A 459,209-nucleotide genomic window follows, 5' to 3' on the forward strand; every position below is an offset into this window, starting at 1 on the left:
TAAACCCTAAACCCTAAACCCTAAACCCTAAGAGGATACCTCCTCTGCTAGACTACACTATCTACTAGACTGCCCCCCGGCAGCAAGGTGCCCCCGCTAGTAGGGTACACCCTCTCCTAGACTGCCCCCGCTGCTAGACTACACTATCTACGAGACTACCACCGGTAACAGGGTGCCCCTACTGCTAGACTGCCCTTAGTAGCAGGGTGCCCCCGCTGCTAGACTGCCCCCGCTGCCAGACTACTCCCGGCAGCAGGGTGCCCCCGCTAGTATAGTACACCCTCTCCTAGACTGCCCCCGGTGGCAGGGTGCCCCCGCTGCTAGACTACACTATCTACGAGACTGCCACCGGCCGTAGGGTGCCCCTACTGCTAGACTGCCCTTAGTGGCAGGGTGTCCCCGCTGCTAGACTGCCCCCGCTGCCAGACTGCTCCCGGTGGCAGGGTGCCCCCCGCTAGTAGGGTGCCCCCGCTACTAGACTGCCCCCGCTGCTAGACTGCCCCCGCTGCTAGACCGCCCCCGCTACTAGACTGCTCCGGTGGGAGGGTGCCCCCTCTAGTAAGGATAAAATACTAAATCCTTCGATTACTCCGGAACTACTAGGCCTACTAGGCTACTAATACTATTAATATAATGCCCGAAGCGAGGGCTATCTAGCTATAATAATCTCGATTAGTCAGCAGTCAAAAAATTTCTAAACCTATTCACCCTCATTTTCACCAAGGCCCGGGGGAAGTCACGTGACGGGGATAGCCTCGCATACTAGAAGGGCCCTCAACCTACCTAGGATTTCTTCCCCGGATAGAATCGTATAGCTAGATAGCTAGATATCGCGAAGTAGGCTGGCTGGCAACTGGCGAATGGAGACCACTACGGCCTGATTGCTAAGGCCACGAATCTAGGCTTAGCAACCCTACCAATCTGGCAGGCCGAATCGGGTATAGCCTACCCGCCGGCCTTGGCCTTGGCACCCCCCATCAAAAAAATCCAGGCTTACCCCAACCCAGTAGGGTATGGCCCTTCCACATAATAATCCTAGAATATTATTTGACATTTAGATAGATCTAATAAGTAGATAAAAGGATTCAAAAGACCCGATCAAAAAATCTCAAGATTTCGGGTACTTAGGGGGGGGGGGACGTATCAACTCGTCCCCCCCCCCCCCCCTTGCCAAGACTTTTTTACTATGGTCCCCCCCCCCGGGGACGGGCCCGAATATGTTTAGGTATTGCCTTGCATTATTATAGTCATTTCCTTTATTATATGTTATTCCTAGCTCTATAGCCCGCTCGATCCTGGATAGCTTGATTAGAAGAAGTAAAGAAACAATAATTGTAGATCATTCAAATAGATCCAGGAGAGTAAAACTGTTATGCCCATCGTCTCCGTTATGTTAAGAGCTGAATTTGGTAAAAAAAGATGGTTATCATTCTATCAAATCAGGGTGTCTAAACAACACCAGCGTGGGAATTGCTATGGACACAGCAGCTTTTGCAAGTTAATTAGCCGCACAGCAATTCTGTAAGGGAAATCCTGTTGGCACCACCTCAAAATCCTGGCGGCACCACCTAGGGCCTGATTTCTGCCTGATTACCGCCAAGCCTTTCACGTCTTACAATTACCAATTTAACCACCCTCTTTCGTCTTATACACACACATATCCTTTCTCCCTTCTCTTCTATCTTCTACTACTAGGCCTATTATATGACCCCCTACTAGTCCTGCTAGAATCACATGACCCACACACTACTCTTATTTAATTTATCTACTAACTAGTTAGTTAGCCTAATTCGCCACTTAGTAATCTGCTGTGCCCTTCTCTTTGATTCTTTCTCCGCTATCACTAAGAGACGCGATTTTAGTTGGGTGACCGCGCCGACCGTGTGACCGGCCAGACCGTGGATTACGTTACAATTGAAATGTGACTAAGACTTCCCTAGTTAGTTAACTAGTTAACTAGTTAAGTTACTGTACAGAGTAGTTGTGGGTCTCTCGCAGGTGCCCGAAAAAGTAATATGGCGACGTCGAAATACGCCCTTCCGGTGATCAATCCACTTAAACGACATATTTCCTCCACATTTATCCCAAACCCCGGTCGTATATTTCCATTCCTTCTCTCTCATTCCCAAATCCTTTTGATCTTTCATCTTTTTCAGGAGGGTATACGACCGCCATGATGGCTCCATTAATCCCAGTTTTGAGAGACTTCGGCATGACTGCGGAAACTGGTTTCCTCCCGGCCGAAGTCCCCCCTGCCACACTTCTAAATCCGTACTATGAGAAGTGGGAGACAATCCTCGCCAACCTTCCAGCAATCATCGGCGATCACCGCATACGTGTTGTTGTCGATGAGCTGCCCGTGCTCTCTACAGCCCACCTGCGAACATGCGCAGAGTGGCGAAGAGCATATGTTCTGTTGGCATTTATGAGCCATGCGTATATCTGGGGAGGAACAATACCATCCGAAGTACGTTAAGGCTCAGCTCCGAAATTTGCCACGATTCTAAAGCACAGTAGAGGATACCTCGCCAGCTGGCCGTTCCCCTACTTGAGGTGTGTGAATATCTGGAGGTCCCTCCCGTCGCCACTTATTCTGCGCTATGCCTATGGAATTTTCAGCCAACAACACCTGCTGAGTCTACCGATCACCTCGAGGAGATGACAACTCTCGTCACTTTCACTGGCACCGCTGATGAAAAGTGGTTTTACCTCATTTCGGTAGCCATCGAACGTGCTGGTGCTCCTGTTATCCCCTTGATGCTTGAAGCAATTGTGGCACATTATGCAGGAGATCTTAGTACCGTTGCCACGGCACTACACACATTTACAAAGATCCTGGACCGTATAACGGCAATACTGCTCCGGATGTATGAGAGGTGCAGACCATACGTGTTCTATAACCACATCCGCCGATTCATTGCTGGAAGCAAAAATATGGCGGGCGCAGGACTCCCCAACGGTGTCATATATGACATCGGACTTGGCAGTGAGGAGTATCGACAATACGGAGGCGGAAGCAACGCCCAGAGTTCGCTCTTTCACTTTTTCGATATTGTTCTCGGGGTTGAACATCATCCGACTGATACAACACGGCCCAGGGACAACTTCGTCCATGAAATGCGTTCCTACATGCCTGGACCTCATCATCGTTTTCTGGAGGATGTCTCAAAAATAGCAAACATTCATGAGTTCCTCACCAGTTGCCGTTCTGACGGCCGACTGTCTGCGCCATATAGCGCCTGTGTCAGCGCGCTAGCAAACCTTCGGAATAAGCATATACACCTCGTGACTCGGTATATTGTTATTCAGTCGCATAAATCCAGGACCCTATTAGGCGCTGAAAGATTATTAACGAGCCAGACTACCAGCGGAACTATCATCAGATCCATCTCACCTAACAACAACCCTGAAAATGAGGGATTACATGGAACGGCTGGCTCTTCCATGATGCCCTTTTAAAACAAGTACGAGATGAGACCCTTGAGGCCCGAGTTGGGGATAAGTTAAGTTGTTGACGTTTGAGTTGAAAGGCGCTAAGTGAGTACTTAAGAGGGAGGTTAGTGGATGCTGGTACGCATATTCAAGATGTTAGGCATATGAGATACGTGATGTACATTGTCGGGTGTTTTTTTATTACGACATAAATTTTACTGAGTACCTTTATTCAGTGTTCAGTATCTGTTCTTAGAGCTGCGTCTAGGCAACTACCAATTCTAAATGCCCTGCCTTGGGCATATGCAAGTATACCGTTCGCCTTCTTTTCATTAACGCTAGTCTTTTGATCGAGGCAGTTTTCCTTCGTAACGAGAGGCTCAATAATTTCTGAGCTGATCTCCTATATGGAAATCAAAGAGAAGCCCCATCAGAGCGTTACAGCGAGAGATTCAGTGCTGATGCTGATCAAGCATTGTTTCCACAAAAGCTGCTCGATGCCTGACAATTTGGTCTTCACACCAGTCTCTGGCTCGAAAGTTGCGCCACGCTGCCGCGGAGTCTGCCGCGGAGGTAGACAAAGTTGTGGATAAGGCGCTCGTTATCCTTTCGATGGAGTCCATGAGGAGACGATCTGACTGCCTCCACTGCCCTCGTTCAAGAGCCAAGAACTGAATCTCGACGGGCCCTTGAGGTGGCTGAGATGAGACAGCTGTTCCAGGTCTGGAATCATTAGCGGGAAGAGGTGTGACTAGAGGGCTTTTTGATAACGTCCGGGGAACTCGGTCTTATCTGGCCTGTGTTCTCCACCGTGGATTCTTGCTGCCCTTCATGGAGTGAAACTGGCGATAGATCGTGGCTAGTTACGTTAAGGGTAAAAGTTGGGTGCTCGATGGCCGCGTGCACTGGTGCCGCTGGCTCGTTACCAGAGGCTAGTGGTGGTGAATTTCTATCCTTAGGTCGAGGCGAATCCCCTAGAGGTAGTTGCCCTTGGTTGGACAGACCGAGCTCTTCATTAAGCCGCTCACGTTCTAATTCCTCTGCTAATCGTTCCTGCTCTTCCTGGGCTCTCCGTAAATGGGCAAGGTATGTATCTAACGCTAGCTATCCGGCAGAGCTATTAATATTTGATCCCTAATAGAAAGATTTTTATGGCGAGGGCTGCTTTAGTCTGATATATCCTTATCCCGGGTTTCTATGCTCGGTGAGTTCTACTAGATAGGTCCTTATTCTCTCTCGGTCGCCCGGCGCGAAGTAAGCCCGCGTATTTCTCGCCTTCGCCGGCGCCTTAGATGATCCTATCTATTCTCGCTCCTTAATAATTGTTGGGATGTTATGTATTAGGTATAAAGAGACTACTTATCAGGGTAGTGGCCTATTAGTTAGGTAAGGAAGAGAGTAACAGTGTGAAGTGATTCAAGACTATTTCTTGAGGGTCCCTTAAAAATCCATTCGGTCCTAGAGTATTTAACCTTCGACCTAGCCACCCTAATCTAGTAGTATGATGCGAGCTGAACCCTATAAAAAGCAAAGGGAAGATTATGCAACGTAATAGCGGGGTAACATAGCGGTGTGGAGGCGGGCCCGTCCCGCTGACGGGGCCCCCTCTCAGGGAGCAGGGCCCGAATATCTTTAGGGGAATTGAGCAAAACGGCTGTGTGGTATGGGAGAAGGAGGGGATGAGGGGGTGACCTTCGTTTGAGTTTCCTCTGTTGTGCTTACGTAGCCGGATTTGTCTCTTTTGTAACTAACAGTCGGAACACTGCTCAGTCGGTCATACTGGTGCACCAACAGGATATCAACAGGTCTGAATGGCTATGAATGAAGCACTCTAGTTGGTTCCGCCCTCCGGGATCCACATGTGCCGCTGATCCGACAGTAACCTACAATATTTTCGAACGGCCGATTCAAGGGACTCGCCCAGCGAGCCCTAAGAACGGACGTTCAGTGGGCTGTCAACCACCTTGAACTTGTTGGCGGGCCTGACAGCACTCCCACATCGCAGCATATATTAAAGCGAGCTACATCGGGCGAATGAATTCATCATCATCATTCAAGTGCGTAGTAATCAGATCGAGAGGGATTTCAATAGTATTCATTATTCTTGGTAGATTTGCAGTTTGTACTATCTAACGTGCTAGAATAGGTGTAAAGAACAGTATTCTATTAGATTAATCTGTGAAGAGCTGTAGCAGGATCGATTCAGCTGTACTAGACCAACATGTTGTTTACAACTCTTGTGATACTAGGCATTTGCTGCTCAGGAATGAAGCCGGAACATCGGAGATAATTCCTGCTCTATGTATAGGAAGAATTAAGTTGAATGGAAATCAACTTGGACTTCATGTTGCTTATATAGCCTCATATATTCGCTCAAGAAGACGGATAAGCTTGCTTTTGCCTGGCAACAGGTTATGAGCCCGAGTGCATCACTCGGGTTCCGTCTCTACTCACGCCGAGACCCATACATCTCTCTTGATTTGCGATTATACATTACCCCGCTTTCTAAAACATCATGTCAGCTCTTACCCACGACTCTCCTGACCGAGCCGTCATGGCCATTGAGCTTTTGATACGAAGTGACAACTTCGCGACCTGGAAACGTTTCATGACCTTCTACCTTCAAGCCAGTCAGAGTCCGGTGCGATGTTGCCTGGGTTGAAATACCCCAGAGCCCTGGAGCCACTGATCACACAACCCGTATCCGTCATGCACCCCATCAGAAACTCGGTGCCTAAGGAAAGCGCTGCGTATGTACGGGGCCAGATCCGCGCTTCTCTATATGCACAGTAGGGTCCGCCGCGCAGGCGCTTTCTGCAAAATTATTTTTGTTCGAATTTAGACCCTATTTCTAACCTTTAGGCAAGCATACGCCAGACATCTTTATGGCCTCCTCTCAATGCTTCATCGAGTGGGGTACGGCCTGACATATCTTTCGCTCCCGGATCAGCCCCATTCTTAAGAAGCAGCGAAACTAGGGTTCCATGCCCCCCAGCTGCACTCAGATGGAGTGCCGTTTGTCCCGCTCTGTCCTTTGCTTCAACATCAGCGCCGTATTGCAAAAGCAATGATACGACATCGATATGTCCCCCACCGGCGCTCTCAATCAGAGCAGTGGCCCCACTTCTGGCTTTTGCCTCAATATCTGCTCCTCTTGTCAACAGCAGCTGTAATATAACTGAATGACCTCTCATGGCCGCTTCGTGTAAAGCAGTCCACCAGGTCCAAAACCTAGTATTGACAAGGGCCCCAGCATCGAGTAGTAATTTTACCATACCCTCCTCTTCTCGTTTCACCATCTCCATCAACAATGTCCAACCACCAACATTAATATTAACCTCGGAACCGTGTTCAATCAACAGCTGTCCTACTCGTTCTTTTCCCACATTGTCCGCCACCCAGAGTGCTGTTTTCCCTTTCAAACACCTTGCATCAACATCACATCCGTGGCCCAGCAACGTTTTCACAGCAGATTCATGCCCACCCCAAGCTGCGTAGTGCAACGAGGTCCACCCATCGTGATCTCGCGCAGACACATCGTCTCCCCTCGAAACGAGGCGATTTATTATTTCAAGGTGGCCATGGCATGCTGCATAATGCAATGCAATCATTCCATTCTCATCACCAGAATTAGTATTCGCCCCAGCATCAAGAAGTAAATCCACAATATCTTGATGTCCGTTTGATATTGCTCCATCCAAAGCTGTGACCCCTGTTCTATCTTTCTGGTTTATGTTGGCACCTTGCCCAATCATCAAGAGCGCGACGTCAACGTGTCCCAATCCACACGCCCAATGAAAAGCTGTGGCTTGGTCCTCGGCCGTAGCGGACATATCCGCCCCGGAAACAATCAGCCGATTGGCAAGGGTTGACCAACCATTCTCGGCGGCCGCATGCAACCATGGAACGCCGTCCTTTCTAGAACTTCTCGACATAACTTTGGAAAGGACCGGTAATACCACTGCGTAGAATGCCTTGTTCACAAGGTGAACATTGTACAAATCGTGAATCGAGGAGATCTGAATTTCGTGAGTTTATCAATTAAAACTGTTTGTTTTGGAGCCTCAAGAACCTTATTAATAACATTATACAAGATTTCTCCTGTCGCAAAGCTCCCAAATGTAGAAGGCATGATGTCAAAGGTCCAAATTGTGCCTAGTACATGAAAAGATTAGTAAGATATACCATTTGTCGTTAGAAGAGCAGATCATACCTTCCAGAGCAAGTCACCATTAATAGTCAACGCCAGCACTTCGAAATGTAAATGGTTCAGTCTTTCAATAAACAGTAATTCCATATAGATAATATTGGAGTATTGTGAGAACGGTCAGGATGTGAGGAGGTGCAAGAGTTTGCTCGGCTTACTTTGTTGTCAAGGAAACACTCCACCCCACCGAGTGACTCACAATTAACTTTACTCAGGTAACAGTGACATTCAATCTGTTTTTAACGCAGAGCCCCACACCGGAAGAATCACTAGGATGTACCAAAACCACAAACACCCTCCCCTCCGTTGCCTGGAATACGAGGTATGAGGATATACATAGGCCAAGACCGGCCCCCTCTGTTCCGGTCAAAAGTATTGCTGTACCATTCAACGAAGCAACTAAAGCTATCCCAAGGGACCCCGAGCAGTGAGGGTCGCTGCTCGGCGGCGTAGAGGCCTTATATATGGGCAGAATTTAGACCCGCCACCCTCACTGCTCGCTCTTTTCCCTACCTGACTGCTAGCACTTTTCTTCGTACGGTTAACTTGAAAATTTAAATTATTCTAAGTTCATATATAATCTATGCCTAGTTTAATTCTTAGCTCCTACAGTCACTTATCACAGTCGTACGAGTTAATTATAAATTGCCCAAAAGCCTTTATTCTTTTTGATGGGCTGCGACCATGAGGGCCCACCTTTCTTATTTTGACCCACACTAAATCTTTTCCCTAAGGTGATCATTCTCGTACGACCCTTGAATACAATCTTTTTATTATTTCCTGGCACTTGTTAATCATCACTAATTTTCATATTTGAAAATGGAGGCTAATATTCACTCTCTTACCTAAGAGCTTTTTATCCCTCTTCCCTCTCTTCCTATTCTAGTTTGCTCCTACTGTCACGGGCCAGTGCCCGATATAGGTCACGTGTATCACGAGACCTTGGTATGTTGACGTGGGGAACGCGCGGGATGAACTTCCTCTCCTTAAGCTTTTTGTAAACAGTATGTTGGCCTAGTTAGATGGAATCAAGTCTTGCTTTAGCCCTTCACATACAAAAAGCTTCCTTCTACACCCAGAAGTATTATTGGTTATTGGAAAAGCCCTAGGAAAGCGACTTAGGCACTCAATAGAAACACCCCTGAATCCCTAGCGATTCAGTGACGAACATATATCGGAACGGAATCCTCGCGTATAGATCTCTTAGCGCTCGAGACGCATTAGAAAGCCCTAGAAGATCCCAATTCCTAGGTATATTAGAATATTAGATAGAAAGCGACTGAAGCATTACCGGTACGCTACGTAACCCCTAGCAGTAATATAGTAACAGGAATCGACATGTAAGGATATACTCTATAAGTCAGGATAGAGGCCTGTCAATCAGGTAGGAGGAAGGGACCAAGACAATTGTTCAGGGAGGTCAAAGACTGTTTCTTCAGGATCGTAAAACCTCTTCAACATAGGTCAATTTATATACAGTCTCATCGCTCAAACAGGAAGGAGATATATCCTTGGTAGAAGGATAGGAGCTGTCACGGGTTAGACCCGCTTCTTACTATGTGGCCCTGCCACATAGCCTTCCCCGCACGTTCCGTTCTGCCACCGCCCTGTCTGCTTACTTCTATTGTTGTTCCGCTTGATCCACTCCTTCTCTTCTCCAAGCTTTTTGTAAACAGCATGTTGGCCTAGTTAGATTGAATCTAAGTCTTGCTTCAGCCTTTCACATACAAAAAGCTTCCTTCTCGTGATCGAGTCGTACTAGCCAGCCAGCCAGAATTTCGTTTTCCCCTAGCCAGACCCCCGATTCCCCGCCGAAATGGACCAGAACCAGCCCCTTTTTGCTTTAATTCAGCAACTCCAGCAACAACTCGTCGACCAGCAACGCCAGCTAGAGACCCTCGCGCCTACTCGCTCGCATTTCAGACTACCAGACCCGCCTAGATTCGACGGCCGACCATTTAGTCTAAAGACGTGGCTTCCAGCTGTTCAAGCAAAGCTACGGTCGGACGGCTTAGCCGGTCAACAAGCATTCGACTACGTATACGATCGCCTTGAGCCACCCCAGCAAGCCTCAGTCTTACATCTTCGCGAAACCAACCCGACACCCGAAGCAGTCTTCCAGTATTTCGAACGTCTTTGTCATAATCCTCGTGAGAAACAAGATGCAGTTCTCCGATTCGCCAATATCCGCCAGAAAGACGACGAAAGCCTAGTTGCCTACCTCGCCCGATTCGAACGTCTATCGCACGAAGCTAAGGTTCACCAGCAGGATCTACTTCGTACGATTACGCTACACCGCGGACTACGCCCCGCGTTACGCCAGATTCTTGAGCAGTCGTATGACACTCTATTCGATCTCGAATACGATGATTATATAGAACTACTCCAACGTCATGACCGCCGCCAGCAGCGCCCGGTCACCCAACGCCAGAACCAGACTAGCCAGAACCAGACTAGCCAGAACCAGACTAGCCAGAACCAGACTAGCCAGAACCAAACTCGCCAGACTCAGACTCGCCAAAGCCAGCTAGACCTAATGGACCTTGACCCAGTTCGTATAAACGCCGCCCAATCATCACCAGTTCGAGTGAAATCAAACCGCGTGCGCCTATCAAAACCGCCACTCCCACTAGGCTTTAATAACCCCGCTAATATCGCCGAGCGCGCGAAGCACGGGCTTTGCTACTACTGCGGTGCATGTAGTCACTGGATATCTGCGTGTCCTTTTCGACTTGCCGCGAATAAACGGTCTAAATCCCTCAGTTTAGATTCAGCAACGGACCAGTCCCGAAACGACCCCGATTCGTCGCCGTTTTGGAATTCAGACGGTTACGACTCAGATCACCCTTCTGACCTAGGGGGGGGTAATGTCACGGGTTAGACCCGCTTCTTACTATGTGGCCCTGCCACATAGCCTTCCCCGCACGTTCCGTTCTGCCACCGCCCTGTCTGCTTACTTCTATTGTTGTTCCGCTTGATCCACTCCTTCTCTTCTCCAAGCTTTTTGTAAACAGCATGTTGGCCTAGTTAGATTGAATCTAAGTCTTGCTTCAGCCTTTCACAGGAGCAGGGTCTTGTGTAACCTCTGTCAAGGGTGTTCCCTGCGGGAGTTCGTACACGTACCGATGACGAAGCCCCAGCGAACCTCCACAGAAAGCCTGCCGGCTTATCAGGTCCGGGAAGCCTAAGGCACCAACACTTGGGAGTAACCTCATGCCAGGGTATATCATAACACGACGAGCCCTCCCGGGTAGGCGCGAACGCTACTATAGTAGATAGTGTCAACATGAGTGGGTGCATAAGCCCATGAGAGCTATCGAACTTGACAGAATGCGACGGAACGTACACGTGACGACGATCTTCAACGATTGACATCAACAGATTGCACACATGACGAAAGAGCTTCAACACTCTATTCTTCTGATTTCTATGAGATTCTAGTCTGACGTATTGCCTCGATTTCATGAAGTTATAAATACTGCCTGTTTTCTATAGCTGGTTGAATCAAGTTTAATGATTGTGATGAAGTTGGAGTATTCTTCTATTATAAGTTAACTTCCGATTCTAAGCCGAATCGTACGACGACCTGACCTATACGATTCTTCGCTAATCGTATACTGATTTGACTAACTGTGCACACTCGCTTGCTTGTGCACGCAGAAGGATTTATGCTGACCCCGTAAATCCGACAGATCTTATATCTGATTAGCTATTAATCTATAAGATTATGCTAAGCGAGTATAAATCGTCGAAATTAGACTACCTTCGCTATATACGCGCAATAGAATCGATCGTATACTGATTTGACTAACTGTGCACACTCGCTTGCTTGTGCACGCAGAAGGATTTATGCCGACCCTGTGAATCCGACAATATCTAATAGATATCTACGTATATATATAGGGTCAGGTTAATGGCACTACATGAACGTTACTCGAACTACAAACTAGGCCCTTTTCGGTTAACGTCCGCCCCACCACCAAAAGGTACATTTAAGACCTACAGAAATATCGCTGTCTTTATGTGTAGTCATATTCTTCTGGTTCTTATGATAAATAGCCATAATAATTATCGAATAATAGGTAAACATATAGTGACATGCTCGAAGTAAATACTGACCCTAAGAGCGACCGCAAAAAGGGCTTATTATTCATTGAAATATCTGGACAGAAGCCTTGGTAGACCGTAGTTGTTTTTTTTAGGTGTCGGATGTACCTTTTTGGTGGTGAAAAGTTGCCAAGGCGGGTACTGACCCAAAAAGGTTTAGTATGTAGTGCGAGTAACGTTCATGTAGTGCCATTAACCTGACCCTATATATATCTCTCTACTCACTAGATTATCCTTTAGGAATAGTATATTATACCGAATCCCCTAGATTAACGCCTATATAGTCTTATCAACGGCTATATAGGTTATCGACCTAATAATTAGATTAATATATTAATATATAAATACCCAAAGTAAATATATCTTAAATATAGATAATTAGGGCCGAGGAAAGAATTATTTATATATAGTTTGTGTCAACATGTGGATGTGCGATACCCCGCACTGAGCGTGTAGATAAGCAATACACATCGGACCAATCGGATATCTACCACTACACTATACGATGATAAGATATCAACTATCTTATCAAATGGAAAGAACAACGAGTTTCCTAACACTCTCGTATCCCCCATGTTACTCTGAGAGTTTTATCAGTCTTTTTCCTTGACATTCTGCTATGTACCTAAAGCTATAAATACTGCCTGTTTCCCTAGTTAAATACAACAAGTTTGACACCATTTTCACTCACGAATACAGCTCAAGGCAATTCTGATTAAACTGCGTTGACCTTCCACTGTTCAACCTGTTCGCTGCCGACCCACCTCTATTGCACTTTCGTCACTCTTCCATAATCGTGGTATTCGATCGACCTGTGTGCGCCTACAAGCACACGCCTCAGGGTTTATGCACACAGCGTAAATCCGACAGTTTGCTTATATAGACTTAGTAGTAGGAGTATTACAATTAGGAAAGTAGTTAGATATCTATTAACTTACTATTATTAGGATTAATACTTATATTTATTTACGTATTCTCTCTCCTGTAGAAACAATGTAAGTATACTTACCCTTATAAGTTCGAGGATACTCCGGTAGGTTATAAACATATTCAATCTCTAGTACGCTTAGCCGATAACGACTACTCTCTGTAAGCCACGTTAGCCTATATTAATAGGGTCGGGTTAATGGCACTACATGAACGTTACTCGCACTACAAACTAAACCACTTTCGGACGACCGCCAATCCACCCGCAAAAGGTACTTGCTACCTTTGCATAAACTCTGCCAAGCCCTTATGTATACATACTGCTATGCATAAGCGTCTCCTGCGGTTACTTTAGAATGTCACCTCGACCTTAACCGCATGATTTCGTTAGTGTTGCCATAACAACCGCCGTACGGAGTATAATTCCACAACATTCTAACATTCCAACATTCCTAAATCGCTACATTCCGTATACCATCACCATTTATTCGGCAACAGCTATGGTTTACTGCTTTCTAGAGCAGCTATATCTTCAGGGGCCCCTGGAGGCCCCTGAAGCGGCCGAATCCTTACTGATATCCTCCTCCTCAGGCCCTCGAAGCTATCCAAATCGCTCAAATCCGTGCTCAATATGGCCCTTCTTCTGCCCGACCCTACCCTCCTTCCAATCGCCCTAACCCTTCTACCACCTGGTGGCCTCCTACCGCCCCCGACCAACTGGCTGATCCCGGTGCCTACTAGTCAGGAAGCCCGCGCTCTCCTCAATCGATACGCCGCCCTACAGGGATACGCTATCACCGTGAAGAATTCGAACGACTGGTCGGCCTACCTACATTGCGATCGCAGCGGCCTACCCGTAAAGCACGATAAACCTCCATCTAGCGGGCGATCTTTCACCTCTCGCCGCTGCGGCTGCCACTTCGCTGCATATCTATCCAAAGTGCAGGGCGGCTGGCTCCTTGAGGTCAGGGAGGGCTCTCATAGTGGCCATATGGCCTCCGAACCATCTACGCATCCAATCCACCGCCGCTATCAGCTCAAAGGTCTCAGAGACCGGGTAGTTCGCCTATTCATGGAGGGTCGTACCAACCTAGAAATACTCGACATTTTACGCGAGGCGAAAGCCCTCGACGAAGGAGCTAGTAGCAAATCCAGCGCCGACCTGATTGACCCTTACCGCGCTCCAATTTGCCTCAACAGAAGAGATATCCGCAACCTTCGTTATCGTGCGAGGAGGGAGTTACTTAAGGGCTGCTCACCTACAGCGGCTCTTCTTTTAGGCCTAGACGGTTGGGAAATCGATTGGGATGCGGAGGCGGGCAGTCAACGGCGTATTCGGAGTGTCATCTGCGTCTCTCAATCCGGCCTCGACCTGCTAGCTCGATACCCTTCTCTACTATGGATTGATGCTACCTATAAGACCAATCGCTTTCGGATGCCTATGGTTGATATCGTCGGAAGATCAGCGAATGGAGGCACTTTCTATGTTGCCGTTGCTTTTGTTTCTGATGAAAAGGAGGGCTCTTACCGCTGGGTGTTAGAGAAGCTGTGTGATTTCCTACATTCCCGTTCGATCCCCCTTCCTACCACTACATTCTCCGATGATGCGGAAAGCTTATTGGCTGCCCTTGATGCTGTCATGCCCGATACGAGGGCTTTGCTATACGTGTGGCATATTCAGATGAACATTGAGAAGCGATTGCGGCCAATAATCCAGCAGCATATACTAGTCTATCTTGAGATAGAGGGCGACGTTCGACCAGAAACAAATGCGCGTTGGCAATCCGCGAAAGAGCTTTTCAATCAAGTCATCTTTGCACCTACAGTATATGAGATAGAGGCTTGTTGGAAGAGCTTTAAAAGGAATTCAAACACAAGGTTTTTGCAGAAGCAATTCAATACATCACTAATCAGTGGATGAAGGATAGTATGAAGCAGCGATTTCTCCGTTGCTACACCAACCAAAAGCTCCACTTCGAAGAAACCTCATCCTCCCGGGTCGAGGGGGCCCATACATATCTCAAAAAATTCACCAAAACCTCAGTCGGTGATTTGTTAAGTGTTATGCGTGCGGTTCGAACCGCAGCCAAGGAGCGCCATATTAAAATCAACCAATCGCTCGCGGAAGACCGTCAAAAGCTCCCTGATAACCTCCTTGTTCCCTTGTTCCGGTTGGTATTGGGTTAGGTAGCCCCGTATGCCTTACAGCTCGTTGCTCGGCAGCTAGTTGCATACCAGGCGAATGAATTGATAGTAGTGGATTGCACCCACTACTATCGGCAGGCGCTCGGATTACCCTGTATTCACGAGATTTTGGTGGCCCTAGAAGGCGATGAGCCTCTTACAAGGTCGCAGTTCCATCGGCAGTGGTGGTTGCTGACATCGACCGAAGATGATTACCAGCCACTTTACTTAGAGCAAGTGCTTCGGATCAATGACCCTGCGAATGTCAAAGTGAGTGGTCGGCCTGCTAGAGCAGCTAATCACGCTCGAAAGGATCCCAAGGTAGTGGCAGCGAAAGAGGCCGCCATTGCCGCTGCCCGCCAGAAAATCGCCAATGCCTATCATGAAGCAGCAACCCGCCGGTCAACGCGGTTATCCCGGTCCACGAAGCGGGATCCCTCTGGATTCGAGATTGTGAGGAACGAAACGGATTATATTGGGCGTGCAAATAGGGCGAAGGGCGCTGCAAAGGGTGTAAAGGGTGTGAAGGGTGTGAAGGGTGTGAAGGGTGTGAAGGGTGTGAAGGGTGTGAAGGGAGTGAAGGGAGGGCGAAAGAGCCGGTGAAATCGACCTGTTCCTTAGTATTTCAGCTTCCTAATTAGGAAATCGTACCTACTTCATAAACTCTGCGGATTTGAGCGATTTGGATAGAAGGAGAAAAGATGGAGGGGAATAGGGAAATCCGAGTTTATAAGCTAAGGGGTTTGGGGTGGAAGGGGTGTTACTATGCAGCACTATTTGTTATGGCAACACTAACGAAATCATGCGGTTAAGGTCGAGGTGACATTCTAAAGTAACCGCAGGAGACGCTTATGCATAGCAGTATGTATACATAAGGGCTTGGCAGAGTTTATGCAAAGGTAGCAAGTACCTTTTGCGGGTGGATTGGCGGTCGTCCGAAAGTGGTTTAGTTTGTAGTGCGAGTAACGTTCATGTAGTGCCATTAACCCGACCCTAAAAAAATACCCTACCGTCTTCAATTGATGCCAGTTGGGCTGCCACCGCGTAGTTTGAAGAGCGATAAACCAGAGTATCGTACTTAACGAAGAGATAGCAGCATGCGATGGTACAACCACCGATGAATTGAGCGATTTGCAAACTTGTCAGAGCTTGTTTTATAAAACCGGGGACAGGGAGAGCAAGGGCGGTCAAGGAATAGTATGAATACTAGGAATAGAAATCAGTAATCGGATGTCGAATGCCAACTCAAGGAAGACATATACCATTAGAGTATGAACTCCGGAGTTCAGAAAAACCCCTACTACGCTCGGTGGGGACATGTATCGAACTGCTGCCCACATACATATCATGACTCCAGCATGGTGGTACGTTTGCAGCATTGAGCTTCTTTTCCCTTTGAAACAGTATAATCAAAGTGTCAAGTACCTCGTAGAACTTTGATATGTAGAAACACCAACTCAAGTAGGCGTAGCCGTGGTTCCAAAGACGGTGGGATTGGAATTGGCTAGAATTCGCCGTGTCGGACTCTGGTGTAGAGCGTGGGCCAGTTGGGCCGTTAATCCTGCAGAGGGTATCTGCAACTTGAGCCAGCGCATTTGGCTCTGTTTTCTGTGGCCAGCAATCCCACAACATATGGCACAATCCATAAAAAACAAACGCGGAGAATAAGGCGAGAAATAAATTATGGCATAGGACCAAAACCTTGAAGGTCCAGGTCTTAGCGAAATTCCAAGGTCTATTTTGTCAGCTCTCATTTAATTGATTTAAGTAGATGACCGAAATCAGATAGACGGCTGCAATTGTGATGGGGACCTTGGGTTCAAGGAAGAAATGGAACAAAGCGGGATGTGTTCCAAGTGCCCGAACCCATTTCGGGATATCTTGCTTATTGGGAAGGATTGTTTGCGGGGCTTCATTTGGACTCCACTTTAGAAGCTCCGGAGAGGGTAGCCCAAAAGTAACAGAGAGATTGTGAAGAGCCATCTTGATGAAATCAAAGCTCGTCTTTAGATAGAGGTTGTGAGCGGTAAAGTTTTCCTTGGATTGAAGGTGAACAGGTTAAGCAACATATTGAAGGGGCCTGGGCTACACCAGATGCTAAAAATATGCAACACGGCTTCCCCAAATATATTGTTTGGCTCTAACAATCAGGAATCATGACCACCATTACGTACATAGAGCATGAGAAGCAATAATTTCCCCAATCAATATCAGCGATGTACAAAGAGCGTAGTATTGTCGCATTGATCCTCCAAAATGATTCGTGGAATCTCTTGCTAATTGCATTATTTACGGTTGGTAAGCAAGGGTCGTCGCCGTGGGATCTAACTACTGCATGGATTCATTGGTTAGTGCATTGCAGAAATTTAACGAGTCTTGTATTTCCATGGACTGGGTCAACTTTCATAGAAATAGGTGCAGGACGCCTAGAATGGAGACCTTGCTGCCCAAGCAAAACTTGTGTGCCATTGATTGTTCCAAGTAATAGACGGTATCTCCTATCCATTGCATATGTAGTTGGTAAGCAAGGGTCGCGACACTCCACTGATGTAGGTGCAATCATGATATCAGCCATGATCTTCGTCAGGCAACTTTGATTGCCGCCACCTACTGTATTTTGTAGCAACTGGACATCGAGAAATACAATATTCATAATATATGCAAGGTGACAAGACGGCGGCCAGCTTCATTGTCAATTAATATAGTCAGGCGGAGATTTTGCAGGCAATTAATTATAAGATGGATGGGCGAATCAGTTGTTACTCTTCAGTTATCCGTTCTCATGCTTCTACGCTTTGCCAGTTTCAAGCTTTGCTCAGAACAAGGAGCACCCACAGACTTGCCATTGTCTGGTTATCATTGACGGCATTGTTCATGATGTGTGGCATTTCACTTTTATTATCATCCAGGCGGAGCGCCAATACTTCGTCAAAAGGTTGGAAAGGATGCTGTAAAATGTTTCGCGGAGAAGTCTACGCCCACTCGAATGCAACCAGTAATTTACTATCCACAATGAGATTTTCGCTGGTAGTAGATCCTGTTCATAATGAAGTCTGCACACTCCAGTACTAGGCAGTTACGCTAGATCAAGTTATGCAGGCTCCCAGCAGTTCAACTTCTGGACAGGCCGTATCGGTCCCCGAATTGTTGACATTACGAGTTAAAATGGGGCCAAATGTTGTGCCGGCGCAAGCTGCGACAGTAATGGCTAGTAATCTCTGTAGGCGAATGGGGTGGAGGATAGGACTAAGTGGAACCAATCTTGGATGCAAAGGTTGATTGATTGAGGAAAAGAATGGCTGCCATGGGAAGGTTCGAATACCTCCCAGATGACTAAGGTACGTGATGCTACACCAACTCTGTCCTAGTGGTAAGATATCGCTCTGTGTTTCGACGTGTTGCCACGGTGGTTGGGTTCGCAGTGTTGCAGATTTCTAGGGCATTATCGAATTGAACTTGAAGCAAGATTACTTTGCAGACTGAGTTTAAAAGTATAATTTGGGCCCATGAACTAAAAGCACAAGGCTCATCGTCTGATAACGTTGGGTATATCCACGCTTTATGTTTTGGGACATATCCTCCCGTCAGGGCAAGCAAAGACATATTGTTGCCTGTGCTTGGTGTACGTAATCTTGCGCTGAGCTGCGGCTCCCGCCGTATGGGATTCAGGGGGAGTGGAACCGGACCTGGATAGCTACATCTATCTATACCAATCAATTTACTTTCTGCTTTTGGAGCATGTGTGCTGTCCACTAAACTGTGTACACAGTACCTAGCTGGTGATACCAACACTTACAATATCGGTGACTCAAACAAGGGCTCCCACAGGTCAAAGCAGATTCAATAGTCTATTCAATGAGCATATTACATGTAAGGGGTTAAAAATTATCTACCCGTGTATATTTCAAGGCCATCATTTTGATGAATTCGAGCAGTCAAAAAAGGCGAAAAAGTTTCGAAAATCTCACAGGCAATCCATACTTGCTTACAATATCGATGATTCAAGCAAGGGGTCCTCCAGGTCAAAGCGAATTCAATTGTCTATTCAATGATCATAATGAGGGACTGAAGAATTATCTACGAAGTATTCATTTCTGAATAAGGCGATTAACCATATAATACAGCACGCAGGCGAGTGAGGTTCGTGCATAAAAAGCTGTTTCCGGTACATTGCCGACAGAAGTGCTATATTTCGTAAGTTGCCTATCCTTATGAAATTCACTCTGCTTTTGTCTTTCTTTCCCAGTGAGAATAGCATCTACGGACGAAATAATCCTGCCCACATATTTTCTCAACACATGGCTCAAGCGCGAGAGAACCTGTTCCTTTTTGAATGGTACAAGAGAATAGCATGGGGACCTTTTACCACCTTGGTTATACTCCCAGTTTGTGGCCTCATTTCAACATTCTGGGTCAGGCTCCATAGCCAAACAGCCATATTCGCACTTGTGTATGCTGTTATTATCGCACTTTGCATCACTGCCGGTAAGTTGGTCATCGCAAGCGCTATACTCGTACTATCGAAGAAGCTAACCGGGACTAGGATACCATCGATTATGGTCTCACAGGTCGTATGTTGCATCAATACCACTGAAGGTAGCTCTTGCAGTGATTGGTGCAGCTGGAATGCAAGGTCCTATTAGATGGTGGGCTCGAGAGCATCGTGCCCATCACCGATTCACTGACACCTCTGAGGACCCATACAATATCAAACAGGGCTTTTTCCATGCTCACATTCTGTGGATGATCCTCAAGCAACCCAAGCGCAGTCGACGAGTCGATATATCGGATCTATTGAATGATCCGGTTGTCGCTTGGCAGGAACGACATTTCATCCCAGTCGCGGTTGGAATGGGCTGGCTATTGCCCATGGTTGTTTGTGGGCTTTGGACGAGTGATTGGTTGGGTGGATTGCTCTATGGAGGCATTCTTCGTATGTGTCTTTGCCATCAGGGAATTTTCTGTATCAACTCTGTTTGCCACTATTTCGGCGATCAGCCGTACGACACTAGGTTGTCGGCCCGGAATCTTCCGCATGTGCTGGCAATGTGCACCTTGGGCGAAGGATATCATAACTACCACCATGCCTTTCCGGCGGACTATAGGATGGGAGTCCATTGGTACGATCTGGACATTACTAAGTGGAATATCTGGGTATGGGGGAAACTTGGCCTGGCACGAGACCTGAGACGTATTCAGAAGATTGGGATTGACAAGCCCAGTCTTTGACAGATGGGACAGGAATAGTGCGTGTACCAAAAAGTACAATGGGGGTCGTCTCTTGAGGTAAAGCTGATTTTGGGGAACCAAACCTTTCACCTGACGAACTGAAATCATCGTGAAGTGTGCATGTGAAATAGAATTTGTGAAGAGCTTGGGGCAGTAGACTACGTAGGACAATTATTTTCGAGAATGCGATATCTTATCACATCAGATCGGAGAATTTCTCTTCAACTGAAAGCAATGATATATATAGTGGAGATATTTTGAGATTCTACAATGACATTGACCTCTGTTGAAGGATCCCCCCACGATAAAAAGCCTACATGCAGGTGCCGTGGATCGTCTTAGGCTTATCCTCAACAACCTCAAAGTGTAGCTCACCACTGCATCGTGCCCATTCTCTAGAGCTTCATCTACGCCCATGATGACAACTATATGCCGTGATATAATGTACTCTTGGAAGGTCTGTTTTTTGTTGTCAATTGGGACGATCCCCTATCCTATAATGTCCTATCGGTATCACCGCTGGTATCCCAGGGTCGGCTACGGGTTCCAGCTCACACGTACCCAAAAAAAATTCTGACTAACTTGGGGTCCTGATGAGCTCTTATGCTTACTTTTATGTATTTTATTAATAATTATGTAGGTAAAGTTGAACCCCTACCCCACTACAATATACTATCACTCTTAACAGCTCTATACAGCTCTGTGCAGCTCTGTACAACTCTACATGATATATTATACAACACTCTTAAAGACTCTTTCTATTAATTATTCATAGTAACATAGAAGAAACAGTCTTTTTTATAGTAAATTACATGTTTTGAAAGAAAAATATGGTTTCTGTGTGGTTATAAGTTAAAGTGGTTAACAAGGAAATAAGAAATATATCTTCAACATAAACACAACACGACCACCTTCTTCTCCTTCCCTCACCACCCACCTTGTTTACTAAAGGTTTTACTAAAGGTAAAACATCTATTTATCCCAATACCTGACGCGTTTTTGTATACGTTTTGTATATGCTGAATACTTCCAGTTCATCAATATAGCAAATCTCGGAGTCTTCCCTGGCCTAGGTCTAACCCAGGCTGAGTTCGACAACAACACAGTCTTAAATACGCTAAACCCTGACCCTCTCCTGGGTTACGCACATAGTATGTTTCCAAGATATATATACCGCTGATATACTGACCATATAAAGGGCCTATACCTAACAATAACCCTGGCTAGAAGCCAGCTACGTACACCACAGCGATCGCTGTAGGCGCTCTACGATACGATATCAAGGCAGGAGATATCGCGGCTTACCCCCCGCCCCCGCTAAACCTAGCTGTGGTTCTCAACAAAGAGAACACAGGCATGCAAGTGATGTCTGGATATACTAAGTATATACTGATCTTATACTGACACTACGAGGAATAGCTGCGATATCATCGTTAACCCTCCTGCCTAGATATACGGCCTTGTCTTTTCGGAGGGACCTGCTCTGCATCGCTACATCCGCAACGAGTATTCTGGAGCTGGTGAGTGTCTATGGATTGGATATGTTGGATATATGCTAACAGTATGTTACGATATAGTCGTTAACCCTAACAGCCGAGCCAAAACCCAGTACGAGATTATCGCAGGCCAAAACGCTATCAGGCGTTGGGTCCTGGAGGGTAGCTGGCGAGATACCAGCTACCTTTATGAGCCTAGCCGTGGCCCTGACAATGGATTGATTGGACACTGGGCCTCCGCTCTAGAGCGTATTGCGTAAGTACTCTGGATACTCTATGTCCTGCATCAAGTCCCTCTACTTTGAACATATAAAAATCATATGTTGAAAGTATGCTAACAATCTGTACAGAGCTACCGATGCACAGTTTGCCGCACAGTACGGTACTCGTTTCCACCGCTGGTAGGCCCTAGCAACCCCGCTATCGGGTCACCGCAGCCGCCGGTTAAGTCTATATTATACATATGAAATAATATGTTTAGCATATGCTAATAGTATATAGCGCGGACCTTTCGTGCCTGGAAATCCTACCCCCTTCGCAGGCTTTGGCCCTGCTGCTGGTGCCGGAGGTGGTAGTAACGGAGGAGGTGGTAATGGAGGTGACGGTAGTGGGGAAATTAGTGATGATGAAGGTGATAGCGATGGAGATGAAGGGGAAGAAGAAGATGAGGAGGAGCAAGAGAAAGAGGACTCATCTTCTGATGCCTTTGAGTCTCTGTAGCTAAGTGTAGTTTAATCTATGTGAATTATCTGTTATTTTACTATATATAATCTATGTAAAGAAGATCTTAGAAGTAGATTGAAGATATACTCAACTTATGTTACAATTCACCTAACTCTATGTTCTGTAGTGTAAAGGTACTCTATAAGTCAGGATAGAGGCCTGTCAATCAGGTAGGAGAAAGCAACTACGTCAATTGCTCCGAAAGGTCAAAGACTGTTTCTTGAGGGATGGAAAATCTCTTCAACATGGGGCGATTTATATACAGTCATATCGCTCAAAACAGGAAGGAGATGTATCCTTGGTAGGGGAATAAGAGCGGGGAAAACACGAGGCTTGTGTAACCTCTACAAGGGTCTTCCTTGTAGGAGTTCGTACACGTACCGGCAGCGAAGCCTCAGTGAACCTCCACCGAAAGCTTGCCGGCTTACCAGGGTCCTAGTAGCCTGAGGCGCCAACATTTGTGATAGCCTCATGTCAGGTGTATCGTAACAGAAGTATACCCTATTAAAGAAAATATAGTAAATTTCAAAAAATTGACTATACTCTATCTAGTAAATCATATTTCGTATAATTAAGTTTATAAATAGATAATATACTAACGGAGAACTTATAAAAATATAAACTTCGTATAAGACCTACCTTTAATTCTACCCTATTTCTAAAGTTCTAATATAACCCTACTATAGCCCTACTTTTTCCTCTTATACTAAAGGCGGATCCCCTAATTCTAACGTACTAGGATTGTAATACTCCTATAGGATAGGCTATCATCGCAGGAAGATGCACGATAGCAGCATCCTAAAAACATAAGGCTTCTCCATCCAGTGACCCTTCATATGTCCGCTTCAGGTGTATCTTATGTAAATGACGCGCGCCTTACAATTTATACCACCGATCATACAAATTCTCTTCTTTAGAATGTCCTGAACATGACTTGTACTCACTATATTACTTGGACCGAGACTTTACCAGCAGGCTAAGATCACCAAAACCATGAAATCATTATTGTGGTTCAATACATGTTACATAAGAGGACTTCTACAACGATAAAAATTCGACACAAAAACTAAAGGATGTAATTAGATTGCAAAAACCGTCGGAAAGTAACAAGAGTGAAATTGGGGAGCTCAGCGCAGAAAATTAAATCTAGCTCAGAGATAATCACTGCTTTTAGCCCTCCGGAGACGTGTTCATAGTATTTTTAAAGCCGTACTCGCACAAAATCAAATTGCACCTAAACTGGGCTATCGTTCGGGGCTTGCTTCGACCTTAATGTTCCAGAGTCATCCCTCCATACCAACCATGACAGCGTGATAGTCCCTTTCAAAGCAACTGCCAACCACAGGCTGCTAGCAATTGACGTAGTCTTTGAGAGGCCCCCCGCTGTCATGGCGCCCAGAAAAAGTGCCAGGAACGCAGCAACCCTTCTGTTCCGTTTGGGATTTGCAGACCATGGCCTAACGTAGAGCTTCGTGTCGACGAGCAAGTCACAAAGGAGCGTTGTCAGAACAACTGTAGGGATCTCTTCGAAGGCTAGTAGACGCGAGGCGCAGATCTGACCAGCGGCCTGAAAGGCTAGCAGACTGATAGGTAGAATCTGCACCCACTGGATGGGGGCGCGCGGATCTTCTGGTCTGGAGCTGACGATGCCAGTTTGTACTACAGAGGCAGCGATAATGAGGGCGGCAGTTTGGAGGCTGAAGGAAAATACGAGCGTTGATCGTCGGAGGGGTGTAAGGGAGCGTGAGAGGTGAATGAAGAAGATATTGCTCAACAGGAAAACTGTTAATGCAATCAGAGACTTTGCCCAGAGAAAGGCTGGGTATTGAGGTTGACCAGAGACGCCTAGGGCTATGAAGACCGTGTTTCCTGTTTGTTTGGGTTAGTTGGGACAGACCGACTTGCTTGGTTTACCTCGCACGTCTACAATGCATCCGCTTACCAGTCTGCATACTAGAGAAGCTGCCCCATGCATTGAATGATAGACCGTCGACTAGGCCACCAACGAAGCCGCACACTATTAGGATGATATCTGCGTGCTTTCGATCTATTTCCTTGAGGAAATACTGTGATATATGAGACTGTACAGATTGGTTCTCCGTTCTACCCACGCACGAGATATCGGTGCCATCGTGCGCAGTGGTCTCAACGACACCGGGACGAAGGGTGCTCTGCGATGCACGTTCCGCACAAAGGCCGTGGCCTGTTTCGGGTTGTGTGTCAAAAGGGCCTCTTGGTTCATGACTGGAACCATGCTCCCTTTTCGCTGGCGATAGGGATCGTCCGGTAGGGTGCATTTTGGAAAATTGGGTGACCGGGCGTTCACTCGATCAGATAATGACTGAACAAAGTCGAGGGCTGAGATGACTCTCGGCTCACTTATGGGTTTTCGAGTAGCCATGGCGGTGGGGGGCTGCGCATGAAGGTTGAATGATGCTCACTCCAGCAGGGATCTACAAGTGGGGGTCTTCCACCGGTAGTTCTTGGTATTGACGTTATTGCTTTTGGTAGCTTGCCGAGAGACAGGGGGCGCATGGGTAATGGGCCAATGATCGCCAACCGACTCCGCTAGAGGACATGGAAGTTAGACAGCGTCACCGTGTTCCTCCGGGGTCCCTCCGCCCTAGATGGTCCTTTCATCTACCGGAACGGAGATATGTAGAGTTCGCGCCCATGTGGTTGTCAGCATTTTTGTTTACGTCGTTAGGTTGCTGACCTTGGCAAATGCATTTCCGCTGCTCCTGAAGTCCCACTACTGCTCTCTAAGGTTGTCTACGCCCACTGCCCCAGTGAACGGGAATCTTCTCTCATTGCCTTAAGCCACTGTCAAAAATCGATGTGTTAGCTATCGCGAACCAAGAGGCTCATACCTAGCAGTTAACTATGGTTATTCAGCCTTGGCGATATTGTCCACGGCGGTGATCGTCACTAAGCAGTATATGAAACAGGGTTGCCGATCGGTGGTTTGTGCCAAGTGGATCGGCATGATCTGCCAAGTGAACGGGCAGGATGTGCCAAGCGCTGGAACCCTACAGTAGCATAATCATGGGGGCTCTAGTGGCAGATATTTGCGTGGAGCCAAGACGAGCGAAGCAGGATCGGCGAGGCGCAGGCAGTGTTCTTATCAAGGTTTCAATCGTAGGGAGGTGGTTTCACCGAGTCGGAAAGCCCAGCCACGAGAGAAGTCCTTGGGACGCGCGCAGAGTGCGTGGGGTCGGCTGCAGTATGCAGACGTGATGTATCGTTCAGTCCGATCTCGATCCTATCCATGCGCTCCGTAAGGCTCTGTGTGGACAGGAGAATGGATGGTGGGTCGTATTGCTGTGTCAGGTATACGTACAGCCAGGCTGGGCTGTACCATGTTAAAATTGGGGGTGGTACAACTAGCCAGCAAAAGGAGAACCTGCCTGCGTCAGCTGGAACTTGCTTGGCCTGGGTGAGCAATGGAGCTGCCTACTATTGGTGGATGACGCCGCGAGGTTGTTAGTTAATAATATCTCCGTTCTCCGGGAACTACCAACTGCTGCTTCTGTTCTGTAATATCTTTGTAGTCCTTTAAATTCAGGCATTCACACCCTCCCTTCATGATGTCAGGTGAGCCCCGTCATCTTTACTCACCTGTAAATTAAGGTAAAACCTGAATTGTGGTAATATTCGATGGTTATCCATCCCCAGATGAAGACGAATAAAGTAAAACACCGAGTGTCGTAAAAAAAGGGGAACATGCGTCTGGCGTAATGGAGGTTAGGGATATATATATTTTCGGAGATTACCTCACCTGATCGCAATCGCAACTGGACGAGCTAAAACCTGATCGACAGCCCAACAGCCAACAATAAATATCTAGGGAGTTAGGAACTTAGGTAATGCAGTTTGAGTTTAGTTAAGAGACAGTGGAGTCTCGAAAAGGGTCATTTCAGCGACTCCAAACGACTTGGCTGAGTCAACAAACATTTCCTTCTCAGCATCATGATATGGGATGGGATACCTTCCTTACGGCGCTGAGCCCCAAGACGGTGCTCTGGTTCACCGGGAAAAGCACCTCATCATAACCGGGAGCAGGGGTAACGCCATGAACACGCTTGACCAAAGTATCCATGTGATGCGAGCGTTAAAGTTATCGGTTGAGATAAATACATCGGGCTTGATGGCAATAAAACAGTTTAACAGTGACCGACATCCTGAGGTTTGGTACCTGTCCTTGTACTGATCGCCCACCTCGTCAGTGAAGGCCGCACCGCTGCGGGCTCCCGACATGATATCCATGATGATCGCGATTCCGGAGCCTTTCGGTCCCCCGATAGGGGCCATGCTGCCATTCAACGCAACGTTCGCGTCGGTCGCGGGGTTTCCATCTACATCCAAGCCCATCCGAAAGGGATAGTCTCACCACGACCGGCAGCCTTTCGCATCCTGCCCTTTGCTACGACGGAAACTTCCCAGCACGGTGCACAGGATGATTCCAGCATTCACGATACCGCATCCTCTTCTGGTTTCCATATCGCTACCCGGGTATGTTGCATTGCTTACCAGATGCTGTGAAGTAGGCCATTGAAGCCAATCATGTTCTGGTCAGCCACTTTACATTTTATACGGGTCATGTTCGCTACTGCGGAGAGGAAAGTGAGCCCTGCCGTAGGGCTGTTCATGCAGCATCGTTTGCCACGACAATTATAGGGGATCCCGGAGTATCTATGTTGTGCACCTTGGCGCCAAACTGCGACTACTCTTCGGTAAAAAAAATATGATCAATAGTACGTTTAAAATAGCAGCAAAAAGAGAGAAGATATCAAGAATGTTTCAGTGTTGTCCCCACATTGAAAGATTCAACATCTACCTAGACCTTAATTCCATCCCACAAATTCGCAAATTTCAACTCAGTCAAACCAGTGTGACTGGTCCGTAGCACCGTAGTAGTCGAAGCTTCATCTTCTTCTGCGAAGAATCGCATACCGACTGTTTCCTCCGCCACGTAAAGACGAGTGGAGATCACGGTGCGACCGTTAACGAATACCTCAAGAACAGAGTTATCCCTCCACGCACGAATGTCCAAAGTTTCCGTGCTCTCTTCTCCACTGGTGTCGATCGTTGTGAACAAGGTGTGTGGTGCTGTTTCACGCGAGCTATTGATCAATAGAGATGAATCTGGCCTGAAAAGTGATGGTCGATGGATTTCGAAGGTTTCGGTTTGCGGCAAGAACGTCATCTCTGTTGACTTCTCGTAGCCTACGTATATAATTAGCATCTGACTGAAATGATGGCTCGCTGATGGTTTCACACATCTTGAACGACCGATGGATACCCCGACCTTGTAGCAAGTTTTCGAGATATTGAACGAGCACTCCAGTTCCCAGTGTTTACTTATCAGAGTCTCTCGCGAGAATTCCATTTCAACACCATTAGGGTCAAGACTCGTTTCCCCCACTTGTAAGTGCAGTGCATCTGAAGAGCTTCTGAGATGTTAGATCAAAGGCTGATAGGATTCACTGGCGAGGGTCTGGATAGTCAAAGTTCCGTCGTCCTCAGACTTGAGTCTGACCGACGTGATACAGGGCAATTCAGACACTAATGAACCAATTACATTATGCAGAGTTTGCAGGTAAAGTTGTCGGGGCATTGACAAGGTTCCACCCCAACCTTGCTGATGGCGGAGCTCATCGCACAGGTCTTCCTCTGTGATCCAACCCCAGACAATCTGTTTCTGGCTTCGCGGATCAAAGAAAGAGTTTGCAGCATACAGGCAGCCATGATCAAGGTGACCTCCAAACTCATATGAAATACTAGCAGAGCCAGTAGCCTCGTCTTTGCGAAGGTTGCCAGACATCCAAAGCTGGCCACGGGGTGGACGCGACGGGCCTGAGCTGCTCAAGGATTCTTCGACACCGTCTCGGAGGCATCCTTCAGTGCCCATGATGAGGAGGTCATAGCTGGAGCGCGGGTCATTCTCGTCATTCAGCGACAAGAAGTTGGTGACCTCCCAGTTCTTGCCCAGATCACCAGACCACCTAGACGGTCGGAGATTCAGGCCGAAGTTCGCGAGAGGGCCGATGTACTTCCACTCACTCAGGTTCTTCGGGTCAATGCTGTAGAGGAAACTTGTGGGAGTAACATCCCTAATACCCCCTGAGATAATACCGAACATAAAGTTCTTTGGGTCCATCCCCAAGGTCTTGCTCATGTTGGGCCATGGAGCGCAAAACGGATCCCTCCAGCCAGTAACATTGAGACCGGACGGCTCACACGGCAGAATCGGGTTCTTCTCCCTCTTGAACCAGGTTTTGCCCTGATCGGAAGATGTCACAATGCTCAATGACTCGCTGCCTCTTTGATGTGGGATAGTGTACCTGGGCCTGACAGGAAATCCCCGGCCTGCTTCATGCAGGGCCAAAGAAGATGACAAACCCTGCAAACCCTATCGAGGTCAAAGGGATCGAGTCATCAGAATATCATACATATCAGTCGATTAAATTCTTCATTCCTTGGCCAGAAATTTCCTCCCAGACAGTTAACCCGAGAATGAATTTATGCTTTGGTAGAACCCTATCGGAGCTTCCTCGGAGAAACCCCCCACCAGCCACAGGTCAACCCAATTCTGAGCATTGACCTCACCACTTTTCATCGCCGGATGTCGCTGCGCATTTCTCCGAAGGGGCCATATCTCTCCCGCGCTCAACATCTTCGGTGTTTTGATAGAGACGCATGGGGGGCCCCGTGCTGTCCTACTGCACAATATATATTCCAGCCGCACCTTGACTCACAGCTGTGCTTTTTTGCACACACTCAACTCTATGGGGGTAGATACAATCTGGCTCTCTCCGATCTTCAAGTCACCTCAAAAAAACATGGGCTATGATGTTGCAGACTATCGCTCGATTCACGCGCCCTACGGCACCGTCGAGGATGTCCAAGAATTAATCGACGAACTCCACTCACACGACATGCGGATTCTCATGGACCTGGTCGTCAATCACACCAGTGACCAACATGTTTGGTTCAAAGAGTCCCGCAGTTCCAAGTCAAACCTCAAGCGCGCATGGTACATCTGGCGTGATCCCAAGTATGATGCCCAGGGTAATCGCAAGGAGCCCAACAACTGGAAATCTATCTTCGGCGGTAGCGCATGGGCCTTCAATGAGCCCACCGGTCAATACTACCTTGATTTGTTCTTACCAAGTCAGCCGATCTCAACTGGGAGAATGCAGAGATGCGTAAAGCTACTCACGATGAAATGTGTTTCTGGCTCGATAGAGGTGTAGATGGTTTCCGCATCGACAGCATGAATTTGATGTCCAAGCACCCGAATTTGCCAGATGCGAAGGTCATAAATGACGAACCTTACCAATCCGGCGCGGAATTCTTTGCCTCTGGTCCCAAGATGCACGATTACATCCGTGAGATCAGGACTGGGGTCTTTGACAAGTATGACGTGATGACGGTTGGCGAGCTTGGCTTCACGAAGGACGAGAATTCTGTCAGCGAATACGTCGCCAATGACCGACATGAACTGAACATGGTCTTCACTGGTGATGTTGTGGACATGGATTTTGGACCGAACGCCAAGTATGAGCGAGATGACTTCCATCCTCGGAAGATCCGCAAGATCACCAATCTTTGGCAAACGTTGATGCCCAAGTTCGACGGGTGGAACACCGTCTACCTCGACAATCATGACAGTGGCCGCTCGCTATCTTGCTACGCATTCGATGCTCCCGAACACCGCTCAAATGCGGCGAAAATGCTTGCTACATACTTGACGACTTTGAGTGGCACTCCGTTCATGCTTGCAGGTCAAGAGATCGGCATGGCGAACCTCGGCAAAGACTACGGAGCGGATGCATACATCGACCTAGAGGGCAAAACTACTACAATGAGGTCTTGAAGGCTAGAGGTGGCAATGTTGTGAAGATGGACGAGTTTTTCGGGAGCTGCAATTGAAGTCGAGAGACCACGGACGCCTGCCAATGCAATGGGATAGCTCGCCCAATGGTGGCTTCACCGACGCGAGTGCAAAGCCATGGATGACTATCAACAAAGACTACACCGATTGGAACGTTGCTAGCCAGATCGATGATCCCGAGAGCATCATGGCTTACTGGAAGCAGATGATTGGGCTGCGAAAAGAATACTCTGATCTTTTCGTCTACGGATCGTATACCTCTATGGATGAATCTGAGACGGGTGAGATGGTTGTCGGATACGAGCGCACCTGGAGCCAAACGGGTCAGAAAGCGGCTGTGCTGTTGAATTTCTCTGATCAAATTCAGACTGTTCCAGTGGAGAAGTATGAGGGTTTCTCGATCTTGATTTCAAACGACGGTCGCATTGATCCTGCCAAAAACCAGGTTGAGCTGCAGCCCTATGGCGCCGTGGTTTTTTTGAACGCATAGACTATCGGAGGTCTCAATGTCACTCATGTTAAATTTTTATTCTATTATGTAGCATTAAATAGAGGACGAACTTACATACTGATTCAACATTCTACCTCCAAATCAATGATTTGCCCGTACAGCTTACTACCCATCTCAATCCAAGAACTTTATGTAGACCAATAATACCGTTCAAGAGCATACCCCTCCTACCTGGAAACTAAACTCTCATTTCGTCATGCAAAAACGTCGTAGTTCTTTCTGAAGGACTAAAGCTAGATATTCTCCTACTGTACATTTTGAGTTTCCAAGTCGCGAGCATGGGCAGCAAGTACGAGGTGAGCCGATCCACAGGTAAATATTTCAATGCCTTAGGACAGGTGCTGATTCCTATGTGCAATGGCTCTTCAGGGCTCACCTGATTCAAATGAGCGGTCCAGTGACCATATGTTCAATTCACACAGATACAATATGAACGTAAAGCGAATGAAAAATTCACCACGTCTAGTGCAATGGATGGCTGAGGAGACTTGTGGGCCGACGAGAACCCCCATCACTGACAGGATGACCAGTACTGACCGCCGGAAATGCACTTGTATGGAGGCTGGCACTGAGTCGGGCCGGTATATCCTTCACCACCACACTGACCCCACTGAGCAACAAGGCCCCCACCAGTTGAGCTAGGCACTGAGCTTGAGGTTGTAAAAGTCATAGCTGTAGTTGTAGTCGGAGTAACAGAGACACTGAGGTCGCTGACAACCTGGTCGAGGAAACCACTATTTGCGTAAAGCTGCGACATATCCCACATCATGACTCCTCCAAAGCTACTATACTGCTTCGAATAAGCGATGGCAGCCTTGAGCTGAGATCCACTGGTGTAACCAGCGCCCGCAGCGCCAGAGTTGGCTGGAATACCTAAAAAGACCTTCACCGCGGGGTTTTTGCTGGTCTTGGCCCAGGTATCCCAGACACCAAAGTTGAAAGCGGACTGAGTGGAAGATCCGACTTGAAAGTTGGATGTTTCGCACCAGTTGTTGTAGAACTGCACTAGGACAAAATCAAAAGCAACAGCGTCCAGCGTCGTGCCATCGGCAGCATCTGGGAAGACACACTGGGGGGCAGCAGATAAGTAGTATTTCTTCCCACTCGCTCCGTCCATCAAGCTACGAAGCTTAGCACCAAATGCTGGAAGATTGTTGAGTGTCGACTCGAAATCGAAATCAAAGCCATCAACGACAGCGTCTCCAAAGGGACGGTCAACTGCAGTACCCGGTAAGGGTCCGAACATATTCCACACTGCCTGTGCGGCATTTTGAGCATCAGTGGCTGAAGACCACCCTCCCTGGGTATAGGTGGCTCCACCAAGCGACAAAATGATCGTTTTGCCATACGTTTTCTGGCAAGTCTTGATATCATTCCTATAGTCGCCAGTCAGAATTTGTAGAATTGGCGAATGACGTCCACTTACGAAATTTGAGTACAGTTCAGGAGATTGGGGTTGTCAGAGAACGTGGTGCAGTTGTCTCCCGCATTAGCAAAGTTGGTAATAGGAGGACTGATGCCATTCATGAATGCAATAGGGATAATCTAGTGGGTCGGTCAGTTTGACTTGACCACAGACATGACAGCGTACTTACATTGATATTAGTATCTGAAAGCAAGCAAATTTCTCGAGTTTAGCTGTGATCTTTGTCCGAAATTAGTGTCCTTTTGAGAACATACTCGAGCAGTAGTAGGCAAGATTTCGCTGAACAAAGGAACCGCTACCCTGGCCATATGAGTTCTGTCCTGATTTCCAGACGAATCAGCCCCATTTCTATCTCATTTGTTCTCATGTGAAAAATCATCGTACCCCAGTACACTGCAATGTTGGAGGACGAGCTAGGATCAAACCCAGCATACACTAATGGAGCAATGGCGAAAATGAAGCCCATGATTCTCAATAAGGAGGGCATCATCGGCAGAATCGGAGTCATAATTGAATGGTAACACAGATACTTTGAAAAGTGAAAGGCTCTGTCAATAGTGGTCGGCGTTGCTCTTTGTGATAATCTTTCAGAGGGGTTGCGATTCTTAGTTATATAGCCAGAATTGTCTCCAGGGCCATAAGTAGAGTCACATAGTGCGGTAGATTAATCATTCTGTGATATGTGACGTTAAAACACTGTGGTGCCTCACGGTCTTGGAAGGTTGGCAAGAAAAATGACACTCAAACTATCAACGAGATAGCCCATTTTCCTGGGGATGTCACTTCAGGATAAGCGGGTATAGTAGTACTTGATAGGATTTAGTCCAGGTATGGAATAAAGCGTTGAACTTCCAGCAAAATGCAACGTTCGAATGACATGCACGGCGAATCAAATCTATCACACGAATGGTATGTAACATACGAATGCTAGGGAGTGAATTGAAGCATGGTCAACCGAGGCTTGATAGCAGGCAGTATAGGGTTATCAGGGCAATATAAGGAGGACTATCCTGACATAGCGATCAGATGATAAACCGTAGGGATACTGTTTAGTCTATGCAACAGTGCAGTAAATGTAATCTTCAGGGTGACATCCCGATGAAACCTAATAGCTGAAGACATCAGGGGTACGCAGCCAATTTGTGAAGTAGTAAGACTGGGCGCCAATCACACTTTGGATTTAGAGACGTTGCATGATATCCCTGAGCATGACCATGGAATATATCCTTAACTACTCAGGGTTTGTTTCCCCTGGGATATGGCCACTTATTCTACCTTGGCAAGGCACCGAAGTAGCTTAGTTGGTCCTGGAGTGTTCGTCTACGACTCACCTACAAACTTGTTTAGTCAAGGGCATAATTCTAATTTTCTTTCTTTTTTTCGTTCTCGTTTCTTCAGGTCTCAGCCAGTGAAAAGAGCCAGATAGCTGCGGATGAAACAGACTAGTGTTGGGCCGTCCCTCGCCAGCCCCGCTCTCACTTCATAACCCCGCTCCGGCGATTGTGGCCCCTGTCTAGATCGGTGGGAGATGCTACTTTCCCCAGCAGATGATACAGGTGAGAAAGGGGCACCTAGCTCTCTACGCCACGTGAGCCTTTTCTCGGAAACCAAAGGCTGCCCATCAAGGTCAACCTACCGGACCCCATAGTACAAGCTCACGGCCTTGGACGTGGTAACCAAGGGCAGAAGTCCACGCTTTGGAGATATCACCCAATTAAGCATAGTCTGCACACACAGGCTAGCATTAACCCCCTTGGCCCAGCATTAACCATCAAAAAGGATTACCTGAGCATTGCCATGAAGGTCACCAACGAAGGTCAAGATCATCACACGTGGCTATCCGGGAATTCCCCTGGGCCTGGGCATAGCTAGATTAGTACATAGAAGGCACAGGTAGAAAAATCTCGAATCAAAATTTCCAATAATAACAGACTTAACGGATCGGTGGATCGGTGAATGGTGCAAGAAATTCATCACATACACCTCCCTTCCAAGACTTTTTCAGTCCGACTACCCACCCCTACCGAGCCCGAGTATATTTACAGGTGACATCAACGTTGTTTGCTGGCCCAAGCCAATTGGTTTAGGCTATCCGGTCGGCACACCAGGCCAGAGGCTAAGTAGAAGGAGAAGCATGATAAGATGAATCAACCACAATCGATAATCAAGGTATTGGGCAGACTCCAACTCCAGATAGCGCCGATCAAAGGGATCAACAGGAAATTGCAAGCCGGATATCCCAAATTTAAGCGAGCTTCAAATCCATTGAGTTGATGTTGCCGGTCTAACTACCCAGACTTTGGGGACAGAGGATCGTCCGAAGTAATCGTGGTCAGTGTTTTTCACGCTGATACGTGTTGTCTGTCCCGAGTTGATTGAAGTGCAGCGGATATGTGGGGGTGTGGGGAGGTTCCCTATAGTATGTAGCAAGTCGCCTGATTGAGCAGTTGGCATAGACAGCCTTGTCAGCGGGAGGGCTGTTAATCGAGGCATCCATAGTTCTTCCTACTACTGTACTACTGACTTCTATTATGATCGGTATGATCGGCAAAACTAGCTCTGACAGTAGCCAAACGAGAGTGGGGCGAGATCATGAATTTGAGCCGAGAGGAGGGTGGGCCATGAACTATTTTCCATCACTGACGCAATTCCAAGGCTTTAAACTTCTGACAGCGATCTCAGTGTTCATCTCCACCTATGAATTTGAATCGCCATGCCGCAAGCGCTGGTGTCGTGGTGAATATAGTTGAAAAAGTGGAGATCGAAACGATTTCCCGTTTTGGCTTTGAAGCGGGGCCGCTCTACCAAGTCTTCGGGATGACCCCCAGTGTCAGCCTTACGCGCCATCCCTGCTTTGGATTATGGAGTAGAAGTTTGCTAAGCTTTGGTGCATATTCTGGGCGTCGAAATGTCGTACAAGCCTGTTAAGGTATTATTTACGACCCAAGGAGCCGAATTTCAGCCCTGGCGATTTTGAGACAGTGGGGCTTTGTATGTGCCCTATTCACAGGCTTTACCTCCGTTACCATTTGCCGATTCAGGAAGGCGTTGTGCTCTGGTATATTAGTGAGTGAGGTTTGACGGAGTTTGCCTAAATCTTGGCAAGTGAACCAAGAAGTCTTAGGGCATTGGAATACATAAAAGGCCCTATTCCGTGGGTGAGCAAAACCGCGCATCACCCAAGAATTCTCCACACGATTCACCTCTACAATCAAAGGGAGACGAGCATACTATCGCACTTTAGATACCCCAAATTCTGTATATCAACAAAACAATGACAGTAATAACCGCTGAGCACATCGTTATTGCGGAGCTTGTCATTTATATCCCGATCGCATTGCTTTCCCTTTTCGTGGTCTTTCGCCCTGGTTTCTATAAGCAACTTGGATGGATATATCTCCGCATCTTCAGTGGAATCCGCATCGGTGGTTCTATTATGGAAACCCTGAGCACGAAACACCCTGAAAACGCCAACGATAAAGAATGGGCAACAATCCTGCAGTCGGTTGGCCTCTCCTCACTGCTGCTCTCCACATTGGGCCTTGTGAAGAGAATGTGAGTTCTTTCCAAGTTCTTATACCTCCCAAACCGAGGTAACTCAGCGCTGATCCTGGAATAGCTTCGACGAAACATCTGATCGCATTTCTTCAGATCCACTATCGGGAGGCAACCTTGCCTTACAGGTTCTAGGAGCGGCGTCTGGCGTCTTTGGTAAACTGTGAGTGGACTTGAAGCTGAATCAAGTGCTCCTATCACTCACATCTTCATGTGCTGTCTAACCTTATAACCTGTGCTATAGTTCCTCCATATACACGAAGAAAGCAACCGCTACGTCTTACCGGAGCAAATCCGTTCAGCTACTCCATATCGCAGCCTTGATTGCACTTATTCTTGCAATCAGTGGTGGCACAGACCAAGCGTCATCTGACGTGTCCGAACATAGTACTGGAAAAGCTGAAACCCGTGCTGCCATAATTCTGTTCCTTCTGATCTACATTGCCACCTGTCTGTTGCGGGGTTGTGGGTAGTTACCGTGCGCGATCTTCACAAGATGGAATCGAGTCAAAGGGCATCTTCTGCGTTTTTCTTGCCTTGCCGCTGATTGCCGTTCGATTGCTATACAGGTTGATCAGTTAGGTACTTTGAATGAACCTTAGTACCTAACTGATGATGTATGTGATAAGGCCGTGATATACTCTCGGCGTGCTTTGAGCATCATCTGGGGGGGCCATTCGAATGTTGGATAGAGCAGCTAGCCCGACAGCATTAAGCGCAGCATTGACGGCGAAATTCTGCGGATCTTTGATCAGAGGCACCAAGTATGACATGTGATCTGCCCAAGGACCGCCAGACATATAATTGCAAAACAGGCACCCTTGGGCTAGCTCTTGTGCAGGATACTGGGGAACAGGTTGTGGGAAAGGCAAATGGGGACCACTATCAGTGAGCGGTATGGCGAGGTCTGTGTGAGTAGTCGTCGTGCGTTTATTACGAGTAGGGCGTTGTGATTGTGACTTGCGAATGACTTCCTGGCTTCGATCACGAAAACAAAAATCTAGGGGATCACGATATCCAGGACATTCAACTTTAGCACGTATGCATTGTGTACAGGACGGATTGTCTTGATCGCACTACTGCAAGCGTCAGACTCAAGTTGTTGTTTCAAGTGTGTTTTCCCTTCAGCTGGCACTGCACTGTCGGTGACCTCGCCCTTAAGCGACGACTGCAACAGCGCTCGCAAGAAGCACTCAGCTTGCCACGATACACCATAGAAGGCAACTATGTGGATTGTGTTTGTCACTGCCAAATGAAGTCCAAGTTCGGGAGTTGTTGCGCTTGCATACAACCCCACAGATTCTCTTGGCAAAGTGCCTGGGGGAGACGGGTTGTGAAGATGATGTTGGCAACAAAGCTCAGAACAACAGTGTGGAATAGTTTTGGGTAACCAGTTCGACGTGGCGCCGACGGAATGGCGACAGTTTATTAATTCTCTTGAAGACCTAGCTTGCGATCTGGAGACCCCGGGTGGCTTTTTGGGTGGATATGCCACGGCTTTCTTTACGTGGCTTCCACTGATTTTCAGCCCCCAATAATACCGTATTGTGGAGTACTGTAGTGTACTGTACTCACGACTCACGAGAAGCGCGGTCGATACTGGACACCCCCGGGGGACTCCGTGTCTTAGTTATCATAGCTTGTAGGATGACTGTATGCTTCAAGCCCGTCACTCCTATAATCATGAACAACACCCACGCCGCTCCTGCTTTTTGATATCATACCCCATGACTGTAGTCGGCTGTTATCTTCTAAAAAAAGTAGAGTGGCATCCATTTCTATCAGATCTATATCGCAATTTGGACACGCCCTGAAGCGATCCTATCGCTGGCTTATGTATGTCTTACCAGTCGATCAACACGAAGTCTTCAAGTATTGTGTGCTGTATTCAAATTACTTCACGATCAAGGCATGCCATGCCAGCCGTTGGTATGGTATGCGTATCCCATGCCGCTCTCGCTAGCACCATCTTTACCTACGTGACGGAGTAGCGATTGATACAATAAAAGTGCCGACGTAAATGAAAAAAGAAGCAATTGCGGCCCTCGGATGATGTCGCCAGAAATTGCCTAGAGAGGAGAGGCGACTATGCAGCAATCACAGAATCGCTACGGATCGTTACGGGGTGATACAATACTCTTGGCAAGCTAGCGTAGACGTAAGGAAGCTTATAAAGCGCCTACATCACCACTTTCCTTGAATCCCCATCTATCCCTTGACTCATACCTTATTATCATCCGTATAAACTTTGTGATGTCTGAAATCAGGACAGTTTCGTTCGTTCCTGGGGCATGGCATAGCACAGATTGTTTTGATCCGGTCATACAGCGTCTCGAAGCCGCAAACTACAAGACATTCAAGATTCACCTACCGTCAGTCAACCCACCAAATCATCATCACGATTTCAAAGCAGATGTTTCGCATATCCGTGCCCAAATCGAAATGGCTATCGATGACGGGCGACAGATTCTCATTGTCGTTCCTTCATACGGCAGCCTGCCAGCAAATGAAGCGATTCCGGGGTTAGACATCAGCACGCGTCAGGAAAAGGGCCTGACAGGAGGCGTGGCCCATCTTTTTTTCGCTGCTCTTTTATCATCGCCGAGGGTCATTCGCTTTTCAGTGCTTTTGTGGGAAATGGACTACCTTGGTTCATGGTATCGTAGGACCAACTCGAAGTTCAACCAGCGACTCCTGAGACAATTTTTTCCAACGACTGCGATGAGAGTCAGGTGAAGAATGCCGTGGCAGCTTTAAAGCCTCACAGCTACCAGGCATCTTTTAGCCCATGCACTATGCGGCATGGAAAAGGGTCTCCGGTACTTATCTATACTGCCTTCGGGATGCAGCCATTTCAATGTAAGTGCAGAAGGTAATGGTGGAAGGCACTGCCAAAGGATATGATATCAAGACGAATACGATGGATGCATCACACAGCCTTTCTACAGTAAACCGGATGAACTGAGCGCCGCCATTCGACGTGCTGCTGGAGAAGAGTATGGAAAGCGAGCCATTGAGGGTTCCTTTCCGCACGACCATGCTGCGTGAAGAATGTAGTTATTTCTAGATTAGTCAATCGAATTTTGTCCTTAAAATCCAACACCTGTGTCCAGCTGTACTACTAAAATTTCTTAAACTTGTATCTTTGGTTTATGCTCGGAAAAACCCTGATCGCCACTTCAGGCGCCTCCCTAACGAGTTATGTCCTCTAGAGTCCCGTGGACCACATAAAGGGCCCATGAGCATTGCGAACTTGGGTTGAAAATTACTACGCTATACTCGGGGTGGCAAGTCTTGAGTCTAGAGAATCCACCATGGGGTACAGCCTTATCTCCGTATCACTAGATGTAAGGTCTTGGACGTGTTTCCGCTTTAGGCAAGTGTTTCGACGCTAGTTAGCCGGCCGCATTTAGCCTGCATTATGACTGCATGAAACTCAATCAACAAGAGTATTCATCTAAATTTATTTACTTCAGTGGGAAAACTTCAACAGGTCATCAGAATCTTAATTCTGGGGATCCAAATAGTGCCGAGACCATTTTATGGACCATAAATAGAAAAGATAACACTTCGCCTATAAACTGAAGGAACAAATTACTCATTTCGAGTCTTTCAATGTGTGGGTCTGACGACGATTCCAATGTCCTTTATGGCTTCACAGCCGTAGACTCCTCAGCGTCCGATCTTCTGAAGGCAGCTTGTCGACCAAGCTCACCGCATTCTATTCGCGTCTCCGAAACACCGATCCCATCCACGCCATTGGCGCAGCGAATCAACCAATATGCCCAAGCTCATCTGGCTGCACCTACTTATAACCACTCTCTTCGCGTATACCACTATGGAATGGCAAACAAGCAATACAGATGTCCGGACTAGGATTTTTCGGACGAAACCTACTTTCTTGCATGTTTGCTTCATGACATCGGAACAACAGAAGAAAACCTGAAGGCGACAAAAATGAGCTTCGAATTTTACGGGGGGGGGGGGGGGTTCTGGCATTGGAGATCTTGCAGAACTCAGAGAGTGCTCTCGCGCCGAAAGAACGGGCTGAAAGTGTGGCTGAAGCTATCATACGACATCAGGATCTGTGCGAGAAGGGCAAAATACCTGCCCCGGGTCAGCTTCTTCAGCTGGCGACAATCTTTGGTATTTCATTCTCTGCTAGAGCTTCTTTACTTCCGGCTTTTGGATTTTCGGGAAGACCATACCTCATTTGTCATCCTACAGATAACACCGGTTCATATGATGATCTCGTGCACAAGTCGACTATTGAGGATGTTACAAGCCATTTTCCTCGTTTACATTGGACTGATTACTTTGTGCGTACCATTAAGCAAGAAAACAAACCCAACCCATGGGCTCACACGACGACACTTGGCGAGGAGGAATTTCCCCAGATGGTCCTTAGAAATCGTTTGATGAGTCCGTACGAGTAGACTCACCAGACAACACAATGTCAAGGATCAGTAAGAAGTCCTTTTACAAAGACTGGGCATTCTTGGGTCCAGGTAAGAAGAAGAAAGACTTTAAAAATGGGTTTTCGGAACCATTCACGGCCCTGATTTTCAACGGCTAAAGCAAAACCCATGTCCTTAATTCCATTCTACGCAAGGCTGGAATGATACATGGTTACCCTTTTAGTCATATATAAGCTACCCGATCTATGGGTGTGCTTGCCAATTGATATAGTTTCTGAAAGACTCTGTGGGTCGTCAAACGATGCTCATTCGAAGCCTAAATGGTGGATCCTAGTCTTTGAAGACGTAACATCCTTCACCTGAAAGGACAGGAGCGGCTCTCTGGCCGGCCCTGTTGATCATGCGTATTAACAGCCTTTGCATTTTTGGCCAAATCCACGTAGACCAGTGACATTGAATTGTTTCGCCCTGGCCTCAAGAACACTATGAACCATGTCACTCACTCTTTTGTGTAGGCGTTTTCCACGACGTCATGGTTTTTATTTCTTCGATCGTGATTTGAAATATCAGGAGACTCATAGCCTATTGGCGCTTGTGGTATCCAATTTCCACCACGCGTGGCTGTGCACAACTTTCAACATGCGCCTTGAGCTAGTCAGAATTGGGGGAGTCTTCAGATTATAGTTGGTTGACACCTGATCATGATGGAATCCAGATCGGCTAGGTTAAATCCGATGGACAAATTGATTGGTTATAGTTAGTAATACAACGAAAGTTGAGAAGCAGAGAAGGTCCGCATGCCGCATGGAGCAGTGAGCCAAGCATCGACAGATTTAAGCGAGGACCACGTGGTCTCAAAATACCTGATCGGGGGAATGATCCTGATTGTGCCTCCTTTAACTTGCGGCTAGGACTCCACTTCTGCGATCTCCTGCTCGATGATTGGCGATCGAGAAAAGATCGGGACTGGGTCCTGGGTTTGGCGAGTGGAGTGATGGGTGAAATCGTGGCGAATCAGAGGCGTGCTCAAGCTCTGGCAGACTGCAGCTTCCTCGGCTAGTCTTGTAATGACGCCACTTACGAGGTAGGGTTTGGAAGACTTAAGTATTAAGTACTCCTGAGGTTGCTTCCTCGTGTTAACGGCCAAAGAATATTTCTTTCGAAGTCAAACTGCAGCCAAAGGCACTGTTTTCTGTTGCAACAGGGTCAGATTCAAGTAAACACTTGAAACATGAGTGTACAAAATATCGTGGGTATATTAATGCCCCTGTTGGAGATTAGAGGACGCCTCGTTAAAGGAGTGTAACATTCAAAAGCTAACCCATCAATATAGCACGGTCATTTGGCTATGTCGACCCAGACTTCCCCAATCCTGGCGGACCAAACGATACAACTATCATTATCTACGGGTACACGCCATCTCTAGCCATTGCGGCTTTTGCTGCAGCATGGTTCTTTATTCACTTGATTACCCACACGGCGCAAAACTGGAAATATCGAAGTTGGTGGTGGATGACCTTTTCCTCCGGCTTGGTGTTCGAGATTATAGGCTACATCGCCAGGAGCTTATCAGCCAAAAAGGACCCCTACAGCCTGATCTACTTTGTTCTCAACTACTTCTTCATCGTGACTGCACCGGTCTTCCTCGCCGCGGGAGTTTATACAATTCTCTCGACTCTTATCTCCAGGCTTGGAAATCAGTACTCCTTTCTCCGTCCGACGGTTATCCTGGGTTTTTTCATCACTTCAGACGCGATCTCAACAATCGTGCAAATTGCGGGTGCCACCCTCATTGGCGTGAAAGAGTCTCGACGTGAAGATCCCACGACTGCAAACAACATCCTTCTGGCAGGCCTTGCTTACCAAGTATTCGCTATGAGCATTTTTGTCCTGCTGATGGCGGCATTCCAATTCCGAGCCCGCCATGCAATCAAGCAGCACGGCTTCCAAGTGTTTTGTCTATCTTTCTCCCTCTCGACACTCATGGTCTACATGCGAACCATCTTCCGTCTCATCGAGACGGCCGAGGGTCTGGGCGGGAAGCTCTCAACACATGAGGTCTATTTTGCATGCCTCGAATTTGCGCCCATCGCCCTTGTGGCTCTTCTGCTTTGTGTTTGGCATCCAGGTCGCTGCCTTGGAGCGAAAGTACGCGCCGGCAACGAGAAGAGGATCAACCCGGGTACCACTGCTGGTCAATTCTACGCATAGGTAGATTTCGCGACGTATTTATCTCTATATATTAATTTGCATGGCGTTGGAGGCAATGTGTGCTTAAATATAATGTGTTAATATTGAACCTCTTTATTTGGCCTGCCAAATTCTTTTCCCTTCAATTCTTTAGAAGCAGAGAAGGAAGTCTTTGCCTTTAGTAACATACGATTTAGATCAAAAGATCTTGTCTGGCCGTCTGCATCTGAAAGCAGGCGGGGTTCGGCTGTCAGGGCTGTCACGGATAGACCCCAACCATCTTTCGCATTGTTCCTACGATCGCACCGCCGGATTGGAGTTATACTCCTGAGAGCACCGCCCTCGACCATGAGACAGTAGGCAAATGACATCAATGAGCTGTTTTCGAGGCTCACTAACTTGTACTTACTCTAGGGTCTGTACAAAATTGAAGATCGATGAGATCAGGAGGACATGTGCGTCGTTCCAATCTTTATCGCCTGCTAGATCTCAAAGGTTATTTCGGAATGAATTTGTTATTTCACATCCACAATTTCTTTGAGAGAAAGAGAAAGACGCTTTTTGTTAAGAATACCAATGTGCTGATGGACAATGGAGTTTCATGATCAATCAGCAAAGGACAAGTGAACTTGGTTCAAGGAGGATAAAAAGAACAAAGATGGATTGGATTTATCTTGGCGTTGCGGATTCCCATGACCAACATACGACTACTAACATCTCTCGAGTAATTTCTTATAAAACATCGATTCCCAGCAGAATTGAACGGTACCCACCCTCAGCAGCACGGTCAACAAGCCAGACTCCGTACATCCAAATCTTTTTCATTACCATCCGCCTTCGAAATCCATTCAAACGTACCATAAATAAACATGGGCTCGATTGATCAAAGCTGCTATTATATCTGGCTTGCAGTTTATAAACAACGCAGCCCAGATGCTCCCATTCATTGGATGCTTCTGATAGGTCATCCGGGAGCGGATCGATGCACCTGGTTCCACTGTACCGGCTCCCCAGGTAACTATTAAGTCCAGATCGAGGCGGGCAAAAGACTCGATAGTTGGAGCTTAGAGTCCAAGCACTTCATTTGTCAAATTCCCGCATCTTTTGGAGACACGGTCTGGGATGAGGCTGAGGCTATTCCACCGCAAAGCTGCCAATGTTGGTTCTCTTAACCTTTGTTGAGACTTGAGCGACGTTATCTGATCCCCTGTGGGACCTACGTTCATTGGGTTCGTTTTCATATGACCTCCCGCCGTGAGGATAGGGGACCCAGATGTTTACGTGGGTTTGTTCGTCTCATATTCCGCAGTCTACAATTTTTGTGCTTTCTTTCTCTTCTCGAAGTGATCGTTTTGATTGTCGATCGTTTCTGCTTTTATTCCAATTATTTGATAACGAGTCAAGTGGTCAGATAATTTCAGGTTCTCCAGATGTAAATTAACCCCCATGTGGGGTGGTTTTGTAGTGATTCTCACTTGAAGCTAGCCCTGTTGTGGGCCATAACAAGAGACGATTAGTAGGTGAGATGTCCTGCGTACAGAGATTCCCACTAGTGACAGTCGTACCTCATACAAGCACAACTATACAGAAAGCAACTGCATGAAAGCTAAAATTACCATTGGGCGATACTTTCTAAATGCAAACTTCCATATACCTGAACGTCTCTTGTTTCTGTATCATATACTCATTTTATTCTAGCTCCCTAGGCCCCTGGTATCCGATTCATCCATTGTTATGCATTTCAGTCATTAGTGACATTACGTGAAATCCGCGGGGGCTCCCACTAGGTGGGAATGAAATGCTTGGAGCCATTCTCCTGTTCACTGAATGATTGGGGGAAGGCCGCAATTCCACCGATGATACCAATTGCCATGAACAAGAGGGAGATAATGGACCAGATGACACCCCAGCATTGAGAGGAGCCTCCGTATTTGCTAGCAAACACGCTGGCATCGGATGAGTTCACCTTGCGCAGGACAAGATCATCGCACTATAGATTTTCAATATCAGTACTGGATGCCTGATCAAAGTTGATTGTTAGAAGACTTACAATATCCCAGACGCTGTAGAGCGCAGACATGACCCCGATGAAGAGCTAGTACGTATGGTCAGATGCCAATTCTCATCACAGACACATATATCAAAGATTTTCATTAAGACTTACCACTACCCATCTCAATGCTTCGCCGTGAGCGATGAACCAACATGCCACCAGCAGACCCACCGCAAGAAGAATCGTCATGATGGTCAACCAGTCTCGCCGGGCCCACCACAGAGTCAGAAGGAAGCAGACCCCAAGAACAATACTCGCAATCTTGCTGGCGACAATGTCAAATCCCGCAAAGATCAGCAATGCGCCGATGATGGATGAGCCCAGATACCCGGCCGGCAAGGTAACGGCACTGATACCGCCTTGCATATGGGTTACGCCGCCCTCATGAGGATCGAGAGAGATGGACTTGACTCTCCCGCCCGTACAGCACGCGGTGATCGCATGGCCAAACTCATGGAAGGCGATGACCAGCATCTTCGTATATTGTCAGACCTAGGCATCCAGGTTTTTGTTTGGGCCGAGGAGGAAGGGAGGTCTGGGTCCAACTCACCTTGAACGGCCACAGTGACCACCGAACATATGGGAGATTCCACAAAAGTGCAATCACCACGACATACACGGCCATAATCCCTAGGGTAACAGCCTGAGTATGGTTCACGGTCAGACTGCGCTTGACCAGGTGCGGGGCCATGTCAGCGGCCCGACCACTGAGGGCTGAATACATAGCAGGCATAGTGAGGGAAACGAAAAGGCGCGCTAGTTGATTCGAAGAGAGACAGTCAAGGCAAGGGTAAGGTATATTCAAGGCTTGGGCCCCAAGTTTGTCACAGGTTCAGCGGGTTTAGTATGGGATGGAAGATGGTACGATGGGGGAAGTTGTCCTTTTTGTTGTTACACACAAAAGGACTTCGAATCATGTGGTAAAGGGACGCGCATACACGCCCCGTTGTTGGCTGTTTGAGTGGTTTGGGTTGTTTGGGTTGTGGCGCAACACTCCCGAAACGGGAATAGCGCAGTGTGGCTGGGCTCCGTTCCCAAGTGTTATTTTTAGTCTTCTCTCAGCCCTATGAAACTTGATGATGGCATACATATCGCAAACCATTAGCATTCAGCTCTTCGAGGTCATCAAGGCTGCCTCTACACGTGATTCTATCTTAAGTCGACCATTTTTGTAACTATAACAGGCCTTGACTTCATCCAGTCTCACATCTTTCGAGGCGGGTGAGTGTAAACACGAATCACGTGATCTCAGTCCCGTCTTGGATCCTTCCATCCAAGTTCCAAGCTTGTTACCTGCACAATGCATCGATTCAAGACCTTGATTTTGTGTTGAAAGGCTCACAAAGTATACAACAAGACCTCGTAAATCCACCCAATTAAAAAAATCCCGGTCGCAGAGGAGACTCAGCGCGGCTGTCAGCCTTCAAATATTCGCCAAGTTTGACTGACTCGAGACATATAAAATGGTCCCCGTTGTGGGAGAAACCTTGTCACTCTTCTGCACCTCCATTAGGTAGGCCATCGGCATTCGGTTCTTGGTCTCGAAACCTAACCAGGTCTCGGAGGCAATAATCATTTCATGACTGGTAAATGGATCCATTGATCTAACGAGCTAAGAACCCTCATGTCTACCTGGCGACTGGGCAAGGGAAGCTGAGGTGCGGCCTCAGGTATCCGGGCAGACCGCCCCGGCGGGAGTTCCAGTATCTAACCCAATTCCCGGCCCTGAACTTAACTCTTCAATAGCAGGCGGGTTAGCCTAACCAGGTAGTTCCTCGGACTACTGTCAATATGGTACGGCCACCAGGCTTTCATCTGCCGGTCGGCAGTGGAATGGGACAACAGAATCAAGGCGGTTGCCATTCCTGGATGGTCTAAACGCGACGAATGCGACCCCGATTTGTTTGGACCCCGCAAACTACTGAATAGGATGAGGATCAACGTGTGGGGGAATTCCCCCAGCGTTACGCTGACCCACCTCCACCCTTCTCTCGACCGACGAAAATCCCGCTCGGGGTATCCTTCCAGCATCGAGACGCCTTTGGGGAATATATGATGGAAATGACCGTCTCCTCGATCTCGTCGCGACCGAAAAAGCTGGAGGCCGCGAGACTGTAAAAGAACGACCCTTTCCTCCCGATCCATTCAACTCTCTAGATATATTCAGGCTTCAATGAACCCTCTGTCCACTGATTGTCTGTTTAAATCATAGACATGATCATTATTTTGCCGATTCTGCTCACTCTGACGGGGAGTGTTGCCGCCCACCCAACAAGCCAGACCAGAAGCGAGTGCAAGCGTGATACACCCAACTACCATGGTGATGCAGGTGTTCTCAAATATGTCAATCCACGGATTGGCACGTATGGCACCACACCGAATGGCAATGGGGGAATGATTCCATCGGTCGCGCCGCCGTTTAGCATGACGCGTTGGACACCACAGACGCGGGAGAATTTCATCTCTCAGGTTCCTTATGGAGACAGCGACCGCCGGATACATGGATTCCAAGCTACACACCAGCCGGCCATTTGGATGGGCGAGGCCGGGCAGGTGGTGCTGACCCCTGGGTTGGGCGAAGTGCAACCGCTCTTCCAAAATCGAGGACTATCATTTCGCAAGCAAGACGAATACAGCACGGCTTACGTGTACGAGGTCCTGCTCGACGCGACACAGCTCATGGATCAGGATTGGAATGCCACCGCCGAGGCCGTTGGGGATGGTCCGGTTCCGGGAGGAGCTGGCACGGTACCAGGGACCGTGGAAGAAGGTATGGCATTGCCTCAACTTTTTAAACGCAGCTGGGCAACGTGGTGGTGGCTGACTTTAATCTCCAAGGTGCCAATGGAAGAACGCGCAAGCGTGACATACAACCAGAGCCGCTAAGCAGCAATGTCTCCAATGAAGTTGCCTACCAACGCTCGATCCAGGTCAATATACCCCACTCCCAAGAGTTTGACGACGATAACTTGCTGACCGACTCCTCTAGGTTGCTCTCTCTGCAGACTCCCACGTCGGACACCTCCGGTTCGACTTCGAGCAGGCCGACAAAGTTTCTGATAGCAAAAATTTTCAACCTTGGGTGTTCGTCGAAGTCTCTCGACGAAACTGGACGGGTGACGTTCATATCGATTCTGGGCGCAGGGAGGTATACGGATACAATACCGAGCGACAGGACTACCTCCTTGGCCCTGATCATGCGCCTTCCTTCAAGGGATATTTTGTTTCTCGGTTCTCGGAGCCCTTCGTGGAAATTGGCGTGACCAACGGCAACGAGATTATCACGCATGCGCACCAACGACATGGTAACTTCACAGGGGCCTACGTTAAATTCCAGAGAGACGTATCCCGCGTCGAGGTACGGACTGGAGTGTCATATGTCAGTGTTGACCAAGCACGCAAGAACTTGGACATCCAGGTACCTGATAAAGCATCCTTTGAAAGCACCGTTGGAAACGTGAAGCAGGAGTGGCTCGAGAAACTTGGCCGCGTCACGATCGAGGGAGTCAACGATACCGATCCGGGCAATGATCCTCGCACCATCTGGTACTCGGGTCTTTTCCACGCAATGCAGTATCCAAGTGACTTTTCGGAGCCGACCTCTGGAAGGAAGAATGGGACGCGTGTTTTCTATTCGGGATACACGGATCAGGTACACGAGGGAAGTGACTCCTATTACCAGTCGTGGTCTATCTGGGATACGTACCGGGCAGAGCATTCCCTTCTCACCCTTTTTGCCCCAGAGCGAGTGAACGGTATGATGCGTACACTGCTTCGCATCTTCGACTGGTCTGGGTGGTTGCCGATGTGGGCGAATCTTGTTGAAACAAACATCATGATCGCCACGAATGCAGACGTTGTGCTCGCTAATGCACTGCAACGTGGGTTCCGAGGCTTTGACATCGCAAAGGCATGGGCTGCCGTCCAAAAGGACGCATATACCCCTCCGGATCACGATATAGAGCTTCTCTACTATGACCGAGAACCAGGCACTTCTTACGAAGCTCGAGCTGGACTCACTGCTTATATGAATCAAGGGTGGGTGTCCAATGATGGCTGGGCCGAGTCTGCGAGCCGCACGCTGGACTATGCATTCAATGATTATGCCTGCTCCATCGTTGGTAGTTACGCTGGAGCTGATCAAAAAGTTCTCACCGCACTTCGGGACCGCAGTCGAAACTACGCCAACCTCTGGAATAACGACACCCAATTCATGCAAGCTCGCAACGGGAATGGGACATGGGCCAATATAACCTGGGGTTGGACTGAGGGCGATGACTGGGTGTATACATTTGATGTGATGCACGACGTCGAAGGACTTGCCAAGCTCTTTGGCAGTCGGGAGTCTATGCGCAACAAGTTGGATGCACACTTCCAAGGAGGGCACAATGATCAAACCAATGAGCCGAGCCATCACGTCCCTTATCTTTACTCAGTCCTTGGCTACCCATCGCAAGCCGCAGAGGAGATTCGAAACATCGCCTGGACATACTACAATGCCACTAGTGGTGGACTTAGCGGTAATGAAGATCTTGGTCAAATGAGCGCCTGGTACATCTTCTCGGCCCTGGGATTTTATCCCGTCAACCCGGCCAGCGATGAGTACGTCATTGGCACACCTTTCTTCGAGAAAATATCCATCCGCCTGCCATCAGAAGCGTCCACGGGAGGTGTCATGGCCGAGCAGAAAGATAAGGTTCTCGTCATTAGTGCACCCGGCGCACCCACCAAGCCGTATATCAAAGGCTTGAAAGTCGATGGAATGGAAGTTTCCATGCCGATCCTGCGGCATAGTCAAATTGTTCATGCAACCTCAATCGAGTTTGAGATGAGCGACGTCCCTACATCATGGGGCACCACGCCCTCGTGGTAAAACATGAGCAGGTCCGCTGATTTCCGCATGGAAGCGCTGTTGAAATTTATACATATTGCTGCTATTCAATTTGAACATTTTGGACTATCTCAGTATTCCCCCCCCTGTGAGCATGACACATGTAATCGGAGAATGCCGCCAACGGCTAAACCTGTCCAAGGTTATCCCGACTCGCTGAGTGGATCCGCTCTGATGCTCAAGCTCAAGTATGGATCTGTAAACCTCTACACCTTTGGTATGGCAGGCATGCTATGGAGTTTCCTTTACCATCTCAGCTCTTTTCATGACGCTATGTCAACCATCGTGTAGTATGAACAACCCTGCCTAATACAGAAGGTGATGCGAGTGCAGGAAAGTGGATAAAAGCCTCAATGTGGAGTCCTGCAAACCCCCACAATTAATCAGCCGGCCAAGTAACTAACACTAAGGGAATTCTTCATGAATGACGATGCCATATTGATGAAAAATGACTAATCGCAGAGAGTAGAGAGCCTGGAGAAGCCTTGGCGTTGATTCTGGAATCTCTGACTATACTGAATAGGAAGCTATGATCACTCAAAAGTCGGGCCATTATAATTCAAGCATGGCGAAGAACAGTCGACGTTTAATTCCAAGAAAAAACCATGATTCTTTAAGAGAAAGGAATCTCCACAGCTCCCCCAAAGAAACCCCATCAACTATCACCACTAAACTGGGGACGGCAATTCGTTCAACAGGGCCGGTCGGCATCTGTCCGCACCACGACGGAGACGTCGACGCGAGCCGAGCATAGGCGACGATAGTGGGGCCAATGGCGCCACCTGCGTGGTTAAACAGCCAAAGACTCTCATCCCTGAAGCTGATCTTCATTTACAACCGGGCACCGTTGGCCAAGTCGGTTGTTTTGGTCGGGTATCCTGTCACTTCTCTAGTCGCGGTCGGGAGCCTCGACTCGGCAAGAACTCGATTGTTTTCACGTCGAAGACGAGGACTTCGGCAGTCGCTCTTAAAATGACAGGTCCACCGCCGATTGACCCTTGTTTCTCTTGCACTCAACCTGCTTTGAACTAGTCACTTTGAGTCCAGCATCAGCCACAATGCTGGGAAGCTCCAAGACATGGATCTGGACAGCCATTGCTGCCGCGTCTGTGCCGTGCTCCTTTGCAACTCGGACCCCCTTGAACCTCGGGAGTGGTTTCGATCTCACAGTCAACCAAAGCAGCAATCACCTCGCGGTTTCTCGTGGAGAGCAGATCATCTGGCAGACCATTGCCCACCAACCCTTTCTCAGTGCCAGCGCGGGTTCCGACCAAGTCATCGGCTCGAGTGGTAACTCCAAGATCAACGAGGTCGATCGCAGCAAATGCACGGGGCAGCACATCAGTCGTGTCGCTCAAAAGACATGGCCAAGCAGTACCAACAAGCAAGCGGCTGTGATCCAAGGATTCCTCACTGGATGTGGGAACAGTTCAGCTGCGTTTTCTCTTGCGCTTTGGGTGCCTACCGAATTTCCGGACCGCATCGCTTTTCACATCGACGTGAACCCGAGCAGTTCCTCAAAGGACCCCGAGACAAAGCTGTTCTTGACCTACCGCTCCTCCTCTTCAGAAGACATCTACGGTCTGGGTGGCCAGGCATCGTTTGCATCATTGAAAAACCAATCGGTGCCTATCTTCTCGCGGGAACAAGGAGTTGGTCGTGGGGATCAGCCCACCGCAGACCTTGAAAGCGAAGATAGCTTCTTCGCTGGAGGCGATCAATTCACCACATATACTGCAGTGCCGCAGTACATTTCGTCACACTCGAGGGTGTTTCACCTGACCGAGGAAAGCACTGCATACACGAACTTTGATTTCCGTGATCTGAATGCGGTCACCGTTCGATATGCTGCACTGGAAGTCGATGGCTACTTCATGCAAGCAAGCAATATGCTGAACGGCATAACGATGCTTACAGAATATACCGGTAGGATGCCGGAGCTTCCTACTTGGGTTGATTCTGGTGCCGTCCTTGGAATCCAGGGTGGCCAGATAAAGGTCAACCAGATTGTCGAGCAAGGACTCCGGCAAGACTGTCCCGTCGCTGCCGTCTGGCTTCAAGATTGGTTAGTACCATATACATGCTTGTCTACCGACTGTTTATTGACTTCTGCTAGGTCTGGAACTCATTCCCAGAGTGTGTCCTATATGAGTCTTAACATCTCTCGTCTGTGGTGGAACTGGGAGTACGATTCGGAGCTTTACCCATCTTGGCCGAAATTTGTGCAGAACCTGCGCAACCAGCATAATGTTCGCACTCTGTCCTATATCAACCCATTCCTGGCAAACGTGAGTACGAAGCCGGATGGATTCCGACGTGATCTCTTCTCAGAGGCCACAAAGGGTAGCTTTATGATTCGAAACTCGACTACGAATGACACCTCAATTGTTTCCAGCGGTCCGGGTATCGAGGCAGGCATTCTCGACCTGACGAACCCCGCAGCACGCACCTGGTTCCGCGATGTTCTCATCGATCAAGTCTGGAGCGCAAATGTCTCTGGTTATATGGGTGACTTTGGTGAATACACCCCTGTGCTCTCCGACACCCACTTTGCCAATCGCAGCGTCGACCCTTTGTTCTACCATAATCAATATCCTCGGGACTGGGCCAAGCTGCACCATTCTCTAACAAAGAGTGTCTCGAGCTTCTCCGATGCTATCATCTTCCATCGCTCGTCGTCAATGGCTGCTAACCGCTACATGAATGTTTACTGGGCCGGTGATCAGAACACCAACTGGGGTGTGAACGATGGCATCAAATCCTCCGTGACGGTCATGGGTCATATGGGTTTGTCTGGCTATGCCCATGGACATACCGAGGTTGGCGGGTATACCACAACCTGGGATAGCAATGGAATCGTCAATCGTTCTGCGGAGTTGCTGGGCCGCTGGGGGGAGCTGTCGGCCGTGTCCAGTGCTGTCTTCCGCTCTCACGAGGGAAATGTGCCCCAAGTCAATGCCCAGTTCTACACGAACTCGTCCACATACTCCTACCATGCGTACAATGCGCGGATGTATGCCAGTCTGGCAACCTACCGTCGCCACATTCTGGACACAGAAAGCAAGCACCTGGGATGGCCTTTGCTGAGAATGCCTGTCATCTACCATCCAGATGATGCGAAAGCAAAGGCTATCAGCTATGAAAGCTTCTTCTTGGGAGCTGACTTATATGTCGCACCCGTTCTCGATCCAGGCCGCAAGAGCGTTGATGTCTATCTGCCAGGCACGGATGAGGTGTACACTCATGTTTGGACCGGAAGAAATTACCACGGTGGTCAGAAGATCATGGTTCCAGCACCTTACGGCAAGCCTGCGGTATTCGTTGTGGGAAGGCCGAAGCATGATTACTTGAAGAGCTTCTTTGAATTCGCCCGGAAGGAGAACGGGACTGTCATCCGCGTCTAAGGAAAGGTCCGGTTAGGCGTCCCAAGCGACGAGACAAAGAATCTGGCAAGGCTGCATCTGGATGTTGGCTATCTAGTCGAGGTTAGAAAAAAAAACTGTAATAACACTGCTGTGTTTTGATTCACGAGCACGGAGTTTATGAAATGAAAATGTCCGATAGAGTTTGACTGTACACATTCAATGTTCCATATTAGGCAACATGCTGACGAAATCTGTATTGACGTGATCGCTTTGGCTGTGCCACCGGGATCTACACAATAGAATGATACGTCAGTAAGAACAGACCTTTATTGGGGTTACATTTCCTCTCATATATGGTATACCCCACCAGAAGATCATCAGTTCACTTGCGTGTCCATGCGATAGTTGTTGATTGATAGAAGCCGGGTATCTCCCAAACACAGCATAAAAAGATGATATATTCTGGTACATAGAGACATAAGTTGCCTTTCATCTGAAGTTGGGCGGAGAAACAGCACTCTTCGATCACAACAATGAAACTCCCGCATTCAAAATGCCTGATTTTGCCCTTTGTAGGCTTCGCATGTCTGATAAGGCCTGCTCAAGCGAGCTCTAGTCGTGAGTCCTAAGCACTATTGTTTAGGTTATGCCTGTTATGGATTCCCTCTGATCAATTACATAACAGTGGTTCCTTTCGCATCTGAGCCCCTGCCTCTGGGGAGCATCAGTCCAAACGGATGGCTTCGCACGGAGTTTGAGGCATCCGCAGCCGGCCTAGAGGACATCTGTATGACTTTTGGCGATTCGTGAGAGATTCAACTTGGATAGGAGGCAATTCTGAATACAGTGATCTGAACGAGGCTATGCCATACTGGGTCAACGCTCTCGTTCCTCTTTTATACACTTTGCAAGATGAGAGGCTGAAAGGCCAAGTTCATTCTGTTGTTGATACAATCTTGGATCGCATTCAGCCAGATGGCTGGATTGGACCCGAAATACTTGACAGCGGAGGGCGCATGATCTAGGCAAGGACATTGCTATTCCTGGGCCTAACCAATCTCGCCGATGAAAATTCAACCTATCAAGAGCCAGTAGTCAATGCGATGTACCGGTTCAATGTTCTCATAACTCCATGTTGAAACAGAACGGTATCGGAATGATCTATCACGAGGGTGACAAACCCAGTGCCGGTGATTTTCTATGGTTTCATGCACGTGCAGAAGATATGATTGTTAGCCTCCAGTGGTTGATCGACTATCACCCTGGTGACCACAGCGAACTTCTCAAAGAAAACATCGAATGCTCCATCAGTTTGCCTACAAGTGGGAAGGCTGGTACACTGAGGGCAGCTATATCAAGGAGTATCTTTATAATATTCCTCAGTCTGCCACGGATGATCAGTGGGCATTCCTCCATGGCGTCACAACTGCAGAAGGTAGGACCCCAGCCTAAGAATAACGTGGAGCATTCTAACTCGATCTTCATCAAAGGTCTGAAGTATGATGCGGTTTTGCGGCGCTCTACTTCATTTGCTAGCCTTTTGACAACCGCAAAGAACGGGGTAAGGGCCACCAAAACTTTCTCTCCTTACCCTACCCTACAGCTCAGAATTGTGCACGGACGTGGAGACAATCTATTCACTTTCATACAACTACTTTGCAATTGGCGATCCCGACTACGCAGATCGTGCTGAACTCACTGCCTTCAACGCTCTGCCCGCTGCCGTGCCTGCGGACTGGTAGAGTCATCAATACATGACGGAGCCGAATCAGCCCTTCTCAAAGGACTTACCTGCCACACCATTCTATGACGATAACACACAGAGTCAAACATTTGGCCTAGAGCTCAATTACCCTTGTTGTACCGTGAACAACCCGCATGGTTATCCCAAGTTTACCATGTATAGCTACCTCAAAAAGAGGGAAACGGGCCTTGTCCATGCATTACTCAGTCCTGGCAGGCTCAACACTGAAGTTCAAGGCAAACCGGTTTCTATTGACTGTCAGACAGACTCCCCATTCAACAACAGCTTGTTATATGTTGTCGAATGTCAGGATCCGTTCGAGTTGTACTTGCGTGTACCCAAGTGGGCTACCAGTACTACGGTGAAGATTGGCGATTCCCCGATAATTGCACCACCCGTGGACCCGCAATCAAGGCCGATCGAACTCAAAGTACCCTCGGGAACAACGAATATTCGATATGGTCTGAGAATGGAATTGCAAGTAGTCCCTCGTGCGGATGACACCGTTTTTTTCTACAGAGCCCGCTGTTATATGCATTCCATATCCCTTATACTGTTTCCTCTGGACCGCCAAAGTTCTACAACAATAAGACAGCTTACCCGGCTGGAATATATCCTCCTCAAGCTCAGGGTTATACATTAGTGAATACTACACAATGGAATATTGCCATCGATCCAACAACTTTGGTATTCCATCAGGGCTCTGGACCACTACCCTCGCCAACGTTTGAAGATGGAAAGCTGCCCGCCTACATTACAGCGAAGGCTTGCCACCTTGATTGGTCTCTGTTTCTGGGGGCGGTCCTCGGGACTCCCATTCCAAAGAATGAGCGGAAATGCCTTGGTGATACCTTTGAGGCTCAAAGGCTATACTTCGGCCGTACGGAAGCGCCAAGCTGCACATGTCTGACCTTGCCACGATCGATCTTTCGAAATAACGAGATAATGCCATTTACGACCGAAACTAGATACTGAATTTTGGCATTTGAGTCAATAACATTTTGTAGGTAGATCATAAGGGACGGGAAGTCCGATTTCATACAGCTATGCAGACAGGCTGGGAATCTTGACCATGCTCATTTTATATCGTAATGTGTAGATTGATTGCAGAGTCATAGAAAGAGTAAATAAAGAAATTGAATGACAGGAAAGACAATCCTCTAGGAGCTGGTATCCTTGATGGGATCTTTCTCAGCCCCTTCAATCTGTTTTAAGAAAGCCTCTGCAGCATCAGGGTCAGAGGCAAAGATATGCTCCGCAACCATCCGTCTTGGCGTCTCTCCCAGCCACTGGAAGAGCGAGAAATCCTGAAACTTGTCCGCCCGGAAGAGTTCAAGTACTTCCAAAGGCTCATCATCGCTCAAATTCTCAATAAAGTGCCCCATGTTGCGGGGAACAATACCGACATCGCCAGCCATGTAATCAAATGTCCGCGCATTGCCCTCGGCAGCAAAAATTGTGACTCGTGCACGACCTTTCTTGAAGTAACTCCATTCATCCGCGTTGGGGTGCCAGTGCATCTCTCGAAGTGCACCAGGCTCAATCTCCAAATGGGCTGCAGCGACTGTCTTCGAGATTGGAAAATTGGTGGAGTCTGAAATTCTCACCTGGCCCCCCGATGTCCGAATCGGGTCCTGTGCGTGCATGTGATGTGTGAACTGCAATTTTGACTTACGGAAGCCACGGGGCTTCTCTTTTTCGATGCTATCCGGCATTGATCCCTTGAAAATGTACTTTTCTGAGGTCGGAATTGACTTGAACTTATCGGGAGACAGGCGGAAGTTTTCAGCTAGCACCGACTTGGATGTGTGTGCTAATGAGAAGAATGAGTTTGAAAGCTCACGGTCGGGTGCTCATTGAATCAATGACTTACCCATCCAGTCCGTCAGCAAGAAAGTAGACTCTTCAGAGAAGTGGCCATTATCAAATATCAGGAGAAACTCAGTGCCATTGGGACTAAGTCCTTGCAGAGAATGCGGGTGTCCTGCCGGGAAATACCACAGATCTCCAGCCTCAAGGTCGTCCATGAAGCTGCCTCCATCGGGGTCGAGTGCAGTGACCTAGTGCAATCAACGAGTTAGATTGGCAGTCATATTTTTGGCGCAGACCTTCAGCGTAGTGAATAATTCACAAACTCACCCGAACTCGACCTGCGAGAACATATGCCCACTCAGCTTCGGTATGCCAGTGCAGTTCTCGAATGACGCCTTCATCCAAGCGCATATTGACCCCAGCTAGCTCACGACTTGTGGGCAACTCGCGGATCGTCGTCTGGCGTGTCCATCCGCCTTCCTAAAAGACTGGTCAGCCAGATGTCGCTAAAAAAAAAAAAAAAAAAAGAAATTTGGTCAGTGCCGCTCAACTGGCTAAAAATTCTTACCTCAATGCGCGTATGCGAGTCAGAAAAGCTCCACCGCATGTTGGACATGCTGCCATGATCAGTGCTGGGAGGACGAACGAGGTCAGGGTTCTGACGCTCGCGGTCTTTGTTTCGCGGGCCCTGGACGGTCGCTCCTTCGCCATTGCGGAACGGTAATGGTTCACGGCCCTCGCCGACCGAGTCAATCTTGTGGTCGAAGGGGTCCTGATGTCCAGGGGTGAATGGAGGGCTACCAAACACATCTTGGCGGTTCCTAGGTGGAACCTGCATCAATTGCTGCAGTGCATGATCGGGTGCAGGGCTGGCTAATGCACCAAGGAGCAGTCCCATGTGGACCAGAGCCGCGAATGACGGAGATCGAATATGCATGATGGCAAGAAGCAGATACTACAAGTCATACAGTATCACCCGTGGCACTGGATTGTTGGTGTAGGAGGCTGTTCAAGTACAGCTTGAACGAAATGATCGTTTCCTCCAGTTCATCTGTGTCAAGACGTCGGGGGGAAACCAGCGCTGTTTAAAGCCGAGAATTTCCCCACTTTCTCCCCATAGACTGGATGTCCAAGCGCACCATGGCTATTTGTCTTCATGTTCATCCGACATATCCGGTTATTGCGGCTTCTGCAATTCCTACAGATTTCAAGAAATCAGGAGTCATCCAAGGATGTCATCAATTCTCCGTCTGCGGTAGGGCTGAAGACCGGCTGCTCGGCCCAGTTGGCCCACAGTGGATCTTACCAAACATTACGGGCAGCTCAAGTAATATTTGGCAGCCTAAGGTCACTCCTGTGTTATGATTCTTCACTTAAGCTCTCTATGAGACTCACTTAGCTCACAGAATGGGTCTATGACGGCAATTGAAGTGGGGGAGCGGAGCAGGAGAAGGATTGAGGAGGAGAAGAGGAAACAAGTCGTCGGATGGGCCGCTTTTTTGCTTTTCTCCGCACGAGGAGAGTTCAACCAGTTCACAACCACTTCGAACAAGCCACAGCGTCACGTCTAAGTCCTATCAACCTCCTTCGTTTCCGAGGGACTCACTCAAGTACTTTGCGACTCGCGTACTTTGAATACTAGGTCCAGGAAGATTCGCAAGTACTTATGCCAATCCTTCGTTCGCGAATGCAGAACACTACCAAGACTGCGAAGACATTGGCTAATGCATCCCTAGTCAGCTAAATAGCCATTGGCAACGCTCTACGCGGGTCAATAGTCGGGCCTTTTGTTTTGAAGCCATAAATAGCGTCCATCTCTGGCATTGGTTCTCTGGTAAAAATGCCATCTGAATCCGAGCCTCTCTTGGGCAACCGGCACCCACGCCAAACCTCTGCACGGTCGCAGAGGCTGTCGCGCTACTTCCATGATGAGCTCGACCCGCGGCGGGGAGATCTTCTGCTACTCTTCTGCTATATCATTACTGGCCTACTAGACAGCTCTGCCGTGTTTATCTGGGGCTCTTTCGTGAGCATGCAGACTGGGAACACGGTCTATTTTGGCCTCGGTCTGGTCGGAACAGACGATGATCGATGGATCAAATCGGGCGTCTCGATTGCGGGATTTTGCCTGGGATCCCTATGCTTCGCAGCCTTTCATCGCGCTTTTTCTCCCAGGCAACGCTGGGTGCTTTGCGCATCTTTTCTGACCCAATTGGCGTGTATCACCGCGGCAGCCATTATCGTGACACTGTACAGGCCATCTCGGGATGCCCCCTTGAGCTGGCTGGTATTGGCTCCACTCGCGCTAGTCGCATTCCAGGGCAGCGGCCAGGCGGTGGCAAGTCGCGTGCTCAAGTACAACGGCCTCACAAGTGTGGTTCTCACCAGTGTCTACTGTGACTTGTTCTCTCATCCTGATTTTCTGTCCCCCAAGGTCGTGGGTATTGCCGAAGAGATGCGTCGTACGGGCGCGGTGGTCTGTCTCTTATTCGGGGTTATTCTAGGCGGGCTTTGGGCGCACAGCTCGGTCGGCTTGATGGGGGCACTATGGACTGCGGCGTTCTTGAAGGCGGGCATTGTGCTCGCATGGTTATTCTGGAGGAAGGAGGAACATCTATAGAGTTGATGATGGAAATGGAAGTCAAAAGAAGCAACTGCCTCACACGTCAGATCTTGTCTCGCATCTAGTCTATATTCATGTCTAATTCTATCAGGGATATCTATATGCAAATCTATACGGGCTCATCAGAAACTTCAAGTAATCTCAATCAAAGTCGCACTTGGAACCGAGCATTGGTACGAATCGCTGCGCCATATCGCGCAAATAGCAAAGGCACCGGACACAGAGCCAAGGCGATAAATGCCAGAAGAGAGTTGCCCCATCCAAGTCCGAGTGCACTATACATTGACGGTCCTGCCAGGGGCAGAACAGCTCCGACCAAAGATCGCAACGCGGTGCTAGCAGCAGTCTGTGAAATGACAGTCAATATAATCCTTCTTGAATGCTGGAAAAAAGTATAAGAACGGTTTTGGACATACCACAGAGGCTGCATGAACTAAGTAACAGTCCACGAGGTAGGTATTCGCCGACATGAAGACGGAAATCAGGCCCACTCCGAAGAAACCGGTTCCCAGGATAGGCACAATCCAGTGTGCATGAGCTTTCGCGGACCAGCCATACCAAAACAGACCGATAGGAATTGCCCAACACCCGTAGATCATCGGCGGCAGACGTGATTCCGGCGTGAAGCATCCCCGAGCCGTGTGAGTAACAGCAATTTTATTAGCGACACGACCACAAACAAGAAGGCTAAGCAGACATCCAACGCCGAATCCCAGGTAGGCCAGGCCCGCGAGCCCGGAGGAAAAACCATATTCGTTCTCGAAGATCGACGTGATTGTGGTGAACATGAGGTAGAGATAACCATAGGTCACGGCAGCGAACAGTGCTAGAAGGAACACGATAGGCGAGCCAAAGAGGAGCTTGACGGGACGCGCAAGTGCGGACAAGAAAAGCCCGCGGGGTGTCCGGCCAGTGTCGTAGATTGTTCGAAGATCTGGGTTACCGGTTTCTTTTCGGAGACGAGCGGCCTTGCGTTTCAGCAGGACGGGTGCATATGATTCCCTATATCCGAGGACAGTTCCAATAATGACGACGCCAGTCTATCGACATATTAGGCATAGTTCTTGTGTGGAACAAAGCAATTTCTAATTTGGTCTTACCGTGATAGCAATCACCCAAAAGACCCAGCGCCATCCTTCTGCCTCGGCCAAAAATCCACCAGCGACAGGTCCAATAACCGGACCCAGGATGGGTCCCATAGCCCAGATCGCCATGACACCAGCACGCTTTTCTTTAGTAACCATATCGGCTAGGATTGGAAAGTTAGTCGGTGATCCAATGTGTGAAGACGTCCACAAATTCAGCACTCACCGGCTGTTCCCGAGCCGATTGTGAGTGGGCAGACACCAGCAATGCCTGCCAAAAGCCGGAAGACGATCAACTGTGGGAGGCTTTGTGCGACCGCGCAAGCAATGGTAAAGATCAAAAAGAGCAAATTGCAGGCGTGATACAGCGGAACCCGTCCATATAGCTCAGACAATGGTGCGATCAGGAAAGGGCCGACCATGTAACCCAATACATAGACGGAGACGACGAACGAGGCGAGCATCGTGCTAGAAGAGCCGAACTCCCTCATCACATCTTCCACCCCTGGAGCAAACATTGAGGAGGCTAGAGGACTAATTAAATGATCAGCAAACGCTTGTCAGAATCGGGCGAAGTTGGGACATATAAAAAGCGAGACTGCCATACGTCAAAAATGTATTGAAGGCCATAAACACAAGTTGCCGGGCTTTTTTGTAAGTTTTCCAGTTGAACGGATTCTCGGGGTCATCTGGTCCATCCCATGTCACTAGATTGGGATCCTTCGCGTCGCTATCAGGTCGAGAGTGCTGAGGTATTTCGGCCTCGGTCTTTTGTGAGTCTTTGCCAAGGCTTGTCATCGAAACAACTGTCTCATTGCCGAGTCCCTTTTCTAGATCAGACCGGGGAAACGACGAATCATCACTCATGATGTCCAGCTATCAGATACGCACCGAGTGCGAAAAACACGTTCTGATAGTTTTCTGTTGGAGATCTTATCCCTTACTTTTCAGTCGAGGTAGGGCGAGAGGGGCACCATTTCCGCTTTATAGTGCTAAAATTTCAGCTCCCTTTTGCTGTAATCATTAAAGGGACGACACAACTTCCGGAATAGACACAACCCGGCCACTGGCCACATGATTGGACTGATATGTATGTGGCCCACCAGAGAAGCCGTTCATAAAGGGGAATAAAAGCCCCAATTGGGCCTGGTCTAGCACCATCGTGAGCGAAACACTTCGCTTACGCCGGTATTCGCGTCAAAATGGATGCCGACTTGTGCATGTTTGCATAAATCGGGTAACTCGGTGACTAATCCCTTTCGAGACCAGCCGCCAGTCATGTGACCAATTCAAGGAGGTCATGATATCCCCTGTGTCACGTGATTTATTATTGTCTTCACCAAACAGATCCTATCTGCATGAACTACCACTTGAGGTGACAGAAGTGAATGTGTCATCCATCGGAATGAGATGGCTATTTATTGCATCCATACCTACTATACTTCCACAACAATAGTCTTTCTCAGTGACTATATATCAGGTTTCATACATCCATCATGTTCATAGTCCTAGGCGTATCGCCATAGACGCAAGAACCCGATCATGGAAGCCACGAGGCATGATGATAGTAATCGCCCATTGCCACAGGCTTTGAGAAAGACAAAATCGACGACATGCGTTAGTTGAGGGATGGCTGCCATAGAGAGTGGTTTGGCCAGACTACCCCCCACGACCTCGTGTTTGGCTCCACGTTCCCCATATGTCCGCGGAGCAGTTTCCCTGGATGACGATTCTGGAAACAGCCACCAATAGCCGTGGAGTTGCTGACCATAATCCAATGGCTATTATCGCTTGTAGTCCTCCTGGAGGGGCCAGATAATACCTGTTTTTGGGTGGCGCATTTAAGCCTTTTGGTTGGACAGAGCTATAACACCTCAAACTCAGCCATGGCGTCGCTTAGCGCACATCGTGCCGGCCTTCCGAAACCTTTAGGTTCAGTTTCAACTCCTGAAGTGAGCTATGCCCTTTGGACTTGGCTTGACAGTGACAAAAGTATTTGTTATAGTTTATAGTTTGAGAATCAAATTATTGCAACGAAAAAGCCTGCTGACACGCTTTTTGACAGGCGCCCGGGTTTGGTGGATTTGGGCCCACCCCCATGATGTAGTTCCCCCGCAACCATACCTTCTTGGCCCCCGTCGCGAGGTGACATCGTTTTCTTAGTCTAAGATGGATAGAACCTGGTACCCTGCGAGGCCTAAGATCAACAGAATGGATGTGCGCATATGAGACCCCGACGCCGTTACTGTCCGTTCGATCAATTTAGGCCCCCAGCCTCTCGTGTTCATGTGTGCATAATTAGTCTTTCTCATCCTTCTCTAGTCTTCCCAAGCATCCAGCCTCTGAACTTCAAGTTCCAAATCAAAGTCGGGTTCCGGATATTCTTTGCAGCAATCGTTTAGTTTATGATCGGACGCTCTTCACAGCATGGCGCAAGCCTACCGCGACCCCATCGAGAGTGCCAGATTAAGGGAACGCGATGGCATCACAAAGGACGAGGAGAAAAGTCACATTGAGAATTCTGGCCACCAATATGAGGACCCTTTCGGAAACGAAGAGTTTGCAGAGGTCAAATACCGGACGTTATACTGGTGGTATGAGAGCATTCACCCATTGCGACCGACAAAATACTCACTAATGACTCTGACTGCATGTAGGCAATGCGGCATGAGTATGATCTCTCCTTAACCTTGCTTCGAGCGATCCCAAGAGACAACACTGAACTTCATCGATAGTCATGATCGCCGAAACCATCTCGTTGGGAATCCTGTCGCTACCCTCTGCTGTGGCGACTATCGGACTGGCCCCGTCAGTGTCAAACCATTCAAGGAGTAGAAACCAAGTCCAGAGTACCTAACATTTTCTCTAGGGCGGTCATCCTCATCGTCGGACTGGGACTCCTAGCTACCTACACAGGATATGTCATAGGCCAATTCAAACTCCGCTATCCACATGTTCATAGCATGGCCGACGCTGGGGAGGTCCTGTTTCGACCCCTCGGTCTCGCCCGCTTTGGAAGAGAGTTTCTGGGAACGGCACAACTGCTCTTCCTTGTCTTCATCATGGGAAGCCATCTTCTCACCTTCACTGTCATGATGAATACTCTCACCAATCATGGCACCTGCTCCATCGTGTTTGGTGTTGTTGGATTAATCGTGTCTTTCATATTTGCCATCCCGAGGACGTTGAGAAAGGTCTCATGGTTTTCTTTCGCGTGTATGGTATTCAAACACTGGCCATTCCAAGAAACAATAAGCTAACTGGGAACAGCATTTGCCAGTATTATTGCTGCCGTGCTCATCACGATGATCGCTATCGCTATACAACGGCCCGGAGATGGCCAGGTAGATGCGACAACGAAAACCAGTGTTGCAAATGGGTTTTTAGCCGTAACGAACATTGTATTTGCATATGGTACGTCGGAGGCCTCATCGTTGACTCCGTGGATGTGCTAACTGACTATGGCGATACATAGCGGGCCATGTCGCTTTCTTCGGGTTCATTTCGGAGATGCAAACACCAACAGACTACCCCAAGACTCTGTTCCTCCTCCAAGGAACTGACACATGTATGTATGTTGTCGCGGCGGTAGTCATTTACTATTACGGTGGAAAAGACGTGAAGTCCCCTGCCCTCAGCTCGACCGCTCCAATCACAGCAAAGATTGCGTATGGAATCGCAATCCCAACGGTATCTCCCACTGCCACCGGATCAACTCCCGAACAATATTGATACTAGATTCATAGATCGTGATCGCTGGAGTGATCAATGGCCACGTTGCAGCCAAGTACATCTATGTCCGTCTATTCCGTGGCACCGACCGCATGCACAAGAGAAGCGTGGGGTCCATTGGATCCTGGGTAGCGATTACATTGATTCTCTGGGTTATTGCATGGGTCATCGCAGAGGCCATTCCGGTTTTCAACGACCTGCTCAGTTTGATTGTGAGTGTGAAAATTCCCATGACGCCGGCCAATGAAACTAACGAATGTGCTTATAGACCGCTCTCTTCGCAAGCTGGTTCACGTGTAAGTGCCCTCAAGAGGAAAAAAAACAGTGCTAATGAATACAAAATATAGACGGCCTCAGTGGAATATTCTGGTTATTCTTGAATTGGGGACAGTATGGTAAATCATGGCAGAAAATGTGTCTCCTGATCGTCAATCTGATTGTAGTCGTCATTGGGGGTTGTCTAGTAAGTTGAATAGACTTTCTCATCTATATTCCCATCGAAGAGATATAGCTGACCACTATGTCAAGTGCGGTATGGGATTGTGGGTCTCTGGAAAAGCCATTCATGAGGACTCCAGCAAAGCCAGTTTCTCATGCAATGCTAACACTTAAGCTTGGGATTGACGGTTTTCCACTGAGTATTTCATGTAAGTAAACGAATCGCTTTGAGGCAGAGTACAATACTTGTCTACGGATCCGTGGATTCGGCGTCTAATAGGTCGAAGCATTTAAATTGGTCGTTGTTATCTGTGGTCATGACCCTAGTTATTCTGCTCATCTTTCAAATCCACTTATTAATTATACAAACTCCAATAGTTATGCTTTTCCCAATACATACCCGAAGCAGAGCTTGAAGCTATTCAAGGTCTTTGAGTGCTCTACGGTACAAATTCACTGGGCTTTACACCACGCCCACCCAGAGAGGACAGATCTCGACTCTCACACATCTGCTTTTTCAGGCTGGCGGTCCTGAGTCGTCTCATCATGCGCGTCGAACATAGACTCACGCATAAATGGGCTACTTCGACGAATGTCGGGCCCCTTGAGAACCAAGACCACTGGCACAACGGAAAGGGCAAGGCCGACAAAACCAAGTAATGAACCAGCCCACCCATAGCCTAGCGTGTCAAAAAGCTGGAATGAGGCCAGGGGTAAGAATGCACCGAATGTGTTCCGACCCAGCGAGGCGGCAGATAGTGCTGATGCCGCGTATTTCTCGTAGGCGTCGGTCAAGTAATTCACGACAGCCATGTAGATAGAATAAATGCCCACGCCGGTGCAGCCAATTCCCAAGGTGGGCACGATCCAGTGAATTGAGCCGTCGCCCACGCTTCCCCATCCATACCAGAAGAGACCTCCGGCGAAGAGAAGGCTGCCAGGAATAGAAGTATACAGACGGGCCTCGGGGATAGGGCGACTGGGATTTTCACGGTTGTTATGGGCGGAGCGTAAGTAGATCCAGTCTTGAAGTGGATTGATCACCGTGCCGATGACTGCGCCAACGGAGATTGCAAGCTGAACAAGGCCAGTTTGGAAAGTATTCCATCCATAATTATGATTGTATGTTTGTCCGACACTGGAGAAGAAGAGGAAGAGGATCCCCCACGCAAAACTAACCCAGAGGGTGAAAAATGTAACCACTGGCTCGGTCAGAAGCATTCGAGTAGGGCGCTCGAAGGAGACCTGGAGCAACTTCCACACGCTCGTTGTGCTCAACTCGCTTTCGGCGTAGATCGGACGACCAGTTTCGCGACGTAGCTTTTTGGCCCGCTTTTTCAAAATGACATCGGCTCGTGTCTCGCGCAGTATCAGCCAGAACACCGGAATAAGCGCAGCATTGTAGATGATCTGAATATAGAAGATCCTGCTATCCATTAGATCGTCCAAGTATTAAGTGGGAAGGGGACTTTTTGTCTTACCATCTCCACGGATCATTTTTGTGTATCGTTTGAATAGCAGATCCGATGAATGGACCCAAAGCTATTCCCACAACACTAGTAAACCCGAAAAGTGACATGGGCAAGCTGCGAGCCTTGTCACCGTACCAAACATCACTGATACTGCCTCCAACGATATTGATGGAGACAGAGGATGCTCCGCCACCGAAGAAGCGGGTAACAACCAGGGTAGCAAAGTTTTGTGCGAAGGCTGATGGGAATAGAGAGACGACCAGTATGAAATAGGAGACGAAGTATCCCGGCATGCGACCAGAAGACTCTGTCAGAGGCACAAAGATCAGTGGCCAGAATGCTGCTCCCATATTCCAGGATGTGGTTGCCCATGCAAGATTCGGGAATGGCTCATTTTGAACATGGAAGCGCTGCGCCATATAGTTATTACCAGCGCCGTAAGATCCGGCCGGCAACCCCGTCAGGATAGATCTATCGCAGGTTTTTTGTTAGCCACCAAACTTGCAGCATTGAGAATGATCAATGGTTTGGGATGAGACTCACATAAAACAGATTGTAAGTGTGAGGATCCATTTGTAAGTCTTGCTCCAGTTGAATCTATGCCAATCAGTATCCCGTTCTCCACACTATGTCGCCTTTCAGTAGGCAAGGCCCGAGGACTCACGGATTGTCAGGGTCATTGGGGCCATCCCACGTGTGGATCTCAATATTCTTATCGCCTCGTAGAGGATGGCGAGTAACGTGTCCAATATGAGTGTCACGGTTGAAGAACGATCGAACCCTATTTCATACTAAAGTCAGCTATTTGAACGATAGCCCGAAGTACAATCCGGATGAAAATTGCCCTTACCTAGACAAGAAACGATCATCAAATTCATTATGATGAAGCGTGCTGTTGGTTCTCACGGTTGATGCCCGATGAACAGGCTCGTTCTCAGGCTCTGCCGACTCTTGAGCCCGAGGCACATCCTGGGCAGTATGATTATCCATATTGAAGAAAAGTCTCTATCGATTCTAATGCTACAGGCGACCACTTCTGCTAATACTAGGAATTGTGAGAACTCGCTGAGTCAACGACTGTGCGACGCTTCTTGATTTCTATCTGTCTATTTCGTCATCACCGAGTGTGGATACTTGATAGATGGAAGAGTTCCATATCACCATTAGATAGATGGTTACAGAAGTTGGCCTCCCTTGAGTCACACATTGTGGGATGATTATTAGAATGTGCTCTCGATGGCTAATACATGCTTATTTTGTCTTGGTGGCTGGGTTAAAATAGGGGCTAGCAATCAGCACAATAAAATGTTTATCTTTGAAAAGTCCCCTGAGAAAAGGGCTTTGTGAACTTGTAAAGCGATCTATGATCGGCACGGTCCACACTGGAAGTTGGGGCGTGTCAAACAAGCTTGAAATCCTGCGCGTGGTGTTAAAGCATGCGAGGATGAGATTTGAAATGCCACCTGGGGTTGATTTCCTAAGCATTGCTAAATGTGCAATTCCGGTCCCTGAATACTAAGTTATAGATTATATTGGTGCGGTATATAATTCTTTAATCAGCAAATAGTGTCATTGACAGTAAAAGGAAAGGATGAGATCATCTCCATTGAGCTTGGGGTGGTCCGCAGTCATGACGTCAGCGCTCCGAGGGATCCGCCTCGTAGTTAGGGTGGTACTCTTCTCCACTTCCCACCTACTGTAGTAGTATGTCAATATGTCATCCAGATAGCCATAGTTATAGCATAATAGCTTACTCCGAGTTAGTCAAAAGGTGGAGAGACAAACTAGGAAACCATTTGTCAGGGCGCAGGAGGTCCCCATTATGACCAACATATCAGAGACATTAGCACCCCATTCTAAAGTTATTTTCTAAGCCTAGATGGGCCGCATCTGCGTTCTAAACAGGCAAAAAAGAGGGGCAGAGGATACATGCAGGATACATCAGCGTAGGCCAACTGGATTGTACCTGTACTCTTGGAAAGGAGGGATGACGGATTACTGAACTATCGGTCATAGGTTTCTAATGCTTTATCGTTCCAGGGTTTGCTTATCCTCGTATTATTCATTTCATTACTTTATTTCTCTCCTCCATTCCCTCCACAGTCCTCTTCTCTTACTATTTATTCCACCTTCCCACCCTCCAATCTTCTTATCCATCAATTCCTACAACAATCACCTCCTACAAAACCACACCCTCCAATCAATCAACATGCCTATCCCAGTCCCCCAAGCCGACAGTCTGAAGGACCTTCTGAGCCTTAAGGGCAAGGTCGTGGTGGTCACTGGCGCTTCAGGCCCCCGCGGAATGGGCATTGAGGCCGCTCGTGGCTGCGCCGAGATGGGTGCCGACCTGGCCATCACCTACGCTTCCCGACCGGAGGGTGGCGAGCGCAACGCCAAGGAGTTGAGCGAGAAGTACGGCGTCAAGGTCAAGGCCTACAAGTGTGATGTGGGCAAGTGGGAGAGTGTCGATGGACTCGTCAAGGACGTCATTAAGGAGTTTGGCAAGATTGATGCCTTTATCGCCAACGCTGGCCGCACTGCCAACAGCGGAATTCTCGACGGCTCCGTCCAGGACTGGCAAGAGGTTATTCAAACCGACTTGACTGGTACCTTCCACTGTGCCAAGGCCGTTGGCGCCCACTTCAAGGAGCGGGGCACCGGCAGCTTCGTCATTACCTCCTCCATGTCTGGCCACATCGCCAACTTCCCCCAAGAGCAGACCTCATACAACGTCGCCAAGGCCGGCTGCATCCATATGGCCAAGTCGCTCGCCAACGAGTGGCGCGACTTTGCCCGTGTCAACAGCATCTCGCCCGGCTACATCGACACCGGTCTGTCCGACTTTGTTGACCAGAAGGTCCAGGACTTGTGGCTCTCTATGATCCCCATGAACCGCAATGGCCAAGCCAAGGAGCTGAAGGGTGCCTATGTCTACCTGGTCAGCGATGCCAGCTCCTACATGACTGGTAATGATTTGCTGATTGACGGCGGATACTGCGTGCGGTAAATGTTTCCTGTACATAATGAGAGCGTTGGCACGTAGGGACGGGATGACCTCATGCTTACGTGCAATTGTACGGGGAGAGACCTTGACGGTCCCCCGCGATCTAACGAATTGACCAATAATTGGAATGAAAACACAATTGGAATCAATACAGGCATATCCAAGACTGCACTATAACCTCTTATATTGCAAACAAACATAGACACGACAATTGGTTTCGTTCAAGAACATGACATGTTGCTCCTCTCGTAGCATGAACCCCACCAGCGACCTGGCCCTTTCACGAATCATTCCGACTGGCCCGCAAGTGGACCCGCAATTGTGGCTGTAATTGGAGCGTTTTCCACATAGATACCCGACCAGAACCAGTCTTCGGCAGCGGCGTCAGTACCTCCATTGTTTAGTCGTAGCTCTCCAACATGCCAATCTGCAGAGTTGGTCGAAGTCGATACGCTGACACCCGTGACGACGGCACTCAATGGATCGGAGCCGTTACTTGCCCACAGCGACACAGTTTTTGCATCGAAGTCAATATCATATGCGAAGTTATACCAGTTGCCGGCTTCAAGCTGCGTGGACCATTTTGTTATTCCGCTAACACACCAGCGCAGTGTATTGTCTTCACTGGCCGAGTCGCCGCTAAGCAGGCCGTACTTTAACTCGGTGAAGTGGCTCTACACACGAGACGTCAAAGGCGATGCCATCGACAATCCGCGAGTCCTGCACTTACCTCGAAGAACGCGATTTGGTGTTCAAATTTGGGATTGGGAGGATTGGTGGTGCTGGTCATCAACGAGAAGTGATAGAACAGGCGCCCGGTACCCAAATTCTCGGACGTTTGAGGGATGATCTCGCTCCGCTCCATGGTCTGGCCATTCCAAAAGGACGTTCCGTCCTAACACAAGTGAGTGATGAGATCCAGTCATCCAGGGAAATCCACTTACAATAGAGATCCGGATACCTTGAGCATCGCTGGTATCGACTGGGTTCTTGAAATCTGGTGAGAGCTCGAGATATTCACCGGTGCTTCCAGTGCCGTGAATGTACCACTGCCAGGGTGCAATCTGGTTTGACCAGGACCCTGGGTATCAAAATGTCAAGATTAGTAAGTTGATCAAATAAAATGAGATTGGACATACATTTGTCAAAGTCAGCAACTATTGCAGAAGAATTAAAGATGCCAGTCCACAAAATGTCGCCGCATTGCACGGCGATGGGAAGGGACAAAATCCACGCAATATATCTAGTCATCATGGGTCAGGCTCGTTATTTCTGTCTGGTACAGTAGCTTAATGGAGTACTTGCTGATTGTCGCACCCTCGGGGCAAGTTGGATCACTATATAGATGGGATCACTATATAGATCCATCGTTGCTCATTTGCCGCGAAGGAAACGGAGAAAGTGACAGGAAGTCTCAAATAGGGTGCATGACAGGCCCGAAACAAGGGGAATATTTGCCTAAACTCCTTAATCAATCACTTTGACTACTGGAAAGGGCTCAACTTCATTTTGATCGACAACCTCCGTTTCCAAATGGGGCACGGACTGAGCGAGTCTCGGATCTGCAGCTGTGGAACGTCTGAGAAAACCTTGAAACAGCGCCAAGTGAAACAGCGAATCCTATATCCCCCATGTCATTATGTCTCACTATTCGTGAAATGGACTTGCTGTCAGATGAAATGATCAACGGAGAGATTGGCATGATAACTAATTCCAAACAATGCGCATTGAATATCATACAACAGGGCTGATTCGTGGAAGACCGATGGCAGAAGACTATCTATACGCGGATTCATTGAGGAATCGTAGCAGAGCTACCCTGCCACCAACTGAAGGCTAGAAGTTGCGACTAGCGTCGAAACAGTCACTATTGCAAAATCAACGAGGCGCTACATCAAGCTTCAACAGCATTGTTTGTGAGGCTGGTGCCTGAGGCCTCTTATCGCCATGAGCACTGAACCACTACTAGGAAAGACCGCATCTCATACTGAGGATAAAAAACAATTTCATTCTATCAAATGTCGTGATTTGAACTCTTCGTCTCTTCTCGAACGGCTGCTGACATCATGATGCAATAATTTTCACCCCCATCACTCTTCTCGATCTATGTGCCTTTTTAGAAGAGTCTCCAAACGCCATTAAAGTCAATTCCTATATTTGATCCTAGCTCAAACCGGCAAGTGATCTATCTTCAATCCGCCTTTCCTCTACATGTCGCCTACTCCAGCTCAATGGTGCCAGGCGGCTTGGAGGTCCTGGGAAGATGGTGTCAGCTCAAGTCTCGAGACCAATCAAGGTCAAGATCTCTACTTACAGGTCATAGACAACACGGGCCACACCCTCGACCTGGTTGCAAATGGTGCGAGCAACATTCTGTGGTAGACATATTAGAAGCTGAACGAAACAACGGGGTTTGGCATTCCGGCGGAAGCGATCGAGCGTGTTGGACACGGGGTATAAGATCCATCCACTTTTGGGAACGTCCGAAAGAGAAATAGGATATGACTCACCGCAAGGAAGGCGTTGTCGAAGTTGAACACCTCAGCGCTCATAAAGTCCTTAGTACGGACAGCACGGAGGATGATGATGTAACCCCAAACACGCTGATCACCGAAGACACCAACACTGCGGTTGGTATCGAGACCAGCAAAGGCTTGAGAGATCTAGGAGAGAAAGAATGAGCTTATGACCATCTCTGCTTGTGTGACTCGACTCACCTGGTCATAGAGACCGGCCTCCCGAATCATGCTAATGAAGATGTTGTCGGCCTGGCGGGCGATCTCGACACGCTCCTTGGTAACGTCGCCGAGGATGCGAATGGCAATGCCAGGACCGGGGAAGGGGTGACGGCCCACGAGCGACTCGTGAATGCCGAGCTGGCGACCAATTGCCTATAAGGGTCAGTATTGTTGAAGACAGAACTCATCCAATTAGGTTTGACACATACCCTCACTTCATCCTTGAACAGGAGTCGGAGTGGCTCAATAAGCTATAATAGAAGTTTGGTCAGTCCCTCTTGCCTTGATGAAGGGATATAAAGTAAACTTACACGCAAGCCTTGCTAAACGATGCAAAGTATGTTGGTTAGTAAGTAGATCAAACGATGCCACGCTAGTGCAACTTACGCCGTTCATCATACGCTGTAAGCTTATTAGTTAAGATTCTTTCGTGCTAGGGATGGTGGGATTGCTTACCTCAGGCAGACCGCCGACGTTGTGGTGAGCTATCTCTAGTGTCAGCTGCTTTCCGCTCTGGTGACTTCGATGACTGCCTTACTCTTGATAGTGGCCGAAGGCCCGCGGAAGCTCAAAGATTCGATGCTGAAAGTCTATGAGTTTGAATTCGGCAATTAGCTCCGAAATGACTTACACGTCAGGGTACAATGTTCCCTGCAAGAACCATTCCACCTTGCCGGAGTTGGGGGTATTCTCTGCTTCCTTCTCGATCTGGAGTCACGTTAGCCAGCCATATGGATTGCCGGGGAATGTCGAGCTTACCCTGATAGCCTCTTGCTCGAACAAATCGATGACTTCAACACCGTTAGTACCCTGTCACTAACCCATCCCAGAGAGCTTAAAGTACTCACAAGTAGATCCAATGATCTTGCGCTTCTTCTCGGGATCAGAAACACCCGCAAGACGACCCAGGAAAAGGTCGGCAGCATCGACAACGGTGAGATCAATGCCGAGGTGATGTCCGAGAGTCTCCTTGACCTGCTCACACTCGTTGAGACGCATGCATCCATTATCAATGAGAATGGCCTTGAAGCGGTCTCCAATGGCCTCACGCATAAGGGCGGCTCCAACAGTGCTGTCCACACCGCCGCTAACAGCGCCAAGAACGAGAGCCTTATCACCAACAAGTTCACGGATGCGGGCAATCTCGAGCTGAACGAAGTCGCCCATCTTCCAGTTCGCTTGAGCTCCGCAGATATCAACACTGAAGTTGCGGAGGATCTCGGTTCCGCGGGGAGTCTAAATCCGATTGTGAGACTGAGTTCTAGTATATTGCCATTGGAGAGGAGTGGGCAGGGAGGTACGAACGTGTTCAAGCTCGGGGTGGAATTGGACACCTATTCATCATGCGTTAGTATCCGTCGTTACTGGGTCACAAAGGAAGCTTGGGGGGAAACGAACCGAAGACGGGCTTCTCCTCATGGGCGATACCGGCGAACTCGGAGTTCTTGGTGGAGGCAATGACCACAAAGCCCTATCAGAGTCAATAACAGTGCTCCAGAAGTAGGCCATCATTTTACTCACAGTAGGCAGGCTGACTAGCTTGTCGTAGTGGGACATGAAGACGGGGATTTCATCTCCCATGCCAGCGAAAAGGCGGTCGACATGGCTGTTGACCTTGGTGATCTTGACGTCGGCATGGCCATACTCTATGATAAAATGATCAGAAATAATTCCAGATGTTGTTCCAAAGGTTGCAAACCTCGTGCCGCTCCGCGGGCAACATTCTTGGAGTCGAGTCTCCATGCGATCTCCTGACAACCGTAGCTGGACGGATGGTATTAGTCTCATACCGATTTCGATGTTGAATTAAATCATACCAAATACCCCTATATGTCCCATGTTAGTCAAGTTTAGGAAACTTGAGAGATGGAAAGAGAACAAACTCACAAGATAGGCACATTCAGGTCGAAAACAGCGGGGTCAACATCTACACAGATGAGTACATGCAACACGACGTTCGGGAGACGGAAACCTTACGGGGCGAGCCCTCATCGTAGACAGAGGAAGGGCCTAGTATCTCAGTCAGAGATCGGCACAACAAATGCATCGATGCAGTCCATACCTCCAGAGAACACAATTCCCTTGGGTTTCCATGTCAAATCAGCGATCTTTGTGGTGCAGGGAAGCAGCTCAGCGAAGACGCCGAGAGACCGAAGCCGACGCAAAATAAGATGACTGGTTTGAGACTTGAAGAACAGGGTCAGAGTTTGTCATTGAAAGAAATTCCATGAGCCAAGCAGCAGTTATGAAGCACCATGTCTGAAACAGGCCAAAAGAAGGGAAGGGCGACTCCGGAAATTTACATACGCCAAAGTCGAGCACCAGGATGGTCTAGAGATAGAGATTTGAGTGTCAGCCAATGCAGTTCATTTGTTATCTTGGATTGATTGCGTCTGCACGCTCTCTGTAGGGGTGATCGATCGCGGAGAGCGGGGACAAGTGAGTTTCCAGGCTCCCCATTGCCAGCCTTCCATAGGGTATTCGAGGTACGTACGTCGAAGTTGTTGTGAGGCGACTCGGACACGATGTTGGTCGCCATTGTGTTTGTAGTTTCGGCAGTGGATTGAGCGGATTGGCGGTGATCGCAAAATCAGAGAAACTTGAAGGTATTGGAGTGAAAAAAAAATGTTTGGTACGGTGGTACCGCCTTTGCGGCCGCCTTGTCTATAGGACACCGCCTTTAAATGCCCGACTCGTGACTTGCAAGCAGAGAACAACACCTCTTGTTTCCCAAGATTATGATCCAAAATAAAGTTCGCTAGATTCCTCTGTTCATTTTCATGGCAATCATTTTGCTAGTCAACTGGATATTCAAAGGTTGTTTGTGAGGATTTACGGTATCTTTCCTGAGGCGGTATATCAAGATTCTCGTTGTTAATAAAGCTTTCACCGCCTGTGTATTCTCAAGTACAGACCGCGCTAGCCAAGCCGACTGCGTCACTAGGACCCCTCAAAAATACGTGAGTCACATCCTGTGAGTAGTGCGGGGCAGATAAAACCGGCAGAAAATTCCCCCGCTACAGCGGAAGGAGACCCACCACATCACATGACCTGAAAAGATCACATGATAAACAGAGCACGTGACCTTATATTCACCATCTGAGGGGGGGTATGTCTCGGTTTTCTAGGCCGTAGGGCCAAAGGGACATTGATACGGAATGTACTTTTATTATTGGGCTTCTCATTTAACGTTAATGCACGGAGCACAGGAAGGCCGGCCCCTGGAAATCGGGAGAACTAACGACCCGACTCTAGATCGGATCGATCTCCGCCACTCTACTCTCACCTCCCGCGGAGGGATTATTCATACACCGTCATACACCTAACTTTGCATATTCACCAACGACAACTATACATGTGATTAAGTTTATATCGCTAGGGAAGGTAAATATTTTGTGTCATGTAACTAACCCGTTTGGCTAAAACCTAGGGATCATTGGAGGGAATGACCGGAGTTCTAGCTGATTCTTTCCCATGGTGCGAAGGGAAGCTGCCAAATTTAGACCGATATTTCTTGTGTCATGAGCTCTAAAGACCCACCCTAGGCAATCGTGAGAGAACTAAAAATGGATGGAAGTGCATTGATTGTAGAGCCTCTAACTCTTACACTCCTCTATTCCTCTCCTCGTGACTTACTTCGAGTCATATTCAACCATGACCGTGACAGAGAAGACATCACTAGTGACAGGTGCGAGCGGATTTATCGCTAGCCATGTTGTTCAACAGCTACTCGAAAAGGGCGAACGGGTCCACGCCACCGTTCGCAGTACAAAAAACAAGAAGAAAATCCAACACCTTCTTGACATGCAAGATCGATGGCCCGGCAATTTGAATTTATACGAAGCAGACTTGCTTGTGGCGGGCTCGTTTGAAGCTCCAATGCAAGACTGCTCAGTGATATATCATATCGCTTCGCCATTTTTCATCGAGAACAAAATCAGGGATGGTCAAAAAGAGGTCGTTGAGCCCGCTCTTAAGGGGACACAATATGTGCTCGACGCAGTCCAAAAATGCGAGACCGCCAAGCTTGTCATCTTGACATCCTCCGTGGCAGCTGTCTTCGGTGACAACGCTGACGTTCTTGAAATGAAGAACAAAACATTCTCCGCCGATTATTTCAACACAACCAGCTCGGTGACCCACAACTCATATCCCTACTCCAAGGTAGTGGCCGAGAAAGCAGCCTGGAAGCTATATGAAGAACAGCTAAATCCCCCTCGCTGGAAGCTGGTCACCATCAACCTTGGACTTGTTTTGGGGCCATCATTATCTCGAACATCGGAATCTGGCAGTCTATCCCTACTTGATCAGCTCCTGAGCGGTCAGCCATTTTTGGAAGTGCCAGATCTGTGGTTCGGAATTTCCGAATTCTCACGGTCGCTATATCCTGGCCGACAGCAAAACACACGGCTTTGTGGAGCTAGCTCGCATCCTCAGATCGATTACCCAATCTTCTCGAATCCCGAAAAACAAGCTTCCGAGTGCTTTGATACGCATGTCCGGGCCATTCCTTGGCTTTAGTCAAAAATGGCTGAAGCAGAACTTGGGAATCCCATTCGACATCAATAATCGCTCAAGCATAGATGAGCTAAATATCATATATCGGCCTCTGGAGGAAACATTGACAGACCACTATCAGTCCTGGAAAAGCGCCCAAAGCCTATCGGGGTAGCCTCACTAGGTCTTTCAACAATGATTGAAAAACACCTCCTATATTGAGAATCGATCTATCTGTGTCGCGCTATCCCGCCTCAATGTCGGCTGTTTCAGCGTCTTTTAAGACTTAATCTCGTCATGCTTTCTTGGTTTTTGTTGGAAATCTTCACTTCTTTCCCGAGCCTATCTTTCGTATCACTCGGTAGATCAGGTGCCACTGGTAGTGACTTCACTGTCCGTCAATGGTATTTTAGCTTGCATTTTATCACATAACAGTATTTCAATTTCATTAATCTACGGCTCTACTACCGGCTTACAAGTGTAATTTGGTATCAAAAACTAACTTACCTTAAGTGTCGACTCCTAAGAAGTCTTAGAGCTAGATGACTCTTTTCTCGTTACATCCAACCGCAGAGTTTCACATACTGACCTAGGCAGCTATGGCAGTGGTAGTGAAAATGAAAGGTAAAGGTGAGTCGGACCAATCTTTTGCCCGCTTTCCCAGCCTAATTATAATTCAGAATCGGTTGTTGTGACCTGGGATCGGGCAGATGGGGCCGATTTTCATGTTTGATCCACAGTGTAAGCCGGGGCTTGAATGAACCCACGGCATTCGGAAATCGATCCGGGTGGATCCTCGGTTCACCCCAACTCTTCACTATGTAAAAACACCAAGGTTAAATCGCATAATTCAAGGCAAAAGACCTCACTTACAAGCTAAAAATGCCTGAAACTACTCTCCTCAAAGCTGCCGGATACGGTTCTTTTCTGGTTGCCATCAAGCATGCTGTCAGTATCGACAGAAATGTCTATTACAAAACGAGACCATGAGCGCGGTGTATCCCGATTCCTCTTTTTAGCTTACTGGGAAACAATTCCATCGTCTTCCTCAGTTCCAAGACCTTCCAAATCTTGCGAACACATGCAGCACAGTCGGATGGCACCAAGGAAGTGCCTATGCGATTTTGACAGGTAACATGCTTCTATCCGTGGAATAGCCGTTCTTTAATTGACATATCCATTTTCTAGGCTTGCTTAATTTACCTCCGTACACTGGGCACAGCATCCCGAATTATTAAGGGAACCTATGAGCCGTGCCATGGCTGCTCTAATCGTCAGCATTGCTTGGTCTAGCTCTGCTTGGTCTAGCTCTGCTTGGTATCTTCGAAGAGCGATCAAAGCTAGCGGGTTCCTCACAGCCACGGCCGGTATATTGCAGGCCTACGCAGCACTGTACTGATGTAACCATTCTCCAAGTAGTACAGCTCGGGTCACAAAGGCTCGAAACTGTAAATGCAAAATCAATTCTGTATGATCATTTAAGCTTCAGAGGATGCAATTGCCGTAGATTACACAATCAAAAGCAGCATTTCACAGTGCCATCTGCAGGATATCGCCTCAACGTCATTGCGGGCGGCCAGTCTTTCTTTAACAACGGAAGCTTTTGTCGATCGATCAAGTACAAGAATAGCACAGCAACTTGTATATGGTTATCATGAGGCGTGCTGATACATTCTTAGCGGATGCCAAGACTGGAAGTCATTGGGGGTGACTGACGCGGTCTCTCGGAGCACAAACCCCCCGAGAGAACCCCCATGCCCTTGATTATCGCGCCGTTGACATTTCAAAATTATTCAATTCGTACGCGGGAAGCTAGCTTCTTTGCAATGTGTTATCATTCATTCGTCAGCCCTGCGACGATCCCTCCCCGTCTCGAGTAAGCTCATGGGGCCTGTTTTGTCGTAGCCCCACGCTTCGCCGTGTCAAGAAAAGCCATCGACACGCGGCGCCAAGCATCCATAGAGATTCCGCGCTGAATCAAGATGTTGAGAATCGCGAGAACCAGACAATGAGGGATCCGTGAAAGGGTCGTGGAAGGGTTCCTTCACACAATAACCTCGTCCCCTGAGATCCCGCCCGTCTCCAGAATGACGCGTCCGTTTAGAACGTCGAGATGGCTAGGAGCAATTAAAAAAGTATAAACCGGCAGCTGGGCCCAGTGCATCTGGAGTTTCTTTACTGTTGAATATCATAACCATCGAGAACCTCCCTTTTTCACCATGGTCCAGTTGTCAAAGATCCTGGCCGTTGCCGCGGCTTGCCTGGTTGCCCCTGCTGTTGCTCACCCCGGCGAGAAGCACAACCCGCATGTCATCAAGCGGGAGGTCCACGCTCGTGATGCCATGGCTGCGGCGGCCAAGCGCTCGCTTTTTGGCTGTGAGAGCTCCCTTCACGCGAGAGAGTTGAACAAGCGCAGTGTCGCTCGTCGTGCTCGCACTGTCAATCAGCTTCGCAAGAAGCGTGGTATCAATACTAGTGAGTTTATCAAATCCTCCTAGAAAACTGCTTTGATTGATGCTGGAGACTCACATATTCTTGAGCAGACCCGCAGAAATGGCGCCGGAACCTAGCCCAGCTCGAGAAGTGGGAGGTAATTGACCACAACAAGACCAACATCCTCAACTACAGCCCGGCTACCCCGGAATCGATCATCTTCTCAGCCAACACCAGCTGTATCCTGACTCCCACTATCACGGATGGCCCCTACTACGTCTGGGGTGAAGTGATGCGCCAGAATGTCAAGGAGGAGAAGTACTCGGATGGAGTGGATGTTTTCCTCGAAGTGCAATACATTGACATCAACACCTGTCGCCCGGTCCCGGGAGCTCTGGTTGATATCTGGCAAGCCAATGCCACCGGCGTGTACAGGTTAGTTCTCTTTTTGAACCCAGCAAACCCAAATCGCCTTGTTAAACGTGCGAATCTGACCCGAGAGTAGTGGAATTTCGACGTCGGGCAACTACGCTGCCGACGGATGGGACTCGACTTACCTGCGTGGTATCCAGGAAACCGACCGTGACGGTGTTGTCGAATTCGAGACCATCTTCCCCGGTCACTACGACGGACGTGCGACTCACACTCATTTGCTGACCCATTTGAACGCTACTCTGCTTCCCAACAAGACTCTGGAGGCGGGCACCGGCAGCGTGGCTCACATTGGCCAGCTCTTCTGGAACGAAGTGCTGCGTAGTGCAGTCGAAGATACCTACCCTTACAACACCAACACCCAGGCCATCACCACGAATGCGGACGACATGTGGAGCGTGTTGCAAGCCGACAGTGCCTATGACCCTTTCCCCGAGTATATCTATCTGGGTGACGACCTTGATGACGGTCTCTTTGCCTGGATCCAGATTGGCGTGAATGCCACCGTAGACTATACGGACAATTCGTACTACAGCATTGCCGCCTACCTCGAGACTGATGGAGGTCACCAGAACAGCGACAGTGTTGTAGGTGGAGGCAGTGGTGGTGGTGCTCCTAGCGGAACGAACAGCACCATGCCCTCTGGGATGGCCAGCCCCAGTGCCTCCGCATGAAGGGGTGGGTGTTGTTGATGCAGCGTGAAATGGTCGATCCATGGAACTATGTTCGGCCGAGGGACGATCTACAGACCATTCTTCCATGATGCATCATGGCTTGTTTCTGGCAAGCAAGGGGAGAAACTTTCCCACCATCGAGAAATTTCTAGAATACGGCTTCATTGCCTGGGAACGATAGACGAGACGGTGAAGCCATGCGTTTACTGCAGATGGAAAGAAACCGAATAGAGATATAGAGTTGTTCTTTTCTCCCCTTGCTTCGTGTATTGCTTAAGAAATCCATGACAGACGGACTTAGCAGTACCCCGTATTCCGTCCCATAGAATCATACACACGTTATTGTACCCCATTACTCCATACGGTAAGTATCCATGTGGTATAAAGTATCATCAGTATGTATGACGATGATCCCCCTGATAAATCGTCCACGAACCAAAGCATCGATCAAAAGCAGGGTCCATGTGATTCCCATTCGGAGATCCGAGCACCATCTCATCCGCGCGTGTAAGTGAGGGGATGAAACCTAACCTTAACTCTATGATCGGTTCATCACTGCCTATTCTGGGGTGTGGCGGCGCCATGTCGGGGATAGTGCCGGAATAGACGCGCACGGACGGCACGGGATACGTAGACTTTTGTATGGCAAATAATATTGGCAATCGGCACTGCACTTCGTATTCATGCCGCTCAGACTAGAAGTGTGGGCTGGTGATGTGGGCACAATTATTACAATATTCGGCATGTTGAATCGGCGATGGACAATTTAGTCAATTTAGCCAATTAATTTTGCAGATCCGGTGGATTTGAGGTTCAGACACTAGTCCTGATAGGGAAGGTCTGCATCGTGGTTACCTTTTTGGGAAGTTAGGGCTAGGGCTGCCGGCGATCCGGTGCTGAGGTAAGCATTCCGTCCAGCCCACAGGCCGAGGCTCAATTCGGAGTTGATAATACCGGCTTGGGGCAATTCACCGAGTGGGATGGCATGTGCGAACATGAACAAATGATGATTTTGAAGCTCTCAGCAAAGCGCAGAAATTCCACAGGAAATGTCAAGAGTCTGCTTCATGGAGAGAATTCAAGATGAAGTACATCTCTGACGCCCCTCGTCTCCGTTTCCCACATTATTCCAGCCATCGCCAGTGATTCACATCCCTGGCCCCATACCGCCGGGGTCCCGGGAAACTTGACTCCACGCAGACGGGCGAACTACCTGGAATGGAGAACAGTCGGTATGGCTGGCCCGCCGGCAGCGCTACCATCCAATCATCACGTAACATGCGTGGATGCGGAGGACCGATGCGGCTCCCAGTCCGGGTTTTTCGAAACTCATTGCCGCAAGGCCCAAAAACAGTCCACGAGGCCTGGGCTCCTTGGCCACGTTGATGTTTCGACGAGGGGAGAAATCAACCAGAGTGACTGCCCGAGCGCCTTTGGTCGTCAAGAATGGACCAGACACAGCATGAAGCCAAGGGTCGGGGTGCTGGTACACCCAATTGCAAATGCAATGCCAATGCGCTTCCATACCACGAGGGTCAAGATAACCGTGGATCACAAATCCCGTCCGGACTTCAGAACGACCCAAGGATAAACCACATCATTAAACTCTGCTTCATCCCGCAAAGTAACATCGGATTACTTCCCCTGCCATTCACCGCGCCTATCCGATGCAGTTGATCCTGGTCAACTCGCGTGCCGATCGACACAAAATAGACTCGGCCCTAAGAGTCAATTCACCCCACTTGTACCGAACGATGGTGTTACGCCCACTATGCAAGCCATGCAGGGGGGGAGAGAGGGGGAAGAGGGGAAGGAAGGCAAAAAGCAGGTTGGGGGCAAAGACCTTTCCATTTTCAGTGGATATTGGCCGTAGTCTCGGCACCAAACTCAGGCGCAAGAGTGGAGGTCTAGAAACTCGTGAAGCTTTCCATAGGACATAATAGCCGGGCAATAGCGTGGAGATCTTCAGGGAATAAAACCACGAGGGACCCGGCCTCATCTTTGAGTCGCCTCCCTTTCTCCCTCCCCCCTCTTTTGGTTGCTTTCGGCCTCAACCTCGCCCTGGTCGACTTCCTTCCCTGCCTACCGCATCGTTGATGCGGATGGGACTCGACGGCGAGATTGTGATACCTTCATTTCGCCATGGACGCCGCTCAAGAAAGCGCCTATAAGGCCGCGGTCCTGGATGCCGTCCAGGACGATAGCCGCAGCAATGCCATTCTCATCGTCACCGCGGTCTTTCTCGGAATTTCCCTCGGCAGTGTCATTCTTCGCTGTTTCGTCCGAACCCGCGTTGTCCGCGCCTTTGGATGGGATGATATCATCATGCTATTAGCCATGGTAAGTCGAGTCTGAACCGATGCGCATATCGCAGTGCGCAATGCACTGCATACTATGCGGTGTGATTTATAATCGAGGTTATCTAATGGCATTCTCCGATCTAGACATTGAATCTGGCCTTTGCAATTTGTGGAATTATGGGTGCCAAGTATGGCATGGGTCGGAAATTGCTCTATTTTGTGGAGTACCCGGACAATCTAGAACGCGCGCTCTTGGTATGTGCATGATATCACTTGGTCTTTTGATGCAAGCTTTGAAGATTCGAGAGTAATTGCGCGCGCAATTGTATTGGGAACCAAAACTAATTCCAACCACTCCTGCAGTGTTGGTGGCTCGGCCAAATCTTCTACGTGATTACTTGTGTCCTCGCCAAAATCTCGATTATCATCACCTTGCTGCGCATTACCGTTGATCGCGTCCATGCCTGGATTCTCTACGCCGCCATTTCACTGGCCACCGCGGTCGGTGTGGTCTTCTTGCTCTTCACCATCTTCCAATGCAGTCCAGTCACATATTTCTGGCACCAAGGGCTATCCACGAGCCACGGAACCTGTGTTAATAAAGACACTCTCATTGCGATCGCATATCTCTACAGTGTCGGTGCAGCGGTCACTGATCTTACCATTGGTCTCCTTCCAGTGGCGTTGATTTGGAACTTGCGCATGAATCAAAGGACGAAGATTGCCATCATTGGAATTTTGGGTCTCGGTTGCATGTGAGTCTCTCCTTTGCATTTTGCCTCATGACGACGCCTTTGGCCACTGGCACTAACTATTCTTCTTTGAACAGTGCGAGTGCTGCCGTTATTGTTCGCATTCCCTTCGTTCACAACTACAAGGACGAGGAATTCTTATGTATGGATTCACTCTTCCGTCAGGCCTAGCCACCAGCTCGAGCGTACCATCTAGCTAACCCCCGTCTACAGACAACACATACCAAATCTCCATCTGGTCCAATGTCGAAGCCGGCCTGGGCATCACCGCCGGCTGCCTAACGACTCTCCGACCACTCATCCGATTCCTCCGCGATGGCTCCTCCGCCTCACGCAGCCGCAACAATCGCACCCCTGGATCTTTCCCCTTGTCCAGTAATCCGGCACAGGGAGGATACCGATCGTCCCGCTCCAAGCATGACCGCGACGACTCGCATCACCTCTGGACGGGCAGCGAAAATGACGAATATCACGGCGTGACGACGACGATTATGGGTAGCCAACGGCCGAATCCGACCAGTAGCAGTGAGGAGGATCTCAACCCGATGAACCAGCATCAACCGGCAGGATGGAAAGTCGAACGGTCCGTTCGGGTGTCCGTGCGCGATTCATGAGATCGATGGAGTCGGAGGAATTAATTAATCTGGTCAACGGTGCTGCGTCTACGATACGACGGAGTGCCTACGGAGTACACGTTTACTACCGTAATAAGTGTCAACTTTTTGCATGTATAATTAGAGATACCACTCATGACGAACTGCAAAGAACACAACCTCTGTTCTTCGCACTTTATGCCTCTTCACATTTTTGTCTTCCATTGTTTCGCAACCAATCGGACATTTACTTCCCAACAAACCCCATTATATCCACAACTGAAACGCCCAGTCGTCACGATTGGCTGCAGGGGTAACCACCATGGACACGATCAACGTGGCGCGGGTGGGTCACAGTCCGTAAGCGAGATGATCCTCCTTTCACCTCAAAGGAGCCGGGCCATCCAGTCGAATGACGCGCCGTTTCATATTCTACACCCCCTGTAATAACAACGGACCTATCAATGCATCCAATTCTATTGTCCTGTTTGTTAGATTCCTCTCCCACACTTTCGATCCCGAGGTTAAAACGGCCATGACGAACGCCATGACCAGGAGGCTGAAACTCTAGAATCCCTACAGCAATGTATGTAAGACGGCACTCGGCTATCCCGAGGTTTACCTTGAATCTGATGCTGACATTGCGATTGAACGGAGCCATTGATTTATCTGCAGGTGAGGGAGCTCTGGGCATCGGAGGGTTCCCAAGAGGGCAGTCCGACACAACGTGCATTGGTTTTGGCAACCTAATGCACAGTACTTAGTGCTCTGGGTAATAGTCCCTTTTTGGGTCGCTGATGGAGCTCCGCTTGGACTTTTGATGGATGCCTATGTATTGACTATTGTTAGTCTGGCTATGTATTTTCTACAAGGCCTCGACAGGCTGGCCATCTATTGCCAAGTTTAGATCTCTACCAGTCTCCAGAGTCTTGTCGTTCTCCGCTGTGGAGAAGAATTCCCAACCGATCAAATCGCCGATTTGAAGATCCGGAGCAGCAACAAGGCTACTGCCGAAGAAACAAAGGCTCTACACATACAAGGACCACAGCTATCCTTCGACATGGATCTCATTACGAGAAGTAAAACTACGCCGCCACTAGCAAGGGTTTACCAAACAAAACAAGTCCATTGGCTCGTCTCTCACATTAGGTATAAAACACGTTTCACAAGAAAAGGAGTATCAGCGAAGACAATATCATTCAAAGACTGATATAGTATTGCCGCCACCATTTCACCCCTTCACCTCTTGGGTCGTCTCATTTCGCACAAGACCCTCCTGGGAGGGAGATACACCAACGGCATACGCGTCCACACGGGTAGAAGCGAACTTACGCGCAGGAACTTTAGTCGCGAAGAGAATGTCCAGCTCGGCATAAGTACGACCCTTGGGCTCAGGCAGACGGAAGAAAGCCCAGGTGAAGGCGATCAGGGCAGTGCCACCCCAGAAGAATCCCGTCTTACCAGACGCGTTCCAGGCCGTCGGGTTCATAAAGTAAGGCTCTAGGACCTGCGAAACGACGTTGACCACTTGGTACGCCGTGCGCGCGAGACAGACGGTCAAGGGGCGCAGCCGCACCGAGGAAGTCTCCGACACGATGGCATACGCGATGGGGCCGACAGTGAGGGAGTAGACGAACAGCCACATGAAGCAGAATGAGGCTTGCGCCCACATGGCTCCGTCGGTATGTGAGGCCGAGTTGACGATGGCAATGAGGAACAACAGAGTACAGAGGATACCCTGTCCCCAGACATACAGAGTTCGTCGGCCAAGGTAAGTGATCAGCCACCAGGACAGAGCAGTGCCGACAAAGGCCACTCCGGTACATCCAACACCCAGCTGGAATGCGCGGCTGGGATCCATGCCGGCCTGCTCGAAGAAATACGTGGGGGAGTAGGCGAAGGTGCTACCAGACAGAATCTGACCGAAGAAGGCCACACAGCAAATTTCTGTGCGGCGCAAGTCAACTCCCTTAAAGCACTCCCAGTACGAGGTGCCAGCCTCGATCTCAGACTCGATCTTGGTTGTGTGGACCATCATAGCTAATTGACCGTTGATTTGCTCCTCCGTCTTGTTGCCTCCCAGGCGGCGGATACTGTGCTTGGCATCCTCTAGACGATCATTACGCACCAGGAACCAGGGACTCTCCGGAGCCAGCCAGCAGACGACCATCAAAGGGACGGGCCAGATCCACTGCAGAGCGAAGGGGATGCGGTACGACCATTGATCTGGGCGATCTACCAGTCCGTACAACACGCCGGATGCGATCAGCTGACCGGTGGCCCAGCACATGTTGACATAGGTAGTGAGGTAGCCTCGCAGGTTAGTCGGGCAGACCTCCGAGGCATAAGCTGGACCAATCGTCGCGAACACACCCCAGGACAGACCACAAAGAATCTGACCGACGAGCAAGACAGCGACGGAGTTGGCGAAGAAGACGACAAAGATGAATGCAGTCAAGAATCCCAAGGCGATGATCATGACCATGCGGTAACCGTACTTGCTGGCAAGGTAGCCATTGAGGAGACCACCTAATGAGGAATGTTAGAGATTTGCAACAGACCGAGTACAGCGCCTTAGCCTTAAGGTGCAGCCAGTTACTCACCAAAGATACAACCGACTGTGCTGCCCATGCTCAACCCAGTTTGCCAGGGTGCTGACACCTGCCACCCGGTATCGCCGCCATAGTACTGGCCAAACTTCTCCCGGAACCGGGGATAGCCGAAGAAGTTACCCATCAGGATGGTGTCGTATCCCTCCATGATAATCGACGCGGAAATCAAGACGGACCATGCTACGGCCTTGCGATTTTCCCGCAGTGCTTGGAAGAGGGTTTGGGCATGTTCTTCATCAGTGGCCTGCTTGGCCTCAATGACCGCACCGATGCCTAGTGTATCCTCCACATGATGGGCGGCCGTCTTCTCCAGAGCGATCTCGGTCTGAGTCGCGTTTGTCGCCATGTCGAGAGCTAATGACCTGGTCGATGATGATGAACTTCGTAGCACCAACACCAACACAATCCCGTATACCCGTAGTCTCGTAAAGTCGGTATATCGTGTGGTGTAGTTATATCCCCTCGCAGTGAACCCGATCGGCAGGGACCCCCTCGCGGTCTTATATACATGGTCCCTCCGCGGGCATCATCTCATCCCACTGTCTGCACGTGCCGCATTGGAGGATCCGGGGAATTGTGGAGAGAGCTGGGAACCAACCGCGAGACAGCTTCGGTTGTATTCAGGCTAATGCGAACAACAAGGACCAGGATGAGCGTCTACTGTTAACCAGTCATAAGACGTTGAGGTTATTGTCTCATCCCAGCCAGGGAATGTCAAAGCTGCGAAGCAGCTGCATTTTCGCACCTATCATGGGAATGGAAGGGATGACGCTAGGTTAAATGGGGAGATGCGGGAGTAAATCACCTGAGAATGCGGGAATGATAAGATGATTAAGATCAGCTAACTGGGTTGTTTCTGGGGAAGTTGGAGTCTGGGAGGGTCTAGAGAAGCCGGACGATGGAGAGCGTTGAGGTAATGATTGGATCAAGAGTGGACGGGGCTTGACGCCTCCCCGACTTTTTCTTCCTCGCTACCTCCCCGCTATTCCTCATCCGAGACGGGGGATAACCCGGCCATTGCGTGAATCTTCCGAATGGCACCAGCGATCGGGTAAAAAAAGACAGACAGTTGAAAGATCCTAGAGGAATAAGTTGAGACTGCAACGGGAAATTCAATTCTCCTATGCAGTCCGAATTATCATGAGATTGTCTTATTATCGAGAGCAATACTTCGGACGGGCGACCTGACGTCCGATTGAGTTGAGATTCTTTAAAGGCGCCAGAAATCGCTTCCATCGGTCCTTTTCTTCGCTTTTCTTATTAGCCGCCGACCGACATAATTAAGCCTTTCCCCAGTCACTATATTGTTAAAGCTTTTAACTTTCCGAGTGGTCCGTGGAGATGATATCGGAAATACGAACTACGAAGACAACCCAAGAGAAGGGGGCAATTCAGTGGGAAGCGATCTTGGCCATCGATTATTTATTCCAATCATTCATTCGTTAAACTATCTTCTTCCTTGTCTGCTCACACGCCAACCTCAAAGATCTAATACTCGACCATCTGTTGACCATCCTCAAAGCAACATCGTCCACGGCCCACAAAAACCGTCGATTCTGTCCACTTGAATTGAGGAGCTACAGACAATGTCAGTCAAGCAACTGTCTAGAAAGCAAAACAGAAAGGGGCATTCTACCTACCGCTGGTCTCTATCACTGGTCGCGTCCACCAATGATGATCACTAAACTCCGTGGATTGGGCATCAGAAGCGACCCATGAACCGTTTCGCTTGCTCGTCTACCATCATATACCCCGTGTACTGTAATGACAATCCCGATCCATCCGAAAGCTTGCCCTGAGTGCGAACATCGATCTGCACCACGTTTGTGGCCGGGTCAAATAGCACCCAGTCACTTCCACCAGGGACGAGAGTGGCGTCCACGCCTTCGCCTCGTGTGTTGGGAACGCCATGAAAGATCCCACCCTCTAAAGCGGTAATGTTCTTTTGAGAGCCAGTGGGATTTGATCCTAGCTGGACGCTGTCCTGAGCAACATGGGCTCGCAGGGTGAACACATGAGTCAATCTGGGATCCATCGTTTTGAGTTGGAGCAGTTGATGGGTTGGGGGAATTCGGTCATTCCCTCGGCTTCAATATTTTCTTCCTTTTAGCCGCTGCCTCGGACATCTTACATTGTCGGACCCTGTCAGGCAAGGGTTGTCTATAGGTCGGCCTACCTTGCGCTCGTTACAATCCTCAAGATTGGTGTGGTGTAGCCATGATTGGCCATGAGAGACAGATCGCGCTGCACGACGATCATGCAAGGTAGCGCTCCTTGGTCCTCCATAATACTCCAAGCAATATTAACAAGGAAATCGTGTACCACCTACAGGGTCTAGACGGTTGTTCACAAAAGTGCGACTATTTCGATATATTATCGAGGGGGTATAATAACTCCAGAAGCTCCAGCCCAAAATCACAATGCAACTACCTCCAGCACATGCACCTCTGTGATATCATGATGCATACCGGTCCATCAACTATCTTCGACATTTTCTTCTTAATCGCTGTTGATTCGAATCCGAGTTTCATACTCGCCAGCTCGTCGCTTCGTATCTGATCCCATAAGACGCAGGGACCAGAAGGGCTGATGGTCCAAGCTGTTCAAGCTCGAGCCAGAATGGCGAACGATCCAATTAGTTCGGCCCTGAGATCCCAGCAAGAAACCCTCACCCGGTTCACCTCGCTCATATCGTTGGTATACCTCGACCCGCTCGGCTTCCTTAGAACCCAGTCCCCATTCCATCTCACCCGTCCTGGGATCTCGGCGAATACCGATCGCGTGCCAATCTAATGCTCCAGCACCGGAGGGGACGTAGGCTTCCAAGGTGCGCAGGGCGCCGTTGCAGCGGAACATGGTCTTCGCAGTGTATAGGCTGTCGCCGATGATGATCTACATGAACAATTGATTAGTCTCAGGCTACCCCGCGCGAGCACCAGTAATTTGGACAAATGAATAGTCCAAGGGGCTAAAGGGCATACAGTTCCTCGATTAATCCCTTTCTCTTCTGCCGACCGTTTCACCTCGCAGCTTGCCGTATAGCCCTCGATACTGCAAGAGGCCGTCCCATACCTGCAACCTGCAAGCTGGAACGTCCACGGTCCAGCAATATTCGTTTCATTATTCCACCTTGGGAGTGCTGAGCAGCCGTCAATTGGGATATTCGTGATACTGCGCGGTTGTGCCTGCACTCCGATTGCGACTAACAATGCAGTCAAAAACACCGAGGATAGTATCATAGTATCGGGAATCACAAGCGCAAAGACAAAGAGTTTGGAAATTTTGTTCGAAGAAAGAAACAAAAATAGCAAGCTTCAAGAATCGTCATCAATCAGCAATCAGGCTGCCTAACGTGCAAGGTGGGTGGCCTCGTGTGTCGAGTGAACAAGGATCCACCTAACGCGTCGCTTTTCTCTCCACATCCTCCACAGTATCTGCCATGCGCCTCGTTTCTATTTATTCCTTTCGGGGCAGGATTAACACTGGATAGTTTGTCTGTAAACGAAGATTATTGTCAGCATTCTGGGGGCTGTTTCAACAGCTTACCGGGCTGGGAAGTTGTACAGCTGCATCGTGTTTGTCGATCATCTAGGGGGCTAATGTCTTGGTTGAATCCACTTTGAGGCGGAGTCTACTTCCAACACAAATGGACCGAAGGCCATGCATGAGATGCGAGAACATGGGAAGGTAAAGTTGATCGCGATCACTGTGGACTCTTCAGTTCAGGTTAGATGTAGTTTTTCCCCGGGACTCGGGCTCTCTGCTCACAGTATGGAGATGGAAAGACGCTCGTTTATCACCGCTACATAGATCGTTCTGTTGTAGATCATGGAGCTGGCCCCCACGCAACATTTGGCCCGATGAGGCTCGTGCTATTTCAGGAATGAAATGTATGTGACCAACAACTCTTTACGGACACTCAAAGAATTGGCATTGCAGCTTCGGCGTCCACACAAAAGTGAACATCTGGAAGGGCATGGGGGAATTGGAACCTGAATATCCGACCCAGGCCCCGGGGCGGATATATATTTCCACCCGACCTCGGGAGGCGCCGAGGGCTGGCACTAATACGCGTGCCGAACCACAAGAGGATAGGTACTATTCCAGCCTTCTGGAAATCATGAGCATACAAAAAGAGTTCAACGGGAAATGGAAGATACCCAGGGGAAAGGAGTAAATACATTCATTCATTCGTGAGATAGCATATTGGACTGCATGTCCAATTGCCGCTCCTGTATAACCAATCTATGATCTCTATAGTGTTCATCATCATGGACATAACGTTACCCGTCCGGGATTCCACTTTCCAAATCGATATCGGGAAATGCCCGTTTCTACGACTCGCGGGCCAGCAAACCCTCAGCCTCTCGAGCATCATCGGTAGCTCCTCCGTGCGATTTATGCCCATCTTTAAGAGAATCCGCCATGGCCAGAGCATCGCGACGACCCTTCTCGGCACTCACCATCCAGACTAACGGAATAGGCAACACGATCAGCACGGCAATAAAGAAGAACCCCGTCCGCACCTGGCCAGTCGCATCAATGAGGACGCCGACCACGGCGGGCCCGATAAATGAGCTTCCCTTGTCAGTGGCTGCATAGAGGGCATAGAAAGCCGCCTCACTGCCAGGAGGAATCAAAAGTCCAAAGAAGGACCGGCAGTATGATGCCAAGCCACCAGAGACGATCCCGTGGATAATTCCAAGTGGGAAGATCTCCCATGGCTGTTGCAGGCCGATGACCCCCCATTTCTTCACAAAGGGGATATAGGCCAGCATACCATAAAGGGGGATGATCTCGAATAAGGCAATGCATAGGATAATGGTGTGATTCGACTGCAACCCGAGTCGTCGAGAAACATGCGGCCAGAGGAATGCGCCCGCCATACCCGAAAGAGTAACGGTGATGGACAAACAGGCAATGGCGGTTGTGCTCATCTTGAGCTCCGTGCGTGCAAACAGAATAGCTGTACCCGAGACGGTGGCCATGCCATCAGAGAGGAGGAACCAAGCAACGAGGAAGATGATCACTTCTCGCAGCCGCACCGCGATCTTGACCGTCTGCCAGAGTGACTTCCAGGCGAAACCCACCAACCGTAGCCATACGCGCCAGCGCGCAGCTCTGGGGGTGGACGAAGAATCCAACGGAGGTCCAGGACGATCACGAAGCCAGCGACGGGTGACGAGTGTGAATACACACCACCAGATTCCTACCAACAGCAGCACAAACCGCAAAGGCCAAGTTCCCGATGCCTTGGCGAGAGAGGTCTTGCTGAGGGTGATGAGCATGATAATACTCAAAATTTGCACAAAGACTGCGGCAAAGTATCCCAGGCCCACTCCCTTGGACGAGATCTTAGTGGACAATTGCAGCTCCGGCGAGGAAGACTGTGAGCTCTTCGACTTCAATCCATCTTCCGGAGAGTCCGCGGGGTGACTGTTAGCATGTATGCCATCCAGACTATCGTTTTCATCCCATGAGTTCCACTCGTTCGTTTCATCGTCCCGGTCCAGATTCGACAGTTCTTCGCCGCGGTCTTGGCGGGAACCTAGGATGGACGGATCATTGGCGACAAGTACTGGTAGGAAAGAATTGAGCACGACGAACGAGGACCCGAGGCAGGTGACTCCGATTACTACGAGGACCGAGCCGAGTATGAAGATGGAGGGTGCGATGAAGACAAACAGCATGCTGGTCGCCGAGCCAATGAAGCCGAAGGTTAGGAGTAACGTTTTGCGGTTTCGTTCTGTGAAGATGGACCCGTGAGATTAGCTGACCATGACCTTTCCCCGCAAAGTGCAATGTTAAGGTCCGTGAGCTATGTGACCGTACCATAATCAGCCAGGGCGCTGAACGAAATCAACGTCAGAGCCTGGATCAGCACCGCCAACGAAAAGGTATACATCGCGAAGCTGGCTGTGGTAATGTGAAGTCCAAAGACTCCAACCATACATTGCTCATCTCCCTTGCTTTCAGGTGCCTGGGGTCCCCAGCAGGGCAAATGACTGGTTTGTAGGGTACCATTCTCGCGAGCAAGCTGTTCGAGGGTCAAAGGCAGGAAGGACCCTAGATAGAGCTATTAGTATACCGTTCGTAGCAAATATGGACAGTCCAGAGGTCAACTTACCAACACCACACACCGCGAATACCTCCGCTGCAATGCCATATGAATACCAGCCGAGGACCTCGCGGTGGCTGGTCGGGGTGGTGTCTTCGCCCGCATACCGTGGGGGCCGCTGCTCAACGCCCTCGTCGGACGCAGGAGGTGTGAAGGCGGCCAGAATCGACGCAAGCATGAAGGAGGAAGAAGGTGAAGAGTTGAAGAGCCCAGCTCCCCAGCCATGATATTTACCAGAGGTGCCCACACCACCAGGGCGACCGGATGCGGGCGGAAACCAAGTTGCAGTCTCTTGCAGAGGGTCTTGCAGGGCTGAGAAATGCTGACTGGCGGTCGGGGCGGGGACAATGCGGTCATCAGTGGAGATCCGACAGGAACCCGCTGGAGCTTCTCGATTTACATATCTATGGCATTCAGATTAGTTGAAATATTTCACTAAATATTACGATGAGAGTGAGGTTGAGATACTTGAGGCCTTACCTGAGCTGCCCATTATCACGATTCACAAATCAAAACAAATTATTCAATTGGCGATCCTGACGTGCCTTACTACTCCGTTGTGTCCTCGCCTACGGTCTAGATAAGCCATCCCGCAAGGGTCCCTAGCTAGTTAACTCGAACGCTACTAAGGCCTTTGTGGATGCTTAGGAGAGCGCTTTAGTGAAGATTATGAACCAATCAAATAGCTTAAATGTTAATTTGGCTTATGTGAATCCCTGCATATTAATCTCTGACTTGACCCTTTTCTTGTCCTCCTCTCCCCTAGTTTTCCCTCTTCCGATATCATCTTATTACATTGAACCCATGCAGGGTCCAGTTTAGAGAAAGAGAAAGAGAAAGAGAAAGAGAAAGAGAAAGAGAAAGAGAATAGAGGTTTCCTTGCGACCATCCCTGGTTATTGCGTTTTTACCATGGCAACCAAATTGAATATACTCCAAATCATCACACTTTGAACAACCACCACCGCGGTCCATCACCACTGCCAGCACTCCTGCTGCCATTCAGTATCAACTGAAGAGATTGGGGACTTCACAAGTGAATAATGCCTCGCATAACATGGATTATCTCGAAAAAAAAAATGCCCGGCTTGGCTGCCCAGTCTGTGCGACTCGCGCCTGCCGGTCCCGGCCCGTTGCAGGCTTTGCAGCCATTTCAAGCAGGACCAGCGGGTTTTCCTCGAAATCAAGCGTCGCTAACATTATCTTCTTTCTTTTCACAAATACCGTGGCCTTGAGTTGAAGCTGTTCAAGTATCTTTTGATGAACTTGCTCTGTTCCTGACTTCAATATGCCGGTCATTCTCGATTGCCTTCAGTTCGCCCTGGGCCGGCTCCTATATCCGATTCGAGGCCACGACTCGCGCCAAATCATTCATGACCCGGCATTCAAGAACATTCTCAAGCCGAATATATCCCTTGAGGCCACAGAGTGTGGTCCCTCTGGGTCAAAGCTCCTTAAGCACCACACTTGTCTAGCGGAAGACCGCATCGGTTGCTTGCCCGATCTGCGCTGGACGCCCCCGGAATGCAATGAGCATGTCAAGGAGTACCTCTTGATCTGTGAAGACATTGATATCCCAATCCCATGTCTCGTCATCCACCATGGGCTCTTTTGGGCCATTCCCCCTTCAGCCAACACTGCAACCCCAGCCGATGTCAAGGAGAAGGATGGAGTTGCAAAGTCACGACAGACCGCTGCTGGCTGGCGGTTCATTCCAAACCCATTGGGTACGGCATATGGCGGTGCCGGGGCCCCATATGGCCATGGTAGCCACCGTTATGTCTATACAATCATCGCGTTGAATGCCCATCTTGAATTTCAACACCCTGAGAAGGTCACCAAAAACGACATCAAGCACGCCATGGTCGGCAAAGTCATTGGCTGGGGCCAGTGGGTCGGTACTTTTGAACGCACCTGGTCCTGAATGCTACGGCAGTGTCCTACTTTTCTGAAGCGCGTTGAGGCTTCAGAGTAGTGCTTCGACTTCATCGAACGCTAAAGAGACAGGATATGGATACTAGGATGGGGTGCATCTCCTGAGGGAAGTTCTATTTTGTCGTCTTGCTTCATGCATCCATTATCACCTCCATATTTAGCTTTTCGCAACCGGTCATGTTTAGTTACAGAACATTTGTGTCGCCGACAGCCTTCTCCACTGCCACCAAGCATAATCAATTCAATAGCGGCACATTATCACTATCGCCTTCGATTATTTGCATCAATACGGCCAATCGGCTGATAGTAGTGTCCACGGACAACTCGCACGCGCGCAAAGTGGAGGGACTGTTGTGAGATGTGTGGGAGCTCTTCGACATCACCAGCAATATTCCTTTTAAACCTTCCATCAGCTGCACAAGCCTCACCAAACTTTGTCCCAAAACCGTGCGAACCAGTAATCGGGATTCGCTCTCGTCAAGCTCAGTCTCGCCCAAAGTGACCTTACTGCGGATGCAGATGAATGGCAATGGTGGTTGCTCGAAGGCTAGCATAGCCGAGTCGAAGAATCCGGGTTGAGTGGATATGTCGTATGCAGAACATAGCGCCTCAAGAAGTGGGAGGCATTTCTTCGATAAGGCAGGGAGAGCCACGATGGAAGACTGTGGAGACTTGATGCAATCTTTACATTGAACCATGTTGCTTCCCTGTGTGCATACTCGTTGGATCAAGTCTAGGATGGTTTCAACATTTACAACGGCATGCACATTCTGAAGCTCGGATAGGATCTTCAATGCTTCTATCGAGCATTGGCAACAACTCTCGAAACTCATATTGACTTGATGATTGAATCAAATTGAGCATGGTGCCCCGGGGCCGGCCTACACTTTAGCAGCTGGCGAAAGCTGTTAGACTCAGTGACTCAATGCTTGCCGGTGGGAAAAGCTTTGCAGCCTGCTCTACACCGTGACCCTGTCTGACAAGCTTTATCCAGGCAACACATTTCCAGAGATCAGTCTCAGCTGGAAGACTTTTCCCTACGTCACTCTCCAATATGTGCGGCTTCATCTCCATCCCTAGAACGATGAGATCACAGCTCCTCACAGAAATATGTTCACAGTTGGTCACACCATGACACCCTGGGACGTGCCATCCTTGGAACTAATTTGCTAAGTTGAGGTAACAGACGGATCCACGCCAGGATCTTTCGTCATGCTCTTCAACGCTGCTACCATTCGCCCATTTAGTGATCTGCACAGGAACTCTGCGGGGATTGAATCTACATTCGTCTTACCTCAAGGAGAGATTGGTTCTGACAAAAGGCAACACTCGCAGGATACAACATCGAGGCCAAGGGAAGAACGATAAGGATTTATTGCAATGCTACCACCCAAGCTCTTCAACTAGCTTTCCGACGACTTTCAATTAACGGCTATCTTGATCTTCATCATCACCAACTGGAGCCGTCGATCCGTCTCCATTATCATCAACAACCGACCCCGGGAAAGCGCTGCTGTCAGATCTTGCTGCATACAGACACGAATCCTCCGAACAGCCAACAGGAGCATCGCTAGTCGAGCCTGTAGCACCTGTCGGATAAAGTAGGCTTTTTCTTCGGCTGGAACCGGGAACCCTCCTACGAGCAAAGGACATGCATCCATGTGTGACTTGAAGCCAGCTCCGACATCCCTTTGTTTCCTGCCCGGTCCTGCCTCCCTCGACTGGATTGTTTCATCATAACAACCAGCCCTGGATGGTGTGACTGCTGTATCGAGCATGGTGAGAACACTATCAATGGCAACAATAACAATCATGAGCATGTTTGCTTGGTTCTCAGACTGAGAGCACACCTTGCACTGCATGATGGCTTCTGTCTGAATTACCAACTCTTTTTGACAAGCCAGCAGGCCATCTATGTTCGAGCAACCGTTCGCACCAGGTCTAAGGCCCGATTTGACCAACTGACCCATTACATGCTTGTAGCAGCTACAGCTCAGGTCGGATGACCCCTCAGATCCTGCAAATAAGTCCGGGTTGTCTGGCGAGTACGCCTCGCTGTCATGGCTGCCACTAGGAGAGTGGAAGCTGAAGCAATGATCCGTTGGCTCTGTCAGAAGATCGGTAGATGGAATGCTATCAAAGGCCCATGGGTCTTGGAATGACTGAAAGTCTAGAGGCCCCGCTTCGTAAATCCATGAATGAGGACCGGTGTATTTAAATGCCGGCGTGTCAGCGAGATCTCCAAGGCTAGAATTATGACGAGAAGCGTTGAAGTCTCTCTCTAGGTTCATGCAAGCTGACGAGAGGATTGGAACTGCGGGTTGAGATGATGAATATACACCGGATGGCTGATATACCACAGGTGGAGCGCAATGAGGCAAAAGGTCCGGAAGTGGATCAAACGAGGCCTCAATGTCAATATCAGCATAGAGATACTCGGATGCAGCGTTGTCCAAAGTACTACTGATGCGACTTGAAATCAGCTCTTGCATCCAGTTCTCAGATGATAAATCGATGTCTAGTGCTTTTCACTAGGTAAGCTTTTGTCTCGGAGGACGGAGGGGTCAATATCTGATACCTGATTGATCATCCGAGCCTTCAGCCGCCTGAGTTGACTGTAGACGATCTTCATCGGGTGCCTTCTCAGCATTCCGGCCCGATCGAGCTCGTGAAGTCGAATTTGGGTTCGCGCCATGACGACCCTTTTTCTTGGCGGGTTTTCGCGGTTTCTTCTCACATTCCGAAGGATCAGTAATCTCGAGAACGGGACTTTGACTTCGAGTTTCCGAAGCGACTTTCTGATCTTTTTTCTTTGCTGGACGCCCGAGCCGTCGGGAAACACTATAGATACACTCTATTTTGTGTTTCTGACATCGACGACAAGAGGGCTTCTCATGGCTGCAACGAATTTTTGCCTGCTGGCAGGCGTTGCATGTTGATCGAACCTTAACACTCTTAGGTAGTTGGCCCATGTTTGCTTAAGATGATCTATTAAACTTGATTTTGGACCCCGGCTGTAGGAAGTCTTTCTTGAAATATAGAATTGTTATTCACAACTAATGTGCTCGATGCCCCGGGATATTGCTTCCAGCTAGTGCCACGGGCAGTTTATCTAAACACTTTATCTAACCACCCACATCAATCTAGACTCGGAATCAAGCATCATCTCAACAAGTGGCACCTTTCTTGCTGCCCTCCGATAGGAAAGCTTATACCTACTTCTCGGCTTCACGGGGAAGTATATAGCCAAATGAAGTTACATCCGAGGTTCGCCTCCGTGATGAATGACTTTCGTCCTACATATGTACCTTCCCTGTCTTTGTTGGGTGTTTCGCCGCACCGGAGGAGTATCGGGAGGAGTTACAGGCGATGGGGATCTGTAATGGTCTTTCAGGTTTGTTGGAGGTCACACGTCAGTATGGTTTTCGGATTTCAGTTACGTTCAAATGGAAGGAGGGAGGTTAGTTCAATCTATTCTGAGCTTTTCAAGCTGCAGAAATTGAAAGCACCAAGTCTTGCTTTGAACTGGCAATGGTATTGACGGAGATTGCCTTCATGGCAGACTACAGGGTATGAAAACTAAGCGCCACAGGATGTGACTCGCAATACTAATTATAGGGCCAGACAACCGCTCTACTCCAAGTTCACATAGACCCGCAATGAATTTCTCCTTATTATAGTTTGTCAAAGACCCGTTACTTCGCAAAGTCTCATATTTGATTTCAGTTTTCAGTTTATATACTGCATCCCTGAATATCCGCCCGCGTCGAGTATTTACGAAGTGGGACCAATCTGACAATCCAATGATTTGAATGAAGTTTGTGTCACACTTGAAGATGGCAACGTATGTTCGTCATGACTCGCGGTGTGTCGACCATAGAAGTAATTTATAGCGATAGGCGGATCTAACTCGGCCACGAGCATGAATTCCCGAATATCAAAGCCGCTGCGCGCATCCTTTGTTTGAGGAGGAATATGTTCAAAGCAATCAGGGAACTCATAAGACTGCGACTGATTGAACAGCAAAAAAACGTAGCGATGGTGCGATCCTACCGGTGGCTGTGGTGGGATGTATGGCGCGGTATTTGAATCATGTTTGTCACCACCATGATCATCGCCAGGCTTCAGGACACCAGAATCTCCCGCACCGTTGCAACTGAATGTGAAATTTGACTGGTACCAATGCAGAATAATTGTTTGAATGCCAGTCCCTGGAAGAACAACATCTGGGTCTAGAGATACGATCAAGTAGCGCGAATTACAGTCCAAGCCCACGGTGCCAATTTCAGGAAGACGACCAGTTTCTAAAGGTGTGTCAAAAAGGGAAAGACATAACAGACTAACTAGGAATATTTACCTCGTATGTCGATGGTTGATCCAGGATAAATCCACTCCTGATTAGGATACCGCATTTGCAACTGCTTGCCATGAAGGGGGATAAGGGGTGGAGAGGGAGGAGTAAGAGATAGAAAATGGTCAGCAGCAAAGTTCCACAACGACATTTTGCTTTTGTTTAGGGATAAATCACACTCTAGAGAATATCAAAGGACTACGTAGTAATAAGAAATGCAGAGACAACGAGTCGGTGATATTTTGAGCCCCTTTCAATCCTTTTCAGGAAGTAAGACGGAAAAATCACTGACAGGTGACAGGTAACCCGGCCTGGGCTCGACGCCAGTCCCAGCCCCTGAAATACACGAGGAGAAGAAGAGAAGTCACCGCCACGAGAGCACCAGAGACGGCACAGTACGTCCACTGTGTTCCGATAATGTTGATCAAGGGATTAACCGCAGCGGTCGTTCCGGCTCCCAGAAAGCAGCGCACAAGATTATTTGCTGCCATTGCAGTAGCAGGGGTCGTGTAATACAATTCAACGATCAGCACGTTCATAATGTTATAAGCCCCGGTGATACAGAAGCACGAGATAAATATCGTAAAGAGAACGGACCAAAAAGGAAATCCATAGGCGAGGAACGACCCATATACAGCGATAGCGCCTCCTGCGAGCACCTAGCCGATAGGTAGAATCTTGTCAGTCAAGAATACCGCGACGAAGAAGCCGAAATGGTCTTACTATCATAGGTAACCCGATTTGCAGCCTTGCCTTTTCTATGGGAAAGGATAGGACTTGATGCTTATGTTCTTGCTCCAACGCGAGACCTGCCCTAGTACAGATCCTGCGATAATTCCAGTCCACTAAGATTCCGTTGGTAGTTGCACTGAGCAATGAACCTAGACCAGCAGGGATATAGCATAGCCCCACTTGCAAGTCGTTCAGATGATAAAGCTTGACGAATTGAGCAGGTATTCCAGCCATGACAGCATAAAAGCTGCCAAAAATGACACCGTTCCCGAGAAGCAGGATACCAACGGGACGTCGAAATAGTAGCTTTAGCGAGGGCAGAGGATTAGGAATAGTAATGTGTCTGTCCCGGCTAGGAATTGTCGACACTCGAGAAATCTTGACACAATCACAAAGCGGCCGATTCCAGCCGGAAGGTGGAATTGACCCATCGCCAACAATAACACGACATGTCTCGGGGAAGAAGAGGAGTAGTAATACAAAGAATACGGAGGCTATTATGGCTAAGAACCAGAATATAGCTTCCCAGCCTAAGTATTGAGTTAATAAGCCCCCAACTATAGGGCCTAGTGAGGGAGCTAGAATGTTTCCTAGAGATGTGAGGCCCATATAGGTTCCTCGCTCAGCAGATGTGATGATATCGGCGGCAACGGCCGATGCAAGGGCGACGGTGCCACTACTACCACAGCTCTGAATGGCGCGAAGTATAAGTAGCGTAGAAAAAGAGTGCTGTAGAGCAAGGGCAATGTTTCCCACGATATAAACCACAAAACAGATAATATATGCCGGTCGGCGTCCAGCCTGGTCAGCTAAAGAACCCGTAAATGTAGGTGCGAGGCCCTGACATATCTAGAATTTCAGGTTTAATCAACTTCCAACTCGAGACTTGTCTCCATTGTGATAATGGTGCTAACACAGAAAGACCACGAATCGCTACATAGAGAGAGTATGAAGGCGGCATACCATGTACGTGGTGATAGTCAAATTCATCTGCGATGGACTGACTTTCAAGTCTTGAGCGATAGAGTTGAGAGCGGGAAAATAAATGTTGGCTGATAAAGGGGAGAAAGTCGATGCTATAGCAGCAGCCATGATAATCCAGTGTTTCTGGGCCTTGGTGAATATAGAGTATGGTTTTCGTGACACCGGCTGAGATAGCAATGGGGTTGTCTCAACCGGCTCTTGAACCTCTGAGTCGCTCATATCTTAATTCGAAACTCGCCCTGTAGTATGATTTGATTGGGAGCTTGTTTAAATCTAGGAGGACGAAGCCCTTCATGAAGCGTAGACATTTGGTAAAGTGTATTTCTGAAGGGCATTGATATAATTGTACGAAACAAATTTGCACTCCTTCTTCGGCCAGCACTACTTCACCATCATATTTTGGCGGCGGGATTTGTTGAACTCATTATACTTCCCGTATAGATATGCGTCGGTCGAAAAAGCTTTCCGCGTGTCACTGAATTTGTCAGTATAGAAATCCACCGAATATCGGGTCCCTCGCAAGTCCATACCTATATACTCTCGCCAATGTGCCATGATCCCCATGATTCGATGAGCGAGCATGGCTGCTGGAATCATCTCGGGCTCAAATCCACTAGATATCGATCGATCGTCACCCACGATTCTCAATGCTAGGCATAGGAGCAGTAATTACAGACATGCTAGTAAAAACAAAGTTCCCGTAAAAATCAGCGTTCGGGAACAAGCGACGAGACACAAAGTATTCATCCGTTGTAGCGGCAGATTCAATGGCCTCGGCAATTTTGAACAGAGGATTAGAGTCCGGGTCGAGATCTTTCAATATATCCCTGATTGGTTCTACACGAGGATCAACCCCCTTGTATTCGCGGTGTCCATATCCGAATAATTTTCGTTTCCCAGCCTTGACCTGTTCCAGGAACGCCGGAACATTTGCAGGATCGCCAATCTCATGGAGCGCATTTTGAGCAGACTCGGTTGCACCAAAGTGCAGTGGGCCATAAGCAGCAGTGATAGCCGATATGAGGCACGGTATAGGTCCAGTCAACGATGATGCCGTTACTAAAGTCGAAAAGACAACTAGGGCCATGCCGTGGTCGGAATTGAGCATAGAAAAGCGACGGAAACTGTGTACTTTGATGGGGTCGGATCTAGTGTCGGACTCAACCAGCCCTGCCATTATGAACAAGTTCTCGTAATAGGTTCGATTGATAGACGGGCGTTGCCAAGGAATACCTAATCGATGGCAACGAGCAGCGGAAAATACCACAGCGTAGCAGGCGACAGTTTGTAATATCATTTGATCAGCTCGTTCTAGATCATCATGATATGTAAGCACAACATCCGGCATCGATGCGAGGTATGCAGTTAGCCCTGCAAGTAGAAGTGGAAGAGAAGAAGTTGTCCTTCTACATTTCCGGGTGTCAAAGAAAGACCATGGTATAAACTGGTGTGTACGATTTACGTACGGAAGGATTTGGATAGCTTTGTGCACTATTGGAGGAACATCTTCCATATATCGAGCCAGCGTTTCACTCAACTGTTTCCTCTGGTTACTCGTAGGTAGGCTTCCCCAAAGTAACAGATGGAACATATCCTCAAAGTCCTTAGCCCAGAGCTGTTTCAAGGTATAGCCCCGAAATATCAGAGCGCCACGCTCATGGTCCCTAGAAGCTAGTCAATTGTCTTGTTACAAGGTTCATTTATCTACAACGGGCTCACGAGAAGCTAATGGCAGATTCAACCACTGCGGTATTCTGAAGGCCTGGGTCGTAGACTCGCAGGCCTCGGGATACCTGGTCGGCACGGTCGGCTTCATTCGCAGGCGCTCGGATGCTTTGTAGATCGATGGCTCGTATAGCATTTCGACGAATTGGAATCTCGTATTTGGCTCCAGTGCGTGAGTCCTGTACAAATAAGGTGCCAGTAGACATGATAGCAAAACTATGGTAGTCTAATCCCTAGTAGCAAGCTGGTGATAGAAACTTCAATAGTCTCGTTTTTGTTTTTCTAGTTGCATGGTTACTATTGCCAAGTTCGAAACCTCGTGATTTCTACTCCTAAAATGTGCCGCGAGATCTGTTCCACATGGGAGGGGTTTACCATGCAGGCCATCTCCAACATCTCTTCCCGGACATTCGACCGCGGGATTCGGGTTATTAAGTCTAAGTACTACTATTTCCAGTATCATACGCTAAAATGCCACAAACAGCATCTTAAGATGAAGCAAATTGTTGAACAATTGAATTTCTCATATCATGTATCATAATCATAAAAACAGGAAGCTGAAACCTCTTCGACAAAAGCCCCACCCTGTAATCATTTTCATTGTTTCCCCTCGATTTCTCCCGTGTAAGCCAATTGAGCCTCCTATGAAATGGACCGAAGTTGTCCATCGTCTCAGCACATATAATTCAATTCACACTTTAGTGAGGCATACCCTCGAAGGGCTTGGCGAGGTGCTCCTGGCAGAAGGGCAGCTTGCTCTGAGTCCAGATTTCGGTGTCCTGCGGGGGGAAAAGGTAATTAGCCCCACATCCCAAAGCTATGCGGATCGTCTCCGTCTCTATGCGAGGATCGGCAATGCATACCGGCTTGAGAGTCTTCTTGATCTCAGTATCCAAAGTACCAGCCTTCAGAGCGATAATCTCGGGAGCCGCATCGGGGTCGTGGGCAATGGGCGAGCCACACTCGGAGCAGAAGATACGGTGGACGGCGTTACCGGAACTGCCCTTGCCAGCCCAGCTCTTGGTAGGGCCGTTGATGGTCAGCTTGTCCTTGGGGACAACAGCGACCAGGGCTATTATTCCATATTCAGTAGTTGCTCAATTGGGAGCAAGAAGGGGGATGAGATACAGTAGGTAGAACCACTCTGCCGCTGGCAGTCATCGCAGTGGTCATAGCCGGTCAGCAGAGGGGCATCGATGTCGACGGTGTAGGTAACCGCCTTGCAGAGACAGTGTCCAGAGAGAGGCATGATTGCAATTGATTGGATTAGAATTGAAGTAGGATTGGTTTGATTCTCGCAAGGTGCTCAATGGAGGTTGGGAAGGGGACCTTTGGGGGAAGAAGAAGAAGAACCTTGGGAGCGCGTGGAGTATTTAAAAGGTTCTGGAGGGGCACTTCGGATGACAATTATTAGGAAGTCAGACAGATGTAATGATGATCCAGACTTGCATCTATGAACCTTACTAGCTCTTACAATTCCAACTCCTTCGACCACATCCGATCCGTTGAGTCTTCGTTAACCGTCCATCCTCTTCCTTCTCGTGGCCTATTTGGCCTATGATTTGGATTCAATCCTGGGTAAGCGGGGCTTGCTTCATGGACTAGTGGGATGAATGAAAAGCCCCAATTCCTGTGTCGACTGCAGATTTTCTGCGCGAGGATCCTCCGGACTCGCAGCAACCATGCGAATCATTTCAAGCCATGGAAGTCATTCCAAGCCCATCTAAACCCAATTGGAGCCGTTGGGGACTATTTGGAATGACATCATTGGTTGTCGTCGAGAATTCCAAATTGTCCAAATTGTCCCAAATTCGCGCATGACAAATTCCCGCCCCGCCATGTCTGCCCCTCTTTATGAAATGAGATGTAAGATAGTAAGATAGTCGAGAGTAAGATTCTCTCTGCTCTATCTTTCCATAGGCCCGTGGAGTTACTGCATGTGGCCAACTAAGAACTAGCAAATCCTTTTAGCCTGATCCTCTCAAGTTTCAACCCCTCCCAGCCTCCCCCAGTCGCGCCACTAACTCGCGATGCGCCTGTGACAGCGTCCGACGCACGAAACTCGTCGTTCCGAATGGACAACGAAGCTCAATCTGCTCCTGCAAATACAATTCACCAGACGGATCAGCTTCGCCTGCATAAGTCTCCCTGCGCCTGCGCTGCACCGTCCAATGATTGCGAATATGGACCCCCATAGGCGCATAAATATGTGTTCGGAGACCTTGTGGAGTATCATGGAAACATCCTCGATATCGGACCTTGCCTTGCAGCAGACCCCACGGAAGATATGAAATCCGGTCCGTCAGCTCATACCAGATTCCGTTGGCTTCGTCTGCGGGCGCATCTTCCGGGGGAGCACATTGTTCATAGTGGATGACTAGGGGATTCTGCTCGATCATCGCGGCGTGGTCGCGAAGTGTTCGTAATACGACATCTTCGGAGACTGTGCTGGGAAGGGGTGTTTGATTTGTAAAGACAGTTCGGCTCTGCATCGTGACAAATTATCGACCTCGGGTCTAGGTGCAGTCGATGAGTCGAATCGTGAGATCTTGGGAGCTCAACAGGAGCCCGGGTCTGGACAGGCTTAGTGGGGGTTGCCACGGAGAGGGACGGCGGGCGATCGTCGAGATGCTAAGGAAAAGGTTCTAACCAGAACGAAATGTCGGTCGAGAACGTTGGAAGCAGGGATGTGATAAAGGTACGGAGTACTGTAGTATGTAACAACCGACTGTTAGCTAGGCCCACAGTTAGCTACGCTATCTCGTACCTTACTTTGTAGCGCTTATATAGCCCCTTGGCAGGAGAGAGAAGGGGGCTGGGGCTGGGGAGCGATGTGGCGGAGTGACTTTGTAGGTTCAGCACGGTCTCCAGTGATTTGAGTATTTTTGGTCTTTTGTGGCGTAAAAGTAAGCAAAAAATGCACGGTCGCAAATGTGTTTGGCTTAGGTAGTTCGCTGGTCAAACTGACACTCTAAAAATATCAAAGCCTAAATTGCTGCGCCCGCCAACTACTACGACGGGCGCTTGTATGTCTATCTACGGGAAATGGCCTTATACTCGACCAGTAATAGGAAATTGGGGCGAAACTATAATGATATGTGGCTATTCAAATGTATCTGCTTATCCTGAATATTCAACACTGTACATTGACGGACTACGGACTCGTCTGCCGAAGATGCTCAAGTTTATCAGCAGCACTCTGCACAGTCTCCGTCAGTAATACGATCCTTGTCGGTCCAAAAGGTCCCATCTTCCACTGACCTGCATATTTGCAGCCGTACTGTAGCTGGGAATCTGTCCTCCATAATACATACTCTCTACCAGCTGCGCCTCCCGAGCATCCTCCTTGGTTATATACGCCGGTGCCTCGGTTGGAACCGCGGGAACGTTATAGTAATCGTTGCGATTGGCAATGGAGCGCACTTGTGCAGAAATTGATCCGATGCCTGGTGGTTTGTTGAAGGCGCGGCCCTTGATTGAGAAATTTCATTAGCATCATCTCTTGGTGTTGTGAGATTTTGTTGTCGGATTTCTCCTGCATACCTCTGTTGATTGGACAACTCGGGCGTCATCCTGGGTAATGAGGCTCTGTGGCTTGCGGGATACTTCCTCGATTGTACTATCAAAGTTCATCTGCTTCATAGCGATACTCTGTGCCGTCGCTAGTTTCTCAATCAGCACCCATCCAGGAGAAAACATCTCAGCAAATATCAAGAAACACACACCTGCTGGTCCACCCCGGACCGGCCCGCGTCCAGTTAACCGGTTCTCAACCTGCGAGATTGCCGAAACATCTTGCGCAGTAATACGCTGCCCTGACTCGGCGGCTTGCTTGAGTTCGGCAACGGTAGGAAGATCGAGATTCATGATCGATAGCATGGGTTGGCAAGAGTCGCTTCTCTCTAAAGAGCTACTGTTGGCGAATGTTCTCTACTTTGAATATATAACGTGTAGGGGCGAGTGATGTCACCTTGAAAACATCCCTATGTTGCCTCGTGGTGGCGCTGCCACTCTTTTAGCCTGAATCGCGACATTGCGGAGTTGAACACTTGTCGAATACTGGGCGGCTGCACTGATAAAAGGGCGTTCCAGAATCCATGGATCGAAGTAAGGAGAGAATGGATACAGTGATTTGGCATTCGAGTGCCCCGGTACTATAATCTCGCGACACTGGACTGGGAACAGTATGTTGGTTCCAGTGTCTCTAGGATCAATCTTTGAGTCATTTCACATTAAATATGTCAACTTTATTTTTATGACCGGTAGAGATTAGGGCTTCGGCTTATGACCCTTCGACGTGTATTCTATGCTATTCTGTCTTGCAGTGTTCTATTCTATGTATGCTCGTCACATCCACGAGCTCGAACCTAAGGGTAAGGAGTTTCTACTACAAGCTTGGTCATACGTACAATATGATAAACTACAGAGCATATACAAGTTCCTCGAGCGGGATAACGTGAGAATGCCTGCAACATGGGGAGCTATGACTCGATGTGAGGGTTCATCCCGGTTCTTGGCTCGTCATATAGGCTACTGTCGTTCTAGTAGAAGAGCTCAAGGAGATAGCCGATATCCATCAAATTATGATTTCTCATCCAATCAGGGTAGACTTTCCTATTGGGCTATGATGCAGCTAGCCGTGAACTCTTTGATAATGACAGCAAACACATCCTCTATCCTGTGACGATGTTTAGACCGAGGCAAAGCTTCAGATTGACCGGACTGAAAGTACCATTTTGGGACCATCGCACGGATAGATGCATTACTGATCCAAGGTTAGATCAAACCAGAGGGGAAAGAGCCACGTCACTGGCGACACGTTACACGATGGTTGGGTGCAGGAGCCGTTTTGAGGCACTCTGCCAGGTCGGCAACATACGATTCTGCTGTGTACAGTCGACCAGGGACCGATGCACCCTTGTGTATGTCGGTGGCCCCAGTGGTAGGACAAACATCCTCGGTGCAAGTGCTTTACGGGGAAGGAATCGCAAATTGTGGGGATGTTAAGGATGTTCTATACCGGGTTGTCGGAAGTACCAGGGCCACGTAATCTTGGTTTGGTATGGTTATTCAGGCTGGTCATGGTATTTTTCTTTGTATTGAGATCTTTCTATCTAGCTGTGCAGACCACCTATCTCTGCAATTCATGACTCTTTGTTTCTTCCTCTTTATATAGTGAGCCATGTCTCTCTTATATAGTTTCAGTACTGCCGGTCGATCTGCACTGACGATGCCGGTTCCGGGACTCTCCGCCTTGGCCGAATGCCGGCACCGGCAAAAGACCCCAACCCTGAGCATCTTCACCACGTCCACCGCGATATCCCTCAGTCCCTCCAGAGCCAAGCCGGTTTCGCTTTCCTAGATACTACTCACTTTTCTTGACACCTTGTCCCTGTTCATGGAGACGTAAGAATCATCCCCGGGAGGCTTTCCCATCGCGCGAACATGCTAACATGCCTTCCCGCAGACCGTTGAGAAAAGGAAAGAAGGCGTGCACTGAGTGCCGCCAGCAGAAGGTGGCTGACTCTGATCCCTATTTAAAACGTCTGTGGGCATTCTGACAAGTAACAGGCAAAATGTGACGTCTATCTGGACCCAGATCAACCCTGTACAAGATGCCGCAAAGTCGGGGCGAACTGTATCATCTCGGATCCCTTCAAGAGAGAGCACAAGCGCAAGTACGTATCCAGCGTGCAACCAGCCAAGATGAACAAGATTAAACACGATTCCAAAGAAACAATTTTGACGAATATCCCTACTTAGGAGGCTCTCTGAGCTGGAACGGGAATCGGAAGATCTGCGACGCAAGCTTCGGGCATCGCAACCAGCAGATCTCAGTCCTCACCCATCGCCGATCGCCCTCTTGACAGCGGCAGCGGAGATGGGCGCGCATCCAAGACTAGGAAGTAACTCGGCTTCTGTGTCTTCGAATGCCCCACACGATTCGTACTCGCCGCGCTTGCTGGCTCCAAATGGCCTCACACATGCGACCCCGGTACCGGCCCCGGCAGTGGACAACGGTGGCACGACCAGGTCCCGGAGCTTGAATGGAGTACATGTGCAAGCAGGGGAAATTGATGATCTTTTTCAAATGTGAGATGAATCTTGTGCTCCGCTTGTTTTGTGTTTCGTGTTCTGTGGTGGGTTATATATCCTTGCTGACTTGATGATCCAAGATTCTTCCAGCACTACTCTCAATTCCTTCCCATCTTGGATCCCCAGACCTCACCTAATTCGTACTATGCAGAATCGCCATTCCTATTCTGGACGATCATTGGAGCAGCATGTCGCTCATACTCTCGAAATCCTACATTGTTGACGGCATTGGCCCGAAGTGTCTTGGAAATGGCCTTCCTCTCAGCTTTGTCCGTCTCGCCGCCGTGGCACACCATTCAAGCACTCCTGCTTCTCCTGACATGGCCGTTCCCCAAAGGTGACCATCCGGACGTGGCGTTCCCATTATGTGGAATTATGCTTCATATGTCCATGCAAAATGGCCTTCACATCCCGATGTCGAGTCACGAGTTCTCACGAGTCAAAATCCCAGCGCCATCCGAAGCCGATCTACTCCGCCGCTCGGAGCTGTGGGCACACACAGTTATCATGTATCAAAGGCAGGCCGGCAAATGACGACTGTAGAACTCTGCTCTCAATGTGTACTAATGCTGTTGATAGGGTCTGCGTGCTGAAGGGGCAGCTGCCTCGGGCTCTGATGAACCATGGTCAAGATCCTACGCATCGGCAGGTACTAATGGACAAAATTGCGCCGTGGATGGCGCTGAAACTTCGTTGTCAAGAAGTCATTGCCAAATGTAGCGAGGCAGTCACTGAAAATGGCCTACGGTCCATGTCGCTCGACCAAGAGCGGGCATTGGATATCATACTTCGCACTTACGAAGGCCAGGTAGACGACCTCGAACTACGGGCAGTGACAGGTATGCTATTTCTCTTGTTCCTCTGGTCCGGTACGGTCCTAATCGTTTCCTCCTAGATGACGAGAGATTTGACACCGGTCTCTGCCGGATGGCTGTTCAAAGCTTTCATTTCTTCAAGAGCCAAACGCTTGTCTCCAGCGGGTGCTATCCGCGGATTCTTGTCACCGCGTGCAGCTTGATTGACTATGTTCAAGTTCTTTCCGATCGATTTGGTTTTCTGTCAATGGCCCCTTTCCATATTAGCTTCGCACTCCTCTTGGCTGCCTCGAGCTTGCTACGAATCCTGAAAAGCAGTGTCGCCTCCCAAGGCCTGGAAACCGGTCGCGCGCGAGCTTCCCTTTTCACCGCCATCAACCTGGCCAAGCAGATTTCCACCGACGGTGCCGATATAGCCGCCAAAACGGTCATGATTCTTAGCTCGATCTGGAATAGCAACAAAGCCTTTCGCCGAGCTGACGGGTCAGACTATCTAGCCCTGCGTATCCGCGGTCGCCTCGTTCTGAGTCCGATTCTCGACGCTGTTTGGTGGTGGCGGGATGAATTTGATCCCCAGTCGCGGGCCGTACGGTCGGTCGTGGAGCCTTCTAACGGTATAGTGTATTCTCGTTCACGGTACCTTCCTGCTGCTGATGGAGGCGTAGGTGGTGGATCAGATCCTAACCCAAATCCTGCTGGCGGAGTGGCGGCGCCATCTGGCGTGATCACTGACCAGAGCGCGTTTCACCTCGATGAGCTGTTTCTCGCTGATTTCGAATGGGCGCTCGGCGATGAGGCGCTGTTTTCGCTGGATCCGACGCCGTCGACATGGCCATCCACGAACAATCTTCTTTGAACAAAGCAGCAGATTAGGAAGAATCAACTGGCGAGAAATTCTATATCAGTATCTTTCTCACATTATTCACTACACCGGCCATGCCCTGACGGACCCAGTCTTCGAGCTTCTAGGAGGAGCCGGTCTCCGGTACGGGCTTCCGGATCGACTCTACTACCCTGTATAGTCCCTTGCTAGTTCATGTGCCATCCTTCATGGATACGCGACTTGGCATTGCCGATACGACCGATATGAAATGAACCAGAAAGGGAACGTGCATTATTGGGTCTGGAGATACGGTAAATAGCCTCGAATAGCCGGCCACCTTCTAGATTTGTTTAGATAAAGCGCCCAACACCGAGGGGTTTGGGACCCTGCATGATAATAGGATCGATCACACGAATCGTGATTCAAGGGGCTGACGGTCGGGGAATAACCAGCAGGTCATCCTACTGAGCTAGTCGCTATCGGACGAATTACCCCGTCAGGGTCGCAGTGTCTCAGATCCCCCCGTTATCCGCCACCTTAGGGCCGGCTATGACTATTGGGGTAAGAGGGTAAGCGTCGAAGTTTGAGGTGGTTTTCTAGAGGGCAAATTCTAAAACGACGATAAACTCGTTGTAATGGTATTACTAGTTAAACGGTATCTGTGCTATCAAGACAGATGATTCGAAGGACATTTAGAAAGACCTTTCAAGAAAGAGTGATTGAAGCATATCTAGTTGGCCCATTTCTCTAGTTTCTAAATTCAGACTTATGAGTAACTATAATGACATTCTAAATAGAAGACAGTAATACGATTACTACGCTAAATCAGACTAAGGGTGTGTTGTCCAGCTAGTATCGTCGTTTGAGCAGTTCCCTTCTAGAGCCATCGAGCCAGGCTGATCAGTCAAAAGTACAGCTATAGAAGACTTGGATAGCTAATTATCTCGCCAAGCTAGGTGTGATATAGCGGACCTCGTAAACAAAGACAGCTATTGTTATTGTGTGTATGCGACAAAAATCTCCGCCAATGGCATGCGGTCTTGGTATGGGCCAAATACGAGCATGAGTCACTTTATTATGACCTCGTGTAGATTATTCTTAAGGAGACGGCAGCTCCTCTGAGATTTTTGTCGGTGTTTGCCAATTGATCAATTCGTTGCCATTCTGGTTGATTTAAGCATGAGAGTATTTGAATATCTGACTGTTGACTGCAGATGAAGTGACCGGCCAATCAGAGTCCCGTGATCCCGTCCTCTGTTTCGCCCTCCGAAAGTCTTACACTACGCCCTACCTGCATGATTTAACCGAGTCGCATGACTGGATTTCTCAAACTAATTATCAGCCTTCATCTAACTGCAAGTCATGGCCGACGCCAGCCGGGGTATACCTGGTTTACAGTTTCAACAATTCTATTTCCCCGCATTTCACCGGTGCGGGTCGATCGTGTGTTTTGTCCCATCGGGGGAATCCAAAGGTTCATAGGGCAGGCCCCAGACCCCCTCGTCCTGGCTCACTACTGAGTGATGTTTGAGGTAACGATCAGCAGGGATGAAAGCAACACGAGATGATCCTGCTCCCAGGGTAGAATCCCCGGATCCTGCATGAAGCTGCACCCGCCACTCATCGAATAAGCACAATACTACCATACCTTCTACGGCCGTTCGATACCCAGAAGAAAGCCAAGACCGCCAGATGCTTATCCTAATTGCCTGATATCTCATCATCCCGTCGTTGATCACTGTTATCGGAGCAATGGTATTACTCGAGGCTCAGTGCCGGGCTCCCCACTCTTCCGACATTTACTACTACAGCCTCGGCTGTATCTATCCTTCGGTCGCATACCTCGCACATAAACCACATTCCTGATTATTCCCGACGGAGGTGCGGACAGCCAAATGAACGTGGCACGCGGGACCAGAACGCCTTTTCGCCCAGGGGGGCATCCTCGCCGGCCAGTGGCGTGCTGGATAAACTGGGCTGTCCAACCAGATCAGCCCCCAAGCCTATTAGCACTACCACTAACAGGATAAGGGCGGCGCTAGGGGCCGACCTCCCTGTGGAACCATTCCACGCTAACTCTCTGGGGACGCCCGTCCTCCCAAGGCTCCCAAGACTCGCCCAGCCAAACTGCAACCGGCTTATCGCTAACAAGCTCGCGGCATGGCGGATTCCCGTTGGCGGAGAGTGGAACAGGTGGACCTTAGCCAAATGAGAACCAACCAGCACGTTATCAATGCAACTCGCTTGTTTCCCCCAATCTCCGCCCGGGATTTCCTTGGGCCCTTCTCTCCCGAGTCCCTCCTGCCCTTCCAAGGGTTCCTCGTTATTAAGGGATAAAAGTGGAAGATCATGGTCTTCGGCTTTGCCGACGAACATTATCGTGTGCCGTGAAGGCGCCATGGTGGCTATCCCGTTTGCCGTGTGGGCGACATTTCAATGCTGCATTCGTGCTAGGTCACATAGTCGCATGCTCACTGATCAATCAAGCCACCCAGGTCTTCAGCCTAAAGGTCTTGGCATGCTGAATTAGGGGAATCGAAGCGGAAAGGTAACCTCCTCCGCCGCCACCAGCTGGACAGGAATGGGTCAGTACTCCGTACAAGGCCCGTGATAGCTGCACTCCGGGAGGGATATCCAAGGGCGAGGGGGGGCGGGGGTTGCCAGAGTGCATCGCGAGGCTCTGACTGGTCCAGAAGTCAAATCAAACACAAAAAGAAAAGAAAAGAGACAACAAACAAAGAGCAGATTGACAGGTTGATGGCCCGGGAGCCCGGCCCTGAGGCTACATTGGGTGGCTTGACTCCTTGTACCACTGACATGATTGGCCTAAATGGGATAAATTGGCCATCTTGCATACTTCCAGCAGGACACCACTGGGCTTCGATTGGATCCGCTTGACTCGTTCGGGTTCGATACTGCTTAATTCCTTCTTTGACCTTCCTAATTCTATTATTCTGGTTTTTTTTTATTTTTGATTTTCGTCTATTCAGTGATTAACTTCTTGCAGCTTCTTCTGTTCTCGAAGTACCGAATTGGCCATTTCCATCAGGTCCAAACTGGCTGAGCCCCAGCGATATTCAAGTCTCAAGTCTCTTGTCTCACTAACAAGTCTCCAGATCCTCACTGCTGATCGGTCACTGACTAAAACTGATTATCACTGAGTAGGACTCTTTTTTTACACAATCGGATCACTCACAGATTCGCCGAACAATCGCCTCCCTCGTGGTGTGTTTAGTCTTTTAGTCTCTTTTAGTCTCCCACTTGGTCCGGCCCCCCCAGTTTTCGTCTGTTTTGCCTGTGCTCACCCCCACTTCTCCTCGACTTTCCTCCTATCACATCCTCGCTTGACCTCGTCGTCGGTGCGCTTATCCTGACTGGCGCCATTGGGGTTACATCCATCCCCAAGTTGGTCTCAGATACCCTTTACCTCGTTTATGGGGGGCGATAAGGCGGAATCCCGTCGGAGTCGAGTGAGCTGTCAACTGAGAGCATCGCGCTTGCTTTAAAGCAAGTCTAAAATCACCTGGTTTCTCCCCCCTTCTCTCTTCTCTTTCATTCTTCCTTCTCCTGCATCTGGTTGCTCGGTAGAGTCTCTTTGGTCCCGGTTTCGATCTACGATCTGTGACCCGCCCGCCATGGAGAAGACCGATCCAAGCATCGCCGTCACCACCGGCGCCGAGGTCGACGAGACCGCACCCAATGATATGATCAACAAGTTGCGCCACTTGAAGGATCATCATCACTGGGACCCCAACTTGCCTCAGGATGTCGTCGAGGAGCTGGACGAGGCCCTGCACACCTCCGACAAGAGTGCGCAAGTTGGCATTGCTCATGAGCTGTTGGACAACTCCATCTACCCCGAAGTGCGCGCTGCCGTCCCCAACATCGACGAGGGAGGCCACAGCAACACCCTTCGTGCTTGGGTGATCGGTTTGCTCTTTGCGACGATTGGTTCCGCTCTGAACATGCTGTTCTCCATGCGCCAGCCTTACATTGTCATTCCCTCCTACATCGCCCAGGTCGTCGCATACCCCGTCGGTAAGGCTTGGGAGAAGTTCATGCCAAACAAGAAGTTCAAGTTCTTTGGTCGCGAGGTCAGCCTGAACCCCGGAGTCTTCAGCAAGAAGGAGCACGCGCTAGTGGTCATCATGGCGAACGCCACTTTCGGTGGTGGCGCCGCCTATGCTACGGATGTTCTCTTGGCCCAGCGTGCCTTCTATAAGCAGAAGTTTGGTTGGGCTTTCGAGATCTTCATGTGTATCTCGACCCAGATGCTGGGATTCGGTCTGGCCGGTTTCTTCACCAAGTTCCTGGTCCAGCCCGCGGCCATGATCTGGCCTTCCACCCTTATCAACACCGCCCTCTTCTCGGCTCTTCATGACCGCACCAAGCCCGACCCCCGCAAGGTCAGCGGTTGGAAGATTGGTCGGTATCGTCTGTTCCTGTACACCATGATCGGCTCGTTCTGCTGGTACTGGTTCCCCGGATACATTGCTCCCTTCCTGAGTGTGTTCGCCTGGGTGACTTGGATCAAGCCCCAGAATGTCATTGTCAACCAGCTCTTTGGTGGCTGGACCGGCCTGTCGTTGATCCCGATGACCTTTGATTGGACTCAGATCTCCGGTTTCAACTTCAGTCCCCTGATTGCCCCTTGGTACGCTATGGCCAACACCCTGATTGGTATGGTTCTCTGGTTCTGGATCGTCACCCCTGCTATTCACTACTCCGGCCTGTTCTACTTCAAGTACCTGCCTATCAGTGACTCGGGCAGCTACGACAACACCGGAAACAGCTATCAAGTCGCCAAAATTTTGACCCCCGAGTTCACTTTTGACGCCGAGAAGTACAAGAAGTACTCCCCGCTCTTCTTGTCCACCACTTTCACCCTGAGCTATGGTCTGTCCTTCGCTGGTATCATTGCCGTTATCCTGCACACCATTCTCTTCCACGGTCCCGATCTCTGGGCTCGATTCCGCGCCGTTAATGGCACGGAAGATGAGGACGTCCACAGCCGCCTCATGTCCCGATTCAAGACCGTTCCTGTCTGGTGGTACGGCGTCGTCACCTTGATCATGATCGGTATGGCGCTGGGTGTGACCCAGGGTTACCCTACCCATCTGAGCTGGTGGGCGTTCTTCATTTCCCTGATCATTGCGGTTCTCTGGTTTGTGCCTCTCGGAATCGTCAAGGCCTCTACCAACATCGATATCGGTCTCAACGTGTTGACTGAGTTTATCATCGGTTATATGCAGCCTGGCAGGCCCATGGCTATGATGCTGTTCAAGACCTATGGATACATGAGCATGTACCAGGGAATGTACTTCACTCAGGATCTCAAGCTTGGTATGTTTAACATCCTTCCCCTTTACCTGTTCTCCAATGCAGCTCGCTAATTTTCTCCCTTTTCCCTTCCCAGGTCATTACATGAAGATTCCTCCTCGCGTTACCTTCTCCGCCCAGATGGTCGCTGGTGTCTGGTCCTCACTGGTGCAGATCGCCACAATGAACTGGGCTCTGGGCGCCATCAAGGACGTCTGCGACAAGAAGCAGCCCAACCACTACACCTGCCCCAACGGCCGTGTGTTCTTCAACGCCTCCGTCATCTGGGGTGTGATCGGTCCCGCCCGCATCTTCTCCGTTGGCCAGCTCTACTCCCCCCTCATGTTCTTCTGGATCGCCGGTGCCGTCCTCCCGGTCGCCATCTACTTCGGTGCCCGCGCCCTCCCCCGCTCCCCCATCCGCTACCTCTCCGCGCCCCTGATCTTCAGCGGAGCCGGTCTCATTCCCCCCGCGACCCCGCTGAACTACCTCAGCTGGGGTATCGTGGGTTTCGTCTTCAACAAGCTCATCCGTGACCGCTTCCGCGGCTGGTGGATGCAGTACAACTACATTCTCTCAGCTGGTCTGGACGTCGGCCTCGCCCTGTGCACCATCCTCATCTTCCTCACCCTCAACCTCACCAGCACCGACTTCCCCTCATGGTGGGGTACTGATATCGCCCAGAACACCATGGATGCGTCCGATAGCGCCATCCAGATCGTTTTGCCCGAGGGCCAGACCTTCGGACCCAAGACGTGGTCGTAAATGCGATCTTAATCTGACTTGGCTTTTTGGGAAAATCCTGAACATTGGGTTTGGGATTCAATTCATCGTATCAGATGCAGAGGTCAGAGAGGCATTGCGAGTTTGTACATGCACAACGCGATGGATCGATGCTCTTATTTGGTCATTTTTTAATGCATGCTTGCAATGAGATGATGATTAAATGACTGATCTCTGCTCTTTTTGGTTTTGCGGGGGTATCTTAATATTCATAACAAGTTTAATACCCACCCATCAATTCAACTTTTTAATCATCAATATCTTCCTAGTAAAGTTTGATATGCTACCATGCTGGAGCTATTATTGTAGACTGGCCTAATGATCAAGATAGCACCCACAAGGTTAAGATGGGCGGTCGAGATTTTAGATAGAACCGTTTAGGTAGATGGGCGCAGCAACATTTGAACAGAAAGAAAATATGGAATTTCCCAGAAACATTCCGGATGCATGATATATACATAGTCAATTTGCCTCAATCTCAACCAATGCCAGATCGAAGCAATTATTCGCACGAAACAAAAAGAAAAAGAAATTGAGAAAGAAGAAGGAAATACAAACATGGCTATTCATCATAGGACTTGTCACGTCTCGGACATAAGATGATTTCCCGATCTCCAAATGATCAATCGACCCCAGGTTCCAACCAATCATCCTCCCACGTCACCACAAAGCATTTTCAAAAACACCGCTTATATTCACGCAGGGTTGCGACGACGCATACCAACCTGCAGAGCAAGAGGCTTGCGCAGGAAACCCTCACGAGTCTCCATAGGATGATCCTGCTCGATCTGGAACTCGAAGAGGCGGAAGACAGTAGCGCCCATGACGAGAAGTTCCATCTCCGCAACGTTGCGACCAACACAAGCACGGGGGCCGTGGCTGAAGGGGATGAAGGCAGCCTTTTGACGGGGAGTAAGGCGCTTGGGGCTCCAGCGCTCGGGCACGAATTGCTCAGCGTCGGGACCCCAGATGGCCTTGGAGCGGTGGATGGTGTAGCTAGGAACTGAGAGGATGTCACCGGGCCCGAAGGTGTGGCCGGAGATGACGACGGGGTCGGCACCAGCGGGGATCTCACGGGGAAGACCCATGGCGGAGGTAGAGTGGATACGCATGGTTTCCCAGATGACCCATTGGAGGTACTCGATGTCCTTGACCATGGCGTGAGTGGGAACGTCGATGTCGCGGGGGATGGCCTCGTCCAGAGCCTTGTGCAGCTTCTCGATGACGCCGGGGGTGCGCTGGCACCAGTACAGGATGGCACAGGCAGTGTTGGAAGTAGTATCGGATCCGGCAATGAGTTGGGTGAGGGCTTCAGCGGTCAGTTCCTCGCGGCCGAGAGTATTGCCATTCTGGTCCTTGCCTTCCATCAGACGGGCAAGGAGATCGACACGGGTGTTGTTGGCCATGACCTCGGGCTTGACACGCTCGTTGACACGGGCGATAGCAATACCAGCCAGGTTCTGAACAGCCTGCATACCCTCGGTGAAGAACTTGTCGGGGATGTACTTGGCGAAGGGAATGAGAGAAGGCATGCAGCCCAGGGTAGCAGAGACTTCACCACGGCGGTTAAGGACCTCGACAGCCTGGACATACTTGGGCGGGTCGTTGGGGTGCATGCGCATCTCAGCAATGTCCTCACCCTTCTCGAGCATGCCGAACGGAGCACCAAAGGCCAAATCACCGATGATATCGAAAGCCAGGAAGTTGAACCAGTTGAGAGCGTCCAGGCTGGCATAGCCAGTCTTGGGGTTGGCCTGGAGGTCGGCCATCTTTCGCCACTGCTTGACGAACATCTCAATGTTGCCGTGAATGTACTGCTCGAACTGGCCGATGGACTTGGCACTGAAAGTGTGCGAGACAGTCTTGCGCTTGCGAGTGTGCTCGGCACGGTCGCGAGTGTTGAAAAGACCACGCCGGATAGAGACGAAAGCATCGTAGAAGTCACTGATAAGATATCATTTAGCATAACTGTAATATCCACCTGATACCACCATGGAGAATTGTACATACGCCTTCAAGAAACCATTGCCGTGTCCGTAGACGCTAGTAATTGCCTCATCGTCGGCAATCGAGACATGACGAGGAGCAATGCGCACCAGCTTGCCATACTTCTTGTGAGCGGCATCGACGGACAAGTAGCGCTTACCCTGGCGGGCCTGGATCAGCAGCCAAAAGTTGGAGAAGGCGGCAAAGCTAGGAGCTGGGATATCCCGCAGACGCGACCGCTGGAAGTAAGGGACCAGGAAATAGGCGACCATGAGGCCTCCGAGGATAAAAGGCAAATTTTCCGTAGAGAATAGCATGGCGACGATATATGCGGGGGATGCAAGCTAAGCAATGCAGCCAGGAATATAGGGAAAACCTAGGAAAAGTGCGGCGTCGATCACTCAAAAGGCGGGGAGCGATGACGGGGAGGGGACCAGCAGAAAGAACAAAATATTGTCGATGCAGTCTCGTCCCAATATCGTGAAGATAAGTTGTCGAAAATACTCGAGACTGGATGAAGAGAGAGAAAGATGTCAGTCCATGATCTGAAAGACAGCGTTGGGGATGGAGTGTTATATATGCAGTTCCAAGTGGTGAAGAGTACCGCATCATGATCCCCGAGGTCTAACCGGTCGACGGGAGTGTAAATCGGTATCTGGGGATACGCCGCGAGTGGAGCCGTGGAGCGAGTAGTGCCGTTGCTGGCGTCCGAACCACCGCTTATTCGGTTATTCCTCCCAGGGCGGCGAGTAATTGGCGAGCTGCCATTGGTAAAGAGGCAAACCACGATCGCCCCCGGCTGATTTAGACATGATTGCTGGGATTTGATTCGATCGAAGGCCAGAGGGCCAATAGGGTAGAGTCTTGGAAACTCTGGGGATCCTCCTGGGGAGTTGAGATGAAGGAAGATTGGAGTTGGGAGAAGAAGAAGTGTGGGGGGAAGAAGAATACCACGTGATGGACGTCTGCAAGGAATGATCTAATGTTCTACAGAGAATAAGAAGAGTGAGAATAGAGATTTCATAGGATAAAGGAGATAATTTCCGACTCATAGTAACTGTTGTACAACAGCAGGACAATGACCTACATATCATTGCAATTGTTACACAGAATCGCAAACACTCGAATAACCATGCAGATGCTCATTATGCCCTCTCTAGGCACGGAAGATGCTATCATGTATACACAATATGCTAATATGCTATGCAACGCTTGTAAGACCACACATCGACCCGATGCTCTACCACTCTGCCGCAGGAAACAGCCCATTCCGCTTCTTCTCACCCTCCCACCGCTCAATCCACGCCTTCATCTGATCCCGACTCTTCTGACTTCCAACATTCACCGTGGGAATGACCCGGCCAATCCGCAGCGCACAGCAAAACATCGTCAACTCGCGAAACGAGCTATGCTCACTATAGGGCACTCCGAAACAGGCACTCTCCCGCGTGCTTCCGCGCTGTGGGATCAAATGTTGCGCCGTAAACGGAGTCCTCCAGTGTTCGCCACGCAGCACTGTCGGCACTGGGGGATTATCCAGCATGCGTCCGGCAGGTGGTCGGTACGACCAGCCAGTGGGTCGGAAGCCAACCACTCGGGAGAAATGGGGTTTCAAGGTGTCCAGATAATCGGCCAGAGTATCGGCCCGGATCTCAAACAGTGTTTGCATATGGACTTGTGCCTCCCAGGGATCGGTCGTGAGCAGGGCCGATAGCTCGGGGTCCTCTAAACAGGCACAGATGCGCTGTTTTTGAGGGTTCGCGAATATCTTTGATCCCAGTGCTCGCGCGATGCCCATGCAAATTCGCTCTTTACCGATACTGTACGTGCCAATGACCACTAATAGTCGACCTCCATTCGAAGATGACTGCTCCGAGGCTGAATCGCTTTTGGTTATAGAGGAGAAAAACTTGTTCATGAGACTACCACCATTCGTTTTTCCCAGCTCACTCCCCACGCCAGATTCCTCGTTGAGTCGGACGCAGAGCTCTGAGCAGGCCGTGATCACATCCTCCTGACTGGGGAAGGCGTACTTGGGATTGAGATAGGTCGTATCGAGATAGCACGTATCAATTCGTTGTTGTCGCGGCTGGCCAGTGACCGGGTTGATAGGGTCAGGTCGTAGGAGAGGATGTTGCACATGAGTTGGGGATGCTCGGAAATCACCACAATGAAGAATGCGCTGCCGTCGAGCTTTGGGACCACTACCAAAGCTCTTCTCAAAGAGAAACAACGAGCTTCCGGGACAATGGTTCGCATGTAGCATCGTGACCTGCACACCCCCGTGTCCGGCACCTCGGTCGTCGTCTCGAAATCAATATCCACGATCCATTTAGGGTCCACGCGAAGTTGCTGTCGGACCAGGTTACCCGTTGGCCGACTACAATAAATGGGACCATGACACCAGGATTTGGTCAGTCCAATATAATGATCACTGTGGAAGTGGCTGAGGAAATAGGCATTGCATCCCTCAACCGCCCCGTAGCGAAAGGCATCCACGCAGATCGAGAAACCCGGCATGATCTTGTAGAACGGACAAGTCCGCTGGTAGGCCTGCTTCCCGCGAGAGGAAACTTCGTTTGCGGCGGCAGCTGCCCAGGCTGTATCTTCGGCGTTTCCAGCCATCATCTTGGAGAAAGCGGATCGCGTGCCGGGGGTATTTTTGGAGTATGGGTCGCCCTGCGGAGGTCGAGCGATGGCAGCCCGTTCAAAGCGTGTCAAACCTTTACCCGAAGTCTCTTCTTTCTTAGTGTCTGATGCCGGTACTATCGGTACCGAGTCGATCGTACTAGTCGCAGGCGAATCCGAGGACTTGCCGTCCAGACAATCGTTGACGTGTACCGAGAGTTCCGTCTCGCTGAAGCCTGCCAGCGCTCTCTGACATATTGGGCAAGTGCTGACTCCCTCGGGCTCGGCATCGAAATAAGTTGAATCATTGAGGCCGTTAGGCATCATGCCAAAGTCGGTGTTTTGTCCTTCTTCATCTTCTTGGTCGTCCCATGGTCCATCTCGAAACTCCTCCCCTACAAGCTCATCGCCGTCTTCAATATCGTCAAAATTCGCGAGTTCATCATCATTGGCATCATTCGTGGCGTCTCTTACCAGTGGTGCCAGCGGGCGCTGAGCGGCAAGAGGTTTTGTACTCGATTCGTCGTCAAGTGAGGGGCGTTGGTCGGTATTAGTCGTGTCAATCGTATGCGAGGTCTCTTCTTGTTCCCGGTATGCTTCCATGTCATCTTCGCTGTCTGATTCATCGATAAATGGTCCACTGTTGGATTTTTTGGCCGGGGCGGGTTTGACTGGCATTGGCGGATCGTTTGCTTCTTCATCGTCATTTGAAGCATCCGGTGACTCCACCTTTCGACGCTTAACGGACTGGCCATTCTCACTGTATCGAGAGCCCTCCGGGTCCAAGAAATCCTCGCTTTCACCCCAGATGTCTTCCGGTGTCCGTGATCGGGCCCTCTCAGTCAAGTCGATCGTCACGGCCGTCCGTTCCCGTTCGACCTTTGCCAATCCCTTCTTGTCCTCCAAAAACAGGCCCTCGGATGTATCACTCTTCAAACTATTTCCATGCTGCAATTTCGGGGTACTACGCCCAGTAATCGGCGATCTTGACGATCCAACGAATTGCGTAATGCGTGGCTGGCGGGAGGTGGCCCCAGCTGGTGCGTCTGTCTTCTGAAAGAAATTCAAAATACTTCTGTTTCCTTTCGCTGAAGACGATTTGGTCGCTGACGCGGGGCCCTTGGATGGCGTGGACGCCTTCTTAGCAAACGATCCTGCCATTGCCCGCGGAGGAGTCAAGGCGAAGGTGGGTAGGCTGAGGGGATCGGGGTCAGGTTTCTAGGGAAGCCCTAATGATGGCGTGCGAGACGGTGGGCGATGATATGGACAAGTACCGTTGCATGAATATGTACAGAATGCTGTTCATTATCCACACGAAAGCAGGGATTGCTGGGGCGCCACCCGATGCGTCCGAAGACGAACCGCGCGGGCATCGCGACACGAAGTCACGTGAACATTACACAGTCAAATGGGATATCTATTCCATACAGAGCTACAGGTGCAACAAAAGAAAAAAGGAAGCTGCAGAGCCTAAAAATGGATCTGATTGATTGCAAGCGCATTGAGCATACTCGCAATAAGCAACACAATGCTAGTGGAGACTGAGGCCGTCGTCCCAGGATATCGCTTTTGGCAGCACACGGCCAAGGCCGCTTAGATTGGAGGCCTCCCTCTTCAAACGCCATTCGTTTACGGTGGAGCAATGCTAGATCATAGACGAGACCTCTTCTCTTCGTGTGGAAATATTGCTCTGCATTCCCACCATTGCGCTAGCTTTTTGTACATTTCAAGCCGCGCGATTTGCCCCCGTATTGGCTCGTTCCGGGGGAACATCATAACATGAGAAAAAAACGTCGAGGCATTAACGAGGATGGATATATGACTTTCGATGTGGGGTGATGGTATCGGGATATGGTTTACCGGGTCTTGCCAACCTGGTTGGCAGCCTCTGTATGATATATAGCTGGTTAGCAAGATCCGGTCATTCTAGCGCAATATGAAGACAAGAAGTATCCGGAAATGTCTTTGATAGAAAGACGTAATTCCCAGAGCACATCCCACCCTCCTACAACGAGGCAGATCGGGGCGCATCACTCACCTCGCCTTGTAGCATCCTCCAACAAACCCACGTCAACCTCCGACCGGGGCAGCATGACATAGCGCACCACACTTCCACGAATGAACATGCTCTTAACGGAGGACAAGTGAGGGTACTTGTCGAGGTCCAGCACTTCGATATCATCCAGCTTGATGTTCAGGTACTGATCGACCGACTTGAGGATTCCACGGATGCGGATGTCATTCTTAAGCTCGATGGTAACCGTCTGGTTGGTAAGGGTCTTGAAGAAACTGTAAAAGACACGCTATCAGTACTGATCGGGGTTGATCGACGGCGCAATGGAGTTCGGCGATACCTGAAGAAAAGCATGATGGCGGGGTAGGGCGTGGAGGGGGTGGGTTGGCGATTAGAGATTGGAGATTGCAGGAGTGGGAAGGAGCGTTGAGTTCGACTACCGCGCTTGAGTTCAGAATGGGAGGTCGCAGTTAGAAGCCGCAGAAGTTCGCGAGTGACAGAGCGGGCGATGCTGTGGAGGTCTGGAGCTGTGATGAGGATGGTCACGTGAGAGGATCACCCAGGATGGCGGAGAAGAGACAAGAGATCACATTCACCCAACAGTCACGAAATCAAGAGAAATTCTAGAATTCATTGAAAATTCCAACGAAGGGCAGATTGGTGATTAATCACAATGCCCGATGACTTGCTGTCGCCAGGATATCCTGGTTGTACTGATTACACTTACATTGCGATATATACCAGGCAGCTGCCGCTATCATTACAGCTTCACGACGAGCTTAGTTGGCATCTCTCATCTCGCATTACATTAAATGGGCTGGCCACCCGGGCACATATAGGTAGACTATCAACATGGATATCAAAATCAACCTCCGCATGAAAACTCAGGTCGACACGGTTCTTCGGTGCTGAACCATCTGTTTCACAGGCTTCGGCTTCATCGCCCATCCAGACAAGCAGGTCCAGCCTGCTCCATTCTTTCTCCCCTCATCAAACAATGCTCCCACTCCATCAAGCAACTTGCTTCGGTCATGACCCATCTCAGCCCGCAAGCGGACCAGCCACTGCTCCCACATCCAACCACCCAAAATCCCCGTGATACTGGCGATGTCGGCCGTGCTGCCAATCGGTCCCTGCACGGCTTCGTACTCTTCAATCTGGCTCGGAACCCGTGGTGCCGGCGTCTCCCTTGGGGGTAGAGGTTCAATGGGCTCTATGCCCATGGGCAAGAACATCCAAGCGCGCTTGATGTTGACGTACCCACCCTGCCGCAGACGAGCGAGGAAGCTCTTGGAGGCGACAGGGTCGTACCCGCGCGTGCGAAGATTGTAGGCAAACTCGACCGACGATGCTGAGCCATATGGGCCCGCGCGGGAGATCTCGGCGTCTAGCACCATGAACTCGAGGTATCCACCGGGCTTGAGGCACCGGCGACACTCCTTCAGAACCAAGTCGTACTCGTCCTGATTAAGCCCGGATGGACATTCAGTCTTCAACAAAGCATGCAAAGAACGCGTGGTGATAACATCAAACTTGTTATTACCGAACGGCAGCTCCCAAAGGCGTTCAACCGAGACCACGCGGTGGTTGGGCGGGCCCTTGATAGCGCTGTTGACAGCTTGCGTCTGATTGACGACAGAGTAGACCTTTGCGTGCGGGAACTCTTGCGCAGCGTGCCAGCCCCATTCGCAAGAAGCATGACCGCCAAGATCGAGAATGCGCACTGCACGTGGCTTCTGTCCATCCTGACTCTGAGGCGTCTTGCGGGTTCGAGTAGCTCGCTTCTCGACCGGGCTCGTGAGCAACTTGCCACCGTTTAGGCATCGAAGCGCGTCCATGGCCCACATGGGTTGACAAAGCTGGGCAAGGACTAGCTGCTCCTTCTCAAGCTTGGAGAACTGTGCTTTCTCAGCCAACACAGAGGTGATGATCGAGTTGCGGGGAGCCTGGGAGAATGGGCCCTTGTATGCGGGCCGCTCTGGAAGGACAAGCTCGTATTTACCCATCAAACTGTTAAGGTGCATATCCATCAATCCGAGTCGGAAGGACTGAATCGCATCGAAGCGCATGTTGCGGTGAAGGAAGCCGTCGGCTGTGTTTGAGCGCTGTCGAATGGACTGGAACCCTCGCCAGTAGATAGAGTCCCTGCTGGCGAACACGGGTGGACGAGGGCTGAGCGATTCGGGAACACCTTCGGCAAACCGAACGGCCTTCTTTGGCGCTGCATCGATGTCTTCTTCTTGATCAGGTGACTTGTCTCCAACATTAGAGTTTGCCTTTGAATCAATCTCGTTGATGGGATTGGTCTCATTCAGAGCGGATAGGTAGGTTGCCTGCGCTGTGAGCCATACACTGGTTCTGTCGAGACTTGCTGCAGCACGCACTTGCAGCTCATTGTCATAGAGCTCGTCATACTCGTACACGTTACCGGGTTGGGTGATCTCCTGGACGGCCTCGAAGGTTGCACTCACAGGGCTGTGGGTGCCTTGCCGTGTGAGAGGTCGAGTAGGCGTGTCACATGGCAGTCGAATGGCAGTAGGCGGGCCATCCTCGTCGCGGATCGCAGTATCAGGATCATCCTCTTGTACACGGTCAGGCCATTCAATGACCTGCTCAACTACTTCTCCTTGGTCTCGGAGAAACGGAAGGTTATAGAAACCCTCAGCTACGGCAGACGTCGGTGGAAGGTTGTCATTCGGGATCGACCATGTGTGACGAGCACGCGGCGCCAACGAGGCAAAAAAACCGCCAGGTGATGGAATGCTTAGCTCGCTGAAGCTGTAACCCGACAAGTCCGATGCCGGCGTGACTCCATCGGCACTTCGGGGCCGGCTCTGTGGAGCAGGTTGAAGCTGCCACATCTCATCGTCCCCCGACGTCTCGGACCAAGTTTCGGGTGTGCGATCCAATGGGATATGCTGCAGCATGGCCAGAGCACCATCCGGTAGGTAGAGTCCTTCATCCGATGGAGTCGACCCGCGGGATGGATCATCATAAGGGACCTCAGCCTCATATCCCAGCGAGGATGTCGAGGTGTTTTGCAGAGCCGTGGGCAGTGTAGGGAAGCGTCCAAGGACATTGCGCCAGTCACTCTGTGGGCTTTCAATAGTAAACGAGACAGCCTGGAGGTCGACACGGCTCTCGTCATTCCCTAGATCCTCCGCATCACTCCCATCCAGATCGGGACGAACGTGGACATCCGGTGCATCCCAGTTGGTATCAGGAAGCGAATGCGTATCTGGAGTGGCCAGCGCACTGAGATTTGATTCCTGATCGGAGGAGATACTGCCATCCAAGGAGGGCGGAGCGTATGATGCTGGTACAGCTCGACCGAGCATGGAGAGTGCTACGGGAGAGACTGGAAGCCTGGACGGAGGCGTTGGAGGAATGGGCGAACTCTTACAAGTACCTCGGAGAGAGGGCCAGTCTGTGGAGGAAGGAATGTCAAGAGTCAGTCCACCTCTACTTTTGCGACTCCCACGACTGCCGGTGGAAGTGACCGAATTCCTCGTGATTGGTGTCACCAAGCTGGAGCGTTGGGTTCCCGGTGCCGAGAAACACGAGTCGCTGATCTCGGTGGAATTGTCATCGTCCGAGGCATCGTACAAATCGTCGAACCCTTGCATCTGTTGCTGCCATTCGTGGTCCGAACAGGAGGATGTTGTCCCTGCCGAGAGCGGCGACATCAACCGGGCCAATCGAGCATGAGTCGGTACTGATAGTCCGCTTGTCTTGAGGGTCAACTTGGGACTGGGCAGGTTTGGTCTCGAGAACGGAGGGCTACCGGCGCCCTTTGGTGAGAATTGCGACTCGCGAGTATCTTCCATTATGGTATTAAGCTTGGTGCCTCGGGCCTGCCGAAGAGGCGGACATCGTGCAGTGGGAAGGCGAAGTGTATCGGCCATCTTTTCCTCCCTTATCCGCAGTTAGATGTGCTGATGTTGTTTGAATCTCGAGAGCGTATGAGTGTTCTCCAGTAACACGACGTTCTATGGGTATCTCAAAGTAGTATTAGTCGTAGTAATAAACGGCATCGACACCGGTCAACGGGTCCAGTAGCGATATGATCAGATCAATTTGGAAATCGTAGGAAATCGAATGCGAATAGTAACGAGAAGAGAAAGACAGAAAACTAGCCACAGCTGCCAGAGCATGAGGCCAGGAACAGAAATAAAGGAAAACAGCGAGATGACGAAATAACAGACGCGAGCGAGGACGCTCCGCCACGAACCAGGACTATATACTGTATATACACACTTTCCCACTCTCTTCCATCACCAGCCTCCATCCCGGGCGCCTATCCGCCCTGAGGGGGATGTGCGGAGGAGAGCTCAATCCCTGTTTCCCAGCCCATTTCGCAAAGTCAGTCCACCGAGCTACTGCAAGATTGGGCACGACTAGTCCACCAACCCGCAGTCGAGTCGAGTGAATGATCGACGGTCATTGGTTCGTTGGGAAATGGGCGCATCGCCCAGCCATAATTCTTTGCCTGATCGCGCCCTCTGAAGGGCAGGAAAATGTCACTCACGAGGACTGTCAAGAGAAACAAATTGTAGGCCTGATGCTTGGCGGAGCGAATCAGCTTGGCCCAAATTGTGACGAACCGCTGGTGGGTGACAGGGGGGTCAGTCACTGAGATGACAGCAGCCAGTCAGCGATCGCGTGTAGGCGCCGGGCGGGCTAAACTTAGCATCAATTAAGTGGTCAAGGGAACTGCAGCATTGCCTCTTCCGGTGTGATTAACGGGCATTTGTCGTGGCCCCCGCATCGGCCCGTCACCCGTGTGACTGCGATTTACCCTCGATATCACCAGTGAAAACACCGCAATATCACTAAAAGCAGGGTAATTAACCCTGCATGACGTATGTACTCGAGAAGTTGAGTAATGATCACCCCACTTTCACAGCATCAAAAGAGGGGTAAGTACTCCGTAAGGCCAATTAGCCCCAGAACCAGTCCTAATTTGCAGACACCACAGCGTGCAGGATTAGCCTGGATTAATTTTAGAACTTTGATTAATTGAACCTAATTTACTGCAGAGTTGCATCCTTGACCACCACTGTTTTTCAATAATGCCCTGCCTATCCACCTATTAGAGTTAAGACAGCTGGTACAAGAGACTTGAGGGCGCATAATTAAGTTAATAAGTGCCTGATCTAGTCGGCTCGATAGTAAGGCATCGCTCGTGAGGGAGACCGATGTGCAACCAGCCCAAGCACTGCGATTCGACAGTCTTAGTTTCAAACTCCAATAGTCCCGAAACCCTTTTGACTCATTCCAAGAGCCATGGCTGGGAAATAAGATTGCGCACGAAATCCGGGATGAAGATTGGTGCTGAGAGGTCATATAGAGTTCTTCAGGGTCGGACCGTGATCAATCGTCAGGCACCGAGTATACAGAAATGAGATCAGCTGGAAAAGGGCCCCAGCCGTGATCTATGGGCTTGAGAAGGACTGATGCGATTGTCAAAGGTATAGCGCTAGAATGGACAGCAAGTAGAAAATCTGCCTGCATTGAATGAATGACTCCTCTTCCGGGTTCATCTTTACCCAGATACTCTCAAACTGGAGTTCTCATGTTTGGCAGCTTCTAATGGCTTTCATCTATGCACAATCGAATCAATAGAGTACTTTCGAGTATTTTGGAGTGTCCATCTGATAGGTATATAGGCTCACAATAAATATCTCCTCACTTCTATAGTACCATAGTTGAAGCAACGAGGAAGACCTCACGTCAATTGGACAAGATGAGTTCTGTAACTTCTATCTCCGTTGCATCATCTCTGCATAGACTTCATGGATCTCGACACTACGGGGATGTCTCCTACATCAATGTCCGACGTCCGACGCAGATCCACTTATTTTGACGCTCTGTAGAAAATTGAAATCCCGAGATCACCCATGACCCAAGAGCGCTTCCTGCAACACCTGCCGTAGCGGGACACGGGGGCTAGCCATTGCTTCTGACACGCCGTGGGGCTTACAAGTGGATTCATTCAGATTAGCGCCTTACCAGGGATATGCCTAAATAGTACTGCATAGCCCTCGAAATTGACAAGTTGAGGCAGGGCGATCATCAGCTGTTGACGCCATTATTGTGCAAGGAAGAGGGTTAGTCGGGGGATATTTCGATGACCTCAAAAGATCCACATTGTGATTGACTAGATGTGATAATTCATGGATTATGACTAGTCTTGATTATTGTGATTGAATATTGTTGACTGTCCAGTTGGATAGAGACCGAGAGTGTATACAAGTTGTATACAATCTTATCACCTCGACCCCTCCATGACTATTTACCCCTCCTTCCGTGGCGTAGTCTCCTGCGTACACCAGCGCCCAAACCCGCCATAACATAACAAGGAAATTGCTAGCGAGTAACGGAAGCAACAATCCTTTTTCAACCCCAATAATGAAATCATTTTTGCGTGGCCCTGTTGAGTAACTAGTACAGCAGAGTAATGGGGACGGGCCCGTCCGGGTCGGATCACAGTGCGCCGTGGGGGTGCACAGACTTGTTCTTACTGTTGGACGTTGGGTGCTTCCCCCCGCTTTGTTATTGATTGACTATTTGGGCGGCTATTGAAGTAATCATCTTCGGATGATTTGGAGCACATGTATAGGCGAGTAGTAGTAGTGGTCAGTTGTAGCAATATGGTTCATCCGGGTGTTCATTTGCCTGGCTTGTCATTGCCCGGGTTTTGATGCCGAAGAGGGTATTGAGCTGGTTTGCTTGTCAATCCAAGCTGGTTTTTGATAGTATAGAAACTGGTTGGATCAAAGACCAGGGGATGCAACCAGCGAATGGTGATAGACCATAGCAATACTATGCTGTCGAGGGTTGAAAGGCTCTAGTTATAGTATGTCTGTTGGTTCATCTCGTTGGGACCAGGATAGATGACCTCTTTGTAATCTTTCCTCGGAGCCAAGCCATAGCTAAACACCCCAGAACCACGATGATTGGCGGATGAAGGCGCCCAGCAAGTCCGAAGGAGCTTCGAGAACCCTCTATGGTTAATCCCCCCTCCAAATAACCTTAAGATCACAGACCAGTTTAACAACCCCCTGTCGACGGCCCAGCCAGACCCCCTGTCCGAGCTCCAGGTCAGCCGACTTGGTTGAATTTTCTGGTACTGTCAGGCGGAAGATTGTTAGGTATTATTATTGTACCGGTCCTCCGTACTCCGTTGGGGTGGAATATGGCATCGGAATGACCCGATCAGGTAATCCAGCAGATCAGTGGTGATTTATCAGGGGCCGCCCATCCAGACTGTACCACCCTACGGTGGACTTGCGACACCATGGTGAGAATCACCGGAAGCTGTGAAAATGGAGCCTCGACACGTTGAGTTCTGCGCTCTGAGTGGATCAACCTGTTGGACTTAAGTAGACTAGTGCAACAGAGAGGGTCCTGATTGCAGTGAAGATCGAAGATTGGCAGGGCCCACGTGAGACGCGGAGCCCTTATCGGGGCCGTTTGCATCATCGCGAAGACTTTTTTTTTAGTGAGAGTAAAGGAGAGTAAGAGAGTAGACAATGATGGAATCCCTGCTGTAAGGATATATCAAGAAAAGACAGAAATGATCAATGCCAAGACCCTATTTCGTTGATATCACGTCAAATCGAAAAAGAAACAGGTCGTATGCTCTCAACTTGTTAATTTTGTACAACAAGGGGCCCATCTTTCGGTGAACCCGGCATATCCACCTTTGGGTCGCCACTCAGCCTGATGTAAACTAAACACGATAGAAGGAATAATACTGGGGTCAAGACCGGAAGAGGAGGAGAAGAGTCGCGACTTCATATTTGGTACTAAGCTTAGCTAGTTCAATTGGTCCCCATCGTGACCTACTTTCACCTTTAACTTATCTTTTTATCCGGCTCTCCCCCCTCCATTCCTTTCCCCTCACCTCCATCTTTCTTCTTCCTTTCTTCATCCTATTCCTTCGACTAATTCCTCCTCTTCTCCCTCCCCCATCATCCTCTCCAATCACTCACAATGTCGCCGCCCGCCATCATTGCCCCGTCCATTCTCAGTGCCGACTTTGCAAACCTCGGCCATGATTGCGCGAAGAAGATGGAGCAAGGCGCCGACTGGCTCCATGTCGACATCATGGATGGCCACTTCGTCCCCAACATGACCATCGGATGCCCCGTCGTCTCTCAGATCCGCGGCTGTGTCGACCGACCACTCGAGCCCGGCTCTAAGGGTACCTTCGACTGCCACATGATGATCATGGAGGTATGTCTCGTCTCGTCCGAGAAATCCCCAATCGCGTGACCCAAAAGAAGCTCCCGCTGATCGCATACCTTCCTTTCCCCGCGTTTCTAGCCTCACAAATGGGTAAAAGAGTTCCAAAAAGCCGGCTGCGACTTGTACTGCTTCCACTACGAGGCGGCCGTGTCCTCCGTCGCCGCGACCGATCCCACCGATAAGACTACCACAGAACGGACCAGCCCGCGCGCATTGATCAAGTATATCCACGAGGAGGGCATGCAGGCCGGTATTGCAATCAAGCCGGATACCCCGGTCGATGTCCTCTGGGATATTCTCGACAGCCCTGATCACACCGAACGCCCAGATGTGAGTTAAACCCGAGCTCTCCGCAGGAAGCTTTTCCCCCGGACTACACACGCCCGCAGCAAAACCCGTTCTGCACACGCATGACCCCCGGAACTTTTCTCTCCCCTTAAGGCACGGCTTCACGCTAACGGCAGCTTCTCCCGGCAGATGGTTCTCGTCATGACAGTACACCCCGGTTTCGGTGGCCAGAAATTCATGGCCTCCGAGCTGCCCAAGGTGTCCGCCCTGCGCGCACGGTATCCCGAGTTGAACATCGAAGTCGATGGTGGTCTCGGCCTGGGCACAATTGACCAGGCGGCTGAAGCAGGCGCCAACGTGATTGTGGCCGGTTCAGCGGTTTTTGGCGCGGCGGATCCAGCTGACGTCATTCTGAAGCTGCGCGAAGCCGTTCAGAAGCGACGGGGTCAGTCTAAGGCATAGATGTTGGGATAGCAATAAACCGAGGGACCGGCTGACCCGATCCGAACACTCCCCAATTCAAATTCATACGTGCTCACGACCCGTTGATCAAGGGTCAATTCTCGCTCGGTGGAGACCGAAGCGGGACGAGACTGCACGCCCTCCACGGATTGTCACTTTCAACTACAGTACCATTTCACAAAAGGGGTTACGGTGTTTGATGTCTTTTCTTCTCGACTTGCGCGATGCGATTCTTGCACGGGGTTTCTTATTTTGGACAGTCCCCCTTTTGAGTGCATATTTTTCCATGGAGGGGGTCTATTTTGCCCGATTGAGGGGGGCTTATTCTTGTGTACTGTTTGTAATGATGAGCTATGAATGGCATTTGACATATACTTCTTTCACGCTGACCAATGAGATTGGTTGAATTGGTTGTCCGGGGAAGCTAGATGCAGCTGAACTCTACAATGAGTTGCAAAGTAGAACTTGCTGGAAGCGATGTGGCATTGCTTGCTAGGACTGAAACAGGACCTGGTATCATAAACAGTGCTGGCAAGAATCGACGTGGGCAAAAAGGGGGAGCACTCCTCTGTACAGATTCATCAATGGTCGTAAACAGCCTGGACGTCTACTCCTTCGAAGCGCTGGTCTCCACCGCAACCTTGGTATCTTGCGCCGTAGTAGTAGACTTCTCCTTGGACTCGGAGGGGACATCTTTCTTCTCCTCCTCCGCGTCCTCCTTAACTTCATCCCTCACATCCTCATTCTCCTCCACACCAGCAACCTCCTCAACAATACTCTCATCCCTCGGTCTCTCCGCCGCCTCCTTCCTCAACGCATCCAACGAACCCCCCGGCCCCTCCGCCCCCGAAATACTCTGCCGAATCTCCGTCACAACACTATCCCTATCCGCATTATCGCCGCCAGAAATAATCGACCCGCGATGATGTTCCACAAGACCCAATTCCTCCGCATTCTCGACGCGGAAATTCGCCGATGACACGGCCGCTACTTCGGGGATCAAGGGGGGTCGCTTGGGGGCGTTGGAGGAGTCGGGGGTGATGTCGGGGAGTTCGGGGGCGACGGAGCCGCGGTGGGCTTTTATGGTGGGAGAGGTGGAGGAGGGAGGGTCAGGTGTTGGAGCTTGTTCTTCGGCTTTGGTTTCGGCGTCTTTCTTGGTGACGTCTTTTTTCTCGTCCGCTTTGCTAATGGCTTTGTTGGCGGCTTCGGAGCTTGCCTGGCGGAGGGCAAGGACGGCTGATTCATCCTTTTTGTCCTCTGGTTTGATCGCGGGTGGGCTTTGGATTTTGATCGTGGAGGGTTTGGGGGTGGTGGGTGCTGGCGCGGGGGATTCGACTACGGGAAGAGAATTGCTGGTAGCTGGCATACCGTCCAGATCTTGGACGCTGTTGACGATCATGCGCAGTTCGCCGAATTCATTCCACTCTTCGATTTCTTCAAGGTCCTGCAGGAAGGTGGAGTTAGTTGATACTGCTGCAAGCATAAGCTAAAGGGGGAGAGGGCTACATACCCCGACGATATTCCCATACTTCACCAGACCGGGCAACTTCTTGCCCTTGGACCGGCGACCCCAGAGCTTACGGGCAACTTCATCCGTGGCAACGTCAATAGCACGGAAGGGCAGTTTGTTCGCCTTGAGGATCGTTTCAATCCGGGCGGTCGCGGTGACAATGTGCGAGGACCCCGCCGTTAGGGAGGTGTAGAGATAAAGGGTTGAGTCGGACATGGTGGGTAGATAGGAGATGGTTAGATAGTTGGTAGATGGTAGAGAGAGAAGAGAAGAGAATGGTAAGAGACAAAGCTCTATCGCCGGGAAATAGGGGCTCAGGCTCTCCAAATAGGAGTCAAAAAGGAGTTACAGGTTTGATGGAGACACCCGATCACTTGAAACTGCTTGGGATTGTTTGGGCCGATGACGTGGGAGGGTCACGTGATTGAGGGTGATCGGCACAGGGGAGTAAAGAAGTGCACTTACTCCGTAGAGTAGACCTATTTTACTATCAGGAAGTAGAAACAATAATTGCCTACTAGTACAATAACTAGAAGGGTACCCTCTACAAGGTGATGGCGTCGCGGGTATGTCTACACTACTGACAATATCTCAGCCAAATTACGTAGTGATTTCAGCCCTGAAAGGTGCCACCAACCTTTTATACCATCTCCACATCTCTAGCATGTTCCCTCCCCAGTCGCCGCCCATGGCAACTTGACGTCAGCCAAACCCTTCCACGCGAATGTGTACCGCCAATGTTACTACGAATCTCCACTTGACATATCCTTGGATGAGCGGACCCGAAGGTGTGGTTATGGTTGAGGTCGTTCGTGTGGCCACAGGATGGAGAGCTCGGGGATTCAGGCTGGAGATTAGTATTCATGGTCTTCAGATAGGGTTAGTTGCCGTCTTCGACTTAGATGCTTAATCCTGCACCATGACGACTGTTGGAACACTGAAGAACTCTGTCAGTCTGAAGCTGGCCTGATCGCATTGGCGTCTTGGCTGGCCAGGTTCTGACCTGTTTACACGGACGACTGATCATTGACGAAGCTCAATGCTGCCCAAATAGGAACCTGACGATAGAGAGAGCAGCTGAGCAGCACAGCCTAGCTGCTCTCGCCATCAAGTGCAGCGCGGACTAAGAACCGCGCTCCGAGTGGAATAGATGCTGAGATAGGTATCGATCTGTTCATGATCTGGAGTCTGCCATCTCTCCGTCTCTGTCATCTGGTGGCAAGAATAGGGTATGAAAGAAAGTCAGGCCCTGAAAGTCAACATACGCATCCAAGGTCTCATCCAAGTCCAAGCTCACACCCATCCTTACACTTCAGCCTGCAGCACAGCAAACGTCCTGCGCGGCAAAGAAACCACGCGACGACCGTGTGACCATAACCCCATGCTAGACCCATCCCAACAACCAGCAAAGTTTCCAATCCGCCTGCCGGAGGCTGACGAAAAGCCCTGCAGCAGCCACAGCATGCATAACCCTTCATCCCCGGGTAATGAGGCTGAGCGGCCGCGTTTGCAGAGCTCTCATTGCTTATGGATGCGCGAAGAGGCCTAATAAAGACTACCAGCTCCCAGCTCCCCTTTTCGGGGGGTTACTCGTGATGCGCCATCTGCGCCTCGATCAAGAAAGCTGCATCGTCATGGATGGTGAGACGAAGATAGAGCACGAGACCTTGACTATGACATGGCTATGACTATGGCATTGCGATGATGGAGATCGATGAGGGTGTTCTGTCTGTGTGGTATCGGGCCTCGACAGCCTAACGTTCACCGCAAGTCTGACGGAGGGCTTATTGGAGAGGAGGGTGCGGGTTGTTCTATAGCACGGATCGCTGGGGGTGTGGTTGGAACTTGACTAGTCGGAAGACAAGCACAGGCACCTTGGCAAGGTTGTCACGGGCGCATGGCTCGGGAGCTGGTGCATTGGAACTGGCCCGTTGTCCCAGATGATATTGTAGGTTAGCTGGGGAAGTGGCTAGGAGCTTGGACTCCGCAGATGTAGACAGCGAGGAAGACACGATATGATAGGACTGCCCTCACTGCGCGGTAATTGCAAGGGCCAATCACTCTTACGATCAAATTCACCCTCAGACTCGCATCGTCAAATCGTAAAATGACAAGCCTCGAGTGAGTTTCCGCTGGCTTCACATCGTACTTCTGTCCCTGACTCCTGCACGAGAGAAGCTGTAGGTGTGTCGAGCCTGAAACTTTAAGCAGCGTCTCCCCTCAACCCATCACCGAGTTCCAGATATTGGAAGTGAAACTCCCTTTAGAAACAGAGTGTGTTGCACAGTGTAATTTGTAAATAGCACACATGTAGGATGACATATTATTGTCAAGAGTGCCGTACCCCATGCCGTGACAGCATGATGTATGATACCTCAGAATGCACTCCCAATACTGCGATTCGACTGGTCGTACAAACCGGGTCACGGGGTCAACAAGGCATCGTCAGCACATCGAGTTAGTTAAAGATTCATCCCATCTGTCCAGAACGGACTAGCTCTCTGGAGAATTTATTATTGGGGGATCGGCGGGATCACAGGAGAACCCGGGTGAAATCCATCACGTCGATCAGGGCGGCCTCAACCCCTTGGTGATGGTTAAATGATGCATACAGAGTAGCAGAGTGCATATACTTGCATACTCTTCCACCTATAAACAGACCAGCCATTGAGAGCCTTGAAACGCGGCGGCAATCGCGTTTTGGGGGTTCCCGAATCCTTCAAGATTGCTGAGTAGGAGGATTCGACGTGCAGAGATCTATCGGGGAGATTCGAATCACGTACTCCGTAGACAGGGGGCTCATATAGAAAAATCAATCATTGACGGTAAGCTGCGGGGTGCTCCGTGCAAGTTGACAGTCCAGAATCAATATGGAAAAGAGAGCCCCCCGTGCCAGAGTCACTAGTGTGGTGATCGTCCTGGGCTAAATCCCCGTTTTCCCCTGAACAAACCAAACCAGCTGGAGACCCTCTCCATAGTTGGATCATAGTAATAGGTTTTTTTTGAGACTCGACAAGGCACCGTTAACTATAGTGTTTTAAATAGATATCTAGAATAGAGAACCACGATAGGAGGATGTATACAAATTTGAATGCATGCATGTAAACTACAGTAAGTAACTCTCGAGCCATGGTTCGCTGGCGGGAATCGCGGGCTCTGACCATGGTTCCTACATGCTAGTTCCACTGCACTAGTTAACCAGGCAAACTCACCGTCTTCAACTCCTCAACTAGAAATTGCGGACTACAATAGTTACTACTACAGACTATCCCACGAGCAAATCATTATATACCTATACAGACAAGTCTCGAGTCTATCCCCACCTCCCACCTCCACATTCTACCTTCTGGACCAGTTTGGGCGTGGGCTTTGGGCGCTGGGCACCCGCCATGGGTCACCGGGGCCCAACTGTTGCTCCAGTTGCAGATGGGCGACAACGTGGCAGATGTTGAGGCGGGGAGAGAGACTCGTTGTCTCCCTCGCTAGCTGACTAGTTTGATACATGGGCTTTCTTTCTCATTTTCTAGTTTTTTAAAGTGGAGGGTGTGAGCTGATGAAGGAGGTTGGACTACGGAGTAGTAGAATCTATCGGGCACCCGCCGTAGGCGCGAAGGATTAGGATAGAACTGGCTGGATGATTTGATCATGTTAGTGCAGGGGAGGAGGTTGTTCAAAGAGGAAAGAAGGGGACTTGGATATACTAGTTTCTGAGTTGTATACTCCGTCAATGGAGAACTATGGAGTCGGGTGGGTATACTGGGGCACGAATCCGTACCTAGAGGAGGAATAACTTCAGTATGATAATATAATCATCGACTCGAGGGGTCATACACATGTTAATGTTAGCATGTTTCGAGAGCGAGCCTCTCCTCTGCCATCATGATTATTACTCACCCCCTTCAAACTGCCCTCTAACAAGATCCAACCATCCCCGTGTCATCTGGGACGGTCGGAAACTGACTCGGGGCGATCCGGTTCGCTGCCTCACTTTTCCCAGTGGTGCTTGAGTCCTCCCCTCTTGGGTCCCAAGTTGGGTGCAGCTGCACTTCCCCCCTCCACCAACCAGGTCAGCCACAACTTACAAGTGCAGCCCATCGCAAACAGATTCTATTGAGGCTGTGATCCTCCCCTGGACCCGATCAGTTATCCAATCGATCGATGACATCGATAGATTTCGTTAGTTTTGGTAGGCTGGCACACTAGCATCCACCATGAAAAAGATGATGGAGAACTGACTGACAGGGGAAGTCTCATCGACGGGTCCAGACCGTTCAAAAGTGATTCGGAGAAGAGAGTCACCGTCAATAACACGGGATGGAAGAGGGTCATCATTGAACTTATTATACTATGTACTAGATTGCAATATGGAGTGGGTGCCGAGTATAGCAGGTTGTACTAAGCTTGGTCTCTAGCGGGTGTGTCCTCGTATTGTCTCTTCAGTGGAGATTCTCTCTTCGTTGTTCTCCCCAAGTGGATGAACTTCCTTCCTCCATCCATCTTCTCTTCCTCACTCCTTCTCTCATCCCATCCCATCACCAAAGTGGGACTTTTGTCTTTTCCCAAGAATAATCGGCTGCTTCCAAAATCTTCCTCCCATTATTTTTTCTTCCCTCTTTTTCATCTTCCTGCCCAATTCCAACTCCATCCTCCTGTATATCGCAGTCCCTTTTTTATTAATTCCACCTTCCATCCACTCCTGTTAGTGGCCCGACGCCTCGTTACTAGTTATAGTTACCTCGACTTCGGATCATTCGATCCTTCGTTTTTTTTTCTTCTATCGATTCGATCTTCCCCTCTCCTCCTCCACACCGAAGAGATCCACCCCCGACCACTTGATAAGATCTCCCCCCGGTATGCTCTTCCTTTTCCCCGCCATTCACAGTATACTCCCTGTATACTTCTTTAGTTCTTCTCTTTTTTTCACCGGAACACGCGCTAACACTTACAATCAGTCTACTTGTCTACCTCTCTCTATTTGACCCACTCCCTTTTTAATCGGGTCTACTCTACTGTCTACTACTTTCATCGCTCGCTCTCTTGCTCTACTGATCCCACAGGTTCATCCTCGGCTGAGGTGATCCCCCCCCCCTTTTTACTTCTGGTACACTCTTTCACCATGGCTCTACATCCGGCCGACGACGATGAACAACTGTTCACTCGGGCCATGACCTCCTATCGCGAAGCTTTTTTGGTTCGACATGCCCACCTCCCGGAACCCCAACGCCATCAGCTCTGGACACAGCAACTTACTCGGTTTATCCCGGCTATCGAGAATAACCCCGTTCCACCACAGGTCCTCCCTCGCACAGGAGGGCATTCGGGGACCTCAGGGAAACGAACTCGACAGGATGCGACTCCACGGACCCTCCCGACAGCCGATGCTGCCTCCGCCTCCTCTGCTTCTACTGGTTTTGGTTCTGGTTCTGGTCCTCCTCAGGCGAAACGGCGAGCCACCGTATGTGTGACCTTGGTTACTTTGCTCCCGCCATTCCCCTTTTCCTCCTCCTCTCCCTCTTCCACCGTCACTGGATTGACAATTGGCAGACCCCGGATCTCCCAATGGCCGCCGACCTCCGACGTACCATCTCCCAAACTTCCTCGGCGGAGACATACCGGAAAGGTGCGTCCTTGTCCGGGCAAGGATCCTATCGACACTCCCCCGTGAAGGGCCCCGTGGGAGGTAGGGAAGCGATGGGTTTGGGAATGGTTCGTTCCCAAAGCCAACAAATCCCCGTCTCTCACTGGCATCCGCCAGCCGGACCGGTCATGGGGAAACGACAATCCTTCGGCCCGACCCGGACCCAGCAACAACCGCAGCAACCTCTGCATCTGGATCATGTCGATGAGATGGTCAACGAATACTCGCCATCCGAGTTTGCGAAACACTTGGACGACTGCAACATCAACCAGGCCCCATTCTACGGCTCTGGTCCCGGTGTTGCATCCGCCACTCCGATCCCCAACACCACCTCTGCGTTGACTCTTGGGCTGGCAAATCTTGGATCAAACGGACTGGCACCTCTGCCAAATCCACATTCTGGACAGCCATCTCCCATGGCCGATGTATCTCCGGCGGCCGCGGTCGAGATGACCCGGAGTGGGACCACCGACACCATCATCGGGGGATTCAACAACTTTGGCTTCGATCAAGCGGCATCTCACGCGGATCTGGAACCGGCGTACCCCATCCCTCCGGAGTGGGTGCCCACATCCACCTCCGGACTCCCCTACCAAGAGTCCTTCCCTTCTTCACTGTATCCTGACTTAGATCCCAACGCATCCTTCCCTTTCTCCTACCCTTCCTCATTCTCCACCTCTGCCCCGTCAGCAACGCCGTTCCGGCCGCAGCATGTGCCAACCAGTATGAACCCTACCACGCCGGTCACCCCCCTCTCCACGCCGGGGGCCGTCGACATGAAGCCGTCCATTTCAACCGAGAGCAACTCTTCCGCCACGGCAGCTCCATCCCGTGCTGCTCGCCGTACCCAAGAGCAAATCGCCCACGGCGCACGACCTATCGCACCCAAGCGGGAATCTCAGGATAAAGCCCACCTGCAACCCGATCCCAGCGACCCGAACCGCATGATTCGCATCTCCTCCGCCGACGGCACCACCAAGGAAGTCGCCGCAATCCCCAAAGCATCTGTGCAGCGCCCACCCAAAGCAAAGACATACTGCCGCCTGTGCAACGATCAACCAGATGGCTTCCACGGAGAGCACGAGCTACGTCGACACATCGATCGTGTGCACGCCCAGGTACGCAAAGTCTGGGTCTGCGTGGATATCTCGCCCGACAAGACGTTCCTCGCCAACTGCAAAGCCTGCCGAAACGGCAAGAAATACGGTGCAAACTATAATGCCGCCGCGCACTTGCGACGCACGCACTTCCACCCCTGTCAGCGCGGACGCGGGGGTCGCGGCAAGGACAGTGAGAAACGAGGCGGCAAGGGCGGTGGCAACCAGCCGCCGATGGAGGTGCTGAAGCTCTGGATGCGGGAGACGATCGAGAGAGCAGATGAGCACTCGGTCGATACCTTCGGCGCTGACGGTCTGGAGGAGTGTGCTGGGAGTTTACCGTCCGATAGCAAGGGCAGTGTGCCCCCACCTGGACCTGGAGATGCCAGTGGCCCGATGAGTATGGGTATGGGTGTTGGCATGAGCATGAGTATGAGCATGGGCAGCTCGTATGGGATGGACCCGACACCCATGCACGGTCATGGCCATGGCCATGAGTACGAGGGCTTCCCGGGAATGTCGGCCAGTTTCGACCTCGACGCCACGCTGGAGACACCGTTCTATGTGGACAGTCAGCAGATCCCGGCGGAGATGGAGACATATGTCATGTGAGCGATCGTAGTCTCCCCCGTTTCTTATCGACAGTGTTTTTGATTCTTGATTTTTGATTCATTTTTGATTCATTTTTGATTTTGCATTGATATTTGACCACGGGGTTTGGCCCTGTGTTTTTGTTGTGCTTGTTTGGGTTTGTGTGTGTAATTTATGCATTGTGTGGCTGTGCGTCGTGTATATGGATTGGGACTGGGATTGGGAGGAATTGGCATTGTGTTGATTGAATTGGTTACTGGATATATGGGAGTCGAGACTGGATTGGATCCTGGATCGAGGAGTTCGTTTCAGGGGTTGTGCAGCTTTGTGGTGCCCGTTTCAAGTTGTTAAGGCTGGCGCCTAACACGGGACAATCGACTGGTTTGATTTGATTTGAGCAGTTTTGGTTGGCGCCTGGAATATGCGTTTGCCTTTTTTTCTTTTTGACTTTGGCATGTCCGAGGTTATTTTTGTTTTTTGAAGCTTGTTTTTGGGCTGATTCTTGGGGGCCGTGGGGGGTTTCTTATGGAACCTGCGGTATATTTGGGGTCCATCTCAGGGTCTATGTGGCCTGAGGACAGACAATCTCCAAACAACCAACAACCCCCAAGCAAGCACTTCACCTGCATGGCCCCCTCTACCCCCGTACTGACACGATTGACGAAAGGGCGGGCACGTCGATGCGCCTGTAGCTAATGACCCTGGCATAGATTAATGACTTGACCATTACCTGACAGACGAGTAAAATGGGGGCCACTTTCCACTTTCCAGGAATTATCGGGGCCAGGCAGGGCATGTGTGGCACAGGCACAGGGTTGCACCCAGAAATAGAGGCACTCCATCGTAGTGCATCCTGTACCTCAACCAAGCCTGGACTCAAAGAGTGAGTGAGACACAGGCAGCAGCAATACCGTACGCTAGTACAGTAAATACAGGCGGTGAACACAGCAAGAACCATCCGATCTTCCGGTTCGACCGGTGTAGTTTACTGTGATTCGTGGGTGATGGGTAGTGGGGAATAGGGGGTGACACGGTGGCTGGAGGGAAGATGATGTTGGCTCCAATAAGATGGGGGATGTGGAGGGTGAAGTGTGGCTGACTGCGTTAGTGAGTGGTAGTCACTGGTAGGGCTGGAAGAGGATGAGAGAGTTGGATGGCTGGAGAGGTGAGGAGTTGGGAAAGTGTGGCTAAGACGGAGGTTGGTATTGGGTATTACGGGGGTTTTGTTACATTTTGGTACAGTATGTCTAGCAAACCAACTCGGTGAAGGGCTAGGTGCATAGGCAGGGCATATTAGCTTGTTCATGTATTCTTGTTATATTCTGTAGGGTTCATGATTATGGCCTTAGAATAAAACTCCTTCTGCTAGGGCTATCGGACAACTGTATGCTCATACCTGATATGGCTAGCACTATGAGTAAGGCGTTGATTGTGTAAGTAGTGTACCTCTGCTCTTCCATCTTTTTCCAGAAGCCTATTCATTGATTCTAGATGTTCACTTTAATTACCCTGTAAAAGCAGGGACTTGAGTATCGGAATTACTAGCATAGCTAACTTCCGATACTACTGGATAGTTCGTACTCTGTATGTACACTTTCTGTACGTTTCTCAGCCCTGTGACTAAATTCGGCTTGGCCTGCTGCTGCCAAGCTATTTAGGGAATCGGTACAACTGCAGTACCGCGGGTACAACAAGTAAAGTGTGTAATACATAACCATAACTCGTCCGTAACTTCCAATTTGAACTTTGTTAACTCTTGTTCCTCTCTTGTTGAACTCTCTCTGTCTGTTTCCTCGTTAAATAATCCCGCCCTGCTGTCCAGTAAGTCCACCACCACCACCACTCGGTAAACCTTGTCTCCTCTTCATCTCCTCTTGTCCTCGTCATCCTTCCCTCTCTCCTCTTTCCCCTTCTCCAGAAACCTCACCCTCTTCATAAGACACCCCTGAGGCCCGCAACCTCACTCCGTCACTTCATTTCGCTCATCCCTGCCGTCAGCGACAAGCTTTCCAGACTCCCTCAGCTGAACTTTATCCTTCCGATCGACTCGGTGAGTGCTTTCCCCTTGCCCGCTTTCTCGCTATACGTCTTACGGCTTTACCCTGCCTGACTGCAATTGACCTCGGTCGGGCCTTGTTTTGTTCCTCGCTGGATTCATTGTTGTCGCATTACCTCGAAGCTTGTCGCTGATTACTTCTTTTTCCATTTCCAGATCCAATACCGCAGCCATGTCTTACCAGCAGCACCAGTACCCTCCCAACGCGTGAGTTTCCCATTGCTCTGCCTTGTCCTCAATATCCGATGCAGTCGCCGATTGTCGATTTCCCGGATATCACACCGCTGCTTGAGCGCATCGGCGATGGGAGTGGATTTGGAATATATGATTTGATGGGATTGGATTTCTCATAATATGGTTGGAATCTGACGTCGATCGAATACAGCTACCAGCAGCCCGGTTACGGTCCTCCCCCCGGCGAATATTACCCCCCCTCAGCAGGGCGGCTACCCTCCCCAGGGTTATCCTCCCCAGCAGGGTTACGGTGGCCCCCCTCCCCAGGGTGGTGTACGTGTTCCCTCTCCTATTACGCAAGAAACATGCACTGATGAACTTCTAGATGCAATACCAGCAGCCCCAACCCCAGCCCCAGCAGAAATCCAGTGACAAGGGCTGCCTCGGCGCTTGGTAAGTTCATATGCGAAATCTATTGTTGATCCATTGCTGATTTATATATTTCCTTTCCAGCTTGGCCACTCTGTGCTGTTGTTTCGTCTGCGAAGAGGGCTGCGAGTGCTGCGCCGACTGCATCGAGTGCTGTGAGATGTGCTAAACACCCTGACCAATGACCTCGACGAAACTCTTTTTTTTCTTCTTCTTCATGGCGTTCGAAACCTAAAGACTCGCCCGGCAGGGTTCTGGGACTGATTCTTTCCCCCACTCGTTGGATCTTTGGATCGCAAATATTCTCTTTGTGTCAAATTAAGCCTCTTTCAAGTGATATCTTTGCGAGATATCATCTCCTTGAGCCCATGTTTTCATTTATCAAATTTTAGCTAACCTGAATTTTTTTGTTGGATCGTATCTGCATTTGTGGTATGACCTGTGTTGCAGTTGATTTGACCGATCATATGAATGGAAACAAAGTCCGTTATCTACGGGAACACCATATATCTTGTACAATTTAGGCCGAATTGTGGCAGTGTGGGAGTCTCTCAAAAAGCTGCTGGAATTTCGAGGCCGTGAAAAGGTCGTATTCGAGCAGTTTATATTGCAAATCGAAAGGTACATTCTCATAGCCAACTATTCACGGTCCGTTCGGCCTTTTCGATTTCTTCCATCACCTGTCTGTTTTAAAATTCAGCCGCTACCTAATAAGATCCACGACGCAACAGGGTCTCGTTCAGAGATGATCATTTTGAGCTGGCGGCATTTATTGGCGAGAATGAAAATAGCCCCTGCACCTAAGCGCTCAGCCACGCTGTCAGTCGCACACCTGGCGCTTATGGCCCCCTTTCTGTGATCTCCTAATTTTCTACTCGTTAATAGCAGATAATCTCCCATACTCCTTGTATGTTAGAAGTGTCAGGGTCGACTGTATAGGTTTTGTTTAGAGTTGGTTTCTCCCGAAGCGATGGCGAACAACAATGTTAGATCTAATCCTCTCGACACAAATGGCCTATGTTTGTTATCTCTCGATGGTGGAGGAGTTAGGGGACTGTCAACACTTTACATTCTCCGGGATATTATGCTCCAGCTTAGTATCGAGCGCGGATCTCACACGATACTTAGGCCCTGCGATGTGTTTGATCTGATCGGAGGCACCAGTACAGGAGGGTACGTTCGTCCCCAGAGTGAAGATACTGTTTTGCACTAACTCGATCTGTGTACAACATCTAGGCTCATTGCAATAATGCTAGGCCGCTTAGAGATGAGTATTGATGAGTGTATTCAATCATACACCGATCTTATCAACTCTGTCTTTGGCGAAAAAGTGAACAATATCCCAGTAGACTGGTCCGGGAACATTCGGCCCCAATACGACAGCCAGCGATTGAAAGCCGCCATTGAACATGTTATTGAAAAAGCCGGTGCAGGCTCCGATGACCTCATGGACGATGGCTCCCATCGAAATTGTCGAGCATTTGTCTGTACCACAGCCAAAGATACCTTACAAATTACTCGACTACGAAGCTACCCCGTTCCAAACGAAGATACCCTACGAGCGACGATCTGCGAGGCAGCCCTCGCTACCTCCGCAGCAACCGGGTATTTCGAGTCCGCAACAATCGGGAACCGACAATTCGTGGACGGCGCCTTCGGAGCCAACAATCCAGTCGAAGAAGTCGAGGAAGAAGCAGCCGATATCTGGTGTACAACCAGCCGCGACTTGAAGCCATTGGTTAAATGTTTTCTGTCCGTTGGCACAGGGTGTCCTCTGAAAATGCCCATTGATGATAACATGATTAAATTTCTCTCGAAGACTCTTGTGAGAATGGCTACTAAACCGGAAAGCACGGAACGTCGATTCATGGCTCGCTGGAGTAATGAACTCAGACAGAAGCGTATTTTTCGCTTCAATGTTGAGCAGGGACTGCAGGGAGTTCATATGACTGAGTATCAAAAGCGGAGTTTGATTGAGTCTGCAACGCATGATTATCTGCATCATTCTGCGCAGAAGGATCGGATTCGAGAATGTATTTTGAATTTGGCTGGCAAAGAGGGTAGGTCAACTTCATGCCTTTTTCTGTCTATTAGGACGATATACTGAAGAGTGTCTAGGGAAAACGGACCTAGAGTTCGATATTACCATGCGGGTAGGTTGATCCAATACCTAGAGTGGCGGGCAAGAGACTAATCTTTTCTATCAGGAACACGAAGCTCGAGCTGTCAGGATGCAAGTCCTTAAGAATGCGCAGTCGGGTAATGGCTCATTCCTACCTCAAAGATCCCCATGCTGGGTCGTCCCTTTTGAGCGAAACCCGAGGTTTGTCGACCGGGAACTCCTCAGAAAAATCAAACGAAAGCTATTCGCCCATGACCATTCGGAAAGAACTGGCATCTTCGGCCTGGGCGGTGTGGGCAAATCTCAGATTGCTCTTGAGCTGGCCTATCAAACGAGAGAGATGTACCCGGATTGTACTGTTATCTGGCTTCCAGCAGTCGACATGGAGAGCCTCCATCAAGCCTATTTAGAGATTGCTTGCCAGTTGGGAATCGAAAAATTTGATTCTAAAAAAAAGGATGTGAAAACACTTGTCCAAAAGCATCTGAGTCAGCCACAGAGAGGTCGATGGCTCTTGATCATCGACAATGCTGATGATATAGATATGTGGACCGAGAGTGACTCCAATTCGACCAATTGCGGCCTTCGAGGTTTCCTACCAAAGAGTGAGCAAGGAGCTATCTTCTTCACTACGAGAAGCAACCAGGTCGCTCAATATCTAGCCCCTGGTAATACCATCGAGATCCCAGAAATGGATGAGACAAAAGCCTTGAAAGTTTTACGAAATTCGCTTGTCAACAAGACCCTTCTCGAAGATGATCACAGCACGCGGAAACTCCTTGAACGACTGACATTTCTGCCTTTGGCTGTTGTCCAAGCAGCCTCGTTCATCAATGAAAACCAAACAGATATTGCCAGCTATGTCAGGCTACTCGATGGACAGGGGCAAGAAGTCATTGATCTACTAAGCGAGGAGTTTGAGGACGAAGGCCGATATAAAAGTATTCGCAACCCAGTCGCCACTACTTGGCTGACATCCTTTGCGAAAATACGGCAGACCAAACCGCTCGCTGCTGACTGCTTGGCATTTATGTCATGTGTGAATGCAAAGGATATTCCCACCTGCCTTTTACCCGCTCCAGAGGGTATTGAACGGGAAAAGGCGATTGGGGTTCTCAGCTCTTATTCGTTCGTCCGCACGTCGAACGCTGGTACGCGACTCGATATGCATCGGCTGGTCCATCTCGCAACACGGAAATGGCTTCGATCGATGGACTCTCTGCACAGATGGCAGGCTCTCTCGCTAAGAATAGTAAATAGCCAATTCCCACTTGTTGATACTATTCAGCGAAGTGATTGGCGCGCAGCAGTACCTCACGCTCTTCACATGCTTCAATCGACGCAGCGTGAATTTGATACTGAAGACAGAGCTCAGTTGATGCATATTATTGGCTCCTGCCATGCACTCGATGGAAGATACAGAGAAGCAGAAGAGATGTTTTTACAGTCAGGGAAATTATTCGAGACGCTATTTGGTGCTGCTGACTGCCGCACCCTCAAAAACCGCAGTTCCATGGCATACGCGTACCAGGGGATGGACCAGCAGGAGAAATCAATCAAGCTATTCGAGAACGTATTAGGACATCATGAACGCGCTCGAGGCCTCGATAATCGAGACGCAGTGGACGTCATGGGCAAGCTGGCTAGCTCATATCGGCTATCTGGAGATTTGCAGAGAGCAGAAGAGCTTTGCGATAAAGTTGTCAGATACAACCTTGAAACATTGGGTGCCGAGTCGCAAAGCACTTTGGATTCAATTCTCAACATGATATTGATCTACTTCTCCCAGGGACGACTTTCAGACGCGGAAAAGTTGGCGCAACAGTCTTTGATCATTATGAGAAGATTCCTGGGACCAGATCATCCACACACAATATCTGCCACAACAAGCCTGGCAGACATATACATGAAAAGCTGGAGGTTGAAAGAAGCCGAGGCATTATACCAGGATGGCTTGGAGAGAGGCCGGCGCATTAATGGACCAAATCATCCAAGCACGACACGAGATCTTCATCAGCTGGCCTGGTTGGCGAAACTGCAAGGGAGACACGCTGAGGCTGTTTCTCTGATGACGGAGTGCTCTCAGCTGGAAGTGCAGGCACTGGGCACGGAACATTACCAAACTATTCAGACTTTGCAGATCCTCGAAGACTGGACAAGCACTAGGTAAGTTGCCTTGATTTCCATGATTTACGCTCTTCATTGGTCTGTGCTGATACCTATTTTCACAACTTGATAGAAATCTCGCAATGCGTCTCAGATCTCGCTTCGGCACGATGGAGCGGTCCGCAATGATGCTTGAACGACGCAAGAATTATCCTCGAGTGAAGGTCCTCGGTGGTCTGTATACAGTCCGTCGACAGCCAAAGGACGAATCGCTTGTTCGTGAGGTGATCAAAGCTGTCAATGATGTTCCTGTGAGCAAGGACGTATCAAGTGATGAGGTGACTCGTGTTGAAAGCAGACAAAAAAGGAGCTGACTAAAGGAAAAGTTGCCATGTCCGCCGGGGTACAGTGCCGCGCTGCAGTCAGTGATTCCAAGTTAGTTTGTGCTATTGTTATTTTCTTAGTATATAACGTATCTTTTTTTTTCAAGAATATAGCAGGAAGATCCCATAGTTTGACGAGACTAATCATATCGTCCATTCTCCGTGCCGCTTCCAGCCTACTTACCCCTCAACCCCGCCAAGATATGGTCTAGGTCCTCGTAACATGCCACATTCCCACTACCCTAATCAGGCACCGAAAAGTGGAGGCTCTGCGGTGGCGGGGATGCGGAGAAAGATGTGGAATTACCCGTCAATCACAACCCGCGGTTAAAAGGTCCATAACCGCGCCCCCTCCGATGGCCCTGACGAAAACAATCGCCAGGGACAATGACAGCCAATAAGTCTACCATGGCGCATATCTTACTGCAACCACCGACATTCCCCTAGATCTCGGCGCATGTGCCGTTGTCGCTGCAGAGTACTATACATATATCATTACTGCTTCCCCGGCGCAGGGATCGTGACATTAGCGTCCTGCATGAATTGTCCCGACATTTCCCCCGACCAAGCGTGTAGAGGGGTTTAACTCTGGCCAGTGCACTCCTCATGGAATTTTTCCCCATTCGGACAAGCAATATCGGCGATTGCGCAGACTAGTTGCCTTTGTTTGCCTTGGAAGCGGAAATGATCTACTTCCACATCGTGAATCTAAATCATCAATTCACGAAGGATGGGGGGTGACCGGAGAAGAGAGAGAGGGGTTTTTGCCGGGTTAACTGAGTGCGCTGAACGGGAATATGCCATGTACAGACATAAATAGCTGATGTGACCTCCCTGCTGCTGTTGCAGGAAATCCAGGATTAGATCTGGATAGGATCAGCGAGTTGCATCTGCTAGCTGTATTGCATAGCAGCAAAAATGTTAGTGGAATGTCTTTTTCTGCCTTTGCTGGCAGCATATGCCTCGGCCGTGCAGATTTCTGTTGCTAAGTCCGGTGGTAATGTCACGACTGGCTTGCAATATGGTGCAATGGAAGAGGTATGGTCTGGAATCATTGCTATGAAGCGAGAATGATACTTACCAGTGTTGTCCTCCTAGGAAATCAACCATTGTGGTGAAGGTGGTCTCTATGCCGAGTTGATCCGCAATCGAGCCTTCCAGGGAAGCACCACCTACCCATCCAACTTGGACGCTTGGTCAGCCGTCGGTGGTTCGACTCTGTCTCTTCAGAAACTCAGTGACCCTCTCTCCTCTGCCCTCCCAACTTCCGTTCGGATTACGGGTAAAGGTACCTCGGGTATCTCTAACACTGGCTTCTGGGGAATTGATGTTCGTCCTCAAAAGTACTCCGGATCTTTCTACGTGAAGGGGTCCTACAAGGGCTCGTTCACTGCCTCTCTTCAGGCTAGCAACGGTGAAGTCTTTGCTTCTACTCAGGTCTCTTCAAAGAGTGTTGCAAATGACTGGGTGCAGCATGAATTCACCTTGACCCCAAAGAAGAAGGCTTCTAGCTCTAACAACACCTTTGTGCTGACCTTCGATGCTTCTGTAAGTTAATCAAGAGCGAAAGGTTTGACTGCTATGTACTAACTTCTAACAGAAGGCATCTGGTGGCTCCCTCGACTTCAACTTAATCAGCTTGTTCCCTCCCACCTGGAACAACCGTCCAAATGGCATGCGCCGTGATCTGATGCAAGCTTTGCATGACCTTGGCCCTGTAAGTTTTGTCACCCCAGTAGCGATGTTGGTTTACCAACATGCTGACTTGATAGAAATTCCTTCGTTTCCCTGGGGGTAACAACCTTGAGGGCCTAACCATCGAGGGCCGATGGAAGTGGAACGAGACTATTGGACCATTGACCCAGCGTCCTGGCCGTGCTACCACCTGGGGCTATGAGGAGACCAGTGGTATGGGTCTGGTAGAGTACATGGAATGGTGTGATGATCTAGGCATGGAGCCTAGTAAGTACTGATCAAAAATATCTTTCTCTTGACTTGACTGACGATTATCCCAGTCCTCGCCGTGTGGGCTGGTCTTGCTCTGAACGGAGATGTTGTCCCCGAAGCCGAGCTTGACGTTTACGTCCAGGATGCCCTCGATGAGCTCGAATTCTTGACTGGCTCTGTCGACACCAAGTACGGTGCTCTGCGAGCCAAGTACGGTCACCCCAAGCCCTGGACCATCCGTTATGTTGAGGTTGGCAATGAGGACAACCTGAACAACGGCCTCAGCTCGTACAAGTCCTACCGTTTCCAGGCATTCTATGATGCGATCACCAAGAAGTATCCCAACATTCAAGTCCTGGCTTCTACCATCGACATGACCCTTCCCGGCAACGCGGGTGGTGATTACCATCTGTACGATATCCCCGACAACTTCATCACCAGGTTCGGCATGTTCGACAGCTACAGCGACGCGCACCCAATTCTGCTTGGTATGTGTCATTCTTACGAGGTGATTGAGCTAGAACTAATGGATATAACCCCGCAGGCGAGATCGCTGCCACTGAGTACAACAACGGTGTCGGCATTGACTGGAGTAACACCCATTTCTCCTTGTACCCCTGGTGGCTGGGCTCAGTCGCTGAGGCTGTCTTCCTTTTGGGAGCCGAGCGTAACGCTGACAAAATCATTGGAACCACCTATGTGAGTTTATATCTCCCATTACGTCCAAGCCCATAACACTAACGACGTGGCAGGCTCCATTCTTGATGAACCTCGACAGCTACGAGTGGTCGCCCACCATGATCTCCTTTAACTCCAACCCCGACGACACCGCAAAGTCCACGAGCTGGCATGTGTACAACGTGAGCCTATCCCACCATCCAAAGATCAATAATCCAGTCGATACTAACAGACTCTTTATCATAGCTTTTCAACAAGAACCACATGACCAACACTCTCCCCGCAACCTCCAACGACACCTTCGGCCCCCTCTACTACGCTACCGGTGTGAACAGCAAGACCAACTCCCACATCTTCAAGGCCGCCGTGTACAACAGCACTGCCGATGTCCCCGTCTCTCTCACATTCGAGGGTGTTGGACGCGGCACTACCGCCGATCTCACCATTCTGACTGCCCCCAGCGATGTCTCTATGAATGCAGTCGGTGGCGCCAACGTTGTGCAGAGCCAGACTACCAAGATCAAGGCTGGCAAGCAGGGTGTTTTCAGCTTCAAGCTGCCTAACCTGAGTGTTGCTGTCCTCACGACTAACTAGATAGAGTGATACTATTTGTATGGGGATAGGTAGAATTGCAGATGATGTGTGATGATGTATATAGGAACGCTTAACAATGAAAATATGCTATTTTTATGCTGAATTCGGAAGGTGTAGACAAGCTGTAGACAAGCTATAGGCACGCTGTAGACACGCTGTAGAGAAGCCGGTTTTAGTAGAGTAGGGATGGAGTACATTTATGGTGCTTACAGGTCATAAGCGAATTCGGGGGCGGAAACATGGCATTGGAGGCGAGGACCGCTATCACTTTTTCACCATCTATTCAACTGTACCGCTCTCTATCTCAAATCATCTATATACCACCTGCCAATTTGTATATTCTAGCCTATAGCAATGACTGACATCGCCGGGACTAGGAACCCCTAATTCACTTTTATCTCGCTCGAAAACGAGGCTAACCTCGACCTCGCGTGACCCACAGGCCAACATCCAACTTACCAACTCGCGAGAACGGCACGGCTTACCTCACCGCAAGAGCTGCACCGGGATCTCGCGAACCATTCTTTGGCATTCAGTCTAGTCCCCAGCTTTACGTTCCAGCCCCTTCCCACGAGTAAAAAGGGCTGCAACGGTCGCCACGCCTCCGAATGCAGCAGACGCCGCGAAACACAGTCGAATGCCGCGGTAATAGACCAGTCGGACGGCGAGTTGAAACTCTGGGGGCAAGTCGTGGATTGCCGAAACCGAGTGACGGATTTCGTCGATGACCTAAAATGGGAGGAAAAAAAGGGACGTGGTCAGCTGGGTCTACTCAAGGCACGTATATTTCAGTTCGTAGATGAGGATGTACTTTCCATTTGTCTGGTATTCCACTCAAGGCCTCCCCGAGGCCTGAGCTCAATGTATTTTGAATAATAGCCGAGGTGACGGCGACACCCCAAACGGTGCCTAGGGAGCGAATGAGGTATACGGTTGAAGCGGAGACAGCGTGGTCTGGAAGAGTATGTTAGTTTGTGCTGTCAAGGCCTCTGTCGACAGAGGAAGGTACTTACCGGAGTGATCGAATGCGGAGAGAAAGGTGAATAGGATGCCGGGATACACAATTCCTTGTCCCAGATTGGCGGGGATAATATATGCGTAGTACTTCCATTCCGAGTCCTGGAACCGCAAAAGCGTAACCAGCAAGTTTCCAATACACATCAATCCAGCACCTGCCCGGACGAGATGGGCAAGTTTTCCCCATCGCGACATCACGACGCCGGCGATGAGCCCACCCAATGGAGTGGCGAGAGATGGGATCGCAAGACGAGCACCAGCCTTGGTGGGACTGTCGAGAAGAATGACCTGGAAAAGCAGCGGAAGCGTGAAGAGAAACTGTACATGTTTGGTCAGTATCAAATTTCTGTTCCTGTTGACGGGGAAGGGTATCTTACGGCATATGCAGCCATGCCAACACAAACATTGGCAATCTGAGTCGAAACTGGATGGAGTCCTTGCAGCATTTTCAACGGAATGAGAGGAGCAGCCGTTGTCGTGGCTTCTACTGCGAAGAACGCCACCAGGAATACAACGCTGGCGACCAGAGAAAGAATCACCCAGATATTGCTCCACGGAAGTTCATTTCCGCCAAGACTCAGGCCCACAAGTTGGCTCGACAAAGCCAGGACCAGAAGAAGTGATCCGAGCAGGTCGATTTGCTGCCAGATTCCCTTGGACTGTTGTCCCGGAGCAGGCTCCTCTTTCGCAGGGAAATTGAGCACATAGTACCCCAGGACTAGAGCAGCAGCTGAGATTGGAACTTGAATCAAGAAACACCAGCGCCATCCGATGGTGTCGACGATACTCCCGCCGAATGAAGCGCCACAGATGGCACCAAACCCGTACGAAACATTCTGGACCACCTGGTACATACCACGCTGGCGGAAGGGAATGAGATCAGAGTTGATAATGGTTGCTGTAACTCAAATTAGCAAAACCCTTTCGATCCAGGTGAATTATCACTCGCACGTACCCATAGTCATTAACCCACCACCTCCAATGCCAGCCAACGCGCGCATAATATTCAAAAATATCACATCTCTAGCCACGGCACAACCCAGACACCCGATCATGAACGAGATGGTGGCAGTAAAGAAACAAGCCCGACGCCCAAGCAAATCAGAGAATCGACCATACAGCGGCTGAAAAGCAGTGCTGGTGATGAGGTACGAGGTGGTCAGCCACGACGCCGTGTTGGCCGCGTTGAATTCCGAGCTGATGACCGCGTAGGTCGAGGCAGTGATTGTGCCGTCAAATCCACCCAGGAAGACATTTGACATGATAGCTATTCCGGGATTCAATTAGCGCTTTGACCAGTCTTGTCGCGGGGTTGACGTACATACCCAGTTGAATCCAGAGGAAGCCCATCGGCGGCTTCCAGGCTGTGACTGGGCTACTCGAGCGCAGTAAAGGTTGGTGTTCATCTGGGTCGGGCATGGCTGCTGGATCATGAATTGGATCTGATGCAGTATGTGCGACAGTCACGGATGCCGTGTGTTCACTATGAGGCGGGGCCATGAGGGGTTCAACTCGATCGATTGGAATATTCAAAAGATCTGAGAAAGTAGCAAATATTGTGTCGACAGTCAATGAAGAAATGACGCCACGTTTTATACCAGGGTCTGATGATTCGTAAAAAGAAACTACCAGTTGACAAGATTTTCAAGACGGGAAATTGTTAGTCAAAGCCAAGAACAAACTTCCGAGATCGCAGCGACTCGGGGACTCTTTCGGGAAGGGCCGTGGGGCAAAGCACGACATTCAACCAGGATTTTGCATGATAATTGGATTTACAGTATTATTCAATCGTTGTCACTCTTTAAATATTATTCGATGGAAAAGAAGATCCCTCTATGTATTGTAGTGTAAGGATTCGTTATCGTGATCCCTAATGACGCTGGTCCGAACTATATAAACCCCGCCTTCTCGGCCGGCATCTTAACAAATCCTCCCACCCCACAAGCCCTTCTGAGTGCTACATAACCCTTTCAATCAAGACATTGAGCGTCATTGACGACTCTTTACCAGTGCAGAATACCAACCTAAGGTTAATGTACCCTTCGCTACACATGATGAACCGCATCATGGAAACTGATCGCTGGCCTAGTCTCCACCCCCCACCATGAAGGTTCTCAAACCCCTCGCCTGCGCCGCAATGCTATCCCCCTTAGCAGCGGCAGACTGGCAATTCAAGTCACGAACAGACCTGGCACCACCACGCCTGAACATCACCATCCCCGCGACCGCGGACGTCGAAAAGGGCTTCCTCTTCGTAGCTCCCTTCCCCGGTCAATGGGCGGAACCCCAATTCCACGGCCCACGCCAGGAAGGTCCGTATATCTTCCGCGATGACGGCGAGCTGGTCTGGTCTGGATACACCTACTACTCCATCTGGGCGGCTAACTTTCAAGCTGCCCGGTGGAAGGGCCAGGATGTGCTGTTCAGCTTTGAGGGTGACCATAACCCGGCTTATGGACATGGGCATGGGCATGCCACTATTCTGAATCAGCACTATGAAACTGTTCGCGAGCTGCGTGCGGGTAACCATAAGCTCATGGATAAGCATGAGTTTCATGTTATCGATGAGAAGACGGCCCTGATTCAGGTGTATCAGCCTGTCCCGATTGATCTGAGTCGGTGGGGTGGCAGCTCCGAGCAGCAGTGGATCGTGGATGCCATCTTCCAGGGTATGCTATTCTAGAATGATGAGAGTAGGTTGAAGATCTAAAATTCGTATAGAATTGGATATTGCTACCGGTGAGCTGCTATTTGAGTGGTCTAGCCTTGAGCATGTCAGTCCAGATGGTACGTCTTTACAAGTCCTCCCTTTGATTAGTTTCTGCGTTTATATCACATCCATACTTACCATCTACTGGAACATTCAGAGGCCGTCCTCCCCCTGAACCCTGGCCAGGCAGGCGCAGGCTACAATTCTTCCGATGCGTGGGACTACTTCCACATCAACTCGGTCGACAAAGACGCAGAGGGTAACTACCTGATCTCCGCCCGTGATGCCTGTGCTGTCCACAAGATCAACGGAACGACTGGCGAGATCATCTGGCGCCTGGGTGGACTACGGTCGGACTTTGACCTGGGTCCCAATGTCCGTTTCTGCTTCCAGCACCACGCGCGGTTCCTCTCCCAGAATGGCGACGAAGAGATCATCTCGCTGTTCGATAACTCCGCCCACGGCACCGAGAATCATCGTGGCCACGAAGTCCACACACACCCCTTCTCCCAGGGCAAAATCATCTCCGTCAACACGGCCACCTGGACCGCACGGATCGTTCAGGCATTCCAACCACCCGACGGCCTCCTCGCCAAATCACAGGGTAGCACCCAAATCCTGCCCAACGGCAACGCTCTCGTCAACTGGGGCTCTGAAGGGGCAATGACCGAATTCCGACCGGACGGAACTCCCATTTTCCACGCCTACATGGACTCAGGGCTCCTTGGCGAAGGTGTCCAGAATTATCGTGCCTTCCGGTATAACTGGACCGGTCTGCCGACCGAGGAACCTGCGATCGTCGCGGAAAAGACTCGCTCGGGTACTGCCGTGTATGTCTCGTGGAATGGGGACACTGAGACGGCTGTGTGGCGATTCTATGCTGTCACCGATCGGTTTGGATCGAGATCGTACCTGGGTGAGGCACCCCGACAGGGCTTTGAGACCAAGTTTGTGTTCCGTGGGCATGAATATGTGCAGGTCTCTGCGGAGGCTGTCACGGACACTGGTCGTGTCTTGAGAACTACTCAGGTTGTGTCTCTTCGTGAGGGGGTGTTGCCTCCAGTTGGTGATGGTTTTGGCGGTCGGTCGGCGGTGTGGGGACAGAATGTGCTGCATGCATAGATGCGAGGTGGAGTTAGGGGGAGATGTTTGATGATGATGAGGGCGGCCTAGAGAGTGGTTGTGAGTGGGCAAGGAGAGGGATGATGTGAGCACGGCTAGTTGATGAGGAATAGCAGGTGAGAAGCTGAAGGAGTAGATAGGAGGTAGCAAGTAGGATGTAGGAGAAAAAAGAAAAGAAAATAGGAAACAGTTGTCGGCGAATATTATGTTGTGCATGGGCCCTTAAGTAAGAACTAAGAAAGTGTAAAAGGAGTAGGAGGACGGAGACTCCGTCTGTTCTCTGGTTTTTCCTAATACTGAAAATCTTACCATTGCTCAAGCTGATACTTCTGAAGAATATTGAATAATATCGGTTAATCCTGAATATTGTCTGTTGAATCACATTCCACGTGCTGCCACATGGCTGCAGTGACACGGAGAATTTGCTGTTTCTTTGTTCTTGTGTTCGTGTACGATGTAGGAACAGATAAAGTATGGCTATTAGTTAATACCACTACTCACACTTAAAAAGCAACACAAACATAAGTCAGAATCCTCATGAGAATCTTAATCCGTGGCTCTCGGATGTAATCTTCCCGAGAAGTTTCAATTGTGCAACCTGCCAATGATAACCATCCTCATCATCATCATCATCCAACAAGAAACCACCTTCGATCCTTGCGTCAGGCCGCCAGCTGTGATCTCGATGGACGGCTCGTAACTCGTAAACTCCAACCAGACTAACCAGTTGCTGGAACCCCCGCGTCACCCTCCGTAAGCTATCCTAAATGGGCTAATGCTCGCCGTGGGTCCGGGGAGGAAATACGATGAATACGCATCCAATCAGCCTGGTCAAATGCCTTGAAGTTGATGCTCGGTTAGCTCACCCGCCGCATCTGACTTTGAAAAGGCGATTTCTTCCGTGGTAAGGAGTGTGATGGAGCCATGAAGTTTCTTTGAAAGTGCCTTGGCAGGATGTGATATCCTACATAATAATCAGCTATGCACTTTGTTGTCTGAGACAAGATGTAGTCTATACTTGTCCTCGTGGTGGAGCATCCGCCAACCTTAAAGTAGACGCTACATAACCACGGTGCTCAGGCACGGAACCAGAATCCAACAGCCACAGGCCACCAGCGTCTTTCTTAGAGGACCAAGTCAGCCTGGACTATCGCCCTAAAGTAGAGAGCCGGAAACGCCCTGTTCCGATATCCGAGCAGGCAACGCACCTGCCGAAAAGCGTAATCACCATTGCGACACTTTACCTTCGTGTGTCCTGTCTTGTTCTTCTTCTCTTTTCCCTTCTTCATCCTTTTCATTGACTCAAATCCGTCAAACTTCCCTTCCGATGCCATCGTGATCACCTCTGCAATGGCGTCACCACAGCCTCCCGCTCCGTTTGGGAGTAGTGCCGTATCACAGACAACGGCGCGTCAGATGAATCAGCGCCTCGAGGAATACACGAGTGAGGAAGGATCGCAAAAGGATAGTGCCGGTGATATCGACGACTCAGCAACCCCCGTCACGGCCGAGGACACCGAAAATATCCGACATAAAGAAATCACGGCGCTGGCCCGGACCTTATCCCAGCTGTCCAACAAAGGCTATGCGGAAAAGGACGCACCCCACCATGAGGGGATCAACACTTTCCTAGAAACGGACCAGAACCCTGAACTCAACCCCAATGATGCGGATAATTTCAACTCGCGCAAGTGGGCCAAGAACTTTCTCCAGATGACCTCGCGTGATCCAGACCGGTACCCGCGTCGCACGGCAGGTGTCTCGTTTCGCAACCTCAACGTTTTCGGGTATGGCACGGCGGCGGATTACCAGACCAACTTTGGCAATGCTTGGCTGAAGATGGCGAGTTGGGTCCAGGGCCAGTTGGGTCTGCGTGAGAAGAAGCGCATTGATATCCTGAGAAACTTTGAGGGAATCGTGAATGAGGGTGAGATGTTGGTGGTTCTCGGTCGTCCTGGCAGGTAAGCTTGATTCAACCTCCATAGCATCCAGGAGCTCAAGTTGATCCATTATCATAGTGGATGCTCCACTTTCTTGCGAACCATCGCTGGTGAAACTCATGGTCTGTTCCTCGCTGAGGGATCCGATATCGAATACGAGGGTATCTCGTGGGATCACATGCATGGACGCTTCCGTGGTGAAGTGATCTACCAGGCAGAAACAGAGATTCACTTCCCTATGTTGACTGCAGGAGAGACCCTCCTGTTCGCGGCCCAAGCTCGCGCCCCAAGCAATCGCCTTCCGGGAGTCACCCGTGACCAGTACGCAGAGCACATGCGTGATGTAGTGATGGCCATGCTTGGCCTGACCCACACCATGAATACCAAGGTTGGCAATGAGTTTATTCGTGGTGTGTCCGGAGGCGAGCGCAAGCGTGTGAGTATTGCGGAAACTACACTCTGCGGCAGCCCCCTGCAGTGTTGGGACAACAGTACTCGTGGTCTGGATAGCTCAACTGCCCTAGAATTTGTCAAGAACATCCGCTTGTCCGCCGAATACAGCGGATCCACTGCTGTTGTGGCTATCTATCAGGCCAGTCAGTCGATTTATGACATCTTCGACAAAGCCATTGTGCTGTATGAGGGCCGCCAGATTTACTTTGGCAGAGCTGACGATGCTCGGCGCTTCTTCGTCGACATGGGCTTCTACTGCCCTGATCGCCAAACCACTGCAGACTTCCTGACATCGCTGACTAGTCCATCGGAACGCCGCGTTCGAGACGGTTTCGAGGGTCTTGTGCCACGCACTCCCGATGAGTTTGCAGCCCGTTGGCGAGATAGCTCTGAGCGAAAGCAGCTCTTGCAGGAAATCCAGGACAGCCGTGACCATCATCCAGTCGATGGAGAAAAGTTTGAATCCTTCAACCGCTCTCGGGCCGCAGAGAAGGCAAAAGGCACTCGTGCCCAATCACCGTACACCCTCTCGTATGCCATGCAGGTCAAGCTTTGCCTGTGGCGTGGATTCCTGCGGCTCAAGGGTGATATGAGCATGACTATTGCGTCGGTCATTGGTAACACCATCATGGGTATTATTATCTCCACTGTGTTCACCAACCTACCAAACAACACCGGTAGCTTCTTCCAGCGCGGTGCCTTGCTCTTCTTTGCGATTTTGTTGAACGCATTTGCCAGCTCCCTGGAAATTTTGACCCTCTGGCAACAGCGGCCCATCGTTGAGAAGCACTACAAATATGCGTTGTACCATCCTTCCGCGGAGGCTATCAGCTCGTACATCGTGGAGATGCCTTCCAAGGTTCTTGTTGCGGTCACGTTCAACATCATCATTTACTTCATCCCGCATCTCCGTCGCACTGCAGGCCACTTCTTCGTCTTCTGGCTCTTCTCTTTCACCACTACGCTGGTGATGTCCAACCTCTTCCGCACGATCGGCGCAAGTTCTCGTTCCATGGCCCAAGCAATGGTGCCATCGTCGATTTTCATGATGATTCTGGTGATCTACACCGGTTTCACGATTCCAGTCAGAGACATGCACCCATGGTTCCGTTGGCTCAACTATTTGAATCCAATTGCGGTATGTAGAATCCCGCTGCCCCCTTTATCCCCCGAGAGGATATACTAACTCAAAATAGTATGCTTTTGAATCCCTCATGATCAACGAGTTCAGTGGGCGACGGTTCCCTTGCTCCGACTATGTTCCCGGTGGCCCCCTGTACTCCAACGCCCCTCTCAGCTCCAAGGTTTGCTCACAGAAAGGTGCTATTGCTGGCCAGGATTTCATCGACGGTGATGCTTACATCAATACCACCTTCCACTACTACAAGTCCCATCTGTGGCGAAACTTCGGTATTCTTTGTGCCTTTTTCATTGCCTTCCTTATCGCCTACATCGTCTCCAGTGAGTACATCCGTGCTCAGCCATCCAAGGGTGAGATCCTGGTCTTCCCTCGTGGCAAGATTCCGGCCTTTGCAAAAAAGACTCGCCAAGACGACGACCCCGAAGAAGCGGCACAGGGAGAGAAACAACAAGTGGTGGGAGAAGCTCAGGACCTGGCTGTTCGAAGTGCTGCCCTTGCCAAGCAAACTGCCATTTTCCACTGGGAGAATGTCTGCTACGATATCAAGATCAAGAAAAAGCCTCGCCGGATTCTTGACAGTGTGGATGGATGGGTCAAGCCTGGAACACTCACTGCTCTGATGGGTGTAACCGGTGCAGGTAAAACTTCCTTGCTGGATGTGCTCGCAAACCGAATTACCATGGGTGTCATCACCGGAGAGATGCTGGTTGATGGTCGTCCTCGGGATGGCTCTTTCCAACGAAAGACTGGCTACGTTCAACAGCAGGATTTGCACCTAGAGACCAGCACTGTTCGCGAGGCCCTCGTTTTCAGTGCACTTCTTCGCCAACCACACAGTACTCCACGCCAGGAGAAGCTTGCCTATGTGGAAGAGGTCATCCGAATGCTAGAGATGGAGGCTTACGCAGAGGCTGTTGTGGGTGTCTTAGGTACTGGCCTGAACGTCGAGCAACGTAAACGCCTGACCATCGGTGTGGAGCTCGCTGCTAAGCCGGATCTGCTACTGTTCTTTGATGAGCCAACCTCGGGTCTTGACAGTCAAACCGCTTGGTCAATTTGCAGCTTGATGCGGAAATTGGCAGACCATGGACAAGCCGTCCTTTGCACCATTCACCAGCCTTCTGCCATGCTGATGCAGCAGTTTGATCGACTGTTGTTCCTGGCCAAAGGTGGCCGGACGGTGTACTTCGGAGATCTTGGCGAGAATATGGAGACACTGATCAAGTACTTTGAGGACAAGGGATCGATCAAGTGTCCCGAGAATGCCAATCCTGCAGAGTGGATGCTCGAGGTTATTGGCGCTGCCCCCGGGTCTCATGCGGACCGTGACTGGGCAGAAGTCTGGACCAACAGTTCTGAGCGAGCTCAAGTTCGAGAAGAATTAGAAGTGATGAAGTCCGAGCTGTCACGGAAGCCGGTACCCGAAGCGACGGCTGGATACGGCGAGTTCGCGACACCCATTTGGTACCAGTTCCTCGTTTGCATCCAACGCATGTTCCAGCAGTACTACCGCAGTCCTGGCTACCTGTATTCGAAGACCGCCATGTGTGTCTTTCCGGTATGTAACTTTTCCCTCTGTGTTTCTGACTGAGCTAACACTCCTCTCTTGATAGCCAATTTTCATCGGGTTCACCTTCTGGCGTATGCCAAACACGCTTCAGGGGTTGCAGAACCAGATGTTTGCCATCTTCATGCTGCTGATTATCTTCCCGAATCTGGTCCAGCAGATGATGCCCAGCTTTGTAACTCAGCGAGCACTGTATGAGGTGCGCGAGCGGCCTTCCAAGGCATATTCGTGGAAGGCATTCATGCTGGCCAGTATCTTCGTGGAACTGCCCTGGAACATTCTCATGTCGGTACCCGTGTACTTCTCTTGGTACTATCCGATTGGACTTTACCGCAATGCGCCGCCTGGCGAGGTGACATCACGTGGTGGCACGATGTTCTTGTTAATCCTCATCTTCTTGATGTTCACCTCGACCTTCAGTTCGATGATGATTGCAGGAATTGAGCAGCCGGAGACTGGTAGTAATCTGGCACAGTTGCTGTTCTCTCTGTGCTTGGTGTTTAACGGGTAAGTACGCCAGTGAATCTGATCCCCGACCCAGGGTATCACCAGTAACTAACTCAGTACGATTCTTACAGTGTCCTGGCGAGTCCGTCGGCGTTGCCACGCTTCTGGATTTTCATGTACCGGGTATCGCCGTTTACGTATCTCGTGTCGGCGGTGCTCTCAACGGGATTATCCGGTGGCACTGCTGAATGCTCCAGCATTGAGCTTCTCAAGGTCGACCCGCCCAGTGGTCAGAACTGCTCTGCTTACCTGAGTCAGTATGTCGACCTGTACCAGGCGAACTTGCTGAACCCGGAGGCGACCTCGGGTTGTCAGATTTGCTCGATCCGGTCCACGGACGCCTTCCTGGCTCAGTTGAGCATCAAGTTCTCCGACCACTGGCGGAACGTGGGGTTGTTGTTTGTGTACGTGGGCTTCAACATTGTGATGGCCCTCTTGCTGTACTGGCTGATCCGCGTGCCAAAGAAGTGGTCGCGTAAGGTGAAGACGGAGTGAAGCGAAAGTGGAAGATGAATGATCTCCACTCTGAAAGAAACGAGAAATGTTAGAGTATTAATATCATGCGGGAAGGATGAATGGATTTGCTTGAAGGATATGATTATGGCTCTTTCATAGGTAGCGTATCTTAGACGCAGGATCTTATGATATGATGAGTACATCCTCACAGAATACAGATTTCCATCAGTTACAAACTCTTGGCTCCTCGGTTTCAGTATTAACTAAGTACTCGGCATCTCAGTTCTAGATACACTGGCCGAGCCCGATCGGACCCGTATTACACATCACTAGCCTTTAATCCCGAAGCCCTGGACGTGGTTAATTTAGTCCCGCTCTACTGTAAGTACTTAGCGGGTAAAGCTCGCGTAGGCGAAGACCCGTCCGTCGTGGGGGCCAAGTGTCTGGCCTGGATGCTGGAGACCGAAGATGAAATTCCGTTATTTCCCAATCTAGTTTCCAGTTCGCAATTAAATGTCCCACAGACAGTAGTCATAGTCGACCAATCTAGCCACCCTCAATCGATTGCCTAAGTAAATAACCCTACGTGATGCCGAATGATGAATCGCACTAACAGGCTGCATTTACGCATCGCCCAATCATGGTCTGCCCTCGCCGATGAGCGGCTCCACTGAGGTGGCCCAGCGTGGTGGCACTCTCTATCCTTAGCTACGAAGTACAGTGGATAGAGCTAGTGTATCCTGATCATGATATCAAGGGTGTTATTTTGTTTACTCTTCCCATACTGTCGGGCCCTAAACCCCAAGTATCACGGAATGATACTATAGTGGCTTCTTGGCTTCTTGGGAGGGGATTTTATGATTGTTTGGTGATTGATTCCAAATTCTAGATTCTGGATTAGGAGCTAGAAGCTAAAAAATAAGAGCTAGAGGAAGCGAATCTACACGAGCCACCCATTCAGCGATGGAATTTGAAGCGACTGGCGCGGCAATGGTTCGCTAGCTTGCCACAGTACTAGAGTAGTGCCTAGGGCATAACGCCACCGTAGGGGGAGTTTAGTAATGATAATAGCAGTAATACTAGTAGGGTGTAGTGATAGTAGGTTATAGAGATCAACACGGGAGAACCGTTTTCTATCTCGCATTATCAAGGCAGTACAGTAGTACACCAATACATACAGCCGTTGTTATATGCGGTACGCGTGGCAGAGGGTGGCATCTGCACCGGTCGGAAACTAAACTGACTAGGGTAGTTCTCTAGAACCAGTCAGACGGGCGGTTAGGGCAAAAGATGGGGACTGTTAGGGGCCGCAATGCCGCACTGAAGTCCTATCGGAGACTATCACACATACACACTTACAGATGGGGCTTGACCTATTATGGAATGACGGGGTACCGATTCAGGAATATGCGTCAGGACAGGTTTTACAGTAGTATTCCAGCGCCCAGGAAAATCGGGGCTTTTTGGTGGGGTCCAAATACAGTTATAGGTGTAATGAGAAAATACGAAAGGCGGTTAGACTGTAAGACTGTTGGAGCTATGATACTGTCCACGTTGATGCTTCTTGCTTGTGCGTCAGAGCTGAAAAGTGCGCTTGTTAAACACACTGTGATTGCTTTAATATGTGGAGCATCTCATTTGAATTTACAAGTTGAGGTAAACTACAAAAGACCTGGATTTGATAGATTGTTTAAATCTCAGTCAATATTAACGGTCGGAGATCAAAGACTTTTGTAGATGGGGAAGCAAGTGGGAACATAGTAAAGCATCTCGGTTTCTACGGCTTTTTTATCTTGTTTCTAGAAGGCGAGACCGCTATGGTTATCAGGGTACATACTCCGTCATGAGTTCTTACAATTCTACTATTATCAGCTTGTAATGAAACAAAATTCTAGTGCTCTAGTTCTGTTCTCTTCTTTCCTCTAGATACCCAATGATTACATTTGTTGACGTCCATACATGTTGTCATATTTTAGCCCCATCGGATGCAGGCGGTAATTGGTGGTGAGGTGACTAAACTACTTAGTTGACTTGGTTGACCTATTGCAAGTGTTTCCTCGGCTCGCAGTCATTGCCCAGTTAAGATATGCTCTGTTCAGCTCCGTCTTTCTAGTGATTTCTTCCAACGTTTCTTGCTACCACCACCGTTCGGAGTAAACAGTCTCTGCTAAGCATCTGAATTGATCTGGGCTAGCCCTTTACAACGATTTGAACTAGTTCCTTTTTTGTTATTTCCACCACTATGATAATCCTCGACTTATTCCCTTTTTTTAGTGTCTTCTTTATTCTCCACTTGGACCCACGTCCTGCGCCTTTCTCCTGCTTCCCACTTCTCCTCTTCTCTTGGCCTCCGACTTGAGGCTTGTTGAGGCTCATGCCAGCCCCACCGATCAACCGTCCAGTCTTCTTTCATTTGGCTAGAAGGTGAATTGGCAGTCATAACTTCCCTTGACTAGTGCTGGGATACCGATGCAACCCAGCTGGACCAAATAATTTGGTTCGGCCTCCTGGATGGCCCTCGAAGATGACTCTTTTTATTTATACCCTGGTTAATACCCCCCGCTTCTTCTCCAATTCCACGTTTCCTTCCCCTGCACGACTGAATCATTTGAAATTTAGTCTCGAGTCGTGTCTCTCCTTCTTGTCGGCCTCTCCTCCCGACTATAATCTTTCCATCTCTCTCAGTCCTGGTGAACATGGATTCTTACCCCCCATTCACAGAATTCCCCCACATTCTCCCTATCTCAACGGTCCCATCCCAGCCCTACGACGTCTATGATCCTTCTCTACCATCCGATCATCCATTTGTGACGCGTGCTGAGCAGTTCCAATTTCGTTTGACTTCTCCATTTGACCAGCCCAAGCCTCACGATGCATCGTCGGCTACACAACCCTGGTGGAAGGACGAGGGCCCAGCAGTCAGCCTGAGTTATATCGCCCCCGAGTATCCAGTCTCTGCGGATCGCTTCTCGCCATGGAACAGTGAGATTTCTACGATTTCAGACCCCCAAAGTCCGCGGAGTAGTCATGGCGGGAGTATCCCGGGCATGAATTGTATCGCATCCCCGCATTACTACCATGATGAACTTCCTATGACCAAGGTCGAGGAGCAGACCAGCTATCCTGCTCCTAATACTTTGGTCGACCTTGATCACACTTCATTCCTCTCCAAACCCGGTGTTTTCGAAGTTCAGCCCGACCATCGCTCCTCCTTTGAAACGGACTTGGACCCCTGGTCCGGAAGTCAGTCAGACCGAAACGGGACGCCTGAACAGCAATGGTCTTCTCCACTTCCAACCGAGGTGGTTGCATCATTCCCTCAACCTGAAAAACGGGCCAAAGCACGTCCAGCCACCAAATCTCGTGTACGCAAGGCGGGTGAAACCAAATCATCATCTACAACAGCTCGCAGTGGTCGTCGCCGAGCTATAACTAGTACTAATACCGGAGAAAATGGGGTATCCCGGATGTTCGTCTGTAGCTTTGCACCATACGGATGCGAAAGCACCTTCGTCTCGAAAAACGAGTGGAAACGGCATGTCACTTCTCAGCACCTTCAACTAGGCTTTTATCGCTGCGATGTGGGCAAATGCAGTAGCACCAATAGCCACACCAACACATCAACCAACACATATCTCACACCCGCCAAATCCTCCAGATCCTGCAATCCCAGCCCGCCTCCCAGCCAACCCAATGACTTCAACCGCAAAGATCTCTTTACTCAGCACCAACGCCGCATGCACGCACCCTGGCTTCAAGCAGGTCGTCGCCGCACGCCAACAGACACCGAACACGCCGCTTTCGAGACAGGTCTAGAAGAAGTCCGGCGGCGATGCTGGCACGGTCTACGCACTCTACCCCAGCAAAGCCACTGCGGGTTCTGCCGAGAGGTCTTTTCCGGGGAAGGCAGCTGGGATGTACGAATGGAGCATGTCGGGCGCCACTTCGAGCGCGATGACCGACAGGAGCTAGGCCATGAGGAAGAGGATGTGGCATTACGGGAGTGGGGGCTTCGTGAGGGGATTCTGAGTATTGTGGACGGAGGACGTTGCCGGTTAGCGTCGTTGGTGGGGGAATAATTTTATTAAGATTATCAGGCAGACTTCTGGGATATCATTACCCATAGTCTAGACGGTAAGTCTGGAAGACGGCATATTTGGCAAGGCAACTACATACGGCGTTGGGTACTTTCTGGACTATTTTGCATGGCGTTGGAGCGGCTAAATTTGGCTCTTTGATGAAGTCAAATCTGCGGGTTTTGCTCAATTTTTGCTCATTCTCCATTCATATTTTATTCATATACATCACAATCAGTTCGCGACCTCGACGGATGGTGCATATAAAGAACATCTCACGATATCATGAAACAATACTACAAAAACTGAATGTCTAAAACTACTCATACCTTCCCTTTCCATCTGTAACTAATCCAGGGCATTAAAATCACCAGACTCCAAGTTCGACGGAAGTTCCATGAAAATTCCGAAAAAGTTATGCCAGGTCTATCTCTCGCAGCACTTGGCAAAAGCCTAACAAATACCGGGGGGACCTGTAACACCGAGTCATCTCATGCCATATTTTGACCAAACCTTAGCCCCATTCAAATCTAGTCACCACGATAATCAGTTCGCTCTTTTGCCCAAAACGGTAGCATCTAGAATCCTTCAGCGAGAGTTCCATGAAAGCCATGGGACAAGGCATCCACGGGTAGTTTTCGACCGCCGCATGGTTGCTATCCTGCCAGAGTGGATCAGCATGACCTATCCCGGAGCTCGGAGTTCGGAGTGCCATTTTCCATTCTAGGAGTATGCCAATCCATTAGGCACGATAATACGGAACACAGATCTTCAGAGATACAAGCGGGACTTGCCAGGGATGCAGAGCCAGAAGCAGTCTAGATTGAATGATAAAATCAAGACTAACCAGTCGTAAACACGGAGTGAATAGCCGTCTAGTCGAACTAGTTACTCCCCAGCACTCCAGCCACATGGCCACATGGAACTATGATGAACTCACACAAAAAGGTATACTTCCTAAACTATTTACTCCATAAAGTAGAGATAGCTCTATATCCGTTGGCACGGCACTGTGAAACTTTCAAACTAACTTAAGTAACAATAAAGAAATATCAAATCAAATCGAAACGACAATGCCAGCGAGCGAGTAAAAGCACTTAGCACGTACATATCAAGATGCAGTATCCAAGACTAGAACATATTCGAACTGTAGATACTACTAACGAAGGTATTCATCTTCTGCCCTCTATTAGCGTCAACGCCAAGGATTGCCAAGGCGGGCCTTAGCCGAACCCGAGGATCCGGCGCTTAACCATAATAGTATATAGCAGTGCGATATCCCGAAAGGTTCTAGTGTCACGGGTCTGCTGCAACCTGTATGGAGGCTCGGTTTTTCCGGTGAATTCCAGATTGGGGTGGATTCTCGAATTGTAATCATCTACGAAGTACTATATCGTTATCTCTTTTCATTGTCGCCTTCAGCTAGCAACATAAATCAATGCAGTACAATCTGTAGCAGAAATTAATAAATAGACAATTACCGGGCTAGCTACGAGGGTTGGACTTCCATCTAGGCAACGCCTTTCTTGCTGTTCCTCTTCTCGGAGCTTACGGACAGAAAGTCGGACGATCGGCCGGTCGGACTTGACACGCGGAGTATATGTGCATCAACTCGGAGAACTGTCTTGAACATGATGGGTCGGAACTTTCTTGATTCATATGACGAGTACCGTGGAGGTTCTCACTGCTCGGTAGCTTCATCTCAAACCTTCTCTTGATTCCAAATAATCAAGCCCGTTGAGTTCAGGTCAATCACCAGTCCTCAAGTGGATACAGCCCCGAAGTTGACTAACTACTATGACTCGACAAGAACTCCCAATTGATTCGGTCCCAATAACCACATTTGACAGTAGTAGGCCCTCATATGGAATATGCCGAGATGCCCGGCGCTGATCGTAGCACCTTGACTCGCGTGCATGCTCGCCGACCAGTAGTTACGGCTGTTTCACGAGCCGAGAAAGATAACCCCTCCTATGATTTTCCCGTTTATACACCGTTCCTTGACGTCTAACGTCACTTGCAGGGGGATCCGCTGGTAGAAGTGAATGGGACGCTACTGGTGGAGATCGAATTACGTGGGTGATTCGGTGTGGAATTTGGCCCCCATCGCACCTCTTGCCGTGTTGAAAAAACTGGCCGAAAATCACTAAAATCTTTGTTGCTTGCTTTTTCTTGGTTTTAGTCAATTGTTTGTCATGCTGTTTGGCTCGCAAGATCTCGGAGTCAGAGGGCATGAGACTGATCTTCAATGTGCCAATGCACCAATGCGCCAATGCCAAGGAGAGGAGGAAGCGAGCGACGATCAAAATTCATGGTCATAATACAGGGTGGTAATAAAAAAATTGATGGGAAGAATAAAATAAATCAATACGATGATGATCAGAGTAGTCGGATAAACTAGAGAAGAGGTCTCTTCCCGGTAGAGAGGTAAGTCGGGGGGAAAAGAACGAAGGAGGGAAGACCCTCCTAGCAGAACGTCAACTGGCAAGCGTTTGCATAGTATTCTAAAGAGTAAGTAACGTCTAGGCCAGCATCGAGAGCCACACTGTCAGATCACCCATCAACCGCTCCATCATCCCCACGATCTGGAGTCAAAAAAAGAAGATACCCGCATAGGGCTGTGGCTGTTGTCCCACAAACACATCCTCTACTTTAAACGCGATAAACTCATCATCTACCGAACAGAAAGCATCCAATCATTCTCCACGGGTGGCGAGGATTCACGGTCGTCGAAATCGGTGAGTCCCGGCAAGGCTGTAAGAGTTTCCCCGCTTGGTCGTGGAAATTCCCTTTTTCGGATAGTTTGAGGCCGTGAGAATGAGCAATCTGATATGCATCGACCTGTCAGGGAAACGGAGGAGATTTAAACACCTCCAGAAACGATGGGCTTGTGGCTCTGATCAACATTGGGCCCTGCGTAAGACGCTTGGACGACTGTTTAATTGTTTATTCTGACCCATCCAGCCAGCCCTATGGCAGCCTACAGCCTAGAAGGCGCCGGGTATTCGAGGGATGTGCTGTCCATGATAGATTCTGATAGCCAAAGCCAGGTTCAGCAATTTCTGAGCACTTTCGTATATTCAATCCTATCTGGATTGGCACTCGACGTGTATCTGCGACATGTCGACCGATATTGGAATGCAAGGTAACGTCTTCGATCATAAAGTCATAGCACGTCATGCTAAGTGTATAACCTGGCTTTGACATGATCAAACTGCTAATTTGATTAATCTCACTGTTGCTGGACTCGGTGAGTATCTTGAGGCAATGGATTGAGTATTCCTTTTGGAAATTCACGCTGGCGGCGAACTGTGTGGTTTGGATCCGCAAGCAACGGGCGCATATCTTTCTCGGGGTGACCGGCTGATGAAAACTCTCAGTCGCTCAGGCACAAGGTTAAGAGTCTACTCACATTCTAACACGAATGACTGACGTCCACGTTAGCAGACCTGCGTTCTCAAAATCTCCTCGAGGTGGACCTACAGCGTAACAAATTGTTGGGATAAGTTGATCTCGAGATGATCAACTCAAAGTCGACTCAAACTTATGATAGCAATACGTAGATTGTTATCTCCGAGACTCTACTCCGTAGATCATAAATCTTTACTTTTTTTCTCTTCTAATTTCCCTGTATATTGCCGATGAGCAGTCGAAAAGTCGGCCCACATACCCTAATCTAGAACTCCGAGCCGACCTCGGCCATAAGCACTCGGAGTTCAACACCATCTTTACTACGGAGTATAGACATTTCTGGATGATATGGGTGTGCATTTGGAGCGCTGAAATGATACATTGGGTTCACTAGAGAGCATTTAGCTACTTCGCGTCTCTCGTGACAGATGAAGGCTACTTTCGAACATCCGACCTAATGCCCGATATGATGGCTATGATTACTTCGTCCCTAGAACTTATACCAACAACTAGCAGAGAAGATCTTTATCGTCATTGACCCACGCTTGAACCGAATCGCAATCATGTACGCATACGGAGACGTTAAAGCCGACGTCAACATGGACATTCTATGAACCTTCCTACGGACTTTCTAACAGCGAGCACCATGCTCCCCCACGGTTTCCGCTGGATCGTGGCACTTTTAAGTCTCTTCTTGATTCTGCTAGGCATTATCCTTCATTCTTCTATTCCATTTCAAAATATCATACCTAAATCTACAAAGATGAGTTCCCATTCAATGAGTGACACATTCGCCGAGCGTGCCGCGCAGCTGCGCGAGTACATCTTCTCCCAACCATCCAGCACCTTCGAAAACAACCCCTGGGCCGTGGCCAATGCAATCGACGATTTCGCCGAAACCCAAGGCCGCATGATGATCTTTAAGAAAAAGAAGCTGGAAGTGGCCCAAGCCCAGCTCACAGCTCAACAGCCAGCACCACGCACTATTCTCGAGTTTGGAACCTTCGTTGGAAAGTCTGCCGTGGCCTGGGGTGCAATTCTACGTGATATTTACGGCGGAGATATCCCGGAAGATGTCAACGTATATACATTCGAGCTAGACCCGGTGATGGTATCGCTTTCGCGGGATTTGATTAAACTGGCCGGTCTTCAAGACGTGGTACATGTCCTCGAGGGACCTGCGTCCGAGTCTCTGAAGAAGCTGCATTCTGAGGGGAATGTGACCAGTGTGGATATGGCGTTCTTCGATCACTGGGAGGAATTTTATCTTCCGGATCTACAGTTGATTGAGGACTTGAAGCTGTTCCGGGTGGGGTCTCTGGCTATTGCGGATAACACCGATTTCCCCGGGGCGCCGGATTATTTGAAGTATGTGAAGGCTGGGGGGAGGGGTGTCGCTGGTTCTGTCAAGTATGAGAGTCTTTCATTTGCGACAAAAAGTCAGCAAGGTAAACCGGTGAATTTCTCTCTTTCCTAATCATTTCGTTGCGATTGAGTATTGACTGATTTGTGTGTACAGAGCGTCGTTGAGGTTAGCACGGTGGTGGCTCTTGCGTAGACTACCAAGTTGGCCACAATATATAGAATGGAAATACAGCTTTGGTCAATGATAGTTGGTCAGATTCGATGTATACATCCGTGCTTCTCCTTTCGTCTTCCTCTCAGGCTCAGCACCAATTTCTGCCCTGCGGGATGCGTGCGCAAGGCGAGATTATACCGCCAGGATTAGTTAACGTAGTTCACGACCGAACGGAACACGCGGCCGACCGGAACACCCCAAAACACTGTACTAAGTACGATAAGTCAACTTAATATATCAACAACCGGATATATCTATAATAATAAATTAAGAATCTATGATCTTAATAATATTTCTAGCTCACTAGCATATTTTAGAAAGATTAAGCATGGTAACGATAGAGACATATATATCTAAGTCTCAAACGCTAAAAATACGGCATATTTTATGGTACCGTACCTACGTAATAGACTTAATGTCTTAGAATGTATGTTATTTCGGTGACCCGGTCAATGTATATCCTTAAAAATTCAATCCAAATTTAGCCTGAATCGTTAGAATATGGATGATCAAGATGTGGCTTTTAATATGGTGTTTTGGGGTGTTCCGTTCGGTCGTGAACGCAGCTAACTAGGGACTGACTAGATGACACAATCGGGCCATTAGGTTGATTCAACTAACGATCAAGTCTCGTAGTAATAGTGTTTTCCTGATTATTATTGTTGTTGTACATCTAAATCCACTCATTATTTACTTATTTTTGACTCACGATCTGGTCGGATTGCCACTATGACAGCCCGTTTCGTCAGTGTCCGATTACCGATTTCCCCTTGGAAACGCTCATGCCCCAGGTTTCTCGCAGAGATAAGTCCGGCTTTAGTGACTGGCAACCTCATTTCAACGCTGTCTACATGTAGTGTCGGTCGGTTTACTCGGTATACCTAGGCTGCGGCAAATCCGCTCCATTGGATGTCAAATTGATATCCGCAAAATCCAATGGAAAACCGCACTAGCATAAAGTTCGCTAACTTAACCAGTTTTAGTATCCCATGTGACTCTTATGCAGCTGACTACGCACTCCCTTTTTTTTATATTACAGATGTATTGGTCTGTTATTGTTACTTGCGACGGGAATGCCGTGTTAATATGAAATAATATTGGGTGTAACTAAGCATCCTATTTTCTAACCCAGCCTATAGAGGCTTAATTCTATAGCCCATTGCGGCTGTTGGTAATTTTTGTTTATTAAAGTAACGGTTCTTTTGTCTTGGTTGGGCGCGAAAAGATATATCTTGTGTAGCAGAGAGGTAGTCCATTTTCTATGGAAAATGGGGTACAAAAGACAAAAGCACCAATCCATAGTATTCGTACTTCTTTGTGTTTATTATATAATACTTATAGATCAAGGAATTAGAAAGTATGATTTAATCAGTAGATCATCTTATATAAATGCTAGGAAAAAGCCTTACGTTTGCTGGAATTGTCGGACTTGGAAATTTTGAGCTTACTCTTATGCGGACATTTGTTAGATAGTAATTAGTTATGTCTTGGATATCCATTAAATATCCAACGATTATCTGATGAATATCAGCATGAACCTCCTAAGCCAGTCAGAGATTTTAATAAGTATTTAATTAGGTTATCCTATTAAGCCTTTTGCTACAATAATGTGGGGAATATGATATATCGCTTCTTGATCTTCTAGTCGCTTCGAAGTCACGGTCGCGCAAGCTACGCCTAATACATGAATAACCCCTTAATCTCCGTAGCTGAGCTACTCCAGTAAGTGCTTAAACTCTTCTTTCTCGTTTCTTTAGTTATTCTACATACCTTACTTAATCTAGTACCTCAATTTTCGAGTCCCCTGTATTACTTATGTTATCCAGCTTAGTCTACAGGAGCTCCTTAGGAAACTAAGGGTATCACCTAGGAGTGATGAAGCTGAATCAGAGTGATCAAATAAGCAAACTCTAGAACTCTAGGCAAAGTCTTCTGCTAATTCACTTATGAATATTCTTAGAAAGGTACGCTATCCTTCCCCTAGACCTTTCCCTTCTTTAATGAATAATACTAATACTTCTATAGGTCCGAGGGTTTACGGTATTTATTAATGCAAACCTTCAGCGCCGTAAGGCGTTCCTAGGACTCCAGAAAAAAGAGCCGAAAATGGTTCCAATTCAGGATGTCCGTACACTCTAGAACTCAACTTTCCTAATGCTCATCCGTGCGCGAAAGCTTTAATCCTACTTTGATAAGTATTGTACTACAAATCAATATGCTCATTTTAAGCGCAATAAGGAGGAGTAGCGCTAGGTTGAGTATCTTGTGTTAATCACTAAGTCTTTCTTTGACTTTACAAATATCCTATCAAAGACAAGGGACTGCACAGTACAGTATGTTTTTAGCATCTACAACAGACTCTTTACCCACCTTAAGGAGGCTGAGAAGAAGCTAAGATATAAGCGTGTGCGCTAGAAGAAAAGCATGCTTCAAGCACTTCAGCTGGCACAGAAAAAGCTCTCGAAGTATTACAGTGCAACCGACAACAGCCCATATGGTACAACCTATGCGCTTGCAACAATCCTTTGCCCATCAAAGAAGCTGCGGTACTTTGATAATGAAGATTGGAGGGGTGGGGATATTGACTTCATGAAGCAATATCAAGAAGCATTTCGAACTGAGTTTGCAACATATCAGAAACAAGCTCAGAAGGAAGCTCAGCAGCCTGATGTCTTAGAGACCATCAATGATGCAGAGGATGAAGAGCTTGCAAGCTTTGCGATTCGCAACAAACCAAACTCCCTACTGTTGCGTTCGATAGCCAACAAGATGAAGTTACACGATATCTCTCAACGGGTAAGTCTCTCGTTACTTAGTCTAATAGTCCACTACAACTAAAAAAAAATATAGGGTTAAGTAAAGGAAATCCACGTATTTACTGGAAGCAACATGAACAGGAGTTTCCAGTACTTGCCAAGATGGCACAGGATATTCTGTCGATTCCTGATAGTGGAGCAGGAGTTGAGCGTTCATTAAATTGTGCTCGCGATATCTGCCATTATCGCCGTGGGCAGCTAAAGCCAGATACAATTAGGGGTCTGTGCTTCATCATTTCTCATCCAAATTTGAGCTGAAGCAGACAGAGATTGAGATGATAAAGGAGGATCTCTCACCAGGCGAAGCTGCAATGCTTGATCAGAGCCGTCAATCTACTCCATCGCTTGAATTCCTGGAGCCAATTAGTGACGATGAGGAGGAAGGAATCGAAGGATACCAGGAAGAGTTACAAGAGGAGGAATTGGACAATGAGAGAAATGAGTTGGTTCTCTCTTACTCCTTGAAGCGGCCTGTAGATATTGCAGATCTAGATGATTATGTCCTGCAAGGAGAAACAGCATTAGATAGTACAGAGGCAAGGACTAGCAGTGGGAGGATTCGGAAGAAACCGAGGCTTCCAGATGGATTTGAGGTTGGCAAGCCATAGTACTATATAGGGAAGAAAGTCAAATTCATTTAATGTATTATTGGCATGAACTTCTCTGTCATAGCGGAGTAATCTATACACCAGTATTTAAGAGACTTGTTACAAAACATTACCTCGAAATTTGCACAAGTTATGCATCCTGAATGTGATCACGAGGCTTGGCATGTTTATACTGTTTTCAAATCCGCTGGATATCCGCGGATATCCAACTTTTTGAGGTTGAAATCCGCATCTAATCCGCGCTGATAGTTGGATATCGAAATTGCATCCATATCCGCAATCTGCGGAGCGGATGTGGACCGGATTTGGATTTTCGCGGATGCTGCCGCAGCCTACACCCCATCAACAATCGCGTCTTCCTACCAACCCATCCAATTCAACTACCCACCATGCCACCAATTCGCAGTCAATCTAGCCAGGATTTGGCTAATCAAGAGGGCAAGATTCTAGTAGCCCTTAGTGATCTTCAAAATGACCGTATCAAATCTATACGCGCGGCAGCGAAGCTATATCAGGTTATTATGATTCGAACATAAACAATCTCCAACCCAAATGAAGCGACCAACCACCGCACTATTACAAAGAAATGTCCAAAATATAAAACAGTTGAAATTTGACCAAATTCTATAAATGGTGTTTCAACGTGTTTTGCACCTAATTGCATTAATACTAAGAAATTTGCCACAAAAACAACGAGAGCTATTTTACTTAAAGGTCTGAATTGTACACCTCTTAATTTAGATAAATCTGCGTTTTTATTAAACAGTCGTACAACATTATTTTATGATTCCTCTTATTATTAATAAGATTCAAGAATAAAATCTTTAGAATAGAATCCTGTCATGAAAGGTACAGCTACTAAACTTAATGAAGCTATTAACATAAACCCAATAAAGATAACTAACACTAGCCTCCTACGTATTACCGCGACTGCTGGCACGTAGTTTGGTCAAGACTTATAAATAAAAAAAAAAAAAAAAAACTATACTAATTATGACTAGCTGAATTCGAATCAGCACTATATTAAATATGAGAAGTCCAGGTATACGTTTACACAAATTAGCTTTATTTGGATGAGCTGTAATTATTACAGCTGTATTATTATTATTATCTATATGACATACTTTACCGAACTCTCGCTGCTCGCGCGAGTGGGAGAGCAGCACGCCTGGATAAGCGTCCATCTGGCCATAAGTTGACACAATATGAAGAGGATTCGCTCACTGAATGGATCCTCTCTATGGATTGCGTAGGGCAGCGCCTAGGCGCTCTACTGTTCGAGAGGTAGCCAATATCCTTCTTGCAGCGCGTGGAACCACACCCCTATTAACTGTTGGTGTTAACTGGGCATCAATATTTGTGAATCGACGTGATGAGCTTCGATCTATAATCATATCGACAAGCTTGATTTTTTAGCCGACTACCTACGCGCACGGCTAGAAGCTTTTCAGCCGAATATTATTCAAAGCAGCTTTGCAGCTACTGGTATCGTACCAGTTAATGCTGATAGAGTGCTTTCTCAGCTAAATATTTCTATCCGAACGTCTTCACCACCATCAAGCCGACTAAGCAGCAGATCTAGCCAATTCACACCAAAAACGCCTAGAACAATAGCCCAGCTACAAAAGCAGGCTAGAATAATGAAAGATCGGCGGTCAAAAAGCCCTCCGAGCCCGTTGAATTTAGTGGTTAATCAGATTCTTAAGGGCCACTATCGAGCTTTACATCACACTGCGTTATTAGTGAAGGAGAACGCCGATCTACGCGCAGCGAATAAGAAGAAACGTCAAAAGCGCACTGGATCGACTATGCGGATTGCACACAAAGGGGGCCTATCAATTGAAGAGGGCCTACAGCTAGTTCAGCAGCCAATTCAGCTAGTAGAAGCTGATGAGGTAGTATCGCATGAGGAAGTCGACCTGCCTAATCAGCCGATTCAACCGGCCAGGAGGGCTCCGCCTACCTGCAGTGGATGTGGAAAAATTGGCCACAGGATTACTTCATGTAAAAATCGAATTATCTAGTTAAATTAAAGGGTGTTTGTTGAGCTAATCAATTTTGAAATTTTCTAATGGGGGTAGGTGTGCCCGCTCGACCGTGTGTGCTGGTCGGCCGTGAATTACGTTAGCAAAAGCTGCTGTGTCCGTAATGGCGGCAGCCTATTAGGTTGCCACCACAACCACTCTTGGCAGAAGGCAGCTACTGTGACTACAAATAGCTGCGCCTACTCGAATAGTTAGTGAATTATCACACTTGTACTTCAATCCAGGGTTTCAACTTAACGAGGGGTCAGCGTAAATGAATTACACACACAGACAGACTGTGTACTCGATACCCCGCACCTGCTAATGTATGGACAATAGCGATGCTGTACCAATAATCCGCCCCAGTAACCCGTGATTTTGACCGTTGAAAGACAAGGGGCCATTTGAACACTGATATTTGATCATATTTGCTGGCACATACCGTAATGATGCAACAAGACATGCATGAATCCTTGCATTAACAGCCTTTAAACTACGACACGGGCGAAAAAGCCGTAGGATTTGGATTGACCTCGAATAGCGCCCTTTTCCACCGTTGAATACCAAGAGGAAAATTGAATATTGTCAGATAATCAAAGTAAACAGTCTGAAGCAAACGTTTATGGGGCGGGTCAATTAATGAAACTAAACGTGATATTTAGCCGTTGACCGTCAACGCACGAGCAAACACAGGAACGTTTATCTGGGCAACTTTTTTCGTTTGACGGCTTTCACCAGGGCCGTTTGACGAGATGTAAGTTAAACGGTCATTTGTGGCGCCCCACATCTTGCTTCTTGCTGCTCTGCATTATTGGTCACGTGGGATTCGGAGTCCACGGGAACCCCGAGGAACAAGAAAATTGAAGAATGAAATTTTTTTTCGGAGGCCGGCTGGCCCACGTAATCCTTTTTCCACGAGGAGGTAACTCCTAAAGTGGCTAGCCCAGAGCTTAACCAGATCTGATTGTTATGCGAATACAGCACGTGATGTTAGACCGTCACTTGCACCTTTGGATGCTAAGCCATTCAATTAAGGTTATGATGATAAGCTTCTGTCAGAAATAGGCTTTAGAGAATAGTGATTGTGTACTGTATATATCGGCGAAGCATTTTCCTATCGATAACTGATGTCAAAGCGAGCTGAATCGGTATAGACTAATATGCATATGGACGAATGAGAGCTACCGGAACCATCAGTGTAAAAGAGTGATTGATTGATTGAGGAAGGAAACTAGAACGAATGGAAAAGAGGCAGGTTGAGCTGTCCCATAGCGGTGTAACTGAGTATTCGAGTGACAATACCGATATCGAGGTGTTACTGTGCCAGGCAAGAAGTTCTCACACACCCTCAACACCGCCTACTAGATTTAGACTTTTTCCGGGATTTCTCCGGGGCTTAAACCAATCATTTAATTTAGAATTAAATATTTTACGGTATAATATTATGTAATCAACCAAGGGTGTGTGAGAACTTCTTGCCTGGTACTGTAACCCCGGTCCCGGTGACATGAAATGCCCTGTATGGTGAAACGCCCGCCAGGTACCTGCACATTTCAGGCCCGTCATCCCCAATACACATCTTGAATATCTGGAAGCTGCAGAAACAACAGTCATCGAATGCTTTTTTGATAGCTCTTTTCAGAAACAGATTAAGTTAGTCAGTTGCCCAAATCGTTATAATTGGCTAACAAAATAAGATCATCTCCGTCCAAAATGAGGGTCCGTGCATCTCGTAATAGTTTTCCACCCCAGGTTTCCTCCAGAAACTACTTCATACTCCGTATTAATCCGGCAATCCCCGAGTCCGGATTAAACCGGCGCTCGAGCGTCCAAAGTGGACCTGCGTTCAAGTACTATTAAGAAAAGCAGCAACTAAAACCTCGTAGCCCTTAACAGAAAAGAATCGATGCTTGGCGAAATAGTTGAATGATGAATTCGATCGTAGCTCTGATAAATAAGTTTCTGCTAGCCGCCTATTTTGCTGCATGTTGGTAGGCTACCATGCATAACCCCATGAGCGGAGATGTGAGTGTGAATGAGGGTGTTGCCAGTTGGCGTTCTCTCGGGGCAGTCAGGATTGCAGTTCTCCAGTTCTTTTCCTCTTCTGAAGTGTAAGTCAAATTAGTCCAATAACAGCCTGTATTGCAATATCCGGATTTGTTCTTTCCAACATGGAAAATTATACCAGGAGGAACCTTTTCTTTCCCAGGGAACGGCCCGCACGGTTATTGATCGCTCTATAGTCCCAGACTGGAACGTGCCCTTTGGACAGATGGAGCGTGGACGGAAAGATGGGGTACATTGGGCCAATCATGTGGCTCGTTGATAAGAATGAGAAATAGATCGTGATAGGTTGAAGAGATGTGAAAATGCGCCATCGATTGGTCGGTGAATTGTGCCGTTTCAAATGCAAAGGACATGTAACCTGCCAAGGTTGGAAAGCAATATTATGTAAAATTCCAGTGGACTTCTGTCTAAGCTTTGTCAATCTACGCCTCGGACATTGCGTGTTAGATCCCTCACCTGATGCACCGTGTTGGCTCTTAAATTATCTCTTTGTTTGCTTTGTTTCCCATTCTCCTCTTTGTACCTGCTATCTCAGCAGTTGAGAAGAGACTGTTGCTGCATTCCAACCACTTCACACTGATGTCTTTCATCGACGGGGTTACTACCCACCCAGTCCCTATTTTGTCTTCACTTGAGCAGCAAAAACTGCCGGACAAAGAACATGTGATTGCGGCAGAAAGCGAGAATGAGAGGACCGCCGAAATGCCATTGGAATATGCCATTGGAGAAGGCGATTCAGATGTTGTCCTCGTGGATTTTGAGGAGAACGACCCAGAAAACCCCTTGAACTGGTCGTCAACGCATAAATGGCTGATTGTGTTTGTTGTCTCATGGATGGGTTTCGTCAGGTTGGCATCTTTTATTTTTTTATCTCGCAGGTCTGTATACCCTCCGTCATCGACTGACCGAATTAGTGTCTTTTCGACAATGACGATTGTGCCCACGACGCCGCAGATCTTACAAGAGTTTAATTCGCATAGCAAGGTCGACCAGACCTTGCTCGTCACGATTTGGGAGCTTGGAGAAGGAATTGGTCCGTTTTTCATTGCCCCGCTCTCCGAAAGATTCGGTCGGCTTCCTGTCTTCCATATTGGGAATTTCCTCGCGCTCCTTTGCTTGATCGCCAGCGCCCTGAGCGTAAACATTCCTATGTTGATTGCGTTCCGATTCCTAACGGGTTGCTTCCTGTCGATTCTCACTCTCGGACCCGCCATCGTCGGTGATCTGTTCCAGATGGAACGAACCGGCCAGGCAATGGCATTGGTTATGGGGACCCAAATGATTGCTGATTTTACCTCACCTATCGCCGGAGCGTATATCGCACAGAGCCTGGGTTGGCGATGGTCGATTTGGCTGGCAGCTATCATACTTGGATTCTTCAGCTTTTTATTGCTGACTGTGCTCCGGGAAACGTACACGGTGGTGATTCTGAGGCGAAAGGCGGAGAGGTTGCAAGAGGAGTGTGCGGATGAGAAGAAGTATCATTCGAAACACCAAGCCCTTGTCGATGAATCCACTATGCTCGAAAGCGCCATAAAACCAATGCAGATACTGGCACAGTCCCCCATCCTCATTCTGACCACAAGCTACATGGCCATAACATACGCATTGGTCTCATTGATTCTTGCCACGCTCACGGAAAACATGGAAACGACGTACCCTAATGTGTTCTCTAGCGGCTCTGTTGGCTTGACTTTTTTGAGTCTCGCGATCGGCAACACCGTCGCTTTGATCTTCTACGGTGTCACTTCCGACCGCTACATGATCCACCAGCGAGAAACGAAGGGCGATGCATTCAAACAGGAATCCCGACTGGTTCATCTAATTTTTGCCGCAATAATTCTTCCTATCGGCTTCCTGGTCTACGGATGGACATTACATTTCCATGTTCAATACATCGTGCCGCTCATCGGGACGTGCGCTGCAGGATTCAGCATGACGCTTTCTGCCATACCGGCTGAGACATATGTGGTGGATGTTTATGAAATTCATGGTGCATCTGCTATAGCTGGTGGTGTCATCTTCCGAGCGATTGCTGGCGCTTTTCTGCCATTGATTGGCCCGGCTTTATATGATAGTATTGGACAGGGCTGGGGTAACACCGTTCTAGCTTTGATCGCAGCCGCTTTTATTCCTCCCTTGGGTTTACTGATGAGGTACGGAGACTGGTTTCATAGTAAAGAACGATTTGGGAAGTCTGGCCGATAGGTTTAAATGTTGGTTTCAGGGTTGTGATCCATAGTACGTATGTAAAAGTTTGAATTGTATATTCATTATACACCGCTACAATGCACATGCACATGTGTGGTCAAGGTGTTTGAGAACTACATTCAGTCAAAGTAAACAAACACTCTAGCTTCAATACTCTCCCGCAATTGTGTCTCATTAGTATTGCGAGCGTCGTAAAACGCCGTATGGGGAACTCCTGATTCGATAAATTTTAGTGTCAAAATTCGGGGAAATGAATTCTCTAGGCGACAGGGTAAAATCTATCATACCTGCTCGGTCATCCTCTTGGGAATCTACCTGTACGAAGGCGATTACCTCGTCGGCCTGCAAGCCATGCCAATAGTACCATTTGTGACTATCGTCAAAGTATATGCGAATATTTTCGTTAAGGTAGTAACTAGTAACAATGTCCATTGCAGTGGCCTGGGATTCGTAGTTCACGGTACTGCGGTCGCAAACCGTCAGAGGAAAGTCGTATACTGGTCCTCTTATTGGCTTCCAGAGGCTGAGGAGATGGAGAGTAAGCTTTGCGGTGCATTATTTCTGGGAGTCAAGGCAGATGTACTTTACGACCACGAATCTTGAATAACTCTTTGGGGAAATGTTAAAATGCTTAATGCTGGATTTCGCAGCCGAGGAGGCCGTCATATCTGAGCATATGAATCCAATGATAGGATCAGTATATGCGTGGATGCAGTCCAAATGTGCTAACATTATATGAAAGATCATCAGCGCGTACCAATATGCACATAGTCGCTCGGTTGATTTGTGTTAAGCTCGTGTCGTTCTAAGCTCTCAGATAGCCAAAGTGGGTGACGTTTGCGAACCTGGTTCCCGCAGGTCAGCGTTCTGAAGTGTTCAATCTTCAGACGATCTGGTCTTTTGCTCACTGCGTGCTCTAGGACTTCAATTCGCGCAGCATTTGGGAACAAATGCCGGGCAGCTGATTTGTATTTCGGGTATAGAATTTCCTCTACTTTCTGATCGTCGCAATACCCCTCAGGCGTCAAAGAACAATCAAGGTGCAGCTGAGTAAACCCCTTCTGAATGAACATTTCTTTCGACGAAATCTGCAGATTCCGAGCATTACGGATGTGGACAAATCGATCATCGGGGGATGTGTTTGTTGGAGGAATATCAGACTCGTAATTGAAGTGCAAATAATATGGCTTCACCAACCGGTGCTGCTCGTCTCTCGCAAGATACTGGATCTTCGCTTTGAACGAGTCATCACAGTCAACGACAGCCATTACTGCCGCATTGAGCTCAGGAGACTCCGGCATTCCTTCAAAGACAGTAATATCCTTTCCAATATTACTTAGAAAGGCAAACGCGATTCAAGAGGTACTGTATGAGCAGATTAGATTGTTTATAATTTATGGGAAAATCCAGTCACTGACTTTTGAATCTGAGGCCGGGCTTACGCGTGTTGGAAGTTGAACGGACAATGGAGAAAACGCAACGCCGAGCCAAAGGAATTTCAAGGCGAATGGATGTTTTGGGTAGATTTCTCATTTACTACCCCGCATAGTCGAATATTACTGCAGATTATTGCGCATCCTTGCAGTTTCTCGCGCTCCCTTCCCAATCAAGAATATGATCCATTGGATATACTCAGGGCCAGAATGATTCATCTGAGTACTTCACGAAAGGCATCAAGTAAGATGAGCGTTTTATCCACGATACCCACTAGTCCCAACTCGGTCCATCCTTGCCCTCAACTTCGGGGACGATCACTCCAGATGTCGTCCGCAGTACAAAAAATCAGGAGAGAGAGAGTTCTCATCCTGCACAAGGGGGTTTATCCACAATGCCAAAGTCTCTAAATCCGCGTTATTGATCGCTATATGCATTTCTCAATTAAGCTTTCAACGCCCCATAAGCTATGCTGTGATTGGCTAGGTGCTTATCTCCCCAAATTTGGAATCTTGGAACCTAACGAAGCGGGGAAGGTTACGTACGGCAATATCCGTAGCGGCACCAAATCCGATTTACTTAGGAATGAAGTGCGCCGATTGGATAAGGATCGACGCATAAAAGGCCTTGGGAGGCTTGATTACACACTAATGCACTGTAACCCGAATCCAAGACCGGGACATCATCCGTCCAATCATAGCTTGACATTTTCCCAGGTACACATGCATTTGTTGACAGAGAAGAACCGGAAGACCTCGTTGCAGACTCCGAAGATTAAACATGCATATTATTTACACCTCAGGCAGCGCGTGTAATACGTGCTAGGCTAAGATCCTATCCTTCGAACTGTCCAGACGTCCAACAGGAATGAATCGGGGCAAAGGATTGCGCAATATTTACTTGACCGGGAAGATAATATGCTACCCAATGCAACACGGCTTATGCGGGCTTCTTACTCCAGGGTTGCAGTGCGAAGGAAAGTTTCCACGCGTTGGGACTGTGTACCAGTCGGGCCTATCACTGCGCCTTCAATGTTCGGAGTCAACGTCCATGTCACTTCATATGCACACACCTGTGTGCATACATACTCGCGTGCTCGGTTTTACGCACGACATGCGAATTGGTATGGTCTGGGTTGGTATCATGTGGATGCTATCTACGGTGCACGCATTGGACATCAATTGATTCAACCTTGGTTTTTTTGAACCTTCCAAGGTCGGAATTCAATCCGGCTATCTCGATCCAAACATATATAAACCCTTAGGCACCCCCCAGACTATCATCCATCATCCTCAGATACTATCGATTCCACACTCACAAAAAAAGCCTCCTATAGAACTTACTCGCGGTTTTACAAGCCCGCGCTCTTTAAATATGGTACGACACCTGGATAACCTTGGAAATTCGAGATTGAATGTTCAATGATACATGAAATATGAACATATTGCTAATTGAGATTCAGCCTCAATCACTCAACAATGGAACTGAGGAGAGATCTCAGCCATGGAAGACGATGCAGGAAGTCCAAAATCTGTACAAGCCAGAGCCTGCCCCTCGTGATGCGAATGCCGACATCGCCGCCGATATCGAGTCCAAGGAGATTGAAGACGAGCCTTTGAAGCTCAATGGCCTCAAGCTGCAATTCAACTCCGCAAGATCTAACATTGCGAATGTGGAGGAGCAACACTGAGTGCATTTGAGACCCGCGCTATCGTACTCAGGGCCACTGAGAGAATTTGGCCTCAAGGTCAGGCCTGACAGACCAATTTGTCATTCATTCGCTATATACGTGGACTTGCCTGTGTTCCTTCTTGTTAGAAATGACAACATTTAAATATTGGAATCGAACATGTGTGCACACAAAATTTGAACCTGAAAAGCCTTTCACTAGGGAGTAGTACGTTTAAACTAAGATGCAGGGGACTGAGGTCACTCAGGTTCCAGAGCTTCTAGAAGATGCCTATGCAAGATTTTGAACGTCCAGTTTCAACATAGCGCCGCTACTATTGATACTATCACAAATGGAGAAGAGTGAATAGCCGATGAGCAAACATTTGAAGCGGATTTCACCAGTAGTAGTTGACCATATGGACGTCACAGACTTCTACGTGAAAGAGAACACGAAAAAGGGTTGATAGACTCTGGAGTAACATCAATATCTCTTCGAAAACCACTAAGAGCTCGACTTGATCAGTTTGTTTGCGTTTAATGGATGTTGTTCGTAATGCTTATCGTTGCCTGTGAGGATCATATGTTACTGGGAGCAAGGCGCGTGAAAATGACCCTCCTTCGTTTGAATTCTCTTCCGGAAAATTGTGACAGCAGTTCAAATTTTGAATATACATCGTAATTGCCTTTGGAGATGGTCGGGGTGGACTTCCTGTCTTCGATCTACAACGAGTCATTCATTGCATGACTAAAACAGGGCCACCCCTGAGAGCGGCCGAGGAAAAAATTCCAAATCCTAGGAAGCCAGATTGAGCAATGTGCAGCTACAACTGATTGGCACCACATTGGCTTGTGGTATGTATACACTCCAGCTTCCCCACTTCGCAAGGCTCACTTAGCATTTGAGGTCCGGAGGGGAGTCCGGCGGGCCTCCGACGTGGGGACCAAACACTTGAGGATGCATAAAAGGATTGATCCAATGATATAACGATCCAATGATATAACGATCCAATGATATAGCGAAAATGTGTATTCGAATATTTCATTGCCACAATGGGTACGAGCCTGTTTGACTTTAGTGCCGGACCCCTAGCTGTGGTTATGAGACAACGCATAAGAGTGCTGTGGCTACTAGGTAGCTGATCAGAGAATCCGTGCGTCGGATCTGTCATTCTGACAACAATCATTCGATATTTTTCACGACATGTTTGCCACGATCGTTGGGTTCGCTCTTCTCATATCTTGGGTCATTTCATCAATCTATCGCAACCACAGTTCCAGCTTGAAAGACATCCCGAATGCGCATTTCTCCGTTCCATACACACGCCTATGGTTGCTGTCGCTCCGATGGCGGAACATGGAGCATCGTACCCGAATTCATCTCCATCGTCGCCTCGGTCCAGTCATTCGAGTTGGTCCTTGTGATGTGAGTGTGAATTGCATAGATGACGGGGTTCGCACAATCTATAGCAGCAAGTTCGACAAAGATGCGACCTTCTACAATGAATTGTTCGATCAGTAAGTTCCCGAAACCATCATCTTCCAAATTTGAGAAAAGTCGATGGGCTAACTTAGTACAGGACTAAGTTCATGGTCACCATGACAGGTGATGCAGAGCACAGGGAGCGTAAACGCATGCTTACCCGCCCTTATACCAATTCGTACATTCTCATCTCTCCAACTCTCGATGACGTCCTTTCTCGCGTATCGCAGCGCCTTAAAGAAGCAATTATCAGCTGGGCAAAGACGGGTACCTCTGTCGATGTCTATCAGCAGGCTAAATGCTGTACCCTTGACGTTGCTTCCGGCTGGCTCTTTGGTAGCGATAATGCGACCGATACTTTACGAAACCCGGCATTTGAGAATGACCTCACAGCTTTAGCTTCGGCTGGCTCCAAGATAATTACCATGAGGACCAGTCTCGACTGGCCCCTGACCTATTTTGAAAACTGGTTTGGCAACAAGCTGCCCGATCCCGAAATTACTTCTCGGTGGCAAGCGTGGCTCACACAAGTAATCGCTCATTCCTACAGGTGGCACTCCACCAACTCACTTTCTACGCCGAGCCTTTTTGACCATTTTTATGATTCTTTCAAAGCCGCCAACCCCGAAATGTCGCGTAACGAAATGGCTTCCTTGATCGCGGTGGAGTGCGACGACCATCTTTCAGCAAGCCACCTCGGCCTGGGAACATTACTGTCATATATCATGTACGAGCTATCAATAGACCAGAACTGTCAGCGCGCACTCCGGCAAGAGCTCCTCACTCTGGCCAAACCTAGCGATCGAAGCCTAGCCCATCGCCTTGCAGATTTGCCAGTGCTTGACGCCGTTGTCACGGAGACCATGCGAACCCGTGCACCCTGTCCCGGCCCTTTCCCTCGTGTTGTCCCAGACTCAGGCTGCCGGCTCGCGGGAAAGTTTGATGTCCCCGGTGGCACCATCGTCAGCTCCTCAGCCTGGGCCCTCCACTTCAATCCCGTCCCTTTTCCCTCTCCAGAAGAATGGCGACCGAGGAGGTGGCTTGAAGCAGACGAGAACGCTGTCATGGAGATGCGGAGGTGGATCTGGACATTCGGAAGCGGCGCACGGATGTGCATTGGCACTCATTACTCTATGCGTGGTAGGTTCCATTCGGTTATTCTTCCGTAATGTCCGTTTCATCGAATAACGTGCTGACGATGCAACTTCACAACCAGTCATCAAAGAGCTTCTTGCCACCATCTATACGGATTATTCGACCTGCCTCGATGATGAATTCACAGGAAATGTGGAACAGCAGGATGCCTTCTCGGCGGGGCCAATTGCGGGTTGTCTGAAGCTACGATTTAGAAAACTCACATAACCTGGCCTCCTCGCAACAACCCCCAAAATGGGTCCGGCTATCAAGCTACAGGAGTAGTACTCAGGTTTAGCCTATGGCATACAATTCAGGTCTCAAACCCACCCAGGTGGGAAAGGGCAATTTTCCAGCCTTGGAACCTCGGACATTCAATCAACAGATCTTCATCCCATGAAACCTCAGAAGAAAAACAGAGTAGGTAAATTTCGCTAGGAATATCTTGTGAGACGAAATCCGCATTATTATATGTAACAAACTGGTGTGCGTACGCGATTGGAAGCGTCCCACCCGTACATATTCGCTTGGGGGAGTACATGGACCGGGTTCAGGCATATGGGGGATATCCGGACGTTCTCAGCGCGGCGACCGTGGCTAGACGTGAGGACGACCTCTCGGGGCGAACTAGCGCAGGAAGAAAGCGTGAGATCTGTACTGGAATTAATTCGGTTACGCCCGATGCTCGTCCAGTCTGACGATTAGGAGCCAAAGGGAGAGGGGGAAAAGCGGCGATGGTTGGATTATCGCCGATGAACGTGTTGCAAGGGTTGCTCAGATCATGCGAGGCTCTCCACTGGATGATTGGCATAGCATGGGGCAACAATACCCTCCGTTCTTATACGTTGTTGTACGAGTCAAATAATAGACTGAGATGTGATAATTGATGTAATAACTTCAAACAGAACTAACCCCTTAGTCCTTTATATTCGGGACATCATCGATCATGCGGAACCAGATCTAACACGCCTAGGCAATAGGTTCTCTATGTAGCATAAAGATGTATGTCTAGACGACGTTGAGCAAGACGACATTCCTACTTTAGTCAGATTCTTCAATGATGGAAGCCAGTCTGACTTATACCAACCAAACGCCTTCGTCTATGCTTCTGGCGCTTTCCTCACCGACTCCTCTGACTCCTCTAATGAACAGGAATTTCATATCCTCTACGCTTTCACTGCTGACCGCTCTGTTGCTATACTACCTCTGAAATTCCTACGCTGACACAACTTCGCTATCCGGCTGATCACGAAGACACTGACATATTTTTTTGGATTGAGTTAAGTCGTATCAGGAGAGGTTCCGCAAGGCTTTGGACCGTTACACCTGCAGGAACGCCGCGTCTATATATTCGCCACGGAAAGTGGAGGCTAGGCATCGTTGAAAAAGCCTGCCGTCAATTTATCAATTGCACCTTTACATGATTTATCAACTCTGTTCTGACCCCACTGGCCTTACTATTGTCGCACTTGATTAGGTAGCCGGTGCTACCCATGATCATAATACAGATAAAATACGAGTCAGCAGCTACAAGGCTGAATTACCTGAATTACCATAAACCAACTGCCGTCTACCCCCATTTCCTCCACAAAAAACTGGACATTGAAAGCGAGTATAAAAGTATTGATAGACGTGATGGTGCCGTTTCATGGTCGGCGAGCTATGCGTTATGCTCTAAAGGAGAGCAGACAATTTTAATATCAGATAACACTTTAATAATGCCTCCATACAACAACAGCGACGTACATAGGAGGAGATACATTATCTTCTACGCTAGAAGTATTGTGTGTCGGATGTGTGGACAAGCAGATTAGGACGTGTGTAGCAGCGTGTGCCAGGGTAAAATTACCTTGAGATATTATGTCCACATTTGGAGGTCGTTACACAAACTAAAACTATCAAAATCGAGGGATAAAGTAAGGGTTTGAAGCATCAAAAGTAAATAGGTTCACATAGGCGAAGCTTCAGGTAGCAGAAACATTGAAAACGAAACAACACAGACGTAAAAGCGGCTATGAACGTTCCGCCACCCCCAAATTGAAGCAAACGCCATCAGAAGTGAAACTTGCTTAATGTGGGGACATATCCTCCCGTCAGAATTAGCAAAAACATATTCTACATAATCTTGCTAAGCCGCGACTCCCGCCGTATGGATTCAAGGGCCTCGGATGAGGACTGGAGAATCTACATCTACATCAATCAATTTACTTTCTGCTTTTGGAGAATATATGCTGTCCACTTAACTGTGTATACAGTACCGAGCCGGTGATACTAACACGTAATGTATGAGATAAATCGATCTACATTGCAGGAAGACTGAAGCAACCGACTCCCTGAATGGACGCAGCAAAAGCGTAAATCACGCGGAATTTGAGACACCAGCACTGATTCTAGCACCGTCCTCGGTGACACCAATGGTGCTGCTCACAGATTTAGTCCACTCACGAACCAAGTGGCCCTTGAGAATGATACCCGCCATGATGAGATCAACGAAGAGAATGAAGAAAGCGCCCATGCCCCACATCCAGCCGGTACCAACTGCAGCCTGCCACTGGGTCACAATAAAGACAGACATCAGGCCGAATGAGACTCGGTATGCATTGAGTGAAACCGATGCCTCGACGGGGTTATGCAGGAAACACTCAATGATATAGTTATAGCAGACGGGGAGGGCCAACAGAGCGCCAAACCAGATCAAGAATCCAGCCAGTGCCAGAACCATATAGTGCAGGTGGTACTCCAGACCGGCGCCATAGATTGCCAATCCGATGGGAAGAATGATGCTCGGGAGAATGGTATTGGCCAGGCGGTATTCGGTGTGCCAGGTGCCGCCGCGGCGACGGGCTAGCATGAGTGGGATCTTGTCGTTGAAGAAGTACCCATAGACCTGGGCGGCTATGATGCCGACCCAGGCAGTCATGGTAAAGAAGGCCATTTGCAGCGAGGAGAAGCCATAGCCGCCTTCTTCAACAGGGGGCTGCAGGTAGGTTGCGAGTGTGGAGGCTTGCATAATGGGAAGACCGAGGGCAACGAAAATGTACGTTCCCGTTAAAAGAGTGATAGGAGAGAATGTGATCTGAAAAGGGATAATTGCGCGGCGGATCTAGAATAGGGTCCTTTGTTAGCTTTTGATTCTCCTTCATTGTATTGAAGGTGTCCTACCATTTCCTTGCCCTTGTCGGCAGGCTGTGTTTTCGTGCCGGGTAGGAAGGTGGCCACACGCTTTGCGAGCCAGCCTTTGGGAAGAGGATCACGATTGGGCCTAGTGGGATCACGAGAATACGTGGTATCTTCAACGAAGAGGAAAACAGTGACGATTGCAGCGCCGACAGGGCCGAGAGTCCACCAGAACACATAGTCCCAGGGGTTTGTCTCACAAATGAATCCGCCGAGGGTACCGCCGCCGACAACCGCAAAGATGATTAGGACCTCGAAGACGGCAAACGCCTTGCCACGCTGGTGCAAAAAGAACATGTCCATGATATACCCACTGCCTAGGATGGCTGGAATACCACCAAAAAGTCCGCAAATGAGACGCGAGATAGTGAAAGAAATATAGTCATCTGGTCCGGTCATCTCGCCCGCCCAGATCTGGCAGGCAAAGATAGCCACCAGACTCCAAAGAATGACGGCGCTGCGACCGATGACGGCCACAAGTGGGATAAAAAAGAAGGGACCAGCAACCCAGCCTGCAAGGCCAGCGGCAACAGAATTGAGCAGAGCCGCTGGCGTGCTGTGATACGTGGGGACTTGTTCCATAAACGTAAGCTGGTTAGAGTTGGGCGACATCTGAGCTGCAAAGCCAGCCAAGCAGACGGCGGTGAACACAGACAGCTTTTTGAACATCGGCCAATTCTGCAATCCCGTTAACATCTCGATGTTTTTTCATGAATGGCTTCTTTCTCTCTTACCAATGGATCCTCTAGATCATCGCTTGGTTGGGGGACAAGGACAATGCCATCATCGTTCGTCTTCGAGGCCATTGAGTCTGTCTCGGTCCTCACATCTGGCGAGGACACCTTCACATCTCTATCTGCCATGCTCATCGTGAATACCAGCGCGTGGAAGGCACGTTGGAACTAGAGTATAATGGGAGAGAAAGAAAAAAATCAGGAAAGAAAAAACAAGCTAAAATAGACAGGGAAAATGGATGGATTTCGGAGCAGACAGGGGCGATGTAACACGCCAGGGTCAGGCATGGATTAACAAAGTCTACGTTGGGGCACATGCAAACTATGATTCGCTCACAAGACCTACCGTTCGATACTAGTTTTGGCTGGTCGCGAACTAAGTTGTTAGCGACATTTTTGTCGTTCGGGTGGTTTGGGGCGGAATATTCTATTACGCCTAGCACATATCCCTGTCAATTGGATTTAGGAGAACCCTATTTTGGCGCAGCAGATCCATTGGTCACTTTGTTCCTTCGAAGGTCCTCACGTTCTTCTCGCGAAGACATGTAGAACTGTCCTCCCGACGACTTAACAACACTGTACACCAGCATAGTCGCTACTGCAATGGTGTCCGCCTCGCCTCTGGGCGAGAATCATGACTCTCGGGCCATTGATGTTTTGGTTCCGACTATTCTCACCACGGTAGTTGCGTTCATTCTCACTGGCCTACGACTCTATGTGCGCCGGTTCATGGTGCGAATGTTTGGATGGGATGATGTGTTCAACGTTCTGGCGCTGGCGAGTATCTCTTTCCAAATCCCATCCCAGTCTGCATCTAACCGAAATCCTGCCCTAGCTGTGCGCAATTGTGGTAATGGGCCTGGTCACCACATCAACCAAGTATGGGCTCGGACGTCATTTCCTGTCCCTCGATCCGGTTCGAGCGGCCTTCTGCGTGAAGCTTTTGCGCATCTCCGAGTTCTTTCTGATATTCTCAACGATATTCCTGAAGATTTCCATCAGTCTATTCTTGAAACGAATTTTGTTGGTCTTTTTTTCTCAGCCTCGTGCTGTTCACCATCCACTAACAGAGGGAACCATTTAGTCTCACGAGCAAGAAGTGGAAAGTCTTCTTTTGGTGCTTCATCGCATTCAATACGATTACCAGTACCCTTGACGCTGCCATTATCTTCCCACAATGCACACCTGTGGAGTACAATTGGAACAAAGGCATTAAGGGGACTTGCTGGCCCGATTCTGTGATTAATGGCACCGGAATTGCCCAAGGGTGTATGCTTCTTCTGTTCTTCGGATCCAAGTGTTACGAGCTGACGATTTAACTTCAGCTATCGCTGCTGCGACTGACTTCATTCTCTCAATCTTACCGATTATGTTCTTGTGGAATGTCAAACTCCCCCGCCGAGTCAAGTTTGGTATCTGCGCCATTATGGCACTGGGATTCGCGTATGCGCCCGCCGTTGAGATTAATCTCCCAACATGGCTGACCGAATCATTTTTCAGGAGCGGCGCATTTGCCATCGTCCGCACCGCACTTGTTCCCAGTTTGACGGCAACACACGACCCGACTTGTATGTGGTGTCAATCCTACAGTATCAACAAACGCTAACTATCCATCCAGGGGACCTTGTGGATCTTTTCAAATGGGCAATGTAGGTGACCAACGCATGGTTGTTGCTCAAGGATTTAATACTAACTCTATTATAGACTGGAGGCCACGTTGGGTGTCATCGCTGCAGCTGCGCCGTCCGTCCGTCCGCTGATCGGCCATACCTCTATGTCGACCGAGTACTCTCGGTCCAAATCGCGCCAGATCTCGCAATCCTTACCCCTTCATTCGATGCGCACACGCCGGAACTCCCGCCACGATGTCGACAACATATTGGATACCATGAATGACCAAGAAAAGGAGTCGGACGGCGATAGCCAATCTCACCTATGGGCGGCTTCGGACGAGAACGGTATCATGAAGACTGTATCGGTGGAAGTCGTTACAAACCAAGGGCAATGGATCGGACGAGGACCCTCCAACACCTATCAATTGGCCCATTGAAGCACCTCTGGCCAGCGAGACCAGAAGGGCAGCCTTACCACGTCCTCCACGCGTGGAGGAACATGGGAAAGCATGAAAACTCTACTGTAAATTCTGGCTTAATCGCAAAAATCGAAAATTAAGGGACAATGGCGTTGCCAGAATAATTCACATTCATATGCAACTAAAATTTTTCCACCCATACAGGTTAGTTTGGCTGCGTCTCCGGATGTGAATCTACATCAGGTACGGATCGGTACCATACGCCATTCTTGGCTTTCTATTGGACCCTCGCAGTCTCCTTCGGGCAACCAGAAACCAGTCGATCAATACTATGATATCCACCCGGATATTGATCGGAGTGTTCCGATTCAACCAGCAATGTGCTCCGTGGATACACTCGGTGAAAAGCTCGTGTTATTTTCTGTGTGCCTGCCTGCACCACGGCTCCTTTCGTACTAAATTTTACCGAGCTGCAGGGGGGCAGGGGGTGGGGAGGGGCTGCAGGGATTCTGAGGCAGGGGCCAGTTTGGGGGCGGAGGGGTTTATTTTCCCAACTCATAACTACTCTGAGTTCGGTGCCTTGTGCCCCGTACCACGGACTTCGATCCAACATGGCAAATCGGGTGTCATGATCTACGTTAGCCGGAGAACTATTGTCGGGGGATCCTCTCGCGAAACTCGGCGATCATCAACTACTCCGTACAGTAAGTAGTAATGGCCTGAAGTGCAGGATAAAAGTTCACGCCTATCTCCCGGACCTTCAAAGCCGATGTTAATTAACCCGACAATAAGTAGGATTTTAATAACTAGAGTTAATACGTCCAGGGGCATGATCCTTCTCGGAAGGCGGGAGGACATCAGCCAGTGCCGCATCCGACGTGGACAAAGTCGATTCCTACAGTAGTATTGGAACTTGAGCCAACTAATCAATTTAATTGTATAATAACAGCCCAGGTGTTCGGTCTTACATGACTGTATCGCAGTCAATCAATGGGCTTACGAAGGCCTTGTTCTCGGTTCTAATTATACCACCTGGGAAAATGTGTTCTCCACCAGGTCTGTCTCCCCCCATTCCTCATTACCGCTGTCCTACCACCCCGTCAACGTTCAATCAGCGTTATAATGGGCAGCGCATCATCCAACAAAAACTTCACCGTCACCATTGTTGGTGGTGGGATAGGTGGCCTCACTCTTGCGGTTGGTCTTCTCCGCCGCAATCTCTCTGTCCGAATCTTCGAGGCTGCCTCGGCTTTCACGGAGATTGGACTAGGGCTTTCCATCGGGCCCGCGGCTCACCGGGCCATGCCGCTTATAGATCCCCAAATCCGAGAGATCTATGACTCGCTGGTCACCACACATGCCGATAGCCCTGGCTACGAAAGTTATGCGCAAACATGGTTTGAAGTTGTCTGGGCGAGTGGCGTGCACGAGGGGGATTTATTGATGAACCTCAAAGCTCTCCCGTCGGGCCAAACAACACTCCGCCGCGCAAATTTCCTGGAAGCCCTGGTCAATTTGATTCCGCCGGATATTGTACAGTTTGACAAGCGGCTGGAAAAGCTGGAGGAGACGGCTGACGGTGTGAATCTGTATTTTGATGACGGCACTATGGCCATCGCAGATGTTGTTGTCGGGTGCGATGGAATCAAGTCCAAAGTGAAAGAATTCATGCTGCCAGAAGAGTCGAAAACCAAGCAGCCTCAATATAGCGGCATGTACGGCTACCGTGCTGTTTTCGACATGGATGAGATGGTGCAGGCTGTTGGCGATCAGCGTGCCAGGGTGTCTACCATGTATATCGGAGACGGGGCATATGGAATCTCGTATCCGATCATGCGCGCCCAAAAGGTCAATGTCGGACTATATATTCTCAACGACACTTGGGACTGCGACACTTGGGTACGACCGGCAAAGAAGGAGGACATGCTGCTGGACGCCAGTAAGATGGGTAGATACTGGAAATCGCTAGTCGAGGTATCACACCAAGTTTTGGGGTTTGAATAAGGGCTAATTAGGCTTCCTGTTTTAGCACATGCCGGATCCTTCCCAGTGGGCTGTCTTTGAACACCCTGCCCTGTCCACTTATTCACGATCTCGAGTGGCAATCCTCGGAGACGCCGCGCACGCCTCTACGCCACACCAAGGCGCCGGAGCTGGGCAAGCGATTGAGGATGCTCTTGTACTTGCAGAGCTCTTTGGTGATTCCACAGTGAGATCAGTCAGTGATGTCAAGGCGGCGTTCAAAGCATATGATGACGTCAGACGGCCTCGAAGTCAACGCGTGGCCACTAGTAGCAAGGAGGGTGCATATCTTCTTTGCTTATGTCTGGATGGGGTTGGAGACAATGTGGAAAAACTGAAAGAAGCATTCCAAGAGCGGTTACGTTGGCTTTGGGACCTAGATGTACAGGCCCATATAGATGAAGCGAAACATAAAATGGCGGAACATATGCGACCATAATGTGTATTATACTGCAAGTCTACAGGGACCGTGAAACGCGTGTTGCTTTTCTGAACGTTTCGCACAAGGTCACATAGCCTCGGCGATATTCTGTTTAATCCAGACCCATTTTAGGCTTTTGGGAAACTTACCTGGTGAAAGATATTGATTGACCCCCTAACCTTGGTTGACCCTTGCCTACAAACCTGAATCCGTGCTGCTGAACGACATGGAAGCCCTGGCAAGCAGACCGTGTACTTAGTGTTTGGTCCTCAGGCACAAGGAAGGTGGTGTGACTTGAGGGATGAAAAGCCTAAGCTTACTCTCATGGCCCTCCAAACCTTGGCGGCGTTAGACGGGTAGGACTCAGATCCCAGTGACAGGGACAGGCCGGATCTGCGAAAAAGCATAATTAAAATGTCCGCCCCTATTTGTCTCGTACGATATTTACATTTCATTTCCTTTTACGACAGGGATCACATGCGTGCCAGCTGCACCTAGCACAGAGAGGCTGGCTTCACTGTGGTCTTAGTGTTAGGGTTTGAGAAAATTTCCGAAGCCAATTACGAACATGACCATAACCATCTCTCACCCCGTGTCTAGATCGGTGTTCGGTGGATGAGCATTTCTATTATTTACTTCGAATTCCACTTTGTTTCAGGGATACCGCGTGCAACAGCGCGCGTCACCAGTAATTTTTGGCCAGAGACTTGGAGGGTATTGCTGAACTTGGCTTGATTGCTTATACTGTAGTTAACTACCGCTTCTTCGAATGTATTGATGATCAAGTCTCACACACTGAACAATATTCCTAAGCTGCCTGATGCATTACGCGCCAATCGAAAAGGAAACGAGATCCATTCGGTACCTCCGGACGAGAGTGTCGAAGCTAACAGAAGGGGGCAAAAAAAGAAGGAAAGATCCAGAACGCGATGCTTATCACTCCAATCCGGCAATGTATGTGCCTAAGTCCTACTCCCCCAGAACTCATCGTTTCAACTGCCTGATACATATCAGACACACTCCACGGAGCCCAGAGCACATGATGGCCCTGACTGAAGGAGCCCCAACTCCTTCTCTGGCACAACGTCCATGTCGAACGAAAGCTCCATAGAGAATGAGAGCGGAAAGAAACAATAGATCTCATTTGCATCACCTCCCTAGGCACGGATATTCTTCTCAATGAGAAGCGTCACTACATAAGCGATTTTGACGCCAATAGAAATTTATGCGAATCTCCCAACGAGGCAGCTAGGGCTAGTGGTGGCACGCCGAAAGTTATGTGCAAGCATTGCAAGGCTATCCTTGATCATCCAGGGCTTGGAAATGGAACTTCAACGACGAAGAAACATACTACAAGCTGTAATAGGAAGCCAAAAAAGCCAAAATATTAGGCAATTTGTGCAAGCGGTAAGCTAGCCCGTTAGTCTATAGGATATACACTAATTTTGACTACTTCTATAGGCGCGGAGCCCTCTGGTCGATACTCCATTTAGCCAGGAAAAATGGGAATCAAGTCTTCTTCGATGTATTACTGAATCGAGGCTACCCTTCCAGCTTCTAGAGCATCCAGGGTTCCGTGATATGATATCTATGGCCCAAAATGCCCCAAGGCAGCTTGACATTCCATCTGCAAAGGTAGTACGGAGCCGGCTACGAAGTACGGTTCTCGAACGCCATTAGAATATACTGCATAAGCTCCCTAAGGATAGAAAGGTTTCAATTGCCCTCGACTGTTGGACATCTCCTTTCCATCAGGCATTTATGGCAGTTACGGGCTACTTCCTTGATAAAGACTGGAGTTACCGGGAGCTTCTTCTTGGATTTGAACCTCTTCATGGAACACACTCAGGTACTAACCTGAGCGCTGTTCTGTTCCAGCTACTACAGAAGTACAATTTAACCGATCGAGTACTTGCAATCACTACCGATAATGCATCGAACAATAACACTTTATTCGCAAGCGTCCAAGAGACTGTCCAGTCCCTTGATCTTGGTGATGATGCAGCGATCATTCGCGTTCCACGCATTGCCCGTGTTATTCAACTAAGCTTAAAGCAACTCCTAGGTCAGATGAAGGCAAATCCAAAAAACGACACTGCTCAAATGCAATGGACTGAATCGCAGGAGTAATAAATTTGGTCTAGGCATCAGAAACGGGAGATCATTGACACTTTAAACAAGGTTCGTCACTCTTAGAATTAGTAAAGCTTACTTCTAGTCTATTTTTATAGCTTCGAAGCTTAGCTGTCTTCATCAACGCAAGCCCACAGCGCCGTGAAGCGTTCAACAGCCTCTAGACAGATTCTACAGCTCTTGTTTCGATACAGGATGTTCGTACGCGATGGAATTCGACGTTTCTAATGCTTCACCTTGCTAAACGAATACAATCCGTCTTAGATGAATTTTGCTCGAAGTACGGCCATCCCCGCCTTAAGCTTGACCAGGAGCAATGGCGTCAGCTTGACTATTTGCTTTGGATCACACAGCCGTTCTTCTAGCTCACCACTGCGCTATCGAAAACCAAAGATGTCACCGTCTATCTTGTCTTTGCTATCTATAATAAGCTCTTCGATCATCTTGGGAAGTCGATTAAGCAGCTTACAAGAAAGAAGGTAGCCTGGAAGAAGCTTATGCTTACCGCTCTTCGTGCGGCGGAGGAAAAGCTTAGGCAGTACTACAGTGAGACGGATGGCATTCCTAGTGATGTCTTTGCCATTAGTACAATGCTCACACCACGACACAAGCTCCAGTTCTTCCGGAGTAAAGATTGGGGCCCTGAGTGGCTCACAAGATATCGACAAAGCTTTGTGAACTACTTTGAACCATATAAGCAACGTCTGGTAGAGGAACAGACAGGGAACGGTGAAGGATGTTCTACGCAGAGTGCAGGCATAGATCTTGATTGGATGATTGGCCTAGATCAGACTACCCAAGCTGGCCAGCAGGACGAGCTTGCAAGATATCTCGATGGTGGTAAGTATCCTTATTCTATCAAATCACCGGACCTGTACTAATAAACATATCTTAGCTACTGTTTCTAGTCATCTAATACGGGCGTTCTGGAAGGAGAACCAGACCACATTCCCTGCGCTTGCAAAGCTCGCACGCGATGTGCTCTCCATTCCTGCAACTGGCGCCGGCGTTGAGCGGCTATTTAACACTGCTCGGGATATCTGTCACTATCGTCGAGGCTCGCTGAATGCTACAACAATTTAGGAGCTTATGTTGTACAGATGTGCGACGCAATTTGAAGTCGAAGAGGACGATATTGCTTTTTGGATAGAGTATCTTTCTAAAGGGGAGATAGAAGCGGATCATGAAGAGAAAGATGCCCAACAACTAGAGGGTACTGTCGACCCGATTAGTGATGATGAGGAGAGTAATGCGGAGGATACACAGGAGGATTTGGTCCTTGTTCAAGCGCAATCTGCAACGCAAGGTCCTTCGAAACGTGCTCCTAGAAAGAGAAGAATACGAGAGATGATTATGAGTTATCTTCATGTTCAAGCCGAAGCGAGGCCGCGAATTTATCAGTTACTCGACCAGGAACCTCGTAAGGCTCCGTAATCTCATGAGAAGCCCACCCCATCTCCTCATCCAGTCAAGGCTAGATTCCTCATTGATGCTGCTGTACCTTGCATAGTGACAGTCGTCTCCTCTGCGGCGCAGCACTAACGCAAGTTGAACAGCTCAGAGATGTGCTTGATACTGGTCTTCTCCGGCTTGGAAATATGAGATTGTACTTTCGACGGTGTTAGAGACAGCTTGGAGCCGCCTTCTCGCAACGCGTCTCGTGAGGAGAGGAATGCTTTATCAGCCACGAACAGCTTCGGCGAAGATCCAATAAGGTTGGCCGTAGATCCTTCTGCGTGGACAACTAGCGATAAGGTGGTATTATCTTGTTCAAAGAGAGGTGCCACGTGTATTTGAATGTAAGCGATGTTGCCGCACCGCCCCTCTAAACACGCGGAATAAAATAGAATGCGGGGTTGATCAGAGGACTAGAATCCTAAACTTCAAGCTTGGATGATTCGTTGCCTGAGATCTATGCGACCTAGATATACTAAATTCCCAATTACAACTCATCATGCGCAAAACCAGACTCCTCCCCGCGCAGTCTGAGCAGGTTTTGCCGTCGTATCAACGCCATCCTCGCTGCCCCGTCGGCAACCATTGTAATGTCCCTTAATGACCCGCCAATAATTGGCACGTCATTTCCCATCGCTTTCCTAACCGCGCGACGGATCAGATCTCCATCTATCCACTCGGTGAGGATAACGACTTGGTCGAACGTTGGCTGTTCAGTGGCTGGATCATCTGAATCTGTGTTTATCGGAAAATCAGTAAACTAGTGAACCCTAATCTCAGGTTGAGGAGAAAACGAACCGTCCTGCATAGCACGCACGAACATAGCAATTGTATTCCCCAACGATTTGACATAGTCCTCATCCGTGCGCAGAACCATCTCCCTCGTAAGCTTAACGCCTGGATCCTTCCCATCAACCCACCAATCATCCAAATGCAGCGGTACCTCATCGAGATACCCATCTTGTTCAGGATAATCATCGTCATGTTCAATCGTGGTATAAAAGTCCGCGGACCGCGACTCGGTCCCCATGGACACAACCCGCAGGTCCTGCTTCTTAAGCAGCATCCGTGCCCGCACCACCATGGCCATGAGGATGTTCTCATCCGCCCCAATCTCAAGCTGGGTCTCGAGCTTCGGATTCACCCGCTTCACCGCCGCCAGAAGCCGCTGGTGCAGAACTTGGCTTCGCCATGGGTCGAGCGGGAGACCGCCGTCGCGCAGAGTGGCCCTTTTTTGAGCAGCATTCTTCCTTTTCTTTTGCTTCGCAATTTGGGCCCAAGATCGTTTTCTCCGACCACTGCCACTGCCTGCACGGCCGCCTCCCTCGGAAAAAGCGCGGACCACGCAGTGATGAATTCCCTGATCGAGGACGAGGACGGAGTCTCCCTCGGGGATCGTGGGGTTTTCAAAGTGCGCGAGGAGCGTGCGCGGGATGGCACGGGCGACTGTCTCGATGCCGGCCTTGCGGGAGGCTTCGAGGACAGTGGTCGCGAGGGTCTCGTTGAAGAAGTCTGGGATGGCGATGACGGCAAAGGTGAGTTTTGTGCCTGTGTCCGTGAGCGTGGAGGCTATGAGGTCATCGAAGACGCGTGTGAATGTTTCTTCGACTTCGGCGAGGGTGAGCGGGGCTGAATCCTCTTGTAAGCGCCAGCGGAGGACTGTATTTACGAGCTGTCCGATTTGCCTGGAGACGCTACTGTATATCTGGCGCGCTGTGCTGGTTACCAAGTCTACGTAGGGATGGTCGATGTATGGGATTCGCGCCGTGAGCTTCACGGCAAATTCTGCGATTATCACCTTGAGCTGGCCATAAAGGCTCCCATCGCGGTCACCATAGAGCTTTTTGAGATTCGCCCGATCAAAGTGCTCACTGGCTAATTGGACGATCACGGAGACGTATTCATCATCCCTCACTAGAGCCAAGGGAGTGAAAGTGTTTGTCGAATTCGCGTAGGACGCGCCGCTGCAATTGAATACTGGTCAGGAGTATGAACATGAACATATAGAGAAGAAAAGGAACAGGGTGTGTTCTTACATCAACTGATAACCTAGATCGATTCCGATCGGCTCATTGATGTTGGAGTAGTCGCAGAAACCTGCACTGCTGTTGATCTCACTGGTGGCTGCCGTGCGGAAGAGCAAAAGTAGGCCAATGACTACCCAAGCAAACGCGTTTGATCCGCAAGGAAGAAACATTTCAGCACACCGCTCCCCCGCGAGGAGAATGCGAGCATGGCAGGGGAATTTTGCCCCTTTTTATGTTCCTGGAGATGGGCACCGACTTAGTCTGGGAGACTAGCGCTGACTAGCCCTCGGAGCCTGCCAGGCACCGATAGCTTCAGGGAGCGACCAGGGACATCATGCGCACTATTGTAGAAATCGAGATATACTGCACGCTTCCGTACTAGTCGTGGCGGAACGAACCGGATCTTAGCCCCAACCTCTTCCAGTTCGCTTAAAGTACGAGTCAAGAAAAAGCTTCGATCGAGAAAGACTGATGATCGATCTAATGGAACGTATTAAAAGGCCCTTATCCAAGTTAATCTCTTTATCAAGATCTGCGTATCTCTGAGTTAGTCCCCTTAGTGCCAGCCGAAGTGCCCTTGTCGTCACTGCGTTTCCTCATCCGTCCGAAAACCCTGTACTAGATCTAGTACATAATCCACCCAGTCCACGGGGAATTGCTACGGACACAGCAGCTTTTGCTAACTAGCCGCACAGCAATTAGTAATATCCGCATCACATAACTTTAACAATTTTTGCCAAGAATCCTTACCATACATTACCGCAGCAACTGTATTACTTACTACTACAGCAACTACATTATTCTAGCTACTACTACTCCAAGAGCCTCGCTTTCTTCCAATTGATCTTCTTTCATCCAATTGATCTTCTTTCATCCAATTGATCTTCTTTCATCCAATTGATCTTCTTTCATCCAATTGATCTTCTTTCATCCAATTGATCTTCTTTCATCCAATTGATCTTCTTTCATCCAATTGATCTTCATCCAATTGATCTTCATCCAATTGACCTTCCTTCATCTACTCATGGAGCCACCAACTGAGCAAGTCTTTGAGACTAGAGAGCAGTTACTTGCTTCTATCCAACAGCATGCCCTTGCTCATGGTTATGCTATTACTACTGGCTCATCAAGTAGAGATAGAAATATCACTCTTGGTTGCGATAGAGGTGGTCGCTATCATGATCGGATCGATGCCCCAGATGGGGCTAAGCGTAGGAAGACCAGTACAAAACGATAGACCTCGGCATGGTCCGATTCAGATTCTAAAGGTCGGAACCTCGAACCTGAACATGAGTCGGATCGCGACTTTATCAGGTTCGACTCAGGTTCGAACCTGACGGAACCGGAATTGCATAATTCTGCCAAGACATTTCCTATTTCGGATGGATAAATTGCTGATTCATCCCATTTTTACTGTTATTTACATCCGTTCTGGTCACCATATCTAATAATCTTGTGAGATAGCTACTTTAGCTATGAAATTATACGAAATATTCTCGTATATCGATTCTTTGGTATCAAATCACCTATCTGGCATTTGATTGAGTCTTATTTAAGCTCTCAGTGACTAGATGGACTAGATGTCGTGGTGATATGGTGTATAGAGTAGAAAATATATATTTACAGGGAGTACTGCCTTAGTATCCTCAGAGAGTTCTTTCAAGGAATACTCATGCGCGGTACGTTAAGGGAACTAGCTAATACTAAGCTTAAATTACAATAGCAGGTCTTGAAAACCACTCTGGATTCTTAAAGCTGAATTTTTAATACTAATCTCCTCTATTTCCCTATTCAAAGCGATATGACTACATGCTTTAGCTAGTATACTTAGGCAAAATCAGCCTTCAGAAGTCTCAGGGGTAGGTTCTGGGTTCGAACCAGTTCAAATTTAGGTTCTGTCAGGGTATGCCAGGTTCAAATTCAGGTTCCTGCAGGCTCGAACCTGACAGAACCTGGCGGTGTAGAGTCTAGTAGCCAATCGTTTACGCGTAGCAGTATATAGGCCAGTATATATTCAAATAGATGTATCCATGCCCTCATTCAGCTCGCGTAGACCGCTATATCCCCTCGAATTCCCCTAATTACCTTCGTTAGTACTTAGAAGGATTCTTTCTTGTAAGTCTCTTTTCAAACTACACTCTTTATTACCTCCGTTCATTCATTCACTATGTCACAGAGTCAGGTCTCTCAATTTTTCGATAACTACCCTTCATCAATCCTTGGAGATACTCCTCCAGATCACCTTCCGTTCCTTCCATCCGATAGCGCTCAGTCATTTAACCCTACTGTACTAGTCTCTTCGGAAGTGTGACACAGTTCACACTTTTTGTCCGTGCACCCTATAGTAAAGACTTCGGTGGGCTGCAGCGACCTGTCGCGCCATTACAGCCCATATTTACGGCGGGAAATAGGGATCACTCGGTCAAGATGGTTTTTTGTACTAAACACTCCGCTCGCGAATCCCATTCAAAATGATCGATCATCCTCGCATCTGTTGACTTGATTTCGCTGGAAATTCCATTGGTTTAGATCGCCTGAACTAAGTATGGGGGGAAAGGGGGACTAGTGTTGATTGCTGTCGAACACAGATGGGGCATAATACCGCTAGACCAAAAATGTGCTAACTATAGGCAACATTCTTAGTCATACGGGTTTCTTGTCGTTCCGACAATTGCATTTAAACTTCAAACCGCCACTGGATTGATTACTTTCGTAGAACCGGAACTGCATGTATGTTGGTTTGAAAGTTGATCCGGCAAAGTATGATACACTAAATACCGCTTAAGCCCTGCCATTGAAGTCCAAGAATTTTCGGTCGGGTAGAGACCGGTCAGTCGGCGGAAGACAAGAAGACTAAATTGGGCAAAGCTGTTTCTTGATGATTACTTCAGAACGTATCAACGAAACCCTCTCTATTACTACGTGACTCTCTGCTGCTTCCCATAACTGATTCCCTCGATCCTATGCACTAGCTACTCAATAAACAGCCACAAGGCGACGGTAGGTCCTAAGGAGGCTCCGATTTCGGTTCAAAAGGTCGTATACGGCTTAGACACATACATAGATGATAGATATATAGTTGTAATATGCTGCATATCACCAAGCGAGGGATCAGCTTGAATGAATTACACACTGACGAATATGTATTGAGACTGAAGGACGACCGAAGTGCTTTAATGAAAGTTGAATTTCCGTCTCCCAATCTTGAAACTATCACAGAACCGTCATTCAAAGAGAGAGGAAAAAAGATGAAGAATGAGATAAGGGGAAATAGGTTCTCGACAAGGTACTCTCCCTAACGTCACTTAGAGGTAGATAGCTCCCGGGCCAACTTCCGTTTATATTGTGTGAACTCTTCTTGTTGCCGCCTAATTTTACATAAGCCTTCATAGAAAGCTAGGCAGTCACTGAAGACTGCACGCCCCGCGACAACCTTGACTTCCTTATTGACTGGTGTGAACGTAACACGGGGAAACAAGCACTATGTTTGCACATCAGCTCGCCCTTCCATAATGTCGCTCTTCCCACGATCAAGCTCAGGACACGGCTCTGAGAGCCAACCAGAACTGCGCAACTAGGGAGGTTTTATATCAAATTCAATGATGCAACTGTCCCTCTTTGCTTTGTCCCAAAAATGCACACATTCTGTGAGAAGATACCCCAAATCACGCTCAAAATCCTTTTGCTTCTGCTGCGGTACTAGGATCCGAAGAAGCTCGGGAAGTTGCTAGATTTCCGGGAGTAATATATTGTCATTAGTTGTGCTTTCGTGAATACATTTGTGAGAAGCGATATTAAGGCCTTGGAAGGTGAGATATCGCTACAAGCTCTCCTTTTTGCGATCGTGGTAAGCAAGTGCCTCCCATATTTGGGCAAAGGTGGACGTGCAATCTGGGTATATAGGCAACCTCGATCTGCCAAAATGCTGCCACAGCGAGTGGCATATAGTATTTGCCATAATCGTCTCTACTGCCCGGACTCGAAGGTACTTCGATGCATTGGAAGCAGTCGGAGGGACAGTACGGAATATCTAGAAATTGTCACGAAGACTACTTTGGCACTGATCGATATCCTGTTAAATGTAAGATATACATCCGGCCTGTCCAGGAGGCCAAACTTACGAAGTCCTCAAGTGGCAGCTCTCCGAAATCGGCATATACAAGTGCCCTGCGGTCTCGGTGTATGCTAGACAACTGCTCTTCGCTACGTACAGACTTAGCAAATCTTAGTTCAAGAAATGAAACAGGAATTGCTTACAACTCTAACAATAGGAAATCCTGAGTTTTGAACCTGGACTCAAGCTGCCTTTGCTGATCGGTCAGCTCCCTTGTATAAGTTCTAAAAAGTTCTGAAAAGCGAGAGGGTCGTTTCCGCATTCTCCTTAGCCACTATCAGCTCCAAGACTTGATTTTGCAATTGTCGAATCTGCTGTGTTGCTCCTTCTATCTTCACGGCTGTGGCTTTCTTTTCCTGCTTAATTAGCTTCTTAGACTCGTCTTCTATCTTCTTCTTCTCTACTACTATAGCTTTGTCATATCTGGCCGTTTCTTCGGCCTTAAATCGTTTCTTCTCTGCTTCTAGTTGTTTTCTGTCTTCATCCAGCGTTTGGCGAGAAATCTCGAGAGAGCTCTGTTCGTCGTTGAGCTGCCTTTGCAGCTCCGCCAATCGGCTCTGTTCTTCCTCAACCCTGCAGGACTGTTCATTCTTGGAATGCTGTAGTTCCGTGATGGTAAGGGGAAGGTGAGATATCTTTTCGTCTTTCTGTAGCAGATTGCCTAGAGCGCATTCGATCTGTTCCACATCATTATTGTATAACCCTAGGAACTTAATCACTGCCGCTAGGCGTTCAATAGGCTCTCTAGGAATTCGCGGATTAGCACCTGCGTGACTGGCCTCGTCGCTACTCCCGGTCACTTCTATAGTACCGAGTCGTGCTTGGCGTCGCTTTTGCCGGCGTAACTGCCGTGACATTTGCTTTATCCATAATAAGTGAGGCGCTAATTTTTCCTCGGAAACCAAGTCCATATAACTTACTTGCGCATCCTTCGATGACTGAGTATGACCGTTCATTTCGATAAGTGACTTCGTCAGACGCGCCAGAGGAGAATCCTTCTTATGCAGCACCATGAAGCGGATACGAGTGAATTCACAGGGCAAGACACGCTGTTTGATGTGGAAGAGCCATGGCTTTATCTATTTGCTTTTCCGTAGACGAAAAGCCTTCGCGGATGTTCGTCTCTATTCGATCAGCTCTCCAATCGCAGGAAGGAAATCTACCCGCCTTTCCAATTCGCATGATATTCTCGCCTCGGCAGGGCTATGGCCCGCTTGACCTGGTACTTTGTGTCGCGCGAATCACGCATTTCAATGTTTGCGATTCGGGAACGCACATTGGCTGCACTATGAATCTCCCGCTTGCACTGGTTAAGGCAATGTTGGCCCATATGCACGAGAATTTGTCAAGAAGCAGAGCCATACGGATTCTCAAGGACGCCGGAGCGAGAAATAGACTAGTCATGGGCAAAATGCCGAGCGACGTGGCGATTCGGTGTCTATGTGTTCCTGTAGGTAAGAAAAAGCTCATGTCAGGCGAGATAAAGGTCTCGATTGCCGCCATTTAGATACACAACAAAGCATGCTTGCAGCTACGCCGGCAAATGCCTGGGCGGGAGGCTGAAGTGGGGTAACTAGCGCATTCTAAGCAAATGAGCCTATCCTCGTCCGAATTGTCCAGATCGCCTCTCCACGAATGTGCGGAGCACAAAAGCATGGAAAGCGGCAGCAGCGCTCTTAATTGGTGTAACAGGAACCAACTCGATGGGGACTGCATTGATTTGCTATATCCTCCTCTACCCGACGCATATATGGTTGCACAGACGTTTGATGTTTGGGCACGAACGCTGAATTCTCCAATGCTCGTGCACGTAAACAAACGTCAAGTCGGTAGGAACTTGGACCCCTCCAGGTTACACCGAGTTGTTTTGCATATGCAAGACACAGGGTTCCGAGCAACGTGTTCAGGAGCGAACGGGTCCGCACTCCCACAGAAAGGCATAGTACAGAGGTTCAACGCCGGTGAGAGTCATGAGACTTTCCTGCTTCCAATCCGAATCTCCTTGTTCAAAACCGCCTCTCCAGGGCGATTGTTGACCATCAATCAAGACGTGGGAAAACCGCGCTACTTGCGCCAAGGATGGTGAGGCGCCCCGGTGTTCTATAGAAGAGTGTGACTCGAAACCAACAATAACGGAGCCATTTCTCGGTCGCTTGTGGCGGGTATGGTTAGTAGGTCGCTAGGATCGTAATTAGTGAATCACCCACTGGATGAGGCTGAGAATGATGCGTGTGAACGCTCTTTGTCCACTCCCACCCTAACATGGTCGCCTTGTGTCGAGAAAAAGAATTACGAAAACCGAAATAAAATGAACATGGAATTGCTCCTGTGAACAGATCTGAAACCCTCTCCTGCATGATGTGAAATCTAGTATCAGCTTTGTCCTGTGCTATGAAGGACAACTGTGTAGGGCTTGATCATGAAGGTAGTTACCATAAGATCGATGGCCTCCACAAGAGATTCATTCCATGAAAGAAACCGCAGTAGAGACCTTGAATGGCATAGAACTACATCTCTTTGTTCGGTCAGAAATGCAGTATTTTAGGTAGATGTATAGAGTATTCCAAACACATGCATCGTTGTCGAAATACACAGCTCCACAAAATACGTCTTCCCAAGAGAATGCGTATTCCGCCGAATATCCTTTCTCTCGCCAATGCCGAATCTCCGTCCCGTGTGATACATCGACATTATTTAAAGGAACATACCTTCAATGGATTTGTACTATTTTCATAGGAGTCCTCGCTCGATCTCGATGTTCTCATCTTGAGATTCAAGTAGCCTCCAGTCTCTGAGTGGCGGAGGTTGGTCTGAATAACGGAGATATATATAGTCAGAACCCCCACCGTTCCTTAGGAGAACCAGTATACACCCTAATCCCTGAACATGACTTTGAATGCTGTCTATCGATATTCTATCAATTATTCCCATCAGTTTATCATGTTGCTGTTGTCTACTCTGTCGTTATATACATCTTTAAGCTCTTCGTAGCCATGGGCTTCGGCCCATAAACCCGCACTGACTAGCGCCCCAATTGAACGGAGTCTCCCCGCGACTCCAACGTCCTGCACCAAACAATCCAAGAGCCACCCGTGCCATGCGCATCTAAAGCTACAATTGCACACCAACCCTCGCCATCCTTATTTCCACCCTTCCAATATCAGCAAGGCATGCTGCAGGCGCAGTAAACCCCTTCCTTCCTCTCCCGGCAACGTTGTCCGGACCGCGGACACCCTCGATTCCCGCCCATCATGTGTGTTCCGACAGTCATGCGAGCCCGAATACCTCATGCGCAACTAACATGCCTTCCTCTACCAGGACAGTCTTCTCCCTAATCATCATCAACAAGGCCGGCGGTCTGATCTACCAGCGCGAGTATCAGGCCGGTCTGCGCAGCCTGTCTACCAATGACTACCTCGTTCTCGCTGGTACCTTTCACGGGTATGATCCTCCACACAGCCAACCCCCCTGGAAACAATACACTTGGCTTTTAGGTGAATTACGGTCGCGTCGCTAACGAGGGTCTATCCCATAGTGTCCATGCCATCACTCGATCTATAACCCCCAAGCTCCCTGTCGCCCAGACCTCCCCCCGCCCTCACATCTCCCGGCGGCAGTGCGCCCGTTGGATTCAGCTATCCCAACCCTGGCGTCCCTGCATCAGGTCTAGAGCATCTCGAGACTGAAAAGTTCCGATTGACCTGCTTCCAGACCCTGACGGGAACCAAGTTCTTGCTCTTCACGGACCCGATGACTGGCAATGTGGACACGATCATGAACAAGATCTACGAGCTATACGCCGACTACGTGATGAAGAACCCGTTCTACCAGTTGGAGATGCCTGTGCGGTGTGAGGCGTTTGACCGACACTTGGGAGCTTGGCTGCGAGGGCGGACGTGAGTAGTCTGACGTGGAACTTGTTATATTACTTTTGAATCTCGACCCTTGAACCGCGGAGAGGGCGCTGGGTTGAACTGTGTGATGACCTTACGAACTAGACATTTCCTTTCTTTTTTTTCTGTCCTGGATTACTACTGTTTCCCGAGAAAATCCCCGGCTTGTGCATAATACCAATCAACATCCACTAAAATCAACATTTCCATTCACACCCCCGTAGAATGTGTCTGTCTACCTATATGACACATGGCAAGCACAAGTGGGGGGTCGGCTCTCGAGTATACAGGGAACAGGAACATTAAGAAGAAAAACAGAAGTAAACGCCGGGTATGCATCATAGAGTACTTCCAAGGGAAGACGGAATCTAAGCAGTGTCCATCTTATCTTCATCCTTCTTGTCCTTGTTACCGCTGGACTCACCCTGACCCTCTTCGGGGATATTGCCCAGCTCTGTCTTGCCCTCGACCGCCTCCCGATCACGCTTCTCCTTTTCTTGTCGGTTCTTCTCTTCCTCCAAGGATAGCCGCAGAGCAAAGGCCAGCTCGGGGTCGTTCTCCGCAGCATCCTCAAAGTTGAATCCACCAGCCTCGTCGCCACCACCACCGGCCGCAGCACCTGCGGTAGCATTCTCGCCCGCCAGGATGGGGGTTGCTTGGAGCTCCTCGCTCAGGAGATGGGGTCCTGGTGGGATGATGGCAAGGTAGGAGTTGTCACCACTTGTCACGTTGTCCACAAAGGCCTCTAGCTTCTTGGTTTGATCGGACTCGAGGTCACCGAATGCCACCACGTCGATCGAGACGTTGTTCTTCTTCATCTTCTTGGCCAGCTTAACTAGGGTCTTCTCATCCTCTTCGATCGGGGAGCAGGAGAATACGATGATTCGTTGCCGTTGAGACTTCTCGGATCGGTGCTTGAGGGCCAACTACATCGTAGCTCAGTTAGTAATCTAGATGACCAAGGCTTCCGCTTCTGCAAAGCTGTTCACTTACACCGGCGACTTGAATACTAGAGCTCAGGTGCGATGTTCCGTGGATCTTCGTGTTGTGCAGGCCAGCCAGAATGCTACCGAAATCAGTGGTAAAGGTGGACAACACTTCCGGGCCCTTGCCGCCCATGCTCATCAGACCGACAGCCGACTGGGGGTGTGCGCGCATCTTGACGCTGTGGATGATGCTGACAGCATCAACTTGAGCTTGCCACCGGGTTGATCTGTGGATGCCATGGGTTAGACGATGTCGAAGATGGCGGAATCTCGGGGATCTCACGTGTAGTCTCCATTGCGACTGCTCTCGCTGTTGTCGACACTGCATGAGGGGGTTAGCACAGCGGTCTAAGCTCGGACGGGGAGCAAGGACTAACATGATCATCGTGGCTTCGAGCGACATGATGGCGGTATATGACGAGAGGAACTGGGAAAGGGGATTGAGGGGATTGAAAGTGATAGGCAGTGTCCAGGGACGGCGGTGATGACGATGAGGTGAAGCTATGGATTCTGCCGGGTGTTTCCGCCCGGGATGTTGTTTGTTATGGCTCGCGCCTCCATACTACTCGATGCACCTCTCTTGTTCTCTCCCAATCTAATCTTCAACCGAATTTACAACCCCCCACCATGGCCACTTTGAAACGCAAGGCTCCTGAATTTGTTGATGCGCCCGATGCTACGCCCACGGGAAGACCAGTCAAGAAGCTGCGTCTTACCCAGAGCCAAAAGCAAGCGCTAATTGACAACCTCCAGCTCGAAAGTACGTCGACGGGAGGGGTTTACTAAGAGTAGATTATTACTAACAGAAATCCAGTCACCGAGCGTGCTCGCAAGCTTCGTGCACAATATGCTCTTCAAGCAAATGATCTTCGCTCCCGCCTTGAACGACGCGTCAACCGTATTCCCGTCTCTCTTCGCAAGGCCAACATGGGCGAGCTCTTCGAGAAGCACTCGGCACCGGCCCAGGCGACCTCGCCTATTCGTAGAATCTCTCCAGCAAAGGTTTCTCGGGCACCCATGTCCATTGATCAAGCACTCTCACCTTCTAGCACTCGCGACGGCCGGACTCGACGCAACAGGTACGATCGCTTCGATCTCTACTTAATTCGGACCCGGCCACTAACATATCCGCACAGTAATGAGGGCCACTACTCCGACAAAGAAAATGCACCCGCTGCTGGCACTCCCGAAGGGCTCAAGAACCCCAAGCGCCGTGGCAAAGCTCCCGCTGTAGGCAGTGCATCACGCGTCGTATCCCAGGAAGTGCGAGGCCATGACCATCGAATTCTATCTCCCAAGTCCCTCAACTCTCGAACCTACCCACAATCTCCATTCCGTGCCTCTCCCGAAAAGGGACAGCCCTCATACCTGTCCCGACCTACCTCGCCACTAAAACCCTCCAGCCCTCTACGGGCGGCTGGACCGGGCTCTCGCCCGCGCGGTGCTACTGTATCCACCGTCCGAGACAACAACCTCTCCACACAAGCCAAAAAGACCACAGCCCGCTCTGCGACGGGACCTCGATCTGTCAGGTCCCCCCTTCCGCGACCAGCCACCCGTCAAGGCGAGCGCAAGAACAGCTTCTCGTCCACCACATCCTCAGGAACGACCGTGACGAAACCCGCTCGTACAGGTACCGGTGCTAGGAAGGCGACAGCTGGAGCCTCTGTAACTACCAAGAAACCGGCCGTTCCTCGGGCTCACGCTGCATCTCTGGCTGTTAAGAAGACCGCAACTTCTGCTACTGCGTCCACCTTGCGGAAGACCACCGCCCCAGCATCTACGATGGATTCCTCAACCCGTGGGACGAGAGCACTACGCAAGCGTGTATAGATGAGCGGTACAAATACATTGTCTTAGCGAACGCATATTGATTGTATGGCGCGGATGTTCTGATTCTAACTGAAGTCGTTTTTGAGCGTGGAGTATTGTTAATTACAGGCATGAGATTGTTTCCCTGGTGTTGTCTTGTTGTTTTCATTGATCTTATTGGGTCAGGATCATAATAGGTGTTCGTATTTTCAACTGTTGTTTGTTTATCCTGGGAGTCTGGACAAGAGTTCAAGCTCATGTCATTTCGGCCGTGTCCGCATGGATTTCAAACTTTCGGTGCTCAAATCGTAGTCCACCTTGCGTAAGGCATAAATACCTAGTTACCTAGTCTGATTTTACTACGTTCGTTGGTAGGTAGGGTCTTTAGAAATCCACAGGTGGCTATACCAAGGTCACATCCCTAGGTATCGCTAGGTAGCAGGCAGCCCAAAACGCCGGAAATATATATGCTAGGTGATTTAAATGGACTACATCCTTCCAACATGCTGATTAACCACGATAGGCAATCGCGTTCGAGGTAGATATATATAAGTTCATTTGAGGCCAAGAAATATTTTAAGAGATTAATGTTCGATACTTTTTTATTATCATCAGCCACCACGGCAGCCATAGGTACCCTTAATTCAGAAAAACCGGGCATAGGATCAAGTGTGACATCAAACAAATGGACCAGAAATACCAGATCGAAATAGAGCTATCAAGCAAAGAAACCCACAGGGTAGTAAAAGTAACAGCTACGTTGAGACTCAAGACTCAGCACAGGTATCATTGATTGCAATCGTGCTGATCACAGCAACGTCTGAAACAGGGAGAAGAAAGAAGAGAAATTGACAAAAAGACTCCATGGACCGATGCTAGATCACCAGATCTGGGAGAAGAAAGGTAAAAAGAAAAGAAAAACGTCGAAAGGAAACGAACCAAGGTAAAACCCGGAGCCTGGTTCATGAGAGAAAGCAACGAAATGATATGGAAAGGGAGCATAGACTGTAGCAAAGCACGCCCGTAGTGAATGAAAGCAAGGAGAAACATACATGGTTCCAACAGAGTGGGTAGGTCAAGTATGAATGGGTATGGAAAGGAAAGAGAATTGAAGAGAAAGAGACGATGAAGGGATGAAACATATGGTAAACACCCACGAACTAGCGAAAATGATGGGTGGGGTATGTAGGGAATAGATACACCAAAGGGAGAGGACCAATGAGGGAGGACGATTCACTTTTGGATGAGAATTTTGAATCATGTAGAATGTGAAGATGTGATAACTCCGTCAACCAAACCTGTCAGTCGAGACGAGATGAATGGACATGGGATAAGGCAGTGATGAAAAAGGAAAATGTCGACCAGGAACGAAAACGCTCAACACGCCCCCATGGAAATGAGAGAAAAGAAAAGGTACACCTTGGGCTGTCACAGATGGCGCCAAGTTGTGAGATGCAAAACAGAGTCATCAAAGTATGATGACTGTTGTGCAGGCAAGAGGAGAGGAAGTGTCTAGCCAGTGACACCCATAGCGCCGGGACTGGGCCGAGGGCGGTAGGGGAGACCTTGCTGCCCTTCTGAACCACCTTGACTGCCGTTGCTATGGCTACGTTCGCGGTGATAGGCAGCTGGCGGCGGGGTGGGCCCAAAGTCAAGGCCAGCTTGGGGCTGGATACTTGATGAGTGAGAGTGACCACTAGGTCCTGGGACATGGCGAACCGAGCTCTGCATCTGCCAGGCAGTGTCCTGCGAAGGATCGGTCTCGATACGAGCCGAGGTCGGGGTACTCGGATTGCGATGGCTATTGATGGTGAATGTCTCGCCGCCATTGTCAGGTCTCGTTGAGAAGCTGCCTCGTGCAATGTCACCATATCGCTTCAAGATGTCCTTGGAGGTCACTTCGGAGTTCTCCTTGAACAGAGTAGGATCACTCAGAACGACTTGCAAGTCCTCGGGAATCTGGCACAAAACAACGTTAGGTCAAACCTTCCCCTGGGACTTGATTGACGGGTGGCTACTTACCTCGCACATGGTGTCGTTATATGTGATCAGCGCATTGACCGCTTCGATGGCCAGGAAACTCTCGTCCACGGTGCCGTTCTTGGTATTCGGGTAAAGGATGTTAGGTGTCATGACCGTGGCTAGATTGTGAATGTCCATCTTGCTGCCGGATTCCTCATCGATGTGCGAGAAGGATGACGTCCAGTTGAGGAAGGTGAACAAGACTTCCATCGTATCGCGATGGGCTTTGGGAAGGAGACAGCAGGCCAGATGCAGGACTCGCTTCTGCTTCTCCGAGTCCGAAAGTTCTGTAAACATATGTCAGCTTTTCACTGTCATTCCCATTCTGCAAATAATCAACCTACTCTGTGATGCGACGAAAAGACGGTGCAACTTGAAAGTCATCAATGGGTCAGGCATTTCGCGAAGGAACTTCTTCAGCAGTGCTGCGATCTGCACAGGACCCTCCTTCGACATGTCAACCTGCTCGTACTTTGTATCAATCAACTCGGCAAGCTCCTTAAGACGGCGAATGTTGCCATTCTTCCGGAAGACACCCTCTACCGACATGTCCATCTGTCGCATAGCGGATACGGCATCATCGACGAGGGTTGGAATTCGCAAGGCACCTGGGCCAACGCCATGACCAGACTCGGTACCCTCCTTTTCTACCAAGTAGTCGAGCGAAACGCCAAAGGCTCCCTTCTTCTTACCCTTTTTCTTTTCATCCTTGAATGCACGGCCGAAGATGTTCCAGATGGTCGGCTTTCGGGATTCGATCAATGAGAGCAGCTCTTCCATACTGAATTGTCCGTCCAGCAAGGGCTCCATAGACAAGACAGCAACATGGCGGACAATGAAGTATTCCAATGCCGTGAGTTCAGAGAAGTAGCGCTTGTTACGAGTGGAAGAGTCGACAAGCATGTCCAGCTGGTTCTTTGACATCTCACGTGCGTGACCTGGCTTGTAGGTAGGCATACCCTCCATGGTTCCCACCAGCTTAGAACCTGCATGTCGGTAGGCGTTGGGCCGTTGCTCTTTGGCTTGTTCAGCTGCGACGATACGCGGGATATCGTCCAGGGTAAGGGCGTCTTGCGCTCCGAAAGTCAGGTCTTTCACAGTTTCGCCATTCGCATCTCGTTCTTCGACGATCTGGAATCCACGTCCACGAGGGTCACCGCCATCGTTGCCGGAAGAGCCCGGTCGTACACTCCGGCCCTCTGGACCATCGATAATGCGGGATGCACGAGCTTTCTTGTATGTCGTAGACAGAGTGCGCTCATTGCGTAGTGAACGCAACCGACGCATTTCGCCGACAGTCTGCTCCAGAGAAGATTCTTCGAAGCCACTCCGGGCACCGCCACGAGACTGCGAAAGAGTATTGGACCGGCGAACATCACCGGGTTGCACGCGGTATTCATCTCTATTCTCATTTCCTTGAAGATTGGGATCTTCTAGACCCGGGAACGAAAGAGTCAGAGAGATTGGATGCTGGACCTGTGAGGAATAGAATGACGTACCAGATGTGGAAGGAAGGGTGCCTCCAGCACGGAGAACCGCTAGAAGGCGTGCGAGAGCAACTCGCAAAAGGAAGACAAACTGCTGCAACTTGGTGACCTGGATGAAGCCTGCCTGCGCCTCAGGACCGAGATGATGATGATTAGCGCATGCTGAGCAGTACGTGCGCTTTTCAATGTCATGCCACAATGCATCCTGAAGATCAAAGGTCAAGTCTTTCTCACACGAGCAACAAGACAGATGAGGGGGTTTCAGGTGCCAGCGGTTGTCTCCGTGGCGGACACACTCATCGTCAATGGGCTCCTTGCATGAGGTACAGCAATCGGAAAGCTGATCCGCCAGACCCTCAACACCGGCATTGAGATCAATAGGCGCATTCTCATCCTCTGGCGGGGCAAGGGATTCTTGGTCAGCAAGATGTGCGAGGAAGTTGTGCAAACCATCCGGTGCCGACTTCTCCCGCTCAAGCTTTAAAGCACCCTGGAGACCGATCCGAATGAGAAGTTTCAAATAGTGAGCCAGACCAGTCACCAGCGAGAGTAGCTCTTGAGTAACACCGAGCTTGCGAACACCGGTCTCTTGGGTCTTGGACAGAAGGGCAAAGAACGCGACAATCTTCTTGCAAAGGAGTTTGGCCTCCCGACCATATGATAGATCTAGGAGGTGTGGGTTAGCCTAGCCAGAGAACAGATGACAAATCTTCAGAAAAATGAGACATACCCTTGACACCATGGGATTTGATGTACACCGCCAATTCGTCAACCGCGGCAAAGAGAATTTCAACGTGGGCAATGAACCGCTTGGCCACGATAACACCGTCAATATATGCTCCGTTGCTCACGTGTAGCAGCATGTCAGAGATACACGCGGCTGATGATTCTTCAAACGTAGAGAGAGTGCTCCAGATATTGTAGACCTTCTCTTCCATCGAATCTTCTTCCCGCCGAATATTCTCGCGCTCTTCGGGAGTGGCATCGGCGTCGACAGGGGGCGGTTCCCAGGTTTGGCCCGCGGGCGATAGTCGAACGTTCCAAAATTTGTGGATCATGTAACACTCGGGGTGCCAATGTTGGTTTTGTCCGTTTCGGAAAATCTCGACAAATTGCTTGAGAATTGCGGTGTGACATCCATGGCAACGCTGCGCAAACTGAGTTGAGTAATGGAAATGGCAATAGACTTTGCTCTCATGTTCGTAGTAGGAGTCTTGGGCGCCAAAGACAGTTGGACACACTGAGCAGGTGAAATGTTCGATGTGATACTTGCGATCCAATGCGGTAATGTAAGAGCCACGGAGAGCACCACCACACTCGTGACACAGAAGGTTCAGCCGTCGGAAGTAGTCAGTCTCACACAGGGGAAATTGGCAAGACCCATCGTCCGAGTCGACAGGGAAGAACTTGGAGGCGACGATTTCACCGCAATCCTATCGAAAGATTGGGGTTAGTCTTGGAGGGTCTCTCGGCATGGGGGACAGAGAAAGGTGAGCTTTGTGTGTGCAAGAACATCACTTACCTCGCACTTGAAACACTCCAAATGGAAGGTACCACCCAATGCGCGCACAAATTGCCCAGTCAGGGGCTCGTTACACTTCTGACACAAACGGGACGAGCCTGGTGACTTGTTGTGGGGTCGCCCATTTGGGCGCGATCTATCTCTCACATTAGATCGGTCCCGGAAACCTGGTTGATCGGGTTCAAGGCCCCGCGGGGACCGATCTTCTGGGCTCAGGGGACTGTGATTTCCAGCTGTGCGAGTGGAAGGTGAATCAAATGGGATGAGACTATCCTCGGGGGGAGGTAGGTGTGTTTTTCGAGTAGCTACTCCCATAGGAGGTGTTGACGGTGGGGGTAGGCTTGCCTGCGACCAGGCTGGCCGGGAGTCCACCAGGGGGCATGATGGTCCCCCTTCACAGATGAAAGATTATGAGTTGCAAAAAAGGTAGCCCGGCAAATACAGCATGCACACGATATGTGAGGAGGTGACGGCAAGTAGGGACGGGAGGGAGGTGATGTTGGTGTTTTTCTGTAAACACCACGAGATCGCGGGAGGGATATTGAAAGGACCTAGCGCGTGCTATAAGATAGTAGAGGGAATGGGTTAGAATAGGCCGCTTAAGGTCTCACGAGGTTCTTTGAAGAGTGGGTAGGTGGACCTCGAGTCCAGGGTCCAGGAACTCTCACTTACTCTCACGCCATAAAGGGACGACACGCGGGGAAAGGCGACGAGGGGTAGGGATTGAATAAAGGAGTGACGGCGCGCGCGACCGGAGAAATCGCGGGGGAGGATGAAGATAGGATCAAAGCCGGGGTAGTTGAATTCTAAGCGCGCACAGGTCCGGACCACGACGCGGGGGTGGTGGTGGAGGAGCAGTAGGAGGCTGGGAGCTTGCAAGAGGAGCCGGCGCAGGAGACCGCAGCCACAACCATAGGAGGGAGAAGGGTCACGAAAGATCGGGCTGACAAGGGGGAAGGAAAGTCCTGAAGCAATGAAAAGGACAATCGGAGTCGGGATCGAGTCGAGGGTCAAGTCGAGGGAGGGGGTGGATTGGGGGGGGGGGATGGAGGAGGGAATGAATGGATGGAGAAGGTTTGGGTTGGGCATTTGTTGCCCGCTCTCCCCTAATTAGCGGGCAGTACAGTAGTCAGTCGTGTTAGTCTGTTAACGCCCTTCTGGCACTTGAAAGGCCCGCTTGGCCGCCCCCCAATTCAGGGCCCAGGTCACGTGGAATTCACACCGCCCTGTGGTCTTGTTTGCTGTCAATCCAAAAATAAACATGCAACTATTTCCTACTATTCTAGCTTATACTTTGCTACTTGAGCTTTCATCTGATAACAATCTCTATCAATATCAATCGAAATCTGTTTGTTTATTTACATCTATGTATAGTATACTATACGAGTCGGCGCTTTCGAGTCGTGCCTGGACCCGCTTGAACCATCCCGACACCAGCCATGGCTCCTCTCGTTTAGGCTTTTTATAGCATCAGTCTCACAACCACCCTGGGGTTTCAGCCGCTGCATAAACCCTGCGGTGTACAGGCTCAATGCTATCGCAAACAATCGATACCGACTCCTATCATACCATCGTAGAATATGATCCATATGATTCGGGGTCTTGATGGAATTTCCTATTCGTGGGGTTCCACTATTCCAGCCACGATCCACTGTCGCCCAGAAAATCCAAGGGTCATAGTAAACTGTAAATGCCTAGGATTTACTCCGTACTCCAGACAGAGATGGACAGGCTAGAAACTTGGTCCTATTCTGCAAGATTATAACGTCATCAATGGTCGTTCATGATTCTGCCAGCTATGGAAACAGTCCTCAATGATGCTTTAATCCGATAGATTGGTATTTGCAAGGCAATTACTAGTCATGATCCAATCATCTCATGTTAATGCCTTGTTTAGTCCGAGTCCAAAATTGGTGGCCGGGCGGTCACCCAAGGCGGTATAATAAGACTGGTCCAAACTTTCACTATGTCAACAGTCCTCCCCTCTTCCAAATTAACTCTTGATGAAGCTACTGACGTTCCCATGTCAATCGATAGTACACAATTGCCGGAGTATTTCTACTGGTTGGCTAATAGGACAAAAATTTTCGAAGCCAAAGCCAATACCATCAATCTATGACATAATGTCATATCTGCAATGCAGTAACCCTCTTGAGGGATAGTCCGAAGCTCAAAAAGGCCGAAATGGAAAATGCCCATCCTGATATCCCGGGTAGCTGCCGTTTTAGACAGCTGTAGAAGTCGGGCTCTTTGTTTCCTTCTACCACCCTCCTCCATCATCATTCTACCCTCCATCATCAACGATCCCTATCAACTACTCCTCGCCTTCAACATTCTCGACGGGTACGCAGGTTTGCAAAATGGCGGACCAGTGTGCCCTCCGTGTGATGCGCGTAAGTTGGAATCGACCAAGTATCGAGACTTCAGATAGAACAGCCGACTAATGTGACCCAACACAGGAACTGAGCCAGTTCGCTCGAAGTGATGATATCTGTATGCTATGATCGTCAGCTCCATTCATAGACCACGACCTGACAGAACTTTCAGCTATCGTCATCTCTTACAAGGAGACCAACATCCGTGAGATCAACGCTCTCGTCATTGGACCACCCGATACCCCATACGCCCTAGGCTTCTACCAAGTAAGTCACCAGGGAAACGAGATGAAAGTTCAAAGTCTCTGGCTGACGGGCTGCTAAATTTCTAGTTTTTGATCACGATCCCTCCTGGTGAGTATAAGTCCGGTTGGCTCAAGTTCTGTCATATCAAGCCATTAAACCACTGACCTCGATTCTACAGACTATCCCGAGAAACCGCCCATTGTCCGCCTGCAGACAACTAACCGCGGACAAACCCGCTTTGGTCCAAACCTCTATGCAGGTGGGAAGGTCTGCCTGTGAGTTCTCTCCGCGACAATGTGATGAGGTTGAGAAACAAAAGCTAACATGCGTCCTGAATAGATCAATCCTGGGGTAAGAGCTCTATCATCATCTTGAACTGAAAATCACCAGTCAGTACAGTCATTAATCATATATAAAGCACTTGGCGAGCTGAATCCAACGAGCAATGGACCCCCGTGTTGGGACTGGAAACGGTCCTGCGATCCATCCAGAGCCTTTTGGCGGCCAAGCCCTTCAACCTGGAACCAGGATTTGAGGATGAACCCGACAATGCCCAGAGTCAGGGGTACAATGCAAAGGTAGCCATGTGCCCAGAGGTCCACAATATTCGACATCACCCTATGAATGAAAAAGCCCCCAAGAGCATAAGGGACCTCAGTTGCTAACTGAACCTCGCAGATCAAACACGAGAGTCTCCGCCTGACAGTCATCACGCCTCTTGAACAAGCATATGGAATCAGACCCCCACGGCCCAGCGGGCGGCCAAATGAGGATCGGTACTACGAGCCCGGGCATCCAGACCCCTCTCTGTTAGATGAGCCCGTCAACTTATTCCTCGATACATACAAGAGACGATTCATGTGGTATCTGGAATATTACAAAATGGCCATCCAACAGGGCCTCAAGGAGGGAAGAGGGCGAGCCGGCCATCCCTTCCCGCAGGCGCCATTCGAGTACCCCGGCAATTACATGATTGGTTCCTGGGACTACGAAGGCCTGGAAAAGCGTCTGGAGGTTCTCGAATTGCGCATCAAGGCAGAGACCAACTCATGGGTAATTGAAGGGCGTCGTATGGAGCGTAAGAAAATGCCACTCGCAGCAAGTCTTCGCGCACAGCGTGATCAGATCGTGCTCCAGGTTGCCCAGCGCACTGATGGAATGGTGACCCTCGAGCTTGTGGACGACAACCCGTTTCTGTGGCGTCTCATCTACCATGGGCGTCCAATGACCCAGTTTGACGGCGGTGTTTTGAAGATCAAAATCTTCATCAGCCCAAATCACCCCGCCGAACAGCCACGAGTCTTACTCGAGACTCCGCTGTATCATGTTCGTGTCTCGCCACAGAACGTGCTCATCTACCTTCCCCTCCAGGCAGATGAGATGAGCCGTCACATTGATGGCATAATCAGCTCCTTGGAGGAAGAAAAGCCGCCCGTCAACCCAATGATGACGGTGAACCCCGAGGCAAGCGCACTTTGCTGGGGGTCTGAAGCGGACCAGCGACAGTATCGTCGCAATCTCCGCCGCTCAGTTGCGGCCACTCTTGAGTGAGTTTACATTCTCCCTTTTCCCTTCGTTAAAGTATTCAAATTTGTAGGCAATTGTGCTGATCAAGTTATGTACCTGATTAGGAACGTTTGATTGAGAGTGAGAAGGTGAAAGAGAGATGGCTCTCTGCTGGCTCAAAAGTCATTGGGTATCCATAGATACAATTCCCGGGGATGATTAGGGCATTGTGTGTATGATGATTGTCTAGTGGTCTAGCAATAAGACCGTTGTTTGCTTCTCAGTCCGGTTAAATTGCGGGTAAATAAAGTAAAAAGAGTCTTGCATAGAGTACAGTACACAGTACTAGTTAACTAGCGTGTACGGAGTAGTACCCCGTAGATGCCTGATAACGCGGAAATTCTTATCGCACGTGTCAGCTGATCCGCCCCCGTCGCTCCCCCAAAGTCCCCTTTTCAACCCCATCCCGAAGCTAGTCTCAAGTCAATTGATCCACCATCTCTCACATCTCCGCTACAATGCCTTCGAAACGGCGCAATTTGGAATTGGGTAACGTGTTGGTGGTCGGAGGCTGCGGCTTCTTGGGGTGGCACATTGTCGATCATCTCCTGAACTTCCCCTCGGAGACGGATCCCAGCAGCGCGCTGCCAAAGCCCAAGGGCGATGCCCGCTTCGAGTACCCGACCCTGGGCTCGCGTTACCCCCAATACAAGGCTACAGTGTCGGTGGTTGATCTGCGCACGACGCACAACCGTCTTCCCGGTGCGACTTATTATGATGGCGATATTACTTCTGTTGAGTCGATGATGAAGGTGTTCAATGCTGTCAAGCCTGATTTGGTTATCCACACTGCGACCCCGTCCGTCCTCGATGGTAACAAGAAGCTCCTGCACAAAGTCAATGTCGAGGGAACTCGCACACTTCTGGAGGTTGCTGGCGGCGAGCACGGCGATTGGGGCGGCAAGTGTAAGGCGTTCGTCTACACTAGCTCCAGCTCTGTGGTGCATGATACGCAGAGTGATCTGAAGAACGTCAACGAAGAGTGGCCCCTGATCCGTGGTCGCCTCCAAAAGGAGTACTACTCCGAGACTAAGGTAAGCACCATATCATTGCGCCATCCACTCAATCAATCGCTAACACTCTTTTCTCCCACCAGGCCGATGCCGAAGAGATCGTCCTGAAGTACAACCGCCAGTCCCCCACCAACATGGTGACCTGCGCCATCCGACCCGCCGGTATCTACGGCGAGAAGGACACAACAGTGACATACAAGATCCTCGAGCACGGCTCTCAAGCCTCGCAGACCGTCCTGAAGATGCAGCTCGGCGACAACGATAACCTCTTCGACTTCACCTACGTCGGCAACATCGCTTACGCACACATGCTCGCCGGCCACCGTCTACTGGCAAGCTACGACTTGTACCAGGGCGGCCAGGGCGGCATCCTGGATCACGAGCGCGTTGACGGCGAGGCCTTCAACATCACGAACGACTCGCCCATTTATTTCTGGGACGTGACCCGCGCCATGTGGGCGCTGATCGGCCGGGTTGTCGAGCCTGACCAAGTCTGGGCTCTGCCGGAGGGTCTGTTGGAGGTTGTGGGTGGATTGGCGGAAAGCGTGCTGGGATTGTTTGGCAAGACGCCGCGACTGACCCGTCGTGTTGTGCGGTACTCTTGCATGACTCGTTACTTCTCCATTGAGAAGGCGAAGTACCGTCTCGCGTATCTGCCTATCGTCCCTGTGGACGAGGGTATTGCGCGTGCTGTGGGTTACGTGGTTGAGTCGCAGCGTCAGACGGAGGGTAAGAAGGCGCTGTAAGGGGTCGTGATAAAAATTATTGTCTATACAGTACTGTAATAATATCCCTGCGCAATGTCATTGATACGCCGTATATTTGAAACGCTTTGCTCCAGTTTCCTTTGACCAATTTTCTGCTTCTAAGAGATCTGGTGAAGGATAGGCTACGACTCCAGCCCGATTCCCGGTAGCAGGATACTCAACTCGACACGCATGGTAGAAACCTGATTTATTTGGTCTAGTACGCACTCTAGATCATAAAGAGCGCCTAATCCCATTGTAACCTATCCCAGTAACAAATACAACCAAAAAACCATAATAACGCTCCAACAGCGCAAGGTATCATAAAAATTCAACCAAAACCACAAGACCCATCCGAAATCCCTCTCATCTCGTATCCTCCTCATCCGACCCCTTCGCACTCCCATCCCCCTTATTATGCACCTCCAAAGCCGAGACATGATCCGAAATTTCCTCACCCTCATGGCGGGCAATTTCAACATCAAACGCAGCCTTACTATTGAAAATAGTCTCCATCTCCTCCAAACTTTTACCCTTGGTCTCTTTCACGAAGAACCAGACGATAATCGCCATGATCACGTCCAGCGCGGCGTAGAAGAGGAAGGTGTAACTGCCCCAGGAACTTTGCATGTAGGGGGTTACTAGGGAGAAGAGGAAGTTGAAGAGCCACTGGGTGGCTACTGCGACGGAGGAGCCTATTTCTCGGATGCGGGAGGGGAAGATCTGATATTGTTAGTGAATGAGGTAAAAGGGATGTGACTTGTAGGTAAAGTAGAAACGTACCTCGGTCGTATAAGGCCACGGCAACGGGCCCCAACTGAACTGGTAGATGGAATTGGTGAGGAAGATCATTGCTACTGTCGCAATTCCCGAAGAAGTAACCTCTTGCTGAGGCTTGGGGGTGGTGTTGTTGACAACCGTGACGATCACGAAACACACCGACATGAGCAGAGCCGAGATCCAGAGCGTGGGTTTACGTCCCCACATCTCCGAGAAGAAGAGGATGTAAATGCCGACAGCGATGAACTTCTCAGCACCGAATAGGCCTGTGATGAGCAGGGATCGGCTGCTGTCATTGCCGACGAGGAGCTTGAAGAATTGCGGGCCGAAGTAGGCAAGGGCAGTCATTCCGGTGCATTGCTGGCCGCAGAAGATGAAGACGGCGAGGGCTAGACGGTAGCGATTGGCAGGTTCGAGGAGTTCACGTTTCTTAAGGCCGTCCGTGGCACGGAGCTCTTCAGCTAGGCCGGTTTTGATTTCGTTGAACTCGGCTTTAACCTCAGGGCCTGATGTAGATGAGATAATTAGTGTGCTGTTTCGACTGCATGAAAAGGAGATTATACATACCCTCACTAGCACGCATCCAGGTGAGACTCTGCCATGCTTCTTCATAGCGCTCCTTCTTGGCCAACCATCTCACACTCTCGGGTTGCGTGAACAGACCAAGAGCCAAAACAGTCGCCGGTACCAGCTGCAGACCAATTGGAATCTGCCACTGCGCAGACGAGACGGGCAGAGTCTTTTCAACCGCATAATCAATCCAGTAACTAATCATGACACCAAGAGCAAAGAGCCACTGGACACCAGAGCCCAGCATACCACGGATCTCCTTGGGAGCCATCTCTGCGTTGTACGATGGGACAACCGCCGTACCTGCGCCGAGGCCGAGACCAGACACAAAACGGCCGATGTAGAAGCATACCAGCGAATGCGACGGGACGACTTGCAAGATGACACCGACGCAGAAGATGGACATGGCCACCTGGACGGTCTTTTTACGGCCAAAGCGCTCGGAGATGGGGAAGATGCATAGCGCGGCGAGAAAGGCGCCGACATTTTGCAGACTGACCATGACCGCGCTTACGGTGGTCTTGTCGTTGTATCTGAAATCATCCTTGTAGGATTGGAATGTGAGAATTCCACCTGTAGAGCAGTAAATATTGAGTTAGCAACTGGATTGAACGTTCTGTTTGGAAGGACTCGAGCAACTCGAGCTCTATATGACGATGAAACTCACCAACAATACCCGTGTCATATCCAAACAAAAAACCAGCGGTACAAACAAAAAATCCAAAGAAATATGCCCTAAAAGCACCAAGTCTAGTCCCATTAAGACGTCCCATGATGAAAGAAGAGAATCCGTCACACACCAAGCCGGGAGCGTACAGGGGAACCCGACGTGAAATGGGAGAAAAAAAAAAGAAAATAATGAGATGTCAGATGCAACACCGCGACAAAAAGATGCGCTTATGAATCTTCTCGTGCAACATGCAACATGATGTTTGACTCGTCGTAGCTGGTAATTAACTTCCCAGATCGGCTCGGCTGTTTCTGGGCAGCTGCCAGCACGCAAGCGGCGCCCTCTGATTTCGCCATAGCACGCCATGGGGAACTAAGCTGTAGTGACAATCCCGGTAAATGTTAATTACAGATAGCAAGGGTGGATTAGCCCGAGTCATGTTTTAACTCTTTTTTGGACTACTATGATTCTCATAAACACTCTATTTTATCTACAATCTTGACTCTGATCATAGGTAATCTTCGTCTATAGCATCAACACTCGGTCGCAACTGTGGAGCCGCAACTTCTCCGCATTTGCCAAGCCCCACCCCAGACATAAAACAAGCTGGATAGGAAATCAGACTCCGCAATTAAAAAGATCCATTTATAGATAGCCCAAGGGGCTTAGTCGAAGATGGATCCTCCTAGGTCGGCTATCGGGTCTCGGCCAGTCGGCTCGATCGCCCCGGTGTTCCTGTCTCGCCTCCATCATGTCAACCTTATTAACTCCGACCATACCTCCCCTATAATAGAGGAGTAATAACTATTCTCCGCGGACGGACAGCTATAACTACCAGCACGGATTTCTAGACGTCTCCTCAATGAGTTCTGGTATTGCGCAATAGGGAATGTCTGATTTCATACGATATACATGTGCGCCACAGAGTACCATTCAACCTGGGGCCCTGTAAGCTCGTCGGCTCTCGTCAGCCACATGGCGCCAACGTGGCTTTAGGTTTTAGGAGACCGGCAATGATCCGAATCTAATGATTGATCTCTCTAATAACGACCGGCTTACAAATGATATGTACGAAAGGCACGCAAAAGAGGCCAGTGTCATCTTCGGGAGATAAGATTGATGACCTGGTACGATGACTCTGAAAGAACGAACGATTTCCTTACCCAAACTGCCCCTCTGACCTTCACGAAGTACGAAAATCCGTCTTCGAGTCCAGGACCTATTATCAGCGTTTTGATCTCGAGTCGACCACTTTAGTATATTACGTCCACATCTCTCATGGAGACCTTCGTGTTCAACCCGGGTATTTACTCCCCAAAGACGGTTCTTGAGTTTGAACCTGTTGATAAACGGGCAGCAGAACGGACTGGGCAGGAATCATACCTATTGAGATAATTGGAACTTCTTTTCTTGTCGTAGTGTGTCGCAACTGTTTCCGAGATGTTGGTCGAAATTGCATCTGATTGTTCTCCGATGGCTTGACTGAGACCATTCCCCAATTTGATATGGTGTCGTTCGCGATATCTAAGTATCGCTCATCGCTGGGATATCGCTAAACCGAGACGCTCTAAAACACTGGTTTCTGCATGAGGATACTTGTCTATGACATGTTGTCGATCGAAGGGTTCGAAGCCAGCAGCATCGGACCGCTTCGTTCCCCAAAAGCGATCATGCTGCGCGGGTCTGGAGAGGATGTTAGCTATCACATCCCCCGTACAAAATCCCCACCCAAAGAACTTACTTCCGAATGATCATCGATAATTGGAAGAGATGACTGATCGTATCGTGAAGGTCTTGGTAGATTATCTGCATCTCTGATTTTCGCCCTTCCTCATCGTCTGAATCCGATAGATCTTCGGATACACTTTCTGAATGAAGGGCATCGTAAAGATCCTGTATCAGTCTCTGCAACCTTCTCAGGACTCGGAGTGTCTGATCTTTGATATGCGACGCATCGCGAAGTCGATGGTCCAAGGAGGACTGGCCTGTTTGATGAGCACCGATATTGGCAGCCCAGACCCGTAAGCGTCCCAGCTCATCTTGCCAAAGCGCCTGTGGGACCTGAGTACTGTATACCTTCAAATGATCAGAGGATTTGATAGCTTTGAACTGCTTGAGGCACGATATTACAACAGGTAAACTTGTGCTCATTTTGTGAACTCGCACACCTCTAGGAAGGAAAGGAATGGCGGGGTCGCACTCGACTCTTAGTGGTTTCGAGGCTCTAAGATGCAACTGACAGGGGGGTCGCTGCGGGGTAGAGGGGTGATTGATACTAGCTGATGCTGTTATCCCCTGGACAGAACTTGAGGCGAATTCCGACTCTCCTCTCTTTTTAAACATCTTTTTAAACATCTTTCTAACTCTCTTCTTAACTGGTTTAGAGCCCCAAATGGAGGGAGCAGGAGTTGCGCTTGCTATCCTCCCTTTCCTTCTCAACCAACTTGACAACTATGTGCAAGGCCTCGAGACACTCAAAGGATTTCGGGCTAAGCGATATCGTAGGGAGCAGGATGGCTACCTGTCCGGTCTCTGGACACAGCAGGCGATATTTGTCAACACCCTGGAACGGTCGCTGGATGGAGTCGTCGATTGAAAAAATGATGTGGACGATCTGATTAGCAGTCCATCAGGCACCCTCTGGAAGGAGCCCACTTTGCACAAGAAGTTGAAAGCGAAGATGGACGGGAAATACACACCATTTGAGAGGACTATGACAGAGATGTCTCTTCTACTGGAAGAGCTGTCCCGCAAGTTGGGTTGGGACAGGGTGATCCAGAGGTGGGTTAAGACCAATGGAATGCTAGTGCAGAATGCGTGACATTGCTGATATGAGAATGATCGAAACTTCAGGAATACTGGAACAACTCCTCCAATATCGAAAGAGAAGTCAAAAAATTCAGGGACATCTTTTTAAAGAGTATATATGCAGACCTACTCAACAGAATGAATACGGCTAATACCTTATTGAAGACACTGGTGGGACAATCCGACTACCGAGACATGTCTCGAAAGCGGAGGCTATCAAATCACACGTTATCACGCTACCGAAAGTCGCGACGATCGACGCATAGTCTACACAAGGCGATCATCAGAGGAAAATACTGGAAATGTCCCTGCAAACATCAACATACCGTTCACTTTGTGCTCAATGCACCATCTATGGATACTCTTGATCCCGTCATGATAAGGTTCTGGGAGTTCCCGATTCCGCATGATCTTCGCTCCTAATATGACAATGAGTTCCTCACTCTGGAAGTTTGGTCATGAGATTGAGGCTGAACCCGACATGATGTCGTCGACCGTGGGAGTACGATGCGTCTGTCAATTAGCAGACACACCCAACAATTGACCTTGAATCAAACCAAAGGGAAAGCAAGGGTTCAGTTCGCCTCCGATACAACCTTACTAAGTGAAGGAGGCCTAGTTCCAGGCAACCTGAGCCATTCCGATAAGCTTCCACCAATCACGGACATCTGTCAGGCTTTGGTGAAAATAACAGCCGAGGGTGATGCTCGACGAGCCCTGGGATGGGTATCAGATGAGAGTCACAGACATAATGTCTACTACGTGGGACAAGTTGCCGATTCTCTAAAGACGCAATCATTAGAAGATCTGATCACGACGTCTTCTACCTTCACAGCCGGTCAGACCAACGAGGGTTTTCTATTGAGCCAAAGAGATCGCCTGCGGTTGGAAGCTGGCTACGAGACCATTGGAGAGCTCGAGATATCATGTTCACATCCGAATCCCCAGCCATCCTCGGTATTCCTTACATTCCATGGAATGTCGGAGATGAGGCTCACGACCACAACAGCACCATGACGGCAGCGCTTATCCGAAGTCAGATACTCTTTCCTCTAGGCCTTATTCTCGTGAGCTATCACTATGTCAAACACTCGAGGCTCTCAGCACCTCTGACGATGCAGATCTGCAAGAAGCAGTTGCAAATCTCAAAACCGCAGCTCGTGTCCTGCCTTCTGTTATGGAGCGCAGTGGGCCGGAATACGCAAGGATTGTCGAACAGTGTCTGTTTTGGCACGGTAGTCAGGACTTCCAATTTGGAAAACGAAGCCATGCAGGAAAAGGTATTCGATTTGATCATCGTGCCTTTGATGGAGAACTTAAGGAGCTTTAAAGATTAGTGGCAGATGTATTGAGAAAGCTTCCATGAATGGGCCCGTCAACAATCATGTATGATGGGTTGGCTCTGCTACAAAGTGACGGTGAATATTGAGATCAATCCAGTTATAACCGATCCAGGCGAATTCAGGATGGGCATGATGTGCGGGGCTTCTCATGGGCGCTGTGTTTGTGAGAAGGTGACCGCAGGGCATTCGAAGTAGAGGATATATCGAGATCCGTTATGGGAGGTCGCATGGGGTTAAGACGTCGCATGTGGTAGGGGATTGTAAATCAGTCACTCCAGGGCATTCAGAAATATGGGAATTCTGAAATTTAGCAAGTCGTATTGGGCCAAGAAGTCAAATCGTAAGTCGAAGTTTAGCATTCTAATCATGAATTAATCATGATGGTGCAGCTAGTGATATTTTTCCATGAAAATGAGCCGTGCGTAAATGATGCACAAAATATTTGCAATCAGATAGAGTTATATGACGTCTATCTGCATGGTCAGCTATGTACAAGCATAAGTGGCACATACAATAAACGCTTGAATTACCCCTAGGATATATACCGTTACTCATGACAAAATCGTTGTCGCGCAAGGGTCCATATACTTTAGCTCGAAGAATGTCGCTTGGGGTGTTGTTGTCTCAGGGCTGATTGGCGAAGTTACCGTTTACCAGAGGGTGAATAAGCTGAAGCCGTGGCAACCTGTGTGAAATGGCATGGGTGGTGATTGGTGATGGGTCAAGTCAACGGAACGGAAAGCATGGGTATTGGAAGTTGGCGAACATTGGGCTGATTTCTGGAAGTGAGACGAGTAAGGGCAATAACATGGCGAGTGGGAAGTTGTTGCACTGGGTTGTTGCTGGCGCAGGTCGGGGATCGTGAATAGTTGATATTATGGTGCGTAGTTGTCGCGATGGGAGAAAAAGGGCGGCCGTTAGTGGCATGATTACGCGGCGGGGCCTTTGGCAGCCTTTTCAAACTCCACGATCTCGTTCTCGGAGATCTCATCCGAAATGGCTTCGGTGACAGGGCCGGTGTACACTGCACGGCCACGAATGTACCAGTAAACCAGAGCGAACAGGAGAACTGCCACCAGGTAGACACAGGCGTAGTTCATCTGTAATCAAATTAGTGTACTGGAAAGCGATGGAGGGTGTTTTGATACGTACGGTCTCCGCGGTGACCGGCATCGCGGTAGGGAGAACAAAGATGATGCTGACGAAAAGGGTCCACAAACACGCCCATATGTTGACGATGGTACTGAGGGGGCCCATGTGCCAGGGACCAGGCTGGAACTTGCCAAAGAACAGCTTGCAAAAAATGGGAATGCAGTAGCTCCAATCCAGAGCAATAGCACAGACTGTGAAAACACCCGCAATAGCAGTGTAGGAGCCAAGACCGATCAAGTTGATGGCAATGCAGAAGAAAACGGACATCCACACAGCGTAGAGGGGGGTTCCAGTCCAAGGAGCAATCTTGATCCAGACATTGGAGAAGGGCATCATGCGATCGCGGGAGAAGGCGAAAACAGTGCGGCCAAGGGCCTGCATGGCAGTGAAAGTGACGAACTTGATGATGATCAGACCCGCAATGGTGAAGAACATACCACCGCCCTTGCCCAGGCTGTTGTAGAAGATTTGAGCGACAGGCTGGGCCATGGGCGAGGCAAGAATTTCGTCGGGGTCGCCCATGCAGAAGCAAAGCACAATGTTGAACAGGAAGCCAGCGACATAGGTGAACAGCATGGCAGAGGAGATAGCCCAGGGAGCCTTGAGTTCGGGGGTGTTAATCTCCTCAGTGATGTGGGCAGTCGCATCGTAGTCTGTCATTGTCCAGCTGACGGACAGGAATCCGAACAACCAACTGAAGCCAATAGGTGTCCAGCCACTCTCGGACCTGACTTCAGTGAAGACGTACTTAGCGTCGTGCTTATCCTTGGTCAAGACCAGCAACGCGATGGAGCAAGCAACCAGAACGCAGACATGGAAAATGACATAAAACTTGGTCATCTTCTCCATCCAGTAGGTGGACAGAGAGTTGACCACACCGGTGATGACGGTAAGAGCGGCCATCACGCCAACAGTAGTGTTTGCGGTAATTTCATAGTTGAAGTCGCGGCTCATAGAGACCGCTGCGAGGAGCATTTGGGCTGCTCCATATTCGGACGACGCAACACCAGCGACCTGGCCGAGGAGGTTAAGCCAGCCGGTAACCCTGTACCAATATTAGTTCAATGAAAACTGCAAAACAAATTCTGGGGACTACTTTACCAGCTGATGGAGGGAACCCAAGTGTTGGGTGCGAGACGAGAGATAGTGAAGTACCTAGACGCCTGTCAGATCGGGACTTCCTATTGGATGATAACGAGGAAGACTTACAGTCCACCGGAGGTAGGATAAGCAGAGACCAGCTCGGCGACAGAGCACTAGAGCTGCTGTTAGTTATGTGTCTTTCGAGGACATTCTCACAGGACTACCTACTGCAATACACATGCAGCCAAAACCAGAGATAAACCAACACCAAATAACCGCACTGCTGCCACCGGCGAGCAATGGGTACGACAAGGTAGTCATAATAGTAGCAAAAAGACCACTGATACTGACGGCGAACGAAAATGTCGACAAGTATCCAAATTCTCTCTTGAAAACCGGGTTATAGCCGAACCTGGTGGCCAGTTCGGAGTCGTCTTGGGTCAGGTCAGCGACCGCGACTTTTCTGTGCTGGCCATCCGGGCCGACGATTTCGATTTGGCGACCTTCATGATGGCGCTGGCGAAGCTGACTGCCTTCGGCGACCTCTTTGGTGCTCATGTCCGCCATTATTGTCGATTATGATGGGAATATAGTCCAAGGGCGAGGGAGATTCGAGTATAGATAAAGGAGAACAAAGGAAAAAGCAAAAAAAAAGGTAGAAGAAGCAAAGAAGATAAATAATCACGGCAAACCGACAGACATTTTGCACTCGTCTGTCAGCGTGTGCCATTGCCCCTTTCCCTACGCCTCATTCGTTGTAACCAAGGCCAAGGGAGTTTTAGTTTCCGGTAGCAATCCTCATTGGTGCTGGTAGCAATTATCTGCCCACTTAGCGAGCGATGTCAACCTGTTCGCTCGTCAGCCACATGGTCAACCAAAGAGTCAAACTAACCTTCAAAAAGCGTGTAAGTGGACCCCCGCTAAAAGCTTGAGAGATCCGGAGTCCGCTGATTGGTAACTGGTTATCGCTTGCGAGCACCTTCCCCATAGCGGCATGGCTTCATCTGGGTAGGTTTCAGAAACGAGCGCCTCGGGTTGGCGGCGTTCCCCATGAGCCCTCGTCTTTGCGCCCCTAAAGTCTATTCCTCGGGACGGCCGTGAGAGGAAAAAATGTCCTCGTGAGAGGAGCAGCCATAGTTGCGGGATGGCCATCATTCCGAAAACGCTTGGCAACGGGCTCAGGTGAGGTCCAATCTGTAACAGCACAGTCAGCGTCCACATGCAGTGTACCCATATTTGAATAAAACTCAGTCTCGAAAAGGCAACTTTCTAGTATTGAAGGTTTACATATATCTTGAGTCTAACGTAACGCGAATTCATTGTGACTAACGCATGGCTATCTAAATGATAGCTAAATCAAAAAGCCACCGAGAAGACCCGCTGATCAGGTTCAAATTCCTCATATCATGAAAAAGCTTGACCCGTAGTCGGTCATACTATGTCAACCCTTCGAGGAGGCCAGTCCATCTGGGTTCACGGGAGCTGCTTTAGCAACACTTGGAGGATCGGGTCCTTCTTCGCGGCATCACGGGGGGTAAACTTTGCCGCTGGACATTGAGTATTTGGCCTAGTCCCGGCCATTGCTGAAACGTTGGGGCACATTGTCGGTCTCCCGGAACTCAATCAAGTCAATCAAGTCAATGATGTTTAGATGGATATGATCCAAGGCCTGTGCACAGAAAGAAAGGTAAATAAGATTATGATCTCCGACCAATCAAAAGGATGACCCACCTTTGTGCACTGGGCGATGGACGTAAAATCGTCCTCCAGGCCAGTCTTTTTGCAGACACCCTGCCAGGTCGCAAGTTCATTTGCGTGCCTTCCAATGAGGACTTGGTACTCGCTGACCATGCAGAGGTGCCAATTGATGCGCCAGGCCTTGGAACCACGGCGCCAATCACGGCTCTCGACAATACATCCGAACTCAATGCTGATTGGTGCCATCACATCGTAATCGAAGCCCGAGAAGAGTGTGAAGTAGCTCATGAACTTCTTTGGTATCATGATGAATGCGGACGTGCCGTCGGATGCGCCGGCGGTAAACGAATCTGCAACGCAGGGCGATAGGTGAGTGAGAGCTCGAGGAGGCCTCAATTTGGAACGAATCAGAATATACCATGGCCTAGCTTGAGTGGAGAACAAATTCCACTATCGGTGGAAGGGATAGATGACTGAAGGTGTGATATTTCAGATCACGGAGCGAGTGAGGAAGAAGATGAAGATGGAGGGTAGAGAGGAAGGATAGAAGGAAGGAAGACGAGAAAATCGTGACGGCCGGATCGTAGAGATGAGATCGTGTAAAGGGAGTCGTAATGATGAAATTGTAAGGAGGAAATAGCGAAGACGGAATATTAAAGAGTAAGGTTTAGGGAAGAGAGAGGATTGAGAGAAGAGTGAGGAGAAAGGATAAGGAAGAAATATAAAGAGGAAATAGGTGAATAGGAAAAGTAAAGAGGGAATTATGACGAGGAAAGATGACGAGCAAGGATAGAAAGTAGGGGCGAAGTAGAACGATAGGAAATAAGGATAAAGTGAAAGGATAGAGAGTAAAAGAGAAAGAATCGCGAGGAAGTATCGATAGGAAGGATTGAGGGAAACGATACTAGGCAAAGATGCAAATGAAGAATAAGGAGTAAGGAAGCAGAGGAGGTATTGAGAGGAAATATTAAGGGAGAAGACTCCAAGGAAAGATTTATAGGAAGAAGAATCAAGAGGAAGCATTTATAGAGAATATTAGAGGAAATATTAGGAAGAAATACCACCGTTAGTAAAGGCAGATGAGACGAGACCAATTCATTAGGCACCGTTAGTTAGTCTAAGAGTTTCAAATTCACACAGGAAATTTGAGCCAGACACCTTCTGGGTTCCTGGTTAAAATATTATGGAAGGCTTTTGTTGTCCGCCAGTCTTTTTTGGTCAAGGCAGGAACGACCTGGTCGACACTGCCTTGCGATGAGCCAGTACATTCTACTTTAAAAGAAGCCCCAATCTATTGCTGCTATTTCTGTTCTGTTATCAAATCTTCAATTGCCATCGACCTGTTAGAGTCATTATGTTGGTCTTTACGGTGCTTCAGCTACTTTCATCATTTTTGTTTGCAGCCTTTTGGCGGTTGCCGCCATTGCCTCTGTGGACATGGCCAGACAATGCCTTTGTGGGATGGCCGTCACCCCCTTGGGATGCGAGTTACGACTATGTCGTGATTGGAGGCGGCACAGCAGGCATCACAGTGGCTTCACGTCTTGCCCAGAATGGCTTTCACGTCGCTCTGGTGGAGGCGGGGGGCTACTACGAATGGATGCATCCACTCTCCAAAATCCCGGGTGCTGCAACAATTGGAATTGGGGCTAGCATCTCGATGGCATCCTCGGTGGATTGGAAGTTTGTCGCGGAGAAAGTGCCTGGAGCAAACTATCGTGATATCCACTATCCTCGAGGGAAGTGTTTGGGAGGGTCGTACGTGGTATCTTCGTTGCCTTTCACGCGCCCAGATCACTGACCCAATGCCTTCCAGATCGGCGTTGAACTTCATGATATACCAACGGTCAGTCTTTTCCCTCATACAAACCTGACATATTCTGATCCTTCCTCCAGTCCGTCCAAAGGCGCAATGGACCGATGGGCCGAGTTGGTGGATGACCCCAGCTATACGTTCAAGAACACTTGGCGATATTTCAAACAGACTATATCTTTCACCGCGCCGAACAGTCGATCCAACAACATCAGAACGCCTTACAACGACTCAGCATTTGACGACTTTGGTGAGCCACTGCAAGTTTCATATCCCCGGTATGCAATGCCATTTTCGCGTTGGGTCCGTCGGGCAATGACCGCGCTCGGCATACAAGAGGTGGAGGACTTCAACACTGGTTCACTCATGGGACACCAGTTCTGCTCCATGACCATTCGCCCTACAGATGAATCACGGAGTAGTTCGGAAGCGGCGTTCCTTCAATCTCCCCGGAATCTGGAAACGCTGTCTATTTACGAGAAGACGCTGGCGAAAAAGATCCTGTTCGACTGGGGAAATCGGACTCGTGGTGTGAGAGTCCATGGGATGTGGGATTACACCTTATGGGCCAGACATGAAGTCATTCTATCGACAGGGGCTTTTCACTCTCCCCAGTTACTCATGCTGTCCGGGATTGGTCCTGCGAGCGTTCTCCATGAGCATGGCATCAAACCCATCGTGACTCTGCCTGGAGTCGGCCAGAATATGTGGGATCACGTCTTTTTTGGTCCCTCCTATCAAGTTGCTATCGACACGTTCTCCCGGATGGCTCAGAGTCCAGCCTGGCTGGCTCGACAGGTGGCGACGTATCTTTATTCTCACGACGGGCTGTTGACCAATCCATCAACTGACTATCTTGCGTTTGAGAAGCTTCCAAGCGCGTCGAGATATGCTCTCACCGACCAAGAAGAAGACACCCTTTCTTGGTTTCCAGAGGATTGGCCCGAGATCGAGGTGAGATCTCTCAACGCCGTCAAGTGTAAATTAAAGCTAACCCCTTTCCAGTATTTAGCCGCGTCAGCATTTGTTGGAAATTTCTCGGATCCATTCTTCCAGCAGCCCCGGCATGGTCAGTATGCCTCGATTATTGCGAGCATCGTTGCTCCTACCTCTCGGGGCAATGTGACTCTTCGCTCCAGCAATGCAGCAGATCTCCCAGTGATCAATCCCAACTGGCTAGATACAGAAATCGATCAAAAATTGACCACCGCAGCATATAAACGGATGCGTGACATGTTTCAAACTCCAGCAATGAAGCCCATATTGATTGGGCCGGAGTATTTTCCAGGGCCCGAGTATCAGAGCGACGAGGATATTCTAAGAGTCATTAAGAATACGCTCATGACTATTTATCACGCATCTTGCACTTGTAAGATGGGGACTCGCAATGATGACATGGCTGTTGTTGATCATCGGGCGAGAGTTTTCGGTGTCACGGGGCTGCGGGTGGTTGATGCGAGTGCATTTCCATTTCTTCCACCCGGTCATCCTCAGTCAGTTGTTTGTAAGTATTCATTTACTTTGTAGAGAAAAGGCCGATTCTGACATCCGCTAGATATGCTCGCAGAGAAAATCGCAGCCGATATCATTGGGTCTTGAGGGAATCACACGGTGAAGTGCCCGTCATGTTATCTGATGAGGGAGGTTAGCAGTTTTGTGCCGTGATGTGTATAATTAATTGAATCGGTCCATGACGGATTTCTATATCTTGCCCATCACCAAGTCTCTTCTAAATACATCTGATTCAGTGTATCAAACATGTTATAATCGCTCGGGAGGCAGTCAGGCGTGAAAGCAAAACCATGACCACTCGCAAACAACTCCGCAGCACTTGGCAAATTCTGAAGCACATCCATATTCACCCCTTCAAACGCAGGTACAAAAGGTTGACCGGCCATACCTTCGGCGTAGATTGGTACCTGATTTTCAGGATAAAGCGCGAGAGGGTCATCAGTCACAAGGCCTCTCGCATCAAAGAACGCATCGAATGCTTGCATGGGAATTATCCCAGATTCCAATGCTTGATTCGAGTCCATAGGTTGACATGCAACCGGGCATGGGGGAGGTCTGTAGTCGTACGGCGGAGAGGGGATATGCTGTCCAAAGCGATCACAGTAAACCTTCTCCAGATTCCTACCAATGCGTTTCGCGATATTCCACGAAGTAGAAAGCTCCCGAAGAACCTGGAAACATAGCCCAGCAGCTGCATGGGGCGATAGAGTTCGGGCACCTTCTTCTTGGGGGCTGGGTTTGCCGTAGTTCTCTGGCGAGCAACATCTCTCGATAATAATCAGTGCTGCGGACAATGTGCAGTATGTCGCGGTTACAGGGCTGAGTTTGAAACTGCCAAATGTGTGCCTGTATTTTTGTGCGATGGAGATCATTGATCGGACTGAGGCGGAGCAGGCGGTCAATGCCTTTTGGGACGCGGGGTTCTCTGGTATTTTTTCTTGTTGTTCGGGGGACTTGTTTTGTTCTTCGTTCTTTGGTGGTTGGTTTCCGCTGAGGAAGGGGCCACAGAGTAGAATAAATGCTGTGTGATAGACCATGTAGAGGGTGTACGTATGAGCGAATCGTGATGGTCCAGATGGTCGTTCGATTTTCAGTTCCGATGGTAGGTCGTAATACCACGTTTTGAGCTCGAGGACGCAGGAGTCGAAAAATGCCGATCGGTGATGGGCGTGGAATAACGGCTTGGGAGACCAACTAGGCAAACGAGTCAGATAAAACCTTGTCCTGGAATGGCAGGGCCATGGGGTGACCTACAGAGATAGAAGGATCTTCTCCAAAATTCGACAAAGATCAATCATTGCCTGATGTAACTGGACAACATTCTTTTGTGAGGCACCTCGTAGATTCCCATCGGCAGACGGGAGGTGCACGTCAGATACGCATTGGAGGAAGGGCTTTTTCACTGCGCCTTGAGAGTCCTATAGTACAAATGAGCATCACGCAAACACTTTAAACTGTCTTGTACTCACCAGCAACGTGCAAACCCGCCCAGTATAACTAGCTGACAGCTTGTCATGACAGTACAAAGCCCAGTATATCTGTCTTCGCAGCTCAATTTCAATGGCTGGAAGGGCGACAGCTCCCGCAAGAACCGCTGGGTCCATGTTGAAGCCCATATCGAGAGCGAGGCGATTAGCCATTCCTTGGTGAAGCCAACCCGCAGCGTCTGACCCCATAGCCTACGTTCATTGCTTTTTAGCTCCTCGGACATTTTCGATGAGACTTATTCGATCCAACTTACAATGTAGACTGAGCCCATGATAGCTAAAGACTGGATGGTCGTAATCTTCGGCCATCGCAGATCATGTTGGACCAGTCTTTCGGCTCTTTCGATAAACTTCCTGCCAGCTGTATTTGAATCATTTGGATCAGATCGTACTTCGACACGGTCACAATATCTTGAGCCCGAAGCGAGAACGCAGGTCAGCAGCAAAGGGCTGCAATATCGACCGGCACAGACGAGACTTTCTCTAAATAGCTTCTCATTCACCACCTGAAACCATGGCTGCTCCCATTCGAAGTAGAGATCAATCAAGTGGGCTTGGAGTTCTTCTGACACTCCGTTGTCGTCTGGGATGTCTTTCTCTGTGTTGAGGTAGGGCTCTGGTTCTGGCACTGGCATCGCTGGGGACTCTGAAAGTGAGGTGTAATATCCCGTGCAATGAGCATCAATTTGGCTTGCTTCCTCGCTAGGTGAATCTGCTTACAATCAGTATATCGTCGCCACGCTTATCAGAGTCAACTTACCATTCCCCGGTGAGCGAAATAGCAAACGACCACTAGACGGACCGAAGTATCTGACTTCACCATCTTGATCGAAGTTCAAAGACTCATCCAAGGTCAATGCACCGTCAAATGTCAAACATAACTCGTCGACATTTGACGCAGCTGTACCGCCCGAATCGGGTGGTTGCCCAGGCGAATCGCTTTTAGCTGAAAATTGGGCAATCGAAGCATCCGCATCGATACCATGAGCATGTAGAACACGCTCGAGAAGCTGAATCCGATTTCTCAGCATCACCACATAGGACTTGGGCGCTGGTTGTCTGCCATCTTCAGCTGTGGAATACTGGCAGCGCACCCCGCGGTCCAGACAGCGAGAACAAGTCGGGCGAACACCATCACACTGTGAAGCGGTCAGGTTAGACGGATATCAAAAAAGGGAGATGTATAGAGTAAATCGGGTTTGATCTTACCTTGGCTCTGCGGCGACGACATTCTTCACAGGCTCGTGAGGTATACTTTCTCCCAGGCCGCGTGCGCCTGGCGACAGGGTCATCCACTGGCGCTTCGGGGGCCATTTCATTAGAGTCCAATTAAATTGGCCAACTCTCAGGCTTTTTTGCGAGATGAAAGCATCCATCCAGGGCTAGAACTTCAATGGCTGAAACTGTGAGAATGGATGGAAGCTGGTATTACAAAGCAAGATGCCGTGGTTGACACCTGATAAAGATGGCGACCAATTGAATCAGTCCAGTTTTTCACACCTGAGGCAATAGTTTCTGCCTTGTGGCCTGAGGTATTTCATTCGCGTTAACTATGTACTATTACCTGAATTCTGGGTATTTTGTTCTATTCAAGATAGCTTTGCAAATCTCTTTACAAGATATCAAGCTTTGGAAATACTAACACAACCAACCCGTCATACCTATGCACCGGCCGAAATATATCATGGCTCCATGGGCAGGGCATTGCCCGACCAAGCATCCTTTTCCTTTAAGCTGTCCTACCAGTATCGACATGTGTACACAACTGGAAGAAGATCCTAGTACACTCTGAGGTCCCGGCCTTCATGCGTGATCACCTGCTCAACTCAATAGGCAAAGTCTTGGCCTTCAATTGTCCATTTTTACCTACCCCCTTGATGCGATTGGGGAATGCGTCTGGTGGATGATTGTGTGCCTCTCCTGACAAGGGCCCGAGGACCATTATGTTGGGTTTTCTACGGGAAGGAACTTATCCTATCAGACTGTAGTTAAGCAAAGAAAGTAAGTACGGGAGACGCTGTGATTGATAATTGGCTATCTCCAGCTTATCAGATGCGTTTCTCGGAGCCATGTTGCCATATTTGACAGTTGCACCGACATGTTGATTTACCCGCAGCCTGGGCATCACCATGTCAAGGTTGACTCTAACGTCCCTCGTACACGGAATATACTGTTGGCCCGCCGTTAACACCAATCATCAAGCAAAACAAACTACAATACTACTCACCCTCCCACCCCAACATTGGCGTTATTCACAGCCAGTACGTAATCGAACTTCAAGCACACTTGGCCCGTACTGCTACTCACCCGCTAATGCATTCCATATTCCCACGAAAAGGCATCAGCACCAACCGTCTCCCCGCTGATCACAAGCGGAGCCATGCAAGACGGCCGGGGACAAGTGTATCTGATTGGGCACCTGTCGAAGGTGCATGGGGGGTGCGTGGAGAAGCAAGAAGAGAAGCATAAAGTTTACTCGGGGAGTATCATCGTAAAGTCCCAAGTTGGTCACTGAGGGTACAGCCAGTCATAATGAAGGAAAGAGGAACACCAACTCGGAGCTATCTCTTTGATTCACGCTCGGAGGAGGAGCACGTTGGACCAGGGCCAGGATGGCGTGGCGGGTATTAGGTGAGGATGAGCTCATCTTGGTAACGGATATGGATCTGGATGAGAATGCTGGTTGAATGGAGAGAGATCACTGGTTCTTTTGGCCATATTGATTATTGTAAAGTGAAAAGAGTTTTGGAGTATTTCCCAAAATTCAAGAATGAAACCATCAGGTGATCGATACCCCGCAAACCGGGGATCGGAGGCGATGAAGAAAACGGTGGAGACGGGGATCGACCACGGTCCACTGAAACTCTGAACATTCTTGAATTTCGGATGCTGATACAATATGTGCTCATCATGAAATTAGAGGAGAGGAGGAATGCCGAAGATCCTTTCCCGCATTGTATGTCCCTCCATTTCTGAGCTGAGCCGTTCTGACCGGCCAGCGCCGGTCGGTCTCTCTTAGTACAGTACATACATACTGTCTCCCAATCCCAAACGAATCTGAATCACGACGAACCAGTAAGCAACCGTAGGGTCAAACAACTTCTCGTGCTTGTCGTGCCGCTATCCGGCCAAGTGTAACGGAGCAGTCGGATCTACAACCGCCCCAGTGCCGTGTTTCTCTCTTGACAGTCGGTCTTGTTTTCCTTGCCTTTCCCCTCCCAACCTAACTCTAGGACCACCAGATGATCCCGAGCCGAAGCGGAGACAAGGCATAGTTTGATGCATTGATGCAGTCACTCTGCACGGTCCACCGATCCCAAGCCCCAGGAAAAATGCACCTCGTGCCTCGAGAGGGAAGCCAGTCTCGTGTGGGGTGGGGGACGCACTGGGGGAGGTCAGGAAAACGCCAGGAGTCGGCGGTGGCGTCCAGTGGGTTTCGGAGCGGTGATGGTTCTAATGGGATCTTGGAGGAGGGATACCTTTTCCCTTGGTGGTGCTGGGCCTGCTGGTACTTTTCTTTTTCATGCTAGTGCGAGTTCAATGCCGGAGTGACATCCCAATGGGCTGCACGGCATGAAGGGTGAGGACTATCTATTTTGGACTTGGACTTGGGGTTTGGGTGTCCCAAATCCAAAGCCATCACCAAGCAGGTGGCGGGTAGCTCGGGAAGTGGGAGAGAGGTACGGGATTACTTACTTCCGTGTGTTTATACCAGTAGTAAGTAGGTCAAGTCAGGTTCCTTTTTTTGACTTGACAAGCCAATATTAGATCATAGTTGATTCCTTTTTTATTATTTGCATGTCCTCTTTCATCAGTCTACATACCTCATCCTCGCTGGCTGGCACAGGGGGTACAATACAGGGATTGCATAGGTCGGATTGGTTCCGAGTCCAAAGTACACAGTCCTACATCAGAAAGCACCGAATACTGAATCCCTCGTGTCCTATGCGACTTATCACTTGATGAATCTCAACTCTGCACCATCTGAAATCGAACAAAAGTACCGGGCTTACCCCAGCAGACTCCCAATCGTCGGATCCAGACTCGAAGCCATCGAGGACTAGTTCCTGACAAAGCACATCCGCCATCTGCAGGCGGAGGTCATGTACAGAGGATCAGATTGGATCAATCAACGTCATGAGCAAGGGCGGTTGTCCGCGCAGAGTTCATGATAGGGTTTCCCCCCTCTCTCTCCTTCCCTTAGCTTTTCTCGTAATACTGTAATACCTTGGAGGAATGTTCACGAATGTCAATATCTACTGCTGTTTTTGGGGCCATTAGTGGAGTCAACAGCGTTTGCATTTCATAGTCTTAACACACATACTAAATCGGGCCCACAATCGATAAAAGCCCAATAGGTAGGAGAGCCAACACGATTGCGACCGATAATAAATGACCACGACATCGTATGAGGTAGCTCTAGTCTCTAGTTTCTCAGATAGTATACAAGAGTAGCCCAACTGGATGCAGCGGAATGGAAAAAAGGTGGATTATTAATTCCTAGGGTGGTGCAGGACCCAGAAACGAGACACGCCTGTTGGCTGTTGGGCGACCCCCCGTCAAGTGCCTCAAGTTGTGCCTCCGCCGCCCAATCACCGCCCGCCCTCCTTCACGTCCACCACCGCTTCTCCTGCCCCCTCCTCTCTCCCCCAAAGACTTGTCCTCGTGGAGTCCATCTCCTCTACTTTTTTTTATGATCTGTTGATCTCCAGGCCTACACTCTTCCTTCATTATCCCCCCCTTGATTTTGCCTGATACCCTCCCATCTTGAGGCCTTTGGGTCAACCTCCACTGGGGTTGACGTCGATGATTCTGCGCGTCGCCTGTCGCGCCCATTCCCCGCATAGAGAGATCGGCTTCCGTTAACCTCCGTCCTCACAACAACTCGCGTTTCAATATCGCCCTGCATCCTGCTAACCACGCTGGATTGGCGAGCTGTGAGCGTTCTGCAGTGGAATCAATCGATTGGCGATTCTTTCTGCTCGTGCGCCATGGCCTGTTGAAGCCACGGATGAATTCATAGCCTCGTCTCTCCCAAGAGCCACCCGCTCTGCCCACCAGCAGACGGTTCTGCTTGGCTCATTTCGACAACCACGACAAAACTAGCCCTACTCGACTATTTCGAACCATTCTTTCGTGATATCCCGTCGCACGCCATTATTCGAAACCCTTTCGCTTCCTGGCGGCCCTGTACACCCTGTTGACCCTTGCAAGTCAGCATGGCGGACAATGGCTCTCCAACCCCCCAATTCCTCGCGCCGCCGGCCGTTACGGCCTTGCGGCAGGAGGCTCGGAACATCAACCCGGTCATGACACGGACGTTAAGTGAAGACATGCGCGAGGAGCGGGAAGACTTGAAAGAAGCTGCCGAACAGACCTTGAACATCATCGTGGATCTTGACCTGGAGGGCCGTATCAAGTGGGTGAGCCCGTCATGGCGACAAGTCGTTGGCTCCCCTCCCGAATCGGTCGAGGGCCGTATGATCTCGGAGATTCTGGTTGGCAATAAAAATGTCTTTCGCGACGCGATCGAGGTGATGAAGGAGGATGATTCGCGTAGTCGATTCATTCGCTTCTCCGTGCAGATGGGGCCGGATTCGGTTCTCAGATACGCGCCAGAACCGCGTCCGATCGAGTCGGAGAATGATACGAAGCGGGAAGGAAAGAGCCCCGAGGAGAAGACTACGGAGACGGAGCCTTCGCAGGTCGAAGGCGAGGATAACCATGATGTACTGACCATGGAGGGTCAAGGTATCATGGTGTACGACCGGACAGATGATGAGGCCGGACATGTAAGAGCTTTCTCGCAAGATGCTCCCAATGTTGAATTATATGCATAGCTAACAACTATACTTCGCCCAACAGTCCATGTGGATGCTCCGACCGCTCACCGAACCCCGCGAAGTGACCATCGATCTGCCACCTCAGCTTGTAGAGTCACTTGGTGTTGGCGCAGAAGTCCTGGCAAACTACCTGACCGAACTCGCAGAGGCCGCAGCCAACGAACCGGATCCCTCAAAACACCCTGCCCCGACGCCGGTTCTATGTCGTATTTGCGAACGCCAAATCACCCCGTGGTGGTTTGAAAAACACTCTGATCTTTGCCTGCAGGAACATCGGGCGGAAATGGATGTTCAAATTGCGCAGGAGAACCTCAACGAACACCGTCACGCGATCGTGAGAGTGCTGGATGCGTTGGAGGCTCGACAAGGAAGGCCGTTGATCGGCACCGATGGCAACATCCAACCCCTCATCCAACCAGAGTATAAAGGCCTGCCCATCGGCCCATCGCCTGTCAGCTCGACACCATCATCAGCACCACCCTCTGGCTTGAGCTCGGCACCTGGGACACCACCCCGCTCTCGCGACCATTCAGCCTCTGGCATTATCACTCCAGGACGCCCCCGGGCGTTCACTGTTCGACGACCGCTGGCTCGCATTGTCGAGCTGGTTCTCGATCTCTGTGATACCGCGCTGGAGATCAGTATGCCTGTGATCAAGGAGTCACAGCGCCCGGAGAATGGGGAGGAATTCAGAACCTTGTCACCGCAATCTGAATCGCGAATCTCTCAGGTGCTTCAGTGGTCGTCTCCTAGTTCTAACACTCTGGAACAGGAACAGGGTCTAGCTGCCCTGGCTGGCGACACAGAAGAGATTGCAAAGGCCAAAGTGGACGCTGTTGTTCGTCATCGCAAGATTGTTGAATACGCAGAGCGCATTCGCATCGAATATACCGTTCTGGTGGAAGAGTGTATTACAGCTGCCTTGAGTAAGGCAGAGAGGATAGCTGCCGGTCAACTAAGTGATTCCACTTGCTCTTCTGACGAGGAGATGTCACAGGACGCCGCTTTTGCCAGTGATGCAGATGTCAGCACCGCCGGGGAGAGAGACGAGTTGATGTTCGTCCCGAGTCAAGAACCGCTGGCATCTCACTCTCACCCGTTCCCCGCAGCTCCCACTCCGCGCAAACCTGCGACATCGGCTCTTACGATGTCTATGCGCAATTCTCCCGATCGCGCACTTCTTGCGCAAGGCGAGAACCGATCATCGTCTGTCGCGGTATCTACTGGGTCTAATAGCCCCTTGGAATGCCCGACTCCCCGGTCTCACAAGAGTGCAGCTGGCCTGTTGGGCACTTCACAGCCCACACGACGGGGTCTTTCGCTGGCCGATATCGACGCGGGTGATAGTAGCGATAGCAGCATGCCCTCAACGTCCGCTTTCGCTAGCGCCATGCGAACAGATTCGCCTTCCTCGGAGAGGAGCTTTGACCGTAAGCGTAGAAGCCTGGTGCTTCCGGGCCTGTCGAGTTCGCCCCGTCGACAGCCCTCTCCTGCTCGGGTTTCGGGCCCTCATTCCCCACTGCGAATGCCAAAGCCTCGACTGTCTCATGGCGCAGACAGCCTTCCTTCACCCATTGTGTCTCCCTCTACATATGCTAGCGAGCTGGCGCATCACCATCGCCATCATCGCCGTCAGTCCTCAGCAACATCTTCAGAAGTTCTAAAACTGCCGCCATCACCACGTCTGCCGTCCGTTAGCCAGCAGCCTCGGCCTGCGCCGCCGTCCATCAAGGACTTCGAGATTATCAAGCCCATCAGCAAAGGTGCTTTCGGTAGTGTCTATCTGTCCAAGAAGAAGTCCACGGGCGAATACTTCGCCATCAAGGTGCTGAAGAAAGCAGATATGATTGCCAAGAATCAGGTTACCAATGTGAAGGCGGAACGAGCGATCATGATGTGGCAGGGCGAGAGCGACTTTGTCGCCAAGCTCTACTGGACCTTCTCGAGCAAGGAATATCTCTATCTGGTTATGGAGTATTTGAATGGAGGTGATTGTGCTTCCCTGGTCAAAATTCTGGGCGGTCTTCCCGAAGATTGGGCCAAAAAGTACATCGCAGAGGTGGTGCTTGGAGTCGAGCACCTGCACAACCGTGGGATTGTTCATCGCGATCTCAAACCGGATAACCTTCTGATTGACCAGACGGGACACTTAAAACTAACTGACTTTGGTCTTTCCCGTATGGGTCTAGTTGGTCGTCAGAAGCGTGTGCTGAAGAGTCCGAATGAGCCCGCTCCCGATCTCCTCAAGCAGGGTCCGTTCCCTCGGGCCATTTCCATAGCGTCTTCTCGGTCGGCATCGTTCGACTTCCAAGCCGCTTCCTCACCTGGTTCTACACCATTGATTACTCCAGACACTGCGGCAAATGTTCAGCCATCCTACTTCAGTCTCAATCAGAGCGGTCTCAGTCGACAGAGCTCTCGCCGCGCGTCGGGCTATCGCAGTGACAGCGCTGGTAGTGACAGCTTGAACGGCATGTTCAGAACATTCTCGCTCAATGATCCTGGAAGTGAACTCGCCACCGCATCACCCAATGTGCTCTCCACGAGTCTGGCGGAGGAGGAAGAGCAGAGTGACGCAGGCGAGTCTCCTCACCTTTATCCCCTGCAGCCAACGTTCAGCAATCCCTTGATGCACAGCACGCCGCCGCCGCAGAGTATGCTTCCGCCTGTAATGGCACTGTTCGATCCCGAGGACCATGACCGTCGCTTTGTCGGAACCCCCGACTATTTGGCCCCCGAGACAATCAATGGCATTGGACAAGATGAGATTAGTGATTGGTGGTCCTTGGGTTGCATCATGTTCGAATTTATTTTCGGCTACCCTCCCTTCAATGCCCCGACTCCCGACGAAGTGTTCGAGAACATCCTACAAAGGAACATCAACTGGCCTGATGACCCCGAGGAGTATACCACTCCCGAAGCGTTGGACCTGATGAACAAGCTCCTGGCATTGGATCCGCGTGAGCGCATTGGTGCTAATGTGGACGAGAAGTTCCCGAATGGTGGTGCCGAGATCCGTCATCATCCCTGGTTCGCTGATATCAATTGGGATACTTTGTTAGAGGACAAAGCACAGTTTGTGCCCAACCTTGAGAACCCCGAGGACACAGAGTACTTTGATACTCGTGGTGCGACCTTGCAAGCTTTTGCAGAAGAGATGGAAGACGAGCCGTCGCCCCAGGGTCAATCGACTTCTGGATCCTATCCCGATCGGCCCCACGATGCCCTGTTCAAGGTGCGCTCTCAGGTCAACTCGATGAAGCGCCCGTTGATGCCGCTGCACATCCCACCTCATGTTCGCGATGCCCGGGATTCGCGGAGCCGGAGACTGAGTGAGCCAGCATTGGCCGACGACTTTGGCAGTTTCAACTTCAAAAATCTTCCCATGCTCGAGAAAGCGAACAAGGATGTCATTCAGAAGATGCGTCAAGAGGCCATGCAAGCACAGCATCGTCAATCTACTTCGTCTTCGGCTGCTCAGACACCGATGACGGCCTCGCAGCCTTCTTTGGAAAGTAGCCCACTGCCAATGTCGCTGCAACGGACTCTGTCCCAGACGAAGGGGAACAACCGGCCCTCGTCACCTTCCGGTCTCAGCCAGGCCAATTCATCGCCAAGCCGACCTTCCCAGCCCTCGTCTCCATTGCTGGTTCAGTTTAGCACTGGCACCAACCACGAGAGACGCAAGACTTCTGGGTCTTCTTCCACTGCTTCACACCAGTCTAGCGGCAATTTCCAGCCCTCATCCGCGGACCAAAACCGGGTGCCGAATCTTCGTCTTGGCTCGGTCGCATCGTCTCCCGTCAAGGCCAATCGAATCCCTGCACACTCTCCGGATAAGCATCCATCGAGCCAACGGCATGGGAGTGCTCCCGCCAGTCGAGCACGCTCACAGACCATCGGATCGCAAGATGGAGGTGAATTCCCTGGACTGATCAAGGAGCCTTTTGTTCCGTCCCACCACAAGCGTCGCAGTCAGCTTTTCGACATTTCACCCTCGTCGTCTGACAATGAGGACCCACGCACCAAAGCCTTGCTCAAAGTCCAGCGCCGCCGCCAAAGCTCTCGGCGTCTTTCGCAATTTAATATTCAGGATGGCCCGTTCTTCCGCCCCCTGGATATTCTCATTTGTGAAGACCACCCCGTGTCACGTCTTGTAATGGAACGTCTGTTCGAAAGACTCCGTTGCAGAACCATCACAGTCACGAATGGCGCCGAAGCCATGCGATATGCTTTGAGTGAAGTGCAATTTGACATTATCATGACGGAGTTCAAGCTTCCTCAAGTCAATGGTGCTGATTTCGCACGGATGGTGCGTGAGACTCGCAGTGCCAACAGACACACTCCCATCGTTGCGGTGACTGGCTACTTGAAGGACCTTCCCGAGACTCATTACTTCGATGCGCTCATTGTGAAGCCTCCCACGCTGTCCAAGCTGACCGAAGCTCTCTGCAAGTGGTGCATGTGGAAGCCACCACCAAAGGATTACAACCCGTCCTCTCAACCGCTTGCCGTGTCAATGCCAACTGGTCGGCAAAACCCACTGTCGAATGATGATAGCCCCAGCTCGGCTTCGTCCGGGTTCGTGCCACACCCGCCCAGCTCGTACAGAGGCTCCAGCCGCGATGACTCGGTGAGTAGCAGCGTGTTCGGTGACATGGAGTCTATCAAACCAGATGAGGTACCTGTGATCATCAGCCGGAATCACGATGACTGGGACCAAGGTCATGGGGGACTTGGTATCTCCGAGGATGCACATCCTGGTAGTCCTGATCCCAAAGCTGTCCCGGTCCCGCATCTGCTCCATGCGGCCTCTGCACCTGCCGCCATGGATGCCAGTGGTGCGTTGACGCCGCGGAAACAACGCTCCAGTGAAGCAATCCGCGCCAAACGGGAGTCCTTGGAGAAAAAGCGCTACGAATGTGCTGAGTCTGGCGACGACGAGGATGAAGAGCTAGGCCATTCGCAATCCCGTCGCAGCCCACCGGCTCGCAGCCGTCGTCCTGGTTCCAAGCTTGGTATCGAAATGATGCGCACCAATAGTCGTGGCAGTGTCGTCAGTGGCAGTGAAGAGCTTCTCAAGAAGGAGCGAGAGGCAATGCGCAAGGCTGGCGAATCCGACACCGATGAAGGGCTTTTGGGGTCCCCCGCTAGCACGAGTCTTGAAGAACGTTTTGAAGGCATGAGCATTCCTGAGGAATCTGAATATGATGAACCCCTGAGCCCTCGAGACTCGCCTCCCGAGCATCAGTTATCACCTTCTCGCCGGCGACCTTCTCTTGCGCATCACGATACCTCGATCTACTCCGGGCCAACTTCTCATCCGAGTGATTCCAAATCCAGCTTGGAAGGGTTGAAGCAAGGCCAAACCACGCCACCCGGCGATCTTTCCAGGGGTGCGAATGCCGGTCTTGGTGTTACTCCCATCACCCCGGAGGTGAAGATCTCTGACAACGCGTCGAATGCAGAGGGTGGCTCGGGCGGAGACACCGATACCAGTCCTACGCCGGACGCCGAGGCCACGCCCCGTCCTTTACACCCATCCCCAAATCTGGACGCTGAGCAGACTCCTCGCGCACCGGACCGCTACCGATCAAGCTTGCCCACCTTCAAACGGTAGCTGGCATTGCTCTACCGGATTTACGACCTTACTTTCTACCCACTCAGCTTGCATCTCTCAGTCTCCCACCTTTTACTTTCCATGTAAACTCTTTTTTTCATTTATTCCCCCGTTATGTCCAGTGGACCTGGCGTATCAAAGCAAATCGCACTTATCATGTCTCTTATGTCAATGTTGTTATCTCATCTGCTTGTTGGAGCAAGGTGTTCCGGATCAATGTCTATTGTCTTTCCTTTCATTTACTTTGATTTCCTTTCTATCATGTTGATCTCGCACATGCGACGGGCCGCGGGTAGAATCAAGGGCTCTCGTGTACAAGATCCAGCGGTAAGACCCTATCCTCGGGTCTGGCCTGTTTACTCTGCCCTGCCCTAGCTGTGCTTGCTTGAAATTGCAGATCAATTTTGACAACACTGCATTCTTGTCTGTTTATGCATATGATTGTCCTTTTTCTACCTTTTGCGAGTTGAAAAGTAGGAGCTGCGGTTTTGCTGACTGGGCATGGCATGGCCGGCGCATTGCAATGTTTTGATGATTATATACTAGGTCTGGTAGTAGAAGATTGCATGGCACGGTTCTGCAGGTTGTTCAGGCAAAATTGAATTTCCTTCTACTACTTTTACACTATCCTCCAGATCATATTCACAGACGAGCCTTGACTTGTAGTACTTCACAGAACACATCTCTCAATTTCGAGACCGCTTCCTCACTAATTTGATGATGAAGCACAATCCGCTTCCCATCAAGCTTGATACCATGCCTTCTCCCAGCTTCATTCCACACCCTCGCATCAATACCAGCACCTTCCAAATCAACCCATATCTGATTCGTCTCCACACCACGCAGTAACCTCCCTCCACGTTCAATCCACATCTCCCCAACCCGCCTAGCAACGTCATGAACCCGGCGCAACGTATCCCGACTCCCCCAAACCCCCGACCCAAACTGCTCATCCACAGCAACCCTCGCAGCAGCAACCAAAGGCCCACACTGCCTCATCGCACCCCCAATACTCTTCCGCACCCTCCTCAACTGCGCAATCACCTTCTCACTCCCAAGAACCATCGCACCCATCGGCGCGCCGAGGTTCTTACTAAAGTCCAAACAAACCAAATCACACAACGTACAATAATCTTTCAAACTCCCCGCGCCAGCTGCAACAGCTTCCCAGAGCCTCGCGCCGTCGAGATGTACTTTTATTCCGTGTTGCCGAGCCCACTCGCTAATCCGCTTCATCTCATCCAGCGGCACGATACTCCCACCAGCGGTATTCTCAATACTAATCACCTGCGTCGGACATTTGTGTACATCCTCCGATATAACAGCTTTTTTCATAATATCTTCAAGCCGCATAAACCTCCCATTTGAAGGACGAACATGTTGCACAGCAGCACCACTCATACTAACACTTCCCCCCTCGAAATGAATAATATGCGCGCGGGTATCTGCGAGGATAGCATACGGTGGTTGAGCTAGTAATGTTCGGAGGGCTAGTTGGTTCGCCATTGTCCCGCTTATCACGAATGCGCCGTCTTCGTGGCCGCATAGAGTTGCTATGTGCGATTCGAAGGAGAGTGTTGTGGGGTCTTCGCGGAAGACGTCGTCGTGGAGGGTGGAGGTTGTTATTGCGGTTAGCATGGCGGTTGAGGGGGTTGTTATTACGTCGCCTGGTTTTGTTAGAGTTACTGTCCACAGGGAGATTTACGGAGTGGTAGGGACGTACTGCGGAAGTCGATTGAGGAGTTGTGCGTTTTGCCCCATTGTATGTTTTGTTTAGGGGTGGAGGTTAGGTTGTCTAGGCTCGTCTCGGAGGTCATTTTGAGTCTCGTGTGCTTGTGTGGATAAAAAAGATGTATAGTAGGAGTTCCTAGTCAATTATAGATACGGATGTTCATGACCTAACAGAGATATTCTGTATGGTGATTAAATAAAATCAACTGCTAGCAAACTTGAGGCGCCCCAATCAGATTACAAGGTTTGTGCGTCTTGCTTCTCAGCCTCAGTCAGATTCCTAAACAGGAGTCCCAGTGCGAGCACATGTACCCACTACAAGCAGATGTAAGGGGGAGTCAGAGAGCGCGCACCTTGGCCATGAATCATTCGCAAAACAGGGAACATAAGCTTACTTTCCTACACTAGAGAGCCAGATTACAAATCTACAACAAGATGACATACATCCATTCTATATAATGTCCGCACATAACATCGTCAGCTGGAACTGGAACGTTCCTCAAGATCTACAATCAGACGCAGGCACACCGTCCCTGCAGCCACTATCACCAAAATGCTAATGGCGTTTGTAACATACTCCGCATCAGTCCGGATCCCAGGTCCAACAAACGCTGTTATAGGATAAGGTATAATCTTGGTAGTCTCAATAGTGCTGACAGAGCTGAAGAAAGCTGAAGAAGAATGCTCAAGGGGAGAGCTGATTGGTGCGTTTTGGGATCACCATTGGGGGCCTAAAGTCTGCGGGTGAGTAAATACTACCCATCTCAAATTTTCAATCTAGGCCCCTTCTTCAATGGGTAGACTGAGACCAGTGCGGGGGAGAGGGATGCATACCATTTTCCTGATTTATCAGTCACTGCTACGAGTCATAATAGTATTTCGTTACTCCGCTGCTTTATCTTACATTTAATTAGTCCTTTTGTTTTTGTTTTCTTTTTTGTTCCATTTGCACCAGCGCATTACCGTATTGCCTTTGAAGATGGGGTCGAAAAATCCTTCAATCTCTGTTGAGAGCTCGCGGACGGGGGAGGACAAAATCAAAATTCAGGTCTCTGAGGAGAAGACTCTCACCTCAGAACAACTTTCACTATATGGACTTGAGCTTTCCGTGACTGGTCATGTACAATGGGGAAAAGATTGCAAAGATCACCCTCGCAATTGGTCTCTGTGGAGGAAGATTTATGACACAAGTGTAGTGATGTTCCTAGAATTCTACACGTGAGTCTCATCTCTTTTCCATCCAAGGAATCACATGGCTGAGTATTCTGAATTGAAGAACGGCTATAAGCACGACAGGGGTGAGGATGCCCAATTGACCAGAGTTAATCAAGGATCACAGCTAACTTCTATAACAGCCCTCAGCGGCGGAGCTCACATACGGTAAATATGGATCAAAAATACTTAACCTCGTTGCTTTCAGTCTCATGTAAGTATTTTGGTTATCATTTGATTGAATCTATGCTCATCCATTTCCAGGTACCAAACTGGCCAGGCAATTGGAGGCCTGGTGATACCACCGTGCTCCGAGCTCTTTGGAAGACGCATGCCGTATATCATTTCTTGTTCCGTCTTCAGCCTATCCTGCCTTCTTGTTGGACTAGTCCCTCATATCAGTGCAGTCTTCATAGGCCGATTTCTATCAGGGCTCGCATCTGCCGTTCCCTCGGTCGTCATATCAGGAACGGTGGAGGATATATTCGATTCTGAACGTCGTGTTTGGATCGTTCTTCTCTGGAACGCGGCTGCGACGGCAGGCCTTGCCTTCGGGCCTGTATATGCATCTTGCATATCTGGGGTAGTGAGCTGGTAAGCATCACAACAAAGCGGACTATGTTTGTACCTCACACTAAAACTCAAAAGGCGATGGATATTCCATACCGCGGCTATTGTTACTGCAATCACCACAATTCTTATCCTCGGCATGCGTGAGAGTCGACCAAGCCAATTACTTCGTAAGAAGATCAATAGGCTAGAATCTGAATACCCGGGTGTGCAACTCAAGTTTCACTCTGCGGATCCATTCCCCGATCTCGAATCTTTCATCTACACTGTTGTCATTCGACCGAGTAGAATGATGGTTACGGAACCAATTCTCATCATCGTCTCAATCCTAAGTGGAATATCGTGGGGAATTATATATCTCTTCTCAGAGTCCATAACCAGAGCCTACATTACCCTTGGCCTCTCTCGAACCAGTGCCACGTTTCCACTCCTGGCCCTGGTGATCGGTATCATTATCGGCGTGTTCCCACATATATGGGACGTACGCAAGATACGAGACAAGAAGCGACAACATATGCAAATTCAACCAGAGGACACGATTATGGGGTTTGCCTTTGGCACACCAGCACTTGCTGTAGGATTATGGTGGTTCTACGGTACGACACCACCGGTTCTCTGGGATGGCCATTGGGCAATTCCAACAGGCGGTTTAGTCTTGGTCGGTCTGGGGGTAAACGAGATCGCATACACGTTGAGCGGATATCTAACCGATACCTACACGGTCTATTCAGCATCTGCCTTTGCAGGTCTGGCTTTTGTGCGCGCACTGGTTTCGGGGGCTATGCCATTGATTGGATATGTCCTCTTCGATGGCAAACAGAGCATGGTGCCTGGGTTTGTGATTGCAGGTATTGCAACTGCTTTTTGTGTGGTGCCGTTTCTGTTCTTCCGGTATGGTAGGAGGTTGAGGGAGAGGAGTGAGTTTGCCAAGTATAGTCTTGAGGTTCATATGCGAACTCAATTGGGGGAGGCTTGAGCACAGAATAAGGATGATTTGACTGTACTCAGCAAATGTTGGCCAGACACCTCCAGTCGAGAAGGTTGAGTTTGTGGTATCAAACGATCTAACCTTTCAAGAAAACTAAATAATAATGTTGCATTTGAGCTCCCAACTGTATCGCTTGATATTGAGCGAATTTGTTGTTATTTTTAGGGGTCTAATAAGGTTATGGTTTGGCAGAGGCTCCATGGCCTAGACGGTCTATGCTGAACCCACTGTCCACCATCAAAGAAAGGTCTGCCAAGGTATAAAATGATCTATGTAAATGTACTCTACACTCGTACCTCCCGACTCTAAATATATGCACCCCATATTTAATTGCAAATTACGAGGATGTTTAATCATAGAAAGAGACTTAGAGATCATCCCGTCCAGACCAAGTCTGTAGTGAACGAGCCCTCGGCTCGGATAGAGCGTTCTTGGCACTTGGCGCTGTCAACGAATGTCTCACGACGATCCGACCGACGATCCTGCTTTATTAAAGGGCTAAACAGACCGGCCAAAATGGAGACGGGACGAGTCCAGAGTCCAGAGCACACGTATGGCGCAGCTTGCATGCATTGACCGGGACCGGTCTGGACACGATGGCTCTATCAGAGGTCTGCATTTTCGCGCACTGATTCATGATACCCGTGCGATCGGCGGGATTGGTTGGAAATTGGGTCTGGTCTGTAGGGGGATCGGGTTGTCTATTGTTGGCAATGCCGGGGTGTTGTTTAACGTGAGAATAACTCATGTTTAAGCGAACTCACATGGGATATGTAGCATTAGTATCGCTTTTTGCCAGTTAGCACAATGATTGTATTTGCATCTTGAATCATGCTCAGATTTGAGTTTTGTGAACGCAATTACAGGCAATGTCATGGATCTTCATGAGCATCCAACTGTCCCGTTGACCCACTCTGACCGAGAGTCGAGGCTCATCATGGGTGATATCACGACCCAAACTTCCAAACTTAGCCCCCGACGATGCCGCCAGTCAAGATCATTATCATTCCACGCAGTCCTTTGACGCGTGTTGAACCACTTTGACCCCTCCATACAGTCGCGTTGCACTGTTCAGGGCCTCGGGGGTATCCAAGGACCAATGCAGGGGTTGACGCACGGTGGCGACAGCGGCGTAGGCGTAGCGGAGAAAAAATCTGAACGTCTGCGAATCTGAACGGGCTGGGACTTTTGGGAGCTCAGTCTCCCGGGCTCTCGGGGCTATCATAGGCCAGGATAAGTCTTGGATCTGGCTAGACTTTACGCCATTTGCGCCACCCGGTGGAGCGGAATGGAGCCGAGGGCTTAACGGTGGTGGGTTGGTGGTGTAGGATGGCGTCGGCCATTGGTGGGCCTGTGGAGCAGGAAGATGAAAGATGAATTTCTTTAGTGCTGACAGGGTCAAGGAAGCACAAAAGAAGAACGGAATCATTGGATAGAGTGGATAATTATGTATCTTTTTCGACATTGTTTCTTGGTTTTTTCATGTGCTTGGTGACAGGGGCATGCATTATTGCCTGAGCACGAACACTGAAGCATGAATTATGAACTGAAGTATAATGAATTGATTGAGTTTATACAGGCTGAAATAAAAGAATTTGAGCTATGACGCTGCATGTACAACGTGGCAGAAGTAAGGGATTCTATAAACTCAACACGGCATATCCATGTTTGTCGATGATAATAAGTAATTACAGCCACAACTCTACAACCGTCAACATCTTCATTGAAAATCATGATCAATGTACCAAAAATAAATTAGCTATTCATAATTCAAGATCGGTCGCATCTCGACCCTGGATATTCTTTAAGATGTACTCCGTAAGTGTTCCGAAGTCCAGCCAAGTCGCCCTCAAGGACCCACTGTGGCCCACTTCGTTTTACTCGTTGCTCAATCCCGATCCCAGCAGGAGACCAGGACTGTTACTTGACTTCCTGATTCCCTGCGTTGCTGGACGATCTTCGCTTTTCATTCTCTGCCGTCTTTCCTCTTGATCTTTTCCTTTCTCCGCTACTCCGCTCATTGACAGTCTCTACCGAGCTTCTCGCTCTACATTCGTTACTCTTCCCCGCGACTTAATCATATCTAACCTTTCGCTCTCTTCCCCTCTTGTACTTGCTTTTGTCGCCTTCTAATCCTCTATATCTGATCCCTTATCGCCCGGCACATCCTTAATTCCTCCAGCTTCATCACTCTGCTGGTAGAGTTGGCCGAGGCTCCGACTGAACCCCACATTCTTTCGATCGGCCTGGTGCCATCGGCATCATGTCCTCTCCCTCAGACGAGCGCAAGACCTTCCATCTGCAGGAAAAGCGAGATGGCAAACGATCCGATTCCGACGAGGTGACGCCCACCTCCGATGATGGCACATTTGTCCACGATAGCAACGCCGAAGACCGTCGCGACCGGTTAAAAGTCGATACTACCTACAACGAGGATCATCCGCCTCTCATGAGCACGCCTTCGGCGCGTCGCGAACAATCTACTCGCCTGGAAGATGACCTTATGCTACTGCAGGCCGAGCGCGTGGCTTCGCGTTCGACCCAGGGTGAGCATGCCGAAGGTGACCGGAACTCGATGAGTCGGTCGCGCTCGCGCCGCAGCGAGGCTGTTGACGAGTTTGATGAGGCGACGAACCCGCTTCACGAAAAGGCGGCCGTCTACAAACCCCCCGAGAGCCCCAATACCAAGCTCTCGGCCTTCGTGAAGAAAGTCCATCAGTCCAGCTTTATCATTCGTTACCTAACGTACATTTTGCCTGTTGTGTTGCTGCTCTTGATTCCTTTGCTGGTAGGAGCTCTGAAGTTCACGGAGACGAGTGTTGGTGGCGTGGAACTCATGTGGTTTTCGATTTGGCTTGAAATCGTGTGGCTAACTCTATGGGCTGGCCGAGTAAGTAGTAGAACCAGGATTCTATGGAAAAAACCTGTCTCTTTCCCCCTCTGTATCAAGCAGAATAGCTAACCTTATCCTTGCTTTAAGATTGTTGGGAAATGTATTCCTCCAGTAGTCAGCGTTCTGGCCAGCATCTTCACCAACAATGCGAAGAAATGGCGCGACATGGCCTACCAGCTCGAAATCCATGCTGCTCTCTTCTTCTGGTGGTTGGGTGTGGAGATCTCCTTCCTTCCAACCATGAAGAACCACCACGTCGATGGCGATAAGGGTACCCGGAGCTGGGAGAATACCGTGAATAAGATCATTATCGTGGTCTTTGTCTGGACCATCCTCAACCTGATTGAGAAGATTATCATCCAGCTCATCGCCATCAGCTTCCATCTGCGTACCTATGCTGATCGCATCGAGATCAACAAGTTCCAAATCGGCAGCTTGGTGAAGCTATACGCATGGTCACGTGATCGCATCGAGGAGTCCGATGAAGCTTTCGAAGAGAAGCAAAATGACGAGACTCCAACTGGCGTTAAAACCCCCTTGAAGTATGCCGGAATTGCACACAGGGCTGCCAAGGGTGTTCTGAACAAGGCTGGTAACAAGGTGTCCGATATGGCTGGAGTCGTTGCGGCCGATTTCACTGGCCGCAAGGTTCACGCCAGCTCTGACCCCTACCAGGTCATTCGCACACTTTTGCGAACTACTTCAGGCTGCCAGGTGCTGGCTCGTCGTTTGTATCGCACTTTTGTTCGTGATGGATTCGATACCGTCTTCTCGGGTGATCTCAAGGAGGCCTTCGACAACAGCGAGGAGGCCGAGGCCGCCTTCTCCATGTTTGACCGTGACATGAACGGTGATATCTCAATGGAAGAGCTTGAGTCCGTCTGTGTGGACATTGGCCGTGAGAGAAAGTCGATCACTGCCTCTTTGAAGGATCTCGACTCCGTCGTCTCCAAGCTCGACGATATCTTCATGTTCTTCGTCCTTGTCATCGTCATCATCGTCTTCTTGTCCTTGATTTCGACCTCTGCTGCTGGTGTTCTTACTTCTGCTGGATCGAGTATCCTTGCTCTCTCTTGGTTGTTCTCCGCTACTGCTCAGGAATTCCTCCAGTCCGTCATCTTCGTCTTTGTCAAGCACCCCTTCGACGTCGGCGACCGTGTCACTATCTACGGAAACGCCGGTGATGCTGGTCTTGGGGACGATTATTTCGTTAAAGAAATAACCTTATTATATACGGAATTCAAGAAGATGCAAGGTCATGTTGTTCAGGCCCCGAATAGCTACTTGAATGGCCTCTTCATTCTCAACCAGCGGCGCTCCGGGGCCCTTGCCGAGGCCATCCCCATTATTATCAAGTACGGAACCACCATTGATCAGATTGATGGTCTTCGCCAGCGTCTATTGGAGTTCGTACGCAGCGAAAAGCGCGATTTCCAGAGCAATATCTTGACCGAGTTGCGTGCCGTTACCGAAAACTTCTCCCTGACCCTCAACGTCGTCTTTTTCTACAAGTCCAACTGGCAGAATGAAGGACTGCGTCTACAGCGCCGTAACAAGTTTATCTGCATGCTCATGATTGCTCTTCAAGAGATTGGCATCGAGGGCCCACGCATGAACCTCCAGGGTGCCAATATCGACATCCCGTTCCATGTCAACTATGCTCAGCCCATGATGGCCCCCACCCCCAAGAAGGACGACGACGTTCAAGAGATCGAGGAAGTTCCCATCGGACGCGGGTCTGGTTCAATGGCCGAAAACACTGGTACCAGCAGCGCAGTGCGTCAGCATTCTATTCTGCGCAAGGGTATGAACACCGCCGCTGCCAGGGCTCGTGGCCAGTCAACCTCACGCAAGCATGTCGACTTCTCTCTTGGCATGTCCAACATGTCATCTAACGACATCATGGGCGATGTCTTCGAGGATCGCAGCGTCCGGGTTGATGATATAGTCCGGACGTCCAATCGGGAGGCCCAGGAGCGCCGTATTCAAGAGGCCGTGGAGGAGGAACAAGAAGAGCGTCGCAGCCACGCTTCGTCACGAATGTCTTCGCGCCATCGCCGCCCTTCAAACCTGAGTGCACCCTCACAAGCTCGCCCTTCGACTGATGCTCCTAGCTTCACGAGTGGCACTTCGTCAACTCGGAATCGCTTCTTCCGCCATCGCAGCAGCATGAGCCGCGACCGGGACGATCTGATGGAGCAAGGCCGTGTCGATTCTCCTCCCCCGCCGCTGTGGTGCAAGCTACACAAGAGCAGCAGCAGCAACATGACCACCGGTATTAAAAAATAGGATCTAGTTGTTGCATCACGGTCGAATTTTCTTGAACATATCTTTAGCTACAAACTTTCCTTAGATACATCATAAGACTCCCACATGATGGGCTCATGGGCGTCTTTAATTTCGAGCCTTCGGGCCTGGGTTGGCTCTTTGCATTTTGTCACATATTCCCCATATTGGCAGTTTACTTTCATTTTCTTTCCAAACTATTATTGCAGTTTATTTCTCTTAACTCGAGTGTTCCAATTGTCCACTCCTCCATATATCACACTGTGTTCCTTGAATACACAGCTTTGTACAATTCATTCCAAAGAATTGGGCTTAGAGTCCACCTTCAAGCCACAAGCGGCAGCCCAATAGCCCAAGCCAATCCCCACGCGACCCATGAATTTCCTTCCAGCGAAAGCGAACTAGCCGCCCCTGAACTCGTCGATGCCGCCGCCCCAGCAGAAGAAGATGAAGCAAGCGAAGATGAAGATGCCTGCGATGTCATCGACGGCGACGAGGATGAGTGTGCCTCAGTCTTTGATGTAGACTTGGTTTCGCCGTTGCTCGATGTCATATCGCCCGTCGCGGTGCCAGTCGTCTTCGCTTCACCTGTGCTGGTCACCTCTGTGGTAGCAGAAATACCGGTCGTCTTGATCGGGCCGCCCGGGTTATCAGAGGTGATATTTGGCAGCGGGTTGCCTGTCAATCGGGCCGTGTCTAGGACGCATGTACCTGCTTGGCAGGAATAGCCGACTTGACAACTACCGCAGGAGGAATCGGCGTTGATGCTGGCGGAGACTAACTGGCTGCCCAGCATGAGAATGGCGATTGTCCATGGAGCGTGCATGTTTGTGGTTCGTAGTGGTTGCGAAAGTAGTTGAGTTCAGATTCAAATGGTGATGATCCAAGAAGAAACAAGAAACAGGGCAGCGAGGCTAATTAATATACACGAACTGCAGACTCCAACCCCTAAATCCCTTGATCTGAACAGCAGTAAGTTTAGGCAATGTCCGCGGCCATCTATACGACCCTGAAGATCTACAGACCAGTCGTGCCACGGGGCAGCGGTGGATCGCCGTCTATCTCCCCGCATTTGTTCCCTGGTTGTTTCAATTGAGTGGGTGGAACCAATGATGTCGGGGAATACTGAATATTCAAGTCCAGGCTACGTCGTGATCGGCCCCTGGGTGACCGGTCTTCCGATGCGAATCCGGTTATTGCTAAGCATTCACAAGCATTTTCTAGTGGGGTTTGGAGAGCAAGCTTGGCGATGTGGGCGCTTTCTTTCCCGTTTGCTAGGGTGGTTTGGGTATTGGGCAGATGACAGGGAAGTTTTTGACTGGTTTTTCTTATTTTGAAGGTCCGCTGGATTAAAGATCACATCGATTGGACCATGCATATCAGTACCTAGTTAGTCGAGTTACTTTTTATCCTTACTGTCAGCTTCGTCGTGATTGAGCTGCAGCTATCTCACGCTGTAGCCTGTGCTGATTCTGGTTGACTCGACCAGCCTAGCAGATTATCAGTAGCCCGTTAACTGTAGGAGATTAGTCAAAGAGGGACGAGTCGAGAGGGTCATTGATTCAGGGTACATATTGTTCTATTGTAGGAATGGTCGCTAATTCAATTTCCGCAACGAGGATTAGAAACATACTCGAGCACATAATGAACTAAGGAATGGGGCTGGAGCTTTAATCTCTCAAGACTAGAAATGATTCCTCTCTCCCAGGCCTTTTCTTCTCGTGCGATCGTATGTGAATAAGATGTTCTTCTTTGGTCCCTTTCAGAGATAGCCATGTTCTCATTCACGCCTTCTCTCCCGCTCGGTTCTCCTCGCTTACTTGTCCTTGACACGCAATCATCCGGCTGATCGGTACTTGAAGCCTACTACAAGAGCCCTGCACAGACTCTCTAATTTAGGCGTCAACGATCTCTATCCTTGTTTTTCACAACCGAGATGCATCATCATGCGCGAGAGAGCTATGAATCATATTTATGAGCCTCATGATCAGGCAACTAAATAAACATCCGTCGATAAGTCGAAAATATGGAATGACGCTATCCCAGCAACGCATCTCCATTGGCCCGTTTTGACCACGCTTGTAGCAACGGTCCCCGCCACAGGGTTACTTCTGTATAGCACCAATCGGCGCGCTGCCCCATAGTCAGATAAGCCACCCCGCTCCATTAAGCTAATCCCACGAGGGATGCCCAGCCCGGGGAACCGACGGAGCTGAGATGCCCGCTTTGGTGCCAGCCTTGCGATGAAAATGTCTTTTTGAGGCTGCTTTGAGACCCAGATTCTTCATTTTCTGAAGGTCCACTTCACCAACTCGCCGCTATGTCCTGTCCTTCGAGTAGCGACAACGTGTTCGGACCACGAGTCCTCGAAGGGTGTCGACCATTTGACTTTACTCTGCTTTTCGAGGATGCGATCTTCGCAGTTCTACCAGCTGGCATGTTTCTGCTGTTGGCAGCGTGCCGGCTTCCATCACTGATCCGCGCGCCGATCAAAGTCACATCGCATCGGCTTGCAACGTGGAAATTGGTAGGAGACTCCCTGATTGTGAAACGTTGGCTTTGATCCCTGTAGAGTTAATTTGAATGATCTAGGGTGCCCTCGTGGTGTTGTTGATTTTCCAATTGGTAAATCTAGCTTTCCAGCGACAAATTCCGCTTTTACATACCCAAGCCTCATTGGCAGCGAGCATTCTCCAGCTGTTAGCTGTGGCTGCAGCGGCTCTGCTCTCATGGCTAGAGGATCAACGCTCCGTTCGTCCATCAGACCTTATGGTACTTTACTTCTTTGTCGCGACGATACTTGCCATTCCTCGAGCTCGTACCTTATGGCTACTTTCGCCAGCTGTCAAAGTCCAAGCCATCTTGTGGACGTTCGTCACTATTGCTACCGCATGCGTGTTATGCCTCGAGTCAATTCACAAAACCCAACTTCTCCGCTTGGCATATCGACAGTCAAGCAAAGAACACACATCCAGCTTTTGGGTTCGTAGCTTTTTCATCTGGGTTTTGCCACTATTCCAAAGTGGTTACACCTCTATTCTCGCTCTTCATGACATGCCCGAAGTGGACCATGATCTACAAGGGGAGTCAGCAGAGAACCGACTTCACAGAGCTTGGTCGAAGAGTAAGTCGCTTTATTGTGTGGACTGAACGGTCATTAACTAAGTACATCTCCAGGTCAGCATATCCGAAAGTATAAATTGGTTCGAGTCACGTTTCGTGCATACCTTTGGCCGTTTGTCAGCGCAGTGGTGCCTCGATTGTGTTTAACGGCATTCAAGTTTTGCCAACCATTTCTCATTTCTGCGACTATAAACTTTCTCAGTGATGCATCGACAGCTGAGAACCCATACTATGGACCTTCCTTGGTGGGCGCCTTTGTATTGACTTATCTAGGAATGGCAGTAAGTCGACATACTCGAAGCATAAATTTCTCAGCAGGACTGAACCTCTATTCTAGGTATCCACCGCTGCATACTGGCGCCAGACATTCCGGTTCAATACGACCATCCGAGCAGGCCTCATCTCCTTGATCTACCGACAAACAAACAAGATGAACGCTGCTGAATTCAAACAAGAATCATCTATCACGCTCATGGGTACCGATGTGGAGCGCATCGTAAGGCACTTCTGGAGTATCCATGAAGCATGGGCAGGTCCCGTGGATGTGGCTATAGGTGTCTTCCTTCTGGCTCGCCAGTTGGGCATTACCTCTTTGATCCCTGCAGTCATTTCAATCAGTATGGACCCTTGTTAAATGTTTTTATAGCAAACGCTGATGAAATAATAGTTGTCGTACTCGCGACCATACCGGTTTCAAAAAGTCCGGCACAGCCCAAAAACGGTGGATCGAACGGGTTCAGGCGCGCTTGAGCACGACCTCTAGCATGTTGAACGATATGAAATCTGTCAAAATGTTGGGCCTCGGGGAGAAGCTCTATGCTTGTGTTTCCAGTCTCCGCCAGGTGGAACTGCATGTGTCCCAGAAATTCCGTGTCTTGCTCATCTGGCAGGTCGTCTTGTGTATGGCTTCCAATTCATCCTAGCTATCGAGAGGCTAACACTCACGTCTAATCAGCCAACATGCCCGTTACGTTTGCGCCTTTCGCAACGTTTGCTATATATGCGATTATTCAGACGGTTCGGGGAGGCCAGACTCTTTTGGCTAACCGGATGTTCACATCCCTATCACTGATCTCACTCATGACGGATCCGCTGCTCATTTTCATTCAGACACTTCCTTCACTATGGGAGTCCGTGTCTTGTTTTAGTCGCATCGAGCAGTATTGCACCAAGGCGCCGATGGAGACATCGACCGATAGCACAACCCCTGGCGACGATATGGAGCTGTCTTCCCGCCCGTCTCCCGGTTCATCTTCAACGTCTGTTGTTGAATTCCAAAATGCTAGCTTCTCGTGGACTGCCACCGGCTCTCATGTCCTTCATGGCATCAGCTTTGCAGTTCAGAAGGGGCATATTACCGCTGTGATTGGGTCGGTCGGAAGCGGCAAGAGTACACTGCTAGAAAGTTCCCTTGGCGAAACGACACTCAGAAACGGGTCGATGTCACCGTTCTCAACTAGCGTCGCGTATTGTCCACAGACGCCATGGATAATGAACGACACTATTCGGCAAAATATCATTGGCCCGGCTGCATACGATCCGAAGTGGTATAGCTTTGTGGTTTGGGCCTGTGCCTTGGAACCCGACTTCGAGAACATCGCTGGTGGGGATTTGTCTAAGGCTGGAAGTTCAGGTATAACATTGAGCGGTGGACAGAAACAGAGAATTGTCAGTATTGAGGCCGCGATTGATACCCACAGGCCCTTGTCGAAGACAGTCTAACATCTCTCAGTCATTGGCACGAGCGGTCTACTCCCGAGCCCCGACATTGGTCCTCGATGATGTATTCAGTGGCCTTGACAACAAGTCTGTTGTTGCTATCACAACCCGTCTACTCGCTTCCACTGGTCACTTCCGAGAATCTGGCAGAACAGTCATTATTGCAACACACAACCATCGCCTATTGCCCCATGCCGATAGAATCGTGGTTCTCGAGAATGGTACAGTACGGAAAATTGGTTCATTTGAAGAAATCGAGTCCGAATTGCCACAGGATCATCACAGCAGTGACAGCGACGATTCTTCAAATCAAGAAGTGATAACGCCGACAAAGCAGGCACATTCAAGTACTCTCGAGAGTGTACTGAGCAACGTCGACGGAGAATCCCTCGAGCTGGATAATGCACGCCGCGATGGAAAATGGTCCGTGTATTCGTACTACTTCAAATCTGCAGGATGGACCCTCATGATTTCATTGGTCGCGGCGATCTTTATCTGCGGATTTACAGATAGGTTCTCAAGTTCGTGAACGACTACCTTTCCCTACAAGACGGGTCTCTAACTTCTCGACAGCTATCTGGTTGGAACAATGGTCGAATGCGAACCAGAAGAATCCCGACCAGTCACCGGCGAAGTATGTGGGGATCTACGCCTTGCTTATCGGGATATCTATCTGCGGCCTCGTATTTTCATGCTGGTCAGTTGTTTCTACTATCTGCTTTTTTGCACCGACTGATCGATTATCAAATATGAAGGGCCCTTTTGGTTCCTGTCATCAGCAACACGGGCCGTAGCATGCATGCGCACTTGCTCAAGGCCACCCTGAGGTACGAGTCTAGCCAGCCCTGGCAATAAAATCATGGCGCGAAAAGCAAAGCTAACATTGTGAACTCATCTAGTGCACCTTTCAGCTTCTTCCAAAAGACTGACGCAGGCTTGACAACTAACAGGTGAAAACCATCCCTTCACATTTCAGAGGAATGCCACTGAGTTTGTCATAGATTCAGCCAGGATTTGGAGCTTATCGACATGGACCTTCCCATCCAGGCAATCAACACCAACATGTGTAAGTGCCCTTTCTCATTCAAAAGCAGGCTTTTGTTCTCTTTTAATTGTCATGTTCAGCATTTGCAAACTGCGTTGTTCAGCTGGTTTTACTCTGTATCTTGGGTAAATACCTCACGATAACGGTCCCTGCTCTCGGCGTCATCCTCTTCCTCGTGCAAAGCTACTACCTGCGAACCTCCCGACAAGTGCGACTTCTCGACATTGAGGCGAAATCTCCACTTTTCACTCACTTTGTGGAAACTATGCAAGGCATCACTGTCATTCGGGCGATGCGATGGCAGACACCTTTCCAGACTCGACTCCAGGATTTATTGAACCAGTCTCAGAAGCCATTCTACATGCTATTCTGCATTCGTCAATGGCTTCAATTGGTTCTTGATTGTATCGTGATGGCACTTGCCGTTGTTCTCGTATCGCTGGTGGTCTCGCTCAGAGGCCAATTCAGTGCGGGCTCGATCGGTGTTGCTCTCAACTTGATTCTCGTTTTCAGTCAGGATCTCATGCAGTTTATCAAGTCTTGGACTGTCCTTGAAACATCCATTGGTGCGGTCGCTCGTATCCAAGAATTTGTCGAGACCACCCCATCAGAAGAGCAGCACCAGAATGAACACGCAACGGTTTCACCCCATTGGCCCGAACGTGGACATTTGACCTTCGACCGTGTGACAGCTTCCTATGGGTACTTAATCCCAGAATTCCTTCAATATTCCTTCCCTTCGCTAATCTGAATGCATACAGACCTAACGCCCCGCCTGTTCTGAACGAGCTGTCCCTAGCTATCGAACCTGGTCAGAAGATCGCTGTCTGCGGCCCATCAGGAAGTGGCAAGACCTCTCTTATCTTAGGATTATTACAGATGATCGAGTTGCGGGATGGTAGCATCAACTTGGATGGCATCGATCTCTCTACACTGTCATGCAGTACGGTACGCTCTCGAATCAACGTTGTGCCACAGGAACCTTTCTTCATGCCCGGAACGCTACGCTTCAATTTGGACCGCCAGCTCGAGGATAATCCTGTTCCCGACTCATCTCTCATCCGGGCACTCGAAGCTGTCGGACTATGGAAGAAGGTTCGTGAGGACTGCCCTGATGGTGGGGAGCTAGACCAGCCCCTCTCGATTTCAAATTGGTCTATGGGAGAGCGACAATTGCTTGCGCTCGCACGAGCATTGGTGGTGAAGAGTCCAATCCTAATTTTGGATGAAGCTATGAGCAGGTAAATCTCCCTTCTTCGTCCTTGCTGATCTTTGAGTATGCTAATGCGAAACTGTTCAAAATACAGTGTGGACTGGGAGACCGAAGCCACTATGCAAGACATCATTGACCGAGAATTTACTTCTCAGACGGTTATTTCTGTCATTCACCGGCTTCGCTACGTCGAGCGCTATGACCGAGTTGCACTCATGAAGCATGGCCGACTTGTGGAATATGCTAGTCCAGGCGAACTCCTGGCGGGCCCATCCGAATTTGCGTCCTTTTACAATGCGAAAAAGGCCCCCCAGTGAGACTAATTCGTAATAAAGACGCTCGATGCAGACAGAGATTCTGCGCACGAGTGAATAGTCTCATGGTGAAACAAATGATCTTTCTTTTCAGCGCGTCTCTTTCTCAGGGCAATTTGAGATGATCTCGAGCAATGGAGTAGTTCTCTCAATTAGATTTCTTCATTTTGCAATATCGTTCAATCCCTGATTTTGAAATTTCCTCAATATCACAGGTCCTTCGAACCAGAACAGAGTTCATCACCATTCACGAAGTTGGCCTACTTTGTGGGCATTTTGTCTGATCGAAAGCAAAAGCCGTGAAGCGCTATATATCCTTACGAGAGCGAAAATTTGGCACACTGAACATATGCGAGAAATAAAATTGCCTGACTGGAGAGAGATAATGGCTATCCTAAGGCTGGATGGTCAATTGGTCAAGGACAGTAAAGATCGTCGTACCTCAGCCGAGAAACGCTGGAGGCAAACCAACCAAGTCCGAACCACTTGATGTGAGATATAAAGAGCTATTTGGCCCGACCCAAGAGATTTCCAATGGCAACAGTTTAGTAACTGGTATCCTATTTAGTTTCAGGTAGGAAAATCCCACGCTACTATATGTCATATATTAAATATTATGCAGAGAAATCCTAACTGTCGACTACGCTAAAGCGTCAGAGAGCTTCGTTGTATGTCTCGAAAGCCTTAAGCTCATGTGAAACTGCTCAGCCGTTTTGAAGAGGAAGACTCTTCCCATGGCGCTGACTTTGTACATCTATGTCCACTTCCAAACGTCCATAGCACACCACCGAGAAATATCCCATATTCTGGTCGCCAGAATCTGGTAACCTTGGCCGAGATTAATACTGCCCTGGAGTGCTCTATCAAAACAATCGACTTCCTAAGTTGCACATACACATGCCACATCACCGTCCCGACTCATGGGGGTCCATAATCCCGCTGCCCGTAAAGACACAGATGATAGGGAGCCCTGATGTTCGGAGAAAAGGCAAGCCTACTACCCCTTTCTCTCAATGGGACAGAGACTGAGAAGTACGGAATAGGCCGCCTGATCTGCGCTGCACCTATCCTGTCTACCGTGTTGCTACCGCGGTGTGGGAGGTCCTTGCGCCGGAGCTTAGGCTCATGATTAGGTTCCCCGGTAAAGTAGACTAACCGACGGTAGCTATACGTGCCACTAGCAGTCACTACTGGTTCCAGCAAATGGTCCAAGTACAACTCCTCCAAGCCAGCCTCCTCAGACGTGCAGTAGCCGAAGATGGTCTCGACCTTTGATCCGTCGAGGAGAATCAGGTTCCGTAGCCATAGCTCTCTCAAAGTTTAGTATTATCGTTAGCGAAGGAATTTCTTATATCTTCACTAGTAGAGTTTCATGATACCACCTTGCTGCCTCACAGCATTGCGACCTTGTCTTCTTCTAGCCTATATTATGTTGCTAGGAAAGCCTAGTTTGATCTGCTCTTCGATTGCTTCGCTATAGACCTTGTACATTGATTTTATCCCCCCAATGTACTCGGTTATATGGAAATAAATATCCAGAAAATGTTCTCAAAAATAAATCGAACAACTGATACAAAGAGTAAAAGGAGCGAATATCTTGTTACTTCACATGGTTGGCTCAGCAAATTTTGCACTTCAAAAAATAATCACGTCCCATATCTATACAAAGTCCGCTCTGTAGCAACTGTGTAAGCCGTTGCAAGTGGCACTCTTTACAATCAGCAGTAGTCCAGGTCGCTAGACTGCGGATGAACATAGCTCCTGTCAACAAAACCCTTGTAGTTCCAGTAATCCGCCTGTGTGCCTTGCCCATCCACTGTGGCATTGCCCGAGAATTTCCAGGTCCAGTAAGCACTACCATGGGAGTACTCGTGGAATGCCGCAAGTCCCACATTGAGGTTGCGCTCGCGCAGCGCAAAGCTGTTGTTGTACAATGCTTGAATAGACCACTCTCCGACGAAGGTAGGGAACTTCCCATCACCAGGAGTTGCCTTGGCATCTGTGCAGATATATGATGGCACATTTGCAGAGGTTGTTTCGCGACCAGCGAAATAGTAATTGTGCACATCGAAGACCAGGTTGGCGCTGCTAGAGAAGTTCCTAGACCAAAACTCTTCACCCTTGAAGCTACCTTGGAACATGACCGGAATCTTCTTGTTCACCTTAGCGACATGATCCAGCACGGCTTGAATGTACTTGAGAACCCAGGCAGCGCCAGAGTCGGAGAGAGCAGCCGGGGTGCCGAATGTAGAAAGGTCTTTGTTGTCGGCAGGCTCGTTCATAGGCTCAAATGTGAAGGACTCGGGGTGACCAGAGTTTTGAATGAAGGAGATAGCGGCATCGACGACTTGCATAGAGTAGTCAAAGTTGGTTTCATTGTGGAACCAGTTCCAATGACCGTCGGCCTCTCCAATAGTCAACCCGTTGATGCCTCCAGGAAGTCCATGAACATCGAGAACGATGTGCATACCGTACTTCTCGATAGCATAGGTAGTAATGGCCTTTAGATATGCCTTCTGGTTGCCAGAGTAAAGCTTCGAGCCAGGATATTTGATCCAAGCTGCATACGTTGTCGGGATACGCAATAGAGTCACACCAGCACTGGCGGCATCATCGATGTCGGATGTGGTGATCCATGTAGCGTAGCGCTTCTCCAGTACTCGGCCACATTGTGAGCCGAGGTTCTCGCAGAGACCCCACTCATCAGCAGCTCCTCCAGAGTAGGCATCCCACCAAATCGTGTCAATGGTAGACTCCTGGACGAGCCAGCCGCCAAGGTTGGCACCATATGCTTTGAATTTCTTCCAGTCGACGTACTTGGTGTTCTGTGACTGGGGGGCCGGGGCAGTCAAGGCTCCCCCGATGCCAATGCAAGAGATGAGAAAGGTGGATCTCCAGTGCATGGTGACCGAATCGAAAATCCAATTACTAGGTAAGAGAGGTGGAGAGGTGATTCCCAGTATATCAAACGAGGATTTTACAAGTCTGTTCTGATCTAAGGGCGCCAGTTAGTGGTTATATAGTATAGTTTGACTTGGCTTCAGTCTGGAACAGGAATTGACATAATGAGTGTCTACCCGAGAATGGACAGACGTGTAGTTGCTAATGTTTACGCCATCATACTGCTCGGTAGCTGAAACTCTATCGGAATTCCCCTGGCCAAGTGAATACTAGCGAACTTATTGAATCCCTAAATGACTTTCCCGGGGGGAGACATTAGAAATCACCCGCCTGTCATCTGTTGAGTCGTTGACAGCTTTGTAAAGTTTGCCATCCACAACCAATTTCACGGGATGTGGTCCTTCCGTTTACCGCTACCAGCTAGGCAGAGTCGATGCAAACCACGACATGCAACGTGAGTATGGGGAAATTGCGGGGATATCATCGGAACGAGACAACGGCAAATGCACGAGGTCACCCGCATGGCCATGCCCGACTTTTCGTTAAGAACCCGGGGTATGCCGGGGGACTGGGCCAATCGCCCGAGGCTTCCTGTTACAGTTTTAGTCAAAGTTCGTCGAAAAGGACGCTAGCGGCGTTCTCGAGCGCCGATTGGTCAGTCACCGCTCACCCCGCTTGCCGCAATTTTGTCGGCAAAGCGAAGATTCGGGCTCAAATCGCCCGAAGCTCCACTTTTGCGGATGTGCCGAAGTCGCTCGACTGTTTCGTCGTGAATCGGTCCTTTTGGTAATTTGAGGCTTGAGCCCGGGTCTTTCACTTACACGTCTCTGAGTCGAGCTCTGTCAAATTACAATTTGAGATTCGTGTTCAAGGTGTATCCCTGTCCACGATGGAGTTTCTACGCTGTGGCATTCATGGATTCCATGAGGTTCTTGGCATCGATGCCGATGAGCTACGGTTCTACTGGGCGCTGAAGAGCAGCGTCGAAAATTCCGTTCAATCTGCCTACCGTATCGTGCTGGCAACAGAATCTAAGCTCCTTGAAGTAGCCGAGCCAGATGTTTCAACCCTTGCATGGGACTCTGGACGCGTGGAGAGCAATGAGCAGCGCAACGTCTTTTGCAAGCCTAATGGTGGCTTTAAGTCTATCTCCAGCTATTTCTGGCAGGTCAGAGTCTGGGATAATGCGCAACAAGTGCACTATGGCCCCGTCCAACATTTCTTCACGGGCTATCCTCGTTCTCGCCTGCTGCCTCCTTACAGTATGAACCAAACATACATGCCTCACTCTAGTCTCATTTTCCGTACATGGTTCGAAGATGAGGCCAGCCGATGGAAGGCTGTCTGGATTGGTGACGGAGGCGATAAGCCTATCTATCTTCGGAAGTCGTTCCAGCTAGCAAAGCAGCCAACCCGGGCTATCCTCTTTGCTTCAGGCTTGGGACATTTTAATATGAGCGTCAATGGCCAACCTGCATCAAATCACCGTCTGGATCCTGGCTGGACCAACTACCACCGGAGAGTTCAATTTACATCCTACGATGTCACTTCTCATCTCAGCGCCGGCGAGAACGCGCTGGGTGCCCATGTGGGCAATGGATTCTATGCCGGTGACAAGGGCGATGATCGCTTTTTCTGGCCAATGTATGAAGACAACACATACGTCCGATATGGAAATGAGCTCTGCTTCTTCTGTGAGCTGCATCTCTTCTATGATGATGGAAGTCACGACACCCTCATCTCCGATCCAACTTGGCGAGTGCGCAAGAGCGCAACTACACTTGCCAATATCTATGCTTCGGAGACTCACGATCGCCGATTGTATCCCAACAACTGGGATGCACCAAAGTTTGATGATAGTGAATGGGGTCCAGCTAAGCCCTTGACTGGTCCCAGAGGTCACATCTTCTACCAGACACAACCACCAGTGGTACTGCATGAAACCTTCGAGCCTGTGAAGACCTACACTCCCGAAGACGGAGTTGTGTGCTTCGATCTCGGCCAGAATGCATCGACTATGGTTCAATTGGTACTTGAGGGTGCCTCCGGCTCTGAAGTCATTGTTCGATACTCTGAGACAGTCAAGGAAGACGGCACCGTTCTCATGCCTGACCCCTTGTTCAAAGAGTTTGAGACAGGCGTCTTCTCCAGAATCTATCTCGCTGGTACTGGAAAGCCTGAGATATGGGAGCCCGACTTCAGCTTCACCAGTGCTCGCTATATCCAGGTTGAGGGTGTGTCCTTGACACCAGGTAAGGGTCTTCCTGTCGTCCACTCCGTTGTGGGTCGTCATATTTCATCTGCTGCCAGACGACTCGGCACTATGAAGACAGACAAAGAGGATTGCAATTCACTTCTCAACGCTTGCTATTGGACCTTCAACAGCAATCTCTTCAGTTACCACACAGATTGCCCACAAATTGAAAAATTTGGCTGGCTGGAGGTCACTCATCTACTGGCGCCGGCAACACAATATATCCGCGATATGGAATCACTCTACACCAAGATTCTTGATGACATCCTGGACACCCAAGAGCCCAGCGGCCTTGTACCGACCATGGCTCCCGAGATCCGTTATATGTGTGGCCCGCTTCATGATACAATCACCTGGGGCTGCGCTCTGTGCTTCCTGCCTGATATCTTGTTAAGATACTACGGCTCTACTCATGTAATTTCCAGGGTATATCCAGCTGCCGTGCGCTACATGGAATACATGCAGACGAAAGAGCGACGTGGCGGATTGATCGAGCATGGTCTTGGTGATTGGGGTCGCGACATTGCCTTTGGAAATCACCAGGCCAACATCGAGACTGCCATCTACTACCGCTGTCTCCAGTGCGTTGAGATGATGGCGCGTGAGCTCGGCAAGATGGACGAGGCAGAGAAGTTCAATCAATGGGCCGCCCGGATCTACAAGGTCTACAATCAGCATCTCCTTGTGACAGATGATTCATCACGTCCATATGCCTATTATACATCATTGGATAACTACCCCGAACGCGATCGCACTGCCATCGGCCAAGCTATGGCTTTGCAGTTTGGTCTAGTCCCCGCTGAACACAACAAGGATGTCATGGCTGCTTTCGTGGACGATTGCTCCGACGGGAGAATCCGCGCTGGCGAAATCGGTCTGCGTTTCCTGTGGAACACTCTCGCGGATGCTAAGCGGCCTGACCTCGTACTTCAAATGGCCCGGCAGGAAGAGCATCCTTCATACATGCGCTTCCTTCGCCGCGGGGAAACCACACTCTTGGAGTTCTGGCAGGATGAGTGCCGCAGCAAGTGTCACGACATGCTCGGCACAATCTATGAATGGTTCTACGCTGCTGTTCTAGGGTTGAAGCCCGTGGCTAATGCCTATCGTACCTTTGAGATCGATCCTCCTTACGAAGCCGAGTTTGATTTCGTCGAGGGCTCCGTGGACAGTCCGTATGGATTGATTGAAGTGAAATTCCAGCGCGATGCTAAGCGAATTGTGACTTTGGACCTTCGCGTTCCGTTTGGAACCTCCGCCACTGTCAAAATTCCCGTAAACGTAAAAGAGGTTGAAGTCACTCGAGAAGGTAGTGCGAAGATATTGTTGGGTGGTGAAGATTTGAAGGTTGATCATGGAAATTACAAGATTGTGATTCAGTCGTCTTGATAGGAAAACCAGTGACTTCACTGAATATTATAGATCTTAGTATAGTTCTTAGAGGTCCTATAGAATGCATGTTCAGCACATTATTTTTTCGTCCAAAATTTTAGATGTCCGTCTAACAGTAAAGACTAAGGACCCATATTCCCAGTCCATAGATGCGATCTCGGCGGTTTGCGCGTAGCCATCGGAAAATCAAAACATTCTACACCGGTCTTCCCCGAAGTTAACTCCCCATGGCACGACATTATTCTCTCCCCAACCTTCTCCCTTCGCTTCGCTTCGGCAATCGCACCCGATGGGTGACTGGTGGGGGTGGGGGAGGGACACCCGTTCGTTTAATTGGTCAATAGTCGGTGGCTTAACGCGACGGACCTGATTGACTGATTGACTAATTGGCCCCCCTCAGCAGGGCTGGTGCCAACTCCTACATCGGGTGCCCTCGAAAATGCAAGACAAAAAGGCTCGAGTTTTCAGTCGGGATTGATCTACACCGAGAAAAGTGGAGTAAGATTCTCCAAACCTTGTCATGATTTAGCTCCATGCCGTTGTGTCGGGAATTCCGTTACTTGCCCGAGCCCTGTCCACCCAACGACACCGGAAACGATTCGATAGAATGGGGAAGGCGAAACTTTAGCTGTCTCGCTTCTGTTGTCCCCGCTGGTGCTGGGGTCTGGAGTCATCGCTCGTGTGGAGTATATAAGGTGCCCCATGGGGAGACAGTCTGGGTGAAATTTTTCATCCCATATCCGGTTCAACTTCGGTACTTCGAGTCCCAGTCACCATGAAGTTCACTACTTTGTTGTCGGCCGTTTTCTTGGCCATTGGAGGTAAGACTCTATTTTGGAATTACTATTATATTATATGCTAACATATTAATCACCTTAGGTTTCCTCTTTGGTTATGACAGTGGTATCATCACCAGTACCATCGGCCAGCCCGAGTTCATCAAGTACTTCTCTAACCCCAGCGACAACACTACTGGCGGTGTCGTCTCTGCTTTCCAAGGTGGTGCCATCCTGGGCACAATTATCAATGTCTACACTGGTGATCGTCTGGGCCGAAAGCTCAGTGTGTTTGCGGGAGCTTGTATCTCGATCTTTGGCTGTGCTCTTCAGGCCGGTGCGGTTAACATGGCGATGCTAATCGTCGGTCGATTCATCGCTGGTGTTGCAGTTGGAATGCTCACAAGTGTTGTTCCCATGTACAGTGGAGAGATGGCTGAAGCTTCTTCGCGTGGTATGATGTCCGGTCTGCTGCAGTGGATGCTGAGCTGGGGATATCTCGTGGCTCAGTGGCTGGGATACGGGTGCAACTTCGTCAACTCCCCCTTCCAATGTAAGAAACCCCCATCAGCTGGCGAAGGAGGCCTTCTTGTGTATTAATAGGCCCTTTTTTTCCCTTCTAGGGCGATTTCCTCTCGCATTCCAGTGCATCCCGGGTGTCATCTTGGCCTGTGGTGTGTGGTTCCTGAACGAGTCCCCTCGCTGGTTGATGGAGAAGGACCGCCATGACGAGGCCCTCGCTACTCTCCAAAGACTCCACGGCGATGGAACTCCCGAGAAGGATCAATATATCGAGCTCGAGTTCCAGGAGATCCGTGACACTATCGAGGCGGAGCGTGCCTCCATCAAGATCACTTGGTCCTCGATCCTGACCAAGCCTACTTGGCGCCGTCGTCTGATTCTAGGCTGTGCCGTCCAGGCTTTTGGTCCTCTTTCCGGAATCAACGTTATCAACTACTACGGAACTCGCATCTACGCCTCCCTGGGTTTCGACACTCAGACCACTCTCATGATCATCGGTATTTCTGGTGCTTTGTCTATCGTCTACTGCACTGGTGGCCTGTGGGCCCTGGAACGTGTCGGCCGCATCAAGCCTCTCATCATCGGTTCTGCCGGTATGGCTCTTGCCCTCGTCTGCAACGCCGCCATGTCCCAGCACTATGATGATACCAACACCAACCAACTCCGTGCCATGGTCGCCATGAACTTCGTCTTCAGCTTCTTCTACACCTTCATCGGCATCATCTCCTGGGTGTACCCTGCGGAGATCTTCCCTGTTGATATTCGTAACCAGGGTAACTCGATCACGACGTTCACCAACTGGACCATTAACTTAGTTTTCGCTCAGTTCTCGCCTACTGCTCTGACCAACATCGGTTTCCGCTACTTCTACGTCTTCTTCGTGTTCAACATCATTGCCGGATTCTGCTACTTCTTCTTCTTCCCGGAGACTAAGGGCAAGACTCTTGAGCAGATGGATGTGCTTTTCGGAGATGCCAATGTTCCTCCCAGCAGTGTCGAGAAGCAGGAGACTACTCTTGTTGAGCATGTGCAATAGGTTCGCGGGTGAAACGTTGGAGCCGTCATCCTTGAAGGGATGAGTTGTGATTTAGTCATCTTAGTGGTGTTATGGAGGCTGTGTGCTGGGCAAGTGATAGTGGGCAGAAGCAGTTCAGTATATAGTCTGAATATCTAATGACAAGTGGGCTTTATTGCTCATCTAAGGAATAATAATGTATTATGGACGTGACAAATGGAATTACAAAGATGTGTCTAAATATCTACATCCCTTCCCATGCAATTATACAGCGCCCGCTTTCGGGTCGACAATGTCAGCAGACCAGTTCTTGAACTGGCGACAAGGAAGATTGCTCTCAAACATGGTATCAATCTCCAGAGCGGTGCGGCCCTTCATCTCAGGAACAGTCAACCAAGTCACAACAAAGGCGAATAGGCACAGTCCGCCATAGACAAATCCAGTCTTTCCCTTGAGATCACCTGCATCCGGATTGTAGATATAAGGGAGCACAAGGTTGAAGACGACATTGGACAGCATGTAGCACAGCACGCCTACACCCTGTGTCTTAGCACGGAGACGGAGGTTGGATGCTTCACCAGCCACTGCGAAAGATGCTGGCCACGCGCCCATTCCGCAAACCACGACTACTGCCATCATACAAGCTGCGGTGTACCTAGATATTATTGGAGTTAGTAAAGAACACTAGAATATGCAGAGTTGTACTCACCAGACAACGGTGATACCAGCCCAACAGCCAGCAATTCCCATACTCGTCCACAAGGCGGTTGTGATTGCGAGCGTGATAAGCATCGGGCGTCGCCTTCCGAAGCGACTCATAAGCCAGACACCAACTCCGTTTCCCAAGAGACCTAGCACAATACCCAAGATGAGAACAATGATGCTGGTACTCGAAGACATACCAACCACCTGCATGAAATAGCTAGCACTGGCCAGAAGCGGCACACCAAACAGACTAGGCACCATGAACGCAAATGACACAATTGCAGTCCTGCGAAGGTTGATTCCCTTGAAGCAGTCAAGGTACGAGAGTTCATTGGACAGTTGCTGCTCATGTGCAATTGAGACACGCAACTGGGCCAGGAGCGGCGTAACATCAACATGGGAGCCGTGCAAGGACTTCATCGCAGTGTGAGCTTGATCATACTCCCCCTTCCGGATCAAGTATGACGGACTCTCAGGAAGAACAATCGCCAAAATGAATGGTAGCAGGGTGAAGATCCACTGCGTACCGAATGGCAGGAGATACGCAGCCATCGAGGTCTTCTTCTCACAAGCAAAAATCACGGTGGCCCCAATGAGTTCTCCCAACAACATAAAAGTCGGCGAAAGAGCCATTGCAGAGCCACGCAGACTCGTCGGGACCGTCTCCGACAAATACGTCTGAGCACCAGCCATAGCACCACCAACTCCCCATCCCTGAATCAATCTTCCAACAAGGAAGGCACTCCGACGAGAGTCCATTGCCGTGGGTAAGTAAGAGCAGAATGCAATCGCGATGCCCACTGCGCAGATTACACAGCTCCAAGCCAGGGACCAGCGACGTCCAATGCGGTCCTGCATCCAGCCTGCTGCGGCTGCACCGGCCATGGAACCAATGGGTGCTATTGCGCTCCATACGGATAGCCATGCTGACGGGATGATGTAGCTGCCATTGTATCGTTCGCCAAATTCTTTTTTGAAGTACGGGACGGCGGTGATGGTTCCGAGAATTACTGTGTCATAGCCGGTGAGAAGGAATGCGAGGGCTAGGCCAAACGAGTAGGCCACTATTTTGGGGTATCGTTGGATTTCTTGAAACAAGGGGGCATTCTCCGTCGGGGATTGAGTGTGGTCAGGAACGTGCGAGATGTCGGGAATCGGGGTCCTGTCCTGATCTGTCCTCGAATGCTCTGATGCGTCCATCTTGGTGTGTAATGGATGCAAATGATGGCAATATAGGACAAAGGTAATAAGTCGCAACTCAGTAGGCAGTAGAAGAAAAACTCTTTGTATTTATGTCTGAGAGGCGGATTCTCTTTATCATAAAGTCTGCGCCACAAAGAACGAACCACATGGGTTGGGGTATGGGGTAGTTTAGGTATAATCCAATGAGAAATGAGAACGTGTTATAGCATTATTGTTCGCCATTTCTTCCGATACCCTGTCACGCGTCTCAACAGTTTGCCTCATCGTTATGGTAGAAAACGCGGGGAGAATCGAAGGAGAAGTAGGAGTCTAGCGTGTCTGTGGAGGCTCGCGTCCACTTGGTTGCCGAAGCGGCCAATCGGAGAGACTCTGCCCCTGGTGGACTTGGTACACAGCGATCGCTGATTGGCTCAATCGGCAACAAGAATCGTCTCCGTTGCTCGCCTGGATCGCAAAGGCATTGAATGTTCTTTCGAATGTTGCATCTCGCCAAAGTAGGCGAGTTGATTCTTGATAAGGAGAATTTGGTGAGTCGTACGTGTCCACTTGTTGAACCGAGGTCAAATCTTTCAAAGCAGTCTGGTGATACCGGGCCTGATTTAAATAATTGAGGGGAACCCAGGGAAATATATCTGCTCGTCCATCGTCGGTATCCCGCATCAGCACTTTGCACAACATCAATTAAGGCAAAATGGATCTTTCTCGAATCATCAAGCCTTGGAAGTTGCAACCTCCGAAGACTCTAGTCTTCGTGAACGCAACTATCATCGACCCCGTCGAAGGACAATTGATCCACAATGCCACCGTCAGGACGTCCGGAGGGAAAATCGTCCAGATCGACACCACTGGCTCCGAGACAGCCAAGGAGGGCTCAGAGGACATCATCGATCTCAGTGGAAAGTATTTATGCCCGGGACTGATCGATTCGCACGTCCATATTGCCGTGTGTCCTGGGGAAGCAGACCTGCGAGCATACAAGGATATGACCGAGCGAATCAGTCTTCTCCGCCAGCCACACGTCCTCAAGACCATGCTCGAGCGTGGATTTACCTCAATCCGAGACTGTGGCGGTGCGAGTCTCGCCATGAAGGAGGCCATTGAGGAAGGCGTTGTTCCAGGTCCTCGACTTTTCATGGCTGGCTTTGCGCTCTCCCAGACTGGAGGCCACGGAGATATGCGCAGTTCGCACGAAGATCAACTCTGCTGCGGTGGCTCAATTTCCGGCATTAGCAGGATTGTCGACGGGCCGGCCGAGTGCTACAAATTTGCCCGCGACGAGCTCCGAAAGGGTGCGGACTTCATCAAGATTATGGGCGGAGGTGGTGTTGCAAGCCCTACCGACCGCATCGACCATGTCCAATTTTCCGATGAAGAGATCAAGGCCATAGTCACCGTCGCTCAAAATGCTGGCACCTATGTGACTTCCCACAGCTATACGCCCCAAGCCATTCAGCAAGCCATCAAGCTGGGTGTTCGCGGCATCGAACACGGCAACCTCATCGATTTGGAGACGGCGCAGTTGATGGCGGAGAAGAAGGCTTTCCTGACGCCCACACTCATTGCCCACGTCATGTCCAAGCAGATGAACTTCCTGCCACAGGACGGTGCGGCCAAGAACGATGAAGTCCTCGAGAAGGGACTACGAGCGATGAAAATGGCCGTTGACGCTGGCGTCACTGTCTGCTTCGGCACTGATCTGCTCGGACCGATGCATTTCGCCCAAAGCAAGGAGTTCTCTGTCCGTAGCAAGGTTCTGACTCCAATTCAGATCCTGCAGAGTGCGACTATTAATGCCGCTCGCCTGCTCATGCAAGAAGATCGACTTGGTCAGATCCGTGAAGGCTTTGCGGCAGACTTGCTGATTTTGAACGCCAACCCGTTGGAAGATATCACAATTTTGGATCGGAATGAGCAGAGTATTCTCGGTGTGGTGAAGGATGGAAGAGTTATGACATCCCGTTGGGAGAAGCTGAAGGTGGACGCATGACCTGCCTCAAGACAGGAAGGATTTGAGTAAGATATAGTTAATTGCACACACGTCTGAAAATGGAAGAACTCGAATAAAAAAGCACAGAAATTTTGATTCGCATAAGTATATACATGTGCAAGGTAAGAAGCCCACCATTGTAACCGATGAACAATCTGGGATGAAACTATTAATACAAGCTATGAGTTGGCGCCGCCAAGTAAAAGGAAGACTCGGAATCATGCGGGGCCGTATGTTGTCGTAATTACAAGATGGACTGTACAGACAAATGTGTCATCCGAAGCATGGCGCTGAGCAATGCATCGCAGGTGAACGGTAGGGGGATTTTGTCCAATCAGTTCTACGCCTGAACTCCCTTGTCTGTAGATGAGAGAGGAGAAAAACCAAGAACAAAATTTAGTGGTTCTTCAAGCCATCGTCTTCGGAATCAATGGAATGGCGAGAGCTGCGGGAGCTACGGGAGCTGCCAGCCAGTGGCAGACCGGAGTCACCAAACTCACGGTAAGCGCGCTCCCGAGCAACAGACTTGTCCTGGCGGATAGTAAGACAGTTGATGCCGAGGAAGGTAGTGATGCGGTTGATGACCAGGACAGCCCAGTGCATGTACACTACCAAGGCGAAGAGGAAGTACAGACGCAGATACCAAACCTCCAGAGAGTGGCTCAGAGCTGGTAGGCCAATGCGGGGCAAGTTGGCCAAGACAGCACCAAAGACGAGAGGGGCCTGCAGGACAGTCCAGTAGGGGAAGGGCTGGCGCAGCAGGTGGGCCAGAATAATCATGGTAGTCATACGGCCGAACACGAAAGAGATAGTCCAGCAGAACAGAACCAGATGGTTCTCGGTCAGGAGGCAGGAGTAGGGGGAGAACAGCCAGGCGACGGTGCACAAGCTGAACGCGATCATAGGAACCCACTCCTTCAGCAGAGGAGTGAAGGGCAGCCCCTGCTTCTTGCGTGCGGCATAGACATTGAGAACACAGCCGGGGAGGTGAGCCAGGAAGAAACCACCAAGCAGGATTGGAACCCAGAGATCCTTGACGGAGTTGTTACCGAAAAGCTGCGGGATATCAATGAGGTCAGTGATGGGGCGCGACCAAATCTCAGGTCCCCAGATGCCAGAGGCAAGCATGATGCTAATGGCAATGAGGAGACCTTCAGTCGGGCCATTGAAATAGCCGAGGTACAAAGTGTGGGTGTGGAAAGTCTCCCAGGTCGAGAAGTACATCGCGAGACAGGGCACTAGCGCAGTGTATGCACCAAGGTGGGAAGCACCAAAGCCCATGGCAGCAGTCTCCAACAGACTGGCCAGGGTGCAGTTCAGCGAATCAATGCCGTGACTGTGTATTCCGTTAGCAAGATTTCCACGGGTAGGCCGAGGGCGGTACGAACTCAAACAACTCTCCCAGCCCGCTGGAAGTTCCAGTTCTCCGTGCCTGTTTACCGTCGACATTGTCCAAGGTCGAATACCTGTACCTGGTCAGTTTTGAGTTGCTGGGGCCGAGGCCATAGATCTGTACTCACATCCACACGCCAATGGCGAAACTAAAGTACAACCACCAAGGACCCTGCACCATGACTTAGTTAGCGGGGGCTCGGATTCTCGGGATTCGTGAAGCCCTACCGGTCCGATCATATCGGGCATGAAAATTTCGATCAGGAACACATTGAAGACAATAAACATGAAACCGAGAAGGGTCACCATGTTGGGGGCGATCCACATGGGCAGAAGTTCGACGAAGGCATTCCACTGCAATTTGATTCAACAAGTCAGTTATTATAGTCCGAACGAGGCGATTTGGACACGAGGGATTTCCGTACGTAGTGCCTGAGAATATAATTCGAAATGAAGGATTTGTCAATGCTGGAGTACTTGTATGACTTCAGGGGCATCAAGGCATCGTCGGAGAGCGAATCTTGGGTCTCTGCGAACGCGAACATGACAGGTCAGTAAGGTGTAATGTGAGACCAAATCGACGCATCGTCTGCAATATTAACTCACCTTGGACCATCCGCCAAATTGCGCTCATCGTGAGAGTTGGCACCGCGTCGCGTGAGCTCTCTTAGGGTCCTTGAAGCGGGGTTGGAAAGTATATTGACACCGCGGCAAGAGGGCAGGCGTGCCCAAAACAGAGAATATGACAGAAAGACCGTCACAGTGCTGGCTATGACATGCGAAAAAAAAAAAAATGTGCTGTAACCCAAAGATAGTTAAGAGAAGACAAGTTGATGGAATGTCTCAAAAAGAGGGATTTTCAGCCCGTAAATCACGTGCCGTCCTCCGCAAATGGAACGCGAGGCTAGGATGCTCCACCGCCGAAGTTAACTCGGCCACCGCAGATCGCCTGCTTCGCCCAGTTGCGCTCGTGTCCACCTTTTTCCGTGCTTGTTTCAGACCCTGAAACCTTGCAGTCGCGACTTTCCACGACCTCTACGCTGCCGGACCCCAACCTGACTCCGTTCCGGCCCCCGCTAAGGGGTTCCTCCCATTGTTGATCTGGTCCGCCCAGAGCTCACTCGCGCGCATAGCATCTCTTCACGTCATCGCCGCCCCTACCTACCCGTTTTCTCGTCGGCTACAATCTCGTGCTGACGTTGGATGGACATGAGGTTTGGTGGTCCTCACAGCGCCCTTTGCGCAGCTCGACAGTGAGGATCTTTCAGGATGCCAGGCGTCGTCGAGGTGCCCGCGGTGCCGGCGGCGCCGCTGTTCAGACGCGATTTCAGTGTTGGCCAACAGAAGGTGGAGCTAGAGATTGACTTTGTGAACAAAAGTCTGAAAGGAAGCACCGAGATCACCCTCTATCCAAGCCGCGTGGACCTTCGAACGATTCACTTGAACTTTCGCCAGGGTGAAATCAAGCGCCTCACAGTTAACGGGAAAGCGACGACATTGAAATACACCGATCCCTATGAAAATCTTCATCTGTACGGGACCCAGTACCATGAGCGCCTCACCCAGAAAATCGATGGTCTTCTGAAAACACCGCTAGACCCCCAGTTGGAGATCCCGATCCCAAAGAGTGTGCATATCAGAGAGTTGGACTCGCGATCCGCGGAGGCACGAGAGCGCATCGCCTTGCAAGGTGCTGGGGAAGATGTCGATGGACCGTCGGACAGCAAAGCACCGCAAAGTGATCTACCTCAGTTTTCGGCCATTGTCGTCCATATTGAATTCGTCATTGATCGCGTTCGGGATGGACTGCAGTTCGTTGGCGTCGATAGCGGAGATCGTCGGTATCCGCATGCATTTACTACAAACTCACCAGAGTCAAGTGTTGGATGCCCGCTGTTCCCTTGCGTGGATGACCCGTCGTCGCGCTGTGCCTGGGAGATCTCAATCTCGTGCCCTGCATCGCTGGGCGATGTCTTTGAGCGGAAGATCACCAGCTCCAGCTCTCGCTCAAAGGTCCAGAACCGATACATTTCCGCCGATGATGGGGCATTGGACATGTCTGTCGTGTGCTCCGGTGAGTTGACAGACGATATCACTGATCCTAAAGACTCGACCAGGAAGACAGTATCATTCGCGTGCTACACCCCTCTTTCTGCCCAGCAGATTGGCTTTGCGGTTGGACCCTTTGAGTATGTCAACCTTGCAGACTTCCGCGAGAGTGATCAGGATGAACAGTTGGGACAGAATGCGATTCCAGTGCATGCATTCTGTCTTCCCGGTAGAGCTGATGAAGTGCAAAACACCGGCTTTCCTATGGCCCAAGCGATCGATTTCTTCTCATTGTCCTATGGTTCATACCCTTTCTCCAGCTACAAAATGTGCTTTGTGGACGATGTCGCCACAGACACCTTGCCCACCGCAGGAATGACAATCTGCAGTAGCCATCTTCTCTTCCCCGCTGACATCATCGACCCTATGTACGACTCAACACGTGCTCTTGTACATGCTCTGGCATGCCAATGGAGTGGTATTAACATCATTCCTAATGAGCCCGCGGACACATGGGTTACTGTTGGTGTTGCATGGTTTGTGACCGATACATTCATGAAGAAGTTGTGCGGTACCAACGAATATCGTTATCGACTCAAGCAGACATCAGACAGAATATGCGATTTGGACTACGAGCGCCCTTCGATCTACGATATGGGCAATTTTTTGAAAATTGACCCATCAGAATATCGATTCATTGCGCTGAAGGCACCCTTGGTGTTATTTATTCTTGACCGTCGGTTGACCAAGGCCAGTGGAAAGGCTACAATGTCTCGCATTATCTCTCGGCTTTTCCTCAACTCACGCATGGGTGACATTCCTAATGGTGCAGTAACGTCGCCCATGTTTCAAAGGTTATGTGAACGATTTGGTCATGCAAAGTTGGATGTCTTCTTCCAACAGTGGGTGTATGGTGCGGGATGCCCAAGGTTTCAAGCCACGCAACGGTTCAACAAAAAGAAGCTGGTAGTTGAAATGATGATCAGACAGGTTCAGTCTGAGCAAACAGCCGCCCGGGACCTTGAAAAGGATGCCTTCCTGCGCGACGTCAAGGAAGAGATTCGACATGTCTATGCTGGGCCGATTCAGCCCGTTTTCACCGGATCAATGACCATTCGAATCCACGAGGCTGATGGTACGCCATATGAGCACATTGTCGAGATCAAAGAAGGTGTCACAAAATTCGATATTCCATACAACACCAAGTACAAGCGACTCAAGCGGAACAAGAAGCAACGGGAGCGTGCAGTGGCCTCTGGGGACGCCGAGACGCAAGAAGATGTCCTCTTGTACTGTCTTGGTGATGTTCTACAAACAGAAGAGGAGACACAGGCCTGGCGGCTGGCTGACTGGACCAAAGAAGACGAAGAACGAATGGGGCAAGAGTCGTATGAGTGGATTCGCATGGATGCAGATTTCGAGTGGATTTGCAGATTGTCTCTCGGTATGCCAGGTTACATGTATCTGTCGCAGCTTCAGCAAGACCGAGACGTCGTTGCCCAACTCGAGTCTCTTCAGTACATGGCGGCCCAGCGAGAGCATCCTCTGATTTCAACCATTTTCACACGCACACTCATGGACAGCCGATACTTCCACGGGATTCGCGTCACCGCAGCAAAGGCACTCATCAAACACGCCAAGGATGAGGTGGAATGGATCGGATTGCATCATCTGGAAACGGCATTCCAGGAGCTTTTTTGCTTACCCGGATCCCCGATGACACGCTCGAATGACTTTTCCGACCGGGCGGCCTACATTCTTCAACAGGTGATCCCCGATGCGATTTCGCAAGTACGTGACAACAGTGGCAAGACCCCTCTGCGGGTCAAGCGTTTTCTATTCGACAAGCTCAAGTTCAACGACAATTCGAATAACGAGGTAAGGCAAATCGTTGCTGTCTTTCCATGCTGTTACTAATCCACTATTATTGTAGTATTCGGACAACTTTTACGTAGCTTCTCTGATGCGCTCGCTCTGTCATGCAATGCTAGGGAGAACCGAACCCCGACCCGAGGATGAGTTGTCTCATTTCGATATGGAACGTGTCATCGAAGCTCAGGCCGAGGAACAGCTGGAAAAGGATGCAATCGCCGAGTTCGATCGTTATCGCCGTATGGACGAATGGTCCAGCTCTTTCCAGAACCTCTACGCTCGCGCAGCCTTGCAATGCCAGGTGCAACTGATGCAGGCCAACGTTCTGGAAGTTGATCTGATGCGCTTCGTTCCATACACCCGTTCTGGAACTTATGACCTCCTTCGCATTCAGGCGTTTGAATGTCTTGTTGATCTTGACATTGCCCAAAATAATGATCTTTTCCGGTGGCTCATCTTTACAATGACGAGTGACTCCTCGGCCTATGTTCGTCATCACTGCCAACGGCTCTTCGGGCGGGCATTGGCAAAGGTCGCATTCGGCCGACCTGCACAGGCCGAACCGGCCCAGACTGGCGGCCTGATCATCGAGCAGGAATCGACAACTGAGGTCCGCCAAGCCGATCTTGCACGCCGACAAACGGTGCCTGGAGCTATTGAAGCTCTGAAGAGGGAGATGTCCACAGAGGCATCGCTGCGTGATTGCATGTGGGCTGCGTGTAACTCCACCGCCATCGGAGTGCACGAGCTCTCTGAGCTCACCGACGTGTGCAGCATTCTATTTGACCCCGTGACATCCAAAATCGCAAGGTTAAAATACCCCCGATTCTGGAAAGTCCAGCACATGGGCCACGGTCAGCTTCGGTTCTACAGATCCACCCAAGTCCGCACCAGTCTTGGACCGTCCAAGGACAGTGCCAAACGCAAGCGCGAGGAGCAAAGCATGCAGCCCCCTGCTCCGCGTATCACTTTCAAGCAATCCAAGACGAGCGCCACCCCCAGCACTCCATCCACTCCATCAGCTTTCCCAAAGATCTCCGTCCCGGCCAGCGTACCCCACGCCGCCACAAGTACACCAATCTCGGCCACTCCCTCCACACCAGCAAGTGGCGGTGGGCTCAAGCTGAAGCTCAAGTTTGGGCAAAAGAAATGATCCCCTCTTTCTCCCCATTTACACTTACCTACTATGTATTCTACCTCGACCTCTTATTTCCTCTGTGGGCCCTTTTTGTCTGTTGGTTATGGGGGAAGAACGGAACTCCTAAGCATGGCTTCTGGCGCGATGGGCGATGCATACCATTTCAAAAATAATACCACTTCAGTTGTGCCTTTGACCTTATTTGTATTTCGGACATGTCCTCATGGTAGCTAAGCTAAGATATCTCGCTGGAATAGCCAGCCCCTCTATCGTGAAGACCCTTGTCTCATAGGCACTCGCAGGCATCAAGTTCCCAAGGGACGCCTCAGCATATCAGTAGAAAAAGAAGCAGAAAAGGTTTTGATTGTTCCCGTATGATCAACCGGCCCAGAAACTCCCAGTATCATTATGGTCTCTCTCTTGCGCAGCCACCAGTCCAAGCCGCGTGGGTTGTTTTTGCGAAAAATCAGGATCGTAGATTGTGCTTGTTGCGATGCGCTTATTTGTCGTTAATCCGCTCGAGGGCCTCCAGCATGACCACCGAGTTTCCGCGGATGACCTGTAGGAGAGGCTGTTAGCAAATGCCCGAAGGGACTGAATGACTTGACACATACCACCATGCCAATAGAAACCTTCTCACCACCGGCCTTTTCCTCGAAAGCCTCATCAAGGACAATGTTCATGAAGACCTGCGAAGATGAAGTTAGCCCTGCCGTTGCCAATATCTCATATGCGCATTGTGAGCCGCCTCGCCAGGGCCGAATTTGCCCAGGTCACAGAGGAAATTCGCCACATGGGTCGCTGCGACTCGGACACGGGGTATGAAATGGGGGATCGAACGTACATCGTAGCCACGGAGGATACCAATGACTTTGCGGTTGCCGTTCAGTTGGCAGAAGACCCGCTTCTCCATGTACTGCGAAGCGCAAATTGGTTAGCGGATATCGTTCGAGAGACAAGGCGACTCGGATTCCAGCGACTTACCTTCTTCAATTCTGGCTGTGCTTGAGGCATCTTGGGCAAGCTGATGTCTGTTATGCGGTTCGGCAGAGTTCGAAGATCGCGGTTGCTCTGGAGGTTTGGGGGTCCGGAGAAAGGATGTTCCCGATAGGAGCGATAAGAGCTCAGGCAGCTTGCTTCAACTTTCGCCTTTCCGCCAGACAGTGGGGGATATCTTCTCTTTTACTTTCCACTCCTTCACAGCACAGGCGCAATGAGCTCGAAGTTTGCAAATCGCAGAAAGCCCCGCAAGGTCGGTGGTGATGACTCAGAGGAGGAGGATAGTGGTATTGCACCAGGTATGTCTAAATTGCCTAAATTGAATGCCCTGTGAAGCACAACCTTACTCGGGACCAAAATGCTAACTAGCAGGTGTACAGAACCTATTGTCAAACGGCCAGTCAAGTCAAAGGCCAAACCCAAATCCAAGTTGAATCTCTCGTTTGGCGCCGAAGAAACTTCCATGACCGACGATGGGGACCGGGAAAGCGAGGTTGTTCTCCCAAAACGACATGGCCTGGGTCGCAAAGCCATGGAAAGAAGCGCATTTCAACGCAACTTGACACCGTCAGGAGGACTCGACACACTCTCCGCCCGAGTGGGTCACGATCGAGATCGGCCCAGCTATAGCCGCGAATATTTGAAAGAGCTTCAGAATTCGACACCCTCCACCCCAAAAGCCAGCACGGATGATGAGAAGGACAGGTCGATTGACGTGGCCGCCAAATTTGGAGAAGTAATGGTCGTTTCGGGATCATCTGCCATTCCCAGTGAAGCGGAAATTCGCGAAAAGAAGGCCCGGCGCGCACGGCTAGCATTGGAACACGGCTCCGGCAAAGAGGACGATTTCATTTCTCTTGAGGATAATATTGGCAGTGATGACGATTGGGACGCGATCGCACGAGGCGAAAAGCTACCAGAAAAAGAGGTGGACACAAGGCTGGTTCGCGATGATGAGGACTTTGCTGAAGGGTTCGATGAATACGTGGAAGATGGTAAAATCTCTCTCGGTCGGAAAGCAGAGCGGGAACAACAGCGCAAGCAACGCGATGCGATGCGCGAGCTCATCGAAGATGCTGAAACACTCTCCGATGATGAGGACTCGGACATTGAAGAGAAGGCGGCATATGAGGCTGCTCAGACGAAAGCAGCCATAGGTAGCGGCCGAGCTGGTGGCATTGACAGGCCTCGCACGCCTCCAAAGATGACTTCATTGCCCAAGTTAGCCAGCAGCCTCGAAAGACTGCGCACAACTCTTGCAACGATGGAGACGTCCAAAACGCAGATGATCAGCCGAATGGAAGATCTGCGTAAGGAAAAGGAAGAGATCGCTATGCGGGAGGTAGAAATCCAAGCTTTGATAAAAGAAGCGGGTGATAACTATGAGCGACTCAAGAAAGAAGCGGGCATTGACCCTGCCGCTGATGCATCAGAAGGTGCGATGGTGAAGCGTGGCCTAGAAAGCATCGGTGCTCCCATGGCAGTGTCCGACTCTAGCTCGGAAGAGCCATGATGCTTCGTGCCTTCCGTGTGGTGTGTGTGGTGTTTAATCATGACCTTTTTTCTTGAAAATTCTTCTGTATCTTTCTCTTGCGGAGTCAGTGCTAGTCCTTTGATACCCCATGTTCTTTACTTGTCTTCTTTAAGAAATCAATTTCTTATCCAATATGGCACCGCCTCGATTCCTTTCCATTTTCCGTCAGTCTTATAGGGTCTCGGATCTGGAGAAGCATGCACCGTAAGTTATCTCCCTGCTTACCGACGAGTGGGACACTGACATTCATGCAGCACACAATATCGCGGCTTGCCTTGGATTGCTAGCCCAATCAATCAAGCGGAAGATGGCCACCATTTTTACCGACACTCGGACGCCACGCCAATCGAACTCTTCTTTGACCTATTTTTTGTGGCCAACCTCTCGACATTTACCGCTACCCATCATATCAATAACGTCAATGGTACGTTCTGGGAGTTCAGTGCTCGCTCGAGACAGATGCTGATTGATTCTCAGCTTTGTGTGCATACATCGGATTCCTTGCTGTTATCTGGTTTACTTGGCTACAAGTCACTCTCTTCGATGTCCGATTTGCCCGAGACTCTGTCTTTGAGCGGTCATGCAAGGCGATTCAGCTTGGCGCGATGGTTGGCTTTGCATCAGCGGGGTCGAGATTCAGCACGACCGTTCGTGAGGAGAATGCATGGGCATTCCAATCTCTCACCCTAATCTTGGCCGGGAGTCGCGCGCTATTAGCCATCCAGTACACAGTCAACGTTTTCTTCCTTCGCTCCTCCATGAAACATGCAGCTAGGGGCGTTGCTTATACGGCCCTTGTTTTTTGGGTGACAACAGTCTTTTATATCGTGGTATGTATCCTCGTACCCCTTTTATGACACACACTTTGGAAATTTGATCAACATACTCATTCATTCGGCAGATGTATCTTGCATTTTCCGGCAGCTATGGGTTTCGTGCTCGGATCTGGACCGTTTGGTTTGTTCTTTTTGGTGTTGAAATGTGGACGGTTACGGGGCTATCCTTGATGTACCCGGATCTTGGGTTCAAAGATACCCACCTCAATACCCGAATGGGCCTGCTTACGCTGATCATCATCGGAGAGGGTGTCATTGCTATCACTCGTATTGTCAACAAGACTGTACGGCCCGGTGGATGGACCAAATGGTCGTTTGTTCACATTTTGGGAGTGACAACGAATGTGGTGAGGTTTACATCGTGTGTGTGGTCTTCGTTGGCTGATGGCTGACTGGAGATAGTATGTTATCTGGCAGGTTTACTTCGACGTCTCGCCTCGTGGCCAGCTCAGGAAGTTCAAGCAGCAGCTTTGGGCTCAGTTACACTTCCCGTTTCACGTGGTGCTCATTCTGCTTCTTGAAGGGTCACAGATTCTGGCGTTGACTCTAGATGTAACATTGAAACTGAAGTATCTGGGAGAGACGCTTCTATTTGTGTGCGAACCACCACGTCCTAGCACCGACAGGGCGGTGGCGCTGATTCGAAGCACGATCGACGATATGGAGATCCCGTTCAGCAAAGGGGCTTCGCAAGAATGGGCCTCGATTTCGAGTCTCCTGGAATCTCTGGCCCTACAGCCTCTGTGTCCAAATCGTGAAACCTTGGACTATGAGTACACCGCAGACTTGTTCAATGATCTCACAGGCAACGTCACAGCGGCCCTTTTCTCGAGCATGGATATTTTACCTGGTAAAAAGGCCGACATCAATCTGCTCACCAACCAACAACTGCTTGAGATGTACATGAAACTCTTAGCCTTCGTGTATATCTATTTCTTCGTGGTGGCCAGTATTTCCATGGGCCTCCTTGCCGCTTTTCAAGTGCTCTGTCGCCGTCATGAAATCCATTTCCATCGGAACATTTCGACGACTGTGCGCATAGTCCTCGCAACATCGCTCGCCAGTCTTGTCTCATTCGCCAGCCACTTTCCATTGGCTTATTCGTTCATGACTTCGCCCATCATTCTTTATGCATTCACTTTGACGCTTCTATGTGGTCAGTTTCATTCCCCTTGTCTGTTGTTTGATATGAAATCTGATTGGCTCAAGTGCTCCTGGCTGACCGACTTTTGGACCATTTCGCATCCCGGAGAGATGCAGCGGGCCGACGGAACGGGAGAAGCAGCACCGAACTTGAGTGTCGTGCATCTGCACCGGGGATGGTGGAAATAGAGCCGATTCCTGCTGGAAAGACAGGTCCAGGCGAGTCTGTCTCGCGGATGATGACGGAGAGGGAGAGCTGTCAACACGCTGGAGAGCTGGGCCCATGCGGGGCTAGCCCGGTTCATTATCCTTCCCCATAGTTGTCCGATGATGCTATTCATCTCATTTGACTCTGGGTATTTTGTATGTGTTTCCTAAGATGTGACCTACGGGTTTACTGTAGAAACGTCTTGTATTAACAGCGAGAGGGAATGAGTTAGATGGTCCTTGAACAAAGATTGAAAAGATGGGTTGAGCTCTACTGTCTTGTCATATTGTCCTATTGAAATAGATGGTGATTTATGTACCGAACTCCAGTAGGGAGAAAAGCTCGCTGAGCTTAGGCTCTGAAATAATTGGCTGGCTAGCTATCCATAACGGCCCATCTTTACAGACCATAGGAGGGTCAGTATATGATGCAGGGTATGCAGCAAGCCCTAGAGCTAAGAAACCTGAGAGGCAAAAGCCTGTAGTTTTGCATCAGACCTCCTTTCTCCACAACCTTTATCATGGGTCTGTGTTACCGTAAACTTGAAGTGGTCTCAGATCGACCTGATAGATTGGATGTGCTCCCACCTCAACCTGGAAACCGGACACAATGCTTTAATTTTAGTGGCGGCTCCTTCTCATCGCCTTGAATCTCAGATTCAAGCTAAATTTACGTCTATCTTCCGAGGAAGCCTTGCCATATTTTACCTCCGCATGTCAAGCGTTCCACTTTCCTCCTCTCGCCTGCCTTGGCCAACCATCCTGAAAATTATCTACTGCCCGATTTCTGGAGGAGCTCTTGGCAAAATAACCCAGCTTTGTTTTGGATGGGGGTAAATCACAACACGTAGCGTCTCCAAGCCATTGGGAAAGTAGGAAGAATGACACACTACTGATCTGCACATGCGGTCGAAACTCTCATCTCAAGATCCACCTCAGTTGCGGTAGGTCAGTTACGGTACGTACAACAGAAGAGAATCATATTCCTACTTCAAAATTTAAAGAGGGATGCAGAACTAATCCGTGGATTAGAAGTAAAATGTCCATTGAGCTTCGGCGCGCTGAGCTGTCATCCCTTGGGCAGAATATAGACCTTGGCCGTTGGGCGTTCGCATCAACCTGGGCCGGTTCTCTATTATGCCGGTTCCAACGCCACCCAGCCCATCCCAAGTTCACAAAAGAAGCTTCTTTGAAACAGGGCCAATCGCTGGGATGTGTTAGTCCGGGGTCAAAGTAGGTCTCCCGGGGATCTGTGTGGTCACATAGTCGAGCTTCGCCATTCCTTTCACCTCTTGTCGACTTATGGCATGATTTGCCGAGAACACCACCGGAAGAAATAGGTATAGCATAGCCATAAAAGGTGAGAATATCATCCGGGCTCTTTTCATTTGATTGATGCATACATACCTAGGTCTTTTGGGTAAATAAAACCCGCCTTTTCGCCTATTCGGTAAATCGCATCCCCGGAATAGACAGGTCACTTCCGGCTTCAAAATATCATGTGGGGGACCAGGTTTGAGATTAGAGGTCGGATTGCCCCTATCTTCAATGTTTTTGATAGATGACCCCGATTGGGTCAATCTTCCTGTTTCTGATTGGATCGGGTGGCGGAGAGCCTCTCTAGCGAGCCCTATGCGGCTCTCCGTGCAGGAGGGGACATTGTCAACCTGCCCACACCTGTGTCAAAAGATGGTTCTTTAGGTGAACTATGATCAGTGAGTTCCTTTTAATGATAGTAATGGCTGACAGTTCAACATGGTTCGTGTTGACCTGGTTCAGGTCCAAGAGCTTAATTACAGGCTCCAGGGGTTGGGGCTGTTATAGTCCAACTGGAGATTAGCACCATCTAGTAAACCATGTACCAAAAAGTACCCGATTGCATTCTGCAACAGACAGCAGGTCAATACCTAGTGAAACTAAGACTTGATAGTAGGCGTAGCCGGCAGACGAGAGCTCGATAAGACCTTTCATGCCAACCCCGTCGAAGATAAAACTCCCCCCAGTCCCCAACCCATCTAGTTGTCTCACCAGAACTCAGACACTGGCACAAGTCCATTCCGAGATCGAGGTTCAAACAAGACATTGCAGCAAAACAAGAGGAGATATCTGAAACGAGCGGCAAGTGGATCTCCGCGGCAGTCGATCTAAACCTCCTGGGATTTTCGTCCTGGCTAGGGTCAGGATTCATTTCGGCAGCAAGTGTACATGCCAGTCGCCTCTATTCTGCTAGATCTTTGTTGTCCATAACGGTCTCCGCCCCGGAGTATTTCCAACGGTAGACGGACCGGGCCGCGGGGATGAAACGAGCTTACCGCGATATCAAGGCCGGGGATGTCATCCATATCGCTCCAGTTAATGGCAAAAGGGGTTATCTGCTATACTATTAAAGCAGGGACAGGCAGGTACTCCTTATCATTTTCCAGTCATCTATATTGAGTACTCCTGTCATTCCATTCGCCAGTACAGGATTTCAAGCAGCATTGAGCGCTCCATTCAAGTCATAGCCACTGTCTTGCATATCGATCAACATCAACACACAAATTGCCGACAGATCTGAGACAGCATTGCATTCAACGGTCCAGCCGCCACTCCAGAGCGCCCATCATCCAGGATCCGAACCTGCGGTGAGAACTTTGTTCACCCAGATTGCCACGCTCGTATTATTCGACATCTGCAAGTGTTCACAGACCAATTGCCAAAGATTGAGGCGTTTATCGGCAATGTGAGTGGATCAAGAGCATAAAGTTTGGCAATATCTCCGAGAAAACGAATAATCAAGCTCATATAAACGTTAGCATTGCAGGTGTCTCTAGCTTTCTCGCGGCCTAACCGTTGTGCACTGACGATTCTGCATTCAAAGACATCAAAAGAGGGCCCACAGGTCCACGGTAGTCTACACGCCGCGACAACCCGTGTACAACCAAGCCAGTAACTGCGGTGAACCACGGGGAGAACCCTGGAAAGGCCGTATCTCTGCCAGATTTTGGCCTTCATACAATTGAACATGATTGATGTGCTGGTCAGTCCTGGGGTTACGGGGCCATGGCTTGCTCAGCAAAAAGAGACCCCTGCGCTGAAATCTGGGCTTGGGTCCAAAGAGCTGTTGTCCCATCTAAACCTAGACAATTCCCTCTTCATTGATGATTCCCTGATGCGATCTACTGGCAATTACAATTCCACTATACACTTTGCAAACCGCCAGCACCACCATCAACGACGCCAATTACCTTCGCAAAAGCCTGGGATTACAGAGACTCATACACAGTGCATTTCTTCCACTCCAACTGATTCCAACATGACCTCTATACAAGTATCTATGTGCCATAACAATGGCAATAGAGAAGGCTTTTTTCGTCATGAATCTTCCACAAGTCCATCATCTTTTCAAACCAACCTCATGTCGAATGCATACACTTTAACGGCTCCCGCCATGAAGACAACCCACTCTAGCGGTGGAATGTCGTCAGGCAGCCAATTTCCACTTGACTCTTTCGAGTTACCCGAAAGCGCACTCGCCAGTACAAAGATTGACGGATCTCACGAATTCCTTCAGTCCATGGCTAGAACGGAACTCAACTGGCCCTCCAAGACTCCTCCGTCCTTCGGCTCTGGGACAGAGAGTTCACCATCACTCTCGTCATCGTTCGATTTCATGGATGTCCCGAAAGAAGAGCCCATTCCAAACGGTCTGCCTCTGGTGGACAATTCTTCTATGGTCCATCCTCCCAGCAGGATCATTATACCTCAGTCCCAGGATACGCCGTTCATTGCAGATACTCTGGCAGGAAATAACAGCCTCCCCTCTTCACTCCATTGGTCAATGGGCACTGAAGCCGAATCTTGGAATACCCAATATCACTCATACAGGCAAGAATGGCCAGTTCATTCAACTATGACACCCTTGTCGTGGCCGACATCCGAAAATATGGATCTCAGCTGCCCGGACACTCAGCTCATAACTCCCTACAACTTCACCCACACCAATCTACTATCAACTCATGACAACCACACCACTCTACCCTCATCTACCTCAATGCCAGGCGAGTCAGACCACCTCTCAACCACACCTCTAGCTATGGGAACCTTCCAACCCCATCATTCCAACAATCTACCAACCTACACCGGTCTACCTTCCATGACAAGATGCAACACCTCATTCCCTGCCCCAAGCTCTTCAACCATCCACCCGGCGCCCGCACAGCTCCAACCCGAGAGCCCAGCCATAAAAGCGAGTCTCCACTACAGTGACGCGCGCAATGCGCTCCTCATTGAATGGAAGCGCGCCGGAATATCCTACAAAGATATCAAGCGCATGGGCGGCTTCAAAGAAGCCGAGTCAACCTTGCGCGGACGATTCCGAACTCTCACCAAGGCTAAAGAGCAACGGGTGCGGAAACCGAAATGGCTTAAGCGAGACGTGAGTATCCCCAAAAAGTATTATCAGAGACAGGTGCTGACTCGCTCTTTACGAGAATATAGATCCAACTCCTATGCGAAGCAGTAGCTATCTGCTCGGGGCCGGTTCCACCGTCTACTACGGGGTATACATCCCTCGCACAAGCAAACATGGCCATGGCTATGGCTGGACAGCCGCCCAAGGTATCATGGAAGAAGGTTGCGCAGTATATCTGGAGTCATGGGGGATCTTATCAGTTTGGGAATGCGACGTGTAAGAAGAAGTGGTGTGATATTCATGGGATTAAGATCTAAGCAGGTGTACTGCTAGGCTGGAGTTTTTCACGAGGTTTTGTCTATGGCGTCTTGTATTGAAGGGGGTTCTGGTCATGAGTTAAACCTTTCTCGGTTTGTTTGGTTCGGTGTTTGATTTTTTTTTTTTTATCATTTGCTGTACTCGATAGGAGCTTCAATAAGCTGTGATTATCAAAGCTCCCAATAAGATCGAGTGTTCCGTTAAGTACCTACCTACTGTATATTCAAAAACAGAGCAAAAATCAAACCTTCATATGTCCAAAAACACCATGAAATGCCGACTACCCCTTCACGAATATACAAAACCCCCACGTTCATACCCATCTCCCTACAACGAAGCCTGCCCCATCCCCACCCCCGACACACCCACATCCCTCAACAACCTCCCCAAAACCTCCGGCTTCGTCCTCAAAACATCCCACTCCCCCTGCGCCTTAACCATCAACGTCCCCGCCAAAATGGTCCCATTCAGCGAAACAACACCATGGTCCACAATATCACCCTCAATGGCAGTATCAACCGGCACCCGGGCTGTTTCCGCGATGCGCGGGGCAATCATCATCGTCTCTAGCGTCATAGCTAGGTTATAGCTTATAGCAGACGGGCCGTGGGTGGGGATAGACTGGACGCCGTGGCTAGCGTCTCGGCCTTGTGCGGCGGCTACGGCGGCGCGGTAGAGCGCGATGTAGATCGCATGGAGGGTTTCCGGGCTTGGGTTTGATGGGAGTGGGAGGGCGAAGTGTGCGAAGGGCAGGGAGGGGTGGGATTGGAAGGTTGAGGGGTTCTGTTGTGGTTGAGCTGTGACGAGGTCGATGAGGGGGGACCAGGATTCGGTGCCTGGTTGGTGCATTGCTTCGACGGGAAGGAATTGGAGGTGTCGATGCGGTTGGCTGGCACCACTGTCTTCGCCGGAATTGAAGAATGCGAATAGGCGGTTGGTGCTGTTGGCTGAGCTTGGGTTTGGGCTACTTAATCCTGTGGAGAAGGGATTGTCGCCCCAGGCGCGGAGGCATTCGTATGTTGCTTCGAGGTCGGCTGTCTCGAGGATATCTGTTTGTGCTTTCCAGGCTTTTGTGGCGAGGATAAAGTGATTTGGGATCACGGGGAATTTGTTGAGGACGAGGGCGTGGGTTGGATTTTGTGGGGGGAAGCTTGCGAGGAGGAGATCTGGGGATGGGTTCTCAAAGGGGTCTATTTTTGGAGGTTTCGGGCCTGGGGACGGATTTTGTTTGAGATCTTTGGGCTTCATGGCAAGAGCAGGGCAGTAGCGGAGCTGGTACTATATGTTTGGTTTAGTATTAGAGATGTGTTTCTGGGATTGGGGGAGACTTGGGGATTGCAGGACATACTGGAATTCCTGCTGTGGTGATGATTGATAGATGCGTGGACGAAAAGATGAGATGTCCACCATCTTTGGCGGCGGCGAACCGCCGTGCGACCAGCGCAGACAGGTTCTCGGAGAGTCCTAATTGCATGGCTGGTAGAGTGAGATTGGAATTGGAGGAAGAAGTGACCGAAGGTCCGGGGATGTGCGGGGAGCAGCGATAACGAAGGCGGTGATGGATGGCACCAGCCACCATGGAAGGCCCGGATAAAATATCCAACCAAGGAGACAACCCATCTTTTCTATGGAAAACTCCCTCCTATATACTACTAGTAATACTAGCTCGTGATTGGGGATATGTTATACTGTACAAATTTATAATAGTGTGGAGACGCTACAGTGACAGTTCAAAGTTCTGAGCCTAAAACCAGTAAGAAAGCCTAACTAGACATGCTTCAAGCACTCTTTCTGGGAAGTCTTTCTGGGAAGTCTTTCTAAACAGCTTTCTAAACATCTTTCTAAACATCTTCCTAATCAAGGTCTTTCTAAAGATCTTCCAGCTTTACGCAGCTATACAAGACTAGTGGGCCAGAAAACGAAAACCCCATGCCTATGTTTTGGGATCACGACGGACGGCTCTCAGTATCAGCTCTGGTTCATGGACTCGAACTTAAGATTTGTCTCTTCTATGGCATGATTGGCGTCGCGACAAAAACACAATCATCGCGTGGATTGACAAAATGCTCGCGGACGCGATTGAGGTTTCCCCGTTAATAGCGTCAATTCTCGCGGGGTTGCTCAGGAGGTTCTTTAATCAGGAAGGTGATGAAGCCGGTCGAGGATCATCCGCTCAACGACAACACGCACGGAAGCTTCCGAAACGTCAGTTTTGGTATATTCTGAGTTTCGGAGTCGTTCAATGACACTGTCAATGTCATAGGAGAGGCGATATATTGCTAGAGCTGTGGTCGATCCTAGGGACTTTTGTGTTATGACGAAAGAAATTTAGAAAGAAATTTAGAAAGACATTTAAAAAGACCTTTCAAAAAAGAGAGATCGTATGTTGCTTTGAAGTCGATTATCTGGAGGAGAACTGTACCCAAAATAGGGCCTCTGGGAGGTCCTTAAACTCCCGAGCCACATAATGGATAGTGCTTGGATTTTGCGAGAACGCGATTTGGTGCATCAAAGGCAACAATGTGGTCAGTTGCTGGGCTGCATGGCAGCGGACGCCAGGACCATTGCTTTGGATGTCGGCGTTAATGTCCGAAAAGCGGATCAGAGGCTCGAGCATTTCAGCACCGACCGGAGGAATGTATTTTCGCTTTTTGTTGGATTTGGGCGCCTGGCTTGGCTTTTCCACCGGCGTGGACGACTGTATGGTTGTAGGTGGCTCTTAGCCGAATGGTTGGTAGTTGCCCATGATCCCAAGAAAATCGACGGCAATCTCAAAGAGCAAGTAAAAGCAGCCCGGGACTAGACCCGGCCAGGCTAGGTGTAGATATGCTTCGATCACTCTTTTTTGAAAGGTCTTTCTAAACTTCTTTAAAAAGGTCTTTCTAATTGTCTTTCGAATCATCTTTCCTGACTTTCCTGACGGCACAGATGCCGTTCAACTGATGAGTGCTAGGATGATTTAGAAAATTGTCGAGGGTTTCAACTTATGAAACCGATGTAGAAGATTTAGACTCTACTGGAATATGGAAGCCGTATAATCATGAGCATTCTCTCATTTAATTCAATTATTTGTTTTGAAATATTTCCAGTCTCACCCATCCGCCCATCATCACCTGTGCCAGCAGGAATCGGGTCGGTATAGGGTAAAAAGACAAAGATGGAAGTAATAAAAAGTCGAAAAATGTGAAAAGCCTCAAAAATCATATCGAACTCATCGAAAGCCAAAGGTATCAACCCGTAAATCCACATTCAGACAAATTATTTGTCAGACGCCGCTCGCTGGTATACGGAAACATGAGGCATGGAAACAAAAGAAAGGACAAAAGGAAACGGATATAAAGGGGAGAGAGGAGGGGAGGGGAGAAGAGTGCTGTGAGAGGAGTAGGAGGAGTATATGGGTGGGAGGAGGAACAGCCCGATCAAGCCATGAGTTCATTCAAGGAAATCTCATCATCTTGCGGCGGGCACATATCCGGCAACAACATGGCCGGCTGGCCCATAAGGTGGGAAACAGGACCCTCAATCCAGGGGCCCCGCTCCTCCTCATTGGCACTGTGGACACCCTCGGCGCGCTTCATGGTCTCAACATCGAGATCCGTGACATAAGCATCACGATGAGTTCCATCGCCAGGCCCACCAGGAAGACGCAGACGAACCTCAAATTCATTATTGAGCATCATCTCGTCCTTCCACAGCCGGCGCTGACCATCAAACACACACAGCACGCGCTTCTTAGTCTTCATGCTGGAGTTGGGGCACCCCCAAGACTGCGGGTAATTACCGCGGTTATTGCGGCGGCGCGTAGCAACCGCGCGGCCACCATTCTTGGCCGCTGGCCCAGCGCCGGATTTTGAAATGGCATTGCCCGAGCCGATGATAGGCCTTGAGGAGGAGCCGGAGGCTTTTGTGGATTTGGGAGCGCCGCGACCGGCGCGCCAGGAGGAGGAGAGGTCGTGGGAATCGTCATCGTCGTGAGAGTCATTTTCGTCAAGGGAGTCGACGGGACCAGCCACGTCCAGCAATTGGTGTTTCTCCATCGTCTTTTGCACCTCCTCGTCAGCGGCGACTTCGGCCAATCGTTGTTGGTTGATTGCTTCAGAGGGTTCTTCCTGCTGCACCACACGCAGCACACAGTCGTCCAAGTGCTCATAGAAGTCCTGGGCGTTGCTGAAGGTCGCCGAGCAAGTGGAACACTTGCCAGTAGCGTCGCTGCCGTAGTTCATGCCCTTCTGAGTTGAGCCAGTGGGGCTTCGCTTGCGGCAGTTGGGCGGTGTTTGCTCGACGCCGTGCACCGAGGTGAGGTGGCGCTTAAAGACGTCCGCGCGGTTGAAGCTCTTCTCAGCGGGGGAGCCAGAGCCAGGGCAGAAACCGCAGACCATTGTACCCTTGTAGTGGGTCAATGTGTGGCGGTTTTTATCATACTTGCGTGCGAACCCCTTGGTGTGGTACTCGCAAGTCGTGATCGGGCACTTCTCTGGTCGTTCAGACTGGTGAGTGAGCATGTGAGCCTTGAGGTCCTTGAAGACGCGGCCACAGTCCGGGTGGGGGCAGCGGCCCTTTTGGTGGACCTCGTCGTCGGCCTCAATGCTGCTGAGCGCGGGACTGCGCTGGGAGCGACGGGATTGAATAGAGGAGATGGATGAACGGCGGCCGTAGACCGAGACCGGTCGTGAGTGTGAGGTTCCCGGCACCAAGAGTGGTGATGCCCGTTGCGTCTCGAAGTTGTCGCTGTAGGGCACCGGAGAGCCGGCAGGAGAGTGGGGCGTGAAATTCATAGGAGCGGTAGGATAGGCATATGTTGATTGATCGGGGTAGGAGATGGTGGGAGTAAAGCCAGGGCCGGATTGGACTGGCTGGATGAGAGAAGGGTCTGGATGTTGCATTAGTATATGATTTTCAAGCATTCTGGAATTTGGAATTCCAAATCTCGGATCGACATACCGACAAAGGTGTCTGGGAACTTTTCCTGATAAAGGCCGTCCATATCGACAGAGCCACCCATATGGCTATAATCATTGGCAAACAAATCATTCATGACGGCGGCAGGTAGTCCGAGACCGTGATTCGTGTTCATCCAATTATCCTGAACGACTTGCGCATTCCCCGAGTACGGAGATCCAAGCGCAGACGAAGGCGCACTCGCAATTGAGGGCCCGGAGGCGGCAGAGCCGGTAGGAATTATGTGTTCAGTGGAGTGCGACGCAGCAATTGATGGAGGCGTCGCGGGCATAGAAGGGAAAGTTGAGGTTTGGTGAAAGTCGGACTCGGCAAACACGGACGAGGCCTCGAAATATGATTGTGGGAGGCGGGAGAAGTCGGTGTGGGATTGGGTGTGGGGGTATGGGGACACGTCCATGGGATACGAGAACATGTCGAGCAAGTTAGGGTCCATAGCCATGGGCTGGAAGTATGCGGATTGCTTGGGTCTGGCGGCCTCGACAGCGAGCATCTTGGATCGATGGGTGGTGTTGTTGATGTTCTGCGGGAAGAGTACAAAGTCCGAGTCGGCGAACTGAGTCGACATGTAGATCTGTGTTCTTGTTTTTGTAGACAAAATCTCGGAGACTTTTTGAGGCTCTAGTTAAAACGAAGATCAAAGTCAGATGGGCGTCCTTTTCAATGCTTCTTCATATTTGCCTTCGGAGTAATGCTTTCCATGTGTGCAAAAGCGCCGCATTCCAGGAATTGAAAGAACTTACCAGCGATAAGGTTTCGATTGCGGCCCGTTGAACCCCAACGTGCGAACCTCGGAACTTGAAGCAGCAGGCAACTTGTCGAAGAGTGAACCCGGGTGAGGCTGCAAGGGGACTTTGACAAGGCAGGCAGCGGGTATAGGTGGCATTCAGGTTGCAGCTCCGGAGGGTTGGTGGAATGGGATCACAAGGGGGAAGGGAAGAAGCAACGAGGTAATGAGGAATCCGAGAATCTGCAAATCCTGATCGGGAATCCTTCTGGAGTATTCGGAAGCGTGGAATAATCGCCGTGATGCAGGGAGAAATGGTGTTGTGAGGCAGAAACCAGGCGCGGCGGGGAATTTATATACAACCGGGGAGCTTCGGCAGGGCCGAGGGGAAGGAAGTAGGAGTCTGGACTAGGCTGGGGAAGAGGAGACTTGGGAAGCGCAAGACCGAAGCAGAACCTTGATAATCAACTCTGTTGCAGACCGCACTCGATCATTGAGAGAAGACGAGTTGTAGCCAGTGGGAGCGATCTGTCATGCGGTCAGAAGAGGCGGAAGGGGGGCAGGGCAAGAATATTATAGTGGCATCGCTGGGAAATGCGCCCTACGCCATTTGGTGTTATAGTCGGAAATTCTAGTGCAGTGTCTCGTTTGGGGGGGGAAGGAAGGGTGAAAAAAATAAATCAGAAAAAGAGAAATCCTCAGTGAGAATGAGTGTAAACTAAAAAAAAAAATAGAATATAGAGAAAATAGGATTATGGAGTCGAATAATCATGGGAAATAATAATCCTAATCAAAGAAATTCGAAAATCAAAAAAAAAATAAATGGAGCTAACAACTAACAAGGATGGGGAAGAGAAAATCAAAATAATCATCAATCAGATCAACAGATTAACGATGAACCAAACAAACCATCCTAAAGGAGTTTAGTGTCTCTGCTCGTCAGTAACTCCTAAATTACCATGACCATACCTGTACCACTCAGGCTGCTGGGGCTGTGAGTCTGTCAGCCTGCAAGCCTGTGAGCACCTAGAACCTACTTGTTAAAGTACATAGTTCCAACCCAAAGACTCCAAGCCCCCCGGCTTAGCGTAGGATAGTTTTGGTTCGTGACGACAGGGCTGAGCCTCGGCTTGATAGTGGTCATGGTTGCAGAACTATGTTCTTCTATACGGAAGACTGCTCCGTACACTTTGAGCAGTGATAATGATTAGCATCGACTAGCAAATTTAAAAACTGTAGATATTGACATCTCAACGTCATAGCATATTAAATCGTACTTCATACCTGCACCCTGAATAACTATCGTGCATGCTCGGAGACCATCGATGTTTTCATTTTCACATCGTCAGCCACGTCGTTCTCCCTGGCGACAAAGATCCAGTTCGGTCGGGAAGATCATATTCTCCTACTCGTTCCTAATCTCCTGAAAACAACAGTGATACCCTCGCTATGTCATTCTCCCGAGTCCATAGACTCCCTACTCTTCTGTCTGGCGTCTGGAATGGAGCCAACTCAGCCTCCTTAGGCCCCCCGCTCTCTTTACGCCTTTACACCACCAATTCTCTCGCTGATTTCCCCCTTTGAGTTCTGACTACTCCGTACTGACAGCGTGGTAAATCCACACCCACCTGCCTGGCTTCGTCACCTTATAGGCTTATAGGCCTTCATTCCTCAAGATATCGTAATAATCGAGCAGAAATGGCGTGTATTCCTTGGTTCTGCCCTACGAGGTACAGTACTCGTACATACCCGCCCCAGTCCCACGGGCCCTTTGCACGCGAGTTGATCCCGGGGAATCCCTCCTACAAGAATCTAGCCGACAGCACTTCCATGCAAGTACGGAGTATACTCCTAAGTATATGCGCTCCGTGATGTACATACGTAGACAATTGACAGAAAGGAAGATTCAAGGTTCATTATCATTGCATTATTCCCCAGCGTCCCCAATGAGCCAATGATGAGATCACCACCCTATGCCAGGAAGAGTACCTGCATGGTCCATCCCCAATAGTGTGGACCGGGCGCGGGAGGACAGACACGATAGATCGCATAGCACACCGCAGAATAGATTAATTGATCCATAAACTAACAAACTAGTTAGCGAGCAGGATCTCAGTTCTAGTGTTTCAAGGTTTCGAAGCTCTGAATGACTCGGGTCGGCCGTCGGATTAATCTGTTGAATTCCGACCGTGTCTATCACTTCCTCTGGAAGAAAAGGGGGGTGAGAAATAACTACTGTAAGCACTCAACTACGGATATACGTACAGTAACTACTGACACTATGGAGATCCCATCAAACATAAAAGTCGTGCAGGGATCATCTCGCGGGCCCAGCCTAGATGGATATCGCCGGCGCCAATGTGTCAAAATTTGTCAGATTAACAATCAATAGCCTCACAACAAGTCCGGATAGTCTACGGAGTACGGAGTACTAACTTTTGCACGCGGGTCGATATTGACACTGACACGCGCCATCACAACTGAATCCACCGGAAAAGAATTCCTCGGACTCCAGTCATAAAATAAAACCTCCGCTGTCAAGCAACGACGATCGATCAAATTGCACGGGAGAGGCGCCCCCATCATTGCCAATAGTGCCATGGTTAACCAACAAAGTCAACCAACTACAGTAAATAATAGCTACGGCAACCCCGAAATGGAGGGGGAAATATTAATTGCTGTCAAAAGTTAAAAAATCTCCTTAATTAATATCATCACTAGTCCTCGATGAGGATCATTCGTCCCCTAAATTTGAGGCATCGGCAAGTCCGTGTACATTTGCTGGGTTGCGAACTTGGCGCTCTTTGTCCTCTCGCCAATGGGGGCCGCTGATTCGACGGCGGCTCTTGGGTGTGCGACCAGCAGGCCTGGGGTCTTTGTTTTGGGCGCTCGTTGGCGGAATCCTACTATGCTTTGAATCAAGTACATACTGTACAACGCATTGTTGATCGCATTTATCTGACAGCGTTACATTACAATGGATTAGAACACGAGAAGATGACAGGGTTGAGGGTGGGAGAATGAAGGACAAATTTTCCGTTGTCTGTTGTGACAATGACCGTGGGCTTTCTTTGAAAATCCCGGGGAACTGGGTCATGGTGAGCGAGTCCCGTTCAGGGGATCCTATCAAATCAAACGTCAAGAGCTTCATTCCCTTGGGCTGTCGGAAGACATGGCCGAAGAACATAGAAGGATCAAAAAACGAAGGAAAATGCATCCCAACATTATCTTCCCTCAAGCCTACAGTACAGAGTTACATACTCCATACACAATTTTCCCTATGGAGACAGCAGAAGAGTCAAAACCAACGGAGAACCAGCGATCGAGCAAACACCTCATCGACGACGATCCCGGGGGCCACATCTAGCTTCCCCACAAGAACAAGCCATCTCGGCAGGCATGGGTTTGACAAATCCATCTACGCGTGGTGATTGGTTTAGTGGAGAGTGACAGGCTAATGAAAGGAAAATGAGACCCCAAACTACTGGGCCCAATCGCACGCGACAGATGGCATCCGGGCGAACGCGGGCGGGGCCCGTGGCAGACCATTCACCATTCACCATTGAGCAGGCGGTCCATGCTGAAGGGTGGAGTTCGCGAGGGTAACGAGTCATGGATTGTCAAGTCACTAGTCTGTCTTGAAGCTAGCGGGAGTCGATCATTGCAAAGTCCAGATGGGCCATGGGCAGAGGGAGCCCGATCTCCCCAATGGCGCTCCCCGGTTCTTTTCGTCTGTCAATTCAGTTCGCTTCTAGTTTGAGAGCCGCATGGGTGTGGTTCATTGGTGGATTGCCATTTGGCCTGGTTCATGCTGTCCTGTGGTTGCCTCTTTCACCCTGGGGACACCCAATCACCCGGTGGTAACCCTACTAACCCGGGTCGGGGAATTTGAGTCAACCCTCTAGGTGGTCCCCGGACTGACTGAGATGGGGTGTCAGGCTACGCTGGAGACCCCACGAGACAGATCCAAGTCGGAGATGTACATAGTACAAAACATACATAAGTAGTTGATAGAAGCCATTCCATTTGGGTCTGGAAACAAGAGTTGTGGTGGGTCTGACACCCATCAGACGATGCGATAAGGCGAAGTCAAATTGTCTGAACAAAATGGGTGAGAACTGAAAAGGGTAAAAGGGAAACATGTGGGAGGAAAAGGGGGTGGATCAATCATCCCCAACACCCAGAGCGGGAAGAATCATCATCAACATAATCAACCATAATTTACTCAAGCTTGTCAATTTGTCAAGTAAGTAATTGTATCTTCGGCGTCGCCGTGAAGCCTCAAGCCAGCCCGAAGGACAAGTTTGGGGGCGGTTAATTTTGGTGCAGATGCAGACAAGAGTAATCATCTTAATCCTCACAATTGCTGGAACAGACTCCCACAGCCAATAATCCACACTGCAACACCGTATCCTATCTCGGTCTGGCTCACTCGACTTGACGCCATGCCGTCGCCAAATTTCATAGCCCTAGCGGATGTGAGGGGATACAGTTCATGACAGAGTCCCGAATCAGTTAGACCGTATCGAACTAGACTGAGTTAGTGATGACCACACCAATCCAGCTAGCGTATGCCCACACCAGGCTAGCGGGATACCTTCCAGAGACTTAGTCCACATCTCAATTCTCGGAGTGGCCGTCACCACTCGGTCGGTGGTCGGGTCGGTGAGCAAAGCGCGCCAACGACCAAACTAGCGCCACGAACCCTGCCCAAGCCACAGGCGACATGGTAATAGAACCAATCATCCTCCAGACTGGACATGCCTGTGATACACGATTGGTCCCATGGGTGCCGACAAGCGGGTCGGTCGACTCCCGTGAGGCGCAGCAGGGCCTTTTTTCACCGCTTGTGGGTTTGCAGGAGAGATCTGTCGGCGATCCCGGCAGGGAGTCAGGCCTTGACTAAAGTCACCCTAAACTAACCAATCTGAGCGGACTAGCGGGCACCCCAAAAACTCCAGAACTCCAGACTAGCGGACCCTCATGGCTCATGCGGAACATGACCTCACTCTTCGCGGCTCGGACTTGCTTGGTTCTCGTATTGACTGATTAAAGATTTGATTCCGTGACCGATGGTTCCACATGGAAATCGCTGGAGTTGTGTGTTGCTCCCCGTGGAGGAGAGCGGTCGGGCTTTCTTGGCTCTAAACTATTCTGGACCCTTTTGGATCCTTCTTGTTTTGTTTTTACTTTTCTTGCGGATCTCGCCCGGACCACCTCTGCCCTATCGGCAGGGGAAAGCAAGCACGGGCATGAGGACGGGTTGCTTAGGGGGAAAGGGATTGGTTCTGGACATGGACAACACATGTCAAGGTCAAGGCGCCGATCGCGTGGCAGTGATGATGATGGTGATGATGATGATGATGATGATAACCCAAAGAACTTTACATCCAATCTCCGCCAACAAACCAGTAAGAGTTCCAAGTTCCAAAGAATGCAGCGGTTGAGCTTGTGAAAAAGGATAAGTACGCCTCGAACGGCTGCAACCGTTATTTTGCTTATCCAGCTCATCTTCATTACCCCCTAAAGCACGCATATCCACTCATTGCATGTCAATCCTTCAACGTCTACATGTCATCCTTCATCATGAAACACAGGGCTGAGATGGACATTGACCAGTAACCTTCTCAGACAGGGGTTACTGCGAACAGTAGTAACAGCGCACAGCTGTGATGGGCCATGGTCCAACGATCCAATACCCGTCGCTGAAACAGCATCGTCCCGTTGGCCCCCAATCCCCCGGAAATGACCTAGCCTGCGAGCTAACCATTATATGGGCTTATGGAGTATGGTTGCTGGCAAGGGGCTACAGTAGAGCCCCTCGTAGGGCTAGAGATGATGGTATCATCAGCGCATAAAGGATGATTAGGGTATGCACGCCAGCATATCCCCACCTCAGCCATCACCACGGCCCTGGAAATGTCAGACGGCCAGACTGTCTCACTTCGGTTTCTATCTCCAATGAAATGACCTGATGTTGCATGGTAATCAGTGCCATGTGTATCATGCCTAAGCAATTATCAAGGTATCTCACACCGTCTCTTGACAGCATGGTCCCCGCAAGAATGATCCCCGGCCGAAACAAGGGTGAGGGAGTCACGGATAGTGTATCTTCGACACGATCCAGACCCTCAAACCTAAATCCAAAGCCTTATCCGAAAGCGGTAATAGGTCTTCATGCCGGATGGGGTTTAGGTTTTCGCATAAAAGAAACGTGCCTGGTTAGCCCTGCGATAGGATCGGTGAGCCCGACGCCATCTTTTCCAGGCCCGCCAGAGTGGATGGGTTCCTTCATGTCGGGCCCACACGGGGCTAGTTGGCAATGAACATCCCTGTCAATTCCAGGATGATTGTTTCCTGTCATATCATTGAGGCACTACTTGTGCGGACTATGCGGGCTATGCTAGCGGGACCATACTATCGGGGCCATACTAGCGGGGCCATGACTTGGCTTCGGTGCCCTCGCAACACTAACTCCAACCTGGGTTGAAGAGGGCACGTCCCCAATTCCCCCGGCCCCTAATTTCGGAATGGCCACTTGCTTACCCCGGACCCTAGCTAGACCTCTGACCTCCCCTATCTAGTTCTTGCCGAGGGAGATGGCCATGGCCCTCTCATGTTGATTAGTAACCTACTAAAGAGATACGGAAGTATTCCGTACACTAGGTAAAACATGGTAGATAATAAGTATATCCAGAGAATAAGCAATATATAAGGAGTACGCTGACTGGTTGTCATTACCTCTATACTCCTCATATGATAGCGTCCTGGGTAATACTCCGAGATTTTTCCCGGTGATTATCTGCCCAACGGTCGCTTTCTCTCATAGCGAACAAATCAAACCAGCTGGAATATAGTTCTGATCTACTCTTTGCATCACCCTGCCCAAAGCAGCAAAAGAATGGGCCTATTACGGTATAACGATGGGATCGGGTTTTACCCATGGAACGAGAACGAGATCCCGGAGCAAACCCGCGGATACTGAATAAGCAATCGGTGGTGTACCGTGGTTCTAACGGTCCAGGTCCCAAATTTAAGTACGACCTCGCGTTGCAACACATCAGTATACAAAATACGTGTCAATAATACTTGTCCATAAAATAACACCAAATGGCCATTGATCATCCTTTACTAGTATCAAGTACGAACGACATGTTAGTACAATGTGTTTCCTCAAGTCGCTTGAACGGCCCCCATCACCACCACGTGGAACCGCATTGCAATATTCCCCAGAGTCTCAAAGCCACGCGATCTAAGAATATGCCGGGGCCGCATTCGAGACATACATATCCATCCCAGCCATTCTGATTGTGCGTTGAGTGTTGGATTCTGGGGCCAGATCCGTACAATGCAGTACCAGCGGCTATACCAGCGTCTAGACACGCGTACAGCTATGCACTGCCGAATCTAGAAAAGGTGCAGGTCTGGCCCCCATGAATAGTCAAGCCCCCAAATAATGCAGACAAGTCAACAATACTCGTGGATTAATAATCAAGGTTCTTTATTTCCCAATAGTCAGGCCTAAACCAAAGGAAACAACGCAGAGCCAAGACCTGTAGCACGTAGATCGTCGGACCGAAGTACTCTTTCTAGAATAGAGCATCGAGGCATCCAAAAGCAAAGATGACACCAACAGCAAAGTTAACAGGTCAAATTATGCCGGACTCTTAAATCCGAGAGAACAACGCAGCAGGACAGGACTATCTAAGCTAAACCAAACTAATCTAAGCCCTTCCACTTTCTGACCCCCAATCTCAGGATCCGCATCTCTTATTGGTCTAGCCCCCCTGCACCCATGTGGCTGCGGCGAAAAGTGATTGCTAAAAACAGCAGCCAGGGCCAGCCACATTGCCGCAGGGATGTACATACGGGCCCAAGAGGGGGGGTCATGATCGACGCCCCGTGTCAAGATAGTCTGGGGGGTCCCAGTCGAGCAGCGATACCGGCTGTTGCACTTGCCACTTTTTACTGTATTAGAGAACCCCAACTTTGTGAAATGGGTGTAACAGGACGAGGTCATTGTTTCCAGGCATAACAGTCACTACTGAAATTAGATTGGAGAAAGGTGTAAAGCTTGGTAATCTCCACTTCTTACCGGGCCGGTCGAGCGTTGTACAGAATGACCCCTTTCCCGAATTGGCAATCGGACTTTGTCATCCAGCAGTTCCAGATGGTCGCAGTGACAATTCTTCAGAGTGATACAGTTCTCGTCTATGAAACTGGTTCGCCTTGCGTCTGTTTCGGACCCCAAACGTGGTCTGTGCATAAACCCATGCGTAGCCATGCACCGAAGGAAGGAAGATATATATTTACAACCTAATACGTACTGGAGTAGTCATGTACAGAAGGTTATGCAAGGATAACCGCACGGGAATTCGGCCCCCAACTCTATTTACATCCGAATAGACCGTGCAGGACATAATAGGGATCTTGTGAAGTGTGAGCAAGTTCATAATTGGTTACATTCGAGATCAAAGTGGCACAACCCAATCAAAACTAGAATCTCCAAGCAATATCCCAAATGAGAACATCACATATTCCCAAAACAGAAGACATCCAAACACCGTTTTCTTTGCATTAATGCGTGTCTCATGGGCCATCGCTTCCAATCTGACATAAAACGTGGCCTCCACGACATACCTTGTTGGGATTAGACAGTCACTATCCCGATCCGTTCAATGCACAACACTATACACCATAGTTATTTGGTTAGTGTACTCAAATGTCTTGAACTAATATCTCCAAGACTTTCTTCCTTGGGATCAGAAGGTGCACTTTAGGAATGGTGGTCTACAGAGTGGCAATCAGTTTTCATAGTACACCTACTGGATCGGGTAGTAGCATGATCGCCGATAACGGCTCAGTGGAGCCCGCAACAATAAGCAGTGTATCTTAAGCTGGTAGCGCGGCACGCTACTCGGCAAGTGCCCGAGAGCCGCAATATTGCGGGATAATGGGATCTACCACAATATCCACAAAGGGGATGTATGGAGTAGCAATGTGGCTTGCTATTCAACCATGGAATGCACAAAATAACGCCTTTTTTCTTATCAATCCATAGCGGCCGATCCAAATCCTTGGGCTCGCTTGTCTCGCGCATTTGCCCCATTGGGAATCGTTGGAGTTGCTCATGTGGATTCCTACTTCAAATTTCGAATAAGGGGTGTACTCCATATTGCCATATTCAAACAGAATTGTGGACTCTGTTCGGCAGCAAGCGAGGCCCAGTAGTCAGACACGGTCCGTCGCGGTGGAAAGTCTGTGTTTCAATAAGCGACCTTGTGTCGCCTAACGCGCGCCACAAATAGCAGAGTCTGCAGGGCAGCCAGGCAGGGTCCCACCCTTGATGCGGCAACTCTGTAGGTGTAAGTTTGGGAGAAGGTTTGGGATTCGCTTCTGGAAGTATAATCGGTGGGACGGACGTTGTACAGGGGGTTTCCAAAATAAACATGGGCTTGTTGATCACCGGTAAATGACAGGCTCGAGGCAAAATCCTTTCGTTTTCGTTTTTCTTTACTCTACGGGTCTTCTTGGATAGGTCGGTGAGGGTTGTGGATAGACCCCTGTACTTCTTCAAGCCGCTACGTCTCAAACTTAAGCAAGACTAAATCACTAGCTTACCAGTCTTGGAATCAATACTTGTGGATATTCATGAGCTAGCCATTTGCACTTTTGCTGACCGATCTGCGGTCAAACACCGTAGTTCACCCGGAAAAAGCATCATGCTGCTATAGATCATAGCGTATTAGGTAACCGATTTTTGGTGCTACTTTTGACCATTTTGGGAGGTATCCGGAGCATCACGGAGGTATGTAAACATTGGGTTAAGCCATATCGTGGATCCAGATGCTTAACGGTTATGATTGCCACATGGAAACCTTGTGTCCGATAAGCATGGTCACCAAACTTCAAAGGCAGCCAGAATAGTCCCACTAACCCTTCATGAAGGAGTAGGGTTTATTCTCAGTCAATGTCACTCATTTGACTTGTCATGCTAATGGTAAAGATAAACGACAAAGCAAATTTACCTTTCGCTTGATTTTCTCAACTAGCCTTCTTCAGGGATTGTTAGGCGAGTTGCCTTGTGCCATGTCTCACTCGGATCTCTCGCCCGGCCTGTTGGCAGGAGGGCGGGCGGACGCGGGCGCGGCAAAGTTGGGCTTCTTAAGCGGGCCAACAACAACCGCCATGGACAGAAAGTTATAATTTGGCTCAGTTAGTAGTTAGTCACTTCATTGAACAAGCGCCCAATTTTTCCTCGGATAACTAACTATCCGGAGCTCCTCGGATAAACACACACCTTTCGAGTCGCGATGCCCAATGCGGTTGCTAACATGACAGCGGGCCAGTCGCTTGAATTGGTGGCATTATCACTTTTGTTGACGTGGACCTGATAACTCCGGAGTCCCTGGCAAACTAGCGATCGCACAAAAGCCGATCCACTTGTAGTTTCCACTTTGTAGTTGACTGAAACTCAAAAACTAGAATTTGCGATCGAAAAAGACCAGCACGACTCCACTAATAGCACAAGCGAGCCGCGAGCATCCATCCATCCCTTCTCCACCAAACAATTACAATACCGCAATCACGGGGCGGCATCTCGCAGGGCTTGGAGAAGCGCTAGCGGTATATTACCGCATTGAGAGAGCAGTGATCGCCCAGTTGAGTTGGGGGCCGGGACGAGTGAGCTTTGTGGTCGATTGTGGGACTGGATGGTTCATAAGATGCTAGCTTGCTAGGCGACGGTCGGTGCGAGACCGAGAGAGAGCTTCGAGCAGGGGCCGCTCACAGTTGGCGCGCCGCCGATCATGTTGCTAGGAGGGCCTGGATCTGTCGATTTAGATTAACGACGAGGCCTGTCACTCAATCATTATTGACCACCAGAAAAAGCCATGGGTGTTAATCAGGGTGAAAAAAGGATAATGGGGTTGTCGAATCCCTGCCCCTTTAACCCTGAGACCCAATATGCAGGATGCCAACCCAATTCCACCCATGCCAACCCGGCATTAGGGGCGTCAACTGCAGCAGGATGCATTCTGTCACTTTGGTCCAACCGTCTCGCCCAGTCCAATGATATCCGTCGATCGTCCGTGCTCTGCACACATGGCAGGACAGTGACACGATATGTGGAGAGACACGCGCATCCCTCCCCCTGATCACCCCGGGTGCACGAATAATCACCCCATCACATGGTCCTCCCACTGAGAGCCCCCCTGCATTCGGGAATGTAAGTAGGCACACGTCGTAAAAATCGACAGGGAAGGTCCCTGTCAAGCACCCGGGGGCTTGTCGTGATAATGGAGACGGGTGATTGGTGCCAGAAGGGGAAAAGGGGGCGGGATGCGGTGGAGCGCGGTCCGATCCTCGAACGGAACCATGTGGCCGGAGTTTGTATGGTTCAAATGTTCAAGTGGGTGAGAAGATAACCGATAAGTTATGGATCTGAATCGAAGAATAGGACAAAAAAAGATACTCGAAAATTAGAGCTTGCTACTTCCACTATGCTGCCTACGATCATGGCTGTAGCTATCATGAGTCCCTCAATAGAGATACACCGAGCTATGACGTGGAGAATCGCACCTCGACCAGTACTGAAAATCCAACCCCTTACCGAATTGGGATATCGTAGAATCCATAGAGTCTGTATTACAGAGTAGTATGTGCGGAGTACGACTGTCCACCACAGACGCGCCCCGGATTTACTCTACGGCGTTCGTTCACATCGAGCCCCTCCACCAAGCTCCCTAACTTGCCAGATCAACCACCTACGGGTACAATAGACAAGGGACAAGGCACAAAGGTGCAGGATGCAGGATGCAGAGACACAGTGCAGAGCACAGTGGTGACAGTGCCTGAGCGCTCACCCGGGTTCAACCAGACGAACCCCTTCCACGGGGCAAAAACACACACCCAATCACCCCCTAGGCGTGAACTGCCACCAGAAACACTATTCATGCAAGATAAACTTTGAGGGTAGAGGGTGAAGTGCGAGATACCAACTGACCTATCAGAGTCGGGGATATTTCACTACTGCATACCCCTCATTGACTAGCACTATGGCGTAAACCACCTTTTTCCACGAACTATCTATCTAGCAATCTATATTGTAGGCTACTGTTCGCAGTTATCTACTATAGATGAATACTCCGTACCACTTATGCAGTCGAGATCGTCTAGGATCGACCCGCGATCCGGATCAACAAACCCCGACTCAGTCAGTCTCCTTCCCAATTGGGATCATGACTCGGACCATAGGCCAAGTAACCAAGAGATCTAGAGTTCATATGACTGATAAATAGAATATGAGACTAGGAGACTCAAAAATGGATAGAACAAAGTGTCTTCAATATTTTATCCATCGGGCGGGCATAGCCGAGATAAGGCAGCCCGGCACTGTCTTAGACAAATATTCATTCATACACCAAGTAGTAGTACATACCTTGAATCGTGCACCTTGAAAATGGGGGCCATGGCATCATTTACAAGACCACGCGTCAACAAACATGCGCCGCACCCAGGTTCCCTCGGGCATAACTTCTACATTCAGGGAGAATGTATTCAAGAATTTTGAAATCGCCTCATCCTCGCTCTGCGTAACTCCCTAGTAACTTAGAGTCATTCTGAAACGGGGTTAGAATATACAATCCTTGCCACTGCCACCAGTGATCATCCATGATCGCCGATCAGATGATCACTCCCAAGACTAGTTAGACGGTGTGTAACCCGGGAACCTAAAAGGGAATGAACTTATTGTTGGCCAATCGGTTGGCCTCGGGGGAGATCACCTTCCAACGTGAAATCCTCGTTAAGTGCTCCTGGGTACTGTCCTCCGATCCAGAAAGTATTATCTCGGCGGGTGCGTATGTACGGGTATCTCCTCGTAGGTCTTTTTGCCAATTCTAGTGTGATTTCAAGTAGTGACTTGTTTAGCTAAGTCTCTAGGGAGTAAATAAGGGTTTTATCATTGCTCATAATTCTATTCTAGCAGCTCCTGATCGGCGGGTTTTGCGTCGTGACACGTAGAGTTCAGCGCCGCCAGAATCAAAATCAGAATCAGCATCACCACTAGTACTTGGAGCTAAAGCACAAGCACAGATGTAGCGAACAATCCGAAATGTCTTCTCTGGACAAACTAAAGCCGACAAAGAAAAAAAATAACTAACGGAACTTTCAGTTAGAACGTTATCTACAATTTTGGCCATATTGCTCTACGCCTTCGCCCACTTCATGCCCGCTTTTGCTTGGATTGCTTTCAGCCAACTGGCTGCTCCACGCTCTAACGAATCAAACAGAAAGGCGGATCTGGTGAAAATATCACCGCCCACGGAAGCAAACTCCGGAGCAGTTTACCGGGCAGTGTGGCTGGCCCAGTCTAGTCTGGGGTAATACGAGGTGAGAGCTAGGTGAAAGAGTGTGAAAATTTGGGTGTTCAGAGACAGTCATTCACGAGATTATGGTGCAGTTTTCTTATTGATCATCGGGGTCCAGGGAAACTGGGAAGTACTCGTCGAAGTGAAGTACACTGGAATTTGCCATACCGTAAGTGCTCCCATCTATCCATGCTTCCAAAGCGAGCAGCAGCTGATGAAGTTCCAGGACATTGTTGTCAGAGATGGTGGCATGCCTATTGGAGAATATCCCGCGGTACTCGGCCACGAGGGAGTTGGAATAATTCGAGAGGTTGGAACAGGTGTTAAGGACAATTCTCTGTCCCCGGGAGACATCGTTCTATTGTCCTTTCATACCTGTGGGCAATGCGGCCCCTGCGAAGAACGCCGACTCGGCGGATGTCCGCATATGACAGAAGCCAACTTTCTCAACACAGCCCGCTCTGGAGACAGGGGAAAGACTCCAATTAGCCTCCCCGACGGAACACATGTCCATGGACAGTCGGCTTCTGGCCTCGGGCGAGCCACTGCTTTTGCCTTTGCAAAGCAAGGCGCCTCCGTTGTTTGTGCAGATATTTCTCCCTTGTCGAGCCATGGGCAAGCAACACACGGGGTCATCATGCAGGAGGGTGGGAGATGCAGCTTCGTCAAGGCCGATGTGTCTAGTGAGGAAAGCGTTGAAGCGCTTATTGAAAACACCGTTCCCGACTTTGGAAAGTTGGACATGTCAGTTAAATGCTTTTAAAACCTATGGGGAATTATGCTAATACTGATCAAATAGAATGGTCAACAATGCTGGTGTTGCTCCAGAGGCGCATTCTCCAAAGCCCATTTGGAAGACGACTGAAGAAGTATTCGACAAAACCCACAGAATCAATGTACGGGGTGTCTTCCTCGGATGCAAATATGCTGGCCTCCAAATAGTGAAACAGGCAAACTAGAACAAAGGACAAAGAGTTGGTTCTATCATTAATGTGGCGTCCGTCCTGAGTGTGCTGGGAAAATCTGGTACACCTGCCTATGCAGGGTCCAAAGGAGCGGTCATTTCGATAAGTAGAGCGGCAGCAATGGACTTCGCGCACACAATATTTCCTGCAACGCGATACTTCCTGGATGTAGGTGGTACAACACAGTATGAATTAGTGTATTAGTATGAATAGACCACTGGGCGGATGATGCCTCTTGTTCGATTTCATTGGAACTTGACTTGCAGCTCTTTAAAAAACCCTTGGGTGCAAGCAAAGACATTTCAGCAAAGAAAATTAATTTGGGAATGGCGAGAAGGGAGATCTGGTAGCTGGCAGGTACACGATATCTGCGATTCACTTTCAATTTTTCCCATAACGTCCAGTCGATTATCGTCACCAAGTTGAGTCGGCCATGGCAGACGCTTATATGTGTCCTGAAGTATAGACTTATTTTTCTGATTGGAAAAACTTCAAGCGTGTTTACAGTTTAAAGACATCAATTTTCAATTTATTAAGCCCTTCGTAACTACTATGTCGCATAGGGGCTTTGGCGATTTGGCGCGACATTTGAGACGTATGCAAAATACAGTATCATGTGTGATAAAAGCAAAAAGATCATTCCACTGATAACTGAGTGATAACATTACACATCAAATCGAGAGAAAACATGTCTCTGTGCCACTTCCATTTCCTTCATGATGGTAGCCCGTCTAGCTTCTGACCTCGGCTTGATCACGCAAGGAAAGTCCTTCGCACACACCAAAAAGCCCTCGCTATACCTAGTCTTAGGACTAAAGTCATACTCAACCGGTTGATCATTTTCATCCGATCTGGGCTCAATAGAAAATGCCCAGATCAGTTTGGCAATCGCCAGGAAAAGATTCCGTTCACCGAGGTGGATACCGGGGCAGATTCGACGACCGGGCCCATAGCCATAGTGATCACGGCTTTCGCAGTCCGCTACTGTTGCTAGCTCGGAGGCAAGCGTAGTCTGGCCTTTATAGTGGTCTGTGTCGAAGGTATCCGGGTTCGGAAAGTGCTTTTCGTCGTGGTGCATACCCCACGAGTTGATGATGACGGTGGTATCTTTGGGGATGAGGTATCCATCGATCCAGTCATCTTTGACTGTTTGTTAGCGTTATTCCTTTATTCTCCTTCAACGGATGGCTTACCTTCAGCAGCTGCGTGGGGAAACACGAGAGGCACAACAGGCCGCCACCTCTGCGCTTCTTTCACGATGGTCGCTACATACGGCAGCTGTGCATAGTCTGACCAAACGGGAGTTCGATCTTCACCAATGACACTATCAATCTCCCTTTGCGCCTTCTGAAGTACATGACCCCATTTAGTCATAGCATGGATAAATGCAAGAATAAGGGAGCTCGTTGTATCGCAGCCCCCTTCCATCAAAACACCACCCAGGAAGTAGAGTTGATAACGGTTGAGACCGAGTTTCTCCTCTTGATCGAGCAGAGTATCCCTCAGGGATCCTTTACTCCCCCTCAACTTGCGACGCTCTTTGTCATGGTCAGGCATGCTTGCATATGGGCCGTTCATCTCGTCCCCGACATCCTGCGATCTAGAGACTCAGTTGCCAAAGAATTTCTGTGGGATGTAGTGGAGGAGGGGATAGATATCAACCAGGGGAGTAGCGCCCGGCTCCATTAACTGAGACCAGTTCTCCTGCATCACGAGCAATTGATTAGCTTGGTTCCCTGCTAGGCCAAAGCAACCATGTCTTACCATCATATCATATAGACGAGTCATGTGTGGGGTGGTAACCACCGAGGGCGTCCGCAACCCAAATACTATAAAACGCATTAGTCAAAGGTCAAGGGCACGCAGTCCTTGGATTGCTCCTGTGAGACAAACATACCTAACTCATAATAATGCTATTACTGAAGCGTTTAGGATGACGCATATGTTGATCCGGACGCACACACATATCACGAAGCATCTGAACTGCCTCAGCATTCTGAATTTCAACATGATGCCTCTCAACCATGGACTCCATGAAATATTGGTGAATTATTTTCCGAAAGGACCACCACTGTTGTCCGTACTGCATGACCAAAAGATGGTCTTCCGATGTCATGAGATCGTGAGAGACATATGAGGCTGGTCTGTTGCTGTATGTTGCACTCCTCTTGTCGACAAGTTCTTTGATAATACGGCGATATGTGATGACGACCGCTGTTGCAGTGCCTAGTTTCAAGGAGTATAGACCTCCATATTTCTTGGCCCATTCGGTGAATCTAGATCCAACTGTCAGCACTTGTAAAGATAGGGGTAGGTCGTAGGTAATTACTTCAAGTAAGATCCTTTTCTCGGAATTTGATAAAGATTACTAAGGACAGGGAAAAGTTGGAGGCTCTGTATAACATCAATCCTCTGTGTTAATATATCACCTCTTAAGTCCGCCATTCCTTGGCCACGTACCTGGGGGAAGGCGTTTTTCCCTTTTGCCTGTTGTCAAAACTAGAAATAATAAACCGAAAAGGGCGATCGAGATGAGCAGGACACTGAGCATAGTGGCGAGTTTGAAAGGGATTTGTGAGTTTGGCCCGATGTAATGAGAAGCCAACGACCGCTTGTTTATACCCGGTTAAAACCACTCCATATTTCCCCATAAAAAAGAATAGTGATTGGGGAGGCAAGTAAAGATGCGGGGCCCCGTGGGCAAAGGTCCAAACCATTCAGGTCAATTTCGTGCGGATTTCGTGGCTATTCTGCTTTTGCGGGTGCTCTACCGTGGGAATCGTACCGATGATGTCTGCTTTTTTAAAATGGTGCGGGAGGAAATCAACAAGCAGGTGGAAACAGAAATGATGATCTTAAGATGATCTTCATCGACGTTGTGGAGTGAGAAGAAGTGAGATATCCATGAATAGCGCCCTTGGTTTACCATAACGTGACACAGCCCATCAGTTCCTGCCATATCCAGGCGGCGTTAACTCGCTGCATCGCTTTTTACAGGAGACCACACGCACACCTTCAGTGTCAAGTAATTGAAAGATCGTTCGTTTCGTTTCACTAACAGCATTATATAATTCTTGGAATTGGTTTGTTTAAAACAAATCCAAAAACAAACTAATCCTACTCAATCCAAATCACCAAACAAAAAAGACAAAAAGAAACTCTCCCTCGGGGAATCGAACCCCGGTCTCCCGCGCTTCTCATTTTACTGACAAGCGGAAATCATGACCACTAGACCAAGGAAGATGACTAATGGTTAGGCTGTTGGCTTTAATGAATTATGACCCTTTTTTCACATTCTTCAACACATTGCCGGTTGTGGTCTAGCCAGAGATCAATACCCGATCTATTATCATGGGTACTCCCTGTAACAGATGTGCCATATGACCAGACCTTTTGGTTTGGGGGGTAATAAGGGAAGTAGGTCTGTGTCGTAGACTTGTGAGTATAATATGAATAGAGTTAGAAGTGAGAAGAGAATGAGAGTAAATAGTTACGGGAGATGAACCAAAAACCCCCAAGGAACAAATATACCCGAGCAAGGTAATGATATTGGGTATCGAAAAAAGCCAATAGATACAGTACAGCAGCAAAAAATAAAATAAAAATAAAAATAAAAATAGAAAAAGTAACGACGGTCGCCTAAGAATGCATCAATGCAAAGCGAGGGAGATATATATATTTCAATTCCCCGAGAAGCACCCCACCAGCCGGGGTATCAACTCCAAGGAAAGGCGGCACTGATAGCCAGAGCCATAGCCAAAAAATAATAAAAAAGCGAATGAAGGCAACGACCGCCAAGGTAAAAGCTCAAGCAAAAGTCAAAGCAAAAGCCTAGGGAGCGACTGCAGTCTGGTTATAGTATAAATCGCACGCATGCGGATGCTGCAGACAATACTTGGGCACCAGGTTAGCGGCCATCACACCATTAGCGACCAAATACTCCCGGAAATTCAGCAGACGCTGGGTGAGCTGCGTGGTACGCTTGTTACCGGCCGCATCACGGTTTCCAGACCAAGTCAGTTCGCCGAGGGCAGCGGCGCGGGGCCACATTTTGCTGGAGATGGTGACATCGTCGACCTGCTCGGACCAGAGGGGTGCTTCAGCGCCGAGGACGTGTTTAGCTTCGGATGCGGTTAGGTTGGCGGTGAAGTCGTAGTCGTAGATGCGTTGCCAGGATTTGTACGGGGCGCACCAGGAGCCACCACCGCCGCCGAAGTTGAAGGTCACGTCGCCGCCTGGGTTGGTCATGACGTCGTAGCGGGGGTCGTTGGTGACGAAGCCTGCGAAACCGCAGTCCAGGTAGAGGAAGTCGGATGAGGAGACGACCACGTCGAAGCCGCTGGCGGTCAGGTTCTTGATATTGGTCAGACCGTTGTTCCAGGATTGTAGGACGATATCTCTTGGAACGGTGTGCGCGGCATCGGTGTTGATGAAGATATCCTCCCACATCATCAGACGACGCTTGGGACCGCCGGTGCCGCGGAAGATGGGCATGGCATGGTCGAGCCAGTACTGTGACAGGTCGTTATAAGTGCGCGACGGGTCCTCGGCGAACCACTCGTTGATATACGAGCTGAAATTGAAGCATTGGGACTGGAGCTCGTCACCGCCGACGTGGAACCAGTTATCGGTGAAAATGGCCGAGAGATCCTTGTAAACGTTGCCGACCACTTCGTAGGTCTTGTTATAGATGATATCCAATTGACCGGGGTTCGGCTCGACGGCGGTATGCTTGGACCAGTCATCGTTGGACCACCAGGAGTTGGTGCAGGTCACGACTTTCGGGTCAACCTGCTTCCAGCCAGAGGACGAGTGACCGGGCATGTCGACCTCGGGAATCACGCGAACACCACGGGCCCGGGCATAGGCAATCACCCGGCGCATATCCGCCTCGCTGTAGATCTCCCGGCTCGAGTAGGCATCCTTGGTCATCTGGGGATAGGATCGAATCTGCATGGGCCAGGATTGGGTATCGTCCAAGTGCCAGTGGAGGACATTGAGCTTGGACAGGGCCATGCCGTCAATCTGCTCGAGGATCTTGGAGACGCTGATGAAGTTCCGACCCGTATCGACCATGACACCGCGATGGGGGTATAGCGGAGCATCCTGGATTTTGACGGGCTGCTCAATAATGAGGCCGCCCCGGCCATCCGAGATGATCAACTGCTGCAGAGTGGTAAACGCGTGGACCGCGCCCCAGACGGTCTGCGAGGTGATCTTGACGGTTCCCCCGGTTGCTGTCACCTCCAGAGTATAAGATTCATCCACACCATGCTGCAGATCGGCATCTCCATCGACCACGGAGAGCTGAACGGAGCGGATCTCCGTCGCGGTTGTGCCACGCTTCTTTTTGGCTGAATGGGTCGGGAAGGGCTCGAAGGTAGGGATGGGAGCTTCTGTCGCGGCGGGTACCCATTGGAGATCGGTAATGGCCGACCAAGTTCGGTCCCAGGCGTCATCGACCACGGCGTGATTGTGGCCGTGACTATCGGAGGCGCGCAGGGAGATCCTCTTGATTGGGATGGGACCGGAGGAGCCCCAAGTGATGTTGCGGGGGGCGGGAAGTGGGTTCACCTTGACGGCAGAGGCAGCCGAGGCCAGGAACGCCAGCGCACCAAGGATGGTGGCGCACTTCATGGTGTGATGGTGGAAGAAGGTGAAGAGATGGAAGAGAAGAGTAGAAAAAAGAGCGTAACGATAAGAGGAGGTTAGGGGTTTATTTATGAATATTTCAAAACTGCATGCCGATCCCCATCGCTGATCACTTGGAATGCTGCGATGGGGTCTCGATGTGGTGGTGGAAAAAGAGAAAAACTACGGAAACTACCCGTTGTGGCATAGTAAACACCACGATTACCACAGTAGAAGTCCACTGGGGAGATTAGCATCTGGCCGAGAGTTACTTACTACAGTATAGTATGTACAGCGAGATCGGATGTCAACATATCAACAATCACAATCTCCCTTGACCTCTCTCCAATGTTTCAGTTCCATCCCCTCGACCTGCAGAGGTTACATCCCTACCTTATGGCCCCATGCGACTAATCCCGTTTCTCCCTAGTTGGCCTCTTTAGCAGACGGGCTTTAAACGCGTTGGAACTGATGACCCGAGATGAAAGAGGAGGCCCTAACGGCTCTTCAAGATGTGACCTCCACATACGACATCGGGGTTGCTCCTTATCGTGCCGACAGACGTCTCGGCTATAGTGGATGGTAATTTCACGATCGCGATCGAGGGTTACTAGCGTTGTGACATGTCGAGAATAATCTAGAGTCTGTGCTCAAGCATAACATCATAAACGAGGCGGGAGTTAAAACTGACAATCAAGAAGAGATTAAAATGAGGCACGCGACTCCACGAGGCAATCAAAATGCCACTGTGACATTGCACGAGTCCCGTTGGGAATTATCAAGGCACATCGGGTGGCTGTTGGTTAGAAGCTACGGTAGACTTGAAATACACATATACGAGAAAGCCACCATGCGGGGAATTAATCATAGTCAAGAAGAAACTTGACTGAGCAAAGAGAAACTTAAGGTATCATGAATTCATTTGCGACGATATTCAACAGGTCGCTTAGTTGGATGGTCCTATCAACCCCGCCTTGGCTCATCTTCCTCTTTCTCCTTTCTTTCACATTCCCACCTCACCATCTCATCTCCCCTCTAAGCCGACTTCCCCAAAGATGCCTCCAACTCCATACCCTCCCGGAACTCCTCATGAATCGCCGCCGCCGCAGTCTCACTAGGCACCACACACGGCCGCCGCGGCAGAGCCCCATATCCACGATACGATTGCAGCGCACTCTTCACCGCAATAAACCCCCCATGAATGGCCGCCCAATCCGTCCGAGCCACAATCGCCTGCACCTTCTGCGCCTCCTCCACCTTCCCACTGCCATATAACTCCATCAGGCGCACGCACGCCCGGGGGATCAAATTAGCGGTACCCCCGATGATACCATCACCACCCGCAACAAGAGTCTGCAGCGTGAAATCCGCCGAACCACCAAAGGTGATGAACTCAGGCTTGGAGCCAGCCGCTACACGCGCCAGTTTACCCGTATTACCACAGGTCAGCTTGCAGCCGATGATATTGGGGTGTTTGGCCAGAGCCAGGATATCGTCCGAGGAGAGATCGAGACCCGACGATGCGCCGGGGAAGTTATAAATGAGCACGGGGACGGGCGAAGAATCCGCCACGGCGATGAAGTGTGCATGCAGAGCCTCAGTGTTGACTAGGCCCTTGTAGTAGCTGGGTGGTAGGACGAGGACTGCGTCGGCACCCGCGGCGCCGGAGTCCTGGCAGAGCTGGATGGTCTCGCGGGTAGACGCGGCGCCGCAGCCTGCAATGATGGGCATGTGTGGGTAGCCGGCGGCATCGACGGCGCGACGTGTAGCGCTTGTGATGGCTTTGCGTTCTTCGCGGTCGAGGTGCACAGCTTCACCGTTGGAGCCTTGGGTGACGAGGCCGGTGACGCCGCTGTTGGCGAGGTAGGTGGCGTGTTTCTCGGTGGTGGCCAGATCGAGGTCCTCGTTGGGTTGGAAGAAGGCTACGGTGGGTACGTAGACTCCCCTAGGGAGGGGGTTGCGCTTGTGTGTGCCGTTGGCTGTCATGGTGGGGGAATTGAATGTGGATGATGAGTGATGGGGGTTATAATATCGTATGCCAGTAGAGGGTCACTCGACCACTCGATCTCTGATGAGGTGTAAGTATAGATCCAGAGTATATCAGAGGAGGTAAGTCCCTTACCCAGGTAGAATTGAATTAGTAGTCCAAGAGTAAATCAATTCTCAGCGTAAGAGTTTCCTGGGGGCCCAGCTAAATAATAAATCTCCGCACTCTTTGGCTGATCTTCTCCAACCCCCACGTCCCCCACTGCCTCCGATCTGATTAGCCGTTGACTTGCACAAGTTCAGGGTTGAGATGTGCCCCGCGTGGGAGGGAAACACAGATCTCAGTCCCCCAACTTGAAACACTCGAACCTTGTACTACCCTTAACTCGGCCATTATTCATTTCCTCCTCCTTCTTTTCCTCCCCCCCCCCCCCCCCCACGCTTCTCTTCTTCTGATGCGGGGTTGAATACATCGGTCTTGGCTCACGGATTCTTATGCGATACCCAGTAGTCGGAGGGATGTCCGTGGATTACACCCTGGTCTGGAGTAATCTGATGAATTACCTTGATTGTAACTCCAGTACTATAGTATCATCTCATGACTCGCTAAGGTCATATCGTGTCTACAATATACCTTCGGATGGGAATTCCGGAGTGTTGAATAGCCAAGTCGGATTCAAGCTTGCGGACCACTTTCGGGCCAACTCCTCCCCCACTCGCTATCCAACGTGGGGGTGGTCATCGGTAATAGACTAATAGATGAATCCTGGGAGGAGTTACTTCCAAGATTGGTCAGATGAAATAGTCTGAAGTAAAGCATCTCGGGGGGAATAGTTTGTGGTGTACTAATCCTTGGTGTGATCAATTTTGTATGTCTATAGTTCTATAGTATAGTTGTTCTATCTCATATACCGTGTACTGTCCTCATTATATATTCTACGTCTTGCGAGCATCACAAGTCAACCCCTCCATAGTAGTCGCCTACTAGAATTAGTATTCTGTAGAAATACATAAATTTGTCCGTAGAATAAGTAAAAACTTCAAATTCCTTCTGATATCTCCCTTCAATCATTAATTGCACATCCATATCTTTGTCCGACTAAAACGGGAACAGCATCGTCCAGTTGGCTGCCAAGAACCTCCTCGCATCACCCTCACCACCACGACAATCCCCAACGAGCCTGTCCCGATCGCCCAGAGATCAAACCGCCTGGCATCGGACTCAACCACCCAAGCACACCACCCTCTCCCCCCCAATATCTCCTCGCGAGGATCCATCGCAGCATGACTCTGGACTAATCCCAACCCCCGTCGCAACCCCCCTCCCATCATCCAGCAAATGGCCGTCCTGTCGCGAACCTCCCTCCGAGGCTCCCTGCGACGGAACCCAGATGACCCCCAGGGACCCCCGATGAAAAGACAAAGGACCCTCCACGATCTCTGGCCCGTTAACCGTCGCCGAAGCTCCCCAGACTGCCTCGACGCCACGACCCCGACCCAAGACACCGCACCCAGCAAAGCTCGACACGCCGTGCCTCCAACCAAACCAGCACGTCCACGTCCCGCGACCCGTCGCACTCGCCGACCATCGGCTTCGTCCGTGGATAGCGTCGCGTCGGGCGATCAATTGACTACCCCGGCAACCCCCCGCGTGAATGGCAATGGCGTCACGACCCTTCGGCGTCTGCCCGACCGTGATACCTCTGCGGGAGGAGGTGCTCGCTCGACGACAGATTTGCTATGCGGCGAGCCAGAATCGCCCGATCCGTTGGATACAATCTCTCCTGTTGTGACGGCGAGTCTGGTGAAAACGCGTCCTGGTGTGCATGCGCTAGCGGGGGACTCGGAGACCAAGTTGTCTCAATCGCCGGCTGCGACGCGCTCTGCTCGGCGCAGTGACCATGATGCGAAGCTACAGGAGGCGGAAACGCGTCAATCGGTAGTTAAGCCGGAGGCTATGGATGTGACGACGGTACGTTCGTCCGATATGCGACCGGCAGATGCGACTCGGTCGCAACAGCAGCAGCACAAGCGCGAGGAAGCCGAGACGGAGCAAGAAGCTTCAGCTTCGACAGGGAACGAGAGGCGATCGCTACGTTCTGCAGACACTGGTTCTCGATGTAAGAGTGAGCTGGCGCAGTATTTCCACAATTACGAGCAAATCATCAGTCTGGATGATCCTAAACCTGGTAAGTCTGGTCCTCGACATGAGACGAGAGATATGAACTAACACAGGCATATTTCAGAACTCCTTGCTTTCAACACCATTGTCACATTAATTGACGACCTTCCCGAACCTCTACCACCTTCCTCCACACCCGATCCATCACCTTTCGGTAACCCGCTACAACAATTGTACGATTGTGACGTGGTTACACTGCCCGAGCCGGCATCAAGTACAGTGGGCATCGACCCTCTAAATGAGGACCTGTATTTCCGCGCACATCGCAAATTCGAGCGCCAGGAGAAACAACTACGAAACATTGAGCGAGATCGTGCACAGCACGAGAAGCAGCATGTCGATCGGCTGCTGGAGGAGCTACGCAGTCAAGACTGGCTGCGTGTGATGGGTCTCACCGGCGTTCACGAGAACGAGAAGAAGCTCTACGAGCCTAAACGGCAGATCCTCATTGATGAGCTAGTCGCTCTCGTCAACAAGTTTCAAGTCTGGAGAGACGAAGAGCGGAAACGCAAATTGGCCAGAGAGAAACATCTACAGACAGGCGACCCCGAGACCGACATACTTGGCCCTCAACACTCGCGCAAACACTCACGACCCGCCGAGGATGCCGCAGACGAAAGCTCCCCTTTACCAGATACCCCCAGCACACCCGATCCAAACGACGTGGACGCCTGGGCCGCACGCCAACTCCACCAAGAAGCGCGCTCAGCCTCCGTCGCCAAACGGCGCAAATCCGTCTCGGAGAACCGCAAATCCAAGACCGGACGAAATACAGAAGGAGATGACCACTCTGCAGCAGCAGAAACCAAAACCACCTCCAAAAACAAAAAGACACAAAACCAACATCCTCCGGCCTCTACAGCTCCACCTCCACCCGCTCCTCCTCCTCCTCCACTGCCTTTCCTCTACCCTCCACCCCCAGATAAACCCTTCACCTCATTCTTTGAACAGCCGCATCACCGTGAGATAGCTCTGGCCGCTGTCAATGGCACGCGACGGGGTCGTACACATACCATCCTCGCTTTTGGTCATCCTATGCCTGATATACCTGAGGAACGGGATTTCAATCCACCGGAAGAAATTCTGACGGACGAAGCGATTTATGCTTCGCAACGACAGCGACGGGCTTTGAAGCGGCGCAGTCGGGGGTGAACCTGCGTCTGTTAAAACTGTGTTTTGAACTGTTGACGATGACCTGTGTGTTCCTGGATATGTATTCCCTTCTTTCTCCTTTACTGTTACCCCCCTCCATTTCCCATTTATTCTTCCCCGCGGATCCATCCATGCTATCAGCATCTATGTATCGCGTCTGTATGATTTTGTACGATAGCATCTTGGCGTCTGGGCATGGCATTTATGGTGTGTTTTCGTGTTTCTTTTGGATGGGGAGTGGGAATTGCTTTTAATTGTGATTTTGGTTTACGATGGCGTTTGTGAAGAGGGTTTGCCTTGTACTGGGCGATTTTGGTGGGCTTTTGTATAGCTACTTTTGGGCCTGAATAGGCTTGTCGAATATTTCCATTACTTACAACCTGTGCTTGATTGTAGTATTTGTAGTATCTTCGAGGGTAGGGGCTTGTCACATCAAGAATTGCAAGCCACTTCGTATGAAAAGTTAAATTTCAGCGTTGGAACATATGAAATATCTAACTGATGCGTTGGCATCGCCTTAACTCGTGCTTACGCTGGGAAGGCTGAGGTGCGCAAGGCTGGAGGTGAAGATGTGGACGCCTGAATCCTTCAACCTGAGTGTTTTTAAGCCCGTTAAATAGAGACATACCAAAACTATTTATTTCTCCTTCGAGGGATTCCACTCATGAAATACTAGTCTGGTTTTTTCACTCTCTTGTATCTCTTACTACAATGCTTCTATAGTGCATTACTTCCCATGAATGAACCGATCGAGATCGACCTCTTGGATGCGGCCCAAGACCCACCAACGCTAACAATAACAAGCCCTGATTTAGATCCAATTAGTGCTAACATCAGCTTCAAGCCTCACTGTCTACATCAACTTAAAAACCCCAAACGACCTCACCTCTTAATCACCTCCCCTCCTCCCTAGTCCCCTCTCTCCCTCCCTTCCCCCTCTACACACCCAACAATCATGTCCACCACCCTCTCACCCCTAATCCCCCCCCGACCTCCCCCTCCTTCCTCCTAACCTCAACCCTAATAATCCTCCTCCCAGCAACAATCCTGATCACCACGCCCCCCACCTCCCCGCTACGCTACATAACAATCACAATCCTAATCTACCTCGCATCCCTCTTCATAACCCCCCACCACGGCGCAAGCACACTCCGCATTACGGCCACAGCCCAATTAGCCCTCATAACCGTCCAATCAGTCCACCTCCTCCTAATCGCCCGTCTAGATGACCGCGCCATAGCACGGGAAATTCCCGAACGCGCATTTTTCAAGTCAGATCGGCTATATCGTGCTGTGGAGCTGTTGATTCAACCGCGGGGCGTGCGGACGCCGAGGGAGATTAAGAATGTTCCTGGGCATCCGGAATACTATGCCTCGAAGAAGACGAAGGGTGGGGATAAGGATAAGGCGAACGGCGTCGACGCTATCCCCCGATCTAATTTCCTGATAAGACAAATCGCCATCTTCACATGGCAATATCTAGCCCTAGACGTCCTGCAAACCGTCGCCCGACAACAAGCATTCGAAGGCGGCGGCGGCGGCGGCGGCGGCGATTCATCCGGATTCACGCGTATAGATTGGTTCGTTTCTCCAGAGAAATGGATTGAGCGTGGCCTTACGAACTTGATTACTTGGTTTGTGACATCGCGCATTCTGATCGATGCCAGTTATCGATTTGTGTCTATCATCTTTGTCGGACTTGGATTTGATTCGCCTGAGAATTGGCCGCCGGCGTTTGGGAGGATGAAGGATGTTTATACGATTCGGAAATTCTGGGGGTAAGTTTCTAGCTATATCTCCTTTGCTTATATGACTCTACTTTTCATGAAACTTGATGATACCCGTGATATGTTCTGATCATTCATTTAATTGATACTAACATCTTCACAGCAAATTCTGGCACCAATTCCTCCGCGGCCCATTCACAGCTGTCAGCAACTTCATCGCAAGGGATATCCTGCATCTCCCCCGCCCATCCCTCGTAGAACGCTACACAAATATCTTCATCGTCTTCCTCCTCTCAGGAATCCTGCACGTCCTCACAGACCACATCCAAAACATTCCCTACGAGTACTCTGGCGCGATGATCGGATTCCCCATCACCGCATTCGGAATCATGTTTGAAGATGGCGTGCAAGAACTTTGGAAACGATTCAGTCCTCCAACGAAAGCAGGTTCAAAAGAGGGTGGGGAAGAATCTGATTCTGTTACGCCGGTGTGGCAGAGAATCGTCGGGTATGTTTGGACTTTTGTTTGGTTGGGTGTTGTTTCGACATGGTATCTTTATCCGATTTATGAGTTACCCGGAGAACTTACGTTGCTTGTTCCTGTGAGTTTGAGTGAGAGGGTTGGGGTGCAGCCGTTGGCAGGTGTTGTTTTGGGGGCTGGGTTGGTGGTGGGATATGTTTTTGGAGCGGAGATTTGAGAGGGATGTTTGATCCATTGTCAGGAGGTGGATTTTTGGGTACTTTGGGTACTTTGAGTATGTTGATCTTGGTTGTCATATAGAGATCAGATGTTGTTTATAGTAGCTGATCTAGAGCATGCTTATAAGATTGGAAGAGAAAGGATCGTGACGAGAAGTAACCAGGTGTCTGTTCATAAGTTGTCTGATGATGGAATGAGCGGGCTGCCTTGAAATCAAATACCGCTGTACTTCTTTTTTTCTAGGCACATCGAATACTTTTGATGTGTTTTGAACCCATTTACCCTTTCAATGCGAGGACCGCCACCCGTGGACCCGGCAGTCAATTTCATCGAAGTTACTGAACGTTCGAGTTGATCTATACCAAAGTCCGGGATCTTGAAATCCAAACTAACAAGAGCTGTTCTACGCTCAAAGGATTGATGCATGATCGCTTTTTCTTGAGGTGAGGGCTAGGCCTCGTTCACCAAATATTATGTGTACTACTGTACTTATACTACTAGCTCTAGCATGATTGAACTTTATGATATCCTGGCTTGTGAGGTTAGCATGCCTGGACGCGTGTAGTTTCATGTATGAGTAAAATTCTGCTATAGCCTCCATCGACAATTGATATCCATCTGGATATTATTTGCTGGAAGAACACGAGAGGCCGAGTATTTCTCGGTTAGATGGTAGAAAGTAACATCTTAAGAGTAGACTTGAAGACAGCACCACGTGGAACTTTCCAAAGATCCGTTTAAGCAGTCCACAGTCAAACAATCGTCAATACAGCCAACCAGATGCCGTTGAATCAGCCTTATGAGCCGAGATCCCGCACACATGGGCGAGAATTACGTTCCAGCACCAAATAAAGACACACAAGAATCTGCCCAACCGCTACTGAGTCACGGTGCAAGTGCGGTGACGCACCAAAAGTGGCCACCGAAGGAAACTTCGGAGGGAAACCGCACGATTTTGAAGGCCGATTTCGCAGCGGCAGATCTACGGCCAAGCCACCTGCATCAAAGGACACCACATAGAGCCTAGAGGTCAAATACAAGCCGCCTACACAATCTAGCCTGGTGGCTGAAAATTTTTGAGCCTCCAGTCCCTGCAGAGATCGGCAGAGTCTACCCGCCATATAAAATAGTTCATCGGTTTTCAATTCCAACAGCTATCCTCAAAGCTTGCATGAAAACAAGTTACAGTTCTACACAAATAGCCACGCCGGCATCGGCGACAAACTTTTTTTTTCATCGGTTTCCCCAGTTTTTCACAGAGGATTCGACTCTGTACTGCTGCCTTTTGCGTGGTTTCTATTACGTCTCGGGGCCGTGATTCGTGCAGACGGGCCGAAGGCCGGTTCCATCGGTGGCTGAGGGTCCACTTCCGCTCTGGACCGGCCCCGTTTTTTGCAGGTGAGGCCGAGACTGAAACTGTAGAAGATTGAGTCAAGCGATCGTCTTTTGAAATTTCCTGAGCTTGATAATTTCTCTTTCTTGACCTTATATCTCTCGCGACTCGCAGGTTTTGATACTTTGGTATCTTGTGCAGCTTTCGACTTTTTGCATCTGCCGAGAGTTGACGATTTGATTTACATACGACTTTCACAACTACAACATCGATTGCTAGGATGAGCCCTCAGGTGGATGGCCCAGCTGAAGCTGCGGCTGTGGATTTGGAAAATGCTCGCCAGAGGAGCTTGGATGTCGCGCCTGTTGAGTTCGAGCCTGAGAATAAGATGAACAATACGCCGGAATATAAGCAAGATGCTTTCGGTAATGAAGAATTTGCTGAAGTCAAGTATAAGATCATGAAGTGGTGGTATGTTCACGATTCGATCCTATCAAGCTTGGGATATTGACTAATTTATCACGATTCTAGGCAATGCGGTTTGCGTATGTGATATACAATTCGAATAACCAAACAACATCCAATCTAACTGATATCTAGTTATGGTTGCTGAAACCGTCTCTCTTGGTGTCCTGTCTCTCCCTGCTGCTGTCGCAACGCTGGGTCTTGTGCCGTATGTTTCAAAACACGACAAATTTGCGGTACAACTTTTTACTCACACCTCTAATAGTTCAATTATCCTCATCATCGTCCTCGGTCTCCTCGCAACATGGACCGGCTATATGATCGGACAAATGAAATTGAAATACCCCTACATCATGACCATGGCCGACGCAGGAGAAGTCCTCGGCGGCCCATTCGGACGCGAATTTATGGGCGTCTGCCAGATCCTTTTCCTCATCTTCATCATGGCGAGTCATCTTTTGACATTTACCGTCGCCATGAACACTATTACCAGCCATGGCACTTGCTCGCTTGTTTTTGGCATTGTTGGCACAATCATTTCCTTCCTGTGCTGTCTGCCACGTACTTTGGAGAAGATGTCTTGGTTGTCTCTTGTTTGTGAGTTTCAACCTCCCTCCTCTCTATATCCAAATTATGCTAATTCAATTTGTAGCATTCGTCAGCATCATCGTCGCGGTATTCATCTGCATGATCGCCGTCGGTATCGAAAACCCCGGCAGTGGAGTTGTCGCTGTTGCCAAAACCGATCTCTACCATGGTTTCTCGGCTGTCTGCAACATCGTCTTCGCTTTCTCCGGCCACGCTGCCTACTTCGGTCTGATGGCTGAGCTGAAGAATCCCCGCGACTTCACAAAGTCTCTCTGCCTGCTTCAGGGAATTGATATTAGTTTGTACATGGTTGCCTCCCTGGTGATTTACCGTTACGCTGGTGATGGTGTTACTTCGCCTGCCTTGGGATCAGCTTCGCCCTTGATTGCGAAGATTTGCTATGGCATTGCTCTGCCTACGGTATGATAACCTCTGTCTCTGTCGATTATTGAGAATTTTTGCTTATGAGTCCTGATTGTAGATCATCATTGCTGGTGTTATCAACGGCCACGTCGCAGTCAAGTATGTCTATGTCCGACTTCTGGCCGGAACAGACCGAATGCACAAGCGCGACTGGATCGCCGTCAGCTTGTGGCTCGGCATTGCCGCAGGTCTCTGGATCATTGCGTGGATTATCTCTGCCGCAATTCCCGTCTTCAGCAGCCTGCTGAGTTTGATTGTATGTTTCAATCCGGAGAAAAAACCTTGTTCTTGCTAACCTCCAAATCATAGACTGCTCTGTTCGCTTCCTGGTTCAGTTACTGCCTGGGTGGTGTTTTCTGGCTGTATATCAACAAGGGCCGTCTGACATCCTCGCCGCGGATGATCGTCTTTACTATTATCAACCTGGTCCTTATTGGAATTGGGTTGACTATTTGTGGTATGGGTCTTTGGGTGTCTGGAAAGGCTATTCACGATAATCCCAGCAGTGCGAGCTTTTCGTGTGCGAATAATGCTTGATTTTGGTCAAGCGAGCATATCATCTTTGACTGTTTATTTACATATTAATTAGCATTTACTGCGGCGTTTTGGCTTAGAGGGCATTTGCAAAGGCATTTTTATCTACAATATATCCCAGTCTTTAATTCAATGTTTGTGATGTCTGAAAAAAAATTTCCATACAACGGCTATGTTGTAGCAGGTTATTCCAAAGATTGAGTAGACGAGTATAGTGGGCAAACCACGGCCATCTCTGGTAAAAGGCAAGACGACGCAGGCGTCGAATCAGGCCTCCCACGTGGCAATACCTGATCCAGGAAGAACGGGGTATTGTTTGTGCTACTCAATGAACGAGATAGCAATGGGGTCTGAGATAATTGCGCAATGGTGACGCCAATCATCGATTTGGAGACGCTTAGTCAAATACATCTGAACGGCTAAAGTCGAGTCGGCGTTGCAGAAGGGACTCAACAATGTGGTTCAGCCGCACTAGGTCGATTTCATGTGACTCGAGGGGTCCATCACGGAAAGAGCGTCCAGGCTTAGAAAACGTGCTCAAGCCGCAGAATACTCTTAGGACCTGGGACACGGATGATGAACCTAGACCGACGTCAGTACGTAATTCGATGCAGTTTAATGTTTGACAACTTTCGCAAAGAGCAGCATTTCAGAGAGAAGATTAAGGTCGTCAAAGCCTTACACATTTGCTAGATGGTATGGTCTTCCGACTAAGGATGACTTGATATTTTTCATCATGTTGGGAGGGGAATTGAGAGAAAGAAATGTCTTTGCTTACCATAGATTTCTGTATGAAAGACCTGAGAATTCATCACAAGGTATTTGGTGTTCTTGTTTGAGATGGGATTGCCCTATTACCGGGTCCCTCCTTCAAACTCGTTTCGCATTGCAGTATTTCCACCAACTCGCAATTCAATCCTCATAAGAGATAATCTTCCGACCTGGGAACGGAGCCCGGGGGTTCGTCGGGCGTGGCTTGGGAGCCGCAGCTGGAGCCGGGTTCTGCTCAACATCTTCATAATCGAGGGTCTGCTCCGGCTCGTTCTGGGTTTCACGATAGCCCCTTTTCTTGGGCTTTGTTCCGCCCGGGGACCGACGACGACTGGGGCCCTGATTCTGAGCATGAGCTTCGTAGTGCAGCCCTTTCTCACCGGACACATTTTGCTCATCACGAACCAGCTCTTCCCGGGTGGTGTCTGCCCCGGCACTCACTACCTCACCAATATAGAGCTTGCGAGCCCGGTCTTCATACTCCGCCTCATCCAGCTCCAACTGTCTTTTGCGCAGCAGGGCATGAATCTCGCTGTGTCTGAACATTTGGATTTGCTCATCCGTAAGAGTGCGCTTCACACCGTCAGGATAGTAGCCGAGATCATCTTCGTCAGCGTAGATGTCGTCTTTGACGACAGGTTCTGCCGTAGGCGCGTGCAAAGCTTGGTGGTGGCCGGGGAAGTGGGCTACTTGAAAGGCTTGGAGGTCTTCCTGGAAGGTAGCTTTTGATTAGCTTGGTTGATCTTGTTAAAGGGTGACATAGGAACCTGATAACTGCTTACTAGAGTGACTGTTGGGACCTGCATCGCGATTTGGAGCGTGATGCAGACGTGAGGTGAGGGAAGACGCGTGGGGGTGCCACGGGGATGTTACGTAAGATCGGGATTTGGAAATTTCCTAATTGGGAGAATTGCGAGGAGGGTTACTCTTCCTTATTGAGAATTTGATGCTGCTAGACCACCAGAGTGTGCTAGTTAGTGCTGCTAAAATCTCATGAGCTTATAGATTAATCATCAATTACTTGGGTCAATATAACCCGAGGAGTATGCGGTCTGATTACACTAAACTTGGTATACTCAATTCTCCTTGAGGCCGCTCTCCACCAGATCGAGAATTGTATACTGTACGAAAATCATCCATGACATTCAGAAATCATCATTCGTAACTCTGTCATGTCGACTCGCTCCCGTGGAGTTCCCTCAAACGTCCACCGGAAGCGCAACACTCTCAACATGATTCCCAATCTTAACCTTCACACTATCAAACCTAACCCTCATACTCTGCACATCTCCCAACTCCAACCCCGCAACACGCTCCTCCTCCACCTTCCCGGGCTCCGTTAAGCTCCACGCCAACGAAACATGGAAGCAATCCGAGTAGTCGCCCGAGCCGGTCGGGCCCAGTCCCCGATCATGCGCACCCAGCGCACGGTTCCGGCGAGCATCACGCGATGACGAGGACGCATAAAGCGCCGGCTGGTCAAAGACAGCCAGAGCTCGGTTCGACAGTGCAAGTAAACGATTTAGACCATCGGATACTGGGCGCGCAACGTGGAGGACTAGGAACCAGCGCGTGCGCTCGTAATTGGATACCCATTTTAGAGCGTCTGGGGTGACGGTGAAGCTGGTTGAGATGTGTGTTAGCGAGATTTGTGCGTAAGAAAGACTCTGGTCTGAAACGGAACGACGAAGGGCGGTCTGGTCTGTCTTACGGTGGAATATGCGAGTCCCGTATACCCTTTGTCAGGGCCTCGGTGAACGAGGCACGCTGCTCGGTACGTAGTACCACGGGGGCTGATAAGCTGATGTGCAGCGGGAGCTGGGCGCCCAGATCACTATGCAAAAGGCTGTGCAGGCGCGGGGTACTAGCGCTACCAGCAACATCGCTGTCAATGTCATCGGACAGGTCTACCGGACACTGAGCGCGAGCTATGAGCTCTGCAAGGAGTGCAAGTTCATTCTTAGCCGGGTACCCTGTCCATCATCCATGATTAGCCATGAAACAATTCAACGCGAGGCTTTCGGGGCGCACACACATTCCACATAGACGTGTGTGGGCCAGTTGCCTTCCACATGGGGTATGACGCGTTTCCGGCCGCCATGGAGGCTCGGATCGTCTTTTACACTGACGCGCGTGCTTGAGGCATAGAGGTCGTGGAAAGCTGGTGGTAATGGGGGCAGTACTAGGCTCCCAGTAGTGGGAGCTTTAGCTTCATAGCGGGGTTTCTTGGCGGGAGGTGATGCAGGCTGGTCTGCATCTGACTCAGAGTCGGAATATTGCACCAGGGACATGAATTAGGGGGTGGTGACTCCTGCTGGTGAAAGAGTACAGATCTGGGGTTAGTCCATGTTTTTTTTCTTGGTGTGGGGGGCAGAATGAGTTTTCGGATGCGGAGGGCCTGAGGATCGGCGTGGTTGGGGCGATCTGGTGGGCGATCAGAGTGATCAGACTGTGCAGCGAGGAATTACACTAGTAAAAGTTGACAGAAATAATGAATCAATAGATTGTCTACATTCTCAATTTTGGTACATTAATTTCTGTCTTTCATACTGTTCTGTTCTTCTGATCATTGATTTGTTGTAGAGTTACTCGTGCTCTGAACTATGGGAACTTGCAGGGCCCAGCCACCCGGGATATCCCACGCCGGGAAGATCACCAATATACCAGGAACAATGTCCTGAACTAGTACATAGCTCCTGGTCATTTCTGGGAGATTAGGCTGAATGCCATCGATGACCGTCAAATCGCAGAAAACCTTTCACAAATTCCTGGTATTGCAGGGGCTGAGAATACGTAGCTGATTCCCATCAGCAAAACCGAGGTTTCTAATGTAACCCTAAAGCTTGCGCTGAGTCAAGTGGCCCTGGACAGGAGAACAGTGGGAATTGAAGTGATTGGATCAAAGGATCGGTTCCTTGCGAATTACGAGGAGCAACCTTTCTAGCCTCGCTCGATTGCCGCGCGACTCCGCCACGGTTGTACATACGAAGGGGTTTCGTTGATGTCTATGGATAGTTAAAAACCACCACGTCGCAGAGACACCTTGCGATGTTCATAGAATCAATATCATTCGATCGATTTAATACGAGGAACACAGGCCTCAGATTGTCAGCTTCATACTCACAGTCTGTAGTGATGGACAGGTCTCGACGCAAGGGCAACACAAGGGACCCATGCAGTCCTATCGACGACGATCTAGACCTGCAGCTCCTGCTCCGGAATGTCAAGGAATGGCACAGTGGAGGGTCTCTTGGCTGGAGATGAGCAAGGTCATCCACGCTATCCTCGCTAGTCGATAAGCTTAAGTGGTAGTGCACGGGTCATCGCGGCTGAACCAGAGCAATGGTCAAGGAACAAACTTTTTCTGAAACTTACTTTTCTTCATCAGTGCAGCATTTTGAGCCTATGAATCATCGCAAGGAACCGCTGGAACTCCGCGGAAGATTAGGCCGCAGCGTCATCGGGGTATAGCTGAGAGGAAGAATCGGAACTGGTGGATGCTCACTGAGTAATACAGTACTTGCCATAGTAAATCGCTTTGGAGCTCACCTGACACTTCCCGTGACTCAGCGTGGCTTAGTCTAGCTGGGAAGTTGGGTACCCACGCCGACGTCGACGTCGCGGGGCATTCTGGAGTTGATAGGACCCTTTTTGTGTGTTCTGTGAACATGGAGGGGGGGAGTGTATATCATAGTGGACATGGTCAGGGCCCATTTTGCCCCCGGATGATATCACAAGTGTGATCGTCATCATCGTGCAACGGAATTAGCGTACCCGCAGGTCCCCGAGCTAAACCTAAGGAGGATGAGTGGGGGGTGAAGGAGATACCCAAAGAGGAAAAGTGCGCACGATGAAAGGTTCTAGCGTGGACCCTCTTATCGATAAGGTCCCACTAGGACAAGATGGACATACGCAAGTCAGTCACGTCACCCTCCGTTCGTTCCGTCCTGGTACTTCTCTAAAAGGGTCTAGTTCTTTTAAAAGAGCCAAAATGGAAACTTTCCATTTAGGCTCCTCTCATCTACAGTTTTTATCTGTGCATCTTCCTATCTTCCCATCTTTCATCTCACTTCCTTCCTTCCTGATACCATAGTATCCCCTGCCGACTTACTACTCTACACCGCATCTGCACATCTCAGCTCTGTGCGATCTACCCTGCATACTCCCCTCTCTATACCTCAGCCCCACTCACTTTCTACCGAGTCACTCTCCGAAGTATATTTTCCTATATACCGCGTGATCCTTGCAAGGGACTAAACTATAACCATAACCCCTCGGTCTCTTTCTACTCTTTTTCCCCTCCCATCTTCTCCCCCTCGAAACATTTCAAACCAACTCTCTATATACTCGCAACAAATGGCTGCTGTCGACTGTATGTCGATGGCCTCGCGCCATCATCCACACCATCCCTACAACCACCAGCACAGCCGGGATCGCCGATCTAGCTATTCCACCCTGGGCAGTAACAATCCTTATGCCCGGTACATGTCACCAGCACCCTCGGGGTACTCCCACTCCAAGCGATCTCTCTCCGAAACCTTCCCTTCTGTACCCACAGTATCCATGGACTCCCTCTGGTGGTCCGGCTCTCCCGAGCACCAGCCGGTGTACCCGAGGCACCAGCGAGAAAGTTCGGCACCTCGACGCCGTCGCTCACAGCAGAGATACTCGCGGAACTCACACTTGGTGAATCCCGATATCATCGATGAGCTGGATGATGTAACCTCTTACTCTTATCACCATGAGGGTCCCTATGATGCGGTTTGCCCCGAGCGCAATCGCGTCAGCCATCATAGTCCTCTCGAGGCAGTGAGAGAGTCGAATGAGGAAGCTTTGCGCGCTACGCCGCGCGATAAGATTATCGATTGCTTGCATAGCCACCGCCCACTAGATGGTACGGCGTATTTTCCTCCCGGCACCACCGATCGGGATGGACAGACGTATGAGTATGAAGAAGGATCGAATATGATGGACGAATACGGTCTTTTTATGCGTCTTCCTGGTCAGGTATGTAGGATTTCTGCCGTTGATTTTCGCGATTAAACACATTAACCTTTCCATAGAAATTCACCGACGAGGACTTCAAGAATGACCCATTCTACAACCGCCCAATCTCCAATCCATTCCTTCAATTGAAGAAGAAACTCAGTCTGCGCCGGAACAAGAAGCCGCGGAGCACTGCTTGATCGGACTCTCTGTTTGACTTTCACTTGGATTTTCTTTATATCATGATACGACGACCTACGCAATCTTCTGTTATGACTGGATGAGACCCTGATAATGAGGTGTTTGGGATACTGGGAATCTGGTCTGGTTTGATCTTTGTCCTTTTTATGTTCTGAAATGTTTGTCTGCGCTGGCCTTGACCGCGCTCTTGCTTAGGTGTTTAATAGGGATCTCGGAGTTACGGATATTGGTATTATGTGTATCTAAAGACTACTGCAATGGATTGTGCAATAAAATCGATTGTTTTCAAAAAACAAATCCAAAATTCGCATAACCTCATGCTACCGTCATTCCACTTGAGGCTCTTTGATTTCGCCTCTTCGAATTTGCCTCCTAGCATCAACTTGATCTCACCACGAACAGTCGAACACCCCATACTCTTTGCTTATTGTAGTTTTACGAACACTAGCCATCCCAATCCCAGACTCCCATCATCGACGAAAAATCCCCCACTCCACCCATCTCTAGATCTCATCAAAAAATGACAGGCTACCAGCCCAACCATCCCCCCGAAACCCTCGGCCCCTTCCACCCCCCAAAAGTCGACAAACAAGCCATAAAACCCTCCATCGCGCAACGCATAACCATAAAAGTAACCGACCCCCTCAACCACTCAGCCCCCGCATTCCTCCACTCCCCCCGAACAACACCCACAACCACCTGCCCCCCCCAGCGCCGTAGTCCTCGTCTCCGGCGCCGGCGGCGGCGTCTCGGGTCCAGCAGGAATCTACCCATCCCTCGCCGACAAAATCGCCCTCCTTTTGTCAATTCCCTGTCTGCGACTGGACTACCGCGAACCCGCGCGCACAGAGTACTGCGTCGCAGACATGCAAGCTGCCTTCGACTATCTCCGCGACCACTTCGGTGCAACACACTTCGTCATCGTCGGCTGGTCATTCGGCGGAAGTCCCTGTTTCACGGTTGCCGCGCGCGAACCTGTTCGGGTAGCTGGTGTCGCGACGATCGCTTCGCAGACTGCGAAGACGGATGGTGTTAGGGCGCTTAGTCCGCGGCCGATGCTTTTGTTGCATGGGGAGGAGGATAGGGTCCCTGCGCCGTCTTGTTCGAAGTCGCTGTTTAATAGTTATGGGGATGATGGGGATCGAGAGATGAAGCTTTTCCCCGGGGATGATCATGGGTTGACGAGGCATGCTGTGCAGGTTGAGGGGAAGCTTTTGGGTTTGTGGTTAAGTGTTTGGGGTTGAGTGAGGGGTTGGGGTATGAGGTTTTGTGGCAGGCTGGAAGGGATTTGGTGGAGGGGAAGGAGGGGAGGGTTAAGGAGATGGAGATGGGGAGGGATCTTGAGGGTGGGGAAAGGTTGTTTTGATATGTAGTGAGACGGGTGGGAAGGATAAGGTTTTGTTTGGAGATATAAGGTTGGTTAGGATTGTAGATGTACATGTTGAGAGTACGACCCTGGCTATCCTCGAGAAGACTCACGAATTCGATGTTAAAGGGCTTCACGAAACTTAATTCGATCATCGTCGAACAAAGGTCTCAAGCATATCATTTTGAACAGAGTATATCTGCAACCTAGTCGTGAAGATGGCATCGTGGCTGACATCGTGGTCCATGGATAGACTTGATGCTCACTCTGTACCTTTTCAACATGAGCATCATCTATGTCCTCAGTCTTCTCATCTTCGATGGCCTTTTTGCCTTCACTCAAGGCAAGTTCATTGCGAATCTCAGCCATGAGCTAGGCATTTTCCCGAGCTGAACTTACCCCCAAAATCTTATTCATCCGTTACAACTTTTGGCCCACCTAATGTTAGCAAAGGGAAGGGAGAGCTTCATAGAAGGGCTTAGAGCCATTCCTACCACGCGACTCGGCCCAACTGCCTTGATATGGTTTCTGAATATTATTTTTCGAAATTCATCGAATTCATATTTACTGTCTATAACTTTTCAAAGTAGAGAAATGAAAGTCAGGAGCTAACATCACTGCTTAGCAAGAAGGGCCTCTGAGAAAAGACCTATAATTAAATCTGTTGATACTTTCTGGATTGCGCGCGAACATTCGAACAAAAAAGATCAACCCCAAGACCAGAGATCACTGAGGTAGATTTAGACAAGTAGGACCATAGAAAGAAGTGATTCTTTCGGTTGCTACTAGATCCAGTGACATGAGAGACTTTAAGAGGCGACTACCTCATAGTGGCTGATAAGAGACACTCCCAACATGTTGCCAATGCCATACTCCGAACACTGGTTCACCTCAGACCTTAACATAGAGAAGGGAGGAAGGCGCTTAGCATTCTGCGTTGGGCAATCTATCCGTGAGGACTTTTGTACTTCCTACTCAGGCTACTTCAAGGATATTGTTGTTGCCCAATACTCAGCCTGTTTGTTTGTCACCTCCTACCCCGCTTGGGGTTTGACAGCGCACCCACTTGGCTGGCACTTTCTTTATATTCCATCCTTTGAATAAATTCTCATCTGGCACCTCAGGTTTTCTTCTTGCCCTTCTCTTACATCTATTCAGTACAGAATACGGCTTGCAACCACTTCACCTTTCCGTCATCAGTATGGATACCCACGACGTCTCCGATGTTCCGGAGTACTTGGAGTATCTTCGAGGACATAAACAAAATCTGAAAAACGCGCAGGCTGTCAAGGGATGTCCAGCAAGATCCAAAAAATCCAGAGATGAGATCTTGATGCAGTTTATGGTTCGACAAATGATGAATAAAGAACCTCCTGCCCATCCGAACTATATCCGATCCTCGTTCCTACCACCTGCGTACACCCCTTGCGTTACTCCATTCAGCAAGTTGGAGAAGGTAATGATGAAAAGCCTATTTCTTGAAACTCATCATCGGGGACGTTATCTCCTTCTGAGAACGGTGACTCCGATAGATATAAGCACCGCCGTTATGGCCATCGTGGAGGATGAAGACGGGAGTGTTCTCATGATACAGCTCTACAACCAAGAGCAGGAGCTATTGGGCGCACAGAGTCTCAGAGAGGGCACAGTACTTGCTGTGAAAGAACCCTATGTGAAAGTAATGGCAGACGGGGACTACGGGATTCGAGTGGACCATCTCTCAGATGTCAGGTTTATCCCCGAATTTGACGACCTAGTTCCCTTATCCTGGAGGAAACGTATCACGCAGGCTGACGAGAGCGCCCCCTTTTGGAAGGAGAAAGGAAACGAGAATTTTACTCGGGGGGATTATAAGTCCGCAGTTCAATGGTAAGCCGAAAAAGATTGCTGTGCCTCATACGGATGCTAAGAATAACTTCAGGTATTCAAAGTCGCTGGAGACCCATTCCTCACCCGAATTGCTGGTTACAGTACAGCTCAACCGTGCCCTCGCCTTTTTGAAAAGCCACTGCTTTGATGCAGCGTTGAGAGACGTTGAAGATGTCTTGAAAGTATCAGAGCTATCGGAAAAAGCTCTTTTCAGAAAGGGTCAAGCTTTATATCAACTTGGAAGATTCAGGGAATCATGTGAAACCTTCGCAATACTCACAGAGAAGTATCCAAAAAACGCCACGGCTGCACATGAGAATGTACATGAGAATGTACATGAGAATGCACATGAGTATGCACATGAGTATGCACGAGCATCTGCTCGACTTGTGGAGCAGGAGAGCGGGAAATACGATTTCAGAAAGATGATAAAGGAGGCCAAGAAGCGTCAGCCCCCGAGACTTAATCGCGGTACCTACATTGGTCCTGTGACTGTTAAGCAAACTCAATATCATGGGAGAGGACTCTTCACAACACAGGCAGTGAAGGCAGGGGACCTTTTGTTCTGTGAAAAGGCATTTGCTCACGCTTTTCACGATGAAAATGCCTCGAAAGGTCTCCGTCTGTTACTCAATGTCGACATGAACAAAGCTACGATTGGCACCCAAGGGGAGCTCATTCAATTGATTGTTCAAAAGCTTTACAAAAATCCATCTTTGCTACCGGACTTTGTCAAGCATCATCATGGTACCTACAAATCAGTGGATTGCCTGGAAGTGGATTCTGAACCGGTCGTAGATAGGTATGTCAGTGTTTCCCCATCTTGATATGAAATCTAATCCCGTCCAGTTTCCTCATTGAGAGAATCATGCTCCTAAACGGTTTCGGATGCCCTCTTCTCTGCCGCGAGAGTCACATACACAGCATGAAAGGAGATTCTGATTCTGCCAAAGGGGCCAATGAAGTATTCCATTCCAATGGGGTTTGGTCTATGGCGTCATACATTAACCATTCTTGCCTGAGCAACGCTCGTCGTTCTTTCATTGGAGACATGATGATTTTGCGTGCTTCAAGGGACCTGCCTTCCAATGCCGAAATTACCTTTTGGTACAAATCGCCCATGAACTGTGACCCTAAAGACCTAACAGTCAACCTAGATCACTGGGGCTTTAAGTGCGATTGCATATTATGCCAAGATACACGAAGTCTTAGCAGGCATGTTCTATCAAATCGAAACAAGCTCTTGGCCGACCTTCAAAGATTATTCAAAAGACCCAAGATGGATTTGCGAAAGATTGAAGGCACAATTTCTAGCCTCGCAAGCACATATTGCCGACCAGCTTCTGAAGTCCCTCGCCTTGGACTTCATTCGCCATATCTGACCCTCGCTGCGATTTACGCTTCATCTCAAAAACATGGAAAGGCTGTGAAATTTGGAATAATGAGCCTAGAGTCACTTGGGTTCGTTATCAAGGGTGCAGATATTCCTCATATCTCAGACGCTCCATTGGTTGTCAAAAAATGGGGCCTGATGAATGATGCAGTTGTGGGGTGCTGGATGATTCTGTGCTATGCATTTCGAGAGTTGGCACCTACTCTCGCGTCCCAAGCTGAGGGCTATGCCAGAGTCTCCTACAAAATTTGCGTTGGCGAAGATGAGACTTTTGATCAGACATACAGCGGGCTATCAAATCGGGTAGATGGATTTTTAACAACGGCAAAGTAGCCATGCGAGCTCACAGCGTGACGAAACTAAGCAGAGAAGGTTTTTTGCCTGACATATTTGACCAAGACATAGCTAACTACATACCGGATTCATCGATTGAATTGATCAGTGATCAGACTTTATTAGTGTTTTCAGTCCAGAACGAGATAATCAGAGACCTAGCTTAAGCATCTCGTAGTACTCATGGAGCAATTTGGGGACACATCTGGAACTATGGTAGGGGTGGACCTCAACAACTACGTGATGAAGGAATGAAATTTTCTTGGTAACACACAAGTAAAAGAAGAACGATTAAAACAGCACCCGACCACCCTAACTAGCGTCGATATGTGGGTTTAAATGGTATAGCCTCCTCCGGTAAACTGAACTTTCCCAAACTTCGTCTCACGTCAACAAGGGCGAATTCCATCGATTTCAGAAAAAGACAGGACTCCTTCATTCTGGTCGGTGATCGACAACAAGGCGCTCATTTTTTCCCTTCGGGTTGACGGAGAAGAATGGTGGAAGACCTATTCGATAAGATTCTATTAGCCAAGTGCAAATGATTGATATGGTTCAGGACTTACAGTAATGAATTCAGCCTAGTATTGTGGTTGACAGTCCTCACCAGGCTTGAAGTTCCATTTAGGTGTGCACGGTGGCAGGTCAGACCGAGCATCACGAGGCTCGACTGGAGCGGCAATGGCCATCAAAAGAACGGCACAGAGGGCGAGGACAGAGCTGAGTTGAATGTACATCATCTTGCAAGAGGAAGATTGTTGCTGAGATAGAAATACTTTGGAGCGACAGATGACTCTCTATTTATGCCTCTGAAAATATCACCTCACCGAGCCTCTATACCCGGTCGAACTGTGGAGACTTTGTTTATAGAGATCACTATAGGCATAAGGCTCGGGACTATCGACTCCCATACGTCGATCAAAGTTTAATTTTAGGAAGATGTTGCGCTGTGATCGGATAGGGTTGACTATTTTTTGGTCCTTTGGTTTCTCGAACAAAGAAATCCGCCACATGGCAGCCAAAGCCAGATCATGCCACAACCTGCGGCTGACAGCAATAACCTAAAACGGGTTTGTATAAGATGTAACCATTGACTTTTGTAGCGTATCAGGTATCGCCGTTGGGAGATCGCTCCCTAACAAGGTAAGAGGTAGGTACAGTGTGTGCACTCTCATACTCGATCTCTAACGGCTGGTGCTTCACTTTCTTTCTTCCTCTAGTCACAGGATGGAGCGTTGCACTTGGAGATTCATTAATGATTTGTCACGGATAAGTAAGATCCATTCAAGGGTCATATCCGAAGCCACATGGGTGTGGAGCGGGTTGGACTTGTCATCATTCGGGAATATGTAAATTTGATATTGGAATGATGCTCACTGTAGACTACCAAATGATCTTGCTCTGCATTTCATCTATGAGAGCTTGGTAATGATACTTGGCCAGTCAAATTAGTTAGATATCTATCTAGATGTCCATGCACAGCATCCATGTCCCAGCCCCTAACTTTCTAGTAACTCGGGGGCTGAATCGTGTGATCTCAAATCAATTTTGTGACCAGACCACAGCATAGAGCCGCAGTATCCTGCCGGATAGATCATAACCAAGAATATTAGTTTCACAGCGAGGGTTCCCAGGTACCTCTGCTCTCATCGACCGTTCCATTCGGCAGCAACCGCACTAATTGACCCTCAAAAAATCCAATGTTGTCGAATGTTAGACCAAGTCTTCTTGGTCAATGGCCCGAACATGTGAAACAATCCCCCGTGGTGATGCTACCCTGTCGAGTTGCTCTGAATGTGAATGGTCGCTCTGAATGATCGCAACTCGCTGGTATTTCTGAGCCCACCAATGATGATGATGTGGCCAATACCTGCTACTTAATCCTCCTAGTTGCACTCCAATGTTGTCCATATTTGAGCCAATTTTTACAAGGAAGTGGGAAGTTGACTCGCAGCCAAAAGATGACGCCGTTGGGGTGTTAGCGTGCCCAATGCGGTTATCAATGAAAAGCGAGGCTGGAGACGCCACCAGAGGGCCTGTCACCAATGACATATATCAGTAGAAGAAGAGAATAGTAGTCTCTCCATGTGCCTCTTTCGAGTCATGGCAGATCTGGATTAGATAGCTATAGCGGGGGTTTTCAAGTGTGACTGGTACTAAGTTTGATGCAGCTAATTTGACTCTATAGGTACAGATTGAACGGTGGCAATAGATATACAACCCACTTTGTCCATTTCAAAATACTCATAGAAACTTTTCAACAAGTTCTTGCAAGACAATTTCTTAGGGCATATTCTACTCTGCGAAATGATTCTGACCAAGCAAAGACCCAGTTAGTTAGCCCCTTCCTGCCAATGGAGTACTCCCGAATACAAAAGATAACTTATCCGAGGCCTCCGGTCTGCTTATAAATAGAAATGGCAACTGAATGAATACCCACAGACCGACTGTTGAGATCTGTGACACCGACCAGGGTTAGACACAGTAAGCCTCACATCTTTCCGGATGTATGTTTTCAGTTGAGTCGTACGACAGGACATGAATCCAATTAAAATTGTACTATAGTTGTACAGTAGTTGTAGTAGTAACTTGTGAGACACGATTGACGATCGGCCCATCAGTCTGGCAATGCCGTTGTGCCCCAGACCGACGGACCAGTCAGCAGTCTCCAATCGATCAGACCACGGCATTTTCTTGGCATGGCGGATCGGCCGATCCATGCTGAATGGAAAGGAAGACTAAAAGTGTCAATCTGTCCACTTTCCTTTGTTGTCTTGGCCCATTCTTTCTTTAATTCCAACTCGACACCTCGACAACTACTACTTCTTTTAGATCAAGTTACCAGGCTATTGTGTTTTGATTCGCGCGACTCAGTACAGTTCCAACACCGTGTCTTTGCACTGCGACCGTTGCCGATTCTGCGCTCTTCAGCGCCACCTCGCGTCCTTGTCGCCGCATTCTTCTTGAACGACGCTCCCTTCGCAATATACCCTGCTATATTCCGATCTTCTTGATGGTTGGCGCCATGCGGTCAGCTGCAGGACTGTTCTATGCTGCAGTCTTTGCCTTTTCGAATCTCGCCACTGCGAGCAATCATGGCTCAACAAGCCTGGACACCATGAACAAGTGCGCGGTAAGTAGGAGCAGGCTACTCGTTGACGGTCAAGGCCTAGGTTCCAGCTTCCTGAATACTGACATGGCCCAACTCTCTCCTACAGATCGATCCAACAGCGATGGTATCCGACGCCTGTGTCTCTTACGGCACAATCAACAAACTCAACGATGAAATCTACACTCTCCTCCAGTCAATCACTTCCGAAACCGACTTCTTTTCCTACTACCGCTTGAACCTCTTCAATAAAGAATGTCCCTTCTGGTCAGATTCAAGCAGCATGTGCGGCAATATTGCGTGCTCCGTGAACACCATCGAATCCGAAGAAGATATCCCCCTCGTGTGGCGGTCGGAAGAACTGAGCAAGCTGGAAGGTCCCAAGGCAAACCATCCACCTCGAAAAGTCCAGGCAGAGCGCCCGAAGGAGCGGCCGCTACAGGGCATGCTTGGTGAAGGCGTTGGAGAGAGTTGTGTGGTCGAGTACGACGACGAATGTGACGACCGGGACTACTGTGTCCCAGAAGACCAGGGCTCCGCCGGCAAGGGCGACTACGTGAGCTTAGTCGACAACCCTGAGCGATTCACCGGATACGCAGGAGAAGGTGCGCACCAAGTCTGGGATGCAATTTACCGCGAGAACTGCTTCATGAAGCCCGTGGCCGAGGAGTTGGAGGAGCAATCGCTCATCGTGCCTCTCGGCGGCCTGCAGGCCGTGTCCGATTTCCGAAGCGTCCTGCAGAAGGAGTCGCAGCGACTGGATGGACTGCCCTTGGATAACGAGTGCTTGGAGAAGCGAGTTTTCCACCGGCTCATCAGCGGGATGCACGCCTCCATCTCCACACATCTCTGCTGGGATTACCTCAACCAGACAACGGGCGAGTGGCACCCCAACATGCAGTGCTACAAGGAGCGGCTGCATGAGCACCCGGAGCGCATCTCCAATATGTATTTCAACTACGCTCTGGTCTCGCGCGCCGTCGCCAAGCTGCGCAAGCATCTGGAGGGGTACACATTCTGTACTAGCGAGCCCGAACAAGACATTGAGACTAAGCAGCGCATCAACCAACTCACCGAGGTACTCTCACGCCCGCCGCAGATCTTCGACGAGAACCTGATGTTCCAGGACCCGAGCACGCAAGGACTCAAGGAGGACTTCCGCAACCGCTTCCGCAACGTCAGCCGGCTGATGGACTGCGTGGGTTGCGACAAGTGCCGACTCTGGGGCAAGCTGCAGGTCAACGGGTACGGAACCGCCCTTAAGGTGCTTTTCGAGTACGATGAGACCAAGAATGGAGAGAACCCGGAGCTGCGCCGCACAGAGTTGGTGGCCCTCATCAACACGCTCGGCCGTATTTCACACAGTATCGCCGCGGCGCGCAGCTTCCACGAAGCTCTGGAGGCGGGTCAAGAGAACGCTTTCCCTCTGCGACACTCTGCACCCTCGACTCATAACCACGCCGAGGCTAAGAATGAAGATAAGGGACCACGAAAGTTGTTCCACGACGGTACTGGAAAGTTCTACTATGAAAATGACGAGGGCGACTATATCTATGGACGCGAGAAGGTGGATCGCTTGCCCTGGGAGCGTCCTCCCCGAAATCCGGATGCTTCTGCCTTTGATGATCTCAAGAGCGAGTTTGGTATGATCTGGGATGTGACTGCATATGTTCTACGGAGCTGGTTGGATATTCCTCGGACATTGTAAGTGTTACTCAATTGCATGGTCACCTGGAGATCATCTATTCATTGACTAACTTCTTTCTGCAGAATTGAAATCACCGTGTGGGAAGGACAACGGCTCTGGGCGTTCTGGCTGGGTCTGCCTGTACCTCCTCGTGCCTGGAAGATCAAGGCTCCAGCATCGGAAGCCACTCGACGGCCTCAGGCCAACCCTCACAGCGAGCTGTGATTCTACTTATTCTTATCATACACCACTTGCATTAGCATTTGCTTTTTCTGTACATACACACCACACCGGTTACTGTACTCTGGCGTTAGGGAAGACGGTGTTTGTTTGATATAAGGGCTTGATCGTTTATTGTTTATTCTGGAGTGACGTTGACGAACCGCTAATACCTTGTTCATACCTTGGATACCGCTCTCGTTTTGACTTGACATTGGGTTTCGGCTTTTCAGACTTGCTTGTCTTCATATAGAGTTTTCGGGCGTCTTTAGACCAGCAAAATGGCATTGTTACGGTCAGCAGCCGAAGCATTCATACAAGTTCTGGTGGTGATTTTCTAAGATGTAAATTGATTTACTCATTTTTCTAGAATACTATGCTAGTCGAGTAATATGCTGAAGCTTGCCACTCGTTCGTATCTTCTATCTATAGCGTTTTCCGGCGTCGCTATGACCTTCGGAATGTTTGCCGCGGTCGGCCAGTCTTGCCCCAGGTAAAAAGGCACACGAGTTTGCCACTGCAGAGATTTCCTGCGCCCGTGAGAAGACTCGAAAAATATATACATGTAGAAGGAAGAATTCAAATTGAGATATCATATAGTCATTATAAGAATATCAATTATGCCTCGGGACGACTCGACGTAACCGAGTCCACAATCTCAACGCCGAGGGCTCCTTGTACTCCAGTATTTGTTCCTTCACCAACTTCCCCGGCGGTCGGCAAACGCCGACATCCTCGGCTTCTCCACTCCCGGCCACATGCGACTTGCAAGTCACGACTTTCCCTTCTTCTCCGCCCATCCCCCAAATCCATCGATCCACCTCCACTCTATCCCACCCCCAGTCCAAGTAGCAGTCCCAAGTCCATCATCTTCCCCATCTTCCCTGGATTGGACCCGATGCAAGGTTGATTCCGATTATGGCGTCGGTGTCGCCTCCAAAACCCTGGGAGAGAGCAGCTTCTGGTGGTGAGTCTTTCCTGCTTCCCTATCTCCTCTCGTTTTGTCTCCCAAACAACCGTTGAGCGGTTGACCACCCCAAAGAGTCACCGTCGCCATCCACCATCTTCCATCTCATCTCAGACTTCCCCCTTATACTAATACTCGACGGATGCACAGGGTCTGCATTGTCTTCACTACCCACCGCTGGTAACCCAGCTGCCTCAACCGCCATGACTACAACTTCGCCTTCAGCGGTCAACCCCGCAACAACGACCACCTCCTCCACCGCTCCCTCCCTGCCCTCCCGCCCTAACACTCTCAACTCCGTCGTCAACTCGACAGCCTCTAACTACTCTCCCTATGGCGCATCGCGCTTTGGGGCCACCACACCCTACGGGGGTTATGGCGGCTACTCGTCGCCCTACTCCCGCTTCGGCTCGATGGGGTCGATGTACGGTGGCTATGGAGGCATGGGTGGCATGTATGGCGGCATGGGGGGTATGGGAGGGATGTATGGTGGCATGCCTGGGCAGGATCCCAATGACCCCAACAGCCTGACCAACTCCTTCAGTCAAAGTACACAGGCCACCTTCCAGATGATTGAAAGTATCGTCGGGGCCTTTGGCGGCTTTGCCCAGATGCTCGAGAGCACCTACATGGCTACGCACAGTTCATTCTTTGGTAAGTGGCAGACGTTTTTACCCTCACAGACTACAATGGAATGCATTTCTGACTGTTTTGGCAGCAATGGTCTCGGTCGCAGAGCAATTTGGTAATCTGCGCAGCACCCTTGGCTCGGCCCTGGGTATCTTCACAATCATTCGGTGGTTCCGCACGTTGATCGCTAAGATCACCGGTCGGCCTCCCCCAGCGGATGCCACATCTTTGACTCCTGCTGCTTTCGCAGCTTTCATGGGCGGTCGCTCAGCGCCCGCCACTCTCCCCGATGGCTCGCCTGCCCCGGCCAAGCCATCCAAGAAGCCATTCTTCATGTTCCTGGTTGCCGTCTTCGGCCTGCCCTACTTGATGGGCAAGCTGATCAAGGCATTGGCCCGGTCGCAGGAGGCAGAGGCCAAGCGCCGGCAGCAGCTGGTCGGCCCCAACGGCGAGCCTCAGTCCGCGGCCATGGATCCGGCCAAGCTGGACTTCTGCCGTGTTCTGTATGACTACGCCCCCGAGACCCAGGAGAGCAACGGCATCGACCTCGCTGTTAAGAAGGGCGACATTGTTGCCGTCCTCAGCAAGTCCGACCCTATGGGTAATGCCTCGGAGTGGTGGCGCTGCCGTGCCCGTGATGGCCGTGTCGGCTACCTGCCTGGTCCGTACTTGGAGACGATCCAACGGCGCCCGGCCCAACAAGCCATCACCGCTGGTAGCGAGCCTGTCACTCGCACGAGCACTATGAAGAGCGGTGCCGCCAACGAGCGCACCCAGAGCCTGTCATCGATCTCCAAGGTCGGTCATCAGCCCCCCGAGCTTAAGGGCAAGATGGGCGACATCTCCCCGGAGAGCTTCCAGAAGAGCACCTTCTATTCCTGATAGACTTAACGCCCCAGGATCGGGCATAGAAATGTTTGGATGAAGCGCGATGAAAAAAAATCTCCTTTCTCCCCTTCACGTTCTGTCTTATTGTGGATACGCCAAAAGCTCTCCTCCCACCTTCACCTTTACCTCCTCCCTTCACGACATCCTCACTCCCTCACTCACCAATACAAATCCTCATACATATCCATGTCAATTACGAGCACGCCACAGTCTTGAAAACCGTCTTGACGGTCTACGGATCGGATCTAGTCACGTTGACAAATCCGATATCCACCGCCCATTCACCCCCTCATATTCGGGGTTTGGGCCCTTCTTGTGTTCATCCCACTATTCTTATCTTTTTTTTTTTTTTTAATGCCCGCCTTTTTTTGGGGATTGGGATTGGTTTAGCGATGGCCATACTCTTGGATTTTTTATCTGTATCTACTACTTTTTATGGGCGCAATACTATTCATATCACATATAGGGTTTGAACCCATTATCAAAGTTGAGATTTCATGGTCACGTAAGGATTTTTTAGGTACGGGCTATGTATATCTTTCTCTGGGCAGGACACTTGGCTAGATAGCATATCGAGGGTGATGTATCCTTCTACATGTATTTCTTTAGAAAGTTCTGTCTACATGTACACTGCGGTACTGAGTTCCTCACTTCTCCACCCCTTGCGTCCAAGTATATATGAAAGATAGAGGGTTGACAAGGCGCTTTCCTCTTGAGGAGGTTATTTTGGTCAACCGTCTTCCTAGATCAGGGACGGGGATATATATTTGTCGGGCATTGACTAGTATGTGCACAGGTAGGACCCGTTGCCTGAGGTAGACTGCGGAGACAAAGGAGGAGATGGATGAGAGTGGAAGTGTAATCTAATATACAGGATTCGACTGAAAAAGATGAGAGTGGAGGGGGGTAGGTATCGGCGACAACAACACAGGCCAGACAACGACAGTGATAATTAAAGATAAAGGAAAAGGCACGTCGAATAACGAGTTCCTGTATAGACCTAACCCCGATGTATTTCTAACTATACTTACCTGGATCACGGCAGTAATATATATCAATAGAGATAAACAAATCCAAAAATGATGCAGTAAGGTGGGGATATAACGTGCATGGATATAGAAATAGAGTTGAAGATAGGTAATGGCTTAGGTCGAGGATGAGGTACGAGGACCTGATGGAACGAGTAAGTAATGCTATGCACAACGGGGTCAGATCAAGCCAGGAAGGACCACTCTAAGCAAACCTGGCAAAGCAGGTAAAAAAAAACGAAGAACAAAACGCCGTTGCTATGATTTTTTCTTTCTCAATCTTTCCCTGTCTGAAATGCGTGGATACGTGATGATGATGGTGGGTAGGTAAATGAACAAGGATAATGGTGATGAGAATGATAAGAGGACAAATGAGACAAGAAATGAAGAGAAGAGAGGAGGAGAGAGAAGAGAGGACCAAGGAGAAAATGGGCTTAAGGGGAAATGGGCAAATAGGAAGAAGAAACAGACGCTCCAGATGAAAGATTAGACAGAAAAAAGGCAAAAAGAGAAACAAAAGGGGACGAAAAGAAGAAAAGACGGGCCATATACATCATAGAATATCAAGATCAAGATCAAATCACTCGATACAAAGAAAACAAACCCCCGGTCCAGTCCACTAAGTCGTGGACCAGGACCAGGACCATGAAATCTGCATCAACAGAAACAACTTCATCCACAACCAACTCACAACCCCAACCCCTCATGATGAGGAATCTCCTGATTAGGATCCCCCTCACGATTCCACTTCGCCATGGACTCATTAAGCGTATTCTGCAATTCGCCAAGCCGATTCTGAAACGCATCCAAACTGGAATAACTCCCCGCGCCCGGATGCGTGAATAATTCCGGTGGACCGTTCATGCCGCCTCGATGCTGCTGGTGCTGCGAGGTTCCCGGTAGCGGAAGGGCCACTGGGGGAAGGTGATCCGGATTCTGGGAGGATGGGATGCCCGCTGGGAGTGGTAGTTGGTGGACTAGTGAGTGTGTGACTGCTGAGTGGGGGAGTGGGTGTGCTGAAGGGTGAGATAGATGAGGTTGGTGGGTTACTGGTTGCATGGTTGGCTCTGAGGGGTGGTAAGTTCGTCGGGGTCCGTTGTGCATCTGCATTGGGTATGAGTGATGGTCGTCGTCCATGATGAGATCTGGGAGGGTGTCGATTGAAACAGGGTCTGGGAAGGTTAACCGAGTTTTATATTGATGAAAATGGGATGATACGTACCGTAATTGAGTGGGTAGCTCGATGTTTCCCTTGTGGGTGACTGGATGTCTGGTGGAGAGACTGGCGTGGCAACATTCTCTTCTGGTTCGGGCGTATAGCAAGTCATATCAGATGGGGTTTCTGCAGAGTATGATTAGCAATCTATTATCTTTATCAACAGAGAAATAGGATGATAAACATACTCGGCTCAGGACTTTGATCCTCAGCATCTCGATCTCGTTGCCGATCCCCCTTCTGATCCCAGGTTTCACCGTAGCGGCGAAGGAAGCGTGCAATGCGTTTAGGGTCGACATTTTGGCCATTTACCCGGAAAGCAGTCTCCTTTCCTCGGGCGGCACGCTTCTGCTGTTTGCGAATCATCAAGTGGACTTCTTTAGCCTTGATGTTTTTGCGAACATGCCATGCGGCAAGACGGTCTTTGTACTGTTTTTCTCTGCCAGCGAGGTGGGGAATGTTAGGGCGCTCTGGTTGTTAATGGAAGATGGGGTGGGCAAGGGGAATATGCAACAATAGGAAGTGGAGTATAAGAAATAGATCCATGGGCATTTGGATATAATCCAAACACAAAGTATCATATCATATGAAGATATCATATGACATTTGACAATGGGACATGGATCTATAAAGTTAGGGGGACAGGATCCGGAAAGGAAGGGAAGAAGCAAAAAGACAAAAATCAAAATCAAGGAAATCGGGAGCTATACGAGGCATAGAACTTGTAATCCCGTTCCATAATGCGCTTGACATCTCGCAACTTGAGCTGGTCGTTGCGGTAGAGTTGCTCGATGATTTCGCGATACTCGTGCCAGTCGTCGGATCGGCGGGGCCGGAAAACGGTCGATGGTTGACCGACGGGCGGTGATTGAGGGGAGAGGGTCATGGACGATGGTGGAGGGTACGGGTCCATGACTAACTGACCCTCTGAATTATTGAAGCGTTAGAAAGAAGGTAGGAATGTTTACAAGAGATAATGATAATGGTAGGTCGGAATTGGGGGGAAGAGGCGAAAATGGGGGTTTGCTGCTGATGATTGAAGGCGGAGATGTTAAGCGGACGAGAATGATGATGAGAGGAAGATCTTCAAGTTCCAACCACTTGGAGAATAATCAGTCCAGCAAGAGTTGGTAATATCCAAATCCGGGACGAGAATAGACTAGAAGGAGTAGGAGTCTAGCTGGAGGTTGAGGTCGATAGTCGAAAGGCAAAATGTGACGAGTGCCGGAAGAGAAATGATAGAAGAGCAAGAAAATAAGGAATTAGAAATAAGGAATCAGGAATAAGAAATAAGGAAATAAGGGAAATAGGCAATAATAATCCAGAGGCAATAATAATAATATAAAGGCTTCCGGGAAAACCAATGCCAAAATGCACAGTGCAGAGAAGAATGCGATCACCAGGCAACTTTGGACAAAAAGACCTTAAAAGACCCAAAAGAGAACAGAGACTCCTCCCTAAAAAAGACATGAAAAAGACCTCCAAATAGATCCCTCCCCCCGACCATAGAAAACGCCTCCCCTAAGGTCTAAAGGGCCCTGTAATCCCCCTCCCTAAAAAAAAGAAATAATTAGGATTAGGAATTATTTTTTTAACTATAATTATCAATATTGTATGTAGACTCCGTACTATCTCCCCGATGATCAATGATCTTGAAAAAAGCCCCCCCCCCCCCGAGCTTGACAAAGCCCAGAACCCACATAACTTGGCAACTGTACTATTTATTATCACTGTAACAGCCGCAGAAACTAACTTGACTAGCGACCATCATCTCATCTCATCCTCTCTCTTAGACTCTTACTCTTTTCTGCTTAGACCCCTTAGCCTCAGATCAGGGCCGGGGCCAAGGAATCTCTCGACTACTCTTTACGGCGAGCTGCGGCGCGCGGACGCACGACCCCCTGCTTCCCCGACCAAATCAGCGCCGCCCGGCATGGGCCCAGGTGTGGCTCCATCCTGCTGCAGCACTTGTCAGTGTCATGATCGCCAACGGTGACGGGGGCCCTGTCTGTTGCTGCCCATCATAAATCATGGTTATAAGATTTGAAGATGGGGCACGGAAGAAGATTTCCGTCGGGTTGAACTTGTAGAAAGGTTTGATAGTCTCATAGAAGTTAATGACTATTACGGGCAGAGGATATGATCAAGAAACAAGTGACAAGGTATAAAGTGTGGGCCGGGATTTCGGGGGCCTTGAAACTTTCTGAGATCGCGCGATGGTACAGAAGTCCCATTCTTACTAAGTACGAAAAGTATAGTCAGTAGTCTGTAAGGACGCTGGATGCCAAGTATACTGTACAAAGTATACTATGTACTAAGTTCACTCCATACACTATGGAGTCAGTGGGATTGAACTTGTAACGCCGGACATAGGGAGTTATACCAAGTACGACCGACGGGCTGACTCCGAAGAGTCCACTACGGCGTACTAAGGAGAACCCGCGACGAGGTAAATAATTAGTTGGCTAACTTATCAGCGGCTGATCAAAAGCACCTCATCATCATCAGAGATTAGAGGCCCAGAGCCTGGAGAAGGAAGGAGGCAACTCAATCGACGAAACAGCGGGCCCCATAGTTACGGGGCTCTCTGTATGGGGGCCAAAAAAGGACCACGATGGACCTTGTTCTTCCTCCTCATGCTTATAGATAAATATCCATCCTATGGGCACCACGGCGGCATGGCCACTATTTACTAACAGTAGTATGGGACCCAGCATCAGCATGGACCAGCATGGGGCTGGACAACGTCGAGGACTGGCACTAAAACACTTTCAGACTCGATGACAGGACATTTTGGCGAGTGGAGCTGAACATGGCGTACTTTTGACCGGAGCTACTGTACAGCCTAACCGAACTATTATTACATGCAGTGCACTGGCCGCAAATTGGATGCATTTTCCGCTGCCTTTCCCCTCCATTTGAGTATTTTCCTCATTTTCTTTTTTCCAAGTACTCTGAACGAATGAGCTGCCTGCAGGTCGTGGTCGTCAGCAACATGACAGTAAGTGTACATACTTGGGACAGCCCTCGGCTCAGTCCGACCGACCATCTCCTGACGGGTGGAGGGGGGATGTTTGATCACGTTATACTCGATCGGACAATCTCCCTTCTTCGATGGACGATGACATACCATAATCTGCTACATCCTAGATATGCGTGCCATACTCGGAGTTATAGCAAACAGGAGGTATAACCAGGAAATCATAAATCAAGGACCTTTACGGAGTACCCCATCTCCCACCCATGCAAAGGATCCATGGCTCCCCCATCCCGTGCTAATCGGGAGCGGCCCGAAACTTCCCTGACAGCTCTTTGTCTTTTCGTCTTTTTGTTCGACTTCCCCAACACTAATTGATCCCGATGCTGTGGTTCTTTTGCAGCCACCTGAGAAGTCCCTCCCGAAAGAGAGGGCCGCAGAGAGAGGGAGAGAGGAAGTCTTAGTGAAGGGAATCCATACAAAGTACCAGTACTCCTTAGTGACCCCATACATAATTTTAACGATCCTCCTTCCGGGGTGGTCCCTGTAAAGAATCCCTGGGTTGGTTTTAGTTATGTTTTATGTTTGCTTTTTTGATATTCTAGAGCCTACAGTGCAGAGTGCTGTATGTATGACCTCCTCGCTAAGAGTGAAGCTTTCGATGACTCGCCCTCGTGTGTTCTGTACAGTAGACGCAAGGGTGGGACAGCCGTTGGAACATGCCTCGCCGTTGAGAGACAAGTGTCATCCCCAGAAACGGGTGAAAAGATAAAAAAGTGGAAAGAAAAAAAAAGAAATTAGTTTCTCTGTAGGGTAAAAATTTGCAACGACAGTATGTTATTCTATTTTGCCTCTCAATTAATCGAATGATTGACTCGAATATGTACGATCCTCGCGTGGGCAACGTATACTACGTAGATCGGTCATCCTTATGATCATTGAGTCGCCACAACATCCATTCTTCCTCTCCCGAGTCCCTACTGCTATCTACCCCCGATAGAAATCCACGTAAAGAATTGAACGAATAAATCAAGGGGGGCGCAGAAGATGCCCAGACAGAAAAGGATTCAATCCATTCAGGCAGGCGGGGAATCCCCACGCGCGCATTCTTGCGCTTTGGTCTCTTCCTCGAGTGTCGCGTCCTCACTGGGGGGCTTGCTGAGCCGGCCGAAACTCAGGCCTCTGGTCCTTCGTAGGGTCAGGTGCGTCTTACGAGAGAAATAATTCCCATCATTACGGATAGACTGGAGCCTGTGAACAAGAAAAAAAATAATCCTATACGAAGTGGTAAAGTGGTGACCGGTCGTGAAAAGGGGAGAGGAAAGGAAAAAAGTTCAAAGTTCAACGTTGGGGTATGGATGGACTATCAAGTAGTTAAGAATGAATGAGTTAGTACAGTACCTTCATCCAGGAACTCTTATGTACATATGTACTCCCGTCTGGTACCTCATGGGTAGCGGCGGGAACAGAGATACATGGTGATCGCGTGTGGAGTGTGGATATTGGCATTGTTGGCCCCATCCCCCTGGTCTGGTCCCGGCCGACAAAAGTACGGCGACTCGGCGATACATACTGTAGTTGATAGTCGAGCGCCTGGAAGCATGGACTCCAGACTCTATCCACTGATCCATACCAACGAGCTGATGATTGGCAAAGATGGAGACATGGAGCCCGGACACTAACTACGGGGCCCACATCAAGCTGGGAGCAAAGGGAAAGAGAGACGAACAACGGCCCTGGCCCCGTTGGCAATGGGCTAGAACTGACTCCATACTTCTCCCGTACAATCGAACGCGCGGAGGCCGGAAATGGAATGAAATGCGATCAGTGTGTCAGGTGGCAAGGCATCGAGGGCTGCATGGATCGACGCGGTCGGGGATGACTACCCTAGTCGCCGATAGATGAAAGAGTCGACGGGGCGAAAAAAAAAAAAGGTGCAACAAGAGAGTCAAAAAGGTACTGGGCATCGCTCGTACATTTGCACACTACTGTGCCTTGTACGGAGTACCTCTTGCGCCTAGGCCTGGTGGTCGGTGCTCAGTACGAAGTACTCAATACTTAGTGCTCAGTGCTCAGTGGCCCAGCCTGTGGCGAGAATGAGGCACAAGTACAGGGGGAGGGGAGTGGAACAATCGGGCACCCGTCCCTACTGCGTGCATGCTCCGGGGACTAAGACTCGAACAGGTATCGATCTGAGGGTTCGTTGCTAAAATGCGGGGCCGCGCGAGTAGCGGTCCTCCCGAGGGTGGCTTGATCCTTTTTGGTCCTTTATCGGGGGTTGATCGTGCTTTTGTGTTCCAGCTTGGCAGCTACATGGGAAAGGTGATGATATGTACTGGGATGTGATCACTGATGAGGTGGACGAGTGGGAACAAGACACGGGCGCGCGCCCACGAAACCGAATCCACACAATGTGGATAGCGTAAACGGGAAGCAGGGGGGAGGGGGAACAGACAAAGAGGCTACCCGCTGGCGCGTGGGACCCTCACTCCTCCACATCCTACAACATCGTTCAGACGCCGACCGAAACCGCCGGAGAAATCTGCCACAGCCATGATGATAGGCCCACAGACCATCGTTCACCGGCTCGGATCGCATGCAGGTACTAGGATGTAGCGCGCAGACTGGATTAATTTATTAAAGGGAAAGAGAAGAAATCGTGGCAATGGCAGGCGCAATAACGCCGCTGCAGGAAGCGTCTCGGAAGTGGAGTCTTCGTCCTCCCGAGGAAGGCCAGATGCTCAGGCCAGATATGAATGGCAACGGCTTCCATGAGCCACGAGCAGGTGTGCTGCATCCAACCGGCAGATGACAGGAGGGGGTGGAAGATTGACAGTTATACTTCGTCGATCGAAGGTCAGATCAAGGACCAATAGGGCTTGGGTGGTGGATGAGATGCATGTCGTACTTGGGCAATAGCCACATAGTTCATCATCTCAAAAGTACCACGAAATGGGACTCCTCCCGAAATAGGCCATCGCAGAGACTGAGTCGTTTCGGACTATCTCGGGGGCTCAGCCTCTCAACTCTCAGCTCAAGTTGCTCAAATATTAGAACGAAAGGGGGCAAGAGGCAAAATGGAAGGGGGTTGGCTTGAATAGGACGACGATGCATGCAATTCTCACTGCATGACCCCCCTTGATTGAATTAGGGTCGCAGCCAGCCAGCATCTTCTTTCATGTTCGAGGCTTGGCGGGACTGGAAGACGTCTGCCGAGTCTGCTCCGCAGCTGCCACAGCCGCAGCGGCAACGGCCGCCGAATTACTAGAGCCTGCACTCGCAACGTTGCTAGCGTGTGCGAGCAGAAACTTGCAGCAGGTGAGGGTGTATTTGCAAGCCCGAGTCCACGTCTCGTCGTTTTGGTTAAATCCGAGCTTGATACTGGCATCGCCAATACGGTCCTTCTTGATCTCGTAGGGCAACCTCAAGCCAGGTGCAGTGGCGCCGCTGGTCTGGCCGCGACGGGTCGATGCTATTGGCACAGGAGTTGTAGCAACAAACTGACCCAGCTGGCGCAGGCAGTCTAAGAACGCCACCATCCCGTTATCAAATCGACGATGTAGCCAGGGCAGATTCAGTGGGAGGTCACCGGACGAGAATAGATCCAGTGGAGTGACTTTGGGGGCGCCACGCTCATTCACAGCCGTTCCGGACGGTTGTGGCGGGTACTCAACCTTGTCAATCCGTGAGGTGGAACCCAGTGGTCGAAGGCGATATCCTTGAAACTGAAACCCCAGCCTTTCTGCAATGGTAGCCAGGAGTAAACAGGTTTGCCCCCATGCGGCGTTGATCTCGGGCCACTCAACCGAGGGATTAGCCAACCGACCCAGCCGCAGCCCATTGATAGTACCAAAATATCCATCATGACCGATGCAAAACGCGTCATTGTAGACGTTCGTCCGCTGTAGTCGCTCCAACTGCTGCGAGTCGTGGTCGTAGCGCATGTTCAATGCATCCCGCTCGGTTTGAAACTCTCCCAGCGTCAGGGAAAAGCCGTTTCGCGCACGCCAGAACGTCTCCTCGTCTGCATCCAACTTCTGGGACTGCTCTTCCAAAGAGCCAATCTCTTCATCTAATTTGGCTTTCTCTCGCTCCAAAGCTTCGATTTCCGCCAACATTGTTTCCTCGGCTTTCAAACTTTCCTGGAGCGACTTCTCAGCCGTTTCCAACTCTTCTGTACTCGGAACCGCTGCATTCAAACTTCGAAGAAACGAGATATATGCGTCGCGCTCCTTCGTCGAACCTGCTAGACGTTTTTGCAACCCTTCAACCAGCAGATCCGTGCATTCCACGCAAATAGGATGGTCGATATCCGAACGTGAAGAGACAATCTCAAACAAGCGGCTGGTCTTGTCGACCTGGCTTGCAAATGCTCCGTCGCCTTCATTCCGGTCTGAACCCTGAGTTGTCTTTCCCTTGGGCCGAGCTGGCAGAGCATTTTCCATAGGCGGAGTCACAAACTGGGACTCTGTGAGCATCACGAAGGACATATTGCCGCTATCAGCTCGTGGAATTCCAGGCGGATGTGGCTGGTCGCCCGACCGTGGAGCAGGGATAGATCTCCTGTAAATTGGTCCCGTAGCATTTTGAGACGCCCGATCGTAGTGTTTCCGACGGTCTGCAGGGTAGGAAGCTCGTGGTGATGATGCAGTGCCATGGTCGGAGAGTGTCTTGCCCGTAGAGTCTGGACCAAGAGCTTGATTAGCGATCATCATGTGACTGGGCGCGAATAGGCACAACTTACTGACGAGTAGCTCAAAAGCAGCCGGGTTGAGCGACTCCAATGAGCCATCCAACTTGAGCGGCGTTCGACACTTCTGACAATACATGGCGGGTTGAGGTCGCGATCCGTTCGACCTCTCGCGGATGCGGTGTGGGGGTAAAGGTGAGGTTGAGGGGGGAAGCTCCGGGAGGCACGTCATGCCGTTTGTTTTTCAACTTTTTGTCTGGTTCACCGCGGCGCGTGGCACATGCCGGTTGTCCTGATTTTCTTATTTCTCTCCCCGCGCATTCATTTGTCTATGAGTCGACTACACGCGAGAGTCTCCAGGCTTCCATTGTATAGCTCATACGATGCTGCGCTCCTACTCGATTCCTTAGCCTCTCCCGCCGCGCTGAACCAGTTGACAGCGAATTCCGAGCCGTGCCTGAGCTAAGCAACACAAGCATAGACGCGAACATGGACGATCATGACCCCTTGAATGACACGATAGACCGTCCTACGAAGCGACCGCGCCTTTACTTCACCCCGGACTTGCCAGGAGAGGCCGAAGAAGTGCTAGAGCAGTGGGATCTACAAGCAGCGCGCGCCCAGAATGACTTGCGCTTGAAATCGATCTTCGAGGGAATCTTCGCAAAATACGGCAATGATTTTTCAGAAGTGGGCGATGAGATTGACTTGGAAACTGGGGAGATTGTGGTCAATAATGGTCACTTGCAGGGCATGCACGAGGAGACCGATATTGGGAACAAAGAAAAACCCTGGGAAACAGACCCCTTTGGCTCAGACGACGAGGCGCATGCTGAAGACGAGGATCTAGTCGAGTCCCACGATGTTGCTTCAGGGTGTAGCCCCCGAAACGAGCCATTGGACTTTGGCACGGACGGCGATGCAAGTGCTGCCCTTTGTGACTCTGTGCTGGCGTCCTCAGGACCTGGACCTGGGTCTGGAATTCCAGCATCCAGTCCGTCGGGGCTGAAAGAAAAACCTTCATCAGCACTGCACCACATCGAGAAGGACCCCGGCCCAAGAGACCCTCTCTGGCAAGCCCCTGACCTCCCACCGCTATTCGCGACGCCCAAGGTCGATAAGCGACACACCATCGTAACACCTCAGCTCCCAAACATCCCCCGACAACCCTCCCCACCAGGCTCCGGGTCACTATGGACAGTTCCGCGAAGACGTCTACCACGATCCAGTCAGGATGGGAAAGCCATAGCGACCCAAACCCCGAGCAAACGCCGGCCTCGGGCGAAGCGAAAGCACCAGTCAAGCCCCGTGGCGCGCGACTGGTCTTTTGCCAATGTTGCTGACAGTGACGAATCGGACGACCCGCTTCAGGAAGAGTGGCCATCGTCACCTTTACCTTTTCCACGCCAGATCAAAACCTCGAGCAAACGAGCTTTCGACAGTCATATTAAGCCAGTCGACGAAAATACTCACGCAGAATTATTAATTACTAGTCGGGGTGATACCAGCCATCAATCACCTCCCCAAGCGGATCCGTCTGTGCACGGCCAATCGGGTACCCAGCCTGACTGGGATGATCAGGGCAACCACTCGGAACAAAGCCATATATCGAGCGCTGTGGCCGTCGAATATAATAATTCACAAAGCGATTTACCTTCACCGGTATCGCCTCACTCCCAAGCCGCCGCTCCCTCGCCATTAAAATACTCGCCGACTAAGGCCAGTGCTAAATTCTCGCTTGACGAAATCAAGCTGATAGTCCGCATGCGATATGCACAAGGAAGAACTTGGAAAGAAGTTCTGGATGCCCTACCGGGTCACACATTGTCACAGATCTATCAGTGGAATCAGGTTCACTGGAGTGATCGCCGTGCGTGTCCACCCGAACTTTCAGCTCCCTGGTCACAGGCTGAGCTGAAGACCCTGGACTCATTGGCAGATCAATCAGGGCTCACTTGGGTTGAGATCATGACCCAGCTATCGGAACGCTCCCAGGCAGAGGTCGAGTGTGAACTACTCCGCCGTTGGGTAGGGAATGAAATTTGGAAGGGTGAGCAACGCGCTGTAGTGGCGACTACTGCTCCTGATCCCGAATCTTCTGTATCTGTACAATATGAGACGGAGAATAAGGTAATCATGCTTGATTCAGGTGACGAAGAGGAGAGCGGGTCTGAGACCTCCACGGCGGCCGCTGAAGAGTCTATGTTTGAGGAATCTACAACCGTGGAAGAGTATGATGTTGATCTACCTTCTCCACGCGTGCACCGCCAACCTGAATTCGAGGATCTAATGGACAGTGAAGATGATCATAATGGGAATGGAGATGACGAGGTCATGCTCGTCAGTGGGGCGTCTTCACCTTCCAAGCTGTCTGCGATTCATCTGGAAAGCCCAGTGCCGAGTCGTACAGGTCGTTACGACTCGGCAACCCCCAAGAAGGCACCAGTCAAATTCCGTATTTTGTTATGAATGGTGTATACAGAGCACTGGCTGCTCCCTCGCTGTTTGGCTTGAACAACTCTTGAAACATCATTCCCTCTGTACTATCATACATACATTAGACAACATCTATTGAAAGTCCTCATCACGGGCATTAAGCACATCTTCCAACTTTGTATCAACAGCTCCCCCAACGTCCCCGGCTTTGGCCCAGAACCGTGATAAGTGCCGCGATCCAGAGTCAGACAAGACTGTCACGATGCGATGGCCTGGACCAAGCTTCTGCGCCGTCTTTACCGCAGCGAAACCTATCAAAGTGAGTGTGTTAGCAGCCTGATCGCCAACTAAGAAGGTTTGAGAACTCACAATTGACCGCGCTGCTACTCCCAATAAAGATACCATCCTTCTCGACCAGCCATCGCGCCATAGCCAGTGCTTGAGCATCTGTCACACGCACCGCATCATCGACCAGCTCCTTCCCAGCCTCAAAGTTCGCAGTGACACGGTTGATACCAATACCCTCAACAATAGTATCGACCTGCGGCCGTCGGCGTGTCCCCTCCCGCTCCTTCAAGTCAAACATAACACCATACCGCACACGGTTATACAATCCACTTCCTTGCGGATCCGCAAGTACAATGGTGATATTAGGTAGAAGAGGCTTGAGATACCGCGCCACACCAGAGATAGTGCCGCCAGTGCCTGCACCGGCCACAAAAGCATCAATCTTCCCATTACACTGAGAAAAGATTTCCGGGCCAGTCCCGGCGTAGTGAGCGCGCCAATTAGCCTCGTTCTCAAATTGATCCGCGAAAAACCCGCGGCCACGGACCTTGAGTTCGTGGGTCTCAAGGTGGCCGTTTTCTTCGGACGTAAATGGGACAGTGGTTGATTCTGTGTGCGCTTGGGCGAGTGCCCGTGCGCGATTGACGAAGTTTTCTTTTTCGACGATGGGTGCTGGAGGCACACGGTCGACGATGGCGCCTAGCTTTAGGAGCAGGTTTGATTTTTCAATGGCCTGGTCTGAAGGCATGCAGCTGATTGACGGATTTAGTATTGATTGATGCAATGGTTTCGCGACACATACATATGGGCCAAGAACCCTTTAGCACGAGCAAGAGTTGCAAGTGAAATCCCTGTTGATCCTGATGTGCCCTCGTAGATCGTGTCCCCGGAGTATGGTGTGAGGATGCCTTTCTTCTCAGCCTAGCGCCAGGGCATTAGTATAAATGAACCCGATGACGTGAATCCAATTCAGGGTTCAACTCACAATTTCAATCATACTAAGTGCTACACGGTCCTTGGAGCTCTGGCCGGCTCCATTAAGGAACTGGACATACAATCGTCAGGTATATTTCACCGCGCCACGCAATATTCAGTTTACATACTTCAGCTTTGCCCAAGATCTCACACCCCGTTGCGTCCGATAAAGACTTGATGCGGAACAACGGTGTATTCCCAATACATCCTTGGATGCCCTCGACAATTGCCGGGGGCCCAGACCGCGCGACAAGTGCATCAGATGCCGGCTCGGAATCTACCGATTTCTCGGGATGTCCTCGCGGATATAGCACTTCTCTGCACACGAGTGCTAGAGAGACTCCGGCAATGAATGCCGTACCGATATAGACCGCAGATTGGTCCGGCATAGTGTGTGAACTTTCCCGTTTGCCCTCTATTCGAAAGTGAGTGAAATGAGCTTCTTGAAAGTCGGGATGAGGCGCTCGGACCACTTCCTTGACTCGATGGCGAGTTTGAACGGCCTCAAAATGAGAGCGTGGCGGTAAAGTGAGACTTGTTCTAAAACCGGAATTGAGGATCAATGCATTGAAATGGACATAAATTAAAGACTCAGTAGAGGACTTGGGCAGAAACCTGCTCGCGATGAATAAGGTGCAATTAGTTTGCCTCAGGCACGTGAACTGTTGCCTGAGGCCGCAAGAAAGCTCCTTGCTGACCCCATATTCTCCGATCTTCGTGCTTCCAACCTTTCACTTCAAGCATCATGGACTCGCCCGTCCTCAACCAGCTGTTCCGACAGCTCTTCCGGCATCCGGCCTGTCAGTCACTGCAACGGCCAACATCCTCAATCTCACGCCAAACGCGCACATTTCTCACCCGGCGCACACCCACGAAGCGCAAATCCCAGGGCGATGGCATGCTCTGGTCGAAGCGGGGAGACTACCCCAAGAACATTGACGAGGAGTACTGGTCGTATCCGACAGTGACAGCGAAAGACTTGCGGAATCGGCGCGAGCGCCCACGGCAGGTGAAGATGTTGACGCGCGAGTTTATCGACGGTAAGTCGGGAAGATCAAGCTCGTTCGGGAGACCTGGAAACAGCTTCTAATTCTCTGTTTGTAGACAGTCTATATAACCCGCATTACGGTTACTTCTCGAAACATGCGACCATCTTCAGTCCTGGTGAGCCATTCGACTTTAACAGCATCGAGGACGGACCTGCCTTCCACCGGCTCCTAGGCCAGCGATACACAGAGTTTGAGGACCTACTCGACGAGAAGAAGCCCGATATCGCGCGGCAACTGTGGCATACACCGACCGAATTGTTCAGACCGTATTATGGCGAGACGATTGCCCGGTATTTGGTCTCAAATTACAAACTCACGCTGTATCCATACCACGACCTGATAATCTACGAGATGGGCGCTGGAAACGGAACAATGATGTTGAACATTTTGGATTTCATCCGCGATACAGATTACGAGGTGTATCAGCGCACCAAGTACAAGATCATCGAAATTTCGCCTGCACTCGCAGATTTGCAGACGAAAAACTTGCTGGACACGCTCAATTCTAAGGGCCACCGGGACCGCGTGGAGATTATCAACCGGTCTATCTTTGATTGGGACACATATGTGCATTCTCCCTGTTTCTTCCTTGCTCTTGAGGTGTTTGATAATTTCGGCCACGACACCGTTCGCTTCAACACCCGTACCGAGCTCCCCCAGCAAGGTGGAGTGCTGATCGATGCGGATGGCGAGTTCCATGAATACTTCAACACGCAACTCGACCCTGTTGCTGCTCGCTTTTTGCGCGTGCGCCAGGCTGCATCCCGGCGCCCATTCCCCAGCCCTCTTGGTCCTTGGTACCTTCGTGGCATCCGCTCCGCACCACCTTTCCGCAAGGAGTTCTCCCTGCCGGAGTATATCCCCACGAGGCTGATGCAGTTCTTCGACGTGTTGAATCAGTACTTCCCAGCACATCGTCTCGTGGCTAGTGATTTCAGTTCCTTGCCTGACGCGGTACCGGGGTTGAATGCGCCCGTCGTGCAGACTCGATACCAGCGGCGCACCGTCCCGGTGACAACTCCATTTGTAAGTGTCGTTGGCTCCGCTGGTTTGTTTTCCGGGCTAAGCTAATGTTCTTTCTACAGGTTCACCAAGGTTACTTCGATATCTTCTTCCCCACTGACTTCAATGTCATTGAGGACGTGTATCGCGCAGTCACTGGTAAATTGACTCAGGTCATGAGCCACGAGGACTTTGTGGACCGCTGGGCTTATGTTGAGGATACGGAGACGCGAAATGGGGAGAACCCGTTATTGACTTGGTACAAGAATGCTAGCATGTTGATGACGGTGTAAATATGTACAATAGTTGGTCTAAACAGAATCATCATCCACCTGCTGGCACCTCCCACTCTATTACTGTTTAGTCGTCGCTAGAAGCGAGTCTCGCGCAAGCTTCATCTATTAATACACAGTACCGAATTCCACCCAGTCGGACTGCCATTGGGATGTCTGGCAAAGTCGTCCATCCTCACGCTCGCGCCACTCGTCAGATCCGACGTTGGTCTTGCCGTATAGGACGCTGTTGGGGTCATACTTGGCCTTGATTTTGCGAAGGGTATCGTAGTTGGCGCCGTAGAAGACCTTCTTGAAGTCTGGCTGGCGGAAGTCGCCCTCGTTCATGTAGGCACCGGAGTTTGGAGACAAAGCCTCCAACTTAGGAATGAAATCCTCAGTCATCTGGCGCTGTCTCTCCAGCATGAGAGCGGGATCATCCCAAGCCCAGGGGGTGGTCAGGGTGGTATCAATCAGGGCGTCACGCCAGGCAGGCAGAACCGCGTTGTAAACGTCTCCAGCGACCTTCTTGGAAACGTTCAAGCCGACACCAATGAAGGTACCGCCAGCCTCGGTGATCTCACGGTAAGCCTGGACCAAAGCGGTGTTGTTGTTCTGGACGACGGATCTGGGAACGAGCCAACCTCCATACTGCGCCGTGCCGACCTCGATGGTGCCTTGCATAGACTGGAATTGGTCATAGTAGGTCTCGTATTGGGAAGCAGACATGGTGTAGTTAATGTTGAGCTTGTCAAGATGGTCGGTGAAAGGCTTGACAAGAGCAACCAGTTTATCAACTGGAATATTGGGAGCCGTGATTGGGGAGATCATGAAGAAGGTGTTGGTGTAGTACCAAATCGCCATAGCCCCGGCATCAACGATGGAGGGCAGGTTGGTGTGGAAGACCTCGATAGTCTCGTAGAAGGTGTCCAGAGAGATATTGGTGGTGGTGTAGGTTAGATTAAGACCAGACACCGGGGTTGCAGGGTGAGCCTTGGATGTCATAGAGTAGACGACACCATAGGTGCCACCACCACCACCGCTGAGAGCCCAGAAGAGGTCCGAGTACTTGTTGTCACGAGTGGCAGTGATGATGTTTCCCTTACCATCGACAACGTCCCACTGGAGCACCTGGTCAGCTCCAAGACCATAGCGCGAAGCGAGCGCAGAGTGGCCACCACCCTGAGAGTATCCGCCAGCAAGACCGACGGTCGGGCACTCGCCACCAACAACCTGGTAGCCACTGGCATCTGCCAGCTCATATGCTTCAAAGCCCTGGACACCAGCACCCATAGTGATGGCCTTGCCTGTATAGTGCTTGTCCTTGTAATCGTGAATCTCAAGGTCCTTGAGATTGTGGGTCCAGATAGCCAAAGCACCAGCGCCAGTAGACCGGCCATTGTAGTCATGACCGGTGTTTCTAACAACCAGACGGATGTTGTACTTGGTCGCAAACTTGATTGCGGTCGAGATTTGTTCTGGGCAGCTCACATTGACGCTGTACCGAACGTAGTTGCCCAAGGTGCAGGGCTTAGAAACGTCATGGTACGGGTCACAGGTACCATTGGCAAAGAAGGGTGCCATGACTGATGACGAGGAATCATAACTAGAAGGATGTATCAGTTCCAAACCATCAGGAGTTCGAATATGTGAGCCACTAAACATACTGTTCCTCCGGAAGCAACCATCCTGCCTTCAATGTCGCACAAGTATCGGCGTTATAATTAGGCGCATGGCAAGGAGCTCCCAAGGGGACAGTCTTAATCAACCGCCCATCAATAGACTGATTGAACTGGTTCCATGCTGCCTGAGAGGGCCAGCACGCGTCACCAGGAAAGCAGCGACAAGCTGGTGAAGCCGCAGCTTGAGACGAAGCCGCCAACAGCGAAGCTGCAAGGAACTTCCAGAAAGCCATTGTGTTTGAATAAGGCAGCTTGTACCAGCATGGCGGGTTTGAAGTTCCCTGGCTTTTTATTCCGACGGGGCGGTCGAAATCAGGGGGTTTTGTCGACTTCGCTTAGAAGAGATTCATTTCCTCTGGATGATGGTCTCTGAGGCTTTGTAACTACTGCACGCTCTAAACTAGAGCATTTGCAACATTACCAAGTTATTCACTTCTCAGTCACAGATTGTGGTTGGGAGTGGATATGAAGGATTTTGGTTAAAGTCAACTCCCCGCCTCACGGAAGGCTTACCCTGGTAGGCAACAGGCTGCGCACTACTGTGGGGATCAATTAACCTTGTTTGATCCACTGAGAGTTTCTCTGGGAAATGAATCCACAAACTCAATCTATTGTGAACCACCAGCTCGTTGATCCCTGTCAAGGCTGCGTCCTACTGGCTAAGCGATGTTGGCTTTGGAAACTCTGCCCGTCGATCGCAAATGAGATCCCGATTCAGACTCTCGAGAACACTGTACAGATCGTGGAAGATCTGAACAGTAAGCAGCTACCGTTGCTACACTATTTGCTGGGAGCATGATGAGAACGCGCAAACTTGGTGCATAACAGATATATTTCCTTTCGAGACTCGGGACTAATTAAATCGAGATGTGCAGCATGCGATCTGACTTGGTGGAGTCAGACCAGGATCAGTCTGGGTCACTGGGGAGGTACCAGGTACCACTGGACATAGAATAGATAGCCTTCGAGATAATCTGTAAATCATCCACCAATCATGCTCTGAGTCCATCTACCGGGACTATGACCCGCTCGCGTGTGGGGCACATCATCCGCTTATTTTAACACGGGCACCGGGGCAATCCTGTTCCTAGATTGTCCTAGCGTACGCTGACGCGCTACATAAATTGGCTTCTGCACCTTTACTTCGCCTAATGCCAAAATAGATTAGCGATTAACTTAACCGCTCTCAGCACGGAGTTATTGGTTCTAGCCGAGGGGGCGCCAATTCTCGCCGCAGGAACGTGGCTGAATTCTGGCCAAAGTCATGACTTGAACAGAAAATATGGTCCCGGCATTATTGCACTTGATGCGTGCTATTACAGATCAACATCAAGATCCAATTGTAGAAGGAAAAATGAAAAATTGACCGTGAACCCTGGAAAGAGCGGAGAATTGTAATGAGAGAGTCGACAATGGAACAAGTACAACTCTATTGTTGCCAGGATCAGGGTTCTTTTGGAACAAAGTTTTAATCCCTGCAAGAATTCTTCTCAACTCTGCAAAATAACTCAAGGCCACGAACTTGGCCCGCCTCCTGAAATTGAAGGATCGGTGAGTAATAAGAACCACACTCCTCATGTTCAACAAGGGTCTCCTTTCTGTTTTTCAAAGGGAAGCCGTGAGTAGTGTGATGTCTACACTACAATGGGCTGGGTATACAATCTCCATCGGGAAGATCCTAACAGTGAGATCCCTCGAGTGATCACGATCTGCTTGGTCTTTTCCATCAGCGCCCTCCTAGCCATCTGTTTGCGCTTCTATGTGCGATTTTCGACACGCAGAACCCCATGGGTGGATGATTATGCAGCATTGGCTAGTTCAATATTTGCGCTAGCCTACGCAGCAATTGCGGTGGTTCGTGAGTAGATACATGCGATGAACAGTATGTCCATAAGGGCTCTCACTGACGATTTGGTACAGAAACAAGATGGGGACAAGGTCTTAGTGCTGCTTATTTTCCAGAGGAGAATGTCATTCCTTTCAGCAAGGTGAGTCTTGAAATATCGTCAGACTGGTCAAGATGAAGCTAACGTAAACTCACCTGCAGATCCAATACTTTGGTGGTCCAGTCTACTGTCTCGCACTTCTCGGGTTCAAGGTCGCTCTGTTGACTTCGTACCTGCGTATTGCAGGAGTGGTCAAACTGTATCGAAAAGTCATCCTTGCTGCCATCGTGGTGTGCGTCATCAATCAACTGGTCTTCGCCGTCATCATCTCAGTTTCATGCATACCAGTGAGCTTATTTCTTCTTCTCGACTTGCGAGATTCTAACCAGAGTTAGGTTGCAAGACAGTGGGACACCTCAATTGAAGGGAAATGTATCGACACAATCCCATTCTATTTCTCCCTCGCAGGCACAAGTATCGGGCTGGACCTAATCATTATCGCCCTGCCGCTGCCTGTGCTTTGGAAACTACAACTTCGCTTGAAGCAGAAGATAATCCTCGCCGCTCTCTTCGCACTCGGATTTTTCGTGACTATCATCCAAATCATCCGTATCTTCACAGTCAAGGACTTGAAAACGTACACTGATAGCAAGAATATCGTGATCTGGTCTTGTGTTGAAGTCAGCCTTGGAGTTAGGAAATACTGTTCTTGAATGAAGGTCAAACAATGTGAAACTAACCTGCCTACTAGGTCATCGTCTCTTGCATCCCAACCTACGGTCCCCTATTCAAAGCCTTCGCATCCACTGTCAACTCATACCGCGGTAACAACACGTCACGATCCTATCAACTTGGCTCGGTACACCCGACTTCCAAGTCAGCCACTTCTCGCAGAAGGAGCAATTTCGAACTTATATCCGAGTCAGAGGGAGCGCAAATAACAGTGACTACGGCAGTGACTGTGTCAGCCGGGGAACGGACAAATTACAGGAAGCAGTCACACGGCGGTGATAGCGAGGAACATATTCTGTTCCCCGGGAAGATTTAATAGATGCCGACGGAAAGGTTCACGACCAGACTGCGATTTTTTAATCGGTTCTTTATTTAAGGTAACTACTCATAATTATGATCAAGATGAAAAGTGTATGGTTTTTTTGGAAGTCTATGCAAGTCGGCCAAGAAGAATACTCCAATAATAAAACCCAAAAAACCCAAGCGAAGGACTTGAACAGACAAAGTGTCACGAACCCATCTCAAGCCCTATGTTGTAGTAGCTTCATTGAATCAAATGAAAAGGCGATTGATAGTACTAGCCAAGCGCTGCAACCCAGCTAGCTGAGCTGTGTCGCTTGCACTGGTGAATTTCTGGATTGCGATCGCAAGATTTGCGGTAAAACCCGTTGATGGGGGAACAATGTCCTGAGCAACAGAGTTACCACCAATCGCAATAGTCTTCCAAGAAACCTTCAGAATGAGCGCACACTTTCTGATGGCCCGATCCTCTTGCCGAAGTTTCCAAGACAGGAACTCGCCTTCGGTCGAATCCCCGGCATCTCGTTTATTCGCTTCAGCCTTCACAAACGGGACCAATCCGCGCACGACAGCTCGAACCAACCTTGCAGATTCGAAGTGACCAAGCATTACCCCTTCAGCTACAGAAAGAAGTTCTTGAAGCATAACCTCGCTTTCATCTGTGAGTTGAGAAGCGACTTTGTTGAGCAACGTGATTCGAGCCATTTGCCCAATTTCGTCACCCCCATGTCGCTTGAGCCAGCGAACCGATTCGAGACAATTTTCCTCCACTGCGCTCTCAAAAGGAGATTTTCCATCGAACCAGTGCTCATTGTTCTTTGGAAGCTCGGAGTTTTTATGAAGATAGTCCAAAAAATCTCGACCGTTGAAGATCGCAGCATGATATGCGTCCTCGAAGGCACAAAGATCTAGACCGACCCCCTTTAATTTCTCCGCCATGTAAGGAGATGCGAACCTACAGAGAGAGGACCTGTATTTAGACAGTTCGTAAGTGAAAGCGTTCAGCTCTGAAGTCTCCGAAATGCCATTCCTGACAGCCTCCGGGCAATTGATCTTGGTCAACCGAGGCTCCAGAAATTCCATGAGCTGCGCAATAAATTGCACTTTCCTCCCATGGATGAAAATGTTGATTGGCCGGTCAATAGTTGGAGACAAGTAGTTTGAGAAAGACCAGAGCAAAGGCAATGTCTCAGGCTGCTTTGTGAAGAAATATTTCAGCATGCTCAAGGACCCAGCTTGGATAGCGAGAGAGACAAAATTCCAACCATTTTCATTACACCCAGAGCATTCCAACCCATGAATTCGCTTTGAAACCCATTCAAAACAGGCGGGACAATCATCGCAAATAATTTCCGTCAGAAGGTTGGACTTTGTGTCGACATCTTCCTTAATGGAAAGAGGCTCGATGTATGGACGGCGTGAATTGTCCAGAGGCATAGGGCCCCAGATGGTATCTCTCCATGGATGCCATTTTACTTCTCCCAATTTCCCAGAGAGATATCTTAACGATTTCCTAGTTCGCAGATAATCGCTCATCTGCGCTGAGATTGATTTGTTGGTGGCACACGAGAGTTTCCGGATGGTACAGATTGCACTGTATGTTAAAGGCCCGTCGCCTATCATGATCTCATCAAGAATCATCCACATTACGTCCATAGGGAGTGTACCCAAGGCTCCTGGAAAACGCAGTGGATTGAAACCACTAGAAGACTTGCCATCATATGGATCAAGTGCAAGTGAATCAAGCGATCTGGAAATACCTTCCAACTTTGCTTTAGAGGGGTCATAGGGGGATTCTGGAGGTGCCATGATAATGTTGAAGGGCTCAATTCTAGGCAGTGGAAAGGCTAGTAGCTGGGATTACTTATTGTTCGAGACGGCTGGTAAGGTTGGCAGTTGATAGGAGTGGGTGAGACCGACGTGTCCGCAAGTTGCGACAGTGCTTGATGAGGCAAGATACAGATTGGGAGAGTCCTGTAGATATATATAATGAATTTGCCAATGCTGTTCAGGGTTATAGAAAGATTGTCTTTGTTAAGAATACCACTGTGTGCAAGCTAACTCAAGGCATGTTCTGCATTGTCTTTCGGGGCCAAAAATCGAAGGCTGCATTGTTAAAGAACCCAAGAGAAACATCATTTCCAAATCTAGAAACTTAAAGTAGGGAAAAGAAATAGAACAAAGAACCAAAAAAGAAAACCATCCGTTCAGGTTTCAAGAGAAATTATCTTTAGTGATAGTTTGCGCTTATTGTTAACCTGAAAGTCAAGGAACAATCATCCCAGTCAGCTTGGTACAGCTCTGATGGAGCCAACGGAACAAAGAGCGCGCACAAAGACTTGGACAGTCTGGGGTAAAATACAGGCTAGGCTTTGGCCTTTTCCCCCAAGGACTGTCTAATCAATGTGTGTGACTAGCTCGCCTAAAGTCACAAAAATACCAATGGTGTTGTCACAGCATGGAGTCAAGGTGAGGCTGGGGTGTGGTCCCTAAACGTAGAAAAACTGTCAGCAATAATCAACAAGTGCACGCACAACTTGCCTCTCTATGAGCTAGACTGATGCTGGAGTGCGTCAAGGATAGGGCGAAGATAAGGCTTACCGAACAGGGGGCGTGGTAGGGTCGAGGGTCGAAGACGAAAGAGGTCAGGGGAGGAGAAGATGAGAAGAGGTTTGCGAGAGACCGAGAGAGGAGGTAGGAGGAGAGAAGAGCGAGGCGGTTTACACTTTTCCTCATTCAGTACTGTTGCCTCCCAGGAACTTTTCTGTCACTCGCTGCGCCTTTCTACATTGACGTGGATCTGGGAGACTTCGGATGGACAGGCAAACAATGTAGATAGCTGGACGTTTATCTACGCGGTATTTCCCACTCCACAATTTTCTCTCCCGTTTCTTTTCTCGGTGTCGCTTCTTTGTGGCATAGCACCGACATTCCCATGTCGCTTGATCAGCGCTGCTCTTTTGACCGTCAAGTTCCAATAATCTCTTGATATATCATTTGAGAGTTATCCTATATCCGGATCACTCACAATCATGGCTAGTATCGACGCCCACTTCGTACCCGTCATACCGTGGCCTGTATAGAACTCTAAGAGTCTTGTGAAGAGTAAGTAACGACTAGGATACACGACAAAGCTAAGGTTGCTCGAATAAGCCGCATTTGCTGAACCTTTTGGCAAGGTGAAGGGTAAGCTTGATGCTGCTGACTATGGTGCAAGTTGTAAGTGGGAGGGTCACCAGAAATTGAATTCATGTCAAAGCTGTTCTTGATCTCGTGCAAGGCTCCCTTATGCATATAGATTCGGATGCCAGTTCGGCGTGAAACAGGTATCGCAGTCAATATTGAAAATCCTTTCATTTTTTTATCGAGAAAGTTTCCCCAGCAAATTTTTGCAGAAGAATCATATATAGGTCTTTGATTCAACCCATTCTCTAAAATGGCCGTGACTGGCGCTGTCTTTACTGTACTAAAGATCCCGGGCTATGAGCCCGTAATGCGGAAGCTTACCTCGGTAAGTCGAGCATGCATATTTCTTTCCGAGGAAAGAAGTCTTGGCAGAGCTAACGAAACCGTTTCGTAATTACAGTACTGGTAACTAGATTCCCTAACCAGGGGCAGTCCAGAAACTAGAGAAACAGACCAACCAAATATGCTTCGATCACTCTTATCTGAAAGATCTTTCTAAACCTCTTTCGAATCACCTTGTTTGGTCTTTCTTCTAACTCTTGGTTGGTAAGATGATTTTGAAAGTTTGTCGGGGTTTCATGTAACAATTGAACAGGCTTGAAACAAGAGCTAAGAAACGGCAATAGTAGGATTGATGACTTTAACTATACATTTCCATAACGCAGAGTTGCAATCAATGAAATCAAATGAAGGCAATCCCGGTGAAGGCCCGAGAGCTATCTGCATAGAGCAATGATTTCGACTCGTCAGTCAGGTCGCAGCGATAGATACTGCCACCGAGGTCTGTCACATAGACCGAGTTGTTTTCGACATCTAGTTTCAGTCCAATCGTTTCGTTGAAGTTGCGGGCCAAAACTTCAGGCTTCTGAGACACCGAGCAACGTCCAAACTTGTCAAGTCGCACACGATTCAGGGAATTGCCCAAAGGAATTTCACCACGGTCGGTCCAGTACAACCAGCAGTTCGACTCGTCAACTTCAAGATCAATGGGCTCTGGAAGCCCACTCTGGACACACTCGATATCAGACCGCGATGAAGGAAGCTGGCCCTCTGGGGTTGAGATATTGGCACAAAATATGCGACCTTGCCCGCCTTTGGACGGTCCTTTTTGTGTCCAGTAGAACTTGCCCAGTTCTGGAGCAACAGCAATACCGACGCACCAATTTCTAGCATCCTGGGCGTTCTCAGAGTTCTGCGGGTTTCCAGCCTGCACGATCTTTTCCAGTTCAGTACCATCAATGTTACAACGGTAAACACAAAGGCCTTCACGATCGGAGAAGTAGAGCTTGTTCGAGGTAGTGTCGAGGGCCAGCTGCTTTGGTGTGTTGATTGTACCCGTCGGTACGACCGTGTCGACAACCTTGGTCTCAGGGTCGTAGGAAAGTACACTCCCATCTTCTTTACCGGGGATTCCCATATTGGTCCAAAACAGCCGACCGGTCTGGGGGTCAACGGCTAGGCCATCAGGCAAAGACTGATTCTCGACGAGAGTGTGCTGGAATTTTCCATTTGCAGAGAATTCGACAATAGAGCCTGACTTCATCGATGGTGTGGCGGAAGACAAGCCAATGTCCAACACGACAAGTCGACGATCTTTAGAAAGGCATTTTTCCTCAGATGGTAGGGGCGGGTAGAGTCCACCTAGTGGACTTTTTGTGCCCAGTTTCCCGTCGTTGATATAGCGTGCTTGAAGGTAGTCAACAGTCTTCTCCGGGGAAAGGCCGCGCTCCTCAACATAATGAGACTCGATAAAAGCGACCGTATCGAGACCAACATCTAACAAGAAATATCAGCAAACCATTAATGTATCTCATCGACACAGTAAAACTCACCATCCATGGTCCTGCAGGGGGTTGCACCTCCTTTGACGAACATTTCTGTCCACAAAGAGTCGATCTCTTCAGGGGCCGAGACACCTTCCGCCAAAATAGTCAAGGTCTCTCGCTTGACAGCCGCCCAAAGCCGGTTGAAGATGAATCCGGTAGACTGCTTCCTGGCGACGTAAGGCAAAGTTGCCGCTTCCTTACAGCGATCAGTCATGAAGGAGAAAATTTTCTCCTCGGTATGACCATCAGTCATGAGCTCTACAACCATGTTTTGTGGAGGCATATAGTAGTGCATGTTCAAGACCCGTCTCTTGCCAACCTCTGAAACTTTCTCGAGCATCTCAGAAGACTTGTAAGAGGACGAATTCGAAGCCAAGATGCAGTCTGCTGGTGCCAGTGTGTCAAGTTCCCCGAAGGTATCAATCTTCAGTTGAATCTTCTCGGGCACAGCCTCAATCACAAGCCAGCAATTGGACACAGCTTCCTCAAGGCTCTCAACCGCGTGCACGGCGCCGGCTTTCTTGCCGGTCTTCTGAGCATAGATGGAGACATTCTCCTTAATGTAGGCAATTCCATCCTCCCGTTGTTGCGGACTTGGATCCCGCAGCCGCACATCAAAGCCAGCAGAGGCCCAGATGCATCCTATATGATGTGGTCAGCGGTCTTTGTCCATTTACCAAGCTTTTGGTAGAATTACCAATCCGTCTTCCTAGAACACCAGCTCCAAGAATGGCCACAGGCCGGTTCCGGTAATCATTGGGGGGTGTCCACGAGGCTAACATCATGAAAGGTTGGGAATTGCTATAGAAGCAAGTTGAAGTTTGGAATAACAGAGAATAAGAAGGCAAAGATCTTGTTCTAATACTCAATAATGCATGAACAACTGACAAGACTACCAGGCGGATTCCCAAGTGATTAATATATCCATCGTGATGACATCGCTGTATGCTTGTTTCGAGATGGCCGGCAAGTACGCAATATCCTCCGAGTTATCCGCGGCTCGTCAATCAAGGAAGTGGGTGCTCTCGATTGCCTCGGAACGATATTAGGAGGAGAGAGTGCCCGATGCCGAGATAAAACGATGAGGTTTAAGCTTTCTTACCGTCCGATCCGTCCGATCCCGTTGTCGTCGGGTTGCCGATATCCTCGGCGTCGTACCGAACCTGGAGCTGATTTGGGATCCACAATGACGGCGTTTCTGACTTATCTCGGGATCAGAACCTCGATAATTCTGACATCAAAAATATTTGAATATCAAAGCATAATGTGTCATTTTTATCGTCAACTATTCTCGTTCATACCTGATCTCATCGTCAGCAAAATAACGCGATATACTGTAAGCTCGTTGTTTGCTAAGTGGTCTTGGGTTCTGCGCAAGAGAAACATTTGAGTAGTGCATCGTCAGAAATATGATTAATTAAAAATGAGCAAAACAAGATATAGGTTTATGAATCTGTGGGAAATGATTGATCTGCATATTATACAAGCAATAATTCTATAAAATCCAGCAAAGACAAAGAAAGCAAAAAGCGAGGACTAGAACTCTATGAGAGACCAATGCCCACAATCAAAAACAAAAGATCTGATCCGTCATCTTCGATACGGAACCAGGGGCTTGGAATCCCAGAGAGCATAATGCCTTTTTCGAGGCATTGATCATCCCAGGGGGACCACACAGCATGATCTTCGTGTCATCAGAAGGCGCCGGCAGTCTTTCCGCCATGACCTGTGATGTTACATAGCCTTTCCCATACTTCCATTTCTGTGGAGGTTGGTCCAGCATGTACCAAATCTTCAGGTTCTTGGGGTATCTGCGGGCAAACTTCTCTAGCTCCTCGCGCAAGAGGATATCTTCCTCCGTGCGGTTGGCGTAAACAAGACTGATCTCCGTGGTATCAGTTTCGTCTTCGCAGATGGCACGAATGAGCTGGTACATTGGGGTAATGCCGGTCCCACCAGCGATCATCCCAATACGTTGACAGAGCCCCTTTCGGTATTTCATGGCACCCTTTGGGCCTCGGAAGAGAACCTTGTCACCAACTTGCAGATTGGCAAGATACTGGCCTGTGAGCAGGCCATCCGGGTAGCACTTGATCACCAATTCCAGAACGCCAAGATCCAGGTTGTTCGAAGTCGGTGTATACGATCGAGAAACTGACTGGCCTTTGATGGTGGCTTTGATAGCCACATGCTGACCGATGGGAAGACCAATGACGTCCGTAGATTGAGGAAGTGCAAAGGTGAATCGGTATACGTTTGGTGCAAGTTGCATTTTCGTGATAAGCGGGAGCTCTTTGAAATCCTTAGGCTCGAGGAAACCTTTGATGAGGTGAGGATCGGTTTCAGCCAGTCTCTTGCTCTTGAGGTGTGATGGGTAGCGAGTGAAGCCAGACTCAATTTGAGTGAGTTTCATTAATTTAGACCCGGCAAAAGCAGCGATAGCTGTAGAGAGGCCCGCAGCAGTAAGGAAACCATTGGAGAAACCCCCTTTCCCAAGGCTCAGTTTCGGAATCGGAATCGTGTGCATCCAGTTGGGGAAATTCTTGGAGAACCAGGCAGCAAGCTTGCCAGGAGAAAGATGACCACGAGAATGGAGGAAGGCTAAGCATGTGAGGCCGCCCACCGAGAGAAGAGTTATGGTAAGCTTGCCGCTGGTGAGAGTCGATGGCTTTTCCGTGACCTGTTGTGGCTGTTGCTGGATGACTCGAACGGGGGTTGGTCTTTTGAATTCATGGACACCTTGGAGAGTGCCAATCAAATAAGTCTTCAAGATCTCATCGGCATCTTCAGAATGCCCGACATCCTCGTACGCGTCGGTCGCGTCTGTTCCAGCGACATCGCAGAGTACATCCGCTCCACCAGGATGATCCCGGACGTAATTGGTAACGTCATAAACTACGTTATAAACGTCAAAATAAAATCCAGCTTATCAGGTGGTCTTCACAAATTGGACTCACCTTTTCCGTGCACAGCGATCCATAGATCAGTCTTTTTCTTGTGCAATGCAACATCTGCTAAGGTATACTCCTTCAAGAGAGACATTCTGAGGGGCAAAGTTCTAATTTTTAGAGCAAAGCCAGGCAACCTGTTCTTTGTCTCAGGCAAATTAACGAAATTTCTCGAAGAATGAAAGAAATAACGAAGGTTGACCGATTTTAGACCGGCATCCGTGTTCTGCTATATAATACAATCCAAGACCGAGGTTATAAAACTTTGATATCTGTGCACTGCACTACTCTTGAAACAGCACCAAATCAAACTATCGATATGCATCCTGTTTCCAAATTTATCTCATGAGGCAATTTTTGCACGGGGATCATCTCCGTGGCCCGACATTCCTCGGGAAGCCGATGGCCGACTGCCGGTGACGTAGTTGTTCCCGAGATAGACACCGTTCCGAGGTAAGCCTTTCCTCGGTAAGGATGAATTAGGACGGGGTTGTGTGCTTTTCATTCCGTCATCAAGCAGGACTCTAAGAATAAAATTAAAGAAGTAAACCCATTCTAGAGTACTTAAGTTGTGGATTCTTCCTCCAGCGGGAAATCAACTTTCAGACAAAGATCGGGCCTTTTCTTTACGATGACTATACAGCAGTTCTACTTGTTGGGAGATGACCCTTCATCTTCAAGGCCCATCGAGGCCGACGCGACACTTGATATCGATGGCCTCAAGAGCCTTATCGCAGCTCATTTTGCCATTGTTGAACCAACTGGTAAATAAAATGTCCATCTTGTTCCTAACGTCAATTACTGACTATTGAATAGGGGTTGCCTTCCTCAGCCAAGACAAGGCCGTGACTGATATCGCTGATGTGATTTCAGCGACAGGGCCGATTGCAATTACAATTGATGGTCACGAAGTTCGTGATCCTCCTGGGCCTACCGGCTTGCCATGGGTTGGAAACTACTTTGAAGTTTACCCCGACCACCTCGGTAACCACCAACGCCTTTTCGAGCAGTTTGGACCTTTGATAAAGACAACAAACATGGGCCGAACTATTTATCAGACCAACAACCCAGAGCTTTCTGCCATTGTGTTTGCCGAGTCTGACTTCTTCACCAAGAAGATCAACGAAGCACACCCGCTCTACGCTTTGAAGACTCCGGCCGCTGGAGTTTTTCTTGGGGACACCGATACTCCCGAGTGGAAGGTCGCGCATAAGTTTCTTCCTCCTGCGCTTGGTCCAAAGGCAGTGCGTCACTATGCTCCAACAATGCAGAAGACAGTTGAGGATTCCTTCCGTGTCTTCGACGCTTTTGATCAGCAAGGCGAGGCCTGGAACGTCTACCAATACATGTTGAAGCTGGGCTCACAAGCTGTTGGAAAATTGACGCTTGGTCTAGATTTTGAACATTTCAATGAGCCTGACACTTCATTGCATGAAATGGTCCATCTTATCGCCGAAGTTCTTTCCTTGAACAAGAAAGTCACCTCCAAAGGTGATTGGTATGGCAGGATGCCATTCGGAGACCCTCAGAGACTTAAACGTGCAAGGGCACGAATTGAGCAGCTAGTGGAAGAATCGATCCAGCAGGCTCAAAAAGGCGGAGTTGAGGATCTTCCACTTCAGGATGCAGCTCTCAAAGCTTCTAACATGGTTGGTAAGTTTTTCGCATTGAGGGCTGTGACATATAGGTTTACTAACCTAGACAGATTATGCCATTCGTGCGACCGATAACAAGGGCGAGAAATTGCCAAAGTCAAGCTTGGTGTGGGCGCTCACTGTCGCAACTGGTGCTGGATTCACAACAACAAGCTCTCTTCTCTCGTGGCTTATATATGGGCTTGTTACCTACCCAGGCATGCAGGAAAGACTTCTGCAAGAGCTGGTCGATCACGGTTTTGAAGAGAATACTGAAATTACAGCCGATATGACGGATCAACTTGATTTCCTGGACAAGTATATCAAGGAGACTCAACGTCGACACAATCCTTCGTTCCAGCCTGGCCGAACCGCTAAGCTTGATTTGGTTCTGCCTGGGGGTTACAGATTGCCAAAAGATTCCGTTGTGATCCCGGCACTGCATCATATCCACAACAATCCGGCTCTTTGGGATAATCCGCAGAGATTTGACCCGGATAGATGGGATACAGACGCAGTGAAGTCCAGGCATAAGGCCGCGTATATCCCATTCGCGACGGGCCAAAGGATGTGTATTGGGTTCAACTTTGCGCTCCAGGAAATCAAGGTCTTCCTTCCAAAATTGATTTATCGATACAAGTTCACTCGCGAGGGAGATGGGCCTATCGAGTATGATCCTATGTTCCAGCTGATCCGACCAAACAATCTGTTCGTTCGCGCGGAGCGACGAGTTAAGTGGCCTCCAAGAACGGAAACAGCTTGAACTCAGGAGGCAGTATGACAGTTTGATCGTCAAGCTTTTTCAACAAGGTATGAACATTCTCAATCATAGCAGACTTGTGCGATTTCCATTATAGAGGTTCGGATTAATAGTGGATGTTATAGAATACATTTCAGTTTTCAACACTTGAAGTCTTTATTGAATAGTCAGACGGTGCTGAATCATTGTCACTCAAATTCTAAGGTTTTCACGAAATTTCACTCTTTCTACCAGTCCGATATCTGCTGTCTCAACTACCGAAGTCGAGTGGCTATCGTTTTGACTTTGCTTGGATTCTTATTCCTTTTATACGAGCATCACTTAGCTTCAAGATACTTAGAATTGCGAACAGACATCTCTGTGTATTCATAGAGCAAAGTAAGATCCAAATCAGAACCAAGTACAAGTTCAGAGCCGCCACATAACTTGCATAGGATCGTATAATGTGGAGCAGATCAGACGCGCTGTAAAGCTAAACGAAGAGGGGATGTCTTCAGCAGGATCTCGCGAAGTCAAAAATAGAAAGGAGTATGGGGGCAATTCCCAGTCACCTGTGAACATTGCAAGAGACTGGGACAACTTCAGGAATAGAAAAAACTTAAATTTTGAAGTCAGACGTCACAGTTGATTGCAAGCCTGCCAAAAATCAAATACAGAGGCATTATCCATCAGAGCAGCCATTAAATCATCCCCACCTAAATCTCCAAAGTCAGAATCCCCGAGCTGATCACCAGCAATTAAACTTTCAGGATTGTTGAGTGAATTCCTGGTAGGTCCCTCATTCCGAGGAATAGTGATAGATGTTGGTGAACAACTTGTATGCATCACGTGACCAGGATAATCCGGGAAGATCTGCTGTATAGCCTTGGTGAAAATTCCCCGATACACAGAAGCGACGGTATAAGTTTTCTGAAGTTCTTCCATGACCAGCATGCACACTTCAAGTTTATTTAGCCGAATGCGTTTGGCAAGGGAATCACCAAATTTGCATTGAAGTAGATGTGTTTGCATCGCTGGGACCAGCAGTGGGGGTCTGTAAGATTAAAATCCAATTTAGCTCATCTTTCCAGCTGCGAAACACGACACATAATACAGGCGTTACTCACGTCATGGGTCCTGCCAATCCAAGCAATTCATCTTGGACAAGCCTATCCAGAATCTCATTTGTTTGAGCGGCAGCGTGATCAGCCTTGAGTCTCATTCGGTGTTGCCAGTCTTCTTTCGCACCGGCATCACCTTCTGGAAACTCCATTCCCCAAGGCCGGTAAAAAGTGATCAACATCGCCCTGCAGTGTAATGTCTGTCAATGGGGCCATTAAAGCAGAACAACGCCAATGGGAACATACTGGTAGTGTAGGTGAACATGATTTGAGTAGAATTTCGAAATGCGCGTTAAACCACCTTCATACAGATCTGGGAGTCTGCATTGCAGAAGACGTCTCTCAAGCATTGCCACATCATCGAGTGTCCCCTTAGGTCGAGCGGCTTGGTAATTCATAACCAAAACATCGCCTAGCTGACGACTCATTTCGATGAGCATCACCCAGTACTCACTCAATCTTGGCATCTCACTTGGTAAATGATTAGCAAGACCAACTTCGCTCAAGCCATCGATGTCAAAAAGCATATCCCCGGTCAACGGCATAGGAACGTCAGAATCATTGAGATTGATCCGCAGAGGTCTGCCTAAGGTGAGACCAAGCCAGCGGTCACGGAAAAAACAGCACCACCAAAGGCGACGCCAAAGCGATCGCTGTCTGTCAGTAATATGCGGGTTGTATGCCGAGGTTCCTGGATCCCGATGGAGGCCCAGAATTTGACAGTGGCTTATCGCGGAGCCCGTCCAGTACCAAGGCTGTGCGTGTTCGTCAATTTCGGAGTGCCAAAATCCCATCATGAGCGAAGCTTGCAATAGCACGATTTTGTTGCGTTCGTTTCCGTTCTCGTACATACACTGCTCGAACATGAACAGATAATGATTAGTTGACAAATCTTGCACAGATGGGGCGGGGGAAATTTTTCTTGCCTTGGCTCGGGAGTACATCGCAAACTTCATTGCCCTTCTTGAAGTGAAGCCCTCCTGCTCACATATTTGTGCGGGAACAAACTGGAAATTTCGTCAGCCTTCGAAGGATGAGTAGCCGTCTTGGCGACATACATTGACAGCGACGAAAAATATACTCCATAGAAGCAAGATGTTGTACCTCTCAAGCTGCCCAGATTGATAGTGATGTAAAAGCACGTCCGCTTCTATCACCGGCAGTATTGGATGGACATTGAGAAGATATGCCTCGATCAAACTTTCACATGCATTGCTCCCCGGAAGTGTGTATACCCCTTTCCTGCGAAGAAATTCCTTGTTCTCTTCCGATAGACTTGTCCTGTGAAGAGGGATGAGAAAGTGTCTCGGTAACGACTGCTCGGTAGAGCAAATATCCAGCGCTGAAGTCGGCCCTGTCTGCCCTCCTGTTCAGATTATCAGTTAGTGCACTTGTTCCATTCTGCCATTCTTCTCTTTCTTACCGGCATAGAAGTGTATTTCTCCCATTTTCTCCGGTCTCCCCAACGCCGCGGAGGCTATTTCCAGTCCATTGCGCTCTTCGTCCTCGGGGTTATCAGGTAAGGAAGCTTCTTCGGCTCCTACAGATCGCGATCTGGGGAGCTCTGAACCCATCCGTGACGCAGCAGCACTCGTATGATGAGGGGAGGAGATCTCGGGTATAATATTTGATTCCTGTGCCCCGGAAATTCTTTGACTGGTTTGAGAAGCAACCGGCTGATTAATTTGTCTCGTTCTAAGGGGACGTCGTGAGTTTAGACAAATTCAGAATGGACCATCTAGGCCAAGAAGACTCTTACACTTTCCCATTCTTGGCGTTGACAACACACTGCGAGCCGTCCTGGACACACCCGATGCAGGGAACCCCAGTTACCGTGATGCTGCATCGAACTTTCCGCTGGCGACAGCCCTGACAAGCAACGGCAGATCTGTGGCGGCGTGTCCGGGGAGTTTGATTGGTCGGGGACATGATTCTAGTGGATTTCAAACTCCGGCTGTAGCTCCGAGTGTCAAAGGTTTTTTTGATCAGGCAACGAGTGCCCAGGATCCGGTAAGAGAAATGCTGATTTGAGGAGCTTGATGTCAAAGTGTGATCATCCGCGGTAAGATGCGGCCACGGACATTCCCCCACTTAGTTACCTCGGCAAAGGTATTGATGAATAAGCACCGTATAATTACCGTAAATACGGTAGTTAGTTGGGAGTTATTTCTTACGATAAGACATACAAATCAAGTTATGCTATGTTCTCATTGACGACATACAGTGAGCTAGAGGTCGCATTTAATATGATGTTCTGGGTGTGCAGCCCACGTGCTACATAGTTAGGTTATTTTACTTGTTGGTTATAGCGACGGATTGCCTATCTGACAACTTTAAGCTTCTCTTTTGACAGCTGCTGTGTAAAAATCCTTGACGTGTGACATTCCCATTCATTGAACATTCTAGCGACCTTTGAACACTCCAGACATCAATTCCTCAGATATGCGTTCATCCTATCTCCACTACCGCTACATCTTGAAGAGAACCCCCGCATACGCATACGAAGCCAACACTTTCGAATTGCCTCTACAGTTCAACTACCAGCTTCATAGCACTGACTCCCGCCTTGGACTTTTCCAATGCGGTTTGAATGTGCTCCAATCCTTTGCCGACAATAAATGGGGGTGGGAGGCACTGGAGCTTCCCAGATTGCAACGCAGGCGTAATATAATCCTTCCAAACAGGCGTCACAACATCGTTGACAGCGAATATCATACCAGCTCTAACATTTGCAGGTAGATCAGTAGTGGGTGGAGGTGGATGCACGCAAGCGAGATGGCCCCCATTCAGCTGCTCAAGTATTTTGATGTCATTGGCGTAAGTCTCGGGGGTAGATATGGCATCGAAGATACCAATGAGCTCGCTGCCGCTCTCTCGGACTGCCGCGATAACCTTCCCAACAAGCGAAGTATCTTTGTGATCGAAAACTCGATCTGCTCCGCATCGCTTGGAGAAGTCAAAATTGTGCGCACCAGAAATAGAAATAACGTGGATACCGGCGGCAGTGGCAACCTGGGTTGCCATCGAGCCGACAGAAGATGAGCCACCGTACACGATAAGTGTCTTGCCTGAGTACGGCACATCATGTAGCGAGGGGTACGGAATACCCAGAGCGGGTGTAGCAACACCAGGCATGGCGATGCCGGGCTCCTTGAGGGAAAGCGCGCAAACAGCCGCTTCCAGTGCGAAGGGAACGACGACACCATCCGTGAAGGAGATTTCCGCTGGGAGTATGGCCGCTTTGTCTGCAGGAATTACAGTATACAGAGCGAAAGCGCCATCTTGAGGGCGGCCACTAGTCAGATTGATGGCATGCCTGTTGAAAAGATGGAACTTTAGCTTGGGATAATTTGTTCTCAAAATTTCAATGCTCAAGCAACATACCCAATGACACGGTCTCCTCTCTTGAACCTTGCCACATTGTTTCCAACTTCATACACCTCACCGGCGATGTCGCAGCCGAATATGGCAGGCCATTGCTGTATAAAAACACCGGAGTCTTGCATATGGAAGTCAAGAGGGTTGATTGCGATGGCGGCATTCCTGATGACTAGTTCGCCTGGGCCAGCTGTGGGCAGCGGGGCATCTCCCAACTCTAGGGGAGAACCCGCTTTACGGAGCCATGCAGCTTGATTTTTGGGAACGGACATTTCGATAGAGACGATGGGTGAGGAGAGATTTGACTGAGCTGGAGTGTGACAAAAAGAACACGATACCGATCAATTGTTTGGTTGATGTTAAAGAAAGTAATACCAGTTGAGCGAAGCCTGCCGACTTATATATACTTTCGCATGTCAGAACACAGCTAAAGGTGAATGATAGTCACCAGTCAAGATAAGCAATTGATTTCAAATGATTGAAATCATTATTTCAAAGCAACTTGCTACTAAAAGGCTATTACACAACAATATATACAAACGTTAGAGTATGTCGGGATTATCTGAAGCCGAGATTAGACAGCCGTTGAGAACCACATATGCCGTTCCCACTTGGAACCACATACCGCGTTCTACGATTAAACGCGAGTTAGTTCCGTCCTCAATAACTCAGCCGTATCAGGGTTTCACCTTGTCTCCGTTATCTGTAATAAGAATTCTCTCCCCCGAATAGGTTTCACAAAACTAGAAGGCCGATGATGATCATAATACCGTTGGAACGGCAGCATGTGGCATTTCGGCCCCCACATTGTCTACACGTCCTCACGTTACCGTTCGCAACCTTCCAACGTCTAGCTTATCCCTAGCTTATCCTCGGCTCGTGCTAGCCACTATGCGACTGGGTCCACGCAATTTGCTCGAGTATAATGCAAGATACAGAGTGCTAATCTGCCGAGATTGTCACTACGCCATTCAGAAAAATGCGCTGGGAAGCCATTTGCTCCGCCACAAAATTTACCGTGAGGAAAGGCAACGCTTACTGTCCACCATTAACGACCTTGACATCGTTGAACCGGATGATCTTCCTCTGCCAAGTGCAGATACACCACCGATTACTGCTCTACCTGTGGTGCCTGGGCATTGCTGTATTGTTACTGGATGTGGATATCTCTGTGCCAGCTCTAAACGCATGAAACGCCACTTGAGTGACGCCCACGGAGTCAATGGATCGGATGATTTTTCCTCTCTTGCATGCTCAGTAAAGCTTCAGACATTCTTCCGTGGTACGAAGCTCAAGTATTTTGAGGTCTCGACGACAAGCAGCAATATAGAGACACGGCTTTCTGATGATGAGAGTGGGCACGATAGAGGGGGCTTTAGGCAGAATGCAGCGCCATCACCAGCACAGTCCTCGCCAAACCCCGGGCCGTACCCTGCGGTGGACCTAGAAACATTAACATATTTTCATCATTTCATCACTACGGCAAGTCTGTCACTTCCTGGAGCCGAGGATTCTTCGTCGCCGCCACAATACTGGCAGAAAGATATCGTCTCACTGGCTCTGCAACGACAGTGGCTAATGTGCGGATTACTGGCCATTTCTGCGTATCATTCAGCCGCATTTGAAGATGAGACAAAGGCACGAAATACACACTGTGAGCGGGCGACAAAGCTCTATTCCGAATTTTCGGCCGGGTTTGAGATAACCAAGGATGATACAAATATAAAGTCCACCGAGTCGTTCCAGAAAGCGAAAAAGGCGGGATTAAAAATCAGGAGCTTCGTGAACTGCGCACAATGGACTGTCAATGCATTCACTATGAGCCAAGAGAATACCTTGACTTCTACAACCTTTCCTCAGCTAGAGTCCTTACTACGAAATATTCGAAGTTGTGTGTCTCCTGAATCGGCAACGTCTTCATACATGTATCAGGACAGTGATCATGGACCTCAGGGAGCCTTGAGCAATAATCGCTCTTTAGAAAACGACAATGCGCGGGCTATGCTACTCAACCATATTCATATGCTACCATATCGCATGGCAGAGATATTTGGGAAACCAGATGATGGGCAAGATGCTGCAGCCATTCTACTTGCCATAAAAGCCTTGTCTGAATGCTGTATTAGCAGTTTTGAATCTGATGATTTTTCCGGGGCGTGGCAATGTATGGCCGGGTGGCTGATCAAGACAACGGATCATTTCAACCGTATGTTGTCTCTTCAAAGCCCAGCCGCGCTTGTTGTGCTAGCCTATTGGGCTATCATTTTAGTTGAACGGGCGGAAAATTGTGGGATTTGGTTTATACATGGCCTTTCCAGGGCAATATTGTTGCAGATTCGAGACCATTTCTCTACAGATGAAGCGGTATGGGCTTTGGTTCAAGAAGTGACAAACTAAGCTAGAAACCCCGACGCTTGGAGAAGAATTCTCAATAGACGATAGACCCTTTGTTCAGGGTTTGCGTAGTAATAGTATTACTGGCTTCTAGAACATGGTTTCGTCTTTTAAATCATGGTCGTCTTTTCATGATAGGTATGCCTAGTTACGGTATAGAAAGGTCAAGCATAAGGGGCTTCAGGCAACCCAACAAGTTCTACTTAATCAACAAAAGAGCAAAGAAAAAAACATACAACAGCCAAAAGTATGGCCGACCTCACCAAGCGCCCATCATTCGGAGGTCGAGGTCAGCTAACAGATCGAACTCGTATACTTCGTATAACTCAGCGGAGTAATATCACTCACTGTACTGTTTGCGTTTACAAGAAAAGGAGAAGAACATGAGGCCACCGCACAACGAGCTAGAGCGTGAAGGGCTAAAACGCGACTTAAATTCAGCCTGAGTAGGCCACATGCTATTTATCACGTAACATGCCAAAAGGAAAGAAATCCGTGTATTCCACGAAGGCAATGAAGCCGAGGAAAGAAGAAGTAAGAAGTGAGAACCAATTATCTGGTAGACGTGTTGATATACAAATCCGATCAGCACGCATCTTTCTCATCAATGCGATCTGGTTAGTCCGGCTTTGTCCTCCAAGGTTGTCAAATATCTCAAGTTCTCTTTCGCAACACATAAGAAGCTTGGAGAAGAGAAGGAGCGCAACAAGCAGACTCACAATAGAGGTAGCACGTTGGGCTGTGGCAGAACCGGAATATGCGCGAAATGGCTATATGGCAAGGCCAAAGGTATTATAGGGGGAAGTGGATCTTATCCGTTACATAGAGCACGGGAGAACCTGGCAAATGAGTTCGATAAAGCAGTAGAAGCACATATGATAGTAGCTTATCATAAGGTGTACATAATATCTTCCGTACATAGAGCGGAATATATACTGACTTTAGTTTTTTACCTTCGGGCCGCCTCTCGTCAAAAACGGTACCCGGCACTGGCCACACCCTTGCAGTTGCCATAGGAAAGCTGGTCTTGAAGACAGCGCCCGAATTTGGTAGACCTCGTAGCACGCACACTTTGCGACCGCGCGAAAAAAAAAAAAAAAAAGTACGCAGGCTTGTACAACCAGTAAATAATTTGATAGGGCATTGATTGGGGCCCGGAGAAAGCTTGGACTGAGTGGGCATGTCATGAGAGATCCAGGCGGAGAAGAGCGGATTACTATCCCTTTATTATACTTGACGGAAGAACGTGGTTTGAGATACCGTGGCGCGTTTAATGTTCAACGTCGATAAATGGGGCTTCTGACCTAGCCGCGGCAAATCCCAGAAGATAGCCAGAGGGCCTACGACGCCAGTATCTGGTCCTCCTGAATCGGAATACGGAAGGAATCTTTATTATCATATACGTATTCCCATACTGGCTCATATGCGCGTCATCCGCGCCTAAATTATTTGCCCATACCGTTTACGTCGATTCATAAATATCGCCTTGGTGAATGTTCGAGTGCCCTTTTCCAATTGTCACTCCAAAACTATGACCAACCCTACCCGTAGGTACCTGACATGGATAGCCCATTGCAATGCGGTCGCCTTGTTCTAGCTTGACGTGGTCATCCACTTCCGTCCGCTCCCATTGATGGCCAGAGACCCCTGAGGTAATGGCTTCCCTCACTGCCTGCTGCAAATGAGTGTCGTTATTGGCACAAGAAGCGTCTTTCAGGAGATCTATGACCGCCTCCGACTGGCCGCTTTGAACACTGTCAACCTCTATACGGCACAAATCCTGTAACGATCTTGCAACAGACAGTGGGAGCAACTTCTCTAGATGACCTAGATTTTCAGTAATGTCATCTAGGAGCCTATCGAAGTGCTTCTTCTCGTAAATTGCCCACTTTGCTTTCCTGACGAATGACACCCCTTGGACACGATTTGAAACAATGGCATTTGCTTGCGAGTTCAACGTCCAAGTCGGTGCGGCCATATCGTTAGGGCCGATGGTAGCCAAATCTACCCGACCCGTCGAGGATAACTGGACTCTAATGTTCTGCGACTTCTTCTCCACTTCGAGAATATCGTCTTGAATTGCTGAGAGAAGTCGCACTGCGGTGGCAGCAACGTCAATTTCGACCTCCAGGGTTCGGTATCTTCCCGTTCGTGGGTCAGGCAACGCGCCAGTTGAGACTCCCCATCTTGTAATTTGCAATTTCAACGCTGCAAGTCGAGCCTGAGACTTATCGAAATCCTTGCCGAAATGGCGGCCAAGCTCCACGTACTCGACGCATTCGACCACAGATACGAAAATCCCCGAGAGCGCAGTTGCAAGAGATACAGCGCCGAGAGTCGCTCCAACGGGCTCAACCATTGCCGAGGGCGTGCGAACCAATGCCTAAAGATGGTCGAGGGAGGAAACAGAAAAGGAGAAGCAGAAGAGGAGAAGCAGAAAAAGGTAAGCTGAGAGGGGAAGCTCAGAGCTTTCATTTCCGCATCTCCAGGGGTCCAGAAAAAAGGGCGGGATCTCATCCGCAGGCCGCGGGGTATTTACTCCGTACAACATGTACTTTGGACCCCTGTAGATGCGAGGCAAGCCCCATCCAATCATATCAAATCTTCCACGGGCCCCCAAAAATACTACAGCATCTACAGGGGGGTCCCGAAACAAAAATTCATCGCGCAGTTCATCGGGCGGTAAGGTGTATCTCTGCCACCTTTCTCCCGTCTACTTGATATAGATAGTGATGACCACATTATGAAATATGGGTCATTCTCGTAGTGAGCATAAGAGCATCATGTGCTGTCATGTGCTGTATAACCTATCAAAAAAAGGGGCAGAAAGCCTCGGGCTTGTGAGGGGGGGATTTTTTTTTCTTGGGACCCCAGGGCTGTACGCAGCGCGTTTCACGTTTCATTGGAGTAATGACTTCTTTACACATAGCGCGGGAAATATTTTCTTAAAACTGGATGGCTGCTGCCACATTCCCGTCTGTCGAGATGAGGAGGTTATTTGAGTGACCAGGATTGGACAACCAAGCCCCACCTTTTGTATGGCAATTCTACGTACATATCGCCGGGTAATACGATCGTATATGGGTACCTCGGAGAACTGTATCAGGAACACTCGGCTACACCGCCTGCGGACAACTCAACATGTCCACAGCATCAAAGTGTATCGAATAGTTTCTTCTTCAATCAATTGATTCAGTATTACATGTCCAATTGTTTCCAATTCACCTATTCATCTAAATGCACCAATAGCTGATTCTGATACCGATCCAGTCAGCACTTACGCTAGATCGCCCCAGGATTCTGATTAGAGATGGAGCCCAACATCGAGCCCAACAGCATCCTCAGCGTACGGGGACACCAATATCCTGCTACCACTAATTTTGGCAACCTTCACCAAGGAGATCATTATGAAACTGTGAATCATATTTGTAAGTAATATTTCAATTTCGGCAACAGCCCTGTGCTCTCCACGAGATATCGAGTTCACCTAAATGATTGATTAAAATCTCCACCCCGCAATCATGTTTCTCATCGCTTCAAACTGCTGACCCACATTGTGCCAGACAACACCCAGAATCCTCCAGGTTTGTATAATCGGAAATTCTCTTTTCATCCATGGGTGGGCTTTGATGATATCTACAAAACAATAACTGGCGGATGTATTAAACCAGAACCAGGAGCTGACCTTTGTCTGTAAGATCCTGGACTACGGTTTTTCAGAACATCCGTTTACCAAGGACACAAAAACATTAACCGTGCACGGGTTCCTGGCACGTGTCAATGGTTTCTGGATGATCCGACCTTTCAAAAATGGAGGAACAGCAGCCAGGTCGATCTTTTGTGGCTGTCCGCATACCCCGGTTGTGGCAAATCTGTGCTCGCGAAAACGCTGATCGACGAAAGGCTTGTTGACGATGGATCAGCTACCGTCTGCTACTTTTTCTTCAAAGATAACCAAGAGCAAGATCATGCAGCAGCGGCAATCTGCGCTGTTCTGCATCAGTTGTTTTGCGCCCGAGAGGACCTGTTCCAGAAGCACGCCAAAAAAGTGGTGGAGCAGCACGGGGATTACCTGAAAGCTGATTTTGATGCTTTGTGGCAGCTTCTTCTTTCGGTGGTCTCGGATCCTTCAGCCGGCAAAGTCATTTGTATTCTTGATGCACTTGACGAATGCCGAGAGCCAGACCGTGGTCGACTTATACAAGGATTAGAGCTATTCTATAGTAAGTCTCAAGAAAGACAGGCTATAGCATGCTACACGAAGTTCCTTGTCACAAGTCGTCCATACGTCGATATTGAAAGAAGATTTGCTAAACTGGTTACTCGATTCGGAAATATCCGCCTCAGAGGAGAGAAAAATTTGAGAGCTATCAGCATCGAAATCAATATAGTAATGAGCACTGAAGTCGATGAGATTGCAAGGGACAACAACCTTTCAGAGGAGATTCGAGAAGCGCTAAAACGTCGTTTCTCTGAAATTGAGAAACACAACTTACCTTTGGCTAGAATTGACCTTAAAATTGGTCAGAAACAACCTAGGCCAGACGAAAAAGAAATTGCTGAAGCAAATCAATGACCTACCTCAGGATGTCAATACTGCCTATGAAAGGATCCTTGAACGCTGCAATGGAAGAAATAAGCAAGCAGGGAGACGGCTCCTGAAGATCATTGTCGCGGCTCGACGGCCATTGAGATTGTCCGAGATCGATGTCATGTTGGAGATTGACACTGATTCAAAATATTGTTCTGACCTAGATCTTGAGGGCCCAAGCAAAAGAGAAGTTTGGATATGTGATGCCTGCGGCTTATTCGTCAAAATATTGGACTCTCGTGTGTATCTCATTCACCAGACGGCGCGAGATTTTCTTCTTCGACGGGAAGGGGAAATGGTCACACAAGGAAAATGGCAACACTCTATTGATTTGCAGGATGCTCATTTGACTCTCGCCAAGTTATGCATAGTCTATCTTCTTCTCGATGATTTCCGGAGAGACTATCGATCTCGGCGCGAGGACTCAAAGGCGGAGCATGGTTTTTTGCTTTACTCTGCAAACTATTGGGTTTCCCACACTCAACAGGCTGGCCTCATTGAGCTTGATTGGGTCGAAAAGATTGCCAAGCTTTGTGAGATCAATGATGGTTCAGTTTCGTTTTGGCTCGGATATCATTCTGATAGACTGTCCTGGGAGAAGGGCATACACGAACAACAGCCGCCTTTATTCTGGGCAGCGCAATGGGGTTTGGTACAGATCGTGGCATTTTTCCTGGACAATCATGAAATGAAAATTACTGAGGACGTTATCAAGACTGCGGTTAGCAATCACGAAAATGGGAAAGCCATTTTGGAACTTCTGCTCGGACAAAAGGGGGCGGGGTTTCAGATCACAGACGGAGTCCTTCAAGCAGCCGCAGCTAACCGGGGAGATGCATCGCATATGATGAAGAGCCTCCTTGCACGAGAATCGCCTAACAAAATTACGAAGGAAGTGATTCGAACTGCAATAAGGAACGCACGGTGTGGCCAGGAGGTCTTGAAGATCCTTCTTGGCTATCCAGAGGCGAATACTGAGATCACCGATAAGATCATCATGGCAGTCGCATATAATCAGGAAAATGGCATACATATGCTCGAGATGTTACTTGATAGATCGAGTATCAAGATCACTGATGACGGACTCAAGGCGGCTGCGTCAAGTGGGCATGCCGGGAAAATTATGATGAAGCTTCTGCTTGAGAAGCGAAGCCCCGATATACAATTGATCCATGAGCTATTCAAGATAGCCATGGAAAACTCTGGAAGTGGAGATGGTGTGATAAAAGTTCTTCTTGACCATCGAGGAGCGGATATCTTTGTCACCTCCGAAATGATTCAAGCCATCGTGACAAATGAGCAAAACGGAGCAGCTACGCTCAAGGTTCTCCTTGACGAAAGAGGAGCCAGTGTCAAAATTACCGACGAAGTGGTGAATATGGCATTGGAAAATCGATGTAATGGAGTTCTCCTGATCAAGCTTCTGCTCAAGTACAGAGGACCAGGTATTATCAAGGATGATATGATTCATGCTATCGCTGCAAGTGACCGAAGCGAAGTCGCTATGATCAACCTGCTTCTTGAACAGAGGCAGGACTTCAAGATCACTGACGACTTGATCTCAGAGGCCTTGAGAAATGAGCGATGCGGAGGCGCTGTTGTGAAGGTCCTCCTTGCGAAAAGAGGAGCACCTCTCCATATCGACGATCAGATAATTCAAGCGGTCTCCGCAAATGAGCTAGCTCGGTGTGATCTGATCGACATTCTGCTCCAGCAAGGAGACGTGATAATCAAGTGTACTGAGAACATTATAAGAATGGCCGTGGAAGATGAAGCCATTCAATATGCAGTGGAGAGACTACTTTTCGAAAGTGGAACAGAATTGAGCTTCAGGGTAACTGATGAAATGCTGGAAATGGCCATGCCAATTCCAACTTTGCAAGCAGAGCTGCGGGTGGCTCGAATGGAGCAGGACATGAAACGATACGTTGAATCTCGTGGCGGTTTGCCTGCGGTGGGTATGGGAAGTATGAGAATTCCACGTGCTGGTCAACCTGCACACCCTGCACACCCTGAAAATCCTCGATATTTTGAACTGTTTGGCGGTTTTGCCGGGTTTGGAGCTTTCGAGGATTCTGAACGGTTTGAATGGTTTGAAGGTTCTGACGGTTCTGAAGGTTTCGAGGATTTCGAGGATTCTGAAGATGCTGAAGAAACCTGAGTCTGTTTATGTCTAAATTACATGGATAGCCAAGTTGTTTAGCTTATCGCATTGACCATTCCTATACTACTATACAAACAAGTTGAATTTGACAGCTAGCAGCATTAAGGGTTGCAGTCCAGGGCCATAACAACACCCTTAAAAGAAAAAGACATGACTCTATGACACTGTCCCAAAACCGTTTCTAACCGTTTCTACTATGAACAGGAATATTCCTGAATCTCATCCAAAGTACCGTGAAGCTTAACACTACAACATATCAGTGCCTTTCAGCGGCCCCCAACACCGCTTTGCTTAGTGGGTGCACCAAAACCGCCGTTCTCAACCGGAATTGCCAAATTCGGAAACCCATCATCCCCCACACCTTTTGGAGCTACCCACGTCATCCACCATGCCGAGATATCGATAACCTTTGAGTCTTTTGTTATTGAAGCTTTTGAAGCCTGTCAAACTGCGGGAAGAAGAAATCTCTCAAAATTGCGCGGAATACGTCCTTGCTCACGAGACTCGTCGCGACCGCAGGAACGCGCGAATTCTACGGTTAAAACGGTTAACCACGTACTTGAGGAGTATCAAGAGGAATCTTTCATACAGCGAGTAACAAAAATATTTTGGTTTGGAATATGTCTATTACTCCTGGTCTGTTAGAGTCCTGGGCGAATCGAACGCTCGAGCGCTATAAGCCTGACTAACAGGTCAGCAAAATGTGGCCCTATCGCTTCATAAAGAACTTCCAAAAGAGCCTGAATGTATGGCCCATTGAAACAGAAGATAAGCAAATACAGGCAGAGGATGGTGGTTTTCTAGCCCACTAATACAATCTTCTAGCGAACCTTCTCAAAGCTGTCCCCGTGCGGCTAGTATATAATATGGATACATGTAGTTTTTGTCCTGGCGAGGGTTAATGGAATAAAGTAATCAGTTGTAAAGGTAAGCATTGCTCTTATCATGCTGAATTCCCAAAAACCGAGACTATCACTGTGCCTGAATGCATATCTACCGATGGTTGGCAAATGGACCCGATGATTATCTTCACAAGCCAAGGCGCTATCATGGAAACCTGGTTTCACGGCAGCGAGAATCTTCCGCTGAATGCAATAATTCTTGTCCCTCTATCTGGCCAAGTCAATGAAGTATTAGCCCTGATGGCTATATGGTTTTATTTCTATTTTTTTTTTTTGGTCAGTCCAACCGTCCAAAAAGGGACGAAGAAATTGCCACTTTTATTGGATGGGCACCGTATCCCTCTTGCCCTCGAGTTCCTACAAGTTTGGGAGGATAGCGGCCTTATCCCATTCGCATTTCCGCCTCGTATAACGCATCTTTGCCAGTCCTCGATGGTATGCCATTTCTGATCTATAAGTAGCACTTTAGGAGCTTCAAGAGCGGCCAGGTCTTATGGAGGTCTGGTTCGACAGTAGCGAAAATCTACCTCCGAATACTATGGTTGGCACTTCGCTAAATAATGTGGTCCACAATCGAGCTGTACACACTCTTGAGCCGGCTTCAGGGTGTTCAGGTGAAGGGCCCTGAAGGGGCTGAAGAGGTAAAGCGGCAAAAATACCAAGCCGACGAATTCAGTACAAATTGCAAAGCAAAAAAAACATACAACAGCCCAAAGTACGGCCGAGCTCACCTAGCGCCCATCCCTCGGTGCTGGGTGACTCGCCGCTTTATTCAGGCGGGCTTCAGGCGGCAGTTCACCCACCTAAATATTCTTTACCTAGAGGGGTGAAGCCCTGCCCCAAAATGTGCTATTGTACAATTTGATCAAGAGAAAGATTTTGCGATACGGGAGCAGACACCATGTTCTTACCTTTCAGGCAGTTGCCGCGAGTTGCCGCCAGTTGCCCTCGCCCTTTTCCACTTCCCTTCCACTTCACTCCCATCCCTCTACCGTTTCGCTCTTACTTCAAGTTGAAGGCAATCATGACGAAGAAATATATGCTAGCCTATACCTGTAGCGTGGTAAATTTGAGCGACTTCGATAACTCCGAAATTACGGGGGTAGTCCTGCCGCGTACAGAGAGCGAGTATGGGCGTGCACTCAGCTTCAAGTTTGTAGACCGTTTCGCAATCCCCAGAGTTGTTCAAGCTCAGAGGAGCATCAACAGACGGACTGTGGACGGGGGGTTTGGATGCAACAAGATGGTGTATAAATATCGCTAACCATCCATTCCTTGGTCTACAGATCTTTCATCTTATAAGGAAATATCTAGATGATTGATTTCCTTATTTAATATGTCAGAGAAACATCACTAATAACGCTGTACGACCAAGAAATCAACCTGTACAAGGGATCTGTTGAAGAACCCTAAGGCTTTACAACGGAGTGTTGAAACCACCGTACACACCAGAAACTCCGACAAACAAGATGAGGCGAAGTCATAATTAGATCCAAACTCTTTTGAGTTTCTGCTTTTCCCTCGTATTAGGAAATCCGGATATCCCCTCAGCTCTTGCCAGTTGATGCGCTAAAAGCGCCTTTATCCAAAACTTTTCGGGCAATTCTCGCAGCTGTCTCCAACTTTGAGCCATTATCCTTCAATTCATTAGGGCCTCTTGCAAAGACATTGGCCACCTCAATTAGCTTCCCAGTCATACCAATCCTCGAAAAAGCCTTCATCATCCCTTCTTTTGTCCTAATGAACGTACAATCATTCTCGGTGACTCTAAGGTCGGGATCACGAACATCGCAAGAAACACTATAAGCATGTCCCAGTCTGACACACTCTAAGATCAAAGCAGCTAACCCAGCAGCTAGGGCAGTTGCGACCGAAGATCCGGTGTGTGATTCGAGTCTGAAATCGTTCCCCTGTGGAAGATCTTGCTTCATTAGGACGTCGTGTCCTGGCAGGCCAATATCCAGCTTTTCTGGTTCCGGGACCCACTCCCATATTTGCCCAGAGGCTTTGACAGCGCCCACTCGGAAAGTGTCATTCGGGGAACAATTATGGGGATAGTTGATGTCTCTTCCTGTCCCTTTGTCGCTTGCGGCACAGAACACCAGGATTTTCGCCTTAATTGCTCGGTCAAGGGCGGCTTTGAAGGCTTGCCGATTATTACTATTGACTGTCCATGACATAGAGATCACGTCCACGTTCATTGAAACTGCGTCCTCGATAGCCTTCAGGCAAGCATGTTAGCAAGGGTCAATTAGCAGGACATTGATTGAGTTTCATTACCTTAATTGCACTGCTTTCTACGATTTGCACCTTGGACAGATTTGCTGTGGGCCGAGTCTGGAGCTTGAGCACCTTTATCATTGCCTTAGGGCAAATGCGATGAATAAGTTGGGCCATCAGTGTACCATGTCCCGTCTCTGAAATCCAAAATGGGCTGACACGCTGGTCACCATCATAAGTCTGGAAGCTAGTTCCATCGAAAAGCCGTGAGTCCGCACCCTCGTGCGGCAACGTCACCCCATCATCAAGCAACGCAACGACGATCGGCTTGCCCGAAATGTTGTCTGGATCTGCCACCGTGCGGAATTTTTTCACAAAGACATCCATACATTCCAACCAGGCATGAGAATCTGGGATCCCGTGTTTGGTCTCTCTTATAGTGGTTTGGGATGGGAATTTCTGCCGAAATTGCCACTCTTTAAAGTCGTCATCAACAGAAAATTTGTCTTTCCTGTTCGTCATGCGAGAACATAGACTTTGCTTGAATTCCTCGATATTTGATGCTGTCCGATCTTCTGAGTCTAAAATCTGGAAACCTGTCAGTAGATCACCCGAGTAGTTGCCCCACAAAGATGGGTAGCATACATCGTGAACGTGAAGATAAACCCTTTGTAAACGCTTCAATCTCGCTAGGCCGTTAGCCTCACACCAGCCTCGCAATACCGAGTTTCGCCCCGACCAGTAGAGATGGAGTGTGTGAATGTGAGAGCCAATTCGACAGATAGTTTGAGGGCACATATCAACCTTACGCCAGTCCAAGATCTCAGTTTTGAAAGTTTCCAATGCCTTTTCCACCACCTCATCACTATGAGAGGGTTGCTTGAGATCGTCCACGATGACAGTTAGAATGCGATCCACATGTTTATGTTTCTCCAGCCACCTGGAAAAGAATAGCATATCCGCTCGTCCGCTGGTTTCGGCAGAAGACTTTTCTCCACCGTCGCTGGAAATCACTGAGACTTGCGGGAATGCCACATATTGAAGCGTTGAGTTGAGCCGGTAATGGCTAAAATCCTTTTCAAAGTCCTTCTCAAATACTTTGGATTTCGGACCCAGATCGAACCAAAAATGTATCACTGTAGATGTCAGTATGAACTTAAGATATGGCTCGAATTGAGACCCACGTGATTCTCCAGGGAGAGAAAGGCATCGCGAAGCAGAGCCTGGGTCGAGTTTGCGCAGATAGTTAAGCTCCAGTATCTCCCGGATTTCATTTGCACTTGATTCATTTGCACTTGATTCATTTGCACTTGAACTTCGTTCGCCCTGATCGTGTGACATTTGGCGAGTATACCCATGATACTGATACGCCGAAAGGTTATTTTTGACAGAAGAACCAGGGTTATGCGTTTTCTTGGTCAGAGCTTCCATGACCAGGTCATGGGGAATAACATCAAATAGGTGCCTGATGACATCCACCTGCTCAGTTGAGCAGCGGTTGAAATCGACCGCCAGGTGTAGGGGTGTTAAACCTGATGGGTTTAGCACATGTATCATCTCCGCTGGCGCTCGCTCAATAATAGTTTTCCTTGACTGCGACGAAATCTCAGATACCATAGCCAAGTGTAGACATGTTTCAGATGGGATTGCGGAGGATGTCTCGAATTCCCTTTTGAGCTCTTCTCGTATTTTTTCCCAATAAGATGTGCCGACTTCGCCATAAGCTCGAATGAAAAGATCATGTCTCTCTGTTATAGCAAGAGACAATGGAGTCCGGTTTTGATCGTCAACTTGTCCCATCAGTTCAGGGTAGTACGCCATTATTCGCGAAGCAACCCATTTCAGGGAAATTTGATTCCTGAGAAGCCTGTCATCCTTTGCCAAGAAATGTAGAATGTTCTGATTCCCTCTGGCAACTTGCATGAAATCCTGCTTCCTGTCATTTACAAATCTCCTCTCAGCCTCGGTCTTCTTCTCTCCGAGTTCCAAACCAGACAAAGATAGATCAATCGTTAAATCAATCATTGCAGCTGACAGCCGACCAGTTTCTGATGCCGGGGTACCAGATCTATTCCGTAGTTTTCTTGGTCTGGCATCAGCTATGTCTTGATCGAAAGACTTTGTAAGGCGGAAGGCCAGTTCCAAGATATCATTGAACTTGTCTCGGACCGGATCTTCAGTAGCTGAAATGACATCCTTGTCGTCATCCTTACCCTTCCTCACGATAGACATATGTTTTTTAGGGCCTACCATACTTGCTCATACGTGATGTCAAAAGAATTGGTTGCGTTGCTTGAATCGTTGAATGAGGTGAAAGAAATTGGCGAACTCAACAAGAGAACTCGCAAGCAGGGGTTTTACTCAGCTTAAGTGCATTCCATTATTAGCCCGACAAGAGCGACCGATATATCTTCGTGAAACTGACCAACCAGGGCTTGACGGGACGAGTGAAATATTGGGCGCCTAGACGGATAGGCTAATTGGTTGGGTCGACCGTCGTCCTGCAGCCACGTATGTCTTGGTCTCAGCGAACCCGTCAGCATGCATGCGTTAGCGCATGCGAAATGAGTATTTAAAAGAGACTATTCTTTTCAGCGCTCCCGTTCTGTGAACTTACATTTGTTGATCGTCATAAAATTCCATCATGGCGCAAGATCCACAACAGAGTGAATTGTGGCAGGTGGAAATGCCAATGATTTTGGGGACGACTGAGGACACAGACAACGCCTTCCGCACGCAAAACAAGTCCCCAACTGACTGGGAACGAAACAATGTGGTCCAGAGAAAAGGTCCAGTGAATGTCAACTGCTCCCTGTTAGATGTTGTGCACGGCAAGCTCGGGGACGATCCAGACATTAACTCTGACGATGATGGAGCGCTTGCAACGCTGCTCGTCTTTCATTTTCGCTTCGTCCCCCAGAAACATTCCCGACGGATTATTCGAGCATATATTCACGTCGAGTTCTCAGGAGTTGACGCGCAGTCAACCCCTCCCGCGGTCTGGGCGATTGCCCCTTATGACACCTGGACAGTTGTACCGACAACGGACCATGAAGAAAAGAAGCACGCAATGGACGGCACAATTGGTTCACCTGCGGCCGGGCCTTTGCATCTCGGTCTCACAACTAAATTTGAGAAGTTGAGGATACGAGATGTGAGCGATGCCACGACAGTGAGTGGCTCGATCGAATTTTCCGACGATGTCAACAATGGTGAATGCAACTGTGCTGCTTGGTCACTATTAGAGAATCAAACCAGAAAGACAGGGGTCCCTTCGTCAATTCGCACCGGCATTCTTCTTAAACGAGAAAACAATGCGATTTTCCATGGGATAGTCAAGATAGCATGCGTTGCGGATTGGAAGTCTCAGTTCGAGTCGATGTTTGTCAGACTCCCAGTGGATGATCCTGTTTTGTTCAACCCAGAACTGAAACCTGCTAGACCTCAGAAGAAGATGAAGTACAATCCAGAGTCTCTTCTTCGAACTGATGTTACATCAGTAGCGGATGTCACTATGCAGACCATCTTCAAGGAGGCAATTAAGGAGGCAACCAAATAGTTCTAGATGACTGATGAATTTATCATGTTCAATGTATATTAAAAAACGACCATGAACGATATGGCGTGAGCTCCGTGCTTGATAGAAAGATATGGTATTCAATTAGTAGATGTTTCTTAGTAGAAAATTTCACAAGCCAGGCGAAAAGAGAGATCCGTTTCGGTGCTATAGATGAAAGTGTCGAAGCTAAAGAGAGAAGGAAGGAGAGATCAGAATCGTGAGGGAATTTCTGTTGAAGTGTTGCCCACAATTGCCATGTTTATTTCCCTGCCAAACTTCATCTTGCATCAAACCTCTCATTGCCAAGTTCCACAGCCACGCCTCGCCAGATCGTCACAGAAACCCCCAGAAGTTCCTGCAACAGAATTTGAGATATGTTTTGTCGCCATACAACATCTCAAACAAGACTTTGAGCACCACCAAGAGAGCTACGACAGAAGTCTGTTGAGGTTTTAGCAGTCTTCAATGCTGCCGAGGCCTTGATGGCTATCCTGCTACCCTGAGACGCACAGAGCCTTGTATTGTAAAGTAGACATTTGGGAAGCGTGTAAAGCATGCTTCCACTCAGGGCTTATCTTAATTTAAGACATCTTCAATAATAATCAATTGCAGGCTATCGCTGTCGCTCCTCATAGATCCTATCATCATCTCAAAAAATTCCAGAGGCGCAAGAGATATTCTATGATCTCTAGCCGGAGATCTGAGCTCCACCAAAGATATTCAGGTTACACGGAAGCCAACAAAATGACAGGAGGTCAATACATAGGTTTAATTTTTCGAACTATCGCGAAAGAATAGAATAAAGCTCAAACGCCCCGTTTGGGGATGCCACTTGAGAGTCCTGGTGTTGTCATCTGGCCGGTTTATAGATCTGGACTAATAGCGAAAATGCATCTCAAACACAGCGCGCATAGGTCCTGCAGGCACGCAAATCAGTCATGGTCCATTAAAGTGATTGAGGTTGTTGTTACACTTTGTAGAATAGTCAGCGACACTTCTATTCGACCTATTTCTCCCGAAGACCTTATGTTTTCCCTGGAAATGTAGCTCCGTCCTCAGCCATTGAATTTCACTACGCCGTCTCCAAATCAGAAACTTCAATGCCTGGCGAATTGTTGATTCAGGTGAAAGGCTCTACAGTGTACAAAGACAATCTGGAGTGGAAAGAGCTGTACTTACCCGGCCATGTCACTTTGGGAAATGATATTTCCGGCACAGTCATTATCATACACGGCAGCGAGCAAAATTTCAGCATCGGTGATCATGTGTATAGTAGGACACATGCGAATCGGGAAGATGCATGGGCAGATTAGGCCATCGTCACGACAAAAATAGCAGTTAAGAAGTCAGATAGCCTAACTTGGGTGGAAGCTGCTGCGATTCCAGGGAGTACCCTCACCGCAGACTAGGCCCTGCTCAGGTATGTTGAGCTGGACACCACCATACAAAACAATAAGAAGAGGGTTCTGATCATTGGGGCTGGTGGTGGCATTGGCATGCTTCTCGTGCAGTTCGCTGAGCTGGCTGGACACCAGGTTGTGGAAGCATCTAGCTCGAACGAGCGGAAGGAATCGTTCCAGCGCTCAATTGGCGCCAATGAAGTGGTGGAATGCAGACAATCAGGCATTGTTGGGTTTGCTTCGTATGATCCCTTCCATACAGGTCATTGGAAACAGAGGCACCATGACTCCAGAATCGATATGCTCGATTGTATTCGGAATTGTGACGGCGATACTCGCTCTGTTCGGAATTATGCAAAACTTCCTTCAACGACCAACACGAGGTTAGCTTGCCCGCATCTTCTCGTAAAGACTAAAGCTTAATGTTAGGGGCAGGCTTAGACATTGGGGCCCACAGAAATTGAGACCATCAAGCCTCTGTACATATCTATAGAAGGTTTGTCGAGACGATCGCCATCTACGGTCGGAGTGTTGGCCAGGCCTAGGACGCTGCCAGGAGATAGTGGAAAAAAGCCCAGCAGGCTTACCCGCCTTAGACCCTGCCTCCATCAAGACAAACTGGAGCTGACAGCAGTGGCTGGATTCTGAGTTGTGGCTGCGTAAATTGTTCTTGAATGCGATTTTGTTCGGATGGTTTCGGCATGGAGAATCAGGCCCGGGGCAAAACTGCTAAAGAGGGCAGGGGTTATGAATACGGAAACCACTCGACAGATATTTTTCTCTTCTTCATCTCAGTTGTGGTTACTTCGTGAAATGGTACATTTAGGTGTCGATTATTCTCTTGGCAGTTACATGGGATCTCAGAAATCTAGCAATAGACAAGGACATAGAGCAAAATATTATATCAGAACATCATTATGCAGTTATGCAGTCTCACATCATCGCCGGCGATGTGGGAGGCAACTCTTGGCATTGATCAGCCCCAAAAATGTCGTCCAGCCAGCAAGGGGGTTCTTAGTGTTATAGGTAATTGAAAGATCCTGGATTAAACTTTACCATTCAACGAAAGTATCAGGACTGGAGAGGAAAAGGAAGAAGAGAGAACAAAAGAGGAACTAAATACATGTGGCAGAATCCCGCTCCTTTATCAAGAATTGCGCCAAGTTTCCCGGAGAGTTATTGCGCGGTGCCTACTGGCCACTGTGAGTAAGTGCAGATAGGGTAACTATAGTTACCTTAGCTGTTAGAGGGTAAAACAACTATAGTTATGTGCTGAGACGGCTGATTCCGGCCCTGTCGGCACAGACTTTAATCCCAAGCGTATCTCGCAACCGTACCATCGCTATGGTAAACCTTACACGGGCTCGGGTCCTATTGAGTATCTTGCAGGATGTGCCAAAGTGCGCGCCAATTAAGTCAGTCACTGAGTGTTGCCACGAAGTGAGCTCCCCTACTTCAATCAATCAATCAATCAACACTCTATTAACCTGTTGCAGCCTAACTAGTGGCGTAATGGCTATGCAGGCGCTCCCTCCGGCGGAAGCAAGAGTGATCCGAACGCCAGACCCGCGCATGAAACAGTAGATACATAGGAAAACGGCGTATTGCCATAGAAAATCAGCCCCAAAACAGCCCAAAAACAGTATCAACACGCCCGCAATGCCCTCAATCCCACGATATATCTCTCATCTTGCCCTCACATTGGCCTGCTGCTTCCTCTGTATCTCCATCCCTGCTATCCCTCTCTGGTATCCATATCCTCCTGCTTCGTTCTCGATTAGTGGCGTTCGTTGTCGACTGGTATGTTGATATATTAGATGTAGTCTTCCACGACCTCTCGGTTGGCTGTGGGTTTAGCGTTCCTCCTACCCAGCGTCTTTACCCCCTATGCCTGCTAGTCTCTCCTAGTGTGTTGTTGCATCGCCTGTTGGTTCTGGTTCAATCTCGACGTGTCGGAACTGCCCCAGGAGGCCTGTTTGAAGCATAAATTCGGCCACGTAGCGGGTGGCCTGCGAGTGCGATATAATCGTATCGTAATCCGTCGAATCCCTAAGATCGGTTATCCGGATCTTGTTAAGGAAGGTCTGCCTTAAATTAGCGTACAACGGGTACTGTATTAAGATATGTCTCGGTGTTTGAGACCCCTTACTGCAGTAATACTTATCTGATTCGACTGCCTTGATTTTAAACAGAAAGTGATTTAGTGCGATACGTATTAACTGTATCTGAATTAATACTAAGGTATAGGGCTTCGAAAGGGATTCGAATAGCCGAAGTACCTTCTTATCTGGAGCTTTGACTAACTGCTGATTCAGCTTACTAGTTCGCTCCTTTGCCTACTCTTGTGCCTATCTCTCTTTGATACGCTGCTATACTCGACGCTTCGCGGTCGCTGCTAGAAGGACTCGACCTGCGGACCCTTCGGGGTAGGGTTGTTCCGCTCTGTTCTCTATACCCCCTCCCGTTGCCGCTAACTTTGCTTTAACGTCGGTAGTCTTATTGCTAGGAACGCCTATGTGTACAGGGATCTAACGGATCTCGATAGGAATCTGATCGAACGTAGGCGTTTACTATAGCGATTAAAGGGTCCGAACGTAGTTGTAAATAGAGGTTAGTACGAACTAGCCCGACGATCGCTTTAGGTTTCGTACTGCCTAGATAGCGGCCTAGTAGTTAGAGAAAATCACTATCTTCGTAGGCCTTCGGCCTTCTAGTCGGTTAGAGAGGTTAGTAATCGCTATTTTAATACTGTTAAGCTTAGTAACGTACACTATAGATTCCTTACTAGTTCTAAGATATCGCCGTTAAAAGACGCTCTTACGCAGGGTAACAGCTAAAGCGCTAACCTAGCCTTTATACCTACTTCTATCTGTGAAGAATAAGACCGTCGGGGTTCGGTCTAGTGCGGCTTACTAGAGAGATTCTTTCTCGATTTTATTATACGAGGCCCGCGTAGCCTCTGCGTTATACTCGATAATGTATAGGATCCGTGCCTCCTATAGCGCTAGAACAAACGCTTTACGTGATTCCTATACGCTGCCTTTAGGGTCTAAAATGCTATCTTTCTTCTATCTGAGGGCTTTAAGAGGGCTCTATCTACCTTTCTTACGCTCCTATAAGGATCGGGGGGTACAGCGAAGGGAGTCTAGCTAAGCCTACGCGGCTCCTGTTTAGATCTATATTACTGTTTCCTAGATGATTTAGTCTATAAGTAGGTATATTAGTGTGATAAAGAGCTCTACGTTAAGAGCTGCTGCACTAGTAGATTTGAAGGCACCGCTGATAAGAATCGCCGTACGCCGCTAAACCTTAGTAAATTCGTTAATTGTACGCTTTATCTCCTACGCGGGTATAGATCTAGCTGCAGGACAGTACCACGCAGATACTCCGTAGAGTATTTATAGTACTACTACTGCCTAGTAGACCTTCTATATCGCTGCGAGTAAGGCACCCTATACCGAACCTGTTATCGCCTGAAGGGCTTCGAGGGTGCCGTTAGCCTTCGTGAGTAGCTTTTGACAGTAGGTAGTGAAATCGAGGTGTTTATCGAGCTAAACACCTAGATATTTCGCGGCTTCTTTTAGTTGTATGAGTAATTCGTCGTTGATTCTGATAGGTATCTAGTTATTGCCCTGAGGGTGTGCGCTATCGAAGTTGTATATATCGACAGTGTTGTTATTCCCCTGGTTGTCTTCTTAGTTGTCGTTTTGATTATCGCTTAGTCGAGGGTTGGAGAAATAAATCAGCTCGAACTTATCCGGTGCAAATCTCGCTATATAGCGTCTAGCCTATAGGCTTACTTTGTCGAGTATTCTTTCTAGCGCTTGTTACGCGTTGCCGACTGGTCACTGTGAGTTAGAATGTCCACGGGTTATACTTGCCTAATTCCAACTGCGAATTCCAAGAGTAGCTCGCAACCGTACCGATGCTATGCAAAGCCTTACGTCGGGTTCGGGTCCTGTTGAGTATCTTGCAGAACGTGCCAGAAGTGCGCGCCAAGTAAGTCAATCACCAAGTGTTGCCACTGAGTGAATCCCCTACTTGTAGGTTGGGTTGTCTTAAAGGTGAACTGTGAAGTGCAAAGTACTAAAGGTAGTAACCAAGTAACAATGTGAGATTGATCGCGAAGAACTAAATACATGGTTTGGAATGAGCGTCCTTATATATCTAGTCCTTCCGGGTTGTGGTCTACAATTAGGAATAGTGGGTGGTATACTGGACTAGTTGTTCCTATAGTCCGTGTGGTATACCTAACTGTATACCTCCGGATCACGTGTGTCGGCGGCCAGTTCCTGCGTCGCGTTAACCGTCCCGTCGAGTAAGTGGGTATTGGTTGTGACGGTTAGCCGTAGGCCGTTTCTGGCTCCCGCCTCGAGTGTCTGCCTTGGAGCCCCTCTGGGCATGCCCAAGTATACCGAAACGCACGTGATGACGCTAATCCCTAGCGTCCGTAGGATGATTAGTCCACGGTTGCCCCTCAAGTAGCTGCGGTCCCCGCGCCTCTTTGAGGTCCGTAACAGCGCTGTTGTGTTAGTGTAGTATAATTCCGATTCGATTAGGACTGCTACGTTGTCTACCTATCCAAAGCTAATAGACTAGGTAGCGCCTGTTTAAAGGCCGTATATAGTAATTAACAGGGCGTTAAATAGTAGGAACAGAATCGGCGAAATAGGTAAGCCTTATAGGATACTAGTGGGCGTAGGAAAGCTATCCGATAGATATCCTAATAGCTTAATGCGGGTGCTTCTATCGCTAAGGAATAATACGATCTAAGGCATAAGCTAGCCTAGCCGGAGCTTCTTAATATTGTGTAGTAGCCGCTTATATAAAACATTATTATAAGCACCTACTACGTCGAGCAATATTATTGATACCTTCTTGCCTTGCCCCTATACACAGTGTACGCGGTCGAGGATTAGCTAGATCGTATAATCTATTAATATACCCTTTCGGCCGCTAAGGTAGGTTTTTAGTAGCAGCCCGTACTCTTTAACAGCCTACGTAATACGCGTAGTAATAATCGATTCTAGGATCTGTCGGATTTACGAGGTCAGCATAAATCCTTCGGTCGTGCACAAGCAAGCGAGTGTGCACGATTGGTCAAATCAGTATACGATTGGCGAAGAATCGTATAGGTCAAGTCAGGTCGTACGATTCGGCTCAGAATCGGAAGTTAACTTATGATAGAAGAATGCTCCAACTTCATCACAATCATTAAACTTGATTCAACTAGCTATGGAAAACAGGCAATATTTATAACTTCATGAAATCAAGGCAATACGTCAGACTAGAATCTCATAGAAATCAGAAGAAATAGAGTATTGAAGCTTTTTCGTCATGTGTGCAATCTGTTGATGTCAATCGTTGAAGATCATCGTCACGTGGACGTTCCGTCGCATTCTGTCAAGTTCGATAGCTCTTATGGGCTTATGCACCCACTCATGTCGACAGGATCTTACCGAGGGTGTTTAGCAGAGTAACTAGTCTGTATAATTTCGGCTACCGAAAATTGCGCGGTCCCCCCTTTCGAAGGGTTACTGTAATAGAGGCCTAGAAGTGACGAGGATTATAGCCTGTTCGTATATACGTATCGAAGATAGCCGTTAAAATCACTACAAAGTGGTCGTTATCCGCTAGCAGCTTCTATACGTAGTTAGGGATACTATCCTTACTAGGCGCTTTATTAGGTAGAGCTTGCTTAATTATATCGATAACCTCTTGCTAGGAGATCGCCGGGAAGGTAAGTTAATTCGGAGGTAAGGTTAAACTAATATTAGAGAGGTTAGTAACTAGTAGTGAGGGAAAGAAGGCCTGCCGAAGTAGATCAACCTTCTACTAGTTAGTCTCTGCTAGACCTATCTACGAGTGTAAGGCAGGGATATTATTACTAGTTAACTAATCTCTTATATAGGCCTATTTTAATACTTTCTATAGGCCGCGAGGGCCCTTATCGATTGTGTCTCGTACCTACTAGCGGAATCCTTATTTTAGCGCCTTTTTAATTACTCTTCCCTTTACGTTCCTTACTAACGTAAACTCCTTCTAGTCCTCCTCGCTATAAGTACGAATATACTACCGAAAGTGTCTGCGTAATACCTCGATTGCCTCTATGTATTTAGGTATCTAGCCCTAGCGGGCCTACGCTAATAGCTTCGCCTAAGGTGTTAATACCTAGGCCGCCTACTATACGATATCAAGGAGATAAACAACGGCGTAGTTAATTTTATATAGTATAGGCTCTTCCGGTAGTTATATTACGCTAAGGTTAGCTAAAGCGAAGGTAAGGAATTTCTCTATATCTATAGCTTTCTAGTTCCGCTGTTTGACGGGATCTGCAGCCTCTAGCACGTTAATTTCGAGTAGGGTAAGTATTAGAAAGTGATCTGAATCTGCGTGAACGCTATCGTCGACCTTATATACTACTATCTGCTTATGTAAGGCGTATAATATAAGAATAAGGTCGATCGTAGACTGTAAGCTAGCCTAATCGTGTATAATAGTGCCGGGTGTTAACTAGTTATCTAGACTAGCTGCTTCTATGAGATCTAGGAGATCCTTAGCGCCTACGTTATATAGGGTATCGTCGCTGCCCTAGGCCGGGTAGTGTAGGTTAAAATCCCCCAGTATAAGGTAGGAGACCCTCTTCTGTTTACGGATAGGTAGTAGCTTATCCTATAGTAGGCGGAGGGCTACTCCTTGCTGCTAATCGTTACAGACGTTAACGATTTAAAGCTCCCCGGATAACTCGGTCTTAATACGGATCTCCTAGTAGTCTCGAGAGTGTGTTAAGTAAGTGTGTTCGCCTATCTTCTTCGAAATAAATATATATACCCTCGCCCTGCTGCCTATTTCGGTAGCCGCTAGATATAATAGCTTATACGTCTGCTTTAGCGGGTAGTAGGTGTTGTCCTAGAAGGGATTCTCCTAGGGCTCCTAGATAGCAATAATATCTGCGCTAATAACCTCCTCTTTACGCAGGAATTGCGCTATAACTATATCCTTTGATCTGTATACGTTGTACTAGTATATTTTGAGGTCCCTTAGTGTATATTGTTGTCGGTTGTGACGATTTATTAGTAGCGAGATATAGACGATTTCCTGTTGTATATCTTGCGCTTCTTAGACGATCTGATGTTAAGAGATAGATCCTTACTATAGGGCTGCTTTCGCTTCCTGCTATCCTCCGCCTACGCTAGTGGTAACGATAGTTGGTAGTCCTGATTGCCCCTGTAAGCTTTAAGCTAACGCTCTAGGTCTCTTATGTTAAACCTTATCTAGCTCGGAGCTAAGTTCTAATTCGATACGTTCCTAATTTGCCTCCTCCGCTAGCTCTGTTATACGTACTAACTTCCTTATACTATTAGTGTTACTGCTGGCCTTTCTCTCAGCAGCCTTCCTCGCTCTAGCCTTGCGCGCTTTCGTAGTGCGGGCCCTAGCTCTCTCGGCTTTCGACTAGGTGCTGTTAGTGGTCGCCTGCGAGCTAGGACCTTCCGGTTAGAAGTTGATCGTATCGGCTAGTAGTGGGGCGAAGGTGCTTCCTGTAGAGAATTTAAACGCGCTCGGTTCGGTCGAAAACTGGAATATCAGTCGGTCGAGGACGATCGGTTGCTCCTAGGGGCGGCCCTCTATCGGTGAGGCTTTATCCTCGCTAGTCTCTATTAGCTAAGGCTCGGGCCTCTATGCCTTTCGTGGTCTCCCTCTCTTCCTACCGGATGACGCTGTTGTTACCGATCTATCGCTCTTGTTAGTTACGCTCTTGTTAGTTACGCTCTTGTTAGTTACGCTCTTGTTAGTTACGCTCTTGTTAGTTACGCTCTTGCTAGTTGCGCTCTTATTAGTTGTATGCTAACTAGCCTGAAGGCTAGTGCCTGTTCTGCTTGCTAGTGTAGGGCCGGTGCCCTTGCCCCTATTGCTAGGGCGTACGGCCGGCGCGAGACCGCTACTCTCGACGCTGCTAGTGAGCTCCTCGCTCGATAACGAATCCCTCGGTGTACCCTATGAGCTGGCGGACGACGAGTGCAAGGTCGGCGGCGGTCGATTGATGCTGTATAGGGCCGGGATATAATAATATCTCCCACGGTATTTTGACAATTCGCCTACGCGTTCTACCTCCCGCTAACGAGCTTTGTACTCTGTGCTCTACGTAGCGTGTGCGCCCTCGCAATTAGCGCACTTATTCTCTTGTGTATCCTTCGAAGGGCAATCCCGAGACTGATAGCCCTCCGCACAATATATATATCTACTGTTGTTAGCACAGGTGGATCCTATGTGTCTATATTATTAACAGTTGAAGCACTGCCGTACACAAGCCGCCCTGTTATATAAGACGGCTGTTAGACTGTTGTAATCCTAGAGGACCCCCTTATCGATCGCCACGTTAGCCGGCACTAGAGAGGTAAACTTAACGATAAGTAAGCCCGATTTCCTACTTAGTATTCGTAGCTAGCTAACCTTTGCGATGTCTGCCTCCTTGCCCTAGTTGTGGTTGTTTGCAGCGAGAAGATCCTTTATAATCTTCTCCTGTGGTAGTGCCTCCGAGGCCTTGTTGATGCTAAGCGATTGTATATTTACGTCGTGTACAATTATACCCTAGGTCGGTATATAGACGAATACGGTCCTATAAAGGCCCTTTACCTATTTCTCTCGATGGATCCTTATAACCTCAGCCTCCCTCGTATCGCGCATCGTAAAGCGGAGATCACTAGACTTTAGTTGACGTGATACGAGAACTATTACCGATACGAGGGGCGCTGTGTCTATAGTTCTAGCTGCTTTCGCCCGGGCCTGATTCGTACGCTTAATGAGTTCGGCGCTCGTCAGACGGCGGAATACGCTAACCTGCGAACGATCGCTAAGACAGACTACCACTTCGCGGTTACGTGCTACCTCCGCCGGGCGCGTCGGCGAGCTCGATAAGCTGCTCGAGGAGAGATAGTGCGCCGGCGTAGGCATTGTGCGGACCATTTCGGCGAACGATCGAACCGTCTGCCGTGCTGGCGGCTCCGCCGCGGCCTTGATAGTAAGGGTAATCTCCTGCTTAAGGTCTCGGCGCAGCGCTTCGAGCTCCTGCTGCCAATCGGTCAGGGGCGTCGACAGGAGGTCCTTCGTCAGGTCTTCCACCTGCCGGAGGAAGCTGACGACCTTAGGGGCTGGTCTAGTTGCATTCTGACCCCTTCTAAGCTCTTTCAGAAGGTCGTGTGCCGCGTGGTTGGCGTTCAATACGCGCTCTCTGTTCGATGGCAGATTTTTCAATGGGCCGCCGGAAGCCCCTGGGGCCGGCCCAACACCCTTTGACGCGCGCAACATCGCAATACTAGTCGAGGAAGCTCGAGACCGGTGTCAAAATGTAGCGCAGGGAGTTAGATTGAATTTGCCGTTTACGAGAAGTTGCCAACTGGCGTGGTTCCTGAGGTATTTCAAAAATTCAATTCGGCGCTGAAGTTGTTGTTTTTCAGCTCCCCTACTTGTAGGTTGGGTTGTCTTTAAGGTGAACCGCGAAGTGCAAAGTAGTAACCAAGTAACAATGCGCACTTGATCACGAAGAACTAGATACATGATGCCAAATGAGTCTCCTTATATATCTGGTCCTTCGTGATGGTATAGATGGTAGATGGTATGGACGGTAGATGATTCTTGGCATGATCTACCCGTATCCCGGTATCTACCCTTTTCCTCCTGGGGCACATGCGGCAGTGGCCGTTCCTGGAGTCGAACTAACCGTCCAACCATCCAAAATCGCACCTTTCTAGCTACACACCCACCTCAACCACCTACCAAGCCACCAATTCGCTCTGAACCCTCGCAGAAATTAGCCAATCAAGAGGGCCAGTTTTTATTAGCCCTTGATGATATTCAAAGTGGCCGTATCAAATCTATCCGCGCAGCAGCTAGCCTATACGCAATACCGCGGTCAACACTACAAGCGCGCACCGATGGCCGAATCTCACGCATTAATAGCCGCCTAATTGGCCATAAACTGACCCAATTGGAAGAGGATTCGCTTACTCAATGAATTCTCTCTAACTATGGATAGACGTGGTGCATGCCTAGGCCTGCTACTGTACGAGAGATGGCTAGTATCCTACTAGCTGCGCGCTGTAGTAACCCTCCGCTTACCGTTGGTAAGAATTGGCCATCAAAGTTTGTTCAACAGCGCGATGAGCTTCGATCACGCTTCTCGAGGTGGTACGACTACCACCGCGCATTAAACGTAGACCCGAACACCCGAACACCCGAACACCCGAACACCCTACGAGCCTGGTTTACTACCGTGCAAAGCGTGATTAACGAGAACGGTATACAAGCGGAGGATATATACAATTTTGGCTACTAATTCTTGACGGCCATCGTAGCCAGCCACCTTACGCCCCTGTTCGACCACATATACTCAAAAAACGATATTATACCGCTTTGTAAACCTGCACATTCATCACATATACAACATCCGCTGGATATTGGCTGCCTTGCAGCATTAAAGAGAGCGTACGGGCGTTTCGTCAGCGATCTTGCACGTCAGGGATACATTTCACAATTTCGAGAATTCTTTTTTAGAAACACCTAGCTTCTGTTATTAAGAGTGGTAAGTCCGTCCTTGTTCGGCGCTTAATGATAGGTATCTAGGATTTTGCTGTATGAGAAATAGCTATTCAGTTGCAGCGCGATAGAAAGTCGTAGGACCTAGAGACCGTTATCTAATATCTTTCACTGCCTCACAGAAGCCAACAGTAAGACTCACGACCAAATACAGGTATAGTCGATGTGATCTAGGCGGATGTTACGGGTCAGGACGTTCACTGTAACCCACCTGACCCATCCCATCCCGGGAATATAAAGAGATTACCAAATTGAGTCGCTTTGATTGGGGTAGTAGACTATATGTTAGATAGCGGGTGAATTTAAATTAATTTTCCTCATTTACATCGCGTTGACCTGCTCGTATACGCACCTCTTTGGTTAGAGTCTTCAGCTGGGTCCTTGGAGAAGAGGTATCCAAGACCAGACCAGACCAGACCAGACGGTTGTAATGGTGTCGTGAAAAGTGGAGGTGAATATTACGGTGACATAGGATTGGTCCATGAGTCACCTACTTTTCCTTACAGTTTGTATGTAAAGTGCGGGTAACGCCCGGACTTCCGTATGGTCACTCGGGTACTCGATTAGACCGCCTGGGGACAGCTCAACCTGGCCCCTTTTCCATTCGTTCGAGTCTTCCCTTTTCTTCAATCAATCAATCTTTTCTGTATGATTCCGATAGCTCTCATTCGTCTAAATGCATACTAGTCTATACCGATTCAGCTCGCTTTGACAAATGGCCACGGTAAATCTATTTTCCAGGGTCAGCTCCGACCAGGAGAAGAGTTCAGCTCCCCAAAGACAGGGGAGGGAGACGGGAGGGTAGGTGAGAGGGAAAGTTTAGCCGAGGGGCCACGTCAGGGCTTCAGGGGGTTCGGGTGAAAAATAGAGAGCCTTCAGGGTGTTCAAGTGAAGGGACCTGAAGGGGCTGAAGATTAAAGCGGCAAGAGCATCCAACTCAACGAGTTCGATTTAATGATCAACAAAAGGGCGAAAAAAAAACATACAACAGCCAGGATTCGCATGTGGCCACCCACCATACTACTAACTGGCCGGCGTGTGGCTTATGTGCAGTCAATAGTCGGGTGGGTGCCGCCCGGGTGAGTTTAGGGTGAGCGCCGCTTTACGGTCGCGCGACCGGGGTGAGATAGGGTGAGTGCGCAATAGACAGGGTGAGAAGCTGGGTGAGAGCGGATGAGAATCACGCCACATCGCGCGACCACCGCACTAACTCTCTCACGTGCCCAGGCCACCAACAATGAGCTAGACATCCATCTACCCTGTCCGGCTAAATCCCGCGAATTGGCAAATCCACACCATTGGCGGTGCGGCCAGAAAGAGTTGCTTAGTATGTATTTGTCAAGCCAATTTCGAGATGAGTGTGGACCGAACATTGTGATAAGGGAAATGCCATATTGTAGCTCAAGTGGATAGATAGATGTCAGCCGTGGAATAACTATGGCAAACTTAATTTCACAACGTATGATACGTTAACTTGCATTACAGAAATCTAGGCTTTTATTGACAGGAACTGGGGTCTGCATATTTCCGCGACTAGGATCCAACCAATCACCAATGAGAGAGAGGCTTAGCGAGAGAGTACTGTAGAGTGTGTGTTTCTCGCTGTGTTCTTGCTGTGTCAACGTTGGCGTCGCGCAGTCGTGGGGTTGGTAAACCCTTCCTGTCCGTTCCTCCGTTTCAGGGCATTCTTTCTTCAATCAATCAACTTTTGCATCCAAGATTGGTTCTGCTTGGCCCGATGAGATAATCGAGACGTCAGTCTCGGCTACCCTAGCCGCCCCATTTACTATTTCTTACACCAAGAAACACCATATTATTAGGCGGGGCGGGTACTTCGCTCCTCAATGCATTCGTGAAATCCCGAGTTAACTTATACCTCCATTCAGACATCGAAAAAGGACGGTAAGTACTGGAAATTTAAGCGTAAATCCACCCATTCGAGAGCCAGCCATTTAATCAAGATGGGCGTTGAACCAAGGCCTACTTCGTCCTTCAGTCAACAGACTACGTTCCCACTAAGTGCATCCTGCTGGGGCAACTCATCGCCAATCCAAGAATGCCGTACCGCGCAATCGAGAGACATCTCCAGGGGGTAGCTTCGGCTCCGGAGCTCAACGTCTCGCCCAAGAAGAATTGGAGATATATCAAGTCCATGAGCGCGAGCGGTGAACTCGAATTATTCCATCATTTCCTGGAGGTGGCGACCGCAAGGCTCTCTGGCCATGCGAAGAAGGAGTTGATCTAGACCTGGAAGGCCGCTGAGTTACAGACGCAATTCATCGAATTGGCGAGGACCCGTCGCATGCTAAGGATAGTATGGCAGTGAATTGAAGACCTGGCTCAAGGGAAACAAGAAGTTCGCCAAAACAGTCTACATGGTCACAGGGATCACGATAGCCATGCAGCCCGGGCAGACAACGTATGGCTCCTCGCGTGGAGTAGGCGCCTTGGGGGAGTTCGGTGCCGATCCTGGAATCGAGGCTACGGAGCTCGGGGCGAAAGGCACCTTCGATCTGTCGACTTCCGCATCCGAGGCGAGCGAGCCCGCCGAGGATTTTGGCTTTGCCTATCGACTGCGCAAGATCCACATCAGCTGGCGCAACAAGATTCGTCTGCGTGGCGACGTCACTGGTGCCGACTTGCACGGCGTTGGTAGCAGTCGCAAATAAGCGGAGCGCCAGTCTTGTGTCTTGGCCCATCGATCTTAGGCCCCGGTGCTACGTGGAGAAGGTTGGCGCAAGCAGGACCATTCCAGCACCTGTCTTAGAAGAGGCCACTATCTCGTCCAATGTAATTTTCCTGGAGCAGTGATCCGCCGCTGATCGTAGTCGGACCATAAATTCCAGAGCTGCCCTGAAATATGTTCGAAGCTTGCCCTTCCGTTGTTCTTCTTCCCGCCTCCTCGCCGGCAGTACATCTTTCTGAACCCTTCGCTCTCAATTGAGGCGGCCTGATGCTCTCAGACGGAACTGATTCCTTTACCCATCGACGAAGCTCACCAACAACGGCGATAAATCCAGGGTCATCTCCACCTTCGAACTTTGTCATATCCATATGATTGCTACGTATCCCTATGGGAATGTAACCAGGCAGGATGGCAGACTGAGGCGGAACGACCTGAGAGAATATGAGTTCACTGATTACAACGGAAACTCTACTCGACTCACAATACCAACGCCCGGTAAGGGTAACTCTTCATAGAAACACGTAATCTCGATCGGCAAAAGCCCGTCCTGACCTCGTGACCGAATCATTGTGTGAAAGCCGTTCTGAACCGGTTCCAGTACCTCAGAATCGTTCTTGAGGACGACCAAAATTTCAGTGTTTGTCTGCTTGAGAATGCCGATAGCCTTGGCTAGACATTCCGCCCAGTGTGCAAGACCGGAGCCATGGTGCGGAGTGCCGAGAAATACAATCCCGCGCGTGCAGTGGAGTACTTGCTTAAGATGCCTCTCAGGCCGTTGTTGTGCTATCGACAGAGCCTGTGTCTGTTAGAGCCTACACTTAGATTGGCAGCTCAGCAAGATAACTAACATCTTCACAGACAAGACCGCCTAAGCTATGGCAGACAAATAAAATAGGGCGATCATTCTGCTGTGATCAGTCTGTTTCCTAACAGGCACAGTTGTGGGAGGCTCACAGTGCTATCATCTTCTCTGTATGTCGCAAGTGCGGCGAGCAGGTTCATCGAATGGTTTCCAATCCTATTCCTCGACACCATGCCTCTCCAGTCCGTAACGTAGGCATCGTACCCAAAGCTAAGAATCCGGGCATTTGGTATTTTAGACGGAAGTAAACTTTGAGGCCAAGGGCAACCGCGTTCTTTGCCTTCTATGTCTTCTCACGATCTCCGGTCAGGCCGTGTACAAAAACGACGCTGCATCAAAGCCCAGTTAACCAAAATGTGCAAATGTCCGTTTACGACCAACTAATGGTCTCGCACTATGGACCGTTGACATAAACACTTACTCAACCGCGCTATTCCCACCGTCGTAGAACAGCTTGATACCGGAAGGAAAGGGTCTTCTTGATGGTGGTTGCAATACGGTCCAAACCCTTGGAGGGGTACTTTCGTTATCGCTGACATGTCGCTTGCGCGAACACCAAGGCCAGAGTACCATGTTAGGATGTGATTGGAGCGCGCTGGAATAATGGTTGGTGCACTATCTACAGAAAGAAAGGAGTATTCTCTGCGCAAAAGCTTAGTATATGGACGATTTTACGATATCCTCACGTGGGCATTTCAGGCGGGGTAGAAATGTCTAACTGGTAACTAATCAGCGCTGGGCCGACTAGGCCAAATGAAACACCTATCTCCGCAGTTACCGCTATGGGATTTGCTAGCGCAACCGCAGCGGATGCAGATCTCCAGAATACTTGTAAACTGGTAATGTAGATCCACTAAGAAGGCTCCTGTTTTGGTTCTACGCACGTATCGGGCGGCTTTGTCCTTCAAGGCAACTTTGCTGGCCTTACTATCAGTGAGTGCCTCCTATCTCCTGGTATCATGGCTTCGATACTGATGACGTCACAGGCTCGACGCTACCCCTCCAACCCAGCTTCACAGGCCAGTTCTCTCACTCCTTGCTGGAGCCGGTCAAAGCATACGTCTAACGTGATACCCTACGTGATAAGATTAGGACACAGCTCTGCTGTGATGCTGCTGACGAAAAAACGAAGACCCTCGTCGTGTGGGGACTTGGGGGCGCAGGGAAGACCTAACTGGTTCTCGACTACGTGCGATAATACAGAGGCGACTACAGAGCAACGTTCTGGATCGAGGCGGGGAGGAAGGAGTCCCTCGAGCGTGACTTCATCCACCTATATCAGACACTATTTGACGTGTATATGGTGACTGAGAAGGAGGCAATCAGTGTGGATAATGCTCTGGTCGGGATAAAGAGCTGGTTCTGTAGCTTACGAGGACCTTGGCTTATGGTGTTCGATGGTGCAGACACAATCGAGAACGAGGAGGCTAGCGAATACATTGACATAAGGCACTTCATTCCAGATGTTGCGTCTCTTAATGTTATCGTCACAAGTCGAAGCGGGGACGGCAAAGGACATGACGCGGCTAGAAGGTGTGGAAGTTGGCGAGATGGATGACTTGGAGGCTGAGGAGCTCTTCTATAGGTACTCCCGGCTAGAACGCAACGATAAAGGTATCGAAGTTGAGATCAAGGGTATTGTTAGGGAGCTGGGGCTCCTGGCATTGGCTATCAGTCTTGCGGCCACGTACGTATGGAGAACTCCGCGCTTGCAGTCCAACATCAAAGGATACCTGCCTGATTACCGACGGCGCCGGAATGAACTTCTTAGCCGCAAACCGGAGAGCCTTATCTATCAATATAGCGAAAGTGTTCTTGCCACGTGGGAGACGTCATACCACGCTATTGACGATCAGTGTCGGGAGGCAGCGGCTCTCATGACCATACTACCATTCTTGAGCTTCGACGATATTTTTCTGGAACTCCTGGGCGTCAATATACAGCCAGAAAGCAGTGGATCGACAGATGATGTTATTAGCACGACTTGGAGATCCATAATATCGCTAAAGAAGACCTTGAATCTTTCCAAGGTAGAAGAGTGCTTTGAGGTGTTACAGAGATACTCAATGGTGCAGTGGAAGAAAGATTAGTAGAGCTACAGGATGCACAAGCTAGTACATGCTTGGGGTCCATGATAGGCTTACGAGGGATGACCGGTGTAGATTTAGCCTTGCAATGTTTGGGCTTGTTGTGGAAGCGACCAAACAGTGTGGCCCAGCCCCAGAAGACAGACTTCGGCTGGTTCCGTATATGATGGCAAACTTCTCGACATTAGTCGGTGTTAGAGAGGATACACTCAATGGATTACAGACAGTAGGAGAGTTCGTCGTCGATCTTAGGCGATGGTCGGAAGGACGTGTGATCCAAAACTTCGTGCTGGAAAAGAGGAAGCATATCCTCGGCGAGGATCATCTAGACACAATCACGGCGAGAAATAACCTTGCAAGAACGCTCGGAAACCAAGGCCAGCTGGATGAGGCAGCAAGGATGCAAAAGGAAGTGCTGGAAAAGAGGAAGCGCATCTTTGGCGAGGATCATCCAGTCACAATCACGGCGAGAAATAACCTCGCCTGCACACTCGGAGCCCAAGGCCAGCTGAATGAGGCAGTAAGGATGAATAAGGAAGTGCTGGAAAAACTGAGGTGCATCCACGGCGAGGAGCATCCTGATACAATTACGGCAATGAGCAACCTCGCACATATGCTTGGCGACCAAGGCCAGCTGGATGAGGCAACAAGGATATATAAAGAAGTGCTCGAAAAGAGGAAGCGCATTCTCGGCGAGGAGCATCCTGATACAATCGCAGCAATGAGCAACCTCGCATATATGCTTGGAGACCAAGGTCGGCTAGATGAGGCGACAAGGATGTATAAAGAAGTGCTTGAGAAGAGGAAGCTTATCCTTGGCGAGGATCATCCAGACACAATCACGACAATGAATAACCTCGCAAGCATACTCGGAGACCAAGGCTAGCTGGACGACGCAATAGTGTTGTTGGAAATATCTTCGCAGAGAGCAAGGCGCATTCACGGTGAAAAACATCCCCTTACAAAGGTTGCTGTAAGCATTTTGGCTAGGCTTTCTACTGCCAGACCCCAAGCAGATTGTGTGACGGCGACGAAGGGCAAGAAGAAGCATATGAGAGATTCGCTCTGCGCTCGTGTCAAGGAGGGCTTCCGCAGAAAAGCTCTAACAAACGGGTTGCCTAGTGGCTTCTAAATTATATTTGGCCAAGTCAGCGGCAAGGCTGACTTGAATGTCGCTTTGGGCCAAAGGAGAATGCTTGTTGTCCAGAAACTAGCAACGTCACGTGGAGGACATCAGCGTGTTTGTCGAATGCAACAAGCATAGATGGATCCCCGAAGGCAGGATACACTGAGATTAGGTCATGTATGTGAGCTAGTTAGGGGCCTTTAGCAATTCAGAACTATTGTCTATCTTATTGGTGCATCCGTATAGTCCACTTCGCTACGTTTTATTAGCTGGTTGAAGCGATGACAAAATAGTTTGAGCCTTAAACAGTCTTAGCAGGTCACAGACTATTGCCACCTTTGGCTTCACATTTACCAGTTAATGAGTCGGCAAATCACTTAGAAAGCCCGTTCGAAAGCGCCGAGAAATCTTATTTGGACGCCTTACTTGATGGACTAAACCGCGCAACCGTTAGATGATAAGCTTTTTGCCTTAGTAGCCATGACATATAGCACCGGTGAACTATTAGCTTCATCCTGGCTACGCACTGAATGATGCCGTCGTCTTCTGCCGTTAGGATTTATTTTAAAGTCTTGCGTATCCGTTTGAAGCAAAGACTTGCAAAGTGTATTGAAAAGACTGAAGTGGCAAGTTAACGCTGGCGAGTGAGGATGGATTAGGTGCTTCGACTTGTATTTCCCCATAGAAACAATCAACCCCTCTGATATTAAAGCGGCCTGCCACTCAGAAGACGCTATCATCCTGTCCTCCGTACACTCTTTAGACTAAGCGCCAACCTAGAGCGGATGAGAAACCTGAGCGTACGCAAGGTCTTAATCTTTCCCATTGTGGGCCGAGCTTGTATCCAAATAAATACTAAGTGAAGGTTGCAACTGGGCAAGGCATGAGAAAGATTGTTAAGAAGTCGGTGAGTCTCCCAAGACCTCAGGGGTAGGAGCAACTCAGGGGTATCGCGTCCACTACGTCCTCCTTCAGCCAACCTCCGGAGCTCCGGCGACGGCCCCCGCCGCTGATTATGGCAAACGACCCTAGCAGTCGGGCACGCCTTAGACTGGATCCGACGGGAGAGCCTCCAAGTACACCGCCGGGCCAGATTCGTAGAATTCCCAGCCCTTCAGCGAGCGAGTCACCACCCAACGTGTACCCTAGTGGCCCAGCGGCTAGCCACCAATATACCACATTTATGGATGGCGACAACACATAGATAGCAATTCAGCCCGTTCCGAATATATAAGTCTTGGCTTCTCCATCCTATCAGGGAAGGCTAGAGTCAATTTACCATTCGAAAAGCCATGGTTCGGGCTTTGAGCCAACCATGTAACCAACCGTAGGTCTTGACCCGTTAGATACTACTCCCACTAGCGTCACAAGACAGATATTCTGGCGCGGCGTGAATCAGCCATGCTTGTGCTTCAGAATGAAGCATGCACCATGTTCAGGACGATAGAGCGCGATATGGTCAAGCTTTCCGCTATGATCATAGTCGAAGCTAAGGCTAAAATATTTTGTTCCTATTAGCGCTCATATTGTGGCATTCATGTATCTGAGTGAGGCGATGGGGGGACAAGCTCATTTAATGTTGAGTAGGCTCAGCTTTAGCCCCGCGTTCTTTGGGAGGACTTCGTGGAAGTTCTCAAGCCGTTGAGTGGCTACGTTAGGGATTAACGGAGGGGTGAGGAGATTTCTGGCGTTTAACGATTGGTCGCTGGGGTCTCTAGTCAGGGTACTTGGGGTCCAGAACAAGACGGCCGGGCTCAATGCAATCTCGGGGAATGGGGCGGTCGAGCAGAAGACTAGTGAGTGACATCATGTCTAGCGGCCGTATGGATATCTAATTAGTTGAATTATCTTGGTTTACAATCATCTAATAGTCCCAGGGTGTGTGACCCACTGTGCTGTGTATTATGCTAGATTTTTAACGTGCGAGATTGATTGATTGATTGGTTGATGGATGGATGGATGGATGGATGGATGGATGGATGGATGGATGGATGATGATAGTGTGAGTTCTTTTGTGTTCTAATTGGTGGGGGAGCAAAGGAAGTTGTCCAGGCCGATCTAGGCACTTGTTCGATGAGCAAAAATTACACAACTGTGTTAGTCAAAGCAGTTCTTTCTAAAATATCTGCGTCGCCGGTAATCCGATTCCTAAGGAGCGAATTACAGTTTAATTCAACCAAACCTTTGTAAGATTTCTCATCGCAACCGATCAGCAACCGCATGCGGTGTATTAGAAATTGCAAGATGGTCTCGCACCAATTAGATCTCCGAACCGACCGATCAGTTCAAGAAGGATCCTTGTGATGATTGGATAGACCCAGCTGAACAGGACAGCTATTATCAGGCGTCGTCGGAAAACGTGTGACACACTATCAAGCGGACATCGGTAGACTAACCATTTTGTATGATAAATATCTTTTAGAAGATATAGGTTAATACTAGTTGGGTACAGCAAGATTCGTATAGTAATAATGTAATTCCTGGCCCGACCGGAACGCCTATCAAAATTGCGTCCTACTAAATAACTTCAAGTAACTACTATTCTATCAAAGTGCTCGAGGTAACATCCATTCAGCCCTACCTTCGAGTTCCCCTAAGACCTACCTATTTTTCCAAGAATGCAGTGCCACATTATTCAAATTCTGAAGTAATGCGTTCCTCTGTGCAGGCGATAGGACAATAGGTCCTCTTGAGCCGGGATTCCCCGCTACGCCAACGATTCCTGTTGGAACGATTATACCTTTACTCAGTATGCGGGCAAATTTTCGAGTGGCAGAGAATATTCCAACTCCGAAACGACACACGCAGTATGGATAGTGTTCTGTCGATTCTTCGCAGAGTATATGTACGCAGCACATTTCTTGGATCGAGTAAATAGGCAGGCAGATCTTCTTGACCTTCCTTCTGGCCCTCAGAAGCGTTGATAGCACGTTGAAACACCATAAGTAACGGAGTTATGACCAACACTCTGGTTGATCCTACACATTGACATGAGCGGCGCGCTCCATGTTCGGCCTGCTAGGCCACGGAGGGCTTCGAGCGAAGTGCTGGCTTCGGCGGTCATTAACTTGCTGAACTATACATTAATAGGAAACTAACGACATACGGTAACATAGGACGTATGTTGTGCAGTATACCGTTGTCCAATGGGATATTCATTTAAAAAAACAGTTATCAAAGAGATCCCAGTGCTGAAAGCAACGCTGGTTACAGCTGTCCATAGAGGCAGTACAATCACCAGATGAACACCCACATCGCACCCACGCATTAAAACATACGGCGAGGCAATTGTTAAAGGGGTTAACACAACCCTGCCCCTTGAACGGTGCACATGTCTGCTGCCTTCCAGTAATCTCCCCCCACTACATTACCACCACTAGGAAGACCATAGGTGAATTCACCTAGAGCCCACAATAGAACGACGTAGGACACTGTTTTATGCCACATTTCTGCGCGTAAACCCTGTGAAATGAGTAATCGTCACGAAGACCGTGAATTCTTGCAAAAGAGGAGCAGCTCACTTTTCTTGTTTAAAGTATCAAGTGTCAGTGTCGTAGGAGTAGGGCAGGGTATAGCTTTAGGGAATCTTTCGGTGATAGATTGCGAGTTATATTTTATTTTCAGTAGTTTTTCCATTTGGGCCCGAGCTGCCCGAAGCGGCAACCCTCCCAGTCCCGGTTTAGCGCCCGCCCCCACTGCCCCCCGTTACGGTTTAGCGCTAGCCCAACACGGTTTAGCCTTTACGCTAATCCGCAACAGGCACGCTTATGCCTTCACCGCCTCGCGACTCAGCCGCCCGAATGTATAAATCCCAGGTGCGTCGCTCCATCGTCACCACCCACCCTCTTCATGTTTTTTCCATTCCTCCCCCCTTCCAAAACTCCCACATGCGTCCGGTTGGATCGACGATCCCGGGCTGATTGCGAGGCCCGGCCCACCTGAAGGATTTTATGGCGACATTGCATCCGGCCTCCACTCGCGCCGTCCCATGTAACCCCTCCATGATGCCGTGCGTCCCCCTTTTCCCCCGTGGACCCGGCTCATTCTGATGCTTTTCCCGGCCAGGCGTCTTTGTCGACAACAGTGCCTATATTCTACGCATTCGTATTCTATTTCACTCGCTGGAACGAGGTTTTGGCTTCTCCAATGCCTCCCTCGCCAAACGGTTCTCTCTTGAGCTTGTCCTAGTAACTGGTTGCGCGGCGGTCCCCGAGAACAGATGCTTTCGCTTTCTAGGGTCCATAAGCGCCCCGGAATCTGGAACAGAGCGATTCAGATGACGTGGCACGTCGCTGGCCCAAACATCCGAACCACTATCATTGGCCTGTCAACTATGGCCCGCACAGTTTTCAGGAATCTCAAGCCACCTCATCATCTTCAGCCTGCCTTGAGGGATGCGCCGTTTTTGCTATTGGTCCTGGATACGAGTCTTGTATATCCCAAGCGAACCGATAGCGGGCTCACTCGGGAGTGTGATGCGAGCTGACTGGCTATGAGCGTCTGATGAGGAATGGCCTCAAATCGGCTAACGGGATGATGGGTGAAGGCACACAGCGGCCCCTCAGTCAAAGCGGCAGCTTTATGCGTATCTGTTTCCTCATTCGGTCACCCCGGTGTGATTCCTGCATCTAGGCGGGTCTGGCGTGGGCAGTGCATATTTTGTTCTTGACAGCAAGAACCTGTTGGCCAATTGTGAATGACCGCAGGCAATTCTGTTACGCACCGAACCTTGGGGCACAGTCTTCTGATGTTGCATTTGGGGCGGAGCTGAACGAGGAAGCCCCCGTCTGGCTTGCCAGACTTCCGGAGGGTTGCGTGGCCGGGTAAGGGCTATGCGGGCACTGAGCAAATCAAATGGCATCTTTCCAGACTAGCCAAGGCGGTGGAAAGGTAGGCTAAGCCAAAAGCCTGCCTCGTTGCGCATCGTGTGTGCAAGAGACGCACGCTTTCCGGCAATGATTGGAAGTCAGCCCTGGAGGTTCCGAGCAGCTGTGGGAAGGAGAAGGAACAAGTAGTATGTACCGAGCGGCCCTAGGCTAGCCGATGTTGTCCACTGGCCTGGGCTTGGACTCCTGTTCGGGTAGCGTCCCCGGAGGTCTTTTTTTTGGAGCTGATTGGATCTCCTATAAAAACAAGTCCTTTCCACCGTGTGCCCGGGTCAGTCTGGCAGTCTCATGGTAACAAATTTACTCTTTTTCGCTTTGTTTATCTCTCTATGCCTTTCCCCTCAGGATCTGAGACCATGCCTGTCATCCTTGATAATATACAATTCTATCATGGCCCATCAAGGCTAGCAAAACCGCCATATTTTGCCTTTAATAGCAACCAGAAAGGCTCTAATACCTTGCTATCGGGCGAGCAACCCACATTCTCCAATGAACCGGTCTCTTCGGCAGCAGATGACTCGACAATAGTCCCAACTTGCTTCATTCCTCCGGCTGCCAACGCAGAAGATATAACGCATCAGCATGCGGTGGGGTCGCCTAACTTATTTGACTTCGAACTGCCGAGGTCCTGGGGTACACTTGAAGCTACTCACAGAGATGCCTGTCCCTCATTACAGAGGCTTAGCTGTCACTGCCGAGATAACCCAGACGAAGAGATGCTTGGCGACTGTAAGTTTAAGAAGGCCTGAGCCAGCCTGCTTTCCAAATTATTAATCAATTTTGGAATATAGCCCTATCCTCCTTCGGTGCAGATTCAAGCAAAAGCGCGGGGTGGGACGGTTCAGACGTCTTCCCGAGATCCTAATCAAAATGCACAACCACAACTCCTCTACAGCCTCCACAGTTCCCCTCTATCCCAGTTCTTTCACCGGAGGCTGCAATCTCGCACCCTGGGGTTATGCAATCGCATGTGCCGGAAGATGTTCAGTGGACACAAAATCAACCTTTATACCGCGCGTACATTGAATCCTTTAGCCCTGCTTATGCTTGGGATATGTCCGATGTGTCTACTGCATTTGGTCAATATTCTTCCAACACTCCGCTCTCTTCTATCTTATCCTGCTCAGATGTTGCCTTCAACAATCGAAACGACATAAGCTCCTGCATTCCTTCACCGGAGCCGGAGGATTGTCCCGATAACCATTCGGATAACTATGAAGCAAGCCAAGCTAGATTGATTTCAGATTATTCCCCTAGAACCGTGGATGAGCTAAGTCCTTCTGGATCAGCCGATTTGCTGCACGTTAACGTGCCCGATTTGATGGATCTCGAACAAGCCGACGGGCGCGAGTCTGGTAATTCTCATTCGAGAACACCTAGCATTCAGGGCGACAAGAACCCTATTTTGGCTAATCTGAGAAAATGCAAAAAAAATGAACGTCTAACGCCTCGGACCAGAAAACAAGACACGACTCGTAACGAGTGCTACCCATCTGTCGCAGTAGTTATTCCTCCGCCACGGCCGAGACCTGTACGGAGTCTACGCTCAAGGCCAAAACCTGTTGCATTAGATGCATGTGACAGCGGAAGTAGCGAGGACGTTGATGATTCCTCGGACGAAGACTTCATGACCGATACGATCCAAACAGAACTTCCCCACGTTGAGGACTCCGTGGAGGAGAAACACGGTCCTCCAAGTACGACCGCTTCTTACTATCCCAGCGAAATGTCCTTTGGTTCATCGACTAGGTATTGCTGCGATAGCCGCGATATTGTTGGGCGGGCAATTCTCACCATTGAGACCCGGGGATCGGAGCCCACTTTCTTCTTCACTCTCGTGCCCGATAACGTCCGCTCAACATCATATGTTCCCGCGCACAGTCCTCCCCGCAGCTCGAAGAAAGCAGGTAGGGTTTCAAAGCGGTCAACGAGCATAAGCCGTTCAACTTGCAGGAAAAGTAAATGCCGGCCCTATTCAACCGACGAGAATGACTTGTTGGTGAGGTTGAAAGAGGAAGGGCGGTTAACATAGAAGGAAATCGCGGACCATTTTCCTGGCCGCAAGTTGTCTGCGCTGCAGGTTCACTATTCAACTAAGTTAAGGCACCAAATAGCCAAGAGAAGCCGCCCGCAAAGTCGGAGGCGCAAAAAGAAATGATAAAAATGCATATTGCTATGGAAGCTATCACAATCAAAAAGCATCCGTCGTCTTTATATCCAATGCCGCTCCCACTAAGCTAGTAGTTATCCGGCGATACTGTCCGTGACCGACGTATATCCTTCCGGCTTTCCAATCATAGGTGGAATCACCCACATGATATAGTCGTCAAGCTCTCGCGAAAGGTCCTAGATAGAAGAACACTGTGGGTCCGTCTTTATGCGCAAGCTCACGAGTTTGGGATTTGTCGTTGCTAATGTTGAGGTGTACAAAATTCAGTGATAGGATACCCTAAGAAGAAAAGGGCGAATGAGTGGATTGGCGACCGTCCTTTTCTTCCTTCCCATCCTGGAGTATTGGCATTAGGAAGGGACCCTAAATGTGTTCGTAAGGAGTTAGAAGGTGAGCCGAGAAAACGAGTCACTCACCCAACTACAAACCTGCTTGGGCGAGGCTTATGTGGGGCAGATAGTCGGGTGGCTGTCGCCCGGGTGAGAAGTGGGTGAGCGCCGCTTTACGGTCGCGCGACCGGGGTGAGATAGGGTGAGTGCGCAATAGACAGGGTGAGAAGCTGGGTGAGAGCGGGTGATTCTCACCCCCCGTCGCGCGACCACCGCACTGACCCTCTCAGCTGAACTCAAGTAATAACATCATTGGTTCACATCGATCTGGCTGAAACCGTAGTCTCATGGCACTTGCATATACCACCAAATCAAACCAGGATTGGCCAAATCAACGGCGAGGCTGACTTCAAGGTCGCCTTGGGCCCAAGTTGCGTGCTCAGTACCCAGACGACACCAACATCCAGAATTCCAAATATGTAACCCATAACATGATGTAGCATGTACGGCATAAATAAATCCGCGGTGTGACCAGTCCACATCACGTGGCACCAACCGCATCGGATACCTTCGTCCAGCCTCTGAGACCGATCATTATTGCACCCCTTTGGGTGGTTGTGGGGCATGAGAGTCTGGAACACTTGTTTGTGCACAATGTGTCTACACGATTATTAGAAAACGGCCGGCTGCTGGCGTCCGGCTCTGGTGATATGACAGTGCGGCTCTGGGACACAGCAACGGGCGGTCTGCAGCAGACCCTCGAGGGCCATTCAGACCCGGTTGATTCGGTGGCGTTCTCGCCCGACGGCCGGCTGCTGGCGTCCGGCTCTTACGATAAGACAGTGCGGCTCTGGGACACGGCGACAGGCGGTCTAAGCAGGCAGACCTTGAAAGCCACGGGAATGGCCACCAAACTCGAAATTTATCAAGATGGTTCATATCTAATCACCAACTTAGGCATCCTCGATGTCCACTTCGGGCACGTACATCATGCTTCTAGTTCAACCTATAGGGATCTGGCAATTTTCATTAAGCAGGGAAAGTGGATAAACCTTAACGGCAAGACTATACTATGGCTTCCTCCTGACTCTCGGCCTGCCTGTTTTGCAACTAATGGGGACTTACTTGTCTTGAGACACGCATTAGGGCGGATTTCGTTCCTACGATTTTGCCTATAGAAGGCCCTATTGATTTGCTTAGCCATTCCATTCCTCTATTTCCCAATCTCTTTATACATTCAATCCCCTTCAATACGCCCAATTACGAGACCTGTTATATTCTTGGGTCACCACCTATACTCCACTTTTCCTTTCGTCTTATGTTTATGGACAGCCTAGTGACCTCACCACAATAACTGGTCAGCTTCAACTCTCCTTTTCGCCACGTCTCGGGTACTATACGATCAACAGTCATGTTCAACTTACTAGTACCAATGCGACCTTTCGAGTCGTGCCTCCCCCCAACCGGCTCTAAGATACCTGATTCGCAACCGGGGTATTTTCCCCCTTAGAAGCATACATTCAGATACCCGACTACGACTGCGTTTGAATCCCTCTGAGTGCTCGACGTCTACATCCCGCCCTAAGGTTGCTATTTCAAGAGTGTCCCGGCTTCGGTCCTACGGCAATCGACACGTTAAACGAGCCTGTATCGAGTGTAGACAGCAGAAAGCGAAATACAATGGACATCGGCTGTGCAGTCGATACACTACCTTGGGAACATCCTGCGCCTACGTCACGGGGAAAAGAGAGACAATAGAGAAACGGCTACAAGATCTAGAAGAACAAGTTCAAGCTTACAATCGGCTTCTGAAAGAGATACAACCGCGTGCGGATATCCACAACAGAGAGCTTATTGCCAGGACAAGGGCCGAAGTCCGTTGCACTTATTTTCTGACTCTCTGATCCTTTAATGACCCGCCGCTAATATTTGAGTATAGAACAGTATTCTGGCCTCGATCCATGTTATCCGAACTCTGAAGATACGACCCATGGTTCTACCCTCGTTCGTATCCGTTCCTTCGGTATTGAGTATATCAAGGAAGATTTCCACAAGCACAAAGGCTTGCAGCCAATCGGTTACATAGGCGGTCCGTCGGAGATGTCGTCGATTAATAAGCTATATCAGGCTCTGGACAAAGACACACCCTTTCTCGATACCGAAGGATCGAATAAGCCCAGTCCTTGACATTAGTCTGTTATTTCCTTAACGATGAAGAGCTGGTTCTGGATGCGAAAATGACCCTCTCAGCAGAACATACAAGTACAAATTATTGCCCTTTTATCCTTTCTCTATTAACGGCTCGCGCTGTTGGCATCTGCACTTAGCTACCGTAGATAGTCAAATAGTAGTAGATTTAATTTGATTACGACTTACTTATAGCCTTAATTGATTTTCGAGAAAGTTAGCCAATCTGATTGCGGCAAGGAGCCGGAGTGGGTCTCTTGGTCAGTTCTTTGTTTGCTACGCACAGTAGTGCACGGTACTTTTTCAAGCAAACAAAGAAAGGATCGAGTGTAAAGAAGAAGCTGAAAATTCTGCCTTCCTGTTGCTCCTGATTTCTTTATATTTTCACTGGTCTTTTCAGCAGATTTTCTCAGACCTAGCTCACTCGCGAAATTCACCTATTTTCATTTCAGACACTGTCTTCGATCCACAATAGGGAAGATCAAGACCTTGCGCACCCTTCTTCCGGCGGATAAAAAGCATATATTGCAGTCCTCGGAAGCTGAATCGTCTAAAGAATTAAGACGTAACATTTCTCTTGCTTGCACGGCGTGTTAGAGAAAGAAGACTAAGGTTTGAACCCGGGAACACAACTGTTGAGTCTGACAGCAGAGCTAACATTATATCCTGGAAGCAGTGCTCTGGAACAACGCCTTGCACAAGATGTGCAACCTGTGCACAAGAGTGTCTCTATGATCAAACTAGTGATCGTAGACGCAAGGAGTACACGGCTAGGCTGTTGAAATTCCATACTACTCTTTGTTAACTGGTTGCAACCCTGCGCTCGGCAACTCCTGATAAGCTACCGTGGTTAGTCTGGCAGGTCCAAAGCTTGCCAACAGATCAACAGGCAGTCGATTACCTTGTTCAGATGTTGGGTTAATACATATGGACGGACTACTACAGCGACGAGGGAAGTTAGCAGTACTGTCTGTGGAGTTCCGCATTATGTTTCGAGAACAGAAGATCGATTTAAGGGGTCTAACGAACTTACATCGAGTTAGATTAAAGTGTTGCCTTCTCAATACATATTTGCCTGTACGTCTCCAATAATGTGTGCTGCTTTGTGAACACGATTTCTTGTCCTTAGCGTTGGCTTTCCGATATTTAACCGTAATGAGACTAGGAGAAATATATACATTTATATATAATGTGCTGCTCATGAGCATTTGCGTTAGCGAACGGTTTCTTTCAGAAGTAGATAACCTTGATGAATCATCAAATGAAAGTTACACAGAATCATAAGCGGGCAAGTCTCAGAGGCCTAGATCCTGCTACACAGGAACGAGGACTTCATAACAAACACATAGTCAGCCCAATAACACAAACTTACAGAACGGGAGAATATAACTCACTTATCACATCAACTAGAAGAATCTTTGCGCTTCCGACGCTTATCGCGTACGTAGATCCCTTTGTGTTTACCTTCTCGGGGAGGATATCGGATGACATAAAATTGGGGCAAGGCAGAGACCAGATCGCTGATTTTGGAATATCCGTAGGTACGAGAGTCGAAGTCGGGGTGTTTTTTTGTCAGCAAATTGCCGATATTAGAGAGCTCAGCCTATCCATTATCATCGGAGGCGGTTTCTATCGTCGTATGTAGCAGATTCATGAAGTCGATGTCTTCTTCAGAATGGAGAAATGCAGTTGTGAGGCCGAGGAAGCTCTGATTGCCTATGAAGCCTCTTCGATGACCCGCGATGCCGTCCCACAGGAAACAACAGACCAAACTGATACTTCCCTTAGGAAGGACCTATCATGTGACTCCTGTGATGTGCGATCAACGAAACGCAGATTATCGCATAGCGGAGGCGTCTCTTTTGAGCTTAGATAATCAGAAAGATTGGCCAAAAGAGTTAGAATATAACGGCGATGGCCCTTTCTTCGTGTATTCATTATTTGTAAACTATTATCTTCCCATTCTTAAAGCCCGCCTCTTCCGCTGTCCCTCCATCGTTAGGAAATATCTTTCTAAATTGGTTGATAATCGCCAACGACCGTGCAAACTGGACACTATTTTACGCTAGAATCCAGACGCCTAATAAGTCGGTTTCCCGGTTTTAGTAAGGAAAAGGATGCCTTACTAATAATATTCAATGTTTTGCAAAAGATAACGGCGACTGTAACCTCCATAGAAGGCTTGAGCAAAGTATACGGTCGGTGCTCCAGTGGGACTCTAGGCGTTTAGACAATTCCACCAATTGGGCACCGAGATCTGTTGTTAAGAGTTGGCAAACCCTAAGGGTGCTTAGTCTATTTACATCATACTGTACGCTTTCGATGTGAGCCTCGCGCCAATGCATGAACTTTCACCTCGTTATCTTGGCCAGCGGCCACGTTGGTTGGCGAGTCACTGCGAATCACTCCCGGCTGCAGCTCTGCTTGGTCAACCCTGGCCAGCCATATCAGCCTTTGGCCCCTGACACCAGGGAGAGCCAGTAGCTTAGCAGCACGTGTTGCAACTGTGACCTAGAAGGCGGGGTAGCTATACTGGGTTTGCGAAGCAAGCTCCCAGCCAGTTATTTGCCGCCAAGCCTGTTACAGATGATATTACTACAAAACTACTACCTTACCAAAAAAGAGAAGTGAACGGCACGACTATAAGAATGAGATCCTGACTGATCTCTAGGCTCCAGCTTATTTCTCTCTCTTTTCTGAATCAACACAAACATTTACACCACGCCACGCCACTTCGTCAAGTCGTGAGCATCCCTCCCTACGAGCAAGCCAGTCTCGTAGCTAATCCTTTTAGAAATCTTAAAATGTGTCAAATCTGGGTTACTACCACTATATTCGCTTGCGGAGACCGAGAAGTGAGACGAGAACTGCATCCATGCTCTGAGAATCATGCTGAGCCCTGGCCGGAAGTGCCTATAGGAAGTTCTTATAACCGGCGGGATAAATGCTCGAAATGCCGAGGAGCTTTAAACGGCTATTAACACGAGCACCTGTAAGTATCTCCTAGTATAGGTACGGTAATTAGCCGTTGACATGATAAATAGGCAGAACTTTCGCGACTCTCGTCTGGGCTAAGCTGGGTTATATAGATAATGACACCATCAATAGAAATGAAGCTAGGAAAATATATCTCCAGCACCCGTCCTGAAATCTTAGTTATACATCACACTCCTTCAATTTCAAGGCAAGCTGTAATAAGAAAACCGTAGATCTGTATCTAGATCTATCTCGTATCGTTCGGCCAGGACTTTCAATTGCTCCTTTGAAAGAATCCCTTCGAGAACGTATCCTTAGAGAAGAGTTAGCGGACAGGTGAGTTTATTTAGAATCTAGCAAGGGGCTTCCCTACTAAATTTATCTTTTCGGTATTTTTTCCAATCCATAACCTGAGTCTTCAGATCTTCGAGATCACAGAGTACCCCAGTGCTTTCAGCATAATGATTTATTTAGGAATCAATACAAGTTAGATGATGTACTATATCTGACGTGCGGCCGTAATTTCCGAGCCAAGCTGTCTGGATGACTTCATCAATGCCTTGATTCCCCGATTTCAATTCAGGCAAAGCTAGCCTCCTATTCTCAAGTGACAGTTCAGGGGTGAATCCGTGCTCTATATAAAACATGAGCGAAGCTAGTGCAAACATGTCGGATGCCTCGGACAAAATCGGCGAGGGGCTATTGACCGGAAGTAGGAGATCTGGAAAGACCGGGTTGGGTTGGCCACAAGGGCTGGCAGCGCTGAAATCACAAAGAATTGCCGAAAACCGATCATCAAAAAGCACATTATCAACCCTTATATCCCCGTGCACAATACCAAGGCTGTGGAGGTAGCGCAGAGCATCAGCAATATCGCGGTATAATCTGATCCGGCGGGATTGTGTTAATTTCACATCTGCAGGTAGTTATCGATATTTGCGTAGATATAATCCCTCCGGCTGATCTGTATCTATGGCTTCTATGATATAGGGATGTGGTCTATTTTGGAGCTGCTGCAAGACCGTTCGTTTATCTTTCAATAAATTGAAATGAAATAGCGTGTCCGAAGCATAATACCAAAGGTCGCTTCGAGAGGCATCACCGCTAGGTGGTGCGAAAATTCGATAAGTTTTCAGTACAATTTTGTCGCTAACATTGTAGACCTAGCCAGAAGCCCCGACGCCCAAGATATCCAGGTCGTACTGAGGTTGTAAACGCATAGTGTAGGTTTTATATATCGTAGGGCCTTCTCGGGTGTCGAAAGGGACGTTGGACTCGAGATCGTTCGGGCTTTTGTTTGTATATGTGGGCTTCCCTATGAAAAGGGAGATTATGCGGGAGAAAAAGCCAAACGGCTGTAATATGAAGTGTAGGAGCGATTGCTGTAGGTACAAAAACCGGTTGACTATGTATGAGAACATGTCGAAGGTGCCCTTGATTGGGGAAAGGAACGCACGCTATTTAAAGGGGAGCGCGAACAATATTGGGGGCATAATGCACTTCCCCAAATTTGTGATTATGTGATAGTTATAGCTTCTTAGTCATCAGCGCGACCTTTCGCCCGGCCTTTCCTTTTTTGATTTCTGTTTATCTGTGTTGCGTCACTAAAGCACGACTGCCTACGTCGGTTCAGCCGGCCCCGAGCACGTACCGAAGTGCTTAGCAAAAATTTGTGGGCGGTCTCCCAGGATATTGCAGTCACCAAGGCGCCGAAGTTTATGCCAGGACTCTAAAACAGCGTCGCAGGATCGGTCGCGGAGGAAAAGAGAAAGTAAATGCAGGCGTCGAAGGAGCAATTTGCTGACTCTCGTCTAACGATTAAAACAGCAACTCGCGAATAAACGCCTATGAATAAGATATTTTTTGGTTTGTGAATATTTTAATACCCTCCTAGGCTTATACCGTTTCTATATCTCTCATAAGATGATTGCTCGAATATTTTGATCTCACAATCGACAAATACCCAATTGCACCTCAAGTCGGATGATAGTTATTCCGCGGAGGGACACGACGTCGGGCATCTATCCCACTTCCTTCTTACCCCACCTGGAGACTGTCGTCACATCTTATATCTGATCTTTTCTTCTCATCCTTAATAAGGTGAACAATACCCGAATTACGTTTCCCGCAATCAAGAAACTAATCAGACATTGCTCTGTTATAGCGTATTACCCTTCGTTCAGTGGCGTTTAGCTATGGCTTCGACCAAAATCGACGACGCTGCCTTGGAAGAATTGAGAAAGTTGGCCTCCTGGGTCAGCTAAAGCGCTAAGATAGAAGCAGATAAAGTGAAACGAAATGTCATGGTCTGTGTGGACAAAGCTCGCGAAGCCAATGTGCGACCATTATTGGAGAAGTTAGGATATGCCAACATACAAGTAAGAGCCGTGTTCTGTTAGAAACGTGACAGTATAACTGAAATGAACATAGGGCTATCTCGCCTCGCTCTAACAAAGACGCGGAGAGTCTACGATTGACAAACCCGATGATAATCGATCGCTCTTGCTGTTTCCCCTGTCGATTGGATCCGAGAATAATGAATCTGGAAGTATTCAGGTTGAAGGCCAAACCCTTCGCCCTAGAAGCTATATTAAGCTTACGGAAACCTTGAAGCTGGATGCGAGTACAGATCTCGATTGTCTCATTGTTATGTTACCGTAGGCTGATGTGAGGAGGAGGGATAGGGGAGGGGCGCAAGAGGGGTTATTCCTATTTATTGTACAAATTTCCAGGCTTCCATCTGTATCTAAGGAGTCCTAGCGTGCATTATATACCCAACTTGTATTCTTGCTACTTGCGATCTCACTCTTTCAGATTCTTTTGTTATCAACGCAGAATAGCTCGATCTGTAGCCCGAGTACTTCCGAGCGAGAAGGCATTTTGACGTTAAGGAGGGTAAGGGAGCTTATAACTCAGGCGTCCGATAATGAAGTCGGTTCGACAGTGAGTTGATCTGTGTCGCTAGCTCACCGAGCTATTACCTAACTCAATGTTCTAGCAGGCTCTCTAAGTTAGGAATCGGGGCATATACTGAACCAAGCATTGCTTAACTCAAAGTTATCGTTCTGAGCTACGGAATTTTGAATCTGGGGATTTAAGTATGTAGTGAACCACGCCTCGCCTATACCAACAGTTCCACCCTGAGCGCCAGTTTCGTCAGGCCGAGAGTTAGAGTATGTACTGAACCAGGTATTGCTTAAATCAATATTCTCTGCCTGGGCTATAGACCCTTCCAGTGAATACGTGCTAAACTATACGGCACTTGATTCAAGATTTTCACTCTGTGATATAGGTTCGTCCAGCCGGGGTTCAAGTGAGAGGATTTGGCAGGGTATATGAACTCGCTAGCCAGGAAGAGCTTCTAATAACCCTTGACTATCGTTTTTAAGGAAAGTATCCCTCGGACGTACTATATCTCTAAGTTAGCAGAGATAGTTAGTTGTGAGGTGGCTGCGTACATGAATCCCCTCTACTGAGTTCCTGTAGAGCAGCTTGTTCGGGCGCTGAACTTGGATTCGTGTTTGTGTCGGAATGAGGTACTTGGATAGACGTGTTTTGCTTTGTGTAGGCATCGACGGGTTCAGGTTGAGGAAGTTCCATAGCACTCTCAGTCGAAGTATTACGTCTATCAAGTTGGCTGACAGCTATAGAAATTGACAACGTATTTGATCTACCAGGAGGGCCTGGTATAACGTTTGAGCCGAGATCCGCTGTAGGTACCTGACTAGCTGTATTCAGTAATGGAGCAAAATTATTTGTAGGATCTGTGCGGTGTAAATGACTAACACCTAGAGATCGAGTGTTTCTAAAGTCCCGCTAAGGTATTTTACGCTGTTTACCCTCGTTTTGGTTGATTTCTGGAGCAGCATTAGGATTTCTAGATATTGGATGCAAAAATTCAACCGTCCTACCTTGCACCTTCGCCCCTCTCTTCCTCTTGTTCCTCAGTGCCGACTTTGTTGGACGTCGCTTGAGCGAGCCTTCTGTCTCTTGGGAACTTGCCTAAAGCTCGTCAGCTATCTTTTTCCCTAACACACCGAGGCCATTGCTTGTGACAGCATTGTTAATGCCATTTTCACGGAGACTATCGACAGCGGAAGAGAAATATCGGGAAAATTCCCTGCTAGTGTATCTTGACATAGTTTAGCATGCAATTTCATGTGGCGAGGAAAAGAATATAATATACTAGTATTCTGTGACCGTCAAAGGTAATATAAGCAAGTACCCGGGTCCGCCTAACTCTTCGGCCCACCTGTTGTACGCACGACCAAGCCGAACGTACTCTTCAAGCAGTTCATCTGTATCTAAGGAAGGATGCTTTTGTTTTATCTGCGCTGCGAGCTGCGGACAAGTATCCCTACGCCATCTGTCTCCAGTATGATACCTAAGTCCTTTTGCCAAAAGGAAGAGGTTCCGGAATTCAAGCCGTCGATATAGGAGATACATTTGAAGATAGATGTCACGAGTCTTCTCATCTTGAATATCGTCGCATTTTTGGTAAAGACGGAAAAATACACCTGTCAATCCACCTAGGGCTTACCCTTTAATATAATGACTTAACTTCAAAAAGGATTGTGGGTTTCCCTGATGTTTGATGAGGGCGTTGTGTAGGCTAGTCGATATTGAAAGGGGGCGATAGAGGTCGATTCTTTGATCAGGGTTACTAGACTTGCGATAGGACTGATAATATTCGACGGTACCGCCATAGTCGGAATAGAAGGCCTTATTTGGTGTATCGTTGTCGTTAATTAGTGACGTATTCTCGCCGCGGTCGCTAGGTGGGCATAGGTCTTCACGATGATTGTTGACCGCCGCTGGGCTCTCGTGATGGCAGTTAAGTGCAGCATTATCTTTGTCAGTTGGTATATAAATAGGCTGTTTTTGTAGACGTGTGCCTATTATGAGGAGTCTTAAGAAAACTAGCAAACTAGGCGCTGGCAGACTCTGAACAAATTTGGTGCATTGTTCAGGAGTTAGTTTTGTCTCTACCTCGTTAAGAACGAGCCCAATTCTCTCGAACAGGTCATTAAGCTCTGCTGCAAGTAGACCCGTAGTGTCTTCCATTCTTGATGGTTGGGAGAAACCCAGGCTAGGCCTGAGGACATCTCATCTTACCTTAACATCTTTCCAGTCTCGTGAACTCTCCTGCAGGACAGCCAATCATATTCGACCGACTAGCGTGGATACGTACCATCTCACGCTTATACAGTCAGTATCACCTCCCCATAAATCGGGCAAGGATAGGCAGCATTTACGTGTATAGGGAGACTAGATCCTTTATCCAGAAGGTGATTCGCATTTTCCAAGTACATATAAACCCTATAATCAACCTTCCTCGTCCCCTTCTCTTCCAAATCCCTGGACTTCGACCTCTGTGCATTGTCACTTTCTTAGGTACGTCCAAGCTTTCAAACATCTCGACTCCCCAATCAGAGAGCTGGTGGACCCGGTCTCTTCTAACTGCTCACCCAAAATGAATCTTTCTATATCGGTGGCACCAGCAACAGAACCCCAATCTATCATATGTCGCTCTCGGTGCTCTTTAGTCACTTTAAGTGAGATCGAAGAGAATCCGGGCCTTAACTGTAGATTTTGGCCCCTTTCTACCCTTACCGCACGGCAACTAAGACCATCTGTTTTGGGCAGACGTGACCTCCTGCACTAGCTCGTCTTGCCCGTTGAGAGAACGGGGGCTTAACTGTAGATTTTGGCCCCTTTCTACGCTTAGCACATCACCGCACAGACAACGCCCCACTTAGGTGTTGGTGGCTTCCTTACTAAACTCTGGTTTGTCCAGGCTTCAACCCAATAATAGTCTCGTGGCAAAAGATTGAATATGTTGTATACGGTGGCAACAGTCGTATCTTGTACCGATCGCAATCTTCTCTGTGGCCAGTCGGAATTACCCAATGATCTCGTTCAAGAAGAGTAGGGATTTATTGATCCCAATTTTTTTTGTAAAATACCGTCCACGATGGAAGTGAGCCCTTCTGCCAGGAGGGCTTGAAGGCCTGGACCTGGAAAACAAAAGATGTTAGGCCAAAATGGGAAAAGAGACATATTGGCAAATACTTGTTTATAATAGACCTCGATGTGTTTCAGTCTAAACAATTTCTCCAAACCGTCGTTTCTTCTTCCTCCCGCACCCGTTGATTTGTATTTTGGGGCTGAAGTGCACCTTGTGGATTATCCTCACCCTGTACACCTGGACAGAAGTGATCTGCTATTGCTATCGTGCTGAAGAGTTTGAGCAATTGGATTAATAAAAAGACTGAGAGTAAATTCTTTTTTATAAACTGTTGTTGGGCGCTTCTCCTGCGGCGAGTTACTACGTTGCTCTGGTTATACTCGCTCTGAATTGGCATGCATCTCTCTCTTTTCATCACGGTAGCGAAGCGAAATGGACATCCAAAGCTTAGAGCCGCATGGTCTGGTCGATTACCAGACGGGGATTTCGGAGGAGCACATCCTTAGCAGTAGGTGTTCTCTTCTCCCTCCATAATTCTACGTGCTTTTGCCGTAAGCTTTTGGTTCTAACAAAGTGAGTCTTCAGTTCTTGATCAGTGCTAGGATTCAATGCATAATGTAGAAAATCACAATTGAGTACGTCAACTAACTATCAAAAGAGCAAAAGCTCGGTTCTATTCATCCTTCCAGACACACGAAAGCTCAAGAGATATAAAATACTCATCATGCTCTGCACTGCCCTCTGAGTAACACAGCGGAAGATAAAAAGACCTCTTCCCAGTATGATAAGTTTTACAGGAACACACAGGGATGGCCTATAACTACGGATATACCAGTAACTCCGATGGCTGGCCGATGTGGACCACCAATATACCAGCTTACCGGTCTGAGTTTATACAACTGTACCAGGGGGCACCACAGAACCAACGGAATCAACATCAACCCCGTCAGCTTCAAGATCAGCGACTGGCACAACAGATACAATGGCAGGGGCTTCAGAGTGAGCCACCGTTCGCGGCGTTTGAGCCCATGAGCTTATTATACAGCTCTAATCGCCAAGACAGAGGGCAGAGCGCCGCCGCTTACAATTACCCACAGTATATACCACTCCAAAGTAGTGAAGCCCTTCCGGAACCAACATTTGCTCTACCGTATAGCGTCAGTAGTACAACACAATTGGAGCTGACCCCAGTTCATGCTCAGGTACAGGTCCTGGAACAGCGGGATGAGAAAGAGCCGTTCAGAAGCCTTGAGGAGGAATATGCACAATATGGAATTTCGTTGTGCACAGTCTTTGATCACATCCGCCAGGGGAGACTGATCGACGCAAGCCGACTGCTTCTGGAAATCTCAAAATAGCTTGTAAATAACTTACAGGGACTCGGTGGGTTTCACTGCACTCAGTCCCGGCCGATAGCTTATTTTGTGATAAATAGGATTCCTATACGCCGACCGTGCAGACCTTCTACCACTCTGGAACGACTTCAACAACTGCTGGCTGGCACTTTTCCAGAAACAGTTGGATATGAAGCATGACTTAGTTGCAACCAAGTATATACCAACAAAGCATAGTCTATTGACCTTGGACCGCATAGAAGCTATGGGCAGCGAGCTCATCCAGCTTTGTGACCAGTTAGAGTCGCATGGACTGGTCGATTATCAGATGGGGATTCTGGAGGAGGATATCCTTAGCAGTAGGTGTTTTCTTTTCCCTCCATCGTTTTACGTGCTTTTACCGTAAGCTTCTGGTGCTAACAAAGTGAGTTTTCAGTCCTTGGGCAGTGCTTGGATTCAATAGAACAACCACATCGTGCCCAAACGAACGCCGGGATGACCAGAAGGAGCTAACGGAGCCCTTTATTCTCGCTCCCACATCCCATATAGAAGTTTTTGTATTTCTTTTGGAAATGATAATAGAAGTTGTTTTCAGCTAACACTCGGGAGTTTTGGGAATAATGTTTCTGCAATTCCGAGGGTCTGTCCGGGGGTCTGTCGATGAGAAAATCGTTACAGAGGGTTCTTTTGATACGTATTTTAGAGTGTTGTGCCATCGAAAAGATTGTATAAAGAGTGTATTTGAGCTGAGGCAAACTTGTTGTGGAAATTCAGCGGATTCCGAACGAGGCCGCCGGAGAATGCTAGCGCTGGGCCCCAATCATTGTTATGACTACTTTCTTACTCATATCTGCCGTGGAGGAAATTGACTGGTTCAACTGTAGCATAGTATAAGCAGTTCCCTAGCTCCTCCCTCTCTTAGCACCAATGTCGTCCCTTTTCTTTCTCAGGATTGAGCCAACCTGAATTGATTAGTCTTTAATACTCCACACAAACATTACAACATGGATGGTCTGTTGGCACTACGGATTCTATAATTATAGGCTTGTGGGATATAGTCAGCTGCAAGCCACATTGCCATGCCAGGATATGGTCAAGGAAGTAGTGCTATCTCTCCGATCGCGGCGATGAAGTGTCTGGGTCCATGCTGGATGGACCGGGGAATCGCGTGACGCGTAGATAAAAGTATTTGAAAGATGGCATCCAAAAGAGTGATGTATGCACTCATTTGCAATTGCGGCATTTCATAGGAGCACTTTCTCCCATGCTACAGGTTTTCATTGTAGCAGTAAAGATTAAATAAATGGCATCGGCTATAAAGAGTGTCCATCCTGTACTCGTCTATCAGTACAAGCGTTCATCTACTCCTGTCTTCAATTCCTTCTCTCATCATCACATCAAACGTTCTCTTATCTCTACCATCACCATACTTGAAAGACTAAAATGGCGGAGCCCACTAAATCTCCTGAGAATCCTCTCCAATGCTCTTCTCTCTTCGAGAACCTCGAAAATTCACGATGGGATGATATGATATCCGCAATTAAGTCAGATATTTTCTCTAAGACTCGTGGTTCACACAATGCACTCCATTATTGTTTTGAGAAACTGGAAAACCAGGATACATCATCTTTAATTAAAGCGGCAATCGACACGGCCTTCAGGAGTCCGTTGCTACGACAAAAAATTGTGAAGGAATAGAACCTGTACCAGAATTACGATGATGCTAAACGCCATGAGCTTGAGATGAGGAAAGACGCCCCTTACGATCTCGCCTCATGGTCTATCGAACATTGTCCGTCGTGTTTCAACGGCCTTCTGGATTATAACATGGTCCCGCCCTCCTCATTTTCCCAAAATAGCTATAACTTCTTTTGGCTTGCGCTCAGGGTTAGACGCGATGACTTAATGCAGCGACTGGTATCCTTAATGGATCCCCAATGTCTTCTTAAGCCCTTTTCAATGAGAGAAGAGGAAAAAGACCGGTCTACGATATTCCAGATCTCCACGTGGAATCGGAGATGGTTTGCCGTCTGCTGGGCACGACTTAAGTTATCGGCAATCAGTGCAGTTGGTGTAGCTTCACTAGGGGGGCACGAAATTGAGAACATATGTGAATTTGCCGATATAGATCTTGCAAACCAATTGATAGAAGCGGGATTAGATATTAGGAAGCCCTGCCCAGACAATGCATCTCCTGGTTAGCTAAGAATCGCTCGTCGAAACGACCCCGAGCCAATGTTGACCTGGCTATTAAGCCACGGCCACCAGCCCCCCCCCCCCACGATTCCTCACATATGCCGCAACATGCAATTCTATTGCTACAACAAGGTAGCTCATGTATCATTCTTCATTCATCCGAGATTGGTGCGACGCTCTCTATGTGGCAGCAAAGAGCACAGATTACACTAGTGTCGAACTAATGACGATCATTCTACAGAAATCAGCCACAGAATTAGGGGCAAACGCAGTTGTGTCTCAAAATGTGGTTATAGAGATTGTCAATGGAGTGTGCGAGGAAAGACAGAGTCTCGAAAATTCCTCGTTCCCCTCGAGTGATGTTTGGAACGGGACCGTTGAGGCGCTAGAGCGTGGCGCGATCCAGAAGATCAAAGCTTTGGGAGAGGTAGTTGGGAGAGTTGAGGTCCTTGGTACCAAGCTGGCCGCTCAAAATGCGGGCTTTTGCCATCTTTCAGAGGCTCTGGATTTCATGGGGAAGGAAGTCACTCAGGCTTAATTGAGGTTTCCTTGCTGCCCAAGCCTGCTTCCATACATTCAACATCGCCACTGGCAGGCGAATAGAACGTCTGGGCGTCTGTGATTCCATTTCAACAATGGTCTCAGCTGTTCTAGTACCAGTTACATCAAAATCGAGTCAAAGCAGCGGCTAGACGGTGCCGCTGTGGAAGAAAATTTTGCTCACAATAGCTATGTGTATAAGCTGAATTTTGCACTCTAGTAGACGTAACCTACAAATAGACTATTAACACACATGCAAATCTTTTCTGATCTGTTTACAAGTCCGTCAATTGGCCACAGGGTCGCTTGGTCACACTCTCCTCAATCCAACCAGACAGTCACTGCCACAGAGTGACAGATCAATCTACTTTATCACTTGGGTCACAGTTCTTAGGATGGATCAAAGTACAGATACAACTTCCAGAAGTGATTGTATCGTGGTGGCTATCGGTTGGCAATTCGGGTACAGCCGAAACTGTTTTGAAGGGGAGAACCGCAGTGCCAATCCACTTTCAGATCCTCACACGCAATCGAACAGCGGGGGATATAATGATCTTGAATGACCCGGTTCCTCCCCCTGAGATACCTAGAGCATGGGATTACCGGGATTGTTCTCAGCAAAACCAATCACGACAACGGAGATAATTAGAAGCCAGATGAGCAGGTCGGCTAGATCTCGGAGCTGCATACGTACATAACGAAGCTATTTTTAGCGGAGTTTGAGATCACAGGGATTTTTTCTCTATCAATCCAAGCATAAAAGAGACAGATTCCCATCTCAAACATTGGACTCTGTATAAAACTTTGGCCCATTATTTATCTCTTCCAGACGACAGCAATACAATACAAGTCAACGCCGCCCCTGCGATAAGTAATGCAATCCAGTATGCTCCCCCATACAGGTAGCAGACGATCGTTTCTCCCAACTCCATAATTATCCCGACGTCGAATTGCCCGCCTATAGTGGAGTACCAGGCTAAATCTGTGGATGCCCAAGACTCTACTGGACATATTTGTGAGGTTGCTCAGAGTATAATTGACTGGAATTGTTTTCCATTTGGCATTGCTTCACGCTAATTGTACTAGACGTGGCTATCGTAGAAAAGCAATCCCCTGCCGGCACCGTTTTCATTCCTATCCAACGACACCTTTCTCAACTCTGTGCAAAGTTTCATTACCGAACAGGAAATTACAACGAATATACGCTAGGAGACATATACCTAGCCGTGAAGTCCGAGACTAGATATATAGGGGGAAAGCAGTGTATCTCGCCCCTTTTGGTTCGGCTACAGGCTCAGCTGCTGGATGCCACTTTCGCCTGCAGTGAACAGGGGCAATTCACACAGCTTTTGCTTTTCCTACGTGAGCCTATCAAAATCCGCAGACAAGGGGCCCAGCTTGTCCCCCTTGAGGGGCCGGACCAACTTGAGGAAGCCAGATTCGAGCATTTGTTTCCCTATAATCACACGGGCCGAAGTCATCCTAAATACTACTGGATGTACGTCTCCCTCCCCGCTTTCGGTGGCGATGTGCTCCATACGATAGGAACCCCCGAGCAACTTCTACGCCTGTTCAAATCAGGATAGAGGAACGGACAGAGTCTTCACGGGAAATTCACATCAAGATAACAGCATACATTAAGGATAAAGCTCCTTTGATACGCAATGCTTCAGTGGACTTTAAAAAGTCCCCGTAAATAAAGGTTCCCGATATTCATGCCCTAAGCAAATGTACAAGTAGAGCAGGTAAATGAAAGAATGAGTGCAAGATCACAAACCAATAACTGTATACTCCACACTAAATTAGGTCTGTGCCTATTCTACGCATTAGGACGACGAGGGAATCAGCAACTGCTGAGAGGTGCAAAAAGTATAAGAATATCGCGCCTTGCGCTTGATAGGAATTACACGAAGAACAGTGCTAGTCAAAATTTTGATAACTCTTGACCCAATAGACCCGGCTTCAATTATCGCATCGCGTTTCTCTTTTAAGCAAATCCTACTTCTCCTGGCTTACATTCTCCTCGACTCCTCCCTGCCCGCTAGACTTAAAGACACTCGCCAGCTTTGGGATATTATATCTCGCGGTAGAACCCAATAGAACCCGCAAATCGGCGAAGAGGGATTTTATAAGATTAAAGAGTTACCCTAGGAGACATATAGCCCAGCAACTCGACAGTACTGGGAAAAGGTCCGAGAATATCTTTTGCAAGAAAGGCTAGTCTATTCCGAGGTATCGAGTCAAGGAGTTCGGGAAAATCTGCGCAATCTTCTCTGCCGTATTGAGCAAATATCCTCGCAGGGCCTGAACGCGCTTTGCACTCCAAAATGTGCCCTTGTAGTACCGAAAAAGCAGCTCGGGTTAAGAGCTAGTTTGGTTCTGATCTGCCTCAGTGTTTCTATAACATCAACTCCACATAAATCAACACTACGAACATAGCTTTCGCACCTTAATAAAGAAAGACTCCGGCAAATGGCTTCCGAGATACAGGGATCACCCTTGTTTCAGTTTGGAGTAGGGCCAAGTTAATTATAGGATACGTTATGTTCTTTGGAGTTGCTCTTTTCCGGTGATAATCAGAATTCAGGTTGCAGCCCTGTATTTAGAACTTCAAATGGCGAACAATCATAGATAGTGAAAGTACAACATAAAACCCGGAAATGGCAGTACTTTTCCACCTAGCCCAAAAGACGGGATTCCTTGAGCCCGCGCGATACAGGATCAAAACGACGCCGTCTAACAATATCAACGACAGATAAGATCTGTACGCGACCTAGTTTTAAACGCCTGAAGCGTCCGTCTTCTGACGACGATGTTTACCATTCAAGCACTACATAACTGTGTAATTAAGGAGAAGGACTTCCCCATTAAAGGCTCTGACTTCGAAAGTAATGCATTTTTCTATTTTCTGAGCGTAGGGTTCGTGCACTAGCATTGAGATTGGTAATGTAAAATCAGTTTATGCAAAAGCGATTGCTCCCAGAGAGGGAAGGCCGGGCCACCACCCAATAGTCGTTTGTGGCTAAAGGTGTTGAAGCGTCGGCTCACTAAGTCGAGCCTATCTGATTCCACTGCTAGATTGACTTGGCCTTGCCCTGGAAAGATAACGGCACGGATTGCATTGAGTCTCCTCGACCAATCACAAATATAATCTATATCCAAACATGGCGAATGGATGTCTCAGATATGTGATGAAGCGGCGGTGGGGATAGCTAGTGAACATCGCGGAAGAAAATAGCCCACAAAGGATATTGGGGGCTTTGAACCTCAAGGAAAGGTTGGAATGGAGTGGAAAGAAGAGTTGAGAGGTTGAATCGGTACAAATTGAAGCATTGACCTTGCAGTAGCCTCTGAATGACCGGTCAGATCCTCCGACAACCGAATTAGGAATCTGCCATGGCAGATACCTCAACGGGTTTAAATCTGGCTCTAGCCACAAACCATCCTCCGCTATCAGCTTTCTTTCTCCACAACATGTCTCGGCGATTGTTTCCCTCTTTTCATGGCGATGACCAAGCGTATATTGAATTCCTGGAGCTGCAATTGATCAGCACACAGTAGGAGGTGCCAACAGAGTCAACGATAGCATGGGTGCCAGAGAACACAAATCCAACATCGTCGGCTTGCGGCTTCAACATCGTGCAATATGACCCTAAGTCCTCCCGCACAGGTCAGCAAGTATCCGAGTCAGCAGAGCGATGGAAAAAAGCGCTTCAAAAATTCATTGACGCTATTCCTACCGCGGAAAACTGGTGTGCAGCCCGAGCAAAGGCAGGCGTCGACACATCTTTCAAGAACCAGCTCGCGGTACGATTTATGCTTGGCCATACCAGTACTGCTGCATTTGCATTTCGGCCGGCCGAGAAGGATGCTATACGACCATCAATTCTTCCTACCGAGAACAAAGACCTTGTCATTAGAGGTTATAACTATGCAGAATATATTCATCGATAGGCAGATAACCTGAGCTTCAAAGAATCGGTGGTATCTTTTCAGGCTCTGATCTTCGTGAGCTACTGCCTCGTGTTGATACAGTCTGGGGTTTCCAAAGAGACGACCAACAACATGATGAGGCGATACTTTGTTCGGAATAACGAAGACAACACCCTCGAGAGCTATCGCCGCGGGGTGGTTTGGATCCATCGATACATCGCAGACTTGTTGGTCAAAGGATAGGGCCACAGGAGCTGGGAGGTCTTTCTGCTTGGTATGTACCTAGTCTTTCGGTGTGATCAGAATTAAGAAGTGGAATGTTTTCAGAACGACGGTCGATTAGTCAGTTTGCACGATTCGCTGCCAATAATACGCGGAGCTATGAAACGCTGGTTAAGTAATTGGGTGAAGCCAGTATGCCAGAACATGAACAGAACTGGATCCTATACTGCATTCCTTGCATTGTACAGTCACTAGCAGGTGACATTATTGGGTAAGGATAATCCATCGAACAAGAAAACATATTCTGACACGCAATAATAGACTGGAACGCATCTGTGAAATTCTGGGCTACAACTTGGAGGCGAGGACCTGGGTTGTGTTATCATCCGAACAATTCTACAACTCTATCCAAAACCTGGCCGCTCTCCCCGCGAGACAGTTTGCGAGCAGTGGACTCAGTATCCTTGGTAAGAGCAACAGACTTCACCAACAAAGTTATCTGACCCATGCCAACTCCTCCGGTCTCTCTTTCAGGACGAGAAAATCTGCCACCGGCCCGACCATGATGTCCGATCGAAGAACATAGTAGTATCCCAGTAGAAGGCGTTCGATGCCATGGGCTAGATCTATGATTTAGGGTACGCCAGTCACAACGCTTATAGGGATGAGGATGGTTTCATGGAAGGTGGAGACTATTTTGTTGATAGAAGACCGATACATTTGGTACGGGCAACCCTACTATGGTTAACATAACTCCTCATTCTCTCTCTCGTAACGTACTTCGCGATTTAAGACCTGGAGAAGAGGTCTAACCATTGGCTCTATCTTAGAGACCTCGTAGGTGCGATGTTTATGACAATCAACGGTGAAGTCATCATTCTGCATTCTGTCCGCGGATGCCTATTCAGCCAGCTGTTGCCGGAATGGTTCGGCCTGTCGCGGGAGTAGGATTGGACCCAACATTCGTGTCTCGTCAATGTCACCCCTCGCGGGAATTATGTCTTCAAGCTGTATGTAGGCAGTCGTCAACTCCAAGAATTAGCAGGATATTCAACAATGATGCATACCATATTGTTGGCTTGTATGCCCGGATTTTAGTCGATATTTCATCTGCAGGTGAGCGAATACCTGGTGAGGGGCAGTCGATGAATCACTTTCACGCACGTGACAAGAATGAAATCCCCATCCGCCCCGACGACAGCCTGTGGGCTATCAAGGACGATCGCTTCAGTCGCCGGAGATCCTAACTTCTTAACGCATTCAAGGTAGAGAGATATTAAGTCTAGCCTTGTCGGCTCCCCAAGGAGTTTCAATATAGTATGGGAGCAATGCTTGCAGCCGACCGCATGTCACCGCTAATGAACCACCATTTAACTTTATCTTTCAGTTCCTATTATATTTATGCATGTCAAAGACTCCAATTGATAGAACGCGCTTTACCAACATGAATGGTGGGGACATCCATGAATATATTTCGCTTTGTCCGCCCCATGGCTCAGTCCCTTTAGACCGTTCCCATTCCCCGTCAGCAATAGTCCCACTCTACCATGACTTCGCAGCCGAAAGACAGTGGACACAAGGTGTTGGGAGACAAGGTCTCTCTGGAGGTATGCTGTGAAAGAGTATAACGTTATTTTGACGCGTACTAATCGTTTAGACATTGAGAATATGCCTTCCCGACTCTTGCCCAAATATCGGGACATATCTTGAGGAAAAGGGTCTTAGCAAAATTGTCCGTGAAACTGTGCCACTTGAAAACACCGCTTGCCGGCCAGAGGGATGGATCTTGGTTGACCTGGCAGTTGAGAGGGAGGGAATTCCTCTCGTGCAGGGTTGCTTTTCTTCCGTCTCGTCATCGCTTGATGATCTGAGTCTGGTCATTATTGACGAGGACTCGAGCGATCCCGAGACACAAAAATGGCTAAGATTCTTTTGGGTTCACTCCAATTATCTCCGGCAAAACGCAGTGGCAAAGGAGAGCGGACGTGCTTCAGCGCGTGTGCTTGAATGGTATCAAATGCGCTTGGATAAGTTGAGCATGGTGCTGATGCAAAATCGCGCTTGACTTGGGCTTGGTTTCGAGGCTCCAATTCTTCATTGTGTCATGGGGGTTGGTGATCTCCTTGACTGGATGTACCTGAGAACTATGTGTATTAGTTTATTACCGATAGGTGACAACGGAACTGGAGCATCAACTGTGCGAAAAAGCCCCAGAATGGTACTGGTGCAAATAATAGAGAAACCGTGTGCGGAGAAACCAGATAAATATCTATGAACCATGGTCAATATTAGGCGAAGGGACAAGGACCTGAGCTATGTGAGAAATACGGTGTCTTTTTTTTCTTCGTTGCCTTTATTCCCGCTGTGATGCGCAATCTCCAGAATTGGGTTCTGTCCCGAGAGCCATAAAGTTAGCCGTCTGAAGCGATTGATCATTTCGTTTTACGTGAGTAATTTGCCTTATCCGTCGTAGACAGAGCCCCGTCCCCAGAGTCTGACATTGTTCCTGTATCACTTTTAGTGCTTTTGCTGATATCCATTTTTAAGAAGTGGCTGACAAAATGGGCGATTAGCCGGTAATGAGTCGAATATACGTCGAATGAACAAGTTCTGGATGGAGGACGAATTTAGGAGCATCGACTTTATATGCCTGCCAGCCCCCGAAAATCTAGCACGAGGCAATGGATCATGTAGCCGGTTGAGAGTTTTTCATTCCCAACAATCTAGCTGGGGCCAGACTTTCTTATGGACCTTTTGTATTTTTGATGTGTAGAAAACAGTAAAAATTCAACCAATCCTGTTTAGGACGACGAGGTTAAGACCTCGCTATATGCTCCCGACGGTCAAGCACACCCGATAGCCTAGAACAGCCGAATCCAACTACGGTCAGCCGCCAGGTTCAGCCGTGCTGGTATTGGCCAACTGCAGGGGCCTTCGTTCCCGTCACATTGGTCTTCATGCGCAGCTTCGACTGAGTCTCCGGCCCTCTTGGTTCAAATATCTTTCTTTTCTTCCCTCTTTGTCCATTTCCCTTAGGCATACACATACAGGAAGTGCTTTCCAGCATTACGTGAACTTGTCATCGACTATATTCCGCTCAATTACCACAGTGGACCAAATTTCCGGAACAAACTTCTCTTTCCGTGTATTCTGAGGGTTCGGCGACACATCATGGAACAGCATTCACTCCAGAAAATCCTAGAGTCTCTGCAAACATTCTCCCCAATTCTCCTTTTTATTTTTTTTATCGGATTTAAGATGGTTACCTTCACAGCAGCAGCGAAAAGGAGCTTCTCACCTATTACAAAACGAGTCTTCAACGGGCTATCCGCCGTATTGCTCGCAACATATTTCGGAGAAGCGGCGATTTGTGTTACTCATGTGGTGATCGCCCGTTCTGAGCAGCGGTGGTGCGGGCAATCTGTCGTGGTACGCAGGTGCAGCCTTCGATGAAAATTGCGGTCATTGAGCTAACATCACAGATCTATATTACCGGGTCAATGTTTTTCTATATAGTCCTTCTTATATCCTTCAAACGGACCACCTCCTACCCGACGGCTACTCAATTGATATATTGGTCTGTCGCCATCCCTATCGAAGTGGCCATTCTATGCACTTCCTTGATCTTGTACTGCTCACTCCATCGTGAACGAGCAATAGGGGATTCTTTAGGGCCTTTAGGAGGCCCAGTTCTGAAAGGGTTAAGCCCATGGGAAATTATAGAAGTTGTCGCAAACAGTGTCCGCATCGTGACTCTTGTCTCTCAAGTCCTGCTTTACGCCAGCAAGTCGGGTCTTCTTGCAAGCAGAAGTGAGAGTTTACATGACCAATTCAATGAAGCTACAGAGACTACTAGGCTGTTGGATTCTTCCGGGGGCAACCATATAAACAGCCAGATTCCTGAGCCAGTACACGATGGCTTACAGGATCCCGACATCCACCGCACAACATTTCCCTTTGGAAACAAGTGGAAGTATCTTATAGGCTATTCGATTTTCCTCCCTTATATGTGGCCATCAAAGTCGCATGGACTCAAGCTCGTGACGCTGGCTTGTCTCTTCTTGCTTGTAGTTCAGCGAATAAACAATGTGATGACCCCTATTCTGGTTGGGGTGATCACAACAGCCCTAGCAAACCAACAAGAATCATATGCGTTCTATGTTGTGTGGCCACAGATTACACTTTATGTTTTCACTAGGTGGTTGCAGACAGGCTTAAGCTCTCTACGATCCGCACTTTGGATACCAGTGAGCCAATATTCTCGCATGGAGCTGTCAACGGCTGCCTTTGAGCATGTCCACAACCTCGGCTTGGACTTTCATCGAAATAAAAAAACGGGAGAAGTGTTATCGGCATTGAGCAAAGGCAAATCGGTCACTGGGCTTCTAGAACAGGTTGTCTTTGAGTTCATTCCTACTCTATTAGACTTGTTTATCGCGATAGGCTACTTTCTGATTGCTTTTGATGCCTACTACGCTCTGGTGGTTGGAATATCATCTTTCGGCTATATTTATGTCACTATTCATATGAGCCTCTAGAGAGCACAAACCAGGAGAGAGATGGTCAATGCATCACGGTACGAGGATGCTGTTAAGTGAGTTGGCACAAGACGCAAAAGAACTTCCTGTCAAATACGCTAACAGGGCTAGAAATGAATCGGTGGTTGCATACGAAACGGTGAAGCTTTTCAATGTAGAGCAACATGAGTTTCATCGATACCGCACTGCTGTTAGAGATTATCAGAAAACTGAGTACTATTCGTCTCTGCGCGGCACAGTGCTTAATACTGTCCAAAATACTGTCCTGATGACCGGGTTACTCTGCACGTGCTTTATTGCTGCGTACCAGGTGTCCACTGTTCAGCAACCCGTGGGTTTGTTCGTGACCCTGTTGATGTATATAGCATAGCTCCAGGGCCCACTGGGATATTTCGGTTCCTTCTACCTCTCTATCCAATCGTCTTTGATTAATGCTAAGCGTATATTGGAACTCTTCCGAGAACAGTCAACAGTGGTGGATAGCAAGCTTGCTACGCCGTTAGTTGCCTGCAAAGGAGAGATCCGGTTTCAGAATATCAAATTTTTCTACGATGACAGAAAGGTTCTTTTTAATGGACTTACATTCACTTGCAAGCCAGGGACCACTATAGCCCTAGTTGGAGAGTCTGGAGTGGGTAAATCGACCATCTTCCAGATCTTGTATCGGTTCTACAACCCCGCAGATGGCAGTGTTCATGTTGACGGATATGATGTGCGGGACCTCACTGGGGATTCTATTCGCAGGCACGTTAGTATAGTGCTACAACATCTAGCACTCTTCAACGAGTCCCTGATGTACAACCTGAAATACGCGAACCAGAATGCCACCGATGAGGAGGTCTATAACGCTTGCCGCGCTGCTGGTATTCACGATAAGATAATGGCATTCCCCGATGGCTACGATTCCAAAGTGGGAGACCTCGGCCTACGGCTTAGTGGTGGCGAGAAGCAACGCGTGGCTATTGCTCGCACAATCCTCAAAAAAACCCGTATCATCCTTTTGGATGAAGCAACATCTGCCCTTGATGCTGTTTCCGAAACCTTTCTTCAGAGGTCCCTGAAGACATTCTCCTATGACCGCACCATACTAGTGATTGCCCATCGGCTTAGCACAATAACAGCAGCAGACTGTATCCTAGTCCTGCACGAGGGCCGAGTGGTCGAAAGAGGAACACATACTGAGCTCCTAGAACTAAATAGTCGGTATGCGGACATATGGCGAAACCACACCCGGGAGTAAGCCGAACCCCGCAGGCAGGAGGGTGATATCTGTTAGGATGATTTTGTTGGGTTGTTTTAGTAAATCCCATATCGCATCCATCACGGATAAAGTTGACGCAGGCTTTTCTTGGGCTTTTCTTGGCAATGTTGAATGGAGTTTACCTTTCATGTAGCATCCATCCATCCGAGAGGCTCTAATTTTTATACTCTTCGAGTAGGATTCCACCAACCATGCAACCATTGTATAGTAGCCTCCGCTTCGCACAAATTGGGCGTTCTTTATGTCATCGACTCGATCACTCGACACTGGGTGGAAGCTACTCGCAGGGTAGGCCGACTTCCACGTAGCGCTGCGCCAGATGGTACGCTCGCCGCTGGAGTTGACAGAATCACTAAGTCCTTACCCGCGTTAATGACGGATACCATAAGTCACGCGCCACTCAATCAGAAGGTATGTAAACTCATGTTGGAAACCTACCTCAACCGGGCTGTATCTCCATACGCGAACCATAAGCCAGCCATCGGGGCCATACCTGCGCGCATAGTATATGTGCGAAGGTCTTCAATATCTCCAGTCCATCAAACTGATCACTTGTTTCCCTTTTGACATCATAGGCCGAGATTGCGAAACTCATCAATAACGTCATTTCGCAAGAGACTGAGTTATCCTCTGCCAAGTAGGTCTTTCACTCCAAGTCTTGCTCTTCCTAGTAACTGATTGATCGTAAACAGCTTCATCCTGAAGATTTGAGACGGACCAAAGCCCCAGAATCCTGGTACCCAAAGATGAAGGAGCTTCATCCGTGCCAGAAACCACCAACGGTCCATTTGATTGCCGCAGAAGATAACGATCAAACCCAGGGCGATGGACGTATGGCCGCGGTATCCCCTGCGCTCAATACCTCCCATGTTGTGGCAGGAGGTAGCCTAAATACTGGCTGCATCAAGGTCCTTAGTCGTATCATAGTCGTTGACGGCTTCTTCTCTTAGTATCTGGCCCGCTCGTTCTTCGCTCAATTCGGCCGCGTTCAAACTCTCTTGAACTACAGGAACTCTCGGGTGATCGTTAAGCTAAGCCACGAGGAGGCAATGAACGCTCGCGAAGGCATAGGATCGTGTAGAGTACGCGGTATGCAATTCGTTCGATGGTACTCAGATTTTATGTCGCCCAGCTATATGGACACCTCTACTGGCATCAGCATCATTCCAATCAGACACCTTAGCAGAATAGAACGCGAATGGCTCCTTACGGCAGAACACGGCGACACCAAAGGTTTTCTTATTCGTTCTGGAATGGTTCTTGACGCGCCGGGTACTGATTAAATGTCATGTCAAGGATCTTCTAGTTAATGTCTCCTGATACCGACTTGGATTTGAGATGTGACCTAGATACCCTCGATGCTGGTATCCGTGCGTGCACAATATCCAGCCCGTGGTTTTTCCCGTAGTTCAGGCGAGTTAGCCGCTCTAGCGAGAAATTGTGAAGATATTGCTTGAGGACGGGGCCGACATTAGTTGTCAGCGTGGTCCGTACGGCAGCGCGCTTTAAGCTCTGCTGTGCAAAGGCTCCCTGGGATATCGAGATTCCCGAAATCCTGAACGATCACGGCGCTGATGTTAACGCACAGGCTGGAAAATCTGGTAGCGCGCTAGAGAGGGCTTCCATACTAGGCGATGATGATGTTGTGCAGACAGACTGTACTTGTTTAAATCGGTTTGTGCACAGAATACATACTGGAAGTTATTTGGTCTATGAAGCAATTTGTTCCAATTTGAATAACGCAATTTCAGATTTATAAGAGGCCTGCTCTTGTATAAACACATAAACAGGGAAAATCAAAGCTTCGATCCTATAGTATCCGGCTCACTTGAGCGGCAACAGCATGGCACAGGCAACAACTAATCAGCTCAAGGTCGTATTTAAATTGTGCGTTCACGACCATGCGATCTTCGGTGATCTCTGGGGGACTCCGACCTTCCTACCTTTAATCGCTGAATCTCTCTTTCTAGTTTCTTAATCAATGCGTCATCTTTCTGAGTTGCCGACTTTGCCCTGCCTGTGGGCCCCCTTGGACGGCGACTGGGCTCACTGCGGTGTCTCCTGTACCGGCTGTTGTGTGACTGCGCGACTGCATCGCTTTCAGAGTCACTGTATTCACTAGAATCATGGCGGTAATGACCTCTAGACTTGCCCTTGGCCGACTTTGAGTAGCGCGCAGGCTCGCTCCGATATCTCCTACCATGACTGACTTCTATATCGCTGTCTTCCTCATCGTAGTCGTCATCGACGATATCCTCTAGCCTATGTCGCTCACGGTAAGCTGTCTCGAGTTCTTCGGCTTTCTGATATATCATTCGATCGCCGTCTAGTGACGAGCTAGTGGAAATACGACGAATGAATGAACGTCCTTCCAATGTTATCACACCATCTTTCCATTTCACCAGTGCGCGCGTGTGTGGATAGGAAGCACCCTTTGCAGGCCGTAGTAGATCAAGAGGATTGAAGCCCTCTTCATCATCGTCTTCGATCTTCCAACCAACGCCAAGGATGTTCTCTATATCTTTGCGTTTGTATTTCCAGAATTCCTCTGGCAGGCCATTTTTTGTGCCGGATATTTTAGCGTTGCCACGTGTTTGTGTCAGGACACGTTCGACTATATGAGGACTGTAGCTCTCGTGAGACCCAGCTCGAATCCGATAAATAGGTGTGTTCCGGTCTCTATATCGCACAAAAATCTGAGAACCAGTGCCTTTAGGCCACCAATATAGAACTTTGGCTGAGGTAAGTCGGCGTTGCTGCTTTATGGTTCTCGATTCAAGGGCATCAAGTCCCGTCTGGTTGTTATTATCAGACTCAATATCGGAACTGACTCCAAGTCTTTCGTTCATCGCCTGCTGATCGGTCAGGGTAGATTGACTATCATCGCTAGTAGCGGTAGACTCGGTATCCCCTGTTCTCGGATTTTGTGTCCTAATTATTTGTTCTGCCCATTCCTGGCTAATATTCCAGGCTTTTGGGAGATGATGCCTTTTGTTGAAAATCTTTATCAGATCGCGAGTTTGATTGAAAGCAGACCAAAATTCCTCCGGTGATTGATCATCGACAGCTTTATTTGCTGATTGCTGCTAAGTCTGGCATAATTTGTTATAGTAAGTCGGGTTAATAGCACCCGTCTCGACGTCCGTGACACTGTTTTGCTCATTGGTACCTCGGATAAGCTGATTGAGCCTGTCAAAGAACGCTTTGCATTCGTCGTAGGCAGGCTCTTTGGCAGTGAAAAACTCTTCAACTATTCTCTCTGACTGTTTCGATGTTTCGCTGTAAATAACATCTTTCACCCAAGCACTTAGAGAATGTGGCTCCTCCTCAATTGGTCTATCTCTATCAGAAGCATCATTCAACTCCAGATCTGTTACATTGTCTGAATCATGATCTCCTGTATTGGAGGCAAAATCTCCTTCTCGGGTTGGGCTCCTTGCATACCTAACCCTGAGATCGCCCCTTTTACCTTTCGTGGCTGCGAACGTTCAATAATAGAAGTGAAATTAGATGAGGCAAATATGCACGTACTTTGGAGATCCGCTCTCTCGCTTGATATGGCCTTTCCAGAATCAACGCTGTTCTCTCGGTCGGATACAGGTGTTTGGATATCGCGTGCGCTCTTTTTGGCCTTTTGGGCCTTCTTTTTTCCTTTCGGTATGCTTGAATTGAAATTTCAGGGGAATATCAATATTGTGGTAGCTTTGTAGTGCGAGAAACGTTGTTTTATATGTTTACCACAATTGAGCGAATGCTACGCTTACGAATCCCGAGAGCGGTAACTATAATCACCGACCAAGAAGAGTGATACAGGACAGAGGAATGATACTGGTCCAACAGAGTGTCGCAGGACCAATAGAGTGTCGCAGGACCAATAGAGTGTCGCAGGACCAATAGAGTGTCGCAGGACCAATAGAGTGTCGCAGGACCAATAGAGTGTCGCAGGACCTAAAGAGTGTCGCAGGACCTAAAGAGTGTCGCAGAACCTAAAGAGTGTCGCAGGACCTAAAGAGTGTCGCAAGACCTAAAGGGCGTTGGAGCTAAAGGCCGTTGCAGGATGTCACGTACGCAAATATATGGGACAATAACTCAACACTTCCGTATCCGCTGATACAGTAAGAATTATTGAAATCAATGACTGAGAGATACATATCACGAATTTGTATTCAATCCACACCATTGATATGCTACTGTAGTAAGCTGTGGGTAAATGTGTCTTATTCTTGTACTAGCTCGGCCTGTACGTCTGCTGGGAAACTAGATACAATAACTCTCCTGTTTGAGTAGTACGTCACGTACCTACCTCTGATGCAGCAGGCATATTTCCTTGCAAAAATGCACTCATCTGGTCCAGCACGCTAGAGCACTGAAGACATTTCGTCTGGTACCATTCACAAAGAGACATCCAATTCAATATATCCTGCTCGTGACGTTGGATAGCAATCCGGGACTCCTCTATTACAGACCTTTGACAGTTAATCTTATCATTTGCTTCTGTCACAGCCTGTTTATATCGGTGCGCTTCTTCTTCGGCTACTCGTAGTTTCCCAGCGAGACTGAGGTTCTCAACTTGTAGTTGTGCGATAAGATCGAGGTCCTCCTGCTTTTTCAAGATCTGGAATATTCAGTGATACCGACTCTGAATTCAAATAGTAATCAATTACCTTATCAGGTCGGACCGCCTAGAAGCTCTGGCCTACCATCTTGTGAAGCAGCATGTAAGTCCCGACTGAGTGTTTACTCAAATGCTTCTGGAACAGTGGTTCAAGAGCCGGATCATCTATCTGCCATCTGTAAGGCGTATCTTCTTCTGATTTTAATCGCACATCAGATAGTTGCACTTCAATACTAAGCGTCTCCCCTATCCGAGATGTCAGCGAATAAACGAAAGAAAATTGGGTTAATAGCAATGATATATGTGCTGAGAGAGACGATTCCTGCAGGTAGCCCTCCAAGAAGCCCGCTTCTTATTCCTAAGCGACGCAAGTTGTCTATCCATTTTGTTTGTAAAGTGAAAATTATCCAGACGTCGCTGGCCTTTTTATAGGATTTGAGACCAGCTTATCAGTTAGTTTAGGTCTGTCCGGGCCCGACGGCACCATTTAGTGGTTTTGTTACAGTACGATCCTTAGGAAACTAACAGAGCTATCGACTTTAAGAAGGTCTTAGAAAATTCACTTTGAGCTGGCCGACGTGTCCACCAGAGAAAAAAGACTGGTCCCCTTCAAGCTAGTGGTATTTTACAGGAACTATTACTAGGCTTTCAACCTTGACAGTATTCCCGGTCTCGGTGACAACTTCCCAAAATGTGCTCGCACAATCTGACGAGCGAGGACCCGGGCTGAACCTTTCATAGAACAAACTTATTCTATGGAAATCCACGTGCTGCACATTTCCACTATGAGCCTCAAGGAACGAAATCAATTTAGAGCCAAGGAGCCAACAGTCTGTGATTTCGAATCTCTGTAGGCACGGCAAAGGCACAGCAGACATTAGGTCCAATAAGCCCGGGCTGTTCACTAACTTGAAGTTTCTGACGCGAGCCAGACCTTATTCCGCAATCTCTAGAATACTCGAAGATTCATGGGTTGATCTGAAAGGCATCCTATGTATCTCCAAAGTCTGAATAGTCAGCCCATTCCACTTCGCTGCTGTCATACCTCTTAGAACTGCTTCAAAGTGGATCGCAAACGAGTTCCAGCTGTCAATAAATAGTCGATTCGAAAACCATAGCAGCTGATTTTCCTGCTCCCCAGTAAATAACAACCTGATGCACTCTAGCTTTATCAGGCGAGGGAGGCTTTCCGTAAAGGCACGGATATCTTTCCTTTCCTCTATAATAGCCTGCTGGTCGACAATAAGGCCTTGAAAATAAGCATAGATTTCTTTATAAGCAAAGCTGTTGCCTCTGAGATTCCAACAAAAGTCTGTGTAGTCTTTTGCATACTCCTTTGGAGTATATACGCAAGAGGTGAAATAATCCCAGTTCTGGATGACTGTGGGTGGGTGTAAGCATGGGATACAACCTTCAGTTTGGGCATGTGTGACATACCTGGATCAAATAGCTCCGAGGCATCGTAGTGGAGAATCTTCACATATGCTGCCAGAGGAGACCTTGATAATTCCTCTAGCACGGTGAAGTCAAACTCCGAGTATGTAATCTCGATCGTTCTGAACATATAGGGTTCGCTCACTGCTCGGCATTTTCTGCTAACTAGCGAGAATGATTTCATTGCGTATTTGCTCAGGTTCGATGCAATGAGTTCTAAGATTTCAAATAGGAGGTCTGTTAGATTCGCTATTTCCTATTTCGTTGGATGGTTGTTCGGATTAATTTTGTTACTTCAAAATTTTGAAGTCAGATATTTATCTCCTGAATATAACACAGTTGCTGCTGTTATATTTTGGGTGTGCTTACTAGCCTATAATAAAGCCGAATTGATAGCGCCCCACCTATGCGACTATGTCTCAGAATCCTAGAGCAAGCTAGTCACTGTAGGGACCCAGTTAACTATATAATCAGGCCACTATTATTGTTCTTCAGCACTACACTTTCATTTTGCGCCTGCTGAATCCACAAAACCTACAGTCCATCCTAATCAACATCGTGAAGGTGAGTTCTAAAATCTCGTGGAAATTGGTGATAGATATCTAATACATTTTAGAATGAAAGGAAGGGTATTCTGGTTATGTGCATTATGCACACTGTCTGGGAACCAGAAGCTAAACATCAAATTTGTCCTATATGACCCGGGATCTTCTTTTACAATCATATGGTCTCACATTCTCCCTGCTAAGCGACGCATCAACATATACACACTCTGTCAATCTTGTTTAGCAACTATAGGGTGCACCTCGTTCGAAGAGGAGATGAGTCTGATCCTCAAAGTCAAGAATCTGCAGGTTTTTCTTGATAGGAAGGTCGCGTGGACTAAGAAGGAATGGAAATTCTGGGTTCACAACCGCGAGTTCCAGGAAATCCATAGAGCTGTGAGCGATACTCATGATATATGCCTCCACCTCGCTGGCAGTGCCGCATTACCACTTGCAAATTACTGAGAGAATCGGAGGTCAGGGAGAATGATGATATTAAAGGATCACTGCGTAAGGGATAATTCGTTAACTAATGAAGTAGCCCAACTAGGTCACATATAATACTTCTCTAGTTCTAGTTGGATCAGTAGTATTTGCAGTAGAGAAGCGAGTACGGCTGTAAGGTACACAACAATAAACTATGAATCCTGTGAAATGAGCAAAGGAAAAGAAGAACTGTGTATTGAAAATGGTTTAATAGCTATATACATTGTCAGATCATAGAAACGACACCCCGGAAGCCAGATTGCCAACTTAGCCGAGGGGCATCGCCGCGATCTTAGGCGGCTAGATAAGTTCGAAGGGATAATATCTCAATCCAGAAAAGCAAGCAATAGGATATAACCCATAGAAAACAACACCATTGAAGCTAAGATACGATACAATGCCTGAGATATAATACTTCTAGAGATTCCCATATTTTCGGCTGTTAGCTTCTGCATAGCAGTTGGACGGGAAACTGATGACGTCTCTGTGGTTATTTTGCTTGCTATCGTAGTTAGTAAAGATAGAGGAGCATATATAGCCTCCTCGGTCGTTGAGATAACCGGTATATTCATCCAATTCAGGTCTTTCGGCGCTAACGTAGCCTGTACAGAGATTGTTTGCCGTGCATGACAGGATGCGTAGGTTGTACCATCAATGTGGCAGGATAAAGATGCGGTACTATACAGCAGTTATATTCATTAGAAAGTGGCTATAGACTGGTGAAGTGTCCCTCACTTGTTGACGTTATTTGAATGTCTTAACTCTGCGAATGTCGGCGCAGCGATGACCGTCATGCCCTCCCCCGGTATCCCACACTCCGATGCTCTTATAGTCTTGGGGCAAATCATAATATAAGTTGTGACACTCAGATTCTGTATGAAGTCGGTATGTGTTCAAAAAATAAAAGTAAAACGAGTATTCTGTACAGTATACTGGACTTACCCTCTCTTTGATACTAGCTTCAAGTGAATGCCC

The 459,209-nt window shown here is 49.1% G+C and overlaps 149 protein-coding genes across 149 annotated transcripts; 82 read left to right on the forward strand and 67 right to left on the reverse strand.

Annotated features, from left to right (window-relative positions):
* Positions 1-2,173: 2,173 nt before the first annotated feature.
* Positions 2,174-3,459, forward strand: N7473_012382 (indoleamine 2,3-dioxygenase; the record flags this gene model as incomplete). Its single annotated transcript, XM_057158321.1, has 2 exons — positions 2,174-2,467; positions 2,518-3,459. 2 exons carry the CDS (start codon positions 2,174-2,176, stop codon positions 3,457-3,459), a joined length of 1,236 nt encoding a protein of 411 aa, XP_057002275.1.
* Positions 3,460-6,290: 2,831 nt separating this feature from the next.
* Positions 6,291-7,367, reverse strand: N7473_012383 (ankyrin repeat domain-containing protein; the record flags this gene model as incomplete). The annotated part of the gene is made up of 1 exon (XM_057158322.1): positions 6,291-7,367. One exon carries the CDS (start codon positions 7,365-7,367, stop codon positions 6,291-6,293), a length of 1,077 nt encoding a protein of 358 aa, XP_057002276.1.
* Positions 7,368-13,304: 5,937 nt separating this feature from the next.
* N7473_012384 (transposase) lies at positions 13,305-15,460 on the forward strand (the record flags this gene model as incomplete). Its single annotated transcript, XM_057158323.1, has 2 exons — positions 13,305-14,498; positions 14,861-15,460. The coding sequence occupies 2 exons, from the start codon at positions 13,305-13,307 to the stop codon at positions 15,458-15,460; spliced, it is 1,794 nt and encodes a 597-aa protein (XP_057002277.1).
* Positions 15,461-19,155: 3,695 nt separating this feature from the next.
* Positions 19,156-20,086, forward strand: N7473_012385 (acyl-CoA desaturase; the record flags this gene model as incomplete). The annotated part of the gene is made up of 2 exons (XM_057158324.1): positions 19,156-19,428; positions 19,454-20,086. 2 exons carry the CDS (start codon positions 19,156-19,158, stop codon positions 20,084-20,086), a joined length of 906 nt encoding a protein of 301 aa, XP_057002278.1.
* A 1,356-nt stretch (positions 20,087-21,442) lies between these two features.
* On the forward strand, positions 21,443-21,987 carry N7473_012386 (uncharacterized protein; the record flags this gene model as incomplete). The annotated part of the gene is made up of 4 exons (XM_057158325.1): positions 21,443-21,448; positions 21,537-21,606; positions 21,664-21,838; positions 21,933-21,987. The coding sequence occupies 4 exons, from the start codon at positions 21,443-21,445 to the stop codon at positions 21,985-21,987; spliced, it is 306 nt and encodes a 101-aa protein (XP_057002279.1).
* Positions 21,988-23,539: 1,552 nt separating this feature from the next.
* Positions 23,540-24,602, reverse strand: N7473_012387 (YoaK family protein; the record flags this gene model as incomplete). Its single annotated transcript, XM_057158326.1, has 2 exons — positions 23,540-24,174; positions 24,248-24,602. 2 exons carry the CDS (start codon positions 24,600-24,602, stop codon positions 23,540-23,542), a joined length of 990 nt encoding a protein of 329 aa, XP_057002280.1.
* Positions 24,603-25,437: 835 nt separating this feature from the next.
* On the reverse strand, positions 25,438-26,676 carry N7473_012388 (uncharacterized protein; the record flags this gene model as incomplete). Its single annotated transcript, XM_057158327.1, has 2 exons — positions 25,438-25,657; positions 26,501-26,676. 2 exons carry the CDS (start codon positions 26,674-26,676, stop codon positions 25,438-25,440), a joined length of 396 nt encoding a protein of 131 aa, XP_057002281.1.
* A 466-nt stretch (positions 26,677-27,142) lies between these two features.
* Positions 27,143-28,483, reverse strand: N7473_012389 (glycosyl hydrolase; the record flags this gene model as incomplete). Its single annotated transcript, XM_057158328.1, has 2 exons — positions 27,143-27,531; positions 27,793-28,483. 2 exons carry the CDS (start codon positions 28,481-28,483, stop codon positions 27,143-27,145), a joined length of 1,080 nt encoding a protein of 359 aa, XP_057002282.1.
* Positions 28,484-29,147: 664 nt separating this feature from the next.
* Positions 29,148-30,184, forward strand: N7473_012390 (glycoside hydrolase superfamily; the record flags this gene model as incomplete). Its single annotated transcript, XM_057158329.1, has 2 exons — positions 29,148-29,418; positions 29,484-30,184. 2 exons carry the CDS (start codon positions 29,148-29,150, stop codon positions 30,182-30,184), a joined length of 972 nt encoding a protein of 323 aa, XP_057002283.1.
* An 82-nt stretch (positions 30,185-30,266) lies between these two features.
* Positions 30,267-30,692, forward strand: N7473_012391 (glycoside hydrolase superfamily; the record flags this gene model as incomplete). The annotated part of the gene is made up of 1 exon (XM_057158330.1): positions 30,267-30,692. One exon carries the CDS (start codon positions 30,267-30,269, stop codon positions 30,690-30,692), a length of 426 nt encoding a protein of 141 aa, XP_057002284.1.
* A 532-nt stretch (positions 30,693-31,224) lies between these two features.
* On the reverse strand, positions 31,225-32,605 carry N7473_012392 (class III chitinase; the record flags this gene model as incomplete). The annotated part of the gene is made up of 5 exons (XM_057158331.1): positions 31,225-32,089; positions 32,140-32,258; positions 32,309-32,322; positions 32,394-32,459; positions 32,524-32,605. 5 exons carry the CDS (start codon positions 32,603-32,605, stop codon positions 31,225-31,227), a joined length of 1,146 nt encoding a protein of 381 aa, XP_057002285.1.
* A 2,808-nt stretch (positions 32,606-35,413) lies between these two features.
* N7473_012393 (uncharacterized protein) lies at positions 35,414-36,167 on the forward strand (the record flags this gene model as incomplete). Its single annotated transcript, XM_057158332.1, has 3 exons — positions 35,414-35,694; positions 35,759-35,857; positions 35,939-36,167. 3 exons carry the CDS (start codon positions 35,414-35,416, stop codon positions 36,165-36,167), a joined length of 609 nt encoding a protein of 202 aa, XP_057002286.1.
* A 3,142-nt stretch (positions 36,168-39,309) lies between these two features.
* Positions 39,310-40,130, forward strand: N7473_012394 (uncharacterized protein; the record flags this gene model as incomplete). The annotated part of the gene is made up of 2 exons (XM_057158333.1): positions 39,310-39,559; positions 39,643-40,130. 2 exons carry the CDS (start codon positions 39,310-39,312, stop codon positions 40,128-40,130), a joined length of 738 nt encoding a protein of 245 aa, XP_057002287.1.
* Positions 40,131-41,275: 1,145 nt separating this feature from the next.
* On the forward strand, positions 41,276-42,323 carry N7473_012395 (RTA1 domain-containing protein; the record flags this gene model as incomplete). The annotated part of the gene is made up of 2 exons (XM_057158334.1): positions 41,276-41,365; positions 41,446-42,323. Exons 1-2 carry the CDS (start codon positions 41,344-41,346, stop codon positions 42,321-42,323), a joined length of 900 nt encoding a protein of 299 aa, XP_057002288.1. The 5' UTR covers positions 41,276-41,343.
* Positions 42,324-44,085: 1,762 nt separating this feature from the next.
* On the reverse strand, positions 44,086-45,088 carry N7473_012396 (M50 family metallopeptidase; the record flags this gene model as incomplete). Its single annotated transcript, XM_057158335.1, has 4 exons — positions 44,086-44,292; positions 44,353-44,397; positions 44,467-44,829; positions 44,906-45,088. 4 exons carry the CDS (start codon positions 45,086-45,088, stop codon positions 44,086-44,088), a joined length of 798 nt encoding a protein of 265 aa, XP_057002289.1.
* Positions 45,089-46,569: 1,481 nt separating this feature from the next.
* N7473_012397 (GH92 family glycosyl hydrolase) lies at positions 46,570-49,228 on the forward strand (the record flags this gene model as incomplete). The annotated part of the gene is made up of 3 exons (XM_057158336.1): positions 46,570-47,125; positions 47,194-47,285; positions 47,345-49,228. The coding sequence occupies 3 exons, from the start codon at positions 46,570-46,572 to the stop codon at positions 49,226-49,228; spliced, it is 2,532 nt and encodes an 843-aa protein (XP_057002290.1).
* A 1,076-nt stretch (positions 49,229-50,304) lies between these two features.
* N7473_012398 (uncharacterized protein) lies at positions 50,305-52,650 on the forward strand (the record flags this gene model as incomplete). Its single annotated transcript, XM_057158337.1, has 2 exons — positions 50,305-51,311; positions 51,363-52,650. 2 exons carry the CDS (start codon positions 50,305-50,307, stop codon positions 52,648-52,650), a joined length of 2,295 nt encoding a protein of 764 aa, XP_057002291.1.
* Positions 52,651-53,910: 1,260 nt separating this feature from the next.
* On the forward strand, positions 53,911-54,353 carry N7473_012399 (uncharacterized protein; the record flags this gene model as incomplete). Its single annotated transcript, XM_057158338.1, has 2 exons — positions 53,911-54,046; positions 54,220-54,353. 2 exons carry the CDS (start codon positions 53,911-53,913, stop codon positions 54,351-54,353), a joined length of 270 nt encoding a protein of 89 aa, XP_057002292.1.
* A 1,162-nt stretch (positions 54,354-55,515) lies between these two features.
* Positions 55,516-57,065, reverse strand: N7473_012400 (Oxalate decarboxylase OxdC; the record flags this gene model as incomplete). Its single annotated transcript, XM_057158339.1, has 4 exons — positions 55,516-56,168; positions 56,229-56,415; positions 56,495-56,647; positions 56,736-57,065. The coding sequence occupies 4 exons, from the start codon at positions 57,063-57,065 to the stop codon at positions 55,516-55,518; spliced, it is 1,323 nt and encodes a 440-aa protein (XP_057002293.1).
* Positions 57,066-58,007: 942 nt separating this feature from the next.
* N7473_012401 (YoaK family protein) lies at positions 58,008-58,787 on the forward strand (the record flags this gene model as incomplete). The annotated part of the gene is made up of 1 exon (XM_057158340.1): positions 58,008-58,787. One exon carries the CDS (start codon positions 58,008-58,010, stop codon positions 58,785-58,787), a length of 780 nt encoding a protein of 259 aa, XP_057002294.1.
* A 148-nt stretch (positions 58,788-58,935) lies between these two features.
* On the reverse strand, positions 58,936-60,742 carry N7473_012402 (MFS transporter; the record flags this gene model as incomplete). The annotated part of the gene is made up of 5 exons (XM_057158341.1): positions 58,936-59,136; positions 59,207-59,830; positions 59,891-60,039; positions 60,102-60,409; positions 60,483-60,742. The coding sequence occupies 5 exons, from the start codon at positions 60,740-60,742 to the stop codon at positions 58,936-58,938; spliced, it is 1,542 nt and encodes a 513-aa protein (XP_057002295.1).
* A 1,560-nt stretch (positions 60,743-62,302) lies between these two features.
* On the forward strand, positions 62,303-64,219 carry N7473_012403 (uncharacterized protein; the record flags this gene model as incomplete). Its single annotated transcript, XM_057158342.1, has 10 exons — positions 62,303-62,469; positions 62,533-62,546; positions 62,611-62,683; positions 62,745-63,091; positions 63,146-63,289; positions 63,351-63,565; positions 63,622-63,819; positions 63,876-63,903; positions 63,955-64,070; positions 64,136-64,219. The coding sequence occupies 10 exons, from the start codon at positions 62,303-62,305 to the stop codon at positions 64,217-64,219; spliced, it is 1,386 nt and encodes a 461-aa protein (XP_057002296.1).
* Positions 64,220-64,546: 327 nt separating this feature from the next.
* On the reverse strand, positions 64,547-66,507 carry N7473_012404 (uncharacterized protein; the record flags this gene model as incomplete). Its single annotated transcript, XM_057158343.1, has 5 exons — positions 64,547-65,471; positions 65,527-65,988; positions 66,061-66,114; positions 66,182-66,298; positions 66,368-66,507. The coding sequence occupies 5 exons, from the start codon at positions 66,505-66,507 to the stop codon at positions 64,547-64,549; spliced, it is 1,698 nt and encodes a 565-aa protein (XP_057002297.1).
* A 1,219-nt stretch (positions 66,508-67,726) lies between these two features.
* On the forward strand, positions 67,727-68,527 carry N7473_012405 (SDR family oxidoreductase; the record flags this gene model as incomplete). The annotated part of the gene is made up of 1 exon (XM_057158344.1): positions 67,727-68,527. One exon carries the CDS (start codon positions 67,727-67,729, stop codon positions 68,525-68,527), a length of 801 nt encoding a protein of 266 aa, XP_057002298.1.
* A 284-nt stretch (positions 68,528-68,811) lies between these two features.
* N7473_012406 (glycoside hydrolase family 131 protein) lies at positions 68,812-69,817 on the reverse strand (the record flags this gene model as incomplete). The annotated part of the gene is made up of 4 exons (XM_057158345.1): positions 69,664-69,817; positions 69,469-69,605; positions 69,255-69,419; positions 68,812-69,198 (listed from the first exon to the last, which is right to left on the reverse strand). The coding sequence occupies exons 1-4, from the start codon at positions 69,776-69,778 to the stop codon at positions 68,812-68,814; spliced, it is 804 nt and encodes a 267-aa protein (XP_057002299.1). The 5' UTR covers positions 69,779-69,817.
* A 925-nt stretch (positions 69,818-70,742) lies between these two features.
* Positions 70,743-73,801, reverse strand: gua1 (GMP synthase (glutamine-hydrolyzing); the record flags this gene model as incomplete). The annotated part of the gene is made up of 22 exons (XM_057158346.1): positions 70,743-70,779; positions 70,839-70,897; positions 71,035-71,187; positions 71,242-71,415; positions 71,472-71,513; positions 71,574-71,585; positions 71,650-71,664; positions 71,719-71,747; positions 71,801-71,844; positions 71,894-71,970; positions 72,022-72,053; positions 72,111-72,498; positions 72,568-72,596; positions 72,661-72,733; positions 72,784-72,908; positions 72,962-73,026; positions 73,080-73,088; positions 73,150-73,189; positions 73,240-73,272; positions 73,325-73,448; positions 73,570-73,593; positions 73,757-73,801. 22 exons carry the CDS (start codon positions 73,799-73,801, stop codon positions 70,743-70,745), a joined length of 1,629 nt encoding a protein of 542 aa, XP_057002300.1.
* A 1,115-nt stretch (positions 73,802-74,916) lies between these two features.
* On the forward strand, positions 74,917-75,783 carry N7473_012408 (uncharacterized protein; the record flags this gene model as incomplete). The annotated part of the gene is made up of 1 exon (XM_057158347.1): positions 74,917-75,783. The coding sequence occupies one exon, from the start codon at positions 74,917-74,919 to the stop codon at positions 75,781-75,783; it is 867 nt and encodes a 288-aa protein (XP_057002301.1).
* An 858-nt stretch (positions 75,784-76,641) lies between these two features.
* N7473_012409 (uncharacterized protein) lies at positions 76,642-77,158 on the forward strand (the record flags this gene model as incomplete). The annotated part of the gene is made up of 3 exons (XM_057158348.1): positions 76,642-76,707; positions 76,779-76,850; positions 76,982-77,158. 3 exons carry the CDS (start codon positions 76,642-76,644, stop codon positions 77,156-77,158), a joined length of 315 nt encoding a protein of 104 aa, XP_057002302.1.
* An 820-nt stretch (positions 77,159-77,978) lies between these two features.
* On the forward strand, positions 77,979-79,298 carry N7473_012410 (intradiol ring-cleavage dioxygenase; the record flags this gene model as incomplete). Its single annotated transcript, XM_057158349.1, has 3 exons — positions 77,979-78,234; positions 78,303-78,627; positions 78,698-79,298. 3 exons carry the CDS (start codon positions 77,979-77,981, stop codon positions 79,296-79,298), a joined length of 1,182 nt encoding a protein of 393 aa, XP_057002303.1.
* Positions 79,299-80,744: 1,446 nt separating this feature from the next.
* Positions 80,745-80,975, forward strand: N7473_012411 (uncharacterized protein; the record flags this gene model as incomplete). Its single annotated transcript, XM_057158350.1, has 1 exon — positions 80,745-80,975. The coding sequence occupies one exon, from the start codon at positions 80,745-80,747 to the stop codon at positions 80,973-80,975; it is 231 nt and encodes a 76-aa protein (XP_057002304.1).
* A 465-nt stretch (positions 80,976-81,440) lies between these two features.
* On the forward strand, positions 81,441-82,964 carry N7473_012412 (putative integral membrane protein; the record flags this gene model as incomplete). The annotated part of the gene is made up of 5 exons (XM_057158351.1): positions 81,441-81,638; positions 81,743-81,853; positions 81,962-82,353; positions 82,428-82,492; positions 82,564-82,964. The coding sequence occupies 5 exons, from the start codon at positions 81,441-81,443 to the stop codon at positions 82,962-82,964; spliced, it is 1,167 nt and encodes a 388-aa protein (XP_057002305.1).
* Positions 82,965-84,174: 1,210 nt separating this feature from the next.
* On the reverse strand, positions 84,175-85,901 carry N7473_012413 (uncharacterized protein; the record flags this gene model as incomplete). Its single annotated transcript, XM_057158352.1, has 2 exons — positions 84,175-85,472; positions 85,547-85,901. 2 exons carry the CDS (start codon positions 85,899-85,901, stop codon positions 84,175-84,177), a joined length of 1,653 nt encoding a protein of 550 aa, XP_057002306.1.
* A 1,356-nt stretch (positions 85,902-87,257) lies between these two features.
* Positions 87,258-87,590, reverse strand: N7473_012414 (uncharacterized protein; the record flags this gene model as incomplete). Its single annotated transcript, XM_057158353.1, has 1 exon — positions 87,258-87,590. One exon carries the CDS (start codon positions 87,588-87,590, stop codon positions 87,258-87,260), a length of 333 nt encoding a protein of 110 aa, XP_057002307.1.
* Positions 87,591-88,054: 464 nt separating this feature from the next.
* Positions 88,055-88,794, reverse strand: N7473_012415 (uncharacterized protein; the record flags this gene model as incomplete). The annotated part of the gene is made up of 2 exons (XM_057158354.1): positions 88,055-88,447; positions 88,537-88,794. The coding sequence occupies 2 exons, from the start codon at positions 88,792-88,794 to the stop codon at positions 88,055-88,057; spliced, it is 651 nt and encodes a 216-aa protein (XP_057002308.1).
* A 1,095-nt stretch (positions 88,795-89,889) lies between these two features.
* N7473_012416 (uncharacterized protein) lies at positions 89,890-92,166 on the reverse strand (the record flags this gene model as incomplete). The annotated part of the gene is made up of 4 exons (XM_057158355.1): positions 89,890-91,301; positions 91,388-91,621; positions 91,683-92,077; positions 92,120-92,166. The coding sequence occupies 4 exons, from the start codon at positions 92,164-92,166 to the stop codon at positions 89,890-89,892; spliced, it is 2,088 nt and encodes a 695-aa protein (XP_057002309.1).
* Positions 92,167-92,960: 794 nt separating this feature from the next.
* On the forward strand, positions 92,961-93,596 carry N7473_012417 (YbhB/YbcL family Raf kinase inhibitor-like protein; the record flags this gene model as incomplete). Its single annotated transcript, XM_057158356.1, has 1 exon — positions 92,961-93,596. The coding sequence occupies one exon, from the start codon at positions 92,961-92,963 to the stop codon at positions 93,594-93,596; it is 636 nt and encodes a 211-aa protein (XP_057002310.1).
* A 1,432-nt stretch (positions 93,597-95,028) lies between these two features.
* Positions 95,029-96,579, reverse strand: N7473_012418 (Zn(II)2Cys6 transcription factor domain-containing protein; the record flags this gene model as incomplete). Its single annotated transcript, XM_057158357.1, has 2 exons — positions 95,029-96,125; positions 96,186-96,579. The coding sequence occupies 2 exons, from the start codon at positions 96,577-96,579 to the stop codon at positions 95,029-95,031; spliced, it is 1,491 nt and encodes a 496-aa protein (XP_057002311.1).
* Positions 96,580-97,381: 802 nt separating this feature from the next.
* N7473_012419 (YbhB/YbcL family Raf kinase inhibitor-like protein) lies at positions 97,382-98,109 on the reverse strand (the record flags this gene model as incomplete). Its single annotated transcript, XM_057158358.1, has 2 exons — positions 97,382-97,911; positions 97,965-98,109. The coding sequence occupies 2 exons, from the start codon at positions 98,107-98,109 to the stop codon at positions 97,382-97,384; spliced, it is 675 nt and encodes a 224-aa protein (XP_057002312.1).
* A 133-nt stretch (positions 98,110-98,242) lies between these two features.
* N7473_012420 (uncharacterized protein) lies at positions 98,243-99,893 on the reverse strand (the record flags this gene model as incomplete). Its single annotated transcript, XM_057158359.1, has 3 exons — positions 98,243-98,617; positions 98,682-99,539; positions 99,654-99,893. The coding sequence occupies 3 exons, from the start codon at positions 99,891-99,893 to the stop codon at positions 98,243-98,245; spliced, it is 1,473 nt and encodes a 490-aa protein (XP_057002313.1).
* Positions 99,894-100,055: 162 nt separating this feature from the next.
* N7473_012421 (putative citrate synthase) lies at positions 100,056-101,605 on the reverse strand (the record flags this gene model as incomplete). Its single annotated transcript, XM_057158360.1, has 4 exons — positions 100,056-100,287; positions 100,352-101,080; positions 101,141-101,338; positions 101,394-101,605. The coding sequence occupies 4 exons, from the start codon at positions 101,603-101,605 to the stop codon at positions 100,056-100,058; spliced, it is 1,371 nt and encodes a 456-aa protein (XP_057002314.1).
* A 293-nt stretch (positions 101,606-101,898) lies between these two features.
* Positions 101,899-102,815, reverse strand: N7473_012422 (GFA family protein). The gene is made up of 3 exons (XM_057158361.1): positions 102,528-102,815; positions 102,263-102,471; positions 101,899-102,178 (listed from the first exon to the last, which is right to left on the reverse strand). Exons 1-3 carry the CDS (start codon positions 102,646-102,648, stop codon positions 102,098-102,100), a joined length of 411 nt encoding a protein of 136 aa, XP_057002315.1. The 5' UTR covers positions 102,649-102,815; the 3' UTR covers positions 101,899-102,097.
* Positions 102,816-103,387: 572 nt separating this feature from the next.
* Positions 103,388-103,891, reverse strand: N7473_012423 (uncharacterized protein; the record flags this gene model as incomplete). The annotated part of the gene is made up of 1 exon (XM_057158362.1): positions 103,388-103,891. One exon carries the CDS (start codon positions 103,889-103,891, stop codon positions 103,388-103,390), a length of 504 nt encoding a protein of 167 aa, XP_057002316.1.
* A 662-nt stretch (positions 103,892-104,553) lies between these two features.
* Positions 104,554-105,278, reverse strand: N7473_012424 (uncharacterized protein; the record flags this gene model as incomplete). Its single annotated transcript, XM_057158363.1, has 3 exons — positions 104,554-104,660; positions 104,714-104,870; positions 104,943-105,278. 3 exons carry the CDS (start codon positions 105,276-105,278, stop codon positions 104,554-104,556), a joined length of 600 nt encoding a protein of 199 aa, XP_057002317.1.
* Positions 105,279-106,797: 1,519 nt separating this feature from the next.
* On the forward strand, positions 106,798-109,166 carry N7473_012425 (putative C6 transcription factor (Leu3); the record flags this gene model as incomplete). The annotated part of the gene is made up of 7 exons (XM_057158364.1): positions 106,798-106,805; positions 106,867-106,915; positions 106,971-107,077; positions 107,163-107,492; positions 107,576-108,013; positions 108,075-108,334; positions 108,391-109,166. The coding sequence occupies 7 exons, from the start codon at positions 106,798-106,800 to the stop codon at positions 109,164-109,166; spliced, it is 1,968 nt and encodes a 655-aa protein (XP_057002318.1).
* Positions 109,167-112,768: 3,602 nt separating this feature from the next.
* optB (small oligopeptide transporter, OPT family) lies at positions 112,769-115,217 on the forward strand (the record flags this gene model as incomplete). Its single annotated transcript, XM_057158365.1, has 2 exons — positions 112,769-114,476; positions 114,550-115,217. 2 exons carry the CDS (start codon positions 112,769-112,771, stop codon positions 115,215-115,217), a joined length of 2,376 nt encoding a protein of 791 aa, XP_057002319.1.
* Positions 115,218-115,930: 713 nt separating this feature from the next.
* On the reverse strand, positions 115,931-117,538 carry N7473_012427 (cytochrome P450; the record flags this gene model as incomplete). The annotated part of the gene is made up of 2 exons (XM_057158366.1): positions 115,931-117,179; positions 117,246-117,538. 2 exons carry the CDS (start codon positions 117,536-117,538, stop codon positions 115,931-115,933), a joined length of 1,542 nt encoding a protein of 513 aa, XP_057002320.1.
* Positions 117,539-118,461: 923 nt separating this feature from the next.
* N7473_012428 (DNA cross-link repair protein PSO2) lies at positions 118,462-121,010 on the reverse strand (the record flags this gene model as incomplete). The annotated part of the gene is made up of 2 exons (XM_057158367.1): positions 118,462-119,439; positions 119,502-121,010. The coding sequence occupies 2 exons, from the start codon at positions 121,008-121,010 to the stop codon at positions 118,462-118,464; spliced, it is 2,487 nt and encodes an 828-aa protein (XP_057002321.1).
* Positions 121,011-121,705: 695 nt separating this feature from the next.
* N7473_012429 (Sm-like protein LSM2) lies at positions 121,706-122,217 on the reverse strand (the record flags this gene model as incomplete). The annotated part of the gene is made up of 3 exons (XM_057158368.1): positions 121,706-121,737; positions 121,888-122,138; positions 122,204-122,217. 3 exons carry the CDS (start codon positions 122,215-122,217, stop codon positions 121,706-121,708), a joined length of 297 nt encoding a protein of 98 aa, XP_057002322.1.
* Positions 122,218-122,747: 530 nt separating this feature from the next.
* N7473_012430 (uncharacterized protein) lies at positions 122,748-125,768 on the reverse strand (the record flags this gene model as incomplete). The annotated part of the gene is made up of 1 exon (XM_057158369.1): positions 122,748-125,768. One exon carries the CDS (start codon positions 125,766-125,768, stop codon positions 122,748-122,750), a length of 3,021 nt encoding a protein of 1,006 aa, XP_057002323.1.
* Positions 125,769-129,861: 4,093 nt separating this feature from the next.
* N7473_012431 (ribulose-phosphate 3-epimerase RPE1) lies at positions 129,862-130,866 on the forward strand (the record flags this gene model as incomplete). The annotated part of the gene is made up of 3 exons (XM_057158370.1): positions 129,862-130,104; positions 130,195-130,446; positions 130,594-130,866. 3 exons carry the CDS (start codon positions 129,862-129,864, stop codon positions 130,864-130,866), a joined length of 768 nt encoding a protein of 255 aa, XP_057002324.1.
* A 607-nt stretch (positions 130,867-131,473) lies between these two features.
* On the reverse strand, positions 131,474-132,592 carry N7473_012432 (uncharacterized protein; the record flags this gene model as incomplete). The annotated part of the gene is made up of 2 exons (XM_057158371.1): positions 131,474-132,310; positions 132,377-132,592. 2 exons carry the CDS (start codon positions 132,590-132,592, stop codon positions 131,474-131,476), a joined length of 1,053 nt encoding a protein of 350 aa, XP_057002325.1.
* A 4,900-nt stretch (positions 132,593-137,492) lies between these two features.
* N7473_012433 (uncharacterized protein) lies at positions 137,493-139,723 on the forward strand (the record flags this gene model as incomplete). The annotated part of the gene is made up of 2 exons (XM_057158372.1): positions 137,493-137,831; positions 137,921-139,723. 2 exons carry the CDS (start codon positions 137,493-137,495, stop codon positions 139,721-139,723), a joined length of 2,142 nt encoding a protein of 713 aa, XP_057002326.1.
* Positions 139,724-141,288: 1,565 nt separating this feature from the next.
* On the forward strand, positions 141,289-142,530 carry N7473_012434 (uncharacterized protein; the record flags this gene model as incomplete). The annotated part of the gene is made up of 6 exons (XM_057158373.1): positions 141,289-141,301; positions 141,642-141,752; positions 141,915-141,965; positions 142,144-142,265; positions 142,318-142,385; positions 142,446-142,530. The coding sequence occupies 6 exons, from the start codon at positions 141,289-141,291 to the stop codon at positions 142,528-142,530; spliced, it is 450 nt and encodes a 149-aa protein (XP_057002327.1).
* A 1,080-nt stretch (positions 142,531-143,610) lies between these two features.
* N7473_012435 (uncharacterized protein) lies at positions 143,611-146,963 on the forward strand (the record flags this gene model as incomplete). Its single annotated transcript, XM_057158374.1, has 4 exons — positions 143,611-144,421; positions 144,480-144,514; positions 144,569-146,649; positions 146,723-146,963. The coding sequence occupies 4 exons, from the start codon at positions 143,611-143,613 to the stop codon at positions 146,961-146,963; spliced, it is 3,168 nt and encodes a 1,055-aa protein (XP_057002328.1).
* Positions 146,964-147,890: 927 nt separating this feature from the next.
* On the forward strand, positions 147,891-150,191 carry N7473_012436 (alpha-L-arabinofuranosidase A; the record flags this gene model as incomplete). Its single annotated transcript, XM_057158375.1, has 8 exons — positions 147,891-148,010; positions 148,071-148,520; positions 148,573-148,689; positions 148,745-148,934; positions 148,988-149,407; positions 149,464-149,618; positions 149,672-149,779; positions 149,844-150,191. 8 exons carry the CDS (start codon positions 147,891-147,893, stop codon positions 150,189-150,191), a joined length of 1,908 nt encoding a protein of 635 aa, XP_057002329.1.
* A 255-nt stretch (positions 150,192-150,446) lies between these two features.
* On the reverse strand, positions 150,447-152,855 carry N7473_012437 (MDR family MFS transporter). The gene is made up of 6 exons (XM_057158376.1): positions 152,534-152,855; positions 152,164-152,475; positions 151,586-152,106; positions 151,205-151,526; positions 151,003-151,145; positions 150,447-150,920 (listed from the first exon to the last, which is right to left on the reverse strand). The coding sequence occupies exons 1-6, from the start codon at positions 152,706-152,708 to the stop codon at positions 150,729-150,731; spliced, it is 1,665 nt and encodes a 554-aa protein (XP_057002330.1). The 5' UTR covers positions 152,709-152,855; the 3' UTR covers positions 150,447-150,728.
* A 457-nt stretch (positions 152,856-153,312) lies between these two features.
* Positions 153,313-155,040, forward strand: N7473_012438 (arylsulfotransferase family protein; the record flags this gene model as incomplete). The annotated part of the gene is made up of 3 exons (XM_057158377.1): positions 153,313-153,877; positions 153,930-153,995; positions 154,076-155,040. The coding sequence occupies 3 exons, from the start codon at positions 153,313-153,315 to the stop codon at positions 155,038-155,040; spliced, it is 1,596 nt and encodes a 531-aa protein (XP_057002331.1).
* A 1,350-nt stretch (positions 155,041-156,390) lies between these two features.
* N7473_012439 (pleiotropic drug resistance family ABC transporter) lies at positions 156,391-161,143 on the forward strand (the record flags this gene model as incomplete). Its single annotated transcript, XM_057158378.1, has 5 exons — positions 156,391-157,001; positions 157,059-158,571; positions 158,630-160,132; positions 160,188-160,648; positions 160,720-161,143. 5 exons carry the CDS (start codon positions 156,391-156,393, stop codon positions 161,141-161,143), a joined length of 4,512 nt encoding a protein of 1,503 aa, XP_057002332.1.
* Positions 161,144-163,800: 2,657 nt separating this feature from the next.
* Positions 163,801-165,183, forward strand: N7473_012440 (putative C2H2 finger domain protein; the record flags this gene model as incomplete). Its single annotated transcript, XM_057158379.1, has 1 exon — positions 163,801-165,183. One exon carries the CDS (start codon positions 163,801-163,803, stop codon positions 165,181-165,183), a length of 1,383 nt encoding a protein of 460 aa, XP_057002333.1.
* A 4,186-nt stretch (positions 165,184-169,369) lies between these two features.
* Positions 169,370-170,149, forward strand: N7473_012441 (putative O-methyltransferase; the record flags this gene model as incomplete). Its single annotated transcript, XM_057158380.1, has 2 exons — positions 169,370-170,047; positions 170,111-170,149. 2 exons carry the CDS (start codon positions 169,370-169,372, stop codon positions 170,147-170,149), a joined length of 717 nt encoding a protein of 238 aa, XP_057002334.1.
* A 2,610-nt stretch (positions 170,150-172,759) lies between these two features.
* On the forward strand, positions 172,760-173,594 carry N7473_012442 (uncharacterized protein; the record flags this gene model as incomplete). Its single annotated transcript, XM_057158381.1, has 3 exons — positions 172,760-172,966; positions 172,987-173,206; positions 173,254-173,594. The coding sequence occupies 3 exons, from the start codon at positions 172,760-172,762 to the stop codon at positions 173,592-173,594; spliced, it is 768 nt and encodes a 255-aa protein (XP_057002335.1).
* A 4,670-nt stretch (positions 173,595-178,264) lies between these two features.
* On the forward strand, positions 178,265-179,893 carry N7473_012443 (uncharacterized protein; the record flags this gene model as incomplete). Its single annotated transcript, XM_057158382.1, has 2 exons — positions 178,265-178,533; positions 178,600-179,893. The coding sequence occupies 2 exons, from the start codon at positions 178,265-178,267 to the stop codon at positions 179,891-179,893; spliced, it is 1,563 nt and encodes a 520-aa protein (XP_057002336.1).
* Positions 179,894-180,642: 749 nt separating this feature from the next.
* N7473_012444 (uncharacterized protein) lies at positions 180,643-181,197 on the reverse strand (the record flags this gene model as incomplete). Its single annotated transcript, XM_057158383.1, has 1 exon — positions 180,643-181,197. The coding sequence occupies one exon, from the start codon at positions 181,195-181,197 to the stop codon at positions 180,643-180,645; it is 555 nt and encodes a 184-aa protein (XP_057002337.1).
* Positions 181,198-182,532: 1,335 nt separating this feature from the next.
* On the forward strand, positions 182,533-183,189 carry N7473_012445 (uncharacterized protein). The gene is made up of 2 exons (XM_057158384.1): positions 182,533-182,707; positions 182,793-183,189. The coding sequence occupies exons 1-2, from the start codon at positions 182,705-182,707 to the stop codon at positions 183,018-183,020; spliced, it is 231 nt and encodes a 76-aa protein (XP_057002338.1). The 5' UTR covers positions 182,533-182,704; the 3' UTR covers positions 183,021-183,189.
* A 1,166-nt stretch (positions 183,190-184,355) lies between these two features.
* Positions 184,356-185,843, forward strand: N7473_012446 (uncharacterized protein; the record flags this gene model as incomplete). Its single annotated transcript, XM_057158385.1, has 3 exons — positions 184,356-184,516; positions 184,579-185,621; positions 185,698-185,843. The coding sequence occupies 3 exons, from the start codon at positions 184,356-184,358 to the stop codon at positions 185,841-185,843; spliced, it is 1,350 nt and encodes a 449-aa protein (XP_057002339.1).
* Positions 185,844-187,477: 1,634 nt separating this feature from the next.
* N7473_012447 (synaptic vesicle transporter) lies at positions 187,478-189,730 on the reverse strand. The gene is made up of 3 exons (XM_057158386.1): positions 189,527-189,730; positions 188,778-189,470; positions 187,478-188,718 (listed from the first exon to the last, which is right to left on the reverse strand). The coding sequence occupies exons 1-3, from the start codon at positions 189,659-189,661 to the stop codon at positions 187,975-187,977; spliced, it is 1,572 nt and encodes a 523-aa protein (XP_057002340.1). The 5' UTR covers positions 189,662-189,730; the 3' UTR covers positions 187,478-187,974.
* Positions 189,731-190,129: 399 nt separating this feature from the next.
* Positions 190,130-191,576, forward strand: N7473_012448 (uncharacterized protein; the record flags this gene model as incomplete). Its single annotated transcript, XM_057158387.1, has 7 exons — positions 190,130-190,303; positions 190,362-190,549; positions 190,611-190,795; positions 190,852-190,969; positions 191,027-191,094; positions 191,145-191,175; positions 191,231-191,576. The coding sequence occupies 7 exons, from the start codon at positions 190,130-190,132 to the stop codon at positions 191,574-191,576; spliced, it is 1,110 nt and encodes a 369-aa protein (XP_057002341.1).
* A 1,104-nt stretch (positions 191,577-192,680) lies between these two features.
* On the forward strand, positions 192,681-194,019 carry N7473_012449 (uncharacterized protein; the record flags this gene model as incomplete). Its single annotated transcript, XM_057158388.1, has 2 exons — positions 192,681-193,532; positions 193,588-194,019. 2 exons carry the CDS (start codon positions 192,681-192,683, stop codon positions 194,017-194,019), a joined length of 1,284 nt encoding a protein of 427 aa, XP_057002342.1.
* Positions 194,020-197,954: 3,935 nt separating this feature from the next.
* Positions 197,955-199,902, reverse strand: N7473_012450 (uncharacterized protein). Its single transcript, XM_057158389.1, has 3 exons — positions 199,626-199,902; positions 198,388-199,553; positions 197,955-198,324 (listed from the first exon to the last, which is right to left on the reverse strand). Exons 1-3 carry the CDS (start codon positions 199,784-199,786, stop codon positions 198,077-198,079), a joined length of 1,575 nt encoding a protein of 524 aa, XP_057002343.1. The 5' UTR covers positions 199,787-199,902; the 3' UTR covers positions 197,955-198,076.
* Positions 199,903-203,954: 4,052 nt separating this feature from the next.
* On the reverse strand, positions 203,955-204,587 carry N7473_012451 (uncharacterized protein; the record flags this gene model as incomplete). Its single annotated transcript, XM_057158390.1, has 1 exon — positions 203,955-204,587. The coding sequence occupies one exon, from the start codon at positions 204,585-204,587 to the stop codon at positions 203,955-203,957; it is 633 nt and encodes a 210-aa protein (XP_057002344.1).
* A 2,444-nt stretch (positions 204,588-207,031) lies between these two features.
* Positions 207,032-207,630, forward strand: N7473_012452 (trafficking protein particle complex subunit 4; the record flags this gene model as incomplete). Its single annotated transcript, XM_057158391.1, has 2 exons — positions 207,032-207,171; positions 207,315-207,630. 2 exons carry the CDS (start codon positions 207,032-207,034, stop codon positions 207,628-207,630), a joined length of 456 nt encoding a protein of 151 aa, XP_057002345.1.
* Positions 207,631-207,991: 361 nt separating this feature from the next.
* N7473_012453 (proteasome regulatory particle base subunit RPN10) lies at positions 207,992-209,012 on the reverse strand (the record flags this gene model as incomplete). Its single annotated transcript, XM_057158392.1, has 4 exons — positions 207,992-208,549; positions 208,617-208,836; positions 208,893-208,931; positions 208,987-209,012. 4 exons carry the CDS (start codon positions 209,010-209,012, stop codon positions 207,992-207,994), a joined length of 843 nt encoding a protein of 280 aa, XP_057002346.1.
* Positions 209,013-209,236: 224 nt separating this feature from the next.
* Positions 209,237-210,442, forward strand: N7473_012454 (uncharacterized protein; the record flags this gene model as incomplete). The annotated part of the gene is made up of 3 exons (XM_057158393.1): positions 209,237-209,369; positions 209,424-209,688; positions 209,746-210,442. 3 exons carry the CDS (start codon positions 209,237-209,239, stop codon positions 210,440-210,442), a joined length of 1,095 nt encoding a protein of 364 aa, XP_057002347.1.
* Positions 210,443-211,933: 1,491 nt separating this feature from the next.
* N7473_012455 (GTPase-activating protein LRG1) lies at positions 211,934-215,834 on the reverse strand (the record flags this gene model as incomplete). Its single annotated transcript, XM_057158394.1, has 7 exons — positions 211,934-212,380; positions 212,444-212,730; positions 212,788-213,876; positions 213,943-214,596; positions 214,661-215,363; positions 215,453-215,685; positions 215,762-215,834. 7 exons carry the CDS (start codon positions 215,832-215,834, stop codon positions 211,934-211,936), a joined length of 3,486 nt encoding a protein of 1,161 aa, XP_057002348.1.
* A 1,978-nt stretch (positions 215,835-217,812) lies between these two features.
* On the forward strand, positions 217,813-219,714 carry N7473_012456 (ubiquitin-conjugating enzyme E2; the record flags this gene model as incomplete). The annotated part of the gene is made up of 9 exons (XM_057158395.1): positions 217,813-217,845; positions 217,912-217,945; positions 218,000-218,094; positions 218,160-218,181; positions 218,252-218,348; positions 218,413-218,424; positions 218,492-218,651; positions 218,752-219,620; positions 219,705-219,714. The coding sequence occupies 9 exons, from the start codon at positions 217,813-217,815 to the stop codon at positions 219,712-219,714; spliced, it is 1,332 nt and encodes a 443-aa protein (XP_057002349.1).
* Positions 219,715-220,037: 323 nt separating this feature from the next.
* On the forward strand, positions 220,038-221,472 carry N7473_012457 (C-3 sterol dehydrogenase/C-4 decarboxylase). The gene is made up of 2 exons (XM_057158396.1): positions 220,038-220,673; positions 220,736-221,472. Exons 1-2 carry the CDS (start codon positions 220,098-220,100, stop codon positions 221,396-221,398), a joined length of 1,239 nt encoding a protein of 412 aa, XP_057002350.1. The 5' UTR covers positions 220,038-220,097; the 3' UTR covers positions 221,399-221,472.
* Positions 221,473-221,764: 292 nt separating this feature from the next.
* On the reverse strand, positions 221,765-223,521 carry N7473_012458 (uncharacterized protein; the record flags this gene model as incomplete). The annotated part of the gene is made up of 4 exons (XM_057158397.1): positions 221,765-222,121; positions 222,182-222,684; positions 222,746-223,321; positions 223,416-223,521. 4 exons carry the CDS (start codon positions 223,519-223,521, stop codon positions 221,765-221,767), a joined length of 1,542 nt encoding a protein of 513 aa, XP_057002351.1.
* A 1,432-nt stretch (positions 223,522-224,953) lies between these two features.
* On the reverse strand, positions 224,954-225,569 carry N7473_012459 (uncharacterized protein; the record flags this gene model as incomplete). Its single annotated transcript, XM_057158398.1, has 2 exons — positions 224,954-225,101; positions 225,160-225,569. 2 exons carry the CDS (start codon positions 225,567-225,569, stop codon positions 224,954-224,956), a joined length of 558 nt encoding a protein of 185 aa, XP_057002352.1.
* Positions 225,570-225,810: 241 nt separating this feature from the next.
* On the forward strand, positions 225,811-226,014 carry N7473_012460 (uncharacterized protein; the record flags this gene model as incomplete). The annotated part of the gene is made up of 1 exon (XM_057158399.1): positions 225,811-226,014. The coding sequence occupies one exon, from the start codon at positions 225,811-225,813 to the stop codon at positions 226,012-226,014; it is 204 nt and encodes a 67-aa protein (XP_057002353.1).
* A 2,484-nt stretch (positions 226,015-228,498) lies between these two features.
* On the reverse strand, positions 228,499-230,371 carry N7473_012461 (uncharacterized protein; the record flags this gene model as incomplete). Its single annotated transcript, XM_057158400.1, has 5 exons — positions 228,499-228,669; positions 228,722-229,766; positions 229,823-229,876; positions 229,931-229,977; positions 230,033-230,371. 5 exons carry the CDS (start codon positions 230,369-230,371, stop codon positions 228,499-228,501), a joined length of 1,656 nt encoding a protein of 551 aa, XP_057002354.1.
* Positions 230,372-231,371: 1,000 nt separating this feature from the next.
* Positions 231,372-231,808, reverse strand: N7473_012462 (uncharacterized protein; the record flags this gene model as incomplete). Its single annotated transcript, XM_057158401.1, has 2 exons — positions 231,372-231,473; positions 231,536-231,808. 2 exons carry the CDS (start codon positions 231,806-231,808, stop codon positions 231,372-231,374), a joined length of 375 nt encoding a protein of 124 aa, XP_057002355.1.
* Positions 231,809-232,856: 1,048 nt separating this feature from the next.
* On the forward strand, positions 232,857-234,914 carry N7473_012463 (GMC family oxidoreductase; the record flags this gene model as incomplete). The annotated part of the gene is made up of 5 exons (XM_057158402.1): positions 232,857-233,260; positions 233,319-233,348; positions 233,399-234,269; positions 234,321-234,819; positions 234,871-234,914. The coding sequence occupies 5 exons, from the start codon at positions 232,857-232,859 to the stop codon at positions 234,912-234,914; spliced, it is 1,848 nt and encodes a 615-aa protein (XP_057002356.1).
* Positions 234,915-235,030: 116 nt separating this feature from the next.
* Positions 235,031-237,628, reverse strand: N7473_012464 (uncharacterized protein; the record flags this gene model as incomplete). Its single annotated transcript, XM_057158403.1, has 6 exons — positions 235,031-236,021; positions 236,082-236,245; positions 236,297-236,506; positions 236,569-237,026; positions 237,075-237,453; positions 237,524-237,628. 6 exons carry the CDS (start codon positions 237,626-237,628, stop codon positions 235,031-235,033), a joined length of 2,307 nt encoding a protein of 768 aa, XP_057002357.1.
* Positions 237,629-241,533: 3,905 nt separating this feature from the next.
* N7473_012465 (protein kinase RIM15) lies at positions 241,534-247,777 on the forward strand (the record flags this gene model as incomplete). Its single annotated transcript, XM_057158404.1, has 2 exons — positions 241,534-242,106; positions 242,180-247,777. 2 exons carry the CDS (start codon positions 241,534-241,536, stop codon positions 247,775-247,777), a joined length of 6,171 nt encoding a protein of 2,056 aa, XP_057002358.1.
* Positions 247,778-248,419: 642 nt separating this feature from the next.
* Positions 248,420-249,594, reverse strand: N7473_012466 (uncharacterized protein; the record flags this gene model as incomplete). Its single annotated transcript, XM_057158405.1, has 2 exons — positions 248,420-249,444; positions 249,501-249,594. The coding sequence occupies 2 exons, from the start codon at positions 249,592-249,594 to the stop codon at positions 248,420-248,422; spliced, it is 1,119 nt and encodes a 372-aa protein (XP_057002359.1).
* Positions 249,595-250,706: 1,112 nt separating this feature from the next.
* Positions 250,707-252,266, forward strand: N7473_012467 (uncharacterized protein; the record flags this gene model as incomplete). Its single annotated transcript, XM_057158406.1, has 5 exons — positions 250,707-250,726; positions 250,785-250,806; positions 250,864-250,934; positions 250,985-251,314; positions 251,369-252,266. The coding sequence occupies 5 exons, from the start codon at positions 250,707-250,709 to the stop codon at positions 252,264-252,266; spliced, it is 1,341 nt and encodes a 446-aa protein (XP_057002360.1).
* Positions 252,267-252,652: 386 nt separating this feature from the next.
* Positions 252,653-253,214, reverse strand: N7473_012468 (uncharacterized protein; the record flags this gene model as incomplete). The annotated part of the gene is made up of 2 exons (XM_057158407.1): positions 252,653-252,880; positions 253,176-253,214. The coding sequence occupies 2 exons, from the start codon at positions 253,212-253,214 to the stop codon at positions 252,653-252,655; spliced, it is 267 nt and encodes an 88-aa protein (XP_057002361.1).
* Positions 253,215-254,249: 1,035 nt separating this feature from the next.
* Positions 254,250-257,460, forward strand: N7473_012469 (Mechanosensitive ion channel family; the record flags this gene model as incomplete). The annotated part of the gene is made up of 2 exons (XM_057158408.1): positions 254,250-255,168; positions 255,259-257,460. The coding sequence occupies exons 1-2, from the start codon at positions 254,542-254,544 to the stop codon at positions 257,458-257,460; spliced, it is 2,829 nt and encodes a 942-aa protein (XP_057002362.1). The 5' UTR covers positions 254,250-254,541.
* A 322-nt stretch (positions 257,461-257,782) lies between these two features.
* Positions 257,783-258,283, reverse strand: N7473_012470 (uncharacterized protein; the record flags this gene model as incomplete). The annotated part of the gene is made up of 1 exon (XM_057158409.1): positions 257,783-258,283. The coding sequence occupies one exon, from the start codon at positions 258,281-258,283 to the stop codon at positions 257,783-257,785; it is 501 nt and encodes a 166-aa protein (XP_057002363.1).
* Positions 258,284-259,777: 1,494 nt separating this feature from the next.
* N7473_012471 (uncharacterized protein) lies at positions 259,778-261,330 on the forward strand (the record flags this gene model as incomplete). The annotated part of the gene is made up of 5 exons (XM_057158410.1): positions 259,778-259,984; positions 260,050-260,581; positions 260,635-260,861; positions 260,918-261,197; positions 261,248-261,330. 5 exons carry the CDS (start codon positions 259,778-259,780, stop codon positions 261,328-261,330), a joined length of 1,329 nt encoding a protein of 442 aa, XP_057002364.1.
* Positions 261,331-261,371: 41 nt separating this feature from the next.
* N7473_012472 (uncharacterized protein) lies at positions 261,372-264,874 on the forward strand (the record flags this gene model as incomplete). Its single annotated transcript, XM_057158411.1, has 10 exons — positions 261,372-261,480; positions 261,536-262,248; positions 262,313-262,820; positions 262,873-262,996; positions 263,055-263,126; positions 263,199-263,249; positions 263,301-263,365; positions 263,425-264,046; positions 264,106-264,585; positions 264,652-264,874. The coding sequence occupies 10 exons, from the start codon at positions 261,372-261,374 to the stop codon at positions 264,872-264,874; spliced, it is 2,967 nt and encodes a 988-aa protein (XP_057002365.1).
* Positions 264,875-266,589: 1,715 nt separating this feature from the next.
* Positions 266,590-267,774, reverse strand: N7473_012473 (uncharacterized protein; the record flags this gene model as incomplete). The annotated part of the gene is made up of 1 exon (XM_057158412.1): positions 266,590-267,774. The coding sequence occupies one exon, from the start codon at positions 267,772-267,774 to the stop codon at positions 266,590-266,592; it is 1,185 nt and encodes a 394-aa protein (XP_057002366.1).
* Positions 267,775-268,661: 887 nt separating this feature from the next.
* Positions 268,662-271,415, forward strand: N7473_012474 (alpha-L-rhamnosidase; the record flags this gene model as incomplete). Its single annotated transcript, XM_057158413.1, has 1 exon — positions 268,662-271,415. One exon carries the CDS (start codon positions 268,662-268,664, stop codon positions 271,413-271,415), a length of 2,754 nt encoding a protein of 917 aa, XP_057002367.1.
* A 727-nt stretch (positions 271,416-272,142) lies between these two features.
* Positions 272,143-273,954, forward strand: N7473_012475 (sugar porter family MFS transporter). The gene is made up of 3 exons (XM_057158414.1): positions 272,143-272,239; positions 272,298-272,747; positions 272,818-273,954. Exons 1-3 carry the CDS (start codon positions 272,194-272,196, stop codon positions 273,750-273,752), a joined length of 1,431 nt encoding a protein of 476 aa, XP_057002368.1. The 5' UTR covers positions 272,143-272,193; the 3' UTR covers positions 273,753-273,954.
* Positions 273,955-273,995: 41 nt separating this feature from the next.
* Positions 273,996-275,636, reverse strand: N7473_012476 (uncharacterized protein; the record flags this gene model as incomplete). Its single annotated transcript, XM_057158415.1, has 2 exons — positions 273,996-274,386; positions 274,441-275,636. 2 exons carry the CDS (start codon positions 275,634-275,636, stop codon positions 273,996-273,998), a joined length of 1,587 nt encoding a protein of 528 aa, XP_057002369.1.
* A 694-nt stretch (positions 275,637-276,330) lies between these two features.
* Positions 276,331-277,626, forward strand: N7473_012477 (metal-dependent hydrolase family protein; the record flags this gene model as incomplete). Its single annotated transcript, XM_057158416.1, has 1 exon — positions 276,331-277,626. One exon carries the CDS (start codon positions 276,331-276,333, stop codon positions 277,624-277,626), a length of 1,296 nt encoding a protein of 431 aa, XP_057002370.1.
* A 396-nt stretch (positions 277,627-278,022) lies between these two features.
* On the reverse strand, positions 278,023-279,652 carry N7473_012478 (uncharacterized protein; the record flags this gene model as incomplete). The annotated part of the gene is made up of 6 exons (XM_057158417.1): positions 278,023-278,962; positions 279,015-279,092; positions 279,147-279,190; positions 279,247-279,372; positions 279,444-279,547; positions 279,625-279,652. The coding sequence occupies 6 exons, from the start codon at positions 279,650-279,652 to the stop codon at positions 278,023-278,025; spliced, it is 1,320 nt and encodes a 439-aa protein (XP_057002371.1).
* Positions 279,653-280,287: 635 nt separating this feature from the next.
* On the forward strand, positions 280,288-284,092 carry N7473_012479 (transcription initiation factor TFIID subunit TAF2; the record flags this gene model as incomplete). Its single annotated transcript, XM_057158418.1, has 2 exons — positions 280,288-282,945; positions 283,001-284,092. The coding sequence occupies 2 exons, from the start codon at positions 280,288-280,290 to the stop codon at positions 284,090-284,092; spliced, it is 3,750 nt and encodes a 1,249-aa protein (XP_057002372.1).
* A 484-nt stretch (positions 284,093-284,576) lies between these two features.
* On the reverse strand, positions 284,577-285,091 carry N7473_012480 (putative small nuclear ribonucleoprotein SmG; the record flags this gene model as incomplete). Its single annotated transcript, XM_057158419.1, has 4 exons — positions 284,577-284,636; positions 284,692-284,766; positions 284,922-284,993; positions 285,062-285,091. The coding sequence occupies 4 exons, from the start codon at positions 285,089-285,091 to the stop codon at positions 284,577-284,579; spliced, it is 237 nt and encodes a 78-aa protein (XP_057002373.1).
* Positions 285,092-285,290: 199 nt separating this feature from the next.
* Positions 285,291-286,589, forward strand: N7473_012481 (uncharacterized protein; the record flags this gene model as incomplete). The annotated part of the gene is made up of 2 exons (XM_057158420.1): positions 285,291-285,375; positions 285,457-286,589. 2 exons carry the CDS (start codon positions 285,291-285,293, stop codon positions 286,587-286,589), a joined length of 1,218 nt encoding a protein of 405 aa, XP_057002374.1.
* A 154-nt stretch (positions 286,590-286,743) lies between these two features.
* N7473_012482 (uncharacterized protein) lies at positions 286,744-288,778 on the forward strand (the record flags this gene model as incomplete). The annotated part of the gene is made up of 5 exons (XM_057158421.1): positions 286,744-286,814; positions 286,865-287,034; positions 287,088-287,440; positions 287,512-287,793; positions 287,849-288,778. The coding sequence occupies 5 exons, from the start codon at positions 286,744-286,746 to the stop codon at positions 288,776-288,778; spliced, it is 1,806 nt and encodes a 601-aa protein (XP_057002375.1).
* A 3,448-nt stretch (positions 288,779-292,226) lies between these two features.
* On the forward strand, positions 292,227-293,506 carry N7473_012483 (uncharacterized protein; the record flags this gene model as incomplete). Its single annotated transcript, XM_057158422.1, has 2 exons — positions 292,227-293,213; positions 293,276-293,506. The coding sequence occupies 2 exons, from the start codon at positions 292,227-292,229 to the stop codon at positions 293,504-293,506; spliced, it is 1,218 nt and encodes a 405-aa protein (XP_057002376.1).
* A 328-nt stretch (positions 293,507-293,834) lies between these two features.
* On the reverse strand, positions 293,835-295,001 carry N7473_012484 (uncharacterized protein; the record flags this gene model as incomplete). The annotated part of the gene is made up of 2 exons (XM_057158423.1): positions 294,856-295,001; positions 293,835-294,785 (listed from the first exon to the last, which is right to left on the reverse strand). The coding sequence occupies exons 1-2, from the start codon at positions 294,979-294,981 to the stop codon at positions 293,835-293,837; spliced, it is 1,077 nt and encodes a 358-aa protein (XP_057002377.1). The 5' UTR covers positions 294,982-295,001.
* Positions 295,002-296,538: 1,537 nt separating this feature from the next.
* On the reverse strand, positions 296,539-299,844 carry zfpA (uncharacterized protein). The gene is made up of 3 exons (XM_057158424.1): positions 299,207-299,844; positions 298,449-299,084; positions 296,539-298,377 (listed from the first exon to the last, which is right to left on the reverse strand). The coding sequence occupies exons 2-3, from the start codon at positions 299,029-299,031 to the stop codon at positions 296,927-296,929; spliced, it is 2,034 nt and encodes a 677-aa protein (XP_057002378.1). The 5' UTR covers positions 299,032-299,084; positions 299,207-299,844; the 3' UTR covers positions 296,539-296,926.
* A 12,834-nt stretch (positions 299,845-312,678) lies between these two features.
* N7473_012486 (SDR family NAD(P)-dependent oxidoreductase) lies at positions 312,679-313,729 on the forward strand (the record flags this gene model as incomplete). Its single annotated transcript, XM_057158425.1, is given in 3 exon segments — positions 312,679-313,304; positions 313,360-313,501; positions 313,520-313,729. Coding segments are annotated over 3 exon segments (978 nt in total), but the record flags the coding sequence as incomplete, so codon positions are not given.
* Positions 313,730-314,189: 460 nt separating this feature from the next.
* On the reverse strand, positions 314,190-316,076 carry N7473_012487 (cytochrome P450; the record flags this gene model as incomplete). The annotated part of the gene is made up of 7 exons (XM_057158426.1): positions 314,190-314,665; positions 314,719-315,118; positions 315,188-315,229; positions 315,290-315,354; positions 315,423-315,438; positions 315,486-315,820; positions 315,986-316,076. The coding sequence occupies 7 exons, from the start codon at positions 316,074-316,076 to the stop codon at positions 314,190-314,192; spliced, it is 1,425 nt and encodes a 474-aa protein (XP_057002380.1).
* Positions 316,077-317,356: 1,280 nt separating this feature from the next.
* N7473_012488 (beta-N-acetylhexosaminidase) lies at positions 317,357-319,162 on the reverse strand (the record flags this gene model as incomplete). The annotated part of the gene is made up of 1 exon (XM_057158427.1): positions 317,357-319,162. The coding sequence occupies one exon, from the start codon at positions 319,160-319,162 to the stop codon at positions 317,357-317,359; it is 1,806 nt and encodes a 601-aa protein (XP_057002381.1).
* A 1,029-nt stretch (positions 319,163-320,191) lies between these two features.
* Positions 320,192-321,142, reverse strand: N7473_012489 (dihydrodipicolinate synthase family protein; the record flags this gene model as incomplete). The annotated part of the gene is made up of 1 exon (XM_057158428.1): positions 320,192-321,142. The coding sequence occupies one exon, from the start codon at positions 321,140-321,142 to the stop codon at positions 320,192-320,194; it is 951 nt and encodes a 316-aa protein (XP_057002382.1).
* Positions 321,143-322,481: 1,339 nt separating this feature from the next.
* N7473_012490 (acetyltransferase SAS4-like domain-containing protein) lies at positions 322,482-324,476 on the forward strand (the record flags this gene model as incomplete). The annotated part of the gene is made up of 2 exons (XM_057158429.1): positions 322,482-323,331; positions 323,389-324,476. 2 exons carry the CDS (start codon positions 322,482-322,484, stop codon positions 324,474-324,476), a joined length of 1,938 nt encoding a protein of 645 aa, XP_057002383.1.
* Positions 324,477-325,212: 736 nt separating this feature from the next.
* pyr8 (acetyltransferase pyr8) lies at positions 325,213-326,901 on the forward strand (the record flags this gene model as incomplete). Its single annotated transcript, XM_057158430.1, has 3 exons — positions 325,213-325,327; positions 325,390-326,254; positions 326,367-326,901. The coding sequence occupies 3 exons, from the start codon at positions 325,213-325,215 to the stop codon at positions 326,899-326,901; spliced, it is 1,515 nt and encodes a 504-aa protein (XP_057002384.1).
* A 1,615-nt stretch (positions 326,902-328,516) lies between these two features.
* Positions 328,517-330,249, forward strand: N7473_012492 (neutral amino acid permease; the record flags this gene model as incomplete). The annotated part of the gene is made up of 7 exons (XM_057158431.1): positions 328,517-328,707; positions 328,768-328,781; positions 328,837-328,909; positions 328,967-329,298; positions 329,354-329,709; positions 329,771-329,968; positions 330,022-330,249. The coding sequence occupies 7 exons, from the start codon at positions 328,517-328,519 to the stop codon at positions 330,247-330,249; spliced, it is 1,392 nt and encodes a 463-aa protein (XP_057002385.1).
* A 909-nt stretch (positions 330,250-331,158) lies between these two features.
* N7473_012493 (DUF3807 domain-containing protein) lies at positions 331,159-331,823 on the reverse strand (the record flags this gene model as incomplete). Its single annotated transcript, XM_057158432.1, has 2 exons — positions 331,159-331,728; positions 331,800-331,823. 2 exons carry the CDS (start codon positions 331,821-331,823, stop codon positions 331,159-331,161), a joined length of 594 nt encoding a protein of 197 aa, XP_057002386.1.
* A 393-nt stretch (positions 331,824-332,216) lies between these two features.
* N7473_012494 (HVSL domain-containing protein) lies at positions 332,217-333,308 on the reverse strand (the record flags this gene model as incomplete). The annotated part of the gene is made up of 3 exons (XM_057158433.1): positions 332,217-332,640; positions 332,729-332,990; positions 333,053-333,308. 3 exons carry the CDS (start codon positions 333,306-333,308, stop codon positions 332,217-332,219), a joined length of 942 nt encoding a protein of 313 aa, XP_057002387.1.
* Positions 333,309-335,373: 2,065 nt separating this feature from the next.
* On the forward strand, positions 335,374-336,203 carry N7473_012495 (uncharacterized protein; the record flags this gene model as incomplete). The annotated part of the gene is made up of 2 exons (XM_057158434.1): positions 335,374-336,024; positions 336,081-336,203. The coding sequence occupies 2 exons, from the start codon at positions 335,374-335,376 to the stop codon at positions 336,201-336,203; spliced, it is 774 nt and encodes a 257-aa protein (XP_057002388.1).
* A 521-nt stretch (positions 336,204-336,724) lies between these two features.
* Positions 336,725-337,448, forward strand: N7473_012496 (uncharacterized protein; the record flags this gene model as incomplete). Its single annotated transcript, XM_057158435.1, has 2 exons — positions 336,725-336,784; positions 336,861-337,448. 2 exons carry the CDS (start codon positions 336,725-336,727, stop codon positions 337,446-337,448), a joined length of 648 nt encoding a protein of 215 aa, XP_057002389.1.
* Positions 337,449-338,771: 1,323 nt separating this feature from the next.
* Positions 338,772-341,165, forward strand: N7473_012497 (TPR domain protein; the record flags this gene model as incomplete). The annotated part of the gene is made up of 3 exons (XM_057158436.1): positions 338,772-339,439; positions 339,492-340,241; positions 340,289-341,165. The coding sequence occupies 3 exons, from the start codon at positions 338,772-338,774 to the stop codon at positions 341,163-341,165; spliced, it is 2,295 nt and encodes a 764-aa protein (XP_057002390.1).
* A 435-nt stretch (positions 341,166-341,600) lies between these two features.
* On the reverse strand, positions 341,601-341,905 carry N7473_012498 (uncharacterized protein; the record flags this gene model as incomplete). Its single annotated transcript, XM_057158437.1, has 2 exons — positions 341,601-341,674; positions 341,773-341,905. 2 exons carry the CDS (start codon positions 341,903-341,905, stop codon positions 341,601-341,603), a joined length of 207 nt encoding a protein of 68 aa, XP_057002391.1.
* A 2,273-nt stretch (positions 341,906-344,178) lies between these two features.
* On the forward strand, positions 344,179-346,186 carry N7473_012499 (ER oxidoreductin; the record flags this gene model as incomplete). The annotated part of the gene is made up of 3 exons (XM_057158438.1): positions 344,179-344,298; positions 344,384-345,978; positions 346,045-346,186. 3 exons carry the CDS (start codon positions 344,179-344,181, stop codon positions 346,184-346,186), a joined length of 1,857 nt encoding a protein of 618 aa, XP_057002392.1.
* Positions 346,187-347,098: 912 nt separating this feature from the next.
* On the forward strand, positions 347,099-348,659 carry pex13 (peroxin PEX13; the record flags this gene model as incomplete). Its single annotated transcript, XM_057158439.1, has 3 exons — positions 347,099-347,147; positions 347,298-347,801; positions 347,866-348,659. The coding sequence occupies 3 exons, from the start codon at positions 347,099-347,101 to the stop codon at positions 348,657-348,659; spliced, it is 1,347 nt and encodes a 448-aa protein (XP_057002393.1).
* A 1,150-nt stretch (positions 348,660-349,809) lies between these two features.
* N7473_012501 (Clr5 domain-containing protein) lies at positions 349,810-352,424 on the reverse strand. Its single transcript, XM_057158440.1, has 4 exons — positions 351,620-352,424; positions 351,098-351,348; positions 350,916-351,035; positions 349,810-350,865 (listed from the first exon to the last, which is right to left on the reverse strand). Exons 1-4 carry the CDS (start codon positions 351,820-351,822, stop codon positions 350,381-350,383), a joined length of 1,059 nt encoding a protein of 352 aa, XP_057002394.1. The 5' UTR covers positions 351,823-352,424; the 3' UTR covers positions 349,810-350,380.
* Positions 352,425-357,062: 4,638 nt separating this feature from the next.
* Positions 357,063-358,715, reverse strand: N7473_012502 (beclin 1; the record flags this gene model as incomplete). The annotated part of the gene is made up of 2 exons (XM_057158441.1): positions 357,063-358,570; positions 358,631-358,715. 2 exons carry the CDS (start codon positions 358,713-358,715, stop codon positions 357,063-357,065), a joined length of 1,593 nt encoding a protein of 530 aa, XP_057002395.1.
* Positions 358,716-359,065: 350 nt separating this feature from the next.
* On the forward strand, positions 359,066-361,045 carry N7473_012503 (Myb-like DNA-binding domain protein; the record flags this gene model as incomplete). The annotated part of the gene is made up of 1 exon (XM_057158442.1): positions 359,066-361,045. One exon carries the CDS (start codon positions 359,066-359,068, stop codon positions 361,043-361,045), a length of 1,980 nt encoding a protein of 659 aa, XP_057002396.1.
* A 99-nt stretch (positions 361,046-361,144) lies between these two features.
* Positions 361,145-362,664, reverse strand: N7473_012504 (putative cysteine synthase; the record flags this gene model as incomplete). Its single annotated transcript, XM_057158443.1, has 5 exons — positions 361,145-361,323; positions 361,382-362,052; positions 362,103-362,221; positions 362,286-362,345; positions 362,404-362,664. 5 exons carry the CDS (start codon positions 362,662-362,664, stop codon positions 361,145-361,147), a joined length of 1,290 nt encoding a protein of 429 aa, XP_057002397.1.
* A 350-nt stretch (positions 362,665-363,014) lies between these two features.
* Positions 363,015-364,668, forward strand: N7473_012505 (class I SAM-dependent methyltransferase). Its single transcript, XM_057158444.1, has 3 exons — positions 363,015-363,315; positions 363,380-364,350; positions 364,410-364,668. The coding sequence occupies exons 1-3, from the start codon at positions 363,021-363,023 to the stop codon at positions 364,617-364,619; spliced, it is 1,476 nt and encodes a 491-aa protein (XP_057002398.1). The 5' UTR covers positions 363,015-363,020; the 3' UTR covers positions 364,620-364,668.
* Positions 364,669-364,727: 59 nt separating this feature from the next.
* Positions 364,728-366,513, reverse strand: N7473_012506 (FAD-dependent oxidoreductase; the record flags this gene model as incomplete). Its single annotated transcript, XM_057158445.1, has 2 exons — positions 364,728-366,204; positions 366,266-366,513. The coding sequence occupies 2 exons, from the start codon at positions 366,511-366,513 to the stop codon at positions 364,728-364,730; spliced, it is 1,725 nt and encodes a 574-aa protein (XP_057002399.1).
* A 1,411-nt stretch (positions 366,514-367,924) lies between these two features.
* On the forward strand, positions 367,925-369,214 carry N7473_012507 (putative integral membrane protein (Pth11); the record flags this gene model as incomplete). Its single annotated transcript, XM_057158446.1, has 5 exons — positions 367,925-368,138; positions 368,201-368,268; positions 368,328-368,513; positions 368,562-368,858; positions 368,918-369,214. The coding sequence occupies 5 exons, from the start codon at positions 367,925-367,927 to the stop codon at positions 369,212-369,214; spliced, it is 1,062 nt and encodes a 353-aa protein (XP_057002400.1).
* A 236-nt stretch (positions 369,215-369,450) lies between these two features.
* Positions 369,451-371,007, reverse strand: N7473_012508 (uncharacterized protein; the record flags this gene model as incomplete). The annotated part of the gene is made up of 1 exon (XM_057158447.1): positions 369,451-371,007. One exon carries the CDS (start codon positions 371,005-371,007, stop codon positions 369,451-369,453), a length of 1,557 nt encoding a protein of 518 aa, XP_057002401.1.
* A 2,059-nt stretch (positions 371,008-373,066) lies between these two features.
* On the reverse strand, positions 373,067-374,992 carry N7473_012509 (uncharacterized protein; the record flags this gene model as incomplete). Its single annotated transcript, XM_057158448.1, has 3 exons — positions 373,067-374,160; positions 374,217-374,852; positions 374,908-374,992. 3 exons carry the CDS (start codon positions 374,990-374,992, stop codon positions 373,067-373,069), a joined length of 1,815 nt encoding a protein of 604 aa, XP_057002402.1.
* Positions 374,993-375,777: 785 nt separating this feature from the next.
* N7473_012510 (putative cytochrome b5 reductase) lies at positions 375,778-377,252 on the reverse strand (the record flags this gene model as incomplete). The annotated part of the gene is made up of 2 exons (XM_057158449.1): positions 375,778-377,105; positions 377,168-377,252. The coding sequence occupies 2 exons, from the start codon at positions 377,250-377,252 to the stop codon at positions 375,778-375,780; spliced, it is 1,413 nt and encodes a 470-aa protein (XP_057002403.1).
* Positions 377,253-377,789: 537 nt separating this feature from the next.
* Positions 377,790-379,555, forward strand: N7473_012511 (cytochrome P450; the record flags this gene model as incomplete). The annotated part of the gene is made up of 3 exons (XM_057158450.1): positions 377,790-377,922; positions 377,975-378,811; positions 378,864-379,555. The coding sequence occupies 3 exons, from the start codon at positions 377,790-377,792 to the stop codon at positions 379,553-379,555; spliced, it is 1,662 nt and encodes a 553-aa protein (XP_057002404.1).
* A 615-nt stretch (positions 379,556-380,170) lies between these two features.
* On the reverse strand, positions 380,171-381,518 carry N7473_012512 (fungal specific transcription factor domain-containing protein; the record flags this gene model as incomplete). The annotated part of the gene is made up of 3 exons (XM_057158451.1): positions 380,171-380,585; positions 380,659-380,838; positions 380,899-381,518. The coding sequence occupies 3 exons, from the start codon at positions 381,516-381,518 to the stop codon at positions 380,171-380,173; spliced, it is 1,215 nt and encodes a 404-aa protein (XP_057002405.1).
* A 1,660-nt stretch (positions 381,519-383,178) lies between these two features.
* Positions 383,179-384,302, reverse strand: N7473_012513 (zinc-binding alcohol dehydrogenase family protein; the record flags this gene model as incomplete). Its single annotated transcript, XM_057158452.1, has 2 exons — positions 383,179-383,968; positions 384,037-384,302. 2 exons carry the CDS (start codon positions 384,300-384,302, stop codon positions 383,179-383,181), a joined length of 1,056 nt encoding a protein of 351 aa, XP_057002406.1.
* Positions 384,303-387,886: 3,584 nt separating this feature from the next.
* On the reverse strand, positions 387,887-388,783 carry N7473_012514 (uncharacterized protein; the record flags this gene model as incomplete). Its single annotated transcript, XM_057158453.1, has 1 exon — positions 387,887-388,783. The coding sequence occupies one exon, from the start codon at positions 388,781-388,783 to the stop codon at positions 387,887-387,889; it is 897 nt and encodes a 298-aa protein (XP_057002407.1).
* Positions 388,784-391,310: 2,527 nt separating this feature from the next.
* On the forward strand, positions 391,311-393,176 carry N7473_012515 (uncharacterized protein; the record flags this gene model as incomplete). The annotated part of the gene is made up of 1 exon (XM_057158454.1): positions 391,311-393,176. One exon carries the CDS (start codon positions 391,311-391,313, stop codon positions 393,174-393,176), a length of 1,866 nt encoding a protein of 621 aa, XP_057002408.1.
* Positions 393,177-395,628: 2,452 nt separating this feature from the next.
* On the reverse strand, positions 395,629-397,732 carry N7473_012516 (uncharacterized protein; the record flags this gene model as incomplete). The annotated part of the gene is made up of 5 exons (XM_057158455.1): positions 395,629-395,735; positions 395,832-396,303; positions 396,362-396,889; positions 396,947-397,437; positions 397,486-397,732. 5 exons carry the CDS (start codon positions 397,730-397,732, stop codon positions 395,629-395,631), a joined length of 1,845 nt encoding a protein of 614 aa, XP_057002409.1.
* A 1,213-nt stretch (positions 397,733-398,945) lies between these two features.
* N7473_012517 (uncharacterized protein) lies at positions 398,946-399,860 on the forward strand (the record flags this gene model as incomplete). Its single annotated transcript, XM_057158456.1, has 1 exon — positions 398,946-399,860. One exon carries the CDS (start codon positions 398,946-398,948, stop codon positions 399,858-399,860), a length of 915 nt encoding a protein of 304 aa, XP_057002410.1.
* A 14,049-nt stretch (positions 399,861-413,909) lies between these two features.
* Positions 413,910-414,522, forward strand: N7473_012518 (uncharacterized protein; the record flags this gene model as incomplete). The annotated part of the gene is made up of 2 exons (XM_057158457.1): positions 413,910-414,088; positions 414,177-414,522. 2 exons carry the CDS (start codon positions 413,910-413,912, stop codon positions 414,520-414,522), a joined length of 525 nt encoding a protein of 174 aa, XP_057002411.1.
* A 94-nt stretch (positions 414,523-414,616) lies between these two features.
* N7473_012519 (uncharacterized protein) lies at positions 414,617-415,574 on the reverse strand (the record flags this gene model as incomplete). Its single annotated transcript, XM_057158458.1, has 4 exons — positions 414,617-414,970; positions 415,021-415,335; positions 415,388-415,444; positions 415,494-415,574. The coding sequence occupies 4 exons, from the start codon at positions 415,572-415,574 to the stop codon at positions 414,617-414,619; spliced, it is 807 nt and encodes a 268-aa protein (XP_057002412.1).
* A 1,305-nt stretch (positions 415,575-416,879) lies between these two features.
* On the forward strand, positions 416,880-417,491 carry N7473_012520 (TPR-like protein; the record flags this gene model as incomplete). The annotated part of the gene is made up of 1 exon (XM_057158459.1): positions 416,880-417,491. One exon carries the CDS (start codon positions 416,880-416,882, stop codon positions 417,489-417,491), a length of 612 nt encoding a protein of 203 aa, XP_057002413.1.
* A 163-nt stretch (positions 417,492-417,654) lies between these two features.
* On the forward strand, positions 417,655-418,374 carry N7473_012521 (uncharacterized protein; the record flags this gene model as incomplete). Its single annotated transcript, XM_057158460.1, has 1 exon — positions 417,655-418,374. One exon carries the CDS (start codon positions 417,655-417,657, stop codon positions 418,372-418,374), a length of 720 nt encoding a protein of 239 aa, XP_057002414.1.
* Positions 418,375-426,709: 8,335 nt separating this feature from the next.
* On the forward strand, positions 426,710-428,245 carry N7473_012522 (WD40 repeat domain-containing protein; the record flags this gene model as incomplete). The annotated part of the gene is made up of 2 exons (XM_057158461.1): positions 426,710-426,932; positions 427,939-428,245. 2 exons carry the CDS (start codon positions 426,710-426,712, stop codon positions 428,184-428,186), a joined length of 471 nt encoding a protein of 156 aa, XP_057002415.1. The 3' UTR covers positions 428,187-428,245.
* Positions 428,246-428,663: 418 nt separating this feature from the next.
* On the forward strand, positions 428,664-428,968 carry N7473_012523 (uncharacterized protein; the record flags this gene model as incomplete). The annotated part of the gene is made up of 2 exons (XM_057158462.1): positions 428,664-428,776; positions 428,863-428,968. Coding segments are annotated over 2 exons (219 nt in total), but the record flags the coding sequence as incomplete, so codon positions are not given.
* Positions 428,969-433,357: 4,389 nt separating this feature from the next.
* Positions 433,358-433,823, forward strand: N7473_012524 (uncharacterized protein; the record flags this gene model as incomplete). The annotated part of the gene is given in 3 exon segments (XM_057158463.1): positions 433,358-433,417; positions 433,436-433,540; positions 433,629-433,823. The coding sequence occupies 3 exon segments, from the start codon at positions 433,358-433,360 to the stop codon at positions 433,821-433,823; spliced, it is 360 nt and encodes a 119-aa protein (XP_057002417.1).
* A 3,739-nt stretch (positions 433,824-437,562) lies between these two features.
* N7473_012525 (uncharacterized protein) lies at positions 437,563-438,488 on the forward strand (the record flags this gene model as incomplete). Its single annotated transcript, XM_057158464.1, has 2 exons — positions 437,563-437,638; positions 437,938-438,488. The coding sequence occupies 2 exons, from the start codon at positions 437,563-437,565 to the stop codon at positions 438,486-438,488; spliced, it is 627 nt and encodes a 208-aa protein (XP_057002418.1).
* Positions 438,489-440,758: 2,270 nt separating this feature from the next.
* On the forward strand, positions 440,759-441,198 carry N7473_012526 (uncharacterized protein; the record flags this gene model as incomplete). The annotated part of the gene is made up of 2 exons (XM_057158465.1): positions 440,759-440,792; positions 440,852-441,198. 2 exons carry the CDS (start codon positions 440,759-440,761, stop codon positions 441,196-441,198), a joined length of 381 nt encoding a protein of 126 aa, XP_057002419.1.
* Positions 441,199-446,576: 5,378 nt separating this feature from the next.
* N7473_012527 (uncharacterized protein) lies at positions 446,577-447,420 on the forward strand (the record flags this gene model as incomplete). Its single annotated transcript, XM_057158466.1, has 4 exons — positions 446,577-446,672; positions 446,743-446,806; positions 446,864-446,962; positions 447,013-447,420. Exons 3-4 carry the CDS (start codon positions 446,903-446,905, stop codon positions 447,418-447,420), a joined length of 468 nt encoding a protein of 155 aa, XP_057002420.1. The 5' UTR covers positions 446,577-446,672; positions 446,743-446,806; positions 446,864-446,902.
* A 1,106-nt stretch (positions 447,421-448,526) lies between these two features.
* On the forward strand, positions 448,527-449,893 carry N7473_012528 (uncharacterized protein; the record flags this gene model as incomplete). Its single annotated transcript, XM_057158467.1, has 2 exons — positions 448,527-448,784; positions 448,838-449,893. The coding sequence occupies 2 exons, from the start codon at positions 448,527-448,529 to the stop codon at positions 449,891-449,893; spliced, it is 1,314 nt and encodes a 437-aa protein (XP_057002421.1).
* Positions 449,894-449,914: 21 nt separating this feature from the next.
* On the forward strand, positions 449,915-451,133 carry N7473_012529 (ABC transporter ATP-binding protein; the record flags this gene model as incomplete). The annotated part of the gene is made up of 3 exons (XM_057158468.1): positions 449,915-449,949; positions 450,005-450,224; positions 450,264-451,133. 3 exons carry the CDS (start codon positions 449,915-449,917, stop codon positions 451,131-451,133), a joined length of 1,125 nt encoding a protein of 374 aa, XP_057002422.1.
* A 1,901-nt stretch (positions 451,134-453,034) lies between these two features.
* N7473_012530 (uncharacterized protein) lies at positions 453,035-454,003 on the reverse strand (the record flags this gene model as incomplete). Its single annotated transcript, XM_057158469.1, has 1 exon — positions 453,035-454,003. The coding sequence occupies one exon, from the start codon at positions 454,001-454,003 to the stop codon at positions 453,035-453,037; it is 969 nt and encodes a 322-aa protein (XP_057002423.1).
* Between the last annotated feature and the right edge of the window lie 5,206 nt (positions 454,004-459,209).

Source organism: Penicillium subrubescens, assembly GCF_028828155.1.
Source record: "Penicillium subrubescens strain IBT 31985 chromosome Unknown utg000011l_segment0_segment0, whole genome shotgun sequence".
Lineage (NCBI taxonomy): Eukaryota > Fungi > Ascomycota > Eurotiomycetes > Eurotiales > Aspergillaceae > Penicillium > Penicillium subrubescens.

What these genes read in the sequence shown, in the direction of transcription:
- N7473_012422 (XM_057158361.1), bottom strand. Translation starts at nt 102,648, where the DNA reads ATGCCTCTCTCTGGACACTGTCTCTGCAAGGCGGTTACCTACACCGTC. An exon ending in GCAGAGTGGTTCTACCTACT is followed by an intron (nt 102,472 to 102,527) that starts GTATCTCATCCC and finishes ATGGAATAATAG; the next exon opens with CCCTGGTCGCTGTTGTCCCC. An exon ending in TCAAGAAGACTCTCAAGCCG is followed by an intron (nt 102,179 to 102,262) that starts GTATGCATTGCC and finishes TTCCCCCCGCAG; the next exon opens with GACACCGAAATCTGGACTCA.
- N7473_012437 (XM_057158376.1), bottom strand. Translation starts at nt 152,708, where the DNA reads ATGGCCCCGCCTCATAGTGAACACACGGCATCCGTGACTGTCGCACAT. An exon ending in CTTCCTCTGGATTCAACTGG is followed by an intron (nt 152,476 to 152,533) that starts GTATGTACGTCA and finishes ATCCCGGAATAG; the next exon opens with CTATCATGTCAAATGTCTTC. An exon ending in TTGGCATGGCTGCATATGCC is followed by an intron (nt 151,527 to 151,585) that starts GTAAGATACCCT and finishes AAACATGTACAG; the next exon opens with TTTCTCTTCACGCTTCCGCT.
- N7473_012447 (XM_057158386.1), bottom strand. Translation starts at nt 189,661, where the DNA reads ATGAGCATGGCAGATAGAGATGTGAAGGTGTCCTCGCCAGATGTGAGG. An exon ending in ATGATCTAGAGGATCCATTG is followed by an intron (nt 189,471 to 189,526) that starts GTAAGAGAGAAA and finishes ACGGGATTGCAG; the next exon opens with AATTGGCCGATGTTCAAAAA. An exon ending in CCGACAAGGGCAAGGAAATG is followed by an intron (nt 188,719 to 188,777) that starts GTAGGACACCTT and finishes ACCCTATTCTAG; the next exon opens with ATCCGCCGCGCAATTATCCC.
- N7473_012450 (XM_057158389.1), bottom strand. Translation starts at nt 199,786, where the DNA reads ATGTTTCTTCCTTGCGGATCAAACGCGTTTGCTTGGGTAGTCATTGGC. An exon ending in GATCTAGGTTATCAGTTGAT is followed by an intron (nt 199,554 to 199,625) that starts GTAAGAACACAC and finishes ATTCAATTGCAG; the next exon opens with CGGCGCGTCCTACGCGAATT. An exon ending in CGTGCGTGCTATGCAGGACG is followed by an intron (nt 198,325 to 198,387) that starts GTTCGTTTTCTC and finishes CGATAAACACAG; the next exon opens with ATTCAGATGATCCAGCCACT.
- N7473_012457 (XM_057158396.1), top strand. Translation starts at nt 220,098, where the DNA reads ATGCCTTCGAAACGGCGCAATTTGGAATTGGGTAACGTGTTGGTGGTC. An exon ending in AGTACTACTCCGAGACTAAG is followed by an intron (nt 220,674 to 220,735) that starts GTAAGCACCATA and finishes TTCTCCCACCAG; the next exon opens with GCCGATGCCGAAGAGATCGT.
- N7473_012475 (XM_057158414.1), top strand. Translation starts at nt 272,194, where the DNA reads ATGAAGTTCACTACTTTGTTGTCGGCCGTTTTCTTGGCCATTGGAG. An exon ending in CGTTTTCTTGGCCATTGGAG is followed by an intron (nt 272,240 to 272,297) that starts GTAAGACTCTAT and finishes TAATCACCTTAG; the next exon opens with GTTTCCTCTTTGGTTATGAC. An exon ending in CGTCAACTCCCCCTTCCAAT is followed by an intron (nt 272,748 to 272,817) that starts GTAAGAAACCCC and finishes TTTCCCTTCTAG; the next exon opens with GGCGATTTCCTCTCGCATTC.
- zfpA (XM_057158424.1), bottom strand. Translation starts at nt 299,031, where the DNA reads ATGTCGACTCAGTTCGCCGACTCGGACTTTGTACTCTTCCCGCAGAAC. An exon ending in GTTCCCAGACACCTTTGTCG is followed by an intron (nt 298,378 to 298,448) that starts GTATGTCGATCC and finishes TGCAACATCCAG; the next exon opens with ACCCTTCTCTCATCCAGCCA.
- N7473_012501 (XM_057158440.1), bottom strand. Translation starts at nt 351,822, where the DNA reads ATGGACCCGTACCCTCCACCATCGTCCATGACCCTCTCCCCTCAATCA. An exon ending in GATTACAAGTTCTATGCCTC is followed by an intron (nt 351,349 to 351,619) that starts GTATAGCTCCCG and finishes CCTCGCTGGCAG; the next exon opens with AGAAAAACAGTACAAAGACC. An exon ending in GAGCTACCCACTCAATTACG is followed by an intron (nt 350,866 to 350,915) that starts GTACGTATCATC and finishes TAACCTTCCCAG; the next exon opens with ACCCTGTTTCAATCGACACC.
- N7473_012505 (XM_057158444.1), top strand. Translation starts at nt 363,021, where the DNA reads ATGGACTCGCCCGTCCTCAACCAGCTGTTCCGACAGCTCTTCCGGCAT. An exon ending in GACGCGCGAGTTTATCGACG is followed by an intron (nt 363,316 to 363,379) that starts GTAAGTCGGGAA and finishes CTCTGTTTGTAG; the next exon opens with ACAGTCTATATAACCCGCAT. An exon ending in TCCCGGTGACAACTCCATTT is followed by an intron (nt 364,351 to 364,409) that starts GTAAGTGTCGTT and finishes TTCTTTCTACAG; the next exon opens with GTTCACCAAGGTTACTTCGA.